The 563,315-nt window shown below is 46.8% G+C and overlaps 17 protein-coding genes, 1 long non-coding RNA gene and 1 pseudogene across 40 annotated transcripts; 7 read left to right on the plus strand and 12 right to left on the minus strand.

Moving 5' to 3' along the window:
- Positions 1-16,873: 16,873 nt before the first annotated feature.
- Znf74 (zinc finger protein 74) lies at positions 16,874-17,750 on the plus strand. Its single transcript, XM_075963914.1, is given in 4 exon segments — positions 16,874-17,124; positions 17,126-17,234; positions 17,236-17,611; positions 17,614-17,750. Coding segments are annotated over 4 exon segments (873 nt in total).
- An 11,908-nt stretch (positions 17,751-29,658) lies between these two features.
- On the minus strand, positions 29,659-40,842 carry Scarf2 (scavenger receptor class F member 2). Its single transcript, XM_075969907.1, has 11 exons — positions 40,629-40,842; positions 35,953-36,011; positions 35,760-35,861; positions 35,053-35,572; positions 34,748-34,966; positions 34,481-34,609; positions 33,881-33,984; positions 33,687-33,804; positions 33,366-33,481; positions 31,849-32,001; positions 29,659-31,212 (listed from the first exon to the last, which is right to left on the minus strand). Exons 1-11 carry the CDS (start codon positions 40,778-40,780, stop codon positions 30,362-30,364), a joined length of 2,523 nt encoding a protein of 840 aa, XP_075826022.1. The 5' UTR covers positions 40,781-40,842; the 3' UTR covers positions 29,659-30,361.
- A 4,451-nt stretch (positions 40,843-45,293) lies between these two features.
- On the minus strand, positions 45,294-83,692 carry Klhl22 (kelch like family member 22). 2 transcript variants are annotated; one of them, XM_075969919.1, is made up of 7 exons: positions 83,630-83,692; positions 77,976-78,239; positions 68,270-68,435; positions 64,411-65,129; positions 54,119-54,311; positions 49,655-49,888; positions 45,294-46,242 (listed from the first exon to the last, which is right to left on the minus strand). In XM_075969919.1, the coding sequence occupies exons 2-7, from the start codon at positions 78,200-78,202 to the stop codon at positions 45,877-45,879; spliced, it is 1,905 nt and encodes a 634-aa protein (XP_075826034.1). In that variant the 5' UTR covers positions 78,203-78,239; positions 83,630-83,692; the 3' UTR covers positions 45,294-45,876. The 2 variants fall into 2 exon arrangements, with proteins under 2 accessions (XP_075826034.1, XP_075826044.1); XM_075969929.1 differs by lacking the exon at positions 83,630-83,692 and adding an exon at positions 82,529-82,549.
- Positions 83,693-109,634: 25,942 nt separating this feature from the next.
- Med15 (mediator complex subunit 15) lies at positions 109,635-172,589 on the plus strand. 8 transcript variants are annotated; one of them, XM_075969943.1, is made up of 18 exons: positions 109,635-109,816; positions 130,857-130,944; positions 141,198-141,249; positions 143,402-143,431; positions 145,456-145,668; positions 149,199-149,461; positions 151,160-151,483; positions 152,989-153,117; positions 162,028-162,147; positions 168,253-168,380; positions 168,486-168,613; positions 168,777-168,911; positions 168,984-169,047; positions 169,895-169,961; positions 170,291-170,451; positions 170,538-170,704; positions 170,971-171,069; positions 171,564-172,589. In XM_075969943.1, exons 1-18 carry the CDS (start codon positions 109,749-109,751, stop codon positions 171,698-171,700), a joined length of 2,373 nt encoding a protein of 790 aa, XP_075826058.1. In that variant the 5' UTR covers positions 109,635-109,748; the 3' UTR covers positions 171,701-172,589. The 8 variants fall into 8 exon arrangements, with proteins under 8 accessions (XP_075826058.1, XP_075826113.1, XP_075826067.1 ...); XM_075969998.1 differs by having other exon boundaries at positions 170,971-171,073; positions 171,564-171,844; XM_075969952.1 differs by having other exon boundaries at positions 170,957-171,069; positions 171,564-171,749.
- A 475-nt stretch (positions 172,590-173,064) lies between these two features.
- LOC142848249 (coiled-coil domain-containing protein 74B-like) lies at positions 173,065-177,988 on the minus strand. Of its 2 annotated transcripts, XM_075970054.1 has the most exons (9): positions 177,538-177,988; positions 176,690-176,734; positions 175,702-175,761; positions 175,134-175,157; positions 174,876-175,041; positions 173,889-174,069; positions 173,728-173,807; positions 173,597-173,653; positions 173,065-173,438 (listed from the first exon to the last, which is right to left on the minus strand). In XM_075970054.1, exons 1-9 carry the CDS (start codon positions 177,971-177,973, stop codon positions 173,195-173,197), a joined length of 1,293 nt encoding a protein of 430 aa, XP_075826169.1. In that variant the 5' UTR covers positions 177,974-177,988; the 3' UTR covers positions 173,065-173,194. The 2 variants fall into 2 exon arrangements, with proteins under 2 accessions (XP_075826169.1, XP_075826177.1); XM_075970062.1 differs by lacking the exon at positions 175,134-175,157.
- Smpd4 (sphingomyelin phosphodiesterase 4) lies at positions 177,560-207,711 on the minus strand. Of its 5 annotated transcripts, none has more exons than XR_012910395.1 (21): positions 207,586-207,711; positions 205,543-205,623; positions 204,110-204,196; positions 202,477-202,619; positions 202,320-202,395; positions 201,739-201,847; positions 201,607-201,659; positions 201,330-201,481; positions 197,409-197,538; positions 193,893-193,964; positions 190,528-190,614; positions 186,746-186,891; positions 186,045-186,135; positions 185,506-185,606; positions 184,432-184,595; positions 183,754-183,950; positions 183,125-183,358; positions 182,881-183,012; positions 182,608-182,736; positions 182,008-182,439; positions 177,560-177,691 (listed from the first exon to the last, which is right to left on the minus strand). XR_012910395.1 is itself a non-coding variant. In XM_075970013.1 (20 exons), exons 2-20 carry the CDS (start codon positions 205,579-205,581, stop codon positions 182,110-182,112), a joined length of 2,472 nt encoding a protein of 823 aa, XP_075826128.1. In that variant the 5' UTR covers positions 205,582-205,623; positions 207,586-207,711; the 3' UTR covers positions 180,631-182,109. The 5 variants fall into 5 exon arrangements, 3 of the variants coding, with proteins under 3 accessions (XP_075826155.1, XP_075826128.1, XP_075826146.1); XR_012910394.1 differs by lacking the exon at positions 177,560-177,691 and adding an exon at positions 180,006-181,296; XM_075970013.1 differs by lacking the exon at positions 177,560-177,691 and having other exon boundaries at positions 180,631-182,439.
- Positions 207,712-233,297: 25,586 nt separating this feature from the next.
- On the plus strand, positions 233,298-238,311 carry Slc7a4 (solute carrier family 7 member 4). Of its 2 annotated transcripts, none has more exons than XM_075970075.1 (5): positions 233,298-233,677; positions 234,371-235,390; positions 235,752-236,389; positions 236,680-236,788; positions 236,891-238,311. In XM_075970075.1, the coding sequence occupies exons 2-5, from the start codon at positions 234,409-234,411 to the stop codon at positions 237,064-237,066; spliced, it is 1,905 nt and encodes a 634-aa protein (XP_075826190.1). In that variant the 5' UTR covers positions 233,298-233,677; positions 234,371-234,408; the 3' UTR covers positions 237,067-238,311. The 2 variants fall into 2 exon arrangements, with proteins under 2 accessions (XP_075826190.1, XP_075826199.1); XM_075970084.1 differs by having other exon boundaries at positions 233,603-233,677; positions 234,368-235,390.
- Positions 238,312-239,112: 801 nt separating this feature from the next.
- Positions 239,113-247,712, minus strand: P2rx6 (purinergic receptor P2X 6). Its single transcript, XM_075970095.1, has 12 exons — positions 247,533-247,712; positions 246,821-246,971; positions 244,471-244,542; positions 242,149-242,224; positions 241,867-241,960; positions 241,715-241,795; positions 241,493-241,634; positions 241,296-241,405; positions 239,817-239,910; positions 239,670-239,735; positions 239,438-239,515; positions 239,113-239,326 (listed from the first exon to the last, which is right to left on the minus strand). Exons 1-12 carry the CDS (start codon positions 247,670-247,672, stop codon positions 239,291-239,293), a joined length of 1,140 nt encoding a protein of 379 aa, XP_075826210.1. The 5' UTR covers positions 247,673-247,712; the 3' UTR covers positions 239,113-239,290.
- A 748-nt stretch (positions 247,713-248,460) lies between these two features.
- On the plus strand, positions 248,461-267,816 carry Lrrc74b (leucine rich repeat containing 74B). The gene is made up of 9 exons (XM_075956147.1): positions 248,461-248,643; positions 249,361-249,503; positions 249,748-249,880; positions 250,983-251,189; positions 255,334-255,443; positions 256,241-256,356; positions 259,282-259,360; positions 260,983-261,078; positions 266,674-267,816. The coding sequence occupies exons 1-9, from the start codon at positions 248,508-248,510 to the stop codon at positions 266,845-266,847; spliced, it is 1,194 nt and encodes a 397-aa protein (XP_075812262.1). The 5' UTR covers positions 248,461-248,507; the 3' UTR covers positions 266,848-267,816.
- A 14,678-nt stretch (positions 267,817-282,494) lies between these two features.
- Positions 282,495-285,810, plus strand: Thap7 (THAP domain containing 7). 4 transcript variants are annotated; one of them, XM_075970195.1, is made up of 5 exons: positions 282,495-282,588; positions 282,757-282,836; positions 283,220-283,375; positions 284,815-284,955; positions 285,157-285,808. In XM_075970195.1, the coding sequence occupies exons 2-5, from the start codon at positions 282,757-282,759 to the stop codon at positions 285,704-285,706; spliced, it is 927 nt and encodes a 308-aa protein (XP_075826310.1). In that variant the 5' UTR covers positions 282,495-282,588; the 3' UTR covers positions 285,707-285,808. The 4 variants fall into 4 exon arrangements, with proteins under 4 accessions (XP_075826310.1, XP_075826281.1, XP_075826301.1 ...); XM_075970166.1 differs by lacking the exon at positions 282,495-282,588 and adding an exon at positions 282,606-282,620; XM_075970176.1 differs by lacking the exon at positions 282,495-282,588 and having other exon boundaries at positions 282,822-282,937.
- A 575-nt stretch (positions 285,811-286,385) lies between these two features.
- Positions 286,386-305,159, minus strand: Lztr1 (leucine zipper like post translational regulator 1). The gene is made up of 21 exons (XM_075970105.1): positions 304,853-305,159; positions 304,431-304,493; positions 300,777-300,833; positions 297,323-297,402; positions 296,867-296,975; positions 295,525-295,608; positions 294,635-294,692; positions 293,616-293,755; positions 292,503-292,704; positions 292,095-292,250; positions 291,653-291,763; positions 290,907-290,999; positions 290,684-290,779; positions 290,437-290,602; positions 290,040-290,209; positions 289,766-289,922; positions 288,971-289,097; positions 288,735-288,884; positions 288,179-288,284; positions 288,021-288,101; positions 286,386-287,838 (listed from the first exon to the last, which is right to left on the minus strand). Exons 1-21 carry the CDS (start codon positions 305,050-305,052, stop codon positions 287,722-287,724), a joined length of 2,523 nt encoding a protein of 840 aa, XP_075826220.1. The 5' UTR covers positions 305,053-305,159; the 3' UTR covers positions 286,386-287,721.
- Positions 305,160-306,167: 1,008 nt separating this feature from the next.
- Aifm3 (AIF family member 3) lies at positions 306,168-325,695 on the minus strand. Of its 6 annotated transcripts, none has more exons than XM_075970139.1 (22): positions 325,624-325,695; positions 325,406-325,492; positions 323,780-323,970; positions 323,163-323,351; positions 314,120-314,333; positions 313,769-313,878; positions 313,461-313,570; positions 313,338-313,382; positions 313,110-313,206; positions 312,914-313,026; positions 312,434-312,520; positions 311,764-311,855; positions 311,545-311,675; positions 311,318-311,433; positions 311,158-311,229; positions 311,008-311,071; positions 310,552-310,628; positions 310,350-310,467; positions 309,064-309,162; positions 307,851-307,926; positions 307,260-307,364; positions 306,168-306,494 (listed from the first exon to the last, which is right to left on the minus strand). In XM_075970139.1, the coding sequence occupies exons 4-22, from the start codon at positions 323,191-323,193 to the stop codon at positions 306,455-306,457; spliced, it is 1,797 nt and encodes a 598-aa protein (XP_075826254.1). In that variant the 5' UTR covers positions 323,194-323,351; positions 323,780-323,970; positions 325,406-325,492; positions 325,624-325,695; the 3' UTR covers positions 306,168-306,454. The 6 variants fall into 6 exon arrangements, with proteins under 6 accessions (XP_075826254.1, XP_075826240.1, XP_075826270.1 ...); XM_075970125.1 differs by adding an exon at positions 306,711-306,731 and having other exon boundaries at positions 325,406-325,653; XM_075970155.1 differs by lacking the exon at positions 323,780-323,970 and having other exon boundaries at positions 325,624-325,677.
- Positions 325,696-327,439: 1,744 nt separating this feature from the next.
- On the plus strand, positions 327,440-328,440 carry LOC142848334 (uncharacterized). Its single transcript, XR_012910408.1, has 2 exons — positions 327,440-327,569; positions 328,315-328,440. It is a non-coding gene; the product is annotated as an uncharacterized LOC142848334 (long non-coding RNA).
- Positions 328,441-331,890: 3,450 nt separating this feature from the next.
- Crkl (CRK like proto-oncogene, adaptor protein) lies at positions 331,891-375,387 on the minus strand. The gene is made up of 3 exons (XM_075970216.1): positions 374,343-375,387; positions 348,620-349,085; positions 331,891-335,535 (listed from the first exon to the last, which is right to left on the minus strand). The coding sequence occupies exons 1-3, from the start codon at positions 374,651-374,653 to the stop codon at positions 335,401-335,403; spliced, it is 912 nt and encodes a 303-aa protein (XP_075826331.1). The 5' UTR covers positions 374,654-375,387; the 3' UTR covers positions 331,891-335,400.
- An 18,099-nt stretch (positions 375,388-393,486) lies between these two features.
- Snap29 (synaptosome associated protein 29) lies at positions 393,487-422,668 on the minus strand. The gene is made up of 5 exons (XM_075970270.1): positions 422,207-422,668; positions 404,740-404,936; positions 401,045-401,130; positions 397,581-397,679; positions 393,487-396,556 (listed from the first exon to the last, which is right to left on the minus strand). The coding sequence occupies exons 1-5, from the start codon at positions 422,441-422,443 to the stop codon at positions 396,399-396,401; spliced, it is 777 nt and encodes a 258-aa protein (XP_075826385.1). The 5' UTR covers positions 422,444-422,668; the 3' UTR covers positions 393,487-396,398.
- A 38-nt stretch (positions 422,669-422,706) lies between these two features.
- Positions 422,707-551,597, plus strand: Pi4ka (phosphatidylinositol 4-kinase alpha). The gene is made up of 55 exons (XM_075970228.1): positions 422,707-422,925; positions 436,599-436,715; positions 440,193-440,286; positions 445,877-445,965; positions 452,755-452,827; positions 453,658-453,917; positions 457,524-457,590; positions 459,045-459,193; positions 461,664-461,729; positions 463,800-463,896; positions 465,258-465,449; positions 466,102-466,202; positions 466,785-466,914; positions 468,822-468,954; positions 470,297-470,392; positions 470,921-471,104; positions 472,102-472,205; positions 476,857-477,025; positions 480,565-480,615; positions 503,006-503,114; positions 503,547-503,683; positions 503,816-503,949; positions 506,146-506,228; positions 510,704-510,774; positions 510,853-510,977; positions 512,366-512,447; positions 512,688-512,771; positions 513,861-513,950; positions 516,548-516,667; positions 518,094-518,186; positions 519,202-519,358; positions 519,613-519,740; positions 523,874-524,032; positions 524,271-524,422; positions 527,452-527,559; positions 529,845-529,972; positions 534,440-534,559; positions 534,774-534,853; positions 534,967-535,160; positions 537,695-537,785; positions 538,929-539,096; positions 539,780-539,833; positions 541,503-541,623; positions 544,942-545,071; positions 546,633-546,703; positions 547,516-547,588; positions 547,660-547,730; positions 548,561-548,670; positions 549,021-549,125; positions 549,205-549,330; positions 549,450-549,570; positions 549,775-549,934; positions 550,853-550,942; positions 551,163-551,246; positions 551,341-551,597. The coding sequence occupies exons 1-55, from the start codon at positions 422,782-422,784 to the stop codon at positions 551,390-551,392; spliced, it is 6,297 nt and encodes a 2,098-aa protein (XP_075826343.1). The 5' UTR covers positions 422,707-422,781; the 3' UTR covers positions 551,393-551,597.
- On the minus strand, positions 449,483-449,583 carry LOC142842782 (U6 spliceosomal RNA; annotated as a pseudogene).
- Serpind1 (serpin family D member 1) lies at positions 486,036-499,711 on the minus strand. The gene is made up of 5 exons (XM_075970243.1): positions 499,632-499,711; positions 494,783-495,627; positions 490,760-491,033; positions 487,427-487,571; positions 486,036-486,863 (listed from the first exon to the last, which is right to left on the minus strand). The coding sequence occupies exons 2-5, from the start codon at positions 495,609-495,611 to the stop codon at positions 486,672-486,674; spliced, it is 1,440 nt and encodes a 479-aa protein (XP_075826358.1). The 5' UTR covers positions 495,612-495,627; positions 499,632-499,711; the 3' UTR covers positions 486,036-486,671.
- Positions 551,598-554,002: 2,405 nt separating the features above from the next.
- On the minus strand, positions 554,003-555,887 carry Tmem191c (transmembrane protein 191C). The gene is made up of 10 exons (XM_075970256.1): positions 555,733-555,887; positions 555,449-555,572; positions 555,319-555,369; positions 555,165-555,242; positions 554,919-554,975; positions 554,776-554,835; positions 554,591-554,655; positions 554,439-554,511; positions 554,291-554,331; positions 554,003-554,210 (listed from the first exon to the last, which is right to left on the minus strand). The coding sequence occupies exons 1-10, from the start codon at positions 555,885-555,887 to the stop codon at positions 554,003-554,005; spliced, it is 912 nt and encodes a 303-aa protein (XP_075826371.1).
- Positions 555,888-563,315: the final 7,428 nt, after the last annotated feature.

Below are 563,315 nucleotides of genomic sequence, written 5' to 3' on the forward strand. Positions count from 1 at the left end.
TCATTCTTGTGATATTTTGATGAAGAAAGTGGCTGTCTTTTGCCCTTGTACAAAGAGTGTACCTGAGTCTAAAGTGAAGGATTTTGGATTAATTCCGTTGGCAGAGGAAATCTCAAAACAACAGAGCATAGACTCTGTCATGTGTTTATTAGTTTATTATAATTCTAATGAAGATTTAAAATGAAGAGGAGCAGGCTGAGCAGGGTAAATTACAAAATGTAAAATTTAAAGTGAAGAGGAGCACCAGACATTGGAGTGAAGCTAAGTCCTGTATTCAAGGAGATAAACAGAGTAAGAAATGGGATAAAGGAAGTGGTGACTGTGTGAATATATGTTGCTGTGATTGGTTTAATAAAGAAGCTGACTGGCCTATAGCTAGACAGGATAAGGCTAGACAGAAGAGAATTCTGGGAAGAAGAAGGGTAGAGTCTAAGGAGTCTCAAGCAGATGCAGAGAGAAGCAAGATGAACTTGCCATGTAGAAAGCAGGCACTGTCACATGGCAAAGAGTAGATGATAAGAAATATGGCTTAATTTAAAATGAATCAGCCTGAGTTATCAACCAAGCTTGTATAAGTAATAGTAAGTCTCTGAGTGGTTATTTGAGAGCGGCTGCTGAAACACAGAGACACTCCACCTACATGCTCCTGTTCCAGCAAGCAGCAGAACTTGGCAGCTTCGGCCATGTGGTTCTGGTCTTAGAGTCAAAGACAGAAGAAAGGGGCTATGGAATTTGCTCCCACACCTAAGGAAAGTTGCTGAGGCCAGGCATGTGTCAGGGGTGTCCCTGAATGGAGGCCCAGAGAGGCCACTGCATGAAGCTGTGAAGGTAAAGCCTGATTTGCCTTGGAGATCCCAAGATGTTGGAGATGGCAGAGTCATGAGATACCTGCCAGGGAAAGCTGCTAACAGGGAGTGAAACCAGCCTAAGAGAGAGAAGTGTGTTGCAGTCAACAAAGCTGAAAGGAGTTGGAGATCTGAAGACATCTTTGACATGAGCCAAATGAGCAGAGTTCAGAGTTTTCCCAATGTTTCCTCACTATCTTCCCTTCCCCATATTTTGGAATGGTAATGTATATCCTATGCTATTATATGTTATGAGTATGTGATCTGCTTTTTGATTGTAATTTTATAGCTGATTACAGTTAAGAGATTGCCATGAGTCTCAGAAAAGACTTATGAATTTGGACTTTGAGACTCTTAGAGACTATGAGGACTTTTTTAGTTGGACTGAATGCCTTTTTACATAATGATATGGCTACAAGCCTTTGGGGGCCAGGGAGTGGAATGTGGTGGTTTGAAAGAAAATGGCCCCCAAAGAGCCACTATTAGGAGGTGTGGCCTTGTTGGAGGAAGTTTTGATAGGGTTGGACTTTGAGGTTTCAGAAGCTCAAGCCAGGCCAACGGCTCACTGTCTTTTCCTGCTGCCTGTGGATCCAGATGTAGAACTCTCAGCTGTTAAATGTTGTCTGGGGATTAGGACAGAATTTCCAGCAATTTCTGACATGATCCTGAACACTCGTCTGCTCCTTTGTTGGGCACTGTTATGCAAAAGGGCATTCTCAGCACTGACCACTGACCAATCACAGTATCACTCAGCTACACTGAAGATGCTTCCCACTCCACAGAGAATCTACTAGCCAGCCAGATTTCCTCTTAATTCTTCTTTATGGGGCTGAAAGATGACTATGTGGTTAAAAGCCTGGCTGCTCTTCCAGAACCAGGTTCCACTTCCAGCGCCCACACAGCCTCTCCCCATGTATTTGTAACTCCAGTTCTAGGGGATCTAATATCATCTTCTGGCCTCTTTGGTCACTAGGCACACACGGGGTGCACAGATATACATGCAGGCAAAATACCCATGCCATAAAAATGATAAAAAATTAAAATATCTGCTTATTCTGTGTATAGGTGTGTTTATATGTGTGTGTATGTAGGTGTCTAAGTGTATGTGTGTAAGCATATGTGAGTGTGGATGTAGGGGTGTGGTGCGTGCGTGTGTGTGTGTGTGTGTGTGCGTGTGTGTGCATGTGAGTGTGTGCGTGCGTGTGTGTGTGCATGTGTGTGTGTGTGTAGGTGCGGGAGGGTGCTCTGTGGAGGTCAAAGAACAACCCTTCAGGAGTTGGTGCTCTTCTGCCACCTTGTGGGATCTGGAGGTTGGACTCTGCACGCACCTCTGCATGCTGAGCATCTCCCAATACAAGCGTATCCATCTCATTAGTATTAAATTTGCTTCTCTTTCTAATAAACGGTAAAATTTTGGTGTGGTGGTACATACCTTTAACTTTAGCACTTGGGAAGCAGAGGCAGGAGTTTTCCAATGAACTCAAAGCCAGCCTGGTCCATGTAGAGAATTCCAGGACAGCCAGGGATACATAGAGAGATCCTGTCTCAAAACACAAACAAAATGCAATAAACGGTAAAAATTAATGTGTACCAAGAGTTGTAAGATAAAGTTACTTTTTTAAATTGAGACATGTTCTCATTGCGTACATAGGTCTTGAATTCATGGAGCTCCTCCTGCCTCTGCCTTGTGAGTGCTGGGATTAAAGATTTGTGCTAGCATACTCAACCTAATAAAGTTTCTTTGGTTTATTATCAATTCTATTTGATTTGCACACCTATTCTACACATCTACAAAGTCAGGGCCATGTAACTATTACTCAGGTGGAAAGGGTGGTAAGTGAAAAAAAATTGCAAAGGCCTGCTCTGAAAATCTCATAGCATCTGAGCTTCCCTTCCTACCCATCTTCAGGCTCTGTGCCTTCTACCCGTTGCTGGTCTTCTGTCTAGCTCTTTCCCACTCCTTTTCATAGTGACCTGTTGCAGGAGATTTGATCACACTGTGAAACTTCAAGACTGTGCTAATAAAAATTAACCTCGAATCAAGGGGTGGAGCCAGCGAATAGTTGACAAGAATTAGCCATCTTCGGACAGATCTGGGAAGACAGAGAGACACACGGGAGGGAGTAGGAAGGGACTTGGAGTTTTCCCCGTCCTTTTTTGAGACAGTAGGAGAAACACTCTCTTGCTGTGTCTCCGTGTCTCTGGCCAAAAAGGAGGGTCAGCTGGTTGCTTCTCGGCTTCTCTGATCTAGCAGGTTTTCACCCCACTATCTGACTCGCGAGTCTTTTTTGTTAAATAGGAGAACTTAGATAAAAACAATAGTAGCCCTGTTCTAAACACTGGAATTTTTTTTATTTAGTTATTTAAACTCACTCTATCTGTATTGTTATCTAGTGTTGTACAGTAGATTAACTCCCCTCAAATAAATGGGCCAAAACAACAGGCTTCAGTTATGTCTACCTGTGGTGTTCTAACTCAGGGATGTTCCTCCAAATGGTGCGGGCAAGAGACCAGCTTCTTGCTATTGAGATCTAATGTCCTTAGGACATGGTGTTGGCTCTCCTAGAGTGAGTGACCCAAGGGCAAGAGATGGAGCCTTGTGACTTAGCTTGATGATCACACCTCGGCACTTCCACAATGTCTGTTTCAGAGGCCTAGGTAATCATGGGAGATATTATTACACCAGGGTGTAAAATGAGTAAATCGGAATTATTAGGGTGGTGCAGGAGGCTAGCCATCACAGCAGGAGAGATCTGGTGGCCCTCCCAGGTGATAGTGCTGACACTGGCTATATAGATGTGGGGGTTAAGCACGACCTGGATCCAGTGGGATAGGCTGGGAGTATCAGACCTTTAGAGTCTACACCAAGCTTAGGCTGCCACCAAGACTCTTCTTTCCGAGCACGTTAGGGTGGACATTGGTCCGTGTCACCTCTCCTGTCTGATGGCATGCCAGAAAACTCCACCTTCCTGGACGTGGATTTCTTCCCATTCTCTTAACTCCATGACCATGCAGGTGCCACAGTTACTTCCCTGAGGATGCACGAAGCTGGTTTCCTTACAGGAACCTGGTCTAACGACGCGAGTTCCAGAACTACATTACTTAAAGCCAGCACAATTAACAAAAGCACACAGAGACACACGGACAGCCAATGATAAAGACAGCCAGGGGTGGCCACCGCACAGACTTAACCCAGGGCATCCACTGGCATCTCTCATGCATCCTGGACACTATTTTATGTCCAGCCTTTCCTCAGATGGTGCCATAGAAAGACTTACCTCCAAAGGAGACACACCCAAGTGACTTTCTGTAATTTCCCATTTAGGATAGAGGCATCAGGAGTCTTTGGGGGTGCTTAAGTTGAGGTGGAAGAGAAGTTCCCAAGGTCCTGGAACACCTCTTGTGCCCACCCTCCATTTTCCAAGCTATCCAAACAGAGGGGGCACAAAGCCTCTGGTGCCCTGGAGTCTCGGTCTTTGGGGAATTCATTGTTGCCTCCAGAATACTGTGAGGTAATTCTGCCAGAGAATACATGGGCACCCTTAAAGCCGAAGAGAAAGTCTGCATTGCTGGCCAGTGGCTGATGGGAATTTACCCAAATCATGCAGCCCCAAGCTTTACTATCTTTTGTCTTTTATGCACAAAAACCAGATCTTGGTTGACATACTCCATTTAGCAAGAAGTTATATAGAAGCAAAATTACAAAAGCCAAAAAGCAAGGTTAGTTGTATTTTAGGGACTTTTCTGGATCCTGGAACTATGAACTGGGTCTTTGTCCTATTTTGGCTGGTGTTGCGACCTACATGCTGGGTCCTAAGATCAGAACTGTGCCTCTGACATTGTGGTAGTTTGAACGTAATTTGCCCCCATAACCTCATAATCTCATAGGGAGTGGTACTATTAGGAGGTGTGGCTTTGCTGGAGTGAGGAGGAAGTGTGTTTCAGTGGGGACGGGCTTTGAGGTTTCATATACTCAGGATACTGCCCAGTGGTCAGTTGGTTTCCTCTTGCCTGCAAGAAGTAGCAATCTCAAATACAAAACCATCAAGGCAGAAAGAGAGTTGCATATCCACATTAGGACGTCCTCAGTGGGCTAGGGAGATGCCTCATTGATGCTGGTATCATACCCTATACAGGTTATTTAAGGATAGGTTAGAGTTAAATATTCCTCCTAATGATAAAAATGTATCTTGTAACATAACAGGAACTTCCTGATAAAATAGTCTTGGTTAAAACATGGAAAAAAAGATGATGTAGCAGTCTCAGCTCCAACACCATGTGTTCCTGCACACCACCATGCTCCCTGAATAACTGACTGAACCTTTGAAACTGTAAGATGGCCCCCTCAATGAAACGTCTTTTTATAAAAGTTTCCATGGTCATGGTGTCTCTTCACAGCAATAAAAACCCAAACTAAGACAAACACCGTGTCAGAGCTAAGATCTAGGACCCTTTAGGTTACAAGAGCACTTACTGCTCTTGCAAAAAACCCAGGGATAAGCCCCTCAATGCCAGGCCCACCCCTGAGGACCTCCACCCACTAGGCTCCACCCACAGGACTCTCTGCCATAGGGCTGGACCCAGTCCCTCCAGATGCCGGCAGTCAAACTCTGGATTGGATAACTCACCAATCCCTGAGCTTGAAATCCTATTATCTGTACCTTGAACTTGCCTCAAACTCAGGTTTTGAAATCTTACCAATCCCCAGTGAAAGTTTTTGGTGCCCCAATAAACCTCTACACTGAGGCAATAATCCAAAACAGACCAAATCAAACCAAGTTAGAAAACGCCCAGATTTAATGGATACCAACGCTTCCAGGTGGCCTTCCAGTCCTCAAGAAAGGAGACAGGGAAGGAAGACTGGAAAACCAAGTATTTGTTCTCTGGGGGGTATGATTTAAATACACTATGAGAGTGGTCTTGGACATCTCTAGGGAGGGTCATTATTTGGCGAGCTTTCTTGGAGGTGGAGTGTGGACTGAGGAAACTCCCAAGGGTTTGGAATAGAACCTTCCACTCAAACATTCCAGACTCTTTGGATATATTTACACCAGGGGCTGGGGTGACATCCATCCAAACACCCACTCTGAAAATCTACACCCTGGAAAGTTCTTCCACCAAGTAACACTATAGAAACCCTGTTTTCTGCTGAGTTCTCTGCTGCTTTTCTCCAGAGCAGAGGCAGCCACCCTCCTGGGTTCTTGCGTGAGGTGTGACTTTGTGGTATTCCTTAGCTCCTGGCTACCAGGCTCTCTTTCCCTTTAGAGATGTAATACTTTGAGGAAACCTTCCTCCCACCACAGCAGAGCTGCAACACTTGCGACGGGGAGACCTTTCCCCCACACTGGAGCAGAGCTGCAACACTTCCATTGGGAAAGCCCCCCTTCAGGGCTGAGACCTCTACACACGATTGGTTCCCAAATCCCACATGGGGCTCCAAGACCTTACCTAACTCCAATTCTGAGGGATCTGGCACCCTCTTCTGGCCACAGGCACCAGATATGCACACAGTGCACTTACAAATGTGCGGGCATTTACAAATATGTGTGCATATTCATATATATACATATATTCATATATATAAAGGCTTAAAGTTAGAAATGAAAAAGAATTGCTGGAGAGAAGGCTGTTAAGAGACTTGATGCGCAGGGCAGTGGTGGCATACACCTTTGATTCCAGGAGGCATAGGCAGGAGGATCTCTGGGAGTTCGAGGCCAGCTTGGTCTACAGAGTGAGTTCAACAACAGCCAGGACTACACAGAGGAACCCTGTCTTGAAAAGCAAAAAACAATCAAAACAAAAGAAAAACACAAAAACAAAAACAAAAGGACCTGTAGCTCTTCCAGAGGATACTGGTTCAATTCCCAGCACCCACACAGCGGCTCACAACTCCAGTTCTAGATATCTGACTCCCTTTTCTGGCCTCCACAGGCACTGCGCACACATAGCTCACAGACATATATTTAGGCAAAACATCCATACACATAAATTTTCAAGAAATAAATCTTTTTAAAACTTAAAGTAGCAGTCCGTGTGGTGTCACCCACGTGCCGCAAAGGTGGTGGCCCGGAACCTCGGTCCTGAAATTTTTGAGCCTGTATTAACCACAGGCCTAAAAGAATTTATGATGGAAAATACCTCTGTACAACCAGAGCCTAAGATTTTTGAAGACGAGGCTGTGGACTTCACAGAGCAGGAACTGGCCAGCTTGACACTTGACCAGAAGGCCGTGTACGAGGATGTGGTGCTTGAGAACTTTACACACGTGGCTTTACCAGGGCACCTCGCAAAAGTAAGACAATATGTCCAACTGGCTGCCGAAGCAGATCACCCAGGGTGAAGGCCTTTCTCTAAGTCAGCTGTGCTGGAAGATGGACGAAGGAGGCAAGGTCAGAGCCGTGTTACCGCTGTCGAGTGCGGTGTTTTCTGTAGCCATGCATACTTCCATCCAAGCAGATGGATTATTGCTTTTAGTTCATTAAAGTTGTTCGTTACAATGTGCAAAAAAATTAAAATTTTGGGCCAGGAGTAGGGGTGCGCGCCTCTAACCCAGGATTTTGGAGGCAGAAATAAGCGAATTCCTAAGTTCAAGGACAGCTGGCCTACAGAAAGAATTACAAAACAGGAAACACAGACTTGAAAAACTAAATAAACAAATAAAATTTTAAAAGAAAGAAATGCATGGTCCTTTTTCCTCCAGCCTGAAAGGAGTCTTGGCTACAGTGCTGCTTCCCAGCTAACGAGATCCGCTGGCTTTCTTTATCTTCTGGAAGCTAAGGAAAGACTCTGCAACCAATTTTGAATTTTATTTATCATATTTTAAAGTATATTATACTTTCATATGTCTCCCTATAGCAGAGATAGCTAATATTGTTGGCATAATTTCCTAGGGACAGGATTTCACTGTGTAACCTTTACTGGCTTGCTACTCTCTCTGTAAACCAGACTGTCCTTGAACTCACAGAGATCTGCCTGCCTCTGCCTCTTGAGGGCTGGGATTAAAGGCAAGCATCACCAAGCCATGCTTGCTGTCTAAATTTTATAATATTTGTATTATAATATGATAATATAATATTATAATATAATATCAGCACATATTTTATAAAAGATAAAGAATATTTCAAAAAGGAATAGATCTTAGATTTAGAAGAATGAATGGGCGTGTCTGAGGTTAAGAAAGACAAAAGCTGCCAGGCAGTGTTGGTACACGCCTTTGATAGAGCACTCAGGAGCTGCCAGGCATTGTTGGTACACGCCTTTGCTCGCAGCACTCAGGAGCTGCCAGGCAGTGGTGGTACACGCCTTTGATAGAGCACTCAGGAGCACTGCCAGGCAGTGTTGGTACACGCCTTTGATAGAGCACTCAGGAGCACTGCCAGGCATTGTTGGTACACGCCTTTGCTCGCAGCACTCAGGAGCTGCCAGGCAGTGGTGGTACACGCCTTTGATAGAGCACTCAGGAGCACTGCCAGGCAGTGTTGGTACACGCCTTTGATAGAGCACTCAGGAGCACTGCCAGGCATTGTTGGTACACGCCTTTGCTCGCAGCACTCAGGAGCACTGCCAGGCAGTGTTGGTACACGCCTTTGCTCGCAGCACTCAGGAGCACTGCCAGGCAGTGTTGGTACATGCCTTTGATAGAGCACTCAGGAGCACTGCCAGGCAGTGTTGGTACACGCCTTTGATAGAGCACTCAGGAGCCAGAAGCTGGTGGAACTCTGTGAGTTCAAGGTCAGCCTGGTCTACAGATAGAGTTCCAGAATTGCCAGGGCTACCCAAAGAAACCCTAGATCGAACCCCCACCCCCATTCCCACCCCTCCAAAAAAGAAAAAAACAAGAAAGAGGCTATAGTTAATTCTGACAATTTATGTTTGCCTATTATCTATGTAATCACCGATATGAAAGACTGCAGATAATAAACAGAATATTTTTCTTTATTTTTAATTTTTCCCTGGTTTTTTGAGACACGGTTTCTCAGTGTAGCCTTGGTTGTCCTGGAACTCACTCTGTAGACCAGGCTGGCCTCGAACTCACAGGGATCCGCCTGCCTCTGCCTCCCAAGTGCTGGGATTAAAGGCATGAGCCACCACCACCAGGCTACGATGAAATCTTTTAATAATAGGCACAATTTTGAAAACAGATTTATGTATTTGAAGTTAATGTAAGTTTTATGGTTATTATATATTCAGTAGTGTCCTTCAGAGAGAATACATTTTTCCTACTGTTAAGGCAGTGGTTATCTAGCAAGTAAAGGCATTGGCCAATGGGAAAACATACAAATAGTATTTAGAGAAATGTGATTACCATTTAAAATGGTTTGTTTACTAAACTGGAATATAAGGGTCTTTTTTATTTTTATTATTTTTATTTATTTATTTTTTTTTTTTTTTTTTTTTTTTTTTGGTTTTTCGAGACAGGGTTTCTCTGTAGCTTTGGTGCCTGTCCCGGAACTAGCTCTTGTAGACCAGGCTGGCCTCGAACTCCCAGAGATCAGCCTGCCTCTGCCTCCCGAGTGTTGGGATTAAAGGCGTGTGCCACCACCGCCCGGCTTAAAGGTCTTTAAAAAAAACAAACAAACAAAAAAACTTGATCCCCAACTATAACCCAAGCCCTAGCCCTAATCCCAACCCAATAGCTGACCCCACACGCTCTCACACTAAATCTTCCTGGGCAAGGAGCGAAACTTGCCTGGGGTGCAGCGCTGACACCGCAATCACATGTCCCAGAAGTCTATGTTACTCACAAGTCAGACGTTCTGATATCTTCTTGGGGAGGCGGGAGGGAGAAGGTCATATATTTGAGGGCCCCGGGTTTCCCGAGAATGGAGTTGATACCTGTGCACGACTGGGAAACGTAGTCCACGTTCACTCTGCGCGGGCGCATTTCCCCAAGGCGCTTGTCAAGCTGCTCTTTGTCGCCGCGATCTGTCTTTGTGTGGGGTTCAGATTCTCTGGCTCTAGGGCCATCTGAGCATTCATTGGCCAGTCTTTACGTATGTCCCAGAGTTTGTCTGTCAGCTGTGCTACGCTCCCGCTGGCCCCGGGCACCAGAGTCCCAACCCTGTCCCCAAGAAGAGTGAGATGAGAGTCAGGATGAGTGTGTGACCGCGACAGGGCGAGAGTGGACCCTCCCTGTGTGTCGGTGGGCTAATGTGGAGGAGACTCGAGCCAGCTGGACCTGAGCTCCTGGGAGACGGGTCACCGAGAGGTTGCCCTGCAGGCTGCAGTCCCTGGATCCTGACTGCAGGACCTGATCAGGTGGCTATGGAGCTGTTCAGTCCTTCTTCAGGCAATGCTCAGAGGGTCGCCATGGAGACCTTGGCCCTGGAACCAGAACAGACAGGTACACCTTTGCTCAGTCTCAAAGAGTGGTAGATTTTCACCTAAGGAGGATAACTCCCAGAGAGGTCAGGCCAGATTACCCGAAGCAACATCACTTTTGACCTGCTTGTCTGTTGAGCTTGCTTGTCTCAATCAAACATGCTGATGGGAGGAACTGAATGGCCATGTTTTTCCTCCTTAGCTGGAGTGTTTGGGATACTGAGAACCAATGTTGGTCCTTGAGACTATATTAGATTGTGTCAGATATGAGGCCCATCCCCACACTATATCTGCCCTGTCTTCTCCGACTTCTAATTATGTCAAGGGAGTGTGGGCTTTAGCGCAGCTGTGAGCCTGGTGGGTGTGGTTAAACTTGATTCATTTCTTGACTCATTCCTCCATCCCCAGCTCAGGACTCAGCTCTTTCTCCCAAAGAGACTCCTCAGGATAAGTCAGACTGGGGACCCCTGGAAGCCAGATCTGAGATGAGTCTTTTCTTCATTTACAAAGAAGATAGCCATATTTCTTGCCCAACCCTGGATCTGCAGTCAGCCACAGACCGGCGATTGGGCACCTGCTTTGCAGTTCTTAAGGGGCTCTGGATAGCGGGAGCAGCCCCAGTTAAAGAATCCAGATGATACCAGGATCCTTACTAGCCAGACTCAGTCTAGTAGGTCGCTCAGTTGCCAGAAACTGCTGGGAGCAGTTTTCCTCCAAGGTCATTTTGCTTAACTTCACCTGCGGGCCAGGACTGGAGAGACGTGGAGGAACATTTAGGGAAGTTTACAGGCAAGGCTATACGGGAGCCCTCAAATAAGAGTGGCAGTAGGAGGGGCTGGAGAGATGGTTCAGTGGTACACTTGCTGCTTTTGTAAAGAACCCAAGTTTGGTCCCCAGCACCAACATGGTGGCTCGCACCACCTCCAATTTCAATTCCAGGGAATTCGGTGCTCTCTTCTGGCCTCAGACACTAGGCATGCACATTGTGCAGACATACACAGGCAAAACACTCATACAATAAAATAAATGTTTACTTTTATTTAAACGGGCATCAGGGCCAGGCAGTGGTGGTGCATGCCTCGAATCCTCACACTCAGGCAGCAGAGGCAGGCAGATCTCTGAGTTTGAGGCCAGCCTGGTCTACAGAGTGAGTTCCAGGACAGCCAGGGCTACACAGAGAAACCCCTGTCTTGAAAAGACTTTTAAAAAAAAAGACCTAGCTTTTCACTAATAAATTAATCCCACATGTTGCATGTTGTGAGATGTGGCTAGCTTTCTGAGATGTATTAGAACGTTCTAAGCTTGCATGGATGGGTACACTCAAGATGCAACAACCAAGTACAGCATCTGATCCTCAACTGGAGCACAGACCCAAAACAAACGAGAAAAGGCAATCTAGGAAAATTGAGACAAAAATTGAAAACGAGTTATAAATCTAATAGTATAGTACCAATATTAAATTTCTTTTCTTTTCTTTTTTTTTTTTTTTTTTGGTTTTTCGAGACAGGGTTTCTCTGTGGTTTTGGAGCCTGTCCTGGAACTAGCTCTTGTAGACCAGGCTGGTCTCGAACTCACAGAGATCCGCCTGCCTCTGCCTCCCGAGTGCTGGGATTAAAGGCGTGCACCACCACCGCCCGGCTTAAATTTCTTTAGTGTGATACTATTTCTGTGATTATATAAAGAAATAAAAGATGAAAAAGGTAGGGGTGAAATTTATGATGTCACAGCTTACCTTCAAGTGGTTTATCTAAGAAATGTCTGCATATGTTTTGTATGTATGTGGAGAGAGAGAGAGAGAGAGAAAGAGAGAGACAGAGAGAGGCTACCCCAGTGTGGTAGTCCACTTGTACAGATGTGTTAGTGATGAAATATCAATTTGTCACATCTTGGAATGATGCATCCTCCAATCATAATAAGCCTTCCCCCAAGTGCATACATGTGAAAACTTATATACTGCACTAACGGTTTAGCCTGGGGCCTCATTTTAGTTGCCCAGGTTGATCCAGTCTTGCTGCCTTATCCTCCCAAGCAGCTTGGATCATAGGCATGTGCTACCCTGTAGGCTGTGCCCTCCCTCTTGAGGGCTCTTACCTTTGATACTTTCTCACCCGTGATCCAAGTTATCCGGTCTGCCTGGACTGCACATGGAGGCCAGAGGACAACCTTGGGTGACATTCCTCGGGAGCTGTACACCTTGTGTTTTGATACAGAATATCCCTGGAGCTCAGGAAGAAGGATGGCCTCACTGGTCAGCAAGCCCCAGGCACCCAATGTCTGGTGCCGGGATAAACACACACCACGCGCTCGGCTCCGTTATGTGGGTTCAGGCCTTCACGTCCATGTAGCAACATTTTACTAGCTAAACTGTCTCTGTGGCTCCAGGTCTACCCTTTAGCTAGAGTTTCTGGACCATTTTCATGGAATGTTATTGGCAGTGTGGCTTGGGGTTTTATTTATAGCCTTGCTATTGCTCTCTCTATACCATGTGTCACTTTTCTTTCTATATTCAAATTATAGTCCCTCAGCACCTGGGATTTTCTTCTCTCTCTCTCTCTCTCTCTCTCTCTCTCTCTCTCTCTCTCTCTCTCTCTCTTCTTGATTGAATATCAGACATTGTAAATTACATTGGTGAATGCTGCCCTTTGTGGAATTCCTTAACTATTTCTGGGATTCACCTGGGAGTAGTAAAAATATGTGACATCAATTTGTTCCTCTGAAGGATGAAAGTTGGGGATGATGTGGTGGCGGGAGCCCTGGCAGGGATTTATGAGGCAGAAAGGAGTAGATGGCAGGCTGGGCCCAGGTGCCTGGGGCCACAGACTTTCTGATGCATCGTTGCCTTTCTTAGAAATAATCGTTTGCAGCCTGGAGTTGGATTTTGTTGCAGTGTTAAATTTCCAATAAAGTTGCTGTATTCTTGGTACCAAATATTCAAGGTTTTGTTTGGTTTTGTTTGGTTTTACAAGACAGGGTTTCCCTGTGTAACAGCCTTGACTGTCCTGGAACTCACTTTGTAGACCAGTCTGGCTTTGAACTCACAAAAGTGCTGTGATCAAAGGCATGTGCCACCACACTCAGATATCCAAGGTATTTTTTTTAAAAAAAGGATTTATTTGGGAGCTAGCAAGATGGCTCAGAGGTTAAGAGCTCTGGCAGCTCTTTCAGAAGTCCTGAGTTCAATTCCCAGCAACCACGTGGTGGCTCACAACCACCTATAATGAGATCTGGTGCCCTCCTCTGGCATTCAGGCAGAATACTATATGCATAATGAATGAATGAATGAATCTTTAGATTTATCTTTAGAAAAAAGATTTATTTTTATTTATGTGTATTGGGGAGATGCTCATGGAGGCCAGAGAGGCCCTCTGATTCCTTGGAACTGGAGTTACAGTTGTGAGCCACCCAACATGGGTGCTGAGAACCGAATTCACATCTTCTGAAAGAGCAGTCAGTGCTCCTCAGGACTGAGTCATCTCTCCAGATCTCCCGACTTTCAAGTTTGTAAGTTTGTAACATTTGGCCCTAGAAAATAAAACACTCCACCTAAGAATGTACAAAAACTAGGAGCAGTTGCAGGGCCCGTGGGTACACAATGTCCATCCAGTCTCACTGCCAAAGCCCAAAGGCAGTGTGGTCAGGTCTCTACCCCGCCTCAGCCTTTGCACGGGCTTACTGCTTCTGAGCTCAGTTGCTGCTCACCCAGGGCCCTACAAGGTTCCCAATCCTAGGCTTTCTTGGAAGAGTGGACTCCTGTCCTCGGTGAATGAGAATGTATGTGTCACTTCAGGAACCGGTGACTTTCAAGGATGTGACTGTAGACTTCAGCCAGGAGGAGTGGGGCCAGCTAAATGCTCTTCAAAGGGCTCTGATCGGGAAGTGAGGCTGGAGAACTACCAGAACCTCCTTGCCCTCGGTAAGATGGCTCCTCCAAAGCTGGATGTCTACTGTCAGCTTTCTTCCCATGCCGTGTTAGGGAAGAGTCCTTTAGGATCAGTGCTGGCGGTCCAGGATCAGCCATGCCAGAAGGAGCATCCTGGCTTTGAGCTGTGACTGTCCCAGAGCCGGGCCATGTAAGAGAGAGAGGCCTGATGAGGAGGTAAGGTGGGAGCTAGGAGCTTTAGAGCATCTCCGCCCCAGAGCTTTATCAGGTGACCAAGCGGGATGCCGTGTATGGATCTAAAAGTGCGTGCTGTGGCGGAGTCCGCATCCGCCACGCGTCAGTGATTTGGGGCCCACAGGTCTCGTGTCCTGGTGGTGGCGCCCCCTTACAGTGCTTTGTCCTTCGAGGCTTCTAGGTAGAGCAATAGCACATCAAACCCTGCTGCTTTCCCTCCAGGAGCAAAGCCTCCACCCCACAAACCAGAAGTGATCTCCCATCTGGAGCGAGGTGAGGAACCCTGGGAAGAGCTCTGGAAAATCCCAAGAGAGGTTTGTCCAGGTGAGCAAGTACCGCAGGAAAAGGGCAACAGGCTTCTCCGTGTCCCTTTTCCCCTCCTCAAGTAGCTCTCCCTGTCATAGCCTTTCTCTCCTCAGCCCTACTGCTTTGACCCTGTCTCCGGTTCCCCTCCCAGCCTCCCAGGGTTCTCTCTCTGTCACCTGTTGAGTACCAGCTGTGTGTCAGAGAATACAGTGCACCAGGGAAGACAGCAGTGAGCAAAGCTAACCTATAGCGCTGCCTTCTGACAAAGGGTGTCTGTGAGTGACACATGAGGAACAGAAGTCAGGGCCTTGCTCGGTGATGACACAGGTGGTGGGCAGAAGAAGGGGAGGGAGGCAGGCAGCACCGGGAAGGGACAGGGCAAGGCCACGTCACTGAAATCTCTTTGGCAGAGGAGAGTCAAGGGCAATCCTCCATAGGAGGCTGACGTAACTTTTCTTATTTTTAAAAAAAAAAAGTGGAGGGTGCTCACTCTGGCCTTGAAATCCCTACGTGGTTTAAGCTTGCCTCAAACTCAAAGTGATCCTCCTGTGTCAGCCTCCCCACTACTGGAATATAGTGTAAACTCAAACATCTTTTTTTTTAAAATATTTATTTATTTATTATGTATACAACATTCTGTCTGTGTGTATGTCTGCTGGCCAGAAGAAGGCACCAGACCTCATTATAGATGGTTGTGAGCCACCATGTGGTTGCTGGGAATTGAACTCAGGACCTTTGGAAGAGCAGGCAATGCTCTTAACCACTGAGCCATCTCTCCAGCTCCCTCAAACATCTTTTTTACTGAGTTCTCTTACAAAGTTGTTTAACGAAGAGGTGAAGGAGTTCATTTCAGCTAAATTGAACAGACAGTGAAGATTGACTATGTTAGGCCTCAGAAGCTTGAGAAAGACATTTCTGTGAGAATGAGACCAAAAATGATCAAAACAAAGTTATGTGTTTTGGGCAAGATTGCTGTGCCCAGGTAGGAGGGCACTGAGGTCAGGTACCTCGCTGATTCTCAACCCCATCTCTGTCTTCACAGCCCCAGTCCCCAGACAGCTGCAGGTACCTAGGCAGCCAGAGACCCTAGGTCTGGCCTTTGTTTCTGGCCCCAGTTTCTTCTGCCTTCTTTATCAAAATTAATTTTTTTAATTTTGTTTTGTTTTTGAGACAGAGTTTCTCTGTGTAGTCCTGGCTGTCCTGGAGGCCCGGCTGTCCTTTGGAGACCAGGCTGGCCTCAAACTCACAGAGATTCTCCTGCCTCTGCCTCCTCCTAGTGGGATTAAAGGTGTGTGCCATCAAGCCCAGCCTACTTCTTGTATCTTTTTGAGAAACACTGTTACATCTCAAACTAAACTCCTTCCAAACAAGGAGAGAAGGGCCTAATTGTCCTGGGCAGTTAGATAAAGGATACTAAGTGGCAGTCAGTGGTGGGTAAGGGAAACTAGGTGGGAGCCACCTCCTTCCACATGCACCCCACAGAGTAGCAAATCCATCAAGGCTGGCTGCCCTGGGGATGTGTTCCAGCCACTCCAGCTGTTCTGAGGGAATGCTAAAGAGGGCGGGATGGCAGGCCTCTTTCCCTCGAAGCTCCACAGACCATGTCCTTAGACTTGAGTTTATGCTGGTGCATATCAATGCGTGTTTCCATGATTGAATTAGCGGCTGATCCCCAGCCCTCCTGAGATGAGCCCTCAAGGGACTGATTTGAAGCCCACGCGTGTTCAGTTGGAAGAGTCCCTCTGAGCAATCCCTTCTGTCACTCTGCTCTTGTGCCTCCAGACTGCCGGGTGCTTTTTGGTTCTTAATTAATTTTCTGGTTTACCTGCATCTCTAGGTCAGCAATCCAGTCTGAGTTCCAGGGCTTACCCACAGAAAATTCCACTTTAATCTCTTACAGAGTGGAAGGCGAAGCCTGAGGTGATGGAGAAGGACCTTTACAAAACAGGGCTCAGAAGCTGGTTCTGAAGCAGCTGAAGAGGCCAGGTCAGATGGGAACCAGCTTGGTTGATGCCCGAACCTGGGAGCTGCAGGATGACACAGTGTTAGGGAGCAGGCGGAAGCCAGCTCCTATTGCCAGTGGGGACCGCATAAAGGAGAGTCAGGGCAGACACAGGGCGTCTAAAGAGGCCTTCTCCTCCCAGCAGGGCACTCCCACAAAAGAACACTCACCTGGCAGATGCACCAGAGACACCCAGCCCGCAGAGGGACTGGCCCAGAACCACCAAAGGATACACTTCCCGTCAGAAGAGCCCGGCAATCCTCAGTGGAGCACAGAAAGCATTGGATGGGCCAGGACGCCCAGGAGAGCAGGTTTGCCTGCAGCCAGTGTGGGAAGGTGTTCCTGCAGAGCTCAGCTCTGGCACTGCACTTGCGCTGGCATGGCAACAAGGCCTGCAAGAGCCACGAGAGCGACAAGGCCTTCCCCTGGAGCACCCACCTCCTGGAGCACCAGCGCAGACGCTCTGGCGAGAAGCCCTTTTCCTGCCGTGAGTGTGGCAAGGCCTTCAGCTGCCACTCATCTCTCAGCGTGCACCACCGAGAGGCCCTATAAGTGCTGTGCCTGCGAGAAGACCTTCAGCTGCAGCTTGCTGCTCAGCATGCACCGCAGGGTGCACACCCGGGAGAGGCTGTATGCGTGCGGCGAGTTGTGGCACTCGCCACCTCCGCATCCACACCATCCACACCGGCGAGAAGCCATACAAGTGCGGGTGCGGCCAGGCCTTCACCTGCCACTCCTCGCTCACAGTGCGCGAGAAGATCCACAGCGGCGACAAGCCATTCAAGTGCGCGGAGTGCGCCAAGGCCTTCCACAGCCTCGCGCGCCTCACCCTCCACCAGAGGACGCACACGGGGAAGAAGCCATTCCTGTGCTCCAACTGCGGGAAGGCCTTCAGCTGCCATTCATCCCTCATAGTGTATCAGCGCATCCACACCGGCGAGAAGCCCTACAAATGCCACCAGTGTGGCAAGGCCTTCAGCCAGAACCACTGTCTTATCAAACACCAGAAGGTTCACTCCAGAGAGAGGCGTCCAAGTGCAGCGAGTGTGCAGGGGAGGCCTGCAGCTGGAGCCCACACCCGAGCACCAAGTACCAGACATTGCACTGCACGGAGAAACCTTTCACCATCCAGCTCAATAGGCACCTGCTGAGCACCTGCTGAGAAGGGAACACCCAGGCGAGGGGCATGGACTCCACAAACACCTCGGGGGTGTAGCAAAGCTCTGTGTGCGGACAGCCTCCGGCCAGTAGAAATTGCCCTTTGATTGGGAGAATCAACATAGTAAAAATGGCAATTCTACCAAAAGCAATCTATAGATTCAATGCAATCCCCATCAAAATCCCATCAAAATTCTTCACAGATCTAGAGAAGACAATAATCAACTTTATATGGGAAAACAAAATACTCAGGATAGCCAAAACAATCTTATACAACAAAGGATCGTCTGGAGGCATTACCATCCCTGACTTCAAACTCTACTACAGAGCTACAGTATTGAAAACAGCTTGGTATTGGCATAAAAACAGAGAAGTCGACCAATGGAATCGAATAGAAGACCCTGACATTAACCCACAAACCTATGAACACCTGATTTTCAATAAAGGAGCTAAAAGTATACAATGGAAAAAAGAGAGCATCTTCAACAAATTGTGCTGGCAAAACTGGATGTCAACCTGTAGAAGAATGAAAATAGATCCATATTTATCACCATGCACAAAACTCAAGTCCAAATGGATTAAAGACCTCAATATCAGTCCGAACACACTGAACCTGATAGAAGAGAAACTGGGAAGTACTCTACAACACATGGGCACAGGAGACCACTTCCTACGTATAACCCCAGCAGCACAGACATTAAGGACCTCATTGAATAAATGGGACCTCCTGAGACTGAGAAGCTTCTGTAAAGCAAAGGATACTGTCGCTAAGACACAAAGGCAACCCACTGACTGGGAGAAGATCTTCACCAACCTCGCAACTGACAAAGGTCTGATCTCCAAAATATATAAAGATCTCAAGAAACTAGACCGTAAAAGGCCAATCAACCCAATTATAAAATGGGGCACTGAGCTGAACAGAGAATTCTCAATAGAAGAAGTTCAAATGGCCAAAAGACACTTAAGGTCATGCTCAACTTCCTTAGCGATCAGGGAAACGCAAATCAAGACAACTTTAAGATACCATCTTACACCTGTCAGAATGGCTAAAATAAAAAACACCAATGATAGCCTTTGCTGGAGAGGTTGTGGAGAAAGGGGTACACTCATCCATTGCTGGTGGGAATGCAAACTTGTGCAACCACTTTGGAAAGCAGTGTGGCGGTTTCTCAGGAAATTCGGGATCAACCTACCCCTGGACCCAGCAATACCACTCTTGGGAATATACCCAAGAGAGGCCTTATCATACAACAAAAGTATATGCTCTACGATGTTCATAGCAGCATTGTTTGTAATAGCCAGAACCTGGAAACAACCTAGATGCCCTTCAATGGAAGAATGGATGAAGAAAGTATGGAATATATACATATTAGAGTACTACTCAGCAGTAAAAAACAAGGACTTCTTGAATTTTGCATGCAAATGGATGGAAATAGAAAACACTATCCTGAGTGAGGTAAGCCAGACCCAAAAAGAGGAGCATGGGATGTACTCAGTCATATTTGGTTTCTAGCCATAAACAAAGGACATTGAGCCTATAATTAGTGATCCTAGAGAAGCTAAATAAGGAGAACCCAAAGAAAAATATATAGGCATCCTCCTGAATATTAACCTTCATCAGGCGATGAAAGGAGACAGAGACAGAGACCCACACTGGAGCACCGGACATAAATCTCAAGGTCCAAATCAGGAGCAGAAGGAGAGAGAGCACGAGCAAAGAAGTCAGGACCACAAGGGGTGCACCCAGCCACGGAGACAGTGGGGCTGATCTATTGGGAGCTCACCAAGGCCAGCTGGACTGTGATGGAAAAAGCCTGGGATAAAACTGGACTCTCTGAACATAGCGGACAATGAGGACTACTGAGAACTCAAGAACAATGGCAATGGGTTTTTGATCCTACTGCACGTACTGGCTTTGTGGGAGCCTAGGCAGTTTGGATGCTCAACTTACTAGACCTGGATGGAGGTGGGGGTTCCTTGGACTTCCCACAGGGCAGGGAACCCTGATTGTTCTTCGGGCTGAGGGGGGGGGACTTAATTGGGGGAGAGGGAGGGAAATGGGAGGCGGTGGTGGGGAAGAGACAGAAATCTTTAATAAATAAATAAAATTTAAAAAATGGAAAAAAAAGAAACTGCCCTTTGGAGAACAAGTCTGTTCATAATGACACTAACTGGTCACTTCCCCAATTACCCAAGTAATGTGTCATCAACTCTCTAGGCTCTCAGAACCAGACTGCTGTCCTTCCAAAAGCCTTGAGGTTGTCTCACAGCCATCCCTCACACTAAATACGGTCACTCCGGGGAAGGGACAAGCTACAGAAGAGATCTGAAGTTATCACACCATGGTGTTTCCCTTAGTGGGGCCAGAGGTCACTAGTGGGGTATCATGAGACGGGGCTTCCTGTAGCCTAGGCTGGAGTAGCTGGGAATGCCCTTGAAGATCTATTCAGTCCTCTTGTCTCTACCTCTAATGAGATGACAGGTATGTGAGAACCACCATGCCTGGTTCATGCCATGATGGGGACTGAATGGGGACGTCAGGCATGTTAAGCAAGTTCTGTACCAACCGAGTCCCTTTCCCAGCCTGCGAGACTGTACCTGGCTGGCTGCCTGGCTGGCTGGCTGGTTTCGTTTTTAGAGACGGGGACTCTGATTAGAGCTGGCTGTCCTGGAGGTCACCTGGTTGGTAGACCGAGCTGCCTCTGCCTCCTGAGTGCTGGTTTAACGGTGCGTGCTACCCCACCCAGCTGATAAATCTTTCCTGTGGAAATGTGGGTAGAGAGGCATACACCAGAGGTGTAGCTCAATGGTAGAACGAGCCAGGGAAAGAACGTCTCTCTAGTCTACATCGGCTGCACACTCACTGTGCCGGATGATCTGAAACTCCTGATCCTCCCACTTCCTCCTCCCACGTCCTGGATTACAGGTGAACACTGTCATGCTCAGCTTCAACAAAAAGTAGAAACTGAAAACGTGAGACGTATCCCAGTGGTAAAGAATTTGCCTAGCAAGCACGGGTTCAAGCCCCAGCACTAAAGAAAAGATTGAACAGACATAATTTCTGATAAACGTATGCTTTGATGAACTGCCTTCTTCTGTGTCCCCTGTGAACTTTTAAATTACTTTAAGTACGTATAGTTTATCCTTTATTTGTGTTGCAACAGTATAGATTTTTCCCACAAAAACCTGAACTCTGTGTGTGTGAGAGAGTGTGTGTGTGTATATGTGTGTGCATGTGTGTGTGTGCATGTGTATGTGTGTGTGCATGTGTATGTGCTTGTGTATGTGCGGGGTGTGTGTATGTGTGTGTGCATGTGTATGTGTGGGGTGTGTATATGTGTGGGGTGTGTGTATGTGTGTGTGCATGTGTATGTGTGTGTGCATGTATATGTGTGTGTGCATGTATATGTGTGGGGTGTGTATATGTGTGGGGTGTGTATATGTGTGGGGTGTGTGTATGTATATGCATGTGTATGTGTGTGTGCATGTGTATGTGTGTGCATGTATATGTGTGTGCATGTGTATGTGTGTGCGTGTGTGTGTGCATGTGTATGTGTTTGTGCATGTATATGTGTGTGCATGTGTATGTGTGTGTGCGTGTGTATGTGTGTGTATGTGTGTATGCATGTGTATGTGTGTGTGCATGTGTATGCATGTGTATGTGTGTGCATGTATATGTGTGTGTGCATGTGTATGTGTGTGTGCATGTGTATGTGTGTATGCATGTGTATGTGTGTGTGCATGTGTATGTGTGGGGTGTGTATATGTGTGGGGTGTGTATATGTGTGGGATGTGTGTATGTGTGGGGTGTGTATATGTGTGGGGTGTGTATATGTGTGGGATGTGTGTATGTGTGTGTGCATGTGTATGTGTGGGGTGTGTATATGTGTGGGGTGTGTATATGTGTGGGGTGTGTATATGTGTGGGGTGTGTGTATGTGTGTGTGCATGTGTGTTCTCATGTGTGCCCACACACTCGTGGAGGCTGGAGGTTGATATGGGGGGGTCTTCCTCTATTGACCTCACCATTTTTTAAAATGTTCACTTGTGAGTTGGAGAGACTGTTTTCTCAGAGGACACAGCACTCACCGCAGCCTGGAACTCCAGCTCATGAGCTCAAACGCCTGTACTCTCCAAGGGCACCTCCACGCATCTGTACACACCCATATCCAGAGTGTGTGTACACACACACACACACACACACACACACATTTAAAATAAAAAAAAATCTCAAATATTTCATAGGGACACTGTGTGCACTCTGTTATGCACACAGAGATCTGAGGACAACTTCTAGGAGCCTTTTTTTTTTCTTTTTTAGTCTTTTAGTTTTTCAAGACAGAGGTTCTCTGTAGGTTTTTGGAGCCTGTTCTGGAACTCACTCTGTAGACCAGGCTGGCCTCCAACTCAGAAATCTGCCTGCCTCCCGAGTACTGGGATTAAAGGTGGGGACACCACTGCCCAACAAGAGTTTTATTTTCCTCCTTTTTTGTTTTTTCTTTCTTTGAGATTTTTATTTTTAATTATGTGTATGTGTGTGTGTTTGTGTTTGTGCACCCCAGTGCAAGTGGCTCGGCTGTGGCAGTTATAAGAGGGTGCTGGGTCCCCAGGAACAGGGCCTGTGACCTGCCCAATGTGGATGCTGGGAACACATGTGCACCAAAACCCACTTAGGACTTGGACTTAGTGGCACATGCCTCTGTTGAGATCCCAGCACCCATGTAGAAACCAGGATTAGTAGCATGCTTGTCCTCACACTGCTGGGGATGCAGAGACAAAAGACCCTAGGGCTTGTAGGTCTAGCTAAATTGGGAAACTCAGGAATCTTTCATCAAGGGCCGTTTACCTTGTTTTTGGAGACAGCAACCTTGGGCTTGATGATGGTGTTATACTGGCTGGGAAATCCCAGGCCTCTGCCTGTCCCCTGTGTCAGTGCTGCAGTTTCAAATATGCCTGTTATCAGCAGTCCTCTGATGTGAGCATTGGGCATGAAGCATGACCCCTCCCTCATGTTTGTGCAGCAAGCACTACCACCTGGCCTGCTCCCCCATCACCTAAAGCTGTATAAACAAGCGGAGGAACCGAGACAGAGGGCAAGAGGCCGATCTACGGCCTGGATTGCCTCATTTTTAAATTCCTGTTCTAATGTGAGTCCTGGTCCCAGTTCACGGGAGTAGGAATTTGGAAATTCACTTGATGAATCCAAGAAATGATCCCAACCCCAGATTTGCACGCTGGAAAGAGCCCAGAAAGGTCCTCCGAGAGCCACTGGTCTCCAGGTCACTATCAGAAGCCCCAGGTTCTCGTTACAAATTGCTTTCAACTTTCCAGAAGTGAAAACCTTAAAGATCCAGGAGTTGTGTTCAGGCAAGCTGACCTCTGTGAGTTCGAGGCCAGCCTGGTCTACATAATGAGTTCCCGGACAGCCAGGGGTGCAGAGTGAGACCCTCCCTGTCTCAAACAAAGAATAAGAAAACAAACAAACTTGTGGGGTGGGACAGGAATTGTGGGGTTGTGGGTTTGGGGGTGGCCCATGCTTGGGCTCCAGCAGAGACCAGTCCCTTTGGCTCACCAGATAAAGGCGTTCGCTTCACAAACCTCAACGGTTCTATCACTTAATCCACAGCGGGAGCAAAGACCTGATTCTAACAAGCTGTCCCGGACCTCCACAGGCACACTACGGCAGCGCGAGCCTGCACCGGAATGTGCGCACACATCACATACACACGACAATTATTTTTAAGTTTTAAAATATAAGCCTAGTTAGTGGAAAGTCTGTGAGTCTGGGAAGTGCCCGAAAAAATGGGCAATGACACCCTCCTACCGACTCGCCCTCTTTGCTCCACTTCCCTGTGCCTTCCTGTCCTTGCCACGGGTTCCCACCAGCCTGGCCTAGACCTGTGTTCCTCATGTGTTCTTCAAGCTGCTCATGCCGGTGGAAAACCTGAGCCCGCCCCCCACCTCGGTGCTGTTTTTCCACACTCTTGTTTGGGTTCCAGATGTTCTAGCGGTTGACCACTAGATGGCACCAGAAGAATAACAGTGTTCAGAGAGGTCCCATCTTGGGTCTTAAAATAGCAAGGGTGCAAAATTTGAGAAGTCACTGGTTTTTACCGCTGAGTAGTACTCTAATGTGTATATATTCCACACTTTCTTCATCCATTCTTCCATTGAAGGACATCTAGGTTGTTTCCAGGTTCTGGCTATTACAAATAATGCTGCTATGAACATAGTTGAACAAATGCCCTTGTCATATGATCGGGCATCTCTTGGGTATATTCCCAAGAGCAAATGGATGGAAATAGAAAATACTATCCTGAGTGAGGTAACCCAGACCCCAAAAGATGAACATGGGATGTACTCACTCATAATTGGTTTCTAGCCATAAATAAAGGTCAGTGAGCCTATAATTTGATATCCTAAAGAAGCTAAATAAGAAGGTGAACCCAAAGAAAAACATATAGCCATCCTCCTGGGTAGGGGAAGTAGACAAGATTGCCAGGCAAAAAATCGGGATCTTAAGGGTGGGGTGGGAGGGGGGTAAGGGGAGATGGGGAGAGAAAAGTGAGAAGGGTAGGATGGGGAGAACTTGGGGCAACGGGATGATTGGGATAAAGGAAGGTTGGATAGGGGAGCAGGGAAGCACATATCTTAATTAAGGGAGCCATCTTAGGGTTGGGAAGAGACTTGGACCTAAAGGGGCTTCCAGGTGCCCAAGGCGAGGTCCCCAGTTAGTTCCTGGGGCAGCTGAAGATAGGGAACCTGAAATGACCCTATACTATAGCCATCCTGATGAATATTTTGCATATCACCATAGAACCTTCATCTGGCAATGGATGGAGATAGAGACAGAGACCCACACTGGAGCACTGGACTGAGCTCCTAAAGTCCCAATGAGGAACAGAAGGAGGGAGAAGATGAGCAAGGAAGTCAGGACCAAGAGGGGTGCACCCACCCACGGAGACAGTGGGGCTGATCTATTGGGAGCTCACCAAGGCCAACTGGACTGTGACTGAAAAAGCAGGGGATAAAACCGGACTCTCTGAATATGGCGGACAATGAGGGCTGCTGAGAAGCCAAGGACAATGGCAAGGGGTTTTGATCCTACTTCATGTTCTGGCTTTGTGGGAGCCTAGCCAGTTTGGATGTTCACCTTCCTAGACCAGGATGGAGGGGGGAGGACTTTGGACTTTCCACAGGGCAGGGAACCCTGACTGCTCTTCAGACTTGAGAGGGAGGGGGAGAGGAGTGGGGGGAAAGGGAGAAGAGTGGGGGGACGGGGAGAGGAGTGGGGGGGAGTGGGAGGCTGGGAGGAGGCGGAAATTTTTTTTTCTTAATAAAAAAAATAGCAAGGGTGTCCTGCCACACAACAGACAGCAGTGTGGTTGAAATGGCAAATGTCGCGCCTTTAGAATGAATGCTTTAAGCACTTGCTTCTCAACGTGGACATAAAATCTGGATGCTGGACATAGTGGCGTACACCTTTAATCCTAGTTCTCAAGAGGCAGACAGGTGTGTGTCTCTGTGAGTTCGAGGCCAGCCTAGTCTACACAGAGTTCTAGGACAGCCAGGGCTATGTAGTAAAACCCTGTCTTTAAAAAAGTAAAAGAGTTGAAGGCTGGTCTAGAGAGATGAGGCAGCAGTTAAGAGCTCCTGCTGCTCTTGCAGAGGTCTGGGTTGATTCCCAACTCCCACATGGTAGGTAGCTCACAGTCATCTGTGATTCCAGTTCCAAGGGACTCGGCACTCTCTTCTAGCTTCCACAGACAGCAGGAAAACACTCATACATGCAAAATAAAAACCGGAAAGCCACTGGAGATGTTAGGAGTTGGTAGAGTGCTTGCCTAGTATAAACGAAGCCCTGAGTTCGACCCCTAGCACTGTTTTTATTAGGCATGGTGCTGAACACTTATAATCCCAGCACTTAGAGATAAGGGTATGAGAGGCTCAAGTCATCCTCAGCTGCAAGGCTAGTTTGAGTCCAGCCTGGACTACAAAACACACTGTTTGGGGGTTGGAGAGATGGTTCAGCAGTTAAGAGCACTGGCTGTTCTTCCAGAGGTCCTGAGTTCAATTTTCAGCAACCACATGGTGGCTCATAATCATCTATAATGATACTTGGCACCTTCTTCTGCCCTGCAGGCATACACGCAGACAGAGCAATGTATGCATAATAAAAAACATCTAAATAAATAAATAAATCGAAAGAAAGAGAGGGAGGAAGGAAGGGAGGACAGGAGGCAGGGAGGGAAGGATGAAGGAAGGAAGGGAGGAAGGAAGACTGTCTGGCAAAGAAAAAAAAGACACTGGAGTAGTTTCCATGTTGCTGTGTGCAACTAGCACCTTTGGGGTCACTGTATCCATTGACACTCTGATACCCTGCACCCTTCCCAGCAGCCAGGCAGCTGGACAAAGGCTGCTGTAACTGGGACACCTAAGAAGATCCATGACGCAGCGAAAGTCTTTGCAAATATAGGGAAGTTGTTACCTTATCCCAAACAACATTTTTCTTCCTTCCCAATAGCTTTTGTTGTTGTTGCTCGTTTTGGGTGAAGCTGAGGATTGACCAGGATATTGTGCATTGCTACACCTCCTGTTTTTCGGGGTCACAGTTCTCAGATGACTCCCAGTACTGTCTCAACACATCTGGGTGTTTCAAGGGCATGCACATGCTGTGGACCTCTGTCTTTCTACCCATGGACTGAGTGTGCTTTTCCATGTCTTTCCTGTGTGTCTGCATATTGGATTATGGTGTGTGTGTGTGTGTGTGTGTGTGTGTGTGTGTGTGTGTGTGAGAGAGAGAGAGAGAGAGAGAGAGAGAGAGAGAGAGAGAGAGAGAGAGAACAGAGACACAGAGACAGAGAGAGACAGTGTGGTCAGTGTCTTGATGTCCAGCTGGCTTTGGTAGAGCACATGCGTGTTACAGGTTGTGCCGCTGTGTCCCTGTATCTAGTGTGTGTGCCACTGGTGGAGCTGTAGATGGCGGCAGAGGAGTGTCTCTCAACGTTCTTGCCAGATGACAATGGTGTGTATGTTGCAAGTTTAGGTGAGCACTCCTGGACATGCCTTGACATTTTGTCTAGTACAATGGTATGTGTCACAGAGAACAGGTTTAGTGAGTGTGCTGAGTGTTTGCCTCCCGTTTCTGCATGTGGTGGTTATATGTGTGAGGTCAGTACTTGCCTCTGTTTCATCACATTGGGAATTGTGTGTATGCGTGCTGCAAGAAATTCGGTCTCCGTGTGGCAGGTATCCCATGTGATTCATATGATATGATCCAGTTCTTTCACCATGCCTGAAGTGTGTATATTGCAAGGTGTCTTTCTGTGTCCCCGCCCTTCATCTATGTGTTTTGAGGGCTGATAGTCCTCTGCATTACTGTGGGCTGTCTGGACATGTGTGTGGCAGGATGTATGTCCCTTGGTGTGTATGTGCAGTGCCACAGTGTGTCTGTGTTGGACATGAAGGTCCATTTCCTCCTAGTGGATGATATGTCTAACTGCCCCTGTGTCCCAGGGAGTTCTGGAGCCTTGATGAGTATGTCTCTGCTTCTTTGGATGCAGTGTGTGTGTGGTGCATGCTGCCGTGTGTTTGTTCTGTGTTTCAGGGCTGCGCTGGTTTGTCACATGTGTGTGTTTTGCATTGAGTGTGTTGGTATTTCTATGCACCTAGTGGCAAATGTACGTATGCCACACACCAGACAACTGCTGGTGTGTGTGTGTGTGTGCACACACGTGTGTCTGTGTGCACGCATGTGTGTGTGCACACATGCATGTGTGTGTGCGCGCGTGCATATGTGTGGTGTCTGGCACAGCCTGGCCTATCGGAGTGATGTGTGCTACATCCTGCTGGAAACCAGACGGAGCCCAGGCCCCTCTCCAGTCCCCACATTCCTTTGTGCTCTGTGCTACAAAAAAATATTTGCGTTTTCCACGACTCATAATTTTTCCTCCTCAATCACTACCAGATGTGAGCTCTGTGGTCCCTGTCCCCATGGCAACAGAGGTTCCAGCAGTTGTGGTTCCCTTTTGTGGCGCCTGCCCTGGGAGCTGGCACTACTGCAAGCCCAGAGGGGGTGGGGAATACCGGCTGGTGAAAGACATTTTAAGGGGAACTCTCCTGGAGCGGGAGAGCCGGATGGACAACAGGCGGCAGGGCTGACTGATGGAGAGCACTGGCCTCTGCTCTGGGATGTGCCCGCAGAGGCTGCAGAAAGTCAGACTTCCTGGACAGTGGGAGGAGCGGCCCCAGGCCAGCACTGAGACATTCTTGCACTGCCCAGATCATAAGAGTCCAGACAAGGGAAAAGGAAGGAAAGAATAAGGAATTAAGGAGAAAGCAAAAGACCACTGTGGCAGGATGGCCTGGTAGGGGCATAAAGTGGTCAAGAGTTGGGCCTAACACGTGTCCCACCTGGGCCGCTGCCCCTTTCCGGCTGACACGGAGCCTGACTGCAGCCCCAGCATCTAGAATGGCCAGGTGCCTCAATGGACCAGAGGCCAATCAAGACCCAAGCGGGAAGGGTGCCTTCCTGGCACAGAGCAGCAGGACTCCTGCCCATGTGTTCCCCAGTCAGGCCAGCCTGAGGCGCTGTGCCCATCAGCCCCTCTGAATGCTCCTCCATTCAGGTGTGGGACCAAAATGGACCTCAAAGTGGTAGTCAGACTGGCCAGAGAACAAGGCCCCTGCCGAGGAGTGCCCTGAGTTAGCAACATTGGAGATGCATGAAGCAGGATCAGCTTTGGAGCTGGGCATCAAGAGATGGAAAGAAAGTGCTGGAAAGCTGGCTCTGCAGTTAAAAGCATTGTTTGCTTTTGCAGAGAACCCACATCTGATTCCCAACACCCACTGGCAGTTCACAACCATCTATAACTCCAGTCCCACGGGATTTTACATCGTCTTCTGACTTCTGTGGCACCAGGCACACACGTGGTACACATACACACATACAGACAAAACACTCACATATCTAAATGAACCAATCTTTCAAATTAAAAGGCAAAAAACATGGGAAAGTCACGCCGATAGTCTCGGCACTTGGGAAGCAGAGGCATAAGTTCAAGGTCATATTGAGCTACAACATGTGACCCTGTCTCAACAACAAAGAAAAGTGGGGGACGGGAAGAGCCTGCTAGCAGAAGGGTGGTGGGAGGAACCCTGGAGGAGCATGGGTCAGGGCTCGGAAGATCCAGTTAGAAGTCTGCTAGAAGTGGAGGTGCTAGGGTGGGGTGGGGACAGAAAGCCCAGCAGCAGGCTGGCTTCCCTCTCTGTCCCCTCTTGAAGCATGTGGAGGTGGGGGTAGAAAAGTTCCCACAGCCGGCAAGGCACCCACTGAGGCAAACCACAGGCTCTGTGCAGTGGCAGACTGCTTTGGGAGCTTGGCTGGAGGCTGCCCACTACCCATTGTCCCTTGCCCCCATCTGTCTCCAGAAACGGTTCTGTCTCCTGGATCCACCCTCCTTCCCAAGTGATAGCTCAGGACTGGTGGACTTGGCACACTTTTCTTCTTTTTCTTCCTCTTCCTCTTCCTCCTCCTCCTCCTCCTCCTTCTTCTTTTTCTTCTTCTTCCTCTCTCTCTCTCTCTCTCTCTCTCTCTCTCTCTCTCTCTCTCTCTCTCTCTCTCTCTCGTTTGTTTTTTGAGATAGTGTTTCTCTATAGTTTTGGAGCCTGTTCTGGAACTAGCTCTTGTAGAGCAGCTTGGTCTCCAACTCACAGAGATCCGCCTGCCCCCTGAGTGCTAGGTGTGTGCCATCACCACCCAGCTGGGCACACTTTTCACATAGCTCCTGGGGACCCACACTGGGGACTCCAAGGTTCCATTTAAGTGGAGGAGTCCAGAAGATGTCACATACAGGTTCCAAAGGGGCATCTTTGCCCACAGCCTCAGGTAGGAAGTAATCAGAGCACAGAAAGTGGGGAGAAGCATTTTATTAAGAAAGCTTTGGCTTGGCCCTGCTAGGAGGAACCCATCCTGGAGGCTCCAGATGGGATGGAAGCAGCCCTGCCCAGGGCCTATAAATACATCTAAGGCCATCAGAGTCGCCCCTGGGGTTCCCACAATCGTGGGGTGGTGGGAAGCCATCAAAACCAGCTTGACAGCTGAGGGACCAGGGCTGGTGTCGGTGGGGAAGGGACAGGCCAAGGTGCGCTGAGCTCCCTGAGGGGCAGAGACCAGCTCTCCTCCCCAGGTTCGAGTCAACCAGATACTCAGGAGCCCAGTCCGTGGAAGCAGCCTCAGGCTATTTTCAAGAAAAAGACCCTACAGCCATAGGCACCAGGCCCTGGCAACTGAGAGGCAGACACGCTAGGCGTCAGTCAATGACAGGGTAGCCCAGCCAAGCATGTTCTTGGCCAGTATGAAGTCTGTAGGCTCTCCCAGCCATGGCCAATGAGACGCAGATTGCTAGAAAACTCCCCAACACAGCTAGTGGGAGCGAGTAGCCAGCTAAGGGTCTGTCTGGCCGGAGAGCAGATCCAAGCCCACAGTGGCTGCTGCAGCCCGGGCCAATCAGACACAGCCTCGTGCCGGGCGCTAGCTGCTTGGGCCAATGAAATGCTTCGCTGCGGCCACGCTGGAAACGCCGCCGAGAAACGCGGTGGCTCGCGCCCTGCGAGCCTAGGAAGCTGCGGGTGGCGCGCCCGGCCTGCTCGGTTCCCCCGCCGCCTCCCTGCTCTTCTTCCGAGGCGGCTTCTGGATGGGGGTCTTCTTCCGAGGGGTCTCGGGCGCAGACGGAGTGGCCGCTGCCTTCTCGGGCCCCGTGGCCTCCGACGCCGGGGACGCGCGGACCGTCGAGGCGGGGAGCACGGAGCGCTTGGCTTTCTGCGGCGGCGGCGGCTTCTCCCGCGGTCCCGGCGGCCCCTCGGCGCGGCCCAGGCTGCGAGTCTTGTCGCGCAGCTCGGCTGCCAGCATGGAGGCGGCCTCAGGCGCGCTTCGCGGGGGGCCACCCGCGTCCGTGGGCTCCGAGAGACCCGGGCCGCGGCCGCGCGCTCGGGCTCGGGGCGGCGAGGGTGCGGCCGGGGCGGGGACCTCCTCACTCGGGCCTGGTGGCTGCACCGACGTGTTGCTGGGGGTCCGTTTCCTCCCGCTAGGGCTCGGCGCAGCCATGCGGCCTGCGGGTGGTGGCGATGGGGCGGCGGTGGCGGCGCCCTGCTTGCCGTGGATCCAGGACACCTTAGGCTTGGTGGCAGGGTCGGGTGGCGGCGGTTTCCTGCGCTCGGGCGATGGAGACAGTGACAAGCCCCCGGCCTCACCTCGGGCCCGGGCCGGCCGGGCCTCGCGCCGGGCCACACGCGCGTACAGCGCTCCTCCGGGCCCCTCCACGCTGGACGCCGAGCGCTCGCTGTCTGAGGATGCAGGGAGAGCGGCTGCCTCCTCCGCGGGCGCTGAGGTGCTCGTGGGCGCTAGGGACGCAGCGGGCACCTCAGTCAGTGCGGCAGGAGCTTCTGAGTCTCGGCTCTCAGTCGCCTCTAACAAGGGAAGGACAAGCAGTTACAACATCCAAGAATAGCGCGTGGATACAACCTCCACACGTGACCCTCCCCCCTCGGCCGAGGCCCAGCTGTCTCTGTGTGGTCCCGACATTCAGGCATGCCTGCTGCTTCCATTGCATTACCATGAACTTAGTGGGAACCCCCAGGGTGTGAGCTGACTGCTGGGGAATGAGGGATACTTTTTCAGGGCTCAGGCTCCAGACTTTGTGCCCTTCCCCCACCATACTCCAGTCTCAGGGGCCACAGCCATCCAACTTTAAGCTGCTTCACGTCCTTTAAGAAGTAAGGTTTCTGATGTTGAGGGAATAGTCACTTGCTCAAGGTCACGTACTGGCACCAACGTAGAAGAGGCCAGTTCCTTCCTAGTAGCTATACTGTTTCTGTCTCCTCTGCCATTCCCTGTCCAGGTCCAGTCCCAGAAGGTAATATGGCTGACTAGAAGCAAGAGATTTCACCCCAGCAGAGCAGAAGCGCTCAACTTTTTGCTGGAGGCCTGTGACTACAGCTCCTAGGTCTTGGTCTCTTGGTGCCCTGATTCCCTTACCACCACCTCCAACATAGAGAGCAAGGCCTTTCACTGTGCCGGAGGGATATGCACGCAGGACCACTCACCCTCGTGGGGCACACAGTACACGGGGCCTTCATCTGTGCTGTCAAAGGACGAGAAGGAAGCCCTAGACGACCATGATGGAGAGGGCTGCTCCAGCCCTGAGGGTGGCTCCAGGAAACTGCAGTTGAGTGTGTTGTCTAGGTCATGATGAGCCACTGAAAAAAGGAGAAGCAGAGTTGCCAGGGATGCTGCCTTTTCCCAGTCTGTACCTTTAAGTACCTAATGTGAACGGTGTGGTCATGACTGCAGGTGGGACATGAGGTTCAACTGAGTCACTTTAGCTCAGGGCTGAAGGATGGCAGCAAGCAAACCCAGGAAGAAGCTGGCGTGGTGGTGCCACCTGTAACCCAGTGCTTGAGGGTCAGAGGGAGGAGGGTCACTGTGAGCTTGAGACTAGCCTAGGCTACACAGCTGAGTTATGGGACCCTGTATCAAAAAAGGAACAAACAAACAAAAAAAAAAAAGGGCTGGAGGAATGGCTAAGAGCACTGGCTGCTCTTCCAGAGGACCTGGATGATTTCATTCCCGGACCCTCATGGTAGCTCGTACCATCTATAACTCCAGTTCCAGAGGATCTGATGTCCTCTTCTGGCCTCCACAGGCACCAAGTGTACAAGTGGTGCACACACACATGAAGGCAAAATACCTTACACATAAAACAAGTAAAAGAAATTTTAAAGATAGGTTTTTTAAAGAAGAAGAAGAAGAAGAAGGAGAAGGAGAAGGAGAAGGAGAAGGAGAAGGAGAAGAAGAAGAAGAAGAAGAAGAAGAAGAAGAAGAAGAAGAAGAAGAAGAAGAAGAAGAAGAGATACAAGCCCAATGCAGCCAGATAGGGAGCTGAAAGAGGAAACTAAGTGTACAGAAAACCATAGAGACCCTAGCCATGTGGCCAGGAAAGCCCCCATGTTCTCCAACCAACTCCCAACTCTGCCTGCTGGGACCTGGCCTAGAGGACTCCAGAGTTCAAATGGACAGGGGCAAGACAAGTGCTGGGCTCTGGCTTTCCTGATACCTGTGTCCGTAGGAGTTCTGCTGCTAGAATAAACCAAGGCATTTTTCAGCTGTCCCCTTGACCTAAGAGACTGATTGACCCCACCAATCTGCAGAAAGAAGTGGCCTAAAGGAAGGAACCACCTACTTGCCTGTCATCACATTGAACATCTACTAGCGACTCTGCAGTGGACCAGCCTGCTTTTCCCTAGGAAGGGTTCCAGTAACTGTGGGCAGCTAACCAAACTGTTGGGTGTGCTTCATCATATACACATATATGTCTCCTGCAGCTCTGCACTTCAATGTAGGGCAGACACCTACAGGTCAGGTGGCTGCCACGCAATCACTCATGGATTCCCATGCCTCCTGCATACTCCCCAACATCTGCCCACACATCTAGCACTACTTCCTTCCCCTACAGCCTCTCCTAGCAGCATCTGCCCTTACTTTACCCCCACTTCTACACGGAGTCTTGTACCCCTGTACACCATTTTCTAGAAACTCCAAGTCCCAGAGCCTATAATCTCACCTACGACTTTGGGCAGCTTCTGTCTGCGAAGCGGGATTCGGGGCAGCTTCATGCTGATGCGGCTGAAGCTCCCACAAAGGCGTTGAGGTGCCTTCTTCCTTCCCAGCGAGAGTTCCCTGCGGGGGCGGGGCCTGAGCCAAGGGGCGGGGCGGGACTGGGAGGGGAGGTTCAGTCTCGGTGGGAACAGAAAGGGGATGGCAGGAAGAAAGAGAGGGCTGCGCCCTGCCCCGGGGGTGAGGTCTGGATTCAAGAAGCACACCCTGTCACTGAGGGCGTGCGACCTAAACCAAACGGTGGGTGGGGGCTGGCTTGGGGCCTCACCGGCGGGCCGGATCCTTGCCCCGACAGGCGCAGCAGCAGCCGAGCAGCGAGAGCAGCAGGCCGAGGAGCAGCGTGAGCAGCGCGCCGGCGCCCATCACACCTTTGCGCTGATTGGTCTCTGTGGGGAGCAGCGGCTCAGCGCAGGATCACGCACCCCACTTCATTCCCTGGCCCGACGTTCTTCACCCACTCACCCAGGTGGCAGGCACCGGTGACCGGGTCGCATGATTCCTCGTGACAGCTGCAAGTCTGGGCGCAGTCCACGCCATGGAGCCCGGCCGGGCACGTTATATTACAGCTGCAAAGTTTTGAGGTCAAGGAGGGCCGCGGTGGCTCTCCAGAATGCCTCCTGCCCCTGCACCGACCGCCACTGACCGCTGGTCCCGGGTGCTCTGGCCAAGCCCCTGACTCCGTTCTCTAGAGGCTGAAACCCACCCCCACCCGAGGGCGGGCACTCACTTGATAACCACTGTTTGGAAACGTGTGTGTGTGTGTGTGTGTGTGTGTGTGTGTGTGTGTGTGTGTGTGTACTTTCTGCAGGAGGAAGTCTGAAGGATGAGGCGTGGTTACCAGGGACTGACCGTTGTGCGAGTAGAAAATAGAGATCCCAGTTCAGACCACTGACTCGCTCTACACCCTATCTTTTGGCCAGATTGCAGTCTGAGGGCAGGCTCCAAATCAGATACTGCCCTAAAGTGCTTGCTGACACTCCCTGGAGTATGGGTCCCTGAGGTCTGGCTGGAGGCCCTAGTGTAGGGTACGAATTCCCTATCCCTCTTCAGGGCCCTACTCACTGAGGTCCGTGAACACCAGGGCTGCAAAGGCAGCGCCCAGACTGGAAGTCACAGTGGCCGCTGCCGCAGTCAGAGCACACGAAGGCACAGTCCTCACCGTAAGTACCATTACTGCACTTGGTCTCGCACCTTGATATCAAGACAGGAGGTGTGAGTTGAAATGTGAGCCAAAGGCCACAGACCTACAGAACCCACCGTGCAGGGACTGTGTGGGAACCAGGACCAGGGAGCTGCGTGTCTGGGCCGAAATAAGCGCGGGCTGCTCACCGGTCGCCAATCCAGCCCGCATTGCAGCGCGTACACTTGCCAGTGACATGGTTGCAGGCGTGCCCGTCGCGGCAGGGTGGACAGCGGTGGCCGCAACCCTCGCCATAGAAACCGGTGGCGCAGGGTTGGTCACATTTGGTTCCGTTCCAGCCGGGTTCGCACGTCACACAACGACCATCGGCTACAGTGCAGGGCTGCTGGCCCTTGCACTGGCCACACCTAGGGAAGGGTCAGGAAGCTGAGCCGGATGGAGCTCTACCTCACCCCCTCCGCCTTCCCGCTACCTACCGGGCTCCCACGCTTACCTCCGGCGACAGCCCAGGCCATAGAAGCCAGCAGGGCATGGCTCGCGACAATACTTGCCCCGGTAGCCCGGATCGCAGGCGCACGTGCCGTCCACCGGGTGGCACCGACCACGGAAGCACTGGCAATAGCGATCACAGCGTGCGCCGAACGTGTGCTCGCGACACTGGCAGCGGCCGCTCTGCTGCTCGCAGGGCGACGAGTTGCAGGCACACTGGTTGTTGCAGCTGCGGCCCCACCAGCCCGCGTGGCAGAGGCAGGCGCCGGTCTGTGGATCGCACCGTGATGTAGCGCTGCAGTAGCATGCGCTAGCGCATTGCGCACCCCACCAGCCTGGCTCGCAGCGGCACGCGCCGCTCCGCGGGTGGCACGTGCCATGCTGGCACTGGCACGCATGCTCGCAGCGCGCACCCCAGCGGCGCGCGTGACACGTACACTGTCCGGTCACGTCCTCGCACTGTCCGTGAGGGTGACAGCTGCACCTCTCCTTGCAGTCGGGGCCCCAGAACTGGCGCGGGCACTCTGCAAGAACCCGGGGAGGGGGCGGGGGGCGGGGCGATAACTTAGTTGTTAGCCTGCATACACCCCATCCTCTGCTCTGCCATAGCCAGCCGCCCAAAGCCAATCTAGCCCCAATCTGTCTCCTTGTAATCTTTCTAGTTTCCCTTCAAGCTGTCCAACACCCAACCCCACCTAGCCCCGCGCTCACTAGTGTCGCAGTTGGCACCAAAGTAGCCATGACGGCAGCGGCACTCTCCTGGCCGCACGCACACCTCGTTTTCTGAGCACGTAGAATTTCCTTCACACACGGCTGCAAACAAGAAGGGCTGAGCTGCAGCACTCTTCCCACCTCCACCCTGCCCCTCCCCCGCCTGCCCAGGACCCCAGAAAGCCCCACTCACCGATCCCACACTCATCCCCCAACTGCCTCCAGCCAGCGCAGCACGTGAGCACCTGGGAACTTGAAGCAGAGGACGTCTGAGTCCGAAGCCCTTTCCCCTACACTCCTTCCCCAGCTTTCATGGTGTCCTGCCTTAGGGAGGTGCTTGAATACCCATGCCTGCGGCGGTCAGACAGTCAGAACTAACACTTCGGCCGCCCCAGAATTCTGGCTCATACAAAAGGAGCAAAGAGCACGACACCAAGAGCTCACCTCCAAGAACTGTCATCTACGGGGGGGGGGGGGGGCTCCTCCATCCCATCAGCCTCAAGGATAAGAAATCGGACACAGTGAGGCCAAGAAGGGGCCACTGTGAGCAGGAGTAGGGAGCCACCTGCCTCTCACGATCTTTTTGAAGGTCTAGCACATTTCTCAGGGTTCGGGGCCTAGCCAGATGGGTGTTAGGGATCCAAATGAGACATGACTACGATGGCACCATTGCCAGATGGGCCTGAGGGCACGTGGGGCTAAAACCCAGGGTGGCAGAGCATCCTTGAGGAGAGGATGGCGCCAGTATAGACCCTGCAGAGTTCCCAGGAGGGGTTTCCTGGAGGCAGACACCTGGGAACCTTGCCCGGGGAACCACACATAGGAGTCAAAGTAAACTGAGGCCCAGCGCCTTCCAGCGGCAGGCGGACTGGAGTATCTAGTTGTATTTAATGTTTTACTCTTGTTTATTTGACCTTACAAAGTGCATGCTATGTCTGTTTTTCAGGGGACTTCTGCTGACGGGCGAAACCTTGAGCTACACCCCAGAATTTCTGACTGCATCGTTTCAGGGTGGTTCATCCTGGAAAGGCCTCTGGTGTGAAAGCCCTGTCAAATGAAGCCAGGGAGGGTGCCTTGGAATTGACTTTGGGTGTACCCATTACAGTAGAAAGGACAGTCGCTGAAGCCATAGCTCCCCAGAGCCTCCTGAGCTCCAGAGTTTTACCTCCATCCTACAGAAATGTAACATCCATGTACAGTTTAGAGAAAACAAATGTGCTTCCTCTGAGGCTAGGGAATTTAGAACCCTGCAGGGTCTGGGGGCAGGTTAAAAGGAAAGCCCACACTGCCCCCAGACCAGTTTGGGGGTAATAATAATATTGTAGATACAATCTAGCTGCCTCAAAAGGCCCTGTGCCCAGCCAAAGAGTTCTCCCCCAGATCAAAGTTGGGTCCTTAGGGACAGGGCTCATAAAACCTTAAACTAGGGGAATGGGCTTTGCATATTTCCACAGACACAAGTGTAAACCACAGAAAACGAAACATGCCTGTTTTTGTTGTCCACATTGCCCATCCACCTTGCCCCAGGGATGCCAAGGATCCCTTCTCAGAGAGACCAGGGTCCACAGGCCCATGTCTCACTTCCACCTGGCTCTAGACCAGACTCTCCAGATAGCGCTTCTTCACAATTGCCAGGTGGCCTGGTGGGAGCCCAGAAACACTCAGTCCTGTCCTCCCTGGCTGGCCTAGTACACGGTTCTGTGCTTGGGAGTCTGGATCTAGGGCCACACTCAATGGTGTTTACAGATGGGTCAACATATGTGGGAAAGCAGACTGCAGTAACCAGCAAACTGCAAGCATCTCAACTTTCCTCTGGTCAGATCCCTGGGTCCCATTTTTTAAAACAAACAAGCATGCAAACATACATTTATCTCCCTCCACCTGTGTGTGTGTGTGTGAGAGAGAGAGAGAGACAGAGACAGCATATAAACAAACCACTTTGTGCATGTGGAGATTGGGGACAACTGTGGAGATCAGTGTTCTCCTTCCACCACGAGGGTTCTGGCGATTGGACTCAGCTCATCATCCTTGGTGGCATGTTCCTTTACACACAGTCCAGCAGCTTCAAGTCCCACTGTTTAGCTAAAGAACCTGCAGCTAGCCGGGCAGTGGTGGTGCATGCCTTTAATCCAAGCACTTGGGAGGCAGAGGTAGGCGAATCTCTGTGAGTTCGAGGCCAGCCTGGTCTACAAGAGCTAGTTTCAGGACAGGTTCCAAAGTTACAGAGAAACCCTGTCTCCAAAAACAAAAACATAAACAAAACCCTGCAGCTCAGAGAAGTTCCTTGTCTGCGCAGGGCAATTCACAGTAACGGGAGCGGGCTACTGGTATGGAGGCCTTTGACTACAGCTAGCAGCAGACCCAAGCCCATTCCTGTTCACCAAGACAAGCGTCGTCATTCTAGCAGGGATCATCACTGCAGACTAGGGTGGCTGTCGGAGTGAGCACTACCTTGACGAATTAGAAGTGTGCTACAGATCAATGCTCTGAAGGCCACTACCATTGCTGTGTGGCAACCAGCTCATTTCCCCCACTTTAGAGCCCTCTCATTAGATCTATATCTGTCCCTGGTCACTCCCAGATCCAAGCAAGAAAGCTTTTGCCGCTACTCCTCCTCTGGGTTCCCACACATCTGGCTCTCCTCTTGCCCCCAGACATGGCTCTTCTCTGTCCTGTCCATGCCAGCTTCTCCAGGGAGCTCTCCCAGTCCCCACCAGGTAAAGAGTCATGCTATGGGATCTGCTCCAGTGTGGCCTGACCCCTCAAAGCTAGACTCGTTAATGCAACTGCCCACTGGATGACATCACAACCCAGAGAGCTCAGGAGTGTCAAGAGCCAACCTCCTCTGTATTCTGTCCCCTCTGTCTCAGGTGGCCTCTTGCCATGCTGTGAAGCTGAGACCATGCTCACACCAGACTAAGAAGTAGGTCTGCTCTCTCTTCCAGCCTCCAGAGAGCCACCTTTCATCTCCTAACTAGCTCATCCCCTGTCTCAGAGCGCATCCTTACCTGGTTAGGTGTCCCCTCTAAGAAAAGCAGCCTCATTTTTAGACCACTGGACACACCTCCTGTGCACCCCCTCGCAACCCCCTCACACCCTTCCCCAGTATCTGCAGGGCTTCCAAGGAACCTTCTAGAAGGGGGAGGGGTGTACGGTGAGCTGTGTCTCAAATACCTTCAGAACTGCCTCCTTCTCTCCTGTAAGCCTGGTGGGTCTCCCCTGATCATGCTAAAGGAAAGGCACTCCCAACTCAATAACCACTTGGTACACAGGCACTGGACTCTGGGGCAGAGTCCCTGCACTAACAGGCCCAGCACAGCGTGCACAACATGATGTACTGGCTGAGCTCGCACCTCTTCCTCCTGGACCTTTTTGGATATAACCACAAGGATGGTCCAGACTCGGGCGGGCACAGTCCAGAGACCGTTCTTCCCACAAACACTCAACACACAGTCACGGCAACCTACCCCCCAACTCCAGCACCAGGAGCTGAAGTCCATCCAACACTGCTTAACGGAGATGGAGAAAGACCCAGAAAATTCAAGTATTTGTTAAACCCAGACAGCCGGGGCAGTGTGTCGTCAGGGTATGAAGGCAATTCCATCGCGGCTGTGTGAACAGCCCACCTCCTGCTGAGATCGGTCGGCGGGAATATTGGAGGCCAAGGGCTCCCCCACTCCAGCTTCACCCACAACCCGAGCCCGCCCGTCGGAGGAGGAGACGGCCTGGTGCGGGCTGACCGCCCTCCCCAGGCACCGCCCCGCCTGCCTCTGCCGCTACATTCCTGGGGCCGGGGAGGCCCGGGAGGAGGCGGCGGCGGCGATGCGAAGCAGATGGCTAGCCAGGCGGGCCCCCGCCTCCGAGGCGGGGCTCACAGCCGGGAGTGGTCTGCCGCATCACGATCCGATTTCGGAAACCGCGCGGTCAACTTGCAGCCCCCTGTCTACTTTGACCCTCCGAAACCCTGGCTGACGTTTCACACCCCCGGGGGACCTTAGACCCAGAGCGCAACCGGGGGCCCCAGCCTGGAGTGTCAATGCAGTCTCCCCAGCACCCGCAGAGGCGCCCCACAGCGGGTTCCTCGGCTCTGTGCTGAGATGACTTGAGTGCGTCGTGGATCGGACCAGCCGACAGGTCCCTGGGCTTCTGCGCCGACTCCGCGGCGTCGCTCTTCACCCTCGGCACAGGCTCCGGGCTCCTCGGCCTCTGGCTGGGCCTGTCCCACACCGGCTTCCCCAGCAAGATCCGCTCAGACACCCACCTCCGCGCACCCAGTGTCTGCCCTAGGCGCCCACAGGGGTTCCCATGTCCTCCCACCGCGCGTCCATCATTGTCCTCACCACTCCAGTTTCTGGTCCAAAGTGAGGTCCCGGCTTTTCCGTGCTCACTTCCACCACCATCCTCCTCCCACTCCGCGCCCAAGAACCAAGACAAATCCATCCTTCCCAGTCTCAAAGACTTTCCCAGTGAACAGCTCGCTCCTTCGCCCTTCTCGGCCCCCATTCCAGGCTCAAGCCACTGGCTCCTGGAGCCTGTCTGTGCACATGCTGTTCCCTCCCTCGGAATACCCTTCCTTGGCCTCGAGAGTAGCCCTGTTCTGGTCTTTCCTGACGTATTTGGACACTACACAGTACCACCTCTGGGGGCCCACAGCGTTCCGTTATCCCCTCAGGTGATCTCCGGTCCAGTTGGCCCTCCGATGCACCCCGGGGGCCCAGACTCGGCCTGGAACCGAGCCCAAGTCGCAAGGGAGGCCCGATGGACTCGTGTGACCAGTTTAGCGAGGTCCTGGATGCCCCGGACCGCAATGGGGCGCCGCTACCCCCAGCCCGCTTCGTGCCCCAAGCCTCGGCCAGGCCCAGCTCCTACCCGGGCGCGCGGCACACGTTGCGGCCTCGCGGGTTCAACTCCTGGGACGCCGCGAGAGCGGGCAGCAGCCAGAGCAGCAGCAGCGGCGGCGGCGGCCCTCGGGCTCCCTGGCACCGCGCCGGCCCGGCCCCCCGGGACCCTGCGCCCTCCATGAGGCGCGGGGCAGGCGCGGGTGGGCGCGGGCGCGGGTGCGGCCGCGGCGAGGGCGGCCGGAAGCGGAGTGCGAGGCCGGGCGGGGGGCGGCAGGAGGGGCGCCGGGCCGGGCAGGAAATTCCACATCGGCTCCCTGATCCTGGGCCAGCGCGGCCGGCCAGGCGGCAGCGCCCGCCCCGCGCGCCAGACCCCACCCTCCGGCCGCGCCTCCGCCCCTTTGCTCGGCCCCCGCCCCCACCTGGCCACGCACGAACTCCGGGCGAAGTTGGGGAGGCCCGGGCAGCGCTGCGGGAGGAAGGAGCTGCAGGAGTCCGCGAAAGCGTCCTGGTCTGCGCCTTTCCACCCGCCTCGCCAGACAGCACTGGCACTGGAGCCGCCAAGCTAGGGAGGGAAGGGGCCCCAGCAAAGGCCCTGCCTGGGTCACACACTGGCCTCGGACTGAAGCCAAGGACACCCCTCGGGGGCCTTGCCCTGTGGTGTGCCATCAACATCTCCTGCAGAGTGCAAGATGTAGGCAAAGACCAGTGGAAATGAACTGGAGACCTAGGGAAAGGAGTTGGCTGCAGGATATATTGGAGAGGTGGGAGCAGAAGGAACAGCCAAGGTCTCTGATATGATGGGGACATTGGAGATAGAAAGAGAAACTCAGAAGCCCTGATAAGGGATGAAAAGGAACTGGGGTGCCCAGAGTAACTGGGGGTGCCCAGGGTATGAATTCAACTCAAGAAGGTTACTGGCTCCCACGAGGGAAAAGTCCAGAAAGTGGAGTCAAGACTGACAAATGGAGACCAAAGGGTAAAAGGGATAGCCACAGAAACACACCCTGGCCATGAACCTGGAGTCAGTGGAAAAAACATACTTAGGCCCAGAAAGCAGAGCCAAAGAAACACACTTCGGACCTGAAACCAGAGCCAGTGAAAGAAACACACCCTGGTCCTGAAACCAGAGCCAAAAGACTAACAAGGCCAGTGAAAGAAACACACTTTGCGTCTGAAACAGAGCCAAAGAAACACACTCTGCCCCTGACCAATGAAGCACAAAAACCAACTAATCCTTGAGCACAAAACCCAGCCAATCTCTGAGTTTGCCCAAAATTTGGGATTGAAATTCAACCAATTGCCATCTTGAAAATATTCACCTTGGAAAAACCCCACCCCTAAGAAGCCCTATATAAGCCCTGTACCTGTTCAGTTTGCAGCTGCAGGTTTCCCACCCTGGCAGAGGGCATCACCCTCCTCCATTCTTCTCTCCCAACAAATCTCCTGACTTTTTCTGCCAGACCCCCGGAAACCGAGCAATACTATAACGGTTCCCCTAGCAGAGCCAAGTTGTTACATTGGACTTTGGCAGAAACTGTATCAACTTTGCAGAAACTGTATCAACTTTGCAGAAACTGTATCAACTTTGCTGGGGAAAGACTTCCCTGCCAAAGCAGAACTGTTACACTTGTATTGCCGAAACCTTTCCCTTCTAGAGCAGGGTTGCAAGCTGCTAGGCTTATGGTGACTTTCTGGTATTCCTTGGCTCCCAACTGCCAGGATCCCTCCCTTTCCATCCAAGCTGCAATGCTTACAGAGACCCCTATTACATCAGGACAAGCAGGACCATGGGGAAGCTACTAAGTAGGCTGATCTGTCTCTACCAAATCTGCTTTTTTTGCTTTATTTCCTGTGTACTAAAATGAGCTGTCAAGGAAGAGAAACAAGAAGCCTTCTAAGACTTGTAAGTTTCCTTCACCAGGAACCTCCAGTGACCTTAGTATGACATCAGCATGCCTGCCAAAGGAGCTGCAGAATCAATGACCATCCTAGCACCAACGTGGCCATGATTAAAGCTATCCTTCTCCCAATTCTCTACGTAAGTTTAGCGATGAAACCCCTAGGCAAGATGGAGGCTTAGGGCAGGAGCCCTTGGTCGGCCCTTTACTGTTAACAGGAAAGCTCTACTTTCAAAACTGTCTTGAATCACTGGCTTCACCCAGGAATAGCTGAACACAATACTTATGGTTACCACAGCTCAGGTCAGAGAGCTCAAGGGGGTAGACTGTGTCCCAGACCCCGAACAAGAAGTTCAGACACCCATTGGCAGCCACGTCACACCAAGGAGGAGTTTGTTCTTCTGACTAGAGGGGGAAATTAGACAACATCCTCTTGAGTAGCAAGCAGAAGGCACCTTGAGTATCAGGGACAGGTGGTGTGGAAAGGGAGCCTGAAGGACCAGAACAATGGACAGGTTCAAGGCCAGAGGCATTAGCAGGCTGGGGGAGGGGGTGGGACCTCAGGTCTCTTCTCAGCCCTCAGCCTTGTGAGGCTGGTGGTGCAGCAGGGAGGTGAGGTGGGTAAAAGGAAGTCTTTCTATGTGGTCACAAATGCAAACACTTCTCAACACAAGTCAATAGGCCAAGCACTTCTGGGAAGCTGAGCCTGAGCACAGCTCTGCCTTCAGCAGTGCCCTCCCCAAGGAGGCTCTCACGGTTGCCACCAGCAGAAGTGCCTGTGGTTGCCAAGTTCACCCCAGACTTTGTAGGTACTGACCTTACTGGACCTTAGGGGAAACCCTGGCTGGGCCACATTCCAATGGCATCAGTTTACTCGCTTCCTCCCATGGCTCGATGTCTGTGAAAGCACAGCCTACAGGACACCCTTCTTACATGACTCTACACGTCACCTACACCCCCCATTTACCCATCTTCCTAAGTCAGGGTGCGCTCCTACCTGAGCACCTGGTGTACACTGCAGCCTAGTAGGTTCACCTCCAGATGCCTCTGGATGTTGTGTTACATTTCCTGCTGCTGTGACAAAATATGTTCACAAAAGCAACAAAAAAGTTTGCTGGAAGCTACAGAGAAACCCTGTCTCGAAAAACCAAAAAAAAAAAAAAAAAGTTTGCTGGGTGGTGGCGGCAGTCTTTAATCCCAGCATTTGGGAGGCAGAGGTGGGCAGCTATCTGTGAGTTTGAGTTTAAATATATATATATATATATATATATATATATATATATATATATATATATTTAAAAAGGGGAAAGGTTTACTTTGGTTTACAGTTTGACATTGGGGGTGGTGACACTGGGCAGTGGGTGTCATCAGAGACTTCATACCCTCCTGTGGTTGTGGGCAAGGGGCATGAGACCGAGATGAGGCCAGATAGCTCATGTCCTGAGAGTGCAGTATAGATAAAGCCAGAATACACAACCGGAAAGACCCGTATGACCTCAGAGGGCTCTCCTTACCCTTTGGCCAACCAGAACTCTTCTGTAAACCTAGGCCACATTTGGCTTGGATGACAACAGTGTTATCACACAGGTACACAAAGTACTCTGAGACCTGCAAATTGGTGCCCTACTTGGAACTGGGGGAAGTGGCCACGTGCCCTTGAAGAAGTGGCTTCTTCAGGCAGGTGTTAACATTTGTGTGGGGTTTGTCACCCTGAGGTATCTGTGTGATGTCATCTTTCCCTTAGGGGCCCAAAATCTTAAGACAGTGAGGTTACAGATACAGCTTGCTGGACTATACCAACTTCAAGTCTCCAACCCACAGCCTTCTGGGACCCAGAGTGATCAACTACCCTTTCTCAGCCCATCCATCACTCCAGCCCTCTGCATTCTCCCCTTCCTTGAAAGGGCACCAGTGGGAAGACTGGGTGCTCCCTCTGTCCAGCTGCTCATTCCTGGCGGGAGGTCTGTGATAGGAATCTGCACTTGAAGATCTTGGAGCAAACAGCAAGGAAGGTGTTCTGGAAGTAAGATTTGGACTCTGAGGCCACCAGACATACAATGGGTAGGGGAGGTGCTAATAAAGGCGACTAGAGATTCACCTGCTATGCTAACGTAGCCCCCAAGATGATTGATTACTCAAGGGTCATCTGACAAACTTTTGGGAAGTCATGAGGTGGGAAGAAGTCCTATATAGAAACCCACAATTGGTTGATAGACACTGCCACCCCTTCTTTTGTGCCTTAGATCTATTTCCTGACACAGACTAGGACTTCACTGTCTTTCTATTTTCATGTCTGGATCATACTCTAGGCAAGTGCTTCAGCATTGAATCACACCCCCGGGAGCCAAGAACTTTCTACCTTCAACCAGCCTGGATGTCATCCATCCAGTGAAGCGAACCATCCTAGGCTCTCCAAGGATGGGTCTAAGTTACTCCTTCAGCACCACAATCAGAGACTGCAACAGCCAAAGGCAGGCTGCCTAGGGACTAGGGCAGGAGAGGCTGGTGAGCCACAGGGTAGACATTCTAGATGCCCTGACTGGGAGGAAGGTAGCTATTTGCCACCTCAGTGGGGCAGGTCCTGGTTTCTGTGACCAACATCCTTTTAGCTTGGGGAGCTTATCAGACGTCTGAAGCAGGGTAGTGACCTTGTGGTGCCATGTGGTACAGAGCAGGGCCTCAGTTCCCAGGCCAAACCCATTCCCCAGGACAGGTGACTTGAAAACTGCCTCCTTGGATGCCACTCAGAGAGGCACTGACTGGAAAGGAAAAAAAATCCAGACTGAGCCATAGAAGACACAACACCTTTTGCATAATGTTTTATTTCATTTTTTTTTCAACAATACTGGGTCAGAAACACACAGCTATGGGGCATCTCTTCATCCCTAGGACCAGTTCCAGGTACACGGTATCCTCTGTACCTTAAGAGTTCTCCAGCTGCTCAAGGCCTAGCTGCAGGCAGCTGGAGCTGCTCACCAGATCATGTGGTTCACAGAAAGGAGTCATGAGCTCTGACCACAGCTATGACTGCTAGACCCAGGACCTCTTGCAGAAGGGACCTTACTTAACCCATCAGGGAACAGACTAAGGGGAAGAAGAGGCCAAACAAGACAGCAGCCCTTCAGAGTTCAGAGGATGGGCCTGATTACTCCCTCAGAGGATAGCCAGCCTTTCCAGAGCACTTTTCTTTGTAATATAATTCACAGCCACAGAGTTTGCAAATGCTGGCAGCAGGCTGGTTGAAGAAACAGAGTGGAAAGGGCAGCTGGTGAGCCAGGAGGGCTTGGGAAGGGCCCTACCCCAGAGCTTGGTATTCTAACCCAGACCCTATGGCCATCACCACCTGTTATCCCCTCCCAAAAACAAGGCATGAGAGCCCTAGTCCTCACTAGAGTTGTCAAACTCCTCCCAGTCGGACACACTCATTACTTCAGAGGCGAAGTCTGCATCTGCCTGGCTACGGTTGGGGGTCCCTCGGGGTGGCTCACAGAGCAGGGAGCGGGGCAGGGTGAGCACGCAGGCTGCAAGGCCTGAGATGGAATTGTTCAGCTGGGGCCCCTCTTCCCAGCAGTCTTTCTCCATGTCGTAGATGTGCACGTAGCCTGTGCGGCTGCCTCGGTTGTGGGATCGGCCACCCAGCACATATATCCTGTTGTCTAGTACAGCAATACCAGGCTCGCCATGCCCAGCTGGGAGTGGGCAAACTGTTGACCACTGCCGAGATGTGCAGCTGTAGCAAGCCACCTGCAAAGCCAAGGACAGGGTCAACACAGGCATCGTCTGAGACAGTTTGCCAGCCCACCCCAGGTCACCTTTGTCATCTGTTACTCGTAGCCTCACTTGGCTGTAGGCCAACATCTTGCCTCCCTCTCATCTCCATATCCTGCTTCTCCTGCTCCCATGGACCCCACCTAACAACTTTCCTCTTCATAGCACCCCTACTCATACCCATGAGTGTGTGTGGAAGCAGCTACTTGCTGACCAAGTAAGACCACCAACCTTCTTTTCATTAATAAAATAGTCAATGCAGAAAAAAAAAAGACTTGGAAAAAAACAATCTACTAATAATCCAAGAAATGTAAACCAAAATGTCACTGGTAACCTGCAACCATGGAAGGAAGGAAATCATAAAACCCAGTAAAGGTATGGCAAAGCCGGTGTGTGCCTGTCTCACATGCCAGGAAGGGAATTTAGTCATATGTATTAAGAGACATTAAGTTGGGTGCTGGGACAGCACAGGCCTTTAATCCCAGCACTCGGGAGGCAGAGGCAGAAAGATCTCTGTGAGTTTGAGGCCAGACTGGTCTACAAGAGGCTAGTTCCAGGACAGGCTCCAAAGCTACAGAGAAACCCTGTCTTGAGAGAGAGAGAGAGAGAGAGAGAGAGAGAGAGAGAGAGAGAGAGAGAGAGATTTAAATTTCTCCTTCAAGCTGGGCAGTTGCAGCACACACCTTTAATCCCAGCATTTGGGAGATGGGCAGGCGGCTCCCTCTGAGGTCTAGGCCAGTCTCATCTCATCAATACTGCAAGTTGGGGTGCATATTCAGATCATTTTATAAATAAAAATAAATAAATACTGCTATGCAGTCTGGCTGGCTGGACTCTGGTGTGTGGATGACCACTGAAGTCGTGGTAATTCTCCTACTTTGCTGCCACGAGTTGAGGTGACAGGCCTAAGTAACAATGGCTCAAAATCTTTCTTTCTTTTTAAAGATTTATTTATTTCATGTATAGGAGTGCTCTATCTGTATGCACACTTTTATGTTAGAAGAGGGTATCAGATCCCACTAGAGATGGTTGTGAGTCACCATGCAGTTGCTGGGAATTGAACTCAGGACCTCTGGAAAAGCAGTCAGTGCTCTTAACCACTGGGGCTCACCTGTCCCACCCCATGGCTCAAAATCTTATCTGTTTCACTAAGTGGTCAAATTGGGATTCCAGGTACCATAGACAAAATAATGCTTCCTCACCCCAGGATGTCCACACCCTAATCTTTGGAATCTATGAATGTGCCATGTTACATGGCAAAACTAGCTTTATAGATGTGATTAAGGGTTGTGGGGCAGCTTTTTTTTGGGGGGGGGGCATAGTTTCTGGGTAGACCCATCCACATACATAACACTCTCCAGCGTGTAGCTATTTAAGTAGACCAGGCTAGCTTCAAACTTGCAGAGTCAGCTCAGGAGTGTGACACTGTGCCCAGTCTACAGACAGCTCTGACCCAAGGTTTCACTTAAAAATTTCAGCTTTACATTGCTGTAAAATTTGGCAGAAATCATGGTCCAGAGCCTTTTCATGAGTTAGTTAACTAAGTGTAATTCCTGTGTGACATTGGGTGAGAGGGAACAACTGAGCTCCTACAGCGCCCCATGCTGCTAAGTGATGGCAGCCCATAGGTCAGGGGCTAAATGCATTCGCATGTGTGGAGGCCAGGTCGACCTCATGTTCCTCAGGAGTCACCATCACGTTTTCTGAGACAGGATCTCTCATGGAGACCTGGGCTCAACAATCAGGTTATGTTGGCCAGCAAGCTCCAGAGAGAGAGATCTGCCCGTCTTCAAGTCCCAGCACTGGGGTCACAAGCAGACAGTTTTATGATGTGGAGAAACAAACTCTGGTCCTCAGGCTTCCATGGAAAGCACTTTATGGACACAGCTACTTTCCCAGCCTGGTTAAACGTACATCTGAACTAGGAGAGTTCTAGTTTGTTATAAAACTACAGATTTACAATCCTATCACGAATGGAGGAACATCTTTAATTACTCAAAATAAGAAAGGGAAAGTCAGGTGGAAGGGACTTGAAGAAGGACTCCACCCGCCCTTGCCGGCTTAAAGATGAAGTGGTTACCACAAGTGAAGGCAGCCAAGAAAGGCTGTCCACAGCTAGCCAGGAAACTGCAGTCACCACAAACTAAATACTGCCAACAGGGAAAGATACCCCATTGACATTTTGATGTCAGTCTGCTGGACTTATGACTGACAATAAATTCATCTTATTAAGGTTTGTGGCAATTTGTGCTAGAAACAATGAGAACCTTTACACTAGTCAAGTTCTACAGGTGAGGGAATGTTAATCCAGGCGGCCAAGCCTCACTCCCCAGCGCTTCCAGGTCAATGTCTGGGGGAGGGGCTGAGATTCATGACAGTATTATTCATAATGTAACGTGGAGTGAAGCTTAGACGAACCCAGATGATACACTGAGAACAGAGTGCTGCCCCGTACTGGAGCTGGGGCAGACAGCAGCTGCTGCTGCACTGGCACACCTAAAGGAAGCGAGGCAGGATTGCCCAAGCTAGGAGTTCTGATGGGGCTGCAAGGTGAGTTCAAGGCCAGCTTGGGCAACTAAGTGAAACTCTACCTCAAAATAAAAGTCAACTGTAGATTAACTGTGGTATAGAGTCTCTCTAGGACATGTGATATCCTGGGTTTGTTTAATTTCTCAATGTACACACACACACACACACACACACACACACACACACAATGTTAAAGTGGAGAACACTGGGGACAACACTGGTGAGAAAAGCACATTTTGTTTCTTTAATTTCATTTTACTGAATAGCCCAGACTTGTCTTAAACTTGGAATCCTCCAGCCTCAGGCTCAAGTGTTGGGGTTACAGAAATGGACTACCAAACTTGGCCTGGGATGCTCTTTGACTATGAACAGCTAGAAACAAGCCACAGACAGATTGAGAGCGAACAGTACAAGTCAATTCTTCTCTGGTCTTTGTTGGAGGGTCTACAATGTGGGTATGGTAACTTTTTTTTAGACAGAGTTTCACTGTGTAGCCCTGATTGTCCTGGAACTCCCTCTTATAGACTAGGCTGTCTTTGAAATCTGTCTCCCGAGCAGTACTGGGACAAAAGGTGTGTGCCACCACATCCAGCATGGATGGGTATGTTAACTTTTTGATGAAAACATAATAAGTAAAGGCACAAGTGAAACTACTATGGCAGTCCTATGTTTGTATTATTTAGAATGTGCAGTATTAAGTATGAACCTTCATGTAAGCTGTGGGCTTGGAGTGATGATAAGTTGGTATGTGTTCAACAAGCCTAACATATGCGCCCTTCTGGTGAAGGATATACACAGTAGGGAGGCTATGCATGAATGGAACCAGAGGGTACAGGGGAACTCCCTGGACCCAGCTCACCTGGTGCACATCCCTCCTGTAGCCAGCATCATTGTTGCTGCCTCCAATCACAAACAGCTTGTCGAGGAGGGCAGCCATGCCATGCCAGGCACGTCGCACGGGCCCATCAGCCAGAGTATGCCAGGTATTGCTTCCTGGGTCGTAGCAGTGTGTCTCCTTCAGGTAGTCCTCTCCTCTGCGACCACAGGTAATGTACATCTTTCCCTGCAGTGTGGTGCCTGCATGGGCATACACCTGTTTGGAGTCACCAAAAGGGACAGGAAAGGCAGGGGATAGGCAAGAAGGCAGTGAGCAAGATGGCCAGTAGTAGCTGCCGTCACCACTCTGCAACTGCCTGATAGCACACTAATCAAGATTTCACATCTGATGTACCTTCACATACTGAGGATAACTCACCCCGGATTCTATCAGGTTATACTGCCCTACTTGTTGATCCCTAACCTCTTTCCAAGAGGGTATGCTAACTACAGACCCAGACTGATTGTAATCTTTGTGTTTCTTTGTCCCTAAAGGAAACATCTGGACAGGGAACAAGAAAACCAAGGCCCGCCCCAAGCTGCCAGAGAAGCACTGGCAGCGAGAACCTGCCCTTTCTATCACCCAATCTTTTCAGATGTGTCTGCAGATAGTTCCCACCCACAGGAAGTGTGTTATAGGGAGGAAAAGAAAAAGATTGAGACAAAGTGTCAAATATAGTCGGTTCTCCATACCCATGTGTTTGCATCTCTGGATTCAACCAAACAAGGACAAACAATATTTCAATTAAAATACTACATCTGTACTGAACATGTACAGAGATTCAGTCTTCTGTATAAAAGAATTTACATATCATTTATATTGTACCACGTGTTAAGTAATACAGGACAGGGGACTGAACACATGGGCTTGCAAATGAAGGTAAATGTCCTACCACTGAGTCATACTTACCTTTTTTTTTTTATAGACTACGTAGCCAAGGATGACCCTGAACCTCTGATCTCTCTCCTTCCACCTCAATCCACCCAATTTTGGGTAGGATTATAGGTGTGTGCATGACTCTAGGGTTATTTGATACTGAGAGCTGAACTTCATGCATGTTAGCCAAGCACTCTACCAACTAAGCTACACTCCAAGCCCCTACATTTCTTTCTTTTTTGGGAGGGGTGTTTTTGAGAAAGTGTAGTTCTTTCTGGCTATCTTGGAATGTGCTCTGTAGACAAAATCACAAAGATCTACCTGCCTCTACCTCCTGAGTTATGGGACTAAATGACTATGCCACCACACCCAGCAACCCTTACAATTTTTTTACTTTCAGAAAGGGTCTAGCTTTATACTCTGTAGTCCAGGCTCCCCTTGACCTTTTGCTCTTCCTATCTCTGTTTCCCAAGCTGGGATAAGGCTTGTGACAGAGCAGGCTCAGATGTGTAGGTTTTACAGATACTGTTATGACTTCAGCCTCACAGACTGCACTCTCCTTGGAGGGTCAGATCGCAAAGGACAACCATACAAAGAACACCCCCACTCCAGTGATGGTGTGTCCAGACTGCAGTGCTGTGCTGTTCCCGAACAAACATTTGGCTTGGGAGAACTAATCTCTCTGTTGGTCAGTTTAAGTTGACAATAGTCACAGCCACTTCTCTCCTGATCCAAATCCCCATACCGAATGTCTGAGAATCATCAGTCTTTTCCCCATTTCTACAATGCTGTCATTCAAGAACATATAACTAAGATAGAACAGGTTTGGTCTTGTTTTGATACAAGATCTTTCTATCCTGAAACTCTCTGTGAATCCACGACTGTCCTGAACTCACTATACTGTTCAAGTTGGCCTCAAGATTCCCCGTCTATGCCTCCCAAGTGCTAGGATTACAGGCACACACCATCTTACCTGGTCTGAAAATAGAACCTTTACAACTGGCTTTCTATCCGTCTAGGTTCTCCATTTTTATTGCTGTGAATCAACCAGTTTATTAAGCCATTCACCTGTTGAAGGACATTTGTTCACTTTCTGGCTACTATCCAAAAAAAAGTGGTTATTATTATCCATGGTAAAGTCTTCATTTTCCCGAGATAAATCCCCAAGATGGCAAGCTCTGAGTTGCACGGCAGCTGGAAGATGCTGCCACTACTTTACATTCGCACAGGCAGAGCACAGGCGACCTGTGACCTTGTATACCTTGTATAGCATGAACTTCGGAGGAGCAGCCACTTTCTGTTTCAGGCAGCACTCACTGTGGCTTGTGATGAACGATGCTATTTTCTTACGTGTTCATCTGTCTATCTTCTCAGTGAAATCTCTTCCACCCTTTTGCTCCCTCCTACTTCCTCCTGTCTTATTTGTTTTTCCAGAGGCTCTCTCTATAGCACAGAGGAGCCTCATACAGTGATTAAAAGTACAAACCCCAATACTAGACTTGACTTCTTCAATACTATGGTTCAGACATATGGTTTGCATCTATTTTTTTGCTACTCAGTAACTTTTTTCATAAGTTTCTTTTAAAAAAATGTGGAGGTGGGGTTTGTGAGATGGCTCAATTTCTACAAGTTCTTGCTGCCCACCCCAAAGGCCCTAGTCTGATTCCTAGGATTCACACGGAGGAATTAGAGAGCTAACTCCTGGAAGCTGTTCTCTGACACTGGCAAGTCCCCTGCCACACACCAACAAAAATAGGCACACTTATTTATTTATTTATCTATCTGTCTGTCTATTTATTTATTTAGGTTTTTCGAGACCAGGCTATCCTCAAACCCACCGAGATCCACTTGCCTCTGCTTCCCAAGTGCTGGGATTAAAGGCGTGAGCCACCACCCATCAAATGAATGCACTTTTTAAAAAGGTCTTTTGCCAGCAAGAGTTTTTAATTTTGAAAAGATCTGATTTATCAGTTTTCCTTTTTCATGGCTTAAATGTTTGACATCAAGTCTATAAACTCATTTAGCCCATATCCTTAACATTGTCTTCTGTTTTTGTTTTGTTTTGTTCTTTTGGTTAGGATAGGGTCTTGCTATGTAGCCCTGGAATTCATTATGCAGACCAGGCTGACCTCAAATTTGCTGTGACCCTCCTGTCTGTCTTCCAGCACTGAGATCACAAGCACTGTCACCACATCTGTCTCTTGTTCTGTTTCATTTGTCTAAAGGGTCTAGCTTTACATCTACGTCTACAAACATCTTCGAGTGGCCTCCAAACCACTTCTCAGCCCTCCCATTTCCCTCGACCTCCACAGGCTGGCCCAGTTCTAGACCACACAGGTCCAAACACTGCCCTCCTTACTTCTTTACTCTTCAGGCTCTTCAAAGCTCGTCTCTCTCGGGCCTGGGAGCGCCTTTGTCCACTGAAAATGGCTAATTTATTTTTAGGCCTTACTTTGACACTTACTCAGACAGATGTCATTTCCTTCATCTACTTACTGTAACTACTCTAGTAGTGTTTGGGTTGATTAATAAGTCTCTTCTGCAATCCACCTGTTGGAGGAGGGTTTGTCATTTGTCACCACTGGGTCTCCATGACTTAGTGGAAGAGATGAACACATGCACAAAGAAATGAAGGGGACTAGCTGCGGAATAAACTGAATGAAGCTCAAGACTGCTCCTATGTGGCCAAGATGAAGAACTGCAGCTCTGTCCACAAACCTTTCTCAAACTCCTCAGAGATCAGATCTCAACAGCCCCAGATATTTTCCATACAAAATCTGCTCCTTTCTCCACAACTAGGGCAGGGCCTCCTTCCCTGCAAAGAAGCTAAAGAGCAAGGATCTGGCATGGCTGGGGGCCTGTAGAGAAGATGACAGGAATCAGGCCTGCTGTGTGGGTGACTTGGCCAGAAGATCCTGACCTCAATCCATTGAGGCCAAGTCTTAATCCCCAAGAGCTTGAGGAAGGGTGAGAGAGAAAAATGACAGGTAGTGGAAAGACTCCAGAGCCACAGGTCTTGTCCAGGTCCCTGTTGGGCAGAGTTTTTATGTGTGACCACTACACCATCCTGATTCTGGAAGGCCTGGTGACTCTAAGGCATGAGCCTGGAGCAAGTGCACAACAGCCTCAACATCTTTCTTCAGAGGCCAGGGCTTTAGAGCTGATGCCAACAAGGCCCATCCTTGCCCTGAAACCACAGGTAGTTGGGGCTAGGTCAAAGTACCCAGGAACCAGAAAAAGAATTAGATGCACCCCATAAAGCATTACCTTTGCATCATGTACATAATTTTAAGCATCTCCAAACTGGACCGAAGCAAGGTGCTATGCTGTATGTACATGACGATTATTGTCTTTATAAAAATAAGACCTCCAAAGGTCTCATTCTGTGGCCTCTGGGAGGCCCCACGGCTGTTTTCCTGCAAGGAGGAGTCTGAGTAAAGACTGTGAATCAGGCTGCCCTCCAGGCTCCGAGTCCCTCTGTTTTGACATATTTGGAAATCTTCCAGCTTGTGTCAGCAAGAACAGATCTGGAAGGGAACTGGGAAGGCTCCTACTGGAGGGCTTCCTTACCTCCCTCTTGAGTGGGGCCACATAGTCCCAGGAGTTGGTAGCAGGATCATAGCGCTCCACGGCACTCAGGTCATTGTGGTAGTCACGGCCGGCCACAGCGTAGATGTACTTGCCCACGACACACACACACAGATCTGCGTGTTCCTGCTGCAAGGACTGGATCTGGAACCAGCGATTGTGCCTTGGGTCATACCTTTGGAGGACATGAGAACAGTATGTCACTGCCAAGGAGAGCAACTTGTCTTGCCTTTCAGGCTCACACTTTCTACCCCCGCACCCCCCCCCACTTTCTTTGCCGCAGTCTGGTCCAAACACCCTCAGTCCTGACAGTTAGACCTTGCAGACCCAGAGCCATGACAGAGGTTCACGGAACACAGTTTGCTCACAACATGGCCTGGAATGTAGCCAGAAACTGCCTGAGTTTCTGCCCATGAGGTAGGCCCCTCACAGGAACAACCTCTAGGGTTTGTATCGACCAAATGTCCATCACAGGCTGTGATCACCATCTTCTCGCCTGTGACGGGTGCACCAGCCTCTTCCAACATTCTTTTATATGAGGTCGGCAAGGGTCACCCTGTGCACTGTCACATCCTTGTTTTTCCTGATAGTCATAGGTTCCCCTCAGCCCCCTTCAGACACATGAAAGAACTATACCATTCTCTGCTTGGTAGCTTTCCTGATTTCCTGGCCAGGAAAGCCTTTTCCACCCTCATCCCCTCAGGACATCCTTCTTGCTAAAGGGAGCACATCAACCTTGAATATGGTTACCAGAGGGCAGGATCCTATGAGATCCTAGGGACCCCACTAAAAGAAAAAGATGAAGCTGACTACATGAAGCCATAGGATTCTGCAGGAACAGGAAGGCTGCTGGGCTGAGGCTTCCCTGGGGCAATCTGCAATGATGTTCAGGGGCAGGAGAGGAGAAACACTCCCTAATTCTCTGCTAACCTTTGCACGACTAAGCACTGTTACTACAGCTCACTTTCCTGATATCAGGCCACATTATGTCACTTTCAGAAAAAGTAGTGTCCCCAAGTCAAAGCCTTGTTTCCCTGACAACTGTAAAAACAGGTCTCTCAAGCAACAAGTATCATCTAACCTGGCACAGAGCCAGTCCTGTCACTGCTCAACCTCAGTCAGCCCAGGATGCCCCTCCCTTCTTTTTGCTCTGTCTCTTACCGGAAACTGCCTAAACAGGCTTCCAATTCCCCCAGGGCACTCTCAGCTACCTGGCATGTCAACTGTCGCCCACTGGTCTCTACTGTATTTTAGATCTACATGACTGTCCACTTAACTATCCTCAGTAGAGCCCTGCATTCCCCATGTCCTTCTGTTCCCATCAATGCCAGCAAAATCCATGCTGCTATGCGCTGATCCCCACACCTGAGGTCCTCTACAGCCTAAACCCATCCTCATTTTCTTCTGCCACACCAGGGACTAAGTCAATGGTCACTGGATGCTGGGCAAGTGTTCCACCACCAACCTACATTCTCAGCCCTCTTTTCACCTTAAAAAAATTAAAACAATATTTTTAAAAGAGTTATTCATTTTTTTATGTGCATTGGTATTTTGCCTGCATGTATGTCTCTGTGAGAGTGTTGGATCCCCTGGAACTGAAGTTACAGACAATTGTGAGCTGCCATGTGGGTGCTGGTAACTGAACCTGGGTCTTCTGGAAGAGCAGCCAGTGCTCTTAACTGCTAAGCCATCTATCCAGCCCCTTAAAGTATTTTTAAGATTTATTTTTAAAAACTTTTAAAGTATCTGTTTTGAGTGTCTTGTCTACAAGAACACATGTGCAAGTCTGGTGCCATGGAAGTTAGAATAGGGTGTTGGATCCTAGGGAACTAGTTACAGATGGTTCTGAGTCAAAATGTGGGTGCTGAGAACCAAACCCAGGTCCTTTGGAAGAGTAGTAGGTTCTCCTAGCAGATGAGCATCTCCCCAGTCCTACCTTTCCCAATTTTTGAGACGGGGTCTCATTAAATTACCAAGGTAGGCTGACAAAGCTGCCATCTGGTTAGTTTGCCGTCTGCTGCCTTTCCTGTATACCGACCTCTTTTATGTATGCATATCCCCTCAAACCTCATTTTCAGTTCAGTCTAGTCAGAAGCTGCTTCCCCACCACAGTGAAACCAGCTTCTCTGGAGCTCTCCACCTGATTCCCTCTGGTTTTCAGCACTTAGTTTCTTAGGCTGAATTTCTTTGTATCTTGTGGCTTCAGGTGTGTCCTGAAACTGTAGATTTATAGGTTTTATTCTCCTTACCTATCTGTATCTGACCTCTTTCTCCTCACCCTCATAAGGTCTTGTTATAACTAAGGCTAGCCTTGAACTTGCTATGTAGACCAGGCAGGCCTTTAACTCCCAAGCCTCCTTCCTTAGTCTCCCAAACACTGGGATTATAGGGATCCATGACTATATTCAGATGACCAAGTTCCTCTTTATTGGAATCATTTCTGTTTGTATTATTACAATGTGTTCATGATTGGTTGACAGACATGCCATGGCATATATGTGAAGGTTGGAGGACAGGTTTATGAAATCTGTTCTTTCCTCCTTTGTGTGGGTTCAAGAGATTGAAAACAAATTGCCAGGATTATGTTGCAAGTATCTTTACCTACTGAGCCGTATCACTGGCCTTCTTGGGTGCTTGCTTGTTTCTCTGTTTTTAGACAAGGTCTCATGAATCCCAGGCTGGCCTTGCACTCCCTAAGTAGCCTGACCCTCCTGTCTCCACCTCAAATATTGGGATTACAGGTGTGTGCCACCATACCTGGTTTTAATTTTCTTCTTAGTCAGAACAGATTGTTAAGTAATAAATTTTCTAATTAAAATAAACTTCAGGGGCTGACAAAATGGTTCAGTGAACAAGTGTTCCGACCCTGGAACCATCATGGTGAAAGGAGAGAACAAACTCCTACAAGTTGTCCTCTGACCTCCACATCCTATGGCATGTGCACATGCACACATTAAACAGATGCTTTAAAACATGTTTTGTGTGTGCTGATGTGCTCCTGTATGTGCCTGTAGAGAGGACAGAGGTCAATGCTGAGTGTCTTCCTCTATCACTGACCACTTTTTATCTTGAAATAGAGTCTCTGACACTGATTATTGGCTTTACTGGCTGGCTAGTGGGTCCCTGAGGGAAACCCTCCTGTCTCTACCCCTGCCACACCCTGGAGCTAAAGAGGAGAACCACCACATCTGGCTTTTATATAGGCACTAGGGGTCTGAATGAAGGTCCTCATAGTTGTGAAGCAAGCTCTTTACAGACTAAGCCATCTCCCCAGCCCAAAATTCAGTATTACATGTAAGGGTATAAGTTCATCTAACACTACTATGAACTGAATGCATGTGTTCCAAGAAACAGCTATGTGAAAGCTACTTTGACAAGTCTCTGGGATTTAATCAGGTCTTAAGAATAAACATCTCGGGATAGATTAGTACCTATTAAGAAAAAGATTTAGGGGGAGGGGGAGGGAAATGGGAGGCGGTGGTGGGGAAGAGACAGAAATCTTTAATAAATAAATAAATTTAAAAAAAAAAGAAAAAGACTTAGAAGTCAGATGGCAGTGGTGCACATCTTTAATTTAAGCCCAGCACTCAGGAAGTAGAGGCAGTCAGATCTCTGAGTTCAAGGTCAGCCTGGTCTACAGAAAAAGTACCAGAACAGCCAAGACTTAGAAGTCAGATGGCAGTGGTGCACATCTTTAATTTAAGCCCAGCACTCAGGAAGTAGAGGCAGTCAGATCTCTGAGTTCAAGGTCAGCCTGGTCTACAGAAAAAGTACCAGAACAGCCAGCGTTACAAACAGAAACTCTGTCTTGAAAAACCATTAGAAAAAAAAGTATCTTAGGGTTTCTGTTGCTATGAAGAGACACCATAACCATGGCAACACATAAGGAAAACATCTAATTGGGGTGGCTCACTTACTCTTTTAGAGGTTCAGTCCATTATCATCATGGCAGGGAGCATGGCAGTGTGCAGGTAGACATGGTGCTGACTACATCTTAATCAGAAGGCAACAGGGGTGGACTAAGACACTGGGCAATATATTAAGCATAGAAAACCTCAATGCTCACCCCCACAATGACACACTTCTTCCAATAAGGCCATACCTACTCCAACAAAACCACAACTCCTAATTATGTAGGATAATCTTTTTGTACACTGTGAAGATGTGTTTCTGTTTTACCTCATCTGCCTAAGGTGCCTTCTGACTGGCTTAATAAAGAGCTCAACGACCAGTAACTAGGCGGGAAGAGTATAGGTGGGAATTATGGGCAGAGATAGGAACTCTGGGAAGAATCAGAGAGTTGGGGATTTGCCAGCCAAACACGGAGGAAGTGGGGTGCATGGTACTGAGCAGAGATAACAAACCATATGTCAGAATGCAGATTAATATAAATGTGACAATTTAAGAATTAGTTGGGAGCAACCCTAAGCTAAGGCCAAGCTTTCATACTCAAAAGAAGTCTCTGTGTCATTATTTGGGAGCTGGTAGTGCTACTCCCTATGAGTTTATGAGAGTCAATTACATTAAAACTACCACATTCCACTCCCTGGCCCCCATAAGATTGTAACAACATCATAATACAAATTCATTTAGTTCAAGTTAAAAAGTCTCCATAGTCTATCACAGTCTAAACAGTGTTTAAAAGTCAAAAGTCTCTTCTGAGACTCATGCAATCTCTTAACTGTAATCCCCTATAAAATAAAAATCAAAACAGACACATACTTCAAATATATAATGGCACAGGATATGCATTACCATTTCAAAACATCGGAAAGGAAGCATAGTGAGGAAATACTGGACCAAAGCAAGACCAGAACCCAGATGGGCAAACTCCAAACTCTGCACCTCCATGTCTGATGTCAAAGTGCTCTTCAGATCTCCAGCTCTGTTCAGCTTTGTTGACTGCAGCGCACTTCTCTCTCAGGGCTGGTTCCGCTCTGTTAGCAGTTCTCCTCAACAGGTGTCCCACGGCTCTGGCATCTCCTGCTTCTTAGGTTCTCCAGGGTAATCATGCTTCAGCTTCATGACCTCCATTCAGGGACACCCCTGACACATGCCTGGCCTCAGCAGCTTTCCTTAGTCTCAGGGGCAAATTTCATAGTTCCTTTCTTCTACCCTTAATTCCAGAACCATGTGGCCGAAGCTGCCAAAATCTGCTGCTTACTGGGGGCTGGAACATGGCCCCCCTTGTTCAATTAAAGGTGTGCACCACCACAACCAGTTCTAAACTTTCTTTTAGTTCCTTTTCACAAATTGGAAACTGACTAGGGTGGGATCTTACCCTGAGGTCAACATTCCATTTATTCCATTTCTTAACCTGTTTATCTCCTTGAACACAGGATTTAGCTTCATTCCACTTCCTGGTGCCTCTTTGATCAACCTGTACATTTTATATTTTTATTTTCTCAGTTTGTTCCTTTTCATCATATATCTTCATTATAGTTACCAGCAATAACCACATGACAGAGGCTATACCAGGCTGTTTTGAAATTTCCTCTGCCAACAGAATGAATCCAAAGCAATCTCTTAACTGTAATCCCCTATAAAATCATACTCACTTTACCCTCTTCAGACAAGGGCAAAAAGCAGCCATGTTCTTCACCAAAATATGACTAGAACAATCTCTAGGCAACATACTAAAATTTTCCTCTGAAACTCTTGAGCCAGCCCCCAACAGTTCAAATAACTCTCAGCACCACTATCTTCCATGCTCCTATTAGTATGGGCCATTAAGCAGTGCTTAAAGCATTCTATTTCTTCCTTAACCCAAAACACCAAAGTTCGAATTCCTCCAAACAAAAACATGGTCAGACCTGTAACAGCAATACCCCAGTCCCTGGTACCAACTTCTGTTTTCGCTAGGGTTTATATTGCTGTAAAGAGATACCATAACCATGGCAACTCTTATAAGGAAAAAAATTGTTTTTTTGTTTTTGTTTTTCGAGACAGTTTCTCTATAGCTTTGGAACCTGTCCTAGAACTAGCTCTTGTAGACCAGGCTGGTCTCAAATTCACAGAGATCCATCTGCCTCTGTCTCAAGAGTACTGGGATTAAAGGCGACATAGGAAATATTTAATTGGGGTGACTTGCTTACACTTTTAGAGGTTCAGTCCATTATCATCATGGCAAGGAGCATGGAAGTGTGCAGGCAGACATGGTGATGGCTACATCTTGATCAGAAGGCAACAGTAGTGGACTGAGACACTGGAAGGCATCTTGACCATAGAAAACCTCAAAGCCCACCCCCACAGTGACATACTTCCTCCAACGAGGCATGCCTATTCCAACAAAGCTACACCTAATAGTGCCACTTCCTATGAGATTATGAGATGAGGGCCAATTACATTCAAACTATTACAAAGAAGAAGAGACGAGAACTCAGTCTGTCTTTTATGTGAGGATACAGCTAGAAAGGGTTCCCAGCTGACATTCTAGAACCAAGAGTATGAGAAACGGGTTTTGGGTATTTAAGCCACTTATTCTGTGGTATTTGTTATAGCAGCCAAAATTTTTTAAGATAATAACTTTAATTCACATATTTGAACTGCCAAACTATCATAAATTAAGAGTAAAATCTAAGTTCAAAATGAACTAGAGGTCTTTGTCAAATGTAGCAAACTGTTTTTCTTCTGTTATTTCCACGACTGTTAGTGGTATGGCAGGGTACACACTGAAGTACTGGGGATTAAACCCAAGGTTCTGTGCAGACCATCAGGGTTCTACACTGAGCCATATCACACCAGCCCACCTTTCTCCTTTTGTTTGAAATAAGGTCTCACTGTGTCACCTGTCTGACTGTCTCCCAGTGCTGTGATTAAAGGTATGAACCACCATACTTGGCCCCAGCCACCTTTTCACTACTTGACCAAGCTTGATCTGAACTCATTCAGTAACCCAGGCAGATTTTGAACTGGTAATCCTCCTGCCTCAGCCTCTTAAGCAGTTGGGATTATAGGTTCATCACTAGGTCCAACTCTTACTGTTTTAAATGCTACTAAAACTTTAAATACACCTGGAAATGTTTTTTTTTTAAAAAAAAAAACAAAAAACAAAACCCAAAACACTATTTTATACAGACAGGGTCAGGGTACATGCAACATGGACTAGATACTACTAGGCACAGCACACAGATAGTGCTCAAGAATTTAGTTATACTATGAAAAATGTACAAAGAATGATGTGGCTAACTCCTATGGTTTGATCGAGTGTCCTCTAAAGGTCCATATATAAAGACCTTGCTCTGCCTAGTATTATGTCAACTGGACATAAGCTAGTCATCAGAGAGGATGCCTTTTTAAAAAAGACTTATTTATTAATTATGTATACAGGGTTCTTCCTGCATGTATGCCTTCAGGCCAGAAGAGGACATCAGATCTCATTACTGATGGTTGTAAGCCACCTTGTGGTTGCTGAGAGTTGAACTCAAGACCTCTGGAAAAGCAGTCAGTGCTCTTAACCTCCGAGCCACCTCTCCAGCCCCAGAGAGGACATCTTAACTGAGAAAATGCCTCCATAAGATCAGGGTAGGAAAGCCTGAAGGGCATTTTTCTCATTAGTGACTGATGGAGGAGGACCCGACCCATTGTGGGTGGGGCCACCCCTGGATGGTGGTCCCAGGTTGTATAAGAAACCAGGCTGAGAAAGCCATGGAAAGCAAGCCAGTAGGCAGCACCCTTCCATGGTCTCTGCATCAGCTTCTGCGTCCAGGTTCCTGCCCTCACTGCTCTGGATGATGAACTCTTAATGGACGAGTAAAATAAACCTTTCCAAGGTGTTTTTAGTCATGGTGTTTCATACTAGCAAAGTAACCCCAACTAAGACCTGGTCCTCAGGTGGCAGTTTTGGGAGGTATTATGGTCCTGCTTAGGTCACTGGGAAATGGACTCAAGAGGATAGTTGCACATATCTCCTATCCTAGAAACAGGAAAGCAGAGGGAGGAGGATCACTGCAAAGTCCAAGGCCAACCTGGTCAATGGAGAGTTCCAGGCCAAGCAGGATTATAGAATAAGACAGTCTTTTTGTTGTTGTGTTGGGTTTTTGTTTTGTTTTGTTTGCTAAGACCTTGTCTTTAAAAACCACAAAAACAAAACTGTGTGACTCTGCATCCCTGGTTTCTACTTTCTGTGTCCTGGACCAAAATGTGACTATCAGGTTCAGTGCTCCCACCACAGCCACCTACCAGTGGGCAGACCCCTTATATTACACAACCTTGGACTTCAAACATTTCCAAATATACAGTAAAAAAAACAGCCGGGCAGTGGTGGCGCATGCCTTTAATCCCAGCACTCAGGAGGCAGAGGCAGGCGGATCTCTGGGAGTTCGAGGCCAGCCTGGTCTAGAAGAAAAGCTACAGAGAAACCCTGTCTCGAAAATAAAAAAGCAACAACAACAAAAAAAAACATTTTCACATTAATTAATTACTTTAGGTACTTCATACGAGGCCAACACAGTTGTATATAGGAATTCAAAGAAGAAAATAAAAGAAGTACTGGAAACAAAGACACAATCATTTTGCTTCATGATACAATTTCTTAGAGTTTCTACAGAGCTCTAGGACATACCTGCTAAGCACTGTTCCTCACACTGCAAAACCTTATTGCAAAATACTGTTTTCTTATATTCCAAGAGCTTATAGATTTTAAAGCTGGTAAACTATAAAAAGGGAAAAAGAAACAAACTCAGAAAAATCAATTTTAGGGATCAGCCACTGTGATATCCCAGCACATAGATAGAGATGAAAACAGAAAGATCATGAATTCAGGGTCATCCTGCCTATTCAACTGGCACAAGTTCGACCAAAAAACAAAAACAAAAAAGTGTTGGGGTGGAACCAGGGCTTTATTCATGCTAGGGCAGCATTCAACGCAGAGCTGCACCCTCTGTTGTACAAGTTTTGCGATGGCTAGGAAGTAAACGAAGCTTCGATGACAGACACCCTCGCCAGTTGGCAGGCAGGCCTTGGCCCTACTTGCGACCACCACCCTACACATTTCTGTTCCTTTGATCCAAGGTCAGCTGTCAGCTGTCACTGCTCTAGAGAGATCTGCTCTGCAGCTCTCAACAGATGAGGTGGGGCAGTCTGACATGAGCCCCACAGCTGGAGGCGGAGCCCTGTAAGAAAGAAGCTTCCAGGCTTGACCGGAGGGAAGCCAAATTCAGTAATGCTCACTGGAGACAGTATCCAGTTACAAAGGAAGTGAGTCATTTCCTTCTTTCTGAACTCTGCCATTCCAACTATCTAATCACAATGTGTTATAGGCAGGTTTAAGTCTCCCTAGTTCACCAAAGGTGACTGCTTCCTAGGGTCAGGAGAAATGACCAAGTAATGGCTGTTTTTCTTTTGGTCAGTATCACTGTGCTTGCTTGATTCGTGTGACAGGGACAGTTCAGAGCCCAGTCTTATGCTTACAGCCAAAGGCAGAACAGAATTATTAAAATGAACTTCAATAGCACCCAACCCAGAGCTGCTCTCTACAATATCCTCTCTTAGCTTGCGGTAGGGATCAGGGATGGTGGGAGTCCCCACATGACTAAGGTATGATGGAGAGGCCCCTCAAAATCCAATGGTAGCTGAGGGTACTGGAGACTTGAACTAATGTCTTTTGTTCTCTTTCAAGAAATAGCCCTCTCAGATCAGAGCTAGACGCATCCTGTAGATCAAAGCAGTCCACAAAATTCCCTCAAGAAAAACTGCCTCCTCACAGTATCTACTGAGTACATTCTTATCTGACTACAGGGTCAAGGGGAAATTTAGCAAAAGCGCAATGATGCTTACTGGTCCTTCCCACTCCTTTGTACTCAGATGCGGGCTCAAGCAGGCAGCATCTGGAAGACATCCTTGGAGAAAAGGAGCAGAGTCGGCCAGCAAGGAACTTGAAAGAAAGTACTGAAGAGCTAGACTGAAGATGGCGGAGCAGCTAGCCCAGCCCACACAGCACTCCCCAGCATGCTCCCTGAGCATAGGCAGCCAAGGTGACCTGCTGCAGACAGCTGGGCTTCAGGATAGCAGGGACAGAGGGAGGGGCAAGAAAGCAATTCTGATGTCCCTTTTATCTCACTGTGGTCCACTTTCTCTGGATTCATTGGGACTTCATTACATGAAACAGGCATACCCCAGAGAGGCTGTTAACACTCATGTAAAAGACAGATGCAGGAATCAGGCCTGTGTTGATGGGCCCTTGATAACACGTCCCCTGAGCAGCCCACATAACCCACAAATCCTGCACACGGAGTTGTCAAACGACAAAGGCAACAATAAGTGCCCTTTCCTACCTCCAGCATCGGGACTCAGCTCGGAATCCTTGGACATTATTGTCCCCTCCAATCAAGTACACGAAGTTGTTGAGCACCGCGATGCCTTGGTTGGACATTCGAGGAGCCAGAGAGGCAGTGAAGTGTTTCCACTCTCCCAGCAGGGGATTCAGGTACTTGGCCTGGTCACTGAGGATTGTAGATGGTGTGGAGTGAATGCCTCCAAAGCCCACAACACACTGGAAGTCTGAGCGAAGCTCTGTCTGTGGGCCCTGAAGGCTGGGCTGCAGGCTCTCATTCCGGTGGTACATAAGGGCACTGGCCACTGTGTCCCTCAGTGGGCTAGGGCCAAGCTTGTCATGTAGCCGCTGAAGGACCTCAGCTTCCATCAAGGGAAAACGCACTGTCTCTAGGAGCTTGGGGGGCTCATGCAGTGAGATCTGGTCAGCCTGCACCTGCTCCAGGGAGTAATGGTAGAGCAGGGCCCCTTCATACACCTCAGTCTCACAAGAAACCTCCAGGCGATTGCTGCTGAGGAGGGAGTAGACCTTCTCCAAGGGAAGCTGGCGGTACTTGTCAGTTCTTGAGAAGGCCACAAAATTTTTGAGGATGTAGGTGTCCAGCTGCTGAGTCAGACGGTTCAGGTCAAAGAGCTCTGCCAGGCGGTAGACATCAAGGATGTTCTCGTCATCTACCCATGACATGAGGAAGTCACAGCAGAAGTGGATAATTTCTGGGATCTGTAAAAAGAAGGACACCCACTCAAGCCTGAGCTGGAGAACTGCATCTGGGTATGGGAGACAGGATGAGAGCAGAAAAAGGCTTGTGTAGGTGCTGTCCCTGTAGCAAGCCTTCTGGGGTTAGGGGATGCAAAGTGAAATCTTCCCTCAATTGTCCCCAACTTTTTCTGATAAAAAGCTGGGACTTCCTGCAGGCTTAGTCTAGAACGTGCCTTGGAACACACAGCATGCTCTCAGTGTCTCAGAGCCCCAGTCCTCACCCATAAAACAAGGATAAAGTAGTGGGGAACGACCTGGGGATGAGAGCACCAACACCACTTGACACATACAGGATTGTTATATATATTGCCTGCTTTCAGATCAAAAGTGCAGGGGGCTGGAGAGATGGCTCAGAGGTTAAGAGCATTGCCTGCTCTTCCAAAGGTCCTGAGTTCAATTCCCAGCAACCACATGGTGGCTCACAACCATCTGTAATGGGGTCTGGTGCCCTGTTCTGGCCTGCAGGCATACACACAGAATATTGTATACATAATAAATAAATAAATAAATAAAGTACATGTGGGAAGGAAGAGAGATATGTCTCAGACTGTCACTGTTCGGAAGGAGCCTGTGGCCATTCCCTGACCAGTACTCTCTAGAAGGGCCAAGGCACTAGAATGAAGTATACCAGGCTCTTTTCTCTGAACGAGCACATCAGTAGAAGGACAGAGCAGGCCTGCCAGGCCCACTCACTGCTGCACTCACAACTGTCAGCAAGGCATCTCCAGACATTCACCAGAGCCAAGGCCCAGACTCAGGATTCTTGAAAAGCTGTCAGACCATCCTGTAGCCTCTGCCTGAACTAAGAGACCCACTCAGCTCCAGTGGGTGCAGGATTCCCAGGAAGCAGCATAGCTTGGCCCTAGATGTACACAATCACTGGAGGGAGGGAAGGCAGGCCAAAAGAAGCACTAAGGAAGGAGGAAGCTGCGTGTCAGTCAACTGAGCCCTGAAGGCTGTTCAAAGACACCCTGGAATTCGACAGGCAAACAAAACAAAGACAAAAACCCCCTCCTTTCTATATAACAAACCATGTACAGATAAAGTCCTTTTTACTTTTAAATAAGATCTCACTGTATAGTCCAGGAAGGCCTCAAACTCACAGTAGCTTGTCTCTGCTGCCCAAGTGCTGGAATTAAACACATGCACTACTGTATCTAACATATTCTTTAGGAAAACAAGATTTGAGTTTCACTGAAAATATAAATACAGGCGGCAGTGGCGCACACCTTAAATTCCAGTACTTGAGAGGCAGAGGCAGGCCGATCTCTGTGAGTTCGAGGCCAGCCTGGTCTATAAAACCTAGTTCCAGGACAGGCTCCAAAGCCACAGAGAAATCCTGCCTCAAAAAACCAGAGGGAAAAAAAAAAAAAGAAAGCAAAGAAAAGAAATAGAGGCGGCAGCTCTATCTACAGGTTCTACTTCAGAGGGTAAAACTGCCTATAGATTATACATATACATTCTTACTGTATAGAGTCCAAGTTGTCCTCATACTCACTACAGCACTAGCCTAGCCCAGACTTACTATGTAGATAACCTTGAACTCCCTCTCCCAACTCTCAAGTACTTGGCTTACAAGTGCAGTTTTTTGTTGTTGTTGCTTTTTTTTTTTTATTTCTTTCTTCTGATTTCTTGAGACAGGGTTTCTTTGTGTAACAGGTCTGGTTGTCCTGGAATGTTTTTGTAGACCAGGTTGACCTCAAACTCACAGAGATCTGCCTGCCTCTGTCTCAGTGCTGGGATTAAAGGTGTGCATCACTACACCCAGCTTTAGCATGTCAGTGTATAGTATAACAACTGTCTGTGTAGCATTTAGCTAATAAGTATTACAGAAATCTAGAGATGATGATTATGTACAAGGAGCATATAAGAAAGTCTATAGACCTTTGATTTGGGTATCCACAGGGAGTCCTGGAACCAGTTTTCTGAGGGTACCACAAGACAATGATCTCTTACTCAATTGGGATCACCAACAAATTAACCACTGCATACAGGGAAATTCTGCTAATATCTAAATTCTATTAAGAAATGTTTAGAATTTTTTATATTAAAAAGACAACTCATGTTTCTTCCTAGGTGAGATTCTAAGGGCTGGACACCTGCAAATAATCAAAGAAATACATACTCATGCTAGGTTCTCCTCAGTCCCCTTTCCCCTAAAATTCCACTTCTGCCCTGGGCCTGAGCGAGTGTGAATGAACAATGCCATCTGGAAATAACCCATCCCCCTGCACCAAGACCTTGTTTCCCCATCCTTGGTCCTTTGGTCTGTTTTCAGAGCACTGTACCTCTGCTGGGTGGAATCCTACACAGACAGAGTTGAGGCCCATCTAGTACAGGATCCCCAACCAGACAGACTCAAAATGGAACACACTTGCCTAGAGCAAGCCAACAAGGCTGATTTTGCTTGGATTCAGATCCAAGTCTCTGGGGACACTGTGCAGAGTCACCAACCAGGTCTGGTGCAGGATACAGCAAATGGGGGCAAACTGCCAGCTGCAACAAACTTGATTTGTAAATCCATGATGTTCTATCAAGTAAAACTTGCTTTATGACAAGGCTGCATGTTCAAACTGCAGCAGAAATGGGATGACTTGCCTTCCCCACCTCCCCCTCCTTCCTGATCCACGTATCACTGCAGGTGATGATGGGGGGAAGCCCATCCTTCACCAGCTTGTCTTGCTATCAGCTTATCCAATGGATCTTGCCTCATCTTCCCATTCATGGGCCTTCTGTGGGATTAAGCAATGTGTCCTCCCCAGTTGTGTCCTCTCTCTAGCCTCTCTGCTGACCCCAAGTGCAGAGACTGGAGTTTCTTCAATAGTCCCTTCAGCTCTGGAGTAGCTGGGCCAATGCACTAGACAGGTTACTAGCGCTACCTGCCTGCCTTGCTGCTCCCATGGACCCCCCAGGGCTCTTTAGTTGGAGTCACTCTGCTTCAGTTCCCAGGCTCAACACCAAGGTACCCTCCCTGTTCCGTATTTTGCCTCATTACTTGGTATTCTCGCCCTCTTGACCTACCTCATGCCAGCAGTCATCACAGGTATCTGGGGAAGCCCCCCTCAGGTATGAGTCTTCTTGTTCAACAAGGCAACTCTCACCTGAAGTTGGCAGGCAGCAACCAGGGTCTCCTGCACATTGCTCAGGCTGAGCTCTAGTTCAGAAGTGTATATGAAATGCAGGATTTGGCACATGGCATTGTAAGACACACCATGGATCAGGACCTCTTCCTGCTCCATCTCCTTCAATCCCCCAGCAAACATTCCTCTGTAAGGCAAAGAGACAAGGCATTAAGAGTTACTCAGTCAGGACTTCAGTGTGGGCCACAGAAAGCATTCAGAAGGTACCAAGAGCTAGTGGTGAGGCTGGCTGGATAACAGTCTGCATGCTGAACACTGATTGCTCTGTGCTTTAAATAAACAGTAGGCAAAGGGGAGTCAGTGTATGGAAGGAGCCTCATCAAGCTGGGCAGTCATCCTGGAATCACTTGGCTCCCTGTACATGGTCCTACGAACCCTACATGCACTTTCTGAGAGCAGGCCAGTGTCTAGTTGCCTGCTGCATCATCTACCAGTACAACTCTCAGGTCAGACAGCAATAATTAGAGTAAGCCTGGAAAGAATGTGCTAATGGCAAATACGTAAAAAAAATTCCATATATTTAAGGGATACTTACCACATGTTGAGTATTAAGGCAGAACAGAAAGACAGAAAATAAAACAAGGGGATATAAGAAGGGGGAAAAGTCTTCTGATGTGGGAGTGATTTCTTATTAATAAAGAAACTGCCTAGACCCATTTGATAGGCCAACCCTTAGGTAGGCGGAGTAAACAGAACGGAATGCTGGGAGAAAGAAGCTGAGTCAGGGAGTCGCCATGATTCTCCCACTCCAGGCAGACTCAGGTTAAGATCATTCCTGGTAAGCCAGCTCGTGGGCTACAGCAGATTATTAGAAATGGGCTAGTCCAGGTGCGAGAGCTAGCCTAGAAGAGGCTAGATAGAAATGGGCCAAGCGGTGTTTAAAAGAATACAGTTTCCGTGTAATTATTTCGGGTAAAGCTAGCCGGGTGGCAGGACACAGCCCGCCGCTCCGTAATTCAAGTCTTCCACATGGTATCTAGTTTGCCTTTCTTGTTGACAGAGAGCCAAGATGCTTCAATATAACTGGTAAGGTAAACTTGTCTACAGATATATTATGTTTTCCTAAAGATATCTTAAACAAAGATATTAAAACAACAAATAAGCCAGGTGTGGTCCCACACACCTTTAGCCTAGCACTCGAGAGGCACAGGTAGATGGATCTCTGTGAATCTGAGGCTAAGCTGGTCTACATAATGAGTATCATGATAGCCAGGGTTACATAGAAAAAGCCTTTTTGTTCTTCTCCTCTTTCCCCAAACGTCTATGATTCAACCTAACATATGGACTCTTCCTTATCTTAATAAACTCACTAACTTGACTTCACTCTGACGCTTCCAATTCTTTCCTGTAGTTCAGCTGAAACTGGAAGCTGGAACTTAAGAAGAAAGGAACTCTTCCAGCTGCTGATGGCAGTGCTAGGCTTGCCACTTGGCTACCACTAATAGTATTTTTGAGATATCTACTAAATTTCTGGCTTTTACATTGCATTTTTTTTCTTGAAATTGTACTTATTTATTTACTTACTTATTTTTGATTTTTTGAGACATGGTCTCACTATGTAGCTTGACCTGTCCTGGAACTCTCTCTGCAGACCGCACTGACCTTGAACTCCCAGATCCACCTGCCTCTGCCTCCCACGTGCTAGGATTTTAGATGGGCACCACTACTACCTGACAAGATGGTACTTATTTTATGCAAATGTTGCCTGAAAGTACATCCTTGCACTATATGGCCCAGTGTCCTCTGAGATCAGAAGAAGGAATCAGATCCCCTGGAACTGAGTTACAGACAGTTGTGAGCTGCCATATGGATGTTGGGAATTAAACCTAGCTTCTCTGAAAGAGCAGTCAGTGCTCTTAAGTGTTGAGCCATCTCTCTTGCCTCCTAACATACAAATTTGGATTCCTTGGGTTGCGATTTTCCTTCTATTACTTTCTGTAGGGCTGGATTTGTGGCTACGTATTGTTTAAATTTGTTCTTATCCTGGAATGTCTTGTTTTCTCCATTGCCTAACATACAAATTTAACGGTGACAAAGGAGGAAGACAGGCAGGTATAGCTTACAAGCAGAGAGGTCTTACCTAGAATTAATGTACAGAGCCCTAGGTGCCATTTTCAGCACAGAGTAGAAAAGAAAGAGGAGTGGGGGCAGAGGGAGATGATAGTTGTTTGGATTGGGAAAATACTATAATACTGAGGAGGAACTCAAGGGAGTCTGACTTGAAAGTAACTCCCCAAACATCTGGAAAGAGCAGAAGCAGGACGCTGGGGAAGTGAGACCTATGGGCAGAGCTGAGAACAGCACATCTAACACAGAAGAGTGCTTCACAGATGAGGAAGCAGGTACACAGACTTGGCTTGGATGAGCTTTCTGCTCAGTGCAGCTAACACAAAAGGAAGCAAGCAAGAGGTAAAGGGGGCCAGGCTGGCAGGCAGAGCCCAGCTAGATCTCCAGGGCAGAAAAGACTGTGTACTGGAGCATCAGTGCGGTGAGACGCTGCTATAGAGGAACTTTGACATAAAGTGGCCTAGACAGAAGGGCTGGAGAATGGGCTGGGGAAGCGGCAGAAAACCAATCAGATGGGAGGCTCTTGATCATGGCAAGAACAATATTGTTGGAGAACTGCAGCTGAAATGCCAGGATACAGCTAAGAGCCTGCTGACAGACTGATTACAGGAGCACCTGGAGGACACAAGATCCTTTGTGGGGCAAAGCAGCTGGGTAGATGGAGGAAAATTCAGGAGAACTAGTTAAACAAAATAGCTGGGGAATCCTATCATGTCACATTAAGACATCCTAGCAGAGATTTAACAGTTCTTTCTTTGGACTGCCAGCTCCCAAATAATAACATGGAGACTTTTTTTTTTAATTATGAAAACTTGGGGGGCTGGAGAGATGGCTCAGTGGTTAAGAGCATTGCCTGCTCTTCCAAAGGTCCTGAGTTCAATTCCCGGCAACCGCTCACAACCATCTGTAATGAGGTCTGGTGCCCTCTTCTGGCCTGCAGACACAGACAGAATATTGTATACATAATAAATAAATAAATATTAAAAAAAATTATGAAAACTTGGTCTTAGTTTAGACTTGTTCCCAACTAGCTCTTAAAACTTAAATTAACCAATTTATATTAATCTACATTTTGCCATATGGCTTGTTACCTTTCTTGTCCAACTTTCTCTGTGGCTGGCTGGCAAATCTCCCAGGCCTCCAACTCTTTCCCAGAGTTCCCATCTCTTCCTGAATGACCCATCTATCCTCTGCTGCCTATCTGCTGGCCACTCAGTTCATTATTAAAGCAATCAGAAGGTGTCTTAGGCAGGCGAGGAAGGACAGAGACATATCTTCACCAAGTGTACAAAAAGATTATTCTAATGCAGAGACACTGAGTAGGTATCACAAGGAAAGAGGCAATAAACAGGACCAAACATGCTTTTATTACTGTAGGGTAAAAAGTCCGAGTCCACTTCTGAGTTTGAAAACCTTCCAAACCCCACCAATCCCTGGGGCCTCAGAGCATAGAGTTGCAGCTTTGGGGAGCAAGTGCCATGATGGAGTGGGCTTTCCAGCGACGTGATTTTTGAGGCATCCTCACTCTGTAAAGTCTCTCGTCAGTCTTTTAGGCTTATTTCACGTGAGGGATATGGCACCACCCCTATGTCATACCATATCTGGTTGGATTAATTTCCACAAATGTGGATGCTAGGCCACAAAGTTAACATACATTCATGACTGAACAGTCCTATCCACCTGATTCCTATTACTCCCCACACTGGAGGCCAGGAACCTGGCCTCCATACCATTTACAAACATGCTAAGAGCCAGGAAATACTGGCTCTAACTCAGCCACCATGAGAATAAATATTATTATAAATGGAATTAAAAAAATCTTATCACGCCGGGCGGTGGTGGCGCACGCCTTTAATCCCAGCACTTGGGAGGCAGAGGCAGGCGGATCTCTGTGAGTTCGAGACCAGCCTGGTCTACAAGAGCTAGTTCCAGGACAGGCTCCAAAACCACAGAGAAACCCTGTCTCGAAAAACCAAAAAAAAAAAAGAACAAAAAAAAAAAATCTTATCACATTGTTAAGAGCCATCCAATAGCCTCTCTCAACAATCTAAAATTCTGTAGTTTCCTGGTATAATCTCTCATCTATTAAAAGAGACGGGTCTTTTCAGGGGTAAGCTAAACTCTTCCATCCTTTCCTGAAGATTTCTGATTTGTAGAAATTTGGCGGGTTTTTGTTTTGTTGGGGTTTGTTTTTGTTTTAGTCAAAGTCTCTCTACATAGCTCCAGCTATGCTGGAGCTTTCTATACAGACCAGGGTGGCCCTTGAACTCACAGATATTCACCTGCCTTAGCCTCCTAAGTGGCGGGTTTAAAGGTATACACTATCATGCTTGCCTGAGAAATTTGGTTTGGGTTTTATTTTTGTTTTTGTTTTTAAAGATAACTAAAACTATGTAGTCCAGATTGGTCTCAACCTTGTGAATGCTGGGAATATAGGTATACATTACTATGCTAGCTGTCTATAAGTGCAATCAAATGTATCTATTCCAATTTTTGTTATTGTTTTCTATCAAAACTAGAATGACTTTTTCCTCTGAGATTATATTAGAAAATACTTCTCTCTATCTCCCTCTAGTTTGCTATGTAATGTTAAATACTTAAACTCAGGCTTGAGGGCCAGAGAGATGGTGTAGGGGTAATGATCTGACTCATCAGGACCTGAGCCAGATCCCCAAAACACATTAAAGTTGGGCAATACAACACAGCCCCGTCACCCCACTGATACAGAGCAGAGCCAGAGGACCCCAGGGCTCACTGGTCAGGTTAAGTAAGAGACTTTTCAAAAACTGGAATAAGATGAAGAACAACGGAAGAAGTCTGAGAGGTTGACCTTTGACCTCTACATGGGTGGATACTAACAGACACACTCCACACACATTCATCAGACTGGTGTGGGTGGTGTAGCCCTAAGGGAGCACCTGTCTAGCATGTGCCAAGACTGCTGGGTTTGATCCTTTGCACTGCAAAACAAAACTATTGATCACTTGGCATTGCATTCGCGTTTGTATAAGGTAAGTAGCAAGGGTCCAACTTCATTCTTCCAGTGGCAATGTGGCATCTATTGCCCCTTGATTTACAATGTCATTTTTGTCACATGCAGTTCCTATTATTTTTGTGATATTTCTTAACCTCCTGAATTTTTCTGTATTTCCTTCTCTTTCACCAACAGAAACAGCTTCAAATTCTACATATTCATATTATAGCCAACAAAGGACAGGGCTAATCTTCTTTCATTACTGTTGTATAAACAATTTCCTAACGGCTGTTTGTTTTTTCAAGTTTCTAACAAATCTGTGCAATTTACCTCCAATAAGTCCTCTTGGGAACATAGTAAACATTCAGATTAATGCAGAGAGAACTAGCTCTTTGCGAGGAATACAATGGCCCTTTTCTATGTCCAGTTATGCTTGGGTTCTCTTCAGAGGCCTGGCAAGCTTCCAAAGTCCTACAGACTAAGGCACAAGTTAAACTTATTTCCAGATACCCGCATTTAGCCAGCCTCTTGCCATCTCTCTTTGCATTTTGTAGTCTGGACTTTCCAGAGCTGCTGTTGTAGACTTCCCTCGCTGACTTCTCTGCTCAGACCTCGAGGTACTGGTAAGAGCAGAAATGGCAGTTCCCTGAACACTGTCTCTGCGCGGTATGGGCATGGCTAACACATAAACCCAGCTCTCCAGAAACAGAAGCTGGAGAAATGCAACCAGTTTTAAGCTAGCCTGGTCCCATACAGGAAGTTCTAGCCAACCAAAACTACATAAAAAGGCCCTTTGTCCAAAAACAAACAAAACTCAACCAAATTTAAAAACAGGGCCAAGGCCATGAATGGTGGTACAGACCTTTAATCCCACACTCGGAGACAGAGGCAGGAGGAATTCTAGGAGTTCCAGGCCAGCCTGGGCTAAACAGTGAAACCCAAGTCTAAAGAATAAACCAAACAAAGGCAGCAGCTGATGTGGTTCACACCTGTTACCCAGCACAAGTTTGAGAACAACCTGCACTGCACACTGAGTAGGCCATCTTTAGCTAAAAACCTAAGACCCCAGCACCGAAAACAAAAATTAAAAGCAGACACAGTGCTGCATGCCTATAACCCCAGAACTGAGATAATGGGGGCACAATTAAGGAGTTCAAGGCCAGCCTGGGCTGGAAAAAAGAGCAGTAATAAAAGTATCAGAAGAAGCTACCACATGGTCCTTTCTGAACCTAGAATGAGGGTTGTGGGAGCAGACTCGGAGACATTTGAAGGCTATTAAGACTCGGTATTGGAAGAAATCATATAACTTAGCTTAAACTTTTCTCTCCACATCCCTTTTGGAAACAGGGTCTCAGATAACCCAGGCTGGCCTAGAACCCAATACGTAATTGAGGATGACCTGATCCTTATGCCCAAGGTACCAGCCTGCCCAGTTTACATGGTACTAAGGATGAAATTCAGGGTTTCATACATGCTAGGCAAACACTCCAGAATTACGACCCAGCCCAGCTAAATTTTCTTAGGCTGAAAATGGTATTACCGATGTATGAGAATATCCCTAGACATACTAGGGTATTTAGAGATAAAAGTAAGCAGATCAAGCCAGGTGTAGTTGTGTACACCTTTAAACCAAGTACTCAGAGGCAAATCTCTGAGTCAAAGGCCAGTATGGACTACATAGCAAGTTCCAGGCCACCCAGAACTACATAGTAAGATCCTGTCCCAAAAAGCAGAAACAAAACAAAAAAAGTCTTGCTATCTAACCTTTCCTCTAAGATAAATCTTAAAACAATGCTCATAAATGATAGACTCGGAATGATGGCGAATTGCTTGTCTTTCAGCCACTATGCAGAATCAACTTATTTCAAAAATAAAAACCAGTAGGAAAAAAATCCCCAAAGAAAAAGAACATACAAATCTTTTTTGTTTGTTTTATTTTTATTTCTAGCAAAACCCAACAATTAAAAAATGGCTGTTTGTTTTATGAAGCATCTCCTTCTGTAGCCCAGGCTGGCCTCAAACTCATAATCCTTCTGCCTCAGCCTCCTGAGTGCTAAGATTACAGACAAGTACCACTATACTAGGCTCAGAACAAAACATTTAATTCTTTACTGATACATTTACCACTTTCCTGTAACTCAATTTATGATAAATATATACACTTAAAAGAAGCAGCTAGGGACAGAAATCAGGTTGTAATGTTGGCCTAGCATGAATGAGACCCTGGTCCATTCTCTAGCATGGCAAAAACAAAGAAATAAATAAACCCACCTAAGAAACTTAAAAGAGCCAAGAAGTGGTGCCATACACCTTTAATCTCAGCACTCAGGAGGCAGAGGCAGGCCAACAGGTACAGAACCGGAAGCTGACCTGCAGCTCACCTATAGCTGCCTGAGTAGCAGGGGCAGAGCCTCACCATCATTTCTTACTCCTCCTCATTCTCTCCTGAGTGCTGGAATTAAAGGAGTGTGCCACCATGCCCAGCATGTGACGGCTCATTTTTGGTGTCAATGTGACTAGATTAAGGATACCTAGAGCAACACCTTTTCCTAGCAGAGACTGGCATGAACTAAATGGGGAAGATCCCATCCCATCTCTTGACTTTGGACACGAGAATTCAGGACAGGCTCTCTGGCGTTTGCACTTACACCAAACTCCTTGAACCTCATTCACACTGAGAACTCACAGTCAGCCTTCCTGTTTCAACCATTCAGATTTGCCCTGAGCCACATCATTAGAATGCCAAATTTTTCAGCTGGAGTTTCTGTCTGTCTCTACAATCATAAGTCAATTTTTTCATTCTTCTCCCATATAGCTATACTGTACCAAATACTGGCATAGGGTCATGCTAGAAGCCCCAAGAAATACTGGAAAGATTATAGAGCCTATTAGAAAGGCCAAAAGCTAACATCTGATGACTGATGGGAGGTTGTTGTGAGTAACTTTCTTCCAAATCAAGTAATTGTCATCATGGGGTATTTGGCTTAACCTCCTTGTAAAAAGATTATCCCAGCTGGGCTTACTGACTGTTTACATACCCCAGCCATTCAGGGATGGGGAGGGTCATGAAATCCCCACCTGAGCACCTCACCTTCTCTACCTCCCATTATATGCAACACTGCCTTAACTGTACATGGTGCCAGGAGTATTAACTAGACTGGGGAAGCCTAGAGAGGGGCTCCATCTATGCAGCTACAAGGAAGCCTCATCTCTGCTGGGTAAAGACTTTTCAGGTGCTAACTCCTGTAAGTAACACCTCATCTATGCTCTGAAGAAAAACCCAATAAACTCACTGGTTCCCCAGAGTGAAGTTCAATGGAATCATGCCCCCGTTTGTTGTTAGGATCTTAGAAGGAGTGGTATTGCTTACATCTCCTCCTGTGAGCGATTATAAGACAGAAAGTAGTTGGCCAGGGAAAAGAGATTTTGAGCATCGTGTAGATAATGTCTATACAGTGATACCTTCCTAGCTCTGGGCCTTAGCATTCAGAGCTTATCAGAGGAATGGCTGTGGCTTACGTAAAGCTCTTAGATGGCATTATAATGGGGTGAGTGGTGAAGTGTCATAACGTCTTGAAAGTATGTGCATAAAAAGAGATGGAAAGTAATGTGGCAACGTTGGCAATTATGTTCACCACACATTATTCTTTCAACTTCCATGGCTTTAACCCCACAGTAAAGTAAAAAAGAAGCACACACTCATGCATGCACACACATGCACGCACACACGCACGTGCCTCAAAAGCCAGGCGTGTTGGGGAGGCAGAGGCAGGCAGAGTTGGTGGCCAGCTTAGTCTACAGAGTGAGTTCGAAGACAGCCAGGGTTACATGGAAAAACCCTGTCTTAAAAAACCAAACCAAAATAACAACAACAACAACAACAAAAAACCATCCCACAACATTGTAAGTCAAACTAGTCATGATCCAGTTTTGAAAAATGAGAACAAGCTCTTAAGACTCTTCTGGTTGATGGCATCTCCACAGCAGACTGTGGAGAGCCTCAGAGAAAAGAGAAGATTCAGCCACCTCCAGTGCCAGTGATCCCGCTTGGTAAAGCCAGGACTGCCTGTTACCGGCCCTACAGAAACAGTCACAAGGGAAGGGTGCATCCCTCCTTGAGGATCTATAGGCAGTTAGTCAACGGCTGCTGAGTGAGGGGAAAACATGTTTCTCCCTTCCTTCCTTTTTTTTTTGGATTTTCGAGACAGGGTTTCTCCACAGCTTTTTGGTTCCTGTCCTGGAACTAGCTCTTGTAGACCAGGCTGGCCTCGAACTCACAGAGATCCGCCTGCCTCTGCCTCCCAAGTGCAGGGATTAAAGGCGTGCGCCACTACTGCCCAGCTTGTGACATTTTCTTAAGTGGTATAGCCACCAGTAAGGTACTCATGTCACTAAAATAACCTCTCTCCCATCTCTCCTGTAAGAGACCCTAATACACTTGTGGGTCACCAAAAACAAAACAAAGCAAAACTGTAGGTGGGCTAGGAGGGAAGAAGAAAGGGATCCCTGGGAGTGGAACAAGACAGTAGTAAGGTGAATATGGTCCAAACACAGTACAGACATGTATGAGAATGCCATAATGAAACCATTAACAACACACTGAAAAACTAAACATAGGCAGCTTACCTGAAATAATCACATGATGCAGCCAGCAGAATTCGATGAGCCTCAATGTGCCTCCCCTCTACCACCAGGACAACGTCAAAGAGGATCCCACTGTCTCGCAAAGCAAGCAGGCCCCGGAGCAGGGCCTGGGAGTGCTGTGTGCTTCGATAGGTGTTGTTCACACAGTTTGACTGGGATGGCTGTGTTGGCAACTTGCACAGCTGGGCAAACTCCTGCTCCTCTGCCATCCTGACAGCCACAGCAGCCCCTCACCACTGTAGTCGGCTGCAAGAGAGAAGAAGCAAGGACTGAGCAGGTAGACAGCTGGCATGCTGCCACACGGGCTGATGGCACTGCACCCGGGCACCTGCTGCAGTGACTTCCCGTGGTCCCAAACCTCTTCTCCCAGTCTCCTCCCAGCCACGGTCCCACATGGCCTTCTGTCTTATAACCTGGCTTCTTCACCCACAAGGTCTTCATCCTATGGTGCCACCTTCAGCATCACAGGAAAACAGAAGTATCCTGGGACTGGCAGGACCACTCACAAATGTAATTCCAGACACCAGTAAGGTCACAAGCTCAAGGCAGAAAACTTAATTAAGAGGACAGGGGTGTAGTTCAGTAAAGTACTTGCCTGGCATTTGACCCGGAGCACTCGGCACAGAAGAGTATTTGAGACGAGGCAGGAGAGAAAGACAGGGAAAGTAAGAGAACATAGGAGAAGAAGTAGCCTCTCACTCCCACGATCAGGTTTAAGTTAAGAACTTTGGTATAACTGACAAGATACCAAAAGATGTCCTACAGATAAATTCTCCCCTTCCTGAGAAAGAGCTCAAACAAGAATACTAAAACAAGCCAGATGTGGTGAGACTCAGCCTTTAATCCCACCACCCTGAGTTTGAGGCCAGCCTGGTCTACATAGCAAGCAAGCTCCAGGCCAGACCAGCCAAGGCTACCTAGTGAGAGCCTGTCAAAAAAAAGAAAGAAAAAGAAATAAAAGGACTAAAACAGCAAAAAGACATTGCTTAAAGCCAAACCTACATGATCTTTGAGTTTGTCATTAACAGCTCTTTCTTAACATCCCTAAAGCTAAACAATTCACCTCATTAACACTTTACAATTTCACAATTTTTTTATTTCTTTCTTTTTCCAAGACAGGTTTTGTCTGTGAAGTCCCAGCTGTCCTGGAACTCACTTTGTAGACCAGGCTGGTCTTGAACCACCTGCCTTTGCCTCCCAAGTGCTGGGATTAAAGGAGGTGTGTGCCACCACTGCCTGGCTCAAAATGATTTGGGGGGAGGGTTGGTTTTTGATTTTTCAAGACATGGTTTCTCTGTAGCTTTTGGAGCCTGTCCTGGAACTAGCTCTTATAGAACAGGTTGGCCTCGAACTCACAGAGATCCACTCGCCTCTGCCTCCTGAGTGCTGGGACTAAAGGTGTGTGCCACCACCACCTGACTCAAAATGAAATTCTTTAAAAAAAATAAGTAGGCATTGGAGAGATGGCTCAGTGATTAAAAGCACTGGCTACTGCTCTTCTAGAGGATCTGGGTTCAATTTCTGGCACCCACATAGTGCCTTACGCTGTCTGTAACTCTAACTCCAGGGCATCCAATGCCCTCTTTTGGCTTCCACAGGAACCAAGGCTACGCATAGTGCACAGACATACATGCAGGCAAAACACCCACACACATAAAAAAATAAATAAATCTATTGCTGGGCTGGGCATGGTGAGGCACGCCTTCAAACCAGCTCTTGGGAGGCAGAGGCAGGTGGAGCTCTGAGTTCAAGGCCAGTGTGGTCTTAGAGAGGGAATTTCAGGACAGCCAGGGCTACACAAAAAAAAAAACCCAGTCTTAAAAAACAACAAACAAAAAAATCTTTGGAGGAGGAAGGCAGGACCAGAGCAACGGCTCAGTGCTTAAGAGCATGTACTGCTCTCTTCCACAGAACCAGAGTTCAATTCCCATCACACGTGACAAGCAGCTCACAACTGCCTGTGATTCCAGCTCTAGAGGTATCTGATGTCTAGTTTCTGTGGGCACCTGTACCCATACACACAGAGACATAAACACACACATATAATTAATACATGTTTTTTAAATCAAGTCATCCTCATCTGCAAAGGGAATCTGAGGCTAACCTGAGCTATGTCAACAAACAAACAAATCCCCAAAACAATAACTAAATATTACCTTCTAAAGCCAGGTATGGTGGGTGACTCATGCCTTTAATCCCAGCACTAGAGAGGCAGATGCAAGCAGATCTCTGAGAATTCGAGGCCAGCCTGATCTACATAGTAAGTTCCAGGACAGGTAAGGCTATGTAGAGAAGATCCTGTCTCAACCCCCCCCACCCCCCACGGAATGAACCAGAAACAACTGTGCACAGTCAGCTACTACAGGTAGGGAAGCAACCAGCCTGGAGGTAAGATAGGGCCTGTGGCCAACCATATGTTCTTTTAGCACAGGTCAGCCATTTGGTAGGCCATGAACCTTCTTCACCTCACCCAGTTCCCTACCACATCTTTAATAAAGAAAGAAAATAAGGGTCAGTGCAATGGCTCAGTGGGTAAAGACATTTGCCCTATAAGCCTGGCAACCTGAGTTCAATGCCTGAAACCCACATAAAGATAGAAGACTGGATTCCACACATACACTGCGTTGCGTACATGCACACACACGCACAATAACAATAAATAAGTAAAGCATAAAGATTTGTTTTTATTGTTGTGCACTATGTGTGTGTGTATGCCCTTAGAGGTCAGAAGAGAGTGTCGGATCCCCTGGAATGCAGTCAGGAGCCATCAGGTGAGGTACTGGAAAAAGAACCCAGGTCCTCTGTAAGAGCAGTAAGCACTCTTAAACTACTGAACCATTTTACCAGCCCCCAAATGTGTATATTTTAATATTAAAAAAAAACCAAACAGATGCTAACACAAAACTAGCCCCAAAAGCCTTCTTACTACTGAAGGGGCACAACTCTCCCTAACACCCACCTACGCCTCTTCTGGACCTCTGTGCTCTCAAGCCTCTGCGGCTCCCATCACACACGCTCATCTCTCTTCTCTGTCTCCTGAGAGTAGGACCTCTACTGGCTCAGCCACACTTTCCTTCCCCTGAACTGACTGCTTTCTCACAAGGCCCTAGAGATGGCTAGAGTTGTATATTCCACCACCTACCTCTTCCTCTCCTTCAATCCATTCATTTCCCCAGGACATGCACTCCCAATGGCATCTCCAGCCACTATATTCTAACTGGTCTGTTTGTGTCAATTGTGCACTACATTTTCTACCTGAAACCTCCTAGCCTCAATGACTGCCCTCCCCCTTTTTCTCTGTGTAGCCCTGGCTGTCCTGGAACTCGCTTTGCAGACCAGGCTGGCCTTGAACTCAGGTCCCTCGGCCTCCTAGTACTGGGATTAAAGGTGTGAGCCACCATGTTCAGCTTCTCTTTTCCTTTTTAAACCTATGTTTTGTAAGATCCTTTGGTCTTGACTCTTCTCCTGTATCTCACTCATGGTCACAGTTTGGAGTCAGAGCATAGGAATGTTGTTCCAACAGATTTCCCTATCACCTCATCCTCTCCAGGCTGTCCTGTCCAGGATGGACAGGAAACCAAAAATGTTCTTCTGACATCCTCCAAACAGGATCACATTTGTTTCTCATAATCCTATGCTGGCCATGACCTCGCTGATCACATCTACCTGGCACCTTCATACCATCTCAACAGACATGCTCTGGTGGGGAATCGGTCTTCTCTACCCTTGACAGCTTGTCTCACAAGCATCTCAGTTAGCTCCTATGACGACATCTGATAACCACAGTCTGGGTACTTGGCTGCTACCTCCAAACCTCAGCTTCCTCAAAACCACCAGCACAAATTATGAAGTCAGGAGGGCTTTCTCATCTGTGGATGACTGTGAGGACCAATTGCCTTATAAGACACTCACCCCCAGCCCATCACACATGCAGGGATGGGGTCCCACAGCTGTCATCTGAGCAGCCTGTCTACCTTTTTGGGAAGGGATGGACAGCGTCTACTTTCTAAACAACCACAGAACAAGTATAGTAAAATAGGATGACTACTCTCCTGGGCAGGCAAAGTATATTTACTAAGCACAAGAAAAAGGAATTTGCTGGTCGTGGTGACACATGCCTTAAATTCCAGCACTCGGGAGACAGCGGGAGGAAGATCGCTGTGAATTCAAGGCCAGCTGGTCTAGACAGTGAGTTCCAGGCCAGCCAGAGGTACACAGAGAAATCCTGTCTTGAAAAACAAAACAAAGAAAGGAAAGGAAAGGAAAGGAAAGGAAAGGAAAGGAAAGGAAAGGAAAGGAAAGGAAAGGAAAGGAAAGGAAAGGAGGGAGGGAAGAAGAGAGAGAGAGAGAGAGAGAGAGAGAGAGAGAGAGAGAGAGAGAGAGAGAGAGAGAGAGAACACGAATTCAGGAATACTGATATGAGAGGACCACAGGTTTGAAGTCTGCCTGGACTATGTAGAGATTTGTCATAAAGAAACAAAGAAAGAAGGAGCTAGGGTTAGAGAGAAGGGCCAGAGCAACTAAGAGCGGCATACTTTTCTAGCAGCGAATTGGAGTTTCTCATTCCCAGCCCCCACATCAGATGGCTCGGTTCCAGGGATCCGGACGCCCTCTGCTGGCCTCCAGAGCACCTTCACCCATTCACGCGGGCACACAGACACTTTCATAAAAAAGACAACCCATGGAGACTCTGACGTCTGCAAATCTACAATATTCCTCCGATTTTCATTAACTTCTGCCTATAACTTCATGCCCCTCCCAGAGTTTTCCTAAACAGTTGTGCACTGAAAATTATTTCGGAGGAATCTTCAACTCATCGTTTACTGAAAAGGCATTCTCAACCCTTGAAGGACTCCCAATCAGTATCTGTCCTCAATGCACCCTAATCTTCATCAGTGCAACGCAAGATATGCAACAAAAGAAAACCCAGCAGCTTGGAAAGATCAGAGGAGGGAGTGGGTCCTTATTCCAAGGAGGGAGTCTCCAAGGGGTGCTGACGTGCTCTGTGGCTGCTTTCCCAGGGCGCCGCAGACTAGAAGCATCTCGGAGCTCGGCCTGACCCTAGGAAGCAGCCGCGGGCAGAACAGTGGCCCCGTTGAGCCCCGCCCGGTCGGTTCGTTCGGCCTGACAGCATCTAAAATGATCTAAACTAGTACAACCCGGCGATTTTGCACGGACAGCGCGAACTTTCTGGCTTCTCTCAGCTACCGCAGCCGCGGCTCAAGAGTCTGAGGTCACGGCAGGCGCGGCAGGCAGGCCCGCCCCGGCGCCTGTTGCAATCCCTGCTCTCATAGCCTCGAGGGTCGGGGACTGGCCGGAGGCCACACTCGGACCCACGGCTGGCGACAGAGCCTGGCCTACCAGGCGGAGACGGCCACGGCCCGCCTCATCCGCGCGAAGGCCTCGGCCGCCCGCACCTCGGCGCCAGGCCCGCGCCGGACGCCCGGGGGTCGCCCCGCCGAGCCCCCGCCACGTCAGGCAGTCGCCTGCGCCCGGCCCCCGCGGTACTTGGCCCCGATCCCCGATCCCGCCCCCGCCGCCGCCGCCGACCCCGCTCCCGCTCCCTTTCCCGAGTGCAGCGCGAGCTCGGCGACGCAAGCTGGCCGGGCCCACACGGTACACGCCTCGCAGCTGACCTGGTGCTGCCGCAAGCTGAGGCCGCTCTCGCAGCAGGCGGGAGGCCGAAGGCGGGGGCGGAGCTTCACCGTCACGTGGGACACCGCGCAGACGCAAGTGGACTTACGGGGGAGGGGGAGGGGTCTCCGGCGGGGCGGGGCTAGTCTGGAGTACAGGACTGGGGATTCTCTGCTGCCGGGTCGCTGGTCAAGAAGTGCCCCCCATGAGGTGCCTTTTGGAGGTGCAGATCTGAGTCCTCCTTTCCCTTTCTCCTTGCCTCATTCTTCCCCTCACTCATCTCTCATGCTTAGCTTTGCTCGCTTGTCTCTTCACACCCATTCATTTACCATCTCACTCGTTGCCTCCTTGCACTCACTCGCGTTCTTTCACGTATTTATTTCCTCACTCCTTCCTCCTTCCTTCATTCACTTGCCCGTTTCCTCCGTCATCCATTTCCTCATTTCCCCCTGCATTACTTCATTCCCTTCATCACTTAGTTATTTCTTCACACACCACCCTTCTTGTTCCCTCCTCGCTCCTTCCTTGACTCCATCTCTCAATCGCTCCTACCCTCGTTCATTCTGTCTTCCTTTCCTTCCTTCCTTTATTGTCCGAGTTCGTCCCTCTCTCTCTTATTTCCTTGCTTCCTTATTCACTGGCCCAGGCATCTCTTCCTTGTTTCTCCTCTCATTCTACCTTTCTAAGGCGGACTAGACATCAGAAGGTCCCTCGCCCGATGCTCGCTGTGGAGCGTGTAGACCAGCAAAGGCTTTACGAACAAGTGTTCATTTTCCTTTTTTCTGAGACTCTAGAGTAAACCTGGTTCCCAATCTCAAAACGTACCTGTTCCTGCCTGTCCTAAGGAAACTTATGGCACCCACCTTCTCTGCCTCACCTCCAGAAGGAGCGCACTCTACAGAGCACATACCTATGGCAACATCCAAGAGAAAATCTGCAGAGCCTTCTTACAGATGAAACAAGTTGTATGGTCTCACGCTGTAGTTTCAACGTAGAGAATGAAAGGAACTGGAGAGGAAAGACGTGGCAAGGATGACTCATGAAAAAAAGGAGGCAAGAAGGAAGAAGAAAATAAGTAAAAGAAAAGCTGTTTTAGGTGAACCCCAATTGTGCCCAGAGCTCGAGCTGGCCTCTAGGAAAAGGGGCACCCAACAGAGGTAGACCTACCTCTTACCCATAAGGCTCCCTGGAGCAAATGTGTTGTTGAGAAGTTTCAGATGGTGGTCAAAGTACTCTCGCAAGGAGATACCATCAACAAACAGACAGAGCCAACACAGGACCAGAAGGGGATACTCCCTGGTGATTTCTATCTCAAAATCCACCTAATCACCCAGGAGGAATTCCAGAGGTAGAGAATAGCAGACTGGGAAGAGATCTCTGAATCCGTGCTGTGAAACTAGTTTATGTAGTATGAAGTTCCCACCCCAAAAACCAACTCCCTAGATTTGAAGGGAAGATTCTCTCTCTTCCCTTTGTTGTACAACAGTTTTCTCCAAGGCTGAAACTTTCCATCCTTCGGAGAAGCTCCTTAAGCAGGAAAATTAAATCCAAAAAAAAAAAAACCCTTAAACTCTGAAACTGACCAAACTCACTAGGACCCTCCCTGCCAGGGTAAACAAAAACTGAGAGTCCGTCTCAGACAGCTGAAGCTGAGCTGCACAAGACTCTCAGGAAAAAAGCTACAAGGTAGACTCAGACCAGACCAGCTGTCTGAACAAAGCCCAAACCAGCAGAGCTGCCTGGAAGAGGTTTCAACCTCCTGAGGCACCTGGAAAGGTCACTCTCCTTCCTACAGGCTGTGCAGTGTGCTCCTGGTTTCCAAACTTGTGATCTGTCACCCAGGCTGCTTGGTGATGCAGCTGTCTTTGAGTCATTTCCTGTAAGTAACCCCAAGTTGGATTGGGTGGTACCTGTACTGGGGTCTCTCCTGGGCTCCCTCCCTGGAGTGAGTAGACATGTGACATGCGTGTTGTGTCCCCAGGAAAAGTTTTGTTCCACAGCACCATTCAAGAGCCTGTTATGGCTGCCTGTGGCCGCGGCGGTGCGTCTCTCCTAAGGAAGCTCGTCTTTGGACCTGAAGACCAACTTTTCCACTTTAGGACCCTAACCTCAATAAAGCTCTCCTGAAGGGTGCTGTGTGTCCACTCTTTTTCACGAAACTTTCAATGACAAACCAAAAGAAGGGTCACTAAAGTCCGAGTTTATGAACCAATGAGTTTTATTTAGCTTACTTATAGGAGCATGGGTGACCCCCAAAATCTGTATCACTTCAAAGTGTCACCCTTTGATTGATGATGATGTCATGGAAGCTGCATCAGGAAGTCCCAGTTTCAGTTAATCTTCCACTTCTTGTATGTTCTAGAATCGCCCAAGATCCCATGTTCCCAGGGGGAGGAGGGCCAGAAGGAGGAACTAGAATGCCCTGTGAGAAAGCGGCCCTCCTCCCCCTTTTCTAATGAGGGAGTATCATTGCCATTATTACATCCCTAGGCATGACTGAACTATTCTGCTTCTTTAGTTATCATGCTAACAGGCGACGCGTACTCCAAAATGTCATGGCATATCGGGAGGAAAAAAGCAATACTGCAACAGTTATCTTGTCTCTCTTATTGGAGAGCAACACCATCCAGAGAGCTTCAAGTAAGTGTCTGCCAAACTAGAACAGATAAAGGAAGGATGAAAGAAAACTCATTAAAGAAAGAAAATACACTGATAAGTGAGACAGAGGTGCAGTGGGTGCAGTCTAAGGGAGAAAGGCACCCCTGAGAAATGGTGGGTCACAGACCTTCTAGCTGCCCCTCGCTTTCCCTGCCAGAGATCGGGCTGTCCCCTAGGATAAAGACTTGCAGGGGTCTGCTGTGACAGAGCACTCCAGCCTCGGTGAGAAAAGAAAGCCTACTCCCTCTTGCAACTGCAAGATAAAGAAATATATGTCCCTGCTTAGTGCCCACCTCCCTGCCCCTCTGTGCGGGCTGGGCCAGGCCACATCAAGTGGTGTGGAACTTCTTGGCCCCTCCTGAAAACGTGAAGAGTCCCTTTCTTCTGGACCCTCTGTCATACTGATGCGGTGGCTTCACCTAAGGATGCTCCTCTGCAGACCTGGGCCTGCTCTCCCCTGCAGGGCCCCATCACACAGCAACACACGCTTCTGAAGGGCAATGTGAGTCAGCCCCTTCCAGAAACCGCTTCTTTTTAAGTTATAATGAGAGGACGGGAATTTTTTTTTAACAGCTAAAAGAAGTTCCTCAATCTTATTGTTATAGGATGGAGGTTGGTTCTGGGAAGAACTGAAGAAGTTACTCAATCTTATTGTAAGGATGGAGGTTGGTTCTGGGAGGAACTGATCAAAGGCCCTCAAAAATAAAACATAAAAAAAAAACCAATGAATTGGCCGGCTCAAGGTCCTAAAACAGGCATAAAGATAATGGTCAGGAGATGAAGAGAATAGCAGTAGTACCCTAGATAGGCCAGCTTAGCACCCCCAAAAAACAAGATACAAGATACAAATAGGTATCAGTGGTCAATACTTGCTAAGTTAGATAAAGCCAACGTAAGACCCTCTCTCCAACGGAAGCTTGTACAGAGGGCTGTGACCCTTTCTCTTAGAAAGCTTTCAACTTTAGGGTACTTCAACCTCTATGCACACTCATGATCTCTGTTTTGTTATTTATATGTTGCTGGGCTGAAAACTATGAGGAAGGCAGCTTATAGAAGGAAGGGTTTATTTTGCCTGTTGTTCCAGAAGGATAGGAGTCTGACGTGGCAGGGAAATGTGGCAGCAAGTGCCAGGTATGGCAGCAAGACAGCTGAGATGCTGAGAGCTAACATCTCAAAACACAAACAGGAAGCAGTGGGGAGGTTGGCAGGAAAGTCAAGTGGCTTTTGAAACCTAAAGCCCGCCCTGGCGATGTACTTCCTCTAACAAGACCACAAACAAGACCTAAGCCTCCTCAAACAGCATCACCAACTGGGAACTAAGTATTCAAATGCCCCAAAATGCAGGGGTTAGCTCATTCGAACTACCACAATTTTATATCTTATTATAATAGACTGATTTAGAAAGGGGGGATGGCTAACAAAAATCTTGCCCCTTTCCTAGGCTACCTAGGAAGGGATGACAGGAGAGAGAGGAATCCCATGCCTGACAGTATGACAGAATAGACTAACAGGAGAAGATAAAAATAAATTTATGGCATGCCTTTAATCCTAGCACATCTGGAGGCACAGGCAGGGAGGTTGAGGCCAACCTGGTGTGTGTGTATATAATAAATAAAGAAATCTTAAAAAAAAAAAACAGCTGGTTGTGGTGGCGCACGCCGGTAGGATTTGCTGAAGGAGGCAGAGGCAGGAGGATCACGAGTTCGAGGCCAGCCTGGGCTACACATTTAAAAAAACAAAAAAAAAACAAATGTATAATTGTCATCATTATCATTCATGACGCGGGTGACCCAAGGCCAGTCCCATGAGGGGCGGTGGGTCCCCTGGTGGATGAGATACCACTGCGGGTGAGAGACAGACATATGCCATGCAGACAGAGAGAGCTTGGGTATATAGAGCTTATTTAGTGGGTATTGGGAACAGTATAAGAGTAAGGGGCTATGGGGGGGAGAGAAGGGGAAAGAGGGGGGAATAGAAGAGAAGAAAGGGAAGGGAAGGGAGAGAGGCAAAAGTTGTCTCTTTAGCTGGGCGATGGTGGCGCACGCCTTTAATCCCAGCACTGGGGAGGCAGAGGCAGGCGGATCTCTGTGAGTTCGAGACCAGCCTGGTCTACAGAGCTAGTTCTAGGACAGGCTCCAAAGCCACAGAGAAACCCTGTCTCGAAAAACCAAAAAAAAAAAAAAAATGTTGCCTCTTTGGAAGAGGGACAGAGAGAGGGAGGGAGAGAGAGAGAGAATGGGGGAGGGGTGGAGAGAAGGCATGAGACCAGCTTGCCTCTGCAGGAAGGAAGAGATTGGGAGTCAGCAAAGCTTGTCTCTTAAAGGACAGGGTACCCAGGTGACAGGCAGGCCAGTGGATTTACAACATTCCTGCCTTTCTCTTATAATAAAAAGGTAGGGAGTTAGGCATGACATGGTGTCGGGGTCTCAAGACTTCTTTCTGCTTATTTGTGGATGTCAGAGTCTTGGGGGACCTGAGAAAGTTGGCACGTCCTAGGGTATCTGGTTGCTTCGCTCCTGTTCAGAATTTGTGGTGTGTGGAGCTGTCCAGTGTCTCTTGGACCTGACAAGGTGTTGGCAGAGCAGAGGACAAGGTTAAGTTTAGGAAGAAAAAAAAATTTTCTTTAGGTCTGGTAATTGAAGAGGAGGATATCAGGACCAGGGAATTGGGGGGTGGGGAGGTATCTGACCTGTTTAAGGTGGATCTTTCAATCTGGCTCCCTGGAACTCACAAGAATTCTTTGAGTTTGTAAAACATAAATTTTAGACACATACATTGTATAGACAGCAGCATATTTATGCCAGAATTACTGTGACAGATGTTTTTGTACAATGAAAAGTATCTTTAGAGAACAACCAAGGAGAATTTGAAATCTTGATCTTAAAGCGGTGGTGGCCCTCTGCCAGAGTTAGAGTAATAGCCTATCAGCATTTTGTTGACGACGTTAAGATGGTGAAAGACAGCACGAGAGAGAAACTTGATAACTTGCATTTGTCCTCAGACCTTTATAACTTGCAGGTACACACCTTAATAACTTGTATTTGTATATCTTAAAACACCTTCTTGGTTTAAGCTTTTGTATCTTAAAACATCTTTTATTTAAAACATGGTAAGAAGTTATACTGAAATTGTTTTAGTGAGGTTGTCCTTTTTAAACTGGCAAAACCTATCAGTTGTCAAACTGCATCAGAGATCTTTGAGAAGGATAAAATTTTTACTTGAGTTATTGATTTAAAAAATGAAAGAGGACTTATTTGATTGGCTACCTAGAGTCATTTCTCAGGGTCCTTCATGGTCATTGAGGGCAGGGACTTTTAGGGCTGTATTTGCCTTCTGCTGTTTAGAGCATGGCCTGCCAGGTTTTAGAAGAGCCTGTGTGTTAAGACAGCTGTAGGAAGACAAGTCTACCTCGCCCTGAGCAGTGAAGCTGTTCCAGCCGATTCTGTCCACTGTCTGGAGATCTTCAGGAATTTAGATTAAAGGCAGTTTTCCCCAGTGGCTAGCGCTTTCACTTGATGAAGTGAATTTTGGATGGATGTTGTTTTGTGCCCATTCTGTGCTCATGTGTCTTCTGTCTTCTTTGGAGGAGAAGGGGGTGCTGCTGCTAGGAGCCAATCTGTCTCTCTGTTATGAAAAGTCTTTTAACAATTAAACATTTAAATGCCGTATTCCCCAGATCTCTGAGCACTTGAGGGCTGTTTGTCGGGTATAGGTAAGTTATAACTACAGTATAGGATCTGTCTGGAGAGCTGAGTCCAAGCTTGACTGGACAAGTTTTTAACTTAACAGGTGAGATTTATGCTTGTGAAAGACAAAGAAGAAAAAACTGCTTGCAATAGAAGCTTAACGGTAGAACTATCAAAAGTAGAGAACAGCTCACAGGAAAGGCTGTGGGTTAGCCTTTCTTAATCTGAAATAGATCTTTATAACCTTAATTTGTCATCATTATATAGAATATATTTTAAAGCAGAGTTGGATTACATCTGAGACTTACTGCTTCTTTAGTCTGGAATGAGATTCAGTAAACAGAGCTCATTAGGACTGGGACTACTTCAAACATTTTTTAACAGTAAGGACTTGTACAGACATACACAGTTGAACTTAAGTTCTCTATACATATACACACAGAGTTAAAGCTGATTTATGTCTACACATAAAGTTAACTGAGAGGTCACATGCATGAACACACATATATTAAACAGGAGCTGGGTAGATGCTGCGGTGAGCCCTACTGAAAGCCTGCTACTGCACAAGACACACGTGTAGCAGAGTCAGTAACAGGAATTTAGAGACAAAAACGTAAGTAAGCAACCGGTAAGATCCCACCCACACAGCCCCTCGTGGGACCTGCTGGGGTCGCCTGCTCATGAATGAAAACACTGTTTCTCCTGTCAAAAGGAGGAACGCTGTCCTCTGAGGCATATTGTCTTTGATCCAGGGTTCCAAGTCTGGACTTCAATAAAGCTTTCTCCTCCAGCAACCTCTGTCTCTGGTTTGTTGCTAAAGGAGACAGGTAGTATGGCCTCCAAGCCCTAACACTACGGTAGGTGCTGTTGCTGTGGGTGTGGCCAGAACCTTTCCTAGAGTGTTCTGTTGCTTCCTTGCTCGCTCACATTATAAACTCTTGACTTCTGCATGCCATGGAAGTCCTTCTGCTTTGTGAACACAGAAACTGAGACTGCTGCTGGGGTAGAGAGCAGAGGGACCTGGAGACCTTCCTGGAACATTCTCTTAGCTCCCTCACAGATGCTCTGTAACAGCACAAACCGGCCACACACATTCCTGGGATCTTTCAGGTCACCTGCTGGAACCCTGAAGCCCTTTTCTTATCAGAGCTCTCACAGAAAGCTGGGTCTTTGGCTTCTGACCCCCATTCAGTCACCAGGAATCACAGACAACCTGAGCACAGGTTCACATTGTGTGCTAGTTATCAACTAAGCCTGCTGTATGGGCCCCTTCTCCCTCAGAAACCTGTAGGAACAGAACTCACTTGTCTGCTAAAACTGAAGCCTCTCTTCAGAAGCCCATTCTATTGTAGCGGCATTGCTAACTCCCCTACTAAGTCTTACTCCTAATGACAGTTCATCTCTGCACATCTTTTTTTTTTTTTTTTTTTTTTGAGCAAGCCTTGGCTCTGTTGGAGAACAGCCTCAGGTCATGGTCAGGAGGAACTTGGTAGGTCTCAAACCCAGATAAAGGGCTTATTGACTGAGGTGCTTGCTTAGCATATCAAAGCAGACCTGGGTTCTCCCAGCATGCCTCAGTCCCTACCTATGCTGTGGGTAGGCTGCCACACTCCCTACCCTAAACTTCTCTAGCCTAGAGGCTGGGTTGCCCTTCCCAACACAATCCTGGTTACCTGGCACTTTCCTCACAGGGCCCAGATCAGGATTGTATCCACTCTGGACTCTCCCAATGTCCCTGCCTCTGGCTGTGTTCTCCCTTTTATCTGCAATAAACCATCTCCACCATATGAGGAAACTGCCTGACTCCATTTTGAAGGCAGAAGCCATTAAGCTGTGTTTTTAAAAATAAGTTTCTATTTACTGTGAGAATTGAGTTGTTCTCTGTTTCCTGGAACCTGAGCTTCCACAAACCATGGCCTTGATTTGTTTTGGAAAATACCCTGACCCTCCCTGGCCCTTCCTGACCTGTCCCCAATCACAAGGTGGGTGACCACAGGATGAAAGAATTTTTATATTTCCTTATTGCCCCATTGTCTCCCCTCTGTAAAACTACTCAGGATTTTTTGTTTTGTTTTGTTTTGTTTTGTTTTTTGAGACAGGGTTTCTCTGTGGCTTTGGAGTCTGTCCTGGAACTAGCTCTGTAGACCAGGCTGGTCTCGAACTCACAGAGATCCTCCTGCCTCTGCCTCCCGAGTGCTGGGATTAAAGGCGTGCGCCACCATCACCCGGCAGTACTCAGGATTTTACTCCTTAAAAGGAGCCCAGGAGATGGATTAGGGTCTGCTCTCTTTAACCCGAGTTAGGAGGCAATATCTAGCCATCTCTCAGGTGCACCCCAATAAAAAATCAAGCTTTCAAGGCTGGAGAGTTAAGAGCAAGTGGTGTTCTTCCAGAGGTCCTGAGTTCGACTCCTAGCAAATAAATACATGCTGGTTCACAACCATCTGTAGTGAGATCTGGCGCCCTCTTCTGGCGTGTAGGCATACATGCAGGCAGAACACTGTATACATAATAAATCCTTTTTTTAAAAAAATCCAACCTGCTTTAAATTTGGCTCAAATTATGGTAATGATCTTTTTTTTTTTTTTTTTTTTTTTTGGTTTTTCGAGACAGGGTTTCTCTGTGGCTTTGGAGCCTGTCCTGGAACTCCCTTTGTAGACCAGGCTGGCCTCGAACTCACAGAGATCCACCTGCCTCTGCCCCCCGAGTGCTGGGATTAAAGGCGTGCGCCACCACCGCCCGGCTTTATGGTAATGATCTTATTCTCACCATTGGGATTAACATTTTCTGGAGAACCTCAGGAAGATTCAGACCACCTACCAAAATTCTCTGGGGCTGCCTTCCGTTCATGAACTATCGGGTGAACTTTTGTGCTGAGAAAAACAGCAAGCATCTTCTATGGCCTTCTGGCGCGTTATAGTTTGGTTCTATTTTGTGGAGAGGGTTCAACAGGACCTCAATATTCTCCTGCCCAGAGCGAAAAGTGAGACCTCACACCACCCACCTGAGGTTCTTGGTCTGGCTTTATGTCCTGTTTGTTTTGTCTTGGTACATATTGTCTTGTCTTTGGTTTCATTTTACTGTCCCCTTTCTGTCTCTTGAACTTTCTGTGTTAACTGGTTTGTTTTGGACTTGGGCAACTGAACGAATGGACAGTCTGGGTAATAAGACCAGTAAGCCCGACAGCCCTCTGATTCTCAGTAATCAACTACCTGTGTCTCACCGTGATGATTAGATAAAAAGAAAAGGTTTCAAGCTTATGTAAGTTGTGAGGGCCAAAAAAAATGTTTTAGGATATGTACATGCAAGTGGTGAAGGCAAGGATTTAAGGTATACAAAAAAATTCATGCTGGGTGGTGGTGCTGGTACTTGAGAGGCAGAGGCAAGCAGATCTCTGTGAGTTGGAGGCCAGCCTGGGCTACAAGACCTAGTTCCAGGCCAGGCTCCAAAGCCACAGAGAAACCCTGTCCTAAAAGAAAAAAATTCAGATTTTCCCCCTTTTTATGCTATTGTTATACTGTGACTTCAAAAAGTTCATTTCTCTCTCTCTCTCTCTTTCTCTCTCTCTCTCTCTCTCTCTCTCTCTCTCCTTCTCTCTCTATCTATTTTTTTAATGGCCCAGCCCCTCACTCAGCCCCCCTCTTTGGCAGCTATGACAGGCTGCAGAAAAGAGTCAGCAAGATGTAAGCCCCTGACTCAGCAGGATGAGCTGAGCCTCGGACCTTGCCCCTTGCCCGACCTTCCCCTAATTACTGGGGAGAAACTGCCAGGTATCTTCCATGTGGTAAGGAACCAATCAGAAGTTAGCTGGTGGGCTCTGGACGGGCTTTACTGATAGTGGTGGAATGCAGTATGTGGCAATCAGTGACCCCTAGATGGCCTCCAGATACAGCAACCTTTCTGCAGCTGCCGCTGACCAAGTCCCCCAGTCTGGAGGTGCACCAATCCTGAGACTGTTGCTATGCAACTTGAAGACTCCGCCACTGGCCAAGTCCCCCAGACTGGAGGTGAACCAATCCTGAGACTGTTGCTATGCAACTTGAAGACTCCCAGAACCCCCCCCCCCATGCTCTACCCCAACTAAATGCCCTGCCTCACTGTGGCTCAGGGTTCCTTCTACTCCACCCACTGTGCCTGACAGACTGAGGACCTGAGTTTTGTTTTTACATCGGATCTATCTCTTGGCGGTTTTGAGGTCCAGAATCTGGGCACAACACACACAAACACACACACAAACACACACACATACACACAGATATGGTCTGTGATTCTAAAGAACTCTGACGAATACAAATGGGAAAGATGTAAAAGACAAACAAAAAAACCTGTTCTGTTCAGAAATCTGGGAATTAGAAGCGATTAACAGGCTGGTGATCTGTTATCTGCTGAAACAGGCCGTGTCAAGCTTCTACAATCAGGACTGGAGATGGCTAGTAATCTAAAAGACCCTGATAGCCAGAGGCTCCCCCAAGTTCCCACAACCAACTCCAGAGGTGGCTAATAGGGCAAATGGCCTCCACATTATCTGTATGACTGGGACCTGGCCAGAACCCTCCCTAGACCCTTAAGCTAGCACAAGTAGCCTATCTCTAGAACCCATGCTCTTGGAAGAAATAATATGTGTATTGTGTTTTTTTTTAAAATATTTATTTATTTATTATGTATACAATATTCTGTGTGTATGTCTGCAGTCCAGAAGAGGGCGCCAGACCTCATTACAGATGGTTGTGAGCCACCATGTGGTTGCCGGGAATTGAACTCAGAACCTTTGGAAGAGCAGGCAATGCTCTTAACCACTGAGCCATCTCTCCAGCCCAATATGTGTATTGTTGTGTGATGTTTTTTGATTGTGTTCGGACAAATAAAGCTTGCTTGGAGTTAGAGGGCAGAGCCAGCCACTAGCTGACTATAGAAGTTGCTGGTGGCGCCGGCGAGTTCCAGGATAGCCAGGGCTGTTACACAGAGAAACTCTGTCCCTTAAAATAAATAAGTAAATAAATAAAAAATAAAATAATAAATAAAAGAAGAAGAAGTTGGAGGACTGTAGACAGAGACAGGAGGAGGTAAGGAGGTAAGGCGGGGCGGATAGAAGACCTCCGCCCTTTTTGATGGAGGAACAGTAGAGGTAGGAAGAGACTGTTGCTGCTTCCTGTTCTCTGATCTTTCAGGTTTTACCCCAATGTCTGACTCTTGATTTTTTATTGGTAAGATTAATTAGATTAACGCTTCATCTGGCATCCTACTTTTGGGGCACGAATTCACAAAATAGCGCTTGAGCTGCACACTGGAGCCGCTCCTGTAGGATTCAACGCGTCGCTGGCTGGTTTTTCCTTTTCTTCCCCACAGCCTCTGAGCAAGTCTGGCAATTTTCTGTTGCAGCCTTTCTACATCAATCTCCACAGGCCCCAAACTCCACGGTTGCTTGGGTTCCAAAAGCCTCCAGAGTCAGCCCCTCAGCGCTGGCCATCTCTGCCTTCAGGCAGCTCTGTGCTTTCTTTCCCTTCCCGCCCGTCACAGGTGCTGTTTTTGCGTGTTCCCCTGTGTGCACCTTTCAGACAGCTGGATCTTTGAGTCCTTTTCGCCGTGGGTTGTTGGATTTCCTGGAGCCACTCCTCAGGCTTCTGACGTGTGATAAAGGGCAGCTGTCTCAGCCAGGCTGTGTTCTCAGCCCAGATGTGCTGCGCAGCAACAGCCAGCCTTACACTTCACTGTCATCGTCGTCAGATTCAGTGAGACAAAGCTTTTAAAAGAGGGGAATTAATTAATTAATTTTTTTTTTTTTTTTTTGGTTTTTCAAGACAGGGTTTCTCTGTAGCTTTGGTGCCTGTCCCGGAACTAGCTCTTGTAGACCAGGCTGGCCTCGAACTCCCAGAGATCCGCCTGCTTCTGCCTCCCGAGTGCTGGGATTAAAGGTGTGCGCCACCACCGCCCGGCGGGAATTAATTTTTTAAAAATTAATTTTAAAGTTTTTTTTTGTTGTTTGTTTGTTTGTTTTTTTGCCCGCGTTAAAAAAATGGGAAACACAGGGCTGGAGAGATGTCTCAGTGGTTAAGAGCATTATCTGTTTTTCCTGAGTTCAATTCCCAGCAACCACATGGTTGACTCACAACCGTCTATAGTGGGATCTGATGCACTTTTCTGGCATAAAGATGTACATGAAGATAGAGCACTCATATACCTAAATAAATCTTTTTAAAAATGGGAAACACTATTATGATGGAGGGAGTTAGGTCTCTGTATGATTCCATAATGGATGATTTAAAAATGGAACAATTAAATGAGAGAATAATTATCATAGCTGTGATTTATATGATGTTAATTATAATCATTATCAGTTTGATAATTCTTCTTTTAACTCTATAAAAGTTGGTTGATATCAATGCCAATATGAGAAATTTACTGATAATATTCAAACCCTACAACTAATTACTAGAGAAAATAATGTAATTTTGACAGATAAGTTAGAATCCTTAGAAAAATGTATTAAAACAGATAATAAAAATATTCAAACAAAGACAGAGGAATTTAAGGGAGAGCAACCACACCATTAAATTATGAAATTATAGAAGAACAGCCCAAAGTTATATAAAAAAAACTTTAATTTACCCAGTTCCCATACTGGAACAACCATCAAATGACAGGTATCCCCAAGGCTGTAGAAGAACTTACTGGATTCCTGTGGACATGTTAGGTTTGAGGAGATTTATGGAAATAATAGTCTCGTTGGTATGCATTCATCTTTTTTGAGGCAGAGGTTAAGTTCATGGTCAACTAGTTAGAGAATTATCCAATAAGATTGGGAAGACTTGGTTACAGCAGTATTGGAACCTGGTCCTCACTTATAGTGGAGGACTTGGTGGAAAAATAAGGCTAGGATCATTAAGCAATAAAGTAGGGCTAGAGGTATTGAAATTTCCCAAGACCATCTTCTTGGAGAGGGTGATTATGCTGATGTACAAAGACGATTATATATATGATGACCATACCAGAGACAGATTTCACAATGCCTTATTAACTTTAAATTTTATAAATGGCAATGAGAAAAGAACAATTGCTACAAAGAGACATTGGAGAGTAGAAAAAAACTATAGAATTAAATCAGCCAATATACTTTAAAGATGTATTGACCTCAGAATGGAAAGAAGAATATGTCTTACATTGGGAAAGAGGTTTTGCTTTTGTTTCCACAAGAGAAGAAGAGCTATGGATACCATCAAAAATAATGAGGATTCAATTTGAACAAGAGAGACCTCTTGATAAGAAGAGGTGGCAGTTCATCAAAAAGAATGACCATAAGACTAACAAATGCTTTTTATTTGATCAGATATAACTTGCCAAAAGAGAAAATCCCTGAAGTGAGGGTTGGGGCCAGATTTTGTTTTTGTCTTTCCAAGAGAATGAAGAGAATGAAGGCATCCAGTTAAGGAATCTGAAGACCACTGGACAAATGATATATCTGAAGGAAAAGGATGAATCATCCAGAGAAAATGTCCCAAGAAAAGGAGTAAATTAGTCTATTGGTATATCACATTTCCAACAGGATAAAGTTTAATAAATCTTCCTAAACAAATGTTTGTTTCTGCTCTTGTCTACAGACTTATAATGCAAATGGTCTTTTTGTACTCCCAGCTCAATTAAAGATTAAAGTTGGCTTTGGAGTTGGAGTGTGGCTCTCTCCTTTTCTAAACCCAAGCATGCTTGTTAAAGGAGAATCCAAATTTTCTGTCTTATATCAGAAGAGTCATCTGATATGGAAGAGGAGAAAAACAAAAACTAAGGGACTATTCTATTTCCACTTATCTCATAATTGAGTTTTCTGCAGCAAAACATGACCATACCTAACAATGACCTTTGAAGTCCCCAGAAGGAGGATGGGGTCACACAACAACATTCCACCAAGACTATGGTAATGCCACTAAGATGACAAACACTCTTGAAAGATCGGCTTTGGACTACAAACGGCTCAGGACAATTTCAAGGTGGGTAACTGAGATGGTCCAGCCTCACAGACTACTCTAGCCAGGACTTGACATAAGCTCTGCACTTTTCCATCACGCAGAGACTGGACAATAAATGATACAGCTAGCTCTCTCAGGACTTGACAATTTTATTTTCAGGGTCCCCTACAGATGCTGTTTCCCCCAGACAACAGGAAGTAATTTTCAGAAAATGACACCCACATTCCCAAGAGGTAGGGTGGACGCTTTTGGTCATCCAGTGGGTTATGGACATTTGTCATCATTTAGAGGGGTTGATAACGAGTTGTTATCGGTAATAGTCAAGAAAAAAGCTGAACAAAGGAGATTAGATTCAGGGATCTTATTCTGAAAATAAAAGAGGGAATATAGAAATGATAGGAGAAAAAGGTAGATTATTGAGTCTACTTTTAAACCAAAGAAGCAACTACTAGTCTTAAATATTTTACATTGGTATGGATTTTTGTATATTAATATAAATTTAAGATTCTTCAGGAGATAGATCAGCAATTCTCAACCTGTTTGTCACAACCCCTTTTCTGTCAAATGACTCTTTCACAAGGGTCTCATATCGGATACTCACATTACAATTCCTAACAGTAGCAAAATTGCAGTTGTGAAGTTGCAATGAAAATGATTTTATGGTTGGGGTCTTCACAGCATGAGGAACTATTAAAGGGTCAGAGTTTTAGGAAATTGAACCGCTGACTTAGATGAAGGAGGCACTCTCCAATCTGGGCTCACCTGTGGAGTTCTGAGAACATAATCTAGCCTCTACCCAGACAGAGATCCGAGGCCAGCCTGCACTCTCCCCTTGAAGCCCACAGGAGTACACAGGCTTGGGCAGTGTTGTTTGTGGATATTCAAACACTCCTTTAATTTTGTTATATTGCTTTTTAAAATTATGCCTCTAAACAAGCGATCTCTTTTTAGAATGATGCTAGGACACATGCTTACTGCTGTCAGCACATGGTAACCTAGAGGTTTATTCATGGGCAGAAGGAGTAAAGAGTTGACCCTCTGGGTTAATTCAGTCCGGGTTACAAGTAAATTATTTGATATAGAATTGACATGACTGACTGCTTTCATCTTTCATCTAGAATGAAAATGTTGTAGAGAATTTTTAAAGGGTTCTGCTAATAAGGCTATTTTTAGAAAATATTGTGAAGTAAATCGTTTACTCTTAAAAAGGCAAGAGTATACTTTTTAAATTAAAAATTAAAAATAATTTCTTCAGGGGGAATGCAACTTAGAATTAAATAGTCTCTTTACACAACCCGATGATATAAAATATAGCTACTATATAATCTTCAAACATAGGTGTAATAATTTGATGTTAACAAAAGTATGTATTGTCATGTTTTCAAATACTAGATATGGCCATTTTAGGTAAAAGTTCCATAAAATCAAATTTTTCACCTTATCAAATTGTTTTTAACCAGAAATCTGTTTTACTCAAGATATTTTTGTTTATTAAATAATAGTTGACATTGTTGTTGTTTTTTTAATACTTATTTATTATGTATACAATATTCTGTCTGTGTGTATTTCTGCAGGCCAGAAGAGGGCACCAGATCTCATTCCAGATGGTTGTGAACCACCATGTGGTTGCCGGGAATTGAACTCAGGACCTTTGGAAAAGCAGGCAATGCTCTTAACCACTGGGCCATCTCTCCAGCCCAATAGTTGGCATTGTTAATATTTGAAACAGATATACAAAGTTTATCATTTGTGGACACAAGGACTATCACTGTTCAGAGCCATTCCTCAGATGCTGAGTTCTACGCTGCTTTTTTTTGTTTTGTTTTTATACAAAGCTTCCAGGTGCTTGTTCCTTGTTCAGGAGGCTGATATAACAAACCACTAATAACACCTACCTTATCCTTCCACAGAACTCTGGTGGAGTTGGTATGGTTATGCCAGTTGCCCAACTGCATTAAACACATGTTAATTTTCCCCCTTTTTTCTTTTTCTTTTTTTTAAAGTGAATGAATTAATTAATGAAATTTATTCCCTGGCCATGCTGAGGCACGCATGGGCCGCCCGTATATGGTGGTTCTACTGAACTTGTCCATATTGGGTTTCAGGGTCTAAGTTGATGAGGACAACTGACCAGGTCTCTTCCTCAAGATGGCACCAGGTCTCATTACCAATGGCTGTGAGCCACCATGTGGTGGCTGGGAATTGAACTCAGGACCTTTGGCAGAGCAGTCAGAGCTCTTAACTGCTGAGCCATCTCTCCAGCCCTATTGTTTTTATTTAGCTATGTATTTTTCTCTGCTCCCCTCTCTTCCCCCCCCCCCCCACTTCTATCCTCTCCCATGGTACCCATGCTTTCAATTTACTCAGGAGATCTTTTTGCTGGGCGGTAGTAATGCATGTCTTTAATCCCAGCACTCGGGAGGCAGAGGCAGTCGGATCTCTGTGAGCTCAAGACCAGCCTGGTCTACAAGAGCTAGTTCCAGGACAGGCTCCAAAACCACAGAGAAACCCTGTCTCGAAAGACCCAAAAAAAACAAAAACAAAAACAGAGAGAGAGAGAGAGAGAGAGAGAGAGAGAGAGAGAGAGAGAGAGATCTTGTCTTTTTCTTTGTCCCATGTAGTTTAGATCCATGTATGTAGCTCTTAGGGTCCTCATTGTTGTCTAGGTTCTTGGGGATTGTGAGTTATGGCCTGGTTTTTCTTTGCTTTATTAGTGAGTATATATGATATTTGTCTTTCTGCATCTGGGTTACCTCACTCAATATGATGCTTTCTAGATCCATCCATTTGCCCACAAATTTCAAGATGTCATTTTTTTTTCTTCTGTGTAGTACTCCATTGCGTAAATGTACCACATTTTCCTTATTTATCCTTTGGTCGAGAGGCACAATTGTTAAGTTCTTTCATGGCCCCTCGGAGGGACCTTCTTCTGAGACACTCTAACTGCTGCTCTCTTCGTCACCCCTCTGTTGGCCTTGTAGTAGTTACTGAGTGATCGATGGCTCCAAACCTCCAAAAGGGGTGACCTCTAAAGTGGGGGCTCATGAGCCACAGGCATCCAACTCATCCCTCTCCTTCTTACTCTGGACATTGATGTTGGGACTCAGAACGGACAGCTGGACCGAAGCCTCCTTTGTGTCATTAACCTCTCTGTGTCACAGCTCATATCAGCTTCTCATCCTTCAGGACCCAGCTGGACATGAGCCTGTTGCAGTACTCCAAGGTTCAAAAGGACTGGATCCAGGGGCAGGAGAGATGGCTCAGTGGTTAAGAGCACTGACTGCTCTTCCAAAGAACCCAGGTTCTATTCCCAGAACCCACATGGCAGCTCACAACTGTAACTTTAAGATCTGACACCATCACACAGATATACATGCAGGCCAAGCACCAATGCACATGAAATTAAAATAAATTAATTAAATCAAAACCAGAAAAGAAAAGAAAAAGAACAGATCCAGCTTGCTGCTAGAATGGGATTTGTGCCCTTCTTGAACAATGCCATTTCTGTACCAACAAATTCTAACAGGTTTGATTTTTTTTCTTTTCTTTCTTTTTTTTTTCTTAAGATTTATTATGCATACAATGTTCTACCTGCATATATGCCTGCACGCCAGAAGAGGGCACCAGATCTCATTACAGATGGTTGTGATCCTCCATGTTGCTTGAAATTGAACTCAGGAGCTCTGGAAGAGCAGCCAGTGCTCTTAACTTCTGAGCCCCAAATAAGTAAGTTGTCTGTTAGGTTTATACTTTTTTGTTTTGTTTTGTTTTTCAAGACAGGGTTTCTCTGTGAAGCTTCGGAGCCTGTCCTGGAACTTGCTCTGTACACCAGGCTGGTCTCGAACTCACAGAGTTCGCCTGTCTCTGCCTTCCAAGTGCTGGGATTAAAGGTGTGTGCCACCATCCGTCCAACTTAACTCGTTTGAAATGTAGCCTAAAGACACAGGGGCCAGACAAAATTCCCTCCCACTTTTGTTCCTCCCCTTGATCACTCTTGCCTTCTTATTATCCTCACACTTATATATGTTTTATAACATAACTTCTTTATTGATTCCTTGGGAATTTCCCATCATGCACCCCAATTCCACTCATTTCCCAGTTCCTCCATATCTGCCCTTCACCCTTGCAGTGGCTCCCCTGAAAAGAAAATTTAAAAAAAAGAAAACTAAACTAAAACTAAACCATACCAAATTAAACCAAGCAAACAAAACACTTTTCCCTTTGTCTTTTCTACTTCTCCAACTCCTCTCTATTAGTTTAGTGACATTGGGAGCCATGATGTGTCACACAGTGTACCCCTTGTCCTGTCAGCTTTACTTACAAATGTTTGTTTCAGTGAGTCATTGTCCTGTCAGCTTTACTTACAAATGTTTGTTTCAGTGAGTCATTGGTCTGGTTCAAGGCCTTTGGTTTCTGCTACACCATCATCACTGGACCTTCGCCGAGACTCCTCTTGGATATTCTGTGGCTGCCCGAGTCATGGATGTACTGCGTGTATTATTCAGCAGGACCTGTCCCTTCACAAGCTCCAGAAAGTCACAGATCGGTAGATATTAGGGTAGGCAGACCCAAGGCCCTGCATGTGTGCCTGGGTTGTAGTTGAGCCGGTCAGTCTTGGCTGCTGGGGCTGCAGGTCTCAGGTGAATGGCAGAGCCCGCTATCCCAGGTCCGCGGTAAGGAGTGGGGCCAACCCTTCCGAGTGCAGGGGATCCTACTCTCCCATGACGGGGGCAGCTCTCTTGCTACAGTGCCCAGTGAGGGGCAGGGCCAGTGAAGGGCACGGTCCTTGGATTTCACCATGCATGGTTCCTATGGCTGCTGTGGTAACTTGGGCCACAGACATCAACACAGAATCCAGCTGCACCAGGACCAAGGACCCAGACATTGCCTTCAGCTGCAGCTCAGGTCTAGATGTCACCATGGCCCTGGGTGGTAGCACAGGTCACTCAGATCAGCGTGGCTCCAGGGTAGCATTGCCCTCATATACCAACATGGACTCAGATGGCTGACCTGACACCGGGCATCCACATGGACTTCAGTGGCAACTGAAGCCATGAATATCAACAAAGACCCTGGCTGCTACAGGACCACAGACCCATACATGGCCCTTGGCAGCAGCTCAGGTCTGGACATTATTATGGCCATGGGTGGCGACCCAGACCCACCCTGAGGCCTTTGGTGGCAGCATGAGCCATGGACTTTAACAGAGACTCCGACTTTCAATCATTTTTTTTAGTGTATGTGTGTTTTGCTTGCAGGTATGTCTGTGTACCATGTGCATGCCTGATGTCTATGAGGGTCAGAAGAGGGTGTCAGATCCTCTGGGACTTGGGTTACTGACTGCTGTGAGTCCCCACATGTGGGTGCTTGGAACTAAACCTGGATCCTCTGCAAGATCAAGATGTGCTCTTAACTACTGAGCCATCTCTCCAACCACTCAAAAAAAAATTTTAAACACCTATCTATCTATCTTACAAATTTAGGGAACCATGGTAGTAATACAAATAGACTCCCCTTTTTCTTGTTTTTTAATATTTTGAGACAAAATTTTGCCATTTACTTGTTGTCCTGGACAGGCTACGTAGAGATTATAGAGATCCATGTGCCTCTGTTTCCTGGATGCTGGGGTCAAAACCATGTGCCACCATGACTGGCTTTTTTTTTTTTTTGAGACAAAGTCTCATGTAGAACAAGCTGGCCACCACTTGCTACGTAGCTGAGGCTGGCTGGCCTGTCTTCATCCTGAATACTGGGATTACAACTATATATGAGTACACCCAGATCAGCAGGCTCCTTTTCTGATGTATAAGTAATCTCATATGCAATAAAGAAATACTTGTTTAATTAGTATAAGAAGTAGATATAGACAAAAGTTTAAAAAAGAAAATATTTCACAAGTAATCTAAATATTACTGACTGAAAATAGCAGAGTGAGCTGTGAGCTGGGTAGTAGTGGCGCACGCCTTTAATCCCAGCACTGGAGAGGCAGAGGCAGGTGGATCTCTGAGTTTGAGGCCAGCCTGGTCTGCAGAGTGAGCTCCAGAACAGCCAGGGATACATAGAGAAACCTTGTCTCAAAAAAAGTAACTTCACAGTCACCAAAATAATATATATGGTTTGTTTTAGTTTTTCAGTTACTATGATACAAATAGCCTAACAAAAGCTATATAAGGGGAAAGGAATTTATTTTGACTCAAAGGTGATCCCCTCTGCCGTGGAGAGAGAGCCATGGTGATACTCTCTGCAGTGGAGAGAGAATCATGGTGACCAAGCATGAGGCGGTGGTGTTTTTCTGCAGTCAGGAAACAGAAAACAGTGAATGTTGGTGCTTAGCTTGCTCTCTCCCTTCTCTTCAGCCCTAGATCATAGCTCACAGAATTGTGGGGCCACAGTAAAGGCAGTCTTCCCACTTCAATAGACCCCACCAGCATGCCCTGGAGCTAGCCCAGTCAATATCATTCCCTCACTGGTGTACCCAGAAGTTTGTCCTAGGTGATTTTTACTATGTTAAAGTTAAAACCTTTTTCATTTAAACAGAAAAGGGGAAGTGATGTGGGATTTCCCTCTGTATGCTGTGATTGCCATTGATAAATAAAGGAACTGCTTTGGGCCTATAGCAGAGCTATAGGGGGAAAAAGCTAGGCTGGGAAAACTAAGCTGAATGCTGGGAAAAAAGGAGATGGAGTCAGGAGAAGCCATGTAACCCTGCCAGAGACAGATGCTGGAAACTTTACCCAGTAAGCCACAGCCATGTGATGATACACAGATGAATAGAAATGGGTTAAATTAATATGTAAGAGTTAGCCAATAAGAAGATAGAGCTAATGGGCCAAGCAGTGATCTAAATAATACAGTTTCTGTGTGATTATTTCAGGGCTAAGCGGCCAGGAACCAAGTGTCCTCCTTACTATATATTCCCTTTGAGGTGAGAGCTGTAATTTTTATGTTGAAAACTGTTTTTTTTTCCCCAACATCCTTATGACTCTCTGCTTATGGTAGTTGCAATGAGCAATGTCCCCCATAGGTGCATGTATTTGAAAACTTGGTCCTCAGTTGGTAGTGCTGTCTAGAACTTTCAGGAGGAGTGGCCTTGCTGGAGGAAGGGAGTTCCTGAGAGGGGACTTTGCAAGTTTGTTGCCTTGCTCGACTTTCTCTTCTCACAGTCTTCTTCTTGTGCACAGATGAAGTGTGATCAGTCAGCTTCTGTCCAGATGCCATGCCTTCCCTGCCATGAAGACTATCCTGCTAGAGCCATAAAGGAAAAATGAAGCCTTTCTTCTCTTCCACAAATTGCTGTTGGTTGTGGCATTTTTACGTCAGCAACAGAAAAGCAGCACAGCAGTGCTGATGATCTCGTGTGCTGATTGCTCCCTGGCGCTGTGACCAATGCCATGCCCCAGCACAACTGGGGGAAGAAAGCTCTATTTGCCTTACACATCCTGATGACAGCCTGGCATGGGAAGTCCTTCTGCCTATGAGTTGCCCGGGAACAAACAAGCGGCCTCCTTACTACAACAGTCCGTCATTGATAGAATTCAGGGCATGGACAGAGACAGCAAACACAGGAAAGCGGCATATTGGCCCGTTCTATATGACTCGTCTTGCTTACTTTCCCAGGATCACCTGTCCATGGATGGCACTGTCCAGAATGAATTGGTCCCTCCCACATCAGTCATTAGTCAACAAAATACCCAACAGATATGCATGCAGGTCCATCTGATAGAGGTAATTCCTCAGCTGAGATTCTCCCTTCCCAAGAGACTCTAGGTTATGTTAAATTGACAAACCAGCACATATAGTTAATAGATGACTAGAAAAATACACAAAATTCCTAAACATATTTTGTACATTCACTAGTTACATTTTGAAAATCTTAAGCAATTTGTTATTCTTCAGTGTGTGTATGTGTGGGTAAGCATGTGAGATCAGAGGACAACTTTGTGGAGTTGGTTCTCTCCTCCCAACTTCATGTGTGTTGAACTCAGACCATGCCCTAGTCTCTTCTTCCCTATTGTGTAAAATAGTGGTTTTTCAGGCTGTGTCTTGTTCTGAGAGTTTTTTTTTTTAAACAGATTTTTAGTCAGTTTTCAGGATGGAGGATTGTGTTCCTGGGTGGATAACTAAATAACTTCTATCATGTGATATGTAAGTAAATAACACTTGTCATGTCATGTAATATATAAGTAAATAACTCTTATCATGTAATATATAAGTAGATAACTTCTATCATGTAATATATAAATAGATAATTTCTATCATATAATATATAATATATATCATGTAATATATAAGTGAAAATGCCTATTATGTAAAATAACTAAATGAGTCTATCATTTAAGTAAATAACATCTACCATGTAATATACAGGTAAATAACGCATTCATGTAACATATAAGTAAATAACGTCTATCATGTAACAGATAAGTAAACAATGTCTACCATGTAATATATAAGCAAATAATATCCATCCATGTAATATGTAAGTAAATCACGTCAATCATGAAGTGCAGGCTGATAAATTACTTATTGCTGGGAGTAGGACAGGTGAATTCTATAAATTTATCCAGGTGAATTGAGACTGCAGGGACACATGGGAAAATTAAAATCACATTATAGAAACCAGGCTCAAGAATGCATGAAACAGCCGGGCGGTGGTGGCGCACGCCTTTAATCCCAGCACTCGGGAGGCAGAGGCAGGCGGATCTCTGTGAGTTCGAGACCAGCCTGGTCTACAGAGCTAGTTCTAGGACAGGCTCCAAAGCCACAGAGAAACCCTGTCTCAAAAAAAACCAAAAAAAAAAAAAAAGAATGCATGAAACATGCCAAAACAACAAAAGGGTACAACTCCCTCACTTGAACTCTGTAAAGTGACAGTCACAGCCACAGTCACAGCTTCAGCTCCATTTGGTACCCTCCTGGTGGTGTAGCCTCCTCAAGCCTCTGCCTCCTGCTCAGGGGTCTGCCCGGCTGTCTCTCACAGCTCCAGATCTGGTTCTGCATCTGCAGCTGACTACTTCTTCCCTCCTCGCCCCTGACTCTCCTGCTGCCTCAACAGCAGTTTCTTTCCCAGGGTGTTTTGGCTTTGTCACCTGATCAGTAGACCACTCTCTTGTATTTCTCTAGCCTACCTCTGAAATGTCCTGAGCTATGTTGTTGCTGAACTTGTATTCATTCTGTAACCACATACACATGTTTATGTATTTTATTGGGTACTGTGTGATATGAGTTATTTTTGGCAATTAAGATTAGAATAAAAGAACCTGCATTTGCCTTGACCAGATTACTAAGGTGGGCAACATTATCTGGCAATTTGCTGTCACTGAAACCACTCTACCTTGTGAACTTATTCTTTTTTGTTTTATTGCGATTTTGTTTAGGATGTGAAATATTTTGTTTTTAGCCTTCTAACACAAGATAGCCTAGCTTAGATGAGTTTACAGGCTGAACGCGTTTTTGTGGAGCTCAGTTTCTGGCCGACAAGCAATTCCTAACATCCTTGGTGGATGTCTACGTTCTGATCTGCAAGTGGTGAGCTGCGGAATCTCTTTCTTTCTCGGTGGTCAATGTTAGTATTCAGATATCTGTACTGGCCTGCCCATGAGGTCCTGGCAGGATCCATCCTCGGCTACAGCCACTTCTGTATGCCTTTGTGACGTTCCCTGTTAGAGGGTGGGCCTCGCTTACCTCCCGGCTCTTCTCTTCCTTCCCCCCTTTCTCTCTCTCTCTCTCTCTCTTTCTCTCTCTCTCTCTCTCTCTCTCTCTCTCTCTCTTTCTCTCTCTCTCTCTCTCCTCTCTCCTCTCGCTCTTCTCTCTGCTCTCTCCCCTATCTCCCCTCTCCCCTCTTCTTCTCTCCTCCTCTCTGCTCCCCTCCCCTCCCCTCCTCTCCCCTCCCCTCCCCTCCCCTCCCCTCCCCTCCCCTCCCCTCCCCTCCCCTCTCCTCTCCTCTCCTCTCCTCTCCTCTCCTCTCCTCTCCTCTCCTCTTCTCTCTTCTGTGCTCCTGGCCCCAGAGGGACGGGTCTCTCTTCTCCCCTCCCCCACTTTCCCTTCAACTTTTCTCCAATAAAAAACTTCTCCACCTGAGCTCTGTCGGATGGCGTCTTTCTCTCATGTGCCACTTTTTTTTTTTTAAATTACAACAGCCAAGGCTTAACAAACTTTAGGCATTGGTATAGTCTCATCCAGCCAGTGCTGATCCAAATGTCTCCCGGAAGGCGAACACTATGTATAAGGAATGGTCTTCATCCTTCTTGCTCTCATACTCGGTGGAGATAGGCTCACACACGCTCGGTACACTGCTAGTTCACCAAAAGGAAAAAGGCTTGATTACTGCTGAGCTGTAACTGCCTTCTAATTATCTTGAAGAGTTTACTTGTGTAGATGTGATCCGGTACGACGAACTTGGTTTTGTCCAAGACCAGCATCTGTTTCTCACCCTTACATGGGCATCGCTTATCCTGGAGATCTTGTTGGAGTGCAGGACATTTCCACTCTCTGATGCTGCAGCGCTACTTGCATGGCAGGGGTGTCACGGGTCAGGAGCTCCAGGGACAACCACTTCCTTTGTCTCGTTATCTATCTATCTATCTATCTATCTATCTATCTATCTATCTATCTATCTATCTATCTATCTATCTATTGAGACTGGATCTTTCTAAGTCTCCCAGGCTGGTTTGGAACTCTCTGTTGTGTGATATGAGAGTTGATATTTGTCATTAAAATTTGAGTAAAGAATCTGTATTAGCCTTGTGCAGACTGACCTTGAAAATACCGTTGTTGCTTGCTTTTGCGACCCAAAGGCTGGGATTAAAGTCACGTACCACAATGTTTGGCAGTTTTGAATTTTCTTTTCAAGGTTCATTACACTCAACTTTTAATCCACAGGTATTAAGGCTTTTCCAAAGACAAACAAACACACCCCCAAAACAAAAAACAAACAAAAAAACCTCAAAAACAAAACAAAACAACAACAAAAAAACTCCAACCCCCCCCCCAGTGCTTTCTTCTGTAACAATAAACAGATGCTTTTTTGAAACAAGATCTCTCTACGTGGGCCCTGACTGTCCTGGAATTCACTATGTACACCAGGCTGCCTTGAACTCAGCAGAGATCTGCCTGTTTCTGCCTCCTGAGTGCTGGGACAAAGAAAGTTCTTAAATGATGACCTTCACATAGTTTGGGAAAACGAAGATTCACAAAATCGGTTAGTTACCTTATTATCGCTACTCTAAACTTAAGTCATGTAAACATTGAAAGGTGAACTCAAGACACACAAGCACAGCAACCCTTAAACACCAGGTCAAATACTCAAAAATGTATTAAGGTATGAATCACTAAGAAGTAAGGAATATGAACTACAGAAAGAGCATTGATAGACATTGGCTTTTGATTTTTTTTTTAAATATTAAGCTTACTGATTCAATGGGCAGAGATCTTAAATCTGACATTGTTTTTTGGTGGTGACAATACTAGTTTTATCTTGATAGCTGTAGAATGTACATATACGTTAAGTTAAATTAGATATTAAAATGCCAATACTATAACATTGTTTGGGAAAAAAGTGTATTATCCATTAGCAATTATTCCAACAGTAGAATGAGCAGCCCTCAACATTGACAACAAAATATAGGTAGATATCCTATAGACCGTGTGTTTGCGCGCACGCGCATGCGTACAAGGAGCCAGACTCCATTTCCGACAACCTCTCTGTACTTCCGGCGTAGCCCGGCAGCGGGATCGCTCGGCTTCCGCGTTCGGGCCTGGCGCTGTGTTAGAGGCAGCGGCGGCGGCGGTGGTGGGGGCGAGGGGCACGGGCTACGGGCATGGACGTTTCGGGGCAGGAGACCGACTGGCGTAGCGCCGCCTTTCGGCAGAAGCTGGTCAGCCAAATGTGAGTGTGGCCGGGGGCGAGGACCGGGTGGTCGGACCTTCGCCGCGGGGAGGGTGAGGCCGGGCTGGACCCCCCACCCCGCACCCCCGTAGACCCTGGCAGGAACCCGCGGAATCCGCTGGGCGCCGGGAACGTGCGGGATCCTTCTGCCGTCTCTCTGGCCTGTGTGGGGCCGCAGGGACTGCTGACTAGTTTTTCTGGGGTCAAACTCTGCAAACCCAGCAACCCTGGCTAGTGAGTCATCGTCGTGAGCCGCCTCGTCATTTGTGTGCTTGAGTGCAATTTTTCCTCTGCTTAGATTCTCACGGAATACAGAAAAAGAAAGAGGCAGCTCCAGATTTACCAGGGGTGCCGAGCGGCTTATTACAAAAAAATAATAAAAAGAAAACCACATCAGTGAGTTGGAGGAGGGTAGGTGGAAGACAAGATTGAAAGATTATTGGAAGGTTAGTAGGTGTTTGGACCTCGGGCAATGGGGACAGAGAATAGTGTTCCCTTCTCTTCCACAAGGTGTGTGAAGTTGGCCGAACGCTGGAAGGAAGCGGCTGTGGATTAGGGAATGAAGGGTTGGGGTGCCCTCTGCTCAGGGAGCATTGCTGAGTGCTTGTTTCACCTAGCCGTTTTATTGAGCTTCCGGAAGTGTTTAGAAAATTGCTTGTGGCACGGCCTTTTCCCTGAGGGTTGGTACTGCCGGTAAAGGAACAGATAGTACAGTTGTGTCAATGCTCAATCACGTTGTGGGCGCTAAAGTGTGAGATGTGTAGGACTGGAGCAGCCTGCTAGAGTAGGTGACAGATTGAGCTCTGGAAAGAAAAGTAGGAGAGTGACAGGCCACCATTCCCAGCATATGACTGAGAAGCCATCATGAAGGACTGTAGTAGGTGGAGAGTTCTCTGTCTTGGGAGCAAAATAGTCAAGGAGATGGAGCAGATGCTGGCATGGTTAGTGATGGGGATACTGGGCAAATAACCTGTATCTGTTTGACGTGTGGTCTGCCTTGAGGTGGTCCAGCATTACTCTTGGGAAGGTCCCTGAGTCCCTGGATATGAATTAAGGACCCAAGTGAGGCCAAGTAGGCAGTTTGGGGAGTTTTTTTGTTTTGGAGGGGTTGGTGGGGGTTCTGTCTGTTTCCACTCACATTCTCACTGGTAGGCCTCTGTCCATCATGTGGTTTCATGAGTTGTTGTAGAAGACATAGTTTGCAGGGATTATAAAGGCCCACATTAGATGATGGAAATTGAAAGAGGAAGACACATTCCAGAGAAAGGGGAATGTGTGGACACGTTGGTAATTTACTGGTTGGAGGGGGTGGGCTGAAGCAGTGTGGAAAGAAGGAGGCTGGGCTAAATGCAGGGAAGCATCAGTACATCAGAAGGATTGGGTACTCAGTCAGGCTTGGTACCACCACAGAATAACCCTCGGACAGTTTGCAGACAGTTCAGCAAACAAGTGTTTTGGTTTTTTGTTTTTTGTTTTTTTTTTTCTTTTTGGTTTTTCGAGACAGGGTTTCTCTGTGGCTTTGGAGCCTGTCTTGGAGCCAGTCCTGTAGACCAGGCTGGTCTCGAACTCACAGAGATCCGCCTGCCTCTGCCTCCCGAGTGCTGGGATTAAAGGCGTGCGCCACCACTGCCCGGCTTGGTTTTTTATTTTATATGTATGAGTGTTTTGCTTGCCTGTATATAAGTGTACTATGTATGACTGGTGCCCTCTAAGGTCAGGGTATGGGTCCCCCTGGGCCTGGAGTTACAGGGTTTCTTATGAGCTGTTTTATGAGTGCTGGGAATTAAACCTGGATTTTCTGCAAGAGCTGCCACCGAGTGTGCTAACCCGAGCCAAGGCTCCAGCCCACAAGTGCTTTATTGGTGTACTTGAGTTATATCTACATGAAATCTTAGGAATGAAGTCCTAGAAATGATCTGAGCCCCAGGGCAAAGATTCTTTGGGGAAAACCAGGTAGCTCTGTAGTAGTGAGTTGTCACCACAGACAGTGGGCTGTAGAAGTGTCTGAGGTCTGGGGAAAGACTAAAGCATACTGGATATGTCATAATGCAACTTCCTTGTGGGAACCGAGGTGCCCTCTACCTTTGTAAGATATTGCTGCTTATGTATTATTTTATTTTGCTGTAGTAACCAATTATATCTGATCATTTCTTTATGTCAGAGGAGAGGCTCAGGTAAGATTTGGTGAGTGTTAGTTAAAAGGCTGAAATCAAGATGTTGGCAATATACACTCTTTCAGATTTTTGCAACAGGGTTTCTCTGTGTAGCCCTGGCTGTCCTGGAATTAGTTCTGTGTACATCAGGCCTTGAACTCACAAAGATCCGCCTGCCTCTGCCTCCTGAGTGTGGAATTAAAGGTGTGCACCACCGCCCAGCTAATAAACACTTTTTGATGGACCCATTGGAGGAAGAACCTACTTCCAATCCCATTCAAATTGCTGGGCATGCTGGGCAGTGGTGGCACCAGCACTCGGGAAGCAGGCAGGCGGATCTCTGTGAGTTTGAGGCCAGCCAGGTCTACAACAGCTAGTTCCAGGACAGGCTCCAAAGCTACAGAGAAAACCCTGCCTTGAAAATCCAAACACCAAAAAAACAAACAAACAAAAAATAATTGCTGGCCAAATTCTACTGCTTAACACTTGTAAAACCGAGGTATCCTCTTTCCTTCCTGGCCACTTGCCAGGGGTCAGTGTTTGTTCCTGGAGACTGTTCCTTGTGCTTTCTTTGTGGCCTATTTGTGGCTGGTTTTTATGACTCTCCAAGTCCAACTTGGAGAGCATTCTCTGCATTTCACAGGTCAGTTTAGAATAATGCTACATGATGTTATGGTCTGTATCCTTAATCACATCTGTAAGTCCCTTTTGGGGTATGATGAAGGATAGTCACAGGAACTGGTCAGCATTTGCCTACCACATTTGGGTGAGCACATCAAAGTTGCTTTTTAAGAACGAGCAGGTTTCTTAATTTGCTTTTTATTGCTGTGAAAAACACCATGACCAAAAAGCAACTTGGGGAGGAAAGGGTTTATTTCATGTTACACTTTATCCCCACCATCTAGAAAAGCCAAAGCAGGAACTCATCCAGGGCAGGAGGGGCTAGAGAGATGACTCAGTCAGTGATTAAGACCGCTTGTTACTCTGGCAAAGGCCCCAGGGTTAGATCTCAGGCACCTGCATTGTGGCTCATAGCCATCCATAACTCCAATTCCAAGGACTCCAAAGCCTCTTCTTGAGAAGACACCAGGCATAAACTGGTGCATCTCCATACATGCAGGCAAAACCTTTGGACGTGTAAAAAGTAAGTAGAAATTGAAGAGCTATAGTGGCATCCGCCTTTAATCCCAGTACTTGGGAGGCAGAGACAGGCAGAGCTCTGTGAGTTTGAGGCCAGCCTGGACTACAGAGTCCCCTGGACAGCCAAGGCTATGTAGAGACTTTGTCTCAAAACAAAACAAAACAAAACAAAACAAAACATATGCATGTTCAGAGCAGGTCTCTGGAGGCAGGAACTGCATGAAGCAGAGACTGGAGGAGTGCTGCTCGTTCTTCTCCGTGGCTCGTTTAGTCTGCTTCTCTTTACAACCCAGGAGCACCTACCCAGTGGGGGCACTGCCACAGTGGGCTGGGCCCTCCCGTATCAATTATTAATCAACAAAATTCCCCCACAGGCTTGCAGGCCAATTTGATGGGAGCATTTTTTAGTTGATGTTCCACTCTTCCCACATGACCCTAGCCTGTGTCAAGTTGACAAAAAACTAAGTGAGCTCGTGGATGCTCTCACTTCCTGCGTTTGCTTCTTTTCTCTCCAGGGTTTACTTTGGTGGTGACTCAATTTCTTGTGTTCATAGAATTTGAGAGGATTTGTATTGAGCTAATCTACACACCTTTTGTTCTGACTTCCTCCAGTGTTTATGCTGTTGTTTAAATCTGGCCATTTTGGGAAGTGCTTCAAATCCTAGTGATTTATAATAGATGAAGAATAATGAAAACCTGGGGCCTGTACTTTGTGGAGGGGCAACATTTGCTTACTCATTTGGGTGAGCACATCAAAAGTTGTAGGGAGTAGCCCAGTAGGAGGTCGTTTCCGTACTCCCCAGGGAGCCCTGGTTCAGTTGTCAGTCCTTGGGGAAACTTTCTGGAAACTTTTAGTAGAGAACAAGCATCTTCCACTGAGGAAACACAAGTTTGACAGTTGTAACTGGAGATCTAGTCGCAGCCTTTCACTGGTCTGCCTTTCCTAGATTGCACAAATGAGGGCAGTGATGGCCCAATGCTGTCATTAGGCAGTCCACTGTCCTGTGCTCTGGTTTTTGTGTTTTTGTTTGTTTGTTTGTTTGTTTTTGTAGCTCACCCTGTGGTCCAGCTTCTTTGGTTTTTCCACTTTAACATTCAAAGTTTGTTTCTTTGTTTTTACTTGCTGGAGGTTGAGCCCAGGGTCTTGGCTGTGCTCAGCATATACTGGGCTACAAATCTGCGCCTCTAGCCACTGTCTCTTTGTAAAACAACTGTTAGTAAGTATTTAGGGTGTTGAGAAAATGTGACTAAAGATGGACTCCACTGTTGTCATGAGCTGCTTTTCTTCCTTTCCATGTCTGCTTTGGTGTCAGATGTTTAGTATCGGTTCCTGTCCCCTCATCTACAGTGGGTCACCTTCTGGTAGGTCTAACTCAGCCCCTTTTAATTTCTAGGGAAATCCAGACCTCTGCAGCATGAAGAGTACAGGAGGCAGTGTTTTCCTGGGGACCACCTGGTCAACCTCTCCTGTTACAGTGACCGTTGTGTTCTGTATTGTGAAACTGGAACCTGCCCCACCTCTACTTACTGCTTTTGTGACCTTGGCACTGCTTGACTTTTCAAATCAAGTCTTTCAACTGTGAAATGATATTGGTCAAGTTTGTCTCACAAGGATGCTTGGAGTGACACTGAAGAGACTTTTGTGCAAACTTTGTAGGGTCTGGGGACTGACTGAGCAGAAAACTCTTGGCAGTGACCTTGCAGTGATTAGAGATACTCTGGCTTGGGTTGATGAAGGTGGTGTCCCTAAGCCCAGGAAGTTTGAGGCAGTGACATCTAAAGAAATCCAAAGGAGGAAAGTAGGTAGGAAATGATTGGCTGGTTCTTACTGACTCTTAATGAAGCACCCATACTTCCTGCAGAACCACAGGAGAAACTATTCTTAGATCCTCCTGAGCAGGGTTTTGTGGAGCTTCCTTGAGGGATTCATGTTGCATGTCCCTGGTCTTCAGGCCCTTAGAGAACAAGTATGCACCTGTCCTGACATGTCCATACCTAACATCAGGTAGGTTCACAGCAAACGCATAAGCAGTGAATGAATGCAAGGGCTTCATCAGTTACATCTCAGTTTTCCGTATGGATGTGTAAGCTAGAAATTGATACTGTTCTCAGTGTCTCTCACTTACTGACTCAGCTAGACAGGTTAGATCCTCCTCTTTCTCCCTTCCCAGCTCTGGAGTCACAGGTTTGTGCATCCAGCTTCGTACATAGGTTGCTATATCTCAAGCTCAGGCCCTCATGCCTTCCCCCAGGCCCTTACTCACTGAGCCATCTCCCTAGCCTGCTCCCTGTTCTTAATTTCCCTGCTAAACTGTCCCTCCCCCATAAGGTAAGAACTTTAATAAACTGAGCACTGTTATTGAGAACATAAAAACTGATAGAATATATGCAAAATGACCATTAACTTTATGTCAAGGGAAAATTTCCCCTGCTGACTGAATTTTGGGTTTGTCATTTTGCTTTCGATGCTTTTATCTGTGGCACTCTTTAGTACATTTCTAAACAGATGCAGGAAGGAGTAGCTTAGCTGGGGAAAGGCATGTATTAGTGTCCTGGCAAAATGTCTTTGGTGTTCTCTCTCTCTCCTCTCCACCAAAGTGTCATTGTTTATGGTGGCACATGTCTTTAATTCCAGCACTGCCAGCCCTAGGGAGACAGAGGCAGGCAGATCTCTGTGAGTTTGAGGCCAGTCTGGTCAACAGAGTAAGTTCTAGGACAGCCAGGGTTGCACAAAGAAACTCTGTCTTGAAAAACCAACCAAACAAAACAGCTGAGGCTGTTGTTGAACACCTGTTGTTGAAGTACCAGAGGTTGGCCTTGAACTGATTTTGCTACACCCATCTGTGTTGAGTTGACTCGTGTTTTCAGGCACTTCTTTTTTCTTTTTTCATGGTTTGCTTTCAAGATAGGGTATCACTGGGTAGGCTGGGTAATTTGACCTGGTCTGGAGATGCCGACAGTGTAGGCCTGGGCCAGCCACCGTGCTCAGAGCTGGGTGCACTTGCTCCAGGGTGTAAAGTGAAGGCAGGCCTAGAGAGGAGCTCACTGCTATTGTAGTTGTTCCTCTTCATATTACAGACAGATGTTGATTGGACCATTCTGTGATGTTAAAGGCAAATCACATTTTAATATTTGGGAGAGTAAGATTGTGTCCATTTCATGAAACTGGATAAGGGGATGCTAAAAATTAATCCCAGCCAAGTGCAGTGAAAGCCTTTAGAGAGGAGCTTGCCATTACTGAGTCTCCAATTTATAATGTTAGGAATTCTCCATAGACCCTTAGAGAGTAGAGGATGAACCCCTAATGCCTTTCTTTCCTTTAAGGAGGCAGGTTGAGAGTCTCACACAGCCCAGACTAACCTTGAATTCCAGCTTCTCCTTTCTCTACCTTGCTAGTGTTGGGATTATAGTTACCACACCTAACTTCCTGATGATCTTTGACCTCCTGCCACAGACTGAGCCCTACCATTAACCTACTAAGGCTGACATATTAATTTTCTGATCAGAGGTCTTTCAGCTGTTGCCTGATGGTGACCAAGGCTGTGGCTTGTTGAAGATGATGCTGACCATCCTGAGGTTGTGGACTGAGTACGTTATTATCTGCCTGCTGCAGTCACTGGCTGGGGGGAAGCCATGGCCTTAAAACATCCCTCAGGCTAATAGTTTTGTTAGATACCCAAGGGAAATTTTTTAAGGAATTGCAGTGAACTTTCCAAACTTCAAGTGGACAGTTAAGATCACAAAACAAAGCAGCACACAGTTCAAAGACCCCCCCCCCCCGCATGTCCTATTTTTTTTTTAACTCTATCTTTTCTCCTCAGCTATTCTGATACCCAGAATGTGTTTAGTGGCTACCCATTGCCTATAGACTCAACTCTTGAGTGTCCGTCCTTCCTCCAGGGCCTGCACCTGCCTGCCTTACCCTCCCTCATTCTACACTACATCCAACCAGGTTGCCTGTGGATCCTCAGATAAACCCAACTCTTTCCTTGACTGCTGTGTGCCTCATTTGTTCTGCCTGAAAGACCCATCCATCCTTCCTGTGGCTGAGCTGGGCAGCTCTTCCTCCAAGACAGTGGGCCTCCTGTCCTGTCCCTTGTCCCTGAAAGTCAGTGAAGACAAGGCAGTTTGTGTGGGATAGTTTAAAGATTTGTTTCCAGAGTCTTAACTCTATAGGGCAGGAAGAGCAGGAATGCTTTTGGAATTAGCATTAGAATGCACAGGATTCTGGAGTGTGTCTGACACAGATTTCGTGAGCACTTTGTGGGCCTGTTGAGATGTGGTGCTGGGGCTCACTGTTGGGTGATAGCTTGAGTAAAGACAGAAGTAACACATGAAGATGCTGGTCAGCCAACTAAATCAGCTTGGGATACTGAAAAGAGGATGAACCAACTAGCAATACTCTATTCTGGTAATCTTAAATCGTTCATTTCCTTACTCACCAAGACACAATTCCAGGGTGTTCATACCCTGGGGGAATGAGGATGCTCACTACTGCATCATGGAATGGAGCTTCCTTTATTTGTTTGTTCGTTCATTCATTCATTCATTCATTCATTCATTCATTCATTCAGGTTTTTCGGTACAGGGTTTCTCTGTAGCTTTGGAGCCTGTGCTGGAACTCCCTTTGTAGACCAGGCTGGCCTTGAACTCACAGGGATCCACCTGCCTCTGCCTCTTGATTAAAAGCCTGTGCCACTACTGCCCAGCACTTTTTTATTTTTAAGATTATTTTTGTTTTTAAGTGTGTGTGTGTGTGTGTATGCATGTGAATACAGGTGCCCTTGGAGGCTAGAACCCCCTGGAACTGGAGTTAGAGATGGTTGTGAGCTACTGGATATAGGTGCTAGGAATCAGATCTAGAGCCTTTGGAGAGTAATAGGTTCCCTTAACCTCTAAGTCATCTCTCCAATTTCTAAAATAGTCTTATTTATTTATTTGTTTGTTTGTTTTCAAGACAGGGTTTCTTTGTGTAACCCTGGCTGTTCTGGAACTCACTCTGTGGACCAGGGTGGTCTTGAACTTGGAGATCCTCCTGCCTCTGCCTCCTGAGTGCTGGGATTAAAGGTGTGCTCTACCACTGGCTGATGACGTGTAACTTTTGATCACTTGTGCTCCTGATGCTTGTGGAGACCAGTAGAAGGAGGCAGATTCCTTGGAAGTGGAGTTACATATAGTTGTGAGCCACCATGTGACTGTTGGGAATCCACCCAGGTCCTTTGGAAGAGCAGCCAGTGCTCATAACTGCTGAGTCATGCCTCCAGTCCCCCCTTTCTCATTAACACATTGATTTAAAAAATTATTTGATGTGTTTGAGTGTTTGTTTGCATGTATGTAACTTCATTGAGTATACCTGGTGCCCTCAAAAGCCAGAAGTAGTTCAGGTCTATCAATCAGGATCTTCCCATGGTTGAGTGGGTTTCATCACACCTCTTGAGAAATGTGTGTCTGTGATTCCAGCTCCTGCTTGCAATTCCAGCACTTCAAGGCTAGCCCGAGCTACACAGCTAGGTCTCACCTTTAAAAAAAGATGATGGCTAGGGGAGTAAACTTCTTTTTAGGTGTTTCATAGATGAGCAACTGGAGTCCTGGTGCTAGAGAGCCAGAGGGGTTGAGCTTTCTGTTTCCCAGTGAGAGGCTCACTTCAACTATCAACTAGTTTCTCTTTTCTCCCTTTAAATCACTTGACTTTTGCGCATACCACTCGTAGGAACATGTTTCTCTGCTTTAAAGATGATTTATTTATGATTTGTTTTCAAAACACTCACTTTGACAGGATGACCAAGAACTTCTGAACCTACTGCCTTCACCTCATGGGTATAGGAGTGGCATGCTGGGAATTGACCCCAGGGCCTTGAGTGTGCTAGCAAGTGTGCGACCCAGAAATCAATCTGCATCCCGAAATCAATCAATCAATCAATCTCTCTCTCTCTCTCTCTCTCTCTCTCTCTCTCTCTCTCTCTCTCTCTCTCTCTCTCTTTTTGAGACAGAGTTTTAACTGTGTAGCCCAGACTGGTTTTGAATTTAAAATACTCCAGCTTCAGTCTACTGAATGCTGGACTTAAAGGTTTCTACCACCATGTGTGAACTTCTGTTCCGCTTTAAAAAATTTTACTTTTACTCTTATTTTATGTGTATGAGTGTTTTGTCTGTATGTGTATATGTGCACCACGTGCACTCAGTGCCTATGGAAGTGATTGTAAACTTCTGTGTGGGTACTGGGAACCTGAGGTGGATGTCGTCACTTTCAGGACTGTGGGTGTCAGAATGGAGTTACACTCTTGGCACATGGCCTTTAGCACATTGTTCTGAATAGGGTTTTTTTTTTTTCTTTTTCCTTTTTTTCGAGACAGGGTTTCTCTGTGTATCTTTGGCTGTCCTGGAACTCAACCTGTTGACCAGGCTGGCCTCGAACTCACAGAGATCCACTTGGGATTAAAGGCATGTGTGCGTGTGTTACCACGCCCAGCCTCTGAGTAGTTTATATATTTAGCAGTGTCAGGAAGTGTTACTTGCTTGATACTTGGTTGGACCTGGTTTTCACAGCATCTACCTTTTAAAAAGCAATCTTTTTGCATTTGAATCCATATTCAAATTTGAGCCCCTCTCAGGTATAGTGGCAATAAGACTAGACGGGATGGTTTTAGGAGAAAGCCTGTGAAGGAAGGAAGGGTTGGATTGGTGTGTGTGTACTTGTACATGTATGAGTGTGGTTGCATATGCGAGCTTGCAGAGGAAAGAAGGGAGGCACAGGTCGGGTATTCACCCTGCAGAGAAAGCCTTGATTCTGTATTGATTCTGAGAAGAGGGGTGCAAGGTAATTTGAGTTGTGGGTGAAATGTTCCAGCAGCAGTGGTGCTGAGAGTACCCCTGGCAGCAGTCTTCTGAAAGCGCACGGGATGAGCCTGTACATAACTAGACCGTCTTTGTTTAAAATGGGATGAATAATTCAGGCAGTACCTGAGTTATGATCCTTAGAACTCACATAAAGGAGAGAGGAAGAATCAAATCTACAAAGTTACTCTCTAACCTCCTCACCTGGCGTTTGTCTGTCTCTCCCCCCACTCCCCTTTCATGTCACACAGTAAAATGTTATTTTTAGTTTTTGAAAAAGAAAAAGACTGCTATAACAAAAGAGCATGAGAGATCATTTAAGGTGGTTCTGTTTGGTAAGCCAAAAAAAAAAAAACATAGTCTAGAGAACAGAAGGGAAGAAAGTAGAAGCCAAGGTTTAGTTGCCTCTCAGAGACTACTCCATAAAGTATCTCAGAGGCTCATCTCTGCCTTAATTAGTCTGTGCTTATTTTTCCAGAGAGGGCTGTGGGATGAGGGAGTACAGACTTCAAGACCTTGGCCTCATAAAAGTGGCTCCATGGGAGCCTTATCCATGCCTCTCCTCAGCCCTGCCTCTCTCTCCTCAGCCATTATTGTGCCATTATTGACATAGGTATATTTCCCCTAGACCTATATGCTTCTAATATGACTGAATGTCTGTTATGCTGGTAGGCACACACACAGACTTTCCTGAGTCCAGTTCTGAGTTGTAGGTTTTTTTCCTGCCTGAGACTGTTCTTTCTGCCTAACCTGGTTCTGGCTAGCCCTTATGTGCCCACAGCTTCCATTCACAAGAGGCATAGACTTTATGCATAGCTCTCCACCTGCTTAAGATAAACATGATTTAACACTCTTTTGGGGATAAGTTCTTCCATGGACTTTTGAACATTGCCAGAAGTAGAGATAATAGGAAAAAATTTCTTGTTCCTTTGAGAGGCTGCCACACCTGGCCAGTGTTCTGTCACCTGCACTTTCTATTCCTTCTGCTTATTTTAGCTCACACCCAGGATGCCATGGGATTTTAGCTGTGAGTTCTCATCTCTAAAGATAGGGCTCCTTGCCCCAATGCCACAAAGAAAGTAGGAGCCAAGTGGCAGAATGTTGTGTGATTGCTTGGTGGCAGTGGAGAAGTTCTGGGCCCCAGACTGGCATCAGGTTAGAGGTCAAAGGGTCTTTTCAGCTCTTGGTTCTTGTTTGTGTGTGTGTTTGAGTCAGAGCCTCCTTAAGACACTCTGGATGTTCTGAAATTCACTGTGTGGACCATGAACTCCCTGAGTGCTGGGACTGAAGGTGTGCGCCACCATTCCTGCTACCTTAGTTCTTTTGAGGTTAAACCAACAGGTTGGAAATGCTAGAAGCTCATATCATTTGAACCAGCTCGCAAGAGTCTGGCTGTTCTACAGGCTAGCCCTCATTGATTTTTCTCACTGGCCTTCCTGAGAGGGAGCAGGAGGAGGAGAGGTTGGCTGAGCAACTGAGAGAAGTGTGAAGAGACAGTGTGCAAGTCTCTGCTCTCTTCGAGTCCAAAATACCTATTTCTTTCTTTTTTTCTTCTTCTTTTCTTTTTCTTTTTTTTTTTTTTTTTTTTTTTTGGTTTTTTGAGACAGGGTTTCTCTGTGGTTTTGGAGCCTGTCCTGGAACTAGCTCTTGTAGACCACGCTGGTCTCGAACTCACAGAGATCCGCCTGCCTCTGCCTCCCGAGTGCTGGGATTAAAGGCGTGCGCCACCACCGCCCGGCCAAAATACCCATTTCTATGTGAAGGCACATAGTTCAGTTCTGAAATATACTAGTTTAGTCTTGTGAACCTGGGGCTGGAGAGATGCCTGAATGGTTGGAAGTGCTTCCTGTTCAATTATGAGAATGGAAGTTTCGATCCCAGCACCCATGCAGCAAGCTGAGTATTGTAGAAACACACCTGTGACTCCAGCTCTGACGAATTCAACACTTTCTGGTCTCTTGTGTGCACCTACACACACCAATGAATGAATGAATCTAAAGTCAGGGAACTTGCAAATGTTTGCTGACAAAGGAAGAAGTGCTGTAGTTTGGCAGATGTGCCTCAGCTGCTTGTGAGGTCTAAGAGCCCAGCCAGGCGGTTGCTGTGGTGACCATACAACTGCTGTCTCAGCATTTCCTCCTCACCTGGATATGGGGGCAGTGAATTGCTGCAGTGCTTTAGAGGGTGAGCAGTGATGGGGGCTGGTACCACCAGAAAGACCCCAGGGAAGCAGAAGACCAGATGAGAGCCAGGCCTGTGTAGGAAGGACAGGGCCTTTTCTGGGTAGCGAAGCACTGGAGCTGCAGCTAGGAGGCGCCGCTCAGGTTGTGGGCATGTTGGCCTTGCCTTTCTCAAAGTCCCTACCAGCTTCTATTCTCTGACCTGAAGAATGCATGGTTTGTTGCTAAAAGATAAGCTTCATGTCTTGTAGCTGAAACAGGAGGGTTAGAAACATGAATAAGCTGGGAATTGCCCAGCACGCATAACCCGGACTCCATCCTGAACACCACAGAAAGAAAATGATCAGATTTTCCTCTACAGTGACTGATATTCACTGTGTACTTCTCTTAAGAACAGAAAGGCATTTTAATTTATACTCTGGGCAAGCGAATTTCTAAATTATTGAACTAGCTTTAACCTTAAAAAGTCTTCTCTTTTCTTTCTTTCTTTATTATGAATACAATATTCTGTCTGTATGCCTGAAGACCAGAAGAGGGCGCCAGACCTCTTTACAGATGGTTGTGAGCCACCATGTGGTTGCTGGGAATTGAACTCAGGACCTTTGGAAGAGCAGGCAATGCTCTTAACCACTGAGCCATCTCTCCAGCCCCAATAAGTCTTTTCTTTTAAGATGTTAGCCGGGTGGTGATGGTTTGCGCTTTTAATGCCAGCCCTCAGGAGGCAGAGACAGGCAGATCGTTGTGAGTTTAAGGCCCGCCTGGTCTACAGAGCGAGTTCCAGGAGCGGCACCAAAGCTACACAGAGAAACCCAGTCTCAAAAACCAAAACCAAACAAACAAACAAAAAAACCCCAAAAAAGATTTGATTTATTTTAAATTATGTTTCAGGAGGTTGTGCATGCAGTACCTGAGGAGGCCAGAAGAGAGTGTCCTATCTGTAGGAGCTGTAGTTGCAGGTGTTTGTAAGTCACTCAACATAGCTTCCATGTGCTAGGAATTGAACTCTGGTCTTCTGGAAGAGCAGTACAGAGTCTTAACCTCTGAACTATCTCCCTAGCCCCAAACATTTTCTGTGTCTGTGATACATTATGAGCATTTTCTCTTTTTAAAAATCATTATTTATTGTATGATTGCATATTATATATATATATACACACACACACACACACATATGTGTATATTTTGTGTATATGAGTGTTTTGCCTGTGTGTATGAATTGCACCGTATACACTTGTGGTACTTATGGAGGTCAGAAGAGGGCATCAGATCCCCGAAACTGGAGTTACTTATGGTTGTGAATCTCTGGGTGGATGCTGGGAAAAGAACATGGGTCTTCTATAAGAGCAGCAAGTGCTCTTAACAACAGAACCATCTCTAGTCCTTCTCTACCCCCTACATCCTTCTGAGACAAATTCTCACTATCGCAGCCTTGACAGACCTGGAACTCAGGCCTATCAGCCTTTTACTTCCTGAATGCTGTATTTAGAGTGTGTAACTACCACACCCAACCTAGCTTAGTTCCCCTGTCCCTGCTCTTGGAGACAAGGTCTCATTCTGCAACCCAGGTTTCAGGCTTGCTTTAATCTTTCTGCCTTAGCTGTCCAAGTCCCATGTGACAGGTGTGAGCCATCATAGCTCACTAATTCACGATTATTGTTTAACGACAGTATCTCAGTTTCTAGTCCAGGAGAACTCTGCTGGCCTCAGCCTCTACTCAGAAGACTGAGATCAGAAAAAGGGATAAGCCACCACATCCAGCTTTCATTATCTGATTTTCACCCCACAAATAACTTTCTATTTGTCTTGTGTTTGTTTTGTTTTCCAGGACGGGGTTTCTCTGTGTAACCCTGGCTGTGCCAGAACTCGCTCTGTAGACCAGGTTGGCCCTGAACTTGGAGATCCAACCTGTCTCCACCTCTCAAGTGCTGGGATTAAAGCTGGTGCTCCCACCACCCATCTATAGGGCCATTCTTATTCAAACCACCACAGCAGGCAGTTTAATTGTTTTCTTTTGGGAACTTGCTCTGTAGACCAGGTTGGCCTCGAACTCACAGAGATCTGCCTGTCTCTGCCTCCTGAGTTCTGGGATTTAAAAGCGTGCGCCGCCACCACTCAGGAGGCAGAAGCAGGCAGATGTCTATAAATTTGAGACTAGCCTGGTTTACATAGTGAATTGCAGGACATCCAAGGCTACAAGTTCTCGTTCTCTCTCTCTCTCTCTCTCTCTCTCTCTCTCTCTCTCTCTCTCTCTGTCAAAAAGAAAAGTAAGTAAATAAATGTATTAGGCTGGGCATGGGGTATACACCTTTAATCCCAGTGCTTGGGAGGTGGGGACAGGAAGATCTCTAGAGGAGTTTGAGCCCAGTCTAGTCAACATAGTAGATATAGTTCCAGACTAGCTAACGCTATATAGTGAGACATTGTCTCTATTATTCTTCAGTGTGTGTGTGTGTGTGTGTACCCGCATGGGTGTAGGTGTAGAGCCTGCAGGTCAACACCAGGTATGTTCCTCTGTCAGGGTCTCTCACGGCCTGGAGACCAGCAAAGCTCCAGGATCTCCCTCTCTGTGCATTCGGAGCACCGTGGTTATAAATGAGTGCTGTTGTACCTGGCTTCTGTGTGGGGCTGGGCTCTGCACTCAGATCTTCATGCTTGTGCAGCAAGCGCTTTGCCTACTGAGACATCTCCCCAGCCCCTTAAACTTAGAATGCATATGAATTGCAAACGTCATTGGCCCTCTGTTCATACACTGTTCTCAAAGGTAGCAACAAACTTTGGCTCTTGTCCTCTGGCATGTGCTTCTGTTCATACTGTCTTGTACATGCTGCTTCCCTAGGAGTTACACGAATGATCTGTAGATGTGCTTTGTAACCCTACACTGTATTACCTCTGCTTCTGCTCCCATCCTTTAACTGAGGAAATGAGTAAGGAATGTTCACATTTTATGCCTATACAAATAATGTACTGTGCATAGAGTTGTTTTTGCCTTTGGGCAGGTGGGGGTGGTGCTTTTCTATACTTGTTGGTAATTCTTCCCAAGTCTTCTTACTTGTGTCTCAGCACAGTTAACCTTGAGCTACTTGCTGCTGGGTTCTGTCAGCTTTTTCTTGGGACCTACCTTCTATAGCCTGCAGGTGTGGCATTAGGGACTTTTCCAAAGAATAAGTCCCTAGTGGTCTCTCATTGTGAGGGAGGTGGGAGCAGCGGGCAGGGCCTCCTGAATGCATGAAGCAAAGGACACCTTTCCTTTTCTCCATGACAGATGATGGTAAAAGGGTGGCAGATACCTTCTTTAATGTTTATCTCTGACAGGCCTACTAAAACCTTTGTCATCCTGATACTATATAACAACCCTTCCTCAACTGTCTCTGGTACTCTATTACACATTCAGGGTAAAGGGTCTCATATGCAAACTGTGTGCTTCTATTCCAGGTGGCTGAACAGACTGTATACACAGGTAGTAATTTTCCAGGAGTCCACTTAGATAAGACAGTGTGGACAGAAATTTCTAGCACTTAGGAAGGCAGACAGGAAGATCAGAACCTCAAGGTCATCTTCAGCTATGTAGTGAGTTCCAAGCCAACCTGGGCTACATGAACCCTACCTGTCTCAAAATCAAAATAACCAAAAACAATAACAAAATAAAACAAAAACAAAGCAAACAATAAAACCCAAGACCAGGTAATCCCAGCACTCAAGGGGAGAGGAAGGAGGATCTCTGAGTTCAAGACCAGCTTCATGATAGTCACAGAGAGACAGAGAGACCGAGACCCTGTCTCAGAAAACCACCACCAACAAAAACACATATAAAAAATGAACCTTAAAGGGAGGGGCTCCTGTCTTTTGAGCTCAGGGTGGTGAGTTCTGACACCCAAAGGGGAAAGAAATCTTTCTACGCTAGACATCTGCAGGAGACCAGAAAAGTGGGTACCCTTTCCCTTCAGTGTGAACCAAAGAAGGAGTGGGCATTGCCTAGGGTGGTCAGTGATGAAGAGAGTGGGTCAAAGAGTCCTAACAGAGCTGAGCGGGTCCTTGGGTGATAGATAGATAGCCTGGTCTGTGCTTGTTAGACAACTATGGGAGGGCTTTTGTACTGGCTGGTAGAGCTCCTCTGTTAAAGATACCCAAGATAAGTCAGTCCAAATGAGGTGGCTTTGTCCGAAGGAACTGTGGGGGCTCACTGACACCTCATGTGGGAAGACAGTGATGTTACTGTGTGTTAGACTGTCTTTAATAGACGGAGCCATCTCTGCACAGTTAGGGTCTCTTCCCTTTCTCTTTCTTTTTCTTTTTCTTTTTTTTTGGACAGAGTCTCACTGTGTAACTCTGGCTGTCGGGGAACTATATAGACCTGGTTGGCTTCAGATCCATCTGTCACTGCCTCCCAAGTGCTGGGTTTAAAGCAGTGGTTCTCAACCTTTCTAATGCTGCAACCCTTTAATACAGTTCCTCATGTTGTGGTGACCCCCAACCATAAAAGTATTTTCATTGCTGCTTCATAACTGATTCTGCTATTGTTAGGAATCATAATGTAAATCTATGACATACAGGGTGGTCTTAGATGACCCATGTGAAAAGGGTCATTCGACCCCTGAAGAGATCGTGACCCACAGGTTGAGAACCAGTGGATTAAAGGCTTGTGCTATGATGCCTAGTCCCAGCAGGGTTTCCTAATGTTTCACTCATTGCTGCTTAGGCAGTGCCAGGCAGTGCCTTTCACATATACCATGCGTCAAGGGCAGCTGTGGAAGTCAGGGTACCTTCCAGTCTCTCTTGTGAAGGGGGAGATCTAGGCCTGTAATCATTAATCAGTCCCCAGGATGCTCCATTTTAAACCAGACACCCAGGCAACCATGGCTAGAATGGCAACGAGAAGGGCACTAGTGCCTGGCTCCAAAGGAGACAGGATGCTCTATGTGTCAAAGTGCTTGGAACGCATTCTGTGGGTGGGGTGGGGAGATGGCAAAGCCTCCTTCAGGGTGATCAGAAGGAGCTGGATAGCAGCCAGGTTTATTCCAGGGTGGCCTAGACCGGATCACAGCCTCTGACAATGTCTGTGGTCTTACTGTAAGGGAGGATCTGAACTTTTCCTTAGGAAGAGTCCGAATCAGGCCACACCCAAGACTTGCAGGAGTAAGGTGTGTCAGGGACAAAGTGCAGCACAGAGGAAGGCTGAGTGCTTGGCTGCTTTCCACTCTACTTGACTAAAAATAAGTAAAAACATTTCAAAATATGGTTTGCGTCTGGCTTTACTAAATATGAAGAGACTGCAGGCACCGTGAATGGGATGTGAGATTGGCAGAGCATGGTATTGTTCTGCACAGCTTACAGCAGATCTGGCTTCTTCCAGTTGAGGTTGTATCCTGTCTATGTGGTGTCATTGTGTGTGTTGTCGTGTGTGTTGCTGTGGTGGGTGTCACCCCCTCTCCCAAAGTATATTCAAGTTTGTTAGAATAGAATTATCTTTCATTATCTCTAGTGGGTTGATGCTCCTTGAACTCGGGGTCTCTAACAGTTGATTCCACACCTGTCTATATGTGTGACATTACTCTGCTGGGAGACGAGAGCTCACCCTCAGCAGTGTCCCCCTGGCCTCTGGGTGATGCAGAAGAAATTGATGATGTGGAGCACCGCCTCCAATATTCCTGGAAGCGTGACCAGGCTTGTTAGGAACTGTAGGAAAGAAAAAACGCTGCCTTAACTGAAGTTAGGGCTGCTGGAAAGTTTCTGGTAGTGTTTGTTCACCAAGATTGATCTGATTAGGTTCTATTCCCAAACAAAAGGAGACAACCCTGATTTACAACAGGCCTTTAGCCCATCCCCTACATCAAAGGAACGGGCCTTTAAAGGGCAGCTCAAGGGGGAGCAGAGTCTCAACCACTTTTAAGTCCTGATCTGCCTTTAAGTTCCCTGTACTCTTTTCAGGAGAGCCGTACTTTTTCCAGGTTTCCTGATAGAATTCCGACCCTTGGTAAACACTATGAGAAGAAAAACACTGATGTACTTAAGGAAGAATGCTGGCAGTGTCTTCTGCAGTGAAACTCCCCCATCTGCCCAAGTGGCCAGACTTATAGTCTCCTCTCTGTTTAAGTTGTTGAAAGTGTAACCTGGGACCTGAGGGAGATTTAAGGATGACAGCGTATGTGGATTGTGTAAGCCAAGGCCTATATAAGCAGCAGGTAAAGTTTTCTGTTCGCTTTTGTGCGGTAGCCACAACCAGTCATGTGCCATTACTAAAGAGCCTTTTCTTTTTCCTCTCCTAGCCTTCGAGTCCTCAGTAGTTTCTCACTGGGAAGGCACGTTCATCCCATGTCACTGGTACACTGCCTGCCACTCACCAAGCACATCTCTTTGTCAAAGCTGTCACAGTCGGCCATGCCTGGATCTGTCTGTCCTCTGCAGGAAGCTAAGGCTGTACTTGTTGACTAGTTCTGTGAAAGTAACTGGTAGCTGCTTGGGAGTGCTCTCTTAGGAGTCTGGCTTGGCCTAAGGTGACAGCTGCTTCTGACACAGAGCCCATGTTTGACTTGTCCCCTCAGATTCCTATGCCTGCTCCCCTCAGCCTGTGTGCTCATCCACAAGTTTGTGACTTGCTGGCCTTGCTTAGGACCTGGTGTTGGGAGAGTGTTCTGCACCTCTAAATTTTTACTAAATGTTTACCTCTCAGTCTTTTTTCTATCCTTGCCAGAAGGTGGAAAGGGGAATAGATAGGACTCTAGGGACACAGGTGAGGCATGTGTTAATCCTGAGATTCTCCAGAGAAAAACCAGTTCCACCATTGGGGTCAAAAGCAAGCTTTTATTAAAGTAGTATTAAGTACCAACCCAGGTGGAAATTGTTCAGGAATACTCCCTGGAACTTCCAGCTCAGTGGCCCCAAGACTTGTGTTGTTGGACTTCTGTGGCCAAAACCTATAGGCCGCCGTACCTTCCCATGAAGCTCTGTCATTATTTTTCAAGAACTGCAACTCCAAGAATCCCAGGAGGTTAACCTGTTCTTGGGCAGGTGAGCCTATAGGTTATTTAGGTTCTATGCATGCTTCTGAACACAGGTCTGCTTCATCTCAGTGATTTTATCACCTATCAGGTGATGTTTTCCTTTCCAGTGTGGAAGCCTTGCAGCCTCAGAGTGGCCCTATTCCTGCATGTGTCTGTCCCTACACGTCCTGTGGACTGGTTCTTGGTACCATTCTACTTTGTTACTCCCATGTCTCTTGTGGCTCCAGGGACCTTTCTCTTCACACAGCTGTTCTACACCCGGATGCCTTGCAAGCAGGCACCTGCTGCTGCCATCTTGTCAGAGTCAGACCTTCAGAAGTAGATAGGGGAGGTCAGAACTTCAGATACGCCTGCTAATGAAGGATGTAGCAATGTAATGTTTTACATTTAATTGAATTTATTAATTATTGGGGATAGAGAGGGTATGCGTGTGCTATGACATGCATGTGAGGGGTCAGAGGACAAGTTTATGGTGCCAGTTCTTTCTTTCCACCTTTTATAGGTTCTGGGGATCAAACTCAGGTTATCAGGTTTATGCAGCAATTGCTTTACCTGCTGAGCATCTCACTCGTCCCATGATATGTTTGGTATGTCTCATCACTAATACTCCTACCCGTGCTCTCTCCATGATTCCAAAGGTACGATGCTGTAGTCCACACACTTGTTCTTCAGTAAGTAGACTCAGTTGGTTTGTGTTTTGGAGGTCAGAATGCTTTTGAGTACCAACTGGGCTGAGTTAAAGCTCAGAGCCCCCAACTTACTGATTTGTTTACACACAAGTCCAGTGCTGCATAGAAAAGACAGGCTGCAAGAAGAGCAGAGTAACCAGGCTCCAGGCCTCAGGGCCACAAGTTAATAGTCTTCTTTCTAACAGATACATGCCTGTGCTTTCTTTTTAAAAGATAATGTATTTTCTTTTATGTGTGTGAATGTTTTGCTTGGATGAGTGTATGCATATGCACGCAGTTCCCTCAGAGGTCAGAGAAGGTATATTTCTGGGAACTGGAGTTACAGGTGATTGTGAGACACATGTAGGTGTTGAGAATCACACTCAGGGTCTCTGAAAGAGCAGCCAGTGCTCTTAACCACTGAGCCATATCTCCAGCCTCTACTTGTTCTTTCTATGTGTATTCAGGTAGACGGTGGCCGTGTGCACTCTCAGAGCTCTGTTTGGTCCACAGTGTGAAGTAGAACCTTTACTAGGATAGTCCTTTTATATCTGTGTATGAAATTATTCTAGATGTTTTGTTGCTGTTTTATATTGGTGTGAACTGTCTTGTGTTGTTCTTAGTCGTTAGCAGTTGGAGCTGTTCTCTTTGGCTCTAGTAGGCAAACATGAATTGCTGCACACAGATTCTTGCCTTTGGGGGGATGGACAGTTTCTGTGGACTCTTCATTCTGCAGGGGAGGAATCTGGAGCTGCAGTCCCACTCTACTCAGATGTCACTCAGGCCTAGAAATAGGGCCCGGTTGGCCACCCAGTAACTGAATTGTGAGCAATCTCCGGGACAGTCCCTTTGTCCTTCATGCTCAGGGACTTCTCTTCTTTATGGTGTCACCTTCCTCCCCCATCTCCTGGCCCTGCCCTTACTCTTGTTAACTCTGGCCACTGCTCTGCCGAGTGCCTCTCTCTTCATTCCTCTCAGGATTCAGCCAGGTTGGCTTCCCCGGGACAGCAGCTGTCTAGCAGGGAGACCTGCTAGTGTATGTAAACATCTCTTCTTTTGTATTTCAGTGAGGATGCCATGAGGAAAGCTGGTGTGGCCCACAGTAAATCTAGCAAGGATATGGAGAGTCATGTGTTCCTGAAGGCCAAGACCCGGGTAAGACCCTGCTGGCCAAAGTCCCCAGCAGAGCAGTTCCAGGAGGGGAGTGTTGCTGACACTGAGACCCCTCTGTGCAGATCCTGTAGAGGGGAGTGCTTGCTTGCTGATCTCGGATACAGCTGACGCTCCAGAACCTCCCATGTTCATGGAATAGGCAAGACTCCTGGATGGGCACTGAGGTTACAGGCCCTGCCTCTGACCCTGGCCTCATTGCTGACCCTGTCATATGTATGTAGTGGGCTCTGTGGTGCCTACAGAGAGTTCCTTGGATCCCACTGCTCCTATGGAAGGAGAGGCTGGCTTTGTGTTCCCAGAGCCTACACATCCCTGATGCCCAAGGATCCATTTCGTCCCTTTCTCTTTGGTTCCTCTGTTCAGAGGGGTGTGCAATGTTTGGTAAAGTTGAGATTAAAACTTCCCAGGTGGAACTGGAAGAATTTCCAGGCTGGTGCAGCACTGTGGTCTTAAGGTGACCTTTTCCTAGTGTGTTAGTTCCCAGGAGTGAAGATTAGAAGTGAAACAAGAAAGATGGCTCAGCCATTATGAGACCATACTGTTCTTGAAGAGGACTCAAGTTCAGTTTCTAGTACCCATGTTGGATGGTTCACAGCAGCCTAGAAGTCCCGCTCCATGGGATTGGCCTCCACAGGCACCTGCACTCTCGTGTATATTACCTACTCCCATTCCCACCCCACCCCCACACAGTTTTAATTTAAAGCATGGTATGGTGGTGCATGGCTTTAATCTTAGCACTTAGGAGGCAGAGGCAGGTGGATTTGAGGCCAGCCTAGTCTATATATCAAGTTAGGCTAGCCAGGGCTACAAGTGAGACTGTCTTCAAATAAATAAAGTAACTAATCCATTTTTTAAAAAAAAAATCATGCAAAATGATGGAAATGAAATGAAATTGAAGCAGAGATGGAAGTGTGTTCTTGTTCATGTGTGTATGGAAGGAAGAACAGGTTTCAAGCTTATGGATTGCTCTGTGGGTGCATGATAGACATTTTGTTTTTCTTTTAAAAACGTTATTGAGATTGCACTAAGGAACTGTGAAATTCATCCATTTGAGGTATATAATTCAGCCTGAGTCATGTGAAGTTATTGCAATGTAATGCTAGAATACTTTACAGAAGCTTGGTACCTGTTAGCAGTCATGTCCCACTTCCCCTCGCCATAGCAGCCACTCACCTGCATATTGCTGTGGGTTTTCCATTTGAGCTTGCTTTAGAAACATGATCACAATGGTTTTTGCAAGTTCAAGACAAAATTCCATGGTGTAGACTAGGCTGGCCTCAAGAGAGATGTCCTGCTTCTGTCTTCTGAGTGCTGGAATTAAAGGCATGTGCCAGTGTGACTGTCCCCGATTTCTTTCTCTGTTGAATTAATTATATTCCATCATTTTCTGTATATTATTGTATCAGTTAGTCTTCATTTGGGTTCTCATTTTTGAGGGGCTATCCTGAATAATAGCATTATTTTACATACTCACATACTAGTTTTTATGTAGATTTATTTCATCTCTCTTGGGGAAATGAAAACTTCCTACATACTTGGGGTTTGAGTTTCTGACTCATTGGCACTGTTCAGCTTTTCCACAGTAGCTGCACCGTGTGACACCACCGTGTGAAGTCCCACAACAGCTTAAGGCTCTGTCACTCCCCACAGTTGTTGTCTCTGTTACTATGGCCGTTGGTGACCAGTACTGTGATTCTGATTGGTGTTTGTCTAGTCAGTAATGACATTATACATCTGGTTAGTGCTTTTGAGCCACGTGTAAACATTCTGTGGTAAGATGTCTGTTTTTATCTTTTGATGTTTTTAAATAGCTCTTTATATATTTGGATACATAGATCATCTAATTTACAACTCTCTGTGAGTTCAAGGCCAGCCTGGTCTACAGAGCTAGTTCCAGGACAGGCTCCAAAGCTACAGAAAAACCCTGTCTTGGAAACCCCCCCCTTCCAAAAAAAAGAATTTCGGTAAAGACTTAATCGGAGCAAGGCATGGTGGCACACATCTTTAATCCCAGTATTTAGAAGGAGGCAGAAGCAGGTGGATCTCTGTGAGTTCAAGCCCAGACTACTCTACAGAGTGAGTTCCAGGACAGCCAGAGCTACGCAGTAGCCATACTCTATCTCAAAAACAAACAAACAAAACCCAAAAACTCAAAAAACAAAAACAAAATGTCACGTTCAGCCTCGTCCAGCAAGGAATGACACGCAATACACCGGAGCTCTTCTCACTGCAGTTTATTCCAGGACTTTATTCGCTTTCTCTCTCTCTTCCCCTCTCTTTCTTTCCTCTCTCCTCTCTCCTTTCCCTCTCTCTCCGGGCAAACCTCTCCCAGCCCTTAAGTAGGCATGGGCTGCCAACCCCGAACTGCCAGGTGGGCACTGCCCATAGGTTCACGCATATTCAGGTAGCTGATAATCATTGCGTGATCATAGCATAGGTCAGGCCTTAGTCATCTCAGGAGTTGATTATACATCTCCATCAGGTGTGACACCACGCAGCTCGCTACAACAAAATATTTAATTGAATCAACTATTTCTATTTCTAAAATGTAAATTCTTTTTGTTCAACTTTGCAGCTTTGTTTATTATCTTAGTTCATGACAAGCCAGTCTAAAACTTAGTGCCTTAAAGGATATAATAACCCTTTAGTTTTCCTTGGTCTGTGGTTCTGGAGTTGGAGGTGGTTGGAATTGTCTAGCCAGTCTATCTTCTGCCTTTTCTTAAAGGGTCTAATAACCCTTTAGTTCTCCTTGGTTTGTGGTTCTGGAGTTGGAGGTGGTTGGAATTGTCTAGCCAGTCTATCTTCTGCCTTTTCTTAAAGGGTCTAATAACCCTTTAGTTCTCCTTGGTTTGTGGTTCTGGAGTTGGAGGTGGTTGGAATTGTCTAGCCAGTCTATCTTCTGCCTTTTCTTGGGGCTGCCTGTTGATTTTCATGAGAGGTGCCTTAGTAGTCTCTTGAAGCTGTCTCTGATCCCTGACTCCAGCAGTAGACCTGGCTAACTGGAGAACTGCCATGAGAGCAGCGCTGACTGATCTCTCGGGATTCTGTGAATTTTTTTATTTTTGAGACAGGGTCTCACCATGAAGCTTCTGACTATCCTGGAATTCAGAGACCAGCTCGCCTGTGTCTCCCACATGCTGGGATTAAAGGTGTGTACCACCACACCCAGAAATGTCTGTATTTTTTAATGACTTGACCTCTTTTTACCTACTGTTCCCCATGGAGGTAGGTCTGTGTCTATTATTGGAGTGAGAACCTTCCTACCCAAGGCACCTTGGCAGCCCAGGTTCCCTTGTACTCCTGGAGCATTGAAGAGAATGGGTAGGGGGAGGAATTGGAAAGTCAAGAGTCATGGGTCATGGAGGAAGGGAATGATCTTTCCTTGAAATCCTGGTACAGGAGACAGCACCCTCTGCGGGTTTCTGTAGGCTCTGCGCTCATATGCACCACCCTTCACATACATATAATTAAAAATCAAATCAGAGATGGGATAGCTTCTTTGGGGACTTGAATAGCAATAGGAGGCAAAGGTGGAGGCCATTTTTTTTTAACAGATCTTGCCTCAATTATATTTGTAAAAACAGCATATGGTTCTGACCATCTGCAAATAGTGCATAGGTGTGTCACACCAGTCCATCTGTCTTCATGTTGGCAGACAGAAACCTTTTCTATGGGACTTCACAGGGGCCTGGGCACCTGTGGGAGCCTGAGCTGGTGCTGAGGCCTCTGCCTTGGTTTGAACCTTGGGCTATGGTTCACAAAGTCTATGACCCTTGGCCATGTAGCTTCTACTCTGCTTCCCAGACTTGGGTGAGCAGTGACAGCAGGACGGCTGAGCTTGTGGCTGGCATCTTGGGCTCCACCAGGGCCCTGACAGCCTCTGCACTTGACTCGTCTGCACTGTGTGCCTGCATCATCTTCAGGGCTTTCTTCTGTGCTTCTAGACAAAGTTTATGCTCCTCAGGTACTGGTGGCCCACCCTCTTAAGAGATTCCTATCTTTGTGACCAGGGTTTCTTGATGCCATTTTTGTGCTGTTTTTGGGATTGATTGTGTGTGATGTGTGTGGTTCCTGGAATGGCCTGTGGCTCCCAAAGTGGCTGGGACCAGAAGAGAAACTAGGTGAAGGTAATTTTAAAAGGGAGGGTAATTTTAGAATTAATAATTTTGAAGTTTATTCATTAGGTTCTTTATAGTATGTACTGGTAGCTTAAGTTGAAGAGAATAAAATTGGGCATGGTGGTGCAGACCTTTAATCCCAGAACTTGGGGTAGAAGTAGACCATTTCTTTGAGTTGAAGCCAGCCTGGTCTTCTAAGTGTTTTCCAGGCAAGCCCCACTCCAGTGGTACATAAAACATTTTTGGTTTTGGTTTGGTTTGGTTTTTGAGACAGTGTTTCTCTCTGTGTAGCTCTCTGGCTGTCCAGGAACTCCCTCTGTAGATCCGCCTGCCTCTACTTTCTGAGTGCTGTGACTAAAAGTGTGCATCGCCACTGCCTAGCCAACTTTTTTTTTTTTTTAAGATACTAGCTAAGCTTTCTAAGCCCTCATTCCTTAAAGGGCTAGTTCATACCCCACCCCCACCCCCCCAGTATCATTCTAGTTTGGTCATTTTATCTATGAGAAAGGTCTTTTATGGGAAATCAATTTTTTTTAGTTATCTGCTCTTTTCTGCTTGAGACTGTTCATATTTGACACATAATTTCATAGACACAGCCAATCCATTTTCATCTAACCCCAGCCCACAAATTACACATAGAGAAGACAATTTCAGCATCCTAGCCTTCGAAAGAAGTGAGGTGGGAACAAAGCACAAGAGGGAGGCACTTAGGTTAATGTTTGTAGAAGCCTGAGAAGAGACTTATTTATTTACTTATTTTAATCGGGGTGGGGTCTCTGTTCTTCCTGCTGCCAAGGAGCTAAGTCCAAAATGTCTGTTTTTAATTAGGACAGCAGTAATGGTGACAGTGTCTTACATGCTCCTGTAGTTTCGTAGGAATTAGTGCAGTCACATACGGATCTCATTTGTTAGTTACGTCTGCAGTTAGGTTTCATAGTGTTGTAGAGCTGACAGCAAACAGTTCCGGATTTCAAGTCATACTCATCAAATATGAAAAGCCTGTGCATTTTCCTTGTTCTGTGTCAGGGGCGTTTATTGAGCAGTCTAAGCAAGTATATAGTATATACTATAGTCCAGTTGTTCCTTCTGCCCAATATTCCTTGGCTGCTGTGACCAACTCTAAAGAGGATATTTCCCTAAGGAATGACTTCACGTCCTCGTGGAGAGTCACTTCTGTCAACCCCATCCCCAGCTACCTGGCCGGCCCAGTGTCTAGCCTTACCTTCTGAGCGCTGGGATCACAGGCTTGTGTCACTGCACTCCGTCTGTGCGGTGCTGGTGATTAAAGCCCAGGTGTGTGTAGAGGCCTGCACTGTCCTATCAAGTGGGCCACATCCCTAGCCACAGGCAACAGCTTTCTAGCTGTAACTCCAAATACGAAGCATCAGAGGAAAGCAGGCAATTCTGCTCCATCAAAACACACCTTTGAGGCTGCTGAGATGACTCAGCAGCAAAGGCACTTGCTGCCAAGCCTGATGATCCTCTGTTCTTTCTCTGCCACCCACATAGAAGAGAACCAGCTTCTGCAAGTTGTTTTCTGTCCTCTACTTGCATGTTCATAGCATGTCTACCAATGCATATATAGTTAATTAAAATATAAACTTATTGTGCACTATAGGACTTACCAAGAGAATGAAAAACCACCCTTGGCATTACATATATTGCCAGAAAATCACTTGAGCATAACATAGAAGACTCCCATCTAAAAATAAAGCAGACAAGACAAGAAGCAATGTTTACTAACTGTAGAGAAATCAGAGCCCTTACATTGCTGGGGGGAATGTAAATCGTGCCCTGCTGTAAAGAGCAATATAGTGACTGCTTGAAGAACAAAGGCACGGCACGCTCCATGTATATTTTCATAGGTATTATTTAACATAAATGAAAACATCCAGATAAAAACTTGTGCCAGTATTTCCATATTATCATTCATAAAAGCCAGAAGTGGAGAGGGGGTGGACAGATGGCTCAGTGGTCATGAGCACTGACTGCTCTTCCAGAGGATCCAAGTTCAATTCCCAGCAGCCATGTGCTGGCCTACAACAGTGGTAACTCCAGCTCTAGAGCTTCCAGTGCCCATTTCTGGCCCCTTTGGTCACTGCATGCACGTGATGCACAGACACACAGAAGGCAAAACTCCCATACACAGACTAAAGTCATAACTTCTCTCAAAGCCCAAAATAGAGACAGTTCAGATGCCTGTTAACTGGTGGGTAGATAAACAGAATGTGTCCATATGTAGCAGTACTGTTTGGCCATATAAAGTATGAACTGTTCATGCGACTACAAAGTGAGTCTTAATAATATGGCAGACATTCTGTATACAAAGTTGAACAGTCACAAAGAACTGCATTTTGTATGCATTTTGCTAAGGTATTCATAATTGGCAAACTGATGATGAATTACTAGTGTCCTGTGGCTGGTGTAATAAATGGTTGCAGATGTAGAAACTTTGGTCTCTGAGTCCCATACCTCTCTCTCTTGGGGCTTTCCTTTCTCTTGAAGGGTAACACATGTTTGTAGTTGGCTAGTTTTGTTTCTGCCTGCCTTTCTTCCCCCCCCCCTCCTTTTTGGACAGGGTCTCACTTTTAGCCCAGACTCGTCTTGAACTCACTATCCTGCCCTGCCTCATGCTTTGTGTCTTTTGTGAACAGAACTATGAAACAGCATGTTTTTGAGATAATGAATAAAGCTCCACCATTTCCTTCTGATGTTTTCAGTTGAGGTGAACTGAGATTAACCTTAAGAGTTGTTTGAAAGCAAATTTCATCTGGAACCATGCATGTTATGTATGAATGAATATCTTGACTTCTCATATCGTTGGCAGATAGTCTCCATAGTGACCAAGTATGGTCATTGTTAAATTTAAGATTCTTTTTTTTTTATTTATTTATTATGTATACAATATTCTGTGTGTATGCCCGAAGGCCAGAAGAGGGCACCAGACCCCATTACAGATGGTTGTGAGCCACCATGTGGTTGCTGGGAATTGAACTCAGGACCTTTAGAAGGGCAGGCAACGCTCTTAATCTCTGAGCCATCTCTCCAGCCCCCTAAATTTAAGATTCTTTTGCAGCTTTCCTTGTGTCCATATTCTTCCATGAGAACTGATGTAGTTTTGAGGTTTTGTTTCTTTTTTTTTTCCTTCTCTATCAGAAAATGACCACTTTAAAGATCCTTTTTTCCTATAGTATTCTGCCAACAACTTGATACTCATTTGTTTTTGTTGAGTTTTGAATTTTTCTTTTGATTTCTTTCATTTTCTCGGTTGTGAAAGCTTGACACACTTTCTGAGTGCATACCCAGCAGCACGGGATGTTTGTACAGGGCTGTTTCCTGCCTGGTTCCTGATATTTGATACTTTCTGTGATTAGTCTAACCTTTGGCATTTCTTCTGCAGATTTAAGGGACTGTATTCAGACTCCTTGGGTCTTTTACAAAAGGTAGCATGCGATGCAGAGTAGTGGGTAATATTGGTATTTCCCTTCTCATTTCTTGTGGGAGCCCATTCTAGGCTGCTGCTGTTTCTTCTTTTGGCAGGACTAATGAGTATTTGAAAGCCTGTGAGGCTGACACCCACACTTTCCTGTCATGTGTGTGTGTCATGCATGAGCTCAGGCCTCACACATGCTCTGCTGCCAAGCTATGTCCCCAGCTGCTCCTGAGCCTTCTCATCATTTCTCTGTAAACTAGCCAGTGATAGTCATCTTTGTATCAATCGGTGGGAAAGAATACTAAGGGCATTATTAATACATGTAAAGTCTTTATACCTGGGCCTGGTACTAGTTATGGGGTTGTTGTTTACAGTCTCATAAACTGCCTTGGATGCAGCCTGGACACATGAAATTGTGATGATGAGCAGGGCAGAGGGAGAGAGAGAGTGCAGTTATCTGGCCCTCAGCCTCGTTTCTCAGTCATCCTGGATGTTTTAGAGGACTTTGGAGAGAAAGTCTGGGGATACGCACACCTGTGGGAAGGTCAGTTCAGCCACCAGTACCCACCACCGAAGGTGAACAACAGCTAAGGAACAAAAGGCAACCAAGCCTTGGGGTCAAGGGTGCAATGACAGTAACTGAAGTCTCCTGTGGAAAGTCTCCTCTGCAGTTCCCCACAACATGTTCCTAGATAACCAGCCTTTGGGAGATATATAGAATATTCTGTGTCCCCATCCCACTGTCCTGGTCTATAGAGCTGAATTGGACCTTGATGACTGTCATACTGTAAACCAGGAGTGGTGCTGGTCATCTCAACACAAGTCTGAACACCTGGCCCCGGGCACTGGATCTTTTGTCCCAGCCTGTGTGTGGAAAAGACTTTGGGGACATACTCCTGTGCTTGGTCTGCTGTGTCTTAGGTCTCAGTAAACATAGGCCATTCCTTCTGGAATCTGCTTCTTCCAGTCATGTCTTTCATGGTAGTAGAAAAAAAAAAAACTTGCTAAACTATTTTAAAGACCATAAGAGAAAACAGTTCAGGTTTTTAAAAGAAAGTCACATACGGTTCTCTTCCACTGGACCTTGGCCATCTCATTTCCATTCCTGGTTCTTTGACTTCTAAAGTCCCTGGTCCCCACTCACCACATGACTATACTTTAGATAACAGACGGTTAACTGTGGGGCTTTTGTTCGCCCTTGGCAGACTGTCTTTCAGTCAGAAATTGACGGGGCATTGGAAAGGGCTGTGTTGACAGAACCTTTAATTTCCCTCTTCCAGCTGTGCATTCTTTCCTCTGTCTGACCCCGCCCTGTGAGGACAGGTTTCCCCAGCTTCCCCTTCATCTTACTCTATACTGATTCCTTTAGTGGGGAAACAATGCTAAATGGAGCCTGGAAATTCATGAGAGACAATAGCTGTTCAGCCCATGTTTATCTTCTGTCTTTTGTTACCTTGTCAGTTCCAGGATAACTTTGGAAAACAACTCATGCAAACAGCAGATACTAAGGCCTTTGCTCTGTAGATGGAGGCTACATGTTTGTTTCCCAGCTACCAAGACCCGAATAATCACACAGAAATTATATTAATTACAACACTGCTTGGCCAGCAGCTTAGGAACCTTTCTAGCTAGCTCTTATATCTTAAATCAACCCATTCTATTAATCTGTATATCACCACTGATAAGGGTCCTGCGTCTCCTCCTCTGGCAGCTACATGGCGTCTCCCTGACTCCACCTGCTCTCTCTCTCTCTATCTCTCTTCCAGCCTGGATATATTCTTCTCTGCCATAGGCCAAATAAGCTTCTTTACTAACCACTGCTAGTAAAATATATTTGTAGCATACAGAGGAAATCCCACATCATTGCTCTTCTGAATTGCCATGCTAGCAGAATGGGCATTTCGGTGGAGGAAGGGATGGGTGGCATGGGATTTTAACCCAGGTATCTCTGTTCTATACCTCAGTGTAGACTCCTAGTAGTTATTTCCCTAGAAAACCCAGGAGTGCCTTAGATACACACAAGACAGTCAGTGGAAGGCAAGCCCCACTGGGTGTTTCAGAAACAGGACAGCATAGAAAAAAGACCTGTGCAAGCAGTAGCCTTCAGCCGTCATATTTGAGAGGGGCTTTGCTCTTTCTCTCATCTGTTCATCTATCAGAAGAGCATCCTCAGTCATCCTGGAAGGGCTTTGGAGAAGAAGGAAAGACCATATCTTTCTTTTGAAATACTCATGCAGATTTATGTATAAATACCTGTCTCACCAGCAGAGGAAAGGTCACCACAGTGTTGTTACAAAAAGCAAAAGTACTAATTTACGGATAGTGCAAACCTTGTGACCTTGGGCCAAGTACTGGGACACCACACAGACTCACAGTGATTGCCCTGTGATAAGAAGGGACTTTCCGAGGGCTTCCTAGCCGAGTGTTCTCTTCATTGGGTGGAAGGTCTCTACACCCTTACTTTGTATCTCTGAGGGGAAGTCGCTGATGGCCTCCCTATGAGAGATGGATTCCAGAGGAAGCCAAGTGGGATGAGTGGCTGTGGCCATCTCAGGCAGTCCAGGAGGCCAAGACTTGTAGGAAGAAGCTCAGCTGGGTGGCTGGGCCACCGAGGGGTGGCAAGGGTGAATCCCGTGCCTTTGTTTCTCCATGGGGATTAAAGTACTTCTTGTTTTTACTTTTAGGATGAATACCTTTCCCTTGTGGCCCGGCTCATTATCCATTTCAGAGATATTCGTAAGTAAGAGTTCATATTATGGGGTAATTGTGGTTCTTCGAGGGGCCTGTTTTGTGACTGTGTAGTAGGAACTCTCAGGTAGGCCTTAGCACTTGAATTAGAACATTGCATTTTTCTGGGAAGCTCCTCATTGCTTCTGGACCCTCCACCCTCCTAGGTCTCAGCCTCAAACATGTGGATTTTGACTTGGAAATGTTGATCTCAAAGTGATGTAAAGTGGGCTGCTGTTCTCACTCCTTTTTATGACTTCTGCATTTGTCTCTGGGTAGTTCTTAAGTGAGCAGCTTACTTTGTAAGGGGATTTTATCCCAGAAAAGTTGATTTTGCTAACCCTAGGGAGGCCTGAACTGTGTGTTTCTGAGACTGAAGTTTTTGAAGTCAGTTCCCAAAGTCCTTGCTCCCTCTCCTTGCTGGGCTGAGGGTCACTTTACCTCAACTCTTATCCCCTATGATTCAGAGGGGATTGTTGTGGTGTTAGCCTGGTGAGCAGCTCCCCAACTTTTCAGATGTGAATTGTCATAACCTCCAGGGGCAAGATTCTTGGCACATTTGTGTTAGGCAGAGACATACCAAGTGCTCCTGGATGGCCGCAGCCTGTGACGGGCACCAGGCTAGTAAACACTGAGTTCCAGCTGACAGTTGTATAAGCTCTAGACAAGCTTGTCTTGATGGGCCCATCCAACCCCCCCACCCCACTTGGGTTGGGGACAAAATGTAGGTTGTAGTGACAGTCGCAGCTTTTAGCGTCAGGTCACTGAGAGCAAGGGAGGACATTGTGAATTCCAATGCTCAGTGATAATAACTTCATACTGACTTTTTCTCCCCCAAGACAGGGTTTCTCTGTGTAACCCTGGCTGTCCTGAAACTCACTCTATAGACCAGGCTGGCCTTGAACTTAGAGATATGTCTGCCTTCTGAGTGCTGGGGTTAAAAGCGTGTACTTCCATGCCCTACTACTCCACGCTAACTTTTTAAAAAAGATTATTAAATTTTGTGTTTTTGTATGTGTGAGTGTATGTGTGTGTGTGTGTGAGTGTGTGTGTGTGTCTCTGTGTGTGGCTATGCACATGTGAGTGCAGGTGCCCATGGAGCCCAGAGGCATTAGGTCCCCTGGAGCTTGAGTTACAGGCAGTTGTGAGCTGCTAGATGTGGGTATTAGGAACCAAACTCCGGTCCTCTGCCAGAGTAGTGCATTCTTGGCCTTTAATCCCTGTACTTGGGAGGCAGAGGCAGGCAGTTCTCTGTGAGTTCAAGGCCAGCCTGGTCTACAGAGTGAGTTCCAGGACAGCTAGGCCTACACAGAGAAACCCTGTCTCAAAAACCAGTATATATTTGCCTGTGTTAGAATGGAATAAAACTAGCCAGCACAACCATTGAACTATCTTTCCAGCCCAATTTCACACTAAGTTTTTTTTTACCAGAATGACCAGCAAGGTAGACTTTCCCGATCTTACTTTCTTTGGGGTATTGGGTGGAACTGAGGGAAAAGAGAAAGACTGGAGAGCAGGCAGCTGTGTATCCTGGCCTGGATTTCCATGCCCAGATCTTTAGGATGATGGCCTGGGATATACACAGCCCACATGCTCACATGGAGGGACTAAGCAGGAAGTTCTGGACCACCAATGGTTAGGGCACTTCTTTCATAGGGGCTGGGTGTGGCAGACAAGATTCCCAGCCGTGAGCAGCGTCAGGTAGACTTGGTTTCTTCACCGAGAAAATGGAGATGCTCAAATTCTCAGCACTGTTCTTTTAGCCCCAACATGGGTTCTTGTTACTCCTGTTGTGATTCAACATCTGAGCCAAGACTTTGGACATGGAAGAAAGTAAAGGCCCAGAGTCTCTCAGCTTATGGTGTGCTAGCCTTGGGGGTAGTTCATTGAACTAGACCCCCAAGTTTCTTTGCCCCCTCGATGCCCAGACTCTCTTTGTGTGCAGCATTGCTGGGGGTAGTCATCTCCTCCCTAGTTACTAGAATACCAGCAGCTCCTTGGAATTGAGGCTCCAGGTTCTATTGGCCTTGTTTCTATGCATGGTCAGTTCAGTTTTAGCAAATGACCCTGGTCAGACACCTGCAGAACTGACCTATCCTGGGAAATGTGCGTTTATGCAAAACTGTTTACATTGGGGTTTTGTGTTTGTGTTTCTCTGTAGATAACAAGAAATCACAAGCTTCTGTCAGTGGTAAGTTCTCCTTTCAAAGTTCAGTTTTCCCAGCCTCCAGTTTTGGATGGCAGGGATAAGAGGGTGCATGTCTTGTGTGTGGGTCAACTGCTTACTGGACTGGAACATTGAAAAGATCTCGGGTGGAGTGGCCACTGACTAGAGCTGTGTCCCAGCCTCTTCTCCACCCTTTGCTTTCTTGTACACTGAAGTTACCCCAATGCTTTTCCATCTTGTTTTGTTTAGCAGAAAGATCATAAAAACTTAGAAGGCTTTGATACATTACCTAGAAGAACCATTGTATTGTGATATATTAGTGAACCCATAGTAATATGTCACAGTTATAAAATAGCTGTGGAAATTCACTTCCTCTGTTTCTTTCTCTTTCGGGTGTGGGGGCATGTTTTTGAGACAGGTTCTCTGTTTGTAGCTGTGGCTGTCCTGGAACTATGTGTAGACCAGGCTGGCCCCAAATTCACAGAGATCTGCCAGCCTCTGCCTCCTGGGGTGTTGGGGCAAAAGATATACACCACCACACCCCCAACTGTATTCACTTTTTTGTTGTTGTTTTGTCTTGTTTTATTTAATTTATTTACATTTTATGTATGAGTGTTCTGCATATACACGTGCATGCCAGAAGAAAGCATCACATCCTATTATAATTGGTTGTGAGCCACCATGTGGTTGCTGGGAATTGAATTCAGGACCTCTGGAAGAGCATCCAGAGCTCTTAACTGCTGAGCCCCCGTTTTTTATTTTTTAAGACAGGGTTTCCCTGTGTAGACCTGGCTATCCTGGTACTTGCTCTGTAGACCAGGCTGACCTCGAACTCAGTTTCGCCAGCCTCTGCCTCCCGAGTGCTGGGATCGAAGGCTTGTACTACCAATGCCCAGCATATTCACTTTAAGTTACAAACTTATTTGTGAGTTCAGAAATCTTTTTATTTTAATTTCAAAGTTTATCATCTAAGGGAAATTGTGTCCATTGAATTGAACCCTGGACTTTGTCTTCTGAGCTGTCATCATGGGATTTTCAGATCCATTCTGGCCAGCTGATCTTCAGCTTGTCAGAAAAGGGAATGAGGTTCTGTGGAAGGTGTTAAGCTCTGTCTGCAGAACCACCACCACCACTGTTACCAAAGAAGTGTACACTAGCACTGCAGCCTGCCTGTGAGGCTTACCCTAGGCCTGCAGCTGTAAGTGTCTGCTTGAATAGTTCTCTTGCCCACAGCCCAGGGCTGGCCAAGTACATATGGCTTGGAGAATGCCTGGCCTCTGCAGTGTTGAATCGCTGTAGTATAGGCTCATTGGGTACTATCCAATTCTGTGGCCAGATGACCAGCCAGGTGATGCCTGTCTAAAGGCAGTTGTCTCCTGTGAGGATGACATCTGGCTGCTTGTCCTTGATTGTGCCATTGCTCACTGACCTACTACACCTAGTGTCCTGAGGTTCAGTGAGCATGGCGTTGCCCTTCAGCACTCTGTGGAGCTCTCTCATATTCCTTTACTTGTTCTGATACACTGCTCCTGGCCTCAGGTCTGTGTTGGAGTGGTGTTCCATAGAGATTTGGCTGCAAAAACCAGGGCATTGGTATGCCAGCCTACTTGTGCTCACCCTAGGGAGTGCCTGCCAGTGCCCTTTGCTTCTTTAACCAGCCACCATGCTCCCTGCCTGCTGGGAAGAAGAGCTTCATACTTTGGTGTCTCTGGAAGTCTGCTGTGGGCTTACCCCATAGAAGGGCTGGACAGCGAAGAAGGGTCTGGTCGCTAGTTGGCCTGACGTGAAGCTGTGCACATCACAAGCTCCATTGTAACCCAGCATTAGGACATTGACACAGGCTGGGGTGATACATGGAGTATGTTCCCTGGTCAGTACCCAGAGCCTTGTCCCCTGGGAATCTGGGGGAATTTCAGGCTCCTACTTGTTTGGGAATTTGAATTGGTCAAACACACAGGAGGGAGGGGATCTATGCCCAGAAGCCATTTACCTGTGAGACTGCCCAGTTTGTGTTGCTTTCCTCAGACTGTGTTCTTGTGTCCCCACAGACCCCATGAATGCACTGCAGAGCCTTACTGGTGGACCCACTGCAGGAGCAACTGGGATTGGCATGCCTCCTCGGGGCCCAGGACAGTCCCTAGGTGGGATGGGTGGCCTTGGCGCCATGGGACAGCCAATGTCCCTCTCCGGGCAGCCACCCCCTGGAACCTCTGGGATGGCCCCTCATGGCATGGCTGTGGTATCTACAGCAACTCCACAGAGTGAGTACTGTATTCCTTGGCAGGTGGCACTGCAGGCTGTTCTGTGGTTAAGGTGTTATTGGGAAAAGTGTCAAGGAGTACCAGATAGCTCTGTCCTGGATATTGGGGTACACAGGAAAACACCAACCCTTCTCTGAGCCTAGAAGAGTGAGTAATGCTGGCCCTCCTAGCCGGGGCTGTGAGGAGGGGGAGAGACTTTCGGATTTGGAGGTTTGTGGTATGTTTGGTTGATAAGTTGGGTTTTTGTTTTGTTTTGGTTTTTCTCTTCTTTTCTTTTAGCTTTGGAGCCTGTCCTAGAACTCTGTAGACCAGGTTGGCCGCAAACTCACAGAGATTCACCTGCCTCTGCCTCCTGAGTGCTGAGATTAAAGGTGTGTGCCACCACCGCCTGGCTGGTTTGGTTTTTCAAGACGGGGCCCCTCTGTATAGCCCTGGCTGTCTTGGAACGCTGTCTGTAGACTAGGCTGGCCTTGAATTCAAAGATCCACCTGTCTCTGTCTCTCAAGTGGTGGGATTAAAGGTGTGTGCCACCACTGCCTGGCAAGGCTTGTGGTTTTTTGTTTTTTGTTTTGTTTGTTTGTTTTGTTTTTGTTTTCTGAAATAGGGTTTCTCTGTAACTTTGGAACTTGTTCTAGAACTTGCTCTGTAGACCAGGCTGGCTTCAAACTCACAGAGATCCGCCTGCCTCTGCCTCCCGAGTACTTGGATTAAAGGTGTGCGCCATCACTGCCTGGCTAAAGCTTGTGTTTTATTAGTGAAATATAAGAACTGTCTGTTGAGATTTGTGGGCACAAATACGTGATACTCTTTGCACCGTGTGTCCCCAGGTGTGCCTTGAGGTTGTGGGTATGGCATCTACCCCTACTTTTATCCCGTGGTCAGTTTTGGCTGTGCTTTGCAGTCATTCGTTCTTCCTTTGGGATCCCCGCTCTTAAAGGAGGTGTTTGCCCTCCTCACACCTTTCTGTAGGTTGTCCTAGCTGCAGATACCCTGGCTGGGACTAAGGTTGCAGTGTCACTCTGTAGTCTTGGCTGGCCTGGAACTTGCTCAGTACCAGTACCCGCTGCTTCTGCCTCCTGAGTGCTGCTGAGCTTTTAAGCTTGCGTCCTCATTCCTGGCTATTACTTGCTCTTTTACAGTAAGAGATTGCTTTAGAATGCTGGGATTGGAATGCTTTTGTGATTTGTAGTTTGTCTTGTAGTCCACGCCTAAGAATTGGTCTTAGATAAATTATTTTTCAGACATTCAGTGGAGAGGCTGTAGTATCCTGTGCATACCATCTCTCTTGTCTGCTGTTGGCCCACACCCTGTTTTCAGCTTCCAGAGGCTGGTCTGCTGGGTGGCTCTAGTTGAAGGCTGAAGTGGTTCTCCGCTTATACATCCTGCTGTGCTCTCTGCCTTGCCCTTGCCTCCTGGGTTCACCTGAAGTAGGTGCCGGTGGCCTTCTGTTCTGTCTTCCTCATGCCTTCTGCAGGCACTCCTATGTCATTTAGCCCGGTTCAGGTCTTCAACCAGTGTCCCTAGAGGGCACAGCCTGAGTCAGAAGTTGTACCAAAATAGAAGCTACGGATACTCTTAACAGTAGAAAACCTCCCTGAAGTCCTCAGGCCCTGGCTCAGTCCCTAGCGCCGCTGCTGCTGGTGGGGATTTGGGAAAGAAGTTAAAATGCTGGTAAGAACTGGTGACCTGAGATTAATTCCGAGAATCCACATTTTGGAGAGAACTTTCTTCTACCATCTGTCCTCTGACCTTCACATGTGTGCCATGGTATCCACGTGCCCCCTATTAAATCAGTGTAAAAAATTTAGGAAGTATATTAGCAAGCTTTATACTTTCAATTATATGTAATAAGTTGAAAATTATTCATAAGACAGTGGAAATAAGTTAATAAATTTCAAAGCAATAGGAAAAATGGAGTAAAAAACAAAGCAATAAACAACCCAAACAATGTATAAAGTCCAGTACAGTCATCCAAAAAGACTCTTGCAGTTCACAAAAGTAGAGACTGGAAGGATGGTTCAGCTTTTAAAAACATGTGCTGCTCTTGTAGAGACCCAGGTTCAGTTCTCAACACCCATATGGACTGACTTAAAGCTATAACTCCAGTCCCAGGGGATCCAGTGCCTCTGCCTTCTGCAAATACTTGCATTTATGTATACCTCCCCACACACACAACTTAAATCTTTGAAACAACAACAACAAAAACAAATGCTTAGAAAAATGAGAGACAAGGGCTTGGGATGTAGCACAGTGTTACCTGTATGCACCTCAGTGTAGCTCAGCTGCCTCCTGTCCACTGTGCAGAGAAAGGCAGAGGAGAAAAAACACAAAATGAGGTGGGAATATGTTAGTCATAATCAAATGACTTTGCTCTTGAGGGGGAGGGGAGTGTGTGTCTTGAGGGGGAGGGGAGTGTGTATGTCTTGAGGGGGAGGGGAGTGTGTGTGTCTTGAGGGGGAGGGGAGTGTGTGTGTCTTGAGGGGGAGGGGAGTGTGTGTGTGTGTGTGTCCGTGTGTGTGTGTGTCCGCCCACAGAGGCCAGAAAAAGGCATTGGATCCCCCTGGAAGTGAAGTTATAGGCAGTTGTGAGCTGCCCACCACAGGTGGTAGGAAAGGAATTGAACCTGAGTCCTCTGGAAGAGCAACTGAGTTTTCTTAGCTGCTAAACCATCTCTCCATCCCCAGGTTTTTATATTAAAGATGGAATGTGATTTCTATTACATTTTAAGAGACATACCCGTAGTGTAAGACCCAGAAAAGTATGAAAATAAATGGTAAGGATGTATTAGTCCCATTAGTAATGGCTAGTTAAACAGACAAAAACAGGTTCATTAAAAAATACATTTTTATTTTATTTATCTGTTTGAGTGTTTTGTCTGCATGTATATTTGTGTGAAAACCAGAAGAGGGCATTAAATATCCTTCAAGTGGAATTACTGGTGGTTGTGAGCTGCCATGTGGATGCTGGGAAGTGAACTGTATCCTTAACACAAGGAACACATGTTTTTAACCACTGAGCCATGTATTAGAAAAGATTTGAATGACAACAACATAATGAATAGCTTAATGTAAACAAAGGATGGAAAAAATGTTTATGAAAATAACCATGAAGTAAGCCTCATTATTTTCAGAGTATTTGTGGTTGTACGCGTTTTCTGGGTATCAAACTTAGAAGTCTGTAACGTAAGTTCTTGCACCTACCAGCAGTGGCTAAAAGGAATCGTGACAATGGTGCTAGTGATGGAGAAACAGTCCTTCGTGGGTTTCAGATGAGAATGTGAGATAGTTCTTAATCAGACGGGAATGGGAAAGATAGCTCAGTGATTAGGAGCACTGAGTGCTCTTGTAGAAGACTTAGATTCAGTTCCCAGCACCCACATGGTGGTTAGTAACCTTCTGTAGCTCCAGTTCCAGGGGATCTGATGCCAGAGGCAGCTTTATCAGTAGGCAGTGGCTATTGCTGCCTTCCTTGTCATGTTGCTCTGGGACACCTTCAGGGCGGCACAGCCTAAGTCTAGATGCTCTCTCCAGCTCAGCTGCAGCTCCAGCAAGTGGCATTGCAGCAACAACAGCAGCAGCAGCAGCAGCAGCAACAGCAGCAGTTCCAGCAACAGCAGGCAGCGGCACTGCAACAGCAGCAACAACAGCAGCAGCAGCAACAACAGCAATTCCAGGTTCAACAGAATGCCATGCAGCAACAGTTCCAAGCAGTAGTGCAGCAGCAGCAGCATCTCCAGCAGCAGCAGCAGCAGCAACACCTGATTAAGTTGCATCACCAAAGCCAGCAACAACAGGTACCAATTTCCCTTGTTGCTATCCTGGGCCTTAGTTCTGTAGTCCTTGAGCCTGGGAACAAGTGTCATCCAAGGTGTTTGGTGCATGGCTACACTAGTCCTCCTCCGTGGGCCTTCCCACAGGTGGGAAAAGTAGATCCTAGCTCAGGAGAAAGGCCTCTCCGATGGGTCTTGATTCTGTACCATGGACCTGCTGTTTGTACCAGGGTCTATAGAAGTGCATATGAGCTACCAGAAGAAAGAAGGGAGGCAGACACTCCAAACTGAGGATGCTGTTGGCACATTTCTCTTTCTTTTCTTTTTTTTCTTTTTTTAAAAATTCTTTTAACTTTTATTGGGTGGATTTCAAATCATGCATTCTGATCCCATTTATTTGCCCATCCAATTGCGTCCTCGCTCTGCCCTTGCAACCTACCCCCCAAAACAATGTTTATAAGAAAAAAACAAAGACCAAACATAACAAATAATAACAAAAAAGAAGACTCTTGTGGAAACTATAGTGTGGTCCATTCATCTTTACTTGCAAGTGTTCATTGCTAGGAGTCTTTGGAGTCATTGGTCTGGCTTGAGACCTCTGGCTTCTGCTACACCACTGGTGATGGGCTCTCACTGGGGCTCCTCTTGGATATCCTGTTGTTGTCCCGTGTCGTGAAGATCCTGCTGTTCCGGATATGCAGGTTCATCCCCTTCACATGCTCCAGCAGCTCATAGATGAAGTGGATGTTGGACCAACTCACAGCCTTGATTCTAGTCCTGGGTGGTAGCTGGGTTGGTCAGCGTGCCAGCTTTCCCTCATGGTCACTACCCGAGCGAGCTCTCCAGCACTGCTTCAGCTAGCTCACCCAGTGCAGCTTACAGCAAGGAGCGGGGCCAGTTCTGCTCCCAGGTCCTCATATCTGACTCACCCACACTCACAACCACCGGTCTGCCCCGGTGAGATGAAGGACTGTGTGTTTGTATGTGTGTTCTGCTCTTTACACCCTCAGGGCTGGCTCTGCTGTGCCTCGTGGACACATACAACACCTGTTTTGTTTGGGTGCAGAATCAAAATTGTTAGCAGGGCAGCAGTATGTCACCCTAGAAGTGCTGCTGATCAGAAGTGGTTTGCATCAGAGCCTAAACGTGTTCACATCCATTTTCCTAGCAAGTGTTGGTCGAGGGAGGAAAGCCCAAGGAGATTTCCTCATTCTTCTAACATGCTCTGGCTTTGGAATCTCTCTTCCCAATGTTGACTTTATGTTTTTAGCCTTGCCTATGTTCCTTATAGCCATCCTCATGACGGTCAGACTGCTGACCACTGCTGACCACTCCAGGAGACAGAGCCTGTCTGGAGAGGTACAAGCATCTGCAGTTGCCTGAACTTCCAGCCTGCTTGCTATAGGACTGTATCTACTCTTCATTACTTTTTCCTGGACCTTCCTTGAACCTGTCTCACTTGAATCATGCTAGTTGTGAACCATCCTTTAGTGGCCAGGGCACAAGAGCAAATTTGGTTTGTTCTTAGTGTCTAAAACAACTACTGTTGGCCTAAAGGGCTCTGAGTCCTGAATTTGGCATGCTCCCCTTCCCATTATGAGAGGCCATGCAGGCAGGTCTCCCTGAAGGCTGGGCCCATTTCACTTATCCCAAGCTTCGTGGGGTCAAGGCTAACACTCCAGGGGCTGTTGTGGTAACCGAGTGTTATTATTTTGTTCTCAGATCCAACAGCAGCAACTGCAGAGGATGGCACAATTGCAGCTGCAGCAGCAGCAACAACAGCAGCAAGCTTTGCAGGCCCAACCACCAATGCAGCAGCCACCAATGCAGCAGCCACAGCCTCCCTCTTCTCAGGCCCTACCCCAGCAGCTGCAACAGATGCATCATCCACAGCATCACCAGGCACCTCCTCAGGCCCAGCAGTCCCCAGTTGCTCAGAACCAACCACCACAACTCCCACCACAGTCACAAAGCCAGCCTTTGGTGTCACAAGCACAAGCCCTCCCTGGACAAATGCTGTATGCTGCTCAACAGCAGCTGAAATTTGTGAGTACCTCTTTGAGCAAGGCCTGTGGCGTAGCAGCTGCATCTCTTATGGTGTTGTGTGTGATCAGCAGTTTGTTAAACCCTGTGGATGTAGGTAGTGTGTCCTTTATGCACTGGCTTCAGGCAGCCTTTCCTATTCAAGTCTTCTTATCCAGCTCCGTAGCACATGGAGGTGAGGGGGGGTGGTGTCCTAGAGCTGTTTTTATATACTTCAGGCTGTCACATCTTCTAAACTACATGGCTGATTTCAGCAGTGTCTGTGGCATGTCTGGTACACGTGATTAGATTAGGAGGTAATCTCACCATGTGGGAGGATATGCCTTGTCCATCAGCTGTGGATCTGTTTTTCTGTTGGTGCCGGAGGTTGAACCTGGGATCTTCGTGTAAACTAAACATGGTCTACTGCAAGCTCCAGCCCCAGCTCTTTCAGCCTCATCATTGCCATACTTCTGAGACAAGTATTCATATAAAACTTAATTATTTCCTGCTTCACTGTGCATATTGATAGAAAGTAAAGCTCACAGAATTTACCGAAAACAGACTATTGCCACCAAAACTAGTTGCCATGAAAAGAAACAATTCGAGCATCTTTTCTGCTCCCTTGGGTTTTGTGACCTTTTCTACCTGTGATTCATCAAGTGACATCGAGACAGATATCTCACCTGAGCTTGAATGTCAGGGTAAAGAAGAGTCGGCTAGGAGGGTTAGGAGTTGCAGGTTCAGTCACTCACGTATTACCTGGAACCAGGACTTTGTACTCCTTGACAGGATGCCTACTAGAATTGGGCCGGGTAGCTTGGAGATCTAAGAGGAAGCCCCCACTGTGCATCTGTCCATGCAGGACCTGTCCTGTATGTGTAGTTGTATCTCTCCACATGGTAGCGTTTCCTGTCTTCCATCACCCAAGGTCATCTTTCTAGCTAAGCCATCTGCAGCTGGCCAGGCTACTTTCCTTCATGGAGTCTGGGCTCTCAATGTCACTCTTACGGGCTGAGTAGGCCAGGCTGTGTGCTCAGCTCTGGAAGTCGTTGCTTAGCTTGTGCTTGTGGTTGGTGTGCATGGGAGGGCTGTCTTGTTTCTTGCCAGAACTGGGGAGGTGATACTTGGCTCGGCCAACTCATAGGCACTCTGGTGTGGGATATTTCTTTCGACCCTGTGTGATCAAGCAACAGATCGTAAGGTGGCCTCATAGCTTACAGTGTCATTGCAGTCCCATTCCTCATCCCAAGAGAGGCTTCTTGTTTTAAAATTTGGGAGGGGGGGACGGGGTGTCCTGTGGTGCCACAGTTCAAATGTAGACACTTGAAGTTGTCAGAGGACAACTTATCAAGAGTCAGTTCTCTCCTACCATGTGGGTCCTGGGGCTCAAACTGAGATCGTCAGGTTTGGCAACAGGCAGCCATCTCGACAGCTATGAAAGTTCCATTCTTCAAGCCTCCCACACAGGCGGTGGGTGCTCTGCTCTCTGTGCAGGTTCCAAGTTGCCTTTTCCTTCCTCCTTCAAGGTCCGTGCTCCGATGGTGGTCCAGCAGCCGCAGGTGCAGCCCCAGGTGCAGCAGGTGCAGCCCCAAGTGCAACAGCAGGCGGCAGTGCAGACAGCACAGGCTGCCCAGATGGTAGCTCCCGGCGTCCAGGTGAGGGCCATGGGAGCTCAGGGTTTCTTTAGTCGCTAGCAGGTGGTGGTGCATGTTTGCGTTTGCATAAAGATCTGTGATGAGAGTTCTTGTTGGATTGGAGGCTCAGATGGTAAAGTCTAGCAGTCTTCTATCTCTTGGACACACACACACAGATACCCCGAGGCCCTCAGAATGGCTGTCCATGCTTGGTACTTGCTAGAACCTGCTCATTGCCTGGTGTGTGCTGTTTCTATGTTCCCTTGGATACCTTCATCTTCTTTCTAAGGAGATGCCTTAGAAAGGAAAGCTGTGGGGTTTCATCCTCTTTGAGCTTCCACTGGAGCCTTTGAGCACGGCTGTCTGGGAGGGAGGGCAGCTCTTTAGAAACTGACAGAATAGTGGTCAGCAGGAGCAGGGAGAGAGATCCTGGGCTTGCTGCCCTCAGGGGTTTGTGCTGTGTGAGGAAAGTGTTTACAGTGTCCCTATCACCGACAGTTCGTACACATTCTCCACACATCACATGCCAGTGGGGTGGCAGCATGCAGGAGGCCTGGGCTAGCTTTTTTTCTTGGTGTCTGAGGAATTGGACATCTAGGGTCCCTGTGATTTGTCTCGAAGATCTGCTTCGTCTTTGTGCTGACCACAATTCTTCCATCAAGTGGGCGCATGGAGAGTGCTGACTTGGGACTTAGCTAGGAGCTCTGGCAAGGCTCTTGCTGGGTCCTGTCCATCGGAAGTGCCATGACTACACTGTGTCCCCTCCCAAGGCCTGCGCTGAGGTTTATGAGCCAGGTGAGCTCAGTGTCCAGATAGATGACAGCTTTCAAATGTGTCCGACATCATTTTACAGTGTGGAGGAGTGCTTCCTGACAGCCCTTCCTCAAGGTTCCAGCTGGGGTACTGAGAAGACGTGTGTAGTTAACCTCCCTCACTGCTGCCCCAAGTGAGCGGGTCCGGGGTTCTTGTGCTGTCTACACTCAGATGCACGTGACCTTGTGTCAAAACTCCATGGACTTCTTTTGTGTGGCTTGGGGAATCTGAGCTCCTGTGGGGATACAGTTCATTTGCCATCCCTACTGTGCCTGAGGCTTCTGGTGGCTCCTTCCTTTGGATGTCCTATGCAGAGGAGGTCCGGCCGAGAGTCAGCACAGTAGCGACACAGCACCTGCCCTGCTCCTGGAAACCGTTTCTCTGGTTGCCTTCTGACCTTCTCTCCATTGACCTGGGACTCAGAAGCTATGAGCTCCTGCAGTGCTGGCTTGGCTGAGTAAGAAATGGAAGTTGTCCCGTTTCATCCGTCTCTCAGCACTGGACAGCAAATAGCCGTGGAAAGACAGTAGAGGCCACTGGTGAGGGCCTGTTCGGATTGTTTGCTGGCTTCTTAGTTACTGGAGGTTATACGTATTCCTTTTGCTTGCTTTGGTGCTATCTTGTCAGCCACCAGAAACAGATGTGGCCGTGTGTGCTTGGTGCTCCACAGCAAGCCTCTGTGCCGAGTGCGCGGCTCCCTTCCTTCGGTTCCTTGCCCGTGTCTTGCTAATGGGGGTGGGGAGTGATACAGCTTGGTTGTTAGTGTTTCTTCTACCCCAGCGTGAGATCAGTGGCAGGTGCAGTTTAAGGTGTGCGTAGATCCTTCCTGATCAGCTGGGACAATGAGACATTTGTCTTGTCTGGTAGTTAAGAGGGTAATGGCCATTTTGGTTTATTTCCTCATGGAGTTGGTTTTTTAGGACTATGCTATCAGTGTTTTAAGAGGTCGTCCACCCATCTTCAATACCTTCTTTGGGCCTTGTGTTTCTAGTGCACTGTACTTTTCGGTCCAAATATGATATCTTAGGAGGCAGGCCCTGTCACTGTGATTTTCTTTCTTTCTTTTTGAGATTAATATAACTACAACCTTTAAAAAACTAATTCTTATTATATGCATATATATGTGTGTATATATATACATATAAATGTATGTATATAAATATATACATCTCTAAATGTAACCTATTGAGCCCATATACTGTTACTTGTATGTATGTTTTTAGCACTTGACAGCCAGTTGGTGTGTTCTTCCCTGGGTAAGATCACCGCTTCCAGCTTTCTTCAGCTGCCTATATGTAGGGTTGAGGCCTCATAGGCTTTTCCCTGTCCACTTTGGCATGTACATTGGTGTCATCTTGGTCAGCTTACATTTGGTGGGGTTTTTTGTTTTTGTTGTTATTGTTTTGTTTTTTGTTTTTCGAGACAGGGTTTCTCTGTAGCTTTGGAGCCTGTCCTGGAATTAGCTCTTGTAGACCAGGTTGGCCTCTGACTCACAGAGATCCACCTGCCTCTGCCTCCCGAGTACTGGAATTAAAGGCGTTCACCACCACTGCCCAGCTAGTCAGCTTGCATTTGGACAGTCATGTTGGTGAGACTTTACGGATGTAGCTTCTGGTGTTACTAGGAGATGCAACACACCACAGCCATCTGCACTCCGTGCGCTACCATACAGTTCGTGAACCAGGCGAGGGGCTGGAGATTGAAACACACGAAGACTCACAGACAGAGACACTGGTCATCCTTGATGCAAGAATGCCCCCTTTATTGTGTACCAGAGCTGCTTATATAGAGATCCTTAACTGATAGCCATGCCCCAGCCAAACTCACCAGAAACCACTCCCCTGCCATTAGGAACTCCTGAGGGTCTCCTGCTCAGAGCAGCTGCAGGCTGTCTCAGAGCAGAAGAAAACAAGTTGTTTACAAGAAATTCAGAATCTGGGGGGTTCACTGCTCCCAACATGGAGACACAGTCTCACAGAAAACTCCCGGGTCCTCTGGCTGTTATAAGCCTCTGTCCCCTCTTGTGAAATGTTCTCTTTGCCTTAGGTGAGGGAGAATTTTGTAGATGTATTGAGTGGGACTGAGCTTCACAGCTCTGCAGTTGGTTGGCTATGGTTTTCTGTAGTGGTCTCTGCCTGGTGCAAAGAGAAGTTTTCTTGATGAGGTGTGAAGACTGCACTTGAGTTCCTGCTTGTTAAGTCTGTCTCACGTCCAGGTCCAGTTAGAGAGCTGTTGGTTACTGTCAGGTCTGCGTGCCACGACTGCACTCTTAGGGTTATCTTGCCATGCTGGTTGCTGGTCGTTGATCTGGTTCACAGGCATCTTAGCTAGGTAGGACTGTTGGTTGCCTTCCTCTTTGGAAGGAGGTGCTTGGTGCTTTCTGGTATCATGAAAGCTAGTCCTCAGGGAGGGGGCCTTCGGGTCATTTCCAGTTGAGGGGTCTGTGGGCTTTGTTTCTGAACTGCATGGTGTCTTCAGCAATAGGGGCTTATTTTCCACCTCTGGGAGGAGGCAGCCTAGGGCAACAGCATAAGGCTGTCTGTATTGATAGTCTCTTGGATAGCCCTGGTCAACAACTCAAAAGAGGGCTTCTCATGTCTACTATTGGGGTTTTATTAATGTGGTCTTTGGGTGTTAAAGGGAGCACCGCCAGCCCTGATGAGAAGGAAAAGATTATTAAAACTCTGTGTGTATGTGCACGCGCATACACGTGCGCACACCTGCGTGTGTGTGTGTGTGTGTGCATGTTATTTTGTATTTGTATATCCATACAGAGAATTATCTTATATGTTATTTATTTGGATAGATAGTTAGTAGTATGATTCTTTGTGTCTTTTCAGACATTTTTATTGTTATTTTTACCTACCTATCTCCTCCTGTATTTACCTTCCTCCTCCTTGCTAAAGACACCCCTCCTTTTCCCATTTTTCCTCTTGGATCACTTGTATCTTGTTATTCCCCTTTACCCTCCTCCCACCTTCTGTATTTACCTACTGCATCCCAGTTTTGAGGGGCTGGTTGACTGGTCTCATTGTGTTCTGGCAGTATTGGGGAGAGGAGCATGGCTGGGTTGCTTGGGCATGATAGACCCTCGTGAAGGGAAAGGTCCTGGAATTGAGGCTTCTTTGAAATCCAGGTTGCCTTAGTGCCAGGAAAATGACTGCAGCACTCTGATCTATGAGCTTTTTCAGAGTGTGAGAACTACAGAGACTAGAGAGCTGTAAGAGGAGCACGCAGAGCAGGAAGCAGTGGGTGTTGTTTCTGGTTTTCTCACATCACTGAAGTTGTATTGTCTATGCAGATTTATTTGGACTTGGTCTCAGAAAGACCTGACTGGCCTTTAACTTCCTAGTAGCTGAGGCTGACCTTGAACTTCTCATCCTTCTTCTACCTGTGAGTGTTTGGATTACAGGCATGCACCACCACACTCAATGTATGCAGTATTGGTAGAACCAGGGCTTTCTGCATGCTAGGTAAGCACTCCATCCATCATCTACATTCTCAGCCCCTGTACAATTTATGTGTGATGTTTTCCATGTTTGTGGAGGTTCAGTTGACAGCTGCTTGACTCTTGCTTTGAGACCTGTATTGGGGCAGCATGTCATGACAGGGAGCATGTGGTAGATCAAAGCTACCACCTGAGGCACCTGGGACATAAAAGAGAGGAAGGGACTCAGGTTCAGTTTCTGTGGTCATATCTTATAGTAGTTACTTTTCCTGTTGCTGTAATGAACACTCTGACAAAAGAAATTTGAGGAGTTTTTCTGGCTCACAGTTCAAGGTCCAGTCCATAGTGGTGAGAGTCAAGGTTGCAGAAGCATGAGGCAGCCAGCCACATTGCATCTTACAGTCAAAAAGCAGAGAACGGCCAGGTATGATAGTGCACACTTCAATCCCAGCCCTCCAGAAGAAGAGGCAGGCAGATTTCTGTGAGTTCAAGGCCAGCCTGGTCTACTTAGCAAGTTCCAGACCTGTTCTGGCTACTTAGAGAGACCTGGTTGCAAACAAAACAAGAAGCAGACAGCAATAGATGCTTGTGCTCAGATTACATTCTCTTGTCTATGTAGTTGAGGACCCCAGCCCAGGGAGTGGAGTCATCTCTGTTAACCTAATTAAGATACTCCCTCACAGGGATACTGGAAACTTGTCTCTTTGGTAATTCCAAAGACAATCAAGTTGACAATTAATACCATCACTTCTATACACACTGGCCCATAGTAGGGGACTTAGTCCTTATTAAACTTTTGACCACCTTTTAGTAGTACCAACCTGAGAAATGAGCTTTAAAACATTTGTTTAGGGGCTGAAGAGATGGCTCAGCAGTTAAGAGTACCAACTGTTCTTCCAGAGAGCCCAGGTTCAATTCCCAACACCCATATGACAACTCACAACTGTGTGTAACTCCAGTTTCAGGGGATCCAACACTCTTACAAAGACTTATATGCAGGCAAACACTAATGCTCATAATTTAAAAATAAGTAAATTTTAAAACAGTTTTAAAAAATAGCCAAGTGTAGTAATGTGTGTCTTTAATCCCAGCACTCAGGAGGCAGAGACAGGCAGATCTCTGTGAGTTTGAGGCCAGACTAGTCTACAGAACGAGTTCCAAGACAACCACAGCTATACAGGAAAACCCTGTCTCAGAAAACAGCACAAAAAAGAAAACCTTAAGCACGGTTAGCAAGTGCTCTGCCACTGGCTCGCAGCCCACAACCTAACCTCTAAGGTTTGTGATTTGAGATGAGAGAGCACCCTCTGCAGGCAGAAACTCCTTATTGGAAGCAGCCTCATAGGAGTGACTGCACTACCTGCTGCTCTTCTGAGTAGCACCTTGTTTTTGATCTTGAAGTGATTTTGCCAGTGTATGGCTGAGTTTAAGACAGGTTTTTTTTTGTAGTTTTTCAAGACTGAACCACAGGGTGCCTTTGAAGGCTCCTGCACACCATGGCCAGTTATCTAATTAATCAGGAGCTCAAAGACAGATTAGAATTTCCTACCTGGTACCCATATATTCTGTTGGGATGAAGAAACCACACATTGTACCTTTGTGCCTGCAAACTACCATACATGTGCCACAAAACAGGCTGCCAGCCAGCCCTGTGAGAGTTGTTGGCGTGGGGGCCCTCAATAGCAGAGACATCTTGGTAGAGCCGACACTACTGCCAGGGTGACAGGTATTGTGATTTGTGTGGTAATGGTGGCAGGGCTCTTTGCCTAGGGTAAGTAATGTTCTGGAAGGATCAGTAGCCCTATGCTGTTTGTTTTATCCTGCTCTCTTGCCTGAAGACGCTCACGTTGCTGGGAGAGATGAAGTCATCTTCAGTGGAATTTGCTGGGCTTCAGCAGTAAAATAGAGCAGAGTATGTCTTTATTTTCCTGTGCATGCGTCTTTTCACTCTCTGTTCTTCTAGTAATGTAAAACTGAGCAATAACATACACTATGATTAGTAATATAAAACCAAGCAATAACCAAGACGGGTGTCTGTCATGTGTGCACACACACTATGACTAGTAATGTAAAACTGATCAATAACCAAGACGGGTGTCTGTCATGTGTGCACACACACTATGACTAGTAATGTAAAACTGATCAATAACCAAGACGGGTGTCTGTCATGTGTACACACACGACGACTTAGAATTGATCTTCGCCTCTGTGCTCCTCAGTCTCCTGTACAGTGGCCACAGACGGGAACCAGGCGGGTGCTCTGCGCTCCGTTAGAATTCCTTTGGAGGTAGCAGTGCATTGAGAAGTAGAGAAAGGCTCATTGACAGTAAGTTGCACTTGGTAGCTGCTCATCTGATCCTATAAACATTTATGGTGCTTTCCTCTGGGATTTTTGCCTAGAAGAAAATGAGCTTTTCTTGTCAGAAGTTCTTCATAAAGAAAACCAGTCAGGCTGGGCAGTGGTGGCACATGCTTTTAATCCCAGCACTCAGGAGGCAGAGGTGGGGCAGGCAGATCTCTGTGAGTTCAAAGCCAGCCTGGTCTACAGAGGGAGTTCCAGGACAGCTGGACTGTTACACAGAGAAACCTTATCTCGAAAAACCAAAAAGAAAGAAAAAAAAGAAATGAAAGAAAACTGGTCAGGGCCTGGAGAGATTGTATGCTGCTTAAAAGCACTGACTGTTGTTAAGGACCTGGGTTCTGTTCCCAGCATCCATGTGGTAGCTCACAGCCATGTATAACTAACTCTTCCAGCCTCCAAGGATACTGCATGTTCATGGTTGCACAGACATACATGCAGTCTAGGTACTCATACACAGGTTATTTAAAAAAAAAAAAAAAAACCTTAAAAAATAAACTAGATAGAGCTGGAGAGACAGCTTGAAAGTTAAGAACACTTGTTGCTCCTCCTGAGGATATGGGTTCAGTTCCCAGCACCACATGGTGGCTCACAACTATCTGAAACTCCAGTTTCAGAGAATGACATACCTCTGCAGGTACCAGGCATGTACATGGTGCACATATATGCATGTCGACAAAACTCATACAATAAATCTTTAAAGTATTAAAGATAGATAGATAGATAGATAGATAGATAGATAGATAGATAGATAGATAGATAGATAGATAGATAGAAAAGAAAACCAGCCAGAGGGTCCATCATTCTTCCTTCCTGTGGCTTTCCTGTTTCTGGAGAGAAGCTGGCATCTCTCACATCACGGTGAATATCCTGTCATTTGGAAGGAGTGCTGTAGATGGCACTGCAGCCACTGGTTGTGAACGGACCTCCCTAAGTGATCTCCCCATCCTATTAAGAACCCTGAAATAAATTCCCTTCATCTCCTTCTCCCCAGTGTAGGCAGAGGGCCCTTGAACATCTAGCCCTCTTTGTGTCTGCCAGTGACCTGTTGGGGAATGGGCTGTTTGGGACAGCACCCCTGGTTTGACAGCCACCATCAGGACCAGAAGGTTTGTTTGGCTGACTGCAGGAATGGTGAGGGTTCTACCTTTCTTGGCTATTAAGATGTTCTCTTTGGGATCTTCTGTGGTGCTTGCAGCATGCACCTCCTGTGTGTGAACATGAGCTGTGTGTGATGCTGCAGGCCCATAGGCCTGGCCTAGAGCCTTGTCTCTAGCTCCGTTGCTGCACAGACTGCATCATCTACAATACCACACTTCTCTGGTAGCTCAGCTCAGAGCTTCCTGGGATTAAATGGTTTGGTTTTTTGAAGTGGGGTCTCACCACATTGCCCCTGCTATCTCTTAACTCCTATGCTGAAGTGATGCTCTCATATCTGCTATTGGGTTTGCTTTGTTTTGTTTTGGTGGCGAGGTCCTACTTTCTGTGCCAGGTTGTGTTATTTTGTTCTAGCTTGTGACATGTTGAGTGCATGTAGGCCTTGCTTTCCAGGAATTAGGTTGGACTCCGCCCGTCCCTCAGAACACAGAGTAAAGACAGCCAGCTCCAAAGCCATGACATTGATAGCCTCCCTTTGGCTGGTTGTGTGAATCAAGAAACAGAAGTTGACCCAAGGAATGTTTTCTGTTGGTCTTGAAGCTCCTGACTTGGCTCTGCAGATGTTTTTGTGTCCCTGTGGAGAGCCCTTCATCATTAATTAGTGAAGAAGCTCCTTGGGAGAACCCCAGGCTCTCCTGCCACCCCTCCCTTATTCCTCCACACTTCCAGAATCAGCATCCCCAGGAGGCCAGAGAGATGGATGTGCTTTGGGCTGCAGGTGCGCTTCTAAGAGAATGCTGTGCTGAGCAAGATGCTGCTTCAGTGACTTTGACTTTGCTCTTTGCAAGCCTGACTGACATGTCCTCTTTCCAAGTTTGTCCCAAAAACTTGGTCTCCCTAGACTGCCACCTGAGCAGTCTGGCTCTAACTCCCCAGGGTCTGTGCTGCCTACAGTTCAAAGGTGTGTCCAGGACAACCATCACAGACTGGCTAGTAGAATAGAAATCTGCTTACATTCTCGGTACCGCTACACTTCTGGTGCTTCCCTGAGCATAGAGATGTGTGCTTGACCGTGTCCTTGAGCACCACACATCTGGGTCCTCTGAAGGGGCCTCCCCTCTGGCCCACTCCCTGAGGCTGCACACACCTGCACCTACCATGCACTGCAGTTCTTGTTGCAATTATCTTGTCTGTTGTCCCTCTGTCCTCAAAGATGATTGCTGAAGCCTTGGCCCAAGGCGGGATGCACGTAAGAGCTCGGTTCCCACCCACCTCCACCATGTCTGCTGGCCCGTCAAGCTCCATCTCTTTGGGCGGACAGCCCACAGCACAGGTATTTACGGATTGGGCTTCGTATAGGGTTCAGCCCGGAAGCTTGGGTTTCCTCTATGCCCCTTCATGAAGCACACCTTCTTTCATTGTCCGTGACTTCCTTCATGGTGGCTTTCAGAGCAGTGAAACAAGTGGTAAACTTTGTTTGAGGCCAAGCTCTACTGGTCTGTCTGTCTTTCTTTCCTTCAAGACAGGGCGGCCTGTATAGTTACCTACTAGATGCCTCCGACAGGGCGGCCTGTGTAGTTACCTGCTAGATGCCTCCGACAGGGCGGCCTGTGTAGTTACCTGCTAGATGCCTCCGACAGGGCGGCCTGTGTAGTTACCTGCTAGATGCCTCCGACAGGGCGGCCTGTGTAGTTACCTGCTAGATGCCTCGGACAGGGCGGCCTGTGTAGTTACCTGCTAGATGCCTCTGACAGGGCGGCCTGTGTACTTACCTGCTAGATGCCTCTGACAGGGCGGCCTGTGTACTTACCTGCTAGATGCCTCTGACAGGGCGGCCTGTGTAGTTACCTACTAGATGCCTCTGATAGCGTAGCCTGTGTAGTTACCTGCTAGATGCCTCTAATAGCGTAGCCTGTGTAGTTACCTGCTAGATGCCTCTGACAGGGCGGCCTGTGTAGTTACCTGCTAGATGCCTCTGATAGCATAGCCTGTGTAGTTACCTACTAGATGCCTCTGATAGCGTAGCCTGTGTAGTTACCTACTAGATGCCTCTGACAGGGCGGCCTGTGTACTTACCTGCTAGATGCCTCTGACAGGGCGGCCTGTGTACTTACCTGCTAGATGCCTCTGACAGGGCGGCCTGTGTACTTACCTGCTAGATGCCTCTGACAGGGCGGCCTGTGTACTTATCTGCTAGATGCCTCTGTGTTGCTCTGGCTGTCCTGGAACTCACTCTGAACTTGAATTCAGAGATCTGCCTGCCTTTGCCTATGCCTTTCAAGTGCTGGGACTACAGGCATGTCTCAGCGTGCTCAGCTCATACTGATTTTCCTGAGGGGCGTTTTCTTTACTTTACAATGGGCATACTGCTTTTGTTTTCATGGTAAAGTAAAACAGAAGACATGGGCTGAGGATGCAGTCAAGTTGGCAGAGGACTTGCCTAGCATGCACGAGGCCCTGTGTTTGATTGCTAAGCTACATGTATACAACTGAGTCTGTCTGGCGGCATTTCTGGAACTCTTGACATGAGTTTGAAGCCAACCTGAGCTACATGAGATGTGATCTCAAAGGAAGACAGTGTGGCTTCCTAGGGCTCTGCTGTGCAATGCTGTGCACTGTGTGCAGCTGTTAGGTTTCCACCGAGCATCCAGATCCTCAGTAGTGCCGATCACATTTTAAGCACTCACTGACATTGAGTTGTATGGTCCAGATCACTGCGGACAGCCACCATGGGCAAACGTTTTGCTGGTCCAGAATATTATAGAGTTAGCTGGGAGGAGTCATTGCCATATAGAAACCTAGTGGACTCCACTCTGTACACCTGATGATTTCATGGACATAGGCTGTACACATGTCCCCCACCTGTGTATTCCTTTGTGCACGGCATTGTGTGAAGATGATGAGAGTAGAGTGTCTGAGTGTGCCTTCATCACAGGGCTTTCCATATGAGTGAGTTTATTGTAGGAACCCTGATAACTGAAAGAACTTTAGAATTCCTTTTCCTACAAAGGAAAATGTATCTATAATTCTAGCAGATGGAATTCCTGCCTTGCCTGAGGGCCCACGTGCAGGAACTGCACATAGTCATGGGACAGTTGTGTAGTTTTCTTCAGAGGTGCAGAGGCCTCTTGCTCAGTGTGCGTTGGGCTCAGAGTCAGGTGGAGTTGTGGAGATAGATGACTTAACAGAGGACTCTGTGGAAACTAAAGGTCCCCAACATTTTGAGGGTGTGATGTATGCCAGATCTTGAGCAAGGTTCTTCGTGTGTAAAATCACGTTAGCTTTCACCGTGGACAAGTGGGAAGGAGCAGAAGGTAGCGTGCTGAGGATCAGGACTCAAGTCCTGTCAGTAGACTCTCCTAGGAACCCTTAGCCCTGCTTTTGTTGCTTCTCTGACAGCCTTGTTCTCTCTCTCCTGTCTGTGCATCTCTTGGACTAGGTTCTGGCCTGGGCCTTATCCTGCCTCTGTCTCCTACTGTGAACTGAGTGGTTCTTAGGATCTATAGTGCTTCCTAAACCCAGAAGGCAAGGAAGTTCATTGGAGGAAAGGAAAGAGAGAAAAATATATAAAAATAGATAAAAGGTACTTGAAAAAGTTTGGGCCAGTTTCATAGAACACTATGGCTTGATTGACTGAGCCATCACTGTTAGATACCAGCTTAAGTCCACCCAGACTTATTGATTGTCCTGTGAGGTCCTGGCAGGTAGGGACATGTCCATGCAGCTCTGGGCTAGTGTGCCGGAGACAAACGCATCAGCTGTAGGAGTCTGGAGCAGTACAGTATGGCCAGAGCATCTAAGACAAGGTTGTGCTTTGCTTTGCTTTGATTTGATTTGATTTTTTGTTTTATTTATTTTATTTTACTGTTTTTTTGAGACAGTTTCTCTGTGTACTGGAACTCACTCTGTAGCTGGTCTCGAACTCAGAGATCTTCCTGACTCTGTCTCCCAAGTGTTGGGATTAAAAGCATGTACCACCATGGCCCAGCTGGCTTGATGATTTTTTTTTTTAAGCACATTCATTTTTGCTTGCCTCCTCAGAGGAGAAAGGCCCTGAGAGTACTTAAGGGAGAGAATCAGTGGAGAAAAGGCTGCAGGCTGCCTTCTGCCATACAGTATAGCTGTCTGATTTCAGCCTTTCCTTCCCGTCATCACCAGGGCCAAGCCAGCAGCATCCTCATTGCCTGTCTGTGAAACATGGTGAATGTAAGCAAGCAGACCATGACAAGAGCTCCTTGCTTCTCTGGAGTGGGACTCCATGTTCATGTTCAGTACTGGGTCAGGAGTAAGGGCAGTTTTAAGTGCTAGGCAGGTATAGGATCCAGAAAGGAGCAAAATCACAGTGCCTGCCTGTCTCAAGGTTCTCTGTGGCCCTTTGAATTGATCCCCATCCCCAGCTGTGGTTCCTCTGGCCTCCTGGGTTTATTTTGTTTTGTTTTGTCAGTCTACCCAGATTCTTCCTTCTGACCCAATCATGCTATATAGTTCCCACATGATCTACCTAGCAGACTGTCACCATTGCTGAAGCCCCATGTTTACGGTGCCTGGTCTTTCCCTGAGCAAGTCACCTGACTGGTTGCCGAGTTCTTGCCTATAACATGCAAGTGACAGATGCTGTACAAGGGTCTGTCAGAAGCTCTTCCTCAGGTGCCACTCGGACTTTTGTTAGCACCTGTGACATGCCCATGCCTGGGCTAAGAATGTGTCCATGTCCCATTACCCGCCCCTTCCCTGATAGCAGAAGCCCCAAGAACAGCAGCGCCCCTCTGGTTCTTCCCCACATCCTTGCTCCTTGCTAGGTCACCTCTGGCTAGAGATGCTTTTTGGGCTGCTCCTTTGTACCAGGGATATCTGTGATAACTAAGACTTGAACAACTTGGCACTGACTCCTAGAAGGTTCTAGAGGGCTGGAGTTTCCAGATCATGGAGGTGAAAGGGTATCCTTGGTTTGTTTTCCTTCCTATTAGAAATCTTTCCCTGCCTCCCATCCTCTGGGGCCTGCCAGCTGCCCTGGCCTGGGGCAGCCAAAGAATCCAGGTTGACCCCATACTCGGTCTCCTGGAAGTCCCAGAGCTGGTAAAACACTGGTGAGGTTTGCTGGGACACATGCTGCTTATGTGGGTCTGGAAGAGTCTCATGTGTACATAGGCTGGGTGCAGCCTGGACTATGCTAGGGGAAGAGAATCATGACACTGATGTCCAGGCTTCCCAACAGGGAAGAGACCCTCTTGTCCCCAAAGGCATGACCCTTTGGCTGGGCTCTGCAGGTTTTACCTATGTTGGAGGCTTCTCTATCCCCTATGCTCCTCTGATTATTGTTCCTTCATGTCTTAGACCACTGTCTCTTGTCTTGGGGCAGCTGCTTTGATCTCTGCTATGTCATCAACAAAGGCAGAGGGTGTCAAAGTGTGTGTCCTGTGCCCAAGTGTGAGTGTTAAGGTAGGACGTGAACTGTGAAATTTCCTACTTTGTAGCCCTGTTCAGTCCTGTGACCCTCAGGGTGCCTAACTGTCCCATGTAGTATGCCTGAACCAAGGAACAGCTACCAGGAATAGCCGCTGCAGCAGTATCAAGTGTGGGTAGGCAGTTGGCACAGAGAAAGGGAAGGGATTTCAGGGTCTCTTGGGAACATGTATGGAAGCCCAGGCCAATAAGGCAGGGCTCGAACTACAACCTTTTTTGTACCCTTTGTAGTCTTCCTGGAACTGTGTGGACTTTGATAGGACATGGGTTGATTCCAAGCAGGTTTTATGGTCTGGGTGACATGTGCCTGCCCTGGTATCCATAGATTCCTAATGCATCCAGCACCATAGCTATGCTGGATGCTCTAGCGAGACCTGCATGTTGTCTGCCGAGCTCAACTCTGACCTCCTTAAGTCAGGGTGAATCTCCGCTCAGAGGAAGACTGCTGTGACTGCCCAGCAGCCAGATGCCTGGCTTTGCTCTCCTGCTCCCCACTGTGCAGGGGTTTCTTGGTCACAGAGTGACATCATTGTCTGGGCCACCCTTTTTTTCTTTGAGATTTTAACTATGTTTTTGTGTGTGCTTCTCTGTGGGGGTTAGTGCATGTGAGGGCAATGCCCACAGAACCAGAAGGCAGCATTGGGTCCCTGAGCTGGAATTATAGATGGTTGTGAGCTACTCCAGGAGGTCTCTAGAAACTAAACTTGATTCTGAGATGGCCAAGCAGTCTACCATGCCAGGCCCCATGTCGTCCTTGGTCTGGCCAGTGAGGGGTGAGCAGCTGAGAAGTGCAGGTATCATTTTCCTTGTTGGATCTGTGCCTATTCCCATTTGAGAGGTTAAGAACCTACTCATAAGTAGTAATCTTTGCCCAACAATCTCCATGATGTGGCAGAGATGGTGTGGGGAGATGTGGCAGTATGGCCCCACTTGGGCATCAGTGTCTAGTAAGCTGGGAGAGGCACCTGAGTGACTTGGTCTACAGACTGGCTGGCTGGCCTGTGAGCCACAAGAAGCAAGCTCTGGGGGTGCTTGGTGCACAGTGATCGACTGGGGTAGAAGAAGTGCTTCCTTGGATGCTTGGGGCCTTTTGAGTTGGTATGGCCTCCAGGGTGTCCCAGGATAGCAAGAGACCAATGGGCAGCAGTCTCTCCACCTAGAACAGCCTTCCTACGCTTCTCTGCTGAAAAGTGGGAACAGGTACATCCTGTTCCCTTTGCCTGGTTCTGTGCTTTCAGTCCCTGGAGTTCTTAGATAGTCAGTGGCCCTGGTGCTAGTGGTGGTGCAGTCAGCCCTGTGTCTGTTGTCCGAATGTGCGCTGACAGCAGAGGGCAGCCACTTTGTGGGCAGAGCCAGGCCTCTGAACTCAGGGATCTCTGATACTCATCCCTTCAGGTGGGCTCTGCCAGGCTAGCCAGAGGAGCTGTGGAGCCAGTGTAGTACCGCTTACAGATATGCACATGACTCCTTGGCCATCCATCTCACCCCAGTTAAGATGGGGTGAGGCGGCAGCATCTGCACAAGTCACAGCCACTTCGTTCAAGACCTCATCCTTGGAGCTAGAGTCAGACAGGAAGACTCAGGGAGGCACACAGGAAGACTGTCTCCATAGGCTAGCAAAGAACCGTCTTTACTGATCCTCAGAGAAGTGTTTCCTAGGTTAGGCAGAGCAAAAAGCCTTTCTAGGCTCCCTCCTTACACACAAATGCTTGAGAAACAAGTCATTACCACAGCTATGCCAGCCCAGAAACCTGAAATCCTCATGGGCCTCCTCCAAGGAGCCAGGCTACCCGCCTGGCCTTCTTCCACCCTCTTGGATACCATGTGCTGTATGCACCCAGAGGTGAGGCTTGTGCCTGAGTGTATAGCATCTTGAAGAAAAAAAAAGGGTGTATAAGATGAGAGGTCGGACCAGTGGGTGCTTTGGGAAGGGTGAACGTATAGCATGGAGCTGGCTAAGTCCTTCCACTTCCAGGTCAGCCAAAGCAGCCTCACCATGCTGTCCTCACCATCGCCGGGCCAGCAGGTGCAGACCCCACAGTCGATGCCCCCTCCTCCACAGCCCTCCCCACAACCTGGCTCACAGCCCAACTCCAATGTCAGGTAGGCTGGTGGGGGTGCACACATGCTTCATCCTCCCTTCACCCCTTTTGACATGGCTGGCATGGTGTTCTGGGCTCAGACCTGCTTTTATTCACTTGGCTGCAGCTCCGGCCCTGCCCCATCCCCCAGCAGCTTCCTGCCTAGCCCCTCACCACAGCCTTCTCAGAGCCCAGTGACAGCACGCACCCCACAGAACTTCAGCGTCCCCTCCCCTGGACCTTTAAACACCCCTGGTAAGTTGGGCCTGGGCTGGGTGGACAGCTCTACAAGGCGCCTAATACCCCTTCCCCTCCCAAGGTCTCAAGTTGTGTAAAGATCTCATGGGACCCCCAGACCTGCTGTGACACCTGCCCCACAGGTTGTAGCCATCTATCTTACCCATCCTGTCCTTTGCAGTGAACCCCAGCTCTGTCATGAGCCCAGCTGGTTCCAGCCAGGCTGAAGAACAACAGTATCTGGACAAGCTGAAGCAGTTGTCCAAGTACATTGAGCCCCTGCGACGCATGATCAACAAGATCGACAAGAATGAAGGTAGGCTGGCCCAGGCCAGGACGGGGCCGGGACATGCAGGGCCTGTTTCTTAGTGTCCCCTTCCTTTCCTAGACAGAAAAAAGGACCTCAGTAAGATGAAGAGCCTGCTGGACATTCTCACTGACCCCTCTAAGCGGTGAGCACTGCTCTAGGACTTTGGGAGGGACTGTGTTGTACCACAACTCACAGAGTCCCCAAGACTTGGTGACAGTGTGGGCTTAACAAAGGGTCCAGCAGCTCTGTGGACCATACCTGAAGCAGGATGACTTCACAAGTAGGTGTGTGCTGAAGCTTCAACCCTGCCTGCTGTCCTAGCACCCACCTTTCAACCCTGCCCAAGACTTCGTGGGCCTCACACTTCCTCCTATGGTTGTCATAGCCTGCCTGGTTCATGGTACACTATCCTAGGTCCTGGTTTGTAGTGGCCCCACCTGCAGCTGGCCTTTGGCAGACTGCTGCGTCTCACCCGTGTGCTGTGGGCCCAGCTGCAGCTGTGTGCACTAATTGTAAAGACAAACCCAAATGAGGCCTATCAGAAGCTCGTGGATGACATTGGGCTGCCAGGCTTCCACCGCCTATGCCCACCAGCCATAGGGTACAGTTAATGGCAGTGTTGAGGACTACGGTGTCCGTGGGTATGTCTGCACACCGTCTGAGGCGTCACAGCCCTGCCTGACTTCAGGAGGACTCTTCCAGTTGTCTGGCAGTCACTGCTGGGTAAGGCCTGCTGGAGCTACACAGTCCTCCAGGCCCTCTTATGTTAGAGCCCTTCAAGCCACAGGGCCAAGATTGCGCAAGAGCTGGCCCAGATGAGACTGAGTCCTGCCGGGTCTGTTCTGGAAGACGCTAGTAGGCTGGGAGTCCTGTGATGGCTTCCAGTGGCCGAGGCCCCAGAGACTACCTAGATGGTGGTCAGGACCAGCCTCCAAGAGTCGCCGCCCTAGCCCTCCAGCAGAGTATCAGATCATGTGTCCTCTCCTTAGGTGTCCCCTGAAGACCTTGCAGAAGTGTGAGATTGCCCTGGAGAAACTCAAGAATGACATGGCAGTGGTAAGTGGAGCCCAAGGGTCAGAAGTTAGTGCTCTCAAGGAACCCGATTTCATCTGGAAATTCTACCCAAGGAGCAAGGAGGGCAGAAGTCACTCTCAGAGCCCAATCCTTCCTTCTACCCCTGTGTTTGCTAGTTCTGTTCAGGCCCTGCCCTGAGAATGTGGGCACTGGGGTGGGAATGAGGCTGCAGGCTGTAATGCGTTCAGAATCAGCTACCATTGTCTGCACTCTGTCTGGTAGAGGCTGTGGAGGACCCTGGAGTCTGGAAGACTCTTCAAAATGATGAGGCTTTGAGCCCAGGCCACTGACCCTTTCTGTCTTGTCTCTAGCCCACACCCCCACCACCCCCAGTTCTTCCAACCAAACAGCAGGACCTGTGCCAGCCACTCCTAGATGCAGTCCTGGCCAACATCCGTTCACCTGTCTTCAACCATTCCCTGTACCGCACATTCGTGCCCGCCATGATGGCCATCCATGGCCCACCTATTGTGTATGTATACCCGGGTTGGGCCTCATGATAAGCAGCAGCCAGAAGCTGTGTGGCATCTGCATAATAACTTTAGTCCCCTCCTCCAGGTCCCCAGTGGTATGTTCCCGGAAGCGCAGATTTGAGGAGGACGAGCGGCAGAGCATCCCCAATGTGCTGCAAGGTGAAGTGGCCAGGTTGGACCCCAAGTTCCTGGTGAACTTGGACCCTTCTCATTGTAGCAACAACGGCGCTGTCCACCTGATCTGCAAGCTGGGTGAGTGTCCAGGGGTGTGGGTGTGGTGGTTTGCCATTCATGCTCAGGTCAGTCTCCAGGGCCTTCAAGCTACACATGTGCTCACACGGCCTGCCACACTGCAGCTCTAGCCTCACCTCTCATTCCCTGTCCCAACTCCACAGCTCCCCCCAGCACCTGAGTCCATGCATTCAATCCTTCTCCACCAAAGCAGGGATGAGGTGAGCAGGGTTGTGTCGGCTCGCCAGGCTGTCAGCTGGTTCACATGTGCAGTTCTTGTGTTCCAGATGACAAGGACCTCCCTAGTGTGCCACCACTGGAGCTCAGTGTGCCTGCTGACTACCCTGCTCAGAGCCCGATGTGGATCGACCGTCAGTGGCAGTATGGTGGGTGAACCTAGAAAAGCCATTGGAGACCCAAGGCAGGCAGGATCATCTCTGCACATCCAGGGTCCCTATACAGCGGAAAGATACCTCACATCTCCCCAGTAGGCAGGGTAGGCTGGACTGCAGTTGCCTGGAGAAAGAAGGGCCACTGTGTCCTTTGCCCCTTGCCCACAGTTTCGGGGCACCTGTCAAGTGGGGGAGGGCAGTCAAGTTCATGGTATTCCTTTGGAGTTCATGGTATTCCCAGGGGCACCAGCAGCAGTTCATGTAGCTCTGTCTGTGTGATCGGGCTCCAGAGAGAGCCCCTTGGGTGGAATAATCAATCCCTAAGGCTCTGCTGGCACACAGCAGGGACTGTCTGGGGCTCCATACAAATTCCAGTTCTTAGCACAGGAGACTAAGAGGTGGCACCCCTTCCTGGAAGTGACGCAAGAGCTGGCTCAGGGGCTGCTGCCTTGCCAGGCCTGGCACTCATGGTTGCTGCTGTGTTGCAGATGCCAACCCCTTTCTGCAGTCAGTGCACCGGTGCATGACCTCCAGGCTGCTGCAGCTTCCCGACAAGCACTCTGTCACAGCCCTGCTCAACACCTGGGCCCAGAGCATCCACCAGGCCTGCCTCTCAGCTGCCTAGCAAGCTGAACTTGAGGACCAGCGGCAGCCCCTGCTGCGGAGTTCACACCACTACCATATGTTACTGGGGGTTGGCTTCCTAGAGGGCCTGGCTTAGGCTAGCTTTCCTGCTTTTCCTTCTGCCTTGGGACTGTCAGATGTTTCCCCATGCTTGTGCAGTATTGATCAGGGAGCTGTGGAGCTGGCTGCATGAGGGCCCAGGAAGGCTTCCCATTGATTTCTTCCAGAAGTCAGGCCCAACACTTCCTACAGCCATGCTTCCTACAGCCTTCCTGGACTCCGTGTCCACTGAGCAGCATGAGAACTCAGGTCCCATCTAAGCGTCTCTGTCACAGTACATTGTACTTGTCTGGAGAATGTCAAGGACATAGGAAACTCTCACTATACACACAGTTCTCCAGTCACAGTATGGGGTTCAGGTTGTGCCTCATAAGGTACATGGACACCTCACTTTGAATACTTCTGAATCTAGGGCCTAGGTTTCAGTTTGAAGGAAAGGCCAGTAAGGCAGCGGCAGCAGCAGGTTCTCTGCTGCTAGCAGGACCTCAGCTTCGTGGATCTCCTCAGTGCTGTGAGAAGGACCAGCTGGGGCGGGGGCTGCCCCTGACATTCCTATGCCACTCTTGGGTGAAGGGCCTTTGTCAGTGCTGTGAGACATGAGCGGCTGGTCAGATACTGTCATTGGGACCCACAGCCTCAGAACACCATATTCTTATTATCTGTACCACCACCAGGAGCATGGGCTTCCTTCAGAACGCTGCCCTAAGGCACTTGCCACGCTGGGCTGTAATGGGTAGCGCTCTGGTGAAAAGAAATTCCCCCTTTTTATATGTGCACTACTCTGTTATATGATTCTTATAATAAATTTATTATTCCTGTGTTTGTCAGGAGTTTACTGTGTCTACCTTTTGTGAGTCTGGGCCCACTGGCAGGGGTACTGTCCATCTACTTCCTGACATCGCCTCCTGATTCAGGCCCTGGTCTAGTTTACTGAGATTAATGTAAGGGTGGGTAGTGGAGGGGTGAGGCTCTGATGCTGGGTAGGAGTAGGCGCAGGCTGGCCACTTCCGGGTGGCAGCTGCTGGCCTGAGGTAGAGTGTGATCTGGAGAAGACAGTTTTCCCTCCAGCAGGTGAGCCCAGCATGATTGGTGTCCAGGCAGCCAGGACAGTGTTCTCAGTCATGCCCATGTACCTAGAAGGCAGCCCGCAGGCCAGTCAAGGAAGGAAGCCAGCTGGCCCCAAAATGCCGTGAGACTGCTGGTGCACAGCACCCCTAGGCTGTGCCAGTTCTGGCTGCCTAGATGGAGCAGGCACTTCCAGAGCAGCAGGGACACCTGACAGCTGTGAGCAAAGAAGCTTAGGACTTGGAGAAACCGTTTTATTTTCAGTCCGTGGGTAGTAGAATTACATTTTATAATGTGCTTTTGCATAGATGCAGGAATAGTAAAATAATAGAGAAAATAGACAGTTACCTCAATTCTGAGAACAAGTACTTTATCTGTCATGGGTTCTGTCTGTCTTGGAATTTCGTGTGGCTGAAAAGTAGGGCTGATGTGAACCACTATCAAAAGAGGATGGCCGGCCCCCAGGGCGCCGGCCCAGCAGCACGGAGCGGTGCAGCCGCCGGCTCTGCACTACTTGCAGCCTTTTCTGCCGCTCAGCAAAGTTGGTTTTCAGGCTTTGCTTCAGTGCAGGCAGGATGGCACGCTCTGCCGCAGGCATTGGGCTCAGAATTAGGCTGGGTGGAGGAAAGCATGGTCAGGGCAGGCATCTGCCAGCTGCCTCAGGGTAACCTGAACCAGTCGCTGGGCTAAGAGCAGGGCCTGCCTGGCTTTAACTCTGGACACCCTACCCTTCTGTCCCTGGGGGCACCCACTCCCTGTGTCTGGGACTTACCACTTCTTAGAGAGGCCCTTGGCGGTGACCTTGGGGAACTGCATGGACTCCTGGTCCCTGGGAAAGAAAGTTAGCCATGATGCCCACACCTCCTCTGGGCTGGGGCAGGGCGCCGGGCACAAGGCACTCACTTTGGAGAGCCCAGCCCAACCTCCTCAGCTGCAGCTTTGGGCCTTTGGTTCCCTTCCAGGAGTGACTTGAGGTGCTGTAGCTGAAAAGCAGGGAGAGGCATGGTGGGTACAGTGTCCCGTGTCACTGGCGTGCAGGGTCATATGCCTGCCCAGGGCCTCACCTCCTGAGCCTGCAGGAGGTTGGCGTTCCACAGCTGACGGATGACCACCTCACACTGCTGCACTGTGGTGGGCTTGCGCAGGCATGGGGGCAGGCCCAGTATGGAGGCCATCCCTGTTCCTTGCCTGCCATGGCTGCCCCCCACCGTGGCCCCTGAATTGGAAGCCTCTGCATCCTCGTCTCTGAAACATTACAGCGGCACGGAGGCGACCTGTGGGAATGGTCTAGCCACCCACCCACAGCCTCCCTGCCAGTGTGCCCACTAGCCAGGGTGCTCCAGAGCAGCTGTGACCCAGGTCTCTCTTCTGCCTTGTTGAGGGAGCAACTAGCCGGCTGCCGGGTAACCTCGTCCCACATGTTTCTTGCCCATAGGAATTGGGGCTTCAGAGAAGGCAGAGCCTGACTACTGGGAAAACTGGGGTCCCAGAGTTGGCTCTTGCTCTGCTCTGCTAACCCATGTCTCCCAAAGGCAAACTGATCAGACAGACGCCAGCTCCAGTCTTGTCGGGCACAGGAATCCTACTCAGTGTTCTTGGTAAAAACAGACTATAGCCAGGTGTGGTGGCTCACACCTGTAATCCTCATACACAGGAGGCAGAGGCAGGGAAAGGCCTACAGGGTAAGTTCCAAGCCAGCCAGGTCTGCATATCAAGACCCTTGGCCCTGGGGACCCCACCCTCCCTCCTGGCAAACTAATTAGGCCAAATCACTTTTTGTCTCTTCTCTGAGAAAATAGCAATTTAGGGGTTTCCATTGGTCCCCTGTAGGTGAGGCCAACCAGGGGTCTCTGCAGGACCCCCAGGGGAGAGAAGAAAGTAGAGGCCAGTAGAACAGCAAGCAACCTGGCAGCTGCCTGCTCCCTGGAGCCCATTTTCATCAAAATGGAGTCAGGTCTATGGAGATGCTGGTCCCAGGGTGGAAACCTATTAAGGGTAAGCTTGGGGCCCTTGGGGTGCAGGTCTGGTCCTCGGGTGCAAGCAGGCCTTACTTGGCCTGTCCCTGCACCCCAGAGGCCTTGTCCAGCTGGCTGCTGTGGAACAAGGCAGCACTGCTGAGTGACTGCTCTTCCAGCTCTGTCTTTTGGAGGGCGTCAGACTTCAGCTCTTGCTTCTTGAAGGAGCTGGGCTGGGGCTTGGTCTTGCCTTGAGAGTTGGCTGCAGGGCACACCAACAGGGCCATCACAAAAGGCCTTAGAAGCCACTGACCCATTCTCTAGGATCAACCAATGGACCCAAGTAGCCCTGACCCTGCATCAGTTTCCTCCGCTGTCCTGAAGAGAGGGAAGGAATAAAGTTGGGAGGGTGAAGCCTGTGGTAGCGCCTGCTGGACGTGCCAGGTTAGTCACGTGGAGGACGCTGGCTTCCGTTTGGGGGTAGAAGAAACTAGATGCCTGGGATCTGGCCTGCGTGCGTTCATTCACCCGGGGCTGCTGCTATGAAGCTGGCTAGCCTCCTATAGAAGGTGAATGTAAGAAGAGGCTCTGTATTTTGTCTGGGCAGGGGCTGGGGGCTATGGGTGGAGCACATACCACCCTCCCAGAAGGAAACAGACTGGGTACATGAGTTCCTCTGTTAATGGCACAGCTACTCACTACCCCAAAAAATGGGCCTGCTACAGCATCTGGCTATGCCACACTGACAGCCAGGCTTTGTCCTCCTAGGGAGCCTCACCTCAAGGACTCCTGTTCCACAGACCCTTTTACTGGCTGTTTTTGTACATAGGATATTGGGGCTGCCCCCTTTGCCAAAGACAAGGATTTTCAACTCTCTAGGCAGCATGACCCACTGACTGTCCAGCCTAGGGCCCTGGCTCACCAGATGCTGTGGAGTTGGAGGCAGACTTGTTGGACTGAAGACTGGATGTAGAGAGACTGCCTGTGGGGAAGACGCAGGGCTCAGCCGGAGAACCCGCTTCTGGCAGGACTGTGTCCCACACTTCCTTATGGTAGCTATACACCCAGGTGAGCCCCCACAGGAGCAGTCACCCCAGGCTTCTGCAGGGGCCAGCTGCCAAGCAGAAGTCCTGTGACCAAAGAAGCAGTAAGCCCTAAGGCAGGTCTTGGGTCAAGCATGGCATCTACTTCCACCTCTACGTCCTGCCGGGGCCGGGCCACCAGCTTGGGCTGCACTGGGTTCATAACAGGTCATCCTGCCCTGCTGAAGAGCCCTCCTGTTCTCTGCATGCCTTCATGAAGAGGAAGCCTGGGCATGCCAGGACTGGGATATTTATTTCCAAGCAGACATCTTTAACAATCAGATTACCAAATGACCTGAAAGTTTATTAGGGGAGGGAAGCTAGGTACTCAGCTGATGTGCCCTTGGGCTGTGCTATGTTGGAGGACCAACAAGAAGAGCAAGCCACAGTGGGCAGGAGGAAGTGCTCTGGATACTGGCTAGTTCTCAGGCCCCTAAGGTTGCTGTGGAGATAGCAGGAAGGAGTCCCCAAAGGGAGTATGCTGAGAGACACCTCACTCAAGTGTAAGGAAGCAGTGGCTCGGGGCTAGGGATCCAGGGGCAGGTATCACAGCAGCCATTGACCTACCAGGGTAATGAGGGTCAGGGGATGGGGGCTGCCACGGGGCTGCACCAGTTGCAGGAGTTCGGCTCAGCAGCCGGAGCGTCTGCAGCCTCCCTACTGTTCCTACCGCACAGTCCCTACTCCTCATGCCTGTGGTGCTGAGAGCCAGCAAACCAGCTGTGGCTGGGGAAAATGGCCCATACTGGTCCCCCTGAGTTAGCACGCAGGGCTCGGTGCTGCCACATGGGCATGAGTGGTGCTTCCCAGCAAACAGCTGAGTCCTACCTTTTTTCTGAGGCTTCTCGTTCATGATTAGTTTGTAGTGGAGATCTGAAAGCAAGCAAAGACTCCTTATCACACCTACAATCTATAGCCACTCAGAGCAGAAGTGTGGCTCCTCTTTACATGGGTCCCACCAGAAATGCCTCTGGCTGATCCCTGTCATCCTCAGGCCAGCCTGGAACAGGGCTGCTGAAGTAAGACAGGATGGCTGGCCTTCCAGGGTCCCCTGGCAATGGTTAGCGGGGTATGACATGGGCTGGTCCGTCAAAGCATAGAGAGGGAGTTCTAATGTAGTAGGATGCCCAGTGAAATAATCTTTGGCATTCCAGGTAGAAACAGTACCAGAAAGAGGGAGAAAACTGAGGCCACAGGTCCTGAGTGGGAGGAAGTTGAGCAGCGCTAGTTAAGGTGTGAGGCAGAGTGAATAGCAGTCATGTCACACTGGGGCCTAAAGTTCCGGGCAGGCCAAGCCTTGGGGATGGGGAGCATGTAGGGTGCCCCGCCCCGGTTGGAAGGGATGCAAGGCAGTATCCAAGCAATCCCTGCCAAAGATCTGTATGTGTTTAGTTGGTGACCATTTACTCGCATTTGCTCTGCTGTTTAACTTCCGCAACGGTTTTAAACAATGAGCTGGGCCGTACTCTGCGCTGGGCAGAGTGCACAGAAGGACCAGCATTTGCCTGGGCTGGTGGGCACAAACGAACCACATGAGGACTAACTAAGCCCTGTAGGCAAGCGCAAGCCCTACTAAAGAGAAGCCACCCACGTTCTTCCCCGCACCCGGAGACTGTTCAGAGTTGATGGCCGCGGCATTCGGGCTGTAAATGCTGGGCTAGCACCCAGAGGCTCACCCTTGTTCTCCCGCTTCAGGTGCTCGATCTCCTCGTGGAGTTTGACTAGCGTCTCCGAGTGCTGCTGCTGTAGGAACTGCAGGCTCTTCTCCAGGTCCAGGATCCGCTTCTGTGCCTCGCTGAGCCCGAGCGGAGCCTTCTGCGTCCCCGCGTGCTGCAGGCCGACAGGATGGCGCGGGCGTGGGCGGGTCGCACTCCGGGAGCCTGGGGCCCCCGAGCTGGGGGGCCGTGCCCCGGCCGCCACCCCTGCCCCGCTCATGAAGGCGCCTCCGCCACTCAGTACCCGCTGCGGGAGGCTGGCGCCCGGTCGCCGTGGGAACGGGCGCGCCGGAGAGGGCGGGGCGCGCCATGGGGCGGGGCCTGCGGCCGCGTTCTGTCCAGAAGAACGCTCCCGTCTCCCGAACTGCTTTGTGTGTGCGGGTGCGTGCTTTAGCATTTTAGCTAAACTCTGTCCTCCTTGCTAGCTGGGCAGCCCGGAGCCCCAGGATCCTCCCATCTCCCCGCCGCTCAGTGCCTAAGATCCTGGGTGTGCGCCTTCCCTCCCCACTTCTCATGTGGGTGCTAGGGAACGAATTTAGGAACTCATACTGGGGCTGCAATCGCTATACCTGCTGAGCCGCCATCCTAGCCCGCTGGTGCCACAGCACTCATTTTTAAAGTTGGTCTTAGTCTTCCGCTTTAATAGCTTACTTTTAAACAACGATAGTTTTTAAAAATCTTCTAACACTCATAGAATCTTTGTGGGTGTAAGAAGAAAGAGGGAGGGAGGGAGGGAGGAAGGGAGGGAGGGAGGGAGGGAGGGAGGGAGGGAGGGAGGGAGGGAGGGAGGGAGGGAGGGAGGGAGGGAGGAAGAAAGCTGCCTAAACCCGTACATGAGAAACATAAAGAACAAGAGAGCCTTTTATTCCAGCACTTGGGAAGCAAAGGCAGGAGGATCTTTGTGAGTTCAAGGTCAGCCTGGTCTACACAGTGAGTTCCAGGACAGCCAGGGCTACCTAGTGAGATCCTGTCTCGAAAAACAAAACAACTAACAATCTTTAACAAAAAACAAAAAGAGAGCTATTTGAAGGAAGCATTTGCTTTTCTGTCCAGAGAACCCAGTTAGCAGGACCTGAAATAAGAAAGCCCAACTTAGGGCTGGAGAGATGGCTCAGAGGTTAAGAGCACTGACTGTTTCTTCCAGAGGTCCTGAGTTCAATTCCCAGCAACCACATGGTGGCTCACAGCCATCTATACTGAGATCTGGTGCCCTCTTCTGGTATGCAAGCATACATGGAAGGAATGTTGTATATATAATAAATAAATCTTTTTCTTTAAAAAAGAAAGCCCAATTTAGTTTTATGTAAGTCTGTAGGAGTGCATACTATTGGTGTGCCCTGCCCATAGAGGCAGTGACCACCTAGAGTTGGAGCTACAGGTTCTCTGCTGAGCCGCCATCCTAGCCCGCTGGTGCCACAGCACTCATTTTTAAAGTTGGTTTTAGTCTTCCGCTTTAATAGCTTACTTTTAAACAACGATAGTTTTTAAAAATCTTCTAACACTCATAGAATCTTTGTGGGTGTAAGAAGAAAGAAGGAGGGAGGGAGGGAGGGAGGGAGGGCAGGAAGCTCTCTTAACTGCTGGATCATCTCTCCAGCCTCACAGCAGGCACTCTTAGCCACTTGGAAACCAAACTGTCTGTCTGTTTGAACCACAGTCTAGTTGTGTAGGACAAGCTGGCCTTGACCTCAGAGTTCTGTCTTTGCTTCCTGGTGACCAGACCATTTATTCATTTGGTCATTCCTTTATTTATTAATTTATTCGAGACATAGTTGAGACTGTGCTTCCTGGAGACCATTCATTCATTCCTTCCTTCATTTGAGACTTAGTCTAGCTATATAGGCCAAGTTGGCTTTGAACTCAGAGATCCATCTCTGCTTCCTGAATCCTGAGATTAAAGGCAAGCACCACCATGTCTGGTTTCAAAACTAAATTTCTTTTCTTTTTTTAAGACTTATTTATTATATACAGTGTTCTGCCTGCACACTAAAAGAGGGTACCAGATCTCATAATAGATGGCCATGAGACACTTTTGTGCTTCAATCTCAGCACTGCAGAGGCAGGCAGCTCTGTAATTCTGAGGCTATCCTGGTCTACATAGTGAGTTCCAGGCCAGCCAGAGCTACACAGTGAAATCCTATCTTCAAAACAAACACAGAAACAAATTTTAAAAAGCCCATTTCAAACTGATAGTGGAAGCTAACAGCTATAATTCTAGCCTAGGATACATACTGAGTTTCAGCGTAGGCTACAGTGAAAAAAAGAAAAAACAAAACCCAGGGAGATGATTTAGTTGAGTGACCTAGTTATTTTCTGTTGTGATCAACACCATGACCAAAAAACAAAATGGGAAAGGGTTTATTTTAGCTTACAGGTTATAGTCTGTCATGCAGAAGCCAACACAAGAACTCAAGACAGGAGCCTGGAGCAGAAACCAATAAAGGAAGGATCACTGCTAATGGGCTTGCTCCTAGGCTGTCTAGGCCCACCTGTCTAGGGATAGCACCACCCAAAGCAGGCTAGGCTAAACAATCAAGAAAAGGTGCCACATATAACTCCTCAGCTCAAGTTCCCTTTCCCAGCTTTATCAAGTAGATAACTGAAGCTACTATGTCAGATGAGAAACTTACTGGGAAGCCTGAATTCAATCCATCAAACCCACGAGACAGAAGAAAGCCGATTCCTTCAGCTTCTCCTGTGCCCTCCATACACACACTATGGCACATATGCACATACTCCGTCCCTTCCCCCACTCCAGGGGGCATGGAGGGGTAGTTAGGGTGGATATGACCAATACATTTTGTGTGTGTGTATACACACACACACACATATATAACTGTCAGAGTAAAAAAAAACATTAAAAAGACTCATCTCATAAATATTGATAGTCATGCTGGGCACAGTGGCACACCTTTAATCCCAGCTCTTGGGAGGCAGAGGCAGGCGGACCTCTGAGTTCTGAAATCAGCCTGGCCTACAGAGTGAGTTCTGGGACAACCAAGGCTACATAGAGAAACTGTCTCAAACCCCCTTTTCCTACCCCACCGTGACCCCCCCAAAAAGAAAAATACTGATAGACAGGGTTATTGATAAGGGTTAGTCATTCAGAAGCTTTGACCAGGGGAATTGGGGACACTGGACACTCAAATGGCAACCGCCCCTCCCCCCATAAGGGGGCTGTACTCCTGGGAAGATGCTGGCCTGGAGCTCAATAGCATAGATCCAGCACTCATGACTCTTCTGGGGGCCAGAGAGATGGCTCAACGATTGGATACGGACACTGCAAAGGACTGGGGTTTGTTCCCCAGCACACAGCGACACCTCTCTGACCTCCTTCAGCAATGCCTGTGATGCACAGACACAAGCAACACTTACTCCATAAAATAACATTAACATTCTTTAAAAAATTAAAAAGCGTCTGGAAGCCAGAGGTGATGCTTGTTCCGGAGGGACTCTCAAGGCACCCAGAGTTAAAGTGACAGACACTAGGGAAGCAACAGGACTCCCAGGCAGAAAGGACTGTGTGTGTGACGAGATAGAGATGCCACTGTGTTCAGTAGCTTGCTCCATGCTTCCTGAGTGCCCAGGGACCCCATGCAGGTGAATGTGCTAAAAATTCAGCCCAGACAGTGAAGGTCTCCGAAGAATGGTTTATTCGGATCCTTGGTTTGGTCAGTTATGTTTTGGGTCGACTTTTGGTCATGGGTCCCATGATGTATTCTGAAATTACATTGAAATACAAAGCCCAGTGTTAAAACTTGAAAAAAAAAAGTTTGTTTTGTTTTTAACAACAGCTGTGCACACCCAGAACAAAGGGCTGCTTTAAAAACACCATGGAGATGGTGCTGCTGCTTGTGTCACCTGCGGGACAGCCATGAGGCCTCAGGTGTCTGGGCTTTGACTGTCAAGGTGTCCTTTCACAGAGCCGTTGTGTTACAAAGGTGACCTTCCCTAGAAGTCCTTGATTTTACAGGTGAATCCAACACTGCTGCATTGTGTCCACAGAAGCTGGAAGGACCCAACTCCATCCCCAAGTGGCTGAGGACCAGTGGCCATCTTCAACACTTGCCTGCCACGTGGCACTGTGGGGCCTGGAACCCATTCTGCCTACCTCACAGAGAGGCCAGGGCAGGACCAGCTCCCACAGAGCCCAGGCTTAGAGCCTGCTGTGGGCACACTAGCTCCTGAGCTCTGCACAGCAAAACAGTAAAATGGTTACCAAGGCCTTGATTACTAGCTTAGTCACTTGTGAGACCTTAGGCTGAAGGTGAGGACCCATGGCCAGCACTGATTGTCCTACAGAATGGCCCCTGAGCCTTCTGACGTCATCCCTTACATTCCTAGCTGGAACACTCCTTCCTACTTTAGGTTCCTCTGAGTAACTCCATCTTTGCAGGAACCCCACTCCCAAGAACTCTGAAGATGACCTACCCCTCTATTCCTGGCTTTGAAGCAACCTTCCAGGGTCTCTCAGGCCCAGGAATGGGTCATGTATCGACTCCCACAAGTCTGCTCAGGAGAGATGTCAGCAGGTCAGAGCTGGTGCAGCTTCCCCCGCTCAGTGAGCAGTGTCATAGCTATGGCATAGAGGAGGTAGCCTAGGACCAGGAGCAAGGAGCAGGACAGGGGTCCAATACAGAACAGAGAGGCCACAAAAAAAGCCATCAGGAGCAGGAGCAGCGTCCGGTAACTGCCCAGGAAACGCAGGCTGAGCCTGGGGCCCCGGGCAGGACTGGTCACCTGCCTCCGCCCCACAGGGCTCAGCAGATGTCTGTTGCTCAGGGCTGGCTCAGTGAGGTGATAACGACAGAAGCTGCCAAGGAAGTCATTCCGGGAGCACAGAGCTGCCATCTGGCCTGCAAACTGAGTAACAAGCATGGTCTCAGCAGTGTTGGGGACAGCAGAGCACCCTCTATTCCAGGCTTCCTCACTCTCTACCCAGACTTGGATCAAGCAGGGCTGTGAAGGGGAAGATGCTGCCTGGGGCAGGAGCACTCTCTGGAAGCCCAGTTGCCCCAGCTGCTCACTTACTCTGCGGTTGATTGCAGAGGACAGTCGGAAGAGTGCTCGGACCAGGCTGGTGATTTCGTAGCTCCGGATGGGCTGCAGCTCTAAGTCCCCCTGGTACTCAATTTCAAACCTTCGCAGACCATTAATGATCTAGAAACCCAGGCAGTGAGAAAAGTTCTGAAAATACATCTTTGCAAACAACATGGGCAAGAGGATAAGGGAAGCCAAGGACAGATCATGTGACCATTACGCACCCCTTATGAAAGAAGTGGTAGCAGTCTGTTGGCGACCTACCTGGTAGCGGCCCAGGGGTGTAAGGATGAGTCCTTCTTCCCCCACAATGCAATCTGGTAGCTGCTGCTTCCCATTCTCGTCCCGTGCGTTTCCCAAGGCAAGCGTGAGTTGGGCCAGCTGGGCTTCACTGAGCTAGCAGAGAGAAGGTCTCTGCTTTCAGGGGGAATTTCAAAGGGAAGGAAGGGGAGAGCTCTTCACCCCCACTAGAGTGAGTCCCTCACAGAGGGAGCTGTGTAGCACATACTCGGAATATCTGGCGCAGGTACTCCAGGGCCTTCTCCAGGTACTCATCTGTCTTGCGGACACTGTCCTGACCCATCTCATCCAGATCATTGCATGGGTAGCAGCTATTTGGGTCTGTGGTGCCAAAACCCAGCCATGACAGGAAGGAACGTCTAGCGGGGCTTTCCACACACTGATCAGAGATGGACTTGGCAGTCTGCTTGGCCTGAGTGATGAGCTGAGCAAGGCGCAAGACCTGCGAGGGAGGCACAGGCATGGCCAATGGCTCAAGGGCCACCAAAGGTGGTGTCACTGCACTAAGGCAGGGTGGCCCTGGGTAACCAGCTCGGGAAGAGTGCCTACCCACAGGGGAAAATGGCATTTATGGTGTAGATGCTCTTGATTATGAGAAAATATTACCCATTACTGGGGAAGGGAGGGGAGGGGAGGGGAAGGAAGGGGAGGGAAGGGGAAGGAAGGGGAGGGAAGGGGAGGGGAGGGGAGGGGAGGGGAGGGGAGGGGAGAACTCAGAGCATCTACTCTGTATTCAGCCTTCCTCCTTTCTTTCCTGAACTGAAAAGCCCTTCCCTGCTTCAGCTAGTCTTCAATACTTCAGGGAGCTCACATTAGTGTGGCCCTTTGGTAACTCACCAGGGTCCGGACTTCAGGACCAAACATTGGGGTATATTTGCAGTCCTGGCCCTCCAGACTGTAGACATGGCTCTTCACCTTGAATGAGGCATCTGTCACAACTGGGGGCCATGGTGACAGGAAGCTGCTGGTGATGGTGAAATGACGATGTTGGCGGTGGGGAATGATGAGCTCTGGCTCCAGGAACAGCTGCTCTCCTAGAAAGCAAGAGGAGTCTGGCACCTGCATCCCAGGAGCTCCTGGTAGAATTCCAGACCATTTTCTCAGGCTCCTGAAGAGCTGCGGCAATGCTGAGCAGGGGTTGTACTTGGGTTGTCAAAGGGTCCGAAGCTTGGGAGCCCCAGCAGCACCAACAGTGGACAAGTGCTAGGTTAGCGACAGCAGCTGCTGCCTGTCACCGTCCACTCGTCAACAGGGACCAACAGCAGTTTCGAGAGAGCTGCAGTTTAGAGCTCTGCTGCCCATCTCTCTGAGCTCAATACAGCCATTACCTGGCTGCCAGCACTGGGAATGGGACATTCAACCAAGCCCAGAGCGTTTACTAACTTTTGATGTCCCCCAAGTCCCCAAGCCATGGTCAAAGTCCTTGAGTCATGCTGCATCCTTTTGTTCCTCTGTGCTGCCTCTCAGCAGCTGAGGTCCTAGATCAGTGGGGCTGGCCCAGGGCTGAAGACTCACCTTTCTGGATCATCTCAGTCAGGTTGGGCTGGGCAAAGACCTTAGCCACTCGGAATACCATGAGTGCGTTCTTTGGGCTGACCAGGTCTGTGCGGAGTGCACGATTCAGGAAGCTCACAAACAGTTTGGTGTACATCAGCAGGTTTTCCTGGATGAAGGGTGCCCTGGAGACAAATGGCAGGATGGGGACCAGGCAGAGTAAGACTATGGAGTAGACCTCTTATTGGAGGCAGGAGCCATACTGGTCCTTACTTCCTACAGCTCACCCTTCCTGACACTCCCAGCTGCTGCCACCATACTAAAGGAGTCACAGGCATAGGCAGGAAGGGGGGTGCAACACCTCAGTCCTCTGGTGTGACTAAGCATCAAACATAAGAGGGCCATGGGCATCACAACAAGGTCTCCTGGAACAGGATATGAAGAGCAAGACTAGGGCCCAGGAGAGGAAAGGCCATAGTGACCCCAGTACCCCCAGGGAGTATAAGATAAAGGGGACATGGCAGTTGCTCTGTGCTGGTAAGGGTGAAATGGGGGACTTTGGGACGGTCATAGAGCCAGGCTAGGCCAAAGCAAGGAGATGGGGATCCAGGTTCATGCTCTGTCCCCGTTCTGTGAGACTGGAGCACGGTCCACCAGGGTCATGCTCTGTCCCCGTTCTGTGAGACTGGAGCACGGTCCACCAGGGTCATGCTCTGTCCCCGTTCTGTGAGACTGGAGCACGGTCCACCAGGGTCATGCTCTGTCCCCGTTCTGTGAGACTGGAGCACGGTCCACCAGGGTCATGCTCTGTCTGCATTCTGTGAGACTGGAGCACGGTCCACCAGGGTCATGCTCTGTCCCCGTTCTGTGAGACTGGAGCACGGTCCACCAGGGTCATGCTCTGTCTGCATTCTGTGAGACTGGAGCACGGTCCACCAGGTTCATGCTTTCCCCCCATTCTGTGAGACTGGAGCACGGTCCACCAGGGTCATGCTCTGTCCCCATTCTGTGAGACTGGAACACGGCCCACCAGGCAGCGTCTGCTCGAGAGAGCAGTGCTATCACTGGGTCCCTGGGCTGGGTGGGGGTGCTCACCATTTCTCCGACACGGACCGTGGCTGGGCATCACTGCTCTGAGCCTGCTTCTCAGGGGCATACCTCCATGGCTGCAGGTAGCTCAGCCACATCTCCAGGACCTAAGGAGGGACACATGTGCCCTGAAGGCCTGTGGTTGTAGGCTAGAGCACTTGACTTTCAGACACATCCTTTGATGGTCTAGACCCGGCTCTGAAGACAGGCCATAACAAGATCTATGCTCTAGTTGCAGGGCTAATGCCCTGCTGGGCTCTGCACTTTTCTCCAACTGCAACGTAGATGTCAGTAAGTGATTAGCTCCTCCTACAGTCTCCCAAGGACACTGCAGGAACTCAAGGACCTTGTGCAAGTCCCTCTGAGGGTTGTGGGAACAGAGTATGGCTCTTCCGTACTCAAAAGCCAACAGAACGGCAAACCTTTATCTCTAAGGCCTGTGGTGACAGCCCCCTACCCCCATTCTGTCAACCCACCCCACAGGCTGCCAACTTCATGGCCCAGGAGGCGACAATGAGGATGGGGGGCAAGGGATAAGTGCTTACGGCTCTGAAGGATGCATCCAGAGGCCAGTGGCCAAAACAGTGCTGTAAGAAGACATATAACTTCTGCTGGACAAACCGCGGCACTGCAGCCCTGTGGAGACGGGAGAGTCATGAGCTGTCACTTGCCCAGGGGTGTGTGGCTACTCACAGGCGCCAGCCATGGCCTGTGAGTGAGTCTGTTCTGCCTGTAGGGAACACTGAGCATTCCCCTGAGGTACAAGCTGTTTCTATCCTGTTGTCCAGAAGAAACCAGAGGTCAAGAACACAGTATATAAGTTGCCTTTGAAGTCAGACTCTGGCACCAGCCTGTCTCCTGACTGAGGTAAGACAGAACAGCAAGGCTGTGATCTCTGGCCAGTCAGCTCTTCCCACCACACAGGGAGCAGCTAGAGCAGCGGTTCTCACCCTGTGGATCGTGACCCCTTTAGGGTCGCCTATCAGATATTTACATTATGATTCCTAACAGTAGCAAAATGACAGTTATGAAGTAGCAACAAATAATTTTATAGTTGGAGGCCAGCACAGCAAATGGGACTGTATTAAAGGGTCGCAGCATTAGGAAGGGTGAGAACCTCATCCTGAGGGAAGGCTTTAAGAGCAGCAGCCGCCAGCCCTCTGGCCTCAAACAGGCCAGCAGGGATCTGTCGCAGTAGACATAAGGGGAACAGAGGCCTAGGAGCCCTACCACACCCTACACCCACCGTTTGAACTCCTCCAGGGGGCTGGTGGCATGAGAGTGTGTCGACGGGGAAGCCTGGTCTGGCTTCAGGCTGTTGGCGAAGGCGTGGAGGTGCTTCAGCAGCAGGCGCACCACCAGCACGTGCTCCTCCGTAGGTGTGAAGGACTCCTAGGGAGGGGTGCTGTGTCAGGCTGGGCGAGAGCTACAGCACCTACTGCAGCCCCACAGGAGACAAGCATCAGGCCATGCTGCTGGAGCGGAACTGACAGCAGCCCAGAGCACTGAGGCACGTGGCCTTGTGCCCGCCCTGGGCAGGCTAGTGAAACACTCATCAAAGAGCGCCCCACACCCTACCTTGGCAATATCTGGCCATGCACCCTCAGACAACTGCAGCCTGTGCTGGGCCTCAAGGCCCTGTCTCCGGCTGAGCCAGACGGTGAACACAAGGTGGGTCACTAGCCCACCTAGGCTCTGGATCCAAAGTTGTCTGGCTGCCTCCTAAAGTGCAAAAAGCTCACCTTGCTCAAGTGAGAGTATGTCTTTTCTTCCCAGTTCCTTCTCCAGCCACAAGCCCAGGCCCGCCCAGCTGCCTGTCCTAGGCACAGTCAGATTAAGACCCAAGCCTGGAGGAAGCCAAGGAGCTACTTCCCCCACTGCCAGTCAGCTAAAGTCTCCAGGACTAGAGAATTCTCAGGCTTGTGAAGTGAACTTTAGACACAATGCAAACACAATCTTTGGACTAAAAGGAGCCTTTTATTGGCTCTCCGCCTCTCTGGTTGTTGAGTATCTGAGTATAGGTGGTGTTTTTTGGGCAAGGAATAAAGATGCCATCTGGAGGCAGGAGTGAGTCCAATCAGGCGCTCCTCTACCCACATCTTTTGGGCCCTGATGAGTTGTGGGGCTAAGGCTGGAAAAGGGCCTGACCCTCTGGCACACAGGAGACCATACTCAGGCCAATGTGTCATTCACTATGGCTGGGCATGGTGATAAATGGCTACAATCCCAGCATTTGGATGCAGAGACAGGGGGACTGTGGTAAGTGCTAAGCTATCATAGCCTACACGGCAGGCAAGCCAAGGCTACATAATAAAACTGTTTCAAAAAGAAAGGGGAGAGCCGGGCGATGGTGGCGCAGGCCTTTAATCCCAGCACTTGGGAGGCAGAGGCAGGCGGATCTCTGTGAGTTCGAGACCAGCCTGGTCTACAGAGCTAGTTCCAGGACAGGCTCCAAAGCCACGGAGAAACCCTATCTCAAAAAACCAAAAAAAAAAAAAAAAAAGAGGGAGAGAAAGGTCCCACTCCCAGGTCACACTACACTAGCTATAAGGAAGGCTGCTCTCTTCTGCTTATCTAGAACTTCAAAGTCTTCCCAAAGGACTCCTGCTTCCGAGGAAAAACAGACGAGCCAGTCTAAACCCTCTAAAAATAGGAAATCTGCCGGGCGGTGGTGGCGCACGCCTTTAATCCCAGCACTCGGGAGGCAGAGGCAGGCGGATCTCTGTGAGTTCGAGACCAGCCTGGTCTACAAGAGCTAGTTCCAGGACAGGCTCCAAAACCACAGAGAAACCCTGTCTCGAAAAACCAAAAAAAAAAGAAAAAGAAAAGAAAAAGAAAAAAAGAAAGAAATAGGTATTTTGGACTCGAAGAGAGCAGAGACTTGCACACTCTCCCTGTCTCGAAAAACCGAAAATAAATAAATAAATAAATAAATAAAAATAAAAATAGGAAATCTAACCTAATTCCCACTATTCAGGAATTAAAAGATGGACCTGGTGACCCTGAAGATCAGCATCTGATCAGGGCTCTGAGCTCAGGAGGGGTCAGTCCTATCATGTGACCAGCAGGTTAGTGGGTCATCTCCAGAGCGGGTGCCACAAAGACAGTCTGGCTTCTTGGGGGTGGAACCCAGGCCTTGAGAAGGTTCTGAGCCACTGAGCTGTACCGCCAGCCCTGGGCTTTTTGAGACAGTCACACCAAGTGACTCAGATTGGCCTCAGAGTGGCCACCTGCCTGCCTCCTCCTCATAGGTGCTGACCTAGTTTGGTCGACAACACTTCTTGTCCCCTGCCATGATGTCGGCCAGCACTAAAGTCATCATCAGAGGTATCCCTTTTCCACTCTGGACCAGCACTACATACAAACAAAACCAAAATCCTTTTGGTCTTTATAATTGACTAGCTGTGACATTGTTAGTAATAGAGAAGGGCTGGGCAGTGGTGGCTCACGTCTTTAACCCCAGCATTTGGAAGGCAGATCTCAGTGAGCTGGAGGCCAGCCTGTTCCACAAAGGAAGTTCCAGGACAGCCAGGACTGTTACAGAGAAACCCTGTCTCAAAAATCCAAAAAGAGAGAAAAAAAAAAAGTTTAACACAAGTTAAATGCAATTGGACAACTGGCATAACCATACCAACCCACCAGAGTCCTAGTCCATTTTCTATTTTTTGTTTGTTTTTCATTTTTTGACACAGGGTTTCTCTGTGTAACAGTCCTGGCTGTCCTGAACTCACTTTATAGACCAGGCTGGCCTCGAACATACAATAGTCACAAGGACTAATCAACACTAACAACCATCAGGCCAGGCTATAGCTCCCACTCATATCCCTCTACATACAGCTCCTCTCCTGGCAGCTGGCCGGACACTCTGAGCAGTGACATCAACTCGGTTCCTCAGCTTAGAGAGCAAACAGCACCATCATAGGAGCCGCACCCCGTCTCCCCCAGCAGCAAGCACCACCCCATCTTACCCGGCTTTTCATGAGGTTGTAGGTAACCAGCCCTGGGCACCCTTCCCAGCCATCTCCTCCCCTCTTCTATGGGGTGGGGAGGGCTCACATGCTAGAGGGGTATTACAGGTGTCCCCAGTGCCATCTGTACTTTCTAATGACAGAAGGATGTGCTCCCACAGCCCATACATAGCATTTCCCACTATGCCCAGCCTCGGGCTCATCTTCACAGTTCCTGCTATGAGGTCTTCCCTGGAAGCTGCTTCACTGCCCAGTCCGCCCATGGGAGCGCCTCACCACCTGCTGCTTCTAAGCAGTAACCTTCTGTGAGAAGCCAGCAACACTCAGTGGACAAGCCCGGTTTTTTTATCTTTGTTCAATTCAGTGTCAGCTGTTATAATGTTCTTCCCCAGGGTAAACAGACACAGTCCTGTTTGGGAGCACATCTCTGCATTCCCACGGTTTCTCACAAATCAGCCACCTCCATCCCCCCAAATACCTGAGGTCTGAACTTCACTCCACTGACCTCAAACCCATTATACATTGGTCATTTCTCCCTAAGTAGGCACCAATCTCCACAAGGTCACCACTTGCCCTCATTTGCCTCTGAATGAGTCTGTAAGTGGCTGGGGTTCAACAGAAGGCCCCCCATGTTTTCCTACTCTCTTGTAATACAATTACATCCTTCAGCTACATGCCTCCGAACAGGGCAGGAGCCACATCATACGTAAGTCCTCTGTGTAGTGAGGAAGTCAGACCACTGCAAGGCTCCCCCACAAATCCTGAGAGGTTGAGACAGCCCTGCAGGCTAGGGGCTTAGGAGGAAGATTCCATAATCTTCTAGGCTGTGTGCCTCACACAGCCACATGGCCATACACCGAAACCAGGCTAGCCAGCAAACCTGAGGGCAAGTCAAGCTGAAGGCTGGATTGGGCCTGCCCCTAAATATATGGGTGTCTTTTGCTCAGGACTCCCTCTTCAGGACCACACCAGACTTCTGGGAGACCCTTTACTGTACACTGGATGAACACACACTCTGGCGCCCACCTTGGGGCAGGGGAAGGGAAGGAAAGGCCAGTACTTGATAGGCGTGGAGGGCCTGGAGGCTGGATTGGGCAGGGCTGTGGAGGGCGCTGGAGACATTGAGTCGGTAGTGTAGAACTTCCAACTGAGAGACAACAAACAAAGGCCAAGAAGAGGCAGATCAGAGGACATACAGGGTGGGGGAGGGGAAGGGCAGGATAGGGTAGGGGAAGAGAAGAGGGCAGAGAGAAAACATGAGGAGCCCAAGAGAAAGAACAAAAAAGAAAAAAACAAAAAACAAGAACAACAGTTCATCAGTGGCAATACCCAAAAACTGCCCGGCAGCCCTGGGCTCCCACAGGCAATCCCCAGCTCAGACAGATGAACTCTCAAGATCCCTACACATGGCGTGCCCTCACAAGGTCCCTATGCGTGGTCAGCCCTCACAAGGTTCCTACATAGCTGGTCAGCCTTCATAAGATCACCAGGAAGTCTTGGGCTGCTGGAGCTGAAGGCCTCAGGTATGCCCAATTCTGTTTTTCCAGAAGTATAACACTGTCCCACTAACCCTAAAATGACAATGTGTGTGTGTGTGTGTGTGTATATATATATATGACAATGTGTATCAACATGTACACATAACAGCCCACCAAAGCTCACTGTCACTGGGACATGCTATTGCTACCACGTCGAAGCTCAGAAAAGAAACCTCTGAGCCAAGCATAGAAGGACTTCGGGGTGGAGGTGTACAACTGGCCTTCTGCATATATGGGATCCACATGGAACTGACCAATTTATAAAGCCTCTGTCCTGAACATACACATGAAGTATTAAGTAATCTTCATGTATTTTGTTTTGAGACCGGGTCTCATACTGCAGCCTATGTGGGCGTGGAACTTGCAATTCTGCCTCGGCCTCTGGAGTGCCAGATTACAGGCACATGTAGGGAAAACCTTAAAGCAGGACAGGTCAGTTATGTGCAAGAGCATTGTATACAAGGGAATTAATAATGCAAAGACCCAGGAACACTGAGGAGCAGGCTCCGAGGCAGAGGCATCCCTTGGATAAGGAGTGAGGAAGTACCGAGGGACTTCCATGGCTCGACTTGAGAAGTTCACCCAATTCACTGGGAACAGCATACATGTGTGAGGTCCTAGGGTCAACCCCCAGTACCAGAAAAGGGGGAGAGTGAATCTTTAACCAAATCAGCAGATGAGTATATAACCGAACCAATTCTCACATATCTAAAACCATAAACATCCTTCCATGAGATGGTTCTCTCCAATCCGAGTAGATGGGCCCGGGCCCAGGCCACCAGGTTGTTCTGTCCCTACACTGGAAACTGCTAAAGGTGGGGGTGCTTACTAGTTCCAACTGGGGAGACAGACTTTCTACTTCTTGTCTCTCAGCACACAGGGCTTCCAAGGGAAGGAACCCCCAAGAATCCAACAGAGTCTCATCCCCCTAGAGGCTGGGGCAGCCTAGGGACAGCAGAGGTAACAGCCAAGCCAGCAAGCCTCCTGGCCCCACCCAACACCCTCAACCCCACCTCCCTGCAGCACCACTGCCTGCTAAAGCACTTCCAAAGCCAGCACAGTCATGCCCCACAAAGGCCATGCCCTACCAGGAGAAGAAAGAATGGACTTGCCATGGAGCCTCCAGGAAAAAGAACAAAGGCCCTTCCTCACAGGCTTCCTTTGTGCCAGACCCCAGGCTCAAGTGCAGTGCTCCGAGAGGAATCAGGCTCCCCTTCGTGCAGGAACACAGGGCAGGTGCCCTGCAGACCACAGCCAGCACTGACCCTAGTCACGGGGAGTGAGCATGTACTCTGGACAAGTCTGACCTGAGTGGAATCTCAGGTGCCAATTTTTCTGCATGTGGCAGTGGAGGCTTGTTGGGGACTGGAAAGGATTTCTGGAAGGTACAGTACAGGCCCCAGTAACAGGATGGAGCTATAGAGGAGGGCAACTTCTGCAGCTGCCTTCCCTGGTGTCCAGCCACTGGAAACCTCTGGCTGGGTTCTACGTTCTGTCTCAGTAAAAGACAGAAAAGGACAGTCATCCAGGGAACACCAACCTTCCTAGCACGCCTCATCCACCCAAGGTCTGGCCAAGAAGAAGCAGCTGTGGGGAAAAGAGGGAAGTCCTCTTCCACAGAGACAACCCACTGGCCCTTCCCTCTGACCACAGAAGATAAACTCGTCAGAGGGAACAACCCAGAAGGGCCTTTCTGGTTGGCTCTTGAGAGCAGGTGTGGCTTCTACTCACTGGAAAGACAGCAGGAGCGACAGGAATCACTGCAGCAAAGCAAGCCTACCTCAGCAAGACCAAGCCAGGTGGACAAGGCTGAGTCAGCTGGGGGCCTGGGAACCTGGAGAAGCCCAGTACCAGCCTTCCATGTGCCAGCCTAGAGCATGAGCAAGTCCGGCTGGAATCAGGAAGGGTGTCGTGGGCTCTCAGTGGTGCCCAAGGTCTAGGAGGAATCTTCAGCCTTTCCCTGTCCCCCTTTCCCAATGTGATGCTATGAATGGACACGGGGGGGATGGGGGGGCCTCTGCACTTTGCAAGTCGTGGGAGAGAGTCTTCATCTTCAACACAGCGGAATGCTGGAGTCAGAACTGGCTACAGCGATGATGTGGTAGCAGTATCCAGGGCTCACTACTGAGTCAGTTACAGGACACACTTAATGGGAACACCACCACCTATGCACTCTTCATTTTAAGGAAAGTACTCAAGAGTTCATCTGGCCATGACAAGATCCGTCTACAGGGTAAGGAGATCAAGCAGCAGTGTGTGTTGACGTTGCCTGTGACTGTGACTCTCAAGACCCATCGGGCCACTCACTAACTGAACAGAACTGTTTTACTCTGACCAGCTCACTAGAGTACCTGCCCAAGGGGTACCAACATCAGGAGGTTCCAGGGACACTGCCACCTCCACATTTCTGCAAATGAGTGTGCTACCCAGGGAGGAAGGCAAGGGAAAGGCCAAGGAAGAGGAGAGGAGGAAGAGCAGGCAAGGCCACATGCAGGAGGGTCCCAGAGCCCACACATCACAGATGGCTGCTTGCTGATGCTCTGCAAACCAGAGCAGTAAGTAGGCCCAAGAGGTGTAAGGTCACCACAGCATGCAGGAGCTGCTCAGGGCCACCTCAAAGTATCAACTGGACCTACAGCGTTCTCTGTCCCAGAAGACCAAGAGCATTAGACCCAAGCCTGTCCCAGTGGTGGGAAGGGTCTGTAGAACTGCACAGCGAGGACCTCAGGCTCAAAGGTCATCGCTATGTATGATATCCAAGTGAAGGGTGAGCAATGGGCTTCTGCTTCCCTCCATCAAAGCTGGCACAAGTGACTCATGCTGACAAGATACAGCAGGCTAGCAAGGGCATGAGACAGGAGATGGATTAATAACCACAGACACATACCTTGGCATGAGGGGACTGCATTTTCTGGTACATTTCCAGGGAATAATGATGAAGCCACATTTCAACAAAAACCTGCAAAAGGACATTAACTGATCACACTGTCAGCAGGGCATTATACCATTTAATGGTGAGGAAGTCTTTCCAACAAATGGTGCTGGAAACAGGCAGCCCACACGCCAAAGAAGCAAGCTGTGAGGCACCTGATCCCACACACAAGAATTAATGCAAAATGGAATGCTGGCCTATGTACAAGAGCCCAAACCACAAGACTCAGAGGAAAACACAGGGGGACCCTGTGTTATAGCTTTGGCTATAACTCTTTGAGGTGACACCCCCCCCAAAAAAAAGACACCAGGAACGTCATCAAAAACAAGACCCTTTTACAGAGTGAAGGCAAGCGACAAAATAGGAGAACATACGACCTCCCAACCTTTATCTGACAAGGAATTTCTATGTAGAATATATAAATTTAAAAACTTAACCCTATATCAAAAGGACAATGCTCCAAATAGGAGAGACAAAAGCCAATAAAACCTTAAAAGATAGTCAACCTATTGCTAATTATTAGGTAAATCAAAATGACACCACTTCATACCCACTGAGTTACAATAGCCACTCAATTCCCAGCACACATGGTGGTTTACAAGCACCTGTAACTACTGTTCTAGAGGAACTGCTGCCCTCTTCTAACTGGAACATGGTGTACGCATACATGAAGGCAAAATATCCATACACATTAAAAAGAAAAAAAAACGCAAAATAAGAGACAATACTGATTTCCCATGTGAAAAAAAAAAAAAAAGGAACCCATGTACTCTACTTGGAGGGAAGGGGGCAGTGGCTATAAAACAGAAAACAAGCACAGGTGGTGGCACACGCCTTTAAACCCTCCCAGCACTCAGGGGGCAGAGGCAGGCAGATCTCTGTGAGTTCAAGGCCAGCCCGGTCGACAAAGCAAGTTCCAGGACAGCCAGAGCTACACAGTGAAACCCTGTCTTGAAAAACAAAACAAAACAAATAAACAAACAACAGAAAACAGAAAGCAGAACTACCATGTGGCCTCATGATGCTATTTCTAGATACATTATATTCCAAGACCTAAAAGCAGGGGGCTGGAGAGATGGCTCTGTGGTCATGAGCACTTGCTGCTCTTCCAGAGGACCCATGTTCAGTTCACTTCCCAGCACCCACACAGCAGTTCTGATCTAAAACTCTCTTCTGACCTCTGTACTTAAATGATCCATACCCATACATATACACATAAATAAAAGTAAAGCTAAATAAACCTAAAAGTAGATAACTGAACATCAACATTCACAGCAGGCTAATATTCTCAATAGCTAGCTAAAAAGGAGACAAAACCCAAGTGTCTACAGACAGATAAATGGATATAGCCATCTAACAGAGTACTACTTGACCATTAAAAATGAGAGATTTTGTTTATTAGCTTTAGAGACAAAATGTTATAGGCTGGCCTTGAACTTAAGATCCTTCCCTCTCAGCTACCTAAGTCGGGGATTATCAGGATGAGACACTACGTCCAGTAAAAGGTAGGAAATTCTGATCATGCTACGAGAATGAACCCTGAGAACATTACACTAAATAAAGCAAATCAGTCACAAAAATATTCCACATAATCTAGATAAGTCCTCTAGAAATGAGGCGCCTAGAGTAGTCAGATAGTAGAGACAGAAGCAAGATAGGAAAGGGAGATGGAGAACAGCCATGAAGGGTTAGTTCCTTTTTCAAGACAAAATGTGGTTTTACCCCATCCCTCAAAGGATGCATTAGGGAGCATTGTGGAATATGGGCTAAAGGATTCAAAGAGCCAGAGCTCTGTCAGGAAGAGCTGGAGTCAAGTGTCATCTGGACACAAGACCACTGTACTAAAAAACTCACCGCTGCTGGGGTCGCCCACACAAGGTTAGCACGGAAGAAGAAACTCACATGCTCCTGCCCTAACTGAGGAGCTATAACAACTGATGACCTCTGGGAGTGTGGGGGGGGGGGGGCTGTTCTTTGATGGTGTAGCTCCCTGTAGGTCGACTGAACTCCAGGGAAGCCCTAGACTCATGAGTACATGGGCAGCACAGACTGGACTCAGTGAGTTACAAAAACAAGAAAGGAAGGGAGGGGAAGGAAGGAAAAGCAGTATGGGAAGTTGGGAGAAGTAAGGGAATGGGGGGTTGGATCTGGGAGGAGTAGTGGGGATTAGTGTGATCCAAATATACTATATGCATATACGGACTTCTTAAAAAATTAGTCAAAATTAGAGATTTATGCAGTTTGGAAGGGCTCAACAGTTAAGAGTACTTGCTATTCTTGCAATGGTTCAGTTTCCAACACTCACATGGTGCTTACAACCACCTGTAACTGCTTTCTAGAGCATCTGATGTCCTCTCCTGGTCTGCATGCACATGGTGCACATAAACTCCACAGGTGTATGCTACATGCACACACATGCGCACGCATGCATACATAAATGCATGTACACATACATTTGTACTTAACACTACTTAAAAATGGTTAGGATGTACTTAAGAGGCTGAGGTACATGGACAGAAAGTTCTAAGCCAGCCTGGATTACATAGAAAGTGTCTCAAAAAACTCAATGGAAAAAAGATGTTAAAATTAATGTTATATATACTTCCCTACGATTAATTTTTTTATTAAAAAAATAAAAAGAATTGTTGCTCTGGTTCGGAAAACAGAATCCACTTCTTTTGTAAGCCTTGTCTTTGTCATCTGTCTCATGGCAGAGGACACAGAGCCCACTTCCTGTGAGCCATCCGCACCAACACAAACCCTCTGGGAACACTGATGACAATGACCTTCCGGGGCCACTCTGAAAATAAGCAGATTTCTAAAAGCACAGCACCCATATTCTAGTGGTGCACAGTTGGGGACTGAATTCCAGTCTTCCCAGTGCTGCTCTGTTAACCACATGAGCCCCAGAATCCAGCCCTGGAACGAGCTGATTTTCTCCAGACACTGGGACATGGAAGAGGGCAGGGCCACTCACCGAGCCCCTGAGGGACTCTGTCCTTCCACTTGCATCTCCTGCTCAATGGCTGGGAGCTCACTGCTGACCAAGGTGGAGGTTGTGAGGGTTCTCGTCATAGAACATCATACAGGAATGTCTGCAGCAGGACCTAATACTCAGCATATGTTGATCACAGGAAACCAACACTACAGCACAGACAGTGTCACAGGGAACAAGGTAGGGCACATGGAACATGTACATAGATGGATTCATTGGAAACTAGATGGCAGATGAATGAGTATGTCCTCATGAGCAAAACAGTACTGTGGACAAGGGAATCTGGGACAGAAAGTACTGTCTATGACATTTAGCTTACAAGAGTACATCAGTTTCTCTTCACTGCTTTCAAACTGCCATTTAGACTCAGCCTCCAGCTGACTAAGTATCTTTGGGATTCTGCCCCACATGGTGGAAGGTGTTAGCTAGCCGTTTGTTCTGAAAGAGAAGCAGGGACTAGCTGCCTTTGTTTTTACCTGGAGCAGAGTTTCTGACCGCCAGATCTCATGGGACGCAGGGTCTGCATTCACAGATGTCTGATGAGAGATGTGTCGCTTCAAAAGGCTGGTGTGGAGCCCATAGGAGGAAAAGGGCATGGCTGGGGTCCTAACAGGAGATACAGAGACAATAATAAGTTAGAGACCCCTGCTGACAGCAAAATCAGTGACACTAATAGTCACCTACAACATACTGAATCACAGTGCCACAAGGCCCATACTGATACACTTAACACCCTTACTATAAACTGTCTACTTGGCAAATGGGATGCTAAAAAAAAGGAATGACATCAGAAATTTACAACTTATGATACGCTTTATTAATAACTGTGTAACTGAGAATAGGAGATGATAAAATAAATGAGAATTTGACATTCTTAGCCACAAAGTCCTTGGTCCAGGTACAAAGTATAGATTTGAATTTACAGTAGAAAAACCTGGTTAACAACCTTAAGTACAATGACTAAGAACCCATCACCACTAATAGAGCACAGCATCAGCAAAGATCTGATAGGACACTGGGAAGAACTTGGTATTCCTGCTCACTCAGCCCAAGTTGGGCCTAGGCATGCTCAGATACCGAAGAAAGAGAATACCTACACCTAGTCTGCCAAACACACCTAGGAACCTCTGCCACTGTCAGGAAACACAGGAGGAGTGAGGGGCAAAGGGCTACCGAGATGGCTTCTGTCCCAGTTAGTATTTGGTCAACCTTACACAAGCTACAGTCATCTGGGAAGAGGAAATTTAATTGAAAAAGTGGCACCAAACTGTCTGGAGCAAGTCTGTCACGTATCTTCTTGCTCAATAGCTGATACAGGAGGCCCAGCCCAAAGAGGGTGGGGGCAGTGCCACCCCTGCACAAATGGTCCTGAGTTGCTTTAGAAAGCAGGCTGAGCAAGGAGCAAGTTAGTACAAAGTGTTCTTCAATGGCTTCTGCTTTAGTTCCTGCCTGACTTCCCTCAGTGATGGAGATGAAATAGACCCTTTCCTCCCTACATTGCTCTGCTCAGGTCTGTATCACAGCAACAGAACCCAAGACACTAACTGCACAATGAGCCGCTGGAAAGTACCAGACTCTAACCAGCAGACATGGCTGGGGTAGCTGGTAGAACGCTAAACAGGCCCTCAAGATTTGATGAGGGAGTTTGGTAGTAAACTAGCATCCAAGGTGAACAGATGCACTGTGCTCAATCAAGAAGAATGTGATGGCCTCTAGGAAACACAATGGAATACCAAATGGTCCAGGAAAGCAGGGCACATTCGTAACCCAATATTCAGGAGGTGGAAACAAGAGGATCATGAATCTGAAGGCAGTCGAGGCTACACACTGAGAGTGGCTGTACAAAAGAAAACAAACGACTATATATTCTTTACAAACAGCCATAACTGTGTCAGCACAATTTGGAAATCTGGGTTAAAAAGCTTGTGAAAGTTCTTTCTGGCAACTTTTCTTTAAGTGCGATATTACTTCAAAATAAAAGGTTAAAGCAAGCAACAAACTAGGCCCAGGCAATCATTTAGCCCCCGAATTCCACCTTGGAGAGGGTACGAATTTACCAGACCTCCACGCTCTCCCCCTCAGCTATGGAACCACCAGAGATCAGGGTCAGGTCACCAGCCATCAGCACCTCCACAGCCTCACCTCCCACATGGTGAGTCTGAGGTGAAGGTATGCCTGGCAGGCACATACCAGCAGAGATGGGCTGGACCTGAGCCCACATCAGTGCCTGCCCAGACTCCTAGAGCAGTCACCAGAGCTGCATCAGTGCCTGTCCACAGACTCCTAGAGCAGTCACCAGAGCCGCATCAGTGCCTGCCCACAGACTCCTAGAGCAGTCACCAGAGCCGCATCAGTGCCTGCCCAGACTCCTAGAGCAGTCACCAGAGCCGCATCAGTGCCTGCCCACAGACTCCTAGAGCAGTCACCAGAGCCGCATCAGTGCCTGCCCACAGACTCCTAGAGCAGTCACCAGAGCCGCATCAGTGCCTGCCCACAGACTCCTAGAGCAGTCACCAGAGCCGCATCAGTGCCTGTCCAGACTCCTAGAGCAGTCACCAGAGCCGCATCAGTGCCTGCCCACAGACTCCTAGAGCAGTCACCAGAGCCGCATCAGTGCCTGCCCACAGACTCCTAGAGCAGTCACCAGAGCCGCATCAGTGCCTGTCCAGACTCCTAGAGCAGTCACCAGAGCCGCATCAGTGCCTGCCCACAGACTCCTAGAGCAGTCACCAGAGCCGCATCAGTGCCTGCCCACAGACTCCTAGAGCAGTCACCAGAGCCGCATCAGTGCCTGTCCAGACTCCTAGAGCAGTCACCAGAGCCGCATCAGTGCCTGTCCAGACTCCTAGAGCAGTCACCAGAGCCACATCAGTGCCTGCCCAGACTCCTAGAGCAGTCACCAGAGCCGCATCAGTGCCTGCCCACAGACTCCTAGAGCAGTCACCAGAGCCGCATCAGTGCCTGTCCAGACTCCTAGAGCAGTCACCAGAGCCGCATCAGTGCCTGCCCAGACTCCTAGAGCAGTCACCAGAGCCGCATCAGTGCCTGCCCACAGACTCCTAGAGCAGTCACCAGAGCTGCATCAGTGCCTGCCCACAGACTCCTAGAGCAGTCACCAGAGCCGCATCAGTGCCTGCCCACAGACTCCTAGAGCAGTCACCAGAGCCGCATCAGTGCCTGTCCAGACTCCTAGAGCAGTCACCAGAGCCGCATCAGTGCCTGCCCAGACTCCTAGAGCAGTCACCAGAGCCGCATCAGTGCCTGCCCAGACTCCTAGAGCAGTCACCAGAGCCGCATCAGTGCCTGTCCAGACTCCTAGAGCAGTCACCAGAGCCGCATCAGTGCCTGCCCACAGACTCCTAGAGCAGTCACCAGAGCCGCATCAGTGCCTGCCCAGACTCCTAGAGCAGTCACCAGAGCCGCATCAGTGCCTGTCCACAGACTCCTAGAGCAGTCACCAGAGCCGCATCAGTGCCTGCCCACAGACTCCTAGAGCAGTCACCAGAGCCGCATCAGTGCCTGTCCAGACTCCTAGAGCAGTCACCAGAGCCGCATCAGTGCCTGTCCAGACTCCTAGAGCAGTCACCAGAGCCGCATCAGTGCCTGTCCACAGACTCCTAGAGCAGTCACCAGAGCCGCATCAGTGCCTGCCCACAGACTCCTAGAGCAGTCACCAGAGCCGCATCAGTGCCTGTCCAGACTCCTAGAGCAGTCACCAGAGCCGCATCAGTGCCTGTCCAGACTCCTAGAGCAGTCACCAGAGCCGCATCAGTGCCTGTCCACAGACTCCTAGAGCAGTCACCAGAGCCGCATCAGTGCCTGCCCAGACTCCTAGAGCAGCCAGTGGGTCGGTGAGGGGAGGGAGCAGAGAAGCTCAGACAGTTCCTGCTGGGGCAGAAAGGTTTCTAAGGAGAAGGACCAAGAGGCTCAGGGCTAAGGTCCCATTAAAACCTTAGAAAAAAAGGCTGGAGAGGTCCCAACCCACTCTCAAACTGCAGCCATAGCACACTTGCAACTGTGCAGCACAGCAGCAGGCTTAGCATGTGGTCTGGCACAAAAGCTTCCCAGCGCAGGCTCTCCCACTGACCCACTGACTTACACGATCATCTCTTCTCAAGACAAGACAACCTTTTGCCCTCCACTCTACTCATCGCTTTGGGAGAACTCAGACCCCATCTGCAGTGAGGGCCACTCTATGGCAAGGCCTTGTCAATGAGGTCAGAGACAAGTCTTACCCCCTTCTGTCTTTGTCAGGACAAGGGAAGTTGAGAATGGGACCCGATTGGGGAGCCTTGGACAGAGATACCAATACTTAACAAGGCAATGCTTGGGCAATGCTATTAATGAGGCCCCACTCCCAGTAGAAGGACCAGATCTTAATAGTAAGGCAGCCTTACCTGGGAGCTGGTGAGGGGCTGGACCCCCCTGGGCTGGAGGAGAGTGGTGGAGGCACACTGCCTTCAGTGGGCAGGAACCACGACAGGTACCTGTCCACCAGGATGAAATAGGCACAGTCTGAAGTACGAACATGGAGGGACATAGGCATAGGCTAGAAAACCAAAATTGTTATTAGTGCTGTGAGCACTGGCCATTGCAAGGACATCCATGGCCAAGCCCTGTCCTTCACTGTGGGGTCTGCACAAGCCCCCGCTTGCAGAGGTAACCCTTCTGTACCTTTTGAGAGATGAGGCTCAGAGCAAAGAAGAACATATAGTATTCAAATGGATCTGACGACAATGTCAAGGGACAAATGTAGAGGCAATGGGCCACCTTCAACCTCCCACACCTTGGGCCACCAAAGGATACTGAGGGCCAGGTTCAAGCCAATGCCTCCGGTGGCGGGAAACTGGACCTTGTTGTGGTAGAGAGGACTGTCAGGGAGAACATTCTCCTGGATGGATGCCTTCACAGGGCCCTGCAAAGAGAGGCAGGTTGGCGGGCAGTCACCAGCACAGTACCCTCAGCTGTTATAGCCCTAGGGGAGCTGAGGCACAGAGACCCTGCTTTACGGGTACGGGGTCTGACCTCTGGGCAGGGCTGGCTTTAGAATTTTTCCTCTTGTCCTCATAAAGCTTCACACGCACCAGGGTAAGAACTGGGTGTCTTTTGAGTCCTACCTCCTTAGCATCACACCACAACCCTCCCTCAAGGTCTGGAGACTCAGAAGAACAGAGCAATGCAGTTACATGGGTCTGTCTGCTGCTCAGGCCACAGCATGATGCAATCTCCACCAGCAATGTGTGATGAGTTTTTAAAAATGCTACCACCGGAACTTCTAAGCTGTGACTCCTCTCGGGCCCTGAGAGGCACTCCCTGCCCAGTCACAGCACAGCCACCCGTCTGAGCACTCCGCTCCCCAGTACTGCTCACCACCACGGCTTACTCACAGGAAGGCAGGAGACAGGAAAGTCAAAGTTATAGTCTTCAGCTTGAAGCTTATAAACCAACTTCATCATGGGGCCACTGAATATAAAATTTAAAAAGGAAAGGGGCCTGTTAACATGAGGAAGTATTCAGCCCTTCTCAAGCAGGAAACCTACCTACCTTGGGTCTAGAAATTCCATTGCTATGCTGTACTCCACAGGGTTCACACGCCCCTGGAGGCATCGGAGATTCCAACCAACAAGGACACCATCCAGGCTGCCAAAGATGCTCTCCACCAGCCATGGGAAGATGGCATGCAGTTCCTGAAATAGTGCAGAGTGAGGCAGTTGCCATGCTCACTGAGGACCAGTGCCGATCCCTGTCTCTGTTCCAGTTTGCAGCATCACTACGTGCTAAGGTGGCTCTCTTACAGACCCACAAACGCTCTGCTGCACCAGGGAGGAGTAGCTGCCAATTCTTTCGCTGGCATCATGTGACACCCCAACCTTAGATTTGGGTCAATTGAGTCAGTCTTTGACTGAAATATTCTTTACGATTTATTTTTATTATTCTAAAAATTATCTGTATATGTGCATGGGTGTGCGTGTAAGAGCGCAGGTGTCTATGGAGTCCAGAAGCAGGTGTCAGATATCCCGGAGGCAGAGTTACGGATGGTTATAGCTGCCTGCATGGTTGCTGGAGCCTGAACCTGGGCTTCTCTGAAAGAGCAGCAAGTGCTCTTAAGCACTGAGCCATCTTTCTGGCCTCTCTCACCCCCTTCACCAATGTTTTTGTTTTGTTTTGAGACAGAGTCTTACTATGTAGTAGGATGGCCTTCAACTCACAGAAATCCTCCTGCCTTAGCCTCGCAAACGCTAAGACTACTGTCAGTGTACACCACCATACTCAGCCAAGTACAGCAATTTCTAGGCACCGGAGGTGTGACACAACAAGAGAGCACTTGCTTCCATGTGTGGGGCCCTACACCCAGTCCCTAGTATCACAGAACACTAGCAACAACAACAAACAAACTCTAACGGGGACAAAGAACGCTTAGTCAGTAAATGGTGCATTGTACAAGCCTAAAGACCTGAGTTTGATCCCCAGCACTCACACAAAAATAGAAGTGTAGTGGCATATGCTAATAATCCCAGTGCTGAGGAGCCAGGCGGGAGAGTCCCTGGGGCTTGTTGGCCACCCACCCACCGAGCCCAGGTCCCAAACAAGGTGGACAGCGGCTGCGGAACAATACCTGAGGTTGCACACATACCCATAAGAACCTGCACACATACACAAACACGTATACCTCCACATACATAAACATCATTCCCTAAAACCCTTCTGATCTTAACAGACATCTACTAAAAAGGAAAGAAATACTTTTTAAAAAAACAAAAATCAAGTCACTGAAACATAACAACAGTATTAATTTGTTGTCCAGGCCAACTTCTTGGGCTCAACAATTTCAAGCGTGTATTAAATAAACATTCTCAAAGTATTTATATCAGAGGTTCTCAATCTTAGTACCATGGACATTTAGGACTAGATACTTTGTTGTTGTTTTTGAGACAGGGTCTCAGGCAACCAAGGTCGGCCTTGAAGATGCTGTGTAGCCTGTCCTTGAACTCCTGACCCTCCTGCATTCCAAGTGACAGGGCTACGGCTTGCATCACTATGCCAGGCTTTAGGCTGGATACTCTGTTGTTGCAGGAAGCTGTCCTGTGTACTGTAGGGTGTTTCTAGCATTTCTGGCTTCTACCCACTACAGACACATTAAGGAGATACCCAAAGGGACCTGTAGGCAAAGCTGTACCTTGGCTGGAAAATCCTCAATGACTTTCACCAAGTCTTGGCAACGCTGTGCAAAGGGCTTATTCACAGAATCGGCTTTCAGGCTTGCCTAGAAGACAACGTGAGGGAATCGTAAACAGACTCGCTACAATTTGTGTCTAATCAAAAGGGAAACACAAGCATTGGTTCCAGCACTTGACGCATCAAGGGCTGCATGTATCAAAGAGCCACAGCGAGCTTCTAGAAGAAAGATGCTATAATTCTACCACCTTTAGAACAGACATTCTCAGGGGCTCCCTCGGGCAGCCTGTTACTTCAGAGAGCGGCATTATCAAAAGGAAACTGACTCCCCCTGGCCCACAAGTAGGGGGTCAGCGTTAGGATCAGTCCCACAGTCAGGACAGGACTCCTATTGTATGGGTGATACACAGATGTAAAATTTCCACTTCCTCAACCACCCATGATTGCATCTGTGACCAACAGTAAGAATGGCCAATAAATGCTGAGAACAGAACACTTCTATCTTTCTCTCTCTCTCTCTCTCTCTCTCTCTCTCTCTCTCTCTCTCTTTCTCTCTCTCTCTCTCCTTTTGGTTTTTTAAGGCAAGGTTTCTCGTGGAGCCCTGGCTGTCCTGGAACTCAGGCTATAGACCAGGCTGTCCTTGAACTCACAAAGATCTGCCTGCCTCTGCCGCCCGAGTGCTAGGATTAAAGGCGTGCGCCACCACCCAGCCACCTGTTTTCTCTTAATCAGTGGATAGCAACTTACTGGAGTCACATTAAAAAAAGAAGGCAATGATGTAATTATATTATAAACTCAAAAATAAATTAATTTGGAACTATAGACAATGGCCTCTGCCAATTCAATATTCATTTAGACAACAAATAAGCCAGCAAAACACTCAGGACAAAAGCCAAGGAGATCTACTAAGGTCACGGGATATGGGGACAACACACTGACTCCATGGAGAGTTCAGAGACTGAATGCATGTAATATCCTGAACTAAGTGAAGGCAAGTAAGTATTCTAACACTGATTTTGGTATTGTTTCCTATTTTTAAAAAAAAATCTAGCAGAGAGATTTTCAAATCAGCTGAGTACGGTGGGACAAGCCCACAATAATCCCAGCACTTGGTGAACTAAGGCAGGATGGACTAGACTTCAAGAGGCCTGCACAGCCAGGTATGGTAGTGCACACCTTTAGTCCCAGCACTCATGAGGCAGAGGCAGTCGAATCTCTGTGAGCTCAAAGTCAATCTGGTCTACATAGCAATTTCCATAACAGTCAGAGTTACATAAAAAGACCCCCCGTCTCAAAAAACAGAGGGCAGCAGGGCTCTATAGCAAGGTTCTTTGTCCCCTAAAAATGAGTCCTTCAAATCAGAAGAAAGAAGTCCTAAGTCCCTCTGCTATAGAATCACCCCCAGCAACTCTCCCAAAGGTAGCTGACACTTACCAGGAGAAAGCTGGGCTGTTGCAGGTGAGGGAATGCCATAGCAGCCTGTGGCAAGTCAGCAACGGCCGTGCTAGGAAACCACTGTGGAAAAGCAAAGACAAAACCTCTGCATCTTCTACACAACAGACTAGACAATTTCACAGTGCCCAGGAGAGCAGGTGCTGAGCTTGTCACAAATCACACCACATATTCCTTTGATTTCTAAAATGCCACGCTCATACAGACCACAGCTTCGGAGGTGGCCACTGCTTGGTTAGACTTATATAGCACTTGCTAGATGCTTGGACCGGCTTTAAGAGCCTTCCATTTGTTTCCTTATCTAATTACAGTGACAGGCAGAACATCTCCCAAGACTGTTCTTGCATGGCTATTCAAACACCCCTCTAATCACTGATGTAAAGAGAGTTTAAAGAACCAACTGAAGTACAATGTCAGTGGACACAAAGCAGAGTTCAGCTAGAAGTCAAGATCTCGAAGGAACTGGATTCTGAGAGCCACTTGAGAAAGCTTGGAAGCAGATTCCTCCCCCAAGTCTGCAGATCTGAGCAGATCTCGGTTTGGCTCCTCTAATATTCTACGCAGATACCTCACTTAAGTTGGCTCGGCCTTGCGACTTTGTAACTAAAAGAAAGCAAATGCAAAAGGTGCTAAGTTCGGAAGGGCAGAAAGTCCATCTTCACATAACCTCATGAGGCGGACACAAATAAGGAAGCAGGTGGAACACTGCAAAAGCTTTCTTGACACCCAACCAGTAAGCAGCAGAGCCAAGACCCAGGTAAACTCCTTACAAACCTCTTATTTGAAAGAGAAGGGCAAAGCATATAACGTGATCTTTCTAACAAATGAAGAGCAAGTTCTAGGAAGGAAGCCTTTGAAATGGCCACCAAAAATTAGGACTAGCTCTGCAGCTTCCTATCTCTCTGGCCACCGCAGTCAGAAACACTAAGTAATCATAGTCAACAAGGACAGAGAAGAAGCCTGCATTCCACTGATGGACTAGTGAGGTCTTTCCCCACAGCTCTGCCCATTACAGGAGTAAAGATGCCAAGGTGGCAACTGGCAGTCTGTGAGGAGAGAAGTTGAGCAGCAGGAGCTGAAGGAAGCTGCAGTTTTGAGGAGACCACACCAATCTATGCCATTTGGCAAGACAATCACTTCCCAGCTTTTTCCAATTCTTAAACTATCGGTTTTAGTATTAAGGAAAACTTAAAATGTCTCAGTCCTGACCAAAATTACAAACTACTCCAAAATGATCAGAGCGGCACAAAACTGTGGAGTATTTGATAAGGACAAAGCTCTAGTGGAGACAAGTAACTCTCTCCTCACAGAAAGCAGGCAACTGAAAGGGAGGGCCAGAGATCTCAAACGTGGGTCTTTCCACGGCTTTTTCAACGACTCTTACCCACTTGATTTGAGACCCTGTCAGCCACGCCCCGTGCCACTGCGCAGGCAGTGCCAAAGGCGTTCGCTTCACTTGACCCCTCAATACCCACTTTCTTCAGGCGCGGATTTCAGCTCTGTCTTTGAGGTTTCTAACGACTGAGCATTAACGCTCTCAGGCCAAGATTATCGCGCCACAGCCAGGCCCTCCTTTGGCTACTCTATGAGAAGCTGCGGCTTGCCCCCATTTATTGATCGCGAAGTTTCGAGACTACCCTATTACAGAGGAGGAAACCGAGGCTCGGAAAAGTCAGAAGGTAGAGAACCTGGACCCACACCGAGTTCTACGACCAACACCACTAGCTAAGCCCAAGGTTCAGTTTTCACTCCAAGTCCTCCCTCCCTCAACTCCCGCATCACGAGTCCATCAAGCCCCTACCGGGACTGGCTGTGAGGACCACGCAGGAAGGCGGCAGAAAGGCATGGCCCTGGAGGTGGCGTGAGGGTGCAGCTGGGCCCTCCGCTCCCCGCCGGCCCCGATTCGCAGGAGCTGCCGGGAGCCCCGAAGTCCCAAGGCTCGGGGAAGAACCGAGCCGGCCTCGGCGGGGACTCGAGGAAACCGCACGGTGCGGGGCTGCCTCACGCGCGGCTTCCGCCACTCACCTGCGGTGCTGATCGCACAAATCTCGAGCTTCACAAAATATGGAAACCGCCATTCGGCCACTCGGCGCCGAAATGTCGTCATCAAGCCGCGTCGGGAACCACGCCCCCTTGCTTTGGCGGGAATCGAAGAGGCTCAGCCTGAGGTCTGAAATACGGAGGAAAGCAAAGGAATAAATTTCAAGAAAAAATAGATATAGGCAAGAATTTTTTACACATGACTTCATTGTCGCAGAAACAGCTCGGAGAATTAAAAATGGGACTACATAAAATTAAAAAGTTTATACAAAAGATACGGAGTAGAGAGAACAGTCAGCCTAAAGAATGGGAGAAAATCTTTCCCGGATGTACTTAAGGGCGAAGGATGACGTTAATATCTACAATGCAAAAAGAACTACGACAATTAAGCACCCAAACTACCAACAGAGAGTTTTCTCCAAAGAAACAGGGCCGGCTAAGTGTCATCCAAAGGACCTCAAGGCCCACATAGGCGTGTGTAATAAAGGAAGAGAAAGTAGGTGTGAGCTCTGAAACTAGAATGATGATGACAAGGGAAGAGGCTGGAGGAACAAGAGGACACACGTGACATGAAAGAGGACTGGAAAGGTACAAGGGGGGGAGGAGAAGAGTAGGAAGGCGAATCAACAACAACAAAAGCCATTTACAAAATCCTGACACTTTATAAGCTAATTAAAATTTTTAAAAACCAAGAGCCCTTAAGGGATGCTTCAAGTAGGGAACCTACACAAAATAGATAATTACGTGTAATCGTGAATTCCTGTCATCCAGCAGGCATTTACCAAGATCCAGTATTTGCCAGGCACGGTTCTGGGGTGCTGCTTTCCACCATACCGTGCCCATGCCTAAGACACTGCCCCGTGCACACTAGGCACTCAGTACAAGTCAAACAATCAACTATGAAAAGATTCCTCCTGACCTTACCCCCTGTCCTCCATGCTGGAGCTGCCTGGCTGGGACCTGTGGAACAGCCTGGGCCACCAGAAGCCAGAGGGGTGGAGGGGTGGGCAAGAGAGGTGGTGCAGGAGTGTTTTACCTGCCTGTCTGTCTGTGCACCACGTGGACACCACCTGGTGACAAAGAAGGGCAGAGAGAGCATCAGATCCCCTGAGACTGGAGTTACACACAGTTGTAAACTGCCATGTGGGTGCTGGGAATTGAACCCCTGTCCTTTGGAAGAACAGCCAGTGCTCTTAACTGCCTAGCCATCTCTTCAGTTTCATTCAGCTACCCTCTCCCCCATTTATGAGTGTTTTGTCTGCATGTATATCTGTGTACCATGTGTATGCCTTGCTCTGGCAGAGGCCAGAAGAGGGCTTTGGATCTCCTAAGACTGGAGTTACAAACAACTGTGAGTTGATACGTTCATTTTTTTTATTGTTGAGCCATCTCTCCAGTTTCCTTCCTTCCTTCTTTCCTTCCTTCCTTTCTTCCTTCCTTCCTTCCTTCCTTCCTTCCTTCCTTCCTTCCTTCCTTTTTTTGACACAGGACCTAGAACTCAGAAGTTCCTGGCCTCTGCCTACTGAGTACTTGGACTGAAGGCATGCACCACCATACCCAACTAAGCCTTCCATTTCTAAGCTTTTCTAGCATGCCCCTTAAATGAAGAAGCTTTCCAAATAGCAGATTTGGTGATGGGGTGGGGTGGGGAAACCCCTGACTTTTTTAACTAAAAATTTTTTTAAAAAAGAGACATTTATGGGGGCTGGAGAGATGGCTCAGAGGTTAAGAGCATTGGCCTGCTCTTCCAAAGGTCGTGAGTTCAATTCCCAGCAACCACATGGTAGCTCACAACCATCTGTAATGAAGTCTGGTATCCTCCTCTGGCCTGCAGGCGTACACACAGACAGAATATTGTAAACATAATAAATAAATAAATAAATATGAAAAAGACACATTTATGTAGTGTATTTGTGTGTGTGCCTGTGGGCCATGCAGTATGAATATGAGGAAGTCAAAGTTAACAGACAATTTCTGGAAGTTGGTTCTCTCCTGTCACCATGTGGGGTCTAGGAATGAAAACATGTATATCAGTGCTGTTCTTGCTGCCTATGCTAATAGAGGCGACTGGAGCCTAGACATTCTGTTCATTCATGAGCAAAGGTAGGCAGCACAAGCGATATAGGTTTCTATAGAAACTGTGATTGTAAACAACGCAACAGCAGCCATGCCGAGGGGCTAAGGGAACCGGAGACGACACCTCCACTTGCCCCTCCACACTCAATGCTTCTCCTCTTCAATCTCTGTGCCCATGGCTCCCATGCTCACTTCTCCACAATCCTCCAGAGCTGCCAGGGCCACCTGTGCCTCGGACATGCCTCACTCTTCATGCATTCTCCCCCATACCAGTACCTTCTTGGCACACCTGAGATGGAGCGTGTGACCCGAGTAAGCCCCAGCCTCTGCTGTGATGCTGATGTGGCTGAACATTCACACAGCCCCCCCGCACCTTGTCCAGGTCTCCACTGGGGACAGCCTGGTAGTTACTGCTCACCTGCCTGAGAAGGGACAAAAGCACCCCAACCCACACAAATACACTTGAGTCCAGAAACAGTGGCTACTTTCCTTTAAAAAGAAGACATACTTTGTTACCATTCCATGACCCCCTTCTGCCCACACTCTGAGCACACACGCCCAAGCACCCAAGCACTGAGCCCTTGTTTGTGACAGTCGCAGTGCTGGGACAGTGGGAAGATGGTTCTGGTCAAGGAAAAAGTACAGTACTAGACATGATCTACTCCGTGCTCAAATGGAGCGACAAGAGGACACTCTGAAGTGGCGACCAAGGGAAGGCACCTTGAGTTTCAGAATCAAGAAAGTACATGACCAGAGGTGTCAGCAACAGTGAATAGGATTAAATGGAGCAGGAAGCAACAACGAGTTCTCAAAGGGTAAGGTACTACAAATTCCAAGTTTTCCAACTGCTTTGTTACAAGTGCTCAACTCTGCCGATGCACTGCACACACACACACACACACACACACACACACACACACACACACAGACACACCAACCTATTCAGGACTGTACATGCTTTCCACATAAAAGTGCTCAGCTCTGCTGGTGCACTGCACACGTGCACACACACCAACCTATTCAGGACTGTACATGCTTTCCACATAAAAGTGCTCAGCTCTGCTGGTGCACTGCACACGTGCACACACACACACACACACACACACACACACCAACCTATTCAGGACTGTACATGCTTTCCACATAAAAGTGCTCAGCTCTGCTGGTGCACTGCACACACACACACACACACACACACACACACACCAACCTATTCAGGATTGTACAGGCTTTCCATGTATAAGAAGGCACCTGGCCCAATATTCAGAAGAAGATAATTCCAGAGCAAATAGTCTTCATTACAGCCAATGTAATGAAGTCAGTATACATAACTGGTGGTGTGGATTTCTTTTAATCCCAGCACTCGTATAGCACGAATAATAAAAACCCAGAGAGAGATATTGGGGCTCAAGCTGAAAGATCAGAGAAGTGAAGCAGGCAGTCACTGGCTCTTACCTCTCCCTCAGACCAACATGAGCAATACTGCCTCCACGAATCCTCAGGCTGAGAGGGAGACTGAGAGCTGTCTCCTTCCCTCTTATATTCCTCTCTGGTGCTGGGACTAAAGCATGCACTATCACTGCCCGGCCTTTATGGCTAACTAGTGTAGCTGCTGGGAGTAAAGGTGTGAGCCACCACTGCCTGACTGGTGTGGCTGACTAGTGTGGCTGCTTTGCACTCTGATCTTCAGGCAAACTTTATTTATTAAAACAAAAATAATGTACCACCGTATTTCCCCCTTTTGTCTAAAATAAAAAAGAAGGCTATAACTAGCAGAAGAAAAACTATATATACTAAGTACAATAACTGTTGATATATTTATTACCTGTATGACCTGGGATTTCCCTCTGTATGCTGTGAATGTGTTTTATTACCATTGGTTAATAAAGAAGCTGTTTTGGCCAATGGCTTAGCAAAACAAGACAGGTGGGAAATCTGAACAGAGTTATATAGAGAGAAAGTAGGCGGAGTCAAAGAGACACCATGTAGCTGCTGAAGGAGAAAGTCACCACTGGAATTTTACCTGTAGGCCACAGCCTCATGGCGATACATAGATTAATAGAAATGGGCTAATTTAAGATTAAAGAGCTAGCTAGAAATATGCCTGAGTCATTGGCCAAATAGCATAATTAATATTGTTTCTGTGTGATTATTGAGGTATGGGTAGCCAGGAAACGAAAAAGCAGCCTTTGTTTATACCTGTATATATTGTATATAATCACTGTACTTATTTTTTTACTTTAGACAAAAAGGGGGAATGTAGTGATATTTCATTTGTATTTAATAAATAAAGCTTGTCTGAAGATCAGAGAGTAAAACAGCCACCCTGGTCAGCCTTATAGACCAGGCAGTGGTGACACACACCTTTAATCCCAGTAGCCACACCAGTTTGCCATAGAAACTGGGCAGTAGTGCTGCATGCCCTTAATCCTGGCCCCAGAGAGGAATATAAGACAGCAGGAGACAACTCTCAGTCAGTCTCATTTTAAGGATTTCTGGAGGCAGGATTGCCATTGCAGTTTGAGGTAGAGGTAAGAGCAAGTGGCTGGCTACTTTGCTTTTCTGACCTTCAGGTTGAACCCCAGTACCTATCTCTGGGATTTTATTAATTATGCTTAATTAGCTATATAATATATACAGGCAATAAGTACATCAATGTCTAGTCCATTTGTATTTGACAAATTAAAAAAAAATACCCCATAGCTATGCTATCTTGATGAGTCCAAAAGGCTGTACCTAATTCACTTTCTATTTTAATTTGCATTATAAAATTATCTTTTAATGTCTCTCAACCTTTAATACTTTAGACCTCTTTAGCGAGTTTCTCTTATGAGCCTGGTAACCAAGGAAAACTATAACTATCTAGTCTTTAACTACCTCAGAGATCAGAGAAGGAAATAATATTAACTTAGTAAGCAGGAAGTACAAGCAAGCAACTTCCAAAAAACATGAGAAATGACAGAAACAGCTGGCTGCCTGGACTATCACCCAGATTTCCTCTGCAACATTGGGGCATCCATCTTCGGCCTACAGGCCTAGGATATTTGACAGACTTTTCTGTGAAGCAGGATATTCTGGAGGGCTGTCCTGCCTTATCTTGACAATATTTGACAGTCACTTTCTTGTGTATCCTGCTTGTCCAATTAGAACAGCATACTGTCGGAAGTTGAGGCAAGGGCATTTTCTTGCCCAGTGGCTTACTTTTGCCACATAGAAAGTAAACTCCATGTGGAGTTTGTTCGATGCCCATTATCTTCTCTGAAGTAGGCTGGTGCTGTCAGCAGCAGACATGTCTCACTGTCATAAAAAAAAAAAAACCAAACATATGTGTCAGGTGGTGATGGCACACGTCTTTAATCCCAGCACTTGGGAGGCAGAGGCAGATGGATCTCTGTGAGTTCGAGGCCAACCTGGTCTACAAGAGCTAGTTCTAGGACAGGCTCCAAAACTACAGCAAAACCCTTTCTCGAAAAACCAAAAAAAAAAAAAAAAAGATTTAACTCAGAGATCTTTTCCACATAAGATTTAATTTTTTACTCTGTTTATGTGATAAGAAGTTCTAGTCTAAGATAATATCTTCCCTCTGTATTAAAATTCCTATAGGGGAATATTTGAAGGGTAATATGACCAGAATGCAGTTAAGATTCAGGTCCACATGATTCACATGTGCCTTCTGTAATTTCTCTTCAATCAAAGTCAATTCTCTCTCAGCTTCAGCTGATAATTTCCTGGGACTATCTAAGTCCTTTTCACCATCTAAGGTTTTGTTTAAATTAATCAGTTAATCAATGCACTGTAGATGGGTAATACCTCCTAGCAATCTTTGAAAATAACTTAAAGTCTGCATTCTATCTGTCCTAATTTGCACCTTTTGAGGTCTAATTTTTTTAAATAAAGAGCTCTCCAGGCATATATTTTGATTATATATTGTTCTTTTTTTAAAGATTTATTTATGTTATGTATATGAGTGCTTTATCTGTATGTACACCTTTAAGACAGAAGAGAGCATCAGATTCCACTAGAGATGGTTGTGAGCCACCATGTGGGTTCTGGGAATTGAACTCAGGACCTCTAGAAGAGCAGCCATTGCTCTTAACCACTGAGCTATCTCTCCAGGCCTGAGGTCTAATTTTTTATAAACTTATTTTATAGCCTAAATAATTAATAAAATCTCCACTTGTATTTTTTCAGGAGCAATTTGTAATCCTCAACAAGGCAAACTTTTCTTTACTTCTTTAAACATTCTTTCTAAAGTACATTTGAATCAGGTAGTAAAATGTCATCCATGTAATGGTAAACTATATGTTGAGGAAATTGCTTACGTTTCATGCCCAATGGCTGTTGTACAAAATATTGGCACAGGGTGGGCCTATCTAACATTCCCTGTGGGAGAATCTTCAATTGATATCTCTTAGTAGGCTGAGAATTATTATTGTAAGTAGACATTATGAAGGCAAATTTTTCTCTGTCCTTTTCTTGTAAAGGTGTAGTGGAGAAACAATATTTTAAATCAATAACTGTAAGAGATCATCCTTTAGGCAATAAAAAAGGCAAAGGAATTCCAGACTGTAGAGAATCAATTGGCTGAATCACCTTATTAATAGCTCTTAGATCTGTTACCATTCTCCATTTTCCAGATTTCTTTTTCACAATGAATACAGGAGAATTCTAAGGGCTGGCTGATTTTTCAATATACTAAGCATTTAGTTGCTTCTGTACCACCTCTTTCTATGGCCTGCAGTTTCTCTGTTGTTAAAGGCCATTGTACAACCCACACAGTTTTGTCTGTCAACTATTTTAAAGGTAAGGCTGTTGGTACCTTTGGAAGATCAGGAGCTGTTGTGCCCTGTTCATGTACAACCTGAATGGTTGGTGACTGTTCTTTATAATATCTTGTAATATTTTTTACAGAAATATATTAATTTATGGTTTGTTTCTAAGATTGGGAATGTTAATCTGAGTATTCCATTTCTGTAACAAATAATGTCCCCAAAAATTCATTGCTATGTTAGCAACATATAACTTTAATATTTCTCTATGTCCTTCTAGCCCTATACATTTGACCCATCTCATGCTCTATTTTACCTGAGATAAAGTTCCATTCCCAAAAAGCTGCACATTTACCTTCTGAAGAGACCAATTTGGATGCCAAGAGTCTGATAAAATTATTGTTACATCCGCACCTGTGTCTACCAGACCTTCAATGACAACACTATTTTTTGTATTTGTAATTTGGTCTTTGTTCATTTATAGAGGTTTGCCAAAATACTCACTTTATAGTTTCTTCTGATTTTTTGTTCTATCTTTTATAGCTGTTCTATTATCCAGAACAGCATGTTTTTTTTTTTAAATAAAGGCCTTAGGTTCTCTAATTGCTGTGAACTAGATTTGACATAGGGGCCTGCAAGAGGTCCCTCAAGGAGTTTCCTGATGGCAAGGATTACCTTGAATGTCTCTTGTTGATCTATATTCATTAGTCCAATGCCTGCCTTTGCCACACCTTCCACATTATCCAGAAAGGAGGGTTGTTCTGTTTGGATTATGCTTAGAAAAAAACATTGTTTATAGGAATGCCCTATTTACCATCCCTTTTAAAGTGACTTTATTTGCCACAATTATAACACTTAACATTTTGTTTTTTCCTCCAACCTCTGGAAACCACCTTTCCTATCCATGCATCATCATGGTCATGAGATTCAATATTAATTGTATCTTGAATCCATTCCTTCAGAGGTGATGACCTTTCCTTTAATTATTCTTTTGCATTGAGAATTAGCATTTTAAAAAACCAAAGATCCAATTATTATTTGCCTAGCTTCTGAATTTGGTATCATTCTATTCACTGTTGATGTCAATCTTTGTAAGAAATCCGTGAAGGTTTCTTTTGGGCTTTGTATGACTTTAGATTCAATCTTCTTTCCTACTTCTTCAATTCTGTCCCAAGCATTCAAAGTTGCTGTATGGCATAAAGCCAGGATGTGATCATCATATAGGGATGCCTTTCTATAGGAACATAGTCTCCTTCTCCAAGAATTTGGGAGATTTCCTTACCTCTAGCTTTACTCCATTGTTCAATAGTCTTAGCCTCTTCTCTGAACCAGGTTCTTCATTGTAATTGTGGACCAGGCTGTAAAACACCTTTAACCAAGTCTATCTAGTCTTTAGAGATAATTGTATTACAAACTGACCGTAAGTTTAACATTTGCTTCACAAAAGGTGAATGCATGCCATATGAGACTATTGCTTCCTTGAATCTCCTTAAATATAACATTGGCACAGGAGTCCATTCAGGCGTTATAGAGCCTCTATCATTTGGCAATTCCTGTAAGGTTACTAGATATATTAAGGTTTGTTGTTTGAAAACCTTAGGCTGTTCCTTTCTCACCTTATAATGCAACACTAAAATTGGTTCTCCATTAAATTCCTCTGGGCCTGTAGCTCGGCACTCATACCAAACACCTTTTTAAGAGATAAACCAAGAATTATCAAAACAACAACAAGGATTATCAAAATGATAATTAACAGTATGTCAATCCTGGTTGACTATTCCTTCATTTAGTTATTCCATTTTTAAATCAAGCATTACATAATCATACAGAGACCTAACTTTCTCTATTGTGTCTTCCACTCTTTAAAGGGGAAAAAACTCTCCGTTTTCACTAATTCCTCCCTTAAAGAATTCCCAATTTTCTCACCAAGTCTTCCACTGATGATGGTGAATGTGTGAGGCTTATTGCTGCTGCATAGATCGGTAAAAGCCTGACTGGATTTCAAGGCAGCTACCTAGTTTGGCAGCATCCTGAGAAGGGGGTTTAGGGAAAGCCTGACAGAAGAAAAGAAAAAAACAACCTAGCCAGCAGGACGGTGACTCTGGCTGCGTGTAGCTCTGGCCTATGCCAGTGACTGTAAAGCCATAAGCAAACAACTTTTTCATGAATTTGTACCCCCAAAATTGGGTACCAGATGTAGCATAAATAATAAAAACCCAGAGACAAATACTGGGGTTCAAGCTTAAAGATCAGAGAAACAAAGCAGCCAGCCACTAGCTCTTACCTCTCCCTTAGGCCAAAATGGACGATCTCACCTCTATGAATCCTCAGACTGAGACTGAGACCTGTCTTCTCTAATGCTGGGATTAAGAAGACATGCACCACCACTGCCCGGCCTCTATGGCTAACTAGTGTGGTTGCTGGGATTAAAGGTGTGTGCCACCACTGCCTGGCCTGTATGGCTGATTAGTGTGGCTGTTTTGCTCTCTGATCTTCAGGAAAGCTTCATTTATTAAAACACAATTAATATACCACTATATACTCAGGAGGAAGAGGTAGGCAGATCTCCATTAGTTCCAGTCCAGGGCTATAGGGGGAAAAGTCTTTATTAAGAATGTATGGGGGGGCTGGAGAGATGGCTCAGTGGTTAAGAGCATTGCCTGCTCTTCCAAAGGTCCTGAGTTCAATTCCCAGCAACCACATGGTGGCTCACAACCATCTGTAAAGAGGTCTGGCGCCCTCATTTGGCCTTCAGGCATACAGACATAATATTGTATACATAATAAATAAATAAATAATAAAAAAAAATTTTAAAAAAAGAATGTATGGCAAGGCCCTAAAGATAGGATTAGTGATATGTGCCTGTAATCACAGCCTGTGGAAGGCAGACACAGGAGGATCACACAAATTTGAGTCTAGCTTTGTTTGCCTAAACTCCAGGCTGCCCAGGGTTTCACAGAAAGACCCTGTCAATCAACTAATCAGTAAAACAAACAACAACAAAACAAAAAGGAAGGAAGAAAATGAAACCCCAAAACAAAAATGGGTAGGTGGCAAAGCCAGTTATGGAGGGCACACCTATCATCCTAGGACTCAGAAGGCCGAAGGAAGACACTCAGGAGTTTAAGGTCATTGTCTCCTGATAGCCTCCTGTAAAAAGAGACGTCCGCCTGAGCACTAGTGTGCTTGCCTCCTGTCTAGACTGAAAGATATGATATAAATTTACAGATTACATATTTGAGAAAAAAGACTAACAGGAGCGATTAAAGGGAATATGGGAGTTTTGGCCCTGAGGTTTCCCTGTCTCTTCTATCCTCTAACTTGTCCTCTTTGTAGGGAATAGAGTGCTGGTTAGATTTCTGTGGGTGGCTTAAAGAGACAGAAAGCAGAACTGCTAGTCTGACCTCAGATAGGCAGGACCATGTCTATTCATGGCGAGAAGGCACGTCCTGTGGATGGGTGAGTGGATGCCACACATCCTGTGGGCTGATGAGAAAATGCCCACAGGAAGGTGACTGCGAGCTTTCTGGGAGCGGAAATGGCGACCGCATGTCTATTAGGTTACCTCCCATAGTTCCTCCCTTCCAGAGCTGTCTTGCCTGGCCAGGTCGGGGCAGCTGGGAAACAGCGTCAGCAGGAAACTATTAATATTTATCAAGTTTTTCAGGTCACCTGCCTCTATTTGCAGCAAACCCAAACTCTGTGGGTACAGACTTCCAAGGAGTTGGTCTTCCCAAGTCTAGCCACGGAGAGTCTCAGGTTAGACATTGGTAAAGGTAGTACTTCTGTCTGCTTGATGCTGAGAAGTCATGGATTCTGACTGCCACTCACTTGTGACCTTATGTCATTTAAAGATATCAGATGGCAACCCTCGTAATTAAGTGTTCCGTCTTGTATAGCACTTGTGTGTGTGTTTATATGTGTTTCTGTCTCTTGTCAATCCCTGTTCCCAACAGATGATAAGTCTCATTTGAACAGATCAATTCCGGTTACAGGACAGTGGCTTTGGGTCCAACCAGTTGTCACTGACTCAACAGCAAGGCCTCCCGTTCAGTGTAAGCCGATGGTTAGGCTTTAGAAAGGAACAATATTGTTTGTATGTACTAATGTTTATCTCCCGAGATAAAGATGTCTGTGGTAAATGGGACGCTTGTCATGGAGCTGTTAGAGGGGACTCTGTCTAAAGACCTCTCTCTCAGTAGCAACTCCAGCATCACAGCTGGATTCCTTAGCTGTTTTGCCAGATGTCGTAAACATCTATTTGATGATGCTTTTCTGTATCTGTTCCTTCTCTGTATTTGCCGCACACTCACCCAAAGCCAAGGGCTCAGCTATGGGAGCGGCTCCCTGTACCATATAAGGACCACACACACTCATCCAAAGCCAAGGGCTTAGCTATGGGAACGGCTCAGGGTGGACTTTGACGGTTTGTCATGGGAATTTTTTTTTTTTTTGGATTTTTCGAGACAGGGTTTCTCCGTAGTTTTTAGTTCCTGTCCTGGAACTAGCTCTTGTAGACCAGGCTGGCCTCGAACTCACAGATATCCGCCTGCTTCTGCCTCCCGAGTTCTGGGATTAAAGGCGTGCGCCACCACCGCCCGGCCCATGGGAATTTTTTTTAAAGACTATTTATTTTATGTCTATGAGTGCTTTATATGCATGCATGCCTGCTCCCCAGAAGAGGGCAACAGACCCCACTATAGATGGTTGAAAGCCATCATGTGGAGACTGGGAACTGAACTCAGGACCTCTGGAAGAACAGCCAGTAACCGCCGAGCCTTCTCTCCAGCCCCATCATGGATATCTCCTGAGGAAGGGTAGACATCACTTATCCCCCAAGAGGAGAAACTCCTCACAACAGACAGTGAATTTATTTGCTGTTGGTATTATGCCTCATGGTATTAAGATTGAAGCCCAGTGAATAAAGCCAAACATTAAAAGGATATAAAAGTGAAAATAGTTTAGTAAACAAGGATCTGCGTGTGAAGATTAAGGCAGCTAGATGTTTCCAGAATGGCAAAGAAAACTAGAACGCTTATGCAAGTTATGAAGGTCTGGGTTTGTTTGGGCGTGTAAAAGATGAGACTTTAAAATGATATACACGGCCAGGTGGTGGTTAAAACTTCCATCCACCCCCGAAATAAAAAGAAAGAAAACAGAAAGGTCAGAGGAGATGCTTCTCTCAAACCCAAGGGATTCTTGAGGACACCTTTCCAACTGCCCTTACAGCAAAAACAAATGACTAATTATGGCCACTTACATGGTCTGAAACATCCAGCAAGAAATTATAACCAAGCCTAAAATGATTGATTTAAAAAAATTATTTATTATGTATACGGAGCTCTACCCGCAGGCCAGAAGAGGGAGCCAGATCTCATTACAGATGGTTGTGAGCCACCATATGGGTGCTGGGAACTGAACTCAGGACCACTGGAAGAGCACCCAGTACTCTTAACCTATGAGCCATCTCTCTAGTCCCAATGACTGATTTTTTTTTAACCATCCAAGGGCTCATACTCCACAGACGATAGATGTAAATCCACAAGGGATGTTATTTAGACAGCTATTTCTCGTTAATAATTTCTAGTTTGTGGCAGGGTTTCACTGCGTAGCCCTGGCTGGCCTGGAACTTGCTAAGTAGACCAGACTGACCTGAACCTCACAAATAACCGCCTGCCTCTGCCTCCCCAGTGCTGGGATTAGAGGCGTGTGCCACCAAGCCTGGCTGATCTTATTGAAAAGAGAATAATGCTCAGACTAGGATTTCAGACTTCATCTCACTTCAGGAGCTATCCACGGTAAAGGATGGTTCGTATTAAAACCTTAGCCAGGAGATTTGGACACACCCTGTATGCTGACTTCTCCTGCCCAGGACTTGAGAAACAACACTCTTGCCTTCCCTTCTCCCTCACGTCTCTTTCAAGATAGAGCCAATGCCTTCCTTTCTTCCCTACATCTAACAGATGGGGTCTTGTTGACAGCCTCTTGGAGGGGCACCCAAAACTGCCACATCCAACACCCTAGACCCCGATGGTTCATAGCCCCAATTCCACGATGCTAGTTAGGGTTACCTCTTCAGAGGGAGGGGGATACTATGAGCAGAAGGTAGAAACTGGCTAGGCAGTTTAAGTTACAAAAAGCCCAAAGAAAAGCAATCAGTTTCCTTCTTGGCTAAAAGTAAAAATATGTCCTTTGGCCCTTGGCAGCCTAATCCCTGCCAGTGACCTGACACCCTTCATAGCAGATTACAGCAAAGTATCAGCAAGGGACCGTCGAGACAAAACTCTGATCAAGAAAATAGAACTTCTGGCCTGGGTGTTAAATTCATCTTCCACTTGGACCAGGTCGGCTAATCAGTCAAGGGACAGTCTCTGGGAAGGCAGCTTACCTTAAACTAGTGTTCCACTTATAACAATAATTTACTCTTTCTAGAGACCTCAAAAAACCAACAACATATGCTGGCAAATTTTGAAAAAAGAGATATAATAAAGAAGCAGAAATTGCGAGAAACTATAAATAATAAATAAAAGGTAGTTAGCCCAGCGAGGACTCATTTGCTGAGGCTCTCATTCTTTGTGTTGATCAGCCAGTCTCAGCAGATGGTGACGTTGCGTTCCCACCAATGGGCTGGGAACCAGTCATCAGTTATGCCAGGAATACAGAGGGGAGCCATGTTGGCCACCAGCACTTGCGAGCCTGGGTTGAGTTCTAGCCCACCCTTTATACAAAAAGAATTGCCTTGTTGAGCTAATTCTGCTTTGTGTGCGCTTTGCTTTGTGGGACACTGAGACTACTCTGTCAATGTCACCACACCCCTTTCTATATCAGACCAAGGAGAGAACAGCGGACTCTTTATTTTCATTTACTTTTACCTCTTGTTTTGTGTTATTTCAATTTTGAGACATTACTTTACATGATGTACTTACTGGTTTCTAGAAAGGACTTAGGAAATTTTCTAGGCATGTGGCTCCAATATATTAGAAATAAGTTCAGAATTGCAATGCAAAAGACCCCCGCTCCAATTAAAGAAGCTGAACATGGCTAAACTTTACACGAGATCAAGAGAGAAAGCTGCTCATAAAGAGGGGCAGAAGCACACCAGGGCAGGAAGTGTACCTGAGGTGTGGGAAGGCCTTCTGTCTGTGTGTTGCTTTTATTGGCTAATGAATAAAGACGCTTCCTTGGCCTGTGATAGGGCAGAGTAAAGCTGGTGGGTGGGGAAAAACTAAACCGAATGTGGGGAGAAAGAAGACGGAGTCTCAAGACTCAAGACGCCATGTAGCCCCGCTGGAGCAGATGCAGGGACAGAACTTGCCTGGTAATCCACAATCACATGGTGATACACAGATTAATGGAGATGGGTTAGTTTAGGATATAAGAGTTAGCTAGAAATATGGATAAGCTGTTGGCCAAACAGTGGTTTAATTAATACAGTTTTGTGTGATTATTTTGGGTCTGGGCATCCAGGAACGAGCAAGCAGCCTCCACCAACATATTTGGTTTTTATTCTGTCATGGTGACTGTTCCTTGCCCAGGACTGGGCTCTGCCTAACAGTCTTAGGTGATTGGTTGGCAGGAAGAAGATGAACCAGGAAGGCGGCAGCCTCAGGCTAACAAGTTCTGTGAACGCCCAAGCTTGGTGTAAACAAAAGTGGAGCCATCCCAACATTTGCATAAAGGTTTTATAAGGGGGAGATAAAGACTTGACTCCTCTACAGAAACAAGAGTTTTATGGTGTCTAACAGAAAAGACTGGCATTTGATGTTTCTCTCTACAGTAAGCAGATGGCACAGGGGCTGTTCATGAAGGCGGTCTGTCAATCATTCCAAAAGTCAGTCTCAACCGCTCTGGTCAGCCTTAACGCTTAGATTCCATTTCCTCCCTCATTGCTCCTCTGTGTAGCAGAGGGGTCACGTGCACCAGGTCTACCAGTGGGAGGGACCTTCAATCTACCGTTCCTCATGAGTTGCCGGATGTATTGCATCCGGGGTAAAGGTTAACTTAGAATAAATACATGGTTAACAGTGTGGTGTTCCAGACTGATTATACAGTGTGCACTGCTTTCTATACTGTGGACACATGTCTGTGTGCGCTGCTTTCTGTACTGTGGACACATGTCTGTGTGCGCTGCTTTCTGTACTGTGGAGCACACATGTCTGTGTGCACTGCTTTCTATACTGTGGAGCACACACGTCTGTGTGCATTGCTTTCTGTGCTGTGGACACATGTCTGTGTGCACTGCTTTCTATACTGTGGAGCACACGTGTCTGTGTGCACTGCTTTCTATACTGTGGAGCACACACGTCTGTGTGCATTGCTTTCTGTGCTGTGCTCTTGCACCTGAGACTTTAAAGATGCTCCTATCTGTTCCTCCTGTCCCTCATCATCTGGACCTTTTTTCTTTTCCTCTTTACAGCAAGCTCTTATTAAGCACCCTCTCTCTGCAGCATCCTCGTCACTATAGTAGGTTTTGGAGATAGAGTTGATAAGTCTATTGGGATGTCCGAGGCAGGACTTCAGTCCTTACATTCTAGTTCCTGTTTCACTGGCCGTGGACACACGTTATATGTCCTAAAGAGGTTGCTGAAGTGGTAGAATCTGTTGGTTCGCTTGCTTGCTTTTTAAAACAGAGTCTCACTATGTAGATCAGGAGAATCTCAGCTCACAGAGATCCTCCTTCCTCTGCCCCCTCCTCACTGGTTTTAAAGACATGCGCCGTCGCACCCAGTTATGGGATCCTTTTTAAGATCCAATAATCAAGTTTCAAGCTGGCCATGGTGATATCAACGCATAATCCTAGCCACTGGGAGGTGGGGGACAAGAGAATTGAGAGTTCAAGACCTTGCTGAGTTATATTAAAAAGTTCAAGACCAGTCAGAGATACACGAGATCCTATTTGGGGGAAGAAGAAAAAACACACCAAAAACAGAAAACAGGATTTCTCTCGAGATATCCTGAGGAAGCAAGACGCTCCTTGCTAATGAGGCATGTAAGATTGAGATAACCAAGAAAAACTCCCCAGAGAACTGACATCTTTGAACAAAGGGACACTGTGTTAGATTCCAAGGGTTGTTGCCTTGGACCAGTCTAACAAGCTGGTGAAAAACAGGCTCTCAGCCCTGGTCACAAAGCCACGGCTTCGGGATATGGAATAAGCCTGAAGGACAGCGCCCTCCCCACCCCCTGCCCATAAACTATGCAAGACTGGTGTAATTGATGTAAGGCAGATAAATAGGGAAAAGGCGTATACATTGATACCAATGTATGTGCTATAGGAATCCTTTCAACAAATAAAGACCCCCCGGGGGCAATTGTTTATTTATTCCATTTGATAAAATATAGGAAGTTCTTCAGCTGTGAAGAGGCAGCGGGGTTATGAGGTGACTGGCTCTCTCTCTTCTCCGTGGGATCTAGGCATCAAATGCAGATCGTCAAGCCTATGGAACCTTCTCATCTGCACTGTTTGTGTTCTGAGACAGAATGCTGGTATTTCAGGCTCTCTGGCATTTGGTACGCTCACTTTGTGGTCAGGGTGACCTGGAACTTCTCATCCTCTTGCCTTCAGTTCCCAAGTGCTGTGGCCACAGGCATGCACCACTATCCCAAGTTTGTGGTGTGGTGAGAACGGAACCCAAGGCCACCTGCATGCTGCACAGGTGCTCCACAACCGGCCCTCCTTGAGCATCTCAAAAAACGAAATGCTTGTGTGTGTGTGTGTGTGTGTGTGTGTGTGTGTTCTCCAAGGCCAAAAGCCGCTGTCCTGGTCCTGGAATTATAGGCAGTTGTGAGCTTCCTGACATGGGTGCTAGGAACCAAACATGGTTCTTTGCAAGAGCAGCAAGTGATTGTAACCACTAGGCCATGCTTGAGTCCTCCTTTTAATGGTTTTTTTTGTTTGTTTTTAGAGACAGGGTTTCTCTATGTAACAGCCTTGACTGTACTGCAATTTACTCTGTAGACCAGGCTGGCCTCGAACCCCCAAAGATCTGCCTGCCTCTGCCTCCCACTGGGACTAAAGGTGCACCACACCTGACTTTTTAAATGATTTTTAACCTGTGTTGTTTCACTCACTTGGGGGGTAGATACAAGAGAAAGATCAAGAGTTCAAGTCCATCTTCTGCTGCAGGGCAAGTATGAAGCCAGTCTAATTGTTGGGGTTGTTTGTTCTCCGTGGGGCTGGTAGTACTGGAGCACAGGGCTCTCGCTGCCGTCCTTTTCTTTCTTTCTTTCTTTTTGGAGTCTGGGTTTCTCTGTGTAGCCCTGGCTGTCCTGGAGCTCACTCTGTAGATCAGGCTGCCATGAACTCACAGAGATCCACCTGCCTCTGCCTTCCGAGTGCTGAAAGTCAAGACCTGGGGCACATGTTAAGTATCTGTTTTCTCAGTGATGACTGAGTGGCACAAAGCCTTCTATTTTAGTAAAGTAAAAAACCTCTCTATGGATGTTTATAAAAGCATTATTCATAATTTCCAAAACTTGGAATCTACCAAAGATACCTTTGAGTAGGTGACCAAATAAATAGATGAACTATCAAGTCACAAAGACATAGAAGAATCATAAATATGTATTACTAAGTCAGAAAACTAAACTAAAAGGCTCAATACTGTGTAATTTCTTTTTAATCTTATTTTTCTTTTAAATTTTTTTCATGTTGCCTAGCAGTAGTGGCTCACGCCTTTAATCCGAACACTCAGGAGGCAGAGGCAGGCAGATCTTTGAGTTTGAGGCCAGCCTGGTACACAGAATGAGTCTGAGGAATGCCAGGGATACACAGAGAAATCCTCTCTCAAAAAACCCTAAATAAATAAATAAAAGTAGAATAAATGTTTTGTGTTAATGTTGGAAGTGTGCATGTGAGTGTAGTATCTGAGGAGGCCAGAAGAGGGCACTAAATCCCCTGAAACTGGAGTAACACCATTGTGCACCGCCCACCTGGGTCCTGGGAGCTGAACGGGGATCCTCTAAAGGAGTAGTACACATTTCTCACCCTTGAACAATCTCTCTATCCCTACTGTTTATTTTCAACCGTTCACTAAGAAAGGAATAGCTATAGAGGCAAGCTGAGTGCAGTGTTGCCTACCTGTAATCCCACCCATCAGAAGGCAAGACGGGAGGATGATGGATTCCAGGCCAGCCTGGGCTGTTTTAAACATCCAAGGATATATTGGGCATGGTGGTTCGTGTTTGAAATCCTGGAAGGCCTAGGCAGGAAGATGAGCAAGGGTTTGATCCTGTGTTACAGTTAGTTCTGGAAATGCATGGGCTACAGAGTAAGACCGTGTCTTAAAAACAAAACTCAAAGCACCATCATGGGAGTGCTGAGGGTGTGGCTGAGTGGTACCGCACTCACCTCCTTGTGCAAAGCCCTAGCTTCATTTTCTGGCACAAGAAAGAAAGAAAAAATTAGTTACAGGGACAACAAAAATGTCGGTTGCCAGGGCCTAGGAGGAAGGGAGGGTGACCGGGGGAGCAGAGAGGGATTACCAGAGGAGCAGCGGAAGGATTTGATGCGGTGCCATAGTCAGGCACACGTCTGCATCTGTCAGAACTCCCGGAGCGCCGAGCCCACAGGGGGACCTAACAACCGTGGACCGTGGATGACAGTGTCCAGGAGGTTTCTGGGTTTGGAAATGTGCCCTGCAGATGCCTGATACCAGCAGTGAAAAAGGCTGCATGCCTGGGGGCAGGGACTTTGGGGAACTCACTGTACTTTCTGCCCAATATTGCTCTGAACTTAAAATTTCTTTCATAATTAAAGTCAATTTTTAAGAACCAACTGATCCTAAGTCTAGGGTTTGATTTCTGGATTTTTTTTTTTTGAGACAGGATTTCTCTGTGTAGCCCTGACTGTCCTAAAACCCTCTGTGCAGACCGGGCTGGCCTTGAACTCAGAGACCTGTCAGCCTCTGGCTCCCGAGTACTGAGGTTAAAGTCATGCGACACCAGTTCCAGCCTGATTTCTGATTTTTACTTGTAGTCAGTTCATGTCTGTGTCTACTTATATGTTAATACTCATCTTAATTATTGGTACTTTGCAATCAGTTTAAAAATCAGCCACTTTGTCCTCGTTTGTATAGTGGTGAGTATCCCTGCCTGTCACGCGGGAGAAAAAAAAAATCAGCCACTTTGGCCGGGCGGTGGTGGCGCACGCCTTTAATCCCAGCGCTCGGGAGGCAGAGGCAGGTGGATCTCTGTGAGTTCGAGGCCAGCCTGGTCTACAAGAGATAGTTCTAGGGCAGGAACCAAAAGCTACGGAGAAACCCTGTCTCGAAAACCAAAAAAAAAAAAAAACAAAAAAAACCCCAAAACAGCCACTTTGCTGGGTCGTGATGCACACCTTTAATCCCAGCACTCGGGAGGCAGAGGCAGGCAGATCTATGAGTTCGAGACCAGCCTGGTCTACAGAGCGAGTTCCGGGACAGCCAGGACTGTTACACAGAGAAACCCTGTCTCAAAAACCAAGATGAAACAAAACAAAATAAATAGAAATTTAGGAACTGGAGAGCGGGCTCAGGGGTTAGGAACACTTAATTGCTCTTCCAGAAGACTGAGGTTATCTGTACCCCAGTTCTAGAGGACTCAATGCCTTCTGCTGTCCTCTGCAGGCATGCGCATGCTGCACACACTCGCACACATGATCCAGCAAAACACTCAGACACATAAACACAAAACACATAAATCAGTTCCTCGAGGCCGCATCCAGGCTTCTAGGAAGAAGTCCGTAAGGAAGGGAAACCGAGCTTACCTCTTCTACCTGAGGGGTAAAGTCTCCCGCACATGATCTGAGGGTCACGCTCTTTTTTGCTCTGTAGCTTCAAGTCCACCTCTGCAGTTTCTAGTTCTCCTTTGTTTCAATTCTCTTTCCCAGTTCTCCCCCGCTTCCTTGTTCACCTGGCTTGAATAATTTTTTACAGGAGGCTTAGGCAACAAGAGGAAAGTTACGGGAGTGACATCTCATTGGTCATAGCACACTCCTTGGGTAAACAATAGGAAGCCAAGCCATTACCATAGCAACACATAGGCAAGGACATAGGCATTGAAAAGGCCTCAACCCTAAAAATATATTCTTTTATCTGTTTGTAATCCTAGAACATAAAAAAGGGGGAACCTTGTAACTTTGGCTGCAAGACCAGACCATCCTCTGTAGGCCTGACTAATTGTGAAACTTTATCTACAGTAGCTGGACATAAGACTAATTTTCTTTGGACCTGGGTAATTGATTAATTGTTATTTGGGACCAAGACAACAGTTAGTTGAACTTTGAGTTTTTATCAAAAACTGAGATTAGAAGTTTGTGTATGGTGTTAATTGCTAAGGAATTTAGCAGGGAGGGGCCTCTGGCCTGTGCTATCAACCAAGTTAAATCAGAGAAGTTGGCATAGTGCGGCATACATATTTTGGGCTACTTTGTGTTAATAACCTTGGCTGTACATCTGTGACTCTGACCTTGTGCATGTCTGTGAAGTTTTTAACTTAGGATCCTTTTGCAGAAACATTTAGTCTAGTTTGAACTTGCTCTGCGATGAAAATGAGCTAACTGTGTGTAATTTGAGTAAAAGGAACAAGCAGGCTTTTGAGTGTCTTACAGTCCTCGTGGGACAATAGATCTAGTTACGAAGCATACCCTAGTATACTTTATTTATTTATGTATTTGATTTTTTTGGGGGGGCAACATTTCTCTGTGTAGTTTTGGAACCTGACTTGGAATTTGTTCTGTAGATGTGGCTGGCCTTGAATTCACAGAGATCCACCTGCCTCTGCCTCCCAAGTGCTGGGATTAAAGGCGTGCGCCACCACCTCCCAGTTTAGATTTTTTTTCTAGTATATTTTTCTATTTATCAAAATTATATAGCTGCCGGGCAGTGGTGGCGTACACCTTTAATCCCAGCACTCGGGAGGCAGAGGCAGGCGGATCTCTGTGAGTTCGAGACCAGCCTGGTCTACAAGAGCTAGTTCCAGGACAGGCTCCAAAACCACAGGGAAACCCTGTCTCGAAAAACCAAAAAAAAAAAAAGAAAGAAATTATATAGCTTAACGAGAACTCATCTTCCTTGCCATCCATAGACACACGTGCCCATAAAGTTGAGATGCAATCATGAGATTACATACACATTTCATGTGAAATTACTACAGTGCAGGTACTAGGGAGACAACATGGCTGCTTTGACAAACGTAAATTACAGACATGAGCAACAGCTTCCAGAGCCAGAGATCCCGCAAGCCTTTCCTGAAGAGGATTCTCCTCCATCAGAGAATCGTTTCTCTGGTGGGTTGACATCTGAACCGTAGTTATCACCTGCTGTATACATCCACGGCCCTCAGCATCTTTTTAAAGATAACATAAAAATGAGGAGCTTCACCAGGTGTGGCAGTGCCTGCCTTTAATTCCAGCACTCAGAGTGTGGGCAGATCGCTTGAGGTCAGTTTGTTCTATATAACAAGTTCCCGGCCCACCAGGAACTTTGTGAGACCCTGCCTCTAAATAATTAAATAAATAAATAGCAAATAAATATTAGAAACTGGAGATGAAGGGATGGCACAGTGGTTAAGAGTGCTTGCTGCTTTTACAGAGGACCCAGGGTCAGTTCCTAGCACCTGAATGGCAGCTCCCAACCATCTGAGACAGGCAGACTGTCATGAGACCAACCTGATCTATAATAATGTTTTATGTCAGCCTGGACTACAAAGTGAGATTCTGGACAGCCCCCCCCCACACACATTAAACAAGAAAGAAGAAAGGAAGAAAGAAAAATGGGGAAAAAAGAAAATTAGAAATTAGTGTGTGTGTGTGTGTGTGTGTGTGTGTGTGTGTGTGTGTGTGCAGGGATCAGATTCAGCCAGATGACCGCTCTAGCATTGAGCAGCATTACCTGGCTCTCAGATATTAGGATTTGTTCATTCTATGTTTCTTGTCTGTAGCGCAATTTCTGATCGGTCTTAATAATAAAAGCCCAGAGTCAGATATCAGGGGGGTGAAAGCTGGAAGATCAGAGAAGCAGAGCAATCAGACACTAATTCTTAACTCTACAAAATCTTCAGAATGAAGAGGCAGGATCCTGACTCTGAATCCTCAGGCTGACTGCCTTGAGCTCCTGCCTCCTCCCACCTTATGTTCCTGTCTCCTTTCAGCCCTTTCAGCCATACCCTTCCTGTCTCTGTCTCCCTAGTGTTGGGATTAAAGGCATGTGACTGCATGTGACTCCAAAGCACTGGGACTAACCGTGTGAGCCACCACCACCTAGGTCTGTTTCTCTTTTAGACTGGATCAAGAGCTCCACATAGCCTTTCCTCCTGAGTGCTGGGATTAAAAGTGTGTGCCACCACTGCCTGGCCTCTATGGCTAACTAGTGGTCAGCTCCACACGCTGATCTTCAGGCAAACTTTGTTAGATCACAAACAAAAATATCACCACACTTGTCTTTTTAAATTCATTTGGGGATCTGTCTGGCAATTTTTGCAGAGTGGATAGTTAGAACTTTAACAGGAACTGCACTGTGTATGCAGAGCATCTGGGCACTGTTGCATTTTAGCAATGCCAAATCTTGCAGCTGGTTTGGAGATGCACCTTGAGAACCATGCAGGAGACCCTGGGTTTGACTCCTAGCACCACTAAAAAGGAAAAATAATGTTCCAGTCTGTAAGTATTGTATATTTCCACCTAAAGGTTGTTTTACATTTTTAATGATGTTTAGTAGTTTGCACTGAATATTTTAAATTTTTCTTTTTTCTTTCTTCTTTCTTTTCTTTCTTTCTTTTCTCTGCCTCAATAAGAAAGAGGCCATAACTGATTTCCCAAAACTGTCTGGCTTTCACATGCTTGCCATAGCATGTGTGTCTGTGCATACATGCACAACACAATAAATACATTAATTAAAGTACATTTTCTCCAACAAGGCCACACCTCCTAATCCTTCTGATCCATCTCTAATAGTGCCACTCCCTGGTGACCAAGTATTCAAATATACTAACCTATGGGGCCATTCTTATTCAAACGAACACTGGGCTTGTTGAATATTTTTCCTGTGTCAGTTGAGATTGTTTTTGTGGGCTTGATTATTTATTTTATTAGTATGGTATATAACACAGATTGATTTTCATATGTGTATGTGTGTGTGTGTGTTTGATTTGCTAGCTTTTTTTTTTTTTTTTTTTTTTTTTTTTTTTGGTTTTTCGAGATGGCTTTGGAGCCTGTCCTGGACCTAGCTCTGTAGACCAGGCTGGTCTTGTGTGTATGTCTGCAGGCCAGAAGAGGGCACCAGACCTCATTACAGATGGTTGTGAGCCACCATGTGGTTGTTGGGAATTGAACTCAGGACCTTTAGAAGAGCAGGCAATGCTCTTAACCACTGAGCCATTTCTCCAGCCCCAGCAATTTTTTTCTTTTAAAAAAATTGTTTTAATTAGGGGCTGGAGAGATGGTTCAGTAGTTAAGAGCTCTGGCTGCTCTTCCAAAGGACTGAAATTCAATTTCCAGTACCCATATGACAGCGCACAACTGTCTGCAACTCCAGTTCCAGGGGATCCGACGCCCTCACACAGACATACATGCAGGCAAAACGCCAATGCACACAAAGTAAAAATAAATAAATTTTAAAAAGATAAATACATAAAAATAAAATCTTAATAAATTACTTATTACTTAGTACATGGAGAAACCCTGTCTTGGGAAAAATGACTTATTATTATTATTATTGACTATTATTATTATGTGCATATGTACGCACACATGTGTATGCGTGTGCGTGCATGTGTGTATGCGTGTGCATGCATGTGTGTGTGCATGTGTGTGTGTGCGTGTGTGTAGGCACATTCGTGCACGTGCCACGGTGAACATGTAGAAGTCAGAGAACTTACTACAGTCAGTTCTCTCTTTCCATCATGCCTTGGGAATCAAACTCTAATAGACAGGGTTGTCAGCAAATGCCTTTGCCTGCTCTGGCTCAAATTTGTTAGCATCTTGCTCTCCACATATGGGATATTGGCTGGTGTTTTATTTCTCATGTGCAGTCTTTGTCCATCTTAGTATACTTCTGACTTCCAGAATAAGTGGGAAAATGTTTTTCTTTCCTGGTGCTTCATCTTCATGAAATCTGTCTTACGGAAGTCCAGCTTGCTCAGCCATATAACTGCTGCACTGGGGGCAAAGTGAAAGTTCTTATAAAAGCCAGAACCTGAAACACTGCACACCAATTCTAGGCTGTTGATAAAACATCAGCATATGGGTTCTTATTACAAAGCCTCCTGAATCTCTCGGCCTGGGTGCTCTTCCCTAGGTGTTTCTGGAGGTATTTCAAGGCACAGAGCTGCAGGCCATGGCTGTGCAAACAGGAGCAGCAGTTCAGACCTTGTCAGCTCTCAGGTGGCCCAGGGAGTTGACTAACACCAGAGTATTGATGTAGGTGGGTCTTCTATCTATCTGTTGCTTTCAATGATTAATTAATAAAGAAAACTGCTTGACCTGATAGGTCAGAACATAGGTAGGTGGGGAAGACAGAACAGGATTGTGGGGAAAAGAAAACAGAGTCAGATAGATGCCATGAAGCTCCGACCCAAGATGGACGTGGGTTAGAATCTTCCTGGTAAGCCACGACCCAGATTACTAAATATGTGTTAAAGCACACTAAATATGGGTTAAAGACCACAGATTACTAAATATGGGTTAAAGCAAGATGTGAGAGTTAGCCAAGAAGAGACTAGATATAATGGGCCAGGCAGTGTTTAAACGAATACAATTCAAGTGCAAAGCTAGCCATGCGGGAGCCGTGCGGGACAAAAAGCAGGTCTGCTTGCCTCCTCACTACAGAGTATTCCAAGTGTCCCCGTATATGTGGGGGCTCAGCCACCACTTTGTCTTCATCTGAGCGAGTCATCCAGACTGTGTCCTAAGATCCCATTCCATTAACACCAATAAACTTGAGCATTTTGTATATGGAGTACAGATTGTAGTGGTATATAGTATATATTAATTCTATCATCATCACCACATATAATCAAGTATATATTATATAGTTGTATGTTTTATTTTTATCATATATTAGGTATGTATTAAAAATTAAACATATAAAGTTCTGGGAGAAACAGGTGACTGCTTTGGCTTTGCTTGGTTGGGCTGAACAACAAATCAACAAAGCATGAATTTTCTTACTATATCTACATTCTCACTATATGTACACATGCTCTCACTACATATGTATATATACATACAATATTCCCACTATATCTACACTCTCACTGTATATATGTACTTTCAGTATATATAATATATATATAGTCTATCTATATCCATCTATCTACCTACCTATCATCTGTCTATATCTTTATAGCTCTATCTGTCTACACACACACACACATGTATGTATGAGAGAGAGATGTCTCTTGCCCAGCTATATTCAGTCTCATGTGCCAGCATTACAGGCATGGGTCAAGCCTAGCTAGAATTTTTGCTTTCAGCGAGAGAACAAAAGGAAAAAGACTCCTCAGACCTAGGCATAAATGAACCAGAGTGGACTGGAGATCTTGTGCCAGAGCTGGCCCAGGCACCCTCATGGCGTGAATGCCAGTGAGGAGTATGGAGTGCTCTTGGCTGTCGCTAGTGGAGCGTTGATGTTGGCGTCCCTTGAGAATCCCAAGGCCGGTCAGGTGCTCTGAGGCTGTTATTGACATTTGAGCACACCCCAGCTGTAGAGCTGCAAGCTGCCTTATGATGCCGGTTGCTGTCTTTTAATGGGACGCTCTTTAAATTCTGCCAATTCACAGAACACGCCCCAAAGGCTGTCTATGTCAAGGCCACTTGGCCAGACCCCTGTCTTCGTCTCACTGTGCGGGACATTTGCAAACCCCACGTGACCCCGTGGCTGGGGCCTGGATGATGTGGCCAATTGTGGCTGGAGTAATTGTGTTGGGGTGGGAGAGACTGAGAATTTGCTTCTGCGCTGCAGGGTAGGCTCCGCCTCCTACCTGGACCACGGAAGGGCTCAGTAGGTGGTGGAGCAAGCAGAACTGGTGGAGCCTTAGGACTGGTCAGCTCTGGTCTGCTCGCTAAGATGGTTATTCTGATATGTAACGCGGTGCGGGGCCCTGTACAGAACCCCACAGGGGATGATGGGTTGTGAGACTCGGGTTTATCCAGTGCCTGGAAGCCAGGGGCGGGCCCTGCACGCAAACGTTGTAAACTAGCGGGGCAGGCGCAGTGCACGCAGTGCACACTGTGGTGGCGGCGGCACCGACAGCAGGTGGGTCGCAGCGGGTCTAGCGGAACGGCTGCTGTGGGATGTAAATGCGAGCGAAGGCTTGAATGTCTGGGGGCCCGGGGCATGGCGGAGGCAGCCAGCCCCAGCAACCGCGGGCTGGGGCGCATATGGCGAGGGGAGGTGCCCACAGCTTCTACATCCGGGACTCAGGGCCCTTGCAGCCCTGGCCTCCTGGCCTCAGGTGAGCTGATCCTCCAACCTGTTAGAAGGGGGGGTGATCGCTTTTCCCTGAGGCCAGGTGTCCCCTTTGGCCAGGCTCCGGGTTGCAGACGCGCTACTGTTCCGGGTCCTGGGAGCCTGGCCCTGATCCAGGGACGCCTCCCATTCTTTCTTGCTCATGGAGCCTGTTCCAATCCTAGCTAATGTTCTTAAGCAATCTCCCACTCACCCTCAGAAGCACCTGCAGGGTTCGCAGGTCCGCTCCAGGTCTGCACCACCCTGCCACATCCAATGTCGTGAAGACTGGCAGGAAGGACCTCAATGCTTTCAATCCCTCCTGCCCACAATCCCCGGCCCCCTGCACCCCCTCTTCAACACACCGTCCCATTTAAGCCTTCTAAGGTAGGTCTCTGGTGCAGGTGTCCTGGTTCCTAGGGAGAGGAGAGACCTGGATGGACAGTCTGTGAAAGAGTGGAGGCTGGCTGGTTGGTTATTCCTGTTGTCTGTCCCCAGCAGTTTCCAGAAGCTGGCTCAGGATTCGTCAGCCGTCTGCCATGGCCTGGGGACTGCCCAGCGCTGCCCGCCTGGCACGCTTCTGCCAGAAACTGAACCGTCTGAAGCCGCTGGAAGAGTCTAGCATGGAGACATCACTGCGGCGCTGCCTATCCACACTGGACTTAACCCTATTGGGTGTGGGTGGTATGGTGGGGTCTGGGCTCTATGTCCTCACAGGCACAGTGGCCAAGGACATGGCTGGCCCCGCTGTGCTCGTGTCCTTTTTGGTGGCTGCTGTAGCCTCCCTGCTGGCAGCCCTATGCTATGCAGAATTTGGAGCCCGTGTGCCCCGCACCGGCTCTGCATACTTGTTCACCTATGTGTCCATGGGTGAGATATGGGCTTTCCTCATAGGGTGGAATGTGCTCCTGGAGTACCTCATTGGAGGCGCTGCTGTGGCCCGCGCCTGGAGTGGCTATCTGGATGCCATCTTTAACCACAGCATTCGCAACTTCACCGAGTCTCACATGGGTGTCTGGCAGGTGCCCTTCCTGGCCCATTATCCAGATTTTCTGGCCGCCGGCATTTTACTTGTGGCTTCAGCCTTTGTCTCCTGTGGAGCCCGAGTCTCTTCTTGGCTTAACCACACCTTCTCAGCCATCAGTATGGTTGTCATCCTTTTCATCATCGTCCTGGGTTTCGTCCTGGCCCGCCCGCACAACTGGAGCCCAGAAGAGGGTGGTTTTGCACCCTTTGGCTTCTCTGGCATCCTGGCGGGCACCGCCACCTGTTTCTATGCCTTTGTCGGCTTTGATGTCATTGCTGCCTCCAGTGAGGAGGCCAAAAACCCACGGTGGGCTGTGCCCATGGCCATCGCCATCTCCCTTGGCCTGGCAGCTTGTGCCTATATTCTGGTCTCCACTGTGTTGACCCTCATGGTTCCTTGGCACAGTCTGGACCCGGACTCAGCACTTGCTGACGCTTTCTACAGGCGGGGCTACAGCTGGGCTGGCTTCATTGTAGCAGTTGGCTCCATCTGTGGTAAGGGCCCCTTCTGGGCAGGATGGGAGGGGACAGGGTAGTGGGCCTCGCCCAAAGCCTCTCAAAATACTTCTATCCAGTTTTACTACCTGTATAATGAGCTCACGAAAACACTGGTTTTCAGGGACTTGTTGGCAGAGCCCCTCTCCCCACAAATGGTGCACAGAATATCAGTTTGTAGCACTTGCTCACAGGTCCTCCCCTGGCAGACTGCCAGCTCCCAAAGGGTCTTTAATGGGCCTGGACCTAAATGGAAGTGTCCCCTTCCTAGGTGGGAGGTGAGAAGCTAATACCCTCAAAACAGCAGCAGCTCCTGCTGGGCTTCTCTGCCATGCTGATTGCTCCCTGTGCTCTGCTGCAGCTATGAATACGGTCCTGCTCAGCAACCTCTTCTCCCTGCCTCGCATTGTCTATGCCATGGCCGCCGACGGGCTCTTCTTCCAGGTGTTTGCCCGTGTGCACCCCCGGACACAGGTGCCTGTAGTGGGAATCCTGGTGTTTGGGGTCCTCATGGCTCTGCTGGCACTGCTGCTGGACCTTGAGGCACTGGTCCAGTTCCTATCCATCGGCACCCTGCTGGCCTATACCTTTGTAGCCACCAGCATCATTGTGCTGCGTTTCCAGAAAGCTTCTCCACCCAGCTCCCCGTGCCTAGCCAGCCCTGGCCCCACAGCTAAGAAGTATGACTCCTTCTCCGACCACATACAACTAGTTGGTGCTGCACAGACCTCTATGTCTGAGCCTGGGCAGCTGCGACCAGCCCTGAAACCCTTCCTGGGCTTCCTGAATGGATGCAGCCCCGGAACTGCTGTGGCCTGGGCGCTTGGCGTCTTGGTAGCCTCGGCTATCTCCTTGGCGTGTGTGCTGGTCTTCGGGAACTCAGAGCCCCTCCCACGGTGGGGCTATGTCCTGCTGCTGGCTGTCAGTGGGGCTGTCTTTCTCTTCAGCCTCCTGGTCCTGGGGGCTCACCAGCAGCAAAAGAAGCAAGACACTTTTCAGGTATATTCCCATCCCCCACCCGGTTCCTCACCAATACTCTTTCTTCTTAGGCCAACCTGTTTCCTTTGCCCCAGCCTTACATGTCACCTGAGAAGGCACAAGGGCTCAGTGGGGCTGGGGAGGCAGGTTTATCCGTTCCCACTTCCTCCACCACTCTGCATGGCGAGGGTCCACCTGGCTCCAAATCTCCAGAGATGAAGAAGGGTTCTGTGGAACTTCCACAGCACGTCAGGCTCTGGACTGGCCTATCTATCCTTCAGCCAGGCTCAGCCTGACCCTTGCACCCTCAGATCCCTTTGGTGCCCCTGACTCCAGCCCTCAGCATCCTTCTCAACATTTGCCTCATGCTGAAGCTGAGCTACCTGACCTGGCTGCGCTTTATCATCTGGCTGCTGGCTGGTGAGTGGGACCTGGGCTTGGACGCAGGTCTAGGACAATGGGAGGACAAAGTGGGCAGGTGGGGTTGGGAGCTGCCCCTCAGGCTCACACCCACTCCTGCAGGACTTGTCGTGTATTTTGGCTATGGCATCTGGCACAGCAAGGAGAACCAGAGGGAGCCCCTGGAGCTGACTACTGCACACTACGTGGTGTTCCCCAGTGGCAGCCTGGAGGAAACCGTGCAAGCTGTGCAGCCTGCCAGCCAGGACCCGGTCCAGGAGTCAGGCTGTGCAGAGTAGTGGCCAGTCTATGAGGCTGGCTCATCAAGGGCCCCACATCGCCCACATCCAGAGACCAGAAGAACTGGCAGCTGCCTGCCAAAGGAAGCTTGGATTTGAAGCCTGCCCAGACTGGGCTAGGAGTGTTGTCAGTTCCCAGGAGCTGAGCCGTCTGTCTTCATGAGATCGGCCTTGGCCAGTGCTTTTGTGGACTCACTACCCAGTGCCTTCCTATTTATGATCAACTCTGGATACCTGGGCAGGTGGGGCAGAGTGGGCAAGGACGAGGCTCCAGCCCCTGGGACCTCATAATAATAACTAATCAGCTAGTGTTATAACCAGCTATTGTGTACACTGTAGCATTCTTTGTGGCACTGAGTTCTTACTTGCCTGAAGAACCAAACAATTGTCCCCAGTCTACAGCAGGGACACAGAAAGTCTAGCAGAAGTCTCTCTGGGGAGAGAAGATGCATGCATAATATGAAGAGGGGCATGTGACAAGACAGGGACAGATTTCTCGCGTGTCCTCTGTAAGGGTGTTTGTGTGTGCGTGCTTGCATATATATGTGTGTATGTGTGTGTGCATGTGTGTGTATGTGTTAGTGGCATTTGGGATTCTTAGGCAAGGATTCCACTAGTGACATATATCCCCAGATCCCTGACATGTCCTCTGGTGGGGTATATGTATCACGACCTGGGCTCAAGGAAGGTAATTCAAGGATGCATTGGGTGTCCATGTCTCTTGATTTTCCTGGGCTCCTGGGAGTCAAAGCACATGTCCAAGGACTGCCTAGGGACATCGAAATGCACTAAACACAGATGCATGTCCACGAGACCCTCCCCCCAGCACATTCCTGCATGGCCCACACAGCTGCCTTGGAGTGCACACTATGTACAGACTGCATTGACCACTGTTTCCAAACCCAGGCTCCAGACCACAGCTCACTCTTTTACTGTCTCTGTATACACTGGGAGAGTTTTCAGATGAAGCCTTTGGGGTCTCTATTACTTATTCATCTCCAGGGCAACAGTGTTCACAAGAGGCACGCTCGGAGTAGCACCTGAGCGGTACACCTCTGTGTACGTGGCCTGCACCACTGCCTTCAGCCTAGACAGCTGTGGGGCCACAGTTCAGAGAGGGGAAAGTCCCAGGTCTCCTCTGTACCTCAAACTGGGGATCCCGTGACTGGGCACTGTCTAAGATGGACATCTCCCTTTTCCCATTCCTCTCTTTAAGGACTACACGGGAAGCTGCTTGCTTTGGCAAGCTTTACTTCAGCAGTGATACCAGGGTTCTTGGGATCCCCTAGGACTGCTGAGTCCACACAACCCACCTGCAGTAACCAGGCCTTCCCATTCTGGACTTTGGAGGCCAGAGCCCTGAGCGGCATCCTTTCGGAGGATCCGGAAGCCAGGTGATCCTGGACGCTGGTGCAGCTTTGGCCTCGGCTCCAGGACTTCCTCGGTCACCGTGCATCCATAACACAGCTGCCTCTTTCCTTCCACGGGTGCACACTTGGACTAAGAAAGGGCTGTGTTTCTGCAGCCCTTGTGCCTGTCATCCTTTCTATGGGCCCTGGGGCATGGGGAAAGTCTACAGCTGGGGAGGAATTGAAGCCCTGTGTGCATACAGATCCAGAACAGATGTTTCCTGAGGAAACACGGAGGCCTTCATGGAGATCATACCTCAAAACTCTGGCACTCTGACCGGGACCAGAGGTAGGGCCTCCGGCAGGCAGGTGCTTCAGCATGCATCAAGGTTGTCAGGAACATCTTGATGGCAGGAAGGCCTAGATCTGCAGCCTCTCATGTTTCTAGGCCCCTGAGAAACCTAGTCAGGTCAAGGGGGCTTGAACTGGATGGCAGAGTCGCCCAGAAGACAAAGAGGCCCAAGGAATTAGGCAATCAATCATTCGGCCATGTTGCCTTCTCCCTCTCTCAGGCTAGACCTAGGAGGGGGTCTGCATGGGGAGTCTGGTGGACTCCCCCCAAGCTCCTCTGCAGTCCTTCTGGAGATTTGTCCTTGATTTTCTCAAGCCAGAACCCTCATCCTTCCCAACCCCTAAACTTTAACCTGCAGGGAGTGGCTATAAGCCTCAGAAATGGATAGGCCCATGGATGACAGCCACCCAGACAAGGCCCCTGGTGCACGGATGTCTGGATCCCAGCAGCAACAGACATGGGGCAGGTGCAAACCCCCATCGAGACACTTGAGCAGCAGAACAGGAGTGAATTCCAGCTCAGCCTATGCGGTGTTGATAGTTGCCTTTGGAGCCTTTGCCTACAAAGACAACAGATTAGGGATCAGGCTAACATGGCCCAAAGTGTGGGAGAACCCAGTATTGAGGCAGAGTGGCTTCCGCTCTGGGACACAAGCAGGCCCACAGCTCACTTCTTCATACTTGGTCCTCCAGTAGAAACGGGCTTCTCTATCCACGTACAGTAGCAGCAGGTCACAGAGGAAGGTGACCTGGAAGAGGCAGGACCTATCATGTTCCAGATTCCTCAACTCACCTCCGTCAAGCCAAGCCCTCACCCGGGACAAAATACGCAGGTTCAGTGGGTGCCAGCAGGCCCTGGCTGGCAGTGACTGCGGCCCAAATCAACCTTAGATTCAGACTTACCATGCCCAGCCAAGCTGCTCCAGTGCCCACTGTGATGGCCGTTGGAATGAGTGCAAACTTCCCTGCCTGAGAGACCCGGGTTGAGTCTCTGGGGCTGGGGCTGTCCCCCTAAGCTTCCACAGCCCCTTCCTCTGGTCTAAACTTTACCTTCCCAGTGACAAGAATGTCAAAGCGGATCCCATAGAGCTTGAGCAGGCTCCGGGCCTCCACACCCGAGGCTTCCCACCAGTGATTGGCTGTCCTGGGGAGAGCAAAGGAGGCGCCGTTGGTTTGCATCCTCGTTGGTTTGCATCCTGCATTTCAGGCTGGATTATCTATCCATGGACTTTACCGGCCCAACCCTAAGTCCTAAATCTTAGGCCCCGTGTAGGTGTTAAGGACAGGGGAAAGCAACCCAGAACCTGGTTAGGGCCTGAGTGGAGGAAGATTGCTGCCTACTGAGGGTCAGGGAGGGGCATGGAGCTGAAATAGATGCTGGCAGCAGGTATGGGAGAAGGAAGGTGGGGTGGAGGTGAGGGCTGTCAGAACCCCTAGGCTGCAATTCCTTTCAGCACAGAACTGGAGATGAAAGTGAACGTAGGTGCTGTGGCAGGGCTCGGGAAGGGACTCTGCACAGAGAGAAAGGTGCCAGCAAGGGCCCACGGGCACAGAAGCCACCCTATAAGGTTGTAAGAGCTGGGGAGCCAAGCGCAATAAGTTATACCTTATGGCCAAGTGTGCCCACCTGTTCCAGTGTGTGCTAAAATGATATTACGTGGCAGGAGGAGCCCAAGATTCAGGCTGGGAAACTGAAAACATGACAATACCTGCAATTTAAGGTCTCTTTGTGCCTCTGGGGTGGGAAAATACAGATTTGGGAACATTGCTAACACAGTGGGGGGGGATATAAAATCTTAGATTTGATCTACCAGCACCTTTTCCTAGCTTCCTTCCTCTTTCTCCACCCTCCTCTCCTTCCTTCCATCCCTCCTCCATTTGCGAGGTTGTCCCAGACTTGCTATAAAGCCAAGTACAACTCTGACCCCTAACCCTCCTTTCTCTGCTGCCCAAGGGCTGGGACTAGGATTACAATCATGCACTGTGACCAGCTAGCCAATGTCTGGAGTTTCTGTGACAATGGGACAGTGGTCATGTGGAAACATCCCTTGAGAGTGTTGGGAAGGGATGAGGATCCAGTATCTGACATTTACTCTCAAACAGTCCTGAGGGCCTGGGTCCAATCTCTAGTGCTGCCAGGGAAAGAAAAAGCAACGCTATCAAACCCCAGGTCAGAAGTATATGAATATATGTGCCACTAGTCTGAATTTTTCCACTGATATTTTTTTGAGAAGCTTTTAGATAAAGTCCTATAGGGAAATTAAAGATGAAAGGTATCTGTGCTCTGGAGAAGCAGGGCCATCTGCGAGAGGCTGTGCCAAGATCTGCAGTGGGAAGCCTGTACTGACAGGTGAGTGAGGGGAGATGGAAGGGAGCTGGGGCCTGGGCGCACCCGTGGGACCCTTGCACATACAGTAGAGATCCTGTGGTCTGAGTTGGGCGTGCTCTGATCTGTGGTCGCAGGGAGGTAGGTGGAGAAGGTACTAGGCCAGGAACAGCAAGCCAGGACTATGGCAGCAAGGGCCATACCTGAAGTTGTAGCCCCTCTCCTGAAGCTGGAAGGAGTACTGGGGACGGCAGTCAGAGCCTCTGGTGTCCAGGTTGCAGTCCCAGTGGATTCTGATGGCCACAGCGCCACCCTGCACACAACACTTTTCTGTTCCCCTTGTAGATGGGCGTGAGACCCTAACCCTGAGCTGCAGGAACTCTGCCCCCAGATGACTTACCAGCAATGCCAAGTCCTCAAAGTCCCCTCCAGCCATGGCCACAAGGTCCCCAATGCGGAAAACTGGACAGTACAGGCTCGAGTGTGGATCGTAGCGACAATGCTTGAAATAGGTGCTGTCCCAGGTATCTAAGGCATTGGTTCTAGAAAGGACAGTGATAGGGATCAGATGACCCAAGAGGCATGGAGGATCTGGGCTCAACCAAGACCTGCCCATGCTTACTTGGAGAAGTTGAACTTGCTGAAGGTGACAGTATTTTTTATGAAAAGTGTGAAGTTCTTGGCCTGAACTAGGAGGGGCTTCCTGAAGAGAGATGATATACTGGTATCCGTTTGCTTATCCTGGGCCCTCCCCTGGGAGAAAAGAAGACTTACCTGGGCACGGCACCACTCTCCACCGGGCACCAGCTCCAGATCTCACAGGTCCTGTGGGTTCCGTTGAACACCACACACTGACCCGTTTTTATGCCTTGAAAACACAAAGTGAGCTCCAAGGCCTCAAGTCTCCGTGGGTTCTGAGGAGGGTGCGGGGCATGGGCTTGTTGGCAGGATGAGAGGGTGCACAGACAAGCACAGCAGGGCTTGCGGGGACCACACAGCATTCCCTCCCCTCCCCTGGTTCCAGTAGAGGTGCCAGAGGACCAAGCCCACAGTTACCATGGCTGTGCGTTCCTGTCTCCCCTTCAGGGCAGTCCGTGTCATCCCAGCAATTGGCCAGAGGAACGGAAGGGTGCTGAGGTAAGAGAGACTCTAGTCACCAACCGCACAGACTACAAGGCAAGACCCCTGGGATTCCTCCCAGGATATCCTGGGTCAGGAAGCACAGGGAAGTGACAAGCTGTGAGCTGGAGGGAGAAACCAACATCCTTCTGTGAGATGGGGTACAGGGCTGTATTCCAAGAACAGAGGAGACTCCGCTCTCCCGACAATTCCGTCCCTGAGAGTTCACAGAGGCCCAGCTCTTCTGCACAGCTGGGATAACAGAGCAGAGGTGGTGCTGAAGAACCATTGCATGACAGGCTAGTGGTGCCCAATATAAGGCAGCGTAGCTGTCGAAGAGCAGGGCCTACAGTCATAGGGGGCTGTGCAGGGAGGAAAGTCCCACACACCCGCTAAGGTCAGTCTTTTCTGCCAAACATGGACATTGTGTCTCCATAAACCCAAAGAGTCATGGGGAGCACTATGAGGTAAAGGTAGCTTCCGGGGGGGTCCCCAACCTGAGAGAGGAAGGCAGCCTTGAGCTTCAGAACCCCTGTGGAGACTCAGCTCATGTGGAACGCTAGGAGGACCACAGCACCATGGAAGCAAGAATGGTCGAGGGACTGAAAAGCCGCGAGACTTAGGACTTTTGTGAAGGATGGGACCGTGACTGGCAGCAGGTGTCACAGTAGTGCCACTTTCTCTGCCTTTGCTGTCCCCATCTGTGCCTCACTGTATCTCCAGATCCTCCAACCAGACTCCATGGTGAGATGTGCGCACCTCTACTCAGCGCCTAAGGAATGAGAGACTGGGGGTCTTTTCCATGCCCCATTCTTGCTACCTTCTGCTCATACATCAAGTCCAGCTTCTTAGCAGGACTCAGAGGGTCCAGGAGATCTTGGGTTGTGCTTTTTGTGACCTAGCTCTAGCCTGTGCTCCAGCTCACTGAGCGGCAGGTATCCCTGGAGATACCTCACCCCCTCACACAGCCTGGGCCTCTGCCCAAGGGGCGACCTCTGCCCTGGCATCCTGTTGCGGACACAGTGACCCAGGTCACCAGCTCCTTTAAGATTTAGTCCACACATTTCCCTAAGTCTCCCCACTGCAGCCTCTGCCTCATGGGCACTGTAGAACCGGCTGCCTTGGCTGGGCCAGAGCTGCAACTTGAGGTACAGGGAACTGGAGCTCTGCCAACTGAGCACAGGGCCTGACCTAGATGGGGGCAGGGATGCTTAAGGAAGGTTTGCAGAGGGATATGACACTCTATTGAGCACATTCTTGAAGGGCCAGGTCACTATTCTTCCAAGAACAGCTGGCAGGAACTCTGGTTATCCTCGGGGAACGGGTCATCAGACCGGGTGAGCTACTTCCCAGTCATGGGAGGTTCACTGGAAGAGCCAGAAGCCTCAGACAAGGAAGAAGGAAAAACCGTGTGCTTTCTAGAAAGTGGATGTGGAGGTTTAGTGAAGTTTTGGAGCTACATGTTAAACCTGGAGTCAACATCCTCTACACATGGGGAGGTGGGGTATGGCCTGGGCTCCCCGAGGGACACACATGCATCACCTTCTTTATGGATAGGGCTCAACTGTGGGCGTGGGACACCCCCTGAAACTATAATGTGACCAGATACCAGAGCCTGGAGTCGAGTGAGCAAAGGCTGGACTTGAATGTGGGCTTGAGTGGACAGGGTCATGACTTACACACATAAGCCACGGTTGGTGAGAGCTAGTGTGTCCTTTGAAAGACTGTCTGGAATATTTCCAAACGCGAGAAACAGACAAGAATGAGGCAGAAGGCTCAAACATGAACACGCGTGGACCGAAAAACACCCAGAGATCATAAATTATCTGAAAGCGAAAGCAGAAGCGTGCTAGCTCATTCCCCAGACGAAAGCTGACTCGGGATACGTTACTAAAAGCCGACAAAGAGAAGTGCTCTCCCAGCTTGCCTGCTGCTGTTAGTGCCTTCCTGAGTGTGTGCCTGGCTAACCCAGAGGCAGGACCAGCATGGGAAAGAGAGGTCTGCTGCTGTAACCCACACTTGGGGTGCTTTTGAGCAAGTGACTGAAACTTGTGTACCCCAATCACCTAATGGGAGTTATAGTACTTCTGGTAGACGACAGATGTAAAGACTTGGTGAAATGATTTCTAGAAACATTTAGCCCGTTGCCTGGCATAGATAAACCAGGCTCAGAATGAGCCTTGAGCCTTGTGTGGAGGAGAAAGGAGTCGGCGGTGGAGAGAGAAGCAGGGGTGCGTTAGAGGTTCTGCACAGACTTACCTCTGGGCATCTGCCCTGGACTTGAGCTGGTGTCACGAGGAAATTGGTCACCAGGAAGAACACATTCTCTCCCTAGAAGGCAAGACTGGAGGTTGGCTTGAGTTGAACTCCACCAGTTGAGGGGCCAGAAGCTGACAGCCTGTTTTGTTTGCTTTTTGTTGCACTCGGCGCTGGGAATGGAACCCAGTATCTCAGGCCTGCTGGGCCAGTGCTCTCCCGCTGAGGTATAGCTCAGCCTGGTAGCCTGGATTCCGCGGGACTATTTTTTGGCCCCATCAAGTTACCAGCTTTGTGCTGCAGTGATGACCAGCAAGGCAGGTAAAGCTGGCTGGGTTTACGGCCTTTCCTGAGCCCAAGGAAGCGCCATGCCTCTATCCATATCTTCCTTCTGAGCTTCATTTCAAACTCTCATGCACTCATCCATTTCTTTTGCAAGAACCTCCTGGACCTAAACACTGAAGATCGAAAGTGGGGCAGACATGGACAGCTGATCACGGGCGCAACAGTCCGGCAGGGGAGTGCTTGTGCAGAAAGCTAGCGCCACCTACAGCCAGAAAATGGTCAAGGCTCTGTAGCTACCTTTGCGTCACCCACGCTCCATAATACCCTTCACTTAACGCGCCTATAGGTGACCGCAATCACTCATTGGTTCACAGAACTAATTTGGAATGAAACTGGCCCGTGGTGGTGCGCTAGGAGAGGCTACAGACATTTGTTTATGTCTCCTCTGGAGATGTCGCACAGCAGCTGATAGTCGGAGCCAGGTCAGCTGGGTGGAGGGAGAAGGGAAGATGAGTGGGGGAGGGGAGAGGGAGAGCCAGATTACACCCTGACAGGCAAATACAGGAAAAGCCATGCATCACCCACAAGATGGCCAGCTTCTTCCTCCCTGCACCTATCCAAGACAAAGGCCTGGTAAGCTTATTTCTTTTCTGCCAGAAGGGTCCCCTTCTGCATGAGTGGTCTAGACCAGTCCAGTATGTTTAAGGCTGGTCCTGAACACGTCTCATTTTGTATGAATCTATGGGCCTATCAGCTTCCTCTGTTGGGAGAAGTCCTTCAGCCAATGGCCTTTGAGATGCTGGACTACTTTGGGCGTGGCCGTGTGCACTATAAAAACAGATATAGAAATGTGCGCTCTCTCTCTCTCTCTCTCTCTTTCTCTCTCTCTCTCTCTCTCTCTCTCTCTCTCTCTCTCTCTCTCTCTCTCTCTCGGCTGCTGGATTTGGTTCCTGTTCCCTGCTCATGCAGAGGACTGTTGATCTGTGAGTCTACCCCCAAATAAAGAACCCTTTATTATACTCCATTCTGAGCTAGTGTGGGACTGCTTTGTTGTAATTGCCAACATTCCTCCTGTAAACTGGGCATCCTGACTTCAGGCACAGGCACCCATCCTACACCACCACAAATACTGAAGGCCAGCAGCCCTCCAAGGGAGAATGGACTTTGGTTTCTGGATACCTTCCCTCTCCTGGGAAGCCTGTGGGGGGGGCACGTTCACTTTTTTTAATATTTATTTATTATATATTCAATATTCTGTCTGCATGTATGCCTGCTGGCCAGAAGAGGGCACCAGACCTCATTACAGATGGTTGTGAGCCACCATGTGGTTGCTGGGAATTGAACTCAAGACCTTTGGAAGAGCAGGCAATACTCTTAACCGCTGAGCCATCTCTCCAGCCCACGTTCACTTTTAATAAGATTTATTTGACTGTAACTTATTTCCTGCCCTTAAGCCTTTTGTTGAGTAGTTTTATTTAATTACTTAATGTGTCTGAAAGAATGTGTGCTGTTTGTGTGCCTGATGCCCTCAGAGACCAGAAGAGGTCACTGGAACTCCTCTGGAACTGGGGCAACAGAAAGTTGTGAGCCCCATGTGAGTCCTGGGAACAGAAACAACCCATATCTCCGTGAGAGCAGCCAGTGCTCTTAAGAGCTGAGCCACCTCCCCAGCCCCTTGCCTTTTAATTCCTTCATCAATGGAAAAAATTAAACCTGACCCAAGATCCCTAAATGGGAACAAGGGAACTCCAGAAAGTTCAAACCCTGAACTCCTGTGCAAAAACTCCAAGCAAAAATCTTGTGCCCAAGATACTTCAATCCTTATCAGGTGTATCTTTGTGTGGGCGATGGACGGGTGGGTATGATTTTTTTTTCTTGATGGTATTAGGAACTGATCCCAGGAAGTTATGTCTACCAGGCCATTGCTCGGATTGACTTGGCACTCTACTGAGGGGCCCTTCCCCTTTCCCAAGCCCTTCAGCCACCCACCGGCACCACAGGCATCCTGTGTATCTCATGCACAGCTGCTGCGAAGACGCTGTCTGTGGCTGAAGGACTCCGGACCTACCTGTGATGGCTTCACGAAGTCAGCCACATCCCACAGCCGGTTCTCTAGTTCCTTAATCTGGGCCACAGAAACCCCTTTGAGTTTAGTGATGACAGAAATCTGGGGGTCCAAGTCCAATTCCTGGTAGCCTTTTTTGGCCAAGAGGGCCCACCTGGGGAGAAGGTGATGGACAGTCATGTGATGGGATGAGGAGTGGCTAGGTCTATAACACTGGGCTGTCTTGTGTCCTCCAGAGGCTCCTAGCCCAGCATGGGGGCCTCGCCCTTCCGTCCAGAGACCCAGAGCAGGTGGAGCCCTCAGATGGAGCTGTCAGCACGGCCACTTTTCACATGTCAGTGCCTCCCAGCAAACCCAGCTCCCTGCTTCAAGACATTTCAGACATCCAGCTAGCGGTCTCTCGGGGAGCCTGAGGGCTCCATTGCTCACAGACACCAGGAATTGCTGCCTCCTGCCCCCCTCCCCCAGCATCTCAGGGCAGGAGTCCCGCAATTGTGCCCAGAGACCAAGATGAGGCTGGGTCCAATATCCCATATGTGGGTCCATAGCTTCTGCTGTCTTCTGAATGGACTAAAATCCCCCCTACTGACCACCTCTTACCACCCCCATGCCCACTCTGCCACCAGCTGGACTTCTCAAAGCCAGTTCCTAGCTGTCAGCCAGCAAGGCCAGCAGCAGTCTCTGCAGCTAGCCTGGCCAGGGGCTGCTCTCTTACCCTATCACGTAGGCCACCACTCCCAGCTGAAGCAGCCTCTGAGAGACGCCCACCCGGCAGTTTCTTGTCAGCACGTACTTCTCTGTCTTGTAATCCAGAAGCCCCCAGCCCACGAGTGCTGCCACGGCAGCAGAAGCCATGTTCCCAGTCCCTGCTGGCACCTAGTGCGTGAGTCAGCAGGCAGCTGCTTCAGCTGCAGCTGAACTGGGAGCAGAACAGCCATGCATGGGATCCAGGCCAATGTTAAAGGGACATCTCCACTCGGCCGGATTTGACTCCTGGCTCAGTCCCAAACCCCAGGTGATCTAGGCCTCCCATCCCGGCCGGAGTCCCTGGGTTGGATCCTATACAGACAGAAAGGAGTAGTCTTGTCTCTGCCCATCCACTCCACTTCTTTACAGGGTGGGCAGTGACCAAGGTGGAGTAACAGAAGCCCAGAGAAGGGGCTCTGAGCTTAAACTTGCATATTCCAAAGTGCAACGGATCAAGTTGGTTTGAGATGTCTGCTGGTGCAGCAGCATAGCAAAGATTAGCTCTCGAGAGGAAGCTGAGCTCCTCAGGCAGGGACAGCATAGTTGTGGCTTCAGAGAAAAACCTTTATTAGACTCTACAGGGTCCTCAGGTCTTCCCTAGAGCCTCCTCCTGCCCCAAAACACAGACTGGAAAAGTCCATGAGAAGAACACGGAGGAGGTGACCACCCCCTTGCATGGCAGCAGTATGCGCGGTAGTTAGCCCTGGTGAAGAGTGTGCCAAGGTCGTGGTGCTTCTGCAGCCGCAAACAACACGCAGTTTCCCGGGAGACCGCGGGGTGGGAGGGGAGCATCATTACTGGCCCCAGTGACCACCTGTTGCCCATAAATCAACTTCGATTGGTCAATGAAGTCAGAGGGACCGCCCACATTCCCGGGAAGAGTTCCAGCTAGTGAGCTGTGCGCTCTCAATCTCTGCGCCCCGACTGGGAATTGAGCGTAAACATGAAGGGTTCCGACAAGGAGTCTACGAAGAATGAAGATCAAGAGAGAGAAGCAGCGGCCACTGCGAGTCAGGCAGAGGCCCTAGAGGCCAAGAATTTCTGCTCCGCAGATTCACACTTTGCTCTGGAAGCAGAAGGTGCCTAATCCTCCGCGTGGGGTCCTGGTTGGACTACTCCCGCAAGGGTGGTGCGAGTCCGACTGGCGCGGGACCGCACCCTTCAGTGGGGCCGCATCCTCCATTATCAGCAGCTGACAAGTCCCTTGCCTTCTTGGAGGCTCGAGGAGGCCCAATGCTTAGAACTGTCTTGCAAAATAACCTGTAAATCAAACACCCTGACAGTGTGTTCCACCTGGAAGGGTTCAGGGCTGGCCTTTCCAATCTATAGGAAAATTTTAATGGATGTATTAAATTTGTCTAGAATTATTTTAGAATTATTAAACACCATAAGGTGTTTGTAGACATGACCTATGGGCTGAAAATGTAGCTCAGTTGGTATAGTGCTTGCCTACCATGCTTGAAGCCTTGAGTTCGAGGCTCTCCTCAGCTAACCAGTTGGAGACCAGCTTTTGGTGGGGGCGGGGAATGTGATCTTTGATACCTGAATACAATGGGATAGGGCCAGCATACACCTCAATGTTAGGCTCCCATTGGTTCTGACTAGGTCTGTAACTTTCTTTCTTTCTTTCTTTCTTTCTTTCTTTCTTTCTTTCTTTCTTTCTTTCTTTCTTTCTTTCTTTCTTAGCCACGATGTCCTCATCTGAACTATGAGTGTGGTAACCACTGACAGGGCAGGAAAGGTGATAGGGCTGTGCCGATGTAGAGTTCCTCTTTTGTCCCCCTGTCTACTGTTAGGCACCCATGGGCTTGAAGAACAGGTCATGGCTACCCTCTATCTGGAGTCTTGCCAGGCCCATAGTGTTGTGCCGGCTTCTCGTCTTCTGCGCCAAGGGAGTGCTTCTGAATTGAGCCTTCGGCACCGTGGCCTGGGGCCCCAGGTATCTGTTGAGGGACGCTAGAACCAGGTTTGGCAGGAAGGATGCGGGAGACAGTGGCCATTTTGTCCTTGAGTCCATCTCACAAGCTCCCAGCCTTCCTCTGTGCCATGCATCCCATCTCCCCTGCCCGCGGCACAGAATGGAGGCTGTGGTGGGGTGAGGGCTGGACCTGCAGACATTCCTGCAGGAGATGGCAGGGTCCTGTGTCCCTCTGCCCCTCAGGTACCTCTCTGCTCTCTTCCAGGGTGTCCGGGCTCTGGCTTCCACGTTGACTTCTAATCTCTACATCAAGCGCCTGGATCTTCGGGATAATGGGCTCTGCGGGGCTGGGGCAGAGGCTCTGGCTGATGTCCTGTGTAAGAACAGCGTTATCTCTGGTAGGTGCTGAGTTTCTGAGCAGCAGGCATGCTTGGGGGCGCTCTTTCTTCAGGGAAGTGGCTCCTATTGTAATTTAGAAAAAAATGTCATGCAACAGAATTCAGGTGGAGATATTTTTTTATTGAGGGAGAGTTAATGGGAAAAGGGGGGAAGAGATTGGGGGAGACTGGCCACTGGGGACAGAAGTGGTAGAAGAGAGAAAGACAGAGACAGACGGACAGAGACAGAGAGGGAAAGAGAGATGGGAGGTGGGCAGGGTTAGTGGCTTTGCTGAGGACATATACCCCAAGGTCAGACCAATTCAGATACCCGAATACTAACAGTTCCCTCACCAGGCCTTTTTACTTGCAGTGTTGCTAAGGGATAAGGAGGGTCCTCATCACAGGGTGAGGCTTGCGGGATGAGTTTGACTTTCTGGGAGTTTCCTCATTGGTGTAGCCAATGCTGAATGTCACTCTGCCTGACCCATCCCACGGCTATCACTCTCCTCTCCCCCGCTGGGCACCTCACCCGAGCACATGATAGACTCCCGGTGCCTGAGTGCAGGATGGAAGAGGCACAGAGAAACAGGGTCTCCGTCCACTGAGAACTGGAAGGGCAAGGCAGGAGACGGGCCAGGCTGCTTGCAGACGACAGCTCTGCCGATGAAGCAGGAGCTGACCCAGGCAAGCAGCACAACCCTGCTGGGCCTGTTCTCCATCTAAAAAACGACCACAGCAGCGCCACTCAGCTCTCTGGGCTGTGGACAACATCAAAGGCAATGACAGAACTGGACCCGGGGAACAATGAGCACACACTGGTAGTGTGTTTTACTCCCTAGAGTAGGTCAGGGCTTTTGCTGAGGTTACATTGTTTCAAGATGCCAGTCACCAACAGGGTAGCTGACTCTCTACCACAGCATTCTTCACAGACAATCATGGGATGGGGGAACCCAAGGTGACCCAGCCAATAGGTGGCAAAGCCACCACCATGCCATCCCTGGGTAATCAGATGGCAGAGGCCCTTCTCTTCCTTGGGCTGGAGGTTTATGAGATGCAGGGAATGCAGGAGGGTGGCTCCTGGCCATGGTTCCTACTGACCAAGCAGTGGTGCTGCCTTCAGATGTGGACCTGTCCGAGAACCAGATTGGAGCTGCAGGGCTCCGGGCTCTCTGCACTGCCCTGGCCTTAAACCCCGCTGTGCAGAAGATGCAACTGGGAGGGAACGGGCTGGAGGAAAAGGCCGCCCAGCACCTCGCTTCTCTTCTGCTGCTCCATAAGGGCCTGAGATCCCTAGATCTCAGCTATAATCAGCTCAACGACCTGGCAGGTAATACTTGGTCTGGGCAGTCATGGGTCACGAGTACTCACTGGACACTGATGGCGGGGAGGGGAATGGAGGGCCATACCCAGCTTCTGCTAGAAATATCCCGGACCTCTCCAACCACACAGAATTCTCAATTCATTCCAGGCAAGTCTCACTGCCCTCGGGTGGGGATCTATGAACAAAACAAAGTTACTGACTTCAGGGAACATACACTAACAAAAGCATTCTCGGGAATTCGTGGCCTTCCAAGAGAAGCAATGTATGGCCCCAGGAAAGAACGGACCACCTGCTGTAGAGAGGGTTGGGTGTTTAAACTGAAATCTGTGTGTGGGGTGGAAGGGAGTCAGCCATGGCCTGATCAGGAAGCTGATGAACTGTGAGCATGCAGGTCTGTTTCCCAGGTTGGGAGACACCCGTGTAGTTGGACGGGTGATCAGGGGAGAATGACCAGGCTGTGGTTTGGAAGGGAAGTAGGACTATGTGGCCCTCAGGTCACAGCTGGAGGTATGAAGCTTTCATTCCAAGTGTTTTTGTAAAAGGGCTGTGATGTAACTCGATGGTAAGGTGCTTGTCTAGTGTGTGTGAGGTCTTGGGTTCAGTCACCGGTACTGCAGAGGTGGGGGGAAACTAAGTACTATGAAAGACATGGATAGGCTACTTAAACCGGTTGTTGTCTCCCCAGGGCCTTTGCATGGGCTGGATGCTTTGCCAGGAATATGAATACCTATGCCACTCATCTCTAAATGTGTCAGTTAGTTACACAAATTGAAGCTAGGTATAACTACTTGGAAGACCAATTGAGCCCAGAAACTTGGGGGCAGTCCAGCAGCATGGAAGGGTCACCTGGGCCTGGCTTTAGGGGTTTCTATCCCCTGAATTGGCTGAAGCAAATTCTTCTCTTTAAACATTTACATCTACTTATGTGAATGTGAGTGAGTGTGTGTCACATGTGTGTGGGTACCTGTGTGGCTAGAAGATCACATCCTGTCCTCTGCAGCAGGAGTTACAGAGGGCTGTGATCTGCCCAGTGTGGGTGCTGGGAACTGAACTCAGCTTCTCTGGAAGAGCAGCTGGTGCCCTTAGCTGGAGCAGAACCTGATGCAAATTCTTAGATGCCCATGTGTCTGCACTGTAGTGGGCATCGTCGTTGTCCCAGGACAGCTGTCTAATCAGGGGTTCTGGAATTTCTGGACTGTCTTAGAAAATTGAGCACATTGGCACTAACCTCAGTGCTGGAGTTTAACTGCTAAAGTCAACTGTCTTAGAAGAAAAGTATTGTGGAAAGTCCATGGAACTAAAGGAGACACTCATTTCAGACTTTGACAAACTGTAGCTGTGTCTTTGGGACTTGAGAATTTAACTTGCTGCTACTATAACCAATGCCTCAGATAACCATCTTCCCAAGGGAAACAATGTATTTGGGCTCATAGTTTTGGAGATTTCAGCTTTTGATGGATTGGGCCTGTGACTGAGCAAACATTAGAAAAAGGCCGCTTAACTCATGATCCGGAAACAAAGAGGCAAAAGGAAGAGACTAGGGTCATACAGTTCCCTCTAGGGACCCCCGTGGCCTAAGACTTTTAGATATTGTCATCTGCCACATGCCAATTTTGGAGGCCAAACTTTTTATCACGTGTATGAGTGTTTGCCTGCCTGCATGCATGTCTGTGCACTATGTGCTGCATGCCCATAGGACAGAAGATACCTGCATCAGATCCACGGAACTGCATCAGATGCATGGAACTGGAGTTACAGTCGGCTGTGGGCTGCCATGTGGGTGCTGGGAGTCAAATAGGGATCCTCCGCCAGAACAGCCAGGCTGTCATCTCTCCAGCCCAGTAAAGCAGCGAGGACCTTGGGGGTGGGCTATCATATAAGTACAGACTCTGACAGACAAGTGGCAAAGAGGCAGTGAATAGGAGGGGATGGATCTGAAGCCCTGTGAAGGTGTGCAAGGGAGAAGGGCAGATTCAGTCAGTTTTGTTTCTCCAAGAGGGGACTGCAGTTTGTTCCTGAGGGGTGGAGGGGCTTGAATTTCAGTCATGCATGATCTATGGCAGTGGAGAACTCGCTGCAGGTGTGTGCCTTGCAAGACGGTGATGAGCCGGTTATCAGAACCAGTCCTGGACGAGAGACAATGCCCAAACCTTAGTTGTGGCACAGGATTCTCTTCAGGGCTAATATGCCTGCTGCTGCATGTTCTAGCCAAGCAGGAGGCTGGGAGCACTCAGGCTTGGGACACACACACACACACACACACACACACACACACACACACACCATCTATTTCCTTGGTTTGATTTAGTTCAGTTTGGTTTGGTTTTTGAGGCCAGGTCTCACTATGCAGTTCAGGGTGGCTTGGAATTCACTATTTTGTCCAGACTGGCCTTGACATAAGGGTCCCCCTGCCTCAGCTTCCTGTATGCTGGGAATATAGGAGTGGACCACCATACCTAGCTCCTCTGAGCACTTCAAACCAACTTTTTTTGCTCTAGTTGTCAAGATAATGAGAAGAGACCAAATTTGGATCCTTGAGGGAGTCCAGTCCAGACACAGAGATCAACCAAGCAGAGCGAATTCAGATGGGGAGGCTGTAAGGGGTCAACAAGTCTAAAATAGCACGGGAAAGTGGGAGGGCAGTAGACACGGGTCCTGAGGGGCCCACCCAGCCTGGAGAGACAGGTGAGGTCTCCTGAGTCTGCACACCCAGCTTATGAGGCTGAGACACACTTGGCCAGGTGGATAAGGGGAACCAACATGGAGAACCACAGTCGACTGTGGATGGAGTTGGGGCTGTGGAGAACTGGCAGTGGGTCATGCCCGTCAGTGCTAACAGAATGTAGAGCTGGCTGCAGGGTGTGCCCCTTCCTATTTGACATACTAGGCTTTTCTCAGGGCTCCACCCTCTTCCTTTTGCTACCGCTCATTCTTCTTTTCTGCCATAGCTACACCAGACTTAGAGGGCTCTGTCTCTGCAGGTGCCCACAGCCAATAGGAATCTTGCTGGAACATTCGTCCAGCCGCATAGCTCTTACAGGAGCTGCTCAGCCATACATACAACAGCACCTGTGTACTCGGCTTAGCGTTTGCGGACTCACAAGTGCCCACCTGATTCCTGCTGCCTCTCCACCAGCTTCAGCATCAACCCAGTTTCACTTTGTGTGCATTCTCTTTTCCATCATGTGTGCATCCCTGTGTCCATCATGTGTGCATCCCTGTGTCCATCATGTGTGCATCCCTGTGTCCATCATGTGTGCATCCCTGTGTCCATCATGTGTGCATCCCTGTGTCCATCATGTGTGCATCCCTGTGTCCATCATGTGTGCATCCCTGTGCCCATCATCCCTGTGTCCATCATCCCTGTGTCCATCATGTGTGCATCCCTGTGCCCATCATCCCTGTGTCCATCATCCCTGTGTCCATCATGTGTGCATCCCTGTGTCCATCATGTGTGCATCCCTGTGTCCATCATGTGTGCATCCCTGTGTCCATCATCCCTGTGTCCATCATCCCTGTGTCCATCATCCCTGTGTCCATCATGTGTGCATCCCTGTGTCCATCATGTGTGCATCCCTGTGTCCATCATCCCTGTGTCCATCATGTGTGCATCCCTGCTGTCCATCATGTGTGCATCCCTGCTGTCCATCATGTGTGCATCCCTGTGTCCATCATGTGTGCATCCCTGTGTCCATCACATGCGCACGCGTGTGGATTCCTTGATTCTAGGTCACCTGCTCTGTCCTTCCTTCCAGACCTCATCAAAACTACCACTGCATCTCTAGCCTTTTTGTTTGTAGATTAGAATAGTTGGAATCTCGTTACTCTGAATTCATCTCTTCCCAATTAGATGTGGATTCCTTGCTGAGCATGGTGGCTCTTGTTTGTATTGTCAGCACAATGGAGGTGACAACAAGATAATCTGGAGTTTAAGGCCAGTCTGGATGACAGAGTGACCTGTCTGTGTTGTAGGAGAAGACCCTGTGCTGGTGTATACATGTGCACACACACATGTTCCTTGCATGTAGTCCAGGTATACACTGAACTTTGTCACCTTCCTGCCAGCAGAAGTTCCAGGACATGGTGAGCATCAGGTCATTTTTGAACATAACATTTTTGTTTGTCATAAAAATCTCTTGGTGCTCCTCAGGAGAGATCCTTGGACCTGCCTTAGCAGAAAACACAGGACTCACAGAGCTTAACCTCAGTTGGAATCACCTTCGAGGCCCGGGAGCCGTTGCATTTGCCAAGGGCCTGGAGGTATGAGACCCTCGCCCACTCAGTCCTCATAGCCTGCCTCTCCTTTAGGGAAGTTTTCCCCGAGCCAGTTCTTAACATGGTACGTCTAAGATGACCTGTTTTCCCACCACCAGTAAATGATAATACTCTGCACTGACTCTCAGTCCATTTCCTGAAGGGTCTCTAGGGGTCTGTAGATAGTGTCAGCTGCCCTCCTCCAGACATCACATTCAGCTGGTAAGGGACATCTGTGCAGCCTGGTGACATTATTAGCACACAGAGATGTGTGCCAGCACAACCCCGTCAGTGCTTCCCTGAAAGGCTATAGATCTGGAAATAGATGTTTCAGGCCCTCCCAGGATATCATGAGGCATTGTCACTGTCCAATGACAATGACCTTGGAAACACAGCCACTGCCATGCCCTCTTATAGAGCTGACTGCAGTGGGTAGGTGGGGGTCCCACCCCAGAAAGGGTCAGGTCAGAACACTCACCCTTCCCTAATCACAGTCTCTTGGGCAGGCTTCATGTAGGTGCCCTGTCCCCAGATCTCTGCGCCCTAGGATACCTGCCTTGGGAATTTCCCCATAGGTGTGGATCTGATCATCTCTGAGAATTGCCCGTAACTCTACCCATCATCCTCTGCTGCTCTTCAGGTTGTTTGGTCACTGGTGCCTGAGAGCTCCTGCTAACTCTGTCCCAGGACCTCTCTGTCTTCGGCATTGCTCTGGCTCTCCTGCGCGCTGAGGCTGGAGCCCTGGCCCTATGGCTTTCTGCACCATTAGATGTGAACTCATGGCTTTGCTCTCTATGTTCTAGGCAAATATATTCTTGAAAGTGCTAGATATCTCTCATAATGGCTTTGGAGACTCTGGAGCCTCTGCAATAGGCGAGGCCCTCAAGGCCAACAACGTGTTGGAAGAACTGAACATGAGGTGAGAAACGAGGGTGCCACTCTCGGCCACACAGTGATTGGATGCTGTTCACACTGCTCCTGCTGTGTGGCCAGAGCCTCAATGCTGCAGAGAGCTCTGTCCTCATTCAAGGCTGTTGCTGGGGGCTGGGGTGTAACTAAGTTGGTACAGTGCTTGTCTCGCATGCCTGCAAGCTGTGGGCTCATGGCCCCACATCACATAAATCAGGAGTGGTGTCTAGCGTGCCCGCGGGCTGTGGGCTCATGGCCTCACATCACATATATCAGGAGTGGTGTCTAGCGTGCCCGCGGGCTGTGGGCTCATGGCCCCACATCACATATATCAGGAGTGGTGTCTTACTCCTTATTTCACTTCTATTGCTGTGATGAAACATGCTGACGAAAAGCTACTTTAGAGGAAGGGTTCACCCAGCTTACAATGCTGGTTAGACGTAAGCACCTCAGGAAGAACACATCACACTCACAGCCAAGAGCCGAGAGCGTTCTTCACGCTGCTGCTCGCTGTCTTCACAGTTTATTTGTGGTGCCACCCACATCCGGGGTGAGTCTTTCTACATCGCTTAGCAACCAGGACAACCCCCAAAGACACGTTGTAGGCCAACCTGACCTAGGTAATTCCTATTCATTGAGACTCTTCTCGGTAATTCTATATCGTTCCAATTTTAGTATATGTGCTGCCAAAGCGAGCACGTCCAGATAATTCTAGACTGTGTCAAACTGACAATAAAAACTGACAGGCACAACCCATCCTTTGTTAACTTGACACACAAACACGTTAAGGCATAATTTCCCATCCCGGGTCCCCAAGGCCTCATGTTTATTTTACAATGTAAAATATAGGCCTTAAAATCCCAACACTTCAGGATGGGAGAGATGGCTCAGTAGTTAAGAGCATTTGTTGCTCTTATAGAGGACCCGGATTTGGTTTCTAGCCCCTACATGATATCTCACAATAAACCGCAAATCTAGTTCCAGAGACTCTGATGCCCTCTTCTGATTTCTGTGGGCACCAGGCACACATGTGGTGAATCTACATACATAAAGCAAAATGCTCATATACATATATTTTTTTAAAAAAAAATCCAGGATTTTAAACATCCAAGATCTTTTTGAAAGTCCAAAGTCTCAGCTGGGTGGTAGTAGCACATGTTTTTGATCCCAGCACTTAGGAGACAAAGGCAGGCAGGCAGATCCCTGAGTTTGAAGCCAACCTGGTCTACAGAGTGAGTTTCACGATAGCCAAAGATACAGAGAGAAGCCCTTTCTTGGAAAACAAAACAACCAAAAAACAAAACAAGTCCAAAGTTTCCTTAAAAGTGCAGTCTTGAAGCTGGGACGATGGCTCAGAGGTTAAGAACACTGGCTGCTCTTTCAGAGGTCCTGAGTTCAATTCTCAGCACCCACATGTTGGCTCACAGCCGTCTGTAGGTAGATCTGGTGCCCTCTTCTGGCCATGCAGGCATACTACCATATACATAATAAATAAATATTTGTTAAAAATGGAGTTTCTTGGCGATGGAGAGATGGCTTGGGGATTCAGAACATGTACTGCTCTTACAGAGGACCCGAGTTTGGTTTTCAGCTCCCACATCAGATGGCTCCCAACTGCTTGCAACTCCAGCTTCAGGGACCTGACAGTTTCTTTCTGTTTGTTTGTTTTTTTGTTTTTTTTTCGAGACAGGGTTTCTCTGTGGCTTTTGGAGCCTGTCCTGGAACTAGCTCTGTAGACCAGGCTGGTCTCGAACTCACAGAGATCTGCCTGCCTCTGCCTCCCGAGTGCTGGGATTAAAGGCGTGTGCCACCATCGCCCGGCTGACAGTTTCTTTCTGAACTCATCAGGTTCTTGCACTCAACCTAATAAAAAAAAAAGAAAGAGAGAAAGAAAGAAAGAAAGAAAGAAAGAAAGAAAGAAAGAAAGAAAGAAAGAAAGAAAGAACTTTAAAAACCCAGAGTCTGTCACTGGGTTCTTCTAAAATCAAAAGCAAGCTGCATACTTAAACATTCTTATTCCAAGTGGGAAGAACTGGAGGATTAAAAACAATCACACCTAAGCAAAAGTAAAATCTGGCAATGTGAATTCAATTTGAGACTTGTCATCTTTGGGGCTCCAGAGGGTTTTAGTAGCCCCATCTCTGCACATAGCTGTCTTCCTACCACTCCCCACCACACCTGCATCTTGGTGGATATCCCAGTTCTGGGATCTCTATTGCAACTGAGACCTCCCCTTCATCAGTGGTCCCTTGGGCCTCACCCTAACGCAAAAAGGAACAATGCCTCAGTTTCTCTCCATGACCTTCTCGACTATGCATCTTCCATGCTTTCAAAACCAGTTCTACATGGCAGCTTCCATCTACACAAGCACACCTAGAGTGCCCCCAGTGGAGAGGAGGGGTGCCAGCTCCTAGGCTCTTTGAGCTTAGAAGATGCTCCTGTGTGCAGCAGCATACCCCTCCCCCACCCCCGTGACCTGGGCCTGAGAGGAGAGCTGCACTGTGAAACCCAATCTGTGGGAAGCAGCTCAGGCAGGGGCTCCGAGGCACTGAGTCCTGCAAACTGGAAATCTGTGATGCAGATGGGGTTAGGTGGGATGCTTCCTCACATGCCTGCAGATGTGCTGACCCCATCCAGCCTCCCTTTTATTTTATTTTTCTTTTCTCCTCTTCATATCTGTCCTGATCTCTAGTAATTACTAATATACTTTCCAGGTTGTTGCTGTTGTTAGTGTTTGTGTAGGCTTTCTGTCTGGCTTGTTTCACTTAACATAATGCCCTCCTGGTCCATCCATTTGCTTCAGATGACACAGTATTTCTTTCTTTATGGCTGAATAGACTCTATTGTAGATACACACTACATTTCATCTATCCATCCATGTATTAGTGGGCTCCTTTGCTGATTAACTCTGACACATATGTTTCTCTTGCTGCAGAAACAACCGAATCTCCATGGCAGGGGCCCTGAGGTTGGGACTGGGACTGCAAGTCAACCAGACACTTCGGATTCTTATTGTAAGTCTGAGCCTGGTCGGGGAGGCTCCAGCACAGACTGACCCTGTGTCTCTTCATACAGCCCTTTCTCCCACCAGCCCCTTCGCTGCAGAGACAGCACATGGGCATCTCTGGGAGGGAACCTCCTAGCTTCCTGTGACCACGACTCACCTCTGACTCTTCCTTTCCACCCTTTTCCCAGTGGCCCTGGCAACTCCCTGCAGTTCTTTGTCCTGCTCACAGGAGTTCCACGGTGGGGAAGGCAGCCACGCATCCCTCAGCTTACTCTCATTCTCTCCCCTGCACCTCTGCTGTCCCCAATGAAACCCAGGGTCAGCTCAGGGGTGCTGACTGGCCATAGTTGAGACATGCCTGAGGTTTTTGTGTCCAGAGGTTTGCAGGTGATGAGTGGGGCACTAGACAGGGTGATAGCAAAACCAGAAGGGAAGGAGCCAGGTGAGGTGAGCAGTTCTCTGCTGTACCAACGTGTATGGGGGAGGAGCCTGGGGAGGGGGTGTTCATCTCAGCGTGGGAGTTGGAGTGAGCCTGGCTCTGCCTGGCCCCTAGCTTCCCAGTCATTAGCAATTCCACCTCCTGTGACATAGGAACCAAGACCAATTTCAAGTTCATGTTTCCAGCTACCTGTTAGACAATCCCCAAGACACAGTGAGTCTCAGAATCCCACCTGGATGAACAACCTCTTTTCAGGGGGTTGGGGCCCACAGGCTATTTTCTCACCCCGATATCTACAGAGTTCACTGCTGGATCCACCCTCTTCGCACTTCCCTTCCATGGGTCCTATTGATCTAGTTCACCAGCCACCGAGCCATCTCTTCAACCCTTAGTGGTTATTGTCAATCAGAAGCATGGCCTACTAAGAACATTCTTTTTATTGTTGTTGTTGTTGTGTTTTTTGGGTTTTTTGGGTTTTTTTTTTTTTTTTTTTTTTTTTTTTTTGGTTTTTCGAGACAGGGTTTCTCTGTGGCTTTGGAGCCTGTCCTGGAACTAGCTCTGTAGACCAGGCTGGTCTCGAACTCACAGAGATACGCCTGCCTCTGCCTCCCGAGTGCTGGGATTAAAGGCGTGCGCCACCATCGCCCAGCTTATTGTTGTTGTTTTAAGGTCATTTGTTGGCTTTTGTTTTTTTATGTGTGCCTGGGTAAATAGAAGTAACAGGGCACCGGACCTGGGAACTGGATTTACAAGTAGTTGTGAGCTATCCCACGAGGCTGCTTGGTACTGAATTGGATCCTCTTTAAGAGAAGCAAGTGTCTTAACTGCTAAGCTGCCTCTCAAGACCTTGGTTTTTGTGTTTTGTTTTAAATTTTTTAAGATTTATTTATGCTTGAGTGTTTTACTTGTATATATATCTGTGTACCACATATATGTCTGGTGCCCTTCAGGGGCCAGAAGAGGGTATCAGATCCCCTGAGACTAGTGTGGGTGGTAGGAATTGAACTCAGGTTCTCTGGAAAAGAAGCCAGTGTTCTTAGCCACCGAGCCATCTCTTCAACCCTTAGTGGGCTCTTAACTTGGTAAGTAGTCTCGAACTAATCCTCCTGCTTCTACCTCCTGAGCACTGGGGTTATGGGCATGAGTCCCCATAAAAGGCTCTAGTATCCTGGTATATTCATCTTTCTTAGATTTCCAAGAATCCCATTCGAAGTGAAGGATATGTCAGTCTCCTTAAGTCCATCCGGAACAACAGATCATCTGCCCTGGAACTGCTGGACCTCTCTGTAAGAGCTTCTTTTGAGCCTCCTGTGATCTGCCAGGAGATCTGAGAGCTAGTGACAGCCCCATGTTAGAGGACAGTGGGGGAGACATCTGAGAGCTAGTGACATCCCCATGTTAGAGGACAGTGGGGGAGACAGCTAGAGCTAGTGACATCCCATGTTAGAGGACAATGTGGAGTCAGCTGTCCTATTCCTGCCCAGGTACACGGTAAACCAGGCCTGTGGGACATTAAGCCACTCCAACTCGTGCCATTGTATGTTAAAAGTCTATAATTTAAAATTTTATGTTACAGGAGGTTACAACTGAGAGATTGCCTTGAGTCTCTGAAAGAATTTGGACTTTTAAATAGTGTTTTATTTTATTTTGAGATGGACTCTCTATGTAGCTCTGACTGTCCTGGAGGTTACTACATAGACCAGGCTAATCTTGCATACTTGTGTGTGTACTCACAGAGAATTAAAGTCCTACTACCACACGTGGATTTTAAAGTCCTGAGACTAAAAGACTATGGGAACTTTTGAAGTTGGACTAAATGCATTTCACATTATGATCTGGCCATGAGCCTGGGGGCGGGCAGAAGTGGAATGTGGTGTTGAATGAGAATGGTCCCCGTACACTCATGTGTTTGGATGCTTAGGCCCAAGCTGGTGGAACTGTTTGATAAGGATTAGGAGGTGTGGCTGAGGTGTGTCATTGGGGTGGGTTTTGAGGTTTCAAAAACCCACAACATTTCCAGTTAGCATGTCCTCTCTCTCCCTGTCTCCTGCTTGTAGATTATATGTACGCTTTTAGCTACTGCTCAATGTCCTGCCTGCCTGCTGCCATGCTCCCCACCTGATGGTCATGGACTCTAACCCTCTGGAACCATGAGTTCCAATTAACTTTTTTCTTTGTAAGTTGCCTTGGTCATGGTGTCTCTTCACACATGACTAATTCACACATGACTAATTCACCAGGATCCTCTAGAAAAGCTCACAAAAGTGGACATGTCAGGACCTCCGTGCAAGTGATACTGTGATGACAATAGTGAGGTTGTGACAATGTCAGTGATGCTGTGGTGACAATAGTGAGGTTGTGTCAATGTCAGTGATGCTGTGGTGACAATAGTGAGGTTGTATCAATGTCAGTGATGCTGTGGTGACAATAGTGAGGTTGTGTCAATGTCAGTGATGCTGTGATGACATCAGTGGTGCTGTGATGACGTTGGTGATGCTGTGGTGACATCAGCGGTGCTGTGATGACATCAGCAGTGCTGTAATGACACCAGCAGTGCTGTAACGACATCAGTGGTGCTGTGATGACATCAGCGGTGCTGTGATGACATCAGCAGTGTTGTGATGACATTAGTGGTGCTGTGATGACATCAGCGGTGCTGTAATGACATCAGCGGTGCTGTAATGACATCAGTGATCCTGTGGTGACATCAGCGGTGCTGTGATGACATCAGTGATGCTGTGATCATATCAGTGATGTTGTGATGACATCAGTGGTGCTGTGATGACATCAATGGTGCTGTGATGACATCAGCGGTGTTGTGATGACATTAGTGGTGCTGCAATGACATCAGTGATGCTGTGATGACATCAGCGGTACTATAATGACATCAGTGATCCTGTGGTGACATCAGCAGTGCTGTGATGACATCAGTGATGCTGTGATGACATCAGGTGTTTTGTTTTGTTTTATTTGATTTTGGTTTTTCCAAGACAGGGTTTCTCTGTGTAGCCCTGGCTATCCTAGAAATCCCTCTGTAGTCCTGGCTCGCCTCAGACTCACGAAGATCCACCTTCCTCTGTCTCCTGAGTGCTGGGTTTCAAGGCATACGCCACCACTGCCCAATAACATCAAGTCTTTTGAAGACACAAACTCTTATTAGTGCACATGCATTGGGGAAATCCATGATGCCTTCACTTCTGATGTAGTAGAGACAACCTAACTGTAGCTTTAAGGATGTTTAAACATAAAGGGCGTTCTGACTGTCAGGAGACTTGGATACCAAGTGCTGCTGCAATTTTCCTCAGTGTCCTCATACTTAATCCTTTGCTGCCTGCCTGCTACCAGCCAATCTGACTAGCCTAGATTTTATCTGGCTTTGAGGGATGTGCTTATAGACCAAGTAAAGTTTTAACATTATGTACAAGAAGGCAAATGCCACCTTCCCCCACCATGAAAATGAGATAAAAGATGCTTTTGGTGAAGTGTGCCTTTAATCCTGGCTACTGGATGAGGCAGGGGGATTACTTGAGACAAGTCCAGGCATCATAGTGACATCCCAGATTCATTAAAAATTTTATACTTCTTTTTTAGATTTATCTATTTTTATTTATGTGTATGATTTTTCCCCTGTTTATATGTATGTTCGTTGCCTGCCTGCCTGGTGCCCAAAGAGGCCAGAAGAGAGTGCCAGATTTCTTAGAACTGGAGTTGCCAGTTGTAAAGCTGCCATGTGAATGCTGAGAACCAAATCCAGGTCCTCTGCCAAAACGGCAAGCACTCTTAACTGCTCAGCCATCTCTCCAGCCCTCCAAACCCCTCATTTTATACTTTAAAAAGTTTTAAACCTTGTCTCATAAAACAAACAAAAATCATTAAAAATTGAGATATGAAATGCGATGACAGACCTGTAGAAAGAGCTTTCAGGAAGACGGGAGCGACGGCTCCGCAGTTCAAAGCACGCTTTGCTCTTGCAGAGGACCCATGTTCAACTCCCAGCACCCACATGGTGGCTCACATCCATAACCCCAATCCTAGGGGATCCAATGCCCTCTTCTGGACATGCATGTGGTGTACAAACACACATACAATCAAAAAAACTCATGTACATAAAATAGCAAAGTAAAAATAAATCTAGAAAAACAAAAGGAAGGTACTTACTTACATGAAAAGACTCCAGTAACTGGTTCTTTCCAAGCCATTCATTTAATTGTTTATTATAGAATCCCAGAACTTGGTGGGGGTACAACTGAGAAGTTCAGAATTTCAAGGCTGGCATCAGCTATAGAGTGAGCTTGAGGCCAGACTATAACGTGAGACCTTGTCTCAAAACACAAATAAATAAAACAAAACAAAAACGGAATTGAAATAAATTAAAGACAGCAATCAAATAGCATGCATTCATGTAACTAAACCAGATCAAGAAATAGTACACACATGTCTTAGTTACTTTCTTACTTCTTACAAAACACAAAGACTAAGGCAAATTATAAAAGAAAACATTTAATTTTAGACTCGTGGTTACAGAGGGTGAGTCCATGACTATTGTCTTAATATGTTTTTTTTTTTTTCTGAGACAAGGTTTCTCTGTAGCTTTGGAGCCTGTCCTGGCACTAGCTCTTGTAGACCAGGCTGGCCTCGAACTCACAGAGATCCGCCTGTCTCTGCCTCCCGAGTGCTGGGATTAAAGGCGTGCGCCACCACCATCGGGATTTAGTTAGGGTTTCTATGGCTATGAAGAGATACCATGACCATGCAACTCTAATAAAGGAAAATGTTTAATTGGAGTAGCGGCTTACAATTGCAGAGGTTCAGTCCGTTATCATCATTATGGAGACCATGGTGACATGCAGGCAGGCATCTAGGAGACACTAGGCGGTAGGTATCCTGAGACACTAGGCGGTATCCTGAGACACTAGGCGGTAGGTATCCTGAGACACTAGGCGGTATCCTGAGACACTAGGCGGTAGGTATCCTGAGACACCAGGCAGTAGGTATCCTGAGACACTAGGCAGTAGGTATCCTGAGACACCAGGCGGTAGGTATCCTGAGACACTAGGCGGTATCCTGAGACACTAGGCGGTAGGTATCCTGAGACACCAGGCAGTAGGTATCCTGAGACACTAGGTGGTATCCTGAGACACCAGGCAGTAGGTATCCTGAGACACTAGGCGGTAGGTATCCTGAGACACTAGGCGGTAGGTATCCTGAGACACTAGGCGGTAGGTATCCTGAGACACTAGGCGGTATCCTGAGACACTAGGCGGTAGGTATCCTGAGACACTAGGTGGTAGGTATCCTGAGACACCAGGCGGTATCCTGAGACACTAGGCGGTAGGTATCCTGAGACACTAGGCGGTATCCTGAGACACTAGGCGGTAGGTATCCTGAGACACTAGGCGGTATCCTGAGACACCAGGCGGTAGGTATCCTGAGACACTAGGTGGTATCCTGAGACACCAGGCAGTAGGTATCCTGAGACACTAGGCGGTAGGTATCCTGAGACACTAGGCGGTAGGTATCCTGAGACACTAGGCGGTAGGTATCCTGAGACACTAGGCGGTATCCTGAGACACTAGGCGGTAGGTATCCTGAGACACTAGGCGGTATCCTGAGACACTAGGCGGTAGGTATCCTGAGACACTAGGCGGTAGGTATCCTGAGACACTAGGCGGTAGGTATCCTGAGACACCAGGCGGTAGGTATCCTGAGACACTAGGCGGTAGGTATCCTGAGACACTAGGCGGTAGGTATCCTGAGACACTAGGCGGTATCCTGAGACACTAGGCGGTAGGTATCCTGAGACACCAGGCGGTAGGTATCCTGAGACACCAGGCGGTAGGTATCCTGAGACACTAGGCGGTAGGTATCCTGAGACACTAGGCGGTAGGTATCCTGAGACACCAGGCGGTAGGTATCCTGAGACACTAGGCGGTAGGTATCCTGAGACACTAGGCGGTAGGTATCCTGAGACACTAGGCGGTATCCTGAGACACTAGGCGGTAGGTATCCTGAGACACCAGGCGGTAGGTATCCTGAGACACCAGGCGGTAGGTATCCTGAGACACTAGGCGGTATCCTGAGACACTAGGCGGTAGGTATCCTGAGACACTAGGCGGTAGGTATCCTGAGACACCAGGCAGTAGGTATCCTGAGACACTAGGCGGTAGGTATCCTGAGACACTAGGCGGTAGGTATCCTGAGACACTAGGCGGTATCCTGAGACACTAGGCGGTAGGTATCCTGAGGCACTAGGCGGTAGGTATCCTGAGACACTAGGTGGTATCCTGAGCATAGGAAACCTCAAGGTCCACCCCATAGTGACATACTTCGTCTAAAAAGGCCATGCCCAATCCAACAAAACATACCTCCTAATAGTGCCACTCCCTATGAAATTACTCAATTACATCAAACTAGCACAACCATCATGGGAGGGAGCATGGCAGCAGGCAGGCAGGCATGATGCTGGAGCAGATGCCAAGTGCTTACATCCTGATCCACAAGTGTGAGGCAGGGAGGGCTCCTGGGAATGGTGTGGGAGTTTGAAAACTCAAGCCCCACGCCAGCCCCCTACCCCTGTCACCCACAGTGACACACCTCCTCCAACAAGGCCACACTTCCTAATCCTTCCTCAAGCAATTCAATCAACTGGGGACCACACATTCAAATATATGAGCCTATGAGGGTCATTCTTATTCACATTACCACAATGCCTCCTTGAGTTCCTTTCCTTCCCTATTTTGATAGAATGAGGAGGGGGGTCATGAGATCCTAGTCCACAAGAAAGGAAAATGCCCCAAAGAGCTTCTCTGAGGGCTGGGTATGCAAATGAGAACAATCAGATCCTCAGTGCTAATAACTGCCTCTCAACGGTCTCTTCTTAGGATATCCAAGTGAACAGAGAGTGCGATGACCTCGCTAACTCAGTGAACACAATTCTTCCAGGACTTTGTATAAAGAATAACATATCCAGAAGAAAAGACTGGCCATCAGCCTCCACACCTTCCCACACAGCATCTGCCCCAAGTGCCTCTGGTCTCTCTAGTATGCCACTGTAATGTCCACACGGCTGCCCACTCCATATACCATGTGCTCTATGGCATCTGCCATAATCTGGGCTTCATTTGCTATGGCTCCTTCATTCAACCAAAAAAACTTCCCATGAATAATGTAGACGTAAGGACAATGACATCGCTGTCATCCAGGTGTTCCTGTTCTGGTGACCCTGTCAGACGAAATATAAGGAGAGATGCCAATGGAATTCCCAAACTCTCGAGAAGGCAAACAGTTAGAACCACTGGAAGGCAAGTTTCCTTTGCATTCCAGGCTGTCAAATCACCATGTGCTTCAGGCTAGCCCACTGACTAATCTGCAGACATAGCCAGAGCTGCACAGACAGCCTATGCAGACCGCCCAGGTACGTAACTCAGCAGAGTGTGTGCCTAGCATACAGAAACCCTGGGTTTGATTCCACAGCACCATAGAAAGAAGCACAGTTATGCATGCCTATGATTTGAGCACGTCAGAAGTGTAGGCAGGAGAAACAGAAATTCAAGGCCATCCTCCACAACATAGTTGAGTTTGAGGCCAGCCTGGCCTACATAAGACCCTGTCTCAAAAAAGAAAAATAAAAAAGGTGTTTATAGAGCTGGTGGCATGCGCTTGTGATTCTGGCCCTTGGGAGACAGTGTCAGAAGCAGAGTGACTTAAGACCAGACTGGGGTACACAGTGAGACCCTGCTTGAAAGAATCATGGATGCCTAGAGACAGTCCCTAAAGACAGCTCTGTGTCATGACGAAGCTGATTGAAATGTGAATGTTCTCAAACGCCTGTGATGGGAGCCAGGGAGACAGTCCAGAAGGTAAAGGCTCTTGCTACCACGCATGATGCCCAGACCTTGTGCTCCAGAGCCCACATGGTGGAAGGAAAGAATGGGCCCCCACAGTTGTCCTCTGACCTCCACACATATGCTGTGGCAATGCGTCCCTCCGCACACATAAATAAATAAATGTGGTGAAAATAATTTAACACCTCACAACTGTTCTTAGCAGCACCGCTCATAATATCCAGAGTGTCCAAAAGATGCCAGTGGATCAATTCAATTGGCACATACACATAGTGGAGTACTGTTTACCACAAAGGAATAAATTTTGTGGCCATTAACGATATAAAGTTGATTATGGTGATTGTTATACAGCTGCAAATGTGGTAGAAGTCAGGCTAGCAAATGCGTCATTTTGAAAGAATGAGTTAATTATATAATAATAATAAAGTTGCTTTTGAAGGAAAGCCATCAGTTCCCACATAGATGGAACTTTAGATAAGCTGTGAGACAATAGTAAAGATCACGTAGTGTATGATTCTCTTTCTGTGAAATGTCCAGATTAGACCAATACACACATGGTAGACTCTAGGGTATGGAGAACCCAGGGTTGACAGCTACAGGATATGGATTTCTGTTTATTTTTTATTTTTTATTGATGTGCTAAATCACCATGACCAAGGCAATGTATAAAAGAAAGTATTGGGGCCGGGCGGTGGTGGCGCACGCCTTTAATCCCAGCACTCGGGAGGCAGAGGCAGGCGGATCTCTGTGAGTTCGAGACCAGCCTGGTCTACAAGAGCTAGTTCCAGGACAGGCTCCAAAACCACAGAGAAACCCTGTCTCGAAAAACCAAAAAAAAAAAAAAAAAAAAAAAAAAAAAAAAAAAAGAAAGTATTGGGGGCTGAAGAGATGGCTCAGCAATTAAGAGTACTGAATGTTCTTCCAGGGGACAAGGATTCAATTCCCAGCACCCACATGACAGCTCACAACTATCTGTAACTCCAGTTCCAGAGGACCCAACACTTCTTCTGGTCCTTAAGGGGCACTGCATGCATATAGTACACAGACACACAGGCAGGCAAAATACCTATACACATAAAAAAATTTCTTAAAAATGCCAGGTGTTGGTGGCACACACCTTTAATCCTAGCACTCGGGAGGCAGAGACAGGTGAATCTCTGTGAGTTCAGGGACAGCCTGGTCTATAGAGCAAGTTCCAGGAAGGCTCCAAAACTAGAGAGAAACCTGTCTCAAAAAAATAAAAAAAAAAAAAAAATTTAAAAAGTAGTGAAAATAAAGAGAGACATTTAATTTGGTTTATGGTTTCATAGGGTTGCAGTTCACAGTGACTAAATAAAGGAACAGCTGAAAGTTCATGTCTTGATCCACAGCCACAGGCAGAGAGAGCTCTGGGAATCTCAAGGGTCCCTTGAGACCTCAAAGCCTGCCCCGGTAACACACTTCCCCCAAGGCCACAGATCCTGATCCTTCCTGTGTCAGGGTTCTCTAAAGGAACAGAACTGATAGACTGAGATCTATATGAATCATTGACAGTGGCTTAGAGGCTACGGTCCAAATAGTCCAGCAATGGCTGATGGAAAGGCTGAGGAGGAGCCAGCGGGTTCAGTCCATAAGCCTAGATGTCTCGGCTGTCCCTTCTGGTGCTGGAGTCCCAGGGAAGCCCTAGACAGCTGCCCATCTTCCATCTACGTTAGAATCCAAATAAGTCAGGTTTAACACCAGCAAAGGAATGCCTCAGGGACGGGACAGATGAGCTTGACGGTGAGAGTGAGGACAAGGAGGCAAAAAAAGCAAACACTTCTTTCTTCCCCGTCCTTCCTGTGGGGTCAGAAGCAATGCTGGGTGGGATGCCATGTCTGTGATGTACTAAGATGCTTGTATATGAGGGAGTAAGGGAAGACACACACAGTCTTGATGGTTTCCTTCTGACTTTTTCTTTATTCTTCCTCTTATTTATTAAAGGCGTGCATCACAACCGCCCGGCCCCTCTCTCATTCTTGATGTTTTCCTTCTAACTCACTTTATTTTTTCCCTTACAGCTTATATACCCCACCAAAATATCTTAAGCAATATAAAAATTACAATGTGGTTATATTCTATTTTTCAAGACAATGATTACAGTGAATACAAGTAAAAAAACCAAACAGCATGTTTTCCCTATCCCTCACGTGATTAAACATTGTAGGTATTACAGGTGAAAAACAAGTTGTCCCAAGAACCCAGATACATTCATTTCCAAGCAACTTGTTATAGGTTAACAGAGTGTGAGCAAGCAAGGTATTTTTCTTAGCCAGTTCTTTTGCTACTACGCTGCGTTTTGTGGTTACAAAGGACAAAGGTTACAAAGGTTATTATTTACTTCAAAAGAGACTTTTATAAGAAATCTTAGAAAAATCACAAATATAAACTTTTATATATGAAAAACAATCAATCAGCTCTACTTTAAATCCTCAGGGTACATACCCACTCATTAACAGCTGTTTATATCAGAAGCAGAGGGTAGAAATGGGCACAAGGAATTAACATCATCCCATCCGGACTGCTTTGTTCTTGTTTCCTGACCTTAAAGAGTTCCTCACTCAACTATGCTCCTTTCTAATGAGTTTTTTTCTTCTACCTCAAAGCTATTTGACAAAAACATCTAAGTTAAGTTATTTTCAAAGTTTTGTTTTAGCTATGATGCACTCTGAAACATAGAAACACATCTCCCAACATTAAGATTAAAAGAATATAGCCTGGTGGTAGTGACGCACGCCTTTAATCCCAGCACTTGGGAGGCAGAAGCAGGCAGATCTCTGTGAGTCTGAGACCAGCCTGGTCTAAAAGAGCTAGTTCCAGGACAGCCAGGGCTGTTACACAGAGAAACCCTGTCTCAAAAAAAAAAAAGATTAAAAGAATATAAGTGAGCTGAGCTTCTGAAACTCAAATGTTTTTCTTATTCTTTAACTTAAGCCACAGCCTATATGACTCCTCAATAGAAACTCAAGTGTTCTAGCTGTGGGACATTTCCTTGTTTCGTTTATTTATTTATTTATTTTTGGGTTTTGGAGACAGGGTTTCTCTGTAGCTTTGGAGCCTGTCCTAGAACTAGCTCTTGTAGACTAGGCTGGCCTCGAACTCACAGAGATCCGCCTGCCCAAGTGCTGGGATTAAAGGCGTGCGCCACCACCGCCCGACTCCTTGTTTTATTTTTATCCTCTGCAGCCTCTATTTTATCAGAGGCAGGGACAACATTTTATCCTATCTTTACCTATGCTAATTTTTCCACTAAACTAACCTTTATCAAAATTCTTTACTATATTTACTAAAAACCTTCAATCATCAAAATCCTATTTTAACTGACACTATTATTATATAAAATTATTGCTTCAATTAAACAATACCACTTATGAGGAAATCATCTTCATAATAATCCACAGGTTAAAAACGCCCAGTAGAATGGGCTTTCTCCAAGAGATGGTTATACTGCATTAAGGGCAAGTGGGGTCTGTCTCCCCATGCCCATCCATACCATGTCAGATATCAGAGAAAAATGGCAGCAGTAAACACACAAAGACAGAGCAATAGCAAGAAGCATTCTGGAGCTGCAAGCCCAAGGGTCTTCTTGCCTATCCAGGATTCACTGATCAAAGTTTTGTTTTCTAGTGGGTCGATCCCCTGAAGTCCATTGCCACCTGCTGCTCCTCTGACATGACCACTGGCACGTGGGTGTAATTTGGCAGAATCATTATGTGGAAAGGCAAATCCATAAGCAGAATAAGTATCTACTTCAGTAAGGACAAGGCATTGCCTTCCCACAGAGGAAGTGGCCCAGTGTAGTCAACCTGCCACCAGATTGCTGGCTGGTCACCCCGGGAAAGGTGCCAGGTTAGGGACTATGTTATCTCTGGCAGATGGGCACTCAGCCGCAGCTGCAGTCAGATTAGTCTTGCTGAGTGGGAGTCCATGTCCTCAGACCATGCATAAATCCCATCTCTGATATCATGATCCCCTTTGGGGGCCCATTGGTCAATGGTAGAGATGTTGGGGAAGAGACTGACTGTCCACAGCATGGGTCATCCTACTTAATTACTGAACTTCTCAGCTGAAGTCACCTTTGATGAGTGTTTACATGGGACACAAGTATCTTCACATCCTTCACCCTTTAGAGAGATCTATTTACACACTTCTCCAAAAATCTTTCTTACCAATTTTCCAGTCATGCTCTTTCCAAGTCCCTGACCATCCAGGCAATCCATTGCCTACAGCCTGTGAACAATCACACATCTGGTCATTTCTCCTTCCAACAAAAATGTATGACCATGTGTACTGCCTGAAGTTCTGCCCACAGTGAAGATGTGTGGCCTTTAGGTTGTCCCAGAAAGGGGTTATAATGCTGCAGCTGTCCACTTCTGGTTGGTGCCTGCATAGCATGCAGAACTATCAGTGAACCAGGCCCTAGTCTTCTTTTTCTGTCAACTAACCATAGAGCACAGCCCATGAGGCTACAGGTGCATGCTGGAAGCAGACAGCATTGTAGCTGGAGTAGAAAACATAGGCATTTGGGCAACTTCTTCATGCAACTTCCTTGTGTCTTCAGGACCTGCCTGGGCCTGATCACATCTATATCACTTCAGTTTGCTTGCCATAGAGTGCTGCTGTGCACGTCCTTCTTTATGGCTTGATGGGTCAGATGATACCCAGATCACAATGAGCAGCTCAGGTTGCATGGTAACTTGGTGACCCATTGTCAAAGGTTCAGTTTCCACTAAGGCCCAATAGCAGGACAAGAACTGATGGGGAACCTCCTTCAGCCAATGACCTTTGAGAGGCTGGACCAGGTTGGACATGGCCTTGAGTATCAAAAAGGTGTGTGCTCCTGCACACCTGCACCCATGATCTCTCTCTCTCTCTGCTCTCTCACCTGGATGTTGGATTCGGTTCCTGTTCCCTGTTTGTGCAGGGGACTGTGATCTGTGAGTCCCTCTAAATAAAGAATCCCTTGTTATACTTGTTTGTTTGTTTTTTTTTTGTTTTTGTTTTTTGGTTTTTGGTTTTTCGAGACAGGGTTTCTCTGTGGCTTTGGAGCTTATCCTGGAACTAGCTCTGTAGACCAGGCTGGTCTCGAACTCCCAGAGATCCGCCTGCCTCTGCCTCTCGAGTGCTGGGATTAAAGGCGTGCGCCACCATCACCCGGCCCTTGTTATACTTGTTATACTTAATTCTGAGTTAGTGTGGAATTAATTTATTCACATTCTCCTATGTCTGGTCCCCAACGTGGGGCTGACCAATTTACCCTGAAATGCACGGAAGTGTGGCCAGGTGTACAAGGGAGTACATGAGTAACCCCGCAAGAAAATTGCACCACAGGTGGAGGGGTGACTAATGAGCACTCGGAAATAAACAGAAGATAGTAAAAAAGGAAAGAGAAAGGTGGGGAAAAATCAAGAGTAAAACTGTAAATGGTTGTAAATATGGGACAAGGAAAGAGCGTTCAACTATTGGTACAGTTGCTTGGATGTATTTTGATAGCTAGAGGAGCTAAAGTGGAGCAGAAACAAAGGCAAAGATATTTAGAGTTTGTAAATATTATATTCCCGCCCCTGCACTGGTGGTATATCTGCTGCCACCTTCAGGCTGCTCTGGGTCTTGGGGAGATCAAAGTGAGGGCTCACCTTCACCTCTGCAAGTGGTGGTGCTGTGATCAACATCGCAGCCTTTACTGCTGCTGATCGGGTGGGAAGAGTAAAGGGAATGTGGCGTTTGGCCTAGGTTACCACTGAGATTGTGGCAGTCCATACACACACGCTGTAGCCAATTGAGTCTGACCCACGCTGTGTGGTGGAGCCAGGAAAGGCAGGAGACAAAGGAAGTTTAAAGAGGGTATGTATATCCTACAGTCAGTGCCCAGAGCTGGTGACTAAAAATGCCTAGAGGCTAATTGATCCATGAGCCAAGTAGCCTATATGGATAAATACATGGCTTTTTTTTTTAAAAAAAATATTTATTTATTATGTATACAATATTCTGTCTGTGTGTATGTCTGCAGGCCAGAAGAGGGCACCAGACCTCATTACAGATGGTTGTGAGCCGCCATGTGGTTGCTGGGAATTGAACTCAGGACCTTTGGAAGAGCAGGCAATGCTCTTAACCACTGAGCCATCTCTCCAGCCCAATACATGGCTTTTAAGAAAAGAGAGGACTCAGAAGTTCTCCTAATCTTGTGATTACAAGATGTAAAATAAAAAAGCAAGGATAGTAAAAATCGGCATCGCTATACCCACCTAAGCTTGTGGTGCCAGGCTGCAGTCTCAGAGCCGCCACAATGACAGACACCTCTACTTAAAACATTTTGTATATTGATACAATTTTAGGATATGTTTATCATATTGCACTATACATTTCTGGTAAAGATAGTTATACATTGTTTACAATTTTGAGTAATTCTCCTCATTTGCTGCATAGTTGTTTAAAAATTGTTTAATATCTAATATAAAATCTTAGTCTTTAAGCTATACAGGTATTAAGTATTATATATATAGGTCAATAGTCATCCATGTTTGTCATACTTATAGTTAGACTAATCAGGCTCTTTAGATGCATAGAGATTGTATTCTGTATAGATAGGTAATCTTCAACCACTTCAAAGAACTGTAGAATATGGCTTAGGGTTCTGTCAACTTGAGACATAATTGCTCCTGGCAGCACCAATCTATTCTCCAGAGAATGTTGAGCAATGAAGACACTCCACTTGGAGCTTGTTTTCTTCCTGGCACAACTGGTCTTTGGGCAAGGAACTGCTCATGCCTCAACCACTGACAAAATGTACAGTGTCCTAACTGGACAAGCAGGATACAAGAAAAAAGACTGCAAAATCTTGCTAAAACAGAGTGATAAGGTTTTGAAAATTTTCCTGCCTCTGAAAATGGTCTGTCAGTTACTCTAGGCCTTAGCCAAGGTTGGTTGCTACAATGTTACAAATGAGACTTTGGGTGATTGTCCAGGTAGCCAGTTGTCTCTGTCACTTATTGTACATTTTGGAAGCTGCTTGCTTGCACTTCCTACCTACTCAAGTGATATTATCTCCCTTCTCAGGTCTTTGATGGGGTAGTCATAGTTACTTTCTTCTTATGACTTAGCCAAGCCATTTCCAATACAAGACTTAGACTCCTTAGGATAGAATAATTATTGAAACATTTAGCATATGATTCGTAATTGTTTATGCTGGTTGTAATTCTAATTTTTATACTTGATATCTGTTCTTATTGTATATAGTTTTGTATTGGGTTTGGAACTCTTATTTAGACAAAGGGAAAGGTTATGGGGAACCTCCTTCAGCCAATGGTCTTTGAGAGGTTGGACCAGGTTGGGTGTGGCCTTGGGTATCAAAAAGATGCGTGCTCATGTGCCCACTCTCTCTCTGCTCTCTCGCCTGGATGCTAGATTCAGTTCCTGTTCCCTGTTTGTGCAGAAGACTGTGATCTGAGTCCCTCTTAAATAAAGAATCCCTTGTTATACTTAATTCTGAGTTAGGCCTGGCAGTGGTGGTGCACGCCTTTAATCCCAGCACTTGGGAGGCAGAGGCAGGCGGATCTTTTGTGAGTTCAAGACCAGCCTGGTCTACAAGAGCTAGTTCCAGGACAGGCTCCAAAACCACAGAGAAACCCTGTTTTGAAAAACCAAAAGAAAAAAAAATTCTAAGTTAGAGTGGGGTTAATTTATTCGCGTTCTCCTACAAAGAGCTGTCACTCAAAGGTAGAGAGTAGTTGTCTGCAGATGACGGTAGAGCTCTGCTCCCAAATCCCAAAGGTCTCCTCTGTCGCTCACCTCCAGGGACCTGCCAAAGGCTCCAAACAGCATCCCTGTCTGCCACTGCCACCTCAAGTACCAAAGGGGTCTGCTGAGTCATATGGTCCAAGTGGTGGAGAAGCCTGAACAGCAGTCTGGACCCATTGAAAAGCCTCTGTTCAGGCCCCACACAAATCTAGCAGCTTTCTGAGTTACTGGGTGTATGGACTGGTATACCACACCCAAGTGAGGAATGTTCTGTCTCCAGAATCCAAATGGGCCCACTAAACATTGTGCTTCATTCTTAGTGGTGGGAGGGCCAGATGTAATACTTATCCCTCAGCTTGGAAGGAATATCTTTGTATGTCCCACACCACTGGACTCCTAAGAATTTCCCTGAGGTAGAAGGCCCTTGAATTTTGGTTGGATTTATTTCCCATCTTCTTATGTACATATTTGTTACCAGCAAGTCCAAAGCAGATGTTACCTCCTTCTCACTTGGTCCAATCAGCACAATGTCATCAATAAAGTGCACCAATGTGACATTTCGTGGAAAAGACAGATGATCAAGATCCCTTCGAATGAAGTTATGACACAGGGCTGCAGAGTTAATGTATCCTTGAGGTAAAATTGTAAATGCATACTGTTAGCCTTGCCAACTGAAAGCAAAGTTTCTGGCAGTCCTTACAAACAGTTACTAAGAAAAAGGCATCTGCTAGATCCATAGCTGCATATCATGTACCAGATGTGTTAATCCGCTCAAGTCAGGACACCGTGTCTGGTAAAGCAGTTGCAATTGGTCACTACTTGATAGGTTTTTTTTAATAGTCAACTGTCATTCTTCACAATCCATCAGTCTTCTGTACTGACCAGTTAGCAGAGTGAAAGGGAGATGTGCTGGGACCGCCCTCCTCCATCTTTCAAGTTCTTGATGGTGGCACTAATTTACGCAGTTCTTCCTAGTATGATATTGTCTCTGATTCACTGTGTTCCTTGGAAGAGGTGATTCCAACGGCCTCCATTTAGCCTTTCCAACCACAATATCCCTCATTCCACAGGTCAGGGAACTAATGTGGTAATCTGCCAACTTCTGATTATGTTTGTACCAATTATACATTCTAATACTGGCAAAATAACTACAGGGTAAGTTGAGGTCTCCCTGAGCCCATTGTGAATCAAAACTTCAGTCAAAACTCCATTAATAACCTGACCTCCCTAAACCCCTACTTTACCTCGATGTTACAATGCTTTTTAGGGTCTCCCAGAATCAGCATCAATTCAGAACCAGTACTCAATAGGCCCTGAAAAGTCTGATTGTTTCCTTTCCTCCAGTGTACAGTTATCCTTGTGAAAGGACGTAGGTCCCTCTGGAGAAGGACTGGGGAAAGGGATTTAACCATGCAAGCTTCCTTAATAAGCTAGAATCTCCCTCAGTGGGTCCATATTAATAAACTCAGCCTGATCTAGTTTTACACACTTTTCCATTCCCAAACATATTCTCCAGACTTCTGCTTGCATGAATTAGCAAATGTATTAAGTCCTTTAGTAGCGTAGTGCACCTCCTCATGGACTTCACTTTCTGCTTCCCCTCTAGGAACCTGTTTAGCTTTTAATCTGGTTATAGATCTAGAGGCAACTACTAGAGGGCCCAGAGGAATGTTATCTTCCTGGTACCTCCTTTAGGGAAAACTCACTGTTGTTTCCAATATACAATAGGAACAGAACAGACGAACTTGCCAGTGAGGATGAGGGCAAGCAGGCAAAAAGCCAACACTTCCTTCTTCCTGTTCCTGTATGTAGACTGCCACCAGAAAATGTAGTCCAGATTTAGGGTGGATCTCCCACCTCAAATAATCCAATGATAAAAAGCTCCCCACGGTTGTGCTAAGCTGCCTGAGTTTAGCTAAACTGACATTATCACACTTCCCACATGTTCCACCGCTGGAGAGCAAGCCTTCAAATATGTAAGCCTATGGGCACCATTCTCATTCAAACCACCACATCCCACTTCCATGGCTGTATCATAATAGAAAGGGTAGTTAGTCCAACTTCTAAAGTCCCAGTAGACTTCTACAATCTCAATACAGTTTAAAATTCTCAAGTCCCTTCTGAGACTCAAGGCAATCTCCAAGGCTATATAGTATGACCCAGTTCGGAAAGAAAGAAAGAAAAAGAAAGAAAGGAAGGAAGGAAGGAAGGAAGGAAGGAAGGAAGGAAGGAAGGAAGAAAGAAAGAAAGAAAGAAAGGCTCTTATTTTAAATTTTACTAGGACCAGGACACAGGAGTCACCTTTTTTTTTCTAGACCGCGTGTCTCTCACTGCCTGAGAACTTGCCAAACAGGCTAAACTGACTGCAAAGCCCTAGGGATCCACCTCCCCCAAGCACAGGCGTTACAGGTGAGCACCACCAAGCTCAGTCTTTATTACCTGGGGGAATCAAAGTCACCCCTTGTGCTTGGCCAAGCACTTCAGCAGCCAATCTGTCTCCCAGACTCTTACACATGTTTAAAGTTTGCTTTATTTTAAGGGTGTAAATGTTTGGCTTGCATGTATGTGTGTGCAATGTGCATCGTGCTCACGGAGGCTAGATTCCTTGGAATTGGAGCTGCAAACAGGTGTGAGCTGCCATATGAATGCAGGGAAATGAACTTGGATCCTTTGCAAGAGCAGTTAAGTTCTGTTAACTGCCAAGCCATTTCTCTAGCCCCTCTTAAATTTTCTTGATTATGAGTCCCTCTCTTTTATCTGCCATTGCTGCACTACCCTATGTTAACAAGACAAAGAAGATCATCCTAACAGCTTTACTGTTTTGAGAGTTTCTTGATTTAGTTGTATCTTCTAATGACACAAAAGAAGCTCTTTTGGGAGGACCTTATGTTAATCATCAGCACCACTAATAAGATGACAAGTTGATATCCTTAGCCATCAGGGAAATGCAAATCCAAATGACTCTGAGATACCATCTTATACCTCTTAGAATGGCTAAGCTCAAAAAACATGAATGAGCTTATGTTGAAAAAGATGTGAAATAAGGGGAACTGCTGGTAGGAGTAAAAACTTGTACAGTCACTTTGGAAATTGGTATGGTGGTTATTCAGAAAATTGAGAATCAATCTACCTCAGGACCTAGCTATACCAATCTTGGGCATATACTCAAAGGATGCTAAATCATAACACAAGGACACTTAACTATGTTAATAGCAGCATTATTTGTAATAGCCAGAACCTGGAAACAACCTCGATGCCCCTAAACTGACAAATAGATAAAGAAAATGTGGTACATTTACACAATGGAGTGCTACTCAGTGGTTAAAAAAAAGCATCATGAAATTTGCAGGCAAATGAATAGAACTAGAAAAAGAAATCATCCCAAGTGAGGTAACCCAAACCCAGAAAGACAAACATGGTATATACTCACTTATAAGTGGGTGGATATTAGGTGTAAAGTAAAAGATAACCAGGCTACATTCCACAGCCCCAGAAAACCTAGGTAACAAAGAGGACCCTAAAAGGGACACATGGGTTTCCCTAGGAAAGGGAAATTGATGAGATCTCCTGGGTAAACTGGGGGCAGAGGGATTGAGTTGGGTCAGTTGGGGGTGGGATGGGGGGGAGTAATAAAAGAGATACCTTGATGGGGAGGCATTTTGGGGTTAGGGAGAAACCTAATGCCAGAGAAACTTCCAGGAACCCACAAGGATGACCCCAACTAAGACCCCTAGCAATAGTGGAGAGGGTACCTGAACTGGCCTTCCCCTGTAATAAGACTGGTGACTGCTCTAATTGTCATCAGAGAGCAATGATCCAGTAACTGATGGAAGCAGATGCAGAGACCCACAGCCAAGCACTGGGCAGAGCTCTGGGGGTCCTGTTGAAGAGGCAACAGGGATTGTATGAACAAGGGGGCTCAAGGTCATGAGGGGGAGCCCATAGAGACAGTTGACTTGAGCTCCTGGGAGCTCACAGACTCTACCACAGCTAGGGAGCATGCGTGGGACTGACCTAAGCCCTCTGCATGTGAAGTTCCTGTGACATTTTAACGAGAGTGCTTTTTAGGGAGCGGTTAGTTTGTATTTCCTGAGGATTGGGGGTAGGATGGAATATGAAAATGCCAAGGAATGCTGAAGGCTTTAGATAAGGCTTGGGAGATCTAGGAGGTGAATTCAGGACTATTGTCTGACTGGAGAGAGGCACACCTTGTCTCTTGGAGTTCAGAAGAGGATGTTGGATCCTCTGGCACTGGAATTACAGATGGTTCTGAGCTGCCACATGGGTGTAAGAAATAGAACCCAGGTCCTCTACAAAAGCAGCTCTGGTACCCTTAACCACTAAGCCATTGCTCCTCACATTCTTTGTCAGTTTCAGTGTGACTTAGAAAAGCACGAGTTCCCATGTTTAAAGTATTTTAATTTTTAATTGGACGTGGTAACACATATCTGCAATCCCACGACTAGGGAGCTAAAGGCAAGTAGATCAGGAGTTCAAAGACACCCTTGGCTACATAGTGAATTTGATGCTAGCCTAGACAACAATAACCCTGTTTCAGAAAAAGACAAAAATTAGAGTATCTTAAATTATGAAAATACGGCACAATATTAAAACCGCATGGAAGACTAGGAAGCTAAAGTCCTCTTCTCTCCGCAGCTGTCTTTTCCTTGGAGAGCAAGGAGTATTCTGGGCATAGTCAAGGCATATCATATCTCGCTATTCAGGTACTGTTGGGTGGCAGTGAGGATTCTTCCTTCTGACTAAATAAGGGAATCAGGACAAATGCATTGTCTGAATTTAAGAAGGAAGTCTTTTCAGGCCGGGCTTTACTCTTGTCTTATGGGAAGGCTAGGGAAGGAAGCACGAGGACCTTAGGCACATCTGCATCCAAAGGCCATGGAAACTCAGAAAGCTGGCAGCACTGCTCCTGGAAGGGCCAGGTGGCCTGGTCTTGAAGTTGGGAGAGGACATTTGTCCATGAGGCCAAGATCCCAGTGCCTCTCTCCCTGCTCCTTTCAAGTGCCAGCCGGCTGTGTGCTCACAGGGGAAAGGGTTCTACTGGGCACATTCCCACATGCTTGTCCTCTTTTGGTTCCAACACAGTCTTGGCCTGAGTTTACTATTACAATAGATGTTTTTTACACATAAGTATATTTTTTTCTCCACTTTTTCTTTTCTTTTCTTTTTCTTTCTTTCTTTTTGTAAAAGACAGAGTTTTTCTGTAGCTTTGGAGCCTGCCCTGGAACTCACTCTGTAGACCAGGCTGGTCTCTAACTCACAGAGATCTGCCTGTCTCTGCCTCCCAAATCCTGGAATCAAAAGCCTGTGCCACCACTGCCCGGCTTCCATTTTCTGTATATATAACTATACCTTATCTGTATACCAGGATAGAGTTCTTGTTCTTTTCATGTGTTGTATTGTAAGGGTGTGTAATGCTTTCACTGGTCCCACCTATTTCTATTTTGATATTAGTGATTCAAGCACATACAATGATTTTTATGTTTGTTTGGGTGAATCTGAAACATGAAAATTTCAAGGGTTAAAGAATGTTAAATGTTAGTGATTTCCAAAAATATACTAGTTTTTGCAGTTCGAAGTGGGTCCACGGTTCTCAACTTTTAACAAGCTGTCATTTATAAGGCCAATATAAACTTCACCATATTTTCCTTTTTCTGTAGGTGGGCATTAACTACCAGTCCCGCTCTGTGCTCCCTGGGGGAGACCTGGTTAAAGTAGAGCAGGCCATGTGCATGCTGAGCAATACCACTGCCCTGCAGAGGCCTGGGCTCACCTAAAACACAAGTTCAGCCTCACGTATGCCAGAGAGGTTTATACATGGGTATATGAGAAAGTATGGAGAGGTGTTCTCTGAGGCCCGCAGACCTGGCAGCCATGGCAAAGGGTTCTGAAGAGATGGCTGTGGATTCTGCAGAATCAGAGGCTGGAAAGGGAGAATACTGAGTGCAGCTGTGTGCTGGCAGCCATATCTTTATGTCCTCCCCTCTGTTAACATTCTTTATTGCATACAGTACTTTTTTTAAAAAAATTAAAACAAAAAACCAAAACAAAACAAAGTTCCCTGTCTAGATACCGGCCTTTCATGGAAGAGCCAGTTAGCCAACTAGTGAACACCTCTAGAGCAAATACATTTGTTTTCTCTAAGACATTAATAGCTATGTCTGTGTGCTCAGTTAAAGCTTCTAAGTAGATAAGGGAATTCAGGCAACACACGTTATTTTACAGTGAAGAATAAGTCCCTCACATCATGTGCGAATAGCATGGAAGTGGTTTCACCCTGCCTTGTGAGAGGGCTGAGAAGCAGAGTTCAGCTCAGGCCATTAGCTTTCCTCCCCAGCTGGGGGACCTAAGCGGCCTACCCAGCCTATGTCCCCACATTGTACCGGGCCACCTCTCGACCTCCTTCCTGGATGGTCTGGAAGTAAAGAACCCTGCTCTAAAATGGACCCACCAGGACTTCCAGATGTCATAATAAAGCAGAAGCCAGAAAGAGATCCTGTTGTCAGGCCCAGTGGGAGGATTCTCTTGAGATAGTGGTAAAATTCCAGCGGGCGCAGACCCGTGGCATCCAATCTCTTGGGCGTGTTGGCAGCCCCTCTGCTTACGCAGTTAATTCCGTTACCCTAAGAGCTCTTTTTTTGTCTTTACATTTTACCCTGTGCATATGTATGCATGCACATGTGCAATATATGAGAGTCTGAGGAAAATTACTGGGCTTTGCTTCTCTCCTGTACCATGTGGGTCCAGGGAATCAAAACTCAGATCCTCAGGGTTGGCAGCAAGTGCCGAGCCACCTTTGGCCCTTGGTGGGGTTCTTTCAGGCCAAGAGCCCAGGTTTTTCTTGGGGGTGGATCTTTTTCAACCGGAGTGTCCGCTTACGAAGTTCAGGGAGCACTACAGACCGCACCCGGGCTGCTTCGCCCGAAGGCGAGTGCTCAGCAGTTACCTTGGAAACAAACAGAGCAAACGAGCGCTCGAACAGCCGCTCCTGGAGCCTAAAGCATCTCGGGAGCAACGATCTTCCCGCACTCCCACAACATCCGGTGGCCCGCCCGCCAGGACCTCTTCCGGTCCCGCCCCTTGAGGGCAGTCGCCACCGGCTACGGAGTCCCTACGCTACCAACTTCCGCATTGACCCCACCCATCGCGAGACTTCGGCGGCGCAGCAATGGCAAGACCGTGAGTACCGCTGACGGGAGTCTATAGAACGAGTTAGGGCGGGACTGGGCCGAGGTCGGGCTGCGGGGGAGCCGCCAGGCTCAGGCCCTCTGGAAGGAGTGGCGGCTGGGCGTGAAGGCAGTCCTCCCCCGACTGCCGCCCACGACCCAGTGCCCGCCCCTTCCCCAGATGCCGCGACACTGCTCCGCCGCCGGCTGCTGCACTCGGGATACGCGTGAGACTCGCAACCGCGGCATCTCCTTCCACAGGTCAGCGCGCGTGCGTAGTGGCACGCGAGGGCTCACATGCGCAGGCGCTGGTGTTGCGGCACTTTAGGCCGCGCAGGAGACGGCGCCTTCCTGAGGTCGAAGTGAGGCTTGAACTTGTGAGCGGGAGGGTGAAAGGGGCGGTCGAGTGATCTCGACTCCAACAGAAAAGGGACTGGACGCTTACTTACCTTGGACTTGGAGCTCTGGCTCTTTCCTGCTAGGTGATGCTGAGCAGGCCCCGTTCCTCCTCTCGTCCTCAGTTTCCCCTTAGCGGGTGGTAATCGGAAGGGCCGTGGGGAGGTCTGCCAGTCTTGCCTGGGGAGCTTGGGCATCCTTATCGCAGGCTGCAGCATCCTGGTGCTCACGGTTTTGTGGCTCTGCAGACTTCCCAAGAAAGACAATCCCAGGCGCGGCTTGTGGCTGGCCAACTGTCAGCGGCTGGACCCCAGCGGCCAGGGCCTGTGGGACCCGGCCTCTGAATACATCTACTTCTGCTCCAAACACTTCGAGGAAAACTGCTTTGAGCTGGTGGGAATCAGGTGGGTCTTACTGCCAGCCAACGCTAGAACGGGTTGTGAGGCATCAGAGCAGTGGGTTAAGCGGGGCTGCTCTATGCCCTGGTGAGGTCCGTGAACAACTGGCTCGCATGCTCAGACAGACCTGTTGCCAAGGGTGCCTTCCCAATTCTGTACAGAAGAGCATGGCCCCAGGATCACTGTGTCAGTGGCATCAGAGAAAACGTCTTTCCCAGTTGGGGAAATAGACCCGTTGGTAGACTTGGTATGCAAGCGGGAGGACTTGACTTCAAATTCAATACCCAGGGCCAGGCTGTGGTGGCGCACGCCTTTAATCCCAGCACTCGGGAGGCAGAGGCAGGCGGATCTCTGTGAGTTCGAGACCAGCCTGGTATACAAGAGCCTAGTTCCAGGACAGGCTCCAAAACCACAGAGAAACCCTGTCTCAAAAAAACCAAAAAAAAAAAAAAAAAACCAAAAAAAAAATTCAGTACCCAAATAAAAAGCCACGTGTGGCTGCCTGTTTTTTAATCCCAGGCCTGGAGAAGACAAAACCAAAGGGTTCCCTGGGCTCACTGAGCAGCTCGCTAGTCTAGATTAAGTTATCGAGCCCTATGTTCAAGGAGAGACTGTCTTAAAAACAAATCAATTTAAGTAAATGAAAAAATAAGGTGGGTGCTCGGGAGAGATGGCTTAACAGTTTAGAGCACTTGTTACTCTTCAGAGGACCAGAGTTCAATTCCAGCTCCAAGGGATCCCTTGCCTTCCTCCTCCCTGTGAGGGCACAGATGGTACACATACATACACACAGCAAAACATTCGGACTCCTAAGATAAATAGGGCTGGCTAGGTGGCTCAGAGGTTAAGACCGCTGGCGTCAAGCCTGGCAGTGGTGGCGCACACCTTTAATCCCAGCACTCGGGAGGCAGAGGCAGTGGATCTTTGTGAGTTTGAGGCCAGCCTGGTCTACAAGAGCTAGTTCCAGGACAGGCTCCAGAGTACACAGAGAAACCCGGTCTCAAAAACTAAAGAGCACTGACTTCTTCCACACAGTGGCTCACACAGTAAACTCTAACTCAGGGGACCCAGTGCTCTTTCCTGACTTCACATGGCGAACAGTCACAGGCATGGCAAAACACACCACATCTAAACAAAGTGGTTTTAAGGAGAAAAAGGAAATCTTTACAAAGGTGGAGAATAATTGAGGAAGGCCTCTGGTCTCCACACAAAAGAGAAAAGGTATTCAGCACCTGCTTCTCCCGGCTCTGGGTGGAGGTTTTGCACTTGTCTCCGGAAGCCTGTTCACAGGGAAGACTAGTTTGACTTCACTGAGCATGGCATTCTTCAGATTTATTGGCAGTGTGCCTCAGAGCCTCAGCCCTAGTGCTAGGGGCCTATGTTGGGACCCCAGGGGAAATGGCAGCCCTTTTTCTCCAGCTCATCTGGGCTGCTTTTCCCCACAGTGGGTATCACAGGCTGAAGGAAGGGGCAGTCCCCACCATATTTGAGTCTTTCTCCAAGTTACGTCGAACAACCAAGACCAAGGGGCATGGTTATCCACCTGGCCTGCCTGATGTCAGCCGGCTCCGGCGATGCAGGAAGCGGTACGTGCAGGAGGGGGATGCCCTACCCTCCCCCCCAGGGCTGAGGGACTAGACTGCAATTGCCAGCATCTTCACTAAACAGCGGTCTTGCTGCCTAAACCCAGTGAAGGGGCTAAGGTGTTAGGGAGTCTACATGGGTACATGAGAGGGGCCTGGCATGCCCTCAGTTGGCTAGTCAGTTTCTTTCTGTCTCCCCTCCAGCTGCTCTGAAGGTCAAGGACCCACAACTCCGTTTTCCCCAATTCCTGCTAACATCATCTGCTTCCCCGTGGAAGAAGCCTCAGCACCTGCCACTCTGCCTGCATCCCCGGCTGTGAGGCTGGAACCTGGCCTTAACAGCCCCTTCTCAGATCTTCTGGGCCCTCTGGGTGCCCAAGCAGATGAAGCAGGCTGCAGTGCCCAGCCTTCACCAGAGCGGCACCCCTCCCCTCTTGAGCCTCGGCCTATCTCCCCGTCTGCTTACATGTTACGGCTGCCACCACCTGCTGGAGCCTACATCCAGAATGAGCACAGCTACCAAGTGGGAAGTGCCCTGCTCTGGAAGAGGAGAGCTGAAGCAGCTCTTGATGCTCTGGACAAGGCCCAGCGCCAGCTGCAAGCCTGCAAACGGCGGGAGCAGCGGCTTAGGCTTCGACTGACCAAGCTGCAGCAGGAACGGGCACGAGAGAAGCGGGCACAGGCAGATGCCCGCCAAACCCTGAAGGACCATGTACAGGACTTTGCTATGCAGCTGAGCAACAGCATGGCATGAGGACGCACTACGGCTCAGAGACACTTGATTGGAACTGCATCTACCAGGCTGGCCAGAAGTCACAATAAAGTGGATTGCTAGAAAGAGACCGTGCAGTCTGGTTCAGCTGGGGGTGCTAGCCTCCTCCCCAGACAGTGGCCAAAGCCCCAAAGGGTTCAGTCCCTGGCAGGTAACCTCTTGGCCATGGGAAATCTTTGTCTGCAGTCCCTCTGCTTATTTAGTTACTTTCTAGGTAAGCCAGCTCCTCTGGTTCAGCTCTGCCCCCCTCCCAGTCCTTTTTTTTTTAATCAGGCTGGTATCATTGAAGCTTGAACTCCTAATCCTCCTTCTTGTACCTTCTGAATAGAATGATAGGCATGTGCCATCATGCAAAATGTCAGGCTTGGTTCTCATGTGAAGGAAGCTTCTGCCCGCTCCTGGCCACATTTAGGAAGACTCAAAAGCAACATAGGGTGCTACACCTGTCAGGCTGAAGGCCACACTTTGGGAAATGTTAAGTCTTTTAGGTCCTGGCTCTGGTACTGTATCTTGGGAACATAGGCTTCTTATTATAGCTTTGTCCATGGTAAACACCAAGCACATGGCCTTTCCCTACTGCTCCTTGGCCACATAGCTCAAGCACAGTTGAGTTTCCGGCTGAGTTTGTACACAAGGTTGTCAAAAAGTTTTCTTTATGGAGCCCTGGGTGAATATGTTTATTTGTATCCTGTGTAGAGGAGATAATTGAAGGTCCAGTTAAGTTACAGGGATCAGCATGAAGCAAGATTTGTAGACCAAAGTTGTCAGGTGTTCCCCTCAAAAGAGGCTTGGATGCGATCACCACCTTGGGGGAGTGGCTCTGACACTGCACAACAGACTCACCCAACCTGCCTGGCTACCCACTGTGGGCTGGCACCCTCCACTCCCCTTCACTACTGCTGCTTGAGCTCAGCTACCAGCCCCAGCTTGTGCCTAGTACCTTATCTTATAACCAGGCCACTTCCTAGCTGTATGGGACTGCCACCCAGGGCACCTTTCTTCCTGGAGCCCCACAGTATGGGGTTAATGGAGCATAGGAGGGAACTTCATTCTGTGTTCTAAGGCCAGGAAGACCCAAGCATTTCTCCAAAGTAAGTTGTGGCTTCCTAGGACAGAGTATGTTCCTGTACTCAAAAAAAAAAAAAAAAAAAATCCACTGGGCTGTATTGGCATGTAGGCTTTCATGTCTTGATGTCAGGCAGCATGGATGGATGCCCCCAGTCTAGGTCTCTGAGGAGATACCTCAATATGCAATTTTCTCTTATGACTGACACCATGTTGATATAGGTAGAACAGGCAAGATGTGCTAAACCCACATCTGGGGAATCTCCTAAGCTAAGCTATGGAACTGTCCTGTGCTTTAGGAGGCAGACCAAAGGTAGCCACCATGCCAGCCAAGTGTGTATGTAGCATTGCCCCAGCTTTAAAGGAGGCATGTCAGTGACAGAAGACACACAGGAGCGTCTGCTGACTTCTCTGGCCCAGATATGCATTCTGGGTGAGCTGGAATATGCAGCCTCTGGGGGGCTGAGCTACACTTGCCGCCCTGTGGACTGGGAGGAAAACCTTCCAAAGTTCATATCTAGGATCAGACCACTGTCACTGGTCCCCATTCTCAAGTTGTGGGTAAGGAGTGGAATATAGCCTGTTGCTAGAGTAACTTGACAAGATCTCACCCTGACAATAGGACTCCATGCCTGGATCCACAGCACACCTATGGGGAACACAAAGCCACACTTCCGTCATCTTTCTACCGTTGAGTGGTATCCCTGAGTCTGGTCATCTTGGGAGAGGTGCCAGCTGGAAAGGGTGTCTGCTTCATTTGCCATTCCCTGTGGAGCCTGTGTCCACAATGAAGCATGCCCTCTAGGAATTCGGTACACCTCGGTGCCTTGTACAAGCTGGGAACCACAGGTGGGATCACTCTGTAGGTGGAGATATGGCCAATCGGTTGAGGGTCATCACTCTCCAAACAGGTAGAGTCCTCTCAAAGATCCTCAGATGTCAGCACCCAGCTCTGCACACTGCTTGTCAGAGATGTGGGAGGCCAGGGAGTCTATGATGTCCAGCAGCAGCTGCTGGCTCAACAACCGCAGAGTGGGAAGCTTAGAGACCTGCACAGATGACCAAAACTAGATGAAATCAGACTCCCAGGAGGACCAGGGTGGGCAGCTGAGTCCTCTTGGGGTCCAGCCTGCTCAGGGCTTGGCTGTCTGAGGACAGTGGGCAATGGCCAAGAGGTGTCTGGGCCTGCTGGGGAGGGCTGGGACCTAGAGCACTGGGGCCGGAGCCTGACCTTGGTGAACTGGTGCACAATGATGTGCAAGCAGTGCCGCTTCATGTCCAATGCCTGTGTCTTGTCAGCCGCCTCCAGAATCTGCAACGGCAGGAACCATGAGGCCCAGCCCAGCTCACCCACGGGCAGAGGTGTGGCCCAGAGGTACCAAGCACTACCTGTAGCACATTCTGCACTGTTACGTTCATCTCCAGGTTCTGCTTGCAGTACGCCTGCAGTCTGTTGTTGTAGAAGCCATAGTAGTAGGGGGCTGCAAACAGGTAGCTGGGCACAAGTTAAGGAGCTGCCAAGTCAAAGGACACGTATTCACTTGTGTTCACCCATCCTGCCACATCTCTTGTCCTACTTGGGAGGATACTGCCAGAACTACACAGACCTCAGAAGCCAGAGCTCCAGTTTGTGCCTCAGCTGGCTTGTTCTCTAAACTGGTTCTGAACCATTTCAGGCTCAAAGGCCCCAGTCAAGACCCTAAGAAAACCTGAATCCTCTCATTCCCATGTGCACATCCACAGAACTCCATGCCCTCACTGACCCCATCAGGTATCCTTGCACCTCGGGTTCAAACACTACTGACAGAAAGTGTGAGGAATCACTGTCCAGCAGGCCCAGCACCAGCACTGCACGCTCTAGAATTTGGTGTCAGGCCAAGATCACCCAGCCAGCAGAGCAACAGGAACCAAACATGACCCAGGAGCACCAGCAGATAAAGGATGCAGTGAGTCCTCAGGGGGCATGTTGACCTCGCCATAGTAGATGTAACGTAGCATGGACTCAAAGGCCTGTCTGCTAGGCACCATCTCCCCGATAGAGATGTTCACCTGCCCATCCTCCGGCATGAATGAACGGAACATGGCCTCAAAGTAGCTGCAAACAAGGAGGTAGATCCCAACTCTTAGGAGAAGAAAGCATTGAGGCCCTGCCCTGCCCTCCCTCAAACACCCTCAACATACCTGGACCGGGCAGCTAGGATGGCTTTGTGGGCTGGTCGTGGGTGGCCATCTAGCAGTAGTGTGATGTCACAGAACTCTGAGCCTGCCCCCTCCAAGTATGCCTTCATGTCCTGGATCAAAGATGTGCCTGGGGGGTGTGGAAGGACCTTAGAAGATTCCCACTTCCACCCTGAACGAAGAGGCCACCTTTGCTTTCTGGACGAATAAACACCACCTTTCCTCAGTGACCATGTCGCTGCTCTGCTCAGAGTTTCCCCAAGTCAGGAGTGCCAGTCTTTTCCTTCCCTCGGCCCTCAGGACACCTGGAAACTGCAAGTCCTTGTTCTGGCCCTCAGGGATGCTGCACCGATACCTGATCTTCCACGATGCGCCCTCTATGCCCAGCTCCCAGTCTCATGCTGGACTCCCCTCCTGGCCTATCTTTTGGACCCTCATGCCAGTGGCAGGGGCTAGTACAAGCCCCAAAGAGAGCTGGGGAAGTGAAGGTGCTATCAATCTTCTCCACCGGGTAGGACAAGAAGTACTAGACAATAGGTAGCTGCAGCTGCCTTGCTCACTTGACATCAGAGCTGACCAGCCAACCAAAGAAGGCACAGGGCACTCTGAGGAGTGGGTTTCGTGGTCCCCAGGCTCACTGGTACACAGCTTGCTGTTGAAAGCCACTATGAATACTTTGAGAAAGGCCTGCTTCTGTCCCTCCCTGCTTTTATGACTGGGAGCACCTGGTGGGCCACAGAGCCACCCTTACCCCAAGGGCCTGGCAGGTAGTTAAGGCTTTTGTCACCAGTTCCCTACCAATGTCCACAGGTTGATCCGAGGGGGCTCGAGGGGGTGGCTGCTGCTTCCGCCTCACAATCTCTACAATCAGTGGGGACGAGAGGCGCTCGAACTCCTTCATCATGATCACCTGATTGAAGTGGGATTCCTTCACTATGAAGTTCAGGCAGTGCTCCTGGGACAGACAGGCACAGCAGGCAACTGGAATCAGGTCAAGGCCCAGGCTGGGCAGCAGAGTTTGCAGTGAGCAAGGGGACACACCCCACCCCAGCCAGGAAGGCCTGGCTTGTACCTTGAGCTGGCCCAGCTGGAGCCTGGCTGCGCTCTCACACACAACCAGCACGTTTTGCAGATCCACAGAGGCCTCGATGTACTGCCGGCACAGCTGCTCAAGACGACACAGCTGGAAGCTGAGCGCCAACTTGTAGACATCCATGATGAGCAGCACATCCTCTACATGGCCTGTGCCAAAAAGCCCCTGAGCCTAGAGCCTCAGGAAAGGAGGGCCTAGAAAAGGGCCCAGGGCTCCCTCCATGCATAAGAGGGTCAGGGCTTCAAGATGGCAGCTGGACTACATGCCAGCTGACTATGGCTTGTGCCGCAGGCACATCTGTAACAGCCCTCTCAGTACCACCTCTGCCTCTCCACATTCCCCACCCTGGTCCACACCACCCATACCCGAAGCGGACCTTTCCGTGGGTACTTGATCTTGTCTGTGTAGAGAAACTGCATGAGCACCTCGAATGGCCGGGCCTCGGCCTCACGAATGGCCACACGTAACAGGGGCGGCCGTGCCCTGCCCACAGCTGAACCAGGGGCTTCCCTGGGAGCTAGAGCCCCATCCTCCTCCAGCTTCTGTGGGGAAAAGGGAGCTCAGGGCACTCTAGTAAACAGTGGCCAAAGCTTCCCAGTCATGGGGGATAAGGAAGACCTTACCTGGGCCAGCCACTCTCGAGCCTGCAAGATCTTCCTACGAAGCCAGCGGCTCCGTGCAGTGACGATGGCAACATGGCCCTGCACGCACTCTTCCTTCTGCATAAAGGATGAATAGTATGTAGGTGAAAGCACAGGACCCCTGCCCCGGGGACAGATGCCAGCAGGCCAGGGCAAAGCTCTACTCAGCAGCTATAGGTGAGGCTGGTATAGGTCAGTCACCTACCTCACCAAGCACAAACTCCACATCACAGAACTGGCGGCCCTCCCAAAGGCGCCCATAGTCTTCATGCAGTGTGCACTTAGGGTAGCAAGAGAACTGCAGAAGGAGACTCAGTGAGCAAGCAACAAAGGCTATCCTGAGACCAGCCAGCCATGACCCTCAGGGTCAGGTGAGGGCTGTAATGCCTGGGCCACGACTAAAGCCTCCAAGGTCCATTGTTTTTTCCTTGATGTAGACTCCCAGGCTTTAAGCAGGCTGCATCTGCATCATTTCTAAAAACCTGGACCCAGGTACTCCAGCAACCCCATCTCCCCGGACCCACCACTGAAACAGATTCATCCATGCCTCCACTATGCCAGGGGACCCTATACTAACAACCTGTTCCTCCAGGTTTGGGAAGGCTGGCTCCCCACAGCTTTCCCTAGGCTGATTTCCCTGGAGGCCCTAGCACAGAGCCCAGCTTGCCCACTCCTTTGCTGGTTCTGTGTGTTCCCCTGGTAACGCTTCTCTGTAGCTGAGGCTCTGCTTGCCTCACTCTGCATTAAGGCCCCTTCCTTCTAGCGTCATCTCTGCCTATCTGGACCGACAGCATCCCCAGCCCTCTCCCCCAGACTACTCAGAGATACCATCAACCCAGGGCTTAGCTATCAACAGGCACCCTTGCACAGCCCTAGTCTCACCCACTGGCCTCAGTTGCCTCCCTGGGACCCACCTACCCAGCAGGCCTCACAGGCCCACTAGCTACACACCTGGAACCTGTACATTTCCCCACTGCGAATGTTGTTGTCCACCGTGCCCCCAAAGATGTACATGGCATCAGAGATGACAGCAGCTGCATGGAAGAGCCTCCCGCTGGGCAGCTGAGGAGCAAGTAGACAAGTAATGGGATGGGGCCAACAGCGAACCTGCTGTGGCCAAGCTAGTGTCACGGATCTATGTGGCCATGAAAGAGGAGAGGCCAAAGATCCCAGTCCCTTGCAGGTGCAGAGGGATGCTGGGGTGGGGCAGAGGGCAGGGTTGGTTGTGCAGAACCCCGGGTTAACAGCAGATTTGGGGCACTGTGTCACACTGACTGAAAGGTAAAGCCGGAGGGTAAGAGCCACATGCTGCTCTTCCAGGAGCCCTGCTCTACCCTCTGAGAGTTCCTGCGTCAGAGAGGAATGGAATGTTAATAAATACCCTGCCACTCACCTCTGATGCCAGGTGCACGGGCTGCTTGGAGGAAGTGGTGCCAAAGTCTAAGCCAAACACATCTCTGGACTTCTTAAAGTTGCTCCGCTCCTCTGAGGTTAGGATTGATGCCTCCTCAGAAGAGGAAGCTCGCTCAGGCACCTCGGCCCCACCAACCTTGAGGAAAACATATGCAGGAAGGTAACAAGCCACCATCCCTTCCAGGGCTCGCTATGGGCTCCAGAGGAGGGACCAGACATTGGGTGAGGCTGTGAGGCTGGCCAGGGTGCTTCCCAGAGGTCTGCAGCACAGTGCGACTGTCGGGACGCAGGCATGGAGCCCTGAAGGACATAGGACTACAGGCCTTGAGAGCTCTTAGGCTGCTCTTCTTGACTATATGGGACCAAGGGAATCCAGGTCAGAACTCACCTCGCTGTCAGAGCTGGGCTGGACAACCTCCCAGGTCTGGAAGTCCACATCATAGCAGTGCAGCTCATTGGGCAGTGTATTGTCCGCTGCACCCCCAAACACATAGAGATGGCGGTCAAAGGCCACCATGGTGTGTCCATAGCGCCGCTGTGGCGGGGGTGGGGAGCCCCGGAGCAGGTGCTCAGTAGGGATGCGTGTCCACCTGGGGCCATGACCATGAACCGACACTGGTCTCTCACACACTCCCCACAGAAGGGCCTCCTATGAGGTTCCCCTAAAGTCCTATAGTGCCAGTGCATGGTCTAAAGGGAAGTCACAGGCCTATGTGTCCAACATCCCTTGACCTGTTTAGCTCAGGCATTGGCCCTACTCAGCTCCATGCAACCCAACATGGGGCCCTCCCCAAGCTCCCTCTCCTCCCGCCACCATAGAGCAGACAGCAGTGACAGGGCAGAGCCTCTGCGAGTCTGCTCTGGGAATGGAGCTGTATGGACTTGTGTTGTCCCGATTGTTCTGCTCACTGCCCTAAGAGTAGAGTCCCCACCTGGGAGATGCCTGCCCAGGCACTAAGGGTCCTCCAGTACTTCTCTCCTCCAGGGGCTCCTGGGACTTGACAACAAATCCCCTTTTCTGCTAAGTTAGCTGAAGAACCAAAACAGATGCAGGCTCATTCCACGGCTGCCCCCGTACTCAACAAGATTCCTTCCACCTAGATTTCTAGAAGCTTTTGAGTCCCCTCCAAAGCCCTATTCCTTTTTCTCTATTACTTCCAGTGCCAGAGGCTAGCCCCACCACAGGGGGCTAAGGCTAGCCAGCAGCCAAAGGAAGTAGACAGCCTACTTTACCCTGCTTATCTTGTACTATCCCATGAGATTAGTGCTAACCACATTTGTTAGCAGTGTCAGTGAGCAAGATACACAGGGCAAGAGGTATCCTTCTGACTCAGGCCATATCTTGCTGAGCTACAGCCATAGCCCAGGGGCCTATGAGGGTGTCAAATGCTCATACTCCAGGCTGTATGCTCTGCTATGTGTGGGAACAAGGAGAGATCACAACAGGTGCCAGACACAGGAACGAGCATTATTCATGTCCCTCAAAACCCAGGAAACTCACGTCTTGTCCTTGAATTCGAACTGGAAGAGGTTGTTGGTTATCTTGGCTCCACTCTGCCCTGAGAACACGAACATCTTATCCCGGCACACAGCCACAGGGAAGTTGCAGCAGGACGGGGGGATCTCCCCACTCTGGGCCACCTGCAGTAGGGGCACAGCTCAGCCAGGGCCTCGCAGGCCTGGGGCTGCACTGTCCTACACTTGGAAGTGAGTAAATGGAGGTAGTTTCCAGCCTCCTCACACCCACACACACGGACCCAGTTCTGATCCGCTGAGGCTAAAATCGGGAGGTTCATTTGGAACTAAAGATGTAATTTCTACAAGAGAAATAAAGGTCCAGGGAAAAGCAATGAACGAAAGGTTGCCCTGCTGTGTTCACGTGAGGGTGGCCTGGAAGAAGTCACATCTGTCACATGCGGCACTCTGTCCATGCTGGACTCAGAGCTTTCTCCTTCCTCTGACTCCATCTTGGCTTCTAGGGATCAAAGCCGGGGATGCGTGCATGCTGTGCTACCATGGACCACAGCTCCACTCCAAAGCCTTTTATTACTTGATGATTCATTCATTCATTTTGGAGACAGGGTCTCTCTGTGCAGCTCTGGCTAACCTAAAACTCGCTATGTGGCCCAGGCTAACCCCAAACTCACTCCGTAGCTGAGAATCACCCTGAATTTCTGACCCACTTCCCAATGCTGGGATTACAGGCATGCATCTCCACACCCAGATTACGTGGATCTGCGGATCCAACCCAGGGCTTCATGCATGCTACATTACCAACTATACTATATCCTCAGCCCACTTGGAGTCTCTGCTTAATACTGGAGTTGGGCTGGGGGAGGGTCAAGGAAAGGAAGAGGCAAGCCTTGGTAAAGGGAAGAAGGTAATCTCTGCCATATGCCACCTTAGCATCGCTCACTCATACACCAGCTTCCTTTACCCCCCACTTCTTGATGCTGCAACCTGCCCCCCCCCCCAGTGCCCCTGACTTCCCACCGGCATCATGCTCCCTGCACCCCTCACCTCCTCCCAGCATGTGAGCTCTCGGTCTTGGAGGCCAATTGTCCACATGTCGTTCAACCTGCATGAGGACAGAGGAGACAGGATCCTTTGGTCCTGAGCCTGGCTGGAGGGATAGCTCCAGGGAAGAACCACTTGCCCTGTGTCAGGAGACAACCGTGCCATCTTTCTTAAAGAAACAGGAACTTCTGGGAAGAAGATGCTATGTCAAATCCCTGCACCCAGCCCCTAGCAGCTCTCACTTCCTGCTGACTCTCTGACCAGCCAGGACAGAAGTGGATTTACATATAACATCTGGGGTATGAGACAGGGCAAGCCACCTGAGGCAGGAAAAAGACGATGTGTCCCATAAAGCCTACTGCTGCACGGTGCCATTACTGGTCTCTGCAATGTGCAAGTTTAGAATGGGCACGCACTATTCGGCTATCAGATAAATACAACAACTCTTCTAAATCAAGGAGGAAGCCTTGTGTGGAGGCCCACACCTTTAACCCCAGCACTCGGGCAGCAGGGGCAGGAGGAGCTCAGTGAGTTGAAAGCCAGCCAAATCTACACAGAGCGTTCCAGGACAGCCAGGGCTACACAGAGACCTTGTCTTAAAACAAAAACAAAATGTAACACAATAAATAAACAGAGAAAACTGTAACATGGGGAGAAACCCAGGGCTGGACCTAAGCTGAGATGCTTCCAGCCTCCAGGCCTCTGCAGCTCCAAATCTCCTCATCTGAAGAAATCCAGGGATCACAGACAAGCCCTCCCTCCACACTCCTCTCCTGAGAAACTCAAAACCCACCAGGGTAACTTACCCCAGCCTGAGCACTCAGGTGCCAAGAGGGCTTATTCTGCCCCTGAGGACATACGGAAGTAGGGTACATGGGCAGCTGCTTGCCTACCTGGCATTGCCATCATAGCCAGCAAAGATCCAGAGCTTGTCACTGTACACTGTGGCCCCATGGGCTGACCTGGCAACCGGCAACCTAGAACATAAAGAAACCAACGAGGAGGGGATGGAGAGAAGGCTTAACACTGAAGAGAACTCGTTCTTCAGGAGATGCAGGTTCAATTCCCAGCATCCACATGGCAGCTCACAACCATCCCCCTGTAATCCCAGTTCCAGGGGGTCTGATGCTTTTGGGTCTCTTCAGGAACCAGGCATGAATGGGTACAGATATACATGCCAGCAAAATATTTGGTGGGGGGGGGGTATTTTATATGTGTGTGTATATACATATATATAATTTTTTCTTTAATGAGGAAAGGTCATTAGAAAGGCTGAAGCACAGGGCTCTGTGTGTTCAGCAGCTAGGACCACATCTGCCTGACACTGGGGCTCAGAGGGCGGTGCTAGGGCACCGGAAGCAAACAACAGCACAAGAGGCAGCAGATGCATAAAAATTCAGATGGTGAAACTGGGCATGACGGTACATATCTGTAAATCCTGGTACTAGGGATGAAAGGAGGAGGATCAGAAGTTCAAGACCAGCCTCAGCTACATGGCAAGCCTAGGGTCAGTGGGACTGTGTGACACTCTGACTCAAAACAAACAGCAGAAAACACACAAAGGCAAAACCAAAAAAACCCTCCGAAGGGGCAGGGATGTGGCTCAGTTTATGGGCTGCTTTCCTAGCATACCAGAGCCCTGGGTATGATTCCCAACACACACGAAACCAGGCGTGGTGCAGTACGTCTGTAACCCCAGCAGTCAGGGGCTGGAGGCAGTAGGATCAGATGTTTAAGGTCATCCTTAGCTATACACTGCAGGTTCAAAGCTAGCCTAGCCTACACGAGATCCTGTATCAAAGATGGAGCGGGGAGGAATCAGATGTAGGCCTTGGAATATGGCTCAATGATAAAGAAATTGCCTAGTATGAAAAAGGTCTTGGGTTCCATCCCCAGTGCTAAGAAAAAAATATAAATAAAAACAAAAGAAATTCTGTGGTCCACACAGGCCCAACACCTCCCTAGGTGCTATGAAAATACTGAAGGGTGTACTCCCAAAAGAGCCCCCCTGGGTCCTGAGAAAGAAGGGGATGTATGCCTGGGCGCAGGTTGGGGCAGTGACTGGCTTCCGGCCTGCTGCAGACACCCTGTATAGTCCTGCCCCCACCCCGGGACTCAGCAGTGATGAAAATCAAGCAGTTAAAGTCTCCCAGCCATGGAATCCCTGTCTGAAATGTGACAGGAGGCACATCCCAGGCAGAAGGTCATTCTCTTACCGTGAAAGAAACCGCTTACCTCCCTTCAATTTTCCACTCTGTCCACTGGCCAGTTGCAAACTTGTATTCAAAGAGGTCATTTTTATTCTTCAAGTTAGAATTGGAATAAATATCTCCAGTATAGCCCCCTGCGTGAAGAGAATGGAAGTAAAGGTTAGAACTGGGGTACCACTTATTTAAATGTGGGGCCCTAGCTAACACGTACAAACCCCTAGCTCCATCTGCCCACCCAAACACCCCTGCATGAGCCCTGGGGACGCAGAATGAGCAAACGGATGTTTCTTGCCCTAGCCGTCAGAGAGGACATCCCCATTCCCATGAGCTCAGAACATAAGGGAAATCAGTCCTCTCAAGCCAGAGGTTCAGGGCACTCCAGTGGGTAACACCTGCCCACCAGAGCTCAGAGAGCCTCCAGTAGGGTGGAGGAGGCAGGAGCTAGAAGTCTGTGGGTGCAGGAGGGTAAGAGGCTGCTTACCAAAGACGAACATGCTGCTCCCGTAGACGACAGCTGAATGGTGGTAACGGGGGGCTGGTGGGGTGCCAGTGGTAAAGGCTCTGGAGAGGCACAGGGTGAGGTCAGTGAGGGGTCAGTCAGGCACTGATGCCTCCATACTTTGTTTTCCTTTCTCCCTTCCCCCTCCTCTTCTACCTATCCTCCCTTCTTTTCTTTCCAGGTTTGGTGTTGCTATAAGTAGTCCCGGCTGGCAAGTAACTCAGGGTGCTGTGTAGTCTAAGCTGGCCTTAAATTGGTCATCCTCCAACCTCAGTCCCCCGAATACGTGAATTAGGCATCACCATGACTACAGTAATTTAATTCTTTCAGACAGGTTCTCGCTATAGTGCCTAAGCTGGCCTCTAATTTATGGTTCAAGCGATCTTTCACTCGGTCGCCCAAAGAGATGAGAGAAGGGATGGATGCCAGGGCATCAGCCCTGCTCTACTTCTGTATTTCTAAGGTGCCGTTTCTCTCATAGAACCCCTAAAACATCAGTAACCAGGAGAAAAGCTGAAGTAGCAGGCATTAAACTCTTGCACATCCTGCCTGGGGGAAGGCCTTTGCTCCACACATTTCCAAACCTCCAAGAGGCTTCTCAGATTTTTTTTTCCCCCCGAGACAGGGTTTCAGAGGTAGCTCTGGTTCTCCTGAAACTTGCTCTGTAGACCAGGCTGGCCTCAGACAGATTCCGCCTATAGCTTTGGCTGTCCTGGAACTCTCTCTGTAGACCAGGCTGGCCTCACAGATCCGCCTGTAGCTTTGGCTGTCCTGGAACTCGCTCTGTAGACCAGGATGGCCTCAGTCAGATCCGCCTGTAGCTTTGGCTGTCCCGGAACTCGCTCTGTAGACCAGGCTGGCCTTAGACAGATCTGCCTGCCCCTGCCTCCTGAGTGCTGGGATTAAAAAGCCACCATCTCTGATGTCTTTTCCCTTTAAGCAGGGTCTTACTGTGCAGTCTTGGCTGGCCTAGAAGTCACTGTGTAGACCAGACTGGCCTCAGTTCACAGATATCTGCCATGTGCTAGGATTAAATGTGTGAGCCACCAGTGATGCCTGGCTGGGGGGGGAGGGGACTTTATCTATCTATCTATCTATCTATCTATCTATCTATCATCTATCTATCTATCTATCTATCTATCTATCTATCTATCTATCTATCTATCTATCTAATCATTTGGAGGATAGTTTACAATTTGCTTTTTCAAGTAAGCAATAGAACTTGACTTGATCCTGGTCTCAAGATCCTGGGATTATGGGCGTGCACCGCTATGCTCAGCCTTAGCAATTTACTTCTGCTTATTTTTTGAGAGGGTCTTGCTATGTTACAAAGACTGGTCTCAGATTTGCCTGCTTGCCTCCCAAAGTCTAGATGGAATTGTCTGCCGCCACCACACCTGGCTCTATGTCAATCTATTGCAGTGTTGGGTAATGGGCCTGGAACTTGTGCTAAGTGAGCCGCTACCACTGAGCTGAGCTACATCCCTAGATTTTTTTTTTTTTAATTTTTGAGCTGGGGGTCCTGAACTCATGCTGTCCTTGATTTATGATCTTCTGCCTCAGCCTTCTGAGTGCTGGTATCACAGGTGTAAGCCACCATGTTCGCCTGGCTTAAGCAACGTTTGATTAACAGTCACAGAGGCTTCAAAGTGATTTTCATTTTTGTTTCTCACTGTGTGTGTGTGTGTATGTGTGTACACGTGTGTGTGTGTATGTATGTATGTGTGTGTATGTCTGTAGGTGTGTGAATGAGTACCACAGGACACACGAGGAGGTGAGGGACAGCTGTGTGGAGCTGTTCTCCACAGGACACATGAGGTGAGGGATAGCTGTGTGAATGAGGAGGTGAGGGGCAGCTGTGTGGAGCAGTTCTCTCCTCCATTTTTACTTGACTTTGAGGATTGAACTCAGCTCACCAGGCTTGCACAGCAGGTAAGGCTTTATCTGCTGAGCCATCTGGCTGGCCAAGGAAAAATTTTAAATCAATTGAGAACTGGATCTGGAACTGGAGTTTAGTTCGTCAAGTTGGGCTTGCCTTGCCTGCACTAAGCCTCCTCAGCCTGCCTAGGCCAACCTCTGAGTTCAGTGCCCAATGTTGCATCAACCAGGCATGGGAGCAAATATCTGTAATCCCAGCACTCAGGTGCAGATGGAAGAGCACAAGCGGTCAGGGTCATCCTTCCCTGCAGAACAAGTGTGAGGCCAGCCGGGATACACACAAGACCCTGTCTTTAAGAAAAGGCTAAAGTGCTTGCCTGACATATACCAGTGCCTAGATTTTACATCCAGCACAGAAAAAAAAAATAATAAAAGAATTGGTAGCAGCTGTACTAAGATCAAGCGTGAGAACAATTCCTGCTGCTATGCACACAGTTGAGAAGATGGCTCCATAATATCAGGCTGTAAGCAAGCCTGTAGGGCATTAACCTAATTAGTGATGTGGGAGGCCCCAGCTCATTGTAGGCAGTACTGCCCCTGGGCAGGTCCTGGGTGGTATAAGAAAGCTGGCTAAGCGAGCCATGAGGAACAGGTCGGTAAGCAGCATTCTTCCGTGGCTTCTGCTTCAGCTCCTGACTCCAGACACCTGCCTGGAGTTCCTGCCCTGACTCCCTTCAGTGAAGGGCTGTGACATGAACACGTGAGCTGAGATTAACACTTTCCTCCCCAAGTCGCTTTTGGTCGTAGTGTTTCAGCACAATAGAAACCCTAAGATGGCGCATGACGGCAAGTGGAGCTGCCCTGCCTGGCTGGGTGTCCAGAGCAGTCACAAGACCTCCAGAGCTCTGCGTCCTCCTCTTCCAAAACAGACCCCATCCCAGAAGGGGCTGCGTGACACTGTGCTCCTGTGTGAGCAGATGCTGGAGCCGGCAAGTCCAGTAAACCCTGAGTCTCAGGTCTGTGTCTCCCCTCAGACATGGGCGGCTGCAGGAAACACAGTATATGGCACCCCAAGAGGGCAGGTAGCGCGTTGCAAGGGCACACAGCTGAGATTGTGGTTCACAGGGTTTGCGTGCTGTTCAATGCTTGTGTGGGATCCACTGACAGGCAACTAGCCCTAAGAAACGGATGGGACAGGAGGCCCTGCCGGCAGCCTGGAGGTGGCACTCTGAGAAAACTTATTAGCTGAGGCCTGCCCATGCCCTCTCTGAGATCCCACAGCGGCTCCTGGCCCAGGAGAAATCCTGGTGACTGAAGCTCTCTCTCAGGTCAGAGTCTAATTGCCACCAGCTAGAGCAGACAGACCCCTTAGTTCACAGCATTTAGGATAATCATTCTCACAGAAAGCTGTGAGAAGGAGGAACGCCATCTAAGGTTCTCCTCTGTTCTATTTCCCTCCGGCCCTCCACGATGAGCTGACTCTATTCGCCAGTGAAGGCAGCACAGTGCTGCCACTCTCCAGAGGACAGGCGGGCCCTGCAGCTCAGAGGCTACCCACCTGCACCAGGAGCAGTCCTTCACATCGAACCGCAGGAGATCGTTGAGCATCGTCTTTCTGAAAGGCAGAGAGAGAAGGTGTTACCTCACCAGGATCTTAGAGATGGGCAAGGGTGTGCACCCAGGGTTGGAGACAACAGGAAGGGCCTGGCTCACTGACCTCCAGACTTGTTCAGACTCAGACAACCACCAATGTCCAAAGAACAAAATTAGTAACTAGTGATACGGGCAGCTAGGGCTCCTACACTGGCAGGGCCAGCCTGATCCCCACCAGCAGCCCACTGAGAGGAGAGCAGGAGCTGGCCCAGAGGCTGGAGTCCTCACTCACACTCACTCCAGCCCTCGGAACTACTTCTACATTTAACCCTTCCGAGGCTGCACTACGATAAGATGCTGGCTCAAACATCAGTGGAGACTGCATGCTTTTCCACCTTCCTGCCACCTGCCATAACAACTGCATTAAGATGAACCCACTGTCCACCGGGTCAGCCTGCATCTCTGGCATTAAGATGAACCCACTGTCCTCCGGGTCAGCCTACATCACCAGAACTAAGATGACCCCATTGCCACTGTCCACCGGGTTAGCCTACATCTCCAGCATTAAGATGAACCCACTGTCCTCCGGGTCAGCCTACATCACCGGAACTAAGATGACCCCACTGCCACTGTCCACCGGGTTAGCCTACATCTCCAGCATTAAGATGAACCCACTGTCCACCGGGTCAGCCTGCATCACCTGCATTAAGATGAACCCACTGTCCTCCGGGTCAGCCTGCATCACCGCATGTTACCAACTCTTTTTTTTTTTTTTTTCGTTTTTCGAGACAGGGTTTCTCTGTGGTTTTGGAGCCTGTCCTGGAACTAGCTCTGTAGACCAGGCTGGTCTCGAACTCACAGAGATCCGCCTGCTTCTGCCTCCCGAGTGCTGGGATTAAAGGCATGCGCCACCACCGCCTGGCATGTTACCAACTCTTGTTAAGGTGGAAGGAGAAAAGTGAGCCAACAGCCCCTCAAGCAGTCCAGTCAGACCAGGCCTTCACAGGGCATCCAACCTTGCTCAGTCTGGGCCAGGTGGATACCCTCCCTGACTTCATTTTATGGGAGAAGAAGCATGGCTGAACAGCTAGGAGGGCAAAGCTTAGAAGCTGGTATCATGCCCTCCTTCATTTAACTCCTACTTAAGCTTCCTGGTGCTTGTTAAAATAATGGGAGGCCACTAGGTTTTTTTTTCTTCCTTCCTTCCTTCCTTCCTTCCTTCCTTCCTTCCTTCCTTCCTTCCTTTCTTTCTTTCGTTTGTTTTTCAAGACAGGGTTTCTCTGTGGTTTTGGAGCCTGTCCTGGAACTAGCTCTTGTAGACCAGGCTGGTCTTGAACTCACAGAGATCCGCCTGCCTCTGACTCCTGAGTGCTGGGATTAAAGGCATGCGCCACCACCACCCAGCTGAGGCCATTATTTTGAACTGAGTTCCTATACTGGGCCCCCAAAGGCCAGGGCAAACCAGAACAGTTACTGGGGCCAAATGCCTCATAAACTCAAGCATTAAGGATCAGATAATCCCAAAACCTAACAGTTTGCTTGCAAAACTGGAGACTGCAGTCTTCCTGGGTCTGCAGGATGAGGAGGCCCCTGCTGAAGCTCTGAAGAACTCTAACCTAGCTGACCAGGCCCCACCCCCAGCTTTCCCTGCTCCTACCTTTCAGTGTGCAAAGGCGCTACTGCCCGGTAGGAACTCTTCCTTCCACTGTTGAACGGAGGCTGCCCTGGTTTATCTTAAGTCACAGTCAAACAGATGCATAATCCAGCTTTCTCTAACTTTCTTCTGAAACTGCATACCAAAACCACTACCGGTTATCACCACACAATTGTCTACCTGCTCCAGAAACCACTAAGGACAGCGATCCTGAGTTACCACCCTCCACCTTATGTTGGACACTGGTCTTTTTGGTATGGGGAATTCTTACTAAGGCTCATCTTTTAACTCAGTAAATGCTGACTGGAACATCTGGGCACTGGTACAGCGAGGTGAGGAGAAAGATGCCTTGTCTTGGCAGAGGAAACAGATCGGCACCAACACTTGCAGTCTGTGGAGGGTGGGGGCAAAAGGAGCTGCTAAGCGGTAAGCGAGGCCAGAAAGGCCTCATCCATAAGGAACATTAGAAGGGAAGCGAGAAGTGTGTCTGGGAAGGAACAACATGGCAAAAGGCTGGACAGCAGGGTGTTTCGAACAATCCAGGACAGCCAGAGGGCCGGCTGAGAACCAGGAAAACACAAGTGTGCAGCAGGCCTCATTCACTCCTGGGAGGACTCGATTTCACACAGGGAGGTGCCAGGACATCAGACACTCTGACTGACAGCAGTGGTAAACGCATCCCCAGCTGCTCTTGAAAAAGAGGGTGTGGAGATAAGATAAATGCCAGAGGACCATGGCCAAGTGTGCATGTTCTAATAGACACCTGAATATCTCACCTGCTCTAGATCAGCTATCCCAGGTAGTCTACAAGACCAAGAGTCCCCTTTCTGGGCTTTCGGCCAGGTTCTGGGCCTGCAAACATATAATCTCTGTGGCAGTAATTCCTGCCAGCCTGGCACAATCACCGCTAGCCATAACCCCCATTAGGCCACACCTGGCCTAGCTCCAGAGTTAGCATGCAGCCCTAATCCATCCTTTGTATTACAGATAAACTTTGTTACCCTATGTGAATCTTGTCTGAGAGTTTCCCACTGATACAAAGCCTATGCAAAACTTGGTTAGGGGGCAACCCTGAAAACCGTGGTACCTCATGAATCAGGTATTTGCACTTGGCATTGTATTTTTGGAAGGTTCATTTAGGTTGTTTTGAGCATATGGAAATCTACTAGCTGACGTGTAATTATAGGGAAAAATAAAAATGCTGAAAAGCTGAAGGAAAGGTTCAGTCCACAGAGGCTGGGTCCCCTACGGCTGCAAAGGTTAAGTTCATCCTCAAAGTGTCTCTGAGTCTTCATTTCATGGACCTGTGTGAAGCCATACACCTGCACCACGCTACCTGCGACAAACCGCAGCTTAACTAAGAAGTCTGTGTGCATGGAAATGCTCACCAGAACTGCAGGTCATTTCCAGGAAGATTATTTTCCAGGAAGTTAAAGCAACACAGGGAAATCACCAGAAATGAGACATGCACAGCATCAATAAAACTGATTTTGGAGGTAGTGAGAGGGCTCAGCAAGAGATGGCACTTGCCACCAAGGCTCGCAATCTGAGACAACTCCTGCATGTTGTGGTCTGATCTCCATATGCACCCCCACAGAAATAGATGTAAAACCAACAACAAACATGTTCTCCATACTTTTTGTTACAAAGCAAGCAAGTGGGCAAAACTCAGAGGGAAGTATAGAGAAAGAAGAAAAGTGCCACTCAGGGTGATATAGGCTATAGAGTCAAAACAAGTATAGTTCCATGTACTGAGCATGCGCTGACATTTGACTGCCGGAGTGAGAAGGCTCTAAGGGCAGGATCTTCCTCACCGTAACTTGGGAACCAGGTACAAGGTACCTCACAGATAGGGAAATAGAGGCTCTCAGGACATGGCTAATGACTCCCATTCTCAGACAACAGTCCATCTCACCATCATCGTCCGTCCCCTGCCACCACTCCCATCAAAACAGGCAAACTCACCCGTTGTCTCCGCCAAACACATAGATGGCATCCTTATAAGCCACGACTGTGTGCTTGCTGCGCCTAGAAAGAAAGAGGTGAAGGGTGGTGGGACCGGGACTCTCTTGGCTGACACCCATGGTGACTGCCACATAAGTTTGGGTAAAAGCCTCTCAAATGCCAAGATCTACAGAGATCCTTCAATTTCATCAGACAGCAGGGACGTCTGACACACCGAGGACTCTTCAGTCTCCCACCCATACCTCTGCTCGGGGACCCAAACTGGACCCTTAGAAACACAACAAACAGGTCTGGTGCTCTGCCTAGGGTCACTACTGACCCCAGGACATCACATGGGTTCTCGCCCCAGAGCCCATCCTGGGACCTCCTCAGCTCTCGTCCCCATTCCCAGTGCCTTCAGGATCCCCTGCACTCTGTCGTACCGGGCGCCCACGAATTCGTCGCAGGGTGGGAGGCGTCGCCAGCGATGCACTGTTTCGAAGGGTCCAAAGTTGAGCGTCAGGTACTCGACACTATCTGAGCAGCTGTGGTCAAAGTCCACGCTCGGAGCCACCTTGGAGCGCACCCCTCCGGCCAGGGCCCCGGCTCCGATCGGGGCCCCCGAGCCTCCGGGCGCAGCCATCCCCGGTTCAGGCCGGATGAGCTCCCCAGGTTGCAGGGCTCACGGCCACCGCCCGGGCCTCGCCAAGGGACCACATTTCCCGAAGAGCCCTGCGCCGACGCTGTAGCACATCCGGCCAGCTTGCACCTAGCCAGGCCCGCCTTCCCGACAAGCTTTGCACTGTCCTGCGCACTGCAAGCTGTCAGGGGTTCTGCGGCGGGGCCCTTCACGTTATTATACCGTGAGCACTTCACATTCTGAAAGCATTTGTGACCAAGAATCGGCTTGGATTTTCCATTTCGGGAAACGCGCTCTGGCCAGAGCATGCCTTGTAGTTGGACTTTGCCATCGCCCGGAAGCTACCACCACCGGAACTCCAAAATGAGGCTTGCAGGCGGCTCCACCGTCCACCTTCTGTTTGCACCCCCCAAACCTGGCCTTCAGTGCTCCCCTTTCCCCTTGGCGTTATTATTGCCCGGGACTCTTGGTGGCAGAGAACCTCTAGGATCTCCGTTCCTGTTTAGGAGCAAGAGCTTCATCTATTTCTCCATTTGACCCAGGACCTGATGGGCAAGCCCCGCACTTGGCCACATCACGAACCGCGTATTTTAACATGTAGTTTAATGCCAGTTGAATTGTTCCTTCACCTTTGAAATGAGGATTCAGAAAGTTCAGGCAAAAGCTAATTGGTTTTCTAATTTCAACTTGGTTGTATTTTTTTTTCTTTCTATGGTAAGCGCTTATAAACGTAAAATAAAAGTGAAGTCATGAGCAGCTTCACAATGGCTGTCCTAGCTGTACAAAAGATCATCGAGAAATACGGAGTAGGACTGGGCAAGTTTTTGAGGGGCTACTGTAATCCAGCTGAGTATTTTTATTTCTGAGTATATAACAATGAGGTGATTTAATAATGGTAGTAAAACAACTCGGATTGCTGTGAGGAGCATGGAGTCTGCCTCGGGTCCCAGCTTCTGTCTTTCTTAAGTGGGCAAATACGAAAGCTGCCTCTGGCTTCTTGAAAACAAACCAAGATCTCATGTAGCTCAGTATGGACTCAGACTTCTGCTGTTACAGGTATGACACACCATACCTAGCTCTCCCTCGAGTGTTGGCCCAATTACACCGGGACACAGATCTGCAGGTACATGTGTTTTAATTTCAAGGTCATGTTTCAGGGTCTTGCTGGGAAACCTGTTGTGCCTCTAAAACCAGCTGTCGATGACAGCTGAGGCCTTGGATGGACCATCTTCTAGAGGCAGCAGGAGCCTCTCTGGAGGGGAGGCAGACAGTTGAAGGCAGGCCATGGGAGGACTCAGATTCCACCCTGGGGGATCCTGGGAAATTGGAGATTGGCACTTGCCCCCAGGATGCGATCTCTGACCTTGGTGCCCCGGAGGCCTGCCCAAGTCCATCGCAGGAGAGCTCAGGATCCTTTCCCTGTGAGCCAAGACATGTCGCCGGTTCTGCAGGAATGAGAGGACAATGAGTCGGGCAGAAGAGGGTAGGTGCCCCATTCTAGGCAGCATGAGCAAATGATTCTTGAAAACAGCAGTAGGGACTGCGATGTGTCACAGCCTAGCACCCAGCAGGGAAATGGACTTGGGCAGGGCAGGAGGGTTTGATAATTGGGCTGGGGGAAGAAAGACTCAGAAGAAAGGGAAAGACGAGAACACACGTACTTGCTGTGCAGCATAAACAACCTTTGCGAAGGCAAGAGGGAAAAACAGAAGGCCAAAGAAAGCATGTCATTTATCAGGTCTACTCTGGGTCTTGTCAGAGTAGGATCTACCCCTGTCAGACAGCCTCAGTAACCCTTGGCCTGTCCCTAGTTCCTAGAAGTTCTCTGTACACCGTCAAGCTACAGGGGACTCTCATTGGCACTGTGCTGGGAGACAGTAATGGCTAATGTTCAGTGCCTCCCAGACATCACACAGCCCCCACATCTCTGTGTAGGGCATATCCGGGGCAAAACTAGCTGTTTCCCCTCCTAGGCTTAGTACAAAAGCATGCTGGTCACGAGTCACCGGCTTGGGCTCCATCCCTCAGCACTGGCTCCACTCTGGGGCACACACCTTTTTCCCTTCTGCTCTTGTAATCACATCTGCTGCTAAAGCCTGCCCAGGAGCCATGGAAACTAAGTCTACAGGACTGTGGGAGCAATAGGCTGCCATGGGAGCTTGAGTAGACCCTACCCAGGACACCCGAAGACCTCCCACACCCACACTCACTCCACTTCCCGCTTCCGGATGGCTCGACCTGAGGCCAGCACCTCAGCCACCTTGGATACAATGGGATCGTAGTTCATGCTGGCCACAGCAATCACTTCGTCACCTCTATAGAGAGAAGGAGCCTGAGCCTGAGGACCACTAGGATAGTCCTTGAAGATCCCAGTACTCTTCTGTCCACCTGGGGCGCTGGGAAGCTCTTGTCCAGGAAAACAGATGTCCCGAGCACCCAGCCCTCTATTGGTCCCACTACTGTCAGCTGCATGAGAAAGCTCTGGAAGTTCCAGCCCTTGGCACAGTGCAGAGATGGGCTGAGCCTTAGCATCACCCTTTCTCTACCAGTATACCTCTCCTAGTTGTAGAACCCACCTCGGTTTCAACACTTACCCAAAGAACTATCCAGAAGACACAATATTGTTTGATGGTGGAAGGGTTATTACTGCTTCCTCATCTTTGCGATGTTGCCTGCTCAGCTACCCCTCTGCCCTTCACTTCCCTTTAGCCAAGCCCCTCCTGCTTTGGGAGCGCTATGGCCATCCATTCCCAACAGCACTCCCGCTGCCCCACGCTCCCATTGTAGCCCATTTCTCTCACTTGGTGTAAAAAGCCACAAACTTCAGCTCTTCCAGATCCCCCTGAATGATGACATCATCAAAGCCTTCTCCGTAGCCTGTGGAAGGGAGAGGGTACCCATGTAAATTGGGGAAGGGAACAGTCTTCCTAGGCTTGCTACTCTGCCCTCTCAACAACCCCCCTAATCCTGTCTCCCCCTTGCCCTCTCTTATCTGTCTTGGTTTTCCTAGACAGGGTTTCTCTGTGCAGCCCTGGCTGTCCTGGAACTCACTCTGTAGACGAGGCTGGCCTCAATCTCAGAGATCCAGCTGCTTCTCCCTCCTGAGTGCTTGACCTGAGGTCATTTGCCACCATTTTCTGGGTCCTACTCTTTTTTTTTTTTTTTAAAGATTTATTTATTTATTATGTATACAGTATTCTCAGTGCTCTGCCTGCACACACACCAGAAGAGGGCGCCAGATCTCATTACAGATGGTCATGAGCCATCATGTGGTTGCTGGGAATTGAACTCAGGACCTCTGGAAGAACAGCCAGTGCTCTTAACCACTGAGCTATCTCTCCAGCCCGGTCCTACTCTTTTTTTTTTTTTTTTTTTTTTTTTTTTTTTTTGGTTTTTCGAGACAGGGTTTCTCTGTAGCTTTGGAGCCTGTCCTGGAACTCGCTCTGTAGACCAGGCTGGTCTCGAACTCACAGAGATCCACCTGCCTCTGCCTCCCGAGTGCTGGGATTAAAGGCGTGCGCCACCATCGCCCGGCCTACTCTTTTTTTAAAACTACATTTATTGTGTGTGTGTGTGCGTGTGCGTGCGTGCGTGCGTGTGCGCGCACATGTATATGTGGAGGTCAGAAGACAACTTCCAGGAATTGATTCTCTCCTTCCACTTTTTAGGTCCTAGGAATCAAACTCAGATCATGAGCTTGGCAGCAGGAACCCTTACCCACTGAGCCATCTCACCAACCCTCTTCTCCGGAGTAGTTCCTAGCCCGCCACCTAAGTCTCAACATTTAGCCCAAATTGTCCTCCAATCCTGATCTTCCATTTTAACCGTCAGACTGCTGGGGTTACGGCACACAGCCACACCTGCAGTGCGTCAGCTTGTTTGCCGGTTCTTAGTGCATACTGCACCCAACCCTACACCTAATCCCAAAGGACCTTCAGGCCCTACCCCCAGCGCTACAGGCTAATCCCTATCCCTGTTATGGGTTTTAGCTACCCTCTACAGACTTTTAGTTACCCGCATAGCGGAGGCTCTTGCCAAACATGGCAGTCCACAGATAGGGCACCGTGTTGATCTCCGCCTCCTGTGCCAGCATGTTCTGAGCTGCTACCCGCCCTGAAAGACCATGGGTGGTTAGAGCCCAACCCTTTCCCTTGCCACCCCAACACTGTCTGCCCTCAGTCCACTCTGGGGACCCTTGACAGGTTGTCATCCAGGACTCCCCAAACATGTAGGCACCATGTTCAGCCTACAGCCCACCTTTGGATGCAGTTAACTGGTACAGAGGGAACACGGACCTCAAGAGATCCACTTACATTGCTCCTCTTTGATGTGTTGAACATCTGAAGGGCCTAGTAGGGTTGTGAACTACTTCACAACTGTGTACACAGAAAACTAATCAGGCATATCTAACGAGGGACGGCAACAGTGGAGCACAAAGGCCAGAGGGAGAAATGGCAGCCCACATGGGGCCTGCGGAGTTAGCACAGGTGGCTTTCCACTTCTGAAGCTCCGCCTGAACTCATAGCTGGATAGATACACTTAAGCTCAGGACAGCCCTAAGTCCTAATTATATTTGGCCAAGGAGTAGCCTTTGATTTCCTATTCTCTAGCCGCAACTTTAGACCTTGAATTTAAACAGATACTGGGTGGGATATACCATTATTATCAGTCTTCCAGATAATGGTAAAGGAAGAATAAAAGGAAGACAGAGGTACGGGGCAAGTCCCCTGTCCGAGATTAGAAATCTGGAGGTCTTTTATAAGGCCCTGGAATGGTTAACACACTGCTATCTGCATCTTAGGGATGACAACCAGGTGGATATAATCCATGAGGCTCAAGAAACCTGGTGGCTACCAAATGTTCGCGGAGGCGGTTCCATAAACCCAGATGAACCTGGGCTATACAGCTGCCTCTGGGGATTCATAAAGCAACTGAGTGCGCAGAGATTACAGCGGTGAGGAGAGACAGGCCTTGAGTGAGAAGCCAGCCTACTAAACAGACCCTTTCTCGAACCCTCTGTGGTGGTTTCTGGTCAAGGGAGAATCCTGCCAAATACATGACCCTGAGAACAAAAAAGGAGAGGACATACGATTGGAGAGAGCTTTGCCCAGCTAAACGGTATACAGAGGGTCTCTGCAGAGGGGCCACTCTGTGCACTAATCACTGGATGGGACTCGTTCACAAGCCACTACCTAGCTTGAACTTAAGACCCCAAATCAACGACTGGGAAATGGGCCAGAAGGTGGCCGAGACCCTAGGATGGCCTTCCAGCCCTTAACTTGCCTCAGGGCCGGCCATACCCTGGGCATGAGCCATCTGCCAGTGTGGGATGTTCACTTTCCGATTGTTCCTCCAGGCAAGGGGAAAGGTCACGGCATCGCCAGCAGCAAACACGCCTGGGACATTGGTCTGCATCATCTGTGGGGAGAGGATCAGGGCTCGGTAGGTGCTACAGGAGCTGATGTGGGCCTCCAGCCACGCCCTACCCAGCATCCTGCCCACCTTGTTGACTGGGATGAAACCTCGGGAATCCAGACCAATGCCACTCTGCCTCAGGAAGCCCGTGGCAGGCACCGCACCTAACAGACAGAAGCCATGCATCCACACTCTGCTCCTTAGCATTTAGTCCCAGGAGCTGTCTGCCCCAATATGTGGTATAGAACTCCCTGATGGGGATCCACAAGCCATCGTCCAGCTTGGCTCTTCCCCAAACTACTATGTCAGCTGGCACAGGAACCTCGGAGGCTTATCTGTGTCCTAGGTATCAGTTGGTAGCAGTCACCTGCTCCGTGAGGCCCGGGCTAAGCCAGGTTCACATCTTTCCCAAGGGTCCTGTAAAGTGGGTACCCCTGGGATCCCATTTTACAGATGTGGAAATTGAGGCTCACATAAGGGTCCAAGGTCACTTGAAAGTATGTATGGGCAGCTCTGTTCACTAGCGCCTGCTTGTCTACTCACCAATGCCTACCACACAGACATCTGCACGCAGAACCTTGCTACTCTTCAGCACCACCTCCTGCAGCTGTGGGGAGGGAGGGGGTGAGCAAACGAGCACAGTTCCTGAGCCCAGGAGAGACACCGAGAGCACCAGCAGAGAGAAAAGCCCACCTTGCCCTCCTGAGCCCGCAGCTCCAGCACCTCTGTCTGCATATAGAACTTCACCCGGTTGTTTTCAAACATCTGTACAAGCAAGCAGGCACACGGGGACGTGGGTGAGATTATGGTCTGGGGCTAGGCAAGTCAGTCAGGGTCCACAGGCCAGGCTCACCTTCATAAGGGCACGACCAACACGTTCCCCTAGGAACCTCCGGAAGGGTGTCTCCTCCAGCTCCACCACAGACACGGAGTGGGCCTTCTCAGTCAGATAGGCAGCCACCTCCATCCCTGGGTGATTGGCAGGGGTGGCAAGGCTGGCACTCTGACACCGAGGACCAGCACATACAGGGGACTGGCCATGGTGGTTAAGCACCACACACATCCCTTGAAGCTACTCACCCAGGAAGCCCGCTCCCACCACAACAGCGTTGCGGCCACGGGCGAGCCGCACCACGCGATTGGCATCCTCGGGGGTGCGGATAGTGAACACATTCTCCACGTCTTTGCCTTTGCAGTTCAGGGTCTTAGGGCTAAGATTTGGGGTATTAGTGACAGCCTCCCATCCTGGCTGATGCCCAGCTACCGAGTGTCTGGTAAAGGCAGGAGATATCCACCCACCTGCTTCCTGGTGCCAGCAACAGCTTGCTATACTCCAGCTTGAAGCCATCCTTGAACACAGCCTTCTTATTTCTCACATCCACTGTGACCACCTGTAACCCCCGTGGGCAGAGGGAGACCTTGCCACAGGCCTGGGCCTTGCTGCCCACTTCTGAGTTCCAAGATCCCCTAAACCCAGAAGTTGGGCTCCTGGGCAGCAATCGCAGGGCAGTCCCCCAGTCTGGGCTCCTTTATTTAAATTCCAGGCATCCACTAACCCCTCAAAGCTGTCTCTACACTTCCAAGTTCCACCAGGCTCTCTTGTCTAAACTGGGGTCAGACCATCTCCCCTAGGCTCAGTGCTAGTCCCAGGCCTGGACAAAGGGTTGAGCAATCATACACTCCAGGGGTACACGTGGCCTCATGTCATTTCTGGTTCCCTTGAAGCTCTTTCCTCTCCTCTTTTTTTTTTTTGTTTGTTGTTGTTGTCATTGTTAGTTTTTGGTTTTTTTTTTTTTTCAAGACAGGGTTTCTCTGTGTACCCCTGGCTGTCTTGGAACTCGCTCTGTAGACCAGGCTGGCCTTGAACTCTCAGAGATCCACCTGCCTCTGCCTCCTAAGTGCTGGGATTAAAGGTGTGTGCCAACCAGTGAAGCTTTCTCTTTGCCAGTTTCCACCCTTCCCCTCATACCTGGGCTTCAGTGAGCATCTCGATACCATAGGCCCGGAAGAACTCCTTAGGCCTCAGGGCCAGCTGTTCAGGCTGCGCGTCCAGGGACTGGGGAACACGGTCACAAGTCAAATCCAGATGATGACCACTCCATTTCCTTTTTACTTACTTACTTATTTATTTTATTGAGACAGAGTCTCAGTTTTGTAGCTCTGGCTGGCCCGGAACTAGCTAAGTAGATCAAACTTACAGAGATCTACCTGCCTTTGCCTCCCAAGTTCAATAGAGAACACAGAGCCCAGGGAGGGTGAGCTCACTCTGGGTCACATGGGGGCTATAAGACAGAACTCAACAAACCCAGATCTCTCAGGAGCACCACAGACAAGCCTGGGAGACCAGAGAAAACAGTCAGCTCGACCTCCAATCAGTGTCAGGCAAGGCTCTACATGGATGCGACAGGGCCCTGGAGGAATAAGGGTCCAGGTACTGCCCCACACCCACCTTGCTGAGCTTGGCCCGGTCATAGGGCAGATGTCGATCCAGTGTGCAAAGGACGATCCGGTCTGAGAAGCCCTCTTGCCTCAGTGTCTCTGCACACACCAGGCCAGCAGCACCTGAGGGACAGGACCATAGGCCAAGGCCAAGGGCTCTTCCCCCCTCCACGCTTCCCCTTTCCTTTATCACCCCCAACACCAACCTGCACCCACTATGAGCACATTGGTGCTACTGCTGTGGCCAGCACTTGGAGAGATACACTTGGCCATCACCTTCGTCCTTCGCTGCAGCTGCAGGGCCTGGGAGTGGTGGGAGGGGGAAGCTTGGTTCCTGAAGCTCCAGCCCAACCTCATCTCCACCCTGCAATCCCTCATCCCATCCCACACCGACCTATTCCAAGCCCTTCCATCAACCCTGAGTCACCCTGTACCTGCTTGCTTGCCCGGACAGTCACCTTCTCCTTCTCGATCTTCACCTGGGAGGACAGCACAGCGTCAGCACCAAACTCTGAGACGCTTCAGTCCTGACTCCACGCCACAGGCTCCCACCCTACCTGGAACTTATGCAGACTGTCCAGGCCTGGGAAGTCCTCTAGGTCCCCAGTACTGATGTTGAAGCAGGCACCATGCCAGGGGCAGCGCACACGTCCCCGGGACAGAACACCTAGAAGAGGGAAATGAATACCAGGCTAGAGCCATGCCCAGAGACTGTTCTCTAGGGCTCCATGGGTACTGGATCCTACTGAATCTCTCCCCAGCCCAGGAGATTCCACAAATGGATGAGGGTCCTCGGGCCTGCAAGAATCCCTATATAGGCATGGATGGTCGTATCCCATCTCCCAGGTACCCCGCCTTTGCTCACCTTTAACCAGAGGTGCTCCATAGTGGGGACACTTATGGCCCAGGGCGTGGAATTCCCCATTGTCCTTCACCAGCAACACCTTCCCCCAGCCCAGCTCCACTTCCCGCATCCTGGGAGGAGTTGTGTTCAGTTAGAGGTCAAGCCAGAAGCCAGTCACCTCCTCCTGAAAGCACCTCCTCCCAGGGTCCAGTCTTTGGCATACTCAGAGTGGCAGAAGCAAAAAGGCTGCACCCAGGGTGTCAAGAGCCACAGTCCATTCTAGACCACGGCTTCAGCCTGACTCCTCATGTGTGGCCTCTCCCATGCCCTCCACCTCAGGCCCCGCCACCACCCTCGCAGCCCAGCACCCACTGGCCATTCTCGAGGTCCTTGACATGACAGACAGTAGCCTCCACACAGTCCTGGGGGCTGGGGTAGGGCTGCGTGGTGGGCAGGCGCTCTTCGGCATGGAAGTGGCGTGCTGTGCCATTGCCCTGGTAAGCCCGGGGACTGCCCTTTCCGCTGGCAGACAGCTCCTCCTTGCCCCGCTCTTTCTCTGGCAGCACCACTTCAATCTTGAGTTCCACTGTGGACAAAGCAGCCATGAGCCCTAACTGGACCAGCTCTGTTCCCAGCCCACAGGTCAAGCAGTGGCCAGCAAGAGATAAGCTGACTTCAATTCACTTTTCTATGTTTTCTTCTTGGTGAAGAACCCAGAGACTCAGGCCAGGCTAGCACTCCACACCGAGCTACAGCCAGCCCAGAAACTTCTGTTTTTCCAATGACAAAACTAGTGAAGGAGTCCTAGAACACAGCTCTTCATACCAGAACCGTTTCCTCCAGGAACAGGGAGGAAAGAACCTGAATGCCTCACTCATGTATCTAAAGATGGGCAAAGACGACGTCACTGCTTGAAGACACACTTGCAGCTCAGTTCACAGCTAGTGTGTCTGGGCAAGGAGAAGCAGAGTTCACTGGGGACAGTGGCTCACACTGGTAGTGACGGCACTTCAGAGGCTGAACAGGACTTTCACGAGTCCCAGACCAGGCTAGAGAACAAAGTGAGACCCCACATCAAAAAACGAGAAGGGCAGGGGTGGGGACAGGAATCACAGTCCTTGGAACTTTCCCATTAGCTTTGAATATGTTTTGCCATGTTTTAGGGTTTTGTTTGTTTTTTAGACAGTCTCATATAGCTGGACTATATACTATAGCCTCATATTCTATATATCGCTGACGACACCATTGAATTCTTGATCCTCCTGTTTCCTCTCAAGCGGTATGATCACAGGTAGACACTACCTATTCCAGCTTGGAAAGTGTATTCTTTTCAAAATTAAAAATAAAAAAAGACTGCCTAGGGCTGGAGAGTTGGCTCAGTGTTAAGAGCACTTCTTGCTGCTGCATGGGACCTGGGTTCAATTCCCAGTACCCACATGGAGGCTCACCACCTCCTCAGGCACAAATGTGGTGCAAAGACGTACACGCAGGCAAAACACTTAGACGCAGAGAATAGTAGAAATAAATCTAAAAGGAAATGGTGTCTATTGCACGGTGGACAGAGCTTGTGAAGCACGCACAGGCTCTAGACTCCGTCCTCAGAACTGCAGTGACAAGAGTAAGAACAACAACAGAACAAAGCAGAGTAGCGTACACCTGTGATCCCGATACCTAGCAGGTGAAGGAATTTAAGGTCCCCCTCAGACACAGAATGAGTTGAATCCGCCCTGCGGGGGAAGTGTACTCAGGGCACGGCACGCCTTAGCGGCAGAATGACTTAACAGAGGTGAAGCCTAGAATCAACGTCCTTAATACCAAAAAGCGAGGTAAAGTACAGGATATGATTTCAACTTCTTTAACTCTAAAAGTTTTAAAATAATTATTTACTTATGTATGTGGATGTTTTATGTATGTGTTTGTCTGCACAGCAGAAGAGGGCATTGGATCCCACATGACTAGGGAGACAATCTGCCATGTGAGTGCTGGGGACTGAACCTGGATCCTCTGGAAGAGCAGCCAGTGCTGGCCACTTCTTCAGTCCCTTATATATGCTTTAAAATTATTTATGTATATGGGTGTTTTGCCTGCATGTATGTCTAGGCACCATGAGTGAGCCTGGTAGTCACAGAGACAAGAAGAGGGCAATAGATTCTCTTAGATCTGGAGTCACACCCAGTTAGGAGCTGCCGTGTGGGAATCAAACCTGGTTCTTCTGGAAGAGCAGCCAACTCTCCAGCCCCAGTTTCAATTTTCCTCTCTCTCTCTCTCTCTCTCTCTCTCTCTCTCTCTCTCTCTCTCTCTCTCTCTCTCTGTTTTGTTTTGTTGAGACTGGGTTTCTTTGTGTAGTCCTGGCTGTCCTGAAATTCACTCTATAGACCTGGATGACCTCAAACTCAGAGATCTGCCTGCCTCTGCCTCCTGAGTGCTGGATTAAAGATGTGCGCCACCACTGCATGGACTTCAACTTTTGTTTTGTTTTGGTTTGGTTTTTCAAGACAGGGTTTCTCTGTGTGTAGCCCTTCAACTTCATTCTATAGCTACGTCCATCGGTTTGGAATTCATTCAGCATTTACCAGACCCCAACTGGTTGATGTCTCTGTGGACAGGGTCTGGAGCCCTGACAGTGAAGCCACCGAGGGTATGTATGGCAGCCCAGAGAAGCAGGCCCATGGCTAGCACACAGAGGCTGTGCAGTGTCTGTGGGGCCTACACCAGGACAGCAGGAGGAGGTAGCAGTAGACTGGCGTTTTCTTCTTTAAACTTTTCTGCACTTCCCGAAATCCCCATGAAATGCCTGGGGTATTTTTTTTTAATTACAAGGGAACAATAAACAGAATTTTGAGCAGCCATAATCCGGTCTCCTGGGCTGTTACAGTAGGGAGGAGGCCGGGGAGGAGGAAGCTAAGCCCCTGGCACAGCATGAGCTACGGCGGGAGCAGGTGGCTCCTCTTTCCACCCCTCAGGCATCAAAGCTTTCTTCTGTGCTTTTACCTCTGAACCCCTGACCTCAGACCTGACACCCCAGAAACAAAGGTTACAAGGACCAGCCCGGCTGCTGAGCCCAGGACCCCCGGCTGCTGAGCCCAGGACCCCCGGTTCCCATGGTTTCATCCTCTTGCTCTGTAGGCCCTGAGAGGGTCCTTGATCTTTGCATGCTGGGTCAAGTCCCCCTCCACATCCAGGCATCCCAGCCTCCCACTCAGGCCCAGCTATTGCAGGGGACAGAGGCAAACAGCAGACTGGACATGGTAGAGAGGACACAGCCACACTGCAGAGGCTGTCACGTGGGGGTGGGGACTAACACACTTTATGTAATGGTGTTAGAATGTTTTTGGAAGAATTAAGAAGAAAAATATGTCAAGCTCAGCTGACATCAGCCATGAGAGCTGTGGGAGTCCACAGGAACAGCCTGGCAGGGGTGCAGAGAGCCTTCAAGCCAGGCTGTTAGTCTTTCCTCCTTCCAGAAAGCTCCAAAGCATGCTCACTGGAGTTCTCCTGGGAAGCCATTAAGTCAGGAGAAGCAGCAAATGGAAGGCTAGGTGGAGGACTCTGCTTACCCACAGAGCCGGGCGACCCCAATCCCATGAGCCATCAGCCCCCCAAGACAGTCATCACCTCCTGGGCCTCAAGATACTTGATTCACAAGATGAGAGGCCAGGCTATGGCAGAGACCATTGATAGGGTCACACTTAGCTGTCTCCAGCATCACAGGAGAGGGACACACTGCCAGGAGTAGTGACTGACACCTGTCCGGAGTAGTGACTGACATCTGTAATTGCAGCACTTGGGAGCCTAAGGTAGAAAACTGTCATGAGCTCTTGGCTAGCCTCGGCTTCATAGTGAATGCCGGGTGAGCCTGGGTTATCATGTGAGACCCTGTTTAAAAAGGGGCTAGGGAGGAATAAAGGGCACCTGCCCATTTGCTGATGATGTATGTAACAAGAACAAAAATTCCATTTTTGAAACCGCAGTAGTGGTTTCCAGGTCCTTTATTTGTTTTGTTTTGGTTTTTGTGCCAGGGATTGAACCAGGGCCTCTCACACGTTCAACACTCACTCTGCTACTGAGCTACACACACAAGCCCTGGCAATAGAGATCTGTCAACTAGATTTGAGCTTCCTGGCAGACATGGTAAAAAGCAAATGCCTAATAAAAGGGAGATAGGCCAGGCTGTGGTGGTGCACGTCTTTAATTCCAGCACTCGGGAAACAGAGGCAGATCTGTGAGTTCGAGGCCAGCCTGGGCTACAGAGTGTGTTTCAGGACAGGCTCCAAAACTACAGAGAAACCCTGGCTTGAAAAACCAACAAAATAAAACAAGAGGCAGCTAGATAGACCAAGAGAATTGCACTTCCTATTAGTTTCTTTTTAATAGTGTGTGGTGGGCACTCAGGACGGGGAGACGTCTGTGTGTGCGTGCTTTAGGGAATATGGGGGGATGTATGTGCATGTGAAGGCTAGGAGCTGGTGTCTTTCAGTCACTTTCCATCTCTCCTCTTCTCTCTCTGAACCCAGGCTTCAGTGACTGGCTACCTGGCTACATATCCTGTCTCCTCCAACCCCCAATACTAAGGGGTACGAACCACCACATCTGGCTTTCATGTGGGTCCTGGGGATTCGAATCCAGGCCCTGATGCTTGTGTAATAGGTATGTTATTTACTGAGCCATCATCTCAGACCACTTCCTACCAGTTCTGACGTAGGGAAGCAACTGGCTTAAAGTCTTAGGAAGAATAAAGAACATGATGTTGGGTACCTTTAACCCCCGTACTCGGGAGGAAAGGGCAGACAGACCTTTGTGAGTTCAAAGGCAGCCTGGTCCACTGAGCAAGTTCCGGGCCAGCCAGGGCTACACTGAGAACCCTGTCCCAAGAACAAAGGCCCTCCAGAACACGACAGGAGAGACTCAGGAGGCAAATACTGACAACACTAAGACACAGCCCTGAAGAGCAGCAAAGGGGAGAATTTGCACAAAGGTTTTCTATGTTCACGATTCCTGACTTCAAAATCTACTACAGAGCTACAGTACTGAAAACAGCCTGGTATTGGCATAAGAACGAACAGGAGGAGCAATGGAACCAAGTAGAAGACCCAGATATTAATCCACACACCTTCGAACACCTGATTGTTGACAAGGAAGCAAAAAATATCAAATGGAAAAAAGAAAGCATAGTTAACAAGTGGTGCTGGCATAACTGGATGTCAACCTGTAGAAGAATGAAAATAGACCCAGATCTACCACCATGCACAAAACTCAAGCCCAAAAGGATCAAAGACCTCAACATAAAGCCAGCCACACTGAACCTTATAGAAGAGAAAGTGGGAAGTACACTTTAACACACTGGCACAGGAGACCACTTCCTAAATATAACCCCAGCAGCACAGACACTGAGAGAAACAATTAATACATGGGACCTCCTGAAACTGAAAAGCTTCTATAAAGCAAAGGATACGGTCAACAAGACAAAACGACAGCCTACAGAATGGGAAAAGATCTTCACTAACCCCACATCAGACAGAGGTCTGATCTCCAAAATATACAAAGAACTCAAGAAATTGGTCATCGAAAGAACAAATAATCCAATAATAAGATGGAGTACAGACCTAAACAGAGAACTCTTAACAGAGGAATCTAAAATGGCTGAAAGACACTTAAGGAAATGTTCAGCATCCTTAGCCATCAGAGAAATGCAAATCAAAACCACTCTGAGATTCCATCTTACACCTGTAAGAATGACCAAGATCAAAAACACTGATGACAACTTATGCTGAAGAGGTTGTGAGGAAAAGGGAACACTTCTGCATTGCTGGTGGGAATGCAAGCTGGTACAACCCCTTGGATGTCAGTATGGCAATTTTTCAGAAAATTAGGAAACAACCTTCTTCAAGACCCAGCAATACAACTTTTGGGGCATATGTCCAAAGGATGCTCAATCGTGTCACAAGAACATGTGCTCAACTATGTTCATAGAAGCTTTGTTTGTCATAGCCAGAACCTGGAAACAACCCCAATGCCCCTCAACTGAAGAATGGATAAGGAAAATGTGGTCCAGTTACACAATGGAGTACTACACAACAGAAAAAAACAATGACATCTTGAATTTGGCAGGAAAATGGATGGAGCTAGAAAACATTATTTTGAGTGAGGTAACCCAGACACAGAAAGACAATTATCACATGTACTCACCCATAGGTGGTTCTTAAACATAAAGCAAAGAAAACCAGCCTACAAACCACAATCCCAGAGAACTTAGACAACAATGAGGACACTAAGAGAGCCTTACATAGATCTAATCTACAGGGGAAGTAGAAAAAGACAAGACCACCCTGTCTCGAAAATCAAAAAAAAAAAAAAAGAAAAAGACAAGACCTCCTGAGTAAATTGGGAGCATGGGGATATTGGGGGAGGGTTTAAGGGGAGGGAAGGGGCAGGGAGGGGAGCAGAGAAAAATGTAGAGCTCAATAAAAATCAATTTAAAAAATTTTCTACGTGCACTGGTCTCATCATAGCCCCTGCTGACTGCTGCTGAATGCCCACGTCCCCCACACATGCCCACATCCTGAAACTTCCTGAGCCTCAGCCCTGACTGGAGCCTGAGCCTGTGGCTGTAATCCAGAATCCACCTCAGAGAGGAAGGAACACAATCACACCTGCGAGTGCTTCATGCCAGGCTCAGAGGCCGGCACAGCCACCCCATTTTCTACACAAGGACATGGCGGACCAGAGAGAGGGGGTAATCAGGCCGTGGTCACACAGGTAGGAGATTAAAAAGCCCAACTTTTACTGTTGTCTTCTGAGTAGTAAGAAACACAGTAACATTCTGGGGAAAGGGAAAAACAGATGTAGCCAGCTGTTGAAGATTCCCACCACCACCACAAAGCCAGACCTTCACCAGGTTAAAATGTGTACACTCAAGCTGTAAGCCAAGATCAATTTCCCTTCCTTTAAAATACAAAGCTTTATAAACATAAACTGGGTGTTGTGAGCACGGTCTGTGAGCCCAGCCTGGGGGAGGCTCACAGCACTGGGCTGGCTTAGTCTATACAGTCATTGAGGGCTAAATTGTACAACTCTGTCTTTTTTAAAAGGGGGGCACTGAGCCAGGCAGTGGTGGCTTACCCATTTAATTGCAACACTTGGAAGGCAGAGGCAGGCAAATCTCTGTGAGTTTGAGGCCAGCCTGGTCAACAGAGCTAGTTCCAGGACAGGCTCCAAAGCTATAGAGCAACCCTGTCTCGAAAAACAAGACAAGACAAAACAAACAAACAAATCAAAAACCAAAAGGGGGTGGGGTGGTAGCTCAGAGGTCAAGAGTATTTGCTGCTTTTGCAGAGGACCCAGGTTTGATTTCCAGCACCCACACCATGGCTTACAACTAACCACCAGTAACTCCAGTTTCAGGAGTTAGATGCCCTCTTCTGGCCTCCACAAGCACTGCACACATGCTATGCACTTCCACACATGCAAGCAAAACACTCACATACATAAAATAAAAAAAGCAAGGCATGGTGGTGCACACCTTTAATCCTAGCACTCAGGAGGCAGAAGCAGGTGGACCTCTGAGTTCAAGACCAGACTGGTCTACAGAGGGAGTTCCAGGACAGCAACGGCTGCTACACAAAAACCAAATAAGTAAATAAATAAATAGATCCTTTTTTAAAAAAAGCAAGCAAACAAACAAAACCAGAGCTAGAGCACATACTGTTCCTCCAGAGTTTGAGATCCAACGCCCAAATCTGGTGGCTCCAAACAGCCTATAACCCTACCCAGGGGTTTGAGTCTTCTGACCTCTGCATGCACCTGCACTGTGTGTACACACAAGCACACCCACACACCCACACACACCCCACCGACTCCACCCAATTTAAAATAATAAAAATAAGTTTGAAAAAATCAAGAAGGAATTATGGCGTTTGCCTAGCGTTCCCAAAGCCTGAGTTCTATACCTAGTACTAAATAAACTAACTTTTAATGGTACAGTCCTCTAATTCCAGAATTAAGGGAGCAGAGGTAGGAGAATCATAAATTCAAGATCATCCCCAACACCATAAAGAGTTTGAGGCCATCCTGGGCTATATGAGATCTTGCCTTAAAAAAAAAAAAGTTACAAAACAAAGCAGCAGATAAGGGATGGGTCAGGGGACAATGGCTAGCTCTAAATCTAAAGTCTGCGAGTCAGGGGTCCCTGGCTAGGCCAGCTCTTTGGGGTTATTTAAAAGAAACTATAGATGATAGCTTATTTCTCTGGGCTCCTGCCAGCCAAGCAGTCCCACAGGTACCCAGTATGGAATCTTGCTGGCACATCCCTGTCCACTCCGAGAAGGGGAACAAGACAATGGGTACCTGTGGCAGAGGCTGAGGGACCTGGTACAGACTCGGGCAAGGAAGGACAGTTACCACCACCACCACCACCACCAGTGGGTCACAACTCTGCCTCTTCACCCAAATCCTACCACAGACCCAAGAAACAGAGAAAAGTCTGAGTCCCAAGGTAACTGAGCTGCTGGGTATCAGGTAAGGAGAGCTACACAAGCTGGCAGAGTGACTCAGCCAGGGCAAGCTGGGTAGGGGTGGGTGGAACACTGCCTGGGCTCTGAAGCCCTCAGGTTCTGCATCCTGTCATGGCGACAGGTCCTGCTTCCTGGAGGTTATGACTAGGGAAGAAGGAATGTGTGGACTGGGGGAGAAACTCAAAGGCCTGAGTCCAGTGTCAGGGCAGATCCCAAGTCCTCTCCTACCTCAGAATCACCCTATCTGGCTGGGGCTTCTAGGGCTCGGTGGGGCCAGGATTTCCTATATAAACGGAGAGGAGATGGGGCACAATGGTGCATGCCTTTAAGCCTAGTACTTGCAAGGCACAGGCAGAAGGATATCTGTAAGTTTGAGACCAGCCTGGTCTACATAGTGAGACCCTGTCTCAAAAAACAAAAACTCAAATAGACAAAAACAACAACAACAACAACAAAAAAAGAAATAAAGAAACAGAAAAAGGAAATGAGGCCCAGAGATGACATCGGCTATCACAGCGATGGGGTGAAGAGACCCGCCCATCATACCCTACCAGCCTTTTTGAGAGGTCAGTGTCCAGGTCTATTTTGCAGAGAGGGAAACAGCCTCACACTGCAGCTAAGAATATTCCTGGAGCCTCTCTTCTCAAGCGATGGAGGAAGTAGCCCCTTCTCCAACCTTCCAGACTCCACTTTCTAAGAGAGACCGACTGTGGTCCCAACCACCAACACACAAAGCCCCAAATAAAGAGGGGCTTGCCATGGGAGAGTCCAGGAGAGCCTTCTTAGGCCTTCGCCCCTCTTGCCTACAGCGCATTAACATTCTGGGCTCCTGCCTAGCCTGACCTACTTTGGAGGTTGGTGGAGTGCAGAGAGGGAGGGGGAGGCTGTCAGAGAAGGGGAGGTACCTGGCTTGGGCTTGGAGAAGCAGCCGCCCATGGTGAATGGCCTGAGATCTAGCCTGGCTGGCGGGAGCGCAGATGGCAGGCTGTCCTGCTGTCCGGCTGTCCAAGGTCTACGATGTCCCCTGCAGGACTGGACCCCCTGTGGTCCTCAGAGACGCTGGAGCTGCCATGCCAGCTGGACAGCTTTAGAGCCTGCAGGTGAGAGGGGACATTGGTGCAGGTGTGGACACTGATGAAGGTGTGGGGAGAGTCAGAGGCATCTTTGGTGGCGGGGGGTACGGGAGTACTGGAGGAGTCCTACGTGGGGAGCTCAGAACTCGGATGTGGGTACTCTGAAGCATCTGTCTCCCTTTGAGGTTTCCAGGCATAGGAACCTCACACTCCCCTTATCTCGGTGTCCTAGTCTGTTACCCTCTATGTAGCTGACAGCTGCAGAGACCTGACCCCAGACTTCCCCTTTCTCCCCCAAGAGAGACTCTGGGACTCTCCATTTTCCTAGGAAAGTCCTCCAAGTCTGCACCAAACCCTAGGAACCAGAGTCCCTCTTCCTCCAACGGGAATGACAAGGGTCTTGTCCCAGCCTTGGCCACTACCCTAACTAGAAACCCCTAGTCACCTACCTCCTTCCAAGGGAGTCACTGTTCCTTGCTCCCAGCTCAGCAGTGGAGACAGACTACTGGGCCTTGGACCGCAGGGCAGGGAGGGCCAGGGTCCAGGAGGGTCCGGCCCTCCTTCTAGCGTGAGTTGTGGCCAGGAGGGGGCTGTGGGTGTGGGGTTAGGCCAAGCCACTGGTCCCCAGGGAAACCCAGCTCTGTGGGGAAAAGAGCGGGCAGCCAGCCCAGGACTGATGGGGTTGGGGAAGAGAGAGACCGACCACACAGCTCTGCCCTGTGCCCAGCAGTGATCAGTACCCCACCCCCCATGCTGGCTGTGCACTGCCGAGGTCACGCCCCACAGAAGGTAGAAAGACTGCGGTCCCAGGTCTCATCACGGTCAAGCAGCAGGTAGGGTATCTGTGTGGTCCCCCACGCCCCACCCTAATAACTCCTAAGGTGAGCAGAGGTCCACAGATCACTCTAAGATCACTCACACTGGAGGCCAAGAGTACTTGGTAAACAGATCACTGTGGCCACGTGTCCTCCTGCACAGGTGGGCCTTGCAGAAGACGTGGACTCTGGAAGGCTCATGACAAAGGTGTAACTACCCTGTTTACAACTGACCTCTCCACATTCTACCGGCAGTCAGGCCCACTCACCTCACCTAGAAATTCTTCTTCATGTCTACACTAAAGGGGTGCTGAGACTCACTTTGTTTGCCCAGACCCCAGGAAGGGACTGGGGACCAAGAAGGAAGGAAAGGCCCAGTCACTGCTGGCTCCTGATGGTAGCAGCAATACAGGGGAGGAGGAATCCAAAGCCACGTAGGTGTGCTCTTACCCACTTGTCACCAAGGCATGTCTATAAAACTCAGTTGCCAGTTGCCCTACTTGCCCTCTTCCTGGGAACTAGAGAGCCCTTTCCCAGGTCCTGGTTTCCCTGTGCCTAACTCGGCCCACCTCCTTTCCTGCCTGGTTTTAGACCTCACCTGTCTGGGCCTGAGGTCCTACAAACAGACTGACTTTTGACCCTGGGGTCCAAGCCAGCTGTTCACTCCCTTCCCAGGTGCCCAGGAATTTACTCGGGGGTGGGGGGGGTGGCTCAGGCCTAGCGGGAAATTTGGTGGGGACCAGGCCTTCCACCTGTGCTGTGCTAGGCCAGCTTGGGGCCAGCCATCCCAACTCAAAGGCAAAGTTACTTGGGCCTGCAGGGAGAGACCTCTGCATTTTGCTGCCCAGAAAAGTTCTAACACTGCCTGCTACACACTTCGCATTATAAGCTCGCATCCATGTCCCAAGAACTCCAGCAACCTGAAGCAGGTTCTGAGTTACCCCACCTCACAGAGGTTCCCAGGTCCTCCGCATGGCCCTCAGGACCCTCCTGGAAACAGGCCAGCCCGAAACCTGCTTCTTTTGCCCATCCAGGTCCCTCTCTTCGCTCCTGGTGTGTGTTGGGTGGGAGGTCGGGTTTTTTTCCTGCTTAGCCTAGGCCCTCGGTGGCTTCAGGTGCCCTGGGGACTGCTGCCTTGGAGCGCCTCAGCTTGTGATTCACATTTAGGGGGGTGGGTGCTGACGCCAACGTCCTGTCCACTCTCCCTGCCTTGGCACGTGCAATTTCCTCGGTCTGGGAAACCTTTTCCAGCACCCTTACCGGCTTCTTTGCGACTCCCTTGCGAAACGCAGCCGACAACCAACCGACCAGCACAAGGTGGGGGACTCCAGACAGCCGAAAGGGGTGCTGGGGAGCAGCAGCAAGGATCGGGGTCGCTCCAGCCTCCTGAGTTCCCCACTCGGCCGCCAGGGTAGAGATGGGCTAGCGCGCAAGGCGAGGGCGCGGGGCGCGTGCGGAACAGAGCCAGGCACGCTCACCTGGCTCGGCGGACGCGGGCTGGCGGGCGGTCGAGCGGGAGCGGGAGAGCGGGCGGCCAGGCGCTCGGGATCCGAGCCCGGCTGCGGCCGGCCTGCAGGGCGGAGCGGGCGGGGGCGGGGCTGGCGCTGCGGATACACTGCGGGCCCCGAGCCCGAGGCGTCCGCCCCGCCCCGCAGCAAAGTAGGGTCAACGTCAAGCTTCCAGCCACCTGCCGAGAGGGAGAAAGAGATGACAGCCGGGCTGCATCTGAGTCACCCCCGCGAGATCCCCCAGAGACACTGCGCACAGGGTGTGGGTCGCCAAACCATCCTTGTTCGGCGGGGGCCGGGTGGAGGTTAAATTTCTGGATGAAATGTCCCGGAAGAAGAAAACACAAGCCATGACCCTCCGAGGTCTCCTAGATCTCACCACACTGGCACACAAGTCACGTTTTATTCCATTTTCTTTTCCCAACCTGTTAGTATTTGAGGAGAATTTCCCGGGAGTCGTCATGGTGCCCTCCCTCCCTGAAGCCATGGCCAGCCTGCCCAGGTCGGAGTACCACTTTTTCTGGATATTTCACTGTCTTTCTCAGCCCATCCCATTCCGTCTCTGAGCCGCTGTGGTCACCTAGAGGTTGTCCTAGAACTATAACCAGTAGCAGCACTTCAGGGAAGTATTTCTGTTATTGCTAAATACATGGGGCCACAGGCCTGCTGGGAGTAAGCGGTGCTCGCCTGCTCTGTCCCAACCCATTTTACAGATGGAAAGATGGCCCCAGGGCCTGACTTTTGCCCAGGGCACAGAAGTGGAGGTCTCAGGCCAGTCCTCTTTGGCAGGGAGTTTGGTTTCTATCATGAATGCTGCCCCCCATTGAAGAGGCCCATCACTGGAGGCATGCTTGTGCTGGGGCCTGATGCTCTTGACCTCAAACCAGCTGGCCTCACATCCACATTGATAATTTTGTGCCTCTAGCATCATCTTAGCAAGAAAAACAACGAAAGCTGTGACTTCATATGCACTTAAAAACAAACCAAACAAAAAAACAACAAAAACTGCCTATTGCCACTGCTCCTGGTTGCCCACCATGACTAGATGGTAAAACTGTGGCTGAAGGCACCACACACTTTCATTGTAGGACACGCAGAAATCAAACTGGAAACTTCCTCTCTGCCGGCTAGTTCTCACAGAGACGGGAGGTGCCCTACAGGCCACTGGGGAAGAAAAGCCACCAGTGGTCTCAACTTTGTGCTATAGTACCACACCCACTGACGGAACAGTGGCACAAAAATCGCGGGGTAACCAAACACTTTACCGTTGGATTTAGGGCCTGCTCCTCAGGAGAGAATGCAAGTGGTTAAAAGCCCATGGCCAGGCAGGCCCTAGGCCCTAGGAGATTCTAGTACTGCTTGCTGTCTTGCTGGATGGAAGTGTCAAATTGCCTCTAATTATTTATGTCTATACGCATTAGCGGCCAGAGAAGCTGCGCTCCGCAGTGGCCAACAATTGAAGGAGGGACTCATAGTTAGCCAAGATGCTGAGAATACGTGACCGCTGGGTGCTCAACCATGAATGAGTTGTCTCTGTCAATTCCCGTTTCCTCAAGGCTCAGGGGGAAATGCGGAAGAGGGGGAAGAAAGAACGTAAGATCTGAAGGACAGGGAGGAGAGCTACGAAGTACTGTTTTCTGGACACAACAGTCACTGCACTCATGAACTCCCTGAAGCTATGGCTAACTGCTCAAATCCGGCACAAGAGCCTCCACAGAGAACAGCCAACATTCCAGCAGGCAGCACTAATTGACTCAGTAGACCGCTATTTTGTCTTTTTCTCCCCCAGAGCTGAGGATGGAAGTCAGGGCCTTGCCCTTGCTAGACAAGAGCTTTATCACTCTCACCAAGAAAGGCCATGAAGGAGGAGGGTAGTCATGGTGTGGAACGGAGAATTGGAGGTGGATGTGACCAAGGTACGTGACACAAAAGAAACAAAAGATCTGTGGGATTTTTTTTTAATGGTCTTATTTAGCTTAAGTTGGCGTTAAACTTGCTATGTAACCCAGGATGACCTTGAACTTCTTACCTCTTGCCTCTCTGTCCCTAGGGCTGGGATTTTAGGCCTTTGCCACTGTACTAGGTTCTGGGCCCGAACCCAGAGCCTGTTCAAGCTGGAGCTACATCCTTCAAGCTGAGTCGTTTGGACCAGGGTCTAGCTGTATAGGGCTCTAGCTGACCTGTAAATACTCTGTATAGATCAGGCTGGCCTCAAACTCACAGAGATCTGCCTGCCTGTGCCTCCAGAGTGCTGGGATTAAAAGTATATACCATCACAATCTGTATGAAATCTTTTTAAAAATATATTTTTATTCCATGTCCTTTTCTATATGTCTATGCACCAGATACATGCAGAGCCTGTGGAGTCCAGAAGAGGGCGTTGGGTCCTCTGGAATTGTTTGTGAGCTGCCATGTGGATGCTGGGAACCGCTCAGCAACCGCCCTTAATCACTGAGCCATCCTTCCTACTCCGAAACTTACCATCTAAGCCTCAGCTTCCTGAGTAGTTGAGCACCCCCATATGCAGCTTGATTTACTATTTTTTTATTTATTATTTTTGAAGTTATGGTGTTTCAATCCACAGTCTCACTTATGCTAGAAAACTGTTCTGCCACTAACCTCTATACTCAACCATTATTTTGTTTTGTTTTGTTTTGACAGGGTTTTCTCTATGTATAAGCCTTGGCTGTCCTGGAACTCACTATGTAGACCAAGCTGGTTGAACCCACAGAAATCTGCCTGCCTCTGCCTCCAGAATGCTGGGATTAAAGGCGTGCACAAACACTGTCCAGCTGTTTATATTTTCATTCTGAGACAGGGACTCACTAAATTGCCCAGACTAGCTTTGAACTGACTGTTAGGCCTTGAACTATCTTCTCAACTGTCTCTGGAGTAACTAAGATTACAGTCATATTCCAGCAGGTCTGATTAGCCTTTACTCTTCACCGCTAGTCAGAGGATGGGGAAACTGAGGTTCAGAGAGGTTAGGGACTCTGTACTGGCTAGGATTGTGTGTTGACACAAGGTAGAGTCCTCAGAGAGGAAGGAGCCTCAATTGAGGAAATGCCTCCATGAGATCCGGCTTTAAGGCATTTTCTCTATTAGTGTTCAGTGAAAGAGAGCCCAGACTATGGTAGGTGGTGCCATGCCTGGGCTACTGGACCTGGGTTCTATAGGAAGGCAGGATGAGCAAGCCATGAGGATCAAGCCAGTAAGCAGCACCCCTCCATGGCCTCTGCATCAGCTCCTGCCTCCAGGATCCCATCCTGCTTGAGTTCCTGTCCCAATTTCCTTCAGTGATGAGCATCAGTGTGGAAGTGTAAGCCAAGCAAACCCTTTCCTCTCCAACTTGATTTCTGGTCATGGTATCCTGTTGTAGCAATGGAAACCCTACAGCATCCAAGTCCTACAGTTTGCAAAACGATCTACTGCAGCTTCCCCGTGACTGCTGGCAGAACAAGACAGATGTAGAGCCAGGCATGTAGGTACTTTAGGAAGCGGAACAGGGGCTGCTGAGTTTGAGGTACCAAAGCTGAAACTGGAAGGGCACAAGTGTAATGGCTGTGAGGATGACCACTTGGGAAGAAATCTTGGCATGGAGTAAGATTATGGTACCCTTGGGGCCTAGGGCATTAGGCTTCAGGTTCCTGCTGTCCTGTAGGGCAGAAGTGGCAAGAGCTTCATAGAGCAAACACTAAACCCGGGACTAGTTAGGACAGCTACTTTCGGAAAGGCCATCAGAGGTCAGGTGGCTCATGTGACAAGAGAACTCAAGAAGACCCAGCAAGATGCTGAACTCCGCAGCCAAAGTCCTAGTCTTGATTCTGGTGAGGTGGCACATTCCAGCATCCTGACAATAGCAAACACAGGGTTGGAGTGATGGAACATTCCCCCAGACACAAGGTTTGGTTTGCTGAAGTAATGAGTGTGGGGTCTGCTCATGGTCTAGGAGAATGGGGAGCCTCATACTGCTCCCCAGCCCCAGGGCACCCCTGTCATGAAGCAAGCTTCTGCCTCCCTCGGTGCTCCCCACTCAGGTCTCCAACAGAGGGGTGCAGGACCATCTTTATTCAGCCAAGAAAAAGCTAGAGGCCAGGATGTAGCTCAGTCAGTAGAGTGTTCGCCTATCATGCACGAAGTCCTGGCGATGAATGAATCAGGCTTGGTGGCACAAACCAATTCCAGAACTTGGGAGGTGGAGGCAGGAACATCAGAAGTCTGAGGCCAGCCTGGGCTGTATCACAAAGTTAAACAAAACAAAGGGGGAAAAGATAAAGTCAGGTGCAGTGGTGCACTCCTTTAAGACAGGGATTCCAGAGCAGCCAGAGCTATAGAGAGACCTTGCCTCATAAAATGATGGTAGTGAAATAAATAAGAAAGACAGAGAGGCCTGAAGAGATGGCTCAGTGGTTAAGAGCATTGGCTGCTCGTCCAAAGGTCCTGAGTTCAATTCCCAGCAACCACATGGTGGCTCACAAACCATTTATAGTGGGATCTGATGTCCTCTTCTTTCAGGTAGGCATACATGCAAGTAGAGTGCTCATATACATAAACAAATAAATCTTTAAAAATAAGAAAGACAGAAAGGAAAAGGAAAACAAAAGAAAAAGTGACTTTTTCCCAACATCTGGCTCTTGGACTGAGAACACAGCACCCCTTAGAGGCTAGTTTGATTCAGAGACATAATATAAGGAGCCATGGTCCCACCGGACCCTGCCAGCTCCACCCCACGCCCAGCCCCATGAGGGCAATAGGGAGCATCCAGAAAGCTTGAATCCTTCAGGGGTCTCTACCTTTGCCCAGTGTGGGGTCCTCTCACCCTCACCCCAGACCAAGGCCAGGTTGTCCCTTTCAGGATGCAAGGTCTGCTGTCCCCACACTTGGGAAGCAGGGGGTGGTCACTGATAGCTGTAGTTTTCTGTAGGCTGGGTGTATGGGAAGCAGTGTCCGGTCAAGTGGGCGTCACAAGAACTGGCTAGTGAGGCTTATGGTTCAAGTCCAGGTGACCCAAGGGTGAGCAGAGGGGTTTGGAGCAAACCTTTCCGGTACCGAGTTGGGGAGCATAGCTCTATGCATGGTCCAGCCCCACCTCATTTGCAGACTGCTTGGCTGAGGGTGCCCAGGCCTAAAGGCTCATTGGCGGGTTGTCTCTGCAGTAAATGGTGGTGGTGGGGAAGCGCAGGGCCAATTTGAACCCTATGGGACCTAGTTCTTTAATTCAGGCAGCATTAGAACTACAGCCCCTTGCCCAGAGAGGGTGTAACCTCTCTCTACTTCAACCTCCAGCACTGGTATCCACTACTCAGAACCGGGGTGGGGGGGTAAAAGCGCTGAGGTCTGAATCTCCCAGATGCTGGAGGTCTGGGTAGCTCAGGTGCAGGCCTGCCAAGCAGTGCCTCTCATCACCCTCTAATCTACGGAAGACGTTGAGCGTGCCTACACATGCCCACAATTCCAGCACTGGCAGGCGAGATGATTCAAGGTTTAAGGGGTTGGTTGAATTTCTTGATACACACATAAACAGGCGCGAGAGTAAAATGCACACAAAAGATGAAATGTGCTTCCTGGGTAGCAGCAGGGGAGCCCTAAACTGTAACTCGCACAGTTTGTGAGGGGAGCCCTAAACTGTAACTACCACAGAGTTTGTGAGGGGAGCCCTAAACTGTAACTACCACAGAGTTTGTGAGGGGAGCCCTAAACTATAACTACCACAGAGTTTGTGAGGCTTTTTTTTTTTTTAAAGACAGGGTTTCTCTGCCTGCCCTGGAACTCTGTAGACCAGGCTGGCCTCCAACTCAGAGATTCACCTGCCTCTGCCTATTGGGAGGCAGAAGAGCTGGGACCAAAGGCGTGCATCACCACCACCACCCAGCAATTTGTGAGGTTTTTAAGCAAGCCACCGACACCAAAGTTCCCTCCTAGAGATCCCCAAAGCTCACAAGGAGGTGTACATCTAGAAAGGAATGGCAGCAGACAGCAGACAGGATCGCTTACTTTCCCTGACCACCGAGCATCTCTGCCCTCAGCAGAGCAGAGCCAGCACCCCTGCTTGGAGGCTGAGTCCCAGAGCTCCCACCATGTCCAGAGAACAGGTATTTCCCAGAATAAGAAGCTGCCTTTGTGGGGTGAGGGAAGCGGGAGCAGCATGAGCAAGTTTCTGTGACTACCAGGGACTTCGCCAGTTTCACGTCGGGAGAGGCTGGTGGGGGCTGACTGAGGAGACACTGAAACACCGAGGCTGCTGCCACCGCCAGCTGGTGCAAGTTTTATTGAGACAATGTACAAACAGGCCATGGAAACAAGGGTTTTGATGCTGGGACCAGTAACGTAAAATGGAATACAAAAATAAAAAGGCACTAATCTGTTAAGAAAAGACACTCACTGTATTCTAAGAATATAAGTCATTTAATACTGTTAATTTTATAGCACAAAATAAAACAAGCTATAATCCCCAAAAATAATTTTAAAAGCTTACACAGAAAATATTATTGCCTGACACTTATGATCTTTAAGTTATACATGTCAAAAGAGTTTTATGTCATTTTAAAACACACAGTGAAGACCATCTAGAAGCAAGGCCACTGTTCCTCCTGTCTCAGAGAACTGTCCTCCTGCTCCTTTAGAATATACAAGCAGCTCAGTGTCCACACTCACAGCAGTTACCAGGGATGTGGTTCTCTGGTCCTGTGGTGAGGAGGCCACAGAAAGCATTAGTCTTAGGTACTGTGTTAAAACAATCAAGAATTCACTCATTTTAAGAGGTTAATGAACATAATATTAAAAGATTAAATTATAAACACCTAGAACAAAAACACATCATCCCTTAAAAAAAAAAAAGCTCATTATTCTTCTGAGCAAAAGTTACAAGAGCAGTGGCCATCAATCCTGGCCCATCTTGTCTGTAAACAGGTGTAGAGGAAGGCTGGCCCAGTGCCAGGAACGTGCAACTCCAAGGGAGGGCACAGAGTCTCTTCCGGTGAGCACAGAGGGTTCTGAGTCTGGGTGACCAAAGCGTGCACCCTGTTAACCCTGCAACAGGTGGCGTCAAAGCAGTGCAGAGTGCCAAGGATGCCTTCTGCAGGGAGGTCCTGCCCAGGTGACAGGACTTGATCTAGCCGTCTGTGCCCTGGCAACCTAGTCATTCCCTTCTCAGACACAACAGCAAAAGTGAGAGGGTTGTCATCCCAGTCCAACACAGCAGAGCAGCCCATGCAGTGACCGTCACAGAAGGAAAGCCACCCCTGGATCCCACTCCCCTCCGAGGCTACATGTCTTTCCAGAGAGTGGGACCTAGGAAGATGCCACTTTCATCAGTGTGAAAGGAAAATTTTCCTGATTAATAAACTGACAAGCTTTTCAGGAAATTACTACTTTTGGCACATATCCTGAGTTCAGAACTTAAGTCTTATGTCCAGCTCTGGACCTGAGGGATCTGTAGAAACATGGGCCAAATTAGCTGGTTTTATAAACCAAACTCCAGGTTTATGGGGCATTTTGATCCTGAATCTACATGGAGTCTTGTTCATCAACAGACTTGAGAAGGGAAATCCTATTCTCAAAAGCGGCTGCCTGCACTGGGCAGGCTGCTATAATCAAGACACCCAAGCCCTTCAGTTAAATGTAGTTTGAAAAGACCTTAAGAGCTGGGTGTGGTGCCTCAAACGTTTGTAATTTCAGCTGGGGCTGGGATGGAAAATTCAAAGCCAGCATGGGCAATTTATGGAAATCCCATCTCAAAATTTAAAGGAGAGTTCAGTGGTAGAGGGCTTACCTAGCATGTGTAAGGCATGAGGCTCAAGCCCCAGTGATGGGGTGCGATTCCTTGGAGGCTGTGTCCTCTGTGAACAAGGCATGTACTCAGTGCAGGTATCAAAAGGCCTCGGGCTGGCCACTAGCCAGAGGGCAAGTATTGTTCTAGGCAGTTTGGGGCTCACTCAATAGATCTGGCTAAAAAAAACGGCAGCTTCCAGAGATGGAAAAGAGCTGACATCTAGGAAAGACACAGATAGGTAGACATGATACTACCCCCAAACCCCAAATAACCATTTTGTCACATGAACACTAAAATATGGCACTTATCAGCCTGATGGGATACTGATTTAAAGAGATTTGCTGCCCTTACAGAGGACCCAGGTTCAATTCTTAGCACCCACACAGTGACTCCAGTTCCAGAGAATCCAACACTCTCTTCTGGCCTCCTTAGGCACTGCACCTATGGGATGCACATTCATACATGCAGGCAAAACGCCCATACACTTTTTTAGGGGGTGGGGGGCTCTGAAACAGTCTATGTCCATCTGGTTGTCCAGATTACAACACACTCCATAGATCAGGCAGGCTGGCCTTGAACTCTGAGACCTGCTTACCTCAGCCTTTCCTAGTGCTGGAATTAAAGAAAGGTGTGTGCTACCATGCCAATATACACAACATTAAACAACAACAACAAAAAAGTCTTTAAGAGAATAAATATAGCAGACAAATGGCTGTGTTAGTTTTGCCTCCAGGATATGTTCCCTTGGTTCTCACAGCCTAAGAGTCTCAGAGCCAGGGTCACAGTTACAGCTAGCTGTTCTGTAAATGCTGGAACTATTCACTAAGTCACCGCTACATTTCTGAGATTGCTGTGGTGTTGTGTGTCCTCATCAGGGTTCAGCTGAAACAGAGCATACTTTGTGTGGATGAGGGGTCAGCTGGCTTGCATGTTGGCTCATGGTATACGGGTGAGGGGTTTCTTTGCTCAGGAGCACTGTGCTCTGTTCCACTTAGGCTATGGAAGCTGGACAGACAGCACCACCACTTTCATGCAGCCTGGACAGGAGGGGCCGACAGGACTTTGTGCTGAATGCACTGATTCTATAAACTTAATTTTAGTTCTTAAAGGGGTGTACTCATTGAAAAGCTAGACAGACTGACCAAGTGCTCCATTCTTTCTGCTCCTATCAATGGCAACTGTGACAGCAACAGTCTCCACAGATCACCAGTGGCTGCACGCAGCACGGCACACCATGGCTGCTGCTGTGTGGGCTTTGTCTGCCAAGCGGTACACAAGGTAACAAAAGATAAAGGCCTCTGCTTCAGGGTGTCTTCATTTTCCTTTAGTTACATACAGCAGCTTCAGTTTGGAAGCTCAGGGACACGCACTGTTCCTCAGACTATCACAAAAATCCAACCTACTATTTAAAAATCTGTTCAGAACACACACAACTCTAATGAATTAGTCTTCCAAAACCAAAGCTAAACAAAAGAAAGTGGAAACAAGCCAAATTTCAGGAGTTTGGACAGAACTGTCTGGAGTTTACTTCCTCTGTTGTTCAAAGAAAAACAAGTTGATGGCACAGCCACTGCTCTACAGCCTGGCAACAGCAAGAGCTTGCCGAGGCTAGCCCTCCGAGTGGACCATCAGCAGGCTCACACTTTCTATGGCGAGCACAACAGTCAGCCTCAAGTATAAACAAGGCAGCGATGAGAAGGAAGACCCTTTCTGTGTTCAATTCTCTTGACTTGTGTGCTTCCGCCAGTATTTCCAGTTTATAATCCAGAAGAACTCTAAAATCAGCTACTCTTTGACAGCATGACTATGATACAAATGCCAAGAGGCAGCCGCTGGAGGCATTCCAAATGTGCAGGAGACCACCAATGTGTGGGAGTGGCCCAGCAGCTCGCTGTGACTTGCATGGGAGAGTGCTTCCCACTTCAAAGGAGATTATGACAGGCAGGACAAGGCAGCAGCAGGGACAGCAACAGCAATCACTCGTTGTCATCTGGATTTTGAGGGTCAAAGATTTTAACATGTGTGAAAGGGAAAAGCCCTTTGCGCCCATTCACCTCGCCTTCCCATTGGCCATTTATATTCATCCTTGTGACTTTCACAATGTCACCAACCTGGAAGAATAGAAAAGACAAAATTAGCATCACTGTGCAAACAAGAAAGACAGTTTACATTATATCACAAATGCTATCTATCCAAAGACTAAGACTAAATTTTCTCTTCAGTGTGTGGACCTGAAAATCAAGTACTACAGAGACACAAGATACCATCAGCATACCCAGGACACCTCTCAGGTGGCAAGCATTCTTGAAGCAGCTTCTGAGCACAAAGCAACCACCATTAATAAATGGTCATGCATTTATGTGGTCACTAATAAATGAACATACATGGATATGTTAAGTTGCATAGAAGGGTAGGAAGTAGCCAGGCCTGGTGCTCATAGTCCCAGCACACAGAAGGCGAAGGCCAGACCAGCCTGGGCGTACAGATATTGTCTCAAAAAACTGAAACCATATTGCCTTAACAGTGTACTTCAAAGGTGTGCTACCACTGACACACTAACCTTCACTGTTCTGACAATCTACTTTTGATCTTTTTTTGGTTAAAAAGAAAAAAGATCTATCACCACTTGCAAGACTGCATGTGTACCAAGACTTCATGTTGTTCATGCCATTCCCAATTTCTTCTGCCCATTATAATTTTCTATAAAGATAGGGTCTCAAAATAAAAACTTGCTGCTTTTCCAGAGGACCCAGGTTCAATCCCCAGGACCCACACAGCAGCTCACAACTGTCTGTAACTTTACTTCCAAGGGGATACAATGCCTACTTTTGGCACCAGACATGCAAGTAGTGCATAGACTTACATGCAGGCAAAACAATCATAACCATAGATTTTTAAAAATGTTTATTACATGTATCTATTTGTGTGTATTGTGTGCACGTATCAGTGCGTAGAGGGCTTACTGTGTAAATGGCAGCTTTCAAGAGTCAGCTCTTTCCACCAAGAAGGTCCTAGGGACAACTCAGGTCCCCAGGCTGGGCAGCAAGCACCTTTACTCACTGAGCCTCGTGGCTGGCCCTTAACTAGTATTTTCCAACTTTGTGAGTAACAGGAGTCCTATTAAAACTGGCAAAAGGGGGGCTGGAGAGATGGCTCAGAGGTTAAGAGCATTGCCTGCTCTTCCAAAGGTCCTGAGTTCAATTCCCAGCAACCACATGGTGGTTCACAACCATCTGTAATGAGGTCTGGTGCCCTCTCCTGGCCTGCAGGCATACACACAGACAGAATAGTGTATACATAATAAATAAATAAATAAATATTTAAAAAAAATAAAACTGGCAAAAGGGAGCCAGAGGTAGGAGTATACAGTTTGCTGGTACAACACTTGCCTAGCACACCTAAGTCACAGTGTTTGAGTCTCCGTACCAAAAAGGACAGGGGAGGAGACCATACACAAGAAAAATGGCATTTCAGAATGGCAGATGTAAAAAAAGGAAAAGAAAGAAAGAAAGAAAAAATTACACACAGAGTTGCATGTTGTGTGGTGTGTGTGTCTATAAACCAGCACTTGGAAGGTGAAGAAATGAGGATCAGGAAATCAAGGTTAGTCTTGGCTACAAAGGGAGTTTCAAAGCCAGCACTGTTGGTTTTTTCAAGTCCGGTCTCAAGTCAAAACCAACTAACCAAATAACTCTTAAAAAAAAAAATCCATAAAAGCAAACAGAGTGATGGATGAGGAAGACCTGAAAACAGTGTCTAATAAATAATTCTAATGGATATAGTAGGTTAAAGATAACAGGAAAACAAGAATAGTGTGTGCAAGACACTGAAAAACATTCCCTTTCTGCCAGGACTCTATGATCAGTTTAAGGCAGTTCCTTATTCTTAAGCAACTTCCCTATCTTTGTTGCGGTTAGACAGTTAACATTCAGCAGTCCCATCGTGGTCAACGCTTGCTGGCTATGTTAGATATAACAACAGTTATACACATCACATACATTAAGTACCGAGTCAATAACACAGAATGAAAACAAACCCTGCTGCTGCTGAGGAAGATGGACCTATGGAGACAGTCAGAAAAGGCTAGAAAGAGAGTCTGGAAGCAGCACCTGATCTAGTCCTTCGTGTGACTAGAAATGGTGCCCTGTGCCATGCCAAGCAAATACTCTACCACAGAGCTACAGACACATTACTCTTTACTGTTACTAATATTTATTTTGATTGTTTTAATTGTGTATATGTGTGTGGGTATGTCTGTGACTATGGGTGTCTAAGGAGCCCAGGGGTGTCAGATCCCCCTAGACCAGACAAGCACCTGACATGGAGTCCTCTACAAAAGCACAAAGATTTGAATAGATATTACTCCACAGAAAATACAAATAGTCAGCATGTAAATGAAAATATGCTCATCAAGAAAAATATCGGAGCCATGAGTAAGATGGCTTGGAGGGTTAGGTACTGGCTGTGCAAGCCTGGGGACCCGAATTCCATCTTCAGAAGCCAAGAAAAGGTGGGAGGGGAGAACTGACTCTACAGCAAAGTTGTCCCGACTGCCGCACGTACATATATGTGCCTACCTCTCATGCACACACATACACACACAGCACAAAACAACAACTACCACCACCACAATAAAGCTAGGTGTGGTGGTCTACATGCGCCACCCCAGCACACAGGAGGCACGGCAGTAGGATAGCCAAGGCTGATACCAGCCTAAGCTGAGTGAATGTGAGACTGCCCTTAAACAAAAGTGTCAGGGCTCTGCTATATACTACCTGTAAGACTGAAAGTTACCAAATTAATTTCAGAGTATTCTGGCCCTATTTACACACTAAAAAAAACACCTCCTCCTTTTGGCATATATGTCTATGTGCATGTGTATTACACATATATATGCATGGAGGCCCAAGGCCAATCTTGGGTGTCATTCTTCAGAAGCCATCTACTCTGATTTTGGGGATTTCTCACTGGGACCTAGGGTTACCAATTAGTTAGGCTAGCTGGTAAGTGAACTCCAGGTAGTTAAGTATTTCCTTCTCTCTAGCACTGTGGTTACAAATGTGTGCACCATTCCTGGCTGTTCACATGGGCTCTGAGGAACAAACCCAAGTCCTTAAGCTAGTGTGGCAAGTGCTTCTCCCCAGGCAAACAAAAGTCTCTGAAAAACAGTTCATTCTGATCTATAAGCCAATGACAATGATTTGCTAATGGAAAAAAATTATCAAAAATGTGAGAAACAGAGGAGGCAGATATCTGTGAATTCCAAGCTAATCAGGGCTGAGAACCTGGGGTAGCAAGATGGCTCAGCAGGTAACAGCACTTGCCTGACAGATGGGTCCCCATCCCCAGGACCCACTTGGCAGAAGCTGTTCTTAGGCACACGCATCCGTACGTGTAATAGAGGAGATAAGCACTTTCTCCACTGCACTATTCCCTGGCTTTAGCATCTGAAGGATTTCATAATGACATCTTCTAGGAGTTATGGTATGATGATCCACCCCTAAAATTCTAGCATCTGGGGCTGGAGAGATGGCTCAGAGGTTAAGAGCATTGCCTGCTCTTCCAAAGGTCCTGAGTTCAATTCCCAGCAACCACATGGTGGCTCACAACCATCTATAATGAGGTCCGGTGCCCTCTTCTGGCCTTCAGGCATCCATACAGACAGAATATTGTATACTTAATAAATAAATAAATATTTAAAAAAAATTCTAGCATCTGAGAGACTAATGCAGGCAGACTGCTTAAGACCATTCTGGGCTCCAGGATCAAAGCCTATATTAACAGACATATTTATTCTTTTGGCAGCCAGGTATCACAATATTTATGTAGCCCAGAGTGACCTGGAATTTACCATGTAACCCAGGCTAGCCTTGAACCTTTAATTCTCTTGCTTCAGCCTCTAGTAAATAGTGACTACAGGTATGTACCAATATCCAGGGAACATTTTGCTTTTGACATGGTGTTGTGATTATGGCAAAAAAGCATCTTTGGCAGTGAAGAAACAGTCTTGGCTGTCCTAGAACTCACTCTGTAGACCAGGCTGGCCTTGAGCTCACAGAAATCCATCTGCCTTTGTCTCCCAAGTGCTGGGCTTAAAGGCATGCACCACCACCACCTGGCAAAATTTCTAAAAAAGAGTTGCAAGAACTGATATAATATTCACGACAGAAGACAGGCACCTGATAGCTATTATACTAGGGCTCAAAACGAGTCTGGGCAACACAGCAAGACCTACTTCAAAAACAAGTAAGAGTCTGGTCAATCCTCATGGAAAACCCAAAGGGTTTTCCACAGGCCCTGGACATTTACACACCACCACAGCACCCACACATCTGAGGCTCTTCAGAAGGTGACACTAGCCTATGGGTATTGTCTTAGGGGAAAAGCTTCCTGTAGTGGAATGTGACAGGGATAAGGTAGAGCAGCCTTGTTATTAGGAAGCTGTGACCTTGTGTGGACCTCCAGGGCTGAGTCAAGTGCTTCAATGACAAACATGATGGAGGACCAATACAACATGGATATAAACTACAGGTCACTCACCACTGGAATTCATGATGATCTCTGAGACTGAAAAATATAACCTGTGCTACTGTGAGAAATGGTTTTCTTTCATCAGATAGTTTGCCACCAAGGGCCAATAATCTTCACCCACCTTGTAAAATTCATATGCACTTCTTTTAATCTCAACCTTTCCCTCATCTGGTAACTGCCCTTCTCGCAGAACTTGACCAGTAGTAGCTGACTCCTTCCCCCTCTCCTCCGTGCTGGTTCTTTTTAAACTAGCCAATGGCAAAGGACTGTGACAGACCCCAGCCAATGGGGAAAAAAACAGTTACCATATGCGTTAACATAAAAACCAAGTGAGCCAGGCGGATCTCTGGGAGTTCGAGGCCAGCCTGGTCTACAAGAGCTAGTTCTGGGACAGGCACCAAAGCTACAGAGAAACCCTGTCTCGAAAAAAAAAACAAAACAAAACAAAAAACCCAAGTGAATGCTTGTTTGGAGGTTCTAGCAGGGGAGCGCAGCTACTCATATACCCGTGACCCAAAAAAGGTCCTCCTTTATTCAGTGGAGGTCAACCAAGCCCACAGCTTTGAAGGGACACACATGGAGCAGTGAAGGAGGAAGGGGACACCTGCCTAGTCAGCCATATCAATCCTGGTGATCAATGGGGTGACAGATGTCACAGCCAGATTGCCCTCACATCCTAACTGGGCAGTGGTGGCACATGCCTTTAATCCCAGCACTCGGGAGGCAGAGGGATCTCTGTGAAATCAAGGCCAGCCTGGTCTACAAAGTGAGTTCCAGGACAGCCAGGGCTGTTACAGAGAAACAAAAAACAAGGGGGGGGGCACGGATGCAAATGTGAACAACCCCCCACCCCCCAGACACATGACTCAAGTGAACGTCCTGCCCTAGCTGCTTGCTAGCCTGGGTTGGATTCTAGCCCACACTAATCTCAAAAAGAATTGCCTTGCTGAACTGCTTCTGCTTTGTGTGTGTTTCTTTGTGGGACACTGAGATTATTCTAAGACACTGAAACTTCATTATGCTTGGCATACTGCTTCATCTCAGCAAGCAAAACTAAAGAAACTGTTGTAAGCTACACACGATGTGCTACACACAATGCTGTGAAGCAGGAAAACGCTCTCAAAGGTAAGGGAGGGCACACAAAAACATGTGTAGTGAATTCAGGGTTTCCTAGATAGGTAACGATATCCTGTCTAAAACAAACAAAACAAAGCTAGGACACTGCTAATGTGAATTTAATTCTAACCAATGAAAGGAAACCAACTAACAAAATAGAAATCTGAGAATCCCAGCCAGGCATTGAAGGGAACTTGCACAATAGGTTTTGAGAAAGCTAATTCAAAAGACTCAGAGAAGAGATAGAACCCAAATAGTAGGGGTTCAAAATAAACCAAAGAGAGGGGTTGCAGAAATGGCTCAGCAACCATGCTCTGAGGAGCATGTGCTGCTCTTTAGAGGACTGAGTTCAGTTCATGGGGCAGCTCACAACTGCCTGGAACTCCATCTCTAGGGGACCTGACACTCTCTTCGGGCTTCTGAAGACACCTGCACACTTAAATGGTTCAAAAACACACTCAAGCATATACAAATACAATCAAATAAATAATCAAATCTTTAAGGGGGTGGTAGCAAAGGGAATTCAAGAAGAAATTCCAATATAATCATTATGGGAAAAAGGAGCATTTTTTTACTTTGTCTTAAGGATACCAGTGAGCTCAAAGATCACTGAGCATCATAAAAAGACCCTGATAAACCTGGAATGTCAGTGGATGCCTGTAATCCCATCATGTGGTAGGTAGAGGCAGAAGGATCAAGGTTTACACCAGGGTTATACAGTGAATTCAAGGCCAGCTGAGCTACATGAGATCCTGTCTCAAAAATAAATAGTAATAAAAAAAAATGTGAGCTGGAGACATGGATCAGTCTGGCTGCTGTTCCAGAGGACCCAGGTTCGATTCTCAGCATTCGCTCGGCAGTTCACAACTATCTGTAACTCCAGTTCCAGATCTGACACCTTCTGGCATCCTCAGGTACCAGGGACACATGTGGTGCACACGCATACATAAAGGCACAAATATACACAAACAAGTAAAAATTTTAAAAAGAGCAGGCATCAAAGATAAAAGGTAATCGTGAGCTAGTAAGAACAGACTGATGACTTAAGTACTGGCTAAGCACTTGGCAAACAGTAAGAGTCCAAGACTGTTCTGTCAGAGAACACTCTCTGTGACACCAGAAGACAATGGTCTACTAAAGTAAGGTCAAGTCATTTGGTTTGCGTCAAATAGGGAAGATGGTAAATTCTATAGGTGAGCGAGCGTGAAACCAAACCTAAACAAAATGCCGGAAAAGATTAGCAAACAAAAGACACCAGGGGAGAAGTCACACAGAAGTCTTTAATAAAAAGATCTAAATGTTTCTTTCTGAAATCTCTTGGGTGAGGGGACGGTGCAGATGCTTGCTTAATATGCACAACACCCGGGCTTTGGTTCCTAGTACCACACACACATACCTAGTACAAACTAGTAAAAACTAGTGCTGGCTAGTTTTTACATTGACTTGACAAAAGCTAGAGCTATCAGAGAAAAAGGAGCCTCAATTTAAAAAAGTCTCTAAAAGATTGGACTGTGGGCCAGCCTGTAGGGCATTTTCTTTCTTTTTTTAAAATAAGATTTATTTATTTATTTATTTATTTATTTATTTATTTATTTATTTATTTATTTATTTATTTATTTATTTATTATGTATAACAACAATCTGCCTCCATGTATGCCTGCAAGCCAGAAGAGGGCGCCAGATCTCCTTACAGATGGTTGCGAGTCACCATGTGGTTTCTGGGAATTGGACTCAGGACCTTTGGAAGAGCAGCCAGAGTTCTTAACCACTGAGCCATCTCTCCAACCCCTAAGAAATATACTCTTTTTTTGTTTTGTTTTTCGAGACAGGGTTTCTCTGTAGCTTTGGAGCCTGTCCTGGAACTAGCTCTTGTAGCCCAGGCTGCTCTTGAACTCATAGGGATCCGTCTGCCTCTGCCTCCCGAGTGCTGGGATTAAAGGTGTGCACCACCACTGCCCGGCCTTTTTTTTTTTTCCTTTTGAGACAGGGTTTCTCTGTGGCTTTGGAGCCTGTCCTGGAACTAGCTCTTGTAGACCAGGCTGGCCTGGAACTCACAGAGATCCACCTGGCCTCTGCCTCCCTAGTGCTGGGATTGGCATTTTCTTAATTAGTGATTGATATGGGAAGGACCAGTCCATTGTGGTGTTGCTATTAGGCCTGGGCTAGTGGTCCTGGATTTTGTAAAAGCAGGCTAAACAAGCTATGTGGAGCAAGGAGGTAAGCAGTACTCTTCCATGGTCTCTGAATCAGCTCTTGTACCTCCAGGTTCCTCCCTTGAGTTCCTGCCCTGACTGCTAACACATCAACAGTGACAACAGTGACATATAATTGAAACAACCAGCCACCCACATTGCTTTTCATCATAGTGTTACATCTTAGCAACAGAAACCCCAACTAAGACAAAAAAAAAAAAAAGTCCACGACTATAACCCCAGCACTTGGGAAGTGGAAACAGGAGGATCAGAAATCAAGGTCATAGAGGTCCTACATTAACAAAACAAAACATACCAATCTTTCTTAGCCAAAAACAGGACCATAATTAAGGTGCAGGATGTAGGGCCATAAGCGTGTCCAGTCCCTGGAGCTGGGTGTGGTGTGCACCTCCTAGCGACTTGGGAGGTTAAGACAGAGGATGACTTGAATGCAGTATTTTCTTCTTTTTCTTTCTCATTTTATATGCATTGGTGTTTTGCTTGCATGTTTGTCTATGTGAGGGAGTCAGATCGCTTGGAACTAGAGTTACAGACAGCTGTGAGCTACCATGGGGCTGCTGGTAATTGAACCTGAGTCCTCTGGAAGGTCTTAACCACAGAGCCATCTCTCCAGTCCAAACCCAGGATTTCAACACGAGAAGGACCCGTCTCCAAAACAAAAGAAAACAAAGCATAAAGCTACATAAGCACAGGAAGGGGACAGATAATATTCCCAATAGGAATGGTTCCTGGTAGTCAGAATGCAAGAACATGTTAACTAACAAAAATAGCAGCCCAGAACTAATTCACCCTATAAAGCTGTTCCATGAGTTCTACAAGGAGAGAAGCCTTTGGTTTTGTTCACTATAGTATCTCAAGTTCCTGTCTGTCACCATCCTAAGAGTCAATCTGCTGTAGGAGCAAACATGTTATGTAGCATCATCCAAATCAAGACTGAAGGTCAGTGGAGCTGGACAATGTAGAAAGTCAGAACACCTGGGCTAAGCATTAAGCAATCATCAAAACTTCATTTCTGCTTGACTTTGACCAAGTCTGCTCTAAATCACTTTGGGTATTACTTGAAGCTTGACATGGATACTCTCATCTACAGATTGTATCCTCCTGACTGACTCTTGTAGAACACTGAGAAACTGGTTGTTTCATACTTCAAATAAAAGCAATGCCAAGAAAAATGTAAATCTTATTAGCTCTCTTGTAATATGTGAAAACCTGCTCCCCTGCTGTCTTTGGCCACACTGGCCCTTTACCGGGCCTGCTCTCTACATGCATTTACTGGCGGTTACTAGTAGTGTTTCAAGGCCCTTCCTGCAGACTCTTTCCCCCGCCTCCCCTGGTTCACCAGCTAGCTGTAGTCATCCTTCAAAATTCAATCCCAGAGTTACGTTCTCCACGAAGCCTTTTCAGACCACCTGCCTCTCCTGGCTCCCCCAGTCTCCCTTTCTTCACAGTGGCCAGCTCCTTGGATGTCACCACTCTAGTTAGTTATATGAATGGACAGTTAATGGACAAATATCAATACTTCCAGTCAGGTTTCTTAGAGAACTTATGAGATTTGCCCAAAACTATATCCATAAAAGCCAGGATGTAAAACAGGCCCACACTACTTCCCTACCTTGCTTCTCAGACAAGTAGCTCTGACTCCAAGTACTCTGTAACAACAGCACTCTTGCTCCAACTATTGTCTTCTGATTAGAGATCCTTTAGGCGGCTCAGCAGAAAGCTTAATCTTGTCAGGCAGCTCACAACTGCCTCAAACTCCAGCGCCATGGGATCTGACTCTGACACCCTCTTCTGGCCTTCAGGTGTACTACACACTAGATCTTCCGAAAAGGGCAGGCTACATTGAGTCCCTCAGTCTGGGAACTTTCCTGTGGTGTAGCATGGGCTTTCATAACAGCCCTCTGTGGCTCCACGGAGGTCAACGGAGAGCTCTACTGTCTTCTTTCCTTTCCCCTCTCTTTCTTTCATACTGGATACTGAAACTACCACTCAATGACATCCCAACTTTTTTTCTTTAACTTTTTGGGACAAGGTCTGAGTTGCCCAGGATGGTCTTAACCTTTTTATCGTCCTGCTTCAGCCCCTCAAGTAGCTGGAATTGGACCTGGTTAGCTCAGTTGCCAAGGAGTGAGGACACACATCTACACTTCTCTTATACATGTCACTTCATGAGAAGCAAGAGGAAAATAGCTAACACTTTTTAAACTGTCTCTATTGCAGGGAATTTTTTTGAAAGTCGACTTATTTAAACTTTGTAATGCTGGAAATCAAACTGAGGGTTGATCTACATTCCCACCCTCAAATATGTTTACAAGGAAAAACAAAAGAACAAAACTTCGTGAAATAATTCAGGGTTACTGCTCACCAGCGCTATCATTCTTCTCCTTGTACTACCCAAGGGGATAAAGAAGTTCCAGTTACTGGTACATTTTGCCCTACTTTTGTCAATGTTCCTTCCTCAACTTAATTTTAATACTTTCACTAATAACCTAGTTGGAACAGTCCCAAGAGAGAATTGTTTTCTTTAACAAGATCAGACAGGCATTACTACCCAAATAGTTTTAGAAGACAGCACAAGCAAAGGAACATTTATTTCTTATGCTATAGCCAACAGTTTGATTAGAAACACCCTCACTGGAGCAGTAAAGGTCTTTTAGGTTCCACTAATAAAGTCTTGCAGTGAATCACCAAATAAAGCCTGTGATGATGGTTTGGTGACAGCTGGGTCAGCATCAGGAGAACTGGAGTTTGAGAGGGTAGGGGAGCTGTGTAACCACCAAGTATGTTTGTTATCTTAAAATATACATCATTAGTCTGGCTCTCTTAAAAAGCTCCAGGCCATCCCTCTGTAACACCACCTTCCAGCCCTACTCTGAACATACCAAGGAATGCATCCATACAGCAGATACCATCTAAAACTTTCTCTCGCAATCAAAGATCAAGCTAGGTATACTTAGTGTATTCTCATAATCTTAGCACTCAAGGATGCTGAGGCAGAAGGACAGTCAACAGAGTTGAAGGCTAGCCTGGATGCATAGTGAAATCATGTCTAGAAAACAAAACAAAACAGAATCAAAGTTCAATGAACCAGTGCCTGAAAGCTTTCACCCTAATGTATTCTGAGTTCTATTCTGAGATGACAACTATCTCAAAAGGCTGAAGCAACAAGGCAAACAAGATGGTACTTCATTTGTTTTGATTCTCTGAGTCAGGGTCTCCTATTATCTAGCCTGGCTCCTATTCCTGCATCTATCTCTCTAGTACTGGGATTACAAGTATGGGTTACCATACCTAGAACCAGCCCAAAGATCCATGGATGAGATGTGGACCAGTCAAGAGGGGTGTATAGAGGATGGAGAGATGCCTCAGCAGTTAAAAGCACTGGCTGTTCTTCTAGAGGACCCGAATTTAATTCTTAGCCCCTATGTGGTGATTCACAATCACCTATAACTCTATTTCCAGGGGATCCAACACTTCCATTTGGTTTCCAAGAGCACTGCAAGTACACGGTGCACAGACATATGTAAAGGAGACATATGGGCAAAACACCATACATATAAAATAATAATGATGATGATAAAAGGGCCAGGTGTGATAGCAAATGCCTTGGGCAGCAAAGGCCTGGTCTATGTAGCAAGTTCCAGGACAGCCAGACTACATAATGAGATCCCATCTCTAAGTAAGAGGGGTGTGTGTGTGTGTTAGACAGAAAAGAGAAAGAGAGAAAGGGGAGGGAGGAAAAAGGGAGAGTGAGACACACTTGTTTGATGGTGGTAGAAGTCTCATCAGTCAATTAGACTTCAAATCCTCACTCCTCCTGCCTCGGCCTCTTGAGTGCTGAAATTACAGGCAAGTGCCACCTTGCCTGGCCCTTATTCTGGTTTCTTTCCTGTTCTAAACACAACTGGATCTCTCCTCAATCCTGGTCCCTAATGTAAGCTGCAACCACAAGGCAACCACTCTTTTTTCTAGTCAAAAGAAGAGATACATAGTCACTGACCCTGAAACAAATTTTCAAGTCTAACTCACTTAGATATTATTCCTAGTCCAAAGACAAGTAGAAAGTTATATACAAATGAATTATGGCTAATTTAAAAAATACATTTATTTTACTTATGGCTGTGTGCGTGCAGGTGCTTGAAGAAGCCAGAGACAGTGGATCCCCCTGAAGCTGGAATTACACACCACTGTGAACTGCTCAACGTGGATGCTGAGAACTTAATCCCAGTCCCCTTCAAGACCAATATGTGCTTTTAAGTGCTGAACTATCTCTCTATCCCTACAGCTGATTTTTATCTGTATCCACACTATATGTGCTATCTAAATGCAGATGTGGGAGAAGCAGGCAGTGGTGGTACATGCCTTTAATCCCAGCATGACGTATTTTTATGTTGTTGTTTCACTTAAACAAGCAAAAAGAAAATGCTAAGCAATATATGTTTGCTCAAGAAATGTTCCTTCAAATTCCATTTGTAAGCCAGGCAGTGGTGGTGCACTGTTTTAACTGCAGCACTCGGAGGTAGAGGCAGACAGATCTCTGGGAGTCAGAGGCCAGCCTGATCTTTAGAGTGAGTTCTAGGACAACTAAGGCTACACAAAGAAACCCTGTCTTGAAAAACTAAAACAAACAAATAAAAAAACCTCAAAATTTTAAGACAGCAGCCTCTCCAATAACCTTATCAACTTGACCTTCAGGACTTTCTGTCTTATTTAAGCAAGTCACAGAAACAATGCTAATGCTGGCAAAGGCCTTTAATCCCAGCACTGGTGAGGCAGAGGTAGCCAGATCTCCGACTTCAAGCCAGCCCTGTCTGTAGTTCGAGTTCCAGGACAGCCAGAGCTACAAAGGGAAACCCTGTCCCAAAACAAAATGACTGTGACAGTGACAGTTTTTAAGTTCTACTTCATACTATTATGATTTACAAAATCATAATAAGCCTTTGCTTGTTACAGATTTTTAAACTCGTTTCTCTGCCTAGTTAAATTTTAAGACATTTTATTTGTATTGATCCTTAATTACAATGTTGGAGATATGGATTTATACAACTAGTACTGTCTCTCTGAATGCTAATTTAGCTCATAGGTAATGGGTCTTTCTAATTATTTCCTTTGCTGGAAAGAAAACCAACTACCTATGAGCTTTGGGAGCAGAAAAGAGAGCAAGCAGGCTGGGGACCTGGGCTGGCATGATGACTAGGAAAGGACAAGACATTAATAGTGTAAGCTGGGAAATCCCAGTCCAATTCTCAAGAAAGTAAGTGACTTTAAAGGGATGACTAACTTAAAATTAAAAATGAAAACCCATGTTCAAGGGCCAGCCTTGATAGATTTTTACCTCCAATGCCAAGGCAGTCTTGTCATAAGCACAGGGTACTCTCTTCTGGATTGCTTTTGCAAAGACAGGTCCATTCTGTGTGGATGGCAAAGGGTTGACCGCTGCCCCAGAAGCACTGGCAACTGTAGGTAGAGGAGTTGTGGTCTGAGGTTGAGCATACGCATGAGCAGGTTCTGGGATGCCGTAACTGTTAGAATTCCTATTTCCGTGCTTTCCATGTGGCGAAGACCTCACAAGCTTTTCAACATAAGGAACAGGAATCATCCCAACCCGGCCATCCTTATTCCGGGCACTCCACCATTGTTCTTCAGGCTTTTCTATTATCACTAGAATCTCGCCCTTTTTAAAGGGGAGGTCTTCAGCATCATTCCCAGGAAAGTCATAGAGAGTCCGTACATATTCCACATTTTCTTCTGCTGCAGACAAGTTGGGTGCTGAGACAGAACCCATTGGTGGGCTTGGATACCTTAAGAGAGAAACAGAATTATTCTGAAGAAAAGTCTTATCTTATTCTATATTGGTATCTGTCAAAAATCTATTAACCACCTTCCTCTATAATAAACTGTTCCTTCATTATATGCTCAGTAATTAAGAATGTTTTGCCATTGTACATTCTGATTGTATGTTCTATAGTCTATAACATTATCTTCTCTATAGTCTACAACAATAACTTAAAAATACTTAAATATGTCATGTGTGTACACAGATACATGCACCATCACCCACAATGTGTTTCGGAGAAGGTTTTGTTTTCAGATAATTGATCTGAATTTATTTAACTCTTAAGTTCTGTTGCTGACTTCTTTTGTTACAGCCATCACAGATACATTTCCTCAAACTCTTCATTGATGGCTTACATCCTGCATAGTTCCCTAATTACAACAGACACAAACTATGAAAATCATGGCCAGTTAATTGGCTCAGTGGTGCCACCACCTTTACTGCGTAAACCTTATGACCTGAGTTTGAACTCCAAAATCAATGTAAATGGTAGCGAGAACCAACTCCATCAAGTTATCCTCTGACCACATACACGTCCGTACCCTCCTCCCCTAGCTGATAAACAAACACCACAAAAAAAAAAAAGCCAAATGTGTAGTAAGATAGGGAGGGGGCTGAGTGTGGTGGCACACACCTTTAAACCAGCCCTAGAAAGGCAGAGACAGGCAGACCTCTAGGTTTAAGGTCAGTGTGACCGACCTATATAGCAAGTTCTAGGCCATCCAGCCAGAGCTGCATGTGAGACCCCGCCTCAAAAAGAAAAGAGAAAAGGGGAGGGAGAGAGAGTGCTTGCCTAGTATGTACAAGGCCCTGAATTTGAGCTAAGAAATGAAAACAAAATCCAGCCAGATAAATTCTATTTTAATGCAAGCTTTGAAAATTCAAGTTGAACTACTCTCTAAACATTCCTTCACTATTCTTTTCTTCAAAGAAAACAAACTATCTTTTTTCATTTTACACACCAATCCCAGTTCTAAGTTCCTCCCCTCTTCTCATTTCCTCCACCTTCCACCCCCCCATCCACTCCTCAGAGAGGGTAAGGCACATTGCTTTGGTGAAGGTCCAAGGCGCCTCCCTACTTTATCTAGGCAGAGCAAGGTATCCATCCAGACAATGGTTCCCAAAAAGCCAGTACAAGCAGTAGGAACAAATCTTGGTGCCACTGCCAGTGGCCCTGCAGTCTGCCCCAGCCACACAACTGTCACACACATTCAGAGGGTTCAATTTGGTCCTATGCTGGTTCCTTCCCTGTCCGGCAGGAGTTGGTAAGCTCCCATTAGCTCAGGTAAACTGTTTCAGTGGGTGTCCCCGTCATGGTCTTGACCTCTTTGTTCATATTCTTACTCCTCCCACTCTTCAACTGGACTTTGAGAGCTCAGACCAGTGCTCCACTGTGGGTATCCACCTCTGTTTCCATCAGTTGCTGGATGAAGGGTCTATGGTGACATTTAAAATATTCATCAATCTGACTATAGGACACCTTTTCCAATACTGCCTAGGGTCTTAGCTAAGGTCATTCTTGTGGATTCCTTGGAATTTCTCTAGTGCCAGGTTTCTTGCTAGCCCCATAAAAGGCCCCCTCAATCAAAATATCTCTTTCCTTGCTCTCCATCTCTGTCCTTCCTCCATCTCGACTATCTCGTTCCCTCAAGTTCTCCTCCCAGCTCCTCTTCCCTCCTCCCTTTTCCCACTACCCCCAATGCTCCCAATTTTATCAGGCGATCTTGTCTATTTTCCCTTCCCAGGTGGATCTATATACGTTTTTCTTAGGGTTCACCTTGTTACTTAGATTCTTTAGGGTCACTCCACTGTTCTTTTGTTTAAATTGTTTTAAGGAAGTTTTACTGAAAAAACGAAACAAAGAACAACAATAAGAAAGAAAAATTGGGTGGAGTTCCGTGGAATTCTCCTCTGTATGCTGAGAATATGTTTTATTACCACTGATTAATAAAGAAGCTGCTTTGGGCCTATAGCAGGACACAAGATAGCCAGGCAGGAAATCTGATATATAGAGAGAGCAGGCAGAATAAAAGAGTCAGCACATAGCTGCTCCAGGAGACAAATGCCAGATGGAACCTTATGGGTAAGCAACAATAATGTGGTGATACACAGATTAATAGAAATGGGTTGATTTAAGATATAAGAGTTATCCACAAAATCCCAGCAAAATTCTTCAAAGACCTCAAAAGAATAGTACTCAACTTCATATGGAAAAGCAAAAATCCCAGGATAGCCGAAACAATCCTGTACAACAACTTCTGGAGGCATCACAATCCCTGACTTCAAACTCTACTACAGAGCTACAATACTGAAAACAGCCTGGTATTGGCATAAGAACAGATAGGAGGACCAATGGAACTGAATTAAAGACATGGATATCAATCCACACACCTTCAAACACCTGATTTTTGACAAGGAAGCAAAAAGTATCAAATGGAAAAAAGAAAGCATATTTAACAAGAGGTGCAGGCATAACTGGATATCAACATGAGGAAGAATGAAAATAGACCCAGATCTACCACCATGCACAAAACTCAAGTCCAAATGGATCAAAGACCTCAACATAAAGCCAGCCACACTAAACCTTATAGAAGAGAAAGTGGGAAGTACACTTGAACACATTGGCAGAGGAGACCACTTCCTAAATATAACCCTAGCAGCACAGACACTAAGAGAAACAATTAATAAATGAGACCTCCTCAAAGTGAAAAGCTTCTGTAAAGCAAAGGACACGGTCAACAAGACAAAACGACAGCCTACAGAATGGGAAAAGATCTTCACTAACCCCACATCAGACAGAGGTCTGATCTCCAAAATATACAAAGAACTCAAGAAATTGGACACCAAAAGATCACATAATCCAAAAAAAAAAAAAAAAAAATGGAGTACAGACCAAAACAGAGAACTCTTAACAGAGGAATCTAAAATGGCTGAAAGACACTTAAGGAAATGTTCAAGACACACAACAGAACAGATTCAGACATAAAAGACCTCTAAAAGAGACACAATGTGTTTAAAAATGTACGTAGGCTTGGGAGAGAGAGAAAAAAGGGTATAGACAGTTATAATATAAAAGAGTACAGACAGTCATAGATTAAAGGAGTAAGGATAATAAAATAAATATCAAACTTGTAGAAAAAGTAATAGAGTAAGAAAAATAAGTCACATAAAATCACACAGAGTCTGGATCATATTATTGTGTTTTCTTTGAATTTTCTGACTGTGAATGATTAAGTACAGAGAGACAATTCATTATACAGGCTGCTAAGCTAAACCAACATATATACTTTAAAAGTATCTTGATTTCAAAATTTGGGTTTTTTTTTTCTTTTTTCAAAATTTGGGTTTGATATGTTGCTTTGGAAAAGGTTTTGTTTTCACAGAGGACAGAAAAGGTGTAGATTCCTTACTGGCCAAAATGGTTTGATCAAACACGACCCCCTGAAGCAATGGCTTGGATGGTCCAACATCTGTGACAGCTTCAGGACTGCTGGCTGAGATGGACCTACCACACAGGATATCCCACAAAAGATCTGATTAACAATGCCCCAATCAGGGCTGGAGAGATGGCTCAGTGGTTAAGAGCTTTGCCTGCTCTTCCAAAGGTCCTGAGTTCAATTCCCAGCAACCACATGGTGGCTCACAACCATCTGTAATGAGGTCTGGTGCCCTCTTCTGGCCTGCAGGAATACATGCAGGCAGAATGCTGAATACATAATAAATAAAAAATTAAAAAAAAAACAATGCCCCAATCAGCAAAAAGTAGTCTAGAGAACAACACCCAAATTCCCAAAATGATTGTTCATAATTTTTTTTTTATATTTAAAGGGGATATGCTGTAGAGATGAATCCTCTGCATTGGTATGGATCTTGGTGTTTAGATACAATTTAAGGTCAATTTTGTTATATGTATTTCTGTTCTTGTCTGAGGTATTGTTTGTGCAGTTCATTTAAAAATATAACATAATTAAGTACAGCTTAATAGATACTCATCTATAATAGTCAAGCCTGTAGTCATGTTAGGTTTTCTAGATGTACAGATCTTTATTTCAGGTGGATAGTTATTCTTCAAACCTTTCAAAGACTAATAGAATATGGCATTCAAAAATGTTTAAGAACTTAGGCCTTTTCATGACAATGAGACACATCTGCTCCTGGCAGTGCCAATCTACTCCAAGAGAATGATGGGCATCAAAGAGGCTCCTTATGGAGTTAACTAGCCATTTGGGCAAGAAACTGCTTTTGCCTGGACTGCTTGATGGCATGCTGTATGAACTGGACATGCAGGAGTCAAATAAAAATGACAGCTGAACTTGCTTAAAGGCGAGCCTGTCCTTCAGGGTTCTTGCTCCATGAAGAGTCTGCCAACGTTCTGCAGAGTACAGAAGAAAGTGACTGACAAACTGCTAATAAAGGCAAAACAGACTTTCAAATTTCCTGCTTCATGGAAAAGTCTGCCGGATACTATGGACCTGTAAGCTAAAGATGAATGCTCCAATGTTACAGAAGAACTTTGGGTGACTACCTAGGCAGCAAGATGTCTCTGTCAATTCTAGAGTTTTGGAAGTTGCTTAAAATGCACTTCTTTTTTTTTTTTTTTTTTTTTTTTTTGGTTTTTCGAGACAGGGTTTCTCTGTGGCTTTGGAGCCTGTCCTGGAACTCGCTCTTGTAGACCAGGCTGGTCTCGAACTCACAGAGATCCGCCTGCCTCTGCCTCCCGAGTGCTGGGATTAAAGGCGTGCGCCACCATCGCCCAGCCTTACAATGCACTTCTTATTAAGTAATATTATATCCTTCTGGGGTCTTTGATGGAGTTGAAGAATAGATACTTATAGTTTTCCTTAGTTATGATAAAAGATAAAGTAGATAAAAATATTGTAACTGTAATTCTTGTTTGATACCTGTTTTGTTTTATGTAATTTTACTATGTTAAAGTTAAAAACTTCCTTTTTATTTAGACAGAAATGGGGAGGTGATGTGGAATTCCCCTCTGTATGCTGTGAATATTTTTATTACCATTGGTTAATAAGTAAGCAGCTTTGGGCCTATAGCAGGGCAGAATATAGCCAGGCAGGAAATCTGATATAGAGAAAGAGTAGGTGGCATAAAAGAGACAGCATGTAGCTATCACACAATACACAGAAGTAAAAGAAATGGATTACTTTAAGATATAAGAGTTATCCAGAAATATACCTAAGCTATTGGCCAAGCAGTGTTGTAATTAATATAGCTTCTGTGTGATTATTTCAGTTCTGGGCAGCCAGGAACAAACAAGAAGCCTTCGCCCTATAGTGGAGAGATGGCCATTAAAGTGGTTATGACACATGCACAAACAAGAGTTCACACTTCTACCACCTAAGTGAAAGACAGGCACAGCCTGAAGTACCTGTAAGGTCAGCACAGGGTAGGTGGAGAGCCCGTGGCCAGTCACTCTAGCACATCAGGGAGCTACAGGCTTGGTAAGTCTCAAAAAGGAAGGCAGAGGTGCCAGGGAAGTTACTTAATGAGGCAAAGGTGTTGGCTGTGCAAGCTTGCCTATATGCCTTTGATGCCTGCGACCCTCGTCAAAAGCTGGATGTGGTGGCATGAATCTATAACCCCAGCACTCCTACACTGTGTTACAAGGAGAGGGCTACTTGTTCTTCCCAGCTACCCAGCTAGCTTAGCCCCCGAAATAACCACACAGAAACTGTATTCATTAAAACACTGCTTGGACCATTAGCTGTAGTTTCTTATTGGCTAATTCTTACATATTAATATTTTTTTTTTTTTGGTTTTTTCGAGACAGGGTTTCTCTGTGGGTTTTTTTTTTTTTTTTTTTTTTTGAAGCCTGTCCTGGAACTAGCTCTTGTAGACCAGGCTGGTCTCGAACTCACAGAGATCCACCTGCCTCTGCCTCCGAAGTGCTGGGATTAAAGGCGTGCGCCACCACCGCCCGGCTTCTTACATATTAATTTAACCCATTTTTATTAATCTGGGTATCGCTATGGGACTGTGGCTTACCGGCAAGATTCTAACCGGTGTCCGTCTCAGGCAGAAGATCCATGGTGTCTCACTCTGCCCTTCTTTCCAGCATTAAGTTCTGTCTTCTCTGCCTACCTAAGTTCTAAAGCAGCTACTTTATTCATTAACCAATGAAAGCAACACATGAACAGAAGAACCTCCTACACCATTTCTCCTTTTCTGTTTAAACAAAAAGGCTTTAACTTTAACATAGTAAAATTACTTGTAACAAAATAGGTATCAAGTAAGAATCAGTTATAATACTTATATTTACTTTATCTTTTATCGTAACTAAGGAGAACTATAACTATAAATTCTTTAACTCCATCAAAGACTCCAGAAGGCTATAATATTACCTAAGTAAACAGAAAGTGCATTGTAAGTAACTTCCAAAACTCTAGAAATGACAGAGACATCTTGCTGCCTGGACAGTTACCCAAAGTTCTTCTATACCATTGGGGCATCCATCTTTGGCCTTCAGGCCCATAGTATCCAGCAGACTTTTCCATGAAGTAAGAAATTTCAAAGACAGTTCCGCCTATATTGGCAGTTTTCAGTTACTTTCTTCTGTGCCCTGCAGAATGTCTCACAGACTCTTTCATGAAGGAGGAACCCCGAAAGACCGTCTCACCTTTAGGCAAGTTCAGCAGCCCTCTCTGCGGGTTCTTCATGTCCAGTTTATGCAACAGTCCAGGCAAGTGCAGTTTCTTGCCCAAATGGCTAACCAACTCCATAAGGAGCCTCTTTGATGCCCATCTTCCTCTTGAAGTAGACTGGTGCTGCCAAGAGCAGATGTGTCTCATGGTCATGAAAAGTCCTAAATTTTTAAAAAACATTTAAATACCATATTCTGTAGTCTTTGAAAGATATGAAGAATGCCTATCCATCTGAAACATATCTATGCACATCTAGAAAATCTAACTAACATGACTACAAACCTGACTATTACAGAGGATTATCTATTAACCTATATTTTTAATTATACATTTTAAATGAACTACACAATCACAACACCTCAATCAAGAGCAGAAATATACATAAGATTGACCTTAAATTTATATCAATAACCAAGATCCATACCAATGTAAATTATTTATATCTATATGATATCCCCCTTTAAATGTAAAAAAACATTTATAAACAATATTTGGGAATATGGGCGCAGTTTTTTTCTCTCCAAACTGCTTTGTGCTGTATGGAGGCACTATTAATCAGGTCTTTCATGGTGTATCCTGTGTGCTAGGTTCATCTCAGACAGCAGTGGGGTGAAGTAATTTTTCGAGAGTATTTATGGCAACCTTTCAGGAGGCCTTGATCCATGACACCATAGTGGTGTAGAAGCAATCCACAGGTTCTCATCTTCTGTGAAAACAAAAGAACCTCTTTTCCAAAGTACCATAACCTTAGACCCAAATTCTGAAGTCAAGATACCTTTATAGTATACTTGCTGGTTTAGCTTAGCAGCCCATACAATAAAATATCTCTCTGTACTTAGCCCCTTCACAGTCAAAAATGCAAAGAAAACACAGTAATATACATAATCTAGACTCTGAATTTTCCATTTTTACGTGGCTTATTTTTCTTTACTTTTTTAATCTATGACTATCTGTACTCTGTCTCTTTATAAAGACTTTACCCCCTAACCCCCCTCCCCCCTTTTTTTTTTGGTTTTTCGAGACAGGGTTTCTCTGTAGCTTTGGTGCCTGTCCTGGAACTAGCTCTTGCAGACCAGGCTGGCCTCGAACTCCCAGAGATCCACCTGCCTCTGCCTCCTGAGTGCTGGGATTAAAGGCGTGCGCCACCACTGCCCGGCTAGAATTTACCCCCTATTTTTAAGCACTAACTTTATTTTATGACTTTCTATATTCTTTTTTCTTCTCTCTTCCAAGCCTACATATATTTATTCAACACTGTGACCCATTTAGAGGTTTTTTTATGTCTGAATCTGTCCTATTGTGTATCTGTAATTCTTTACTGTCCAGGAGCACTTCTTAAAATGCTAAGCGCTCCTTAAAAACTTAAGTTGCGCCATTAGTAGGGGTATTATGGTACCTGTTTGCCTGCCCAGTCTAAAACTTAAGCTGTGCCGTTATTATGGTAAACATGGTAGTTCCTATTAGCTCTGCTCAGTCCAGCATGGCAGAGCTCCTTGCTTCTCTGAGCCAAGCACACTGACCAACTTCTAGGCACACAGCTGGTCCAAGTTGCCATCAAGCAAGCCGCATGCAGCACGATGTTCACAACCCCCATCCAAGTGCTCTGTGTCCCACAAGAGACAGAGGTCATACTAGCAGCATAGCCCAGAAAGCTGGCATTTCAAAACCGCCACTTTTTTCCTGCTGCGACTGCTGAGTCGGGAAATTCTCTCTGAGACACGCCGCCAGCAAACAGCAAAAAGCTGTGTTAAACGCTCTATTTGTGTCTAGAATTGCTTTTCAAGCCCTCTTAGGTTTTACGTGGAGTTAGTTGGCCACGTTGTGCCACCAATTGTTGAAGGGGAGGGAGGCCTTTTGTTTGTTCCAGCCACCCTACTAGCTTAGCCCCCAAAATAACCACACACAAATTGCATTCATTAAAACACTGCTTGGACCATTAGCTCTAGTTTCTTGTTGGCTAATTCTTTTTTTTTTTTTTAGGGTATGCTGCTTTATTCTTTTTTTTTAAATTAATTTATTTATTAAGGATTTCTGCCTCCTCCCCGCAACCGCCTTCCATTTCCCTCCCCCTCCCCCGATCAAGTCACCCTCCCTCATCTGCTCGAAGAGCAATCAGGGTTCCCTGACCTGTGGGAAGCCCAAGGACCGCCCACCTCTATCCAGGTCTCCTAAGGTGAGCATCCAAACTGCCTAGGCTCCCCCAAAGCCAGTACGTGCAGTAGGATCAAAAACCCACTGCGATTGTTCTTGAGTTCTTACATCTTAACTTAATCCATTTTTATTAATCTGTGTATTGCCATGTGACTGTGGTTTACCAACAAGATTCTAACCGGTGTCCGTCTCAGGCAGAAGATCCATGGCATCTCTCACTCTGCCCTTCTTTCCAGCATTCAGTTCTGTCTTCTCTGCCTACCTAAGTTCTGCCCTATCAGGCCCAAAGCAGTTTCTTTATTCATTAACCAAAGAAAGCAACACATGAATAGAAGAACCTCCTACACCAACAGTGAGATGAGAGTCAAGACAAGAGTCACTTAGAAGCTGGAGGGCTAGTTAGCCTGGAGTACTCTCTGAACTCAGAACATGAGATCGTGACTGAATTAAGATGGAAATTAAGAGCCTGTCCTGACAGGCTACCCTTTGACTTCACATGGATGCTGTGGCAATGTATTCTCAATCCTTGCAAAATAAGTAAGTTAAAATAAAAGGTGAAGAATAATTTTTTAAAAATATTTCAGCCGGGCGGTGGTGGCGCACGCCTTTAATCCCAGCACTCGGGAGGCAGAGGCAGGCGGATCTCTGTGAGTTCGAGGCCAGCCTGGTCTACAAGAGCTAGTTCCAGGACAGGAACCAAAAGCTACAGAGAAACCCTGTCTCGAAAAATCAAAAAAAAAAAAAAATATTTCATCAGGCCGGGCGATGGTGGTGCACGCCTTTAATCCCAGCACTCGGGAGGCAGAGGCAGGTGGATCTCTGTGAGTTCGAGACCAGCCTGGTCTACAAGAGCTAGTTCCAGGACAGGCTCCAAAACCAGAGAAACCCTGTCTCAAAAAAAAAATTTTTTTCATCATATGTACGGGTGTTTTGTCTGCATGCATGTCTGTGTACCATGTGTGTGCTGTGCTGCAGAGGCCAGAAGATGTCAGATCTCCTGAGACTAGATTACAGATTGTTCTGAGACACCACATGAATGCTGAGAATCAAACCTGGGTCCTCTGGGAGAGCAACCAGTGCCCTTAACTGCTGAACCATTGTAGTGATCTTAATAAGAATGGCCCATATATTTGAATACTAGGTCTCTTAGTGGAACTCTTTGGGAAGGAGTAGGAGGTGTGGCCTTGCTGGGAGAGATTTGTCACTGGAGGGCTTTGATGTTTCTTAAGGCCCATGCCATTCCAGTTATATCCCTTTCTCTCCCTTCCTCCTTCTCCCTCTGGCTTGTGCCTGTGGATCAGGATATGAGCTGCTGCTATGCTCCACTATGATGATCATGGACTCTAAACCTGTGATCCTCACATGAAAGCACACATGCACTTGTACCATCCACAAATACCCAAGCAAAGGGTTTACATGCTTGCCAAACTTTTAAAGGGTCCCCAAATTCCATCTACAACAAGAATGATTACCTAATCATTAAAATGAACACTGTACTGCAAAATTTACAACCATCAGCTCACAGGCTCTACTACCAGTGTTTACATACTCAACATGTATTTGCCATGGAGAATGAGCTTCTAGAGTCCCAGCTGGGAATGTAGTCCAGATACATGGCAGCACAAAACTCTGGGTTCTGTCCCCAACACCAGTTAAGGAAAACAAACGTTTTTAAAGCATAATACCTGCTCTTCAGTAACAGCCTACATAAAACTAGTATAGAAGTCTCTCTTCACCCAGGAAATATTCTGAAAACATGCAAACGTGCCAGATTTGGTGGGGGAAACTACTTACCACTACTTTCCCCCAGATGTACTCAATCTATACCAGATTGAAAAGAACATGTTTTAATCAGAGCCTGCACCTCCTTAGGAGATGGCTTCAGCAGTAAGACCATTACCACTCCCATTCTAGCACTGTACTGAGGGTCATAGGATTTACTGGTTTAATCATTCGTGTATTATTCTAATGTATTTTATCTTCACTTAGCTACTGCCCATTTTCTTTTCTCTGATTAGTGACCTAAGTAATATAGCTACTCTGACATGTTTTATGTTTACTTAGTGTTTTTGTGTGTGCGTGCATATTCCTCGAAGTGCACATGGAGGTCAAAGAACAACTTGTAGGACTCAGTTCTCTCCTTTCTACCAGCTTTTTGTTTTGTTTTTGAGATAGTCTCCCTATGCAGTCCTGACTGTCCTGAACTCACTATGTAGACTAGGCTGACTTCAAACTCACAGAGATCCTCCAGCCTTTGCCTCCCCAAGTGATAGGATTAAAGGTGTGCCACCATGCCCAGAGAGTTTATGGCTTTCTTAAAGTCCTGCATACCTCACTGTGAGAATTCCTTTACTTAAGGTTAGCATGGGTATTTTGGCATGCTTCTTGATTACCTTTCTGGCAGTATGATACTTTATTCTGTAAGGCTATTCAAGGAAGCCCTTCTAGATATTAGTCCTTTTTTTCTAATTTTCCCCAGGTACTCTGCAAGAGCAACAAGTACTCTAACTGTTGAGCCATCTCTCCAGCTCCAAGCTTCCTCAATGTTATGAACCCCCTTGAGCATAGTTTTGGTTTCTTTTCTCTTTTTCTTGGTACTGGGAACTGAACCTGTGATCTTGAGCACAGCATATATATATATACACACACACTCCCATTAGGCCTATTTTCTCAACATCAGACTTTCTGCAAATGCCCTAAATTAAAAAACTGATTTTTTTTTCCCCCCTGAGACAGGGTTTCTGTGTAGCCTGGTTGTCCTGGAACTAGCTCTATAGACCAGGCTGGCCTCCAACTCAGTGATCTGCCTGCCTCTACCTCCTGAGTGCTGGAATTAAAGGCATACGCCACCACTGCTCCTTGTTTCTTATCAATCAAAAGCAAATAGCTTAATATTTGGATTCATGTGCACATATACATATGTACATAATTAAACATAAGAAATAAACCTTTAAAATAAACAAAAAGCTTGTTAAACTGTTTACCATGAATAAACATTAACTCTTTGTTATACTGCACCCACTGTCCATTTCTAGAACTGGAAGTTCACCAATTTTTGCTAGGCTAGCAAGACAGCAAGCTTTCTAGGACCTGCCTGTCCTCTGCCACCCAAATGCTGGGGGTACAGGCACATAACAGCTATGGGGTTTTTTTTTTTTTTTTTTTTTTTTTGACAAGGTCTCACTATTTTGTTATGTAGTTCTGGCTATCCTGTAACTCGCTACGTGGACCAGGCTGGAACTCAGAGATCTGCCTGCTTTTGATTCCCAAGTACTGGGATTAACGGTGTGCATCGCCATGACTGGCCACGCCCAGATTTTTATATGAGGGGTTTGAATTCAAGTCCTCATGCTTTCAGAGCAAGTGCTCTATCTAGTGAACTTAGGAGTTTGTACTAACTCCTGTCTGTTTGTGATAAAACACCATGACCAAGAACAATTTACAGGCGATGGAACAATGGCTCAGGTCAAGAAAAGCTCATCTTTCAGAGAGCTTGACTTCAGTTCCCAGCACTCAGACGGCAGCTCGCAACTGGCTTTAAGTCCAGTTCCAAGGGATCCAAACCCTCTGCTGGCCGAGTACCAGACATACATATAATGCAGGCAAAACTTACACATAAAATAAATCTTAACAAAATCAAATAAAAAGAACAACTTATTGGTTATTTGAGTTATTTCAGAAGATTAGAGACCGGCAGGAGAGGCAGAGTATCAGGTGGCCAGAGTAAGAGTGAGAAATACAACTCAACTGCACACAGGAAGCAGAGACTGGAAGCAGGAAGCAGGGCAGGACTACAAACCATCAAAGCCCAACCCTATGGCCTACTTCCTTTATTAAGCCAGTACCTTCCTAGGTAACTGTTAGTTACTTTTCTGTTGTATAATATTACACCAGGACCAAGAGCAACCTCCCTAAGAAGCACTACCAAGTGGAGACTGAGTATTCAAATGCACGAGCCCGTGGGGTACATTTCTCACTTAAACCACAATAGTAGCCATCTTTTCCCTTTTCATTTTTTTTAAATATTTATTTATTAATTTATTATGTATACAATATTCTGTCTGTGTGTATGTCTGCAGGCCAGAAGAGGGCACCAGACCTCATTCCAGATGGTTGTGAGCCACCATGTGGTTGCTGGGAATTGAACTCAGGACCTTTGGAAGAGCAGGCAATGCTCTTAACCACTGAGCCATCTCTCCAGCTTTTTTTTTTATCCCCACAAACATATTTTTTATTTTTTGCTTCATTATGTTTAATAATCCAGAATGACTCCTTCACAGTTTGATCGAATCATAATCAGGCAGGGAAGAGAATGTAATTCTTTTTTTTTTAAATTTATTTATTTATTAAGGATTTCTGCCTCCTCCCCTCAACCGCCTCCCATTTCCCTCCCCCTCCCCCGATCAAGTCACCCTCCCTCATCTGCTCGAAGAGCAATCAGGGTTCCCTGACCTGTGGGAAGCCCAAGGACCGCCCACCTCTATCCAGGTCTCCTAAGGTGAGCATCCAAACTGCCTAGGCTCCCCCAAAGCCAGTACGTGCAGTAGGATCAAAAACCCACTACGATTGTTCCTGAGTTCTCAGTATTCCTCATTGTCCTCTATGTTCAGCTAGTCCGGATTTATCCCATGCTTTTTCAGACCCAGGCCAGCTGGCCTTGGTGAGTTCCCGATAGAACATCCCCATTGTCTCAGTGTGTGGGTGCACCCCTTGCGGTCCTGAGATCCTTGCTCGTGCTCCGTCTCCTTCTGCTCCTGATTTGGACCTTGAGATTTCTGTGTCGTGCTCCTCTGTCTCTGTCTCCTTTCATCACCTGATGAAGGTTAATATTCATGAGGATGCCTATGTGTTTGTCTTTGGGTTCACCTTCTTACTTAGCTTCTCTAGGAACATGCATTATAAACTCATTGTCCTTTATTTATGGCTAGAAACCAAATATGAGTGAGTACATCCCATGTTCCTCTTTTTGGGTCTGGCTTACCTCACTCAGGATAGTGTTTTCTATTTCCATCCATTTGTATGCAAAATTCAAGAAGTCCTTGTTTTTTACTGCTGAGTAATACTCTAATATGTATATATTCCATACTTTCTTCATCCATTCTTCCGTTGAAGGGCATCTAGGTTGTTTTCAGGTTCTGGCTATTACAAACAATGCTGCCATGAACATAGTTGAACATATACTTTTGTTGTATGATAGGGCCTCTCTTGGGTATATTCCCAAGAGTGGTATTGCTGGATCCAGGGGTAGGTTGATTCCGAATTTCCTGAGAAACCGAAATACTGCTTTCCAGAGTGGTTGCACAAGTTTGCATTCCCACCAGCAATGGGTGAGTGTCCCCCTTTCTCCACAACCTCTCCAGCAAAGGCTATCATTGGTGTTTTTTATTTTAGCCATTCTGACAGGTGTAAGATGGTATCTTAAAGTTGTCTTGATTTGCATTTCCCTGATCGCTAGGGAAGTTGAGCATGACCTTAAGTGTCTTTTGGCCATTTGAAGTTCTGCAGTCCAGGCTGGCCTCAAATTAGTGGAGAATTCTCCTGGCTCAGCCTTCACAGAACTGGGATTCGGGCATGTGTCTATTCTGCCTGCTCTAGGTCTTTGTAGTATTCATCTTCCAATTCTAAGCTGAGGACTAAACCCTGGATCTCACTCATGCGAGGCAACAAGTACTCTACCACTGAAACCCATGTCCATTTATCATTTTTTTTTTTTTTGGTATTTTCGAGACAGGGTTTCTCTGTAGCTTTTGGTTCCTGTCCTGGAAAAGCTATTTATCATTTTTTTTTTAATTAACTATTTTTGCTGCTGAGCCAAAAACTGAACTCAGGGCTTCTCTTATCTAAGCACATGTGCAGACAGACATACACCCGGTCTCTACTCTGTGACATTAAGTCCTCTTCCCTTCTCTGTATTGGTATTTTATTCAGGCCAATAGTAATAGCACTCTACCTCCGTGAATAATTCCTCTTGCTATGCACATCCCTGCTCTGCCTGGTTATCTGAACAATCCTATCTAAGTTTAAGGTTCTTAAATTATTCAGTCCCTACCTTCTTCGCAATAAAGTCATCAGACCAACAACACTTCACTCTTTGCAAGTTCAACAAACACAAGCTCCCTTCAGTCAGGTGAGATGGCTAAGTAGGTAAAGTTCTTGTGCCTAAACCTGACCACTGGAATCTGATCCCACAGCAAAAAGAAGCAATTCCTTAAAATTGTCCTTTGACCTCCACACATACCATGACACAGACACACACACTAATAGATTCTTGGAGGCTAGAGAAATCAGTCAGCTTAAAAGCACTTGCTGCTCTTGCAAAGGGTCCAGGTTTGATAGCCAGCACCCATCCCAGATCTAATCTGTACTCCAATTCCCATAAACCTTAGGGTTTCTGTTGATGTGATAAAACACCATGACCAAAAGCAACTTGGGGAGGAAAAGGGTTTATTTCAGTTTGCAGTCCCACAACACATGCCCACATAAATATGGGCACGAATAAAAACAATAAAAGATTCATTTATTTATGTGCATGTGTGTTTTCCCTGCATACATATTCATGTACCAAGTGTATGCAGTGTCTGCAGAGGCCAGAGGAGAGCATCAGATCCCCTGGAACTGGAGTTAAAGATGGTTCTGAGCTAAGAGCACTGGCTAGTCTTCAGAGATTTCCAGAACCCACATGGTGGCTCCTAACTGTAATTCCAGTTCCAAGGATCTAACCCTCTTCTGGCTGCCACAGACACTGAATGAACATGATGCACTGGCAATACATGCAGACAAGATACTCATACATATAAAATAATTTTTAAACTAATAAATATATAATTTTTGAAGGGAGTTTTGGCTGGCATGGCAGGACATGCCATTAACCCCTGCACTTTGGAGAAAGAGGCAGACAGACCCAGTGAGTTTGAGTCTAGGCAGGGATACATAGAGAGACCCTGCCTCAAGAAGATATAAAAATAGTAAGTTTTTTTAAATGAGTCTGAACATATACTAGGCATAGGTGGACAATGCTGCCCCAAGAAAACATAAACTATTAAATGAAAATCTCAGTGCCAGGGGTGGACTCCTTGTGAGCTACTGGTCTAGGCCTATGAGGCACCCCTACAAACACAGGCTATTGCCGGTGTTCACTATTACTTTCCACAGCTAGATGGTAATTTTATTGCTAAAGGCACATTGTCAATGTAGTAAACAGAAAAATCAAGCTGAAACGGATCTGAAAATTTCCCTCCTGGTTGTTACAGTAGTGAACTCTGTAAACTTCAACACCAACATTCTAGGCAGAATTTGCCCACTGGTTAAATAGTGGTATGAAGATTAATACAGACTCAGAACTGGTCAAAGTACAGAGAATAAGTGACTACTGAGCACTCAGTAGGACATTAAATCAACCCCCTCCCAAATAAGGCTCAGGGAACACCATGGAAGAGGGGTCAGAGAAGAACACAGGAGTTGGACAATGGAGAAGGATGCTGTGAAATGCTGTCTTCTGGGCATGACATCATCAATGAACTCCCAGCAGCTGTGATCACCTGCACATAATCAAGTCAACAAAAATACAGCACTACTGGACTCAGTGTGTTATAAAAATTAAAAACAAAGAAAGAATATGAAAAGGGAAGGGGGAAGTGTTGGGAGACACTCAGGGGAATGGGGGAAAGTTAGAGGTGAACATGATCAAGACACATTGTTTACATGTATAAAATTGTTGAAAAATAGATTGTACTTTTTAAAGCAAGGTAAGGTGGTTATTCTTGACTACATCTGGAATTTACAATCCAAGCAGCTGGATATACCAGTAAAAAATTTTTTTCAAATGATTTATAAAATCATTTGAAGTGGGAAGATCCAGTTTACTACTTTAATCTGGACCTTTTGAGGTGGGAAGATCCACCTTTATCTGGGCCACACCTTCTGGTGGCAGCCTATATGAGGACATGGAAGAAGAAAGCTTGCTATCTTAGCCTGCTGTTCTCACTCTTGCTGGCAAGGCCTTCCTTAACTGGCATTAGAGTCTAACCCTTTGGTATTCTGGCGTTTACTGAAGACCAGCTGAGACTTCAGCTTTGTGGACTGAACTACTGGATTACTGGACCTTCCATTCACAGCCAGTCATTGTTGGACTAGTTGGACAATAGTATATATATTCATTATCAGTTCTGTTCCTTTAGAGACTCCTAACTAAAACAGACTTTGGTACCAAGAGTGGTTCTAGTACAAAAGTATGAGGGTGGATTTTTTTAAGTATCTGGAATAGGTTTTCCTATTTGCTAACACCAACAGTTACTGAAGCCTCTCCTAGAAGCCTGGAGTATTGAAAGCCATGGTGTGAATTATATTACAAACTGAAGGAGACAAATGCATCTGATTATCCTGATTCACCAACTGTGAGAGGCAATGAACTGTATATAAAACTTGCGACAGTTTGTGGAAAAGTAAGGAAAATGATGACACTAATGGTTGTTCCTAGAATCTCTGCATAAATTAGCAAAGGAAAAGAATGAGCTTTGAGGTAAAAGTGAAGGACAATAAAGAATGCAGTGATAAAATTGATCAGATCCAGATGTGCACTTAAGTCGAAAGCAGTGGTTCTCAACCTGTGGGCCATGACCTCAGGTATGAAATGACCCTGTTGCACAAGGGTTGCATATCGGATATCCTGCATATCTGATAAATTTACATTACAATTAATAACAGTAGCAAAATTACAAAGTAGCAACAAAAACAATTTTATTTTTTGGAGGTCACCACAATGTATTAAAAGGGTCACAGAATTAGAATGTTGAGAACTACTGATCTAAAGGTTTTGAAGTGAGCCCTAGAAGAGAATCTTCTCTCCAGCAGCCACAAAGCTCAAGTTGCTCTGTGGAAATTCAAACTGAAGCCCTTATTATAAGGTTGGCATAATAACAACTAAATTAAAGTACCAACCTCAGAAAGTGCTAGCAGTTAAAGTAAGGGCATTAATTGGTTAAAAAAAAAAAAAAACAGGATCCTTTATCTTGGGATGGAGATGTGTGGAAAGACCCTATTGAAACTGAGAATTTGAACCCTCAGATTCTCAAGGGTTTATCTCACCAAGGAAGCAGTCTCCTCACCCTCAGCAGATATACTCCCACCCCCACCCCCTGAAATACTGCCTTTTCCAGTATTTGACTAAGGAAATTAATCCTTCACTGTCTGCTAAACAGCAGTGATTTTCTCTGAAGGAAATGCCAGGCAAGATAATACTGATGTCCCTTAGGGCTCACCCTTTTCCTTGTGCCAGTCCTTAGGGTCATACATGCTGCTGCTCAGTAAGATGAATTAAACGCAATAGATTTAATAGGGTCTGGAAGTAGCAGGGGCCAGGTGGCAGCACTGAATCACTAAAGGCAAGGTGATCATAGTCCCTGTGATAGACAGCATAGACAAAGCAATGTCCGTAATGGCCTAACCCATAATGAACAGCACAGGCAAAGTCATTCTTATGATGGCGTTGGCTCCTATGGACCTTTGGTACTGGCTAATAAAACATGGTGTTTCCAGGCATGAAATAGATAAGAAACTCTGAACCATCAAGCTGAGGCAGTGAAGGAAACCATCAAAAACAGATGTAATTTAATAAGGGGTCATGTTCCAGCCCTAGCAAGCAGCAGAGCTTGGCAAATCCAGCCACATGGTTCTGGCTGTAGAGTCAAGGCTAGAAGAAAGGGGTTATGGAGTCTACCTCTGTGACAACAGAAAGCCTCTGAAGCCAGGCATGTGTCAGGGATGTTCCTGCATGGAGGCCTAGAGAGGTCATTTCACAAAGCTGTGAAGGTGATGCCTGGATTGTCTTGCAGATCCCAACATGTTGGAGATGCCAGAGCTGTGGGATACCTGTCAAGGAAAGCTGCTAACAGGAAGTGGAACCAGCCTAACAGAAGTGTTGCAGTTAACAAAGATGAAAGGAGGTGGAGATCTGAAGAGTATTTTGACATCAGACATGGAGAGGCAGAGCTTGTCCAACTGCTTTTTAGTCTTGCTTTGGTGCAGTATTTACTCACTATCCTCTTTCCTCCATTTTGGAACAATAATGTATATCCTGTGCTATTGTATGTTGGAAGTATATAATCTGCTTTTTGATTTTTGATTTTACAGGGGATTACAGTTAAGAGACTGCATGAGTCTCAGAAGAGACTTAGGACTTTTATAGACTATGGGTACTTTTAAAGTAGGACTTAATGTATTTCTGAATTATGATATGGCTACAAGCCTATGGGGGACAGGGAGTAGAATGTAGTAGTTTGAAAGAAAATGGTTCCCCAAAGGCTCACAGGGAGTGGCACAATTAGGGGTATGATCTTGCTGGAGTAGGTGTGACTTTGTTGGAAGAAGTGTGTCACTGGGGATGAGCTTTGAGGTCTCAGAAGCTCAAACTAGGCCAAACTGCACTCAGTCTCCTCCTCTGCCTGCTGATCCATATTTAGTATTGCGGTTTCTTCTCCAGCACCATGTCACCCCCCATGTTGCCATGATTCCCATCAAGATGATAATGAACTAAACTTCTGAACCTGTGAGGCAACACCAATTAAATGTTTTCCTTTATAAGAGTTGCCATGGTCATGGTGTCTTTTCACAGCAACAGAAATCCTTAGACAGAAGTTTACTGCATGTTTGCTTGATCTGTATAAGCAGAAAAAAATCCTTCGACAAATGAATGTTAGATTGGATCATGGAAAAAGGGATCTTAATCACAGTTCATGAACCAATTTCCAGACTGGAGCCAGAACAAATGAATAAAGGGACAACCAGGTTCCCCTGAGGAAGGAATTGGATAAAATATCTAAGAGTTTTACTGTTAGTCTTTCTCCACCTTCCCTAAAAGGACCTACACTGGGGGAAAGAAAACAATCAGACTGACCCGGGGTCTACTGTATACTAGTTCTGCATTGACGCTGATTTTGGGAGACCCCAAGAAACATTGTGGCCCTCCATTTAATGTAGGAGCGTATGGAGGTCAGGAGATTATGTATGGAGTTTTGGCTGAAGTCTGGCTCACAGAACTCATCTTGTGGTTACTAACCCAGTCCCAAAATATATAATTGGAATAGATATACTTAGAAGTCATTGGCAGAATTCTCACACTGGCTCCCTGACCTGTGGAATGAGGGCTATTATGGTTGGAAAGGCTACATGGAAACATCTAGAGTCGCCTCTGCAAGGGAAAACAGTAAATCAAAAACAGTATCACATCCCTGGAGGAATTACAGAAATTAGTGTCACTGTCAAGGACTTGAAAAGATGCAGGCATGGTGCAGGTCCCACCACATCTCCCTTTAACTCTCCCATCTGGCCAGTGCAGAAGACTGATGGATTGTGAAGATCCACTGTTGACTATACAAAATTATCAAGTAGCCGGGCGGTGGTGGCGCACGCCTTTAATCCCAGCACTTGGGTGGCAGAGGCAGGCAGATCTCTGTGAGTTCGAGGCCGGCCTGGTCGACAAGAGTTAGTTCCAGGACAAGCTCCAAAACTACAGAGAAACCCTGTCTCAAAAAACCAAAACCAAAAAACAAACAAACAAAAAGCAAAAAAAAAACCTATCAAGTAGTGACCCCAATTGCAACTGCTGTACCAGATGTGGTGTCCTTACTTGAGCGGATTAACACATCTCCTGGTACAGGATATGCAGCTATGTATGGATCTAAGGACCACACAATCTGCTTTCAGATGGCAAGGACAGCAATATACATTTACAGTATGTACATCTGCAGCCTTGTGTCATCATTTCATTTGAAGGGATCCCTTCAACAAAATATCGCATTGGTTTACTGCATTGACAACACTATGTTCACTGGACCAAGCAAGCAAGAGATTTAGAATTCTTGTTAACATATATGCACATCAGATGAGAAATAAATCCAACCAAAATTCAAGGGCCTTCTACCTCAGGGAAATTCTTAGGAGTCCAGTAGTGTGGGACCTACAGAGATATTCCTTCCAAGGTGAAGGACAAGTTCTTACACCTGGCCCCTCCCACAACTAAGGATGAAGCAGGACGTTTAGTGGGCCCATTTGGATTCTGGAGACAGAACATTCCTCACTTGGGTGTGGTATACCAGCCCATTCACCAAGTGACTCAGAAAGCTGCTAGATTTGTGTGGGGCCTGAACAGAGGCTTTTCAATGGGTCCAGACTGCTGTTCAGGCTGCTCCACCACTTGGACCACAGGACTCAAAAGACCCCTCTGGTATTTGAGGTGTCAGTGGCAGACAGGGATGCTGTTTGGAGCCTTTGGCAGGTCCCTGGAGGTGAGCCACAGAGGAGACCATTGGGATTTGGGAGCAGAGCTCTACCGTCATCTGCAGACAACTACTCTCTACCTTTGAGTGACAGCTCTTGGCTGCTATTGGGCCTTAGTAGAACCTGAACCCTTGATAATGGGTCACCAAGTTACCATGCAACCTGAGCTGCTCATTGTGATCTGGGTATCATCTGACCCATCAAGCCATAAAGAAGGACGTGCACAGCAGCACTCTATGGCAAGCAAACTGAAGTAATATAGATGTGATCAGGCCCAGGCAGGTCCTGAAGACACAAGGAAGTTGCATGAAGAAGTTGCCCAAATGCCTATGTTTTCTACTCCAGCTACAATGCTGTCTGCTTCCAGCATGCACCTGTAGCTTCATGGGCTGTGCTCTATGGTTAGTTGACAGAAAAAGAAGACTAGGGCCTGGTTCACTGATAGTTCTGCATGCTATGCAGGCACCAACCAGAAGTGGACAGCTGCAGCATTATAACCCCTTTCTGGGACAACCTGAAGGCCACACATCTTCACTGTGGGCAGAACTTCAGGCAGTACACATGGTCATACATTTTTGTTGGAAGGAGAAATGACCAGATGTGTGATTGTTCACAGGCTGTAGGCAATGGATTGCCTGGATGGTCAGGGACTTGGAAAGAGCATGACTGGAAAATCGGTAAGAAAGATTTTTGGAGAAGTATGTAAATAGATCTCTCTAAATGGGTGAAGGATGTGAAGATACTTGTGTCCCATGTAAACACTTATCAAAGGTGACTTCTACAGTGGAGGAGTTCAATAATCAAGTAGGTAAGATGACCCACTCTATGGACTGTCAGTCTTTTTCCTCAGTTATCCCTGACACTGTCCAATGGGCCCGCAAAAAAGTGGCCATGGTGGCAGAGATGGGGTTATACATGGGTTCAACAACATGGACTCCCAGTCACCAAGGCTAACCTGGCTACAGTTCCTGTTGAGTGCCAGATCTGTCAACAACAGAGACCAACATTGAGCCCTTGATATGGCACCATACCCCAGGATGACTAGCTAGCAACCTGGTAGCACGATGTCTACACTGGTCACTTCCTCTGTGGAAAGGATAAAGCATTGTAATAGGTTAGAAAAGATATTCTAGTTATGGAGTTCCCTTTCTTGCAAACAATGCTTTGACCAAAACCCCCATCCATGGATTGATGGAATGCCTGATGCACCGACATGGTATTCCACACAGTATTGCTTCTGACCAAAGAACTCATTTCACAGCCAAAGATAAGCAACAGTGGGCTTATGATCATGGAATCCACTAGTCTCATATTTCCCACCATCCTGAAGCCCCTGACCTGACAGAAAGATAGAACAGTCTTTTGAAAACATAGCTATGGCACCAATTAGGTGGCAGCAGCCTGGAGAGCTGGGGCAGATTCTCAAGGCAGCATATGCTTTGAATCAGCATCCAACATATAGTACGGTTTCTCTCATAGCCAAGATCCATAGTCCAGGAATCAAGGGGAGGAAGAGAAAATGGTTCCACTATCACCCCTAATGACCCGCCAGGAACATTTCTGCTTCCTGTTCCTGCAACCTTAAGTTCTGCTGGCCTAGAAGTTTTGGTTCCAGATGGGGAAGAGCTCCTGCCAGGAGATACAACAAACATTCCCATTCGATTGGAAGCACAGACTTCCCCTGGCCACTGTGGGCTTCTGATACCCTTGAGCCAACAGGCTAAGAAAGACATAACAATGTTAAGAGGGGCAACTGACCCAGATTACCAAGGGGAAATTGGATTTCTTCTCCCCAGTGGAGGAAGACAGATTATGTCTGAAGTGTAGAAGATCCTCTAGGGTGTTTCTTAGTCCTACCGTGTCCTGTGATTCACGCCAATAAGAAACTACAACAACCTGATCCAGGCAGGATGACAAAGGACACGGACCCTTCAGGAATGAAGGTATGGGTTACTCTTCCAGGAAAAGCCAATACCTGTCAGATGCTTGCTGAGGGTGGAGGAAACACGGAATGGAGAAAGGTAGTTAGAAATACCAGCTAAGGCCACCTGACCAGTTGTAGTGACAAAGATTAAAATCAACACATGTGTTTCTACCATATTTTGTTAAGTATGTGTTGGTACAGATATTTGTGGTTTTCCCTCTATTTCTTTATCATGTAATATAACAACAAGAGACTATCAGTAATTATCATATTTAAGTTTTGAGACACTAAAAGAATATCTCTCAAGGGACATTGCCCTCTATTCTAAAATTTATAATGCTTTTGTAGTTGTACAAAGGATAGTTATGTTAGAAATAATTATGACTTAGTTATTATTTTCATTTGGAAATTGAGCATGACAGAAAAGATGCCAAAGTGTGTCAAGTAGAGCTAAGAAAAATTTCAGAAAATTTCATTGGTAATACAGAAATATATTGGTACTGAGAAGACATATGAAGTAGAATTAGGTTTAAGGATAACAGGAAGCCATTGCAGTATATACTTTTCCTCCTTGAGAGAAATCTAATAATTAACTTAGACTTTCTCCAACACCTGTTACATTGTTGCAAGCATATTTTAATAAAGGTTTAAAGTCAATAATATAATTCACTTTCACAAATTAGGTAATTTACTTAAATATATTACCAAACATTATACTTCCTAAGTTTATCCAAGCTCCTAGACTGAAATTATTAAAGGTGACAGCACCTGCCAGCATCCACCAGAACCTCCACGTGGCACAGAGTTCTTAGTATCCTCATCTCTACAGTACAGACTACTATTTACAGACACTTTCTGGGTTTTACATTTTTTAAACTATTGATGTGTGCGAATACTCACTTGCCATGGTGCACATATATTGCGGCTAAAGGACAACTCTGAGGAGTCGGTTCTCTCTCTTCCACATTTATGTGGGTTTGGGGGATCCAACTCAGGCCATCTAGCTTCTTCAGCTGCAAACACTTTCACTCACCAAGCCATCAAGCCTAGCCCCTTCTCCACATTTTTGTTTACTCCAATGACTTTGGCAGTTAATTTTACACTACTTCTTCTATCCTTTGGCTTTTAGTAGGTGTCCTTAATGAAGTACAGTACCTTTTCAATTTCAAAGTTAGGAGCAAATTACCCCCTTAGCAATTCTATGAAGTCACTTCACCCTGAAAAGTCTAAATCAATCCTCAATCCCTTTTAGAAAATAGCTTAGAAATAAACCAGGCAGTAAAATATCTTTGAAAGCCTCTACTTTTTCAACTCACATTTGGTATCATTTGATATAATTTAATATGATATTCATTAGGGGAAATTAAAGCAAATTATAAAGCAATGTATTTTACTTGAAACACTTAAGTGATCAGCTTCTTTCTTTTCTTTTCCTTTAAGACATGGTTTAGCTATAGCCCAATTTGGCTTGGAACCCAAGGTCCTCTTTTCTTGGGGGTGGGGGGGTTAGGGGTGTGCACCTCGCTCATCCAACTGTACTGTTTCTTTAAAGAATATGTTAAACTACTAAATTTAATTATCAAAAAAAATCTAAAACTAAATTAATGTGGAATTAAAATAAATACACTTCCCACCCTGGGGAAGGGAGGTGATGATACAAATTTCCTCAAATATAATCTCACCCTCTTTCCTTTGTAATCCTAGTCTTTTTTTTTTTTTTTTTACTTCAAGGTCGTCATCAGATTTTCAGATTTCTACGTTTTCGGTTCACTTTAACGATTTTGCAAAGGCCATGGCCAGTTCTTAACCTGCAGTTAGCTGTTGAGATGCAGGGCTTCCAAAAACCTTAAATGGTGTACAAACTTTCCGTGAATTTTCGAGGGGAGAGAGTCATGGCTATCTTTGGATTTTGAAGGAAGTCTACAGACTTTTTAATGTCGTTAAAAAGAATTCTGCATTAGTATTACAGTCAGCCTAAGTGGCAAAATTGTGTATATGTATAGGTGGGTGCATTTGAACAATACAATCACAGCTAAATGTCTAAATAAAAAAGCATCCTTCCATCCAGTGACCCAGATCCTGACACTGGCCTTCCAATCCGAATGTCTTCTGGTTTAGAATGCGAAAAATAAGTTCAATTTCCCCCACCCTCAAAATTCAATTATTTGACCGACCCTCCGCATCGGGTCAGGTTCCGAACCAGAGAACGGCGTACCTGGGCGCTGGTTCGATTAAGGTGGTAGTATCCAGGTAGTGGATCTTGTAGAACTCCAGCAAGGCCGGCAAATGATCGAACTCCTGGTCCCCGATCTTAAAGCGGCGGTTGGGCAAGGAATTGATGATGTAGTGCGAGACACGCGAGTTCTCGGACACGGACAGTACATAGTCCCCGGGGCAGGTAGAGGAGTCCCGGACTAGGAACATGCCATGGCGCTGGCCCTGGAGACGGGTCTGTGCCTCCTGGCGAGACACTGGTCCCATGTACCAGGCAGAGCGGTCTGCAGAATCAAACCTGGCGGACGACATGGTGTTGGGGTCCGGGGATGGGCGGCGTCTGCTGCTCTCGCCTGCTCGCGAAGCCTTTACCCGCTGTCGGCTTTGGGGCCGAGGAAGGGCCTCTCGGAAGAGCAATCAGAGGGCTGGGTCAGGACCTCACCCTCGGCTCCGGGCCCCGCAGCATCCTCCGCCACCGCCCGCCTGCACCGGGCCGCCTCACGGAAAGAGCCGGCCAGGGAACACTGGGCAAAGCCCCGGGGTCGAGGTGGGTGAAGCGGAGCAGTAGCGGAGGCCGCCTCGGGCTTCTCGGCTGCCCGGCGTCCAGGGGTGGCTCCGGTGACTTCTGTCCTGGAAGCCGCCGGCTCCGCACCCTCAGGAGCCCGCAGCGACCCTCGCCGTCACCCGAAGCAGCCTACTCCAACGAGAGTCGCGCCTCCCGGGCCGTTTCACCCAGCCCGTTCCCAATAGCCACAGCAACAAAATGGCGGACGCGGGAGAAGCGGCCGGGCACCTCCCCCTTGGTCCAGCGCACTCCCTCTGCGCACGCGCGGAGCCGGGCGCTACCCCACCGCGGGGGGCCTCCCGTTGACGTCTCCCGGGGCAGCCAATCAAGAGTGCGTTCGCGAGGGTCCCTCCGTGAGCCGCTCGTGCTGGCTCCCGCGTTCGGGGAGGAGGCTGAGGAGGCAGTGGGTCAGGTCCTTCCTGGGCCGCAAAGCAGCAGCCGGGCGACTGCAGCCGCCGCTCTCGGGCCTCCTGCACTCGGCAAGAAAACAACTGGAGCCGAGAAGGAGCAGCGTTTTGGAAACCTGTTTCTGGGAACAAAGCCTAGCGCGCTGGCTGGATGTTTGGCCAGGGAGGCGTGGCCCTCAGGTGACTGCGAGCCAGAGGGCCCTGGTAAATCAGGTGGCTCAGGAAAGGCATGACCTAGGGTGCGGTGACCATCAAATAGGTTACTGAATAACGCCTGCCCTAGGAGATCCGACTTGACACACGAGGAATGACGGTGAAGATCAGCTTGAATACTGCTTTAGGAAGACTACAGTGTGGTGACACCCGGACCACCACAGCCTCTGATGTGTAACACCCCCGTGTCTGGCTTGCCGGTCGTGCCTTCTCCAGATCATTTCCTGCCATTCCACGTTGCTCAGCTCCAGCTGTGCCCTCCTAACGTATCTCCTCCCTCCACCCCTACTAGGATCAATCTTTTTTCTTTACTTTGGGGGCGGAGCATTAAAAAAAAAGGTTTCTCTGTGTAGCCCTGGCTGTCCTGGAACTCACTTTGTAGATCAGGCTGGCCTTGAACTCACAGAGATCCGTCTGCCTCTGGCTCCTGAGTGCTTGGATTAAAGGTGTCCACCACCACTGCTTGGCTGATTGCCTCTTATTTGGCTCAGCTATTTGTGTTTCTAGTCTAATTATTGCAATCCTTATTTTAAGTTCTTTCTCTGGAATTTCATCTAACTCCTCTCACCAGATGGAGTTACTGTGCGGTTAATACATTTGAGGAGTTTCGTGGTGTCCTGGTTCCGTTCCTGCCAGTGTGATAAACACCCTGACAAAAGCACTGTGAAGGAGAAAGGGCTTCCTTGGCTCCTGGGTCCAGCCTAGAGGCCATCATTGCTGGAAGTAAAGGCAGGAACTTGAAGCAGCCAGTCAAAGTAACGGCCCAGAGCAGAAGGAGGGCCTGGAACAATGACTCTGTGCTTGGGAGCACTGACAGGGTTGGATTTCCAGCATACTCGTGGCAGCTCACAACTGTTTGGAGCTCAAGTCCCATGAAATCCAGTACCCTTTTCTGGTCTCCAGGGGGACTGTACTCATGTGGTACACATACATGCAAGGCAAAAACCCAGACACATAAACTAATAAAAAGAACAACAGAAAAAGCAAAGAAAGAATCAATGCACTCATGCCTACTTCTGCTCAGCCCACTGCCTATACTTGTATAGTCCAGAACCAAACCCCAAGGAATGGTGTCATTCATAATTAATACAGTTAAGACAATCCTCTATAGACCGACATGATTTAGACAGTCTCTTGGTGAAACTCTCACACTGGGTGGTGGTGGCACACACCTTTGATCCTAGCAATTAGTAGGCAAAGGCAGGTGTATCTCTGCATTCAAGTCTAGCCTGGTCTACAAAGAGAAGCCCTGTCTCAAAAACAAAACCAAAAAACCAAAATGTTTTCTTCTTTTGGTACTGAGGACTTGTTGTGAGCATTCAAGTCTAGCCTGGTCTACAAAGAGAAGCCCTGTCTCAAAAACAAAATCAAAAAACCAAAATGTTTTCTTCTTTTGGTACTGAGGACTTGTTGTGAAAACTCTCTGGAGGGAGGAAAGAAGCCAGAAGCACCCAAGATTTAGTAAGTAAAGAAAACATAGAGACTCAGAAAATAAACGAAACTTAAAAGGTTTAGGAAGGTACTGGACTTCCTGAGATTTACAAGCCCTCCCCTCCCTAACAATGTAAAAATGGTCAGCATCTGCAAAGGAGAAGCCTCTGGAATCTGCTAGAACTTGTGCAGTGAGCTTCAAAGATGTGGCTTGGGAGAGTCATCACCATGCTGGAGTGTGTTGAAGAGGATGCATCTGTTTTTGAGCTATCCATGCTCCTCTAAGTAACCTCGAGTACATCATAAATGACCCAATAAACTGCATCACTAAGCTGGACTTGCTGGAATTACCTTTGGTCTGTTGCCAGTGTGTTATCTGAAATGGATAGACATTAGTTTACATCTCCACAGGAAAGGACACAAAACTTAGTTCATGATTAAGTCTCTGGACTATCCAAGGTCCTCCCACTCAGTTTCTAGCAGCAAGCCTACTTGACAAGCCGTGATGACTGAGGTCAGAGTCTAACCCTTCAAGTTAGGCAGTCAGACCAGTCTATACCTGCTGCGGCAGTGACTCAGGTTCTACAAAGGGTTAGTCATCGAGGAGTGAAGAGCCAACCACCTTCGGCAGTCATGGGAAGCCAATGTCCTTGTGGCTAAGACCATATAAACGCCATTTCAAGAGTAGTATTCGGAGCAGTAAGAGTGCTTCTCATAACATGCTGTCTGTGAAAGGCCTGCTCAGCAGACAGAAAAGCTAGTCTCCGGAGCTGCTTCTGTGTGGTTTTCCTTGCTCCAGCTTTTTTAGGATTTTGACTATATTCTGCAGAATAACGGAGAGTGAGAGAGGGAGGTTCAGTCGTCCCAGTCCTCAAGCCAGTCATGACAACGCCTGCTCAAAGAACTGTATTTTATTTTTTTTAAAATGTTTTTTCTAGCCCAATCAAAGTTTTCCTCCCTCCTTTTTCTCCTTCCAGTCCCCCCCCCAACTTCCTCTCTTCCTACTCCCATAAATTCCTTCTCCTTTTCTCTTCAGAAAAGGGCGGGCCTCCCAGCCAAGGCCTGTCAAGTTGCAGTGAGAATAGGCACTTCCTCCCCTGCTAAGACTGGATGAGGCAACCCAGTTGGAGAATGGGTCCCCAAAGCAGGTAACAGAGTCAGAGACAGCCCTTGTTCCACTGTTAGGAGTTCCTCAAAAAGACCAAATTACACAACTATGACTTCTATGTAGAGTGCTTAGGTCAGTCCCATGCAAGCTTGCTGGTTGTGGTTCAAGCTCTGTGATCCCCTACGAGCCCAGGTTAGTTGATTCTGTGGGAGAACCATATTTTCTTGTTGACTCCATCCACACTTTCCTTTCTCTTTTCTTTTCTTTTCTTTTCAGTTTTATGGATCTTTTTTCATTGTTATGTGCTCAGCCCATGCTCTAGCACTGAACTACATCCCCAGTCCTATTTTTATTTTCAACCAGAGTTCCCTATGTAGTCCTAGCTGACTTCAAAATGGTGATTCTTCTACTTTAGCCTCAGAGTACTGGGATTACAGATGAGTACCATTATTGATAGAGATTTAAGGTCAATTTTGTTATATGTATATGTATTTCTGATATTGATTAAGGTATTGTGATTGTGTAGTTCACTTAAAAATGTAATGTATATAGGTTGTTAATGGATAATCAATAATAGTCAAGTTTGTAGTCATGTTAGTTAAGATTTTCTAGATGTACATAGATATATTTTAGATAGGCATTCTTCATATCTTTCAAAGGCTACAGAATATGGCATTTTAAATGTTTTAATAACTTAGGGGTTTTCGTGAAAATGAGACACATCTGCTCCTGGCAGCACCAATCTACTTCAAGAAAAAGATGGGCATCGAAGAGGATCCTTATGGAGTTTGATAGCCACGTGGGCAAGAAACTGCTCTTGCCTGGACTATTGCATAAACTGGACACAGAGAACCCGCAGAGAGAGGACTACTAAACTTGCCTAAAGGTGAGATGATCTTTCGGGGTTCCTGATTCATGAAAGAGTCTGCGAGACATTTTGCAGGACACAGGAGATAGTGACTGAACTGCCTTTGAAATTTCCTGCTTCAAGGAAATGTCTCTGGTTACTATGGGCCTGAAGGCCGAAGATGGATGCCCCAGCAGTACAAAAGAACTTTGGGTGACTGTCCAGGCAGCTAGATGTCTTTGTCATTTCTAGAGTTTGGAAGTTGCTTATTTCTTGTTTGCTTAGGTAATATTGTATCTTTCTGGAGTCTTTGATGGAGTTGAAGAATAGTTATAGTTTTCCTTAGTTATGATAAAGATTATTGTAATTTTTACTTGATAACTGTTTTGTTATATGTAATTTTGCTATGTTAAGTTAAAGCCTTCCTTTTTTTGTTTAAACAGAAAAAGGGGAAATGATGGAGGAAGGTCATTGGTTAATTAATAAATAAACTGCTTGGCCATAATAGGTTAAAACATAGGTGGGTGGAGTAAACAGAACAGAATGCTGGGAGGAAGAGGAAGTGAGCTCAGAGGCCATGGTCCCCTTTCCGGGGCACACACGATGAAGCTCCAACCCAGGGTGGACGTAGGCTAGAATCTTCCTGGTAAGCGCACCTTGGGGTGCTACACACATTATTAGAAATGGGCTAGTCCAGGTGTGAGAGTTAGCCGAGAAGAGGCTAGATATAATGGGCCAAGCAGTGTTTAAAAGAATACAGTTTGTGGCCGGGCGATGGTGGCGCACGCCTTTAATCCCAGCACTCGGGAGGCAGAGGCAGGCGGATCTCTGTGAGTTCGAGACCAGCCTGGTCTACAGAGCTAGTTCCAGGACAGGCTCCAAAGCCACAGAGAAACCCTGTCTCGAAAAAACCAAAAAAAAAAAAAAAAGAATACAGTTTGTGTGTTGTTATTTCGGGTAAAGCTAGCCGGTGGCGGGAGCTGGGTGGCGGAATGCAACCCACAGCTCCCTCAACATACCATCACATCTGGTCCTCAGCATCCCTGCTGTAGTAATAAGGGGAGCTGCGGGGCTGCGTCCCCCAACACCCCCAGCCGCCTGCCCGGCTAGCTTTTGCCCCAAAATAATTACACAGACACTGTATTCATTTAAACACTGCTTGACCCATTTCTACCTAGCATCTTCTAGGCTAACTCTCCCACCTGGACTAGCCCATTTCTAATCATCTGTGTAGCGCCCCTAGGTGCGCTTACCGGGAAGATTCTAGCCTAAGTCCATCCTGGGTCGGAGCTTCATAGCGTGCGTCTTCCCTGGAGCAGGTAGCATGGCGTCTCTCTGAAGCGTCTGCTCCAGAGAGCAGAGCTGTCGAGTCTGACCTCACTTCCTCTTCCTCCCGGCATTCTGTTCTGTTTACTCCACCCACAGGGCCAAACAGTTTCTTTATTGCTTAACCAATGAAATCAACAGATTGATATATGACACTCCCACATCACCCTGCCCCCAAAGTACTGGGATTACAGATGAGTACTATCACATCTGGTCCTCAGCGCCCCTGCCCCCTGCTCTTTTTAAAAATGTATTATTGTGCTAGAGAATTGCTTTTGTAAAAGACCTGGGATTGGTTCCACAGCACCCACATAGTGGCTTCCAATTATCTAGCTCCAGTCCTGTGGGTTCCTGTCATTCCTGTTCTCCTGGGCATACTTATGGAAACATATGTGCATAGGCAAAAGCACTCACACAAAAAAGCTAAGTGAATATTTTTAAATTGTTTTATTACTGGGCTGTAGAGAAGACATGTGCCATGACACACTGTGGAGCTCAGGTATCTGCTGTGTAAGGCCAGTTCTTGCCTCTGACTTTTATATGGCCTCCGGGGTTCAACTTGAGTAGGAATCAATGATGAGTCAGTTTTGCATTCAAGGCCTCTGATATGAGTTCCATTTCTGGCACCCAGCCCTCTGTCCAAAGGCTGTGGATGAGGACACTTTGTCTAGGCCCTCGGGTTAGAGTTCACCCTCTCACTGTTCTTCCTGCCTTTGCTAACTGGCAGGGTCAGGCCTGGTCTTGAACTGCAGTTATTTTGTGGGCCCTTGCCAATGTGCTGCCAAGCAGGTGATCAAGAATCCTATTGTTAACATTATTCTTTCTTTCCCACTCAAAAATTAGCATGTTTATTAAATTAAGTTTTTTAAAAAAATGCTTACTCAAGCTAGGTGATGGTGGTGTGTGTCTTTGATCCCAACACTCAGGAGGCAGAGGCAGGTGGATTTCTGAGTTCTAGGCTAGCCTGGTCTACAGAATGATTTCCAGGACAGCCAGGGTTACACAGAGAAACTCTGTCTTTAGAAACAAAAAAATAAAAAAAAAAAAAGAAACAAACAAACAAAAATGCTCATTCTAGAAAAGTCAACGGGGAAGGGGTGTACAAGTTTTTTTTTCTATTAGACTGCCACCAGTTTTTCAAATCATAGCACGAAGTAATATTATTAGTTATGAATGCTAGGCCTTAGCTTAGGCTCATCTTTTTGCTAGCTCTTGAAACTTAACCTGTTTCTCATCATCTATGCTTTGCCTCAGGCTTTTTACTTTTCTTCTGTTCTGCATATCTTATTTTCACTGCTTCCCGTGTGTGGCTGGTTGGTAGCTCTAGTTTATGGCCCCAGGCGTGTCCCTCTCTTTCTCCCTCATTCCCTTCTTTCTTCTTCTGTCTCTTCTCTAGATTCCTTCTCCTATTTATTCTCTCCACCCAACAGCCCTGCCTATCCCTCTTTTGTCTAGCTATTGGCCATTTAGCTTTTTACTAGACAATTCAGGTACCTTGGGCAGGCAAGGTAAAACAGCAACACATCTTTACATAATTAAATACATGCAGCATAAACAAATATAGCACATCTTTACATCATTAAAAAAAGGCAGCAGAGGGCTGGAGAGATGGCTCAGTGGTTAAGAGCATTGCCTGCTCTTCCAGAGGTCCTGAGTTCAATTCCTAGCAACCACATGGTGGCTCATAACCATCTGTAATGAGGTTTGGTGCCCTCTTCTGGCCTGCAGACATACACACAGACAAAATATTGTAACCATAATAATTTCTTTTAAAAAGTTTTAAAAAAAAGGTAGCAGAGGCTTTTGGGAACCTTGCCCAGCCTTGATGGAGTGGGAGGAGCTTGGTCCTGTCTCAACTTGATATTCCATGCTTTGTTTACGCCCATGGGAGGCCTGCCCCTTTCTGAGTGGAGACAGAGGAGGAATGGATGGGGTAGGGGGTAAACAGGGGGTGGGGGGAGGGAATGGAGGAGAGGAGGGAGGGGAAACGGTGGTTGATATGTAAAATAAATGAAAAAATTTTAATTTAAAAAACAAAGGCAGTAGAAACAAATGTAAGACACCCTTACACAGTTAAAGTAATATTCTACAGCATAAACAACTGTAACAATCTTTACATAGTTAAATATTCCACAACAAGGGAGAGATGGGTCAGTGGTTAAGCGTGGGTACAGCTATTGCAGAAGACCTAAGTTCAGTTCCCAGCACTTGTTAGGCAGCTTACAACCAACTGTAACTCTAGCTCCCAGAAGAACCTGACACCCTTGGTCTTTGCAGGCACCTGCACTCATGTGCACAAACCCCCTCACCACAGGTACATAACTAAAGCAATAAGATAACTCTTCAAAAAGTCAATAATGGTATTAGGAAAATAAAGCTATACCTTTCCACATAATATTTATGTGTGTTAGTGGCAAGCTATGTTTGAGACTTTCTTTTGTGTTTAGCTATTTTTTAAAAATTGGAGGACATGTATTATTCACAAACACACACAAAATTCTGGGTAGGAAAGCAGGGTTATTTACAGGATGACATGTAAAAATTAAAGTGGGTGTCATGAAACATTAAAAAAAACCCCACACACTACAGTGCTGCAGAGGTGAGCAAGCAGAGGCTGTGCTTAGCTACTTTAAAGAAAATATGGCATTATGTGTTCACCCTGCAGCCTTTACACTGTGGTTTGGTCCATCTACACATACTTTATGATTTCCATTACTAAATGTTGTGGGAGCTCCTTCTGCTCCTTCAGCCAATAGCCTTTAAGATACCAGCCTACTTGGGTGTGGTCTCTTATACTATAAATGCAGCTGTAAAGCCTGCTCTTGCTCTCTTACTTCTAGCTCTCGCTTCCAACTGTCAGACTCTGTTCCTGGCCTTTCGTGTAAAGAACTGTAATCTAGGACAGTGATCTGTAAGTCTTCACTAAATAAATAACCCTTTATTATACGTAATTCTGAACTAGTGTAGGATTATTTTATATCTTCCGCCATCATCTGGAACCCGAATGTGGAGACAAGTCCACACTTTTTGGGATTGGTCTGCCAGCTGTGTGGTGCATTGGGCACTGACTCTCTAGCTTGAGGCTTTAGCCAGGCTGCTGCTCAGCTCTCCCAGGCTCATGACCCACATGTCAGCCCACACACTGCTGCCTGCGATCCCAGTGGTGCACATAGTCTGCAACTCACACTGCTGGAAAACTTTGGGTTTTCTCTTTATCCTGGACCCCAACTCTCGGGATCATTTGATCGCTTTAATAACTGTTCTTAATTTGTTAAGCAAAGCATATTTTCAGTACCTAAGTAAGTAGCATGTGCTGTGCACTGTTGCTAGCTTCACTCGGCCACATGGATGCAACTGTGACACCTACTGGCCGATAACCCTTATTATATCTACTCCAGTTCATTATAATTGCCTTACAGCAGGAAGATCCGAAAAACTACAAAAAATGACTGATAACATCCAGGAGTTCAATAATCATTTTGCTTATATTATGGAAGGTATTGTGCAAGACTTACACTATTTTCCTTCCCTTTATTTGATTCTAGAAATTAGCTTTGTTTTCAATATTATCTCATTTAAAAAATGGTTCAATACTACGGAGAGGGATAACATCAATTTGACAAAATTATCTGAAAGAATTTGTGCTGTTCAATCGTTCAGAATCTGTTGAAAAGTTATGGTATGTCCAAGGATGAGACATTATCTTTACTGAACAAGTTGGAATCCTCAGTGAGGACATTAGAACAGAACACTGAACAGGAGACTCAGACTTTTAAAAATGCAGTGGTAAAAAGATTTGAAAAGACTGAGGAATTTATTGAAATTGATGAGCAGGGACAGAAGGTACAAGGACAGGATTTAGCCTCATGAGTATGTGCCAGACACCTGGATGACTGACACAGAGTTTCAACTGCATATCTGGTAATTTCCTCAGAAAGACCATCTGGTACAAAGTACCTAAGGTAGTCAAAAAATATGCATGGGAACCAATATGTATGAGCAATCTAAAAGAAATAAAAGCAAGCAATAGTTTCTTATGGGCTACATTCACCATTTGTCAGGGAAATGATGAAAACATGGGCTTCAAGCACTAAGACTACTCCATACTATTGGCCTCAATTAATCTCAGCAGTTCTAAATGGACCTCAGCTTCTTTGGAAGTGTTATTGGAGAGAAGGGGCAAAAATTTTAGAGCAACAGGGGAAAGCAAAAGAATTGGAGACTTCCCAAGATCAAATTCTTGGCAAGGATCCTTACTCTGATCCTCAGGAACAGGCTAGCTATGATGAATGCACCTTGTCCCTACGTAACACAGCAGCTTTAAATGATTGGGACAGGATTCAAGAATCATGAAAGAGGGCTGAATCATATATTAGGGTTAAACAGAGCCAGAGAGAATCCTTTACTGACTTCTTACAAAGATTAACTAAGGCTGTACAATTAGGAGTGATAGACCCTGAAGCTAGACGTGTATAATTGAATCCTTGGCTTTTGAAAATTCCAACTTAGAATATGAGAAGATCCTTGAGCCTTCAAAGGTCAGATCAGCACCCATAGACGAATGGATCTTGCATACAAGGAATATTGAGACATTTGACTATAGTACTGAAGCTTGGGTAGGAGAAGTGATTTTCAATGGTATGATGAGGAGACACCAAAATGCCAAATGTTTTAATTGTGGAAGAATAGGACATGTAAGAAGGGATTGTAGACAAGGAATTCCTAGGAATAATGTCTCCTCTGGGAATGGCAAGAATAGGAGGACTCAGCTTCTGGTATATGTAGCAGGTGTGGCAAAGACTGACATTGGACTGATGTATTTAGAAGAGACAGACAAGACAACCTGATACCGTTGGGAAACACCATGGGGGGCCTCTCACAGGCCCCAATGTCAAACAAAGCCCAGTCATTCACAGTCATGTGGAGAACATATCTCACCAGGAAAATTAAACAATCCAGTGCCTACTGTAAAAAACCATACTGTTCTGGATGATGGAATAGACCTAGAGGATGAGTCAAAAACTTTAGTAGGAAATAGGAAACGTATATTTTGACAGACTTTTATAAATGATCAAAGACCAAAGCTAAGAGTGCATATAAATGACATTATGATTGAGGGACTACTAGACACAGGTATGGATGTGACTATCATTACTCTAAAATCTTGGCATCCAGATTGACCTCCTCAAGAGGCAGATATTCAATTCCTAGTTATTGGAACACTATCTCAAGTAAAACAAAGCATGAGATGGGTTGAATGCATAGGGCTAGAAGGACAGAAAGGAAGGCTGAGGCCATATGTAGCTAATATTGCAGTAAATTTATGGGTCTGTGACCTATTGCAGCAATGTAATACACCAGGTTAGTAGTCCTGCAGTCCCTAAAACTCATGTTTCTGGGAAGGATATTATGAAATATTATTTAAAAGGGTCACCAGCCATTCAGGCTGTACAAGAACACAAAACAACTAGCACACCTTCGGAGGTACTAACAGCCTTGCCTTTAAAATGGTTAACTGAGAAACCCATATGGGTTAAACAATGGTCTTTAATGGAAGACAAACTGCAGGCTTTAGAACAGCTGGTACAGAAGCAATTAGATGCTCACCATATTGAAGAATCAACCAGCCCTTGGAATTCTCCTGTGTTTGTTATTAAAAAGAAATCTGGGAAATGGAGAATGGTGACAGATCTAAGAGCTGTCAACAAGGTTATCCAACCTATGGGCTCTCTACAGTCTGGAATTCCTCTGCCTTCTCTATTACCAAAAGAATGACCTCTTATAGTCATTGATTTAAAGGATTGCCTCTTCACTATACCTTTACAAGAAAAAGATGAAGAAAAATTTGCTTCCACAGTGCCTACTTATAATAATGCTCAGCCTACTAGGAGATACCAATGGACGATACTCCCACAGGGAATGCTCAATAGCCCCATCTTGTGCCAATACTTTGTAAATCAGCCATTGGAAATAATATGCAAGCAATTTCCTAAGTCTATAATTTACCATTACATGGATGACATTCTGTTATCTGACTCAAACACAGATACTTTAGAATGTTTGAAGAAGTAAAAAAGTTTTGCCTAAATGGGGATTACAAATTGCTCCTGAAAAAATACAAAGAGGAGATTCTGTCAATTACCTAGGTTACAAAAGAGGTTTACAGAAAATTAGAACACAAAAAGGCACAAATTAGGAGAGACTGATTGCGAACTCTTAACGACTTTCAAAGATTCTTAGGATATATTTCTAGTCTACGTACGGCTGGCTGTTGGGATAACACCTGACCTAATAGTTCATTTAAACATAACCTTAGATGGTAACAAAGACTTAACTAGTCCCAGAGAATTAACAGCTAAAGTGGAAAAAGGATTGATGGTCATTGAAGAGAAATTACAGGAAGCACATGTAGATAGAGTGTATCCAAATCTTAATTGTATTCTAGTCATATTGCCTTCCAGAATTTCCCCTACAGGAATTTTAATGCATAGAGAAGATATTATCTTAAAATGACCTTTTTACCACATAAACCAAGTAAAATATTTTAAAATTTATGTGGAAAAAGTCTCTGAATTAATTGTAAAAGGAAAATTGAGTCTTCGTCAACTAGCAGGTATAGACCCAGCAGCAATTATAGTTCCTTTTACTGCTGATGAAATTTAAAAAATTCTGAAAAAAACAATGGACCCTTGCAAAGAGCTTGTGCTAATTTTTTGGGAAAATAATGGCAGATGAATGTGTTCCACTTTACAGAATTTGGAAAATTAAAATAAGTACATCACACCATTGATACTTATTCAGGTTTTCAATGGGGAACTGCCTTGAGCTCAGAAAAGGTTGATTCAGTAATCATGCACTTATTAGAATTTATGGCCACCATGGGTATACCTGCACAAATAAAGACAGGCAATGGTCCAGCATATGTGTCTAAGAAAATGAAACAGTTTTTTGCTTATTATAATATAAAGCATATTACAAGTATACCAAATACTCCTACAGGTCAGGCAGTTATAGAAAGATCAAACCAAACTATAACGGATATGATAAACAAACAGAAAGAAATGGAAAATATACCCAGAAATAGATTGCATAATGCTTTATTAACCTTGAATTTTCTTAATGCTAATGAGAAAGAAACAGCAGCAGCAGAGAGGCATTGGATAATGGAAAAAAACTTCTGAATTGAATCAACCAGTATATTTCAAGGATGTGCTGACCTCAGAATGGAAACCAGGAGATGTGCTACATTGGGGAAGGTGTTTCACTCTTGTTTTCACAGGAGAGGAAAAACTATGGATACCATCAAAACTGATAAAGATTCAGTTTGAAAAAGATAAACCCCTTAAGAAAGAGAAATGATGGCTTATCTCCAGAGGTGACAACCATACAGGTGGTAAGAAAACCTCATAAGGCTTGGGGCAGAATTCTGTTCTTGCCTTTGCAGGAAAATATTCATCTTCAAAGAGTGGCAAGACCTTGGACATCTATATGCCTAAAGATGAAAAGATAGCTATCCAGAAAGAATCAACAAACAAAGAGAAATCTGCCTTATAACACTGTATTATCTACATGGTAAAATTTGATTATTTGGACATGTATACATCTTTACTTAAAAATAAGAGCTGGCTTTGGAGTTTGGCCCATTGATGATTCAGGTGAGCATTGTTTAATTTCCATGTGTTTGTGGCTTTTCTGGAATTAGTATTGCTGTTGACTTCTAGTTTTAAACCATGGTGATCTGATAAGGTACCTGGGTTATTCCAACTTTTTTTGTATTTGTTGAGGTTTGTTTTGTTACCAAGTATGTGGTCAATTTTTGAGAAGGTTCCATGAGGTGCTGAGAAGGTATACTCTTTTCTGTTTGGATGGAATATTCTATAGATATCTGTTAAGTCCATTTGAGTCACAACATGTTAGTTCTCTTATTTCTCTGTTCTTTTTTTTAAAAAAATATTCATTTATTTATTATGTATACAATATTCTGTCTGTGTGTATGCCTGCAGGCCAGAAGAGGGCACCAGCCCTCATTACAGATGGTTGTGAGCCACCATGTGGTTGCTGGGAATTGAACTCAGGACCTTTGGAAGAGCAGGCAATGCTCCTAACCGCTGAGCCATCTCTCCAGCCCCTCTCTGTTCTTTTTTTGTCTGGTTGACCTGTCCTGTGGTGAGAGGGGAGTGTTGAACCTCCCACTATTAGTGTGTGGGGTTTAATGTATGATTTAAGTTTTAGAAGTGTTTCTTTTACATATGAGGGTGCCCTTGTATTTTGGGCATATGTTCAGTATTCAGATTTCCTCTTGATGGATTTTCCTTGTGACTAATATGAAATGACCTTCTTTGTCTCTTTTGATTGATTTTAGCTTGATGTTTATTTTGTTAGATATTAGGATAGCTATACCCACTTGTTTCTTAGGTCCATTTGATTGGTATATATATTTTCCAACCCTTTACTCTGAGACGCAAAGGGTTTACTCTGTCTTTAAGGCTGAGATGTATTTCTTGTACGCAGAAGAAAGATGGATTCTGTTTTTGTATCCAATCTGTTAGCCTGTGCCTTTTTATAGGTGAGTTGAGTACATTCACATTAAGGGATATTTTTGAGACAGGGTTTCTCTGTGTAACCCTGGCTGTCCTGAAACTCACTCTATAGATCAGGCTGGCCCTGAATTCAGAGATTCACTTGCTTCTGCCTCCCCGGTGCTGGGGTGCACCACCGAGCTCAGCTTAGATGACTCCTTTAATAGCAAACAGTTCCTTTTCAGTTCTCACCTGGACCATTTCTAAAAGCTGCTCTTTAGCCTCTGACTCTTCACAATGTAGCTCTTGTTGTTCTGGAATTCATTATATAGATCAGGCTGGCCTTGAACTCACTTTTTATCTGTTCTTATGAATATTATTATTTGTCTTTATGGTCACTTCAAAACCTAAATCTGATGGTATCATTTGCTTACTTAGATTCCATTGATACCCATTGTCATCGAAGGTTAGTGTTGCAAGTCCTCAGAACATCACTTGAAGCCTGTTTTGTTTCAGAGAGTCTCATATGGCCCAGACTGGCCCAATGAAAGCAGTGTGGCTCCAGGAGACGGAGAGCTATTCAACTAACATACACGATATCCTTGCCTATCCTATAGGTGTTTTGGGTCCATATGTAAGTCCTAGACCAAGGGCCACATGAAGATGGAGGCATAACAATGGAAGTGAGGCCTGTCCCATCCTTTTCCTTGGCAGGCTACAATTTCTTTAGGAATCTGGGAGCCCCAAATGGGACCCACCTGCAGACCATAGTGGCCTTCTTTCCCCCTCCCACAAGCCTATCTCAAGTCTAAATAGGGGGCAACAAACTATGACCCACCAGCTAGATAGACCTGTCATTGTTTTCTACTTCCCATGAAATGAAAGATTTTGATACTTTATTTCCCCCTCTGTGTAGTCCTGGCTGTCCTGGAACTTGCTCTGTATACCAGGCTGATCTTGAACTCATGAAGATATGCCTGCCTCTACCTCCTGAGTGCTGGGATTAAAGGTATAAGTCGCCACTGCCTCACTAAGATTTTGATACTTTTATTTTTTTATTTTATTTTATTTTTTTTTTTGCTTTTTCGAGACAGGGTTTCTCTGTGGCTTTGGAGCCTGTCCTGGAACTAGCTCTGTAGACCAGGCTGGTCTCGAACTCACAGAGATCCGCCTGCCTCTGCCTCCCGAGTGCTGGGATTAAAGGCGTGCGCCACCATCGCCCGGCGATTTTGATACTTTTAAATGGGCAGAAAACAAACAAAAGTTTATGACACAAAGTTCAGGTGTTCATGTTCATAAATGTTTGGTTGGTGTAAGCCCCTGGAGGCATACAAGTGGCCAGGCCCCACCCCTTCAGACTCAGGCGGCCAGACTCTGCCATACAGAATAAAAAGTCTAGGCTCAGAACCTGAAAATCTACAAATCCCCATCATGGAAATCTCTACCCTGGAAACCTCTGACCCACAAGAAACCCTCTACAAACCCTATCTTCTGCTCCCTTCTCTGCTGCTTCACACAGAGGCAGCCACCCTCCTGGATTTCCCCTCCCAACGTCTTGTGTGAGGATTGCTGTGTGGAGTGACTTTGTGGTATTCTTTGGCTCCCAACTGCCAGGATACCTTCCCTTCAGAGCTGTAACACTTGCATTGAGGAAACCGTCCCCTCAGAGCTGCAACACGACTGGAGCACAGGTACTCTCATTTGTGTATTTTTGGGGGGCTGCTAAGCTGCAACATGACTGGAGCACAGGTGCTCTCATTTGTGTATTTTTTGGGGGCTGCAGAGCTGTAACATGACTGGAGCACAGGGACTCTCATTGTGTATTTTGGGGGGCTGCAGAACTATAATATGACTGCAGCACAGGAACTCTCATTTGTGTTTTGGGGGGCTGCAGAGCTATAATACGACTGGAGCACAGGGACTCTCATTTGTGTATTTTGGGGGGCTGTTTTTGTCCTACTATTAGAGTGGCACTGTACCACGGAGATATTTGGCCTATGGGCTTCAAATACAGTCCTCTGTCATTTAATGGAGTTTGCTGTCTCAAAGTCAGAAGGCTCAGTGGGTAAAGGCACCTGCCTCCAAGCCTGACCACCTGAGTTTGATCTCTGGGACCCCACCTGAAGGAGAGAACCAACTCCTGAAAGTTGTTACCCCTCCATCCCTCCACATGTGCTGGGCACCAGAACACACACACACACACATACAAAGTTTTTTTTAAAAGGACTTATTTATTTATTATGTATATAGTGCTTTGCTGGCATGCATGCTTGCCAGATCTCACTACAGACTGTTGTGAGCCACCATGTGGTTGCTGAGATTTGAACTCAGGACCTCTGGAAGAGTAGCCAGTGCTCTTAACCTCTGAGCCATTTCTCCAGCACCAGTTTTTTTCTTTTTTAAAGGCCATGATGGTGTGACCCCTTCAAATTTAGACCCCCCTTCCCCCACCCCAGAACCATGAGCTCTATAAATCACCTTGTCTGCAGTGTTTAGTAACTGGTAACTCTAGAAACTTCACCTTGAGCTGGTGAGGTGGCAGCATTTACTGAGACAGACAGCCTGGGGTAAAAAAACCAAATTCAGGCGTAGTGATATTTTGTTTGTGCTTTAACAGCTAAAGCTTGCCTGAAGGTTAGAGTGCAGAGCTAAACCACTAGCAGCCAAGCGGTGGTAGTTTACACCACGCCTTTAATCCCAGCACTAGGGAGGTGGAGACAGGAAGGGATATGGCTGGGCAGAAAGAGGAATATAAGGCAGGAGGAGCCAAGAGCTCAGATGCAGTCTGGAGATGCAGTCTGAGGACAGGATTGGGCCTCTGGTCTGAGCATTGGTAGAGGTAAGAATTCTCCTGTGGCTGGCTGCTCTGCTTCTCTGATCTTCAGCATTTACCCAATAGCTGACTCAAGGTTTTACTATTATAATACCAATTAGAATTCATGCTACATTTAGGGTTTTTTGTTTTGTTTTGTTTTTCAGACAGGGCTTCTCTATGTAGTCCTAGCTGTCCTGGAACTCACTTTGTAGACCAGGCTGGCCTCAAACTCACAGACACCCTCCTGCCTCCTGAGTGCTGGGACTAAAGGTGTGCACCACCATGCCTGGGCACAAATTCAGGTTTTTTTAAAAAAGGATTTTATGTGTATGTTTTGCCTGGATGTATGTCTGCGTATGAAATGTCTGTCTGGTGCCTGTGGAGGCCAGAAGAGAGTGTTGGATCCTCAAACTGGAATCATGGATGATTGTAAACTATCACATGGTGCTGGGAGTTGAACCTGAGTCCCTGAAAGAGCAGCCATTCTCTTAATGACTGCATCATCTCTCCAGCCCCCAAAATCAACTGCTTTCTGGGTTTTGGTCTTAATGCAGAGGGGGTGAGATAACTAACCGGCTGGAGAAGCTCCTGATGACCTTAGGCTTCTGGCTCACTTTTATCTGTTTGATTGTAGTGATGCTGGGGACTGAACCCACAGTATTCTATGTGCTAAACACATGGCTTACCACTTGGCTCTCTTCAACTCTGAGGCTTCCTCAAGGACCAAACACTAAAATTTACGGAGGGTTCCCTCCACCCATGACTTGACACTAATACATAGGACGTAGGTTCTGATTGAAAATCAACTTCTTGTTCAGGGAAGATGCTCATTTCCTAAGCTGAAGGGAGGAGGACAGCTGATCTGCTGAACAAAGACACTGCTCAGTTCCTGCCCAATGAGAACCTTCAGTGGTGGCTCCACTGCTCTCTTCCTTTTTCTGAGACTTGATCTCATGGAGCTCTGTTTGGCCTCGAACTTGCTGGTAGCTGAGAGGGATCTTGAATCCTCATCCTCCTGCCTCCACTCCTCACCTCACATGCTGGCATTACAGGAATGTGCTATCATGCTCCCTGGTAGTTTACCACTTTGCACATAATTCATTCGCTGGAGTTAACAATGCCTTACAACATTAGTAGACTTCAAACCCCTACGGAATGGCCAGCAAAATGGCCCACGATGTAAAGTTTTTGCCTAAAAGTCTGATCCCTGGAACGCATGATGAAAGGAGAGAACAAAATCCTTAGTTGTCTTCTGACTCACACCTCTCTCTCTCTCTCTCTCTCTCTCTCTCTCTCTCTCTCTCTCTCTCTCTCTCTCTCTCTGACTCAGACATCACCCCCCCCCAAACAAACAACAAAAACTAAAACCTTAAGAAAATATTCCGTACACCTGGGCATGGTGGTGTACACCTTTAATTCCAGCACTCAAGAAGCAGAGGCAGGTGGATCTCTGTGAGTTTGAGGCCAGCCTGGTCTACATAGTTAGTTCCAGGACAGCCAGAGCTACACAGAGAAACCTTATCTAAAAAAATAAAAACAAAAACCACCAAACAAACAAAAACCAAACCAAAACCTTGTACACAGGGTTGGGAGATGGATAGCTCTTTTGGTAAAGTCTTTGCAAAGCAAGCCTGGTGACCCAAACTATCTCATCCCTGAATCTCATGGACCATTACAAGAAAGCTGACTATGGTGGCATGTGCTTGAAATCCCAGCACAAGGAAGAAGAAAAAGGTGGCTTTTTGTTTTTGTTTGCTGTTGAATTTGAGGCCAGTGAGAGACAAGATGGACAGCGTTTAAATAACACCACCTGAGGGTCACCTGACCCCCCCCCCCTCTCTCTCTCTCACACACACACACACACACACACACACACACACACACACACACTCACACACACCTGAAGAAAAAGGCTTATTCAGGCAAATTAGAAAATGTTTACTAAATGATACATTATACACTTAAAATCACACATTTATTTATAAGGAGAAAGAGAAAACGCATCGCTATCTTTTTTTAGTTATTACATGAATGAACTTCGGGCCTCTCCTACAGAATGAGGAGAAACAATTCATGAGGTCACTCTAGGTCAGTACGTGATAGAAGGAAGGAGAGTGCACTTATTTTAGTAGCACGCTTAGCATATAGCTGACCTAAAGTTACAAACGTCACCTTCCTGAAGACAGTTTGTGTCAGTCTGTCTTGCAGACCTCACATGTCAAGGATATGTTCACTGGCCTGCTCTGTGACATTAGAAGCCCATTTCACTCCACTGCCACTAACTTACTAGGCCAGCGTGCACGGATGAGTCCTTCCTCTCCCCACCACAGCCATGAATTCTGTTGAGAAAAGATCTCATCCTGAACCTCAAACTCACGGCAATCCTCCTGCCTCCTAAGTGCTGTGATTCCACCTGTCAGCCAGCAGATCTGGTCACAATTATCATGTGATAAGGACTCTGGACCTTCCTTAGGTCCTTTAATGGTACCAGCAGTCTCCAGCTGGCCAAGGGACAATTTCAGCAGACCACAGCATGAGTCTGAAGAACAGAACAAAATGCTCGAGGCCCTCTAGTGGTTTAGATGCTAAACATTAGAAGGAAGACAGGTTTCACACTCATGGAGTTAAAAAGATTGGGAAAGGAGACAGATTGAAATCATTAATTTAACAAAACGAAGGAAGGAGCATCAAATGCTCCTTTGCCTCAAGTCCACTAACTATGGACACTTGGCTGCTAAGGGAAGGTGCTCTCAGGTGATTAACTCCACAAGGCTATGGCTGATGCGGATAAAAAGCGATAGTTATGACACATGGAAGGTTTTATAGAAAAACTGAAAACAGCCAGGCGGTGGTGTCACAGCCTTTAATCCCATCCCAGCACATGGAAGGCAGATGCAGGCAGATCTCTGTGAGTTCAAGGCCAGCCTGGTCTACAAGAGTGAGTTCCAGGACAGGGTCCAAAAACTACAGAGAAACCCTGTCTTAGAAAAATAAAAAACAAAAACAGAAAAGCTGAAAACAATCACAAGTAGAAATATATATGAGTTGGTCTCTCTATTGCTTGAGACAGGGTCTTGGTCTATAGTCCTTGCTGGCCTTGAGCTCACCAAGGTCCACCACAATCATATCTTCAGATCTAGGGACAGAAGGACATTGGCACTCCTTTTTGTCTGTGGCAAGAGGCCGTTTGTTTGTTTCCCAGCCGCCCAGCAGTTCAGACCCGAAATAATCACACAGAAACTATATTACTTAAAACACTGCTTGGCCAATGACTTTAGCATATTTCTGGCTACCTCATATCTTAAATTAACCCATCTCCATTAATCTGTGTATTGCCATGAGGCAGCGGCTTACTGGGTAATGTTCCAGCGTCTATCTCTGGCAGCGACATGGTGTCTCTCTGACTCCGTATTGTCAGAAAGGTTGGGTATTTTGTGACAGGAGTATGTACAAGTCGCTACATGATCAGTAATCATGTTGTTGCCATTTTCAGTTTCTCGACCCAGTGGTAGAGATCAACCCAGGGCCCTGAGAGAGGAGAGCAGGTACTTAACCACTGGGCCACCCCCACAGCCCGGATGTTTGCTTTGCTTATGATACTGTAGACTCCAGATGTTAAAGGAAGGGTCCCAACATGGTACACAAGCCATCTTTTAAGGCAAAAAGGTACTGGCATTTTAGTTTTTTACCTTACTATTAAAAAAAGATCCATTTACCATCTTCAAAATATGTGAATTTGATTTTAAGATAGTCAAGTACTCTATGACTTCAGTGATTTTATTGGAAGTACCAAAACAAGGAAAAATTGTTCTAGAAATCAATTTTAATTAATGCTTCTAAATATTTTCATTTGAAAGATGAAGGGAATCAACATGCCTAGCTGCTAAAATTGTACCCGGGCTTTTTCTTGGTCAAGTTGTCTTACAGAAGGTTAGTATCATTTGTGGGTCTAAGTCCTCAAACTAGGTGGGCACTTTGTAGAAACACAGAGACTGGGTGGAGGTCCCAGGTGGATAAGGAGACATCAGGCACCACATAAACACTGCCTTGGTATTATTCCCATAGGCAGAGGGCTCAGTGGAAAGGTTTTTGTTTGTGTGATACTCAGGCCCATCAACTCCACATGGGTTCCCTCCCCATCAACTATCTGGATGGCCTTGAGCCGTGGAGATGGAAAGTAGGTGGGGAAGAAGGGCTTATCCAGTATCTACACTTGCAGGTGTCAAGTCTAGCCGTTCTGTCTGAATCCTTCTACTGAAATACAGGACAAGAACAGAGGCCATTTCTGGATCTAACACGGGTCGTTTTCAGGGAGAGAGAGCTACAGTGTGCTCAGTGTGTGTGCAGGCATGTCCACAATGACTGACATGTAGAGGTGTGGAAGGACCCTTCCTCCTGCCACAAGCCCAAGGGTTCCTTCACATCTGAATTCACATTAAGGCCTTGGAGTGAGAAACACAGCAAATGAGTAAACAGAAGGCAGCCATTCTGAGGCTGACATTCTACCCACATCTGTGCACATACTCATGAAAGGAGAAATGCAGGTTTCTTCCCCTCCTAGCACAGCAGTCCAAGGCTCAAGTTCACAATTAGTCTGCCATGTTAATACTACAACTCAGCAGACAGCTCACAGAACTTCAGAGGTGTTGATCTTACCAAAATGTGGAACACATGTATTTTTCCATGGAAACTAAAATTTCTTAAGACCCACATTTGAACACACATGTTAAATTACATACCATGTAATCAACAACATTCCTTAGGAGTTTAAAAGAGGCTTTTGAATCTTTTTATCACAACTGAGTAGAATTCCTTTTTCAGTTTCTTTAGAGTTGCCGAACTTTTTTTTCTGTGCTTTTTATATTGATATCTAACTTGTCCACTTTGGTTGTAAGCCGGTCAAGAATGTCGTCCTGCTCCTCAATTTCCGTCTGCATTCCTAAGGCTATGTTCTTGAGTCGGCCCAGTCCCATGGACAGCTCATCTGTGAAAAGGAAGTGACAGGCAGTCACAGTATCTCCAGGTGCTTCCTGTCCCTCTGGATGCTCAGTGGCATCTGGACTCCAGAGTCCTGTCTAAGAGACTATCACAGCTTGTAGCAAATGTCTCAAAACACAGACATGAAGAGAAATATTCTTACTACAGAGTACTATGTGGTTAACCTAAGTAGAAGCCACTACCTCTCTCCTCTCCCCAGACAACCACAGTTAGTATGTTGTTTATATGTGTGTGTTTTAGCATAGTCTTGATAGACAGCTCTGGGTGGTCTGAAACTCACTATCAATCCAGGCTGGCCTTGAAGTCACAGTGACCTCCCTGCTTCTGCTGCCTGAAAAGATCATAGGGCCACTACCACAAACAGCATCTTCCTCCATAGTGCTGGAGAAGAAAACCTAGGGCCTTGCATGTGCTGGGAAGCACTCTGATACTGAGTCACACCCTCAGTTTCCTTATATTTTTCATTTCGAGACAGGATCTCACTCATTTTCCAGGCTGGCCCAGGATTTGCAATCCTATTGTAGCCACAATTGCTGGGATTACAGGGATTTGTGACCTTGTGTTTCCTGGAAAGTAAAAGTTTAATGGGTATTCACCCAGGCCTCATGAAGCTTCTTGAGTTTGAGGACAGTAAGGACAGGAAAAAAAAGGCTGAGCTAAAACAGCCTGGTAGGTTGTGGGACATGCCTCTGGTGTGAGCACTTGCTGAACAAGCATGAAGATCTGAGTTCAGATGCTTTGCACCCACATAAGCCATGCGGCTTTATCCTAGATACAGGATATAAGCCCCAGAGATGCCTGGGTCTGGTCAGGAGTCTAAACTAAGTGGTGAGGATGACTTGGTTGACAGACAGCAGGAAATGGAGAGAAGTGGACGGGTTCCCGAGAGAGCGGGGCAGTAAGATGGACACTGTGTGGGCTGTGACATGGAGAGGAAGCAAGAATGTGGCTGGGTGCCCAGGCTGTGCCCAGCATAAGCTGTCTGGAGGCTGTGTAGTTCCCAGACTTACCTAGGTTGCTGTCGATCTTCTGGTGATAGGCACGAAGGCTCGAGTTCTTTGGGTAAACATCAGTAGTCACAGCAGAAGCGGGCTCTTTGGGGATGGGGTCTAGTCCAGAAAGAAACACCAGAGGGACAGTTCACTGAAGGTTGCTCTTCTGTGAAATTGGCCCATTCTTTTCCGAAGTCCTAGGAATCTGTCCCCAGGGATCACTCATACCAGGAAAGAATGAAAAGGGTGGGAGGAAGGAGGTGGCTGGCTTTGAGGCCATGCAGAGAGACAGGAGGGGGAATGGGACAGGGTTACAGGCTGGAGAAGTCAAGTCTGCGCTCCAGCCTGTCCCCCAACATTAGCAGATTGATGACTCTCAACTTACAAGTCACCAGGTGAGATATGGAAAAAGGCATGTATGTAACAATACAACAGGGAACTGTCAATGCAGAGCTACAAGCTCACAGGCAAGCTCTGGGACACAGATTGTTTTGTTTCTTTATGCTGAGGATTGGAACCAGGGCCCCGTGCATGCTAGGCAAGCACTCTACAGCAGAGGTATTCCATGAACTCGTCTACCTCTTAATTTTGTGAGCTTGTAATGTGAGCTTAGTTATGTGTGCTTTTGAGACAGGGCCTCACTATGTTGCACAAGCTGACCTCAAACTCTTGTGCTCAAGCTATTTCTGTAATAGCCGGGACTACAGGTGCATGCTACTACATCTGGCAGAGCTGGAACAGATGGTTTAAAATCAAAAGTTGTTAAACTATGTGTGCATGCCTGTAATCTAGCACATGGAGCAAGACGGTCAGAATATTAATGAATTAGAGGCCAGACTGGGCTAAATGAGACTCAGTCTCAAAAGAAACACAGTAAAACCATCAAACCATACAAGACACGAAACAAAGCAAAGATCAAACTGTTACTTGGAGTGGTGGTTTGCAGCCGAAACTCCAACATTTGGGAGGCTGAGGCAGCAAAATCATGAATTCAAAGCCAGCCAGAGCTCTACAGTAAGATGATCTCAAAGAGACAAAAGGAAATGGAGTTAGGTTACAAAATTAAGCTTAAGATTGACTATTTATTTATTGCCTGCTTCCGAGCAGGCGAGCAAAAATGAATATGCTTTAAAAAAATCCAACTAGCTGGGCCATGGTGGTACACATCTTTAATCCCAGCACTTGGGAGGCAGAGGCAGGCAGATCTCTAAATCAGCCTGATCTACACAGTAAGTTGCATGGCAGCCAGGGCTACAGAGAACCCCTGTCTCAAAAAAACAAAAAAACCACAGAGAGGGAGAGCAAGGAAAGAGATACCTTCATAGAGGAAGCCTGGTGTGGGAAATCCTTCTGTATATGTGTTGCTTTTATTGGTTAATGAATAAAGAAGCTGCTTTTGGCCTGGCTATTTCCCCTTAAGCCATTGGCCAAAAGCAGCTTCTCTCCTTTATTTTTATTTGTGCATGTGTGGTATATATGCACACTTATGTGTGCAAGTGCCCATGCAGAGTCCTGTGGAACCAGAGAACAGTCTCCTCTCCTGTTCTCCACGGTAGTGGTTTGAATGAAAATGGCCTCCATAGGTTCATGTTTGAATACTTGGTTTCTACTTGATGGAACTGTTTGAGGAGTATTAGTAGGTGTGGCCTTTTGGAGGAGGTGTGCTAAGTAGGGCGGGTTGTGAGGCTTCAAAAGCTTCCTACCACCCCCAGTGCTCTCTGCTTTCTGTTTGTGTTCAAAATGTGGGCTCTCAACTGCTCCTGCTGCCATTATGAACTCTAACCTCTAGAATCATAAGCCCAACCAAAAGCTCTCTAAGTTGCCTTCCTTGTCTTGGTGTTCCATCACAGCAACAGAAACGTTCACTACAACATCTGCCTTTGTTTCTAAACCAGAGTCTCTCATAAAGCCTGAAGCTCATCATCTTGGCTAGACAAGCTAGCCAGCCGCTAGGATCCACCTGTCTCTGCCCTGTAATGCTGGGATTACAGATACACACAGAGTGGCATTTAAATGAGGGCTGGTGATTTGAACCCTGGTCCTCTGGCTTTCACAGCAAGCTCTCTTTTCCACTGAGCCATTTCTCTAGTCCCTTTCCTTATTTTTAAATTTTATTTTTAGCCTTGTCTTGTCTGAGATGGTCTCCTGTATCTCAAGCTGGCCTTGAACTTTCTAGGTAATCAAAGACAGCCTTGAGCACCTGATCCTCAGGCCTCCATCTCTCACGTCTACTAATATACCTGGTTGGTTAGTTGGCTGGTTTTAATGTCATCTTGCCACAAATTAGAATCACCTGCGTAGGGAGCCTCACCTGAAGACCTGTCCTGACCACCTTGACTGACGTGGGCAGACTCTGGGGGCACCCGCTAGGAGCCCAGATAAAGTTGATCTGCTGGGCTAATTGAACCCTCCCTGAGAGTAGACCCAGTTTTTCCAAGCTTTTGTTTTAGATGTGGGACCAGAGGTTCTGCAGGACTCTTCCAGGCTTCGGTCACTAGATTGGGATTACTGACGGAGTAAGCACTGGTGGGCCACTCCCAGTAAGAGATGTCTGTGGTAGGACTCCTCCCACTGCTGAAGGTGTCAGCTTCAAGGACTGAGTGTCTCAGCTCTCAGGTGTGATTCTGCTGTTGTTACTATGTTGAAGTGATTCATTAAATTCTGACACACGTGCACACAAGTACTCTCATCCCTCTGGTCTTGTTCCTCTAGAGAACTAAAGCACCTGGCAGTTTCATTTGTTGTTTTTGGTTTTCTGAGAGTCTGGCTATATAATCTAGAATGACCCCAAACTCAAACTCACAATATCCCTTCCTTCACTTCCTGAGTGCTGGGACTACAAGCATAAGCCACTATACCAGGCTTATTTTCCAACTGTGAAAGACCCACATGCTGAAAATGGACCCAACATGACACCCCAGAATAAATTCTCTTATTTCAAGAGGCCATCTGATTAGCCACTCTAGTTACATACAAAACCATATTCTTTCGGTCTTAACATACTCATGAATCCTGGGTGGAGGAAAACACCTCTAAGGACCATTTTATTTACAATAAGGATTGTTCCTACAAATAAGGGTTTTTTTTGGGGGGGGGTTCTTCTTGTTTTGTTTGTTGAGGCAGAGTTTCATATATCCCAGGCTAGCCTCAAGTTCAACATGTAACTGAGGCTAGACTCAAATCCTGATTGGCCCACCTTTACCTCCCAAGGGCTGAGATTATAGGTGTGTTATGTAATAACTAGCTTTACAATTGGCTTTTTACTACTAGAATTTCTCAGAGCTACACTTCCTTAACCAAACTCCATGGGGGTGCGAGGAAGGGAGGGAACCCTACCATAACACATACCTCTGGATCCGCAGAACACCCTGTGTCCCTGATGTCATCACCCAGCATGTGGTGCTGTGGAGACAGCTGTCCCCACACTGGTGCTCCAGGGCCAACAGAGACCCACCCGAGTTCTCACACACATGCTCACTCACCTTCATCATGCAGTCTTCTGAGGTTTGGGTGGCTGGCTTGGTACTTGCTTTCCTGCTCTCTACTTGTATTTATGGCTTCTTTCAATCTTCAGATGAAAAGAAAACATGAAAGGAAAACACATGACAATGTTACCATCTTTTCCACCTCACCTTTGTGTCACATATCCAAGGCTTCCCTTTGCTATCCACTCTGGAGCCACAGAGTGGGCCGAGGAAGACCTTATTCAGGACAGGAAGTCCTGGGTCAGGTGGATGAAAAGTCCATTAACAGACCAAGTGGGTGCCTTTGATGAAGGATCAGCAAAGTGTGACCTATGATCTATTTTCCTCTTTTTAGTGTAGTCCAGGCTAGCCTCAACCTCAACATGTAGCTGTTGAAGATCACCTTAACTTCCTGATCTTTCTGCCTCCACCTTCCAAGTTCTGAGATTACACCTCACCTGGCCCCACATTTCTTTTATTATGATAATAACATAAAAATCTATCACTCACTTTTAACCTAAGCAAAGAATGGCTTTTAAATATGACCTGAATGACAGGTAAATCAACTTAGAAATTTAAGTCTTCAAAAAACAAAAACAATAAACAAACCCAGAGTGGCAGGGCTAGAGAGATGGCTCAGCAGTTAAAAGCACTTGCTTCTCGTCCAGAGGATGTCAAGTTCAGATCTAAGCACACACATTGGGAAGCTTACGACCATCTGTAACTCCAGCTCCATGGGATCTAACACTATTCTGACCTCTGTGGGTATCCACACACAAGACACACACACAGGCACAAATTCAAAACAAACAAAACAAAAAATTTAATTAAAAACCCATACACAAAATAGGGTCTTTTTAAAAATTTTTATCATATGTGCATTAGTGTGTCAGGGCCCCTGGAACTGTAGTTATAGACAGCTGCAAGCTGCCATGTGGATGCTGGAAATTGAACCTGGGTCTTCTGGAAGACCAGTTAGTGCTTTTAACTGCTGAGCCTGCACTTGTTTCTCTTGCAGAGGACCTGAGTTCGGTTCCCAGCACCCACATGGTGGCTCACAGACATCTGTAATTCCTTCTTGTAGTGGTGGCACATCCTTGTATTCTTGGCACTTAGAGATGGAGGTAGAAGGGCAAAGAATTCAAAGCTGGCCTTGGCTAAATTATCAGTTTAAGGCCAACTAGGGCTACATGAGACTCTAACTCACCCAGCCCTCAAAAGAATTTGCAGGAGGTAGTGGCAGAGAGAGAGAGAGGGCGAGTGAGCGAGCTGGACCAATACCATCACTGTGGCATGGGGACTCTTCCTCAGGTGGTGCATCTTCTTCTACCACAAGAGCTAAGTGACCCCAACAGTGAGAACAGCTTTGGAAAAGAAGGGGCAGAAGTTTGCCAAAGGTCTAGAGCTGGCTTTCCAAATTATCTGAAGCTGCTCAGGAAGTCTGCTGTGAAGAAGTACAGCTCTGGGGAGTTACTAGCTCAAAACAATCATGGGTAAGGGCCACCTGGCAAAAGCACTTGCTGCAAATGTCCCAGCATCACCAGTGTTGCAGAAGCTTCTGACTAAGCTGCCACCAGTCAGAGAACTGCAAGTGCTCAGAGACTGGCTGAAGACCATGTGGAGTGAGAAAACAATGCCTACTACAGGGTATCCCACTGCCTGTCTCTGAAGCCCTTTGGAAGTGGAGATTTAGCAGGGCTTCCAAATGCTAGGCAAGTACTCTGCTAATGGAGCTACATCCCCAATCCTTATATATCCAGACTTTACTAGTAAAACAGTATTTCAAACTGTGTGTGGAGGTGCGAGACTATCCTCCCAGAATTTGGGAGATGACAGCAGGAGGATCAGGAAATCCAAGATCATGTTCAGTTAAATGGTGATTTCAAGACCAGCCTTGGTTACCTGTTACTTATTTCTCAAAAAATAAGACAAAACAAAGGCTTGTGAGAGAAGGCTCAGCAGGTAAAGGTTTGTCACTAAATGAAACAACATGAGTTTAATCTTTAGGCCCCACATGGAGGAAGAAGAGAATAAATTCCTGCAAGTGTTCTGCACATGGCTGATTCCCCTCTCCACAACATGCACAAAACTAAAACCAAACCAAACCGAAACAAAAACACTTTAAAACAAAACAACAAAGAACAAAAATGACCTGAAGCATGAATAGTGGCCATTAGTTTTTAACAAATACCCAATTCTTTTGTCTTTTATTTTTAAAGATGATTTTATATACATGAGTGTTTGCCTGCAAGCATGTCTGGACACCATGTTTGTGCTCTGAGGTCAAAAGAGAACATTGAATTCCCTGGGACTGTTTTATGGATGGCTGAGAGCCACCACATGGGTGCTGGCAATTGAACCCAGGTCCTCTGTGAAAGCACAGTGTTCCACTGCTGAGCCATCTCTCAAGTCCTGCCTTTTATTTCTGAACAGGCAGTGCCAAAGCCTGTCAAGTCCTTAAGGATGACTTCACTATATTTCCTCCCAAAAAATTTGAGGTAAACAATCTATAATTTTAAAGTAGAAATTAATAGATAGATTAGATACAGAGAAGACGGATAAGAAGATTTTTTTTACATTACTCATATCTATGATCCTTTTTCTGTGGTGGTGGTGGTGGTGGTATGGAATCTAGGACTTTACACATGCTATGCAAGTCTTCTACCAATATACCACATCCCTAGCCCATACATGTATATGTTGTACGTATATATGGTATACTGAACTACATTTATTTATTTTTTGTGTGTATATTAAGTGCAGAGATCAGAGGAAAAGCTGTTGAAGTTTGTTCTCTCTCTCCACCATGTAGATCCCAGGGACTGAACTCGAGTCATCAGGCTTGGCGGCAAGGGCCTTTATCTGCTGAGCCCACCTCATTAGCATTTATTTAAGGACCTGTCTCATAGCTGGTGTTAAAATCTAGGCCTTCTTGCCTTAGCTTCCTGAGTTGCTTTGATTACAAGTATGCACCATCACATCTGGCTTTTTTTTTTTTTTTTAGTTTTTCGAGACAGGGTTTCTCTGTAGCTTTGGAGCCTGTCCTGGCACTAGCTCTTGTAGACCAGGCTGGCCTCGAACTCACAGAGATCCGCCTGCCTCTGCCTCACATCTGGCATTTTTTAAAAAAAGATTTATTTATTATGTGTACAGTATTCTCAGTATTCTGGCTGCATGTATGCCTGCAGACCAGAAGAGGGCACCAGATCTCATTACAGATGGCTGTGAGCCACCATGTGGTTGCTGGGAATTGAACTCAGGACCTTTGGAAGAGCAGGTAGTGCTCTTAACCTCTGAGCCATCTCTCCAGCCCCCACATCTGGCTTATTAGTATTTTTCTAAAACGAGGTTTTACTAAATTGCCTACGGTTGCTTTGAACTTGCTATCTTCCTGCCTCAGTCCCTACAACAAGATTACACACAGGCCCCACTATGTCCGCCTTTTGGGATGAACTTGGTAAGAAAACATTCTGTAAATGAGTCACATTTGTATTGATTAAACTTTCTAAGAATGGAGTCACAATGACTGGAGTAGGATTTCATCAATCAGATGAACACAGTTGGGGGTAAGTAGAGTAGCTTCTCTTTGAGCATGTCCGAGGTAAGTCCCTTCTCACAGGTGACTACAGAGTTCCAGGATGCCTGCCGTGGCTTCTTCCACAGAAGCTGTTTCTACTGTTCACATGTTCAGACTGCAGATGCTACACACTCACCTGCTGCTGGGCTGAGGGGCAATGCTGCCATTCTGTTCAGGTGGAGTCTCTACTGGTTTGGATTTGAAGTAGTTGATAAATCCTCCAAACACACTCTTAATGCTGTTGATATGTTTCTGGCTTGTCTTCAGATCCTGATCCATCTTGTCTACCATCTTCTCGGTGTGTTCTAGGACTCCTCGCTGCCGGACCAGCTCCTGCAGAAGGCAAGAGGCAGTAGCATCACGCCATTCCCCCTACTTCCAAAATCAAGGTATATTAAAGTTTGGGGCTAGGAATGAATGTAGCTCAGCCGGTAGAGCGCTTATCTGGTATGCACAAAATCCTGGTTGGATCCTTAGTATCAACCCGGCATGGACACACACACCTATAATCCCACAAGTTGGGAGGTGGAGGCTGGAGGATTAATTTAATGTTATATTTGGCTATAGAGTGACTTTGAGGCAAGCTTGGGCTAGGTGAGACCCAGTCTAAAAATCAGTGTAGCCAGAACAGTAGCCTACACTTTTAATGCCAGAACTTGGGAACTTGGGAGAAAGAGACAGATGCGCTTGTGTGACTTCTAGGCAGGCCCATGCTCTGTCTGGTTTCTTACAGGGCTGCTGTGGCCTCCATTCTTTTCTAAGGTATTAGCAAACAAAGTAACATCCCCTACCCTCAGACTTCTAGCCCAGTCAAGGCCACTTAGAGAAGCCTTGTTTAAAAAGAAGTTTAAAATTTTTTACTTATTCAACGCAATGCCCATCAAAATCCCAGCAAAATTCTTCAAAGACCTCGAAAGAACAGTACTCAACTTAATTTGGAAAATTAAAAAACCCAGGATAGCCAAAACAATCCTGTGCAATTAAAGAACTTCTGGAGGCATCACAATCCCTGACTTCAAACTCTACCACAGAGCTACAGTACTGAGAACAGCCTGGTATTGGCATAAGAACAGACAGGAGGACCAATGGAACCGAATCGAAGATACGGATATAAATCCATACATCTTCAAACACCTGATCTTTGATAAAGAAGCAAAAAATATCAAATGGAAAAAAGAAAGCATATTTAACAAGTGGTGCTGGCATAACTGAATATCAACATGTAGAAGAATGAAAATAGACCCATATCTATCACCATGCACAAAACTCAAGTCCAAATGGATCAAAGACCTCAACATAAAGCCAGCCACACTGAACCTTATAGAAGAGAAAGTGGGAAATACACTTGAATGCATTGGCACAAGGAACCACTTTCTAAATAGAACCTCAGCAGCACAGACACTGAGAGAAACAATTAATAAATGGGACCTCCTGAAACTGAAAAGCTTCTGTAAAGCAAAGGACACGGTCAACAAGACAGCCTACAGAATGGGAAAAGATCTTCACTAACCCCACATCAGACAGAGGTCTGATCTCCAAAATATACAAAGAACTCAAGAAATTGGTCATCGAAAGAACAAATAATCCAATAAAAAATGGAGTACAGATCTAAACAGAGAAATCTCAACAGAGGAATCTAAAATGTCTGAAAGACACTTAAGGAAATGTTCAACATCCTTAGCCATCAGAGAAATGCAAATCAAAACAACTCTAAGATTCCTTCTTAAGACTGTAAGAATGGCCAAGATCAAAAACACTGATGACAACTTATGCTGCAGAGGTTGTGGAGAAAAGGGAACACTTCTGCATTGCTGATGGGAATGTAAGCTGGTACAGCCCCTTTGGATATCAATGTGGCAATTTCTCAGAAAATTAAGAAACAACCTTCCTCAAGACCCAGTAATACCACTTTTGGGTATATATCCAAAGGATGCTCAATTGTGCCACAAGGACATGTGTTCAACTATGTTCATAGCAGCTTTGTTTGTCATAGCCAGAACCTGAAAACAACCCCAATGCCCCTCGACTGAAGAATGGATAAGGAAAATGTGGTACATTTACACAATGGAGTACTACACAGCAGAAAAAAAAATAATGACATCTTGAAACTTGCAGGAAAATGGACGGAGCTAGAAAACATTATTTTGAGTGAGGTAACCCAGACACAAAAAGACAATTATCACATGTACTCACTCATAGGTGGTTTTTAAACATAAAGCAAAGAAAACCAGCCTACAAACCACAATCCCAGAGAATTTAGACAACAATGTGGACACTAAGAGAGACTTACATAGATCTAATCTACATGGGAAGTAGAAAGTAGAAAAAGACAAGATCTCCTGAGTAAATTGGCAGCATGGGGACCTTGGGGGAGAATTGAAGGGGGGAAGAGAGAGACAGGGAGGGGAACAGAGAAAAATGTAGAGCTCAATAAATATCAATAAAATAAAAAAATTTCTTACTTATTAATTTGGCTGAGGAGTGGGGGGTCACACCTGGAGGTCAGATGACCACTTGACAGAGGTCCTTTCTCCTGAGGATGGACCTACATGGGAAGTCTTGGCAGCAGGCATCTTTACTAATAGATCCAGCCCACCAGCCCATCTTTATGCCATTTTCATACTCACTTTTGGTTTGCTCCCCTACTGTACTGTTCCTGATGTACCCTCAGCCCCCCTCCCATTCCTCCTTCCACTTACATATCACATATTCCAGGATCCTCCCCACCTATTCAAAGTCCCCCTCCCCCATCTTATGGACCTTTCAAGTTTCATGGACACTGCCCATACTTGTCCCCACTTAAAAAGACCAGCATGGGGGCTGGAGAGATGGCTCAGAGGTTAAGAGCATTGCCTGCTCTTCCAAAGGTCCTGAGTTCAATTCCCAGCAACCACATGGTGGCTCACAACCATCTGTAATGGAGTCTGGTGCCCTCTTCTGGCCTGCAGGCATACACAGAATAATGTATATATAATAAATATAAATATTAAAAAAAAGACCAGCATGGTTGCACACACCTTTAATCCCAGCCCTTGAGAGGCAGAGGTAGACAGATTTCTGAGTTCAAGGTCAACTGGTTTACCCCCCCACATATACATAATTAAAAAATAATCTTGAAAAAGATGTTGAATACTTTTTGTTTTGAGATCTCACTATGTACACAGTCTTGGCTGATCTAGAAATAGGCTATGTGGATCAGGCTGGTCTCAAATTCAGGGATGTTTTTATCTTTAATGTGTGTGTGTGTGTGTGTGTGTGTGTGTGTGTGTGTGTGTGTGTGTGAACATAACTGTAGGTGCTCACTGAGACCAGAGGTGTTAGATTCTCTGGAGCTGAAGTTACAGGTGGCTATGAACCACCTGGTATGGTGCTGGGAACCAAACTCAGGTCCACTAGAATATATTCTCTTGCTCTTAACCACTGGACCATCTCCCTAGTTTTTTAAAATAAGGTTTTAACTGGGGATTTAACTAGGGACTTCATGCACGTTAGGCAAGCATGCTACCATCAAACTGTATCTCTACTTTGTTTGAGACAGGGTTTCTCTGTGTAGCCCTGGCAGTCCTGAAACTGGTTCAGTAGAGGAGGCTGGCCTTGAACTCAGAGAACCATCCACCTCAGCCTCCTGAGTGCTGGGGTTGAAGGGGTGCACCTCCACTGTAACCTCTCCTACAGGACTGTTTGGCTGTATCCTAGAGGTGCTGGTGGGCTGTGCTCTCTCACTTTTACTTGATTCTCAGAATCTTACTCCCACCCCCCTGCCCTTGCTTTCTTCAGTGACCCACTGTTTATTCAAAAGCATACTGATTCAGTCTCCCAGTATTTGTGGGGGGGTTTTTGTTCCCACGGTTAGTTTTTTTTTAAATAATTTACCTTGACTTTATTATTATTATTATTTATTTATTTATCATGTATACAATATTCTGTCTGCGTGTATGTCTGCAGGCCAGCAGAGGGCGCCAGACCCCATTACAGATGGTTGTGCGCCACCACGTGGTTGCTGGGAATCGAACTTGGGGTCCTTTGGAAGAGCAGGCAATGCTCTTAACCTCTGAGCCATCTCTCCAGCCCCCCGTGGTTAGTTTTGCCATCGATTTTTAGCTTTATTTCATTTTTATCTAATAAGATGTAGGTAATTACTTCAGGTCTTTTTTTTTTTTTTTTTGCCTAAAATTTAAGGCATGCTCTGTGGTTTACAATGTGATAAATTTTAGAGAAGGTTCTTTGTGCTACTAGAATATGTACTCCCTATTTGGTGGATCGCATGTTCTGTAGATACCTGTTATATCCAACTAGTTTATGGTATAATTTAGTTCTGAGGTTTTGTTAACAATATTTGAGTTTCGGTCGGGCAGTGGTGGTGCATGCCTTTAATCCCAGCACTCGGGAGGCAGAAACATCAATCTCTGTGAGTTTGAGGCCAGCCTTGTTTACAAAAGGAGTTCTAGGACAGGCTCCAAAGCTACAGAGAAGCCCTGTCTCAAACAAACAAACAAACAAAAAATAACCCCCAAAAGACAATATTTGAGTTTGGAAGACCTAAGAGTGGAAGCAGGGTCTTAAAGTCTCCCTATCAAAATTACTGTGTTAGGATCTATGTGGTCCTTTTGCTTTTTAGAGTTTACTTGATGAAATTGGGGATTCCAAGATATTTGCAGTGGTTATGGCCTCCTGGTGAACTGCTCCGTATATCAGTAAGGAGTGGCTCTGCCTTGTGAGTAGTTTTAGTCTCAAGTCTACGTTACCAGATATGAAAATCATTATCCTAGCTTCCCGCAGAAGTCTGCAACTTCTGTTTGTTTGGTAGTTTGGTTTCCAACCTCTGACTTTCAGTTGATGAATTGCCTTCCTAGTTGGGTGCATTTCTTGGAGAAAATAGACAGACCTTGCCTTTTAAAAAACTCCAGTCAGGTCTATGTAGTTTAGTAATTGGTGAGTCTAGGCTTTTGCATTCAAGGTTATAATTGAGAAGGATTTTGTATTACTTATAACTTTGGCTTTTTTGCTTGTTTGTTTTTGTGGTTTTCAGAGACAGGGTTTTACTGTGTAGCTCTGACTGTCCACCTCAAACTAACAAAGATCCCCTGCCTCTGCCACTTGAGTGCTGGGAGTAAAGCCCCACCACAGCCCTGAATAACTTTGTTGTTTATTGTTCTGGTTGTTTAGTTTACTGAAAGTTCCTTTCTCTTTCTTCTAGGGGCGGTTCATCTTTTTTGGTTTGCTGTATTGGACATGACTGAGTCCTTAGATCTCCTCTGTTCGTGTGTTCCTTTCATGACAGATCTTTCTCTCTGTGTTCTTGTGTTTTCACTGCCTTTCTCCCTTAGTGTATGATGCTGAGAATTTTCTGGAGTATTGACTTAGTTGTCATGAATTGCCTTATCTTGTGCATGTTTTGAAATATTTCTGTTAGCACTCTCAACAGAGGAATCTAAAATGGCTGAAAGACACTTAACGAGATGCTCAACATCCTTAGTCATCAGAGAAATGCAAATCAAAACAGCTCTGAGATTCCATCTTATGACTGTAAGAATGGCCAAGATCAAAAACACTGATGACAACTTATGCTGCAGAGGTTGTGGAGAAAAGGGAACACTTCTCCATTGATGGTGGGAGTGCAAGCTGGTACAGCCCCTTTGGATGTCAGTGTGGCGATTTCTCAGAAAATTAGGAAACAACCTTCCTCAAGACCCAGTAATACCACTTTTGGGTATATATCCAAAGGATGCTCAATTGTGCCACAAGAACATGTGTTCAACTATGTTCATAGCAGCTTTGTTTGACATAGCTAGAACCTGAAAACAACCCCAATGCCCCTCGACTGAAGAATGGATAAGGAAAATGTGGTACATTTACACAATGGAGTACTACACAGTAGAAAAAACAATGATATATTGAAGTTTGCAGGCAAATGAATGGATCTAGAAAACATCATATTGAGACAGGTAATCCAGACCCAGAGAGACAAATATCATATGTACTCACTCATAAGTGGCTTTTAGACATAAAGCAAAGAAAACTAGCCTACAATTCACAATCCCAGAGACCCTAGACAATAATGAGGACCCTAAAAGAGACATACATGGATCTAATCTACATGGGAAGCAGAGCTGGGCGGTGGTGGCGCACACCTTTAATCTCAGTACCAAGGAGGCAGAGGCAGGCGTCTCTGTGAGATAAAGGCCAACCTGGTCTACAAGAGCTAGTTCCAGGACAGGCACCACCAAAAAGTACAGAGAAACCCTATCTCGAAAATAAAAAAAAAAAAAAAAGAGAGAGAGAGAGAGAGAATTTTGCCTTGTTAGGAATTACAAATTATTCCTGAAAAAATACAAAGAGGAGAATCTATTAATTATCTAGAATATAAAATAGGTTTACAGAAAATCAGACCACAGAAAGTACAAATCAGAGGAGATAAATTATGAACTTTTAAATGATTTCCAAAAATTGCTGGTAGATAATAATTGGCTAAGACCCACAATTGGATTGACTACTCAAGAGCTAACCAATTTATTTTAAACTTTACAAGGTGATTTGAACTTAAATAGTCCAAGAAAATTATCATCTGAGGCTAAGAGATCCAGTAGAAAAGAAATTAAAGGATGCACATGTGGATCGTTTGGATTCAAAACTCGATTCTATGTTAGTTATTTTGCTGTCTACTTATTCTTCCGCAGGAATTCTTATGAAGAGAGAAAAATAATATCTTAGAATGGATATTTTTTGCACACAAACAGAATAAAAAATTAAAGACTTATGTAGAAAGGGTTTCTGAGTTGGTTCTGAAAGGAAAAATGAGACTTCATCAATTAGCCTGAATAGATCCAGCAGAAATTGTGCTACTTTATTAATGCTGAAATTTCCTCATTATGGGTAGAAAATTAACACTGGCAAAAAGCTTGTAGTAATATTTTAGAAGTGATTAACAACATATATCCCAAAGAGACCAGTTTATAAAAAGAACTAATTAGATTCTCCCTCATATACTTAAAGTGACACCAATTTATGGAGCTCCTACATTCTAAACTGATGCAAATCAATCAGGAAAGGCAGGTGATAAGTCGGGAAAAGTAAGTAAAGTGCCTCAAAGACCATACGCTTCGGTTAAAAAAACAGAATTATATGTTATTTTCATGGTATTTTTAGACTGATGCTCTATATGCAGAAAGAGTTGTTTTGCATATTGAAACCACTGAATTTATTCCAGATGATTCAGAATTAACTTCGCTGTCTTATTCAACTACAACAGGTCATCAGAAATAGAAATCATCCCTTGTAAATAACACTATCATATCATATATAGGTCTACCAGGCTCTGTAGCACAAGGTCATGATGAAATTAATCAGCTATTAATAGGAAATGTGCTAGAAGCCTCAGACTTTCATAAGAAACACCATGTTAACAGGAAAGGTTCAAAGAAAGATTTTTCTGACACTTGGCAACAAGCCTAGCAAATTATAAGGAAATGTTGTACTTTTTCTTTGTATAACTACACTCCCTTAATTGTAGGAAGTTACCCAAAGAAATGAAATTTGGCAAGTGGATATTTTATTTTGCAGATTTTGGAAAATTAAAGTATGTGTACCATACCATAGACACATAGTCAGGATTTTAATGTGCAACAGCTTTGGGTTTTGAAAAGGCTGATTCTGTAATTATACATTTATTAGAAATTATGGCTATTATGTGAAGCCTGTACAAATTAAGACTGACAATGTTCCAGTATATGGCTCTAGTAAAATGAAACAGTTTTTTTCTTGCAATATTACAACATAAAGCATATTACAGGTATACCACACAATCCTACAAGACAGGAAGTTGTAGAAAAATCCAACAGTACTTTGTTGTTGTTTTTTTTAATTTTCTATTTAACTTTATTTTATGTGCATTGGTGCAAAGGTGTCAGGTCCCCTGGAACTAGATCTTCAGACAGTTGTGAGCTGCCATGTGGGTGCTGGGAATTGAACCCGGGTCCTCTGGAAGAGCTCTTAACCACTGAGCCATCTCTCCAGCCCCTCCAACAGTACTTTGAAAGAGATGCTTAATAAACAGAAAGGGGTAACAAAGACCCCCCAGGGATAGATTATCTAGTGATTTATTAACTTTAAATTTTTTTTAAATGCTCATTGAGAAAAAACAGCAGCTGAGGACAGACATTAGATTGTAGAAAAAAAAACTATTAAATTAAACTAGCCTATATGATGTCTTAACTTCAGAATGGAAGTTCAGAAAATGTGTTGTGTTGGGGGAGAGGTTTTGCTTTTGTATCTACAGGAAAAGAAAAGCTAAGGATTCCTGAAAAATTAATAAAGATCAGATTTGACTGGGGGAGACCTCCTGAAAATCTTGGCTGCAGACATTTAGAAAGAAACCAAGAAAACTTACATGACAGATGAGGTATATGTTGATCCCTCTACATGGGAATAGTTCTGAGACTAGATGAGACAGGATAAATCTTGTTGGCTACAGAGTCTTCATGACTTATTATCATTACATGGCAATCTTTCATACAGCATGGGTGGATATTTTTATTAGTTTGGTTATGCAGTCCAAACAGACTTATAAAGTTTACAGATGCCTTTTACCTGCTCAAACATAGAGCAGAAAATCATCTTTAACTGATTTGTGTACACTGAATATTCCACAGTTGTGTTAAAGAAGATATGTATATTACCTTCAAAAGTTTATGTTTTTCAGAACAAAAAAACCAGACACCAATGAAGACAAGAGAGATAGCCCAGGTGATCCAGTCTCACAGAATGCCTCTGTTGTCATTTCCTCAAATATCTGTACCCAAGACAATTTGAAAATAGCTAGCTAAGATGGTCCAGCCTCACAGACTACTCCAGCCACAACTTCAGTTAAGCCCTGCACTTTTCCATCACACAGACACTGGATGACAAATGATACAGCTAGCTCTCCCAGAACTTGGCCATGATCCCAATTTTCTCAGGGTTCCCTAAAGATGCTGTTACCCCCAGATATTAGGAAGCAATTTTAAGAACACAATACACCCATTCCCAAGAGGTCGGGTGGGTAGGTTTTGGTCATTTGGTGGATTATGGATGCTTGTTATCATTTAGGAAGGGTTGGTTACAAGTTGTTATTGGTCATAGGGAGAAAACTAAGCAAAGGAAGTTAGATTTGGAAATCTCTTTCTTTTTCTTTGCTCTATCCTTCTTTTTATCTAGTGTTGAAGGAAAAATGAGGGGATAAGGGATAAAAAGAAAAAAGGAGATACAGCGATGATAGTACAAAAGGGTAGATTATTGAATCTACTTTTAAACTTAAAAAGCAACTACTAGTCTCAAATATTTTACATTGGTATGGATTTTTGTACATTGATACATATGTAAGATTACATATATGTTTCTACTTTTGTTTAAGGTATTATACCTATGCAACTCACTTAAAATGTAATGTAAAGTTCTAGTTATTAAAAGTTATTATTACAAAATGTTTAGGAGGGGCTGGAGAGATGGCTCAGCGGTTAAGAGCATTGCCTGCTCTTCCAAAGGTCCTGAGTTCAATTCCCAGCAACCACATGGTGGCTCACAACCATCTGTAATGAGGTCTGGTGCCCTCTTCTGGCCTGCAGACATACACACAGACAGAACATTGCATACATAATAAATTAATTAATTAATTAAAAAAAAGAAAAATGTTTAGGATAATTAAGAAATGGAGGTTAGTAGTTACTCTAACAATCAAACTTGTAGTCAAGTTAGGTATGTTTTCAAGGTTAAACAGAGATATATTTTAGATAGATATGTGGTCTTCAAACACTTCAGAGATTTACAGAATATGACATTTAGGATATTTTAATAACATAAGATTTTTCATGAAAGTGAGACACATCTACTCTAGGCAGCATCAATCTACTTCAAAGAAGACGACGGGTGTCGAAGAACCTCCACATGGAGCTTACTTACTTCAAATGTGGCAAAGTTAGCCATGGGGCCAAAAAAAAAAATGCCCTTGCCTTAACTACTGACAGAATTTACAAACTGGACAACTAGAACACAAAGGAAGTCAACTGAACTTTGCCAAGACAAAGTTGGACAGTCCTCCAAAATTCCTGCTTTACAGAAAAGTGTCAGATGTTTTAGGCCTGTTGGCTGAAGATGGATGCCCAACATTGTCAAAGAAACCTTGGATGACTGTCCAGGCAGTCAGCAGTCTCTGTCATTTCTATAGTTTTGAAAGTTGCTTGCTCTTTCTTGTTTACTCAAATGACATTTATCCTTCTCAGGTCTCTGACGTGATTGAAGACTAGATAGTTAAAGTTTTACAGTTTTCCTTGTTACCAAATCCAGAAAAGAAACTCACAAAAGGATGTAAAGTTTATAAAAGTTGAGAGACATAAACGTTTAAGTTATTTATCTAAGAAAATGTTTTAAGGTCGAAAAAGATATGTCTAGGTTGGTAATATAAGTTATGGTAGAAAGTGATTTAGGTATAAAAGTCTGGACTCAGGCTGGAGAGATGGCTCAGTGGTTAAGAGCATTGCCTGCTCTTCCAAAGGTCCTGAGTTCAATTCCCAGCAACCACATGGTAGCTCACAACCATCTGTAATGAGGTCTGGCGCCCTCTTCTGGCCTGCAGGCATACAAGCAGACAGAATATTGTATACATAATAAATAAATATTAAAAAAAAGTCTGGACTCACCAAGACAGGATTAGAGAATAGAGTACTTTCTCTAAAGTTGCCAAAGACAATGGACTGGACAGAGTGAATCTAATTCTTACCTGATAATTGCTCTTACTGTGTGGTTTATTGGTGTTAGAGAAACAGCCTTTTTTGGAATCAGGGGGGATGTTGGGATAATGTGTATACTGTGTGAAGATGTGTCTCTGTTTAACCTGCCCAAGGTACCTTCTGATTGGTTTATTTAATAAAGAGCTGAAGAGACTCTTTATTAAATAAATAATAGTTAGGCAGAAGAGGATAGGCGGGACTTCCAGGCAGAGACTGGAACTCTGGAAAAGAATCTGTGGCAGAAGAGTCACTAGCTACGCATGGAGGAAGTTGGACATATGATACTCAGGAGAGGTACTGAGGAGAACATAGATAGATTAATATAAATGGTTGATCTAAGTTTTAAGAGCTAGTTGGGAACAAGCCTAAGCTAAAGCTAAACTTTCATAATGAATAAGTCTCTATCTCATTATTAGAGAGCCAGCCATATAAAGACCCACTATACAGATATTTACATTATAATTCATAACATTACAAAATTACAGTTATGAAGTGGCAATGAAAATAATCTTATGGTTGTGGTCACCACAGCATGAGGAACTGCATTAAAGGGCCACAGCATTAGAAAGGCTGAAAGCCACTGGTTTAGAGACCGAGACATGTAAACAAACTGTACTGCCTTTTCTATCAAAGGGCTAAATAAGGCAAAACGACACGTGAAACACTGTAAAGAAACCACCTGGTAAAAATTTAAGTTCAATCTCAGTCAGCACTTTGTGTTGTGGCCAGTTCTCAAGAGTTGTACTTTGCTCATTAGGTATACATACCTCTTTGAGTTAGGCAACTACCTAAGAGTGTGAGGCTATGCTCTGACCCCAAAGAGTGAGGCACAGGACCCCTTTGCTTTTGAATTTTTCTTTAAACTCTGTTTTCTGTTAAGCTGTATCTCCACCACTAGGCATTTTTATTTTTTGAGACAAGATCTCAATATGTAGTCCTGGAACACACGAGGAAGTTGGACAGGAGAGGGACTAAGGAGAGTTCCTGGCCTTCTGTGGTTTTCGTCTTGCCATACTTTTGTTTTGTTTGTTTGTTTTTCAAGACAGGGTTTCTCTGTGTAGCTTTGGAACCTATCTTGGAGCTCACCCTGTAGACTAGTGTAGCCTCGAACTCACAGAGATCCTCCTGTCTCTGCTTCCCAAGTGCTGGAATTAAAGGCGTGCGCCACCACTGCTGGACAGCTTAGGAATTTTTAAGTGAAAAGAAAAATATTTTTGCACTGTGTCAAACAAACTTAAAGAGCTAGTTTTCAGAGACAAAAAGGACCCGATAACTTATCTTCAGAGTCTCCAAGCTTATCATCCTCACAGACTGTTGTGGAACACCAGGGCTACATGATTTCTGTTGCACCCATGTATATTTTTTCTACCTTCCTTCCTCCTCTTCTCTTCTTTATTATTAGTACTATTTTGCATACTGCAGGTCAAACTCAATGCCTTACATACAGTGCTCAACCCTGAGCTACAGCCACAGTTCTGGATGACTGTAACATACAGTGCTCAACCCCGAGCTACAGTCACAGTTCTGGATGACTGTAACATACATACAGTGCTCAACCCTGAGCTATAGCCACAGTTCTGGATGACTGTAACATACATACAGTGCTCAACCCTGAGCTACAGCCACAGTTCTGGATGACTGTAACATACAGTGCTCAACCCTGAGCTACAGCCACAATTCTGGATGACTGTAACATACATACAGTGCTCAACCCTGAGCTACAGTCATAGTTCTGGATGACTGTAACATACAGTGCTCAACCCCGAGCTACAGCCACAATTCTGGATGACTGTAACATACAGTGCTCAACCCTGAGCTATATCACAATTCTGGATAACTGTAACATACATACAGTGCTCAACCCTGAGCTACAGTCACAGTTCTGGATGACTGTAACATACAGTGCTCAACCCTGAGCTACAGCCACAGTTCTGGATGACTGTAACATACAGTGCTCAACCCTGAGCTACAGCCACAGCTCTGGATGACTGTAACATACAGTGCTCAACCCTGAGCTACAGCCACAGTTCTGGATGACTGTAACATACAGTGCTCAACCCTGAGCTACAGCCAGTTCTGGATGACTGGACAGGACAACAGTTGAGACTGAGGGCTGAAATGGGCGAAGCTCTGGTAGGCCAGAGGCCTTTGGGGATTCTAGCAGTCAGTTCTTCCTATCATGACAGGATTTTCTCAAAGCTACTTCTCTTTTCCACTAAGAAAGCTTCGGGGGAAGCAAAAGAGCCTGACAACTTTTCCCAGGACTGCAGGGAGATCTCATTTCACAAGCGACACAGCTTCTCAGCTGCAGAGGAAAGCAGACACCTGACATAGGCATTACAATGAGAACATAGAGAATTAAGTAAAGATGGCTTTTCCTCTGAGAGGCAGAAGGCCAGAGGAGAGAGGGTTATTTCTGGAAGTGTCTATGTACCAGAACCTGTTGTTCACTGGAGAGCATGAAACCAGCAAAGCAAAGAGTTTCTTTGGTCAGACTCCTCCCTAAAAGGAATAAGAAATGGCTGGATCTAATGTGCTCTGACCTAGGACCAAATAGGGAGGAAGGGGTGTGGCAGGGCATGAGGTGGGCGGGGGGGGCTGGTAGTACTTCCTCAGCATTTCCTGTGAGGATGGGCTGGCTAAGACTATACTCCAGCCATGCTGAAGATAGACCTCGAATGCTGTGGATTTGGAGGTGTGCTTCCATAGCTCAGAAGTGAACTGTGCTGACTTTTCCATCTGCCTCTGTGAGAATGAGGCCAGTACTGGCCCAGGGTGGCTGGGGGCGTGTGGGGGGGGAACTCCTGGACAAGGAATGTGGCTCAGCAGGTAAGGGTGCTTGCCCAGCACACAGGATGTTAGGATCTCAATCCCCAGCACTCTGTAAACTGGGCTGGTGGGACATGCCTGTAATCCTAGCTCTTGGGAAGAGACAGCAGAGAATCAGGAGTCCAGAGCCATCCTCAGGACCATAGAGGGGGAGGCCAGTCGAGCTCCATGAGACCCTGTCTAAAAACAAAGGACAAGGAAATGCCTTCCATGTGACTATGAGATGATTACAGTTGATCCCCCAACTTCTTTAAGCCTCAAGAGTTTTCTAAACTCAAACAGGGAAAAAAAAAAAGAGGGGATATTCTTGCAATGCCAAGAAAGTACAGACAAGGTTCCTCCTTTCCTCTTTTCTGTGAGTGACTCCTGAGAGCAAGAGGAAGCAGAGGTCAGGGAGAGAAAGCCCGTGCTAGAGCATAGACAGCCTGATGTGAGACACACTCGGGCTATGTTCCAGGGTACTGTGAGGGCTCAGGGGATCAGAGGCTTTTGCTGGCTGAGCATGGAACAGTCTGGGGGACTTTCTCATGAGAACTCATGTCTGCCAAGGGCGCTTCCAGTGCTACTGATCAGGTGGGGACTTAACAATCCGAACTCCACCCTGAAGGCTCACATAACCCACGCAGGGTAAGGGCAAGTTCAGCCCAACTCTCTAGCCACCCTGTGGTGCTGAGAACTGAGGAGCAGGCACATCCTTGCTTCACTGAGCTGTTTCATTGGAAAAACAATACAAAGGTCATTACACACTTGGTTGTTTCTTATCACAGTGAACCAAACCCCAGTAAAGATTCCTGGCCTGGTTTAAGGAGTGTATCAGAGAGTCTCAAGGGTGGGGTGGGGTAAATGCTGAGTTGAAGAGGGCCGCTAGTCTAGGCAGCTGGAGTAACTGAGGGGAAGTGGAACTGTGTGGTGAGCACAGAAGGGTATGGGTGGGACCCATCAAAACCCAGTAGGAAACACATAGCAAATGATGTTGAGGCCTCCCAAGGGCAGCAGTAACAACTTGTTCACGCCACAATCTACATTTAAAGCATTATCAGGTAGGCCTGATAATGAGTTTGAAATTAAACTTAGCTATTAACTGATAAGTATATGAATGTCAATCTGGGGTCAAGGCAGTGAATCCAGAAACCTGGAATTTATCCCCCGAGACTGGGGAAAAACTGGGTGCGATGGCACAGGCATGCACTCCCAGCACTCTGGAAGTGAACTCAAGAGGATCGGCAAGTTTGAGGCTAGCCTGGGCAATATAAAACTCTATTTCAGAAAGGAAAATAAGAAAGAAACTTTTCTTCATTATTTCTCTCATCTCCCAAGGTAATAAACACCCACACTAACAGGTTCTAGTGGGTACGGCTGAGCAAACATGGAACTTGCTGGGTTCTGTATGTGCTGGAGATTTCCTCAGCATGGAGTAGATTCAGAAACACACATTGGTTATTAGGGTACATTTTAAAAAAAAATCCCTGAGGACTGGAGAGGAATTGATCTAGCAACTGTCTTTCTGTCCTTACCAGTCTTTGCTGAGAAACAGGCTTCATCAGCATGCCCACGAAAGACTCTGGAGGAGCCGGGACGCCCTCACTGGGAATGACTGCTCCCCACTAGTTTTCTAGAAAACAAGAGTACACTTTTGGTAATGGATTGACCCTAACTGGGGAAAATCTCAAGATTTTTTTCTTGCTACTGCTCCGGCTTAAGAGGGATGCTGTGGCCAGAGGGATGCTGTCGCCGGGCGGTGGTGGCGCACGCCTTTAATCTCAGCACTCGGGAGGCAGAGGCAGGCGGATCTCTGTGAGTTCGAGGCCAGCTTGGTCTACAAGAGCTAGTTCCAGGACAGGAACCAAAAACTACGGAGAAACCCTGTCTCGAAAAACCAAAAAAAAAAAAAAAAAGAGGGATGCTGTCTCTCCCACCTCTCTGAGTCTAATGCCCAGTGTGGCTTCAGTGACAAGGACTGGAAAGATTCAATGATTGGGCTCCTGAGGAACATGTGCTAACCAAGGTGGCTGAGCACATCATGTGTCAACTGCCCTCGCCCACCGGGGTCAACACAGCCCCCATTTCAACAGTAGGTTTGTTGCGGAGCTCTGCTGAACTGAGACACCAGGCTCCGAAAAAAAGATCATTGTAGTATGCCATACTGCGACAGGAGAGGCAGAGTGTCCTGGGAGAGTGAATGACTTTGGCCAAGGTAGTGAAAGGTATACAAACACGATGTCCATGTAGGAAGCAGGTACTATACTGTTCTCTATTAGGAGAATGGTTGTAGATAAAAGGCATCTATTTAGTGGAATACAATATGGTCATTAGCCTGCCTCCCCCCTCCAAATCCTCATCGTATTTAACTATGAAATAGCCTTCAGTACTACTAAATAATATACAGGGCAATATGTAAAGAATATCTCACTTTTAAGTTAAAAAGAATAAAAATGCTAGGTGTGCTGGCACACCTTGAACCTCAGCGCCCCCAGGAACAGTCAGATACATCTCTGACTGAGTCAGTCTACACAGGTTCCAGGATAGCCAGGATGACAGAATGATGCACACTATTGAGAAAGGTTCTCTTTTGGTGCTGGAGATGGCTCAGCAGGTCACAGTGTGTCCTGCTCTTCCAGAGGATCTATGTGTTCACTGTGGGCATCTGGCATCTGGTGCAAGTCTATGATCTCAGCACTCTGAAGGCTGAGACAGGAGGTTCTTGAGTTCAAGGTCAGACCTAACCTCAAAACAAAGTGACTTGTTCACCGAGGCACCCAGCTGATCTGGACTGGAACATTAAGCATTCGGTACACAGATGTAAGAACCATACGCACATATCATCTTCCTAGAGGCAGATGATACACTGGCAACCAGGGATACCATAACAGGGACAGGTAGGAGAAGGGAAAACAGCAGCAATGCAATGACAGAGATGATTGTAAGTGAAAGTAATCAAGACACCTCAGATCTGCCCAAGTCCCTGTGGCCAGGGAGAAGGAAGACAATACTTGGTTTCAACTATTACCTTTCAAAACTGCAAAATACTTAAGTTTATTCTTAGCTGATATATCAGTAATTTCTTATTTTTTTCTGCCCAAACAACTGTTCTATTAGCAGACTTAGGAGACAACCTGGTATCTTAAAATAATCCTTATTCCACAACAGTGCATGCCTGTAACCCCAGAGGATTCTGTGTTCCAGGCTAGCCTGGGGCTTCATAGACAGACTATTCACCAAAGCAAAACTCCCCTTCCCTCCAAAAGTGTACTAGATTTTGGAGGACCAGCTCAGTTCCCAGCACCCATATTTGGCAGCTCACAACTGTAACTCCAAACTCCAAGGGATCTCCAGGTGCCCTCTTCTGGCTTCAGGAGACACCCACACACATGTTCATACACACAGACACATAAGGAAAGACAAGGCAAAATTCCTAATTTCTGAAATTTTCTAAATGGATGGGAAGAGCTGACTGGAACAACAGACTGTCACATCAACACATTATCTATAAAGGTAAGGGTCTAGACACAATTCAAGATCTGCTTTCCTGAGCAGGAGTCCGGGCAAAAGGGACTTAAATATTCCCATGAGTGAGGTGAAAAGTGGTCAAGGATGTGAGAAGAACGCAAGGCTTCCTTTGCTCTAGCGCTTCAGGCATCACCTAGCACCTGGGGCACACACAGTCCACATCTTAACTGGGTCACTAGAGAGCTACAGTCTAAGGCTTCTGCCCAAGAAGTTGTACACAAACAAAACAGACACTATTTCCCTAATACAGGTCTGCACGTTGGCATTTTTACTCTCAGTTCTGACCCTCAGGCAGAACATAATTTGGAGTTTACCTTTTAACTAGACAGGTGGACAGGAGAGGGGGAGGGAGGTAGAATCAACCATGCAGAATAATAGGTAAGGGAGCTGCCCGAGGTAAACACCCTCTTTAAAAAAATCCCAAAAGATCGTCAACAAAACATTCCCTTATCGCGTTTTATAATGCAAGAGACTGGCCAGTTCAGCTCAGTTCTGTCCCAGGCTCACCTCGGAAGAGGCGACTCCGACCTTCTCCGATTCATACATGAGGGACAAGGACCTGCTGGTGCTGGCGGCCGTAGCCTCGGCCCTGCGCAGCACCTCCTGTCTCAGGTACTGCTGACGGTCCATGGGCGCGTCGGGCCCGTCGGGCGGGTCGCGGGCCTCCTTCCACGGCGACGGCCGGGTGTCCTCATCTTCCACGTCGTCGTCGAAAGGATTATAGCTTTTGGGGTAGCCGGACATGGTGTTCGCGACGGCCTGGACCTAGGAAGCAGGAGAGACGACCGGGCGTGAGGTCGACAGCCCAGCGCCGGCGGGCGGACTCTCTGTGGCAGCCGCGCGCGCCACTTCCGCCAGGACTGGCCGGCAGCCCCGCCTCCGGAGCTAACCACGGCACCGAGCGGCCGAAGGGACTAGGTCTTGTGCGCCGGGGCCGCCTCACGCCTGGCGCCACCCAGTGCGGGCGACACGGCGGTCACGTGGCCGGGAAGCCGGCGTGCCTCTGCGCCTGCGCTGTGAGGCCCGGTGGCCGCAGGCCCAGAGTTGCGAACCTAACCGCCCGCGCCGGGGCGCGCGCTGTGATGGCGGCTGCTGGGGCCCAGGGAGGCGGCGGAGGCGGCTCGGGGTCCAGCTCTGGCTCCAGCACCTCCCGAGGCTTTTATTTCAACACAGTGCTTTCGCTGGCCCGTTCCCTGGCTGTGCAGAGACCTGCATCCTTGGAGAAGGTAACCCAGCGGACTGACAGGAGGAGGTGGTGATCTGAGAAGGCCACTTGTGACTAGAGGGGTCTCCTTAGTAGAGGTGGCAGCGAGGCGGGGAGGTCGCGGGGAGAGGGGTCGACAGGACGGAGTGAGCTCTGGTACCGGTGGGAGGGTGGTGAGCTGTGGGCGGGCGGACTGCAGCGCTGACATCGCTGCCGCGGAGGCGGTGACTGGACCATGAGTACCTGTGAGGCGTGGCGGGATGAGCCAAGGACCAAGGGTCCAATCTGGGCCTTTGGTCCTGAATTTCCCACTTTTCATTCCGTGACCTTGGAGAGGTGTCTTTCTCGTGAAATGGGATGATCCTCCCCTCCCCCTTGCAAAATGCCTTCCTCATTGGCTTGTGGAGGAGGACAGATAGAGCAGCGTGTCTGAAAGTGCTTTCTGATCTGCAAATCGACTGCGTACTTAAGAGATGGTAGCGTCAGACCGCATCAAAGGCGGCGTGTTTCCGAGAAGGTGCGGTGGCATGAATGGGCAGTGAACTATTGTTAGTGGGCAGAGAACTAAGTTCAGGATTGCTTCAAAAGAGAAAGACGTGTCGGAAGACAAACCAACCCTTATCTTGGAAGATAAAAGATGTGTTTGGAACTGGGATGGGAGGTGAAGGATATAACCCCAGGATTAAGGATGCCAACCAGCTTCTGTTAGAACAAACATCAAAGGATGCTGTCTTCGGAAGAAGACAGATTTTAGTCAGACCTGAGTTTCCTCATTTACAGTTACTGTGTGTAAGCTGGAGAAAAAAAAACCTTCGATGCTCACAGCCTATTTGTTTATCCAAAACCAACGAAGATTTAATAAGTTCACATATGAAGTGTTTTGTTCAGGGCTAGGCACTGAGTGGATTCACGATAAAAAAAAAACCAGCTTCTTTTCTCCCAGGAACGTGTGAAGAGACTCAGCACAGTAGGTTAGCACTGAACTTTCTGAAGTGATGGAAAGAGAACATTTCCTGTTCGGGGTAAGAGCAGGGTGACTTCCACAGCCGCCTGCTGATGGGAGAAGCTGAATGGCAGAGTGAGCTGGTCTTTGACCTTGTATGTTCTCAAGCTTGATTCTATCACCAGCAAGGTGAACAGGTTCTGGAGGATCTAATGCCAGCCAGGCTTCTGGCTAAAGAGAGAGTATAAACTGAACACTAGCATGCACCTGCGTCCATGCTGCTCAGAACAGCCCAATGTCCTGAGAGATGGCCGAGTGGCTGCTGCTGTTTCGGAGGACAAGAGTTGGGTTCTCATTACCCAAGTCTGTCAGCTTACAACTGCTTCTAACTCCGGCTTCAGGGGATCAGAAATCTAGAGATTGGATCGTTTGAAGTGGGATGACATACCTAAATCTAAGCCAAACCTGGTGACAGCCCACGTAAAAGAACACTTTGCTTTTAGCTTGTTTGCCCTTTCTCTTGCTGGTAAGATCTACCCTGCAGCCAAGACATTAATTCAATAAAACCTGCTTAGACTGAAGCCCACCTGAGACATCCAGCCTCGCAGTCTAAACGACCACCAGAAACTTGGCTTTTCTGTCAGGAGACAATCATTGTTGGATTAGTTGGACCACGGCACAAAAGCCACTCAAATAAATGCCCTTTAACATAGATTCATTTTATATAGGTTCATCCTATTAATTCTGTCCTACAGAATCCTATTAATACAGCTACCAAGCCCTACAACCTGAGTCTCATTCTTGGGACCCACATAGTGGAAAGAGAGAACCAACTCCCACAAGTTGTAGTTATACACACACACATACACACACACACACTTATTGTAAAATTAATGGTGGCGCACACCTTTAATCTTAGCACTCACGAGGCAGAGGCAAGCAGATCTCTGAATTGGAGGCCAGCCTGCTCTACATAGTGAGTTCCAGGACAACCAGGGCTACACAAGAAACCCTGTCTCAAAAAAAAAACAACCAAAAAAACCTCCCAGTTTTTTTAAAGCAAGAGTTTTATAACCCAAATTATAATTTCTTGATAAGTTATCGATAAGTTTACTTCAAACACACCTGTTATTCCACAGTAAAGAATTACAAAATTAAGAACAATGTTTTAATTTTTTGTGCTTCATGCAAATTATTTTGCTCAAAGTTAATAAACATTAATTTGCTTTTAAATTTTCCTGGTTTTATTGTTGTTTTGGTCTGGTTTTGGTTTGGTTTGTTTTAAATCAAATAAGCTAGTACTCAGGTTGTTTTGTAAAACTGGTGTTTCCTGGGCATAAAAGGCTCAACGTTTCCTCCTATTTTACATTTGTGAGTGTTTTTTTCATAGCATTTAAATTTTTCTGTGACTGGGTATATATTTTTTAATTTTATAAAAAAGTAGATGTAAGTGTGGCTATTTTCCCTGCATGTATGTCTGTGTACCACACTCATGCCTGGTGCCTGTGGGGCCCAGAAAAGGCCTTCAGTTTCCCTGGAAATGCAGTTACAGATGGTTCTGAGCTGCCATGTGGGTGCTGGAATTTGAACCTGGGTCCTCTGGAAGCGCAGCCAGTGCTCTAACCACTGAGTAATCTCTCCAGCTTCAGTGAAGCCCAAGTGTCTTTTCCTGGTTTCTTATCAATTTTAAACAGCTGGAACACCTGTTACCATAAACAGTGGTGCTGTTGATGTCTCCTGGGCAGCCTCTGTAGCTCTGTGGGCTTGCAGTACAACCACTGCTTCATCAGCCTGAGAGCAGACAGACTGTAGAGACTCAAGACTGAAAGAGCTCAGATTTACTGATCTTCTCATTAGCTTTTAGCAGCAAGAGTAGGGTGGATGACTTAAATAAGAGGAAATAATAGTTCATTCAACACTTGCTTCTGCCTTTTTGGTGAGGCCAGATACCAACATGGAAACATTATAAGATTTTTGTTACCGAGTATGTGGTCAGTTTTTAAGAAGGTTCCATGGGGTGCTGAAAAGAAGGTATGCTCTTTATGTTTGGATGGAATGTTCTATAGATGTCGTTAAGTTCATTTGAGTCATAACATCTGTTAGTTCTCTTATTTCTCTGTTAAGGTTCTGTCTGGCAGACCTGTCCAGTGGTGAGCGTGGGGTGTTGAAGTCTCCCACTATTATGTGTGGGGCTCAATGTGTGCTTTAGTAGTGCCCTTTTACATATGAGGGTGCCCTTGTATTGGATCACAGACATTCAGTATTGAGATTTCCACTTCATGGATTGTTCCTGTGATGGATATGAAATGTCCTTCTTTGTCTCTTTTTATTGATCTTAGTTTGACGTCTATTTTGTTAGATATTAGGATAGCTACCCCAGCTTATTCCTTAGGTGCATTTGATTGGAAAAATTTCCCTTCTTTGGTGTTTGCTGCTGTGAGATCACCTATTGTCTGTGTTTTTGTGGGTGTAGCTGACTTCCTTGGGTTGGAGGTTTCCTTCTAGTACTTTCTGTATGTAGGGCTGGATTTGTGGCTAAGTATTATTTAAATCTGGTTCTGTCATGGAATATCTTATTTTCTCCATCTCTGGTAATTGAAAGTTTTGCTGGGTATATAGTAGTCTGTGTTTGCATCCATGGTCTCTTAGTGACTGCATAACTTTTGACTAGGACCTCTGGCTTTCGTTGTTCCATTGAGAAGTAGGTATAATTCTAATAGGTCTACCTTTATATGGTACTTGGCCTTTTTTCTTTGTAGCTCGTAATATTCTTTCTTTATTCTGTATGTTCATTGTTTTGATTATTATGTGACGACAGGACTTTTTTCTTGGTATAGTCTGTTTGGTGTTCTGTAAGCTTCATGTACCTTCATAGGCATATCCTTCTTTAGGTTGGGGAAGTTTTCTTCTGTAATTTTGTTGAATATATTTTCTGTGCCTTTGAGCTGGATTTCTTCTTCTTCTCTCTCTATTATTCTTAGGTTTGGTCTTTTCATTATGTCCCATATTTCCTGGATATTTTGTGTTAAGCATTTGTTAGATTTAACATTTTCTTTGACCGATGAATCTGTTTCCTTTATTGTATCTTCGTTGTCTGAAATTCTTCCAGCTCTTGTATTCTGATGTTTATGCCTGCATTTGTGGTTCCTGATCATTTACTCATATTTTTCACTTCCAGAACTCCCTCAGTTTCTGTTTTCTTTATTGTCTCTATTTCGGTTTTCAAGTCTTGAATCATTTCGTTCTCCTGTTTGATTGCTTTTTCTTGGTTTTCTTTGAGGAATTGAGACTATACCTTGTGTAGCTTCAAGAACTCGCAGTACATTACCAACTGTGATTTTCCACTGAAATTTTTTTTAAGGGAGCTCAAGGTCACAAGTAAAGATGAAAGGAACAATCCTGAGGTTTTTGTAGTACTTTCCTAGGCAGCAGAAATGGAGACGTGTGTGGGGAGGAAAGGGTTTATTTTATTTGTCTTACACTTCTACATTCCTGGTCAGGACAGGAGTTCAAGCAGGAGCCTGGAGACAGGAGCTGATGCGGAGGCCATGGAGGATGCTGCTTACTGGCTTGCTCAGCCTGCTTTCTTATAGAAACCAGGACCACCAGCTCAGGTCCTGAGCTGGGCCCTCATTCCTCCATAACTAATTAAGAAAATACCCTACATCTGGGTCTTACGGAGTCATCTTTTTAATTGAGGCTCTCTCCTGTCAGATGACTCTAGCTTGTGTCAAGTCGACATAAGACCAGCCAGCACAGGGGGAGAGGCACTTAAATTATGGTCTCTAGCTTTTGACTAATTAACTATGTTAGAGCACATATAATGCTGCCTGTGTGAAATGTAGAAAAAGCATGTTAATTGTTAAGAAATACGTCTACCTATAGATGACCATAAGAATATTAAAACTTGGGGGGAGGGAAGAGACAGGGAGGGGAGCAGCGAAAAATGTAGAGCTTAATAAATATCAATAAAAATATTATTATAAAAACAGAATATTAAAACTTTTACTATATTTATTTATATGTCATGTGTATATTTGCACATGGATGTGTGTTTTCATCACATATATGTAGAAGCCAAAGGACAACCTTCTAGAGGCAGTTATTTCCTTCTGCCATGTGTGTCCTGAGGACTGCAGACGGCCACGCATGGCAGCACATGCTGTTAACCCATTGAACCATCTCACCAGCCACAACAGAACATTTTTAATGAAATTTACTTCCATATGTGTATCATGTCACAGTTACATTTGTCTCTCAGGATGATTTGAGTCACTTAGAAAATGTTAGCTAGCATTCTAAGTACACCTGAGAAAGACAATTGAAAATAACAAGAACGACGACAACAAAAGGGTTAGCCAAGTGTGGTGGTGCATGCCTTTAATCCCAGTAGGCAGATCTCTGGGTTACACAGTGAGTTCTAGGATAGCTAGGACTACACAGAGCTATGATTTTCAATCTTCCTAATGCTGCAACCCTTTAATGCTGTTCCTCATGTTGTGTTGACCCCAACCATAAAGTTATTTTTGTTACTACTTCATAGCTGTAATTTTGCTGCTGTTATGAATCGTAATGTAAATATCTGTGTTTTTTGATGGCCATAAGTGACCCCTGTGAATGGGTCTTTCAGACTCTTCCCCAAAGGGGTCATGATCTACAGATTGAGAACCATTGACATAGAGAGACCCTATTTTTAAAAAAGAAAAAGAAAAGTTTAACAATGAAATTCATACCATTGATTCTTTAAGCTTAGCTTTTATTTCCCAGAGAATTTGTTTTTCTGGAAGGACTCTCTCAGAGGTTTCAAGTAACAAAAGCTGTACGTTCAAGTTTGCCAGCTTTGACAGTGCTACTCTAGTAGCTTTCTGACCTACATAGCCTGCCACAACGTGTAGGGTTGATTCTCATCTGCTGTTTTCCCTCCATGCCTGGCTTACGACTGAGGGATGCTTGCTTTCTCCTTGCTTTGGTGTTTCCGGAGATGAGCAGGTCAACACATTGCTACAGTGCATATTTACTTCTGGTTTTGTGCATGGAGCGGGCATCTGGATGTGCTTGTGAGTGCAGTCTAAAGATGCCTTCAGGGGTATTGGCTCCCCTGGAACTGGAGTTACAAGCTGTTGCGAGCCACCCAATATGTGTGCTGGGGATCAAAAGTAGGTCTTCTGGAAGAGCAGTATGTGTTATTAACTGTTAAACCAACTCTCTAGCCCACCGTCTTTTTTTAAGGGTCTCACTTATGTAGACCAAGCTGACCTCAAACTCTCAGCCACCGCTCTCTGCATCCTAAAGTTCTGGGATTTGCCACCATAGTTGGCCATTTCTTTTTCTTTTACTTAAAGATTTATTTATTTATTTATTTATTTATTTATTTATTTATTATTTATGTGTGAGCGTGTTTTGCCTGTGTGTATATATGTGTACTATGTGTGGAGTTATAGATAGCTGTAGGTGCTGGGTACTGAACCTGGGTCCTCTACAAGAGCAACAAATGCTATTAACCATTGAACCATCTCTCCAACCTGTTTATTTTTGAGACATGTTCTTGGTATGTAGCAGAGGCTAGCCAAGTTTCTGTCCTCTTGCCTCAGCCTCCCTAGTGCTGGGATTATAGATGTGTGCCTGGATTGCATTGAGACTCTCTCCCTTCTTTTTTTTTTTTTCCCAACAGGTTCTCCTTAGATAGCCCAAGCTGACCTTGAACTCAGAATCCTAAGAGTTGAAATGGGTGTGTGCCACTACTTTTTAAAAAATTAATTAAAATTGTTCTTTGACATTTTCATACACGTATATAACCTATAGCGTGCTTGCTTTTGCTTTTAATAATTTTAATAATAATGCCATCATTTTTATTTCAAACATTTAAATAGAGGTCAAGAAATAATCTCAGCAAGTAAAGTCCCTTGTTGCCTGATGACCTGAGTTTTATCCCTGGAACCCACATAAAGGAAGTAGTGGACTCAGGAGATGGATTAGTGGGTAAAATGCATGCTTAATATGTGTGTGTGTGTGTGTGTGTGTGTGTGTGAGAGAGAGAGAGAGAGAGAGAGAGAGAGAGAGAGAGAGAGACAATAAGAGATCCCACCTCAAAAATAAACAAACAAATAAATAAATAGGTGCAAGGCAAGAACTGACATCTGAGGTCATCCCCTGACCGCCATACCTACACATACAAAATCGGCACATGCACAAGCATTATAGAAAAATAGTGTGTGCTCACTCGAGCACCTCCCCTCCCCCGTTGTGTTAACTGTGAAAGCAGGCTTTACATGCCCATGTCTCTTGTCTCACGTGGTACTGTGGTATTATGACTCTACTGTGCTTGTTATTGGAGCTGAGATAATGGGATCTCCTACCACATTAAAAAACAAAAATTTAGCCTTCTCCCCATCCTCTGATCTTACGTTTTTTTCCACCCCTTTTTCTGCAGTGTTCCTGAAACTTAAGTGGATAGTGTAAATGTCTTATTGGCTAGCGCTCAGCGCCCTTTTTTCTCAGCATCTTGTGCAGCCATGGGTCTTTGCATTTACTGAAGAAAAAGAAGGTTTCTTTGTTTATGGCTGAGTGTATCATTGTCTGTGGGAATAAACAAATATTTAGGAGGTAGTTTGATTCTCTGTCAGTTCAGCTGAGCAGCCATCCTGTTAGACCCCCCCCCCCTGCTCCCAGGGTATACAGAGTTATGGTAACCACAAACTCACAGCAGCTCTGTATACTGGCCCTGGGTTAAGGGCCAGTATACAGAAGTCAGTTAAGGAGTGGGAGGAGACTCTGTAGTAGATACTGCGGGTGTAATGGCAACCAGCAGATTCTGGGGAAAGGTGAAGCATAGTATGTAGTTGTATACTCACCAGTGAGCCCACAAGGCTCTGATGGTTAGTTTCAAAGTCAGGATCATACAGGCAGCCATAATTAAACCTTGTGACACTAGTAAAACCAAAGACTAATAAATAAAGGGAAGATACTGGGGAAGATAGGATGGAGGGAACGTATGTTTTTGTTTTGTTTGTACTTTTTTTTATTTTATAGTGTTTTGCCTGCATGTTTGCCTGTGTGAGGGTCTCAGGTCCCCTGACACTGGAGTTACAGACAGTTGCCATGTGGATACTGGGAATTGAACCCAGGTCCTCTGGAAGAACAGTTGGTGCTCTTAACTACTGAGCCATCTCAACAGCCCTAGTGTTTTATGTTTCTAAAGAGAAAAAAAGGAGCTTGGCATTGGTGATGCATGCCTTTAATCCCAGCACTTGGGAGACAGAGGCAAGAGGATCTTTCTGAGTTCCAGGCCAGCGTGGTCTACAGAGCAAGTTCTAGGATAGCTACACAGAGAATCCCTGTCAGGAAAAACCAAACCAAACCAAAAAAAAAAAAAAAGGCTGGGGAGTCTATTCAGTGGGAGAAGCATGTGTTGTTATTAGTATGAGGAGCCCAGTTTTGAATCCTTAAGGTCTCAGAGCCCAAGTTTACCTTGAACTTTTAGCAGTCCTTCTTGGCCTCTTGAGTGGGGATGGCAGGCATGAGCCACATGTCATGTTTCATGTCACTTCCTTGTCGTATTATCTAGATTCCATTTATTGAAATTTTATATAGTGTTTTTTGTTTTCTTAGCTTTCTCTATTTTTTCTAAAGATCAGGTCCCATTCTGAGTATCAGTTTCCAGATGAAGGGTAACTCCCAGGAAACAAAGGAACAAGCAGTGTAGACTGAGTTTTTGTTCCATACTTTACAACCAATTTCATTTGTTCTATTGCTCTAACAATTTACCATAATCCTAATGATTTGGAACAATACATAGATTGTCTTACAGTTTTGTAGATTAGAAACCCAACACAAGTCTCACTGGAGACAACAAAGTTGCATACTTTTCTAACTGTCAGGAAGAAACCATTCCCAGGCCTTGATAGCTTCTGGCAGTGGCCATCATTCCTTGGTCCCTTCATCTGCAGCAGTGGTGAGCAAGTTTTCACATAGATTGTCACTCTGCATCCTGCTTCTCAGGCCCTTTGTGATCACCATTGGGTTACAGTAATCCAGATGGAGTCTACAGCTTCTCTTGTGCCAGGCAAGGTGAGTGTTCCCAGGCTTACCAGGGACGCAGACATTTTTCGGAAGGTTGTTACTACTCCTTCCTTACCAAAATGACTGAGTCATTTTTACAGGTCTCTGAGTTACTTATTCTTTTTGATGTCTTCCTTTTACATTTTAAAATTGTAGGTCCAGCTTTCAGTGCCATTTCTTTTTAAAAAAAAAAATTATTTATTTATTTATTATACACTTTCCAAGCTACAGTGCCAGATCTCAAATGGTTGTGAGCCACCATGTGGTTGCTGGGAATTGAACTCAGGACCTCTGGAAGAGAAGCTAGTGCTCTTAACCTCTGAGCCATCTCTCCAGCCCTCAGTGTCATTTCTTAGTGGTCACAAATTATTGTTGTGGGACATTTGTACACTGTGTGAAGATATATTGCAGTGATGTTTTAAGTAAAGAGCTGAGTTGCCAATAGCTAGGCGGAAGGTGTAGGTGGGACTTCCTGGAAGAGAGAGGAAGTAAGAGATAAATCTTGGCACACAAAAGATGTTGGAGGCATAGAACAAGTCAAACACATAGAATGAGAAAGAGGTAAAAGTCACATGGTAGAACATACATTAATAAAAAATATGAGTTAATTTACATTATAAGAGCTATTTAGGGACAAACCTAAACTATAGGCCAAGCTTTCATAATTAAGAAGTTTTTGTGTCATTATTTGGGAACTGACTTTTTTTTTTAATATTTATTTATTTATTTATTATGTATACAATATTCTGTCTGCGTGTATGCCTGCAGGCCAGCAGAGGGCACAAGACCCCATTACAGATGGTTGTGAGCCACCATGTGGTTGCTGGGAATTGAACTCAGGACCTTTGGAAGAGCAGGCAATGCTCTTAACCTCTGAGCCATCTCTCCAGCCCCCGGGAGCTGACTTTTATATTCCCCTAAATTATAACAAACATCCATGACCCACCAAATAACCAAAGATCACCCACACCATCTCTTGGGAATGAGGGCATTGGATCTTCAGACTGCTTCCTGTGGTCTGTAGGCAAAGGCATCTTTAGGGTCCCAGAGACAAAATTGAGATAATGACCAAGTCCTGGAAAGACCATCAGATAGATATCACCTGTCATGTTTTCAGGAGGTTTCCCTTGATCAAACCTGATCCATATTATTCCTGAAGGAATTCACAGCCTCTTGTTTCCTGTGGAAACAAAAGCAAAACCTCTTCTTGAAAGCATTTAAAAGAATTTTTTTTCAGAACAGGGTTTCTCTGTGTAGCCCTGGCTGTCCTGGTGCTCTCTATGTAGACCAGGCTGCCCTCAAACTCACAGAGATCTGCCTGCCTCTGCCTCCTGAGTGCTGAGGTTAATGGCATGTGCCACCACCGCCCAGCTCTCCAAAGCATTTTCTATTTCCATTTGACAAATATATTTTTTGACTTCCATTTTAAAGTTAAGATAGCCCTAAAGTATCTAGGTCGGCTCAATCCTGCAGTCCTGTTCACAGTCCATATTGCCGGTACCTGAGTTGCCACAAGCTTTTTTTTTTTTTTTTAACTTATTGCCTTTCTGGTTTCTGTTTAGCACTGCCAGCTGGATTTTTCCATGTTCTATGACTCATGTATGTGTCTTCAGCAGTAGGGTCTTAACATCAAGTTCTGGAGGATAACCCAGAAAAATGGCAGTAGCCTGTAATTTTGAGGGAGGTCTGTGGAACCCTAAAGATCAACAACTCCAAAGGAGGGAGCCCATTCCTAGCCCCGAACTTTTTTTTTTTCCGAAACAGATTTTTCTGTAGCTTTGGAACCTGTCCTGAAACTCGCTCTGTAGATCAGGCTAGCCTCAGACTCACAGAGATCCACCTATCTCTGCCTCCCAAGTGCTGGGATTGAAGGCGTGCAGCACCACCACCCAACTGGCTCTGAGCTTTTTATTTGATAGTTTTTGGTGTCTGGGAGAGGCATTGTTCTCCTGTTATAGAGTAACTGTAATGGTTTAGAGGTCAGCACTCAGGCAGATGGAACATGTGGTTGTTGTGAAAAAAATACACCGTTTCAGATCCCAACCCTGGGAGAGGGGCACTCTGCTGTCTCTTATTCTCTGTTCTGTGACCAGTTGTAGGTCTCTCTGTTTATCACTACTGCAAAAAGAAGCTTGTCTGTACTTAGCTATGTGCCAGTTCCTTGAAAGCCTACCCTGGTGACCCTTACTAGTTTCCTGATTTAGTGTGGGTATTCCAATTTAATATGTGTTAAGATTCAAAGGATAGATAGCATGAACATTAGGAGAACATGACACATTTGTCTTCCTCACTTGGGTGACTACAAAATGATTATTTCCAACTCCATACATTTATCACAAGTTTCATAATTTCCTTTTTTTAACAGCTGAATAACATCCAGGCTGTTTTAATTTCCTGGCTATTATGAATACAGAACCTCTGTAGTAGGATATAATATTCTAGATCTTAGGATAGACCTATTTTCTGGCTTTTTGAAGAACCTCCACACTGATTACCACAGTGGCTATATTATTATGCTTTCTGTTTCTGATGAACTGTGACCAAAAGCAGCTTATGAAAGGAAAAGGTTTATTTGGCTTACACTTCCGTGTCTCAGTCCAACATTGAGGGAAGCCAGTGTAATGTGTAATGGTTTAAATAAAATGCTGCAGTTTCCCTGAGGGACGCAGTGGCAAAATGCTGCAGGTCCAAGTGGTGGCAGTGGGCAGCAGGCCATGCTGCAGGTCCTCGAGCCGAGACCACAGTAGGCCACAAAGGCAGCCGGGTCTCAGGCAGGAAGCCACGCAGTGGGTGAGAGACTTCAGTGGGGCAGCCAGTCCCACAAGGAGAGATAGACAGATGGGCACACCATGAGACCACGTGTCACAGGTCTCTGAAGGTAGCTGGTCCCAGGCAGGGAGCCACATAGCAGGTGAGAGACAGACGGATAGGCACGCCATGCAGAATGAGGTTGGGTATTTATTTAGTGGGTTATGGAGAGGAAAGGGGAGAAGAGCAAAGAGAGAGAGAAACAGAGTAGGGGAGGAGAGGAGCCACAGCAGCAGCTACCTTTCTGAGAGAGAGACTGGAAAAGGGAAGGACTCAGACTGGAAGCAGAAGATCAGCTTGACTTGGTGGAAGCGGAAGCAGGGAGGGAGTGTGCATAGCTTCTTTCTTAAAGGGACAGAGCAGACCATTCCATTCAGGGCAAACGCAGGAACCATGGAATGATGCTGCTTACTGACTGACTCTTAGGTTTATATTCACCTACCATTCTTTGTTTGTTTGTTTTTTGAGACAACGTTTCTGTCTGTAGCCCTGGCTGCTCTGGAACTCAATCTGTGGCCCAGGCTGCCCTTGAACTCAGAAACCCTCCTGCCTCTGCCTCCCCAGGACCACATGCCCTGGCGCCCTCCCACATCAATCAACAATCAAGGATTACCCCCAGACTTACCTACAAGTCATTCTGATAGAGACATTTTCATGGATGAAGTCCCCCCCTCAGATAATTCTGGTTTTGTTGAGTTGTGAACACCAAGCAGCATAGGTGTGCACCAGTCTGCTTCTACCAGTAGCAAGGAACAGCCTCATTTCCCACACCCATCCCAGTGTTTATTGTCACTTGCTGCTTTTTCTTTTTCTTTTTTTTTTTCTTTTGGTTTTTTGATACAGGTTTCTTTGTAGCTTTGAAGTCTGTCTTGGAACTAGCTCTTGTAAACCAGGCTGGCCTTGAACTCACAGAGATCTGCCTAACTCTGCCTCCAAAGTGCTGGGATTAAAGGTGTGCACCACCACTGCCCAACTGTCGTTTTTGTTTGTTTTGATATTAGTTATTCTGACTAGAGTAAGATGAAATCTAAAAATAGTTCCACTTTCTTGGTAGGTAAAGGTGTTGGACATTAAGCCAGGCAGAGGTGGCATGTGCCTTTAATCCCAGTGCTCAGAAGGCCGAGGCAAGTGGATCTCTAAGTTCAAGGCCAGTATGGTTTACAGAATGAGTTCCAGGACAGCTAGAGATACACAGAGAAACCCTGTCTCAAAATCAAAAAGAAAAGGAAAAAAAAGTTGAACATTTAAAAAATATTTATCAGACATTTGTATTTTTTATTTTGAGAACTCTTTAATTCATTGCCTTCAATTGAGTAATTTATTTTCATGATGCTTATTTTTTTTTTAGTTCTTTGTATATTTTAGATACTAACTCTCTATTAGATACATACCAGTATGGCCTTTTAAGTGAAGTAAAAACTATGGGTACTAGGTACATGGATTTCTGCAAGATGGGTTTTTTCCAAAAGTGGCCTCTATTTTTGGAGGCTGTATATTTGCTTGTGTGTGTGTGTGTGTGTGTGTGTACATGGATGTGCATGCAGAACCCTAGGCGTTAGATCACCGGAACTGGAACTACATATAGTTCTGAGCCATCATGTCGGTGCTGAGAAACCTAATCCAGAGCAATAAGTGCTCTTTACTGTTGAGCTATTTCTCACACCCTGTGTTTTGTTTTGTTAAAGACTTATTTTTATTATTTTTAAGTTTCTGTATGTATGTGTATAGATATGTGCAGGTGCCTGCAAAAGCCAAAGGACTTGGATTCCCCTGTTGTCAGTTACAGGCAAACTCAGGTCCTTTAAAAGAGCAATATGTACTCTTAACTGTTGAGCCATACCTTCAGTCCCTTGTGTTTTGTTTTCAAATCTTATTTTTAAATCTAGGTCCAAAAGCTGCTTTGCATGTGCCCAGTAGACTTCCATGGAATCTTCCTACTGGATGAAAGACGGCGAGATGCAGTGATTGCATTGGGTGTTTTTCTCATTGAATCTGATCTTCAGGTGAGTCTTTATTAAGTTCATAATTTCTTGAATTTGTTTTGTATTGTGTTTATTTGTCTAGTTCTATAGTACGAAGAGTGTGCTTCCAACGTAATCAAAGCAATGAGGGCAGAGTGAGACAAGGTAAATGGGATAGTGGCATGGAGCAACTAGGAAACTTAGTGAATTGTGTTTATTTTTTTTACTTTGAGGCAGGATCTCTCTACGTAGCCTGGTGGTACTGGGATTAGCTGTGTAGCCCAGACTCCTCAAACTCATAGAGATCTGCCTGCCTCTGCCTCTCAAGTACTGAGATTTAAAGGTGTGTGTTACCATGCTCAGCCAACCTACTGATTTTTTAAAAATGTGTTGTAAAATAATCAAGGCTTTTAATTTTTTTCAAAATTTGGGACTGTAGCTTGAAATTACCTGGCGCGAGTGAAAAGGAAACACAAAACACGTAACAAACCTGCTTAGGAGTTTATTAGAGGAGACGTATACAGGCCTGGGGAATCGGTGTGCAGAAAGAGAGAGTGCTGAAGATGGAGTGTCCAGCTTTTAAAGGCTGCCTAGCGCATGCACACAGGGGGATGACGTAGCTACGTCATATACAGATGACATAGCGATGCAAGGGCTTACATAGCTGCGTCATACGTAGGTGATGCAACCATGCTGCACGTGCGTCACTCAGAGCCTTTTAAGGGACCCCTAGGTATTTTTGCCTGATGGCTTGTCCGTACATGCATGGCTCTGGAACCCAGAAGTGCCAGCCATGGTGGTTGCCTAAAATCATAACATAGCTAAGATAAAATTCTTTTGAGATATAATTGCATATTTTACAAAGTAGACTGGCTTTTTAGTAGCAGGTAAAATGTTCATCAGTCATACAATTCATCAGTCATATAAGACAATCTTTATCAAAACTAAATAGAAATAAAATTTGAAATCATACTAATAGTATTTTGATAGGGACTAAACCCAGTCTTCTTGCTACAGTGGAAAATTGTATACTGTTTTTCACTTTGTTAAATAATTGCCAATGCTAATTGAAGAAATTCTTTTTTTTTTTTTTGAGACAATGTTTTTCTGTAGCTTTGGTTCCTGGAACTAGCTCTTATAGACCAGGCTGGCCTCGAATTTACAGAGATCTGCCCGAGTGTTGGGATTAAAGGCGTGTGCAACCACCACCCAGCTTCAAAGCAAATATTTGATCACTAGATATCAATTCTAAATTTATATGGTGTTTATCATTTCTAGGTACTATTTTTGAATTCTAAGTTTAATTGTTCTGCTAGGAAAATAATGTTATATATTTGAATATTCATCTAAAACCTTTAGTCTGTACATCCTAGAAATTATACACATTATTTATTATATATTTTGTTTTATGGAACAGTCTTCCTGTATATCCCTGGCTTTATTTGTTAGTAAAGACATGCCTAGAACTAGCTATGTAGACCAGGCTAGCCTTGAACATGGTAAAATCCTCCTGCCACTGTTTCTCCACTGCTGGGATTTCAGGCATGCTCATGTACCTTTTTGTATTTTTTTTATTGAAAGGCCTTGCTGACTGGTCTAGGTTGCGGTCTATCACAGCCTGGCAACTTTCCCAAAAGTTCGGCAACACGGAAAACTCCCTCTCTCCCCAGCAAAACTTCCTGCTTCTACCTGCCCATATCTAGAGGATTTCCCTGGGCCTGGAAGACAGACCTTATCTGTCTCTAAGTCAGAAGCCTGGTTCACCTTTAACTTGACCCTGGGCACAGATCCCTGCTAAAAGACTTGTGCTAGGTGCTCTGCTATAGGTCCTTACTGCTACTTACAAAGCCATTCCGCTTAATGCAAATTAGGTTTGTCCCTAGGCTCCCCAGTCCCATATATTCCTTATACTCTGGAATAAAGTTGAAATGATTCACTGAAGTCAGATTCCCAGAAAGTTGTCTCTGTCACACCCGCAGCTGTCCTAACTGCATTCCTCACCTCTGCTCCCTCCACTCTCTTGGACCAATGCAACCAGTGATCCTGAGGTGAAAGCAGAGCCACAGTTTTCACTGAGTATTTGACTTTCCTCACAGCATTTGTCCCTGAACTCTGGGCCTTGCACGTGCTAGGCAAGCATTGTACATTCATCTGCACCCTTGGCCATTCTAGTTTTCTATTTGCCAACTTGTATTAAATGTAAAATGAGTAATAAAGGGCAGAAAAGAATTTCTAAACTACTGCTATTCAAATATATATTTCTTTGATATATGCGTTGCTTGATAGATTCACGTAAGTCCCAAACACACACCTGACTTTTCTAAAATGGAAAGGAAGAAATAAGTACAAACTACTTTTTATGCAGTTGGGTTCGACATAAGGGTTGACCAGGGTCAGACAGCACATGATAACTTAGCTGTACTGCCAATTCCACCTACGGACTCTTGGACACAGGTGGAACTCAGCATGTTTATTAGACCCCAAGAAGGCAAGGATCTGTGTCTTTATCTTGGCTCACTTCCTGTTAATATTGCTTGGCTTTGTCCAGGATGCATTTATGTCTCTCCTGAGCGATCATTGAAACAGTTGTGTCCACAGTAGTGGAGGTGGTTTATTCTATGTATTCTATGTACTATAAAGCCCCCACATTATGTAGGGATGAGCCTAGGCACCTCTTCAGAGGGCAGTGCAATGCAGTCCTTCTGCTTATGATCCCAGATACATGTTCTAGCCACTGCCTTTTATCATTTACAGATTTTTTTCCTTTTTGCTTATAAATTTGCATTTAGACCAAGCTTTGAATAATCACTGTTTCTATTTCATTGGGCATCAAATGTCGATGTTTGAAAGCTGGGGACCACACTTGGGTGCTGGTTCACATCTGTAATCCCAGTACTTGGGAGGCAGAGGCAGAGGCAAGCGAATCTCTCTATCTTAGTTCAAGCCCAGCCTGGTTTCACAGCATTCCAGGCTATCCAGAAAAGAGAAGAGGAGGGGAGGGGAAGAAGAAATTTCCTTCACTGGGCTACCATTACCCAATGAAGTCTGATGGTCAGCTTCCCAGAACTAAAAGGCAACTTAAAATACAGAATTTAACAAATGTAGAGGGAAGAAGATGAGGAATAAGAAAAGTATCAAGCCCAGAAACTCAGGCTGTGAGTGTCACTTTGATCCCAAGAATCTCATTTTAGGATCCATGGGTGACTTTGGGTGATCTGTACCTGCCATTGAAGGCAGACTTGAGTACTTGCTTGTGCATACCTTCTGGAGAGGCTCTTCTAAGGCCTGTCCCTCAGAGTTCACTAGGCTGCACATTACACACCGTAGGGCATTCTTGAGCTTCTGTGGACAGACTGTGACATCTTCTAAACTGTGATGTATAGAAATGGGAAGGGTGATGCCATGTGATCTTCTGTTTACATTATAATGGATCTGGGATTCTTATATTTGGATAGCTTACTCTATGTGAAGAAGCCTACTAGTCACTCACTAAATACAGTTTCTGTTGTTTGTTTTTAGCACAAAGACTGTGTTGTTCCTTATCTTCTCCGACTTCTCAGAGGTCTTCCAAAAGTGTATTGGGTAGAAGAAAGCACAGCTCGGAAAGGCAGAGGTAATTTTGTATGTTCATTCTAAATGCAAAGAAAAAATATGGAAATTAGGCAGCTTCTGGCTGGTCCCACCAAAAGTGGGACAACTTAACTGCCTGGAGTGATATGGCTGACCTAACTCACTGCTATCCAGAATCCATTGGTGAAGGGGAAGGATGCTCAGCCTGCATCTTTCCAATGTACTCTTCTAGGAATGAGTAAGTTCTTTTGAGACTTTCAGAAATGTTCGTTTTTGTATGTCCTTGGCTACAGTTGGGTCATCTGCTGTCCATTGTCCTTCCCCAAACCAACTATTTTGCCTTTGAGTTAATAGATTCACTCCTAGAGAAAGATCGGTTCTCCACATTATGGTTCTGCTGTTCCAAAGGGTGAAATGGACACTGGGGGACACAACCATAATTGTTCACTAGAAGTAGTTTTGTTGGTTTTGGTGCTGTTAAGTTTCAGTTAAACTCTTACTTTAAAACTTGCTGGGCATGGTGGTGTACAACTGTTCCCAGTAGAGGTGGAGGCAGACAAATCTCTGAGATCAAGGGCAGCCTGGTCTACAGAGCTAATTCTAGGGCAGCCAAGACTACAGAGGAAAAACTTTGTCTCAAAAAAAAAAAAAAACCGAGGAGGGGAGTGAGAGAGAGAGAAATGGAGTGAATTCATATGCATTTCTTTTTAACTAGTATTTTGGAATTTGGGGGTTAGAGAGTGTCAAATGGAACTTCACAGCCTTTGCCCCACATTTTCTCCGCTGCCCTCCTTTACCTTCCTTCCTTTCTTTGTGGAAGGTTATAGATTCACTATGTACCAAGTCTGTGTTAGCTACAACACAGATGTCTGTGTGTACTCATACCCTGAGGCTCCCAAACCAACTTGGAATACCTTCAATGTTTTAGCATTCCTGATCCATAAAACTGAAGTTTCTTTGGAATCTAGCTCTGTAGTACTTCCTATAAAACCTTTTTTGTATCATGGGGGTTGTTGTCTGTAACGAAGACACTGTTTTTTTCTCAGTAGGTGATGCTGCCCTAACTTGTTAAGGGCTCACTCAGCTAAAGACAATTTGCTGTTGTCAAAAACATCCTGATTGTGCCTGTACACCTCTTGATCTATGTATTTTTAGCCTTTTTAGTTACCCACCATGCCTAAAACTGACTCTTCAAGTTATGGATGTTTCCACAATTCAAAGGACTGTAATTAATACAAGTCTGTATCTACAACTGTTACCTAATAACATAAGCTATTGGTGTTCATTTCTTTAAATATATATATATATATATAAAATATGGAGTGTGTGTGTGTAGGTATGTACATGTAAGTGCAGTGCTCAGAGTCCACAAGAGAGTGTCAGATCTCCTAGAGCTGTTATGAACTTGGTCAGTGAACAAACTTTTGGGTCCTCTACAAAAGCAGCATGCACTCATCTCTCTAGCCCGTTTCTTTGAGACCTAACAAGCATCATCATCATCATCTCCTCCTTCCCCCTCCTCTTCTTTTTCTCTTCCTCCTCTACCCCCTGAAGTCCTAGGGAAACTGCACTAATGTGCACAGACAGATATACACATAAATCTGGGATAATAAATAAAAATTTTAAACAAAGATCACTTTTCTATACACAGATTCATGTTAGAGTGAAAGTTTTGACTTGTTTGAAATACTGTTAAAATATATAAATTTATAGAATTTATGTGTGATCTGGGGACTGAACCCAGAGCCTCATGCTTGCTAAATATGTTCTCCACCGAGTGTGTGTGAGGATGTGTATGAGACACTGGGGTATGTGTGTAGGGTGTGTGGAAGTCAGGGGTGAGTTTGTGGGTGTGGGCATATGTGTGTAATGTTTATGTGAGGGGGGTGTGTATGTGGGGGTGGGGTGTGTGTATCCATGTCCTCTCATGCACATAAGCAAAGTGCTCATAGAGTCCAAAAATGTCAGGTTCTACTGGAGCTGGAGTTATAAACCATCTGACATGCATGCTGGAAACCAAATTGAGTTCTCCTGCAAAAGTAGTATTTGCTCTTACCCTGAAAACCACCTCTCCAGCCATACCCCCCAATATTTTTTTTCACATTTTAAGTAATTTGACCCTTTTTTGTTTTTTTTTTTAGGCAATTTTTTTCTTTTTACTTCTTTTCTTTTTTCTTTTTTTCTTTGAGACAGGTTTCTCTGTGTAGCTCTGGCTGGCATGAAACTCACTATATAGACAAGGCTGTCCCATAATTTACAGAGATCCACTTGAGAAGGTGTTTTTTGGTTTTGTTTTTTGGTTTTTTTTTTTTTTTTTTTGGTTTTTTCGAGACAGGGTTTCTCTGTGGTTTTGGAGCCTGTCCTGGAACTAGCTCTTGTAGACCAGGCTGGTCTCGAACTCACAGAGATCCGCCTGCCTCTGCCTTCCGAGTGCTGGGATTAAAGGCGTGCGCCACCACCACCCGGCTGAGAAGGTGTTTTTAAAAACATTTTTAATTAATAATTTATTTGTTTTAAGTATATGAATGTTTCGTCTGCATTTATGTCTATATCACATGTGTGTCTGGTGCCCAAAGAGGCCAGAAGAGGGCATCAGATCTCCTTGTACTGGAGTTACAGATGGCTGTGAGCTGCCCTACGGGTCTGGGAATCTACTTTAAATCCCCTGCTAGAGCAGTACTTGTCTTAATCATTTCCCTATCCTCTTGGGATAAGGTCTTATATAATCCAGTCTGGCCTCACACTCAATGGGTACAGGAGGTTGTCCTTGAACTTCTGATCTTCCCACCTCTACCTCTAGTGCAGGGATTTCAGGCATGTACCTGCAATTATATTGTGTTGGAGACTAAACCTAGGGCCTCCTGGAACTCAACAGTAGACTAGGTTGGCTGGCTTGCAAGTCTCAGGGATCCTTCCATTTCTTGTCTCTGCCTAGCTGGCACTGGGATTGCAAGTGTGTGCTGGCATGCCTGGCTTTTCATGTAGTTGCTAGGGATCAAATTTAGGTCCTCATGCTTGGCACAATACTTTCTAACCCATGTCCCAAGCTGCTCCCCTTCTTTTTTGAAAAGCAGTATAATTCATGCTGCTAAAATCTAGAGTAGTAGTTCCCAAAGTGGGCAATCTAAATTATGAAAAACCCCAAAGTGATTTTTTTTTTTTGGTTTTTTCGAGACAGGGTTTCTCTGTGGCTTTGGTTCCTGTCCTGGAACTAGCTCTGTAGACCAGGCTGGTCTCGAACTCACAGAGATCTGCCTGCCGCTGCCTCCCGAGTGCTGGGATTAAAGGCGTGTGCCACCATCGCCCGGCCCAAAGTGATTTTTATGCACACATATGTTTCAGAGCTACCTAGGTATCATTTAAAAATTCTAATAGAAATCTAATACTTTTCTGCTGTATACTGAGAATATCCACAAAAAGTGGGTATAGGCGGAGGTCACTCGTTCATTCCTGTCCACTCAGACCCAAAATAGTCACACAGAAATTATATTAATTACAACACTGCTGGACCTATTAGCTCAGGCTTCTTATTAACTTTCTTTCTTTCTTTTTTTTTTTTTTTTTTTTTTTGGTTTTTCGAGACAGGGTTTGTCTGTGATTTTGGAGCCTGTCCTGGAACTTTTTTTTGGTTTTTTGAGACAGGGTTTCTCTGTAGCTTTGGAGCTTGTCCTGGAACTAGCTCTTGTAGACCAGGCTGGTCTTGAATTCACAGAGATCCTCCTGCCTCTGCCTCCCGAGTTCTGGAATTAAAGGCATGCATGCGCCACCACCACCCGGCTCTAACTCTTGCATCTTGAATTAACCCATTTCTATTATTTTGTATTTTATCACAAGGCTTGTGGTTTACTGGTAAGGTTTCCAGGCATCTGTCTCTTTCAACAGCTACATGGCATCTCTTTGACTCTGCCCCCCCCCTTCATCTCTGTTTAGATTTTCTTTTTTTTTTTTCTGTTTAGATTTTCTGCATGGCTTTACTCTGTTAAGCCATTGGCTGAAAGTAGCTTCTTTATTAATCAATGGCAATAAAACATATTCACAGCATACAGAGGGGAATCCCACATCAAGTGGGTATCTGTTTGGTTGGGTGGCTTGGGCTTTTTTTTTCTTCAAGACAGGGTTTCTCTGTGTAGCTTTGGCTGTCCTAGAACTCAATCTTGTAGACCAGGCTGGCTTCTAACCCAGAGATCCACCTGCTTCTGCCTCCCAAACTGGGATTAAAGGTGTGCGCCATCACCGCCTGGCTTAGAAAGAGTGGGTACTCTTATGTCTTTGATTCAGTATTAAGATTGATTACATGGTTCATGATAGCCCATGATTGGAACAATGGCCATAGTTCTTACATTTGAACGTACACTCAACAAAAAGGCTGCATACTTGTAGCTTTTGTTTTAGGTGGGGTGCTCTTTCCAGCCATTATTACTTTGTAGAATTTCCCTACTGTTGGGCTTAATTTGAGAAGGACTTAAAGGTTTATGGGCATGGCCTAGGGTATAAATCAGAAGAGCAGCTCCCAGCTCTGAAACTCTTGGCGCAATCTCCAGCCCAGTATGCATGTATGCCTGTGACTGTTTCATTCTGTTAGAGTGATATTAATATGTATTTGATGGCTAATTAATGCTCATGTACCATTACTCCCTTTAGATTATCTCTTGGGTTGAAGATATAACTCACTTGTTAGAATGATTGTCTACAACATGCTTGAGGCCCTGAGTTTCATTTCCAGCACCACATGAACGCGGCATGGAACTAATAATCCATTACCAATAATCCTATTACCAAATTTGTAATCCCAATATTTAGGAGATAGAGGCAGGAAGATCATAAGTTCAAGGTTGGGCCAGGGAGGTGGGCACACAAGCCTAATGTCCTGAGTTCAGACCATAGCATCAATGTAAAAACTGGATTTTGGTCAGTCAGGTCCGAGAGATCTATCTCAGCACTCCAGCAAGGCAGGAGCTGGAGACAGGGGAGTCCCATGGAAGCTTGAAGGCAAGCTCAGTGGAAATATACAGTACAACACTAACAAAAAGGAACATGAACAAAATGAAAGGTAAGGGCCCACCCACACCTGAGACTACCTTCTAATATCCACAAGAATGCTGCAGCTGTGCCTCCTCACACACAACACAAAACAAGGGTTCAAGTTCATATTTGGTTACCAGAAGTTCAGTCCCTGGGACTCACATGATGGAAGGAAAAAACTGATCTTACAAGTTGTCCTTTCTCTGACCTCTACATACATGTGTCACACACACACACAGTATAATTAAAAACAACTAAAAATTACTACAAAAGTCTATGATAGATAGAACAGAAGCCCAGCAAACCAAACCCTTGTCTTCTTTGAGCTCTTTTGTTGTTGTTATATGTTTTTTTTTATTTGTTTTTGTTTTGTTTTTTGAGGTGGGATCTCATATATCCCAGCCAGGCCTCAAATTCTCTGTGTGGTGAGAATAACTTTGAACTTCTGATTTTCCTGTCTACTGCCTAAGTGTTGGAATTACATGCTTGAGCTGCCACATCTGCTTTCTTTCCTCATTTAAGCCGGTCCTTTGGCAGGCTGGGTGAGAAAAGGGGCATGCTGAGCCAGCTGTGTCTGGTGCTTTATTTCATTCGAACCTCCTGTCTTCCAGGTCACCTCCCAGTTGCAGAGAGCTTCAGCTTCTGCCTGGTCACTTTGCTGTCTGATGTGGCTTACAGGGACCCCTCCCTGAGGGATGAGGTAAGCATCTGATGACTGTGGTGCCTGGATGCTAATCAAAAAAGAACCCCAGAATGATGGAAAGGGGTGTGAAGCATGATTGGGTTGTGTTTGTATTATTTGGTACTGTTTGTGTGTGTATGTATATGTCTTGTTACATATGTGTACATACGTAGGCCAGAGGAGGATATTGGGTGGTTTACTCTTGAGTTCTTCACTCTTGTGTCTAAAATCCCTTATGTCTGTCTGCACAGTATTCCTAGCTTTTTTATATGGGTCCTGGAAATTTCAACTCCTATCTTATTGCTTTTATAGTATGCACCTTTGCCCACTCTACCATCTCCCCAGCCCCTTTATTTGATGCTGTAATAGCAGTTCTTTTCACCTGTGATATTCTGGGCATCTTTCAGGATCTCGTGAGTCTGGTCTCATTCAGTATACCGTGTGTGAGGTGGGCAGAAAAAGGAGGGCAGAGGTGGCTCACTTCCTCCTCGAGGTTCTTGATTGAAGTTGCTCGTAGAAGATACTTTTTCCTTTTTTGTTTGTATGTATGTGTGGTGTGATGTACGTGCATGCACAGGCTCCTGTGTGCTCCTTGCATGTGGAGGCCTGAGGCTGCTGTTGAGAATCATCCTCCATTGCTCCCCTCCCCCGTTTTTTTATTTGTTGATTATGTTTTTTTGAGACAGGGTTTCTCTGTGTAGCCTTGGCTGTCCTGGAACTCGCTCTGCAGACCATCCTGGCCTCAAACTCAGAGATTCACCTGCCTTTGCCTCCCGAGTGCTGGGATTAAAGGCATGCTCTGAACTGCTCTTCCATCATATTCATTCTCTCAGTCAAATTTAGAGCTCACCAGTATAGTTAGTCTTGCTAGCATCTTGAGAGTTCTGGGGGATTCAGTCCCTTGTTGTTACCTTCCAAGGCTGGAATTACAGATGGGCAGCTGTACCCACTAGGCATTTAGATGGGTTTCTGGGAATTCGATCTCCAGTCTTCATAATCAAGTGCAATCACCTCACCACTGAGCTATCTTTCCAGCCCTCAGAGAAGAAAAGTTTTTTGTATTGGAACGCTTCGCCTTTGAGACTTTTCTGGTTTCAGTTGCCAACATATATAATATTTCCTTCCTTTACCATGTGTGTGCATGTATAGGTCTGAGGTTAACCTCCAGTGTGGTTCCTCAGGAGCCAATCCATTCTGTGTTTTTTGTTTGTTTGTTTTGTTTTTTTGAGACATGGTTTCTCTGTGTAGCCCAGGCTATCTTGGAATTCACTCTGTAGACTAGGCTGGCTTCACCTCTGCCTCCTTGGTGCTGGGATTAAAGACATGCACCACCACTGCCAAGCTCAACCTTGTTCTTAATCAGACTTATTATTCAGAAAATCAGTTTTTACAACCTAGAAACCAGAAGCTTTTTTTTTTTAAACTTGTAATCTCAGAACTTGGGGGACAGAGAGCAATATTGTGAGTTTGAGAATTTTTCTGCTTATATAGATCAAATAAAAATGCAGCAGATTTCTTATGTATTTCTTCCTATAAATACCCTGATTGATTAATCAGTACCAAAGGTCCATAGGAGTCATGCCACCATAAAATCCACTTTGCCTCTGCTGACCATTACAAGTCAGGCCATATAGACATTGCTTTGTCTATGGTGCCGATGGTGATCTGAGTAAGAATGGTCCCCGTAAGCTCATATATTTGAATTCTTAGTCATCAGAGAATGGCACTATTTAAGAAGGGTTAGGAAATGGCTTTGTTGGAAGAAGTACGTCACTGGGAGCAAACTTTAAGGTTTCAAAAGCCCATGCCAGGCCCAGTCCCTCTCTTTGCTTATGGATGAGGAGCTGTTAGCTACTTCTCCAGCACCATATGTCATGCCTGCTGCCTGCCTTGATGATAATGGACTGAGCCTCTGAAACTGAAAACCAGCCCAATTAAATGCTTTTCTCACAAGAGTTGCTGTGGCCATGGTGTGTCTTCACAGCAGTAGAACTCATTACATGCCCATTGTAATAGCTGTGATCATCCTGCCTTTACTGATTCAGTGGCCCTCTCAAAGTTTGTGTCTTAAAGACTTATAAGGCTCAGTGAAGTGTGTGTCTTCTGTGCCTTCCCAGTGTGGAGGATTAGGTTTTACACAGTGTACCCACTTTAGGATTGCAATTTCCCTGAGCCTTAACATCTCCAACTCCTTTTCAGTAGGCTCTCTTTTGACAAATGTTTCCAGTAACCATTCAAACAAACTTTTGATTCCATTTTTAGCATTCCTTCCATATTAAACCTAGACTCTCCACTCAGGGGATCCATATAAATAAGCTCAGCCTGATCCAGTTTTATGTTCCTTCCACAATTATCCCACACCGTTGTGATCCATTCCCACACATATCCCCTATTAGAGAAGGGGAAAGACAGGGAATAGAGCATAGTAAAGGAGAGTTAGAAAATAAGAGAGAGAGTAGGTATGTTCACCCAGGACTTCCTGAGAGGATGGAAAGTAACAGGGAATAGAGAATGAAGAAAGCATAATGACAATAGCAGGATTATAAGAAAGATCAGTAGCTGTGTGGAGAGAAGCCCTTGAGCTGTCGGGAATTTCCAGTAGAAGAGGAGGTGAGAAGGATGCTTGCATGGACCTTGAAATGTATAACAGGTACTTGTGATACTGAGGGAACCTGGAGGCCAGCATGAACTTTGATATTCTGATAGGGACCAAAGGTAGCCTTATGTCCTTCTGCCAGAGGTAAAGGAAATGACTCCTTTTGACATATGGGAACCAATTTCACAAGTTCTTGAGAAATGCTAGCTTTTATCTAACCTCCAGAAATCCTCCTACAGTCCAATTTATGCTCATTTCAGGATATTTGGACTGGCTGCTGGACTACCTGAGACCTGACATTCCCCAGACTTCTGCTTGCATGAATTAGCAAGCTCATTAAGCTCTGTAGTAGTAGCAGTATACTACACTTCTCCGTTTCTCTTTATCTCCCCTAAGTCTGGTCATAGGCCTAGAGCTGGGCTCTGAGGGACATCAGTATTGTCTTTGCTGGCATTTCCTTCAGAGAAAGTCACTGCTGGTTTAGCAGACAGTGAAGGATTAATTTCCTTAGTCAAAGGTGGAAAAGGTAGTATTTCAGGGGTTGGGTTGGGAGTACATCTGCTGAGGGTGAGGAGACTGCTTCCTTAGGTGAGATAAACCCTTGAGAATCTGAGGGTTCAAATTCTCAGCTTCAATAGGGTCTTCCCACACATCTCCATCCTCTACCAATTAACTGCCAGCACCTTCTGAGGCTGGTACTTTAATTTAGCTGTAATTATGCCAACCTTATAATGAGGGCTTCAGTTTGATTTTCCACAGAGCAACTTGAGCTCTGTGGCTGCTGGAGAAGATTCTCCTCTAGGGCTCACTTCGAAACCTTTAGACTATTTACGTGTGCCTGGAGCTGGTCAGTTCATCACTAGTTCATTGTTGCCCTTCACGGTTCGGAGTGCTGGAAACTGGTTCATTTTACCTCAAAGCCCATTCTTTTTTTTTTTTTTTAATATGGAATGCTTCACAAATTTGTGTGTCGTCCTTGCATAGGAGGCATTCTAATCCTCTGTATTGTTCTAGTTTTAGTATATGTGCTGCTAAAGCAAGCATGAAGCTCATTCTTTCCCTTTGCCAATTTATGCAGAGATGGTAGCAACCATTGGTGTCATCATTTTCCTTACTTTCCCACAAATTGACATAAGTTTTATATACAGGAGGCTGGAGAGATGGCTCAGTGGTTAAGAGCATTGCCTGCTCTTCCAAAGGTCCTGAGTTCAATTCCCGGCAACCACATGGTGGCTCACAACCATCTGTAATGAGGTCTGCTGTCCTCTTCTGGTCTGCAAACACACACAGACAGAATATTGTATACATAATAAATAAATAAATATTTTAAAAAAAGTTTTATATACAGAGTCACCAAGTTCATTGCCCCTCACAGTTGGTGAATCCGGATAATCAGATGAATTTGTCTCCTTCAGTTTGTAATATTCTTCACATGATGACTTTCAATACTCCAAGCTTCTAGAAAAGACTTCAGTAACTGTAAGTGTCAGCAAATAGGAAAGCCTATTCCAGATACTTAAAAAATCCACCCTATACTTCTGTTGTCCTAGAACCACTTTTGGTACCAAGGTCTGTATTAGTTAGGAGTCTCTAAAGAAGAGAGGTGATAAAATGAACAGCTTTATGTGTGTGTGTGTGTGTGTGTGTGTGTGTGTGTGTGTGTGTGTGTGTATGTATGTGTATGTATGTATGAGATTATTAGAGTGACTTACAGGCTAGTCAGCTAGTCCAACAGTGGCTGTCACCACCAGAAGGTCCAAGAATCCCAAAGAAGCAGGCTATGATGCCATGACTTGCCAGAGAGTGAGCGAGGGCAAGCAGGCAAACAAGAGCTTCCTGCTTTCATGTGCTTATATAGGCTGCCAGTAGAAGGCGTGTCCCAGAACAAAGGTGGATCTTCCTATTTCTAATGAGTTCATTGTGAATATTCCCTCACAGGTGTATCCATTCAATTGGATTTTAGTGACAATCAAGAACAGCATCACAGTGCTGGTTTTTTGTTTGTTTGTTTGTTTTTTGGCTGGTTGGTTGGTTGGGTTTTGTTGTTGTTGTTTTGAATTTTTTTTTTTTGTTTTAAGCAGAGTCTCTCTGGGTGCTCTGACTGGTCTGGAACTCGCTGTATGGACTGTGGACTGGCCTTGAATTCACAGATAACTGCTAGCCTCTGCTTCCTGGGTGCTGGGATTAAAGGTGTTAAACAATAAGGCTTTATCTATTAATAAAGTTTGCCAAAATAATGTGGCCAACAGTGAAATTGATGAAATTGGAAAAAAGTACAGATTGAATGTCACTAGTAAAGAATCCAAAATCTGAAGCCAGGTGGTGCACGCTTTTAATCCCAGCACTTGGGAGGCAGAGGCAAGCAGATCTCTGAGTTGGAGGCCAGCCTGGTCTACAGATCAAGTTCCAAGACAGCCAGGGCTACACAGAGAAACCATGTCTCAAAACAAACAAATAAAATAAAAAACAAAACAAAGAATCCAAAATCTGAAATTTTGATTACTAATATCACTCCACCAGTAGAAAATTCTGTGTCTCACTGCATTCAGTGCAGACTCATTTAAAACATTGAATAAAACTATGCTAGGCTGTGAGTATAAAGTGCATAAAACAAGCCAGGCGGTGGTGGCGCACGCCTTTAATCCCAGCACTCGGGAGGGAGGCAGAGGCAGGCGGATCTCTTTGAGTTCGAGGCTAGCCTGGTCTACAAAGGGAGTTCCAGGACAGGCTCCAAAGCTACAGAGAAACCCTGTTTCGAAAATAAATAAATAAATAAATAAAGTGCATAAAACAAATGAATCAAACTGTGTCAGGCTATGTCTATAAAGTGTATAAAACAGAAATGATTCTCATGCCCACTGGATTCATTTGCTTCTATTTTATGTGTATGAGCATTTTACCTGAATCTCTGTATGTACATCACACGCCCCTGCCTGGTGCCACTGGAGGCCAGAAGAGGAGCTTGGATCCCCCAGAACTAGGGTTACATACAGTTGTGAACTGCCACGTGGGTGCCAGGAGCCAAAGTGAACTCCTCTGCAAGATCAGAAAATGCTCTTAATAGCTGAGCCGTTTCTTACCCCACTATTTCAGTAGTATTATTAATATTAGGAAGATATAAGAATATTGACTACTTATGAATAAATCTTGTCACATCTGTTTCTTGCTTTTAGTAGTGTGGCTTTGCATCCCAGTCTAGTGAGCTACAAACAAAAAGTTAAAAATAGGGAGGGCTGGAGAGATGGCTCAGAGGTTAAGAGCACTGATTGCTCTTCCCGAGGACCTGGGTTCAATTCCCAGCACCCACATGGCAGTTCACAACTGTCTGAAAATCCAGTTCCAGCTATCTGACACCCTTACACCAATGCACATAAAATAAAGTTAAATTGAAAAAAAGTTAAAAATACCAGCTGCATAAGTTTCATAGCTTAAGAACAACATGTAGAAAGAAAAGTAAAGGCCAACATGTGTGAAGACGATTATTTAAATGTTTTATGTAGCCAACAATGTGAAGTGTTCACAAAAAAAACAAAAACAAAAAAACGGGCTGGAGAGATGGCTCAGTGGTTAAGAGCATTGCCTGCTCTTCCAAAGGTCCTGAGTTCAATTCCCAGCAACCACATGGTGGCTCACAACCATCTGTAATGAGGCCTGGTGCCCTCTTCTGGCCTGCAGACATACACACAGACAGAATATTGTATACATAATAAATTAATATTTAAAAAAACAAAACAAAACAAAAAAACTAAAAGCTAGTGGCTCCCACAAAGAAGTCTAGACTCCCGCAAATGTGGATTTGTCTGGGTGAGTATTCATGTGTGTGTTCTGAGCCCCACACTTCATGGGAAATGTAGAGAAGCGAGCTGTTGTACAGTGGTAAGCGGATGACAGAGTCATGAAGAATTATGATCATGCAGAGTGAAACTGAAAAGAACTAAGCCCTTTTAACTAGGAAAAGATGTTTTGAAGACCTTTTTAGAGAAAGCGAAGGAAAATGGCCCAGAGCAGTGGGTACAAGACCTAGGAAGACACTACTGGTCCAGGCTTAGAAGAAGCTTGTCCATGAGGTTAGCAGTTAGCCCTTGGCACAGCTATTGTGGGGAAATGGATAGGGCTGGTCAAGATAATGTCTAAAGCACCTTCAAATTTTGACTGAATTTTGTAATACTAGTTTTGTTAACGGGTTTGTTTTGTACCCTTGACTGTTACAGATTTTAGAGGCACTCTTGCAGGTTATGCATGTCCTTTTGGGAATGTGCCAGGCCTTGGAAATTCAAGAAAAAGGTATGATTAGAAATCCTCTAGACTACTTTATTTTCAATTTTTAAAATTTTATTTATTATTTGAATCTGCGTATAGTGTGTGTGTGTGTGTGTGTGTGTGTGTGTGTACTCAAGCTCAAAGGTATGCATATGTGTGGTCAAAGGAAAACTAACTTTTGGGAGTTGGTTCTCTCCTCTACCATGGGATCCGGGAGTGAAACTCAGTTCATTGGATTGCAAGGGTAGGACTGCTACCCACTGAGTCATCTCACTGCCTTCTCCTTTCCCTTCCTTTATTTGTTTTCAATTTCTTTGTTTTGTTGGTTTATTCTTTGTATACACCTGATGAATAGAAACTTTTCCATTAGGTGACATTTGTGTGCTGGTATACTGAGAGGCCACATGGGGTTACGAGCATAGTTCTGTATACAAATGCCGAGTATCCTTGACAAGTAACTTTACCCTTCTGAGTCTTCATTTTGCCCGATATAATATGGGGGTAGTTGACTTCTATAGGTCACTTTTCCCAGAGTGTAAACAGGGCAACCAATGTAATCTGGAGTGGTCACATACCTAAGCATGACCCAACTATATTACTGATTGGGATGTGCCATAGATAGATCAAGACCTCCCAAGGAAAGCAAATGTGATAGAGATACAATCTGACATTCCTGGTCATGACAGACTGCAAATGTCGTCAGTTAAGCCTTGGGTTAATCCTGGAACTATGGCTTGTTCTCAGCCTTCACAGTTGTCAGGAATAGTTTGTAAAATGTTAGCTAGTGGTACAAATTGTTGCAGTGTGGCTGTCATAAGTAACTCTTGTGTTATAACTCTCACTTGATCTTCTAGAATACCTTTGCAAGTATGCAATCCCATGCCTGATAGGAATCTCCAGATCATTTGGACGGTACAGCAACTCAGAAGAATCTCTCCTCTCAAAGCTCTTTCCCAAAGTCCCTCCTCATTCCCTGAGAATCCCAGAGGAGCTAGAAGGTGTCCGAAGGCGTTCCTTTAATGACTTCCGCTCCATCCTACCCAGCAATCTGCTAACTGTGTGTCAGGAGGGCACACTGAAGAGGAAGACCAGCAGTGTGTCCAGCATTTCTCAGGTGCGGCTGGGTGCCAGGGGAGTGCTCAGGGGCAAGAGCTTTAGTAAATGTTCATGCAAAGAAACACTTGTGTGTAATTTGAGGTTCTTATTAGAGTTCTCTTGTTATTTAAAAAAAAAAATTCCCCTTTTTTCTGTGTTCAAAACAGGATCTTCCTAGAATTCACTATGTGACCCAGATGGCTGAGAACTCATAGCCCTCCCTCCTCAACCTCTTGAGTACTAGGATTACAGATGTGAGCCACCAAGCTTGCTTAAGACTAATCCCTTTTTTGTTTGTTTGTTTGTTTGTTTTGTTTAGTTTTTTTGAGACCGGATTTTTTTGTGTAGTTTTGGAGCCTGTCCCAGAATTTACTCTGTAGACCAGGCTGGCCTTGAATTCACTGAGATCCCTCTGCCTCTGCCGCCCAAGTGCTGGGATTAAAGGAGTGTGCCACCATTGCCCAGCCCCCTTTTTAAGATTTGTTTAGGGACTTACCCTGCAGACTAGAATGACCTCAAACTTCCACTGATCCTCCTGCCTCAGCCTCCTCAGTGCTAGGATTCCAAGAATGCACCAGCACACCTAGCTTTTTTAAATTACATACTTATCGTTGTACCAGAGATCAATTCCTAGGGTTTTACACATGCAAGACAAATTGTTTTTTAAGAGGATCTTACTATATACATGCTGGCCTCAAACTTACCTTTCTGACTATGCCTTCTAAGTGCTAAGAACAAAGGAGAGTGCTGCTGTGCCAGCCTTCTTTTTATGTTTGTCAGTGATTTCATAGTTGTGAAATGCTTTGTTGCCAAACTCTGTTTCTGGTGGGATTTTGTTTGTTTTATTTTTGAGACATTTAACCCAAGCTGGCCTCAAAGTTGTTCTGGAGCTGAAAATGACCATGAACTTGATCATCTTGTTTCTATCACCCTCGTGCTAGGATTACATATTACCACCATATGTATACTAGGGATTTGTGTTAGGGTTCTTTAAAGGAACAGAACTGATAGAATGAATCTATGTTCATATTTATTAGAATAGCTTACAGGCTGTGGTCCAACTAAACCAATAGAAGGTCCAAGAATCAAGTAGTTTTTCAGTCTTTGAGTCTGGATGTCTCAGCTGGTCTTCGGTTATACACCAGAACCCTAAAGAAGTAGGCTGTAATGCCAATGAAGGAATAGCCTTGTTAGCAAGAGTGAGACCAGGCAGGCAAAGAGAGCAAGCTTCCTTCTACCATGTCCTCATATAGACTGCCACCAGAAAGTATGGCCCAGATTAAAGGTGAATCTTCCCACCTCAAAAGATCTGTATTAAAAGTGAGTCTTTCCATTTCAAATGGTTTAATTAAGAAAGAAAAATCCCAATGGGTATGGTAGTATATACCTTTAATCACAGCAGGCAGAGGCAGGTAGATCTCTGAGTTCAAGGCCAACCTGATCTTCAAAGTTCTAGGACAGCCAAGGCTACACAGAGAAACTCTGTCTCAAAAACAAAACAAAACAAATTCCTTATGAATGTACCCAACCTCTTGGGTTGTAGTTGATTCCAGATGTAGTTAAGTTGACAACCAAGAATAGCCACCAGAGAATCAAACCGAGGGCTTCCTATGTGGTAGGCCAGTCATTTGCCAAATAAACTACATCACCCTTCTCAGACTTTATTCTGAGATAGTTGGTGCCTGTAAGAAGTATGTAATTGAAGGGCTCCCAGCACCCACATTGGGTGCACATTGTAGTGCACATCCATCTTTTTTTTTAATATTTATTTATTTATTATATTCTTTCTGCGCGTATGCCTGAAGGCCAGAAGAGGGCACCAGACCTCATTACAGATGGTTGTGAGCCACCATGTGGTTGCTGGGAATTGAACTCAGGACCTTTGGAAGAGCAGGCAATGCTCTTAACCGCTGAGCCATCTCTCCAGCCCCGTGCACATCCATCTTTAACTCTAGTTTCTCTTTTTGCCTCTGGGGACACCAGGCACATATGTGGAACACAGACAGACATACATACAGACAAAATACTCATATGGAATAATGAAATAAAAAATGTAATAAAAATTAAAATTGAAATTAAAAACAGCATGTAATTGAGAGCTGGGGCAATGGCTGGTTTGTAAATTGTGTGCTTTGCAAGCATTGGATCTGAGTTTATTCCCCACAACTCAGGAAAAATGCTGAGTTTTTGCGGTATATGCTTGTGAGCCTAGCATGGAGATCCCTGTGCTGGCTAGCTAGCCAGTCTAGCTTAATTGGTAAGCTTTAAGCCAATGAAAGACCTTGTCTCAAAGAAAATGGATGTCTTTCCAGCAGATAGCCCCAGGGTTGTTCTCCAACCTCCACATACACAAAAGTGCACTTGTATGAAACATACATGTACATGCACATACACACCAGCAAAAAATATATAATTGGGGCTCAAAGGTTAACAGTGTTTACTATTCTTTTTTTTTTTTTTTTTTTTTTTTTTGGTTTTTCGAGACAGGTTTTCTCTGTGGCTTTGGAGCCTGTCCTGGAACTAGCTCTGTAGACCAGGCTGGTCTCGAACTCACAGAGATCCGCCTGCCTCTGCCTCCCGAGTGCTGGGATTAAAGGCATGCGCCACCATCGCCCGGCCAGTGTTTACTATTCTTGCATATGACCTGGGTTCAGCTTCTAGCACCTACATCAGGCGGCTCACAACCCTCCAATTCCCAGTTTCTGTAATTCTGGCCTTTTCTTTTGGATTCCAAGAGCTCCTCTGCATGTGTGTTGCAACTAAACTCAGACGGACACTCACCTACACATAAAAATAATGAATAAAAATTTAAAACATTGGCCAGGTGGTGGTGGCACACGCCTTTAATCCCAGTGCTCGGCAGAGACAGGTGGATCTCTGAGTTCGAAGCCAGCCTGGTCTACAAGAGCTAGCTCCAGGACAGGCTCCAAAGCTACAGAGAAACCCTGTCTTGAAAACAAACAAACAAAAGGTGTTATCTTTTGAAAATAAGGAAGTATATAATTGCAGTGGTCTTAGTAGCACTTACCTGCAGGCCCAGTACTCAACAAGCTCAAGTAGAGAATCATGAGTTTGAGGCAGATTGGGCTACATAGCAAGATGCTATTTCATTTTTTAAGAAAATAGTATATCATTCTGAGGAGTGAGGTATTGCCTCATACATATAAGACCCTGCAGTTCTGTAAACACCATTTTCCTCAAAAACCCTACATGCATGGATGTGTGCATGTATGTATGTTTGCATCAATGTGTGACTCGTGGGAAAAAGAGGACACAAAACATTAAGGAATATTCAGCTCAAGCTGGGTGTGGGGTGCACACCTTTAGTCCTAGCACTCAGGAAGCAGAGGTCAGCCTGGTCTACATAGCAAGCTCCAGTCTGACCATTGCAAGACTTTGTCCCCAAAAGAAGGTGGGTGGCAGATTCAACATAGTAAACAAATATTAAATATATAGTTACTGGTGTTATAATATACAGCAAAAAATGCTATGACAGCAGTAGACTTCAGCGAGGAGGTAAGGCTGTGACGCTGGAGTTCAAGTGTGGACAGCAGTTGGCAGAGAGCGTCTGCGATGAGTGACTGGTTTTCGGGTTCTTTTCTGATCTGTACCTTATGGCTTTCAGGTTAGCCCGGAGCGTGGTATGCCCCCACCCAGCTCTCCTGGAGGATCTGCCTTTCACTACTTTGAAGGTAGGTTTCTCCTAGGACCATAAATGTTAACCTAGTGTCAGATAACAGGTTCCCAGCAAAATGAGGACTCTGTCATCATGCATTTAGAGTGGTGAGCTTTATTTCTGTTTTCATTTTAAAATGCCCCCACCGTGTGTGTGTGTGTGTGTGTGTGTGTGTGTGTGTGTGTTACTGGTTTATTGGCTGTAAGACCAAGGTAACTTATAGAATAAAGCATTTAATTGGGGCTTTCTTATGGTTTCAGAGGTTTAGTTCATTATTTGCTTTTGTTTCCATATTTATTCTTATGTGACTTTTTCAGAGAGGTGTAAAGTAAGTCATGTCACTGTTCTATTACTGAAGAGATGCCATGATCAAGGCAACTTATACAAGAAAGCATTTAGGGGCTGGAGAGGGGGCTCAGTAGTTAGATAGAGCACTTGCTGTTCTTGCAGAGGATCTGAGTTCACTTCCCAGTATCCGCATGGTGGTTCACAGCCATTTGTGATTCCAATTTCAGTGGATCCAGTGGACACACATATGGTGCACATATGTGCATGTCTGCAAAGCAACCATACACATAAAACAAATCTTAAAAAATTTAAAGAAGAGGGCTGGAGAGGTGTCTCAGAGGTTAAGAGCACTGACTGCTCTTCCAGAGGTCCTGAGTTCAATTCCCAGCAACCACATGGTGGCTCACAGCCATCTATAATGAGATCTGGTGCCCTCTTCTGGCGTGTAAACATACATGGAAGGAATGTTGTATATATAATAAATAAATAAATCTTTAAAAAAATTTAAAAAAGAAAGCATTTAATTGAGGGCTTGCTTACAGTTTTAGAGGGTGAACTCATGACCGTCGTGTCAGGAAGATGGCAACAGGCAGGCAGGCGTTACTCTGGAATAGTAGCAGCCAAAAGCTCACATCCTGATCTGAAAAGGTAGAAAGCAGGGGGAGACCTGAGTTAAGTTCCCATCATTTTCACTGGGTGACTCACAACACTGGAAACTCCAGCTCTAAGGGGCACATGTTCTCTTCTGGCCTCCATGGGCTCCTGTGCCCATGTGCACGTGCATGGGGACACGGACGGGGACACACACACACACACGCACACACATCTCTAGAAGTACAAGGAGAGCTCTTGGCATCCCAATTCACCCAGATGTGATCAAGCAGCCTCAAGCTTTAGGCCACCACAGCTTCCCCTGACATGCTTTCATTGCTGTAATGGATTGTACCCTCAAAATATGAGCCAGAGTCAATCCTCCCTCCCTTAAAAACCAGGAGAGCTGTGGCACATTCCTGTAATCTCAACACTTGGGGACTGAAGTAAGAGAATGGCTGTGAGTGCGGAGAAGCTTGAGATTAAAGAAGAATTGTAGTAGCAACAAAAACAATCTGCACAACTGTATTGGTTATGGGGAATTATCTGGGTCAGTCATGTCTTTTTTGTTTTACTGTTTTCTCCTTACAGCCTCTTGCCTGCCTGATGGGACTGCCTTGGAGCCTGAGTATTACTTCTCCACCATCAGCTCCAGCTTTTCTGTCTCCCCCCTGTTCAATGGCATCACCTATAAGGAGTTTAGTATTCCACTGGAAATGCTTCGGGAACTCTTGAACTTGGTAAGCAAGCTCTGAGGGTAAATAGACCACAGGAAATTCAGGCAGCGGAAGACTCAGTCCTGTTTGTCTTTTGAGCGCAATGAAGCTCTGGCTGGCCTTGAACTTACAGATCTCCTGTTGTTTCTACCTCCTGAGTACTCGGATGGCATGCATCGCTATGCTGGGCTAACATGGTATTGGTTGAATCTTGGGCCTCTCTATCAGTGAGCTATATTCCTAGACTTAAAAACAAAAAACACTTTTAACTTTGAAACAGGGCCTTAGCCATTTTACCCAGGGAGGCCTTGAACTTTATTCCTCCTGTTTCAGCCACCCAGGTAGCTAAGATTGCAGATTTGTGCCACCAGGCCCATCAGAAAAAGCCTCTAATGTTTTTTAATTTATTTGTTTGTTTCTTTTTTTTATTTTGATTTTTTGAGACAGGGTTTCTCTGTAGCTTGGAGTCTGTCCTAGAACTCGCTCTGTAGACCAGGTTGGCCTCAAACTCACAGATCCACCTGCCTCGGCCTCCTGAGTGCTGGAGACTAAAGGTGTGTGCCACCACCACCTGGCTAGATTTATTTATGTATATGAATGCTGTATCTGCTTACCATAAGAGGGTATCAGATCCCATTATAGATGGTTGTGAGCCACTATGTGGTTTCTGGGAATTGAACTCAAGACCTCTAGAAGAATAACCAGTGCTCTTAACCTCTGAGCCATCTCTCCTGCTCTCATTTAATCTTCATATCCATGCACCTTATACATATAGACAGTTATTTTATAGTCTTATTTTCTTTTATTTGAAACAGTTTTGCTCTGTTGCTCAGGCTAGACTCAAACTTCCGAGCTCAAGAGATCCTTCTATCTTGGCCTTCGAGTGGACCACAGGCCTGCCTGCCGTGCCCGGCTTATGCAGTGGCTTGAATAATTTTGTCAGGTGTGGAGTTTTCCACTTGGGACAACATATTGATGTAAAAGTAGTTTGGATTTTGGAACGTTTGGAATTTCAGATTTTTGGCATCGGGTCTTCATCCTATACCATTATTCCCAGGTACAATAGACAGAATGAGACAGATTACAGAGGGGAGGAGGGTAAACTTCCTGTCCTAGGGGAGAAGGAAAGCAGTGTTAATCCCCCCCCCCCCCAGATCCCAAGGACAAACTGAGGCAGAATTCTTCCAAAGTTCACTCTGGAGAACCAATGAATTTATTGGGTGCTCCTATGGAGCCTAGGTAGGGGGTTAGGGGATCCTTACAGGAGTGTGGACATTCCTCCCCCAACTCACCACACTTGGAAAGCCTTACCCAATACCATTGAGGACTCCCTGCCCCCACAGTCTTTCCCAGCTTCTCCATGCTCTAGCCCCTTCCTAGGCCACTGTGCAGCATTGCCAAGTACTCTAGAGAATCCTGTGCCTACTCCAAGCCTTCCGGGGAGTTGATGTGAACGATAAGCCAGCCTATCTGGGGTGATCCTTTACGGGGTGTGGGGGCACAGCTGAACGCAACAGGATGACAGTTGCTTCTGGCTTTGAGCACATTCACTCACGCTGCTGCCTTCTGTTGGGATTCTTCATTTAATCCTTACCTTGAGTACATGCGAGAGGCGTCCTAAATTTGCATTCAGAAGAGACCGGTGTTGAGTATGTCAAGAATATGTAGATCCAGAGCTGGAGAGATGGCTCAGAGGTTAAGAACACTGACTGCACTTCCAGAGGTCCTGAGTTCAATTCCCAGCAACTACATGGTTGCTCACTATCATCTGTAATAAGATCTGGTGCCCTCTTCTGACCTGCAGGCATAGTGCAGATAGTACACTATACATAATAAATAAATAAATCTTAAAAAAAAAAAAAAAAGACTGTGCAGACCTAGGGTAGGGGCAGGCTCAGTCTCCACTAAAAACAGTGCTTCTCCTTTATATTTGATTTACTCAAAGGAGTTTTTGTGACGCTAAGAATAGTAAGTGACGCTAGAATAGTAAGGGCATTTTCTGCATATGGCTTGATCATTGTTCAGTTGATAAGTTGTTGAGCTACTTCCATTACACTTATCACTACAAATTTATGGGGTTCTTTTCATTTTTCTTTTAAAATTTTTTTAGATTTATTTATTTTATGCATGACATATATATATGTGCATCGTGTGCATGTTTGGTTCCATGGAAGTCAGAAGATAACATCAGATCCCCTCAAACTAGAGTTATGGGCAGTTGTGAGCCCCCATGTGGTACTGGGAACCAAACCTGGAACTTCTGCAAGAGCAGCAAATGCTCTTAACCACTTAATCATCTCTCTGGCCCCTGACTTTTTTCTTTTAAGAATTTTGAGGATTGAACCCAACATCTTGGGCATGCTAAGCATGTTCCTTACCATTGAGCTTCACCTCAGCCTTATGGGTTTTGTCTAGCAATGCATTTGTTATGAGGTAGGAGAAGCTAGCATCCCTGTCTCCTTGTGTAATCATGTGATTTTTGTCTCTCTAACAGGTGAAGAAGATTGTTGAGGAGCCTGTTCTCAAATTCTTAGATGGAGTTGTAGCCAGCGTGATGGAAGTAAGTACCTTCTGAGGACATCACCATGAAATTAGCCTGACTTAAGCATGTGCAAAAAGAAAACAGAACTGCTTGTAGGAGGGTTGAAGTGCTCATCTTATTCCCACCCTAGTCCTAGCAAGCACACACACACACACGCCCACCTGCCTGCCTGCCCTAGCTCCTCTCATTCCATCACCACACATGCCTCTGACTGGTGCTCAGTGTCTCCATTTCACGGTCGGGAGGTTCATGAGGGTTAACTAATGTACCATGTCACACACTTAGGAAGCTTGCAGTCAGCCTGGGTCTTTCTGGAGTTTATCTTCCTTGCTTCTTTGTTGCTTTCAAAGCTGCAAGGTATACTTTCTGGGACATGGCAGCCATGTATATGGTATGTATCTGAAGGACTTTTTAAAAATGTATTTGGAGCCAAGATCTACTCTGCAGTTGGCATCAGTAAACTTTGATGTTAGTGTTTGTGGTGTGTGTGCTTGCTCTTGGTTAGTCCTGACTAAGGGACACACTGTCATAACTCCAAGTTGCAGTCTGGTACTTTGCTGCAGGTCTTTCCTGTCAACCTGAGTCTTAGCTCTTGCACGCTTTTTATTTATTTTTTTAGTGGGGATATGGGGTTTTTTTGTTTTGTTTTTTGTTTTTCAAGACAGGGTTTCACTGTTGTAGCTCTGACTGTTCTGGAACTCTCTTTATAGAGCAGTCAGGCCTTGAACTCACAGAGATCCTCCTGTCTCTCACTCTCACTGTAGGTTGAGTTTGTGGTCTTTTCTTTTTCCTTTGAAGTTTATTTTATTTATTTATTTATTTATTTATTTATTTATTTATTTATTTCTAGGGCCCTTTTCCCCATGAATGAACTAGGGTAATTTGGGGCAGCTTTGTTTGTTAATACTTTTAGACTTTAGAATAAATATCCTGTTGAAGAAATAGTTTTGTGCTAACAAACACAAGAAAAGTTTTAAATGGCCGGGAGTGGTGTACCCTTTAGTCCCAGCCGGTGTGCTCTACTTTCAGAGTTCCAGGAGAGCCAGGGCTATACAGTGAGACCCTACTTCAAACTGCATCCCCCAAAAAGAGTTGTAAATGTTGACCTTAGACATAAAACAATAGCAAACTGTAGTTTCTAGGCCTAGAGAACTTGAGGAATGTGGAGATATGTGGCTAGTGAGTGCTGTTGTTGTCCTTTGGACATGCGGCATGGGTGATTGAAAACCCTCAGTTGATCTCAACTCTGAACTTTGAGCTGCTCTTCCCTCTGCCCATCTCATTTCTTCATCTGTGCCCAGCAGAATGTCACAGGGACTGGTAAGGGGTGGTCATGAAGCAGAGACTGTTGATGGCGCTTGGTCACCAGCTCCCAACAGTGCCCTCCTGAATGCTTGGTGGCTCTCACACCCTCCCACCCCATGCTGCCTCCAGCTCCTCTCAGTTGGTAGTACCCAGACATTAAGGACTACATCTTAACTCACTAGGCCATGTCTTAAGGGTTTATTTTGTTTTTTCCAAGCACTACATTTCAGATTACATTGGTAAAGAATATTCAAGCCAGGTGGTGGCGGTTCACACCTTTAATCCCAGCACTTGGCCAAAGGTAGTCAGATCTCTGAGTTCAAGGCCAGCCTGGTCTACGAAGTAAGTTCTAGAATAGTCAGGACTACACAGAGAAACCCTGTCTTGGAAAAAAATTAAAATTAATTTTAATTGTAAAATGTAGGCTAAATCTCGGAATGCCCAAACTATAGTGTCATCCTTCAAAATGATTAGATTTAATATTAGATTCCCCTTCCATGTCTTTCATGTCCTTCATTTCCATGCCAGACCAAAGACAGTGAAATGTTAGTAGTGGTTTTTGTTGTTGTTGTTATCGGTTTTTATAACATCAGGGCCAGGCATGGACCACCTGTTTACTTTTGCCTTTTACTGAGAAGGATGAACAGGGAAATTTGAATGTCTGTTACAAATTACAGCAAGTGGGTGCTCAGTTTACAATGTAGTTGCTTGCTGGGCCGTGTGCAGGACCAAAGCAGTTCGGAGAGTCTCTGCACTGTGGCTGAGTGCCTGTTTCCTCTGCAGACCAATCCCAGTGCTGACCTCTACTATACAAGCTTCAGTGATCCCCTCTACCTGACCATGTTCAAGATGCTTCGAGATACTCTGTACTACATGAAAGGTAAGGGTGTTGGTGGATGTGGGCACAGGGGGTGGTCCCTTGGCCACTCTTACAGTCTGCTACTTGCTTTCTGTTGGTGCCAACTTAGAAATCACGTGTGAAAACAGATGTGGCTTATGGGTATAATCCTAGCTACTCATAAGGATGAGCTGAGCCCAAGGGTTTGAGACCGGTTAAGGCAATATAGCAAGATCCCCGTAACTCCAAAAATAAAAGATCACATGTGAGCAACATGATCACATGACTGAACTTTAGAGGAAATAAGAAAATTTTAAAAATCTGGCCCTGATGGTAATACTGCCAGTGATGGCTGAAGAGTTGGTTTATTTTCTAATATGTTTTTCTATATACACTGTATCATTGTCCTGTGCATATAGTTTTACATATCAAATTTAGACATTTTAGAAAATAAAAGGTTTAACGTTTCCTCACAGTTTCTCATGTGTTTTTCCCATTCTGTTTCTTCATAACATTAAATATTCCTCTTAAATATTTTTTGGTGACTACATAAATTTCTAAGATATAGATACATTATAATTTACTTAACTATTCCTAATCTAATTAAGAGGGCCCCTGAGAAACAGTCATATAGAGACCATAGCAGCAAAGGTTTGGGTTCCCTGGGGAGTTCATTAATGATGGCCAGCCCAGCCTGACATCCTAGAGTCCTTTTGCCTTAGCTGTCTGTTACTGGTCTGACCTCTGCCTATCACAGTGGTTCTGAAATTTTCAGGTCTCAAGGATGAGAATTAGGAAAATCTCTGATCTTTCAACTGAATGATCCCATTGATGATATATCCCTTTTTAGGTATTTCTTTTCTTTCCTTTATTTTTTGGATTTTGAGACAGGGTTTCTATGTGCAACAACCCTAGCTGCCCTGGATCTAGGTCTTGTAGATCAGGCTGGCCTCAAACTCATAGAGAGCTGCCCGCTGCCTCCCGAGTGCTGAGATTAAAGGTGCGCACCACTACCACCTCACTCTTTTTAGGTATTTCATATATTTGAGTTTTAGTTTTTGACAGCTTAAAAGATGTACTCTGGGCTTAGAGTATAGCTCAGTGTAGAGCACTTGCCTACAGTGTAAGCACCTGGCTTGATCCTCAGCACCACCAAACACCTGGTCTGACTCCAGGAGCACCCTTTTCCTCTGGCCAACAAACTATATGCTCTTGGGGAGTTATGACATAGCCTGTTCATGCTTGACCCTGCAGGCATTCTTAGAATCCCAGTAACCACCTCCAAGATCACCTTTGCTTTTGTTGAGAGGGAACAGCCTTAGCTGTTGGTGCCTGCTACCTATGTTATGGAGTGGCTCTTCCCATCTGTGACTATCCCCCACCCCAAACTTTCTTTCCCACAGATCTCCCCACCTCCTTTGTGAAAGAGATCCATGATTTTGTGTTGGAGCAGTTCAACATGAGCCAAGGGGAGCTCCAGAAGATTCTACATGATGCAGACAGGGTCCACAGTGAGATGAGCCCCCTCAAACTGCGCTGCCAAGCAAATGCTGCCTGCGTGGACCTCATGGTGTGGGCTGTGAAGGATGAGCAGGGTGAGCCCAAACTTCCCTTCCTGCATCCTATGATCTCTAGACCTACTCAGGAATCCCCCTATGTGTTTCCCAAAGTGCTTTCTAGAATGCTTGGCCCAGGCATTTGCTGTCCTGTCCTGCAATGTAAGACAATGGACCTGGGAGGAAAGGGAAGCCCAAGGCCACCAAACCTGTACATTCTCTCTGGTGTTTTTTGATGGATCTTTAGACTTTGCTCTGGAGAGATGGAGGTTCATAACTGGAGGGTAAGAGGCTGGTGGGGGAGTCTGGGAAACATTTTTGCTTAGTAGAATGCTGTGAAACAAAAGGGTCCCACCCACAGAGACGATAATGTAGATTCACATCATGTGGGTGCCTGCTTCAAAACTCCCAGTGTTATCTCTCAGTGTTAATACCTGTAACAGGTATTTGTGTGGGCTTTACTAAGTCCTGTGCTTAACCAGTAAGAACATATTTTCTGGGGTTGGGAGATTTAGCTCAGTAGTAGGCCCTGGGTTCAGTCCTCGGCTCCAAAGGGAAAAGAAAGAAAAAAGAAAGAAAGAAAGAAAGAAAGAAAGAAAGAAAGAAAGAAAGAAAGAAAGAAAGAACTTACTTACTTTCTGAATCTTGGGCTGTAGTGATTATTTGTATCTGCTTCTGATTTTAAATTAAGGTGCAGAAAACCTTTGCATCAAGCTGTCTGAAAAGCTGCAGTCCAAGACATCCAGCAAGGTCATCATTGCCCATTTGCCCTTGCTAATCTGCTGCCTACAGGTCAGTCTCCAGAGATTCCCATTCACAGGTGCCCTTACTATTGCTCAGGCTGTAGCTGATTCTCCAGAATCAAACAAAAGGCAACAAAGTTGTCCTTTAAGATGTCTATTAGATTCTGCTGTGAGCTGAGGGTAGGCTTTTCTGGATAGGGCCGTGCATTTCTGCAAGAGCTGCTTGCCTTGAAGAGGACCTGAGAGAGGACCTGTGTTCCTCCTTGATGTGAGACTGCCTTGCATATAATCAAGGCGAGCAGGTCATAGACACAGGGCCTCACAGAGAGATGCCCTGGTTATAATGCTCACTTCTGCTTAGCTAAGGCTCTCCTTGATATAGACCCTATTGACTCCATACCTTCCATTGCTTAACAGCCTATTCTGTACCTTAATGTATTTACTTAGACACAAACAGTCTTAGCTATATATGTATATGTATATGTCTTGATTGTTGAAGAATTAGTACCATTTCCTTCTCTTAACCCATGAGCAGGTAGTCTCTGGGAGCTTTGACTTCAGAAGTTTGGGTCCATAGGGCCTTGTGGATGATTCTTTCCAGACAGCATGATGGATTGATGTTGTGTTGCAGGGTTTGGGCCGCCTGTGTGAAAGGTTCCCAGTGGTGGTACACTCAGTGACACCATCTTTGAGAGACTTTCTGGTGATTCCATCCCCGGTGCTGGTGAAACTCTATAAGTACCACAGTCAGTACCACACAGGTAATAGCTCTTGTAGCTGTTTGCTTTCACGCTTTGCTCTTTGCTCTTTGAGGGCCTACCACCCAGCTCCCAAATAAAGCACATGGAGTGGAGCCTTATTCTTAATTATGAATGCCTGGCCTTAGCTTGACTTATTTCTTGCCAGCTTTTCTTAACTTAAATTATCCCATCTACCTTTTGCTTCTGGGCTTTTATCTTTTTCTATTTCTATATATCTTTCCTTCTTGTTCTGTGTCTAGCTGGGTGGCTGGCCCCTGGAGTCTTCCTCCTTTTCTCTCACTCCTCAATCTTCTCTCCTCAGATTTCTCCTCCTATTTATTCTCTCTGCCGCCAGACCCACCTTTCCTTTCTCCTACCTTACTATTGGTTGTTCAGATCTTTGTTAGACCTGTCAAGTCTTTTAAACAGGCAAAGTAACACAGCTCTACAGAGTTAGACAAATGCAGCATAAAAGAATGCAGGACATCTTTGCATCATTAAACAAATGTACACATTTCCAACTCATATTCCACAACAAGCTCATCTTCAGCATTCAGAGCTTCTGGATCCTTGTGAGAGGGGCCATGTAACTATTTGAGTTCTGACCATACTTGTTTGAGCCATTCCTCTCCTCTACATCTTTCCTTCTGTCTCTGTTCAGATCCCCATTCCCTAGGATTCAGGCCTTCTTTGCCTCCTATTGAAGGCCTCAGAGCTGGGCTGGAAGTCTCATGTACATTGCCTCATTTGCTCCACACTGCCCCATAGAGGATGCAGGTTCAGAGCAGATCTTCTCATATAATAGTAATTAGTGCAGATTGATTAGTTGACTGACTAATTAATTAGTCCAGCTTCCATGGATGTGAGGCACTAATGAAGAAACCCAAACCTAGCCATCAGAAGACTTCTTCAGTCTTATAGTAAAGACACACAAACAGAAGAAAAAAATCCTTGATTCATAATTGTGATGTTTTCAAACTATCTTTTGAATCAGTCATTTTAACTTTGTTAAGGAATGATGTAAGTGTTTAAGTTTGTGCTTATGATCTCCCAGGCTTCTGTCACGTGCACCATCAGCCAAACACACACTTACCTGCTTTGTGCACACTGCTTGGATGAGACAGGACTTCCTCACTGAGCATCAAAGCTACATTCATGTGGATATTTGTTATTTATGTTGTTGTTGTTATTGTTGTTGTTGTTTGGGACAGGTCTCTCTGCATAACCCTGGCTGTCCTGGAACTCACTATCAGGCGAGCCTTGAATTTACAGAGATCCACCTGCCTCTCTCTGGAATGCTGGGATTAAAGGTGTGCACCACCATGCCTGACTTTGTCATTTTTAAAAAATGGTTCTTAAAAAATTGCTGAACTTACTTTATAAGCAAGTTTAACACTTTTTTCCCATTTTTTAAATTGATTTTTATTGAGCTCTACTTCTCTCTGCTCCCCTCCCCTCTTCAACCCTCCCCCAAGGTCCCCATGCTCTCAATTTACTCAGGAGATCTTGTCTTTCTCTACTTTCTGCTTCCCATGTAGATTATGTCTATGTAAGCAAGTTTAACACTTTATAAACCATCTGTCCTTTTGATTTAAACATGTTCCTTCACCCTTTCTGTTGGTCTCAGACTCTTGACTTTGAATGTTTGGTCTGTATAGTAAGCCAAGCGTGGTGGTGCATGCCTTTTAAGGGGGCAAGCATGGTCCACATAGTGAGCTCCAAGCAGTCCAGGGCTGCATGGTAAGATCCTGTCTCAGAAAAAGAAAAAGGAAGCAAGCCAGTGGGTAAGATGTGGTTGGATGTTTGCATGCTTGTTTTCACAAGCTAAAAATAAAGCTTACTATCTTATGGTCTTAGATTGAGACAAAGAAAGGGATGAAAGTAAAACTAAATCAGACACAAGTTTGAATTTGAGTTTTTACTTTTAGTTGCTGGCAATGATATAAAAATCAGTGTCACCAATGAGCATTCCGAGTCAACTCTAAATGTCTTGCCGGGTAAGAAGAACCAGCCGTCCATGTATGAGCAGCTCCGGGACATCGCCATTGACAACATCTGCAGGTGGGAGCTTTAACTAAGGAAGGGAGGGGGAGCTAAGGAGGCAAAGGCTCAATGCAAAAGGAGTGAAGTTATCCTTTTCATTTAAAGCTTGTTTCTATTTATTGTATATTTATAAAAAGAATTGTTTAGTTTTTTTTTCAATAAAGCTGCCTTCCTTTTCTTGGTCAGAAAAATAAAAGCTGCTTATTAGAGAAAAATTGTAGTATATGTAGGATTTATTTCCCCATTGGCTCATCTTCCAAAGTAACGTGTAATTATATTTTTTTCTGTATAATATTTGATATAAGTCAGAGATTTTATACTTACAGGTCTTTCTTTGGACTACCAGCTCCCAAATAATGACACTTCTTATTAATTATGAAAGCTTGGCCTTAGCCTAGGCTTTTTCCCAACTAGCTCTTAAAACTTAAATTAACCTGTTTAAATTAATCAACATTCTGCCTCTTGGCTTGTTCCCGCCCCTCAGTACAATGCATCCCACTTCCTTTGTCTGACTGGTGAATCCCCTGCCTTTCAATTCTTCCAAGTTTCTCTCGTCCCAGAAGTCCTGCCTATCTTCTTCTGCCTAGCTTTTGGCAAGTCAGCTCTTTATTAGACCAATCAGAACATGCCTCAGCAGAGACATGTCTTCACACAGTGTGATCAAATGTCCCACAACAGCTTTTACTGATATTTTCAATAAGATTAATTGTTCTTTGCTGTGGAGACTTGCTGCATGCTCTTGCTCTCTAATTTGCATGAATGTGTGCCTCCTTTTGAATTCTGGCTTCTCATTCTCAGTATGCCTTAAGAGCCAAACAGATGGGGCAAGCAGGATACACCTGAGAAAGAAGGCTTCACGTTCTTGGGGGCTTCTAAAGGTTCCTATTTTCTGAATAACATAAGCATCTCTCCTTAATAAAACACCCTGGTGGGGAGCAGAGATGCAGTTTAGTGGCAGGACATGTGCTTTGCCTTTGTAAGGCCCTGGGTTAATCAGCAGGGGTCGGGGGCTTGGTATGATGTTTCCTCAGCTGTCTGGGAGTCAGTCGCTATGAATGGTAAAGGAAGTGTGAAATTGGAATTAGCATGGTTACATTATTCTGAAGGAAGCTGTTCCTTCAAAACTGGCAAAGTGATTTAAGTTATTGTTTCCAGAAGAGATACTACCAAGTGGGTGAAGTTGGCTATAATTCCTTAAATTCATTCTATAGAATGGCTTTTCATTCAGGTTTCTGGAGTAGAAACTTCAGATCTGCTATGTAAAATGTTGTACATCTTGGCAAGGAACAAACCAAGCAGAAAAACAAAACCATTCCGTTTTCTTAACACCTGATGTCACCTGGACTTATTTGCTGCACAGGTGCCTGAAGGCTGGCCTGACCGTGGACCCAGTGATAGTGGAGGCCTTCCTGGCTAGCCTCTCCAACCGACTGTACATCTCCCAGGAGAGTGACAAGTATGTGCCTATCATTTGGAAGTGTGGCTCTGCTTTGCAGGCTCAGTCACTGTGTTGTGCCTCTTCCCTGCTCACAGTGTAGCCGCGCATTGGGTCTGCTGAAGGGTCAAGGTCAACTTACCCTCAAATGTACATTCTGGACCCTGTGCTGGAGTGAAAGTCTGGGTCTCTGTCTCTGAATGCGGTGAGAGACCACTGCAGTTCCTTCAGTTGCTTCTTCAAGGCCATGGTGAACAAGATTGAGGCTATGGTCTCTTGTTTTGTTTCACCACTGCATGCCTCGGAGCTGCTTTACTTTTGGAGGGTTTTTTGTTTGATCGTTTTTTTGTTTGTTTGTTTGTTTTTTGTTTTTTCAAAACAAGGTTTTTCTGTGGACCTCTGACTGTCCTGGCTGTCATTCCATAAACCAGGCTGGCCTTAAACCCAAAGATCCACCTGCCTTTGCCTCCTAAGTGCTGGGATTAAAGGTGTGCGCCACCACGTCCAACTCTCAGAGCTTTTGAAACACCTCTCTTCTTCCCCCCATAGGGATGCTCACTTGATTCCTGACCATACCATCCGTGCCTTGGGACACATTGCAGTGGCTCTGAGAGACACCCCAAAGGTCATGGAGCCAATTCTGCAGATCCTGCAGCAGAAATTCTGCCAGCCTCCCTCGCCGCTTGATGTTCTCATCATCGACCAGCTGGGCTGCCTGGTTATCACTGGAAATGTAAGGAAAAGCCCTACAGTGAGGCTGGAGCTGGAAACCTTGATTATAAGGAGTAGAAAATTGCACTGTTAATGCACCTTGAAACTAAGCTAAATTCTCACAGTGGTTTCAGCACTGTATGGAGAGAATTTGTAGTCAGTGGTTGTATCACTCTCTGGAAACTCATTTCTTATCAATGTAGCTAGCATAAAATTGGGTCTAAATAAAAGCTACTTCTTTCCTTTTGATTTGGATTTTCTTAGAGCTCTAGAAATAGATCTCCTTAGACAGGAACCATGATAAATGCCTGTAGTCCCAGCACTTAGGAAGTAGAGACAAAAGAATTAGGAATTCAAACCCTTGTCTCAAAAAAAAAAGGCCAGAAATGCATACTATTCTTCTAGAAGACCCAAGCTCAGTCCTAAGCTCCCAGTCAGGTGGCACAGAGTCCCAAGACCTCAGCTCTAGGAGGTATGTATGATGCTCTCTTCTGGCCTTGGAGGGTACCTGCATCCCAGGCACACACTCCTGTGCAGACACCCACATATATACATAATTTAAAAATAGAATCTTAAAGCAATAAAATATTGTCCGGGCATGGTATGTACACCTTTAATCCCAGCACTTGGGAACCAGAGGCAGGAGGATTTCTGTGAGTTCAAAGCCAGCTTGCTCTATATAGTGAGTTCTAGGCCTGCCAGGGCTTCATAGTAAAACGCTGTATATAAACCAGTCCATCAATAAAATAAACATAGCTGGCAAAGATGACTTGGTGGGTAAAAAGACTGCTGACAAGCCTGTGGACTTGAGTTCAATCTCTGGAACCTGAGTGATGGAAGGAGAAAATTAAAACGTTTTCCTCTTACCACCATATACATGTCTTAGCACTTAAACACACACATGCATACAAAAGTATGCCCTGCATGGTCCTCCCTGGGTGATGACAGGAGGGTCTTCCCATGTCTAGGAGTGGCCTCAGGGGTTATGGATGGTGACAGTATCTCCTGCTCTCTTCCAGCAATACATTTATCAGGAAGTCTGGAATCTCTTTCAGCAAATCAGTGTGAAGGCCAGTTCAGTTGTCTATTCTGCCACCAAAGACTACAAAGACCATGGCTACAGGTAATTCTATACCTCTTTGCTCTAGAGCTTGACAACATTTAACTGTGTTTGAGGAAAGTTTGAAGATTGGCCTGTGGGTGTTAGCCTTCTTACAGAAGCTATATGCTATAAATCAGTGTACATGCAAGGCAGCACATAAAAACCACACGTGGCAGCAGTTTGTTGCTGAGCTACACCTATGGCCCTCTGCTCTGCTCCATTCTCTGCCACACAGGCCCATAAAGCACATCTAGGTGACCTGCTTCTTAAACATAAGCAACATGCCAGCTACACCTGAAATGTTGCCCTGTGTGTTGCTTTAAATAACTGCATAGTACCACACTGTGCCAAGATTCTAACCAGTTTAGTTTGAGTATTGGGTAGTTTTCTAGTTTCCATACCAGAAGGTACTACATTGAATAAATAGTGTAATAGCTATGGAAAAGCTATGTGAGTATGCTTTTTTGTTTGTTTTGTTGTTGTTGTTTGTATTGTTTTTGTTTTTGAGGCAGGGTTTCTCTATGGAGCCCTAGCTGTAGTAATATGAGCAGCGGCGGGGCTGCGTCCCCAACACCCCAGCCGCCTGCCCGGCTAGCTTTACCCGAAATAATTACACAGACACTGTATTCTTTTAATCACTGCTTGGCCCTTAGCTCTAGCCCTTACTGGCTAATTCTGATATCCCAATCAACCAATCTCTAATAATCTGTGAGCACCGGTCTTACCGGGAAGATTCTAGGTTGGAGCTTCATCGCGTGTGTCTGCCTGGGAGCGGGGCATGGCGTCTCTGCCGAGGCGTCTGCTCCCCAGAGGAGAGCTCTCGAGTCTGAGCTCATTTCCTCTTCCTCCCGGCATTCTGTTCTGTTTACTCCACCTCCCTATGTCCTAACCAATAAAAAAGGGCCAAGGCAGTTCCTTTATTAGCCAATGACCTTCCTCCATCACCTAGCCATCCTGTAACTCACTCTGTAGACCAGGCTGGCCTCGAACTCACAAAGATCCACCTATTTCTGCCTCCTGAGTGCTATGATTAAAGGTGTGTGCCACCACCACCAACCTGTGAGTGTGCTTTTCTTAGGTTAGATTTTTTTAAAGTAGGATTTGAGGACTGGAGATTTAATGCAAAACAATTGGCCACCAGCAAGTATAAGGCCCTAGGTTTGCTTCTTCGCATTCCCCCCTCAAAAAAAAAAAAACCCATGTGCAGGGTTAGAGAGGCAATTGGAATTTGGAGGCCCAGGGAATAAACGTTTATATCTTTGCGCACTCTGTATTTGTACAAAGCCTGGCCAGTTTTCCTTGGAAGACTGAGAGATGCTTCTTGACTTTACCCAGAATGCCATGAGGAAGAGCCATGTCTCTTCATGTTTGAAGGATCTCACAAGAGGTTGTCAGATCAGAAGAGAGAGAAGGCAGGAAGAAAAGTCAGACAAAGACGTGAGACTGGTGCAGAGCCGAGCACCCCTGTGTTGGCATTACTGTTCCTAGTCGTCAGTTTAGTGGGCAGCAGTGCAGCCGCCTTGCCTCAGTAAATGCTCGGCTTGTCTATGCCTGGTTTCTTCACCTGCCAAAGAGCACGTCTCATTGTGTGAGCAGTGAATAGAGATGTACGTGCGGGGTCTGTGAGCCAGACCACCCTGAGTGCACCTATCTCAACTGATCCCAGAAGCTAAGCGGCGTGGGTCTGTTAGGACTTTGGTGGGAGATTATATACGTGCAAGTTCTTGACCAGTGTGAGCTCTTGGCATTGTTACACAGTTGGTCTCCACCGACAGGTAGTAAATGTTAAAACCAAGACATGCATCTATCCTGTCCATGTTCAGATTTTCTCATCAGCATTCTCCAAATAATAAAGTATCTCCAGCGCTGGGAGAGGTGATACACACTGTAACACAGCCGCTTAGGAAGTTGAGGCAAGAGGACTGAGAGTTAGAGGCCAGCCTGAGCCACATAGCAAGTTCTGCTCCATAGTGAAATCCTATCTTTAAAAAAAAAAAACCCAACACTAATAACAACAGCAACAAAAAAACACTTTTTGTGATATTTGCATTGTAGTAAGCACTAGGGTAATTATGAAATGATTTAAAGTATGCAAGAATGTAGTCATAATATATGCAAATACCATCCTAGTTTATTTACCTTTTGTTTATTAGTCTTGCTGTGATAGCTCAAGTTGCCTTGAACTTATAATACTCCTGCCTCCACCATCTAAGTGCTGAGATTACAAGTGTATGTTATTTGCTATTACCCGGCTACCACACCATTTTAAATGAAAGGATGTTTTATATCCTAGGGAGTTTTGCAGCCAGTTTCCCATGGGGAGTGAGGAACAGTTGTATCAGTGTTTTCTCACTGCCACCATTGTGTGTCCAGACTATAAACAATCTGAGGACTAGATTGGGGCCCCATCCAAACTTCTGACCATCCTGGTGTCTGCGCTTCTTTTCCCATGTTGTTCCCTTAACCTGGGACTCCTTGTCCTTGGGTACCTCCTGCTCTTTGACTGGCTCCCTGCTGGCCTCTTTCTGGCCCTTGTGTTGATCTTGCTGAGCTCTGACCTCACTTTGTGCAATTCCTGCTAATCTCATGCTACATTTTCTTCAGTTTCTGGTCGAAATTGCCATTTTCCCCCATAAAGCCTCTTATTGCCATTAAAATGATTTGTCAATCTGAGGCTGTGGCTCAGTGTTAGAGCACTTGCCTGGCATACACAGGGTCCTGGGTTCCAGCCCCTACACACACACACATACATACACACACACACACACACACACACACACACACACACACACACACACACACACAAAACCTCCCAAGTTTGTCTTCTCACCAGTAGGAACATTTGATAGCTTTTGTTCCCCTAACCTGCCAGGCTTTACCTAACTGGGAAAGGAGTGCCTTTTGTCGTGACTAGCATTTGCTTGGGACCAGCCTGTTTGGTGCTTAACTCCTCCTGCTTATGAAGAGGGAATTATTATACTTGTTTCACACAGGAAGAAACCAAGACTCAAAGGCCTATGTGCATCAACTAGTAACACACCATGCCAATATCAGAGCTGCTGATTGCAAAGCTGCAGAGGCCTGGCCCCTGACATCTGGCTGAAGAGGCAACATCAGTTTCACTCCTGGGTTTATGTAGGATGTCCATAATCCAGAGGCAGGTGGTCCTGGGACTCTGTAGCATGAGTTCTAGTTGGTCTTAATAAATAAAAACCTAGAGTCAGATATTAGGGGGTGAAAACTGAGAGATCAGAGAAGCAGTGTAGTCAACGCTAGAGAGGCCTTTTACCTCTACCAAATCTTCAGACTAAAGGGGCGATCCTCAGACTGCATACTCATACTGACACCTCAGACTGAATCCCAGCTCCTGCCTCCTCCCACCTTATATTCATCTCTCTACCCAGCCATATCACTCTTCTCTATTGCCACCTCCCTAGGGCTGGGATTAAAAGCATGTGACTCCTATGTTGGCGGAAGCCGCTTGTTCATTTCCCAGCCACCCAGACTCCTGAAATAATCATACAGAAACTATATTATTTGCAATATGGGTTTTTTTTTGTTTTTTTGTTTTGTTTTTTTTTTTTTTTTTTTTTGGTTTTTCAAGACAGGGTTTCTCTGTGGCTTTGGAGCCTGTCCTGGAACTAGCTCTTGTAGACCAGGCTGGTCTCGAACTCACAGAGATCCGCCTGCCTCTGCCTCCCGAGTGCTGGGATTAAAGGCGGGTGCCACCACCGCCCAGTTTGCAATATGGTTTGGCCAATATCTTAAGCTTATTTCTGGCTTTCTATTAATCCATTTTTATTAATCTGTGTATTGCCATGTGGCTGTAGCTTACTGGGTAAATTTCCATACAGTGTCTATCTCTGGCGGGGCTACATGGCTTTTAGCGACTCCACCTTCTTTCTCCCAGCATTTAGTTCAGTTTTCCCACCTAGCTCTATTTTGCTAAGCCACTGGCCAGAACAGATTTATTTATTAACCAATAAAAACAACACATAGACAAAAGGACTTCCCACACCACTCCTAAGTACTGGGATTAAACATGTGAGCCACCACCACCCAGCTCTATTTTTTTTTTTCAGACTGGATCAATTTCATGTAGCCCAGGGTGACCTTGAACTCACAGAGATCTATCAGGGAAAGGTGTGTGCCACCACTGCCTGACCTCTGTGGCTAACTAGTGGCTTAGCTCTGCACTCTGATCTTCAGGCAAGCTTTGTTTGCTAGATTACTAACATAATATCACTACAGGACTCCTTCATGTTCACTGCCTGCTGCTAGTAATGTCAGTCCCAGAGTTGTGGGGAGCACTGGTGAGAAGCTAATCATCAGGAGTAGTGATGTTTGGGTTTGGTTTGAAGGAGAATAACAGAACTCAAGCAGAAAAGTCTAGAACTGAGTAATTCTGCATCCAGATATTCAGTAGGCTTTTAATGGTCAGAGGAAAATCAGGGTCCCTGGTATCTAGCTCCTTGAATCAGATTCTGGGTCAAGAGGTCCGTAGTAATTTATTCAGCCATTTACTTTCAGGGTCTGTTTGTCATGACGATGGCATGTTCATAACCTTTTGGGAGTTCCTTGTGCATGGTGAGGCAGGCCAGACCAACTTAGAGCCAGTGTTTCTCCCTCCAGAGGGCTCAGCAGTGGGTTTGCCTTTGTTCCTTTTCTTTAGGCACTGTTCCCTAGCAGTGATCAATGCCCTGGCCAACATTGCAGCCAACATTCAAGAAGAACATCTTGTGGACGAGCTGTTGATGAACCTGCTGGAACTGTTTGTGCAGCTGGGCCTGGAGGGAAAAAGAGCCAGTGAGAGGGCGAGTGAGAAGGGCCCCGCCCTGAAGGTAGGAAGAAAGAGGTTGCTGGGTTTTGAGGCATTGTCTTGGCTGAAATATGGTGCTTTCTGTGTTAAATTATTTACTTTTTAAATTTTTGATTCTGGGGCTCAAAGCCAAGATTTCACATATGCTAAGTGTGTGCTCCACCGCTGAGTTACACCCTACCACCTATTAGGTGGTTTAAGAACATCTGGAGAAAACAAGAAGAAGGAGAGTGGCTTCTTACTCAGGGTGCTGGTGGGGTAGGGAGGGGTGTGGCTTCCTCACCAGACTGCATCTGGCTTGTATCAGCTCCAGGGGCAGCGGCAGCAGCATGGGCTTCTTCCCGGCAGCTTTCTCCCTGTGTCACCATCTGGAAGCAGGTGAGGGTGTCCTGGTCTGAGCCTATGCTGAGGAACCTTACATGCTGCCATTGAAACATACGAAGGACCATCCTTTATCTGCTGTAAGACTGTTCTAGAAAGGCAGGTCCCCATGGACAGACAGAAGGCTACCTTTTAAATGTTCAAATTGATTATTTGGGGGTATTTAAGACGGGGGGGTCTCTCTTACCACATCATCTCCCCACTAACAGCAAACCTCCCATGTTTCCATTTTCATGCTCTTATTATTCCCTCCCTTTCCCTTTCCCTTTCCCTTTCCCAGTTACTACATTCAACCACTGGGGGCCAGGTATTGTCACCAGTCAGGGTCAGCCCACTTACTGTAAAGAACGAGGCTGTCAATAGTGTAGGCTTTACAGGCTCAAGACAGTTTCTGTTGCAACAGCTCCACTCTGCTATGGTAGCTGACAGCAGCTGTAGGCGTGTGCAAGAGACAGTTAATGATTACGATTAGGCCCGTGGGCTGCAAGGGCCTGGTTGCAGCTGTAGGCTTATGCAAGAGACAGGTAATGGTTAGGATTAGTCCCATGGACTGCAGGGTCCTGGCTGTTGTTCCAGGTGAGGAGGTCAAGTAAATAAGATAGAACCCTCTCCTTGGGAGGCTTTGGGGAGCACAGAGCATAGCAGTCCAGCAAGGAGCACTTTAGACTAGGCTGGTCAGAAATGCTTCGCAGAGGTGGTATCTGAGTTGACATCTTTGTGGAATCCTTCCTGTGAAAGCCTTGGTCAACGAGTAGCTGATACCAAAAACAAAACAAACGAACCTGCTTAAGATCTTGTCCATAGTTACTGGACAAGGCTGGACATGACTCAGTGGTTAAGAACATTGGCTGCTCTTCCAGTGTACCCGGGTTCAATTCCCAACACCCACATGGCAGCTCACACCTATCTGTAACTTTGGTACCAGGGGATCCAATGCCCTCATAAAGACATACATGCAGGTAAAACACCTAATGCACAACAAATAAAAATAAATAAATAAAAGAACTTGTCTATAATTCAGCCTTGTTCTTCTGACCAGTCTATCAAGATTCCCAGGCTGGTGACTTTCCGAGCTCTCAGGAGAGACTTAAGTGTCAGTAAATGGGAGAGAAGGGGTGGTGATGCAGGGAGGTACTAAACACTTGAGGAAGTGTGTTTTCTTTCCTTCCTACAAGAAATGGGCCAGTGCCCACTGACCTACTGCGATCTGTGTTCACTCCTGTTTGCTTCCTCTTGCCACACTTTCCTATGGAGTCTCAAGACTCCTGGGATTTAATGCTTATTCACAGGCTAGAAGAGCAACACCAGAATTCTATTTCTCCTAAGTACAGAGGTAGGAATCCTATTCTTTGTAGAGTAGTTACTGTTTGCCAAGTATTTATTGAAATAGAACCTTCTTGGGTAAGGAGAGTCTGTAAAAGTGAGAGGAAGACACTGGCTCGTGACTACCCATAACTGCCAGATGTGATGGTGCATGCCTTTAATCCCAGCCCTCAGGAGGTAGAGTACCAGCCACTAGCCTAGTCTGCATAGCAAGTTCTAGGCCAGCCTGTATTCAAAAATTAAAAAAAAAAAAGTTAAACTAAGACCATGGAGGGGGTTCTACTCCATTGTGTAGCTCTGAGACTTTGGGTCTTCCAGTTCAGAGCAAAGAGGACCAGTGCTTATCTGCTACAGCCCAGGAAAACCAGATTGGGATTCTGTCTGCATTCTGAACACTTCCAGGTCACAGTGGGGTCCTCAGTGCTATCTGCTATCACTGTTATAGATACAGTGCATAGTTCATTCTTCTAAAGTTTGGCACCATTGTCTACAGAGTCCAGCATGGCTTGGTCCTAAAAACCTGACTGGAGCAGTGAGGGAATAAAGAAGGGACACATATACACATAGAAGTTGAGGTCAGGGAGGCTGTGCTTTCTTTAATGGAGCACTCCTACTCAGCACCCCAGAACCTCTGTGTATTTGTTGTGTCTAGCACAGGGGAGGGTCTTTATTTATTTATTTGTTTGTTTGTTTGTTTATTTATTTATTTGGTTTTTCGAGACAGGGTTCCTCTGTAGCTTTGGAGCCTGTCCTGGAACTAGCTCTGTAGACCAGGCTGGTCTCGAACTCACAGAGATCCGCCTGCCTCTGCCTCCCGAGTGCTTTTTTTTGGTTTTTCAAAACAGGGTTCCTCTGTGGCTTTGGAGCCTGTCCTGGAACTAGCTCTGTAGACCAGGCTGGTCTCGAACTCACAGAGATCCACCTGCCTCTGCCTCCCGAGTGCTGGGATTAAAGGTGTGCGCCACCACCGCCCGGCAGGGAAGGGTCTTTATAGATGGCCATCTCAATCACTCAGGAGTAAGGGGCTGCTGCTGCACGGCGGTTGTCACAGTGTCCTCATTTGCACTGAGATGAGAGGATTTGCCACTCCCATGGGATCTGAGACGTTAGGTCCTTGACAGCTGTGCCCGAGTCAACAATACACATTTGCTCAGGGCTTCCATAGCTCCCCACAAGTGTTTGTTGCAGTTTAGCCAGATTTTTGGGCCTATTAGAGAACTTAACCATTTAATTATTAAATCTTCTGGGATTTCCTAACTTATAGAAAAGTTACAGAACTTAGTAAGCAAAAAGCCATAATCCCTCTACTTAGGTGCTTTGGCATATTTTCTCTGCTTGTGTATATTACCTAACTATAATTGAATCAGAGGGTCCTCAAAACCCTCATTTGTTTTCATTTAAAATTTCTGTCAGCACTATTCCAAGGTGAGTGATTTTTTTTCAAAAAGTTGTTTTCTTAGTGACTATGTCACACTAATGTAAATTGCACTATTTATTCAACCATAAGTTAATGTTTTATATTTGACATCTAAGTTGTCTCTGTCCACCTCTCACTGCAGCTATTCTAGGGCTAAGGGTGTGGCCCAGTGGCAGAGTACTTGTGCAGTGTGTGCAAGGCCCCAGGGTTGGTCCTCAGCACCATGTGCACAAACGTGAATTATGCAGCGTGGGGACTAGAGTTTATAGTTTAAGTGCTTAGCATGGGAAAGGCGCCAGAACCAAAGAATGTGACAGATGGGTGTCTTTATACACCTATGAATATGCCTCGTTGTTTTTCTTAGGTTAGGGAATCCTAGTCTGTACAATACTGTTGGGGTTTTTTTGTTTGTAAAAGAAATGTTTTTGCTATTTTCCTAGGCTTCCAGCAGTGCGGGGAATTTGGGGGTGCTCATTCCTGTAATTGCTGTGGTGAGTATTCACTTGTCAGATGATTTAAGTTCCAACTACTCATGTTTGAGTCAATTCCTTATAAAAATGCTTTCTAAAATCTCAGTAATTCTGCTGAGCAGAGGGCTGGAGAGATGGCTCAGTTGTTAAGAGCATTGCCTGCTCTTCCAAAGGTCCTTAGTTCAATTCCCGGCAACCACATGGTGGCTCACAACCATCTGTAATGAGGTCTGGTGCCCTCTTCTGGCCTGCAGACATACACACAGACAGAATATTGTATACATAATAAATAAATAAATATTAAAAAAAATTCTGCTGAGCAGAAAGGCTCACACTAATCCTAGCACTTGGGATACAGAGGCAAGTTGATCTCTGTGAGTTCAAGGCCAGCCTGGTCTACAGAGTGAGTTCCAAGACAGCCAGAGCTATATACCGAGACCCTGTCTTAAAAAACAAACAACAATGACAATAAGTAAATAAATAAATGGAATGCCAGTAACTCGATAGATGGTTGTTTCAGTCACCAACAACTTTGAATGACAACCTACAGGGATAACTCTGTGATCTACAGAGTTCCAGGACAGCCAGAGCTATATACCGAGACACTGTCTCAAAAAACAAACAAACAAACAACAATAAATAAATAAATAAATAATGGGATCCCAGTAACTCTATAGATGGTTGTTTCAGTCACCAACAACTTTGAGTGACAACCTATAGGGATAACTCTGTCTGTGCCCAGACTTCCTCACTCCAGTTCCTTTTGCATGGCACTGAGGTCTGGCCCTGCTTATTCTGCATCATGCCCTGTCCTTCACTGCTGCTTTGTCTCCTTCCTTGGCTTTCTCCTGTGAGAAGGGGGCTGCTTCCTGATTAGATACAGCTGTGCTAGAGAGCCCATCGTTATCCAGTCCTGTTTTATGCTGTGTCCACTGCTCTGCAAAAAATAAGAAGTTTATATAAAAATAATAAAGATAAGGTCTTATGGTGTAACTTTGGTTGGGCTGGAACTCATTCTGTAGACCAGGCTGACTTCAAACTCACAGAGATCCGCCTGCCTCTGCCTCCTGGGTGTTGGGATTAAAGGTGTGCGCCACTACACTTAGTTTCTGCAAATAACCTCTGTGAAGGTTTTCCGCACTCTTAGTCATTCCCCGGAGCAGTCCTGGGGCCTTGTGTTCTCATGTTTTTATCCCTCTCTTGTTCTCGCCTCATGTCGTGCCATAGTTCAGGTCTTAAAAGTGTGAGCGCTGAGGGTGCTAAGGACAAGATAGTTGGACAGGCAAGTGGAGGGGTATGTGTCCGGGCGATGGGGGTCTTGCTATGTAGCCTGGGGTAGTCTAGAACTCTCTGAGTACTCCAGGCTAGCCTTGAACTTGGCAGGTCTGCCTCAGCCTTTCAGGTACTAAGATTGCAGGCATACACCATATCAGATTTATCTCTCCTCATCGTAGTGAAGTGGTTCGTGTGCTTATCTTGGGTGTTCTTTAAACCTTGGGATATCTAGGCAGGTTATTATTATTGTTCTTTAATAGTAAAAATTCATACATTTTGTGTAGTATCTCACATATACATAGGCCATCTTTTTACCTACACACTCGTTTACTGACCGTTCCCCCTGTGAGTTTATGTTGATAGTGAATGAAGACTATGTCTGTACTAGGACATTTCATCCCATGAGGATGCTTAAGGAAGCAGTGCAATGAACCCTAAGGGTGCATGTTCCTCCTGAACACCTTAACACCTTGGGACTTGCCATCACTGGTTCTCACTGCTCTTACAGATTTACACAGGGGCTGGAGAGATGCCCAGTGGTTAAGAGCACTTGTTACTCTTCCAGAGGAGCTGGGTTTAATTTTAAAAACCCACATGGTGTGGCTCACAACCATCTGAACTTAAGTTCTAGGGGATCTGACACCCTTTCCTGACCTCCATGGTACTAGGCACACACATGGTGCAAAGATATATATGTAGGCAAAACATCCATACACATTTTAAACAAAAATAAAAACAAAACAGATTTTTAGGATTGCAAGAGCCGTTCTATAATGGTATTTCCCCTACTGACTATTTTTTTTTAAAACAAATTCTCCCACTTTGTCATTAATGTTATCCAACATACAATCATGTTTTGAAGTGTCTTTGTGGACTGAAGGCTTACTCAATAATAGGGTTTAGTTGGTACATGCAAGGCTCTGGGTTAGACTACCTGCAGCAGAAGTCAAGCTGTGGCTCTATGCATGCTCTCACACGTACGCCTTCTGTTTGGCCTAGAGAGAAAGGTGAGGAGCATGAAGCCCCGGTGGGTACTTTCTCAGCCTGTTGAAAAGAAGTCAGCAAAGCCCATAGGTATACAGGAGTGCTGGGAGTAAAGGCATGAGCTACCACCACCTGGCTGAATATTATCACTTCTAATTGGGGTTAAGAAAAAGGTTTCAGGACTAGAGAGATGGCTCAGTGGTTAAGAGCACTGGTTGCTCTTCCAGAGGTCCTGAGTTGTGGTCCCAGCACCCACAACCATCTGTAATGAGATCTGGTGCCCTCTTCTGGCACGCAGGCAGAACACTGTATACATAATAAATAAATAAATAAATCTTTAAAAAAAAGAAAAGAAAGAAAAGACAGAGATTCAGTGTAGATTTCAGAATGGTGTTAAAAGAGGAGACACAGAGATATAGCCAGGCATCCAGGCACACACTTAATGGCAAAAGAACATGCCCAAAGCTGGGTGTGGGCTTCCTGGAGACTTGTATTTTTAACAAAAGTTAATGGTTATATTACGGGGGAGGAAACAAATATTTGATCTACTTGCTCAACAGAGAGCCAAAGGATCATGAGTTTTTACATTTGCTTTTTAGTGACCTCTTGTACCTTTTGAAAGAAATTGATTTCCAAAGGTGGTGTGGGGTTTTTTGTTTTCTTTATGTGTTTCTTTAATATTTAATGTTTTGTACTGTTTTGTTGTTACTTGTTTTTCAAAGAGAAATCCATACTCTGTTTTAGACTTTTAATGATTCAAAAGGGCTGGTTAATTTGAAGCAAAAGGCTTGGCTCTTGCTCTTTAATGCATCTGTCAGCACCCAGGAACCTCCTGAAACTGGAGCGCTCCAGTTGCTGTGAAGCTGGGTCATGTGGTTGTGGGATCCCTTCCTGCTTAGTTAGGTGATCTTTATCTTCTAACTTTGCAAACTTATTTTTTTCATTGCTTTTGCTGCTATATAGCCCACACTTAAGCATTTTGAAGACTGTCTGTCACTTAGACACCTCATATACTCAGAATATAGTGGCTGATTAAGATGTACCATCTTCCCAGGAAATATTCCTGTGTCTCACTGAGAGCGGGTTCATCTTCACCTCAGGTAGTTTTTTTTCCTTTTTTTTTTTTTTTTTGTTTTTTTCGAGACAGGGTTTCTCTGTGGCTTTGGAGCCTATCCTAGAACTAGCTCTATAGACCACGCTGGTCTCGAACTCCCAGAGATCTGCCTGCCTCTGCCTCCTGAGTGCTGGGATTAAAGGCCTGCGCCACCATCGCCCGGCACCTCAGGTAGTTTTTGTGGACTTAGATAGGTTATACCTTTTCTATGCACTTTTGCAAGTTTTATACTTCTTTTCTACAAAAATACATCTGTATTCATGTGTGTCTCATGAAAAGACTGTCCAGAGCCTCTAAGTTCGGAGCCCCTTGGTAAGGTTCTTAGACTAGACAAGAAATGCTTATCCCTGGTCTAGACCTTGTCTGGGTATTACCACCTCACAACGACCCTGTGAGACCACTGCTGCTTTTATTTGCATTTTACAAGTAAGCACAGTGAGGTATAAAACCTGCTCAACATCTCATAGCTGTTAGGCATAGGGTTTGCGTCCAGGAAGCTTGCCCCAGAGCCTGTGCTATAGTTAGTCCTCTCCTGCTTTGAGAAACGGCAGGCTAGTGTATTTAAGAGGGACTGTAGGGATTCTAAGTAAATGGAAGTAATTAGGGACCCTGGAGATGAGAGGATCCCACCTGTGCAGGAGCCTGGAGCAACCTAGGCCACATATGGCTGAGGTAGGGATGGGAAGTGAGACCGTGGAGTTTTCTGGGAAAATGACACATGACAAAGGCTAAAGATATGAAGTAGGGGGTGGTGTTTGTTTTGAGACAGGATTTCACCTTATAGTCCTGGCTCTAACTTGTAGGTTTAACCAATCCTCCTAACCTCAACCTCTGAAATAACTAGGATTACAGGGACATATCCACCCATCTTTTTAGGGCACAATTTTGAAATAACTGCAATTAGAAATGTAAGGAGTTGAGAAAAAATACCAGCAAGATAAAATATATAAAACAAACAGCAGAAAAGAACAGTGTTAAAACAAATTGGAGGGGGAAAGTGATGGGCCATCATCATTCAGGCTTCACCAAGAACTGAAAAGATGCAGTGGGGAGATTTTGCCTCAGTCCTGTCCTGTCTTATTCTCAATAGAATGCTGGTCCAGGTGTAAGATAGTTAGCAAGGAGTCCAGGCCCTGGAGCCTTCCTACCTGGGGTTGGATCTAGGTCTCATCAAGTTACTCTTCTGTAAGTTGCCATTGCTTCCTCAACCGTCAAGAGGAGGTGGTGATAATGTGACCTCCAAAACCAGCAGCATCGAGCATATAGTATGTACATTACACACTATTTCATACATTACACTAGAAGTAGCATGATCCTCTCAGCTGTTCCTATTGCTATTATTGTTTCATGTGGTCAGAGTACTCTGTAACCAGACCCTCAAGTCCAGCAAGCCTAGCCTTGGACCCCAGCCCCACCTTGTAGCTGTATTTTGTGCATGTTTTAGAACCCTTCCAACTCTTGCATTGTTGGGAAATAAAACTTCTTCCTCTAAGGTGTGGGATTTACAGTTAGTTAGCACAAAGCTTGTGGCTGCTGCTCCTGTTACAGCTTCCAGTCTCCCCACCGAAAGCACATCTTGGCCCATGCCTTCTGAGCAGCCTTTGGAGCGCTGTGAATGGTACCAAGTCGTATTCCTTGGATGTTGCCAACTTTATCAGACCAGACCTGCTGCAGGGCTACATCTGAGAGATGAAAGTTAAAGCATGCACCTCATATAGACACTAGAGCATCTTGTCTCAGGTCTCCCATCAGACTGGTACCAAGGACTCAGCCACACACCTCTTTATCCAAAACTAGTCACTGCATAACACTTGAGTGACTTTCTGTCCACCTTTGTCTTTCTTAAGGGTGTTTTCCAACTTGCCCCTTGTTATTTGAGGTGCAAAATAATAGACTTATACTGGGTGTTATGGCACATGGCGTTAGGGATCCCAGCACTAGAAGGCAGAAGTAGGCAGATCTTTATGCAATCAAGACCAGCTTGGTCTACCTAGCAAGTTCCAGTCCAGCCAAGGCTACATAGTGAAACACCACCACCCTCCTTTTAAAAAGATAATTGTAACAGATACACAGTAAATATAGCTGTTTATTTATCTCTAGAATGGATCTGTAACCTTGTGTACACACCTAGGTAACCATGAGGCAGCGGGAGAGGAGATGGTCACATGAATTTAGGAGGTTGGGCCTTGAATTAAGTCTCAGCATCTCAGGTGTGTTGATGTTATTTTTCCACTGGGCAGGAGTTGTACTGCTTGGGCATCCTCCCTGGAAGGGGTGAAACCTCCTGAATAGCATTTAGATGGGGGCTGGTTGAGTTTTCTCTTTTTAACCTTGAATGATAACATTGATGAAGCTACCTGCAGAGAAAGTATCACATACACCCTGGCAGTTTGCTCATAGGGGCCAGGAGTGGGGGCTGAGGCAGTACATATGTTGCTAAGACCTCTGGGGAACAGCAGTACATATGTTGCTAAGACCTCTGGGGAACTCTAGTTAGCACATTAACTTCTGTGATCTTGTAGTGTTGTTTGCTGTGTCAGCTTCTTAGTCCCTGGTAACTTTCTTCTCCTATGTGGGCCTTAAATTCAGATATTATCATAAACCACATAAGTTAACATATCAAAATATCTCTGTCCTCTTTGTTAGACTGAGAACAGAGTTACAGAGTGTCCCCAAACTACACCAGGTGCCCATACCACCACCGTTAAGACCTGGTGGGGTTGGCCACTCTCCCCATGAAGAGCAGGCAGCTGGTTCGGTGCTCATATACTAAAAACAGGAAAGGACGGTCAACGGTGAACCGGACTTGGGTAGACAGCGGCATGAACCCCACCGTGGTTACAGCTGCAGCTTGCGTGCCCTCTTCATTCACCGTGATGGTACTTTGGTGCTTAAACTGTGTAAAAGCAGAAAGGAAAGGTATCAGTGGTGCAGGTTGTCATGAGAGGTGGGGATGGAGTGGGATGGAGCACCTGATTAAGACTCATCATCAGGCCGGGCAGTGGCACACGCCTTTAATCCCAGCACTTGGGAGGCAGAGGCAGGCCTCTGTCAGTTTGAGGCCAGCCTGGTTTACAAGAGCTAGTTTCAGGACAGCTAAGGCTGTTACACAGAGAAACCCTGTCTTGTGGGGGGAAAAAAAGACTCATCATCAGAGAAAAGTTCCAGAGACCTTACATAAGACACAAATCACATCTAGTCAAAATGACCCTTAAATGGTTTTTGAGCACATGGTAATGGTGGCAAGAGTCTCCGTCACATCATATATACTTACCTTTAAACAGTGGAACTACATTGTATTGGCCATGTCCAGAGGCTGAGAGGCTTGGGAGCCAAAATAGCCACCCAGCCCCCTGTATCTTTAAAGTTTGGGTCACAGGCCTACCAGGAGGTTGGAGAAAGAGGCAGCAACAGTGCCAGGCAGGATTTGGGAACTAATACACAAGAGGGAGCCATTACCAGATCAATGGTGATCCTCTGGTCTGAGATGCCTGACATGTTGCCATTCTTGCTGAACAGCTTTGTGATTCCCATGGACTTAAGCACCTCCACCAGGTTGTAGTTCTTCTCAAGTTTAAACTTGGGCAGAAGTACCTCTCGAGTTCTAGTTGGAAAAGAAGGGCGCCAATTTTATGGATACAAATGACAAAATAATTACATTTCCCCTGCTAAATTGAATTGGCCTGCAGTGAAGTGTATTTACCACAGAACTAACATAGCATCTCTTGACATTTAAAATGTATATATTGGTACTGTCAGTCGAGGGTTGGGAAAAGCCATCCACCATAGGTCCAGTCACAGCCCTTATATCAATGAGTGTCACAGACACAGACTCCGGTACCAGGGAACACTGCACCTGTACAATGTCCAGAGTTTTTGTTCTCATCGTTCTGTAAGCAGCATAGTAGAAATGTCTTAGGTATAACAAGGAAGGCAGAGGTGACTTTGTGGGGGCAGGATGCACAGGATATCGATAGGTGTTAGACCATTTTATATGTAAGAAACATGAAGGCCTTGGATCTGACTGAAGCATAAAGGGACAGGCAAAGGGAGGGAAATAGGAAAGATGCTAAACAGAGCCAACCAGGGAGGGCAAACTGCGATCAGCTAGAATCTAGCCAGGCTCCTCGTGTTAGGAGTCCACAGGGAGGGAGAGAGTGAGGGGATGGACATGCTGTGCTGGACGAGGGACAGAACTCAGGGTGGCTTGGCCTCACTGACTTCAGAGAGGATGCCACCAAAGAGAAGGATGGTACAGGAAGTAAGTACAGAAGGGACATTTTTTTTTTTTTTTTTTGGTTTTTCGAGACAGGGTTTCTCTGTGGCTTTGGAGCCTGTCCTGGAACTAGCTCTGTAGACCAGGCTGGTCTCGAACTCACAGAGATCCGCCTGCCTCTGCCTCCCGAGTGCTGGGATTAAAGGCGTGCGCCACCATCGCCCGGCCTTCAGAAGGGACATTTTTAAGGAAATCCACAGGGCTTAATATCATCATATACCTGAGAAATCTACCTTCCTCCAAGAATAGACTTCTAAGGTTTTCTATTTTAGGGTTTTTATTTTGCTTTAATTTTTATTATACTTATTTACATATTTTATGCATGCATGCATATTGCCCAGGGTATGTGTTATGTGTATAGAGGTCAGAAAAGGACAGCTTTCAGGTGTCTCTTCTCTCCTTCCACCATGTGGGTCCCAGGAATTGAACTCAGGTAGTTAGGCTTGGCAGTAAGCACCTTTACCTACTGATCCATCTCGCTGGCTTGTGGTTTTGAAACAGGGTCTCACCCTTCCTGACCCTGTACTCATGATTTCCTGCCTCAGCTTCCCCATTGCTGGATTACAGGGGTGTACTACTGTACCCAGCAATATTTTCAGTGCTGGATTACAGGGGTGCACTACTGTACCCAGCAGTATTTTCACTTTTGCTGTATTTTTTTTATTTCTTGACCAACAGATTTCACATCTTATTATGAGTCTAACCAGTAATTATCTAGTAACACAGAAATATATCCCATTTCTCTAGATTTTTTGCCATTATCCAATAACTTCAAGTGTTTAACATCAGTAGTTTCGACTATAAATAATAAATAAAGATCAAAGAATATCATGAGTGACAAGTCTTAAGTGAGTTAAAAAGAACTTGCGATTTCCTGGCAGAAAAGGAGAGTGATATCTGTGCTGGGAGCCTCTTACATTCTAGGCACTGAGAGCAGGGGCTGGGGGTGGGAGCAGTCAACCCACTGCTGTGTTTACTGCTCCCCTTGAGTCCTGATAAGTAATATGGTTAGTTGCACCTTGGGGTTGACTGCACTGGGGCTCAGAGCCACACGTGTGGTATAGTAAGTAGATGGAGGCTGTTCCTAAGATGACCTGAAGCTACCTGCCCCTGCCTTCTGAGACAGTTTTGTGACTTTCTCATCAGTGCTCCCACTGAACAAGAAATTCAGGCTGAAATAAGCAAGGCCTGTGTGGCAATTTTTGGGTTCTTTTGCGAACTTCCTTTAAAAACAAACAAACAAACAAAAACTGGTGAAACTGACGTAGGGAGGTCACACTCCTGACGCTGGAGAAACTGAGTAGGGAGGTCACACTCCTGACGCTGGAGAAACTGAGTGGGGAGGTCACACTCCTGACACTGGAGAAACTGAGTGGGGAGGTCACACTCCTGACGCTGGAGAAACTGAGTGGGGAGGTCACACTCCTGACGCTGGAGAAACTGAGTGGGGAGGTCACACTCCTGACACTGGAGAAACTGAGTGGGGAGGTCACACTCCTGACGCTGGAGAAACTGAGTGGGGAGGTCACACTCCTGACGCTGGAGAAACTGAGTGGGGAGGTCACACTCCTGACGCTGGAGAAACTGAGTGGGGAGGTCACACTCCTGACGCTGGAGAAACTGAGTGGGGAGGTCACACTCCTGACGCTGGAGAAACTGAGTGGGGAGGTCACACTCCTGACGCTGGAGAAACTGAGTGGGGAGGTCACACTCCTGACGCTGGAGAAACTGAGTGGGGAGGTCACACTCCTGACGCTGGAGAAACTGAGTGGGGAGGTCACACTCCTGACGCTGGAGAAACTGAGTGGGGAGGTCACACTCCTGACGCTGGAGAAACTGAGTGGGGAGGTCACACTCCTGACACTGGAGAAACTGAGTGGGGAGGTCACACTCCTGACGCTGGAGAAACTGAGTGGGGAGGTCACACTCCTGACGCTGGAGAAACTGAGTGGGGAGGTCACACTCCTGACGCTGGAGAAACTGAGTGGGGAGGTCACACTCCTGACGCTGGAGAAACTGAGTGGGGAGGTCACACTCCTGACACTGGAGAAACTGAGTAGGGAGGTCACACTCCTGACGCTGGAGAAACTGAGTAGGGAGGTCACACTCCTGACGCTGGAGAAACTGAGTGGGGAGGTCACACTCCTGACGCTGGAGAAACTGAGTGGGGAGGTCACACTCCTGACGCTGGAGAAACTGACGTAGGGAGGTCACACTCCTGACACTGGAGAAACTGAGTGGGGAGGTCACACTCCTGACGCTGGAGAAACTGACGTAGGGAGGTCACACTCCTGACGCTGGAGAAACTGACGTAGGGAGGTCACACTCCTGACACTGGTCAGGTGATAAGGAAGGAGGGCCACTGCCCCTTTTAGGCCCATCTGCACTACAGAGTGAAACCCTGACTCAGAAGAGAAGGAGGGAGGGACAGAGGGAGGGGATAAAAATTAGCCATGGCTTCAGTACTCTTAGATACCCCAGCCTGAGAAAGCAAAAGAACAAATGACCTGAAGTACCTGTTTGTCATGCTTTTTTGCCATCTCTCTACTACCTGGGGCGTCAGCTGTGCTTCAAGAGTCTTCATTCCTGAGAGCTTGCGTGGGATCACAATTAGCATGCTGACGTCCCCTACATACTCCAACTGGAGAATGTCACAGTCCAGCTCCTGGTCATTTGCCGCAAGGAAGTTCCCTTTAGTCTGCATCATGGAGACTTTAACTACCTCTCGCTCATTGAGCCGGAAATTGTGGTTGTGTGTCATTTCCACTGGGAATTTATTCACCCAAGTTCCTGTGAAGTCAAAAGGAATGTCCCTTCAGAATGTGGCCTTTGCTCTTGAACATGTGCCCTTGGAAGGCTCTCTAGAACTAACACCCAGAGTCTTTTTTTTTTTTTAAAAATATTTATTTATTTATTTTGTATACAATATTCTATCTGTGTGTATGTCTGCAGGCCAGAAGAGGGCACCAGACCTCTTTACAGATGGTTGTGAGCCACCATGTGGTTGCTGGGAATTGAACTCAGGACCTTTGGAAGAGCAGGCAATGCTCTTAACCACTGAGCCATCTCTCCAGCCCAACACCCAGAGTCTTAACAAGAAAAATTTACTTATTTGTCCCTGACAGATATTTAGTTCGCCTAGGCCTGTAATCTAATTATTTGGAAGGTGAGTAACCCTTTGAGCCCTCACACTATGGTTCTCTAGCATTTGGCAGGACACGAATCTGATAGAGTGATGTCCTCAGGGTCTTCCATGTTGGCTTGGTATAGAGCTATTATTCAGAAATAAATCTTAGCTCCAAGATACTCATCATTAATGTTGGTAACTAGTTCCAACAGGCCACATGCCAGGCATAAGCGCATTTCTTGTATTACCTCATTTCCAGCTCCTAGAAGCTATATGAAATACATGGTTTAAATTTCCACGCATACTTTTAGATAAGGTAGCAGAGACACAATGAAGTAAGGTAACTTGTTCAAGGTTTCCATCTGGTATATAGAGCAGCTGCATTGAGAAAACCAGGGATCTCTGGAGGAAGTTTAAACAGCAGACAGCTCTGGCCTGCTTATAGTTGCCCTTCAGCTGCTACCTCCAAGTCAGCCACACCCAGGGTTTCTAAACCAAATCATTCTGTATAGTGTTGGGGACTGTCTGTGCTCTGAGACTTTAACAGCATTCTTAGGCTCTCCCAGTGCGATACCAGCTTTAGTTGTGATAGTCACTAGTGCCTGCAGACACCGCTCCAGACCCATTGGAAATCACTGCTCTGCCAGCCGCTATGAGAAGAAGCACTAACAAAGCAGTTATAGCACAGAGTTAAGTTAAGAGATTTGGGGATTAGAAACAAAATTATACTTATGAAATTTTCTAACCTTTAAAGTGCATCCTTCTCAGCTAGCACTCCAAAGGCAGAGGCAGGCCAAGGCAGGCGGTGAGTTCAAGGCCAGCCTGGTCTACAGAGTGAGTTCCAGGACAGCTAGGGCTGCACAGAGAAACCCTGTCTCAAAAAACAAATAGCTGAGCAGTGGTGGCGCACGCCTTTAATCCCAGCACTGGGAGGCAGAGGCAGGAGGACCTCTGAGTTCAAGCCCAACCTGGTCTATAGAGTTCCATGACATGCTCCATAGCTACTGGGAAAAAGCCAACAGCAAAACAAAACAAAACAAATAAACAAAAATATGCCCCCTCTGATCCCTAACAGAGTCCAGTCAGTGTTCCAACACATCCGGGAAAAGCACTTTGGCACCTCAGTGTACTGTGGATTAGTTACTTAAGAGATGATATGATCATGTCTAGTCTGTCCCGTATTCCCACCTGCTCTAGTGCAGACAGCACAGCCTCTTGGTTCAGAATTTCAAGTATGACTGATTAGTGTCGAGACTGTGGGCAACCAGCCGACTGTGAACACTGAGGGCATTCCCACCAGCCTGTTCTGAAGCCATTCCCAAGCAGAGCCTGATCACTTGTGAAAATAAACATTACCTGCAATATCATACATACTCCTCGTCATATTGAACTATGCTGTATACCCTCCTTCAAGTTCATTGTGCTCTTCCTGTTTACAGGACTGAGTGCTGCATTGCTTCCATTCTCTGCGCCCTGTCAGAGGAGGGCTGACCCTCCCATGAAGACAGGGGTCACACAAATGAGGAGGGGTGAAACTACCATTTAGACTCTTGTTTGCTCAGTTCCAAAACTTGTACTTAGAACCAATAATGGAAAAGAACATTATATTTTCATCATAAATATGTACTATATGTTTGAATATCTGCCTGTGGTCACGGCTTGTTAGAGATTTAGCCTTTAGCAGTACCCTCCTTGAAACTTGATTTGCTGTGCCTGGCTCTGGAAGGAAGTCTGGGGGTTAGATCTCAGCACTCCCAAGCCCCCTGAAGTCTTGGCCTCTGTAGTGCTGCTTAGCAGCCCAGCCTGGCAGGATTCCTATTTTTGCAGAGCTGGGAAAGTTCCTGTCCTCCAAATCCCCGAGCAGCACAACCACTGGGGTGAACAAATAGGAAGTGTAGGCTTTCCAGCACCTATGCCTTTACCAGTGTCCTGAACTCAGTGATGACAAAGAAATGTGGCTACAGTACTGCCGTTAGCTGTGGTGCTAAGCCATCCCTGTGACTGCCTTCAGCTTAAGTGAGGTACAAGTTTATTTTGATCAGATTCCAAAAGAGGTTTGGATTTTGCCTGTAGCCCCAGCATTGTAGGAATTAAAGCAGGAGGGTCTTGAATTCTAGGTCATCCTGTCTACATAGCAAGACCCTTTTTAAAAAAATACTTTTTGAGTTGGGTCTTATTATATAGATACACACAGATGTGCTTGAGTTGGGTCTTATTGTGTAGACACATACATGTGCTTGAGTTGGGTCTTATTGTATAGATTCACACAGATATGCTTGAGTTGGGTCTTATTGTGTAGATACACACATGCACATGTACATTTGTGTTGAGTGGGAGATAGTGCACTCTTTAAAAGTGCTTTCATGCCTGGCCGCTAAGAGTTGCTGGAGAACCATTATTTAGAACTAGAAAGATGGTCCAGCCAAAGATGTCTGCTGCCAGTCCTGCCGATTGGTTTCCATCACAGAGACTACAGTATAGAGGGGAGAGAACTGACTGTCTCAAAGGGCAAAAAAACAAAAGAGGAACAAAATTAATGCAAAAGTCCCCTAAGAGGAACAAAATTAATGCAAAAGTCCCCTGAGAGAGCTGGTTGTGGTGGCACATGCCCTTGATCCTAGCAGGCCAGCCTAGTCTACACAGCAGGTTCTAGATTAGCCAAGTCTATATAGGGGGACCCTGTCTCAGAAAACAAAAAGTACCCTGAGAAGAAGTTGTGTTTCTAGGAATTATTGTAGCTGAACAGTTTCCAGACGTATTTCTCTAGCTTTTTGTCTGTATTTTTACTCACTGATAATTGGGAAGGAAAACGAAGAAATCTTAATCCACACTGGCCAAATACTTAAAAACTTGAGGGGGGGGCTTATATTATTTCTTCCAATTATTAAATCACCAGTTTTTAATTAATTAACTAAAATAAATAAATCATCAGAGATAGCTCACAGAGATCCATCCTGAACACTGCCCTACAGTCTGTACTCTTGGGGCATCTTTTTTTTGGGAGGGGGTGATTTTTGGTTTTTCAAGACAGAGTTCCTCTGTGTCGCCCTGGCTGTCCTGGAACTCACTTTGTAGACCAGGCTGGCCTCCAACTCACTGAGGTTGCTGGGATTAAAGGCTTGCGCCGCCTTGGGGCATTTTACCTCTATGTTTTGCTGGATTTGTCTGTAAAAAAGGATCCTGATAACTCTTAACACCACAATCCCTACCACATAGAAATCCAGTGAGTGTAAAATGATAGGCTGTTAATATTAATAATAGCTACCACTCATTGTGTTCTTCCCTGCCCCTGAGTCGGCCAAGTGTCTTATTTTCCATCATAAATTACAGCTAACATACAGTTCTTGGTCTTTTTGTGTACCAGACAGCTGTGTTGTGGGTTTCCTTTGGAAATCATAAAACTGCTTCTTACCTTTGAAGTAGATGCAGTTCAGAATCATCATCTGAGTAGCAGAATCTATATTCTCCAGAGCTTCTTTTATGAGGCCCTTGGTGAGCTTAAAAATGTGGTTGTTTGCCTTTGATATGAAGGCAGGATCTGAGAAGTCAGCCACCTGGGCCTCGGCAAAGTAAAACTCTCTCATACCAGCTTTGAAGTCCTCCTGGATGGGAAACTGCTTCTGAATATAAAGGTCATTAACTGACTGGAGCGTGTACCCAAAGTTCCTCCTGAACAGGCGATGGGTCAGCTTCCGAAAGAGATTGTGAATGGTGGCAATCTCATACTTGCTGCTAGCATTGACAAAGTCTTTAAAGTGTAGAACTGAGTGTACTTCCTCATGGGTCTCTCCCCTCAAGCCTAAGGAAAGCATCCCCATAGCAGTAGAAATGCCAACAGGTGCAATGAAGATGTTATCAGAAGTGGTAGCCTGGTCCTTCAGGACTCGGTAAAGGTTGAAGGCAAACTTTGCATTGAGGATATTAAGACGCTGGATCCGACTCTTGCCTTGGAAAAGCTGCAGGATATTCCCATCACTTGATTCTGCGTCTGTCGGGGAAACTGCATCAATGATGTAAATGTAGTCGTCGTCTTCACTGAGTAGCTTCTCCAGGTCCAGGTAGTCCTCCTCCTCCTCCCCCTCTGGAATCCAGTCATTGGTGACTGTGTTTTCTTTGTGGAAGTTAGCAGGCAGGAAGGACATGCTCATGTTTTCTTTACCTAGCTGCTCAGAAAGGCCTTGGCTCCCAACACACACAGTCATGATGGCGGAAAGAAGAAGAGGGTAGAATGGAGGCTTCATCTTTGCAGAGCTAAAGCTGGTATAGAAAACAGACAACAGTGAGAGCAGCCTGGCTCCATCCTGCTGGAGCATCCAGAAAGAGGCCTGTCACAGCACCAGTTCTTACACCAGCTTAGGATGCTAAACTTTAAGAGACTCTGATAAGAAATAAACATACAACTAGTGTTAAAGTTTTGTGTGTTTCATACATCTCCTGGGATCTGTGAGCCCCTAGACCAGTGGTTCTCAACCTTCCTAATACTGCGACCCTTTAATACAGTTCCTCAGGCTGTGACCACAACCATGAAATGATTTCATCGGTGCATCATAACTGTAATTGTGCTACTGCTGTGAGTTATGAATATCTGATATGCAGGGTTGAGAACTCCTGCCCTAGATGAAAATTTTTTTCTACTTTAATTTTTTTAGAACTTTTTGTATTTGTTTGTTTATTTATTTGTGTGGGTGGGCAGGTTTGCCATATTACATTTGTGGAGGTCATATGACAACTTTTAGAAGTCACTCCTTCTACCTTGTGGGTCCCAGGGATTGAACTCGGGTCATCAGCCTTAGTAGCAGGCACCTTTCCCTGCTGAACCATCTCATCAACCCAATTTTTATTATTATTTTTATGTGTGTGTACAGACACACATGTAAACATGCATGCTACAGTCAGATGTTTGGGTGGAGATTGTTTTCTCCTTCCACCTTATGTGAGTTCTGGAGAACAAACTCTGGTAGCCATGTTTGCCCAACAAACACCTTTACCTGCTGAGCTGAGAATCCTGACCTGAGATCCCTTCTTTAAGTTAAGTTTGAGATTTGGAACCTAGCAGGACCCCCTTAGGACCTACTAAAGGATTGTGGCTGGGGACCCGTGTCTCCTGGCACTCTGAGAGGCTAACAGCTTATGTGACTGACTGTAGGAGAACTTTGCTGTCAGAAGAAAAACATCTTTCTTCTTCCAGCTTCCCATCTCACTGTGCAGACAGGGTGGGGGTGGGTAACATCAGAGGCTCACCCTTCCTAAAGGTCTGTAGACAAGCGAGATCTCTTGTATAGACCCTCTTCTTGTCCTTGTCTGCACAGCCCTTGCCTTGTCCCCAAGGAGGCTGTGACATGTCAAATCCGATTTTTCTGTCCAGTGGCTTTGATTTGGTTTTTCATATCTCAGTTATTAAGTAGGTAGATGACCTGTCTTTTGTTGCTCCCCTATCTCACCAGCTAAGTGTATCTTCCTAGGAAAAAGATCTGTTTGGTGTCTGTGACCATTTCCTTGTTTAGAATATCTGTTGCCAGTCTAGATCAAATAAGAGTTACTGGCGCTAAGTATTTGAACTTGTTAGATCTGAAGACAGTTAAGGACTAGCTGTGCAGTTGCCCAACTTGAAATACTCCTGCCATTTTAATCTGTTATGAGATGTAGCCTTCTTTTGCTACTACTAAGAGATGGCAGTGGTCTGATTTAGGGATGTAGCTAAATGTTAACTACTCTCACCCACACTGCATGGACCAGGGCTCAATCCCTAGTGCCAAAATTGATGGATGGTAGGTAATGATGACTAGAGAATGACTAGCCTTGAGCAGGTAAAGCTCCAGCTCCCTGATGTCAAGCTCTGCCTTGCTTGCTCAGAGTGCCAGGACACTCAAAACTACCTACTCTAGGGAGCAACTGTTGCCATCTTTGTCCTTAGGGCCTATGCCCTAGAATATGGTTAAAATTAGCATTTCCAGCATTTTTAGTCATAACTGAGGAACTTTTTTTAAAAATGCATTATGTATCTCAGGCTAGTTGAAAACCCCATTTAGCCGAGGGTGACCTTACATTTCTGATCCTTTGCCTCCACCTCCTTAGTTCTAGGTCTGTGCTACCAAACCTGTTCCATACAGTACCGAGGATGAAACAGGGTTTGTCAGCACTAGTCCGGCACTCTGCCAACTGAACTACATCCAACCAGGAGACTTCTGATTGCTTATTTTGGAGAGTCACATGGTTTCTGACTTTGATTTGTTTTGTTTTGTTTTTTTGGTTTTTCGAGACAGGGTTTCTCTGTGGTTTTGGAGCCTGTCCTGGAACTAGCTCTTGTAGACCAGGCTGGTCTCGAACTCCCACCCGGCTGGTTTCTGACTTTGAATATGTCTGGTCTTTTCTGATCCTCTTCAGTGTTTTGCTGAGATTGGTGGCTACATAGTCCGCACACGTGGAACAGTTTCTAGAAATGGAGTCTAATGTATGTAGTCAAATAGAACTGGACCTAGTTTCAAGATAGAATCAGGCATGAACAGGAAGCTCATAGTTAAAGAAGAGCAGGGCTAGAGAGGTGGCTCAGCAGTGTGCTTCTTGCTCTTCAGAGGAATGAAAGACTCAGTCAGATCCCAGCCCTCAAGTTGGGTGGCTCACACCCATCTCTAACTCTAGATCCATAGAATTCTGATACCTTCTGGCCATCTGTACACATTGGCACACACTTAAACAGGCAAATGCATAAACACAAATAAAAATAAATCTTTACAAAAAAAAGAAAAAAACCAGAAGCAACTTAATGGAAGTCTTTTGTATGATTATACTTAAAAGTATCCTGAGCTCGGCCAGGCAGTGGTGGTGCACACCTTTAATCCCAGCACTCAGGAGGCAGAGGCAGGCAGATCTCTGTGAGTTCAAGGCCAGCCTGGTCTACAAGAGCTAGTTCCAGGACAGGCCCCAAAGCTACAGAGAAACCCTGTCTCAAAAAACAAAACAAAACAAAGTATCCTCAGCTAAAAGAGTAATTAGTAATAAAAATGTTAAAGATCAAAGCAGAAGCCAACTTGAGTGTGGGCTTGGGAGTCCCAGCCATGCAGTAAAGATCTTCATCCTATCCTGGTACTCAGGGTACTCCTGGAAGACTGTTTGGTTTGGTGTATGGGGTTAAGCATCATGTACCCTGTTCCTGCATTGTATGTTCAAAAGCTGTAAGCCATAATTTCCATTATTCTCTTACTAGCAAAAGAAGAAAAATGTAAGGGTATTTTTTATGCATTGAAAAATTAGAGCTCTAACAGGTAACTTTCTATTTTTTTCTGGTCAGTTTCATTACAGCATTTAAAAACACCTCTAAATTGTATATACATTCAAATTACTATCTTTGAATTAAAGTATTATAGTTTTAAGATAAATCATCAAAACTTTGTTTTCATAGGAACATCATTTAGCAATTTTTATGAGGTACATGGAGTAGATCTGGCCTTTTTGGTCATGTGTCATAGAGAACAGCCTCTCCAGCCTTGATGTCTCCAGATCCAGACCAGAACAAACAGGAAGGGAGAAAAGTAGTTGCCAGTAATATGGAAAGGTTTTTTTGATATAGGGTTTCTCTGTGTAGCCCTGGCTATCCTGGAACTTGCTCCTATAGACCAGGCTGGCCTCAGACTCATAGAGCTCTACTTGCCTCTGCCTCCCAAGTGCTGGGAAACCTTTTTATGTTAAAATAACTTCAAACTTACAGAAGAACTAAGGACAGAGTAGGAGAGCAGCTGGCACCCCTTTACTGTCACTGGATTTTACATGTATGTGTGAGATGTGGTGTGTGTATGTATCAGCATCTACAAGTATTTTCTGAGCCTTTTCAAGTTAGATCTCTTAACATTTCTCTAACCTTTAATAATGCTTGGGGAAACGTCCTAAGAACAAGGCTATTCTCATACTTACTCATTAGACAGTTATCTAATTTGAAAAGAAATTTTTTCTATTTTGCCCTCCGGTGATAGGTATACAGGGCTGCAAGCCCATCGTCTGGCCTCAACCCCTCAAGTGCTGGTGTTCAGCCTTATGCCACCATGCCCAACTTCCAGCTTACAGAACCAAAGATCTAATTCTCTTGTCTCTATAATTCCAGTTCCAGTTTGGTCAGTTGTGCCACTGGTACAGCTGATAGAATTTTATACTGGACTTTAAAAGTAAGACTGCTTTCTTTTTTTTCCAGTAAAGGAATCAGTTTCCTACCTTGAAATATTAAAAACAAAAAAATATAATTGGAAAAAAATGTTAGAAACCCAGCTTACCTGTGTGCCTCTGAGCAGCGGCGTTACAGAGATGAAATCAGGAAGGGCCACCAGCAGGGTTCAGCATGAACTTTGGTGCTGGGCTGTTGTGTATTTTCCAAAGCAAATATGCCCCAATTCAAACACTACTCAACTAGCTCTGTCAGCAGAAAACCTTTCAACTATGTCTTTGATCACTGCCTGGTGACAAGCTGCTTCCAACCTACAGTTCCTCTGTCGCTGAGGTTTTGGATGTTAACTCTCAGCATGTCTGCAGGATATCTTGCTGAAGCTAAGCATATTTGTTCAGTGTTCTGGGAGCAGAATTGCTGCAGGGGTCCAATACTCTATGGCCCCCAAAGGTACCTGCTTGCACACGGTGCATATAAATGCAATGCCACACACATAAGCATAAATAATCTTTTGAAATGACCATTAAAGCTTTTCTTTATTTTTAAAAAAATAATTTTTTGTGTGGGGGTATTTTGCCTGTGTACCACATGCATGCAATGCCCATGGAGATCAGAAGAGGGCATCAGATTTCCTCTGGACCTGGGGTTCCTGGCTTGTGCTAGCTGCCATATGGGTGCTGGAAATCAAATCCACTCCCTTAGAAGAGCAGCAAGTGCTCGTAACTGCAGTGCTAGCTCTCCAGCCCCTACAGCCGTTGTTTAGAGAGTGGAATGTGGGGATATCTCAGTGAGTAGCACTCTCTCCTCAAGCCTGAGGGTCCAATTCAGGCTCTGGAACTGGATCACATGTTTGTAACCCCAGCACTCTTGTGGAGATAGAAAACAGGGATAGCAGAAGCACCTAGAAGTGGTTCAACAATTTTTGCACTTATCTGTCATGACTCTGGATTTCTTTTTTTTTTTAATATTTATTTATTTATTAGGTATACAATATTCTGTCTGTATGCCTGAAGGCCAGAAGAGGGCGCCAGACCTCTTTACAGATGGTTGTGAGCCACCATGTGGTTGCTGGGAATTGAACTCAGGACCTTTGGAAGAGCAGGCAATGCTCTTAACCACTGAGCCATCTCTCCAGCCCCGACTCTGGATTTCTTGATATTTCTCTCCCACTTATCCTAGGAATTTGATTTATTTTTAAGCATAAGCAGGTCTTCTATTTAGTGGCCCTTACCTGTCCTATGTTAGGAGGCCTTTTCTAGGATGCCCCAGATCCTCCCCATCTTTCTTGAAGCATGGAGTATTGCCCTCCCCTAACCTGCCATGATGCTTTGTCTTTATCTTAGGATATAGCAAAGAACTACTGCTTCCCTTCAAAGATACCCCTCTTCCCTTCCTGGGCACTAGAGCAGTCTTAGCTGAAGTAATAACCAGTGAACCAGGAGAAATGAGGGATAGGGATCACCCGTGGCCAAGGAGGTCAGGAAAGAGGAGGAGCCCAAACTACAGAAAGTTGGGGGGTTTTTTGTTTTTTTGTTTTTTGTTTTTTTGTTTTTTTTTTGGCTTTTCGAGACAGGCTTTCTCTGTGGTTTTGGAGCCTGTTCTGGAACTAGCTCTTGTAGACCAGGCTGGTCTCGAACTCACAGAGATCTGCCTGCCTCTGCTTCCCAAGTGCTGGGATTAAAGGCATGCGCCACCACCGCCCGGCCAAACCACAGAAAGTTTTGATGGCTTTCTCTTGCCTGTCAAACTGTGCTGGGCTTCTCTGCCACATGAAGGTTGGTTAGTTAGTTAGTTAGTTAGTTAGTTAGTTAGTTAGTTAGTTAGTTTTGAGACAAGGTCTTACTATGTCCTGCCTGTCCGGAACTCACTGTGTAGACCAAGCTGGCCTCAAACTCACCTACTACCAGGCACTCTTAGCAGCATTCACCTTGAAGTCTGCTATCTGGATCCCCATTTGGGCTTCCTCCTCCCCCAGAAACTTATCACCTCTCACCAGTCACTCACACAGCCACTTACACCCGTGGCCACTGGTCAAGCTGGAAGCACTTTGTCATTGCCCTTGGTGGCTAGTGTTTGCAGTCTGCTTCCTGCTCTGTGACTCCTCTATCTACTGTCGCATTCCCCATTTCCTTACCACCTCCAAAGTCTGCCTTAAACCAACTCTTCCCAGGCCACAGTACCCTGGTAGTTCTAAGGGAGAGGCCAGACCCTCTGCCACATGGGATGCTGAGCTCCAGACCAGCACCTGTGCCCTCCCTGTACTTTAGAGAGATGTTTCCGACAGAATCCCAGGAAATACAGTCTCAAAAGAGAAGAACAGAAATCCTGACTACTCACCTGCTCAGAAGTAATTGCTTCCAGGAACCTGAGGATTTTTTCCCCATCTTTGTTCTGTGCTCATACATTTATATTAAAATGTATTTGAAATATGTATATATAATGCATTATATATGTATGTGTGTATATATATGTATTGAGAGCCGGGTATGGTGGCACATGCCCTTAATCCCAGCACTTGGGAGGTAGGGGCAGGTGGATCTCTTTGAGTTTGAGGCTAGCCTGGTCTACATAATGAGTTCCAGGACAGCTGGGGCTACACAGAGAAACCCTGTCTCAAAAAAAAAACCCAAATATATATATTGAAATCTGCATTGTATATTTTGCATATTTTACTTGACACTGTGAGTTCTGCCTATACAAACAGGTGATCATAGAAAACAATTAGTTTTCAAGACAGAGCTTATGTAGCTCATGTTAGCTTTTTTTTTTTTTTTTTTTTTTTTTGGATTTTTCGAGACAGGGTTTCTCTGTCCTGGAACTAGCTCTTGTAGCCCCACCCTACTAGTGTAGAGGACTAGATCTCATCACTCTATGGGATCCGTGTGCTCCATGGAGTGGTTTGTTCAGAGTAACCACTTTCTGTAACTCCCACGCAACTGTGGCCTCCAGAGCAGGCAGGCTGCTTTCTCAAGCAAGAGCTCAGGGAATTTGACTTCTCACACCTGCACTCAAGCAAGTCTGCTCTCACTACCTGTGGAGATTCTGCCCAAGATTACTGCTTGAAAGAGTCATGTGCTGGAAAGTCTACTGCTCCCATTGTGATGTCTTCTCTGAGGGCCCTCCCAGTCCCAGCTCCCAGCCTTGGGGCCTGAGGCTTCTTTAGCAACTGATGCTTCCTCTCTGTTCTCTGCCTGGCCATGCTTTGTGTGAAGACCCATAATGACACTTCCAGGAACTTGAATTGTTTCCCTCCCAGTTAGATAGAATGCCCTTTGAGTGAACTCCACGCACAGTGCCTGGCTCAGAGTAAGCATTCCATATAACCAGTGAGGGAATGAAGCTAGAATCGGAGAGTGATTGAGAAGATCACTGCTCATTGCACCTGTTTGCACCCATTCTGGCTGTAAGGCTGGGATGGGGCTCTTGGAGAATGTGTGCTTGATTTTACACACAAATAACCTTTCTCCCTTCCTCTCACATCAGCTCACCCGACGGCTGCCACCCATCAAAGAAGCTAAACCCAGGCTACAGAAGCTTTTCCGGGACTTCTGGCTGTACTCTGTACTGATGGGGTTCGCTGTGGAGGGCTCAGGTAGGGAGTGGTGTCTCCCAGAGAAAGCTGAGTGTGCAGTGGAAACAGCTAGGTCAGACCCATCCACTCCAGAGCCTGAGTACATCTGATCTGAGCCCACATGTAGCCGCTTGTTCCCATGGGTATTTACAAACAGACACTTCCCACTGTGTGTGCCACATGACTGTAGACAGTTGGGTAGACAATTGTTCTGTGTCCTATTATGGACAGTTGTCTCAGGGGTCCCAAGACTAGAAATTGCCAGAGTCAATACCAATGTAAGACTTCTTTACATTCGATAGTCTTATAAATTCTCATTCTCTCTCCCTCTGTCCCCTCCTCTCCTCTCCTTTCCTTTCTCCTCTTTCTCACCCCACCGGCACCATGCCTGTCAGTCAGGTGGCCTCCTGGTCTGTTCCAGCCCTTGTCTTACTCACACCCACTCTCTTGCAGGACTCTGGCCAGAAGAGTGGTACGAGGGGGTCTGTGAAATAGCTACCAAGTCACCTCTGCTCACCTTTCCCAGCAAAGAGCCGCTGAGATCCGTCCTCCAGTACAACTCAGCCATGAAAAATGACACGGTCACCCCTGTAAGGCTTCTCTTCTCTCTCTCCTTAGACTGTCCAAAGAGGAATTAGAGCAGATCCCTTCCACATCCTTACTAAGCACTTGGGTTCCTTCTGGGGAGGCCTCATGAGCCCCTGAGTGTTTCCTCCCTCCAGGCTGAGCTGAGTGAACTCCGAAGCACCATCAGCAACTTGCTAGATCCTCCTCCCGAGGTCTCTGCCCTCATCAACAAGCTGGACTTTGCCATGTCTACCTATCTCTTGTCTGTGTATCGGCTGGAATACATGAGGTACATGAGCCTTCACCTTCCCACACATCTGCTGGGAGGGGCGCACATCTTTAATCACAGCACTCCGGAGGCAGAGGCAGGTGGATCTCTGTGAGTTCCAGGACAGCCTGGTCTACAGAGTGAGTTCCAGGACAGCTAGAGCTATATAATAGAGAGCCCCTGTCTCAAAAATAAATAAATACTAAATAAAAATAAAAACCAACAAGGCTGGTTAGATGGCACAGGGGTAAAAGAAGCCTGCTACTACAAGTTCAGTCCTTGGACCACACGAGGCAGGAAGAGAAAACCAATTCCTAAAAATCATCCTCTTACCTCCACATACACACCATAGCACATCACACACACACAGACACGCACAGAGATGAATCTAAAAAGACAAAATTGGATGGTTAATGTAATAAAAATTATCATCTCATTACTCATTCCCATCTCCTATAGTGCGTTGTTGTAGCTCCTCCCTTTTTTTTCTCAGAAAAGCAAAGGAGAGAGCTAAGGATATAGCTTGGTAGTAGAGTTCTTGTCTCACATGTGACAGGGTCCATCTGAGCATTTAAAAAAAGGAAGGAAGGAAGGAAGGAAGGAAGGAAGGAAGGAAGGAAGGAAGGAAGGAAGGAGAAAGAGAAAAGAAACTAAAAGGAAAACCAAATATAAGTGTGGATTTAATGCCTGAATGCATAACTAGAAGAACCGTCTCCCACCCCTCAAGTGTGGCGCTTGGGAGTATCCCCAGGATCCTTCATAACCCTATGCCAGAATGGAGGAACAACCTGAAACTGATTCAAAAATGAAGCTTCAATTCTCAGCTTCTGGTTATTAGGGAAACTTGGAAACCCTGTGTAAGAAGTTAAAAGCATCTCAGCCTGCATCACTACTTTCACTTAAAGACCCTGGCTTTGCTTTACAAAATTTGGGTGCCTCTTAGAAGGCTGGTGTGGGGCCGGTTAATGTATGCTGTTAAACCCCTGCTTTCTTACCTCAACTCCTAGACCCTGAATGGCTCTTCAGTGGAGCTATCGTTTAAGCACGCAAATTTGTTTTCTTCTTTTTCTCTAAAGGTTATAGGTTTTTTGTTTTTGTCTTCTTATACTTTATTTATTTCATATTTGTATATGACTCTGGGCACATGGATGCCAGGCAAGGAGCAGAGGTTCTGAGCTAAGTCAGAACCTTTGCAGGAGTCAGTCCTTTCCTTCTACCATTGGATCCCAGGGACCAAACTCAGTTGTGAGGCATGGAGGCAGGGACCTTTACCCAGACAAGTTTCTTTTTATCATAAAAGTAAAAATAAAATCCCAGTTATTGTGGAGCCAAGGCAGAGGGATTGGTATGAGTTTGAGATCAGCCTGAGCTACTCAAAACCCTGTCACAAAAAAAATGAAAAAGGAGCTGGAGAGATGGCACAGTGGTTCAGAGCACTTGCTGCTCTTCAGAGGACTTGAATTTGGTTCCCAGCACCTACATAAAATAGCTTACAATCTCCTGGAGCTCCAGCCTCAGGTGATCTTCTGACCTTGCAGGCACCTACACACACAGATGCATATAAATGTAAATGAAACTTTTTTTAAAAAGAAAACAAGCCAACCCCCAAGAATGGCACAGAATATGCCAAAGGCAAAGAAACAAAGAATGCAGGTCTGAGGCTGAGCATGGTGGCACATGACTTTAATCCTAGCACTCAGAAGGCAGATGTTAATTTGCTCACTTCTCCCTTTAGTGTCCTTTGTACAGGCACACACGTACACACACATGTGCACAAACGGCCTTTACACGACCTGTCGGTGTGGTTGTGCTGCACCTGTTCCACTGTATGTTATTCTCTTTTCCTAGTGTATCGTTGTGTTTCTGCCATGCTGTGTGTAGTCACCTTCTGGCAGTGATGATGTGTCATCATGAAATAGGTATGCTTCCTGTTAATGAGGAACTCAGACTAGATCTATCTGAGCAGTGCAGCCAGCATGTATTAAGGTGTCTTGGTTCAAGTGACCTCAAGACATGTCACTAAAGGTGTGCTTGCTGGATTGAGAAAGATAGGAATGTGGTGCTAGATGGTATAAACCACCCTGTAGGAAGTTCAGGGGAGTTGTGCGCCTGTACATAGCAGAGATGCTGTCATTTAAGCCAAACCAGAACAGTGCCAGGGCTCTGGTGGGAGGGTTAGGGTGTGCAAACGATACTCAAAGCTATTTCTCTTGTCAGGGTGCTGCGTTCTACAGATCCTGATCGCTTCCAGGTAATGTTCTGCTACTTTGAGGATAAAGCTATTCAGAAGGACAAATCTGGTAAGCTTATTATTATGGTACTCTCATGATAAATTGAGTAGGAAAAAGAAAGAATATTTCATATTTTCTATTCACATAGAGAAAATAGTTTTATGAAGTTACGTTCTCTATTGGAAATATCTTCATAAAATAGATAACCTTAAAAAATACTGCAAGGTAGGACCGGCAGCAGGTAGTGGTGGCACACACTTTTAATTCCAGCCCTCAGGTAGAGGCAGGCAGATCTCTGAGTTTGAGGCCAGCCTGGTCTACAGAACGAGTTCCAGGTCACACAGAGAAACTCTATTTAAAAAAAAAAAAAGTAGGGGAGAAAAGGATAGCTTAGCAGGTAAAGGAACTTGCTGCCAAACCCTACCGCGTGAGCTTGAGTGATGGGAGACTCCATAAATTGTCTTCTGACTTTACAATCCATTCGCACAAGTGCACATGCACATAAAATAAATATGAAAGACTTCTGCTTTTTTATTTTTACTTTATTTATTTTTGTTTTTTTAAGACAGGGTTTCTCTGTGTAGCCCTGACTATTCTGGAACTCACAGAGATCCACCTGCCTCTGCATCCCAAGGGCTGGAATTAAAGGTGTGCACCATCATCACCAGGCCTTCTTTTTTTTAATTTATTTTTATTTAATGTTTTGCCTGCATGTATGTTTGTGTGAGGGTGCCAAATCATGGTGAGCTGCCTTGTCATTGCTGGGAATTGAATCCCTCTGGAAGAGCAGCCAGTGCTCTTAACCACCGAGCCATCTCTCCAGCCTCCAAAGACTTTTTTTAAAAATACTCCAGGGTGGCCTGGGATGTAGTTTAGCTGATAAAGTGCTTGCCTGGTGGGCATAAAGCCCTGTATTCAGTTCTCAGAACCACATACCTGGTATACTAGTATACACTGCCATCTCAGCACTTGGTCGTGGAAGCAGGAGGATCAGAAGTTCAAGATCATCCTCAGCTACATAAGGAGTTCAGGGGCAAGGCAGGATACTTGGAAAGCTGTCAAGGAGGTGGGGGTAGGTATCCAGGCTCCTTGGGAAGCCAAAGCAGGAAAATTGTGAATTCAAGGCAAGCCTGAATTACTTAGAAACCCCCAAACCGAAAGAGGGCTGGGAGACGTCTCAGTAGGTAAGAGTGCTTGCTAGAGTCTGACCTCAGATCCCAGCACTCGTGTATAAGCGAAATGGCTGTGCGCCCGTGACCTCAGTGTTGTGGGGCCAAGACAGCTGGGCTCCTGAAGCTCACTGGCTGGCCAGCCTAACCCAAATGACAGGCTTCAAGTTTAATGAGAGAACCTATCAGAAAACTTAGATAAACAGTGATAGAAGAAAACACGCAGTGTCCTCCTCTGGTGTCTAACTGTGCACACTCAAAGCACGCCCCACACAGGTACAGACAAGTGTACATGACTCATACACAAAGGGAGGGTATGGGAATATAACTCAGTGGTAGAGGGCCACTGATGCAAGGACCCAAAATAGGAGCACACTCTCTGTTCGAAAGTGCTGAAAAGAGCCAGAGCTGCTCGATGGTCCTTTATGGATCTGCAGCGTCTTTCTGTCGCCAGAGGCAGTTCTGCTTCTAAACAGCAATAGCAGGCCGACAGGACCAAGGAACCAACTAGACGGACTCTTAGTGAACAAGTTGTCATATATTATTTTATCAAATATCGTAATTTAGATGTAAATATATATAGTGTTTTTATAATTTTACTTAATTGAAATGAGTTTACATTATAAAAGATATTCATCATAATGATGTTCTAAAAAGAGTAAAGTTTAACACAAAGTGTAAAACAAAAATAGGGAGACTACATTCAGAGGTATGTGTACTGTTGTTCCTTTTATAAAATGGCATAGGATTTTCATAGAAGCTATACACATCTGCAGGCATGCTTTAAATCATGTCTGTATTACTCACATTACCTAGTGCATTGTGAATACCATGTAAATCCTCATACCATTTTCAGTATGGCTTTATGCTGTGAGTGCTCCCTGTGTGAATGTAGATGCACCAAGTGCATTTATTTGGTTTGTTCTCTCTCTCTTTCTCTCTCTCTCTGTTTTGTTTTGTTGGTTGGTTGGTTTTTGTTTTTATTTTTTGAGTCAGGGTTTCTCTATGTAGCCTTGGCTGTCCTGGAACGCAATCTATAAACCAGACTGGCCTTGAACTCAGGTATCCAACTGTGTCTGCCTCCTGAGTGCTGAGATTAAAGTCGTGTGCCACCATACCTCGGTGGGTTTTGTTTGCTTTGAACATATAGCTCAAGTTGGGCTTCAACTTGTGACCCTACCTTGACCACTTGCGTACCAATATTACAGGAGGGTTTGCCATGACCAGCTCTAATACCTGAAAGTCTTTGAACCTCATGTCAGTTTGGGGCTAGAGAGATGGCTCAGCAGTTAGGAGAACCTACTGCTCTGTCAATGGCTGGAGTTCAGATCCCTGTAACAACCCTCCAAGGATACCAGTGTCACTCTGGCGTGTCTGGGCACCTGTACATACATGTGCAATAAACAGACCAGTGTCACTCTGGCATGTCTGGGCACCTGTACATACATGTGCAATAAACACAGACATGCACATAAATAAATCACTTTTACAAAAACAATTTTATTAAGTTTCCAATTTTGGAGCGTTTCAGATCTTAACTTTTTTTTTTTCTTAATGGCTACTGAGGATTAAACCCAAAGCCTCACACATACTGGGCAAATACTCTACCACAGAGATACAGCCTCAGCTTCCATTTCATATACGGGTTTTCTTTTTTTTCTTTTTTTTTTTCAAGACAGGGTTTCTCTGTAGCTTTGGAGCCTGTCCTGGAATTAGCTTTTGTAGGCCAGGCTGTTCTCGAACTCACAAAGATCCACCTGCCTCTGCCTCCTGAATGCTGGGATTAAAGGCGTGTACCACCACCACCCACATTTCACATATTTTTTAATATACATTTGAATATATATACTTTAAAGACATGAGTCCATATTAATTAATGAATAAATATAAAATAGGGAAAGAGAAGCAACTCTTTCTTAAAGAACTCCAGTTAATAAAAGTAGAAGCTGAGCGTTGGTGATGCACACCTTTAATCCCAGCACTCAAGAGGCAGAGCACAGGTGTTTCTCTGGAGTTCTAGGCCAACTTGCTCTACAGAGCAAGTTCCAGGACAGGCTTGAAAACTACACAGAAAAACCCTGTCTCAGAAAAACTAAACAAAGTAGAAGAAATGGAGATAATAGAAAATCCTCATGAGCAGCCAAAACTAGCAAAATTTCAAAGAGAAATTAGATAGCAACATAATTGCAAATATCTCCCCAAAGACACATTATCTATGGTGGTGGCTGTAACTCGCTCACCGCTCCTCTTCCGAAGTATCACTAAGTTCCTCGGCTCAGAGTGTTAGTTTTATAAGTATGAAAAGGGAATGTAGTTGCTGAAGTCATGTGATGACGGTTGACATCAGAAATGATAAGAGCTATAGATATCATAGTTCCCTGATGGGATGAGAGGAGAAAAGCACAGAGCCAGGCATGATGCCAAACACCTGTAACCTAGCACCTAGAAGTCTGAGGGAAGAGTATTGCCATGAGTTCAAGTCTAGCCTGGGCTACACATTGAGTAGCAAGTTTGTCAAACCATGTCTCAGGAATCCCAGAAGAGGGACTGGAGAGATGGCTCAGCAGTTAAGAGCACTGACTATTCTTCCAGAGGACCCAGGTTCAATTCCAGCACACACATGGCAGCTAAAAACTGCCTGTAACTCCAAGATCTGACAAACATGCAGGCAAAACACCAATGCACATAAAATGAAAATAAATTATTTTTTTTTAAGATTTTATTTATTATGTATACAACATTCTGCCTCGATGTATGCCCACACGCCAGAGGAGGGCGCCAAATCTCAGTACAGATGGTTGTGAGCTACCATGTGGTTGCTGGGAATTGAACTCAGGACTTCTGGAAGAGCAGCCAGTGCTCTTAACCTCTGAGCCATCTCTCCAGCCCTAAGTTATTTTTTTAAAATGAAAAGAAACCAGAAAAGAAAGGCATATCACCTCTGGTATTTCCTCTAAGTTTTTCAGATCTTACCCTGAAGAGCAGGCATCAGATAGCTAAACTGAGGGACCATCTTTAAATTACCTGTGTCCTTAACATACCAAGATCATGAAGTCCAGGAATAGATTGAGGAACCAACACATTCTAAGAGACCAAGAGTTGTAAGCAAAGTCTGTATGATGTCCAGGAACAGAAAGGGATGTGAATGGGAGAATTAGAGAAACCCAGGTCAATGCTGAAGTTCTGGTGATGGTGTTGCACCAGTGTCTGTTTCTAAGTTTTGACAAATGCAGGCTGGTTATAGCTGATGTAACTCTTCCAGTAAGCCGAGGAAAGTACAAAAGAACTTGGTACTACTCTCCAAGTCTGTGAGTTTGCGGTTGTTTGTAATTTTTGTGACTGTACCTAATCCTGGGAACCACCGTCTCATTTCAGGGATGATGCAGTGTGTCATCGCTGTTGCTGACAAAGTGTTCGATGCCTTCCTGAACATGATGGCAGATAAAGTAAGCATCACCAGAGCGCCAGCGTGTGCCTGCTGGCAGCACACGGAAAGCCCTATGGTACCTGTCTTCTCACTCTAGGCTAAGACCAAGGAGAATGAAGAAGAGCTTGAGCGGCATGCCCAGTTTCTGCTGGTGAACTTCAACCACATCCACAAGAGGATAAGGAGAGTGGCTGACAAGTACCTGTCTGGTCTGGTGGATAAGTGAGTTTGGCTTCCCTGTAGTGCTTGTGTGTAAATGTTAGTAGTTTGGAACAGAGAAAAAGCATGGTTACATCATCAGTCCAGAAAATAACAGAATCAGAAGAAACCTTAAGGCTGATGCAGCCTTCCCAAGAATGTCCTCAGGTTTGTTACAGCCTACATTTTAGCCTAGAAACATACTCATTCTGGGCCATTGGTATTACTTAAAATAATTTGATAAGACCAAGTTTAGCATATCCTAATCCAGGATCTAGCTAGAAGTCCCAGGTAGAATAAGGATCTTACGGGCTTCTGAGAACAAAAGCATTTCCCCACTTCTCTTTCTGAGAGACAACACAGTCTTAGAACATGACAGTGTACTGAGACCTTTAGAAGGGAAGCTGGGGTAGCCTCTGAGGTGTAAATGCCCAATTAGCAAACACACACACACCTTGTCTTCAGCTTCCCAAGACCATCCAGGGGTTCTAGAGACTCTCACAGAGGCTGCATGCAAGCAACCTTGTCCAAGCAGTTGCAGAATCTGAGGATAGGTCAAGAGCCAGCCAGAGACTATGAGACCAAGCCTTGCACATATAGTACACATCTAAGTCAGGCCTCTTGAGCAGTGGGTCACATATAAGGTGAGCACTGCACACAGGTAGTATCCTTCCAGTCTTAGGGCCATCATCCCATGACTGTTTTACTTCATTCCAATGTTCTTTTCTGTTGATGCCATAACATGAGAGGTACTGGGGAGCTACCATCAAAAACTAGAACTGTTGGGACTGGAAAGATGGCTCAGCAGTTAAAAGCACTGGGTGTTCTTCCATAGATCCTGAGTTCAATTCCCAGCAACCACAGGGTGGCTCACAACCATCCATAGTGAAGTCTGGCGCCCTCTTCTGGCCAGACGTACATGCAGACCACAACACTGTATAAATAATAAATGAATAAATCTTTTTTTAGACTTATTTATTTATTATGTGTATACATAATAAATACAATGTTCTCTCTGTGTGTATCCCTGCAGGCCAGAAGAGGGCACCAGGCCTCATTACAGATGGTTGTGAGCCACCATGTGGTTGCTGAGAATTGAACTCAGGACCTTTGGAAGAGCAGGCAATGCTCTTAACCGCTGAGCCATCTCTCCAGCCCAAATGAATAAATTTTTAAAAGCAAAACAAACTAGAGTTGCTCTGGAAAGGATGTGTGTAGCCTGTATTCAGCCTCAGGAGTAGGGTGGGCTGGCCAGAGAACGTTTCTGACCATACACCTCACTGTGGAGAGCCTAAGTGGATAGGTGCCATGTCTCCATGGGCTCATGCTGGTGCAGGGGAGGCATAGAGGCAGACAATGTAGTTCCTAGAAAGTTCATCTCCTCAGTCCTGAGACCCCTTTCCTTGCTCTAGGTTTCCACACTTGCTCTGGAGTGGGACTGTGCTGAAGACCATGTTGGATATCCTGCAGACCCTGTCACTGTCACTAAGTGCTGTGAGTGTCGCAATGGTGTGGATCTGCCTGACACATGAGTTGTCCACTCTGTGTACGATGTCTCCTCCAGATACCCTGGCCTCACTTACCCACATTGTTCCCTGATGTCTCCCACTAGGCTGCAGCAAGTTTGGAGTCCATGTGGGGCATGTGGTGGGAAGGGGTAGCAGACACATTGCTGCCTGAGTCACATGCTTGGCAGAGGCAGCCTCAGTGACTTAGGGGCCTGTATGTTTCCAGGATATTCACAAGGACCAACCTTACTACGACATTCCTGATGCCCCGTATCGGATTACGGTTCCTGACACATATGAAGCCCGAGAGGTAAGTCCCGCCTAGTCCTCTAGAATAAGGGGTTCCCTGGGAATGTCAAGACAGGTCCTCAAACCCCCAGCATTTAGCAGTATGATGGGTTTTGGCATTGTCCCACCGCGGGAGGAGCTCCTGAATTCCCAAGCCTATCTGTGTTCCAGGCCTGTGCTTCTCACTGCGCTGCCCAATCTCTGCAGCATTCATTCCTGCTTCAGCCACAAAGGCATTTCCAGCTGCTAGTCAGCTACAGCCCTCAGAAGCACTGAACAAGCATAGCTTTCAGAGCTCAGCCCTCTGAGGCATGCCAGCTTTTCACTGGAGAACAGAATGGCAGACTCTAGCTTTGCCTTGCCCTTGGCAAGTGGGTAGAATAAATAGCTCCAGATGAGGAGGATGTCCTGGAAGGCGCTCCTCTCCCCACGGAGTCTGACTTTGAGCCCCTGCTGCAGAGGACTGAACCGGGGCCAGGCTCAGCATTCCTCCGCCTAGGGCCGGGTTGTGCCCTAACTTGGGTCTCCCTAGTTGGAAAAGCTGTCATTCGTGAGAATCCGGACACAGTGATGTGGCACCTGTGGAGATTTTCTTACCATCTAGAACATGTCTTTCCCTTCAGTCCCTGACTTGCCCTGAGGTACACTGTTTATGTTGTAGGTTCTGCCACACAGCCTTACACAAGAACCACAGACCATAGTCCAGTCAGAATTCCTATGCCCTGGAGCTTTGGTGTTGGTGCATGCGCACTGATAGAGCTTCCGTAACCGTTGCCATACACTGTGTGGCTTAAAGAAAGTGATTTATTTCCTCACAGTTATGAGGATAAAAAGTCTCCTTCTCACTGTGTTCCCATGTGGTCCTCCCTCTGATGGTGGCGTCCCTCATATTTCCACATTTCATGTGCATAAGTATAGCATACACTGCGTTAGGGCTCACCCCAATGGCCTTTTAATGTAGTCACCTCTTTCAAAGCCTGTCTCCAAGTGCAGTCTCATTCTTGGTTTCTGAGGCTCAGTGCTTCAACCTAAGACTTGGGAAGGGACTCAATTCAGCCTTTGACAGTCACAACAACCTACGTAGGCTGACTTCAGGTTGTTCAACTTCCAGAGCATTGTGAAGGACTTTGCTGCACGCTGTGGGATGATCCTGCAGGAAGCCATGAAGTGGGCACCCACGGTCACTAAGTCCCACCTACAGGTACTTTCTCCAAATACCAAAAAAATAGTCAAAGTATAAACAACACTAGTAAAAAATAAAAAATAAAATAAATAAAATAAAAATAAAGAACACTAGTGTGAATAAACAGAGACCAAGAACGTCAATCTGAAGCCCAAGAATAGTTGGTGCTCAGGGATCGTTCTGTTGGATGTGCCTTGCTTGTGGGGTGAGTATGCTTGTCAAGTTAGTGGGCTTGGGTCTGACCACTACACTAGGTAAGGTGCTAAGGTGGTTGGGGGGTGTGGGGTGCATGGACAGTGCCACAAGCCAGCAGCAGTACCACCCAGGCTTGGTGGGGTATGTGCACCTGAGGGAGGAGCCTTGATGGGCCCTGGTGAGCAGACGGAAGCAAAGATTGGAATGCCAGCGGAGCTCTGTCTAGGCTACCCGCATAGATATAGCTGCATGTCTTCAAACTAAACTGCTGGCTTGCAAAGAGAACAAAAATGCCAGTTTCTAGAAGGGAAAATATTGTCTTAGAAGGAATAAAGATTTAAGGGAAAAAAACAGATCCCACTAGAAGGGATCTGAGCTACCAGAGAGCAGGCCATTGAATGAAAACTATGAATGGACCTCTGTAGGACTTTTCAAGGAGAGCTGGATTTGTTCGGTTGGTTTTGCGGAGGAGGGGGGGTTTGTTGGTTGGTTGGTGTGTGTTTTGAGACGAGTTTTCTCTGTGTGACCTGACTGTCCTGGAACTTGTTTTGTAGACCAGGCTGGCCTCGAACTCAGAGATCTGCCTGCTTATGTCTCTGGAGTGCTAGGATTAAAGGTGTGAACCACCATACCTGGCTCAAGGGGAAGCTATTTAAGAAAATATTCCTCTTAGTGAAGCCCAGGAAGAGTATAGCAGCTGGCTCTGAGAGACTTGGAGGCAGTTTGAAATGCATGGTTTGTGCCTAGGATCACTGTGAGGTTCCTCCTTCCACAGAGCTGTTAAGCAGGAAGGATTAAGTAATACTGGAAGAGAGGTCATCTGGTCCTAACGTGGGGGAGAGTTACACACAGAAAATGACAGATCCAGGCCTGGTTATATAAGGCCACCATTTACACCCTGTCACACCCTGTCATCTTAAATTTTGCCCCCTGGATTCTTTGGGGTTGTTTTTTTGTTTTTTGGTTTGGTTTGGTTTGGTTTTTCGAGACAGGGTTTCTCTGTAGCTTTGGTGCCTGTCCCGGAACTAGCTCTTGTATGTAGACCAGGCTGGCCTCTAACTCCCAGAGATCTGCCTGCCTCTGCCTCCCGGGTGCTGGGATTAAAGGCGTGTGCCACCATCGCCCAGCTGCCCCCTGGATTCTTTTTTTTTTTTTTTTTTTTATATTTATTTATTTATTTGTTATGTATACAATATTCTGTCTGTGTGTATGTCTGCAGGCCAGAAGAGGGCACCAGACCTCATTACAGATGGTTGTGAGCCACCATGTGGTTGCTGGGAATTGAACTCAGGACCTTTGGAAGAGCAAGCAATGCTCTTAACCACTGAGCCATCTCTCCAGCCCTGCCCCCTGGATTCTTGAGACTGGTTTTCCGTCAAAGCATTAGTTGAGAAATCTGGTTTCCTTCAGATCATGTAGAGGAAAAGAGCCATAGCTACTAAGGAAAGCAGGAATCCTTTAGTGCCCGAAGGCTTCAGGAAACAAAAAAGGATTCAGTAGGTAAAGCTTCCTCCCGCCCTAGCAATGTGTCCACCAAACTTAGCCCTAAGAAGAAAATAGACTATAGTAAGGCTTGGAAGAGTCATAATATTTCTACCAGGCATACTGTAATGCGGTCTCTCCTGCTTTCCCCATCTGCAGTCCATCCCTTCTGAGCCCTGACTTCATGCAGTGCTCATTGGCAGCCTCACTGCCTGCCCCTCCTGTCCCCAGCCTCAGCCATCTCAAGTCTCCCTCAGTGCTCACCACAGTGGCCCAGTCTCAGTGCAAATCTGAGTTTGTCTTTTACTTAACCATTACTCAGTCCCCATCACCATAGTGTCCAGTCCAGGTGGACTTCCCCAGCTACGGAAATCCCTAACACAAATGTTGGTATTTTGTGTGAATATGTATTCTTCTTTTCCCGCTCCTGGGGTGATGAGGCCGTGCTCTCCCAAGAGTGAAAAAAACTCTTCCCTTTTGCTCTTTCTCTGCCATGGATCCCTTTGCCCCAGTGCCCTCCTGCTCGCCAACACACGTGCTCACATACTTGATCTGGGATACCGGTGTCTATTACACACATTGCTCAGGAGCAGAGTCCTGCAGGAGCAGAAGTGAGATCTCCGTGTGGCCGCCATACAGCCTGCCTGTTCACAGCAGACCTGAGGTTGTGCAGCTTCTTCTCCAGCAGCTGACAGAGCACTTGGCAGATGGCAGACTGTCAGCCAACAATGGTCTTCATGTAGATCCTGACATTCCTGCCACTCAGAGATCAGGGGGCATCCTCAATCAGCAAGGGGCTCGACTTACTGGTGTCAGGTCCCACAGCTGCAGGGCAGGGCAGAATCAGCCCTGAAACCTGGATTCAGACCTGCTGCTTTCTTTATACTTTTAGAGTTTTCCTTTCCATTAAGTGAAGTAGCTTGTTTTCTCCATTTCAGGAGTATCTGAATAAGCATCAGAACTGGGTGTCCGGACTGTCCCAGCACACAGGATTAGCCATGGCTACTGAGAGCATCCTTCACTTTGCCGGCTACAACAAGCAGAACACGACTCTTGGAGTATGTGCGAATATCCTATGAAACAGTGAGCCCCTAACCTTGGAGAGCAATATTATAGGGTGAAGGACTCAGCCCATATATAGACTCTGATGAAGGCCCCCGACACCCATATCCCACACATTTGTAGGGTGCATGGGATAGCTGTTGATGAATAGGAATTTGACAAGGTTCCAAAAGAGGTAGCCATCCATACAGATGTTTACCCATTGTGCTTAAGTTTTGAAATATATACTATTTTACAGATAACACTTGATACACTGATGAAATCTGACTTTCTAAGTCTAGAGAGAGAGAAGGAACTGGCCTCAGACACACATAGTATTATATCATAGTCACGTTTGTCTGGAGCAGTGTTTCTCAGCCTTCCTAGTGCTACAGCCCTTTAATACGGTTTCTCATGTTGTGACCCCAGCCATAAAATTACTTCATTGTTCCTTCATAACTGTAGTTTTGCTACTATTATGAATCGTAATGTAAATATCTGATATGTGGGATGTCTGGTATGTGGCCCCTAGAGAGGTCACAACTCAGAGGTTGAGAACTACATGTCTGGACCACTTGCTGGACTTCTCATGATTCTGTTTCCTGAATGTGCTCAAATGCACACGTGTGCCCCAGCTTCAGCTTGCTTTGTTTAAGATACATTTAGATTCATATGCAGTAGTTTAGCTGGGCGGTGGTGGCACACGCCTTTAATCCCAGCACTCGGGAGGCAGAGGCAGATGGATCTCTGTGAGTTCGAGGCCATCCTGGTCTAACAAGGGCTGGTTCCAGGACAGGCTGCAGAGCTGTGGAGAGATCTTGTCTTGAAAAACCAAAAAGAAAAAAAGAAAGAAAGAAAATCAAATGCAGTAGTTTGAGTTAAATTAGGCCCAAAGTTTAAATCAGGATCAGACAGACAGTAACCCTTGGTGATGGTGGCCTTGCAGATTGCGGCTGTGTTTACTCTAGCCCTCCTCCCCTGACACTTAGTCAGTCTGAACCCAGAATATTGCTAAATGGGCTTCAATGACCAACCCTCTGCATGGGCTGTGGAATGTGCTATGTGGAGGAACAGGGGTGAGGCACCCAAGAAAGGAAAGGTCCTCAAGGTGGTGGTGGCACATGCCTTTAATCCCAGCACTCTGAAGGCAGAGGCAGGTGGATCTCTGTGAGTTTAAGGCCACCATAGTCTACAGAGTGAGTTCCAGGACAGCCAGGGCTACACAGAGAAACCCTGTCTCGACAAACAAAAATAAAAAAGAATATTTTAGTTTTTTATTTAGTTTTGTCCTGAGGCTTATAGTCTCTAGCTAGTGCTCTCGAATGTTACATTAGCTTGCAGGTGCTGAAGACAAAAATAGTCTTCCTACCTGGTTTACCAAGTTAAACATGAGGAAAAGACTAAGTTTCGCCATCTAAAATAATTCTCTGTACTTGTCTGTAGGCAACTCAGCTAACTGAACGGCCAGCCTGTGTGAAGAAAGATTACTCCAACTTCATGGCATCCTTGAACTTGCGCAACCGCTATGCGGGCGAGGTACTTCTCTTGCCCTTGTGTCAGAGGCTGTTCTGAGCATCTTGATTTGATGTCACTTGGCTCTTTCACAGTGGAACATGAGTGAGGGATGTGGATGATAGGGAATTTCCCCATTCAGGTGACTTGAGGAACCTGGATACAAGCAAAATCAGAATATTCTGGTACACTTATGACAGTTAATTAGCACCTCTGCAAGAAAGTGATTTTATGTGTACACACTCGGGCGTGCCAAGACATTCTGTTTAGTGGTAGCAAGCATGGGTTGTATGTCATGCATTCTCTGAATACTGAAAAGATATACATACCAATATTCTAGTCTTACAGGTAAAGAAACAGAGGCTCCTGAGACTAAATAACTTGCCAAAAGTAGGCTCAGGAACCATACCTGCTGACTCCACAGAGGGCTTCCAGTCACACCAGTTATTCCAGGCTAACGCTGGAGGTGGAGACAGCGTTTATCACAGTAGTGTCTGGGAGTTGGCTCACCTCCCCTGAATACCCTGCTTTTTGCTTAACCCAATGACTGCTCTTCTTGAGTGAGCTTTGACAGAGAGTCCCGAGAGAGCTTAGCCCATGTCTTTAGAATGCTGTTGTGGCAGCAGGCCACAGACCTTTAGTGAATAGGCTTAGTTTTTGGGAAGAGTCCTATCTTCTATATAGCCAAGTATATGAATAATAAAGTAACACCCTCTGGTGGGAAAATTATGTATGAAAAGTAGTGAAGCTGACTTTGTTGTTTGAGTCATATTGAATCTGAGGAAGTTTATTTATCCAGCTTAATGTTCCTATGCCCTGTCCAGGCTTAGCACTGTGTACAATGATGAGGATGAGTATGTGTCTTCCACCTTCAAGGAACAGAGTTGGTGAAAACACTAACATAAATCTTGAAGAGATGCTTAATGACAGCAGCATCATTGAACTAAGCTTCATTTGGGACAGTGAGCTCAGTCAGCTGGTAGCCTCACTCGTGGTACTGGCTTTCTGGAAGAGCTGCTGATAATATACTTCTCCACAGGTACATGGAATGATTCGGTTCTCGGGGGCCACGGGCCTGAAATCTAACTTGCACAAAATGATGGTCCAGGATCTGATTACAGCTTTGGACCACAATAATCCTCAGCACTATACACAGGCCATGTTCAAGCTGACCGCAATGCTCATTAGCAGCAAAGGTAACACACAGAATCCGCGGGATGCTGGGTTCATTTCTAAGTGGATGTTTGCTTAGGAGTCCTTGATAACCTGGAATCCTGTCAGAGAAAGAGCCGAGTACTGCTAGTGGAAACGCTTGCATCTCTCGTGAGCCAGCAGCAAATAAAAGGCCCTGTTGGCCCCAGCTAGTGCTGGCTCCCACATCAGCCTTGGGAAGCCATGTTCAGGCCCAGCCAGAATCAGGAGCCTTTGACTAACTTGTGTTTGGTTCCAGATTGTGACCCGCAGCTGCTCCATCACCTGTGTTGGGGTCCCCTCCGGATGTTCAATGAGCATGGCATGGAGACCGCGCTGGCCTGCTGGGAGTGGCTGCTGGCTGGCAAGAATGGAGTGGAAGTGCCTGTAAGAGACTGCGCCCAGCTTAGTTCTGTGGGTGGGGGGCCGAGAGGTGGCATTGTGATAAAAGGTATGATGATGGAGTGGTATTTATAGAGCCTAACTATGGAAGGCTCAGGATGGAAAGCAGTCTTTGTGGTGAGACCAGCAGGCTGTCTGTTACATGTCCATGACTGGGAGCAGTTGCTTTCTTAACTAATTGCAGGATCAGCCACCTTACCCTGGGTCTGTTTCTCTAGATTTACTACATCATGGAGCCTCTAGACAAGATTATACATGTTGAGTATAGCTTTTCTGAAATGCTTGCTACCAAAGCTATTTCAGATTTTGGATTTTTTTTTCTTCAGATTTCAGAATATTTGAATATTTGCAATTAGACAATAAAATATATTTTATGGAACACAAGTCCCATATGCAAGATACATGTTCATGTATATGTCATGTATATTTTGTAACCTGAAGAAAACATTTTGCAATATTTTTGTAATTTTTTTATTTTGTATGTATAGTTATTTTGTCTGCACATATGTCTGTGTACCTCATGTGTGCCTAGTACCTGAGGAGGTCAGAAGAAGGCATCAGATCTCCTCAGACTGAAGTTAGAAATGGCTGGGTACATGGAACAGAACCAAGGTTCTCTCCAATAGCAACATCTCCCCAGCCCCCCCTGCATGCATTATTTTTAATGCACCCACTTGGTTTTGAGGCAAGGTCTCACTTCCCCACTGTGTCAGGCTTCTCCTGCACAGTTTGTAGCACCACACCCCTCTAAAGGCAGAGAATCAGAACTGATTCAGCGTCATAGGACAGAGCAGTGTTCGTGACCACTATTGTCAACCCTCACATTGTATCTTGGATTCCAGGTGCTCTTGAGTGTCTGAACTTGCTGTCTGTATTTAGAGTGGGTTATTTGAGCACCTAAGGAGCCTTAGTGGCAAACAAAGTGCAACACAGACCTCACATAATACCTGTCTCAGGCTCTGGGTCCTGAAAGCACCCATGGTGGGATCTGACTTCTTCTCAGGGACTCCTTCCAAGAGACGCTTCATGACTGGGTGTGGTGGTGCACACCATTGATCCCATCACTCGGGAAGTAGAGGCAGGTGGATCTCTGTGAGTTCAAGATTAGCCTGGTCTATATAACAAGTTGCAGGCCAGCCAGGGCTACACAGTAAAATCACGTCTTTAAAAAGAGAAAGAAAGCTGGGCGGTGGTGGTGCACACCTTTAATCCCAGCAGGAAGTAGAGACAGACAGATCTCTGTGAGTTCAAGGCCAGCCTGGTCTACAAGAGCTAGTTCCAGGACAGGCTCCAAAGGCTACAGAGAAACCCTGTCTCGAAAAACCAAAAAGAGGGGGGGTGGGGAGAGAGAGAGGAGATGGACCCAGCAGGACTGTTCAGCATCTGTACCCTAACGTCCCTTTGCCTGCCAGGATAGCGTCACCTACAGAACTGCCAGAATCTCCATTCCATTCCTGGCACTGCTAGTCTTAAGTGGTATTCTAGTCACCTGACACCAAGTGCCACAAAGTATGCTGATAAGCACCCCAACTGACAGTCAGGGTCAGCTTCAGCTGGGCCTGGTAGCCTAAGTTCATAGTTCAGCTAACTGTACAAGAAACTGAGGAAGATCCAAAATTCAAGCCCCACCTGACAGATTTCCTGAGACCCTGTCTCAAAACTTGGAAAGGGGCTGGAGAGATGCTCAGCAGTCCAGAGCACCTGATGTTCTCACAGAGGACTTGGGTTCAATCTCCAGGACCCACGTGCACATGACGCCCACACATGTAAGCAAAGTACTCATACACCTATTTTTTTTTTTAATTTAGTTAGTGGGGAAAACCAGTTCTAGGTATATAGCTCAGTGGAAGAGCACTTACCTGCAAGTTCCAGTATCACAAAAGGCCTGGACTACAGAGTCCCAGTTGCTTCCCATTTTGACCACCTCATTATAGTCAATACCATAGCTACCTTATCTGTGCATGGACCAGACGGCTCACAGACACCTGAGAGCTCCTTTCCACACTTCATACAAATGGCCCACCAAATAGTCTACTAGCTTTTTCTTTTTACCTTTAAGTAGATCCAGAATTTAGTCACGTCCCAGCATTTCACCTACCCCTGGGGCCCTGGCCTCCTTTGTCTCTCCCCTGACCTTAAAGCAGCCCCGCCCCAGTGTGTTAGGTTTTTTGTTTGTTGGTTTTTTTTTCTTCAGGCTATGATGAAAACCCTTGGCTAAAAGCAGCTTATGGAAGAAAGAGTTTATTTTGGCTGTGGTTCCAGAGTGTGAGTCTATAAGTGGCAGAGTCTTGGCAGCAGGACGTCAGAGCAGGCAGCTGAGAGCTCAGGGCTGATTTCTCCAACACAAAGCAATGAGAGTGAACTAGAAGTGGAGAAGGCTATAAACTCTCAAAGTCCACCCAGTCACACCCCTAACGGTTCCATAATAACATCCCCTAAACTGTGCTACCCACTGGAGACCAAGTGCTCAAATACCTGAGGCTACAGGGGCATTCTCGTTGAACCACCATACCCAGTGATTAGTTACTTTTCTATTGCTGTGATAAAACACTATCAAGGCAACGTATAAAAGGAGGAGTTTATTTGGGACTCGTGGTTCCATAGGGTCAGAGTTCATGATGGCAGAGTGGAGTAGTAGTCTGCAGATCGCTGGAGGAGCAGCTAAATGCGTACATCTCAAACCACAAGCAGGAAATAGAGAGCTAGCCCTAAAAGGCAGAGTCTTAAAACCTCAAAGCCCTCCAGCAAGGATGCACCTCCTCCTGCACCTTTTTTTTTTTTTTTTTTTTTTTTTTGGTTTTTCGAGACAGGGTTTCTCTGTGGCTTTGGAGCCTGCCCTGGAACTCGCTCTGTAGACCAGGCTGGTCTCAAACTCACAGAGATCCGCCTGCCTCTGCCTCCCGAGTGCTGGGATTAAAGGCATGCGCCACCATCGCCCGGCCCTCCTGCACCTTCTGAAACAGCCACTAACTGGGGCCAAGCATTCAAATGCCTAAGTCACATGGGGACATCTTCAAACTACCACAGTGATCTCCCTGCCTCCATACTTCCCTCTGTGTGCAATAAGAACATGCCAGAAAAACCTGACTGCATTGAATCTCTCTGGTTCCCAGACCCATTGATCCTCTCCCACCAACCTTATCTAGACTGACAAACTTGTCCTGTGACCTCAGATTCCACTTGCCACCTACCTTTGTCCCTTTCTGTCTACTCACGTGCTCTGTTGTAGCTGTGCTGGGTCCTGTTGCTCCTGCTCTTGCAGACTGGTTCCTACCTAGTGCATGTCATCTCCTCTCCTTAGATGCACATGTCACCGCTGGCCATCTCCAGGCCTTGTGTCCAGTGTTCCCTGCCATCCCAGCAGTATTCCCTGGCTACCCTGCCTGCACATTCTCCCTCATGCTCCACACTGCTGCTTTCTCAGGTTTATTATCTTCTGCCTCCTGCTTACTTCTTGGACTGTGTGCCTTTGTTCCCAGAGGCTGGGAGGCCCTGGCACAGAAGTGGATTTAGACAGATGAGTGAGAGTCTGGCCTCTGCTTGGCTCCTTGGCCCCATCAGTCCTAGGTTCCCTATACTAACAGTAGTGAGAGGCCAGAGTCCAAGAGAAGCCACTGGCAGGTGTAGTTCCTTGACATCCTTGGGCTCCCACCTATGACAGTGCTATCCTTAACACGAGTGCCATCTATGCTTTGGGCAGCAGGAGGAAAAGGAAGTAAAGAAGTGAGGTGCTGGGGTTTTTTGTTTGTTTGTTTGTTTGAAATAGGATTTCTTTGTGTAGCCGTGGCTGTCCTGGAGCTCTGTAGACCAGGCTGACCTCAAACTTATAGAGATCCTCCTGCCTCTGCCTCCTGAGTGCTGGGGTTAAAAGGCATGCGCCGCCGCCACCACCTGGCTTGTGTTTTTTTTTAAGAAAGCTCCTCATTCTGTAGCAATAGTTGTTCTGAAACTCGCACTGTGCCCAGGCCAAACCTGAACTCATTACCGTCCTCCTGCCTCAGAGTCTTGCGTGATGGGACCATACGCACGAGCTGCCACATTGAGCTTTAGGCAGTAAGTCAAAGGCAAGTGGCCCATTCTGTTTTCCAGAGGGGCTGACACTACCTTCTCACTTGCAGTTTATGCGGGAGATGGCAGGAGCCTGGCACATGACAGTGGAGCAGAAGTCTGGCCTCTTTTCTGCTGAAACAAAGGAAGCAGACCCCCTGGCGGCATCAGAAGCAAGTCAGCCTAGACCGTGTCCCCCTGATGTAACACCCCATTACATCTGGATCGATGTACGTGCCTACCAAACTCTGCTGTGCTTTATACGGTCAGCCTCGGGGACACCTGCAGTAGGTTGGCATAGCAGCCAGCCTTGGGGTCCTGACCTGAGAGAAAGGGTGCCCTTTAGACCCCCTCCTCTGGTTCTCCCTGCCTTCCTGTCACCAGAACCCTCTTACTAGCTGCTCTCACTAGCACTGGGTTGAGACTGGCCCACACCAACTTATACAACTTGCTTCCCTTCTTATCTAGTTCCTGGTACAACGGTTTGAGATTGCCAAGTACTGTAGCTCTGACCAGGTGGAGATCTTCTCAAGCCTGCTGCAGCGCTCCATGTCCCTGAATATTGGTGGAGCGAAGGGGAGCATGAACAGGCATGTGGCAGCCATCGGACCACGTTTCAAGTGAGGACTCTCTTTCTCTGGGGGCATCTGGGTGTCTTATTACTGGCATGTGGGGCATGTGTGTAACATATGAATCATGATGTGGGTGGGTGGAGTGTCCTGTGATGCTTCTGTGCAATGTAGAGTAAATCTTATGGCACTGTTGTCAGGAGGAACACGTAGAAGACAAGAGACCATGAGCCTATGGCTGGCCAAAAGCCTCTTCAACCCCTGTTCCTCTAGTCCAGTCTTTCTCACTAGAACGTGGACTCTGCTATCATCTGTGAGAGGCCCATGGCTAGTACCAGTGTGCTTATCTTCCCAGACATGGTAGAGGCTCTCTGTCTGCCTCTTCCCTGAACTTCAGACCGTGACCCCATCACCCCTGACCACCCATTAGAACTCCAGACCATGACCCCATGATCACTGACCACCATTAGAACTCCAGCCCGTGACCCCATGGCCACTGACCACCCATTAGAACTGTAGACTGACCCCGTGACCACTGACCACCCATTAGAACTGCAGACCGTGACCCCATGATCACTGACCACCCATTAGAACTGCAGACCGTGACCCCATGATCACTGACCACCCATTAGAACTGTAGACTGACCCCGTGACCACTGACCACCCATTAGAACTGCAGACCGTGACCCCATGATCACTGACCACCCATTAGAACTGTAGACTGACCCCATGATCACTGACCATCCGCTAGGACTCCAGACCATGACCCCATGACCACTGACCACCCATTAGAACTGCAGACCGTGACCCCTTCACCCCTGACCACCCATTAGAACCACATTCCTCAAACCAACTACAAAGAAGGGCCAGTCCTCTTGTTAGTGTCCACTCTGCCACTGACCTATACTTTTCTACAGTGCAATAGAAACAAGTTACTAGAGAGTGATTCCTCCCGGTCCTTTCCAGGGACGGGTAGCTGTCATAGACTTCCTCCGTCTGCCTCCACCACCACACTGGATCAGCCTTCACCCATAGGATCAGCTGGCCTCATAGATTCATTCAGAAAAGTCACCATTTGCAGTTTGCCCTCCTTTCCTCTGCCTTCCTGTGTAGCCACATATGTTTGGCTCCCTTGTAATGGTGGGTCTGATCGCTCTTGCTTCCTTTTCTATCCAAACCACTTGGAGTAGATGAAGACCATCTACTAGGACTCATTGGCTGCATAGGTAGCATCTATGCCTTTGGCTGGTGCAAACCACCTCTGGGGTATCCATGATATACTCCACCCTTCTTGCACCATGCCTTAGCCCAGCCTTACTGTCCACAATGCCTCTAGAGCCTTTTACACCTGGATCCAGGTCACCCTGATTGCTACATGTGAAGATGCTTGTTCCACAGGGCCCATATCACTGTCAGGCTATAGCTGCAGTCTGTCCCTCAAGAAGAACCCACCTGAGCCTGTTTGTGGGATTTTTGTGGCATTTCACTGTGCAGAGATCTTTTTATTTATTCTGGGATGGTGGTGGCACATGCCTTTAATCCCAGCACTAGGTAGGCAGAGGTAGGTGGCTCTCTGTGAGTTCAAGGCCAGCCTGGTCTACAAGAGCTAGTTCCAGGACAGGATCTCCAAAGCTATAAAGAACCCTTGTCTCGGAAAAAAAAAAAAGATTTATTTATTTTATGTATAACAGTGTTCTATCTACATGCACACTTTTATACCAGAAAAGGGCATCAGATTTCACTACAAATAGTTGTGAGCCACCATGTGGTTGCTGGGAATTGAACTCAGGACCTCTGGAAGCATAGCCAGTGCTCCTAACTTCTGAGCCATCTCTCCAGCCCTGTGCAGAGATCTTGTGTCTTACCCAAAAACTTGACTCCTGAAGATCTCCACCCAAGGGTTCTAAGCTCTCCACAGACAGGAGCAGAAATGCCCCCCACCTATGCCTCACATCAGCCTCCCCCTCTGGATGGAATTAAACATTCTGCTGCTGTAGCACTGTCCCAATGGGGACTAAGCTGCAGACTGCTTATGAGACTGGAACTTTTAGTCCAGTCAAAATATCATAGAGTACACGCCTTAATCCCAGAACTCAGGAGGTAGAGGCAGGCGGATCTCTGTGAGTTCAAGGCAGCCTGGTCTACAGAGGGAGTTCCAAGACAGCCAAGGCTACATAGAGAAACCTTGTCTCAGGAAGGGTGGAAAAGTCTTTCCATATCCACTTTATGCAATGCTAGCGCTGGAACTTGGCACTGGACATGCTAGGCATGCACTCTACAACCCTCTCACTCGGAGCTCTTTTACCTGCAGGTTTTTATGTGGTTCAGGGCCTTACTCTGCCACACAAGCGTGAGGCTAATGAGCTACATCTTAGTGTAGAACTTTTTTTTTTAATATTTATTCACTTATTATGTATATAATATTCTGTCTCTGTGTATGCCTGAAGGCCAGAAGAGGGCACCAGACATCATTACAGATGGTTGTGAGCCACCATGTGGTTGCTGGGAATTGAACTCAGGACCTTTGGAAGAGCAGGCAATGCTCTTAACCTCTGAGCCATCTCTCCAGCCCCCTTAGTGTAGAACTTTTATTTTAATTAACTAATTATTTTTACTTTAGGCCTTTACTGCACAATATCTTTGCCCATCCATAGAAAAATTTTTTGTTTTGTTCTGTTTCTGTTTTTCAAGACTAAGTTTCTCTTTGTAGCTCTGGCTATCCTGGAACTCACTCTGTAGACCAGACTAGCTTCGAACTCAGAGATCTGCCTGCCTCTGTCTCCCAAGTGCTAGGATTAAAGGCGTGTGCCACCATCTTTAAAAAAAAAAAAAAGACCACTGTAATCTTGATACCTAAAAGACATAGGCAAGAGGATCAGAAATTCAGGTTTATCTTCATACTCCAAAAGGATACTGAAGGCCAGCTTGCAACATCTGCGACTTTGTCTCAGGGAGACAGAGAGCACAACTAAGTGACCACACCCTGGCTGTAATGTTTCTGGGCTCTATATGCAGGCGTCCTGGGGTTTGCTTGGGGCTCAGCCCTTGGCTAGGGCTTCAACCCTGTGGCTCTTTTCCAGACTGCTGACCCTGGGCCTGTCCCTCCTACATGCTGATGTGGTTCCGAATGCAACCATTCGAAACGTGCTTCGAGAGAAGATCTACTCAACGGCCTTTGACTATTTCAGGTATCGTCTCAAGCTGTGTTGTGCATGTGCCCAGAAGTAGCTGCAGTCCAACTTAGAGGACCCTTGTCCTCTAGGAAGTTACTTATGTAAGGACATCCTCTGCCTGGTTCATGCTTACCATCCTCATTCTTTAATCCTTGGATGACTAGACTGGAATATCTTCAGCCATGTGTACCCAGGTGCCCAAGGGAAAACATGCAGATTTTCCCTTAAGTTCAATTAATTTAAGAGATTGGGGGCAGGGGGTTGCAGAGATGGCTCAGAGGTTAAGAGCACTGACTGCTCTTCAGAGGTCCTGAATTCAATTCCCAGCAACAGTATGGTGACTCACAACCATCTGTAATGAGATCTGGTGCCCTCTTCTGGCCTGCAGGCATAAATGCAGACAGACCACTGTATACATAATAAATAAATAAATCTTTATTAAAAGAGAGAGAGAGATTGGGGGCAGGGGCTCAGGAAGCCCTGATCCTGAGGCTCTACAGATGTTAAAATTAAAACCTTCCTTTTTGTTTAGAAAGAAAAGGGGAGATGATGAAGGATGTTCTTCTGTATATGTGATGCTTTTATTGGTTAATGAATAAAGCTTTTTATGCCAATGGCTTAGCAGAGTAAAGTCAGGCGGGAAATCTGAACAAAGATATAGAGAAAGAGTAGGCAGAATCAGAGAGATGCCATATAGCTGCCAAAGGAGAAAGACGCTGGAACCTTACTGGTAGGCCACAGCCTCATGGTGATACATAGATTAATAGAAAAATAGGTTAATTTAAGATGTAAGAGCTAGATAGAAATATCCCTAAGCCATTGGCCAAACAATGTTGTAATTAATATAGTTTTTGTGTGACTATTCAGGTCTGGGTGACCAGGGAACAAAAGAGCAGTCTCCATTACATACAGGTAGTTAATAGTTGCTGGACGACTCAGATGTTTTCTTCAGTGGTTGGTTCTGTAACTAAATAATTGCCCATGTTGCTGTATTGATTTATTTCCCCTGCTTCTCAATGTGTGCAAACAAAAGATGTAAAAGTAGAAAAGCAGGAGCAGGGAGCAAGCCTGGAGAAATGGCTCAGTAGTTAAGTAGCACTTGCTGCTTTCCCAGAGGTTCCAAGTTCAGTTCCCACTACCCATTTCAGGTGACACAACAATCTCTAACTCTAGATTTTAGTCTAATTTTTATTTGTCTGAATTAAGACATCGAGGCACAGTGACATGTGACATATATCTGCAGCCCAAGTAGTTGTGAAACTGGATGCAAGAGAACAAGAATTTGAGAATAATATGTTAAGACTCCTATATCAAAGACAAAGCTGTGAATGACTCACCCATGCAGTTATGGACAGCACTAATTGAGTTCAGTGGGTAATAGGAAAAGAGAAGGAAAGGTGGGTGTGATGGCACACACCTTTACTCCCAGCACTCGGGCGATCTCTGAGCTCTGCCTGGCCTCCATAGCATGTTCCAAGACTACGTAACGAGACCGTGTCTAAGAACAAGGGGCAATAGCTGACACTAGGAAGGAGATGCGTGAAAGCAGGGGAGGGGGGAAGGGGGCTGGAGAGGAAGGGGTGATGTGATCAAGACACATTGCATATATGTCTGAGGTTTTCAAAGAATAAAACATCTACAAGAATGTACTTAAGCAAGGTGTTAGTGGCACATGCCTTTAATCCTAGTATTCAAGAAGCAGAAGAAAGCAGTTCTCTTAAGTTTGAGACCAGCCTGATCTACAGGGCAAGTTCTAGGACACCCAGGACTACACAGAGAAACCCTATCTCAAGAAAAAATAAGAGAGGGAGATTAAATTGCATACATTTTCTTCTCCTGGTAATATAAATGATTACTACACAAAGTCCTGCAAATATCAGCTGCCTGAGTCTTTGTGAATGTAGGCTGAATGGTTGTATGCAAACAGCTAAATTACCATCTGCCACAACATACTACTCTTATGAGCCAGGTCTGGTGGCACATGCCTACAGTCTGATCTAGAGACTGTGAGGCAGGACCTCATGATCAAGGTTACCTTGCAATACAAAGGATATCTCTGTGTATTTATGGAGGTACAGGCATCTGAGCTATGTAACACCACTCCTTGGTGATTGAGCTGAACAGAGTGCATAGGGTAGTGATAGGACAGACAGGCCTGGGCTACCAGGACAACCACACTTCCCACAGGAGTTAGTGAGGTCAAAGAAAGTGAACTTTTATCTCAGCTCTCACTGCCTTGGGAACACTTTCTAGTCTCTGACTCCAGACACTCAGCCCTTTCCTCTTGTGATTGTTTGAAGTTGTCCACCAAAGTTCCCTACTCAAGGAGAAAAGCAGCTTCGTGAAGACATAAGCATAATGATTAAATTTTGGACTGCCATGTTCTCAGACAAGAAGTACCTGACCGCCAGCCAGCTTGTTCCTCCAGGTAAGCATTGTGCCAGCAGCACAGCAGCTGCTGGTGTGGGGTGCAGACAGACAGGAGTACACGGGTGGGGGGTGGGGTAGAGTGCAGACAGGAGTACATGGGAGGGGGTGGGGTGCAAACAGGAGTACATGGGAGGGGGTGGGGTGCAGACAGGAGTACATGGGAGGGGGTGGGGTGCAAACAGGAATACATGGGAGGGGGTGGGGTGCAGACAGACAGGAGTACACGGGAGGGGGTGGGGTGCAGACAGGAGTACATGGGAGGGGGTGGGGTGCAGACAGACAGGAGTACACGGGAGGGGGTGGGGTGCAGACAGACAGGAGTACACGGGAGGGGGGTGGGGTAGAGTACAGACAGGAGTACACGGGTGGGGGGTGGGGTAGAGTACAGACAGGAGTACACGGGAGGGGGTGGGGTGCAGACAGGAGTGCATGGGAGGGGGTGGGGTGCAAACAGGAGTACATGGGAGGGGGTGGGGTGCAGACAGGAGTGCATGGGAGGGGGTGGGGTGCAGACAGACAGGAGTACACGGGAGGGGGTGGGGTGCAGACAGGAGTGCATGGGAGGGGGTGGGGTGCAGACAGACAGGAGTACACGGGAGGGGGTGGGGTGCAGACAGGAGTGCATGGGAGGGGGTAGGGTGCAGACAGGAGTACATGGGAGGGGGTGGGGTGCAGACAGGAGTACATGGGAGGGGGTGGGGTGCAAACAGGAGTACATGGGAGGGGGTGGGGTGCAGACAGGAGTGCATGGGAGGGGGTGGGGTGCAGACAGACAGGAGTACACGGGAGGGGGTGGGGTGCAGACAGGAGTACATGGGAGGGGGTGGGGTGCAGACAGACAGGAGTACACGGGAGGGGGTGGGGTGCAGACAGGAGTACATGGGAGGGGGTGGGGTGCAAACAGGAGTACATGGGAGGGGGTAGGGTGCAGACAGGAGTACACGGGAGGGGGTGGGGTGCAGACAGGAGTACATGGGAGGGGGTGGGGTGCAGGCATGGTGTAGGAGGGTCTTCTTTCCATGTGTTGCTTTCATTGGTCAAATAAAGAAACTGGCTTGGCCTTTTGATAGGGTAGAACTTAGATAGGTGGGGAAGACAGGACTGGATGCTGGGAGGAAGAGGGCAGTGTGGCAGATGCCATGGCTCTCCTCTCCAAGATGGACGCTGGTTAGACTCATGCCGGTAAGCCACAGTCAAGTGGCGATACACATTAATAGAAATGGGTTAATTAAGATGTGAGAGTTAGCCAATAAGAGGCTAAAGATAATGGGCCAGGCAGCAATTTAATTAATACAATTTCTGTGTGGTTATTTTGGGGGTTAAGCTAGACGGGGGGCCAGGAACGCAGCCTGTTCCTCTTACAACAGAGTGGCGCCCAATGTGGGGCACGAACCCACAACCCTGAGATTAAGAGTCTCATGCTCTACCGACTGAGCTATATAGAAAGATCAAATCATACTATAAAGGATATGCTGAACAAGCAGAAAAGGAACTGACAATGGTTGAGGAAAAGTTACAGGAGGCACACGTGAATAGGGTGGACCCAAATCTTAGTTGTATCCTAGTCATATTGTCTTCCAGAATTTCTCCTACAGGGATTTTAATGCAGAGGGAAGATATTATTTTAGAATGGATATTTATACCAAAAGTAAGTAAAAAATTAAAAACTTAGGTGGAAAAATTCTCTGAATTAATTATAAAAGGTAAACTGAGACATTGTCAACTAGCAGGTATAGACCCAGAAGAAATTATAGAGCCTTGGGCTGGAGAGATGGCTCAGTGGTTAAGAGCACTGACTGCTCTTCCAGAGGTCTTGAGTTCAATTCCCAGCAACAACATGGTGGCTCACAGCCATCTATAATGAGACCTGGTGCCCCCTTCTGGCTTGTGGGCACACATGGAAGGAATGCTGTACACATAATAAATAAATAAATATTTTTTAAAAAAAGAAATTATAGAGCCTTTTACTACTGATGAAATAGTTATAGGAAGACAATGAACGAGAATTGGTGGGGTACAGGCAGACAGGAGTACACGGGAGGGGTGGGGTAGAGTACAGACAGGAGTACACAGGAGGGGGGTGGGGTAGAGTACAGACAGGAGTGCACGGGAGGGGGTGGGGTACAGACAGGAGTACACGGGAGGGGGTGGGGTACAGACAGGAGTACACAGGAGGGGGGTGGGGTAGAGTACAGACAGGAGTACACAGGAGGGGGTGGGGTAGAGTACAGACAGGAGTACACAGGAGGGGGGTGGGGTAGAGTACAGACAGGAGTACACGGGAGGGGTGGGGTAGAGTACAGACAGGAGTGCACGGGAGGGGGTGGGGTAGAGTACAGACAGGAGTACACAGGAGGGGGTGGGGTAGAGTACAGACAGGAGTACACAGGAGGGGGGTGGGGTAGAGTACAGACAGGAGTACACAGGAGGGGGTGGGGTAGAGTACAGACAGGAGTACACGGGAGTTGGTGGGGTACAGGCAGACAGGAGTACACGGGAGGGGTGGGGTAGAGTACAGACAGGAGTACACGGGAGTTGGTGGGGTAGAGTACAGACAGGAGTACACGGGAGTTGGTGGGGTACAGGCAGACAGGAGTGCACGGGAGGGGTGGGGTAGAGTACAGACAGGAGTACACGGGAGTTGGTGGGGTAGAGTACAGACAGGAGTACACGGGAGTTGGTGGGGTACAGGCAGACAGGAGTGCACGGGAGGGGGTGGGGTACAGACAGGAGTACACAGGAGGGGGTGGGGTAGAGTACAGACAGGAGTACACGGGAGTTGGTGGGGTACAGACAGGAGTACACGGGAGGGGGGTGGGGTGCAGACAGGAGTGCACGGGAGTTGGTGGGGTACAGGCAGACAGGAGTACATGGGAGGGGGTGGGGTGCAGACAAACAGGAGTACATGGGAGGGGGTGGGGTGCAGACAAACAGGAGTACATGGGAGGGGGTGGGGTGCAGACAAACAGGAGTACATGGGAGGGGGTGGGGTGCAGACAGGAGTACACAGGAGGGGTGGGGTGCAGACAGACAGAAGTACACGGGAGGGGTTTGTTCTCTGTAAGTGGTTCTGGAAAGGCCAGACAAGAACAGTTAGGGCCCAAGTGAACCCTGATCTTGGCTGTGCCTTATATTGTTGAAAAGCCAGTACTTGCCTGCCTGCTACCTTTCCTCCAACCCATGCTGGTTCGTATGGCAATTGTAGGACACTTTCTTATAACTTCTCCCTGAACCAGCTCACGTCCCAGATGCCTACTGAGTGGGGGAATTCATGAATTTACCCATAATCTATTGTCATCTGACAAGGAGCCGTCAAGTAACTTCAACAGAGGGGATTCAAGGGCACCTCTACAGGAAGAAAATTCTCTAAAAACAGTGACCCCCTGAGCTGAGTGTGTGTGTGTGTGTGTGTGTGTGTGTGTGTATTTCTATGGGTGTGTACATACATATATATACAACATGCATACATATGTACATAAAGCCAAATTATACTGAAACGAATAGCTCTCCAGGGCAAAGAAAAGAACATTCCAGGTTAATCCTGACATGTCAGCAGCAGCAAACCAGAAGGAGATTCCCACTCCTGAGCATAGAGCTGCTGATGGTGAGGGTTTGTTCCTGTAGGTAGACCTGCAGACAGTCTCTCCCAGGTAAAAGAAAGAAGCCTTAAAGCTAGGTTTCTTTCTGCTTCCACGGAAAGCAGAGCCAACAAATAGTGTAATTTGTCCCCTGGATGTTCAGGTTTCTGCTGTGGCTGTGTTAGACAGTGCAGTACCAGTAAGCAAGTAACTGCCTTTGCTTATGAAAAAAAAGAAATGGCAGGGGCTGGAGAGGCCACTTAGTGGTTAGAGCACTCTGTTCTTCTAGAGGGCCTGGGTTCAATCCTTAGCACCCATATGGTGGCTCACAACCATCTGTAGTGGGATGCAATACTGTTTTCTGTCCTCCATAAGCACGTGTACATACATACAGGCAAAACACTCAAATACACAAAATATTTTTTAATAACTGATAGAATTTATTTTATCCTATTTTTTGGTTTTTCAAGACAGGTTTTCTGACTGTCCTGGGACTTGCTCTGTAGACCAGGCTGGCCTCAAACTCACATAGATCCTCCTGCCTCTGCCTCCCGAGTGTTGGGATTAAAGGCGTGTGCCACCCAGCTCTATGATGTCTTTGTTTTTTTCTGGATAAGGTCTTTTACTGGCCTGGAACTTGCCAAATAGACTGGACCAGCTCCATCTTCATCTGTCCAGCATCAGGACTAGGAGGATGCATGCTGGAGTGTGGGATTTCTTTTTAGCATCCATCTTCAGATGCGTCACCACACCCGAGTTATTTAATATAGGTTCCAGGGAAGTCAGCCTTGGTACCTGTGTTTGCAAAGCAAGCCGTGCTGAGCTCTCTTCCTTTGACCTTGTCTTGAGCCACCTCATCCCAGACTCTGCAATGTATTTGTCCACAGATAACCAGGACACTCGAAGCAACTTGGATATAACTGTGGGCTCTCGACAACAGGCAACACAGGGCTGGATCAACACTTATCCCCTCTCCAGTGGCATGTCAACCATCTCCAAAAAGTCAGGTTAGTCAGGGTAGGGGGTGGCTCCTACATCTTCTGTCCTCTGTTGAGTTCCCATCTTGGTGGTATGATGGGCCCTCACTTAGGTGGCAGAACAGAACATGATTCTAAAACCGGACCAACGTTTTCGGTTCAGTCACCAGCACATCACCAAAGGAAAAGACAGGGCAGAAGATTAGCTGAAAGGACAATGACATGTTTCGTCTTTGCTCCCCAGGCATGTCTAAGAAAACCAACCGGGGTTCCCAGCTGCACAAGTACTACATGAAGCGCAGGACACTGCTGTTGTCGCTGTTGGTGAGACCTGTGGCCACAGGCACTTCCCACTGTGTAACAGCGTAGCACCTTAGGGTGGTAGCAGCATGTGGACACCTGCAGAAAATACACTGGATATTGTTTGGTCTCACCAGGCCACTGAAATTGAGCGTCTCATCACTTGGTACAACCCGCTGTCAGCCCCAGAACTAGAGCTGGACCAGGCAGGAGAGAACAGCGTGGCCAACTGGAGGTCCAAATACATCAGCCTGAGTGAGAAGCAGTGGAAAGACAACGTGAACCTTGCCTGGAGCATCTCCCCCTACCTCGCTGTGCAGCTGCCAGCCAGGTAGGCCTTCCAGTCACCCTAGCTTCATCAGAGGTTCAGTGTTGTAACCTGTCAGCTGTATCCTGAGTGCCATGAAATATGACATGGCTCCTGTCAGGGACACTCGGGATTCTCACCTAGTCTGTGCAGAGGTTCCACAGTGACCCTTGTGAGCGTGTCAGCTCCTACCTAGGTGCCATTGCACACAGAACTAAGAAAGTAATATCTAGCTGAATTCAGAACCACCATGTATGACCAGGGAATGTAGCTCAATGTAGACCTCTTAACTAGCATGCACAAGAACCTGGTTCAATCCCTGGCACTGTTTAAAAAAAATGGTAGAGTCACAGTGTAATTTATAAAGGCTTCCCTTCTGGGAGGTAGTCCACAGAAACAACTTGGGAGAGTTTGGATTGTGTGTGTTTGAATAATGCCATCTTGGAGCTTGAACTGAGAGCAGACTGTCTTGCTATAGCTGTCTGCCTAGTGTGCCATAAGCTCCCTCAAGGTGAGAATCTCAGACAGAAATAAAACCTTTAGATTGCAGCAGTAGGAAAGATGAGCTTGCAGAGGCTCCATGACCTACATGGTCCCTCAGCCTGCTTCCCGACAAGCAGGGACAGGTATGTATGACTGGGAGCAAAGCTCTGCCACTTTTCTGTGTCCTCTACCTGGTCCTCAGGCCCAGGACAGCAGACTGGTTCTCTTAAGCCCTTTCAAAACAGAATGTTCATGGAGACTGTCCCTTGCATTAGCCTGGGTCAGGAACATCTACAGGCTCATGCCTGCCCTCTCACCACCAGGTAAGGGGCTCTACAGGTTCAGACTGTGAGCTAAGATGCTGAGCCAGAGATAGGCAAATGCAGAAGGATAAATGGCAAGATAGGGTAGGGTTCTGCCATTTCCTCATAGCAACCTAGTAATGCTATTGTTTTTCTTTTTTCCTTCACTTTTGTTTTGTTAAATGTTTGTTTATTGCTTTGGAGGAATGGGGGGGGGAGAGAATATGTCTGTGTGTGTCTGTTTATGATGTGTGTGTGTGCATGTGTGTCCAATTCAGAAGCTAACTTGCCAGACTTGGTTCTCTTTTCATTATGTGGAACTAGGAAGTGAACTTAGGTCATCAAGGTTGACATCAGCCTTTGTTCACTAAGCCATTGTACATAGAAAGAGTTACATCATACATAGAAAGGGTTACATCTTACATAGAAAGGGTTACATCGTACATAGAAAGGGTTACATCATACATAGAAAGGGTTACGTCTTACATAGAAAGGGTTACATCATACATAGAAAGGGTTACATCGTACATAGAAAGGGTTACATCGTACATAGAAAGGGTTACGTCTTACATAGAAAGGGTTACGTCTTACATAGAAAGGGTTACATCGTACATAGAAAGGGTTACATCGTACATAGAAAGGGTTACGTCGTACATAGAAAGGGTTACGTCTTACATAGAAAGGGTTACATCGTACATAGAAAGGGTTACATCGTACATAGAAAGGGTTACATCGTACATAGAAAGGGTTACATCGTACATAGAAAGGGTTACATCGTACATAGAAAGGGTTACATCGTACATAGAAAGGGTTACATCGTACATAGAAAGGGTTACATCTTACATAGAAAGGGTTACATCGTACATAGAAAGGGTTACATCGTACATAGAAAGGGTTACATCGTACATAGAAAGGGTTACATCTTACATAGAAAGGGTTACATCTTACATAGAAAGGGTTACATCGTACATAGAAAGGGTTACATCGTACATAGAAAGGGTTACATCGTACATAGAAAGGGTTACATCGTACATAGAAAGGGTTACATCGTACATAGAAAGGGTTACATCGTACATAGAAAGGGTTACATCGTACATAGAAAGGGTTACATCGTACATAGAAAGGGTTACATCATACATAGAAAGGGTTACATCGTACATAGAAAGGGTTACATCATACATAGAAAGGGTTACATCGTACATAGAAAGGGTTACATCATACATAGAAAGGGTTACATCGTACATAGAAAGGGTTACGTCTTACATAGAAAGGGTTACATCGTACATAGAAAGGGTTACATCATACATAGAAAGGGTTACATCGTACATAGAAAGGGTGTCTCTGTAACCAGGGTTGCCTGGAATCATGGCATTCATCCTGTCACCTCCTTGTGAATGCTGTAATGATGTGATTTTTCATTTTTTTATTTTTTGGTTTTTCGAGACAGGGTTTCTCTGTAGCTTTGGAGCCTGTCCTGGAACTCCCTTGGTAGACCAGGCTGGCCTCGAACTCACAGAGATCCGCCTGTCTCTGCCTCCCAAGTGCTGGGATTACAGGAGTGCGCCACCACCGCCCGGCTTGATGTGATTTTTCAAAGGGTCCTTTTCAGACTTTGTAATGTATTACTTGCCTACAAGTAATACATTTAGATATCTGTAATATAGTGTTGATCTAAATCCCTCCAGCTGAGTGTTCCCCTCTGGCTCTCTTCTGTGGCAGTGAAGAATGTACCTGCTGGTGCAGCTACCACACCAAACCCTCTGAACATTGTAGGTTCAAGAATACAGAAGCCATTGGAAATGAAGTGACCCGTCTTGTCCGGTTGGACCCAGGAGCTGTTAGTGATGTCCCTGAAGCCATCAAGGTAGGACAGCCCACACACACCAGCTCAAAGTACATCTAGAATGTCTTCCAGAGAAGCCTGGCTACTCATTACTATGACCAAATACCTCACCGAACAATCAGGAGAAAAAAGTTACTTTGACTCAGTCTCCGGGAGCTCAGCCTATTATGGCTGAGCAGCAGGCGGATGTGCAGGAGGCCGTTCACGTCCTGGCAGATGGACAGAAGAGAGAGAGAATACAGGAAGGGATCCCGGCAAAGCGCAGCATCCAAACGCATGGCTCCCATGGCTGATTTCCTCCACTAGGCCCCACACACTTTCCACCACCTCAAAATAATGACTGGTCCTCCAGGTCCAGGGGGTCCAGCCCTGTTCTATTCTCTGCAGGCAGTGCACACAGAGTACACAGATGTACTCTTAGGCAAACAATCATAATAAATAAAATCTTGGCCAGGTAGTGGTGGCACATGTCTTTAATCCCAGCACTTGGGAGGCAGAGGTGTGAGGATCTCTGATCTTGAGGCCAGACTGAACCACAAAGTGAAACCCTGTCTCTAAAACAAAATTATCATTATTCTATCTATCTCACCAGACAAAAAGTTACCGGGTAACCTCAATGGTAGAAGTTTCTTAACTCCTTGCATATTCTACTTCTAGTAATAATTACTATGTTTATGATATTTAGTCTGCTTAAATTCTGACAGGTTTCCATATAACCACAAATTCACTATATAGTTGAAGTTGTCCTTGAATTTCTGATCCTCCATTTTCCACTTGCCATGCACCAAGATTGCAGGTGTGTACAATCAATTGCAGCTGGTTCTGTGCAGTGCATACTAGCCTGGAACACACACTACCCACTGAGCCTCATTCCCAGCCCCTCAACCTGGATTTATTACAATTATGCTTCTTTGCATAAATGTCAGAAACATTTTCCATTTTCTCCTAAGTGTTTTTTTTTTTTACTGTCACTTTTTCTTTTCTTTTTTGGCCTAGAGCTTGCCATGTAGAGCAGGCTGGCCTCAAACTCACAGAGATCTGCCTGTCTCTGCCTCCCGAGTGCTGGAATTAAAGACATGCACCACCACACCCAGGCTGTGGCTGTTCTTGCAGAGGCCATAGCTAAAGGACTACTGTAACCCTGTCTCCCAACTTCCTCCCTAGTTCCTGGTCACCTGGCACACCATTGATGCCGATGCTCCGGAGCTCAGCCATGTTTTATGCTGGGCACCCACGGATCCACCCACAGGCCTCTCCTACTTCTCCAGCATGTACCCACCACACCCTCTCACTGCACAGTATGGAGTGAAAGTCCTGCGGTCCTTCCCTCCGGTGAGTCCAGAGCCCTGCTGAGCCAGCCTAGGTGCAGCTGTCCCAGTATAGTTAGTTGATATGAGATGCTCCCAACTGTGTGGGCACAGCTAGACTATGTATTACTGACATGATATTTGTTGCAGAAGATGAGTTTTGACTTTGGAGGTACACGCCTTTAATGCCAACACCAGGGAAGCAGAGGCATCTCTGAGTTCTTAGGCCAGCCAGAAAACACAGTGAAACCCTTTCTAAAAAAAAAAAAAAAAAAATGAGTTGTAATTCATATGTATTTTCTAGTTTTAGGCTTTTTTTTTTTTAAGCTTTCATTGGATCTTTTGGTTAAAAAGAAAGTTTACTTGAGTTTGGTCCCTGCTGTAAGAAGTGAGTAGTGTACCCATGCCTCTTACCCTAGCAGTTCTATGTGGTAGCCATGATGGAGGGTCTGTAAACTGCTCTAGAGCTCTGCTTACTACAGCACCAGCGAGTCTTTACCTGGGGCAGGCTCCTCTCCTTACAGGTGAGGTACTATATTGTATGTGCTTATTCCACCAATGTGTGTTACAAAGCCTCGGGTACTTCTCTTGTTATCCTCTACACCTTCCCCGGCTCTCCAGCAGGAGGCAGCATCCCATGTGCAGGTCCAGCGCTCATTACTGTGAATTGTTACAACTCTGAGGTCACAGTCCTTCTTCCTTCTACAGGATGCCATTCTGTTCTACATCCCCCAGATTGTGCAGGCCCTCAGATATGACAAGGTATGTACTGACACAGCACAGCTCCTACTTCTCCCAAGAGCTATCTGTATTGCTACTCCAGCTCACACAGGCTCCCTCTGGGCTCCCTCAGAAACAGGACTGTGCAGTTACAACAGAGCCCTTATTCTTACTGCCCCGTCCTGAGGCCACTCATGCTCTGCGGAGAGGGCGGGCTCTGGTACCTTGTTTCCTATGGGTGAGCGACCTGTTCTAGGGTCCCCTTTGTTGGGTCAGGGCTCAGCAAATCACATGACCTCCCTGAGTCTGGCTGTTGTCCTAGGAAAGTGGTGAGGCTTAGGTGAGCTGATAAAAGATATGTTCTAATCACACTGGACAGAAAGTGGCAACAACCAGATGACTTAAACAAGACATTTACAAGCACCCAGGATAAAAGTGCTTGTCACAGGAACCTGACCACGGAGTCCAATCACTGATCCCATGGTGGGAAGAGGGGACCAACTGAAGAGCTGTCCTCTGACCGTCAGATGCATACTGTGGCATTCATGCACTCACACAAACACAAAACAATAAATGAAATGGAAAAAAAAAACCCAAGTACATTTTACCAGCTGTGGTGGCACACACCTTTAATCCCAGCACTTGGGAGGCAGAGGCAGGTGGAGTTTGAGTTCGAGGCCAGCCTGGTCTACATAGCAAGTTCTAGGAACTAGGACTACATAGAGAGGTTGTATCTCAGTAATACAAAAAAAAAAAAAAGAGGGCTGGAGAGATGGCTCAGTGGTTAAGAGCACTAACTGATCTTCCAGAGGTCCTGAGTTCGATTCCCAGCAACCACATGGTGGCTCATAGCCATCTATAATGAGACCTGGCGCCCCCTTCTGGCATGCGGGGCACACATGGAAGGAATGCTGTACACATAATAAATACATAAATAAATATTTTTTTAAGAAAAAAAGAAAAGAAATAGATAAATAAATAAATCCTGGAACTGAAGATCTGGCTTAGTGGTTAAGTTGCCCTTGCAGAGAACCAGATTCCGTTTCCAGCACCCACATGATGGCTAGCAACTATCCATATGTAACTCCAGCTCCAGGACATCCACTCCCTCTTCTGACCTGCGTGGACACCAGACACACACATGATGCACAGACATATGTGTAGACAAAACACCCATACACATAATTGTTTTAACTAAAAACTAAACTAAACCTGGAGGCTAGCGCTCCAGCATCGAGGTGCCAACAGGTCTCTTCCCAGCCTTCTCCCTCAGCGGGTCTGCAGTATCTCCACCCTGAGCTACCAGAAAATGGTAGGGAACAATGCAATGGAGAAAGAGAGGGTCCATGTTGGCTGCATGCTGCTCTATGGACCCCGCCACTGTGAATTGGTGGTCTGCACAACCTTATGAGTTTCTGATACCTAGCCTACGTGTTTCTTGTATTTGACAGCTGTTGAAATTGAGAGTCATGGTTCTTAAATACCAAGGGGGGACCACACAGGAGACCCAGGCCTGTACTGTACACTCCATGCCCTGAGCCTAGCCCATGAGTGGCCAGCCTTTGGCTACTGGCCTGGCTCCTCAGCTAATCCTAATGGGTCCATCCACACAGCTGGGAAGCACACAGCCATGGTGGGAGTTCCCTCTTGCACGAGGTTAAGAAGAGTTTCCTCCAGGAGTAAAGGCTGATTGTGGCCTTCCCTACTACAGATGGGCTATGTGCGCGAGTACATTCTCTGGGCAGCAGCCAAATCCCAGCTTCTGGCCCACCAGTTCATCTGGAATATGAAAACTAACATCTACCTCGATGAAGAAGGGCACCAGAAAGACCGTGAGTACCTTGGCCGTCATCATCTCCTTTAGAGGTTGCTTTCTCAGAGGTCCCCTGTGTGTGTGCTACCCCAGCCTGGAGACTACCCCTTAACACACAGAGCATCTGGACTTCCTTCATTGATCCTTTGGTATAAGGTGACATTTGCAGCTCCTGGGGTGTACAAGAACTCCCTGCTGGCCAGCTACCTGTCCTGTCAAGAGTCTGTGCCTAGCACAGCCCGTGACTGAATAAGGAGTGGCCAACTCAGGAGCAACAGTTCTCAAACAATAACCTGTAAAGCCTCACACTTTGCTCTTGGTGTGCTTGCTCTCCTGCTTGTTTGTGACAGGGCTTGTTGTGTAGCCCAGAACTTACTCTGACTCTCCTGTCTCTGTGCCCATACCTGGCTAAACAGATAAAGGCACTTGTCATTAAACCTAAAAAATGAGCTTAATTCCTGGAACACACATGGTGGGAGGAGAGAACAGACTCTTGCAAGTTGTCCTTTGGCCTCCACATGTGTGCCACAGTGTGTATCTCCACACACAAAAACAAATAAATAAAAAGTAAAGAGCTGGACATGGTGGCACGTGCCTTAAATCATGGCACTCAGGAGGCAGAGGCAGGTGAATCTCAGTGAGTTCGAGGCCAACCTGGTCTAAGGCACAAGTTCAGGCCATCTAAGGCTACACACAAACCCTGTCTGAAAACAAAACCTTCAATATGTGTCTGTATCCACCACCCACAGCACCAGACCCATGAGCACCACCATAGGAACCTGAGCATCGTCAGCCAGCACTGGCCCCTTTCATTGGCCCAACATCAGCATAGTTATCATCACCACTATAGCTACTTCCACCAAAATTTCCTCCTTTTTGTTTGTTTGTTTGTTTCAAGACAAGGTAGGTCTCTCTGTCACTTTAGAGCCTGACCTGGAACTAGCTCCTGTAGACCAGGTTGGCCTCAGACTCACAGAGATCCGCCTGCCTCTGCCTCCCTAGTGCTGGGATTAAAGGCGTGCGCCACCACCACTTAATTCAAAATGTCCTCCTTTATTGACAGTAACCATCATCTCCTCCTCCTCAACCACCTTGGTTTCTATATCTTGGTCCACTACCACCATGACCTCCTCTGCTACCATAACCAGGACACCACCATAGCCTCCTCTTCCACCAAAGTTTCCACCACAACCAAAGTCCCTCCATGACACATAAAATGACCAGATCTACTCAGCAGCCGCTCTGTGGTCCCATGATGACATCTCTTTTTTAAAAAGGGCCTTTTTTTACTCACAATTAGGCTCATTAATAGTAAAGTACTCCAAACAATTTCATCAATTGTACTGTGATCATCAAAAGTTACAAAGACAAACCCTCTTTATTTTTCTCTGCCTGTCTTCCATAACTTCTGTGGTTTTCGTCTTGCCATACTTTTCTTTTGTTTGTTTGTTTTTCAAGACAGGGTTTCTCTGTGTAGCCCTGGCTGTCCTGGAACTCACTGTGTAGACCAGGCTGGCCTTGAACTCACAGAGATCTGCCTGCTTGAGTGCTGGCATTAAAGGCGTGCGTCACCACTGTCCAGCCTATCTTGCCATACTTGTCAAAGTAGCCTCTCAGATTACAATCTTCTGTGTCTCCCTTAATGCCACCAACCAGCACTCTCTTCACTGCTGAGTAGGCGCCAGGCTTTCCAGAATCTCTCTAGAAACAGCTGTCCTTGGCTTCACCATACACCCAACAACCTCTTGTGGCTGAGCACACATTGCCACATCAAGTCTGCCCCAAAGCCTTGGATGTTCTGTTGGGGTCTCTCATTACCACACAGTCTGTAAGTGTTCCTCATTTCTCAGAACGGTCTCAAGCTGTCATCTGTGGGTTCAAAGTACAGGCCATCGGTAACAGCTTCCTCAACTGCTCTGATTCCTTTGGAGCATGGCTTGCCTCCCTCCATCCTAGCGGCCAGAGCCAGGCTAGAGGTGACTCAACAACATTTTACACCCATGAGACTGGACTAGCCTTTTCCAACTTAAGTTCAGTATAGGACTATATGTTGTTTTTGTTGATTTTAATTCCTATCACTCTAGCCAGGCCAAATGGCACAGTCCTTTAATCCCAATACCTAGGCAAGTTTGAGGAGAGCCTTAACTACGTGAGAATGACATCACCCCTCCTCAACAAGGTTTCTCTGAGTAGCTAGCCCTCGCTGTTTTAGAATTTGCTTTGTTTGCCAGGGTGGCCTTGAACTCAGGGCCTCCCGCTGAGGCCTTCCTTAAAGGCTCCTCTCAGGGAAAAAAGAAAAAAAAAAAAAACAAACTGGGTGTGGTGGTGCATGCCCTTGGGACCAACATTCAGAAGCCAGGGGCAGACTGACCCCAGTGAGTTCCCGGACTGCCAGGACTGTGTAGCAAACCTGTCTTTAAAAAAGAAAAAAAAAAAACTCAGGGGCTGGAGAGATGGCTCAGAGGTTAAGAGCACTGACTGCTCTTCCAGAGATCCTGAGTTCAATTCCCAGCAACCACATGATGGCTCACAACCATCTGTAATGAGACCTGGTGCCCTCTTCTGGTGTGTGGGCATACATGGAAGCAGAATGTTGTACATATAATGAATAATTTAAAAAATCTCAGCCAGGCAGTGGTGGCGCACACCTTTAATCCCAGCACTCAGGAGGCAGAAGCAGGCCAGCCTGGTCTACAGAGCTACTGCCAGGACAGGCTCTAAAGCTACAGAGAAACCCTGTCTCAGAAAAAAAAAAGTAGAATATAACAAAGCCAATAACTGGAACCAGATGTTATGCATGCATAAAGTCCAGAGTTAAGTCCCCAGCACCAAGTAGAAGAGTCACACATCTGTAAACATAGCACTCAAAAAGTGGAGTCACAGGGATCTCAAGTTCAAGGCCAACCTGGGCTACTTTCAACTCTATTTCAAAACAAACAATTAGTATGGCTTTACCTGGGGCTTAGGCCCTGCCTTGAGCTTTGTTTAGGGGCTAGCAATTTTACCCACCATCAGAACCAGTGTCAACAGTGAGGGGGAAATGGTGGCATGTGTGGCCTTTATCAGGTCTAGAGTCCATTGCACATGCAGGCAGGGTGCTGGGAGAGCTCCAGCTGACTGTCTAGCAAACATCTTTAATATTTAAGGGCCTTTGGTTGGTTGGTTTGTTGGTTGGTTTGGTTTTTCTGTCTTGGAACTCACTTTGTAGAGCAAGCTGGCCTCCAATTCAGAGACCCACCTGAGTGCTGGGTTAAAGGCATGTGTCACCATCTGGCTAAGGGTTTTCTTTTCAGGGTCTCTGTGGCAGCCATAAAACTCACCATCTTTGTCTCCTCAGCTGACATTGGTGACCTTCTGGAGCAGTTAGTAGAAGAGATCACAGGGTCCCTATCAGGCCCAGCCAAAGATTTCTATCAACGAGAATTTGATTTCTTTAACAAGATCACAAATGTGTCAGCCATCATCAAGTAAGTGGCTCACTGAGAGACAGTTTTCTGCGATGTCTTGTCGTGTCTTCATCCCACCTACTCACCTCTCTGAGCTTTCAGGGTTGTTGCCTCCTAGCATGGGGCAAGGCAGAGCATCAGCTGTGTTTGCATTTGACACTTGCCCAAGGTCTCCAAGGGAAAAGAGTATTGGGCGCAGCTCTTCCTGGCTTCTTCCACTTGCTAATGTACCCTTGGTGTATGTGCAGGCTGCTCCTGCTGTGTTCACTGAGGGTCCTCTCCGTGTTCCCAGGGGCCCTGACCACACACAAAAGGGTAGGGAAGTATGTCACTACAACACCTGAGACAATCAGTTTAAGAGAACAGTGTAGCCAGGCATGGTGGCACACACTTTTAATCCCAGTACCTGGGAGACAGAGGCAGGTTGACCTCTGTGAGTTTGGGGCCAACCTGTCCTACAAGGTGATTTCCCAGACAGCCAGAGCAATATAGAGACCTTCTCAAAAACAAAACACATACGAAAGGGGAGATGGGAGACAATATGGACGTCTTCTTAGTAACTGTGTGCTCAGCACATGACAACTGTAGCAGAGAAAGACAATGGTGTCCCTTAACCCCTGCAAGGCTATAGCCCCAGGCACCTAAAATTCATCATTGGAGAATTTTGTGGTGGGCAAGAGTTGAGACAGGGTTTCTCTATATAGTCCTGACTTCTGGAACTCAGCATGTAGATCAAGCTGGCCTCAAATTCAGTTATCCACCTGCCTCTGCCTCCTGGGTGCTGGAACTAAAGGTGCATGTGGCCGTGCCTGCCCTCACTGGGGAGTTAAAGGTTAACCCCTGTCCTTAGCACAGGAGCCTTTGGAGAACACTCCCAGATTCAGCTCAGCAGGAAGGTGCATTTCCAGGGCATCATGACACAACAAAGTTGCAGTTACCCTCAGCCTCACCTTAGCTGAGCCAGGTCACAGGGCTCACCAGCAAAAGTCACACAGTAAGTTACAGAAGTGGCATTTCAGGGCCAGGTGGTGGTGGTGCATGCCTCTAATCCAGAGGCAGAGACGGGTGGATCTCTGTGAGTTTGAGGCCAGCCTAGTCTACAAAGCGAGTTCTACAATAAACTAAATCTACAGAGAAATCCAGTCTCAAAAAGCCAAAAAGAAAAAAAGGAAAAAAGCAAAGGCATTTCAGCCCCGAACTGGGTGGGGCCCCGCAGTCACCTGTTCTCTCAGTACCTTAACAGCAGCACACATACCATAGAATGTGAGGGCAGAGCTGCCAAAAACAGCTCCACTTGGGCCCCTGCCACCCTGTGGGGCCATCTGGCTTCTCTGAGGAATGCAGAGCAGGAGTTGCTATGGATGGTTTCCTGACAACCTGAGCCTGGTAGGGTCAGGTGAGCTCTCTGTCCCTGGGGGCTAGTGTCTATGGCTAGAGCTTGTTTGTTCAGACCATTCAGTGTAACCCAAGCTGGCCTCAGACTCACTAGATAGCAGAGGATGCCTTCCAGCTCCTGGTTCACTGGTCCTCACATCTGAGCTATGTGCCACCATGTCCAGAGCATCTCTGTCTTGTTTCTCAGGCCCTACCCTAAAGGCGAAGAAAGAAAGAAGGCTTGTCTGTCAGCTCTGTCTGAAGTGAAGGTGCAGCCTGGTAAGCCAGCAACCTCAGGGCCAGTGAGGCACGAGGGACTGATGTGGAAACAGGGCTTGGCTAGCCGCATCACACACTTGGGGCCTCCAGCATCCGACACCCAAGGGATGAACTTCCTTTTTTCTGCTTAGTGGACGTATTTGCTGAGTGTCTTAGTTTTCTGTTGTTGTGAAGGGACACCATAAACACAGCAACTCGTACCAAAAAAAGACATTTGGTTGGGGCTGGCTTACAGTTTGGAGATAGTCCGTTGTCCTACGGAGGGAAGCATGGGGGCACACAAGCAGACATGTGCTGGACAGGTAGCAGAAAATTCTCTATCTTGATCCACAGGAAGAGAACTGTGAGCCATTATGCCTGGCTTGAGCTTCTGAGACCTCAAAGCCCACCCCACAGTGACACACTCCCTATGGCCAAGCATTCAAACACATGGGTCTGTGGGAGCCATACCTATTCAAACCAGCACACTGAGAAGCACAGGGATGGAGGAGTGTGTTAGAGCATGCTAGGCCAGTGCAGCTAGGGTGGGAGTCTCCACTGAGAGTGAAGCAAACCCAAGACTTTCCCAGACAGCAGCAGGGTAGTTGCCACAAAGCTAAAGTCCAGAACATTCTGGAGAAGCATCTCCTGGGAGGCTTGCCTGGATGGATCCCCAAGGGGAAGGGTCTGAGTCAGGAAGGGCAGACCCACAGTGAGCACAGAACAAGTCAGTGTCCTCATCCGGCTGCTCTGCATGTGAAGCCTGGGCTGGGGACTGGCTGTGGCTCTGTGGTGACACATAGCTCCCTGTACCTCCTTCTATGCCTGCCCAGGCTGCTACCTGCCCAGCAACCCTGAAGCAATTGTGCTAGACATTGACTACATGTCAGGAACGCCAATGCAGAGGTGAGTGCCCGTCCCCACTGGGTCCCACACAGTGGTCTCCACTGTACTCATGTGCTCCCTTCCTCTCTCAGTGCTGCAAAGGCGCCCTATCTGGCCAAGTTTAAGGTGAAACGCTGTGGAGTGAGCGAGCTTGAAAAAGAAGGTCAGTAAGGGACCCCTCGCATCCGGGTACCTCTCCTCACCCGTGCTGCTGTGTTACAACATCCTATCAAAGATGTCTGCCATGAGTCTCCCTGCAGACTCACCCTTCCTCTGGAAATGGCAGGGTGCTCTGCAGCAATGCTTGCTTACCCTGGAATCTGCCCCCACCCCCGTCCTCGGAGCCCAGCTACTGAGCCTTTGTGGGCACACTGGTTGCTTCAGGCTCTGTAGAGAGGAGCATAGTCTAAGTGACACCGGAGAGGTGTGCAGCCTCACATATCTGGAGGCTGACATCAGGACGTAGGCCAGCATGCTCAGTGAGGGAAGGGTCAGGCTGTGGGCAAGCAGGAATCTAAATTCTGGGCTGGGTGTTCTCCAGCTCGCCCTCCTGTGGTTGTAGCAATCCATGCAGGTGATGCTACTTAGCATTCTTGCATCTCTGCCTGCCTTGTGTGACCTGGCAAGTCTCTCTCAAAAGGACACTTGGCATCTACTATGACCAGCATCTTCAAATACCTTAATTCCAAAGAAGATCACGGTTGTGGTTTGGGGTATGAACTCTGTGGGGACACAGACCAGTCTTCAGTGGTCTGGCTGTGTTTCAGCCCTGAGTCCTCAGCTTGGACCCTAAGGGGCTCTGTTTCAGTTCCTTGTAAACTTGTGTGTTCTTAGGAAAAGTCCTGGCCCTGTGACCCTACATGATAACTCATAGTGTTTCTTGGGACCCCTTAGTGCTCTGTCAAAGTGATTCTCAAGATCCCAGTTCTTTCTCAACCCTAGGCAGCCTCCTCGTGCCCTCAGGCTGAGAGAGAGCCCCCCTCCCCTCCCCAGGTCTGCAGTGCCGCTCAGATGCTGAGGATGAGTGCCGCGGGCAGGAGGCTGATGGCAAGAAGATCTGCTGGCAAGCAGCCATCTTCAAAGTGGGGGATGACTGCCGACAGGTGACAGAGCTGGCCTTATTTAGGCTGGCAGGGCAAGGCACTGTCTTCTAGTGACACGTGACCCTTTCCTGCACTTTATGATTCAGGTGCTCTGGAGGCATCAGAACAAACCCAGAAACCCCTGCTCCCAGCCCCACCCTGCACCATCAGGGACGGCCTCACTCCCACATCCTCAGGGCAATCTTGTGACAGCCCAGCCTGGGTGGGCAGTGAGGCCAGACCTCTAAGCTCTCATTTGGCCACAGCCTGCCCCCTTCCCTACTGTGTGAGCCTCAAGGGCCACTAGTTTCCGAGTGGTCCCAGGGCTGAAGAAAGGACCCTGACTGCATCCTGTGCCTTCTCCGGTCCAGGACATGTTAGCCCTGCAGATCATCGACCTCTTCAAGAACATCTTCCAGCTGGTCGGCCTGGACCTCTTTGTTTTTCCCTACCGGGTAGTAGCTACCGCCCCTGGGGTGAGTTCCTGGGGTGTGGTAGGCAAAGGGCCAGCACATCACTGCTCCCACCTGACTGTCCCCTCTCCCTCCCTCCTAGTGTGGGGTGATTGAGTGCATACCGGACTGCACCTCCCGAGACCAGCTGGGCCGCCAGACTGACTTCGGCATGTATGACTACTTCACACGCCAGTATGGGGATGAGTCCACCCTGGCCTTCCAGCAGGTAGCCAGCCCCACAGCCTCAGCTCACCTCCTGTCTGCACTCCACACAGCTGCGCTCACTGCTGTGAGCTCTGCCTTAGTCACACAGAGCCAGGTGAGACCACAGCCCTCTCCACATAGGCACGCTACAACTTTATCCGAAGCATGGCCGCCTACAGCCTCCTGCTGTTCCTGCTGCAGATCAAGGACAGGCACAATGGCAACATCATGCTGGACAAGAAGGGCCACATCATCCACATCGGTCAGCCAGGCCCTAGGGGGCTGGGAACGAGAATGGCAGCCCACACTCTGGGTAGACGGGAAGCTGGTGGAGTGTCTCTGCTCTAGCCTGGCAGGAGCTCCTCCTCCCCCACTCAGGCCCCTGTAGCTAAGAGCCTCTACTAGAAATAAACCACCCTGACCTCGCTCCTGCCCCAGTTACAGGCAGCTTTTTGGGATTTTGCAGACTTCGGCTTCATGTTCGAAAGCTCACCAGGTGGCAACCTTGGCTGGGAACCAGACATCAAGCTGACAGATGAGATGGTGATGATTATGGGGGGCAAGATGGAAGCCACACCCTTCAAGTGGTTCATGGAGATGTGTGTCCGAGGTTATCTGGCTGTGCGGTGAGCCCAGGGGCCGTGTGGAAGGGATGTGACGGTGGGAAGGAGGAAGTCAGGCTCAGTAGCACTGACATCAGGTGGCTGGTTACAGTCAGAGGCCTGTTACTCCAGCTCCGCCATCCACTGCCCACACACACGTGGGCACACACATAAAGATAATTTTTTGTTTCAAGACAAGGTCTTGCCGGGCGGTGGTGGCGCACGCCTTTAATCCCAGCACTTGGGAGGCAGAGGCAGGCGGATCTCTGTGAGTTTGAGGCCAGCCTGGTCTACAAGAGCTAGTTCCAGGACAAGAACCAAAAACTATGGAGAAACCCTGTCTCGAAAAATTAAAAAAAAAAGAGAGAGAGACAAGGTCTTACCATGTAGCTCTAGCTGTCCTGGAACTCACAGAGATCTGCCTGTCTCTGCCCCCCAAGTGCTGGGACTAAAGGTGTGTGCCACTACCACCCAGCCATAAATCTTTAAGAAGTGAAGGGCCTTGCCTTCTAATCACTTAGTCTACCTTTGTGAGCAGCTTCCAGCTCTGAACCACCAGCCCCATCCTGCAGTCTCCCACAGCTGACCTCATCTGCCAGCACCCTCCAGCCTTGGGCTCCCCCTCGGGACTTCCTGGCCACCCTTTCACCGTAGCCCCCGCATCTCCAAAGCTACATGATAGACTGACATCAACCCGATGGCACATGGAGTATCACCTTGCCACATCCCACATGCTACTGTGGTTAAGCCCAACAGAGCATCTTTGAAACCACAGCTGGAAGCCTGGCGTGTGGGGGATAGGGAAGGACACTCAGCCATACCGGCTGCCTGAGCATGGCTGGGGGAAGCAAGCCAAATGGTGGAAAGTAGAGGTGGATCTCTGGACTGGTAGCTGGGTCCTGCTCAGGCTGGCTTTGTCTCCTGCCCTTGCTGTCTCCACAGGCCCTACATGGATGCCGTCGTCTCCCTGGTTACGCTCATGCTGGACACAGGCCTGCCCTGTTTCCGAGGCCAGACAATCAAGCTTTTGAAGTAGGTGCCTTGGGGAAGGGCTCTCACTGTGCTCGGGCTCTACCTAGAAACCTTTTGTGTCCTGGGAACCCCAGAGCAGTCAGGCTTCCTGGATAGCAAGATGGCCTTGAGCTCCCCAAGTGGCCTACTAGTTGCTGGAAAGGGTCAGGGGCCACACTAGGTCACAGCAGGAAGGGGCCCCAACAGGTTCCCACAAATGCAGCCTTTCATCTCTCCCCAGACACAGGTTCAGCCCTAACATGACAGAGCGAGAGGCAGCGAATTTTATCATGAAGGTCATCCAGAGCTGTTTCCTCAGCAACAGGCAAGTCGCCCACGTCCCTGAGCCTTGCCAAGGGTGAGCAGGTGGGAAGGGCTCTGAGAGATGAGGCTCCTCACTCTCCTGCTTGGCCTTCCAGGAGCCGGACCTATGACATGATCCAGTACTACCAGAACGACATCCCCTACTGAGGCAGCCTGGGCGTGGAGCAGACAGCTTCACAGACCCTTGTTCAGGAGACTGAGCAGCAGTGTGCTGTGTGTGCAGGTGTGAGAGCACAGGTGTGAGTCTCTGTGCACTGGACACATTCCCCACTTGTTCACCTGTCTTACTACATGGGTACATGAAGTATTTTCTTGTGTAAACATGGAAAAATAAAAATCCCCAAATGTGCTACATTTTCTTTGTTTGCTAGCCTCAAACCTACCTCCCTGTAGTTGAAGCTGCCCTTGGATTCTGGTCCTTTCGAGTCACTGCCGAGCTCAAGGAGTCTACTTTTGGTTTTGGTAGGATAATCAAACCCAGGGCCTATGCATACTAGGCAAACGCCTCAGCCTGTGACTCATCCCAACAGGCATTCTCTCCAAGGAGAGACTTTCCTAGGCTGGTCTTTGTCTCCATATCTCTGTAGTTTAGTGGTGAAAGTTCTTGCCTTGCCTGACATGCACAAGGCCCATGCCCAGTAGCCCCCAAACGACAGTCAGAAGGCGGGAATGAAAGCAGAGTCTGGTGGGAAAGAAACTGAGAAAGCAAACAAAAGTGAACCTTAGAGTAGCAGCCCAAACCTGTAATCCTTCCCACTCCCAGCCTTGCTTTTGTTTGGTTTTGGTTTGGTTTTCTTTCTTTTATTTCTTTCTTTTTTATTTATTTTTTTCAAGACAAGGCTTCTCCTCGTGTAACAGCCCTGGCTGTCCTGGAACTCACTATGTAGACCAGTGTATGGCCTTAAATAACAGAAATCCACCTTCCTCTGCCTCCTGCGCCACCACCTCGCTACTGGTTTTGGTTTTTTGTAAATTATTTGTGAGTGTAGTTTGCACACTGTTACCATACCTGGTGTTTGGTGAGGGGGCCAGAAGAGGGCATCAGACCCCCTGGGACAAGAATTACAGGATGTTGTCAGACACCTGGTGTAAATACTCTAAACTGAGCCCAGACCCTCTCTAAGAGCAGCAAATGGAGGCAGGTGGTGGTGGCACACGCCTTTAATCCTAGCATTTAGAGGCAGAGGCAGGTGGATCTCTATGAGTTCGAGGCCAGCCTGGTCTACAAATTGAGTTCCAGGACAGCCAGGGCTACATAGAACAATCCTATCATATATATATGTATATATGTGTGTGTATATATATATATATATATATATATATATATATATATAGAGAGAGAGAGAGAGAGAGAGAGAGAGAGAGAGAGAGAGAGAGAGAGCAGCAAATGGGGGCTGGAGAGATGACTCAGTGATTAAGAGTACTGAGTGTTCTTCCAGAGGTCCTGAGTTCAATTCCCAGCATCCACGTGGCAGGTGAAAACCGACAACTGTAACTCCAAGATCTGATACCCTCACACAGACATGTATGCAAACACAACACCAGTGCACATAAAATAAAAAGGGTTAGCAAATGCCATTCATCATCTATCTCTCTAGCCCCCACTTAGTTTCCTGAGACAGTTTCTCATTGGCTGGAGCTCCCTAGCATGCCCCTGTCTCTACCTCCCCAGCCCTGGGGTCACTGACACGACCACCACATCCAGCTTTTGGGGGGAGGGCAGGGGGCTGGGACAGGGTTTCTTTGTTGCTTTTAAGCCTGTCCTGGAACTCGCCCAGCCTGGAACTCACGGAGATCCACCTGCCTCTGCCTCCCAAGTGCTGGGATTAAAGGTATGCACCACCACCGCCAGGCTACATCCAGCTTTTTTACATGGGTTCTTGGGATCAAACTTCCATCCTTGTGCTTGCAAGACAGCCATCACCCCAGCCGAGGAGCTGAAGGCTCCAATGGACAGAGCGTATAGGCTGCTGGGTGCGATTAACCTCAACCACAACCGATGCTTTCTCCGAGTTCATCTTCATTGACCGTTTTGTCGGGCCATTAAGCATGTTGCCAAGAAACTATAAAAAGCTATAATTGTTTAAGTGGCGTGGTTATAGTTCAGCATTCACAAATGCTTAGTTCGATCCCCAGAACAGAATAAACCACACCTGGTGGCTCATGTCTGTAATCCAAACACTCAGGAGCCAGAGGTAAGATGATCAGTAGTTCAAGATCACTCAGCTACATGGAACAGCATGAGACCCCCGCCCCACCAAATAAGTAGTCTAGAGCTTATATGTGCTGGATCAAAGTTCAACCCACACTGATTTCCACTGAGCAGACATTCCTCGTATACACTAGCACGTTCCTCACGAAGCCCACTATCGGTGTGTTCAGATGCTGTGAGGAAGTTTGGGTTTGGCAAACTCAAACCTGCCCAGGGGAACCCCAGTGTTGCAGGGAAATTGGAGTAATTCCGGGGAAAATAATCCACACACCACGGAGGGAACTTGACAGGCCAGCACTCATCCTGCCCAAAGCTCAGACTCACAGTAGCAAACGACTCCCTAGGGGGTCGGGCTGGAGGACAGTCCGGGCACCCAAGCAGCCAGCCCAGCTGTTGAACAGTACCCCTGCGCCCAGGTGACAAGGGGGTCTCTGGGCCCATAGGAACACACAAGCTCCACCCCGCCCTTTTCACACAGGTAGGCACCCCAAAAACCACAAAGGAAACAGAGGTGCAGCAGGTGGCTGAAGCCGGCATGATGCGCTCTAAGCAGGCAGCAGTCCATGCGCGCGCAATTCAAGCAAAGGCGACAGCGTGTAGCGCAGCCTACGGAAGACTGTGTCCGAGCCAAGACTACTCGGGAGCCCCTGGCCGACGGTGTCGGGCTTCCTCAGCGCCACGTAGAGCAGCGGCAGCGCCAGGAAGCCCAGTGGGAGCAGCAGCAGCGTCTGCAGTGCGCTGAGCGCCCACAACCTGAGAAACCACCAACGAACACATGGGTGGTGGCTCCGAGACCCCGAACCCGGACTACGGGGCCACCGCTAGCCACTCACCTGATGCTCCCCGCGCCCGCACCACCAAACAGCCGATTTTCCTGCAGAGAAAGGGACGCATTCAGCTCTGCGCCAGGAACTAGCCAAGTCTCCCCGAGAAAGCAGGTCTGGGTCCCAGCTTCGCCCGCGCGCTCCGGCCCGCGCTCACACAGTCAGCCCTAGCCACCTCCTCCATGAGTGAGCCCGCGCAGTCCTGCACCCGACGAGGTTGCGAGTTCCACCTGCGGGATAGGCACGGAGATGGGCCACCTGGCCCGGCTTTAGCACTGCCCTGCCGTCCTCCCTAATCCCAACCCTTACGGTTCCGCGCCAACACGCGTAGCCTCCAGCGCAGCCGCTGCCTCCATCACCTTCCCCTGCAGCTCCTGGAGAGTGGCAACAGGGACTCAGGGCGGAGAATGCGGTCCACCGCGGGTCAGGGGGTAAGGAGAAAGGGTTGAGACCGCAGAGCGTTAGAAGTGGCTCTCAGAACCGAGAACCCGCACCTGCAGGACTCCGCTCTGCTCCTGGAAGCTGGCCCAGGCCTCTTCCGTACGCTGCGCGCCCTAGAAGCCAAGGGCCTGGGTGAGCATCGCCAGGACATGCCCTCTCCACGCGTCCTCCCCTCAGAGCCCAGCACTGTTCGCACCTGTCGCAGGTCCTCTGCCTGCATGGTGAATTTGGCCTCCGCCAGCTCCAGATGTTTCTTCGAAAGAATCCAAGTGATATCAAGAACCTGTAGGCCTCATACACCGCTGTGCCCCGGGGCTTGGTCTCCTCCGCCCCCGGGTGTTAGGTTGCTGGCTTTCGGGTCCGACGCTCTACCCACGCGAGCTCACGGCCCTGCCCACAGCCATTCCCCGCCCATGGCCCCGCCCAAGCCCCGCCCAAGTACCTGCAGTGCCGCAAGTTGAGTTCCCAGTCGCTGCTCGGCTCGCTGTTGACTCAACTCTTCTCCTCCATAGTAGAAAAGCTGGGAACAGAGTTTGTGAGCGCCTGGTTTATGGGACTTGGGGGCGAGGGCGTGACCTGGGACATTCCGTACGTACCTGGCTGGACAGCTCCTCCCACTCTTCCTGCAGCTTCCGATTGTGTTGCTCCTGCGGACAGGGTCCAGGCTGTCTAGGCCCCTCCGCTAGCCTCGCCACCCCGGGCTCCACCTCTTGTTCTTGCCCTTACCAGGTCCAGCCGGTGCTGCTCCGCGGCCTCCAATAACCCACGAGCCTGCTCCGCGCGTTCCCGTGCCGCCTCGCGCGCCTCCCCTCGAATCGCCCGCGACGCTTGACTTCGTCTCCGCTGCAGGCTGTGCGGCGAGAGGGGGTGGGGGGCAAATGGTCAGGGATGAAACTAAGGCGCAGGATCCTGTGGGAAGGCCCACCGCCAGCCTGAGAGTTCCAGACTGAGCCCACTGCCCAGAGCCGAGGCTGCCAGTAGCCTGCCCTGGGCCCTCGGTGCCCTCGCACCTGCGCTCGCGCTCGCGCAGCTCGTCCAGACGCCCGGTGAGGCTCTCGCTCTCGGCTTCCAGCCCACGCACCAGCTCCTCTAGCTCCTGCTTCCGCAGGCGGCCGTCACGGTTGTCCTTCTGCAGCTGCAGCAACTGCTCCAGCGGCTCAATCATAGCTCCAGCACTCTGTCCGGACCTCCGCCCGGACCTCCGCCGCCTGAGCGGCCCTGTGGCCCGCGTCATAATGGGCAGCAGGGGGCGCCAGAGCCCGACCCAAGAAAGGCCACGCCCGATCGGTATACAATTTTTAGTAAAGCGGAACTTGGTGGCCCATATTAATACTCCTCTCTCCTGAGGTGTGGGAGACACGAAGGTCAGAAGTTTAAGGTCATCCTTTGCTGCGTAATCAAATTTGAGGCTAGCCAAGGCTACATGTGGACCTATATCGGATTGATAACAAGTTTACAAAATTCTAGGTAAAGACTGGACTTGACAGTTCATGCCTGTAATCCCAGAAATCCAGAGACTGAAGCAACAGAATCGATGACCTTGAGTTCAAGCTCAGCATAACGATATAACAAGAAGACTCTGACTGGAAAACAATGAGAAACTGAACTACCACAGTAACTAATAATGGGATAAATCAGGTGTACCTCACCTTCGATTCAGAGCAAAGAAATAGGATTTTGAGAAAACGTTTAAAATTAAGTTCCTTTTAATTTGGCTAATCTGTAGCGCAGGTTGCATCTTGTTTCTGTGTCCAAAGGTTTGTGCCACCATCCCTGGCTAAAAATTGGCAGAAGAAAAACACTGTACTATGTTAAAAAGGTGACAGTTGAGGCAAGATAGAGAAACAAAATTAGGACCCGGGAAATGAAAGGAGCCAGCACACCCATCCTGGAGCCCCTCACCAGGGTCTACATTTGCTGTGGACACACAGATAATAAGCTGCTCCTTCGCAGACACTGGATGCTAACATTGAATGTGTGTGCCCTTGCACAGAGCATCACCACACACGCACACATGCGTACACACCCGCCTGCCAGCGCACACACAGCACAGCTACTAACTTTCCATCCCTGTCTTACTGGCAATAATCCTATCAGGAACCCTCTGAAAGCTTCCTGTCATCTCGGATTTCAGGCTCCTTGGCCAGCCTCAAAACCTACCTGTTAGCATCGAAAGGAATAACAGGGGACAAGCCCCACGAGAGGCTCCCAAATCTCTAGTGTGAACTCTAATTGGTCTTAATAATAAGAACCTTGAGTCAGATATTGGAATAAATGCTGAAAGATTTATTATCAGAGAAGTAAAGGAGTCAGCCACTAGAGAGACCTTTTACCTCTACCAAATCCTCAGATCAAAGGGAGCAAGATCCTGTCTCTACAAATCCTCAGACTGAATGGGTTGAGCTTCAGTCTCCTCTGGCCTTATACTCCTCTCTCTGCCCGGCCACATCGCTCCTGTCTCCACCTCCCTAGTGGGATTAAAGGCGCGACACCCCAAGTGCTGGGATCACCTTTGTGTGAGCCCTATTTCTCTTTTAGATTGGATCAATTTCATATAGCCCAGGGTGGCCTTGAACTAATGGAGATCCTTCTGCCTCTGACTCCCGATTAAAGCGTGTGCCACCACTTCCTGGTTTCTATGGCTAACTAGTGGTTTAGCTCTGCACTCTGATCTTCAGGCAAGCTTTGTTTGTTAGATTACAAACTATCACCACACACACCCACACTTGCCTGTGTCTTGCTTCTTTGAGGAGCCCACACCCTTGTTTCTGGGATGAGCCGTTTCTTCTGAGCTTCTCGCCGTCTCTTAACCCTCATACTCAAAGTCTGTATTATCTTAGGCTAAGACATGCTCAGCAGACAAGCCCAGTAAACTCAGTTCAATCTATAGAAACAGCATGAAAGGAGAGAGCTCCAAAGTTCCTGTGTTAGGACTCAGGCATCTGTACTGGCCTGTTATTGGGGTCCTGACAGCCACTACAGCCACTAAGAGCACCTCCTGTGCACATTCACTACTACGCTTCCTTTTAAAAGGTGGGCCTTGCACCACCTCTTCTGTTCCTCTTGTCCACAGGGACTGGTCTCTGCCCCATCTCTTCCAATAATCCCATGTGAGTCTTGTTGTATGGTGTGACTTCCCTTCACGGTGTTTTAAATAACAACACTCTAACCTGTACACATGGAGGCCGTGGCACAAGTGTGCCACCCCCAACATCAAAGACACACAAAATATTAAGTTCCATTTTATGTTTATGGATGGATGTTTTACCAACATGCCTATGCACCATGTGCATGCAGTGCCTGTGGAAGTCAGAAGAGGGCATCAGATCTCCTAAAATGACTTACGGATTGTTTTGCGTGGTGGGTGCTGGGAATCCAACCAAATCCTCTGGAAAAGGACTCATAACTGCGGAGCCATCTCCCCAGTCCCCAGTATGTTTACTAAAACCTTGAGTCCGCTTTATACTGACCAACCCTTCAATACTTTTCTGTGTCAAAGCCCGGAGTCTACGGCCTGAGGTCGCTAAAAGCTAAATGGCGGCTCCTCAGGCTGCTCTGAGCAACAGAGGGCAGTGCCTCGTCCCCACCTCCCTTGACAGAAACTTTACAAAATGACAGCAACTAAGGACTTGGCTGGCTGACCTTTGTCCACAACTTAGGAAACTTTGGCCTTTTCCTGGCCGCAGACCCAGCACACAGACAGGCTGTGAAACGCTGCTCTTTGCTGGCCAGACCTGGACTCAGCCTCACTTGGGGAGTGAAGGACAGCCCTGGTCTGAGGGTTTCTTCCCGCTGCCTAGGGACCATCTCCTGCCAGTGGGTCAGTGCGCAGTGGATATACATACTATGTATGAGGCTGTAGTTGCTAGGGAAATGGTTAATGTTTCACCCTCCTAATGAGACACTCACATGTTTGCTCTCTGGGCATTTCCTCAGGGCTCTCTCATGCCTTCTCCACCCCTCACCCAAGGTCCAAAATTATATCTCCACTATGACAAACATTTTGGTCTGGCCACCCCACTGTTCAGCTGCACTGGGATGCCCTGGGCCAGTTTCTGCAGAGCCTGCACGGCCCAGACCTCCCTTTGCTGCTCCTGTTCTGATGCCTCCAGCCTTATGCAGTCTTTACACTAGGTTTCCCCAATTCCTAACTACAAACTACAGACTTATCCCCCAAACTTGAGGGCCATGGTCTCGAGGACAGTGCTAGCTGCCTTAGGTCACCCACTTACCACCTCCATCACTACAGCCTTAGGCTGGGTCACTCCCAACTCCCCAAGGTCTGCTTTTTGTTATTTTGTTTTTCGAGACAGGGTTTCTCTGTGTAACAGCTTTAGCTGTCCTGGAACTAGTTCTGTAGATCAGGCTGGCCTGTAACTCACAGAGATCTACCTGCCTCTGCCTCCCAAGTACTAGGATTAAAGGCGTACGCCACCACCACCCAGCTAAAAGTTCACTTTAAGGATGGAATTTGTCATGAACTCAAAACTAGCTCAAGCCAACCGACCTCCTTACTCTCGTGCCTGGACATTAACTAGAGTATGGGCCAGGTGTGCCTTTAATCCCTGCAGGCAGGCAGGTCTATAGGCAATTCCAAGCCAGCCTCTCTCAAAAAACATCCTGAGTCTGACTGCACAGAATCCAAGTTTGATAATCATATAAGGAGAAAGCCATTGAGGAGGGTGCATTATTCAGAGATATGTGTACATTCTACATGCAAGTAAATCATCCAGGCTACCAAATATATTATTATAAGAGAGGTACAAACAGATCAAACCACATGGAGCCCCAGGCTGCTTGCTGTGGTGGTTTTGTTGAGGCACGTAAGGCCTCGTTGGAGGAAATGTGCCCCTGTGGGGGTCGGCTTTGAGGTCTCTTATGCTCAAGCTATGCCTACTAAGGGAGAGTTCACTTTCTGTTGCCTGCGGATCAAGATGTAGAACCCTCAGGTACCTCTCCTGCACCTCCCTGGCTTCCGCCATGATGATGATGGATTAAACCTCTGAACTCTAAGGCAGCCCCGGTGAAATGTTTTCCTTTGTAAGAATCAGCAAGTCGTGGTGTATCATCCCAGCAATGGAACCCTGACTGAGACACTTGCTGACTCGATAGCACTGGCTAAGGTAGGGGTGCACTACAAAGTTACCAGACATACAGGTTGGTGGCAGCTCGTGTATTCCAGAGTTGCCAGGCCGCCCGTCTAGAAGCAAAGGCCAAGGAGAGAAGGAGCAAGTGTCCTGGACTCCTCTAGGCTAGCTTGCATATACTACTTTCTGACATGGAAGTCAGCGATGATGGCTCATTGGTGCTGCCTAAATGCTAATCCAGCGACACCCTTTGGGGTGATGAGCTTTGCTACCTGTGGTCAGAGAGAACAGAACTGAACTTAACAGACTGACCTCAAAATTATATGGGGCTATTTTTCTAAATTTGCTGGCCAGCAGCTGAGACATGACAGGATAGAACTCTTAGCAACACTCAGGGCTTCCTCACAAGCCTTTCTGTATTTTCAGGGACTACAGCCCCAGGCCAGGCTCATGCACGCAGAACAGGGCCTTCTCTGGATTCCTACTCTATTCAGAAGAACCAGTCCCACCTCTCCCCTCCCCGTCCCGTCCCAAGGAGTCTGCTGTTTTTGTGGTTTTTTTCCCTTTGTTTTGTTTATCTAGACAGGGTTTCCCTGTGTAACAGTCCTGGCTGTCCTGAAGCTCACTTTAGAGACCAGGCTGGCCTTGAACTCAGAGATTCACCTGCCTCTGCCTCCCAAGCACTGGGATTAAAAGCAAGCACCACCACTGCTGGCCTTGTCTGGTTTCTATAGGTCAGCAGGCATCAGGTTCCCTGAGCCTGACTGCTGTCCTTGCCTGCATCTGTCCTCACTCAGCCTGACCACACACCCAAGTTCCATTCCCTCCAGTGGCTCCTGCCTCCCTCAGGCCCCAAGCTGGAAAGAGCCTCAAAGCCCAGCAGTAGCCCAGGCCATATGAGTTAAAGTCTTACATGTGCCCATACATTCCTACTCAGATTCTGGAAAATCATTAGAATAGACCACCACATGTGACCTAACAGCCTGTGTAGCGACCATTGCTGTCAGTGTTAATAGTCTGTAGATGGTGGTACAGACCACTTGCACTAGATACTTGATGTGGGAATGACTTATTAATAAAGAAACTGCCTAGGCCCATTTGATAGGCCAACCCTTAGGTGGGCGGAGTAAACAGAACAGAATGCTGGGAGAAAAAAGCTGATTCAGGGAGTCACCATGATTCTCCCACCCAACACAGCCGCAGGTTAAGATCTTAATCTCGTGGGCTACACAGATTATTAGAAATGGGTTAGATCAATATGTAAGATCTAGCCAATAAGAGGCTGGAACTAATGGGCCAGGCAGTGTTCAAAAGAATACAGTTTCCGTGTAATTATTTCGGGTAAAGCTAGCCAGGTGGCAGGAAACAGCCCCGCCACTCTTATTACAACAGATACTAAGAACAAGGCATCAGAAGTTCCCTTTTGGAGTTAGGGAAATGGGAAGTAGAAAAGTGTTGAGGACTCAAGCCCCCACATATTGGGGGCTAGCTCTAAGGTTAAGTGCACCAACTCTTCTCCCAAAGGACCTGGGTTCAATTCCCAGCACCTACATGACAGTTTACAACTGTCTGTAATTCCAGTTCCAAGGGACCCAACCCTCTCACACAGACATACACACAGGCAAAACACTAATATTCATAAAAATAAATAAAACTTAAAAAAGGGAGGGAAGCCAGACATTGTAGCATTTGTCTCAGGTCCCAGGACTCCTATGGAAAATTGGGAGGAATCCCTAGAGGCCAGGCTGGTGTAAAGTGTGTGCACACACTCACACATGGAGGAAGAGACTAGCTTGGGTGACATGGAAACCTATGAGGAGCAATTCTTGTCAGGGATGCTGGCACAAACCTTTAATCCAGCACTCAGGAGGCAGGAGCAGACAGCTGTCTTCCAGACCAGGCTGGTTACAGTGAGTCTCAACAAAAAAAGGGATTCTTCATCACAAGCACAGTCCTACCCAGGAGGCACTGCTGCTTCCTTCAGTTTTGCACCTCCTGATACCAGATGGCATTGTAAATGGAAATCAGCCTGAAGACTTGCGCCAGGCCTCACCGCTAAGCAGTCCCTGAGAGGTGCAGGAGCCAGAGCGGTCAAATGCCTCTCCAAACAGCTCTGGGAAAGAGATGTTTTAAACTCACAAGGGCATGGGGACTGTGCATGACTCGGCAGTACAGGGTTCGACAGGCATGCACAATGCCATGCTGCACATTCATCTCCAGCACTGCAAAAGAAAACTGTGAAGGGAACCTATGGGGAAACCAGCTAAGGGTGATGGAAATACCTTCAAGTCCTGCAAGAGATAACTGAGTTGGTCATCAAAATTTAATTTTCAAGCCAGGCGATGGTGGCGCACACCTTTAATCCCAGCACTCGGGAGGCAGAGGCAGGCGGATCTCTGTGAGTTCGAGACCAGCCTGGTCTACAGAGCTAGTTCCAGGACAGGCTCCAAAGCCACAGAGAAACCCTGTCTCGAGAAACAAAAAAAAAAAAAAATTTATTTTTCAGGGCTTGAGCAATGGCTGTTCTTCAAGAGGCTCTGAATTCAATTTCCAGCAACCACACAGTGGCTCACAACCATCTGGAATGGGATTTGATCCCTTCTGGCATACAGCAGTGTATGCAAGGCAGAGTTTATGTATGTAACAGAGCACTCACACATAAAATATATAAATTAATCTTTAATTTTTCTAAGGAAATAGACATTGGGGCTGGTCATTAATCCCAACAATGGGAAGCAAGAGGCAGAAGGAACTCTTGAGTTCCAGGGTAAAGATAAATACATGGTGAGACAGTACCTCAAGAATGGGGGGTGGGGGGGCTGGAGAGATGGTTATGAGCAGACTGCTCCTCCTGAAGTCCTGAGATCAATTCCCAGCAACCACACGGTGGCTCACAGCCATCTATAATGAGGTTTGGTGCCCTCTTCTGGCGTGCAGGCATACATGCAGGCAGAATGTTGTATAGTTAATAAATAAATCTAAAAAAAAAATAGAGGGGGGTAGGAGAGGAGAGTGGGAGAGAATACTTCCATGGGAATTTCAAATAAACCAGGTCTAGGCACCAGCGCTTAGGAGGTGAAGGATCAGGAATTAGGATAGAATTCATCCAGCAGAGGGCTTAACTATCATACAAAGCCACAGACTCCATACACACACCATGGCACTCACAGAAGAAATGAAGACATTTTTTAAAATTTTTTAATGATTTCTATTTTATGTGTAATAGCACTTTGCCTGCATGTGTGTCTGTGTGAAGGTGTTAGACCCCTGGAACAAGAATTAGTGTGTTTTTTAAAAGATTTATTAATTATGGATAGTGTTCTGCCTGCATGTATGTCTGCACATCAGAACAGGGCACCAGATCTCATTACAGATGGCTGTGAGCCACCATGTGGTTGCTGGGAATTGAACTCAGGACCTTTGGAAGAGCAGCCAGTGCTTTTAACCTCTGAGCCATCTCTCCAGGCCCCCAGAATTAGTTTTTAGCTGCCATGTGGGTGCTGGAA

This window comes from Microtus pennsylvanicus, chromosome 1 (genome assembly GCF_037038515.1).
Source record: "Microtus pennsylvanicus isolate mMicPen1 chromosome 1, mMicPen1.hap1, whole genome shotgun sequence".
Classification (NCBI taxonomy): Eukaryota; Metazoa; Chordata; class Mammalia; order Rodentia; family Cricetidae; genus Microtus; species Microtus pennsylvanicus.

What these genes read in the sequence shown, in the direction of transcription:
- Scarf2 (XM_075969907.1), bottom strand. Translation starts at nt 40,780, where the DNA reads ATGGAGGGCGCAGGGTCCCGGGGGGCCGGGCCGGCGCGGTGCCAGGGA. An exon ending in GGGGGATGAGTGTGGGATCG is followed by an intron (nt 35,862 to 35,952) that starts GTGAGTGGGGCT and finishes TCTTGTTTGCAG; the next exon opens with CCGTGTGTGAAGGAAATTCT. An exon ending in GGCAAGGATCCGGCCCGCCG is followed by an intron (nt 33,482 to 33,686) that starts GTGAGGCCCCAA and finishes CCGCCCCCGCAG; the next exon opens with GGAACTCTCGCTGGGAAGGA.
- Klhl22 (XM_075969919.1), bottom strand. Translation starts at nt 78,202, where the DNA reads ATGGCAGAGGAGCAGGAGTTTGCCCAGCTGTGCAAGTTGCCAACACAG. An exon ending in TTGCTGCCTGCCAACTTCAG is followed by an intron (nt 65,130 to 68,269) that starts GTGAGAGTTGCC and finishes TTCTTTTTACAG; the next exon opens with ATCCCAGAAATTATCCACTT. An exon ending in TGGCCCCACTCAAGAGGGAG is followed by an intron (nt 49,889 to 54,118) that starts GTAAGGAAGCCC and finishes GACTCCAAACAG; the next exon opens with GTGTATGCCCATGCAGGCAC.
- Med15 (XM_075969998.1), top strand. Translation starts at nt 109,749, where the DNA reads ATGGACGTTTCGGGGCAGGAGACCGACTGGCGTAGCGCCGCCTTTCGG. An exon ending in CTCAACAGCAGCTGAAATTT is followed by an intron (nt 151,484 to 152,988) that starts GTGAGTACCTCT and finishes TCCTCCTTCAAG; the next exon opens with GTCCGTGCTCCGATGGTGGT. An exon ending in CTCACTGACCCCTCTAAGCG is followed by an intron (nt 169,048 to 169,894) that starts GTGAGCACTGCT and finishes TCCTCTCCTTAG; the next exon opens with GTGTCCCCTGAAGACCTTGC.
- LOC142848249 (XM_075970054.1), bottom strand. Translation starts at nt 177,973, where the DNA reads ATGCTAAAGCACGCACCCGCACACACAAAGCAGTTCGGGAGACGGGAG. An exon ending in CCTGAAGCGGGAGAACAAGG is followed by an intron (nt 176,735 to 177,537) that starts GTGAGCCTCTGG and finishes GCTTGCTTTCAG; the next exon opens with ATCTCCACTACAAACTAATC. An exon ending in GCGGAGGAAACTGATGCAGG is followed by an intron (nt 175,042 to 175,133) that starts GTCAGGGCTACT and finishes TGTGCCCTGCAG; the next exon opens with CCAACTCTCAAGGCAAGACC.
- Smpd4 (XM_075970040.1), bottom strand. Translation starts at nt 205,581, where the DNA reads ATGGCATTCCCTCACCTGCAACAGCCCAGCTTTCTCCTG. An exon ending in TGAGCCTCATCTCTCAAAAG is followed by an intron (nt 201,482 to 201,606) that starts GTACAGAAGGGT and finishes TTGGTTTTCTAG; the next exon opens with CCTATGCCTATGTCCCTCCA. An exon ending in GTCCTGAAGTCCGGACCCTG is followed by an intron (nt 183,359 to 183,753) that starts GTGAGTTACCAA and finishes CCTCCCTCGCAG; the next exon opens with GTCTTGCGCCTTGCTCAGCT.
- Slc7a4 (XM_075970075.1), top strand. Translation starts at nt 234,409, where the DNA reads ATGGCCTGGGGACTGCCCAGCGCTGCCCGCCTGGCACGCTTCTGCCAG. An exon ending in AGCAGTTGGCTCCATCTGTG is followed by an intron (nt 235,391 to 235,751) that starts GTAAGGGCCCCT and finishes GCTCTGCTGCAG; the next exon opens with CTATGAATACGGTCCTGCTC. An exon ending in TATCATCTGGCTGCTGGCTG is followed by an intron (nt 236,789 to 236,890) that starts GTGAGTGGGACC and finishes CCACTCCTGCAG; the next exon opens with GACTTGTCGTGTATTTTGGC.
- P2rx6 (XM_075970095.1), bottom strand. Translation starts at nt 247,672, where the DNA reads ATGGCTTCTGCTGCCGTGGCAGCACTCGTGGGCTGGGGGCTTCTGGAT. An exon ending in ACTTCGTGAAGCCATCACAG is followed by an intron (nt 244,543 to 246,820) that starts GTAGGTCCGGAG and finishes CTTGCCTTCTAG; the next exon opens with GGAGAGAATGTGTTCTTCCT. An exon ending in GAGCAGCTTGGCTGGGCATG is followed by an intron (nt 239,516 to 239,669) that starts GTAAGTCTGAAT and finishes TGCCTCTTCCAG; the next exon opens with GTCACCTTCCTCTGTGACCT.
- Lrrc74b (XM_075956147.1), top strand. Translation starts at nt 248,508, where the DNA reads ATGAAGGGTTCCGACAAGGAGTCTACGAAGAATGAAGATCAAGAGAGA. An exon ending in TAAGAACAGCGTTATCTCTG is followed by an intron (nt 249,881 to 250,982) that starts GTAGGTGCTGAG and finishes TGCTGCCTTCAG; the next exon opens with ATGTGGACCTGTCCGAGAAC. An exon ending in TCAGCTCAACGACCTGGCAG is followed by an intron (nt 251,190 to 255,333) that starts GTAATACTTGGT and finishes GGTGCTCCTCAG; the next exon opens with GAGAGATCCTTGGACCTGCC.
- Thap7 (XM_075970195.1), top strand. Translation starts at nt 282,757, where the DNA reads ATGCCGCGACACTGCTCCGCCGCCGGCTGCTGCACTCGGGATACGCGT. An exon ending in CGCGGCATCTCCTTCCACAG is followed by an intron (nt 282,837 to 283,219) that starts GTCAGCGCGCGT and finishes GTGGCTCTGCAG; the next exon opens with ACTTCCCAAGAAAGACAATC. An exon ending in CTCCGGCGATGCAGGAAGCG is followed by an intron (nt 284,956 to 285,156) that starts GTACGTGCAGGA and finishes TCTCCCCTCCAG; the next exon opens with CTGCTCTGAAGGTCAAGGAC.
- Lztr1 (XM_075970105.1), bottom strand. Translation starts at nt 305,052, where the DNA reads ATGGCTGCGCCCGGAGGCTCGGGGGCCCCGATCGGAGCCGGGGCCCTG. An exon ending in CCGTGCACCTGGCATCAGAG is followed by an intron (nt 291,764 to 292,094) that starts GTGAGTGGCAGG and finishes CTTGCTCCTCAG; the next exon opens with CTGCCCAGCGGGAGGCTCTT. An exon ending in CAGTGCAGAATGTGCTACAG is followed by an intron (nt 288,102 to 288,178) that starts GTAGTGCTTGGT and finishes CTGCCGTTGCAG; the next exon opens with ATTCTGGAGGCGGCTGACAA.
- Aifm3 (XM_075970116.1), bottom strand. Translation starts at nt 323,193, where the DNA reads ATGGGCGGCTGCTTCTCCAAGCCCAAGCCAG. An exon ending in AAGGACCTCGAGAATGGCCA is followed by an intron (nt 313,879 to 314,119) that starts GTGGGTGCTGGG and finishes AACTCCTCCCAG; the next exon opens with GATGCGGGAAGTGGAGCTGG. An exon ending in TGTCTGTGTGGTAGGCATTG is followed by an intron (nt 310,629 to 311,007) that starts GTGAGTAGACAA and finishes TCTGTCTGTTAG; the next exon opens with GTGCGGTGCCTGCCACGGGC.
- Crkl (XM_075970216.1), bottom strand. Translation starts at nt 374,653, where the DNA reads ATGTCGTCCGCCAGGTTTGATTCTGCAGACCGCTCTGCCTGGTACATG. An exon ending in TTAATCGAACCAGCGCCCAG is followed by an intron (nt 349,086 to 374,342) that starts GTACGCCGTTCT and finishes TTCTCTCTTAAG; the next exon opens with GTATCCAAGCCCACCAATGG. An exon ending in AGACTGCCTTGGCATTGGAG is followed by an intron (nt 335,536 to 348,619) that starts GTAAAAATCTAT and finishes CTATTCTTCCAG; the next exon opens with GTTGGTGACATTGTGAAAGT.
- Snap29 (XM_075970270.1), bottom strand. Translation starts at nt 422,443, where the DNA reads ATGTCCGGCTACCCCAAAAGCTATAATCCTTTCGACGACGACGTGGAA. An exon ending in TCGGAGTCGCCTCTTCCGAG is followed by an intron (nt 404,937 to 422,206) that starts GTGAGCCTGGGA and finishes TGCCTTCTGCAG; the next exon opens with GAGCTGGTCCGGCAGCGAGG. An exon ending in GAAGATCGACAGCAACCTAG is followed by an intron (nt 396,557 to 397,580) that starts GTAAGTCTGGGA and finishes TCCTTTTCACAG; the next exon opens with ATGAGCTGTCCATGGGACTG.
- Pi4ka (XM_075970228.1), top strand. Translation starts at nt 422,782, where the DNA reads ATGGCGGCTGCTGGGGCCCAGGGAGGCGGCGGAGGCGGCTCGGGGTCC. An exon ending in GTGTGTCCAGCATTTCTCAG is followed by an intron (nt 453,918 to 457,523) that starts GTGCGGCTGGGT and finishes TATGGCTTTCAG; the next exon opens with GTTAGCCCGGAGCGTGGTAT. An exon ending in CCACCCTGGCCTTCCAGCAG is followed by an intron (nt 549,331 to 549,449) that starts GTAGCCAGCCCC and finishes CTCTCCACATAG; the next exon opens with GCACGCTACAACTTTATCCG.
- Serpind1 (XM_075970243.1), bottom strand. Translation starts at nt 495,611, where the DNA reads ATGAAGCCTCCATTCTACCCTCTTCTTCTTTCCGCCATCATGACTGTG. An exon ending in GAACTGCATCTACTTCAAAG is followed by an intron (nt 491,034 to 494,782) that starts GTAAGAAGCAGT and finishes TTGACTTCACAG; the next exon opens with GAACTTGGGTGAATAAATTC. An exon ending in CAAAAAAGCATGACAAACAG is followed by an intron (nt 487,572 to 490,759) that starts GTACTTCAGGTC and finishes TTTTCCAACTAG; the next exon opens with AACTCGAGAGGTACTTCTGC.
- Tmem191c (XM_075970256.1), bottom strand. Translation starts at nt 555,887, where the DNA reads ATGATTGAGCCGCTGGAGCAGTTGCTGCAGCTGCAGAAGGACAACCGT. An exon ending in ACGCGTGTTGGCGCGGAACC is followed by an intron (nt 554,512 to 554,590) that starts GTAAGGGTTGGG and finishes CCTATCCCGCAG; the next exon opens with GTGGAACTCGCAACCTCGTC. An exon ending in GCGGGCGCGGGGAGCATCAG is followed by an intron (nt 554,211 to 554,290) that starts GTGAGTGGCTAG and finishes GTGGTTTCTCAG; the next exon opens with GTTGTGGGCGCTCAGCGCAC.